This window comes from Ceratotherium simum, chromosome 5, assembly GCF_057802395.1.
Source record: "Ceratotherium simum simum isolate JZ-2026a chromosome 5, ASM5780239v1, whole genome shotgun sequence".
NCBI classification, from domain to species: Eukaryota; Metazoa; Chordata; class Mammalia; order Perissodactyla; family Rhinocerotidae; genus Ceratotherium; species Ceratotherium simum.
The window spans coordinates 6,585,940-7,162,655 of NC_141904.1; the positions used below are offsets into that span (position 1 = coordinate 6,585,940).

The 576,716-nt window shown below is 36.7% G+C and overlaps 1 pseudogene; it reads left to right on the top strand.

The window, feature by feature from the left end:
- The first annotated feature begins 366,161 nt into the window (after positions 1-366,161).
- Positions 366,162-366,552, top strand: LOC101392582 (protein cornichon homolog 4 pseudogene; annotated as a pseudogene).
- The last annotated feature ends 210,164 nt before the right edge of the window (positions 366,553-576,716 follow it).

The window sequence follows — 576,716 nt, forward strand, 5'->3', positions numbered from 1 at the left end:
TAACTTTATTCTCTGTCTACAACTGCAATTTTGTTGTACTCTTAAAAATACTAATTTGATACCTTGTTTCAATAGCAGTAGCAGATGCCTTTCATAAAATAAATTTATTATATTTTTGCAGAAGTGAAGGAACTGAAGCTTAGAGAAATTTGTTTGCCTGCCTCCGTTGTGGAGGGGGATTGGGAACAGGACTCAGGGCTACTTAATTCCAAAGCCTAGGCTCCCTGTTTTACTGCCTTTCTTATTTGATGGGACCTTAGCTACTTTCTTCTGAATCGTTTTTCAACCCAATAGTTGGTCAAAATAATAGCTATCTCCAAACTTTTATTGATCTTATATTTCTTTTTTTTTTTTTTTTTTAAAGATTTTATTTATTCAGTTTTTCCCCCCAAAGCCCCAGTAGATAGTTGTACGTCATAGGTTCACATCCTTCTAGTTGCTGTACGTGGGACTCGGCCTTGCGTTGGACGGAGAAGTGGTGCCTCGGGGCGCTCCCGGGATCCGAACCCGGGCCGCCAGCATCAGAGCGCGCGCACTTAACCGCTAAGCCACGGGGCCGGCCCTGATCTTATATTTCTATTAGTAAAACGTTTTTTTGAGGGTTAACACACTCCTAACATATTTATTTTTAAATTAGGTGCACACACTACTATCACTAAATGTCATTAATAATATATACTGAATTTTAAGAATTTGAATTTTAAGAATCCTTTGAACAAAAGTAGACAGAATAAATTTAATAACCCTTTTGTTCTCACTCTCTCCAGCCCCCCAAATTAGGAACTTACATATCTGGGCTACTGAGTGTCGGGAGACAATTGTCAATGGGTCTTCCTTGTTTCTGCACATTTTATGAGCAGAGGCACTATATTTTGTTTGGGACTATCTTTCCAAGGATGCTTGTATAGTGAATCACCTTGGAAGATAGAGATAGTGTTTCTTTCTGGAGCAGAGGGCAGGTTTGTTGCTGTCCAGTATAATAGAGATAATGTCTACCTCCAGGCCAAAGGTTAAGCAGTTTTGTTCGTCATCTATTATAAAAGACTGGGGCTTCCCAAGCTGGGGGGTCCTCAGCTGTGATACAAACCCACTAAATATGCAGCCACTCCCTGGACCACTCAGCATTGCCCCAGTGGCACTTGGGAAGCAAGGGGGAACCCATAAGAACATGAAGCTCATGCTGTCTGCTCCACCTTAAGCAATAAAGTCCTTTGTCTCTGAACCAGGAGTCTCATATCTTCTGCCAGCGTCTATAAAATTTTGTCAGGCTAACTTTTTAGGTTGCAAGTACAGTGAACACCTCAGACTCTTCTACAGTTTTTGACATTGACCCAACAACCAATGAAGTTTTACATTGATAACTAATTTGGCTTGAAGATTGATAATTACAGTCCATAGAAAATAACTTTATACTTTGGAGTCCAAGTGTGTACACAAAATCCTTTAAATAACATCATTCCTTATTAAAAAAACATCAGGGCGTTTAAACGAACACAAAAGAAAAAACCTGGTGGGATATGGGACACAATACAAGTGTGAATCTGAAAACTGAGTCCTTGCTGGAAAGGTGGGTCTGGATTATTTATTTATTTATTTATTTATTTATTTATTTATTTATTTATTTATTTAGTGAGGAAGATCAGCCCTGAGCTAACATCCATGCCAATCCTACTCTTTTTTTTTTTCTGCTGAGGAAGACTGGCCCTGGGCTAACATCTGTGCCCATCTTCCTCCGCTTTATATGGGACACTGCCATAGCATGGCCTGAGAAGCGGTGCCTCAGTGCGCGCCCGGGATCCGAGCCCGGGCCTGCAGCAGCGGAGTGCGCGTACTTAACCGCTATGCCATGGGGTCAGCCCTGGATTATTTATTTATTGTAACCAATTTTTACTCTAAGTTTTTCTGAAATACAAGTTTTCTTTTAAATTAACTATCTTGAAGTAAATCTCAGCCTTTAGTTTCATCATAAAAGCTATTAAATTTAGCACTGTTTAAAAATGAGTTTTCTGAGTAAATAAGCTTTATCATAAGAAAAAAATTACTTTTCACAAATACTATTAAACATAGGCATACAATCTCTCATTCCAATCAGCACTTATTAGCCAGGACTAAAACATACATAAGAATATCAGAAGCAAAATCTAACAAAAAAAGGGATTAGAATTTTTGTAAAACTAATATGTAAGGGTTAAGATCTTCTGTCTCTACAACACCATAATTTGCTAATTTTCAAGGTAATGTATGCACTGAGGACAAAATTTAGTTTTATGAATAATTTACGTAAACATATTTCAAATAGTCTTTTATATGATTTTGAAGTTTGGGCCAATATCTTGTCCATTCTGGATTAAATCGCCATTGCTTACCTTGTAAGACAGCTTTCAGTAGCTCTGCTATTTTCTGCTGTTTGCCTAGGCTTGCGTTATTAGTATTATTGTCAATTTTTTAATTCAGTGTCCACTACCTGAGTAAGTGTAGTCAAAATTAGCTCCTGCAACTCATAAATCCACATACTCAGGCAAAACACACTGCAGAATGGTGCAGTGCACTAAAAGCAGACAGAGGAGTGAGCCCTCCCACCCTGCTGGTCTCTGTCTCATGCTCATTTCTCACCTTATGGAGAGGACACACGCCCATCCAACACAGAAATTGAGTGACAGGGTCAGGGTCAATGCAAATATTAAATAATAACAAAGTTTAATTTCTTTCTTATCTTAGATAAAAATGAATAATAAAAGAAGGTCTCATATTTTCTCCCCGTCACCTGGTGGATTATCTTTTATACACTTTGGTTCTGTACTTTATCTGGAAACGACTAAAACTGTGCCAGTTTATTTGTACTTGGATTCACTTTCTGCCCTTTCTTTTCTTTACCACGTTGAAACACATTTGCAAGGCCCTTACTCCTTCTGAGGCCCCAAGACTTACAAGATAGTCTTGACCATGGGAGAGTGAGAGAAGTCAAGCTATTTCTCCCCGTCTTTCTGCTTCCTTTGGTGTCGCTGCAAGGGCTAAGTTCTCTCTGTGCCTCTAGATCCTGCTGGGCAGCGTCTGCTTCCCTGGTTCTATCTCCTGGCAGAGAGGCTCTCCCGCTTCCCTCCTGGCAGTCATGCGTTAGTCTGCTTCTGCATTCTGGGAACACCATGTCTTCCCATTGCCCTCCAGCCCGAGAAGTGGTAATGACTTTTAGTTATTGCTACTCTGGGTTGCTTTTCAGCCTGTGTTAACAATCCTGTATGTTAAAGTTCTTCTTTATAAAATTTAGAGCAGTTTCTGTTTTCCTGACCTGTCCTTGAGTGATAAAACAAGGTATATTACTGAAAGGTTATTCCACATCTAGCAGGTCTGTTTATCTAACGCGGTAAGTCCGTGAAGAGAACATGACCAGCTGAGTTGAAGGTGAAAATGTTTAAGGATGTTGAAATGAGTGTATGAAACAAATTAGTCCCTATTCAGATGACCTTGCTTAACTGGATAATTAGAAGGCTTATGCAGTGATCTCCATTAAGATAAGATCTCGCTCTGACGCCAAGCCAGGAAAGGCATCCAAAATCTCTCCACTATCAAACCATTGTTCTCAAAGATGGAGTAATGTCATGATTCCACTCCACTTCCCACAACCTAAGAGATCTTAAACTGAAAAAAGTACCAACAGACAGGCCACTTCTGGAACATGAACCACCAATATTGTACAAAACACACTGACAATCTCAGGAGTGAGGAAAACTTAGAAAATAATTGAGAAACATGTCACCATAATACTGAGTGAAAAATGAAGGTTGTAATTTATGAATAAACCAAATAGCTGTGCCTTATTTGTTTTAAAAGGTCCAGCAGAGCATCTGATCAATGAGACTCCCACAGATGACTCTTTAAATGTAAAAATAACTGTTTCAGTCAGAGAATCACCAAACTGTAGATATTGTAAACAGAACTCTGCTATTGATTCACCCCTATTTAATTTCTTCCTAGGCACGTGGTCGAGGCAGTAACTATTTATGGCGGTGTGACAAACATCTCTTGGGATCTTCATTAAAATCAGGAGAAAGTGATGACGTATTGAATGCATGAGGGACAGCTTTGCTCTGACATCATGGTAATGGTCTTTAGTACATACATCCTAACATTTTATTTGAGGGTCTTCTATGTGTCAGGCAGTGTCTTATGTGTTGTAAATACACAAAGGGAGGAAACGGGATCTTTACTCTTAAGCTCCCTGTACAGTGAGGAAGACTCCCAACCTAGTAAACATATATTGCATTATTCACTTGGGCACCAAATTTCTTTCTGTGAATCTAATATTCTCTAATTATGAGACTTACCTGCCATAGAAGATATATTTTATGTGGTTCTCTTAATAGGAACACTGTTCTACCAGTCTAAAATTACCTTGTAATTTGTGTCTTGCTTTTGGATGAGCAACATCTCTGAAAATGCCAATATTTTCATTGTTTTGAAGGTACACCATTATATCTTGTAGCTGTTTGACAAAGCCATTAGCACTACAGCTTGGTACACATTTGTTTCAGTATTGATTTTGATTCTAGAGTCTTTTTAGAAAGACTGGAGATATTTTCAAATTATCCCTAGCTTTCACCAGTATAAAATTATTTCTTCTTATTGACAAGGCTTCCAAAAGAAACATTATTTTACTTTATTTGGTGCTTGATTTTCTCAGAGAATATCTGAGCAAATTGGGAGTCTGGCCCAATGTTCTCTATTCCCTCTGTAAAACATACTAACCAATGCCTCTGCATTCTAGGTTATTCTCGAGATGCACCTGCATTTCTGCCTCTACTAACTGAGTGTGTGAGTCGCATGTGCATGTTTCCAAGCCTGTATATGTCTGTTCTTCTCTTATAATAGTTACAAAATATAATTAAACGTTATATAAATGAAAAATACATATCAAAACACCTGTTTCTATGAAAACTGATTAGAAAGCCCTAGAAAAACTTCATAAATATGAATAGCTAAAAATTTTTCTTTGGAATAAAGTATATTGAAGACAAAATTATTTTGTTGAGGGGATGGTACAGGATTACAAAAATCTAAAAGGATTCTGTGCACAGATTTTTTTATAAGGCTTTTCAAGTTCTTTCTTTGAAAGTGTTTTAAAGTTGTTAAAGAAAACATTAGTCTGCTCACCAAATTTATACTTGGGGGAAAGACCTTGGTTCTAAATCAAAAGATTGGTGAAGAAAAGTATATTTGTAACTTTTTAATTGAGATAAAATATTTAAGATTTGTTTAACTGTGTTTCAAATAACCAAGTAACCACAGGGCTAAATTTTGTGGGATAACTGGGCTGTCGCTGCAGCTCTCCAGGTAAATGTATTTTCTCTTCACCTCCCAGACAATTTTATGCTCCTTGAGAGTGTGTTTTCTTCATCTTGGAATCCAGTATTTTGCACTGGCCATTTAATAAATGTTTGTTGAATGAAGGGAAGACTAGTTTCAACCAATGTCTTAGGAATTGGGTCACTATCATTTTAGAGAAAACTGAAGAAAGCTCACTTTTGGCAAACTGGTTTAGCATTATTTTGTGTAAGCTTGCAGACATTGGTTTATATGTTATTAATTGCCTTCAATTCTCTTTTTCTCCTTTGTCAATCTCTTCAGATTGAACATCTTCATTTTTGTCCTAAATTAAAGGTTAAACTGGAAATGAAGTCTTTAAAGATAAACCTTGCCAAACATAATAATGTTAGTAGTGCAAAAACACAACTTATCTAAGATGTTTTTTATGCAAAGTTCAAATGCGATATTACCTGTTCCAACGCCTGCCATCACCCCTCATGGAATCCGCAAAGGAACTTTCTAAAAAGTCTTGATTTTTGCAAGGTTCCCACATATGAGTTCACTTAAAAGAAATGAAAGCCTTGGAAAGCACGTTCATGAATATAGCATACTAATCAAAACGAACTTCTTGGCACTTTTCCTCTGGTCACCCAAGGGAAAATACGTCTGCCACTCCACAGCAAGCGTAAAATTTTATCCTGACTTTCAGGCAAAACACCAGTGTAATTGACATGTACTACTAATCAGATGAGTATAACACGTGATAATATCTTTTCCTCTGTGACTGAGTGATACGCTTCAGTGGTTATCGCAGCATGCATGAGGCTGCCCTCTTTATATGCACATAGGTGTTCAAGTAATGCATTTTGAAAACCACCACGAGGCACTCTATCCATATGTGGTTAAATAGTTGAAGCCATTGCCGTGTGAGTTGCTGGCCACTACATCTGTATATTTCTCTAGGCTGCAATCAGCACCAGATGTTCTACCAGATGATGGTTTATGATGCCACAAGGTATTTCTGACAACCCTAGTGGGATGCAGGCCCTATGTTAACTTCGTCCTGCAGCGTGACAGTGAGAGCCACGAGGTGACAGCATGATGATGATCAAAGAGACACTCAGCTGAAGAGCTCCACCTATCCTCACCACGTTGACAGACACACAGGGAGAAGAAATGCACCTTCCTCCAGTGACCACAGAAGTTGCTAGACTTAATCAAGTCCTCTAACATCACACCAATCTGCAAATTCCTTATAACTGAACTGTCCATTAGCCATTGGTGAATACCCTAAAAATTTTGCTTAAACATATTGCTTATTTTACTTATGTGCTAACCTTAATTTTATAATGACTATTTGATTTATCACCAAGGACCACTGTACTTTTCGCTCAGAATACACCTCTACAATTTTATTAAACTCTTATGTCTATATATTTTTTATAACTAAATATGTGGCCTATCTGTTATTATCATTCCAAGTAACTTCTTTTTGAAAAATAGTTTCTTTTAATCATTCATTTCATAAATATTTCTTGAGTATTCTTATGTGCCAAATGTTGTTCTAGGTACTGAGGATACAACAACAAATAAGACAGATACAATCTCTGTCCTCATATAGTTAAAATTAAAGCAAGAGAGATTACATTTTCCTGGTGGAGATATATTTTATAGAGGAAATGCATTCTAATGATTTATCATACAGTTAACACCCACGTATTATAGAAGAGTACCAAGAAAATTAGACATGACTGAGGAGGGTGACCAGGGCTGCTCCCTGCACAGGATGATGACCTGGCTTTTCAAGGCAATGGCTCTAGAAGCCAGGATGAGGTTGGCCACAGGTGGAGTTGGCCTGTTGGTCACTCTCAGAGATGGAGAAAAGGCATAGCTGCCGGAATTGTGGAGACAGCCTCTGTTCTGGGGCTTCTCCTTCAAGGATTCTAAGCCCTCCAGGGGAGCAGAGGCCCTGAAGGCCAGGGATATGTGTGGTCCTTAGTGATATGACCATGAGCAGCCCCAGCCTGGGAGACTCCGATGAGTGAGCATGCCCTGACAACCTCCTCAGACCATAGCTAGAGCCTTCCCCCATGTATTCCATTTCCCCAGAGTTCAAATGAGATTGACTAAAGTGACTTAGACATTGAGTGGACATTCCAGTTCTTCCCTGTCTAACTTCATTAAGTTCTCTGGCTCCAGTTCCTCTGTGCCAGGATGAACTTTGTCCTCAGATCCCAGAATAGGGAAGCCCTTGGCTGGCCAAAGTCCTTAAACTTTGCCTGCTTATAGTACCCAAGGAAAGCTGGAATGGCTAGAGGGCAGTAGCGAGCTGGGCTTGGAAATCCTTCAGTGTCCGGGGTGCAAGGCATGTGCCAGGCCAGATTGTTGGCAGTGGGCCTTCAGTGATGGGCCCTGGCAGGCCCTGCTGTGTTTCTGTTGAAGGTAAGTCATGAGACTGTTTGCTCCTCAAGATTATAGAGGTGCAGGAACTGACTAACTGGGAGTAACCCAGGGCTGGGAAGTGACCAGAGTTGTACCTAGAGGAAGAAGCGCTTCTCTAAATAGGAGAGAAGTTTCAAAGGGTGCTTGGTAGAGAATGGGTTAATGACTGGTGAAATTAGTCAGATGGTTTTAGGGTTAAGATGGAGAAAAATCTCTGCAGCTCAATCCCAGCTATACCATGAAAAGCATGCAGAGGACCCCATTCCCAGGCTAGAGGCGATCATGATTCTGAGTTCCCATAACTTGACAGCCCTCAACTCTAAAGGGCAGTCATGGGGAATAGATGACTTCCTAACACCCTTTACCCCTCTCGGTTCCCTTTTTTTTTTCTGAAGCATTAATCCATTCATTTATTATCTTGTTACTGGGAACATGTGGCATAAGGAATGGGATTCAGAGGAACAGGGGCTGCTTCTACCTGTGACAAAGCCTGGAGCCATGGGCTGTCTGAGACCTGGGACGGAGAGGTTGCGACATCTCTCTCTCCATCTGTGAAGCAGAGGAGCAAGCTGGGGAGAGAGGGAGCCTGCTCTGGGCTTGCATCTTACTGATCTGACGAGTCTAGAGCTTAGTCAACAGTTACCTACCTAAGGTCACCGCGGAACATCCGGGGTCAGCAAGGAGTTACTGTACCCTCTTCCTTGGTCTCCTCCCTCCCGCTCCATTGGAGAGGAAAGTTCTAATTCTTTCTGGAACTCTAGTGCTTTATACTAGAAAGGAAACAAAAGGATCTCTGTATTTAAGGAGAAATAATAATAAAATAGAATCAAGGTTTTAAAAAAGTCATCTCTAATCTTACCACCTAGAGGTAGACCCTCTTAATATTTCAACATCCTTCCTGCTTTTCTTCTCTGTATGTTTTTCATTGTTTAAATCTTACTATACAGTTTCACAGTCTGCTTTTTCAACTTATTACCCACATTACTAAAAGCATTGCACATCCAACATTTTAATAATTTTATTATATTCCATGTACCAGATTTACTTACTAATTCACCTATTATAGGAAATTTAGATTGCTCCCAATTTTTCTACTCTGAATGATATTGCAATAAGCATTCTCATATTTCAGATGTTTCCAAACTATATATGTCATCTGAAATGAAATATTGAATGAAATATTTTCCCAAAAATGGCATGTGATAATTCATTTTTCGAGGAAGTCTTGCCAACTCTAGACATTATTATTTTAGATAACTATGCCAAGTATTAAAATAAAAAAAGTATCTCATTTCGGTGTATATTTATTTGATTGCTAGTGAGGGTAAACCATTCCAGTATTTCATTAAAGATCTGTATTTCTTGTTTTCTTAATTTGTCAGATAAGCTGTCTATTAAAGGTGGTTAAGAGGATCGACTTTTAAGACAAACTGCCCGGATCTGCATCTCGGCTCTTCTACTGACTACCTGTGCAATCTCAGTCTTCTCGTCTGCAAAATGAGGATGATGATGATGATAGTACAACTATTACCTTATAAGGTTGTTGTGAGTATTGAATGGGCTAATGCCTGCAAAGTGCTTAGAACAATTTGAGACACATAGTAAGTTTTTTTAAGTTTTGGCTGTTATTATTGCTACTGTAGTCTTACTGTTTTTCTGACTATTTAATGGCTTCATCTATCTCTTTTTAAATCTTTCCTAGGTTTATTTATTTACTTGCCTCATTGCTTTTTTAATGCCACTGGAAATAAAACTCTTTTGGCAATCTTAACCACAACGTGATTTTAATCGCTACCTCAAAACACTTTTTTCCCAATCTATGCCTCTAGTTCAGCCTCAGTTCTCCCTTGAACTCAGCCTCGTTTTTCTCTGCTCAACACATCCCCAGTCAAGATCCCATAGACATATTTGGCCAACATAGCCCAAAATCAAGTCATTATTTTCTTCTTAAACTTAGTTCTTTTTCCTATGTTCTCTTCTTTTATCAGTGACAGCACCATCTACCAAGGACACAGGCAGGAGCCTGGTAAATCAGAATATGCCAACCCGTAATATGCCACTTTGGCATAGGATTATTTTGAGCTGAATACAATTGAGAAACAGCAACACAAGAAGAACTCTTTGCCCTCCCCCTTTCTGCTTACAAGCAAGTTGCAAACTTCCTTTTTGTAAAGGAAATTTTCATTTGTAAAGGTGCCCCCTGCCTCCCATACCAGGAAGAGGAGAATGACTCTTAATCAGAATGAACTTATCACCGGAGAAAGGTGAGACTGCATAACAAACTTTACTAAACAACCCTTATCTACCATACATTTCCTAGCCACCTTCCTACAGTCTACTCCCCTAGGAGCCCAATTCCCACCTTTCCTCTGTCTAGTCACTTCACAATTTATTGCTTTTCATTAAAATGGTATATAAGCCCCTGGGGTCTAATTGCCTCTTCGAGTTTTTACTTCTATACACAAAAAGTAAAAAACGAAATTTGTATACCTTTTCTCCTGTTAATCTGTCTTTTGTAAATTTAATTTGCAGGCTCCAGAAACACAATCTAAGAGGGTAGAAGAAATATTTTTCCTCCTCCACACTGGGAAGAATCCTGGATTCCTCTCCCCACTTTCTCCAACCAATGGATCACTAATTTCTTGATTTAAAAGGAACCAACCCTACTGATACCTTATCTTAGACTTCTATCCTCCAGAATGATAGGGCAATAAATTCCTGTTGTATAAGCCAGCCAGTTTGTGGTACTTTGTTACAGCAGTTCTGGCAAACTAATACACAAACCAATGTCATCTCTGAGTTAGTGCTTTGGCACTAGCTGTTCTGTAACCACAGGCCCTCCCGAACCAGTTCAACTGACCCCATCTTATCAACAGATTAATTGAGTGGTTTTTCAGGAACTGAGACCCCTTGTCTGGTTCAGGCCCATTGAGACCAACAATCCATCAACTGGACTTGCACAAATGCTTGATAAGTGAACTTTTTGATGTCAAGGAGTTAAAAATTCCACCCTCAGATCATGGTAACACCACTATTTTGTGAACATGGGTCCTATGAAGAGCCATGAAGCTTGACTACGCTTGCACAGATCATCAATTACCTCACCTCTCCTCACCTCCGATCATCTATCTCCCCACTTCAGACCACCCTACCCTTCATCCCATACATTGTGCCCCAGGCCCTGTATCAAGGAGACAGATCTGAGAGCATATGACCCGTCTCTTTGCAGATCGAGCTCACAAAATAAAGCTGATTTCTTTTCCCAAAAGCTGATGCTATAATAATTGGCTTTTTAATGCACATTGGGCAAGAAAACTCCAATTTTGTGAGGTAACATTTCTATGCTTAGAATGCTCTCCCACCTGATCTTTCCATTGCTGGTCTCTTCTTAGTTTTCAGGTCTTAGTACAGGGGCCCCCCTTCACAGAGGCCTTCCAGCACTACCTAATCTAGAGTAGCCCCACTAGTTACTTTCTACATCAATCTGTTTTCATTTTCTGCACAGCATTTACCACTCTCTGATGTTTTTCTGGCAGATTTAATTGCATGTTTATTGTCTGCACCCCCCACTAGAATGTAAGCTTCATTGGTCAAGGAGTTTGGAACACACCACCCCAAAATATGCAGCTTTGGTATGTGGATTATTTTGAGCTGAAGGCCCTTAGAAAACACCAAATGCAGGGGGAGGCTTTCTCTGGATTCCCCTTATCTGCCTAAAAACAGATCCTCCAAAAGGAACTCTATTGTCATAGATCCCCTCCCTGGGAGTCTCATTAAACAGGGAAGACTGACTCTTATCACAGGAGAGGAGACTAGAAGTCCATACCACAACCAGATGAACTTTGTCACAAACTATTATATCTCCCATTCTTACCACACAAAATTGGGGTTTTCTTGCCTGATGTTCATAAAAAAAAAAAAAAAATCATAGTCAGGCTTCATGGCTCTTCATAGGATGCATGTTCACAAAATGGCAGCATTACTATGATCTGAGGGTGGAGTTTTTAGCTCCTTGACATCAAAAAGTCACTTATTGAGCATTTGTGCAAGCCTAGTTGATGGGTTGTTGGTCTCAACAGGCCTGAACTGGACAAGAGGTCTCAGTTCTTGAAAAACCACTCTTAATTACTCTGTTGATAAGATGGGGTCAGTTGAACTTGTCCTGGAAGGCCTGTGGTTACACCGTCTATTCTTCTAAGGGCCCCTTCATCTTTCCTAAAAACCATTTACTCTTCTCTGAGAGGCCTACATCGCTTGTTGCTTCTCCTATTAAAATAGTATGTAAGCTGTCAAATTTCACCATTTTTGGGGGTATTCACTTTTTTCCCATGATGCCTAGTGCACATAATATTAAAAATTAAATTTATATACCTTTTCTCTTGTTGATCTGCCTGTTGTCAGTTTATTTCACAGACGGAACTATCAAACCTAGGATGGTAGAGAGAAAGTCTTTCCTCCCCTGCACTGGGGAACAAGAAGCTGTTCTATCCTGTTCACTGCTGAATCCCCAAGACCAAAAACACATCAGATGCTCAATAAGTATATATGTTAAAAGAAGAAAAGGGGAGTAAATGAGCATGAGTTAAAATGAAAGAATAATTTATGTTATTAAGCTTTTGACCATTTGGTGCATTTAGATGAATAGAGTGAGCTGTAACAGCCTGCTTCTACTTTTGTTATGTGAATTTAATTAACTTTCTCAGTTTCTATTACCTTTTCTATAAAATACAGAAACTGACAGTGCCTACCCATAGGATTGTTTTGAGAATTTATGAGAAGATATATGAAAAGCACTTAGAACTGTGCTGGGTAAATAGCAAATATTCAATACATGTTAGTTTTTTGTGACACTGTGGCTTAATTAAAGGAAAAAAAGGTTTTCTCTCTCTTCCAACTAGATCTAGACTCAACCTGTGACTTGTTGTGGTAGGCTAATAGTGGCTCCCAAAGAAATGTCCACATCCTAATCCCCAGAACCTGTGAATGTTGTCTTATTTGGAAAAAGGATCTTTGCAGATATGATTAAGTTAAGGATCTTGAGATGGAGAGACTGCCTTGGATTATCCAGGTAGACCCTAAATCCGATGACATGTGCCCTTATAAGAGAGAGGCCGAGGGAAATTTGATACACGCACATAAAGAAGAAGGTGATACGGAGGCAGAGGTGGAGACCAGAGTGTTAACAACCAAGGAGGAGGTTTCTTCCAGAAGCTGGAGTAGGCGAGGAATGGATTGTTCCTTAGAGCCCCCAGAGGAAGTGCTGCCCTTTTGATTTTGAACTCCTGGCCTCCAGAACTGTGAGAGAATAAATTTCTGTTGTTTTAGGCCATCCAGTTTGAGGTAATTTGTTACAGCAGTCGCAGGAAACTAGTACATTTGCCCTGTGAGTTAATATTGCCAAGCAGCTGATGAACTCATCTGTGTCAGTTGATCAGAGCATCCTCTCACCTGGGAAGAGACTGCCTGATTTGTTAGGGATGCTGCAACCTCCTCCTTTCCTCTGCTGTCAGCACCTTCATTCATCTGTTTGCCGGCTGTGTCAATACTCTTGTTCTCCAGTTCTCCATTTCCGTTCTCTTAACCATCACGAGGATGAATCTTGACTAGACAACCAGTTTCAACTTTTTGGGGGGTTTGGCTTCTCTATCTCTCTCATCTATTATGTATTGATGGCCTTTAATTTTGCTCTCAGAAGGGTACCTTAGTAGCAGGTGTTAGGTAAGTACCTAGTTTCAGCTTCCCATAGTCTGACCAAAATTATAAAAGTGCTCTGTAATTGATTGGCATTCTTATTGTCTACTTTAGAACAATCTGTAATATTACCCTGGGCTATGAATCCAGTAATCCATAGTCACCAAGAACCCTTCACTTTCTTTTATAGCATATATCATCAGAGGCAGATAGCCAACTCTCCTAGAAATTCCTTGAATTATACCAAGTGCTCCATTTTGACACACATCATTTTTGCTTACACCCTCATTTCTTAAATCAGATTCTTATTATCTGCAAATGTGGGAATCCTATGAGACCAACATTGAACTGAGGTTAAAGAAAACTCTACTCATTGAAACAATAGACTCAAACACAAAGGTCAACATGAGTTAATAATTGTGGATAATTATTGGCACACAGGTAAGGGACTTCTTCAAAACTATTAATAGATAAGTAAATGCACCATGGAGAGGCTAAGCTGATTCTTTTAAAGAGAAAGCATGGTAAAATAGAAAGCTGAGATTTTGGAGTTGGCCAGACCCAAGTTTAAAACCGGGCTCAATTCATTATCTCCATGCAATGTTTGGATAAGTTTCCTTGTTGATAAAATGAAGGTAAAAATAACCACATTTCAGTTAAATCTTTAGAAATAGTATGCAAAATTCCCAATAAAGTGCCTAATACATAGTAGGCATTCTGTTAGTATTACAACTAGTGATTTTTAGGGATATATACCTATTTGTTTTTGCTGTATAACCAACTACCCCAATACTGAGTTGCTAAAACAATGAAAATGATTTCCCATGTTGTTGTGGGTTGGCTGGGCATCTCTTCTGGACTGGGCTGGCTCACTTGGGTCTGAATGATCCAGGGCCTTAACTGTAATGGCTAGGATGCTGGGGCTTTTCTCTCTACATGGTCTCTCATCCTCTGGTAGGCTAGCCTGGCCTGATTGTTCGGTGAGAAGACTTCATAGCAGCAAAAAAGGGCAATCCTTAATTAACAAATACTATTGATATGCCTCCTAACATTTCATTGACCAGAGCAAGTTACAAGGCCAAGCTCAGATGCAAGAGGTGGAGAAAAAGACTCCACCTCTTGAGGGGAGAAGCTACAAAGTCACATTGCAAAAGGTATGTGGAGAGGGAGAGGAGGAATTGGTGGTCATTTTTTGCAATCTAACATAAAAGCCAATGAAAAAATAAGCTGATAGATGTGAATTAACTTACTTATTCCAGGCGTCATTATACAAAACTGTGAAGATATATGTATCTCCTTCATTTATGTGATATACAAATTTCATATGATTTAAGTAAAAATATATAAATCTCTACCAGATAGTTCATTCAGAAAAAAGATTGTTTTTGAGAAACATTTTATTCATATGAGTGAACACAGCTAATTCTAAAGTTAACAGGACCCCTGTGTGTTTATCCAAGAGCAGAATTTGGCCCACTGTGTATGCCACTCATTGCCTTTATTTACATTATAAATTACCACATTTTATTATGTCTACTCCCATACCATTTCCATTAGAGTCTATTATTTTAATATAATATGTTACAATGGAATTAGCAATTAAATTAGTTCACCATTATTCATACAACCTAAAGTGTTTTACCTCAATCTCTAGAAGCAGGGGGATTTGTAATTGACTAAACCTCTCTCTATGTCTGAATAGACTCCTTTAATTGCACATGATATTTTCTTGATGTTGATGTGGTCAGAAATTCTGTTTTAATTGTATTCATTTCTCATGAGGGAGACTAAGTTATATTTGGGACATCATTTGAACCCTTTTTTAGATAACAGATTTGAAGGTAGGTGCCCCATTGTGTCCCTATACTCTATTTAAATTCAAGTATCTCCAGTGGGTTTTCTTAATGTGTTATGTAACTATTTATAATTTCTACCACATATTCAGCAAAAAAGTAATGTGTTCTTCATTTTTCTCAAGTTAGTTCATATACATGTATATTGGAAGCTCCTGTGATGTAAGGACCATAGTTTCTATGTCATTTCTTGTAGTGTCAGCCTATCTAATAAGTGCCTAGAATAGTGCCTGATACTATTAGCTCCTTAGGGCGCTATAATGAAGTACCAGAAACTGGGTGAATTAAAACAATAGAAATGTATTGACTCACAGTTCTGGAGGTGAGAAGTCCAAGATCAAGGTGTTGGCGGGGCCAAGCTCCCTCTGAGACCTGTTGTGGAATCTTTCCTTGCCTCTTCTTAGCTTCTAGTGGTTTGCCAGCAATCTTTGGCACTCCTTGTTCTCCCTGTGTGTTTTTTATCTTCACATGACTGTCTTCTTATAAGGACACCAGTCATATTGTACACCAGTATGACCTCATCTCAACTAATTATGTCTGCAATGGCCTTATTTCCAAAGAGGTCACATTCTGAGGTACTAGGGGTTAGGACCTCAACATACCTTTTTTGAGGGCACATAATTCAACTCATAACTGTAGATAACTAACCAATATTTGTGGAATAATCAACAAGCAAGGAATTTTGCTGGATAGTGTTCTATATGCATTTCTACCAAGTCTATAAAAGAAACACTGGCCCAGGTAGGTGGACAGGGAAAGGACCCTATCAGAAAAATGACAAAATAGTTTATGAGGTTCAACTCATTAAAAAAGTATATAGGAAAATGTTCAGCAGCACTAATAGAAAAAGATACGTAAATTAACATCATCATCACAGGGGTCAGAAATTGTGCTCCACCACGTGGAGGACAAGAAACAGCACACTACTATATTTCCTTGACCATTTCAGTTTCGTGTTCTTAGGGAAGTCTGTTCTGATCTCTCCTCGTGGGTCATATTTCTCTACTACAGTGGTTTACGGACCACCACGTACTTTTCTTGGATAAAAATTTGCTGCAATTGTGATTTTACATTTTTTTGTATGATTATTTGATTATTGCTTTCACCAGTGGACTTTAAAGTCCAAGTCAGCTGTGTCTATTTTTGTTCTTCTTTGTTTCTGCAACACTTAGCATACCCTTGCCGGTAGGTGCTCAATCATGATTTGTGGGTTGATTGACTGACTAGATGAATTGGTCAGAATGGGCTGATGATTACATTTTCAACGGTTGTAGAAAATATTTGTTATAAATTGTTATATATTTACATATATGCTATATTATTAAATATATAAATTATTGTATATTGTTAAAATATTTATTTAACATCATTAAATAAAACTAAAGATTACAGGGGCAATGTTTATCTACTTAGGTGAGCAAACTGTCTTCAAGCACATCGCCAGCACTTAGTTACATATGAACATTTAGCATGCTAACTACAATTGGTAATTGTGTGCTCATCGTATGAACTCTTTCTCTTGGAAGGACTATATGTAATCCCGATTTAAGTTACCATACGTAGTTGAAAATTATGAAGCTAAATTTTGTATACAAATTTTATACTAGTTTTAAATGTATGTTGGCTTGCTTTTCCACATTCAGTCTAACTTAGCATTTCCTGTATTCTCTGAAATTAAAATAGGATGCATTTTATACACACTCAACACACACACACACACACACACACACACACACACACTCTCACATGCCAGGGCCAGAGTGAGACTAATTATTCTTCTTCAGTTCCAAGTAAATCATATTCTCCTCAGGATTTATGGAATCACCTTCCTAATCCATGCTGTTAAAAATGAATTAACTTGTTCTGATATTTTAGAGAATGCCTAATTATTTAATTATCTCTGTCATGTGAATAAAGCTTTGGTGAATTCCCTTCCTAGCATCACCATGTTCTTCCTTAAGGCTAAGTCTCGTTTGAATGTACAGCAAGTTCATACAAACACACACACGCACACACACACATCATAGTGATATAACATTACAAAGAAATTTTAATTAAAACTATTGAGAATATGTTGTTGTTGTATTTTAAAATCATCTTCCTCTGAGAATGATATAGGATGGTGATGTGTATACTCCAGTGGGAGACCCAGCAAATGTTAGCTTTCAGTCATTTTCCTGAGACCGTGCAAGAGTTCATCTCCAGTCCCTGATCAGGCTCTTGTGGGAATAGAAATACCGTGCTCTTGGTTTGACATCAGTGCCATTTCCAAATGTTACCATGGTGATCACCTATGCAGCATCACTAACCCTCCTCACAACAGCTCAATTTGAGATTCAAGTTTCGCGTTTCCATGATTATGGGAGGGTAATTATTTCATTACTCAGGGGAAGAAGATTTAGGAGGTAAATAGCTCTTCATTAAATCTTAAATGATTCTACTCTTTTTAAACCACAGAAATGCCAAATATTAAAGTGATGAAATTCGAAAGAGTAAAACATGACTGAGAATTGAAAAAAATTCAATTTTTATGTAGTATAACCATAAATATTTTTCTCTAGTGAAAACATCTTGCATAAAGTGCAAGTATATTGTGTCAATAATTCATGATTTACAACAATTTCCATGTGAAATAAACACATGGAAATGTTTGTGTATATACTTGCATAGAAATGTCTATAAAAAGAGAGGGATTTTATGAACTGACCTGGCTTTGGAGGAGGCAGTGTCACATTTTATAAGGCATACTTTTTTCTATGCATCTAAATAAGAATTTCATTGTAAAAGAAAGGATTCTCGTTGTACAGATTATCCTTTTATAAAGAATTATTGTTTCTTTTATTTACTGTTGATGTTTGAGGATTATGCAGTTGAAAATAAATATTAATGTGCAATATGTTCAAAGTATACTTGATTTTATGAAATATCATGGGATAGTTGTGAATTAAAGATATTTGCAGAGTATTTTAAATATAAAAATAAGTAACTGTTTATGCTGCATTGCCCAACTGCTATCCAAGAGGGTGCCTTGTTACAGCTTAACTGTCTAGATCACAGGTCTCCTGGAACGGGCCTGGAAATGCTATAAAATTTTTAGGCCAGAAATGATTGGCTGACCTATACTGTATGTTACTTAGGTTATGTCCACTACAAGACAAACATTTTTAACCACACTGTGTTCTTTCTAAAGATGTTTATTATTTTTTTCTGTTCCCTTTTTTCTATGTAAACTTTGACAAAAAGACCATTAAAGATTTAAAAAGAGAATTAAAGATACATGGAAGGATACCTCCCATACGTGACAGAGGGTGTGCAATTCAATATTAGTGATTTAACTTCTACCTATGTGAGATCCTGTGGTTGTATGATGCACAGAGGGCAAGGAGGATTTCAATCATAACCATTTTCCCAGAGGAGAGACAACTTATTTTAAGCCCATTTTCCCCTTTCTTGGTCTTTAATATTTCCCAATACTGCATTAATTTACCTTTAGTGGAGACAGGTTTTTTTTTTAGTTTAGTGGAAGAAAAATCAGTCAGAATTGATTGTTGAAAGGCTCACTGATTGAGTAATTAATTAATTAAAAATTAGTCATTCATAAACCTCTGGAGAGGTGGAATGGGAAGGTTAAGAGGTTCAGAGTGGCTGCAATCTTCAGTGCATCTTTGCTTATGATTTATACGTAATGCATTAAAAACCCGTCTAAGGTGTTCTCGCCTGCACACGTCTCAGAAAATAGAGACTGGAAGATGAACAGGCAAAACAATAACTGTCCACCACCAACAAAATCATGTCGGTCATGGAACATTCAATGGATGTTAGGTTTTCAAAAGCTAGATCCAATGAGTTAATACAAAAGGACTCCTCCTGAAGTTTGGGGACTACCGAGGGGTCATAGTCCAGCGTAGAATAGCCAACAGCTTAAACAGACCGTGTCCTGACGAACTGACTATTCCAATGTTCCTCATTCTTTGTCTGCACCAGAATTTTTCGTGGCCTGCAGTCTTCTCACTGACCATATGTCTATACCACTCTTACTAAAGTCCCTTCCCATCCCACCGCCACCCCTGTCCTCCCAGGTCCAGGACCCTACTGAAGGGACATTCAAATTCCAATTACTTTTTAAGCAAAGCAATTTAGACATCTTCTATCCCCATGCTGCGTGTTTGTGTTGTGTGTGTTTGTGTTATGCATGTGTGTGTGAGCTTGGGGATGAGAATTTGCCTTTCAAAACAAGAAGGCCCACGAAGTTGTTTATTTTCAAACACAAGCTGTTCTTTTTTTAAAATAAATTTCCTCTGTTCTATTGAGGGATCCAGGTCGAATTGCAGCTTTTACAATAATATGTTTTTCTCTGCTCTACATTTTCTATCTATATTTTTTGTTAAAAACATTTATTGCTCTTATATCAAGTCATCACGATGTACACTTTAAATATCTTACAATTTTGTCAATTATACCTCAATCAAGCTGAAAAAGCATTTTGTTCCCATTTGTCTGAATTGTAATAAATCTTTGAGGGCACACGCACAGCGTTGAGTGTCAGAAATATGAACGGATAAAGGGCTCTGAATAACCAAGCTCAGAAGGCACCAGTCTTAGAGCGTCTGACTTCAATCCTTTTCAAGGTGCATTGGTCGGGTAAGCTCAATTTTGATGCAATGTTAATCTCAGAGGCTTACACAGCAAAAATTATTTCTCACTAAGGGAAAGCCCTCCGTGGGTCTGGGTGACACTTTAGGACAACTATCCTCTATGCGGTGGCTCAGTGGAAAGGAAAGGAGTGGAAAGGGAGTGGAAAGCTGGGCAGAAGCATTTTACTTGCTCAGCCTGAAAGAACAAGCGTGACTTCCAGTCGCATCTCGTTGTCCAGAAGGCTAGGCTCAGGTCCCACCTAACAGTCCTGGGCTGGGGCCCAGGAAGGAAATAAGAACTGATATTGGGAAGTACTAGATGAGTATCTGGGAAGGAGGAGGTGAGTGTATAAAGAAATAGAGAAATCCTAAGGCCCAGAATGGCATTTCTTGGTTCTCATAAGCTATCACTGGAGATTTTACTACGTTACGCTTCTGTAGGATGGAGCCTGTAATGAGATCAAAGAAAGAGCTTCTTGAGAAAGAGAAAGCAGTCGCTTCACAGTCACTGCTCCGTAGCTTGGAGAGGAAAGGGGAGAGGGATGTGGCAGTAGTTGGAAAGATACCAAAACTTCACACTTTGAAATAAAGAAAAACAACCTACCAAATAATGTACCGCCTATCAAATAAAGTGTTGTGAGAGGAGCACCAGCACTATTGGTTCAGTTAGCGTGGATTAATGGCTACCATCCTGTCTCCTGAGCAGAAGGATTTGCTAAAATAACCTCTTAGTTTCATTTTGTGCTAACAACTCTACCAACTACCCTAATTAATTGCCCAAAACTGTTAATAACCAGGTCATCATAGACCATCATGTAAATGAGCTTTAAAAAGTAAAATCTGAAGAGCAATCTTGCCATTCATTTATCTGAACTAATTATAACGTAGGAATAATTCTCACAGCAGGTGAAAACCGAGAAAAAGCATGCTTTTGCAGGAAAGCAAAACATTTTAGATTTGACATCAAAATTTTGGAAGAAACAAAGAGCTTCTTTTTTTGCAAGGCAGAGTATTTTAAGGTTGTTATTTTTGTTACAATCACATTTTTAATGAAGTATTTGTAAAAAATTAAAAAGATACGGAAGATCGTGCTACTAAATTTTTTTTAATAGTGATGAAATATATCCTATTCTCATTTTATGTTCATGAAGAAATTATTCTCAGAATCAACAAGGCAGAGGAGGTGTTACACTTGAGAATCAATGGATATTCATAAATCAATTGGTTGTCTTGCTTTAGTGCCACTATAATTTGTAGTTATAAAATGTGGCATTTATTATTTCTTGGGAAGGCAGCCTGGTGTAGGGAAGAGCGATTGATAGAGGTTCACATCCTGATGCATACTTCTTAGCTGTGTAGGCTTTGCTACTTTTTACCTCACAGAGACACATGATGCAGAATTGGTGTGAAGACACGCTGTTAAGATGTGTAATGGGTCCATCTCCATTCTTGACATATGGTAAGTATTTATTGTAGCTTTTACTTTTTATTTTCCGTGGAATAGTTTCTCTCATTTTTTCACCTTTGAAACTTGGGTTATTCACATTTTCTTGAATTTTATTAGCTTTACTTTTGAGAGAAAATCCTGTATTTATAAGCTGATTTATCCTATTATGTTAAAAAGTGTTCAGAAAGACTCCAAAGGGGAAAATATTTGGAAACTTTTAAGAATAATCTGAGTAAGAAGGAACTTTAAAACTCTTTTTAGAAGCAGGTGGTAGTTTTCGAGTCTGCATCTAGTGAAATCAATTTTCTAAAAATTTAATTTGCCATGTGTGAGAAAACTTGCAGAGTCAGCATAGATGGGAGAAAATCTATATACTATGATAATTTAGTTATCAGGGGAGTACATCTAAAAGAAATTCATTAAAGTTATATAGAAAAGGAAGAATCCCATGAACTTCACTTACATTGCCCGTTCTAACCTGGGGTAGATGGAGAGGAAGAAGAGTATAATGAATTCTAGATCACAGCAAGTCTTTCTCTTTATTTTTAATAAAACATCAGTGGAGATTGAACTATGATATGCTTCTGTAGGATTTTGCCTTTATCTTGATTTCAGTAAATGAAACATTTGGAGGATGGCTTAGGCTTACTGATAGCTTCATCCAGACCAACCTCATGTTCCATAAAGTGTTAATATCTTCTGTTAGGAAAAATTATCCCAAACTTGTAAATAAAGCAGAGGATGACTGAATGACTTTTCAATGTCATTGTTTAACATACTCTCACCTGAGAATTATTTAATTTTATAGGAGAACGCACCCGCCTTGACTAAAATATTTGATACTTAATCATTTTTTATTATTTTCTATTTACATGTTAACTTGTGTGTTTCCGGCTGGTAGAAAAGACGATGCCAATGTTATAGTTTTATTTCTCTATAGGACATTAAGCAGTATTGTATCTATTAGCAAATCCATTTCAGCATTCCTTTGACTTACTGATTATTGTTAAAAAAAATTATTCTGACACGTTGAAAAACGGTAAGGACGATTTTATTCAAGGGACCACTGCAATGGGGTTTCCGCAGTAGGTGAGAGAGATTGGTCTCAACTCTGAATACAAGGAAAAGTGGAAATTTGTAGCCAAGGAGCAGGGTGAGGGGTCGGTGGATGGAAAATTACTAAGAAGAGATTTCAAGGCTGGGGGGATTCTTGCTAAACTGACCTAACAGGTTTCTTGCTTTCTTGCTGCAGGCAGGCCAGGTTGACCAGACATCCCTGGGGGGAGCAGGGGTGGAAGACGAGAATTTTATCCTATGTTCACAGTGATCAGATATTGAGGGCGGCAGTTCCTTCTAAACTGACTTAGCAAAATTCTTACTACAACTGGGTGCCGAAGGCCTGACAAAGACAGACACTAAAGCCCAAGGTCAAGGCTTAGAGGTCTTGACTAGAATCAGTTCAAGGAGAGAATCTTTGTCATTACAGAATTCTCTCTTTCTCAAAATCTCCTTCGAACTAGCCTTTCCATCTGACTGTTCCTTCATTAATTAATTAATGAAATCTTTGAGATGTGTTCATTTTTTATTTATATGAGATCTTGTTTTGAATTTTTTGAAAATTATACTTTAAACTTCCCAGTTATGAGCTCATTCTTACGTGAAGGTCTTCGAACTATAACTTTCGAAGTTGGGGAGGAGATCATGTCCTTCTACAGTAGATTGATCCAACTGTATGCTATTAATCAGTTTTTTAACTGATTAGAGCACTGTTGCACACATATAGTAAGAATATCAGCACTTCAATAAGAATATGTTCAATTAGGTAGTAACATATTAAAAGTTTCTCTTAAGAGCATTTCCACATTTTAATATTTTAGGAGATAAGGATTATCACAAAAGAGCTAAGTAAAACCATTTCATGTACTCTGCAAATGTAAGATATGGCATGATATACATGCGATCATTTATTGCTTAGGTTAAGTGGTATATTTTTTTAAACAACATTCTAATAAGGAGAACAGCGTACAGATAATAAAGTTCCTATGCTTAGAGTTTGCATTGCCAGTAAACATGGATTGGAAAATGAGATAGGAAGAGAGATGAGATAGCGATGAGCAGAACAAACGTTATTTTTCCAGTGCTTTATGTTCTACTCCTTCTTTGTCTTCCTTTCGTGTATTAGTTGAGATCCAAACAAGAAAGAAAGTGGGTAGTTTGTGGAGAATTAGCTACAAAGGCATCACTTATAAAGGTGTGAGCATGATATAAAGAAACCACAAGTGATAGCATAGCCTGTAACAGTGGGTGTCTGTTACCAGGGAAGAGGGCACCCAGTAGGTGCTGTGACCTTGGGTTGAGGGAGTTCACCCCGTGGGGAGGGAGCTGTGGGAATGAATGTCTTTGGTGACTTCACTCTGTTTTCTCCATCTCCTGTGGTGCTCCAAATTGCTAAATCCAATCAGAAACCGGAAGATAAAGTTGCACATTGATGCAATCCATAGCCGTCAGCCTGCTGGGGCACAGAGTAGGGTGGAGATGGATAGAAAATGGACCTACAAGATGGTGTGGAAGATGTCCTGCATGTCTGGCAAATATTCATGAGGGGTGCTGGTTGATAGAGTATAGGATAGGAGAGGCCAAGACTGCAAGTTTTTTTCTGGCAGGGATCAGAGGTTTGTGCAATCCAATTTCAGGCCAAGGGAACATTTAGCATTGCGTGAGAGCACTGCCTGTACAGATGGGGAATCAGGACAGGGGGGGAGTCGTCAGTCAAGTCGGGGAGATGCAGTTAGGTTTCCTTAAGACAGGTTAACATTCTGGAAACAATGAACTTGGTGGTAGTGGGATAGTCCCTTTAACTTGTCTAGTGTTACATCTCTTCGTGTGTAAAATTAAAGAGTTGTAATAGAATGAATGTTTTATCTTCGTATAATTTTAAGTGGGAAGATAAAAACAGGAACAAACTTTTTCATCTGTTTTTATATTGCCTTACTTCTAAGTATTGTTTTTCAGAAGAGCAGCTACAACAGCATCTTTTGTGTCCTCATATTATTATTTATCAATGAATTCTCCCTGAAGGAGGCAATCAACACCAGATTGTTAGGGTCACTTTAATCAGAGCAGTAATGGTTTACTCTACTCTGTGAAGTTGATATTTACTCTCTATATAATGAGGAAGCAAGAAGTGATAAAATGGTCAGCTGCAAGAATTAAGCATTTATATCCAAACAAAGGGAAAAATTTTTATTTTAATTAGATATTCCTCTCAAGTATAAGAGAAAAGGTAAGTTAGTGTCTCCATTACAAAAGAAGCAACTCCAGGTTAAGTAATTGAAATGTGTACTAGTTGACCCAAAGAGAGAGGAGGGAATTGGTATTTAACCTAAGTTTGTGCATTTCCAGTCTTGAAGTCTGGAAGGCCGTCTCTGAATTTCACCGCAGAGAGGAGAGCAGAGCGTCTGAACAGCTTGATTGTCCCCGTCAAGTGTGTGCTTGGCTTGCTCTCCTGCTCGCATGCCTCTGCTGATTACTGGCAGCTTGAAATTCGTCCTAAGAAGAATGAGGGCTCTTGATTAATCCCCATGCACAGTATCAACATATTATTGATTCATTGTCAGCACATCGGGTTTCATTTCCCAGCAACAGGGATGGGTTGAAGGCAAACGTGACTTCTTCAAAACACATGCAACCCAATGAACCTCCAAGGTGGGTACTAAGGTTGTTCTTCTGGATGAGGTCCCTCCACTGCATAAAATGCTGAAAATATTCCTTTTCTCTGGAGAAGAGCTATAGAGTTCAACGGCTCCAGTTTACCAACTATAAGGTCATCTGGCTTATCTTGTTATTGATATGTTTAGTTATAAAAGCACTAGATAAGCAAGTCCTCTAAGTCAGAGTGCACTAGATATTAAGTACTTTATTATATAACTTTCATTTACATCATTGTTAAATACATAGCTTTAAAGAGACACATAAACATTGATTTATTCATGAGCCATTCATTTATTTATTTAACAGTCCATTTACTGAGCCCTGCTATATTCTGTCTTAGGCCCGGGAACACAAAACTGGTCAAGCAGTGGTTTAGATTCAGAGTTCACACAGAGTAGAGGAGGTAGGCATGTAAAAAATATATAGTTAGTAATAGAAATATATATAAGGTAATGAAGGGATGCTTAACTCTTACGTTGGGATTTCAGAAAAAGTTGTGACTGTGCCGGGTTTGGGAAGTGAATGGGGCATCTGCAGGGAGGACAGGGTAAGAAGAGAATTTGTGGCAGAGGAAACAGTTTGTGAAAGGGAGCCACAAGTTTCCTCTAGGGTACTGGAAGTAGATGAGTGTCTACTCATAAAAAGCATACATTTCACAAGGGAAGTGATGAGATATTAGGCTGGAAAGGTGGGTAAGGGACAGGTCTTTGAGTGTCCATCTTATACACAAGGCAGGCTGGACTTTAGTTTTTAGTCAGCCATGGGAATCTGAGCAGTGAAATCAGGTCTGCATGTTCAAAGACCACCCTGTTACACTTGAGTGTTACATAATTGGAATTAAAGATTCTAGCCACAGGCTATTAAAACAAGACAGTTGAGAAAATGTCTTGGTAGGGTCAATGGGGATGAAGAGAGAGAAGTCAGCACGTGTCTAAGATGTGTAATCAGAGGGACTTAGCTCAAATTGGATATTGGGAATAAAAGAGTTGTTGAGGATCACTCACAGAATTCTGTCTCTTGTCTATTCTTTACCAACCAAGGTCCAAAAAGCAATAGGAAAGTACAATTGTGGTGGTAAGAAGCAGGGACAAGAGATGGTGTGGGGGAGTAATAATAATTGGTGAAGTTTTCATCTGGGTGACTTTAATGGGTGAGTGTCTAGTAGGCAACTGGGTCTTTAAGTCTGACGCTCAGGCAAGCAATTCAGCCAGGTAATGAAAAGCCCAGACCACAGGTACATATTACCATAAGCTGTGGTGGTAATGGCTCCATCTCAAAGACCAGGCCCAAAATAGTATAGGCAAAGACAGAAGATAATCCTTTGTAATTCCACAGGCTAGCTGTGTCCTTGGGAGTTACCTTTTTAAATTAAGTTATATCGATCATAACTCCATTTAAAAAATAAGACTGCAAATATCTAATCACTGAAAGTGAGGGTCTTGCTAATGTACTTACTTACCATTTCTTACTTTTTAAAAAACTTCTTTATTTTGAAATAATTTTAAGCTTTCACAGAAGTTGCAAAAATAGTATGGAGAATTTTTGTGTACCCTTCATCCAACTTCTGCCAATAATATCATCTTAGATACTAACAGAATTATCAAAATGAGGAAATTAATATTATTAACATTATTGACTAACTACAGCCCTTATTCAAATTTCATCAATTTTTACATGCATTCATTGGTTTGTTACTGTTGTTTTGGGATATAGTCCCATGAAATTTTAACACACGTATACATTCGTGTAACCACTACCATAGTCAGGATACAGAATAGTTCCATCTCTCCCGAAACTCTCACCTTCTATCAATTTAGAGTCATCTCTTCCCCATTCCATCCCCTAACAACCAGTGATCTTTTCTCCATCTCTATAGTTTTATCTTTTTGAGAATGTCGTAGAAATGGAATCATATAGTATGGAAACTTTAGAGAACATTTCTTTAACTCAGCCTAATGCCTTGGAGATTCATCCAAGTTGTTATGGGTATCACTAGCCAACTCTTCTTAACTAAGAATTAAACCTGCTTGCAAAGTTTGTCTCTGGCCTGCAATTACTTTGAGGTTTTGGTCACTCTCGTGAGCTATGATTAATAAATGGTAATGTTTCACTTATTTTTCTATGATTGAAATTTGACCATAACATATTCTCATGCAAAGAGCCATGTGGTCACCCCGGGAAGGTAGCCTTAGTGGTACTAGCTGAATGCCTGACCTGGAATCACACAGAAGCCAAAATAGAGAGTGAGTGGAGCAAATTCTCAGAATGCAAATACCCTTGAGGTGGTGACAGATCAGGATCTGAGTTTCCCGTGAGGCAAGAGTACTTCCTGGCTTGAGCCCACCCAAATGATGAGATCTGAGTTGCAGAGCCTGGCAAGGAAGCCTGCACATGTAATAGGGCTTCTGTCCATATGGACAGAGATGGCAGCATCTCTGGGGCCCCTGCAGGTCCTGGTCTTCCCTGAGCAACCGGCAAAAGTGTGTGAATAGTACCTATGCTTGGCCTGCAGCAGAAATTTTTTTTTTTTGCAAGTATAAATAAATACTCGATCTTGCTCCTGTACAGCAAATGCATTGGGAACTGCTGTAAGCACTGGTCAAGGTTCTGGCTGCCAAGCCACGTGGCTCTCAGACTAAATGCAGAAAAGCAGGTTCTCATAGGGACAGAGGCCCAATGTTGCACTGGTAGGGCTGACTATGAAGTTCAATGACAGGCTGTGTGCACTTCCGTTTTTGCTCCCTTTTAAAACTCTTAAAACCAGGACTTGAGAGCTTCTGCCTTGAATTAGTCATCTAAAATATGGTACTGGTCCAGTTATGGCACAGAGTGATCAGCAGCAAGGTGAATGGCTAGAAGCTTCTAAAGTATGCCAAACTGTTCGTGAAGAACACTGGAAATGGTGGCTGCTGAAATAAATGGGTGGAGATGAGGCTGATAGGAACTATGATTACCTCTTATTTTCACATTTTGACCTTAAGTGTTGGGATCTGCAAATTAAAGTTGCCATTCAAACTAGAAGAACTGTCTGATGGGGGACATCAAACATCTACAAGCCTATAAGCTGAGGAGTGTAGGATAAAGCACATCTTCCCCATCAACAGCCTCAAGAGACGAAAACCTACTCCGGAATTTGCATTATTAGCTGTTCACTGGGGGTTACAAAGTAATCCTTACTGCTTATCATCATTGTATACCTACTGTCAGCAAAGTGTCAGGGCCGTAGTAGGAGCTCAATAAATACATGTTGAATAAAATGAAGGCTTCCTGACTTCCTAGGACAGGCTCAGGTGCCCCTCAGGCATGGGTCCCAGCTTCAGAGCGGTGCTCACACCCCACTGCGCTGGCTCTTCACTGTCTATTTCACCTGGCTGTGGGCAACTGGAAGGCCAAGACTGCGCTGTGTTCACTCATAGACTCCCCTGTGTCACCACAGTGCCTGGCACGTGACCGGCAGTCCATAGGTATTTGTTGACTTGGTTAATGCATGGATGGAGGGCACGTGCTATATCCACTGAGTCACTCTCTTCAGATTCTTCCCTGCGTGTGACACTCTTTAAAATGAAAAATAGCTCATTTATTTAATACATTTGTTAATGTACACTTAGTTTTCTTCCTTCAGTTCTACTGTTCACAAACTTCGTGATTTTTGGCAAGTGATTAACGCCTCTCAGCCTCATTTTCCTCATTTTGATAGAGCTAACAATCCTTGTTCTGCTAAGAGTGTTTTTTGGGAGAGCAAATTAGGTCATGAAATTAAAAAGAAGGTGTGTATATTTTTTTGAGCAATATATGAGGTCTTTACGTTTCATTTCAAGTCACTCGTTTGTACTTTATTTTCCTGCTATTGATGCGATTAATGGTTGGTTGGTATAAAAATATTACTTTTCCACCATTTTCCTACAGCCCAAACTATAAATTATCTCCCATTTCTAATTAGATCAAACTATAACTATTAAACTGAGGATGTACATAAATTAATCTTCAAAGATATTGAAATTCTCACAATTATTCAAAGCTCTTGACTTCATCTGATATATCAAGTCCTGGATTATAAGAATAGGTAAGCTCTTTAAGGTAGGAGGGAGGTGATTGTTTTTTCCAGAGAACCCGTCTGCCTGCCTGCAGGAGGTGACCTGACAGGTTCAGAATTTGTATTCTTCGACACATTTGACAAATATAAAAATTTGAAACAATTGACATCCACTAAATATAACTAAGTTGTAAAAGAATTTCATGGGCAGTGGGAGATAAAAGAGAGGAGCGTTTGTTCTTGAGCATCTACTATGCACTTGGCCATCTATAGTGACTGAGAAGAGGTAAAGAGATAAAAGCTTATGCATCCAGAATGCTTAAATATAGAGGTTCAATTGAGGGCCATTCCCATACAGTTCAGAGAGTGAGGTATCAATTCTAAGAGAATTCATCAGAGGAAGTTTATTTTCCAGAATTTCTGCAGTGTGGTAATATACTTTCACAATGACGGAAATTATTTAAGAGGATACAATAATTAAAGTAGTTTGGGATCAGGTTGGTGTGAGCACGAGGAGTCTGGACTCCATTCCATGCGCAGTATAGAGTCACTGAAGATATTGGTCTACGGAGGGACATGATGGAAATAGTATTTTGGTGAGATTAATCAGGCAGTAGAGCCCTCAGCTAATGTAAGCTGGAGCCCGTGGATCTGTCATAAGTGCCCTCTTAATGCCACAAGTATAATACCAAGATAAGCTCTTGATTGAGATTAAGAGCAACCAAAAGTAGAGATGAATATGCGCCATATAAGGAAGGATCTGTTGGTAGCTCTGAGAGAGTAGCGGGACGCTTTGATCTTATGAAAAAAGTGGGTTATATGCTTTCCTATTTATGATGTTTCAATGTGTATTGGAAGCTATTTTTTTTTAAAGTTTGTACGTATGTGCTTCTACCAAGAATGAATTTTAAGTTTTATTTCTATTCTCATGTATTCTTCAAGCCCGTACATGAGTCCTCACTGACATCGATGTCTCAAGTGTGTATACTGAAATCATTTGACACTCTTTGAGGCTGTGCGAATGCTGCCTATGAATTGGGTCGGTTCACCCTTCAGGTTCAGATGCTGACTTGTGGTTAAACCTAGGCATCTATAGGGATTGAACCTGTCAGTTATTCCATCTGAATACCTATTTCAAAATTAGCCATGCAGAAGTAATGCCACAATGTAACAGAAATGTTAGAAAAACCTTATCAGTAGACTCAGATCACACTTTTGTAAAATCTCACTTTTGTAGAATCTTTTTATTTTATAACACATAATAATAAAGGAAAAGTTGATAAATGGTCACACGAGAGTGTTGCTTTTGTTGGTGATGTTACAAATTCAAACACACATTATAATCTGTCTTAATTGAGACTCTTATTCCTAATAAAGCAAATACAATTTAGTTAGCTGTAGTATAATATATACACCACCAGAGAGCATAGATGTGTTTGTTTTGAAGGTAATAGCTTGCTTGTAATCACCCGCCGTGGCAAGAACATAACTCTCTTGCTCTTGGATGTCTGGACCACGGCTACATTCAAAACAACATGGCCATTCAGGATTACAAAAGAATTATTCTTTCTGATGGTTTTAACATAGGAAAAAAACCAGCAGAAGTTATTTTGAAACTTGGGACATGGATATTGAATTAGTTCTAATGGGACCAATAGACAGAAACACACAGACCAGTGATACTGTGAGGAAATGTATGGGTATTAGAGTAGATATCACAACGGCACAAGAAATTTTAAAGGCAGGCTAGTGAAACCTGAGATTCTGAACTGTGAGAAATTGTAACGCAATGAAATCTCACCTTGCATTTTTATAAGGTCTATATTATATGGGCTCATACGTGGAATTACAACTTGCAGGGTGACCGGCTTGCCCCAGCTGGCCTGAGACTTTCTTGGTGTAGCACTGAAGGCCCTACATCTTGGGAAAACCCTCATTGATCACCCTAAATCGTAGTATGCGTTCTTAAATAACACAAGCACGGGTCTCTTTTCTCCTTCACTTCGCCTTCCTCCATTTCCTTCTCCTCGTGGAATTCAATGCCACATTAGCACCGCTGTGATAACTATTGATACCTCTGATTTAAAACGGCTGCTGGTGGTTGAAAGCCTTCCAAGCACAGAAACACGGGGCAATTTTTGCAGAGGGACTTTCACATACATAGCACCTCCCAAGTTCCATGGGCCTCATGTTCATATAAAAGTTCCTTAACGCTGCTCTAAACTTTTAAACTAAAAACTGCATCCAGTCGCATTTAATCTGATATTTAACAGCAGATTGTATTTGTAGATTTGAGAGGTGAGGTGGGAAGGGAAAGTTTATTTGCCTAAAATTTATTTTATGTTAATGATAGCAACTTGTTATAAAATTTTATGTTTTACAATCTATGTTGTTGGGAATATCTTCAGATGCGCTGGAAGTACTAAAATAGATAACAATCTGGTCGCCTGTCAGCAAAGCAAACAGAAACACCACTGGGTCAGGAACACAGCTGTTTGTGGAGGGCATTACATTTTTTACAGTCTTTCCCATAGGCCAATATGCTTTTATGCATTGATTTATATTTTAATAATGACAGACTCCACTGGCATGAGCATTTCAGTTCCTTAGAAATTAGATAAAAATCATAATTTAGGCCCAGGATAAAAGGTGGAGGGAATTAGCATTTTGCAGTATTAATTAGCTTACTTGCCCTCGCTTATTTTTGATCAAATGGAGGATGCTCAGTGCAGCCGCAAACAGGGCTCTGAGTATCCTTCAATTGTGCGAGATGACATCGATGTTTCTAATGCATGTAAATACAATAGCTGGGCCTTGATTTTAAAAGTATGATTTTAAAAACTGTGGTTTGTTTTAGATCACTAGGGTAAGCAATGAACAAAGGGAGCTATTGGATGTAAAACGTAACATTGAAAGGACTTCTGTTGAAAGAACGCCCCAGCTTTGAAAACACTCCCAGAAAACGTACAAGGGTGCACGCTCTCTCCCTGTTGGGTACTCTAATTTCTTCCTTGGCATTGCACTGTCTCTCATCTTCATTATGATTCAAGGTTACCAGAAGAAACTGGTAACTTTAGCAGGCAGGCATTTCATTTTTAAATCATTGTGTGTATTGTTTTCCAAAGCACACAACTTCCATCTCACTCAACCCGCTCCCCCCTGGCCCCATCCCTGCCCCTTGTAGCTACTGCTGTATTTGACACAACCTTGCGTTTTCTCCACTGTCGTCTCCTGGCACTACGGTTCTAACTTTCCCTTTCCACATGGCTGCTTGGTTTGCAGAAGATGCCTTCTTACAGATGTGTTCCCTCTCCTGACAAACAATTACTCCTGTCCCCCAGCGGGAGGCCATTAGGACATCATCACGGGTTCTGCTAAGTCATCTCACAATCACAGTTTTCTGCAATCACCTCTCATCTGAGACTCTCCAGGCATAAGCCATGCAGGGAAACTAGCAGTCACAAGCAGCAGCACCTCCGGGCATATTATTTGTTATTTTGGTCCAGAAGTGTAACAGATAATGGCTAATACACTAATGTCTGAGGGTCTCATTGGATTCTTTGACTGGCATCATTTGCAGCAAACTTGCAAAAGACTGAATGGGTTATCATGTTGGGAGGGGAAAAAAAAAGAGGTGTTTTCCCATTTCCATAGCAATTACACACCATGGTTTAGAAGAGACATGATAAGAGTAATGATTTTACAAAGTAGTTCTATTTGTGCAGACTTTCAGCATTCTGAGCTTTGAGAGAGTATACTACCAGATATTAGTTATTTTCCTGGAAAATGGTTAACCAGTTATATGTTTGTTTTTATTTTAATCTCCCAAACCCAGCTTATGTGAATACACATAAGACCTATCTAAAATGTATTCCTTTTAAATCAGTGAAATACACATGCAACTGAACACTCCTGCTTCTTTTTCTTAAGGTTTCTCTGATGGCTCTACCTGTTAAATCCTCTTGTTTTAATAGGTAGCATCATCGCACAGGGATTTTGGTAAGTCTAAGCTCAATATTTAATATATTATGAAATAAGTGGATTCTGGTATGATGCCACATTAACACTTGGATTGTTTCTATTGATTCTCAGGTCTAGTTTACTGCTGCACTGGGGTGCAATGTGTCTCTGTAAAATCAAACAATGTGCTAACAAGCCAAGACTTCCACAGAGGCCCAGAGGCAAATGAGAAAGGGGGCACTGTTCTCGTCAGAAATTTTAACAGTTCATTTGTTTCAGTCATTGGTTTGCACAAGCTCCTTAACCTCACTTCCTCAGAGCTCTAGAATAAAATGCCATCAATTTAGGTACATGGAAGTGAAATTCAGTCAAGATTAGTGTGAACATCTGAATTACAGGGTCTTTGGAAGAAACAGTTTTATTTTTGTCGAGGACACATAGGTAATTGAACTGAGGACTGAACACAGTGTCCCAGTCTGGCACAGCATAGACACTCAATACATACTTATTTAATTGAACTGAAGGCTTGTATAGAAGGCCTGCTTTAATGAGCAGGTGAAAATTGTTTGTAATTGGAAAAGCAGAGTATCAGCCACAACAACCCAAGGCCCTCCTTAAGTTTTAACCAGCCACTTGCACTTGGAAAGATGTTCCCAAGTACTCGAATTCAGTGTGTTCTCTTAAGCAGCCAGGTAAACATGCCTGTTCAATGTGGCTTGTATTGTTCATTTGCTCAGTTAAACTAATCTTCCCTGCCTTGTTTTTTCCTTTCTACTGAGAGGAAAGAAGAGAAACTGTAGACCCCGTTTTTATCTCATCTTGGATTTTCACAGATTCTGAATTAGGCAAAGAGAATTTAGACTATCCATTCTCTGTTTTGTCCCCATCCTCTATGTCTTCCACTTGAAAGATTTATAAAAATAAAGAAAAATAGAGTGCCAATTGAGTTGGCCAAGTGGTATCAGCGACATAAAAATGCAGGAGCTCTAGTCCTGCTTGGTGCATTTCATTTCAGCTGTCAAATACACCCAACTTCTAAATCCAGTGTCTTTGAAAGACAGAGAGCAAGAGAGAGAAAGAGTGAGAGAATGTACATTGTTTTGTTTATGTACCTGGAGAGAATAAAATCTGACAACTCACATGAGTGTAAAGACTGACCAGTTCCTTATAAGTCTCAAATGATTTGTTGTCAATTATCCAATTCAATAAACATTTGTTGAGGTCCCACTTTGTTCAAGACACTCTGTTAGCTGCTACGGGTGGATACAAAGTGGAGGAAGATAGGGTATCTGCCTTTATGGGGCCCCCAAATAAAGAAAGAGGTGAAATAATTATAGCACACAAATAACTATGTAACGTAAAACATTCTCCAAATTACTGTACAGGAGTTAAAAGTCAGGTGGACTTGAGTTCGACCCCAACTCCGTATGATACTGATCATGCACTTAACTCCTTAGACCTTAATTCCCCTATCTAAAAATGTAGGCTCAATATTAATACCTCTTTCCTGTAAATATTAAATGTGAAATGCACATAAAGTCCATAGCATAGTGCCTGGGACATAGTCAAAGATCAAAAGAAAAAATGAGATTTATTAAATGGTCTGAATTGAGGGTTTCCCCAGAAAGATGATACAAGAGATGGGCCTTAAAATACAACAGAGTATCACCAGGTTTACCTAGCGAGGTGGGTAAAGGACATGCATGCTGGAGGTTGCATGCAGAGTCGTCATCATTAATCCCTAGCAGATTATGGGCCTGGACCACCCACTTGGGTGGTGCCTTGAAAGCAAAGAGAAGACAGAGTTGCTGGAGAGGGCACTAGTGGAACCTAAGAGAAAGCCGAGTACAGCCAGAATTCCCTACTGGATATTTGCATGGTACAAGACAAGGGGAAAGTTTATTCTCAGCCTAAGTAATGCATTAGTGGTCCAAAGAGAGTCACATCAGAGGAAGCGAGAAGGGAGTATAGGCAGCATAGTATAAAGAAGAGATAATAGGAGAATTGAGGATTAAACTGGGTGCTCCAAGTGTTGAGTCAGAGAAGGACAAGGGAAACCAGAATGACTTTCAGACCCATTCCCTCTGTGACTGGACGCTGGTAGGAACAAGGGGAGGGCACACGCTTATTGATCTACCTGGACTCTGCCTTGGTCAGCAGCATTCTGAATTTGAGGTGTTACAGGCAAAGGAGAGGAAAATTCATCATCTCCACAGCTGCCTGGAGTTCTGTTTGAAGCCGGATTTGAAATCTCCATCCACCACTAGGCTTTGATTTTGGGACAGCACAGTGTATTCTGCAGTGTAGAAGCACAGTATATTCTTCCCAGGTTAGAAGTACAGTATATTCTGCATAGCTGGTATGGTGCCAATGTTAAGGAGAAAATAGAGCATATGACAGAAAACTCACGGGAAAAGCGAATATTCCAGTTTGGGAGATAGGCCTCAAAAGACATATGGAGGTAACAATGCAAAGAACACTGAACGTCAGGCTGAGGAGATATGTTTAATTCAGGGGTAAAAGAGACGTTCTTGGATGTTATTGAGAGGCACAGGGAAATAATCAGAACTGTGCCTTTTGGAAAAGGACCAGAAGGAAGAGAAACTGAAAAACTAGAGGCAGAGAAATCACTTAGAAGGTTATTAAAAATGAAGTCCTGCTCTAAGGTAGTGGGAAGGGAGACGAGAAGACGGATATGTGGAGGCAGAAGAGCAGGAGTTCACGGTTGGCGCGATGGAGAAGGTGAAGAGCCACGCAGGAAGCGACTGGGGCAGCTGGGGCAGCGTCTCTGAGCTCAGGTGGACTGACTGGCCCTACGACCTTGGAAAAGTTGTGTAATTTCTGTGCCTCATTTATTCTTATCTGTGTAACTGGTATATTAATAGTACCTATTCAAATAGGGTGGTTGAAAGGATTAAATGAGCAGACACAGGTAAAATACTTCGACAAGTATCTCATACACAGAAAGTACCACATAACTCAGAGATATTTGGGGGACTTTGGGCTTCTCCCCTGAGAAACTGGTGGGTGTGGTGGTGCCATAAACTGAAAAAAGGAATATGAGAGGAAGAGCATATTTGGGGGAGGAGGAGAGGATAAGTTTCAGAAATCAAGAAGTTCAAATTCCCTCCTTAGCCACACCAAGGTGTAGATAACCCTGCCAGTTCCCTGGTCTGTGAGGGAAAGCTGGTGATGAAGAGCCAGACAGGAGAGAAGATCATCCCTGGCTGTGGTGGTGCGGTTAGACTATACGGGGACTGATCACTTCATTCTCATGGAGAAAGTAACTGTGGAGATGTTTCAAGGCCGAGAAGAGGGAAGTTGAAGAATTACTTTGAGTGGTTTTAGTAACGAGAGAAGTTTAGGTCCTTTAGAAGCATGAAGGATCTGGGGCAGTGGCTGGCAACCTGAAGAGAGACAGACACTTAGAAATAATAGCTATAGGGATTGAAATGGTCACCCAGTGATGAATAAAAGAAATGTAAAGTCATCTGCCTGTGGAATCTTTTAGCAAAATGTCTTTTCAGACTTCATTTTTCAAACAGGTGTTAAGTTTTCAAATTTAGATATTTTATGTCAACCATGAAACCCTAAGCTTTCCCAGATGAATGCTAGCAATGCCACTTGGCCAAGTATTAAAAATGATTTTGGGGTTGTTGAAAGGTACATGATGTGCCTGTGTGGGAGCTGAAAGATACATGCGTGTGTGTGTGTGTTGGAGGTAGTGGTGTGATGGTATAAAATAACACCGTTCTTAGAGTTTAATTAACTTTGAGTTACTTTGAGTTTTACTGCATAATGTCCAGAAGTTTCTTAAAGATCTAAATAAATTATCAAATAAATTGCAAATTAATTAACTTTTACGGTAATCTATTGACTACCTTCAGACCCAGTCTCACAAATTTTACCTTCCTGAACTATCTTTTCTTTATAAAATAGGAAATAGAACAGGGAAGAGTGAGGCATCCTGGCTTTCCCTATGAATATTGATTAAGACCCAAAGAGGAAACGAGGGATCAATTCCATGTCACCATGGTTATTAGCACATGGAGTAACTGTCTGGATTTTAGCCTGATTCATATTCTAGGATGGCTTTCAATATCCTGCAGAGTCAGCACTGTTCATTTTGAGGTGTTTTCCATCTACTTTACATGTATAATCTCTCAGCAAATGGTGGGTTTGTTTAGTTCAGTACGAGCGATCTTAAGGCAAAGGGATGACCCATGGGCACTGGATTATTTTCTTCAGTTTCAGCCTGTGGTGTCAGGAGTGGTCCTGGACTTGTCACAGGACTGTGCCCAGCAACCTGCCAGATCTACTGGGACCCTCAGTAGGTTTTCAGCGGTTCATTTTAGAGAGCTGATATTGTCCCATGGGAAGGTGGAGTGCCAGCTGGTTTTTCAACTTTCTGTGTCATCTCTAATAAACTCATCCTATGGAAGAGGAAAGCGAAGTTTCTAAGAAGTAACTTAGGCTCATTAAAATTCCATAATATAATCCATCTATTTAGCAATAGATGTGGGTATGTGACCTGGATACTACTGGTTAGGTGTGTATGAACTCAGTGGAGTAATAGCAATGACCCACTGGAATAATAATAGTAACCATTGATTGGGTACTACCTATGTGCCTGAGCATCTTCTGACCCTCACAATAATCTTTCATGCTAGAAACAATTATTTCTAATTTACAGTTGAGAAAACTGGGTCTCTAAAAGATAAATTCCCATAATCACACATCTAATAAGTGATAAATTCAACATTCAAATTTTTTTCTGTCTCATTTTAATATATTATTTTGTCTCTCAATGGGAAATAACAGAAAAAGGATTACACAGCTCCAGTTTTGCATTTTAGAGCCCATTTATCGTTTATGGAGGGTGGTCTCTCCCTCCTCATCATGCACCATGAGGATGAGACCCCCGTGAGGCTGCCTGAGGTGTCAGAGCTACAGTAACACCAACATGTGCAAAAGCCAAACACTTAGTAGATTTCTTTCTGACCATATTATTGTGATAGTCTTCAGAAATTAGAAGCACAAGAAATTTAGTTTAAAAGAAGCTGTTATCATTTTAGACTAGGGTAAAATATTTTTACACACTTTAGCTATGCATTGCTTTTACTTAAATTTGGGAGTCAGGCTTCCTGTTGTTATTGAACTCACCATCATGCCTAGCAAGTGAGAGGGTTCTTGGTAAATTTTAAGAATATCTGATTCCCTAACTCTGCGTCTTCCAATATTCACACTTGTAGGGCACTTACTACAGGTTGACAGCTGTCCCAGCTGTGGGATCAATCTAATTCCTTGCCAGATGGAATCTGCATGGTTTAGGTGAATAATTTGATGGTTTCACAGCCATTCAAATCGTTTGCTCTGGCTTTCTAGCTGATACCTCGCTATGACCATGGACTTGGTTCTGGAAGCTGGATTGTTGCCTTATTGGTTGTGTACATGTCCCTTTCTCGTTGTTGACCTCAGTATCACCGCCTTGTTGGTCCTGGTTCTCCCTGGCCAGCTTGCTTTGCTAGTCTTCCTGGAGACTCAAGTCTAGTCTTCCAGCTTCAAGCCTTGTAATTGGTTCTCAGATACCTGTGGCAGACCTTAGAAATACTAACATCCTGCCTACCTAGACTTCCAGACACTCCCTGCCACGCTTTCCTGAGTACCATCCCTGTCTACAGACCCGCTTATTGGCTCTGCTCTGAGAGCACGTTCTCTTCTGGTGAATTTTCCTCATCTCTGGGTCTTGATCTGAGAAAGACCGTCTATCTATCCGTTTAGTTTTAGACCGTTTAATTTTAACATGAATTCTAACTGAAAGATAGAAGTTTGCTTGTTAGGATACGGACTTATGCTTTTCTTTGGAGGAGTTGAAGGCAGCTAATTGCCCTTCTATTCTCAATAGCCGAGTGGTTGGGAAAGGTGTGGCCACTATTTCCTCCTTCTTAGAGAGGAAACTAAGGAAGAGGCAGCCATGGCTATTTCAGATCTCTTATGCATGTATACACACAACCAACACGGCCAACCTGAAAGTCTCCGTTAGTGGGGTGGTAGAGTACCTCTGTCTGCTTACCAGACACTAGCTCAATGAGACCATCAAAGTTATGCAAATTGAGAATAGAAGGAAATCCCTCAATCATCGACCCAAAATCCAGGAAGAAGCCCTTCAACAGCCAAATAGATATTTCTTGGGCACTTTCAGTCAAACATGCACTATACTATGTGGGGGGCGTACACACACCTGTTCCTCACAGTCGAAGGATTCACCAACTTAAAGATTTGGTAGTGCGTGGGTTACACATGGCATTCTGTCTTGTAGTGCCATTGGTCATAAGGCAGAATGAGGAGGATAGCGGCGAGTTGTTCCCTTGTGAAAACAGACAGTAAAGGAAAGGGTCGCCTTAATTGCCACACCTAGACTCTATGCCTGACATCTAGTGGCCACTCTGGGAATTGCAGTGCAGGCTGCGGGACATGATTGACGGTTGGTCAAGGACGCGGGGAGGATCTAAGGCAGCTGAAGAGAAATGCATTCCTGCTAGCTTCCTCTCTCTCGGTCCCGGGCCTACCTCACGCATTCCTCTTTACTCCGCATTTTCTAAACATGATCCTAAATAATCATTGAATTTCAGAGCCGAGGGTTCCCACACAACTTTCATTTAATTATATTCTAATCACTGTATGAGGATATGAAGAAAAGCAAAACTTGAGAATTTCTGACTTTAATGAGCGTTTTGTGTAAAATCAACCTATTGGAAAGATGGTTTCCATCTGGTTATTTGACTATAGTTTATCATTTTTCCTTCCTGAAAAAAAAAGTATAGTCATTTACTAACCTACCTTATAGGCAGATGTCTTTATCTGTAAAACAGTGGAAAAAATGATAAAATAACTTGTAGGCTTGCTTTGCAGATTTAAAAAGTTAAATCATGTAAATAATTTTGTACAGTGCCTGGAAGATAATAAGTACTCAAGTGGTATCTGCTATTACTATTTTTTGTTTTGGGTTTCACTATAATAAGTACTATACAGTTTTTAATGCATGCATGTTAGCAGCCTTATTACCTGTGAGAAGTATTATTTCCCCCAAATATTAAGGTCTACCTAATTGGAGAATTCGTATGTTATATGCGATATTTGTTGATCATAGAAATTCAAAGTTGAAAGGACTTTCCCAATTTTTAGTCCAGCCCTCTCATTTACATAGAAGGAAACAATACTTGAGATGTGATGCAGCTCTGCCAGGTCACACAGATGGTTAAGGGTGAGCTAGACCCTGGGTTTACCCACGAAGTTCAATGCATTTTCCAGCACCACAAGTGGCTCATTTATATCTTCAAACTAATGCTTCAAACAAATGAATTTTCGATCCTGTAGAGAATGTGAGATTTATACTACACAGGTGTAATGAAAAAGTTTGGTACATTTCTGCATTTTAAGAAAATATTAATAAATTTGATAGTATTAAAATAGCAATTCTTATTCACCATTGGAAGATGAGTAACATAGGTTAGAAAAAAGATTAAACTAAAAAACAACCATAATCCTATTGCTCAGATATACATACATACATATATATACATACACATATATATTCATTAAATTCATTTATGTCCTTTTATACTGTTTTATAAACAGATGCACCTATGTTTTGACTAAAAGGTGAGTATAAACTCTACACACACTTTTGTATTTTGGGTTGTTTATTTAGATTATGAACACTGACATTAATCTATGGCATCATTTTTATATGTTGCATTATGTCAATTATATACTTATACCAAAATTAGTTTAATTAATTCCTCTTTGAGATCAAATTAATGACCAACAAGAAAAGTTAGGCTGTTGGTTAATAAAGGGGGGAAAAGGAGAATGAGAGGAAATTGGTAGTGCTATTGAAGGCCCAGTTTCTCCCTCATTCTTTAGACTTAGATCTTTATGTGCCAGCAAATGTACCAGGTAATTGAAGGAAGGCGTACCTAGATGAGGATGTGTTGACCGGTCCTGACAGGAGGGGAGGTGGCGTGCTTAGGGAATATCAAGTAATAAACTTGGAAACGTGGGTTCTGTGAACGGCAGCAAGTGGAACAGATTACAGAGTCCAAAGATGTGAGGGTAAAATACCAAAGAGACGGTAACCTCCGAGTCTCCCTGTGACTCGGGCAGGCCCGCGCATCACTGAGTTTGGGCACGGCGCTCAGATTATATGGGCCTCTATAAATTTAATATTGGATTACGAATGTACACATTGTAAATATGCGTGCATATCCCTTCCATAATTGTCTCCTGAGAGCCGGGCAGTGGGCTGCCCAGCAAAGGCAGGTGTTCCCAGGTGTGGGGGCGGGGCGCTGCTAACTGAACGTGAGCTGCTCTAAGGGGCGACTGATCCAGGGTCCCACGACAGGAAATTCCACGTGAAGTTGGAACTCTCTTTATAAAGAGTCCACCAAACTTCCATATTGTAAGAGAAAAACAAAAGAATGTGAAATTATAGGGGAATATGACAAGAGTCAGGGCAGAACTACATCCTTTCTTATCTTTCTTTGAACCCAATTTTTTCATTTCCATCCATCACACTTTCGCAGTTGAACAAAACCCTCTGTAGGAAGGGATCTGGAAGTTTCCCAGCTCGTGCTGCTGCTTCCTCTCTTGCATGCTCTTCTGCATGACTCTGTGTGACCTTTTTGTATCCAACATCAAAAGTATATATTGTATATATTTTCCTTATAAAATGTGTTTTTATCGCTCAACAGTTTTTCTGCTCACTTTTTCTGCTATACTGATAGCAAATTATTGAGAACACTAGTGACACGCCTTGGATCCTGCTGGCTGTATCCACAGGCACTGCCTTTGATCCACATATCTGTCTTGCGTGCAGCCTGTCACAGTGCAAGCGAACAGGGGAAGGAGAGTGCCAAAGGCCCTGTTTGGGGACAGGCGCATTGTGAATGTCCTGCCAACCATGCCGGCCTATGGAATTAGAGCAGGGGGGACTGTCAGGTCTGCACCTAGCACACTGACAGGTGGAAAGCACTGGAGAAAAATTGGCAGTTTGTGTCTTCCAGGAGGCAAAGGCATGAAATGCCTTGTTCTCCCCTCTTTGGAGGTCCACTTCCTAATTCTAAAAGACAAAGGTGGAAATAATAATAGTCACAAATAGAATACTATCGTTTACCCATCTCTGACATTTTTCTTTGCACTCCAAATTCAAATTTGTTTTCTTCAACCTAAGAATAAAATTCCATCGCCATTTTATGGGGAAAAAAACAATAAAATCACAGGTAAGGATTAGCTATACTGGCTAATAAAGGGTGTTTACTTTTTAAAAAACCTCCCTTGTCTTCCATTGCTTCCTAAATCAGATAGAAAAGGCAGACAGCTCTGCTGGTGCAGCATTATTGAAGTGGTCTTCACACCCATTCTGGTAGATGGTTCACACACTTTAATTCCTGTTAAAAAACTTAATTAAATTGCATGATTTATTAGCTTGTGTTAGATGTTGAGAAAAGCAGTTTGGAAAACCTATACATTGTGTGTAAGACCAAGCCAGCTGTCTCAGAGGAAAGACTTTTGGTCTTGTGTCAATTTTGCAAACTACTGAATTGCTAACAGGCTCTTTGTTGGCTATTCTTATACCCTTAATAGACTCCATGTCACTTAAAAAAAAACGTGGTGAAGGAAGAAAAGGCAGTGTGTATTTTGTTAAACAAATCAGCATACTCGATAATGATATTTTTCTTTGATGTCTAACGGATTCTGCTACATTTCTATGACTATTAGCCTATAAAGTTACTTTGTAAGAGTCCACTTCTAATTTTACTTTCTCTGAAACCAACTGTCGACTATATTTATCTCCATGCTTTCAAACCTTCCACAAATGCACATCTTTCTGTGATTGCTTATAAGAGCACAACCTTAATTCAGGCTTTCTACACTCCTTCTGGTTTATGGTGATATTAAACTCAAGCAAATTCACTCGTTGAAATCAATCTGGGGGAAAAAACTCACTGGTCTATAATTTAAGATTATTTGACTGTTCGCTGGCAAACGATTAGATAGCCTAATCATTTATGGAGCCTCAATCTGCATTTCCTGAAATACTTTTACATATTATATGGTAGATGAGAATAGAGAAAGGATATAAAAATAGCATCGAGCACCAGGCAGCTGAGCCATTCAGCAACTCTTCAGTTGCACGTTTGAGTTAAAATGCCTTTAGAAAGAGTGAGCATAGGCAGACTAACAGAATTGTCTAAGGTGTTTCATATTTGTGGATAGACACACACAGTCACACATATATGTGTGTGCATGCACACACACACATGCACACACACAGACACTTCTTGCAATGAACTCATCAGGAGCGTCTCCCTAATTTAGGCCCAAGCTTGCAAAGAAGTCAGTTGTTTTTTCTTTTTCCTGACACTATTACATCAAAACAGTATCCAGGCATTAGACAGTATTTATTAGCTTGTAAGGCCAGAGATAATGATCCCATTCAATCAGAACACATGAATAATTCAAGAGTTCCAACTTCACATAATTTCAGGCTCTACTTTTAAAACCAGTAAAGGAACCATTTGTATCATTTATTTATTTTTGGTGACAACGGTGAAAGACAAAAGAGGTTTTGTTTTGTATTTTTTTTTCCAGGAAAGAGAGCCTGTTGGCTCTTTCATTTCAAACTGATCAAAGACGGTGCCAAAAGAACGTGTATACGTATGTAAATATGAAAAAACATGATACTATGTTCAGCAATTACCTCTCTGGATTATTTCTATATAAATATGTTGAGGATGTTTTAATCACTGTGAATACTTGAATATTGTTTTACACACTACTGCTAGGAAACAATTACGGTTTCTACAAGACCATTGAAGCTATAATTTCTGGGGTCATTTCTGCAATGTGCAATCTGAAAAGCACATTTGAAAGAGGATGGACTGTTTTAAGCACCAAAGAGAAATTGAAATAATTTAATCTTTGGACAGAAAATGTTGCTGCTTCTCATTTTCTAACATAAACAATGAAAGTCAATGGAAGAGGGCGGCATTTTCTCTCTAAAGAAGCTCTGTCATATAGAACGTTCTGCCACGAAGGCTGTGTTCGATATTTACACTGTCCAGTACGGAAGCCATCAGCCATATGTGGCTATTGAATACTTGAAATGCGGCTAGTGCAACCAAAGAATTGAATTTTACTTTTAATTACTTTTAATTCATTTAAATATAAATAGCCACATGTGGCTGGTGGCTTCCTGTTGGACATCACAGCCTTTAAGTCCTCAAGGAGAATGGCTATTGGAATACGAATATCAACAGGTAGATACTTATTACTAATGTATTTTAATCCTTCTTTTAAATTTACCATTTATAGTGAAACTCTCACTTTTTGTGTGTGTGTGTGAGGAAGATCAGCCCTGAGCTAACATTCGATGCCAATCCTCCTCTTTTTGCTGAGGAAGACTGGCCCTGGGCTAACATCTGTGCCCATCTTCCTCTACTTTATATGGGACGCCGCCACAGCATGGCTTGACAAGTGGTGCATCAGTGCGCACCCAGGATCCGAACCTGCAAACCCCAGGCCACTGAAGAGGAGCTCGTGCACTTAACTGGTATGCCACCGGGCCAGCCCCGAAACTCTCACTTTTTTATTACAGATTATCTAGATATTTGTGATTGATCCATCACGTACTTTCTTTTGCCAATTCATTTGGCAAAATTAGGGTGAGACAGTGTTCCAATTGCTGCTGTTGGTAAGATGTACTGTAATGAATGATGTACGATACAATCAGTAGAATGAATCAAGAAATGGCAATGGACAAATTAGATGAGAGAAAACTTTTATTTATACCTCAATGGCTTAACAATAGGAAAAAATGAATTATCAGTTTAAAAGACCTTGGGAAGAAATTTTATTTAGAAAATATTCCCTAAGAAAATATCTGGTCTTCAATCAGCTAATTAGCTTTTCTAAAAATATAAAATGAATATACTTCAGGAATTGTGGAAGTGTTGATTGATACTTTCGTCATTATTATACTGTTGTAGTGGGTTTCTCCTCACCCTCATGAAGAATATTCTGAAGAAGAAGAGGAATCAGTAAAATAAAAAATAAAGGATAGAAGTCAGTGAGATCAATCGATATACCACGGAGGTTTATTTGAAGTTTGTAAACAACTAGTATATGCCTTGTCTCCATCAGCTGTCCACAGAAGGAAGGTCATTATCAAATCCCAAGATACAATGGCATTTGTCAAATTCCAGATACAGTCCAAGTGTGTGCTTGTGCATTCATATTAGCCATTAATTAAGGGCCACTTGGGGGGACTTTAAGCTCTTAAACAGGATTAGTGAAAGTGATCAAAAGGACCAATTGAGTTTTGTAAATTGAGTTTTACAAGATAGGGAGTAGACCTTGAAAACGACTTCCTAAATCAGACATCACTGATTTCTTCATCATGGCCTTAAAACGAGGGCTGTCATTAAGAGGATTTGGGCAGAATCATCAACTGAATGTTGACACTATCTCCACGGAAGCTGAAATGTGATGTGTTATACCAACAATTAGTATCAAAATTCCAGAATCAAAGTCCGATGGCACTTTATGATTTAGAACTTAAGTTTGCGATGAAAGGTTCCTTTCTCTATAATAGTGGCTGTTAGAAAGAATCTCATTGCTATTCTCAAGAGGCATTGATAAATATTTTTATAAGCCTACATTAATGGACTTCTGAGTTGGATACTTAGAGTGTTATTAGACACAAGTACAATGTTTATGTATATTTTCTACTATTATTGTTGTTTTGTTAAGAAATGCCACTTTTTGAGTTTTAATTTTGTATATGTTATTTCTAATCCACACAAAACCTTGCAAGGTGTATGTTTCTATTTTGAAAATGAGAAGAAAAAGGTTCAAATAAATTAGTAAATTTCTTTATGGTTATATTGGCAGCAGGTGCTAGAACTAAAATTGAACCCAGAATCATCCAGTCCAAAGCCCTTGTTTATCCTCGACACGGTGTTTTCGCTCTAATCTTGAATATAAAGTACACAATATTTAAGTCTGTTTACAAAAACATATTCATTGTAAAAATGGATGTCTGTGATCTAGATCACCTGTTATGGAGGGACTTTTTGCCTAGGGTTAGGATTCCTTCTGTCTTATCTATGGAATTGGGTTATTGACCATTGCTACTCACTTCCAAGAAGCACAGAATTCTCCAAAGCTTAGGCCCAAAGAAAGTCATTTTTTTCGTCAACATTTGTCTTCTGGCCATTCTGTGATGTGCTTTTTGTGATTCAAAATCAATGAGTCTGATTTAGCTCAGAGGTCCCTTTGAAAATTAGATGTGTATTGACTGTTTCCTCAGAAAAATATATATATTATTTTACAAGATTCAGGGGCCACCTGAAGTGCAGGTTTGTCTAAATTATGACTTTCAGTTTCCTCCAAGGAAGATAATACTATGAGTCCCATATAGGAACAAAGGATAGTCAGTGTATTAGCTTCCTAGGGTTGCCATAACAAATCATCAAAAGCTTGATGCCTTAAAACAATAGAAATTTACTCTCTCACAGTTCTGGAGGCCAGAAGTGTGAAATGAACGTGTCATCAGTACTGTGCTCCCTCCAAAGGCTTTAGGGAAGAATCCTTTCTGGCCTCTTCCAGCCTCTGGTGGCTCTGCATGTTTCTCACGGCTGCATCACTCCAATCCCTACCTCTGTCCTCACGTGGCCTTCTTCTCTGTGTGACTTACTTCTCTTCTGTCTTTTATAAGGACACTTGCCATTGGATTTAGGACCCACCCAGGTAATCCAGGATAATCTCATCTCAAAATCCTTCACTTAATTAAGTCTACAAAGACTCTTTTTCCAAATAAGGTCACATTCTCAGTTTCCAGGGATTAAGATGCGAACCTATTTTGGGGAGGCCACCACTGAACTACAGCTGAATGCGTAAGGCCTATCTTCTTTTTGAACCTCATCGCTCCATACAACTGGCGTAGAAAAGTCCTCAAAATACTCCTATTTAAAACGTAAATAACTCATAACAATTGATAGAAACAAAAACCAGGAAGACAAACTCTGGAACCAAGTAGGAGGTGGTGTGTGTGGTGGTTAAGGGCACAGACAGGAACATGTGACCAACCGCCTGGCTTACAACCTCACTCACGTGCTCCGTGACTGAGGACAAGGTGTGAACCTCTGCAATCTTCACTTTCCTCGCTTGTATAATAGGATGGGTCTCTCCCTCACAGGGTTTTTGTAAAGATTAAACTAAAAAAATTCTTAAGAATTTAGCATAACGTTTGGCATAGAGTAAGCACTAAGTAATGCTGACCATCAGTATATGCACCCCTGAAGCATCCTTTGATGTTTCTTAGACATAGTTATCTACCAATTTCTATATCTATCTACTTACCTATTCAACCATCCTTATTTATTCATCTACTTGTTTGTTTGTGTTACTAAAAATTATTATTAATAAGAATGAATCAAACTCCTAGAAAAATGGAGACTTTCTTCTCAGAAGTCATCTTCATAGGCAATAACAAATCAAATGAGCATTCTTTTTACCTATAGAGACCCTAAACATCCATTTATCCATTCGTCATTTATTGAGCACTATTATTTCAGGGCTTGTGATAGGAGCAAGAGGCCAAAAGATGATTTGGACAATTTCAGCTGTCAAACAACTCACATTCTATTCAAAGTGATAAATGAGTTATACACTAATTGTCATAGAGCATAATTGGTGCTTTAAAGATGTAAGGTCAGGAAACCATGGGAACCAAAGGAAATGCAGGGAGCATGCAATTTAGAAGCAGAGGGGAGAGGCAGGTCAGAAGACTCTTTCCCCAAAGAGTTATGTTTTAGTGGGAAGAATGTCAGTCTAGAAGTCATGGAGAAGTTAAAGGAATGAATCCTATCCTTGTCATTAATCAGCTGCTCCTTAAATTTCAGTATCCTCATATGTAAAATGAGGTTACTCTTTATATCATTGGATTATGGTGGGAATTAATTAAATAATGCCTTTAGAACAATACCTCGTACCTAGCAAAGGATATATGAACATTAACCATTTAGTTGTTGTTGTTATAATCACTATTAATCAATTTCCTAGTGCACAGAAGTCCAACAAGTCTTGTTTCCTTTCTTCCCTTGGATGCCAATTCCAATTTTGGCATTACCTCATCAAGGAAACCATGTGTACCTGCACCACCCCTCCCTGCCCAATATTCTATACTCTACGATAATAGCACATATATGTTGAAATGATCTTGTTTCTGTGTTTTTCTTCTGTGTTTTTCTTCTTCTTCTATAATCTTGAAAACTGGAAACATATCTTATCCACATATGTTGTCTTAGCATATAGTAAAAGATTAGTCAGTGAACGTTTCTTGAACTAAGATTTTAGTACACACTTTCCTGGGCCCTTCCCCCTCTAAAAATATTTGATACGTTATGAAGTTGTGTCAATACCCTCCAAGAGAAATTCCATAGATAACATGAGGTCACAACTTTAGGAAATTTCCATTTGGTGTAATTGTATTAGTTCTCTATTGCAATGTAACTAATTATCACAAAGTGAGTGATTAAAATAACATCCATTTCTTATCTAACAGCTGGGGTATGACAAAGCTGAGTTCTCAGCTTCAGAGTCCCATGAGATTGGAATCAAGGTACAGGATGGAGCTGCAGTCTCATCAGAACAACTGGGAAAGGATTTGCTTCCAAGCTCCTTCTGGTTGTTGGCAGAATTCATTTCCTTGCAGCTTGCTTCTTCAAAGCCAGCAAGGAAGATGGCACCTCTAAAGCAAGTTGGCTAGCAAGACGGAATCTTATATAATATAAAGTAATCGCCAGAGTGACATCCCATGACCTTGGCCATATAACATAATGTAATAATGCTGGTGGCATCCTATCCTCTCCACCATATTCTCTTGGTTAGAAGCAAGTCCTGCCCACACTCAAGAGGAAGAAATTGCACAAAGGGGACACCAGGCAAGCACCAGGAGGTAGACACCATTGGGGCTACCTTACAGTCTGTCTTCCACAGTAATGTTAGGAGTCACCCTGAGTTCTGGACTTCAGACTTACATTCTTAATCTTTTGGTTCATTGGTGCTATTATTGAAGACCCAGGCTTAGATAATAATGATAGTAGTATATAACAATGCTATATGCATTAAACAGAAAACAATAGAATGTGTAAAAGAATACAAAAATACTTCTCCTGATATAATTCTCTGTAATAAAAATAATGAGCCATATTACTCTGTAAACTTAGAAGTATCTATTGGTTGATATATTATGGTAGAGCCATAATATATCATTAGGAAGATAATTCATCAACTAGAAGAGTTTTACTGTGCATTATAAATTATTATAATGATACACTGCACCTGATAGTTATTAATTTTAGTGCCGTCCCATTTGTCATAACATTAAACCATTCTGAATTTGAAAGGAGACAAATAGAAGTTCATTTTCTTCATGTTCTGAGATATAGTGAACACAAGATGCTCAAGAATAATAATTAGAAGTTGAGAGTTACTGCATTTTCTGGAGCAGAGTCTATGATCACATGAACATGGGAGTTAAATTTCTTAACTTTGATATTTGTTTATTTTTTAACAGTCAGTCTACGTTTTCATAGATGAAGGTGCTTGGGAAGCTCATGTAGGTTGTGATATCTGCCTAGAATGTCACACTGACTGCTGGATAATGGGGTCAATCAGGCTGCCTGAGGAAGGGACCTCTTCCTTTATTACCATCCCTGGAAGGTCTTGTTTAAACCTGCAGGCTGATGGAAGAAGAACACCTTCCCAGATCAAGGAGGACTTTGCTGGCAGTTGTGCTTTTCTCATGGAACCTCTGAATCACGACTCAATTCGAATGACTTCAGGCGTCAGGGAGATGGAGTTACAGTGTGCAGAAATTGTAATGGCAAATAATAGTGCTAAGCACGTGCCCCATCCCCATGGGGCAAATATTAGTCATGCCCTGTGGATTATTTCTCCTCTGGAATATGGGCCTAATGATGTCCAACAAGCCATGAGTAGGGAAGCAATTATTGTCACCAGCTATGGACTCTGACCTATTTCTCTTGTCTTGCTGAAAGGTGCAGGTGTTCCTTTCTCTGACGTCTTTGCAGTAGTTGGTTTCAGCTGTGTTCCGCGAAGAAGATCTAAACACCAGCCACTCTGAACTGGTCCAGATCCCAACCACAGGAGTGATGCCTGTGCAGATGGGTGGAAAAGTGTACCAGAGTAACCTATGTAAAGTCATGTTTTCAAACTACACATGTGCAAGCTTATACTCACCTCTACATGCGATGGTGAAACTTCCCCTTTTGAATATTCATTTCCTATCTCAAATAAAAGGTACCCACCACCCTTTGCTCAGGGGGCCACAGCTTGTGAAATTATTCCCTGTGGTCTCCTTTGTTTGCTTCTTGCTGCAAATAAAATTTTACTTTGTGTGGCTACTTCTTCTGGTGAAGGCTCTGATTTTAACTCACCAAGAAGCAGACCCACTTTGGTCTGGTAACACTATGACTTCTGTAGTTTAATTATCCATGAAAAGATTAATTTTGATAAATGTTTAAGCTCTAATATTTTCCTTGTATATATTACATTTTGTAAATAAATCAATGATCATTTTCTAATTGATATTTTAAAACATTCTGTGGTATCCTCTACTGTTCATTCATTCATGAATAAGCACCTATTGTATAGATAGCACTGTTCTAGACACTGGAGATATGACAATATATAAGATAAAGTCCCTGTGTTCATCAAGCTTATTAGTGAAACCGGGAGTGAGAGGCAGACAAAAAACAAACAGATATGTAACAACGTCAGATAGTGAGAGGTGCAATGGTAAAAAAAAAAAAAAAGAAACCAAATGTCTTAGTTTGGGCTGCTATAAGAAACTACCATAGACTGGGCGGTTTATAAATAGAAATTTATTTCTCATAGTTCTGGAGGCTAGAAGTCTGAGGTCAGGGTGCTAGCATGATCCAGTTCTGGTGAGGGCCTCTTCCAGGTTACAGATTGTCAACTTCTCATTGTATCTTCACATTGAGAAAATAGAGCAAGCTAGCTCTCTGACCTCTTCTTATAAGACCACTAATCTCATTCATGAGAACTCCACCCTTATGACCTCATTATCTTCCAAAGGCTCCACTTTGAAATACCATCACATTAGGGATTCAATTTGTTAAAGTATTGAATGAGGCAGCCATTAGATTGAGGTGGCTCTAGTGCCTTGGCAGCCTATGCAGGCAAACACCAAAACCTAAGCCAGAGTCAATGCACTTGAATCTGAGAAAATGGAACTTAAGAACAGCAACCACAAACAACCAGCTAGGTTTTCCCAAATAAATCAGCTGCTAAAGCTATAGCCAATCAAATAATTTCCTTGCTTTGCCTCCAAGACTTCTCCATGAAAAACCTCTCCTCTATCTCCTGTAGGAAGAACACTCTAACCACTTTTGGTTTGACGCTGCCTGATTCTAATCCATGTGTGCTCAAATAAACTCTTGAAAATTTTAATGTGCCTCAGTTTATCTTTTAACACATGAATTTTGGGGGGACACAAAGATTCAGTCCATAGCACAAGACGTGAGGTGATGAGGATGACAGTGGAGCAAGTTTGGGGTTACAGCAGAGGTTCTCAACTGTGGTCCTTCTGCACCCCAGGGGATTTGTGGCAATGTCTGCAGACGTTTTTGGTTGTCACAGCTGGGAAGGTGCTACTGATACCTAATGGGTAGAGTCCAGGGGTGCTGCTAAGTATCCTGCAATGCACAGGACAGCTCTGCCCTCCCAACAAAGAATTTTTTGGCCCCTAATGTGCAAAAGTTGAGAGACTCTAATTTAGAGGTAGAGTGAAAGGACAACTGGGCAGCACCCACATACCACTTTGAGGGATGGGACCGCTACATTGCTTGGAGAAGAGCCTTCAGGCAGAGGGGGTAGCGAGAGCAAAGGCTGGCAGCCAGGGCGTGGCGGGTGTGACCAAGGGAAGGACTCTCCTTTCAAGAGACTTTAAATGATGTCTTAAGGATTGTTCCTAACACTCAGGAGGCCCAGGCAAGAGTATAAGTGAAAACTTACTGCCATACATTGTGATACTTAAAAATTATAAACCAAGTTAACCAATTATTAAATAAAATATGTTCTGTTCTCCTACCTTAAACTTCATAATGACAAAAATAAAAATATATTTATAAAGTTTTAGTTTTCATAGGACTAAAATTTAGCAACATACAGACAACTGAATTCCATTATTGCTGCACATATTGGAATGGTCTGTTGATGATGGGCCCGTGGTGTTCAGATGAAGAGTAAAATAAAGACATAAATGATTCACAATTGTTATGTATTTTTTAACATATTATTTTTTTACCATTGATTCAGCAAAATCATTAATCATGCTCTTTTAATAAATATTTTTACATAATTTGTATTCTATGGACAGAACTGCCCAATTACACAATCATCCTTGAACGACTAGATTTTAGATAGTCTTCCATTTGGAGAAATTTCATTCTGATGAGGAGATAGAAACTGGAATGATCAATAAATTATTAAAGCCAACCTTAGATTTGAAAATAAACTAGAATTCCTCCAATTAAGTGCCACCTCCTAAGAAGACTGTTATATTAAATTCAAAATTTTCTTCATTAAACCAACTTAGAAAAATCCTATTACGACTATTTCTATTAATAATTGTATTAACAGCAATAAATCACTTTTATAAAGTTACATATAATCTCTTTTGAGTCTTACAAAAATATTCTGGAGGAGTCCAGAGATGAAAAGGTCTTTCTTAGGTTACTATGGCAAGTGAAGCTAAAACCTAAATCCAGGCAAGACTTTTGACTCAAATTCCTACATCCTTTCCATTGCATTTCTTTCCCTTATACATTCATTCATTCATTTATCAAATAGTTATTTGATAAATATAGTTAGCCTATAATATGCTAAGCACTGTGCTACCACCAGTTGCAATAGCATATTGTATCTGTATTATATCACGCAATATAGATTCATACCCTATTAATACATAGCAATGGAAATGTCACATGGCATATTCTGTTTTCCTCTTTGCTTATTACAATAGGGAAAGACCAGCATGTTGTGTCCAAATGTGCCTACTTTAAACATGAAAAAAAAAACAAAAGAGTAGAAGCTATTCATATACCTACCCATGTGCACAAAGTTAATTAGCTCTTTCTTTCACTTTTATCACGACTGACTTAAATTTTGTTTTACATGGAAGAATAAAGAGATGTATGGTCTCCCTACTAATAAAAATAGGAATATTTGATTAGGTTATTTCTTTGGTACGATGTAAATGATCAGGCTCCTTATTCCTATTCTAAGACTGATTCACTGTAATTGTTTACTAGAGAATTTTTCTCATTCAAATTATTCAGAACAGCATCTTATTTGATCATAGAACTTTAAAAATTATCATGTATTTCCCAAACACCAAAAACTCGTGATTTCCAATGTCTGCTTGCATAAAGGAGCAAGCAAAAAGTTGTCTCACAGGACCAGCCCTGGTGGCCTAGTGGTTAAGTTCGGCACACTCCACTTCGATGACACGGGTATGGTTCCCAGGCATGGACCTATACCATTTGTCTGTCAGTGGCTATGCTGTGGCAGCGGGTCACATACAAAAAGGGGAAGATTGGCAGAGGGTATTAGCTCAGGGAGAATCCTCTTCAGCAAAGAAAAAAGAAAGTTGTCTTACAGAAAAACTAATACCTTCATGGGCTGACACTATTAATTTATTTGTTTAATATACAACAAATACCACATATATCATAAATACACAATGTGAATCAGTAGTCATTTCCAAGATGACATTCCAGGAGATGCTTACTGAAAGGGTTGGCCGGTGTGTGGTTGGGCAGAATGCCATGCCTTCAATCATCGCTCAGCAATTTTCCAGCCTTCTCTGAGGTGGCACACCTCAGGCAATTTTTGCATAAAATTAACTATCTAAATCTATGTAAATTTTGAACCCATCTATATTATGCTTTTTAGACAAACAATGTTATTAGCATCAGGTTCCCTTTTGGTTTTGTTTGTTTTTCCAGACACATATTGATACCACACAAAGCATAGTTTGGACAAAGCTGGTCTTACTTCTTTCTTTGTGCACGAAGCCAAGACAGAGGGTTTTGTAAATGCAGAGTTTGTATGTGGCTGTATTTATCTCTGGCTGCACTCCAAAATGAAACATAAATTATGTCTGCATAATCATTTCCTTTGTTCCTTTCCACTGGCCTATATCATTGACAGTGGTCTGCAGACATATTTACAAATGACACAATGATAACATCATGCCAACTTTTAGGCACTTATACACTAAATTTCTTTTAAAAAATGTGTCACAGTTGGGCACACAAATACAAATACAGGATTCCCATATGCAAAGTGAATAGAAGCAATTTCTTGGTAATGCAGAGCCTCTAAACAGAAAAGGGGAAAATTTGGATTAGGATAATTGAGCTCATCTTGAGCAACGAAATGTGCCTCAACATTCTTACCTTCCTCTCTATCTGCCTAGCATCTGCTTACTTACTTCTTTTCTTAGACTTCCTTTCTTGACACCCAAGATCAGATTAGCTATGTCTCCACTGTGCTCCCTGATACACTCCAGGTTTCCAATCACAACACTTTATCCCACCGTAATGTGCTTGTTTTTGTGTATTTCTTACTGGATTGTAAAATCTCTTTGGACAGAGATCATTTCTCTGGTTCACTGTTGTATTGTTGGTGCCTAGCTTTGTTGGTATCTGGTACATAGTATGTGCTCAATAAATATTTGTTAAATTAATGTGTTCTCTCCCCTTTATTTTTTATGTATGCGAAGAGGGATACAGATCAAGAATTAACAACTATAGGAACACACTCATGGTGTAGACAACATTGAAGAACACAGGGTCAATAATCTGATGATATTACTATATACATTGACTTGATGCTTGTGAATATTACATTGGCTGAAAATTTCAATAGTCAGTTTTCCCAAAATGAGTATTGACTAATGTTGGCTCAATTAGATTTCAGCTATACACTTGCTTCGTTGAAGTGTCTGTTTTTCCTTTCCTTTTCTTTCTTCCTTTCTTTCTTCTTCTTTTTTTTTTTCTTTCTGTTTTTGTTGAGTTCTTGTTTAGGAAATAATTTTGGCTATCAAACAGTTAAATTCTAGGTGGCACTGCTGAGTTTGAATTCCATGTGTTCGATGTTCTTATTAACTTTAAATAGAACTATGCTAAGTCATTGCTGTTATAAAATACAATTGCAGTTTTTTCTATTTTATTTTTTTTCAGGTACATCTTTGAATATCTTAGTTACCTCTCTTTGAGTAGAATTTACAATCTTATGCTGTAGGTGATGGATCTCTAAGGGAGTAAAATCTGGTGTAGCCTACAAAGGGAACAGTGGGAAAGACTTGATAGTGCATGTATTAGGGTTCTCCAGAGAAACAGAACCAATAGCATGGATGGATCGTTAGACAGACAGATAGATAAATATAGAGATAAAGAGAGAGATTTAAGGAGTTGGCTCATGTAATTGTGGAGGCTGGCAACTCCAAAATCTGCAGAGTAGGCCGGCCTGCCTGAAGACTCAGCGAAGAGTTGATGCTACAATTCAAATCTGAAGGCAGTCTGTTGGTAGAATTCCCTTTTCTTTGAAGGAGGTCAGTCTTTTTCAATTAGACCTTCAACTGATTATGAGTTCCATCCAAATTTTGGAAAGTAATCTGTTTAACTCAAAGTTTACTGATTTAACTGTTAAGTTAATCTAAACAATACTTTCACAGAAACATCTAGAATGATGTTTGAACAAATATCTGGGTACTGTGGTCTAGCCAAGCTGACACATAAAATTAACCATCACAGTCCATCTAACATATCTTCTCTCTTTCCCATACCTAACAGACACAAACAGTTCAGAATGGCAAAGCTGTTATGCGAATCCTGACTGGGTTCTCTTCTACCAGCAACAGCATGCATCAATTTCCTCATTGTCAAAAGTAACTATAAATTCACGCAGATGTGGTAAGTAGCGTACATATTGTAGAATACAATCATTCCTATTGCCTGGTTACTTCAGTGATAAATGCAGAGAATCTAATATTGAATATTGGAAATGGAACCCCAGAGGCTAGAAGCTGGCTCTAAATTTAGAGTTTAAGGCCTAATTAGGTTCTAAATTTGAGAAAAATGGTTGTTCCTTGTTCCCAATCAATGATGAGTACTAGAAGAACCATAAACTACATGCACACTACGTTTTCTTTTACATTCATAAGTACACCAATTGCTTTTTGCCCATGTTTGTATTCTTCCACAAAGCACAATCAAGAAGGCTTGTAAAAATATTTGTCTACAGGGGAAAGGGAAGCCCCGTGTTTTGGCCATGTGGAAAGACAGGTGGCCATCTGGAAGGGGTCTACTTCTGCATGTCACAGATGAGAACGACCTTCCCTGATGATAAACAAAGTGCTCAAAGAACTTGTCAAGGGGCTTGTCATACGGTAGACCAGGTGCTCACATACCACACAAGAAAGACACTATGTGGTGGGGTCTGTTCTCCCCTTGATGCGTGCAAGCTTCCTTACAGATAATGGCAATTACATGTGCAGCTTCAGAAAGCACTATGCTGTGTGAACTGCAAGGGGGGTGGGGGAACAGGCATGAGATTTTAAAAGAAGAAAAAAAAAAACAAGAAAGAAAAGAAACCAAAAACATTTTGCTTCTATACTCCTACGGAGATAATAAAAACTGCGAACGCTGAAAATGACAACGTGCACTTTTTAAAGAAACTAAATGTGGTTACGTGCCCTCCCACCTATGTGCAAGCTCAGATTGAAGAGCATATTTGGCAACTGGTACTCTAGCTATTCATCGGCTTCCATGAAACAGCAGGTATATTGCATGAGGGTGTCGACTTTATTTTTCTCTTTTTAGTTATATATTTTCAATGATTTAAAAATATTATAATTATAAATTCTGGAATTAATGTAACTGTATAAATATAAACTGCTTTTTTTTCCTATGTAGAGCCCAGAAAATACAGGCTATGGTAAGCATTTATATATCAAACTATCCTTCAAATAAAAGCAATAGTCAGAGATAGTATCAGAATATATTCGAGGTTACAATTTTAGGCAATAGTTAAAAATATACATGAATTCCTATTGAGACAGGTAACATCAAAAACTCAAACAAGGATGGTGCTTCTTTGATGCACGTAAAATTTTGGGAATGTGTAAATATTTTGAATTCTTGCCACATAGCTAAGTACGAATTCTTAGCATGGATCAAAATCTTGCAGCGAAATCTTGGCAAAAAAAAATAAAACAAAACAAAAAACCCCCAGAAAATATTGAGTCAGTCCCCTAAAAGGTAATAAATAGACTGCAAATAGAAATTGCTTTATTTCCAAGTCAATTCGTTTTGGCAAACTGCATGGTAATATAATGTCTTTTATATGGTGCTGAAAGACTAGTTTTCAGTGTGAGTCATGAATAGACCCGTTACTAATGATAAACATTTACTACATGATAGTTAATATTCATAGTAGAATAGATATGGTTTCTGCAATATAATTTAATCAAATGCCATAAGAATTTTCTAGTGTTTTCTTAACTGACCAACATTCAATTATCCCTGTGTGTGGTTTCTATGTACAAAGGGAAGACAGCTTCTCTTTTGCATTGCCACCACGACCCCTGGGGCTGTAAGTTATTAAGTTCACAGCCACAACTTGGATTTGCTTGGGCAATTAATAATTCTGGAACTTATTTAGTCCTACTGGATGGATTTTCCAACAGTTTAATAATAAAGTTGATAAGGATAACTATGATGTGGCATTTATAAAGAATCTACTCTATGCTCTGCATAAATCACTGTTCCTTCTCACAATAATCCTGCTATAGCCAGCAAAATGACTATTACAGGCGAGGAAACTGGGCTCAGAAAAGCCAGTAACTCTTCCAAGATTGTGCAGTTACAAAGTGTCTGCACAACTAAGCCCAAGTGTCTATGCCCCTACAGTTTATGTTTTTTTTCCATTTACCATGCTGTCTATCTTTATGTAAATGCTTACCTTGTAATCAAGAATTAAGTGACTCTATAGTAGAGGATTTCAAAGAAAAATTTAATATGCCACAACAAATACTTTTTTATGTAAAAACCAAAAAAATTTCTCATATATTTTGTGACATAACTTCTTAATTTTAATATCGTCCAAATAAGTTAAAATCACTAGGACAAATTGCATCATTGCTTTGTTAAATTTTAAAATATAATATAATGAAAAATTTTATTGCAGGTGGAAACTACTTTAAAATGCACATGACACCAAATATATATGTGTGTGAGCATATGTTGATACAGAATGCTTCAGCATATTTTAAATTCTGGAATTGGAGGAAGTCTATTAAATTAGGACATTAAAGAGCAGCAAAGTACTGGGTTATTTTGCTGGTCTCAGCTGTCATCTAAATCCATCATCAGAAATAATGATGTGCCAATATTGCCAAGCTTCTGGGGCATCTATTTCCTGACCAAATACTCCATATTTTGGAGTTCCCTACAAGTGCATAAATATTAGCTTTGGTAGTAGAATGGATGCTAGGTGCTTCAATTTTTTTCCCCAACTTTTTTGAAATAGAAAAGAAAACTTCCTTCTGTTTGGCTCAAATTGAGCTTCCAGATGTCCAAGGTCAAAGGTTGGAAATAAAAGTATCAAGTTTTGGCCTGCTCAAACCAGACAGCATACCCAAATGTGTGAGAGCATTCCCAGAGGGTGTCTTTTTGTAGTTTTATTTTTTCTCTTGCCTCTCCTGGTAAGAGGTCCATATTTGCTCTGGTGAATTATGCCACTCTAATTCCTAGACCAAGTGGTTCAGGTCTCTGGTATTTATTCTTCAGCAATTGACTGCATTAGGAGCCCTTAAAATGATTGTTATAAGTGCATAAATTTGGAAAGTTGCTAGTTCTCTTCCTCTTCAGTTTGACGTCCTGTGTCCTGCTTGGTAACATCTGATGTTCTCTCTCATTCTTAACTCTCTACTAATATAAGATGAGAGATAGAAGGTGAACTAATAAAAAATAGAGACATCGTCAGCTTGTTTCTTTTTTGCCCTGCTGAATGGTTGACTTTAACAATTACCTTATATTTTAAGACTTTTTTTTTTGCTGGCCATATTTATTCAGAAAATATTCTGGAAATGAAACTTGACCAGAAAATACATTAAAAGATTCCTTTCAAAGGCTTGAATTAGGATGTCAACTTGAAATACCATATTATCAAGAATAAACCTAGAGCAACATCCATGACTTTTGTTCTTCTTAATTCTTTAGGAAATGTGCTAAATAGTTTACAATCTTATAGTTAACTCAACAAGTTAACTGTAAGATTAACTCATTGTATACAATGAGCACCTTTTAGAGAAGTGTCCAGGACAGAGCAGAAACAAAAAAATTTGTCCCTTCCCTTCTGTTGAGTTTAAGTTGAATTATTATATGTGCCCTCCTTTTTTATAGCTTATTCTAGTACTTTGAGCCTTTTATGTAGATTTTGACATTGCGGGACATCTCATGAAAGAGTCTGTAAAACTCTGTGTCTAGCCAGTGCTCACAGCCCCCTGGTGAGGAAGCCAGAGAGAACAGTGAAGGAAGACAGGAAGGACTGGGAGTGAGAAAGAGCAAAGTTATGAGGGTAATAAACTAGAAGTACCAAAGTTAATCCATGGTCGGTTATCAACGTGGGAGAACGTAACGCAGAAACAGTGTGTTACGACTGTAGGAACAGCAATGCACCTGGGTTCTGTTCTCAAGACCTCAGACCTTCTAGTCCAGCTGAAACAACATGTCCACAATCAAAAGGAGAGTTTCCTGTGTGCTTCCTTTTTAATGACCATCAGCAAATCACAGGACAGAGTTCTGACAAAATCGCCTCATATCTTTCTAAATCTGTATTTAACCAAGGAAGACTGTTCTTTGCTCTCTTTAGAGTTCGTTGAACCCATTAAACGTTGTATCTAAGAAAAATGAGATGGTTAAATTGCATTTCTTGTAAAATATATGAATAAATAATAAAATGTGCTAATATTTTATTAATAACTACTAAATTCTATATATGACCTTAATATAGGGTTCAATTTTTTTTAAATGCTTGGACCTAAGCTTGTTGCTTTGGACAATATATCAAACCAATTAAATAAAAAGAAACATACTGGTTGTAAAACCATTCAACTTTAAGTACAATTGAAAGCAATGATTAAGGATGCAGTTTTAGGATAATGGAACCCAGAATATGCTAATAGAGTGACTCCCCACGTCCACCACAGATTCTTGAAATACTCACCTCATCTGAGGCTCAGGAGTCTCTCCCAAACTTATTCAGCCTGTTGGCAACATTTAGTTCTTTGAGTTTGTGAGACTCAGGTCTCTACTTTCCTGCTGGCTGATGACTAGGGGCTGTTCCTAGAGGCTGCCTCCAGTTCCTTGCCATTGACACCCTCCCCACACACACTCTGCCATAGGCAGTTCACAAACTGGATGTTTAGTTTCTTCTAGGCCCTTTGCAGCACATATCTCTGACTTCCTCTTCTCAGATCAACTGGAGAAACTCTGCTTTCAAAAGGCTTACCTGATTAGGTCAGACTCACCCAGGATAATCTCCTTTTTGCCATATAAGATACCATAGGCAAGAGAGTGACTTATTGTACTGACAGGTTCTCTTCACATTTAAATCAGAAAGGATTATGCAAGGGTGAGGCTCATTGGGAGCCATCTTAGAATTCTGCCTTCCACAATACCCAGATCAAATCAGGACAAAACAAAAAAAGTCTTTCTTGAATCTCCCTTTCTTATTTCCCATTACTACTAAAGGTGAGCTAATATTTACATTTACTCCTTTCTCTACTTTCTCTATTTTGTTCCAAAATAGACTTTCCAAAATAGTTTTTAAAAAACTATTCTAAACCCATATACCCTATCGCCACCAGCCATCTCCATTCAGAGCATCTTCAAAAACATCATGTCCAAATATGAACTGAACATCTCTTCCTTCCCTTTCGCTTCTCTTATTCTCCTAATATAATTAATAACCCAATTAACTACCTTTTCTTCCAAAATAGATTCCTGAAATCATACTCGACTGTGTACTCCCTTATTTCCCACATTTAAGTAGCCATTAGGTCCTGTCAATCTTACTTGGAAATGTTGAGTCTAGTCTCTTTCCAAACAGTCTAGCCACTATTTTAGTCAGTTCTTCTGTAGCAGGTGAGCAGCCTACTTTCTGCATATCAAGCCATCTGCAGCTGCTCTGTCCATCCTCCAAACTGCTGTTCCTCACCGTTTCCCTGTGATGAAAATGTCTAAGGAATGGTTGGAGGTCCCTTTTAAAATGCAAAATCCACAATACTAACACTACCAACTTGCATAATTGATAAAGGAGAAGCCGTCATGACATTTCATCCCTTGAAGGCTGATTGGATCAGTCTTTAAAATCACACTATTATAAATCTTCCAAACCTTTTGATGTGCTTTGTTTATACCATTTTTCTACCTTTCAAAATATCAACAAAGACAGATTAAATAGATTACTCATGCTTATCATCACGCCTTCTTAACCCAACGCTACTCCCAGTTCACCTCCTCACCCAAATATGTAATTTGAGAAAAAAATTCCTTGATTCTAATGACTTTTTGGTATCTCAGTTAAATCTTTACCATGGTAATACTCCCCCTTGAGGTTTTTCCAAACCTCTACCCACCCACCCCTAAGCCATATTTTGTTCAGAAATTTCCTTTGACATTATCTTGTCCAGTTCAGCAGGGTCGCCCCTCCATTACTGCTCCACAGCATCCTCCCCTGATCCCCTCCTTGATCTTGTAGCTATCTTTATCGTCTTCCTCACCATGATTAGATTGTTCTGTGAAAGGCAATGATTCATCCTCAGAGAACAAGTGTCTTGCTAAAGGTAGAACTGTGGCTCATGTGAGTCAACTTCCTGGAACAAGGAAAAGACATTAAAGTGCATCAGATATGTTGGATCTCAGTCCCACTGGGTAGCTCTCAAACTCTGACGCAGTGTTTTTCAAGACTTAACCCTGATTAACTTTGAAACTTATGGAGATGGACACCTGTACTTTAAAATCATATAATGGTTAGAGTTTGGGAATTTTAAAGCTTTTAGAAGTTAACCCAGCCTTGTTTGTGCACAGCTATAGTCCTTTCTCGGCATGTCGTTTACATGGTAGAAATATTTTCTAGATAAGACAACTCTGGCATGACAAAGTACTAAACATTGCTGGATAATGTTTTAAAAACCCTCAGGCCACTAGCAAGCTTAAAATGGGTTTGTGTCTCATATCTTTGCTTTCAAAGTCCTGCAGTGACTTTACATATATTTTTCTGGTAATTTAGGTTATCATTGAGCTGGAGACTCCATAGTGAAAACCTTTAATAATCTTGAAGAAAAATAGCAGTTGTACACTAGAAAAAGCTTTTTTCTCATATTTTCCCTACATATTAAATCTAAAAAATTAATCTCAACTCTTTGCTAAAATCTCTAAATAGAAGTTTTTGCATTTACTTTTGGAATAAAAATGCAAAATGATCTGAAATACTTTAAAAGTACTCTATGTTTCAAACTGTTCCTAACAAGACACGATTTAAACTTCAAAGAAATGGTGATTTATTCAATAAAACAAGTGGTGTAGTTTTGAAGGATGGCTCAAAGGACCTTTGCCAATCCATGCTTTCCCTTAAATCGTGAACGGTCTTATCTCAATTTGAGAGCTTGAATAATTTTTTTTTCCCTTTTATAGCCTTTAGTCACTTCGGTTTTAATATTGTATTTCTTAAGAGGTGACTAAAAGACTTTCTTTAAAATTTGTCAGTATATTGACACTGATATGTGATATGTAAAAGAATTGTCTATTGAAGTGGAGAAAATAGCCATAGTTTTACTGAAAATCGGTACCAGTTTGAAAGAAATATCTGAAACAATTGTCTAAATGAAAACTTTAACAGGAAAGAAAAATAAAATCTGAAAACACACACTTTTTCAAATATTAAAAAATATTGTTTTACTATATGTTGTACTATGGCTTAAACCAATTTCTTAGATTATTAGATTTAAATGATGACAATTTTCTTCAAAAGCATTGTTAAAATTATTTACTAAGCTTCTGCTTATGCATGGCACTTACTGAAACTAGGCAAAGTTAGTTAGAAAGATAATCCCTGAACACTTAGAATTAATGATTCAACAAAAATTTCCCAGCTGATATAGATAATCACTAAAACGTAGTGAAAACATACAATGTGGCAGGAACTGTTCATTGTATTTAATTATTTATAATTACATACTACTGTATACAAAATCTCATTTTTCAGATCAGAAAAATGAGGCACAGACGGGCGTGCCTCGTCTAATCTATGGTCTAAAGTCATACAGTTAGTAAGTGAGACAGTTAGGATCTAAACTCGGAGTCCATGATCTTAGCCGTTAAGGTATACAGCCTTCAAAGAATCAACCTGACTTGACTGAATACTGTTGATATTTGTAAGTATTAGCTTTAAAGAGATCGCTCAATACTGGTATATGTGGAGAAATAGACAGAAACTGGCAGCAGAAAGCCAGAAAAGAGAAGAGATAACTACATGCTTTTACTTGTTGAGAATACATGAGAGTCTGGGAAAAAGCTATATTAGTATTTTAGAACCAAAAACTTCTAAAACTTTGCTAATAAATGCATTTATTTTAATTTGACAGTGATGCTTTGCCACCTATTTTAAATATACCCTTTGTATTTCATTTATACAGAATTTATTATATATATTTCCCCCTATCAGGGAGGCTTCTGGTCTTTCTAAAATGAACCATTATTTCATTCCTTTAAGAACAATTTTTAAACGTTTACGTTATTTTTTCTATTATTCTGTGAACAATAATAATATCAAAGTCTTGCACAACCTTAATGGAATAAAAATAAAATTGAGCTGCTAGCCAGAGAAAGGGCTTTTATAAATTAGTCACTATCATGCAAAGAAAATCAGAAAGCAATTTTTCCAAGAACAAAAATTGCCCTCATTTCTATAGTATGACTCAGATTCTGAGCTATAAATAAAGAGAGTCCCAGAGAGAGAGGATGAGAGAGATGAGAGTAACTGACAACACTATTGGCTATGAACACTGAGCTAAACTAGTAACCAAGTGACTGGCAGTTTATAAGATTTTTAAAACTCTTTTTAACAGACCTCCACGGGTTTTAGTCAAATTCACTATTCGATTTGCCACAAGTCACTACAGTATTTTTGTGCATGTGTGTATACATATATACAGTCAATTATTTTATGGCTATAGTACACCTATATTTAATCTTAGTTGACCACAAATCACCTTTGGAGGTAGGAGGAACAGAAATAAGTAAGCAGATTAGATAGAGAGATAGAAAGATAGGTAGACAGACAGACAGACAGGCAATAGGTAGATAAATGAGAGAAAGAGAGAGAATTGGGGGATATCAAGAATTATTCTTCTTGGCTGGTGACAGGTAACCCAGGGATATTTTACTGGTTCTCTCTGTGATGGAGTTACCCACTTTCTCTCCTAATCTCCATTTACCTTAATCCTTTTCCTAGGACAGAAAAATTAGATTTATCAAGCACATTTTTATAAATTCTTAAGTAAATAATTCAAAAACATAACAAAGTAGCATAAATATATGTACTCATATTATCATAATTCTGGGATATTTTCCAAAAAATGCATCTCCAAATATAATCTAGAGCTAAGGAACAACTAAACATGTGTTTTTTAATATATAGAATAAAAGAATCAACTATTCATTAGCTTTAGTAATAGGAGCAGCTAGAACGTGAATAATTGCAAATAAGTATCTCAGAAAACCTCATATTTCTAGTCTCCTGGCTCACTCACTGTCTATTTCTTGAGATTAGTATCAGTGGTGAATTGATTGTGATATCGTTTCTGCTTTTTTTTTTTCACTGAGAGATATCAAGAGGCAATGTAAATGTACAGAATTTTTATGTACATATGTTTGCCATGAGGCCTTCTCCTTTTCACTGTGAATATCTCTGCACATTATTCCACCAATTCTAGAATGACTCAGTATTAGTTTTTGCCAAGTGATGGAGGATTGAAATAAATCCCAAACTTAACCAGTTCTAATTACACCAGGAATGGTCTTCACTATTTATTCTTCTCTCTCCTGAAACTTCCCCAGCCCCCTCCCCCAGCAAAATAACAGTAGCAACAACTTTGTTGGGATTTTTTTTCTTGACTCTAAAGCAAGTATTTCAAAGTGTTCTTTAAAAAATAGTGTTTTTGTTATGGCCATTTATTCTAGAGTGACTTTATCTATGTCTGCAAATTCTACCAGTGACCCCCACCCTCTTGAGCCATTGACTGCAAAGATCTGAGCTCACCAGATGGGTATGTTACATCAGGAAAGAGCACCCTTGTAGAGTAAAACAAGGATTCCCTTACAACAGGGAAGTACAGAGGCCGAAGCCACCTGTGTTTTCAAGATTTGGAAGTGAAATAAGAGACATTTAAAAATATTTTGAAAATATTTAATTGTGGAGCTAATGTAGATGATTTACATTAGTTAGATATTTGCAAGTTGACTTGATTAATTATTTTTTTCCTTTGTATCCTGCTGGCAAAAAGGATTTTGTTATCAACTGCCCTTTCCCCATCCAGGTAGAGCATTTATGAACATCTAGACAAATGGTATTATAGGAGAAGGGTAGGATGTGGTGGATTTCTTTTTCTTTTTTAAGTCTCCTGAGATGGAATTGTAGGTCAGTTCTATTTTACCACTTCACAGTTTGTTTTCATTCCATTACATTTCCTTGTCTTTAGAGACGATGCTGCATTCTTAAGATCGCCACACAGGTAGCTATTCACAACTATAATCAGTGACTATTGACACATTTTTATTTATATTGCATTTGAACTACTATTCTTTTATCATATTTTTAAAGAAAAATAGGTGTGGTTGACAAAATAAGTTTTATTCATTTGATCATCAGCATTTCAAATATGTATTGATTAAGTTGTATGATATGCTTTATTGTATGTATTTCTGAGGTGAACTGTGAATATTTAGGGTTGTAGAAAAACTTTTCAAGAGAACTTCAGTTTGAGGATTTCTTTGAGGTAACGAACTTAAAAATACCTATGGATGTAAGTCTAGTAGATCCTGCAACTCTGCCTCCCATACGTCCAGGGTAGTTACTTCTAGGAATTTCAAAGGGGCTGCTTCACCCACTTCCGCAAACCTGCCCACTACGGTTACCACACTTTTTCCATCCCGATCTTTTTCTCTTGTTGTGGCTCCCACTTAACCAATTCCATGGTCTGAAAAACTGTCATCAGTCATTCATTATGAAACTAGGAATGACCATCCAGGGGGAAACATATTTTGTTTGGCTTCAACCTGATTTAAAATATTAAAGTAAATATTATTTAGAGACTAAAGCATTGGAAAATTTCACTTTAAAAAAAACATGTGTTTTCAACACGTTGGGCTGAGCTGAGCAGGAGGTCCACCAGCTTCCCACAGATGGCACAACGATTCAATGAGATCATTATTAACAATAACGGTAGCTAGCATCTACTGAGTGCCTACTGTGCGCCTAGCACTGAGCATACATTATTGAGACTAGTCTACAGAAAGTGCTTAGCACAGTGCCGAGCAAGTAATGAGCACTAAAGAAATATTAACCATCATTATCATTGCTAATTTTCCCAACTTCCATGCAAGACATATATCATTATCCCCATTTCCCAGATGGTAAACTTGAGGCTCAGAGCAAGTAGCTAGCTCAAAAAATATTAGCAATTTTTACTTTATAATGGCTAATCTTTATAACTACCTCACAAGGCAGATATTACTCTCATTTTGTGAATGAAAACTCTGTGGTTCAAAAAATGTAACTTGAGTGAAGGCCCAGGATTTGAACCTGACTTTGGGTCCAGAGCTTCTGCTGCCCCTTTGCCCCACCTTCTGGTAAGTTCCATCTGCTCTATGTGCAGTCATCTCTCTATGCCCTTTCTTACTGATGAGTTATAGAGAAGTTCCTTTGGATAGGTAGTAAGGAGTAGGTATGTTTTTTGGGTGGGAGGGTGGCAGGAAAGGGTTGAAGGAAAACTTACTCTTAACACTAGGAGCAGCCAATCTACAGCAACATTCAGAAGGACTTATTATGTGCCAGCTACTGTGCTAAGCATTTCACATAAATTATCAATTTAATTTTGAGAATAACCCTATGAAGTAAATATCGCTGTTGTCCCCATTTACAGAGCGGACACTGACACTTCTATGACTTAAGTAATCAGGTCACACAACGAGTAAGAGACAGATTCAGGACTGGAACCAGACGGCACCCATTCTGTTATTCAGCACTTATTGAATATCTCATTGGGGTACTTTTCTCAATTCCAGAACTTGAAGGGGTTATTAAAATAGTTTATAACCTAGAGTGGTTGGAACTCCAGCAATACATACTTTGATTTTGTTTTAAAAATATATTAAAATGTATTACATGAAGGATCTTGGGAAGGTAACCTGGCAGAACGTGGAAGACTGGTTTGGAATAAGGAGAGATTAGGGGGCGGGTACTAGGTAGGAAGCCATTGCCACGGTTCAGGCATGTGCTGAGGAAGGTCTTGTAGGGTGTTGGCAGTAAAGTTGTTTTTACACGAAACACGGATTCTCTTCAAACCAGAAGGCTATGTACAGGTAATGTCAACACAAACTACTGATTTGGAGTGCCTCTATAGGTAAAAGCAGTTATTTATATTCACATACAGACAAAGATGCTTCACATTCAACACACCACAAAATGGCTTCCAAATAAGGAAATAATTTTCAAATAACAGCACAACTAAGGCTTAGCTTATAAACATTTTCTGACGTAAATGCATGATTGTTTCAAATTTCTTCCTTGGACTTTTAACAACATTTGCTTATTCAGCATTTTCTGTGGGCCATGAGCTAGGGTTTCCAATCATATGGTAACAGCACACCTGAAACAATCCCAACCAATGAAAGACATGGAAAAGAAAGAGAATGTTGTTTCCTGAAATCCTTATCATAACCCCATTTTCCCCATATCTGAATGGGTAGATTCTTACATTGCACCTCTCCTCTTGGAAATGATGTGAAATCATATTTCTGTAGATCAAAACATATTATACACGCATGCTTCTTAAAGAAATCCTATGGTAAATGCTTTGCTGTTAATTAACCACCCTTGGTGTATCTGGTTGTCACTCTTGAATCTCACAATCTCCCAGGCTTCACTAGAGGATCACTTATCTTGGTATTTGCTCCAACAAATGAGCCCTTCTCTATGTAGAGGCAAAAATCAATACTAAAGTTATAAAATAACAATAATCTTGAAAAAAATGTGCAGGAAATAAGAAAGTTATTTTCTAATCCAGATGAAAAAATTTGAGCTGTTTAGAATTTCAGTGTCAGTAATCATTAAGGTATTTTTAAGTATATTTTATTCCACAGAGAATGTGCCGAATCCCATTTCTCAACTGTTTTTCAATCAATTGTGCTTGTTCTGATACAGGAAACATAAAATGATCTGAAACAACAGGGATACATTGAGTTAAATTTGAGTCATGGAATCTGATGCTTTCATGAAAAATGCCTATTTCTTTTCATGTCTCGTTTTTGCTCACAGTTGAAATGGTGAGGTATAAATGACTACAGAAAGCTATAGATTTTTCTAGCACAAAAACTAAAGCAGAGGCTCAAATCAGAATCTTGTCATGAGGGAGTGAGAAAATCAGGTGTCCCCAGGCCCCAGAGGCGTGTGTATTTGCACACAGTGATGGTACCACATTCTGTGGCCACTCCCATACTTGAGGGATGGTTTGTAGGGCATGCTTTAGTAATGAATGCATACTTGATTGTGACAAGCCAGACAGTTCTTTCTTGGGTAGCAAATAAAACCCAGAAAGTTCTGCCATGTCACATCTATTTAACAATTTTAGAAAAGCCTTTGATATTCATATTTCACATATAAAACACTAGCTTTATGTAAAGCTTTGATTTCTAATGTTGTGGGATGCACATTCTAGTTGAATGGACAAAATATGAACCAGCTAGAGAAAATATTATGATGCATAAGTAAAAGCAAAATATTGTGGAACATAGACTCTAATTGCCTGTCTCTTATTCCCTATTTTTATTTTTATCATCCTGTTTTATAACATGTTAGAATATTAATAATAAATATATGTGAACATAAACTATTTATGCCATTGCTTTGGCCAGAAGGCTGGTTGGTATTTAAATAAAGAAAAAAGAATCTGTGAAGAAGATAACTGGTTTCCTGTTTACACAGATATAAAATTGAGTTGTTTGTTAATTAAAAGGTTTATAATTAATTTCAGTCATTATTAACTGGAATTAATTATAGTCTTTACATTCTCCCAAAGAATGACTTTCCACAAGCATATTTGACCTTGAGATATTTTGCATTTTATATCAAGAATCTGAAGGCTGATAATAAAAGTCTACTGATGTCTTTAATAAATATATGCCATCCTTCTTAAGCTAAAACATTTTTAACCCTAACCATTTATATATATATGAACAGGAATTATTTTTACTGTCTTATTGGTGTCATTTTTATTATTGATATTGATCTTTAATTGATTTTTAGACAAAATGCAGCCACAATAGCGATAGTGTTAGTTTATGTGTGGAGTTACTTATAAGAGATTTAAAGGGCTATTGATGATTGAGGTGGGCTTTAGAGGAAATAAACCAGAGGTGTAAGACAGACTTTGCGGGAATGTCAAGGAAAATGACATGGAATTAGTGACCGTGTTTTGGGGGGAATGTTTTTTTTTCTTTTAATTTTTTATTGATGTCATAATAGTTTATAACATTGTGAGATTCCAGTTGTACATTATTATTTGTCAGTCACCATATAAATGTGCCCCTTTACCCCTTGTGCTCACCTTGCACCTCCCTTCCTGCTGGTAACCACCAAACTCTTCTCCCTGTCCGTGTGTTAGTTTATATTCCAGATATGAGAGAGGTGATACAATATTTGTCTTTCTCTGTCTGGCTTATTTCACTTAACATAATATCCTCCAGGTCCATCCATGGTGTTGCAAATGGGATGATTTTGTCTTTTTTTATGGCTGAGTAGTATTCCTTTGTATATATATATCACATCTTCTTTATCCAATCATCTGTTGATGGACACTTGGGTTGCTGCCATGTCTTGGCTATAGTGAATAATGCTGCAATGAGCATAGGGGTGCATAAGCCTCTTTGGATTGTTGATTTCAAGTTCTTTGGATAAATACCCAGAAGTGGGATAGCTGGATCATAAGATATTTCTATTTTTAGTTTTTTGAGGAATCTCCATACTGTTTTCCATAGAGGCTGCACCAGTTTGCATTCTTGGGGGAAATGTTTTTAATGGATGTAATAGTGGGCCCATGTTGACTAACAACAAGGTTAAATCGCTGATGGAAGTGAGTGGGAAGGTATGTCACATGACCTACCTCAAATACCTGACGGCGTATGAAAGAAAAATATAACTCAGTGAGAGCTGAGATAGGAGGGGAAATTTGGAGGAAAATCCCTTAAAAAACTGTTTCTGAGTTCCAGCTTGCCGTAGTTTTGTCCTCAGAGCCTCTGCTGTAAATTTACTTACTGCTTGGGAGTGATACATCCGTGAAAAAGCTGTTAAGTGTGGCCAGCAGACAGAGCTGGAGAGACAGCAGAGGGGTCAGCACTGTGGAGCGATAAGGGCATTGCACTGGGCGTCAGGGCTGGGTCCCCGGCCTGGGTCTGTGACCATGCAGCCGACCATGACCGGACACAGGTCACTTAAACCCTCTGGAATTCAGTGTCGAAGTTTGTTAAACAAATGTGATACACTAAAACATTTCTAAGATCAGATGATATTCCAGATGATAGACTTGACCAAGTCTGCATTTAGAGGAAATTTTTAGAAACATAGGCAGAGAGGGTATTTTTATTTTTCTTAGCTAGAGTGAGAATTGCCTCCACCATCATCCTGCTGACAAGCAGCTATGAGCGCCAGCTGGACCGGCACGTGAGCTGTGACTGTGGAACCGTTCTGACTCGGACTTCTCCAGGGGCGTTAGCAATAATGCACCCATGACGCTCATCTTAGGAGCTAGTGCTGAGTTTTGATTTGCTGCAGCAAGTCATTCAGGGCAGTTTTTCTCCTGTACGCAGCATTTATTATTAACAATACAGATATATTAGGAAAGGTATATTAAAAGACATTCACTTGGCAGAAAGTACTGAGTGGGACAAACTGTAAGTCTGAAAGAGGAAAGGGGTTAAGTTTTAGTCTTTTTTCATTTTTCTTTCTGCTGTCAAATCTATAAATATAAATATATAAATAAATGAGTGAGCGAGTGAGCAAATGGTGAGGGCTATAAAAGATGCTGTGTTTTTTAATGAAGAAGAAACCACAAGTCTAAAAAAACTGCCTGGGAGTAGATAAGTCTGCTGTGTGAGCTACACTGAAATGGTATTAATGCAGAGAAATGCAGTGGGTATCAGGATTGAGATAATCATTGGTCTGATTACGAATTTTTAAAAGAATACATGCTCACAGAAAGGCTGAGTCAAGTCAAAGCAAGACAGTAAAAGATGCTCTTTGAATCAACAGTGTTTTATATTTTACAGTGGAAGAACCACATCCCTCACCCACAATTTGATTTTCCCTCAGACTAAATCAGATCAAAGCTAGGTCATTGTATTATATTAATTGGTCATAACACAATTGCTGCTTGTGTGTTCTGTAGCCCATACACCTTATTTGTTTATAAATGTTGCAATATAGTCTTACATTGGCATTTAGGAATGTCAGCTAACCATTCCTAGAGTTGATAAATAGCAAGAAATATAAGAGATTGTTACGACATGGTCCATGACCTGTAGCTTAGAGTGGTGTTTCTCCAATTATGCCATCAGCATTACCATCACCTGGGCGCTTGTTAGAGATGCAAATTCTTGGGCCCTCCCCAGGCCTAGTGAACTAGAAATACTGGAAGTGGGGCCCAGCGCCTGTGTATCTGTGTTTTAATAAGTTCTTTACGTGATTCTGACGCATGCTAAAGTTTGAGAACCATGGCTCAGTGGCTCTCCAATTTTGGTATTCATAAAAATCATCTGAAAATCTTATTTAAAATGCACAGGGCAATGTAATCCCGATCAAGATCCCAGTAGAATTTTACTTGTAAATTGATCAATTGATTCTAAAATTTATGTGGAAATTGAGAGGGCCAACAACAGCCATGGGCAAATCTGAAAAAACCCACAAAGCTGGTTAGTTTACACTACAAGAAATGAAGACTTAGTAAAAGCTATAGTAATTAAGCCAGTGTGGTGGAGGGGCAAGGATAGACAAATAGGACAGAAGAGAGAATCCAGGAATGGACTCACACTATGTGGTTATCTAACTTATGATAGAGGTGACACAAACACAGGAGCAAAAGTACAGTCATGCATCACTTAACTACGAGGATATATTCTGAGAAACGCCTCGTTAGGTGCTTTCGTTGTTGTTCGAACACCATAGAGTATACATACACAAACCTCGATGGTACAGCCTACTACACCCTAGGCCATATTGTGCTAATCTTGTGGGACCACCGTCATACATGCGTTGACCAAAACGTTAGAGTGGCACATGAGTGTATGTCCTTTTCAAAAATTTGTGTTGGGTTAACTGGATGTACATGTGGGAAAAAAATGAATCTCTACCTCATTCTAGGCACAAAAATCAAATTCAGATGGATTATAAATAAAAACATAAAAGATAAAAAAATAAGCTTTGAGATGAAAAGAGGAAGATATTTTCATGAATTTGAGGTAGGCAAAGATCTCTTAAATAAAAAACAAAGAATGTTGATTACAAGAGAAAAAATTTGACTACAGTAAAATTAAGAACTTCTTTCCTCAAAACACTAAGAGAATGGAAAGGCAAGCTACATGGTGGAGAAGAGATTTACAGTATACACATATAGCTGACAAAAGACTTATATCCAGAGAGTTTAAGAATCCTTCAAATTAATATGCAAAAAGTAGACTAGCCTTTAAAAATGAGAAAGAGACTTTTATAGGCACTTCACAAAAGATCCAATTGTATGTCCAATTGTATAATAAATATATGAAAGAACAGATACTCAACTTTCCTACACATCAGTGAAATGCAAATAAAACTACAACGTGACACCACTATACACCCACTAGAATACAGTCAAAATGAAAAAGACTGAAAATACCCAGTGTTGGCTGAGGATGTGGAACAAGTAGAATTCTCTTAAAATGCTATCAATTCTACTCCTAGACATATATCCAATAGAAATGCAAACACTTGATCACCAGATATATTCCAGAATTTTCGTAACAGTAGTATCTGTAATATTACTGAAGTAGAAATGACCCATCAATAATATAATGGATAAATAAATTTTGGTAGATTCATTCACTGCAATACTATACTAAAGTAAGAAAGAAAAAAGTACAATTACAAACAAAACGTTTTTATAATGTGCACAGTGTTTAATTCCATGCCTAAGAGCTCAAAAACAAGAAAAACCAATCTATGGAAGTAGAAGTTGGTGCTGGGTATATGGGGGTGTGGGACAGGATGAGGGCACAGAAGGAGGTCTTTTGGGGGAATCTATTAATGTTCTATTTTGGGCCTAGGTACTGATTACATGGATGTGTTCAATTTGTAAATTTTAGTCAAGTATATAATGATAGGTGCACTTTTCTGTTTGTGGGTTATACTTCAAAAAAAAAAGTCTCCTAAAAAAAAAATCACAGAGCGTAGTGAAAGCTGCATTAAAAAAATACCAATCAGGAGGCAGTGTCGAGGAGAGAAGGAGCTGGGTTACAAAAGGCATGAGAGAAAGGGGTTGTGAGACTATTGCTTTAGGCTGGGACAGAGACTATAGTAGCTTGGTCTGAGGTAGAAGCGGGAGAGACAGAGAAAAGCAGATGAATTTAAAGGTAAAATGATGAAGCAGAACTGACAGAACATGGTGACGGATATGCAAGGTGAAGAGAGCAGAGTGCAGGTAGTGTGCAGATTACTTTCTCAGAAACTCCTGTACAGAGGTGGATGTGCCAAGAGGTCAGAATAAGAGGAATTCCCAGAGTTATTGGGGGAGAAGGAGGAGGTGCCCCGCTGGAGGCAGAGCCAGAGTGAGACAGGTCAGCAGACTTCGCGTGCTCTCCAGATGAAGTACTTGGCCTGTTGATGGTTTCTCCTTGGTGACTGACTTTCCTCACTGACTGCTTCCAGGATGACACCTTCTCCAGGTTTTCCTCCTACCTCTTTGATTGGTCTTGCTCAGTCTTACTTGCTGCTTCCTCCTCTGGAAAACCCAGGTCTCGGTCCTAAGTCCCTTTTCCTTCTCTATTTATGTAATCAACCACGCTCAGGCTCATGACTTTAAATATTATCTTTGCCAAAAATCTCTCCTCCAGGGGGGCAGCCCCGTGGCGTAGCGGTTAAGTGCATGCGCACTGCTGCTGGCTGCCGGGGTTCGGATCCCGGGCGCGCACAGATGCACCGCTTGTCAAGCCATGCTGTGGCAGCCTCCCACATAAAGTGGAGGAAGATGGGCGTGGATGTTAGCCGAGGGCCAGTCTTCCTCAGCAAAAAGAGGAGGATTGGCAACAGATGTTAGCTCAGGGCTGATCTTCCTCACAAACAAACAAAAAAAGTCTCTCCTCCAGATTCATTATACATAAGTGGCTACTTGATGTGCCCACTTGTATTACTCAAAAGTATCTGTGTCTCGAATTCAACATAACCACATTGAACTAATTATTCTATCTCCAAATTGAATCCTTTCCCTCAGTTTCCTCTCAGTGAGTGGCCCCACCAAAAATGCAGAAATATGGACATCATCGTGACACCTCCTTCTTTCTTACCTGTTCTTTCCAAAATGGAATCTTATCAAGTTTATAGACCCAAAATGCCTTTCAAATCTTCACACTGGTCTCTGCTACCACCACTGCCACCACTCTAGTCCAAGCTGCCATCGTCTCCTGCCTCAAGAGGAGCCTCTTCACTAGTTTCCTCTCAGACACTCTTGGCCCTTCCCCTCTCTCAGTTTATTCTTCACCCTCAAGCAAAAATGATCTATTCAATACGTAAATCTGATTCTGTGAAACATATACTTAAAATTCTTCAAAAGTTTCTGATTAATTTTAGGATTCAGACTAAGGTCTGTATCATCTGGCCCCTCCCTACCTGCCCACTCCTTCTCCCTAAGAGCGCCACTCATCTTGTTCTCCTGTCACAAGGCTTTTGCACTTGCTGCATCTGACGTACTTCTCTGATGCACCCGTCCACCCCCAAGTTCTCCTGGCAAATGACCACTCACCCGTTAGATCTCAGCCCAACTCTCAGTTCCTCAGGGAAGCGTGCCTGATTCTTGAGAACGTGCCAGGTCCTTCAGGGACCTTTTCTTTAAAGCCCTTATCACAGTCTCATTTATATTCTGTTTGATTACTAGTCAATGCCTGTGTCCCTCCCTAGACTGGGATCTCCACAAGGACAGGGAGTATCTGCGCTCAGCACTGTACCCAAGCACCTAGAACAGAGCCAAGAACATTTTATGCTCGATAAGCACTTGATGGATGAAAGAACCATTTGGGGAAAACAGACTTCATAATAAATGGCACCAAGAAGCAAGAGGATGTGGTGAGCTCACTGCGTGCTATGAATGTCGGGCAAAACAAGGCAGAAAAGAAATCTAGTTTAGGGAATAAAACATTAAAGTTGACCTCCTGTGACTTGGCATAGGCTGCCTTTGATGCTCAGTTTAGTGTTGGTCCCTCCTATCATGGCATTCACAGAGGGCTTCCACTGAGCTCTGGAAATTAGATACCAAATCATTGACTCAGAAGAGTTTGGCCTCAAATTAAACAATAGATAAATCACAGATTTTACTCAGTTTTCACCTTTTAGTACATCATCTGACTTATTTAATAAACTACATGAACGAAGATTTAGAATCATAAATGTGGGGACCGAGGGACCTGAAGATGTTGATTCTGAGATTTTTCACACTTACAGACCTGTTTGCAGAAAGCGGAGTGATGATCACAGCCTAACGGACCCGGCAGCGGCACAAGAACCCAGCACAGGCGGTATGTATTAAGATCTGCTTTGCGGGTGCTGAGGGGCTTTCTCCTTTTTGAAATGTGAGATCTAAAATAGTTTGGTTTCTCGCCTCTCGCCGCTGTTCTCACTCCACACTTGCCGTTTCACATACGATTATTGAGTTGACCTGAAAGGCTTTGGGTTGGGAGCTGCAAGGTCAGCGTCCCTGCCACCCCCCAGCTCCGTCTGTACCTACCTCAGACGTGCCTTTGTCCTCTCCCGGCTGGACACCGCACCTTTCCGTAATTATAAATGTCTGTTTTCAGTCACTTCAAAGGTTTCCCAGCACTGGGAGTCCTCCTTCAAAGCCGCTGCATCGCCGAGGAACTTCTGTCATTGACAGGAGGTCCTGCTTTGAAGTTTTTCATGCCGTTTATTGATTTCCCCCCTTTAAAGATGTTCAGATTAGAAAATGCTTCACCCCCTTTGAAAATGTGCATATTTTCATGACTGGCAAGGGTTAATCCCTTGAAGATATTTACATTTTATAGCAATGTCCTTATATGAAGAAACTTGACATCAGATATGCCACATGATTTATGGCGCTCTCCTTTTCTCTGCTGGATCCTTCAGGACCAAGATTCTCCCAATTTAGTGTGTTGTTGGTTTTTATATTATGTCTTTGTTCCTTTTTATGCAGTGCCAAAATAAGTCAATAAATGTGCTAAAATGAAAGAGCTTGCATAATTTGGAAATGGCCTTGATTCCAGTTGTTTATGTATGTCTACTTAAAGTTGGGACACTTTTAAGGTTTGGGAGTGTTTACAAAGTCTCCTGGATCTCATGACCATCTGCAGCGTCCTAATCTTCCACAGAACCACCCACAAAAGTTAGCTTTGAAAATTAGCTCTATGTTAGGTATAAAAATGTATATTTCATACATATTTTCCTTTTTGTGTATGTGCTTAAGCCTCAGTTTTCTAATCTCTTGAAGAGGAGAATAGGGACGCCATGAGGATTAAATTAAAAAATTGCACTTAAGGAGTACCTCTCACATAGTAAATTAGCTCTGCCTATGGCAATTAAATGGCCAAATCCAATGAATTCAATACTGGATCACAGCCTATGGAATATTTTAGATATTAGCTTCAGGACTGTCCCTGCTGATCAGAGGTACACTACCTTCCCCTCTAATTAGCTGATCTCAGCAATTCTGTCACTTGGTATTTTTGTCACTTAGCTTAAGACTTCGATTACTGTTAGAATAAAGTACCGTTGGGAGAGCTAATAGGTCCTCAGTGTAAATGAAGATTCTGAACGCAGATCATGCTTTCTGAAAGCAAAGAGAAGAGAAAAGGAGGAAAGCAGGCTGAAGAGAAGAGGAGATGGGGAAATTGAGGAATGATTGGGGTAAAGGAAGACTCCAAATGTGAACGCCCACACAGTTCTTTGAAAGGCTAAAAATAAACATAGCATGCAAACAGAGGCAAACCTACCAACCTAACTTACAACTAAATATGATAAGTAGTGGTGCAACACACTGAAGTACAGGTGCTAAATCTAGAAAGCCACACACACAAAAGGAAATAAATATAACTGGGCTGAGTTTTGATACCAGCGGGCTTGTAAACTTATTAAATGTAGTCCAGTTGTTAACCAGGAATCATACATGACCTCCCTGTGCGTAATAAAAATAAAGCAGCACTATTTAATTTCTGTGTTTGGTATAATAAAATTGTAATCATAATGCTAGGGAAACATTTTCATTTTCCTGGATGTCAATGATTAACTTTCATTTCTCTAGCACTTTAAATGTATTGCTTCATTCAGAAATTTAATCATTCATTTATTCAATATTTATACAGTGTGAATGGCCAATAAACATATGAAAAGATACTCAGCTTTACTATTCATGAGGACAGAGTAAATGTAGACAACAATGAGGTACATATTTTATCCATTGGGTGCCTAACAATATGGAGTGTTGCTTGGGGTGTGGAGGAATTAGTATCCTTATATGTTGCAGGTGGATGTATAATTCACTGTAGATTTTTGGAGGGTAATTAGGAAATATCTGTGAAAAGGTAAATGTGTATATCCTTCAACCCAGAAACTTTTCCCCTCAGCTCTATAGGGAGAGACACTGTGGTAAGAGAAAAAGGAAGGAGGAGGAGAAGGAAGAAGAGGAAAGAAAGGGAAAAAGGGAAAAAAATTACCTAAATATCTAAATACCCATCGATAGGGGAACATTTAGAGATAATCCATTGCATACAATGCTACCCAGCAGCGAAGCAAAAAAGCATAAGATGCATCTCTACACCCTGACATGGAAAGATTTTTAACCACGTGGAAAAAGAAGAAAAGCAAGTTGTAAAATAATATATACTGAGTGATATCAGTCATATAAAATGCACAGCGTATATTTTTCATATGTATTCTTATGTGTGTAAAAAGTGATAATAATGTCTACTTCTGCTCTGGGGCTGCATTTAGGGTGTTAAAGTGGGCTCTTTATTGATTAAATATTACATGAAAAATATATTCTTTTTTTTGTTATTTTATTAATTAAAAATAAATTAAATATGAATGCATTTCATAGATAACCCTCTAAACAAGTTAATATACTGGATTCTATTCCAAATATGCAAACATTGAACTTGGCTGTTAGTCATTAAATGTATATTTAATTTTGTGCAAGGTCTCCATTAGTCAAAACATCTAACGTGCTGCTTGTTATTAATTTCTTGGGAGCACAAAAGGGACATAGCTCTACGCTTTTGGATTGGGTATATCCAAATTACCCAAATTAATGCCCCAGAGATGCCTTGGATGTAAAATGTCTGCCTTGGTATACGTACTCAGTGAGCACAGCCGAGGAACGAGGGGAACAAGCAAAGTCCCATGTGCATCTTTCCACCGCCCAATCTCCCAACAACTGCCTGTAACTCCAGAGTTACCCAGGGTCTGCTGGTGCCAGGGCACTAAAAGAAAAGGAAGGCTTGTAAGATGTGCTTTTTGAGCACATATTTGCAGATTATTTTTCAAATTCTTCCCCATTTCCTCAAAAGGAAATATTGGAAAATAGAACAATATATGTCCTGAACCGTATGTGTGACATCAAAATGTTCAGGTTTCAAAGACATTTCACGTCAAAGATTCCCCCTTCCCCTTTTCTCAATTGTTCTTATAAGAAAAAGATATATTTCCTACTCTTAAAAGAAACTCAAGCTCTGACACTTACAGTTTCACTACAAAATCAGAACCCCTGAAGTTCAAGTTGACTTTGCACATAGTACAATGCATTCCAGTATATTGATTTTCTTCTGGAGTCTTATAAACTATAAAGAAAAAAATACATACCCCTTTTTCATGAAAAAACAGACTAGCTATTGATGTAAATTGTTGCAATATATTTGGCCTCAACGTGTATTACACAACATGTATATGTTTTTTCATTAAGGTATAGTTTCTTTCAAAATTGCCCTATTTTTGACATCTGTAGGATTTTCCTTTGGATTTTAATTTATTTCCAACACTTGAGTCTTGGCCTGTACTGCTAACCTATCTAGCTGATGTCTAGACCTTTCATTTTGAAGGTTAAATATAATTTTCATCTGGCCTATCGTAGGTTGTGGTCTTTGTCAACAAATTTTATCTTATTGTTTCTCATTAGTGAATTTTGTCAAAGAAAGCTATCAATGGCAGTTCTTTCTCCAAGTCATGCAACCACACTATTTTTCAGTGAATACATAGTGGACTTTACTAGCCTTTCTTTACAATCCTCCATTGTTTCATAGGATTATTATTTTTGTATGTGTGTGTGTGTGAGGAAGACCGGCCCTGAGCTAACGTCTATTGCCAATACTCCTCCTTTTTTTCCCGTTTCCCCCCAAAGCCCCAGTAGATAGTTGTATGTCGTAGTTGCACATTCTGCTAGTTACTGTATGTGGGACGCTGCCTCAGCATGGCCGGACAAGCGGTGCATCGGTGCGCCCCCGGGATCTGAACCCCCGGCCGCCAGTAGTGGAGCGTGCGCACTTAACCGCTAAGCCATGGGGCCAGCCCCCTCATAGAATTATTTGATTCCAAGAAAAACATTAAGATACAGTATTCTAAGGGAAAATCTAGATTGTTAATGGCTATTTATCTTCAACTATGAACATAAAAGCAATACCAGCAAATTAAATTATTCAAAATAAAATGCCCCATTAAGATTTAGGGGGAAAAAAGTTGAAAATTTGATAGAACATGTGCCTATAGATTTTTACATACTAATATCATATCTAAGATTTTAGTTTCTATAAAAACTGCACACATGTATTTCTTTGTCTCCTAAAGCTGAAAGTGACTTTATAATCCTTGAACAACACGTGCTGCCAAGTGAGGGTTGGTTGGTTATTTACCCTTATTTTTCCCCATGGAATAATGGGAGGAATTTTCCTTTGTATACTACAGGCACTTTCCAAAACCTGTTGAGCTCTCTAAACTCCAAAAAAAAATAAACAAGAACAAAAAATGAACTATATCTGTTCTTATGACATATTAATATATATTGAGTGCATAGACTGTGTCAACTGTTGTCATCACACATACATGAATGTTATAGGGTCTTTATTCATCCAAACCCCAAGATAGTCACAGTCATGTGGGGAGGGCGTCATTTAGCCTGACACTTACAGTAGTGAAATAAGTACAGGCTCACAGGAGCGTGGGAGACACAGGCAGTCCCCCTGGACTTGGGATGAGTGAGCACAGAGGCATAGTCTGAGAAGATTTTCTAGAAGAGGTAACATCTGAATTTTTAAGTATCAGCAGGTATTAGCCATCTGAGAGGAATGAAGGAAAAGGATTTCAAATAAAAGAAATGACGTTATAAATATGCTAAGACCTGAGACCGCGTGTCGGTGGAGTAGAATCTCCAAGATTGCAGCATGAACGATGCAAAAGGCTCAAGGAAGGGCAGGGCTGGGGCTAGAGAGGGAGACAAATGCCAAATGCCAGGTCATGGTGGGCGGGAGAGACCTTGGGTGCCATACTGAGGAACTGGTCTGGACACGCCAGAGAGTGTTCAATGACTTTAGTCATAGGTGATATTTAGTCAGATGTGTAGTTTAGAAAACCGTCTTGTCATCCTGGGCAAGTCAGTTCTTTCAATTGCTCAGGGAAACTTGATATGGAGTTCTGCTTTACTCCATGCTTTCTGCCACACCCCAATTCCAGTCCAGCAAACCTTATTGGCCTTAATCTTACATCCAGAATCTGAGCAGTTCTCACTATGTCCACCACTTCCACACTGGTTGAAACCACCATAATCCCACCTAAGGATTATTGCAATTATATCCTAATTTCTGCCCTTCCTCTCTTCTAGTCTAATCTTTATGGGAGCCAGAATGATGCTTTTAAAACCCATCAGACCAAGCGATCACTGTTAAAAAGTCTTTCCAAGACTCCGTTTCTCAGGGAGTAGAAGTCAAATCCTTACAATTGCCTGTAAAGACCTGCACTTTTCTTCTCATTGCCTGTCTGGGTCAGTGTTCTAATATGTCTCCCCCCGACCCCATTCACTCTGCTCTGGCCACGTTGGTCTCCTTGCCTCATAGTCTTTGCAAATGCCATCACTTCTTCCCTGGACATTCATTCCCAGGTCTGCACTTGGCTCTCATCTTCACTATATTTAAAGTCTTTACTCAGACATTACCATCTTGGTAGGAACAGTCCTTACCACCCTATTTAAATTGTAAATCAATGTCTTAAAGTTTAAAAAGTCAGGTTAGAGGCCAGCTCGGTCACGTAGTGGTTAAGTTCACGCACTCCACTTCGGGTGCCCAGGGTTTGCAGGTTCAAATCCTGGGTGCAGACCTATGTACCGCTTATCAAGCCATGCTGTGGCGGTGTCCCACATACAAGATGGAGGAAGATGGGCACAGGTGTTAGCTCAGGGCCAATCTTCCTCAGCAAAAAGAGGAAGATTGGCAACAGATGTTAGCTTAGAGCCAGCTTTCCTCACCAAAAAAATAAAATAAAGTAAAAGTCAGGTTAAAAGACTTGTCATTTCAGGGGCCGGCTCCGTGGCTTAGCGGTTAAGTGCGTGCGCTCTGATGCTGGCGGCCCGGGTTCGGATCCTGGGCGCGCCCCGAGGCACCACTTCTCCATCCAACGTGAGGCCGAGTCCCACGTACAGCAACTAGAAGGATGTGAACCTATGACATACAACTATCTACTGGGGCTTTGGGGGGAAAAACTGAATAAATAAAATCTTAAAAAAAAAAAAAAAAAAAAAAAAAAAACTTGTCATTTCAGCTCTAACATGTAAGAGCTTGAAAGTCATTCCTCCCATCCTTACAATAAGAAAAATCTGAACAAATTGACTTTTGATACAAACGTGGACCTATCAGAGATATGAGGTTGCAGGGTAAACAACCACTCCAAATTTTGGAGAGAAATTCATCCAGAGAGACACAGCTGAGAGGTCTGCTTACCTGAAGCAGAAGCTGCAGGAGCCACAAACAGTTAGGAATACTTATATCGTAATTTTGATGAATTGCTAGAGACTGAGTATGAACTAGCACAAGAGTGAAAAACTCCTAGAGGCCAAGGTCTTAGAGAAAGCCCTACAATTTCTTGGCCTTTATCTCCAAGATCCCCATCAAGTTCTCACTGTGAGGATCTGAGAAAGATCTCTTTGTGGCTTTGGCAAGATGAGGGGAAGTGTAATCATTGTGAAATATGCTCAGAGCATTCTCCATAACAAAGACCGACTCTCCAAGGGAAAAGACGTTGTCAGAGCCTTATTCCAGTTGGAGAAGAGCATTCCTTCCACTCCTGCCCCTTCTAGCCTTTCTGTCTCACCTAGGGAAGAAAAGAACATTAAAAATATGGGTTAGGTCTTCAAGAAATTAGATGGGGAACTCTGCATCCGGGGGAAGGAATAGGGGGCAGGGTGACAGAAAAGCTATTCCAGGGGAGAAACATTTGTAAAATTCCAGCCGAAGACACAAGCCCACTCAGAGACTGAGACTTAATTAGAAGAGTAAAAAACTTTCTCTCCTCTCTCCCACACTTTACCATCATATCAGTAGGGCTCCAGTGTAACAGTGGATCACAGCTGAAAGCGCTACAAGACACACACTCTCACTGAGGAGGAGCGCTTAGGGAAGCCCCAAGTAAAGAAGAGACATAAAAAGCAAGGTCACTAGAGAAATTTAAAGCCTCTACAGCAAATATGAAACAAAGACCAACTCACAGCCAGAGTAACACAAATCCTTACACTAAAGGCCCATTTACCTCAATTTCCACTACTAGATGCAATATGTGCAGCTTTCACCAAAAAAATTTATAAAGCATGCCAAAAGGCAAGAAAAAACACAGTCTAAAGAGACAAAGCAATCATGAGAACCAGAACCAGGTATGACACATATATTAGAGTTATCAGATCTGGAATTTAAAATAACTTTTATTAATATGTTAAAGGATGTAATGGGAAAAACAGCAACATGCAAGCACGTATGGGGATGTAAGCAGAGATGGAAGTGCTAAAAGAGAATCAAAATGAAATGCTGGAAATAAAAAACACTGTAACAGAAATGAAGAATGTCTTCCATAGGCACATCAGTATACTTGACACAACCAAGGAAAGAATCAGTGAGCTTGAAGATAAGTCAACAAAAACTTTAAGTAAAATGCAAAGAGAAAAAAAAAGAATGAAAACAAAGACAAAAATAACTGACCAGACATCCAAGAAGTGTGGGACAGTTTCAAAAGGTATAACATACATGCAATTGCAAAACCACAGAGAAAAGGCAGGACAAAGGAGAAGAAATATTTGAAGTAATAACAGTCAAAAACTTTCCAAAATCCATGTCAGATACCAAACCACAGATCCAAGAATCTCAGAGAACACCAAGCAGGATAAATGCTAAAATAAACAAATCAAAACCACATCTTGGCTTATTGTGTTCAAATTGCAGAAAACCAAAAACCAAAAGAAAATTCTTGAACAAAGCTAGGAAACAGAACAAAAACCCTTACTTATAGAGGAACAAGGACTTCTCATCAGATAGAATGCAAACAAGAAGAGAATGGAGTAAAATATATAAAGTGTTGAAAGAAATAGAACAACAACATAGAATTCTATACCCAGTGAAATTGTCCTTCAAAAGAGGAGACATAAAGCCTTCCTCAAGCAAATAAAATCTGAAAGAATTCATTGCCAGCAGACCTCCCTTGCAAAAAACATTAAAATAAGTTCTTCAGGCAGAAGAAAAGTGATATAGGTCAGAAACCTGTATCTACATGAAGAAAGGAAGAGAAATAAATAAAAGTCAAATAAAATATTGTATTTTTCTTATTTTTAGTTGATCAAAAGATAACTTTTTAAAGTAATATTAGTAGTAACATGAGTGACTATAGCATATGATGTTATATTATTGAAATGAATTCTAGAAATATCACAAAGGACAGGAGGGAGGAATTGGAATATTCTGTTATAATTATCTATGCATGAAGGATATATAGTGTCCTTTGTTTCTTCTCTTCTCATCCTCTCTCAAAACCACTCCAGTCAGGTTTTTATCTCCACTACTTTACCAAAAATGATGTTTCCAAGTCATCAATAAACTCCATGTTGCTAAATCCAGTGGTAAGTGTTTAATCCTCATCTTACTTGACCTACAAGCAACTTTTGACTCAGTTGGTCACTCTCTCCTCTTGGACATTGCTTCACTTGGCTTCCCAGATATGAGACCCTTCTGTTTTTTTTCCTACACCTCTAGTTGCTTCCTATTAGTCTCTTTTGCTGGTCTACCTCTCCTCTAGACCTTGGGTCTCCATCCTTGGTCATTTCTCCTCTCTTCCGGATCCTCCCCAACACCAAACTCCAGACTCACATATTCATCTACTTTCTTGACGTCTCCATGCAGGTGTCTAATAGACATTTCAAATTCAGTCTGCCTCAACTTATTCCACCTTTCCCATATTAGTTGATGACAATGTAATCTTTCTATTTGTTCAGGCCAAAGACTTAAGAGTCTTTATTTATTCCTCTTTTTCTCTCTCATCCTACATCTCATCTCTGAGGATATCCTGTTGATTCTACCTTCAAAATACAACCAAAATCCAACCACTTCTCAGCACCTCTGCTGCTGCCACATTGGTCGGGCCACCATCATCTCTCCTCTGTGTTGCTGCAATTGCCTCTCACTGCTTCTTTTACTCACTCTCCTATCTTCTATTTTCAACATAACAGTGAGAGTGATCCTTTTAGATGTGTCGTACCATGCCACTGCTCAGCTCGAAACCCTGCAATAGCCCTGCATTTCACTAAGAGTAGAAGCCAATGTGCTTGCAATGGTCTGCAAGGGCCCACCTGATCTGTCCCACATTACCTCTCTCACTTCGTCTCCTACAACCCTCCTCCATACTGGCCCTGATTCAGCCACACTGTTCTCCTGGATCTTCTGAAACATTCCAGAAAGCGCCTCTGTCCTGGCTGTTCTTTCTGCCTGGAATGATCTTTCCCCAAATCCCACATAGCTAATTCTTTACCACATTCCAATTTTCCCTAATATCTTCTCAGTGAGCCTCACTTGACCGTCATATATAATGTTGAAGCCTCACCCCAAACGTACACACACTCCTGCTTCCATTACCCTGCTCTTGTCTTCGTATATAGTACTCATGTCCTTACATGATACTACACTACTTATTTATTTCTTATGATTATTGTTTATTGTCTGTCTCCCTCATTAAGATGTAAGCTCCATAAAGTCAGAGATTTTTTTTAGTCTGTTTGTTTACTGGTATATCCCAAGCACCTGGAACAATACTTGATGCATCATTAAGTCCTCAATAATAGAATGAATTTCCTATAGCTCTGTCCCTTATCAATCCCTTTTCACTATATTTAACTTAGATATGATAAATATCGGCATCAGCCTTTTGAAGTTCATTCCAGTGTTTCTGGCGAGAAAATTGTGGATGGTAATATTTACTGCCGGTATATAGTGTTCTCTTAGTGAGGACATCCAGGAAATTTCTTATTAGTTAGCGCAAAAATGGTTGGATTTCCTTTAAGAAATTGATTAATTTTTAACTTATGGGTATTGAGTTGTTTAACTGCTGGCTGCCATAAGGCCTCGAGCCACATTTCTGGCAATATATAGGACTTTTTGATACATACTTTTGGTTTTTTTTGGATTAGCCTGAATCATGCCTCATTTTGTGTTCCTGTCACCGAATTCCCTTTTTAGAAATATTCATTGCCAATTTATACTCTCTTGTTCCCTGCTAGCCAGGATAAATAGCAAATACAGGAGGAAGAACAATGTTGGAGATAAGGAAGAAAGTGATAGGAATACAGTTCGTGCTTTGTTGAGGTTGAGTTGTCAGCTTTGGACAAGCAAGTAGAGCTATCTCCTAGGAACTGGAACCCCCCAGTCTGAAGTTTCTTCAGTGAAGAGGTTAGGACTAATGATACTTATTAGGGGTTAGCATGACATAGCATGTACTACAATAGATGGTGTGTGGAATGCCTGAGGGAAGGTTTCTCAGATGTAGATAAGGATTCATGTGCAAGTGATTTACTGAGAAAATGCTCCTAGGAAACATCAGTATGGGAGAGAGAGAAGCGGGACAGGGAAGGGGAAGGCAACAAAAGAGGGTGCAATTTTAGGAAAAGTACTGACTTCTGTCCCGTGGGGAGCTTTGAAGCTTAAATGATACCTCAGCATTTGTCTCACCTAAAGACAAGGGATCCAGATTGACTTCCATATGAGTCAGTTTTAGCTATGGGCTGCCCCCAGGGGTACATATACTATCAGGTGCTTTTGGAACTCTGCACAAGAGGCCAAAGCGCTTCCAAATAGCCTTGGAGAAGTCCTTTGAAGAAGGGTGTAAATGACAACCACTGGGAGCAAAGCACAGAGGAGCCAGGAAATGAGTGCACAGAACCTGTAAGAAGGAACTAAAGGAGTGTGGGTGATGCCTCAACAGTATCTGCCACATGGGGGTTTTTGAGATCCTCCAAGGCATGTGGAATAAATGGTGGGTCAAGGACAGAACATTGAGCGAAAGAGTGAAACCAAGAAAGTAGGAAGAGACCTGGAGGGGCCAGAGGGGGAGAGAGAGTAGCTGAGTTTAATTCTTGGTTAACTCCAATATTAAGGGCATGAAAGTCTTCATTCAATGTGGAATGATCTTTGGCTAGGGCAGTTTCAGGGTGATGATGGGAGCTAAAACCAGATTTGCACTGAGTTTCTGAGAAAGTGAAAAGTAAGAAATTGGTAGCACCATCCGTTGACTAGTCTCTCTAAAGGGTTGCCTGAGGTTGGAATGGAAATACAAGATCATGACTGACTTGCTGAGGGAAGAAAGCAGAAGGGGCTTCTAGGTTAGGAGAGGTCTGAACGTGTTTGTAAACTGAATAAAATCCCAGAGTAAAGAATTTCATAAATGCTTAACAAAACTAATTGAAACAGAAATGTTTATACACTGTCAACACTTCCCCACTCCTCACACAATCTTCAGCCGTCTCTAAACTGATTTTCACCATCCTTACACTTTTTATCTACTCCTTTCTTACTTTACTGCATCACCTAACCATCATGCCAAGTCCTTTCTCAGTAAATTGGATCCTCTAATCTCTAAACTCTCAGCACTCTATTTAAATACAAATATCACGTATCATTTCCTATTCAACATAGATTTTGTATATATCTCTTCTAAACTGAAAGCTGCCTAAAGGCAGAAAAAGTCTTCTTTTATGGTTTTATCCTCTAATCAGGTTTTATCCTGATTCAATAGACTACACATTGCTCAAAAAAGGTCCTTTGTGTCTTTTGTTGATTTGAACCGAATTAATGTTAACTATAGGAAAAAAAGATTTGGGGTTTAGTTTAGATATTTCCCTAATAACAAAGACATGGGCTCTTGAGAACTACACCAAATCTGCTTCTAGCTCTAATGCTCAGATTGATTACTTTATTTTGGGGGATGGTGTCACTCTTTACACACTAATACAGTCAAGTATTTAGGGATGCATTGTGTCTTGTTGGCTTCTTGTAGTCTCTGTATTATTTTCCTATTGCTGCCACAACAAATTACCACCAACTTAATGGTTTAAATCAGCACGAATTTATTATCATAGACTTTTGTAGATCAGAGGCCAAAGTCAGTCTCACCGGGCTAAAACTAAAGGTGTTGGCAGGGCTCTTTCTTCCGGACACTGCAGGCCACAATCAATGCCTCACTATTTGCAGCTTCTAGAGGCTGCCCATGTTCGTTGGATCCTTGTGCCACATCACATCAGCTTTTTTACCTCTGCTTCCATCATTGCACGGCCTCGTCTCTGATTCGACCCTCTTGACTCTCTTGTAAGGACCCTTGTGATTACATTGGGCCACTCAGAATGAGGATAATCTCACCGTCTTCAGATCCTTAACTTAGTCACATCTGCAAAGTTCCTTTTGCCGTGTAAAGGAGCGTATTCACAGGTTCCAGGATTAGGATGTGGACATTTTGGTGGGGGGCCGTTTTTCAGCCTACCACAGTCTCCAAGTTTATTTTGTTTTTGTTTTTGTTGGTTTGTGGGTTTTTTTCCACTAAGAATTAGACATAGAAATCATGAAATCATCAATTTGCTGAAACCTGTATCACCAAGTAAGGATAACACCAACTTTATCAATGAAATAAAGTTAGGCAAAGCAACATTCATTTATTATAAAATAGATTACAAAAATGGAAGTGAAAACTATTTGAGTGATATGTGAAATTTAAGCATTCCTGATTCCTAGAATTACCTAACAAAGGGTACATACTTTTTCTCTACCCCCACATGTGTTTTTAAGTACCTACCTACCTTTTCTCTTTGTATATTATTATTTCATAATTTTAAACATGCCTGTCCATGCTCTTCGAGGACTGAGGTTGAAGAAGTCTTAGGCTGTTAGACTGGAAAGGGAATAAGAGTTACAATCTTCTCTTTATGACCTTTTGTAATTTATAAGTCCAAATGGACTGAACAACACTGAATAATTAATTCACGCTGTGTTTAAGCCCCTATGCTTGCATGTTTTACACCCTAATTATTATGAATTCCTTCCTTGTGCAAATCTATGATTCCCCAACCTAAATCAGGTTAATATAGACTCATATGCTCCAATTATGGTGATATCTTTCTCTTAACCTTGGCAGAAGGAGCATTATAGTAGGTCAAAAAGTATCTTTGAGTTTCATTGAGAAATTAACCCATAAGGGAATTGTGCTCATGGTTGTAGTGTTAATTAGTTTCACCATGAACATATTTTGTGGCTTATTTAACATTCAGATGCTCTCTGCATTTAAATAAAAATATATGCCCTAATATGCTAAAAACAGTCAAATGTGATTTTTATTTAATGATTTTTTTCCTTGTGAATCAAGTAATTAGCACATTGCACATTTTGACTAATTATGGAAAAATAACTGTCACTACACCCCAGTGAGTCATGCTGGTGGTGTTTCCCCAGTTATAAAGGTAGAGAAACTGGGGGATCACAGTAGTTTTTTCACTAGACTAGATTCTGAAAAGAGAAGGAGGAGAAGAGACAAGAAGCTCCTAGAATTGAAACCTGAGATAACAAACCCTTGAAAATATTCTGTCCAAAATCCACGGGCTAAAATGAAAAAGAAAAGGCAGACGGTTTGAATTAAGACAAACTAAAGTGAAGAGTTGGGTAAATATATGCTCTGTTTATATTTCCACTGCACATTCATGTGCAAATATAATTACCAAGATGGGACGTTATGTTGGGCGTGTCCTCTAGAAAAGGTAAACGTGCATGTGATCATTGCACCGGTAATCTGATCTCATATTAGGAGAAAATTAGAAATGCCTTATCCTCTACATGCTGGGAATAGCGTGTAAATGCTCTCTTCAATCTCCACAGAGAAGTGACTTTACAGTAAGATTTCAGAATGAAGAAAATGGCATTTTGGACAAGTATCAAAACTTTCACTAAATGTTTTAAAACTCTCGTTTTGTACAAGCTACTCATAATTTAAAAGAACATCTTCTTGAAAGTTTGGAGCAAATGTTTATTCTTGAATCTAGTACACAAAAATAAGATTTGAATTAAAAATACACAACTGACCTTATAGAAAGGTCTCATGAAATTTTGTGTGTGTGTGTGTGTGAGGAAGATCAGCCCTGAGCTAACATCCATGCCAATCCTCCTCTTTTTGCTGAGGAAGACTGGCCCTGAGCTAACATCCATGCCCATCTTCCTTCACTTTATGTGGGATGCCGCCACAGCATGGTTTGATAAGCGGTGTGTCGGTGTGTGCCCGGGATCCGAACCCAGGCAGCCAGCAGCAGAGCTCGAGCACTTAACCGCTATGCTGCAGGGCCGGCCCCATGGTCTCCTGAAATTTGAGCATGAGGGATACTGACAACCAGTCTTCATATGTCCTACTTTGTTTTAATTTGTTTGTATCTCTCCCTAAATGGAAACACTGAGGAAATTATTAATTTTCAATATACTTAGATCATTAGCTTTAAATTATACTGTCACTGGCTCTGAATACGGGATAAAATCACTCTTTTATTTTATTTTTAAAAGTTATGTATTTATTGAGGTATAGCTTATATACGACATTGTATTAGTTTTAGGTGTACAACATAATAATTTTATATATGTATGTTCTACAAAAAGATTACCGCAGTAAATTTAGTTAACATTCATCACCACACCTAGCTACCAAAAATTTTTTATTTCTTGTAATGAGAATTTTTAAGACCTACACTCTTAGCAACTTTCAGTTAACAGAGTTGTTAACTATAGTCACCATGCTGTACATTACATCCCAGGTCTTAGTTATCTTATAACTGGAAGTTTGTACCTTCTGACCAGTTTCACACATTTTGCTCTCCATTTGACTTTAATGATGACCGAAAAATCTTTTCTTTTCCACAAAGATACTAGGGATATAGAGACTGTGTAGTGTTTGATTAAAATGATTTTACTGAGTGGATAGTACTGTATTTTAGAACAACTGAATAGTTATTAAGCAAAATTAACCATTATGTTCTAAATGAAAGCTAGTTATGAACTTTTGGATAAGGTATTGGACTAAGATTTTATTTTCATAGTGCTGCCAACTCAAACGTTTTGACTAAAATGTGTCAATTTAAAAAATGCTTTTAATTAAAGAAACCATTTCTTGGACACCTTATGTATGGATAGAAAATATTTTAGTGTTTTTAAGCTAATGTAATATTAACACCTTCTAAGTGCAGAATCATCTAAAATAAAAATGAAGCTAAACCAAATTTTCAAGTATAAAATTATAAATAATAAAGGAAACAATCATCTTGAATCATCACACTGAGATTAATGACAATATTTGGACAGAATTCTTCAACATATTTTATACTAGGTATCTAGATATTTATTAAAAAATTCACATAATTATAAATTTATGATATACAATATATAGACATTATTTCCAATTTCCAGATTACAGACAATGCTGTTGAATATCCTTGTGAACACAGAAGTTGGTGCTTGTGTGATTCTCTCTTTTGGGTGCATTTCTAGAAGTAAGATTGCTAACTCAAAGCAAGTGCACAATTTATGTTCTGATACACATTGACACACTGCATTTCACAGAGATTGTACAAATTAACATCCCCATGAGTAGTGAATGAGAATGCCTATTCCTTTTCCTAAGAATTAAGAAATATTTTATGAGGAAAAAATGACATTTCAGTGTTGTTTTAATTTTTATGTATTTGGTTACTAGTAAGCTGGAGGATCTTTCCATCTGCATCTATTTGCATTTCTCCTTGTATAAATTGTTATATTTAACCCTTGACCATTTTTCTATTGCTGAGAACTTTTACCTGTATTATTTAAAAACAATTTTCCTATTTTCTGTCTAACTGTATTTAAATATTAAATATTTCTTTTTTTTTTAATTCAGATGTTTTGAATTTAAGTGGTCAAACGACAGCTTTTTATATTTTATGATTTGGGGGACATGATTAGAAACAGAATTTATACTCAAGGATATAAAAAAAAACACTCAACTATGCTTTCTTTTTCTACTTATGATATTATTTCCTTTACTCAGAGTTTGATGCAGCCAGGATATATTTTGGTGAAAGAAGTGAATAAAGCTTTTCCTTTGTCTTCTTCCAAAAGGCCATACAGTTGTCCCAATAACATAATAAATATTCCATATTTTCTCTATTGATTTTAAAAATAATCTTTATCATTTCCAAAATTCCAATATAAATTTAATCTATATCTTAACTCTTTATTTTGTCTTCTGATTTGTCTGTTTCCTCCAACATAGGGTTAAAGTAAATATAACTATATTTTGTCCTCTTATTTAATTGCATTGACTAGCATTTCTAGAGCAATATTCAATGACACAGATAATAGTGTGTACTTTTTTCTAGTTCTTCAATTTATTATTATGCTGCTAATGGTTAACCATTAATCTTGATGCTAACATTAGGATACATATGTTTATATGTATATACGTAAACAAAAATATTTCTAAATCTTTTTATACTTTTCTAAGGGACTTTTTAACTAAAACATGGATAATATTTGTGAAGTGTGACTTCAGCATCTATCAAGGTAATCACAATTTTCTCTTTAGATCTATTAACGTCTTGAATTATATTAACACATTTCCTTCCATAATACTTGGCATGAATTCTATTTATTAATTTATTCTTATATATCACTTATAAACTTTATTTTTCAAGGTTTATTATTTTGCACTAATATTCAGAAATAATAATGGTCTTGCTTTTCCTTTGTATATGTTATCATAATGCCATTCAGAGTTATTCTGGTTTCTTTTTCTTTTTATTTATTTATTTACGTGAGGAAGATCGGCCCTGAGCTAACATCTGCCAATCCTCCTCTTTGTGCTCAGGAAGACCGGCCCTGGGCTAACATCCATGCCCATCTTCCTCCACTTTATATGGGATGTCACCACAGCATGGCTTGACAAGTGTTGCGTTGGTGCGTGCCCAGGATCCGAACCAGCGAACCCCGGGCTGCCGCAGTGGAGCGCGCGCACTTGACCGCTTGTGCCACCGGGCTGGCCCCTATTCTAGCTTCTTAAAGATAATTTGTAAGTGTTCCATCTTGGGCTATGATTAAATTAGTTTAAATAACAACACAAGTATATTTTCCTTGAAGATATGAAAACAAAATAATCTGAGAAATTGAGTGGATTTGATCTTTTTTGGAGGAGGGACAGTGGTAGTCCTTGATATATTTTAGTTCTTTGGTTATTGATTTGTGTAAGATTTTATATTTTTCTGGACATAATATCATATCAAAAAAATTCCTAAATTTCAAAATTCATCCATTTAATCCTAAAATTCATCCATTTAATCCACATTTGCAAATATATTAGTTTACAAATATCCCCAAACTATATTTTTAATGAGCTTTTGTATCTAAGCTTATATGCAATTTATTTTCTGTGTTTTCAGTTCAGCTATTTTTCTGTTTTAAAATTTTGTTTTGATCTGTGTTTTCTAATTCTGTTTTTTCTATTTCTGAATTTATCTTTAAAATATATATATTTCTTTTTATTTAATCTTCACAATATCCCTATAAAGTAGATATTATGTTTTTTTCTGCTTTAAGATGGAGAAAATTGCATGCACTTACACAGCAGTAAAGGGCAGAGGCAGGATTCAAACCCATGCCTCGTGTAGCTGAGACCCAACTTATTCACCACTGCATTGTGCTGACTTCTGTCCTTCATCAGCAAAGTAACTACTCAATTCACTGGGAAAGTTCCCCAGAAGTAGATCTTTTAAAATTTTAAATGAATATGATATGACTCTATATCTATATATTAAAGAGGAGCTAAGTCTGCTTTTGAAAACTCAAGATACTATTCGATATTATACCCACATAGGTTTATTAAGAAAAAAAATGTCATATCACATGGGACATTAGGCAAAAACATCGTTCATGGTCATCCTATATGCTGTTGGAGAGTTTAAGTTTTAAAGTGAGCATGTTCAAGGGAAAATAAATTATTTTACACTTTAAAATACTGAGAAGGACTGTGCGGTGACAATGGTTGAATAATTCTCAAACTATTTGCCTTCAGGTACCACAGACATAATACCTAATCTTATAAGTAAGAAAATGCTAATCATCAGTTGCTCATCTTTATAGATAGGATACAGAGTGTGAGATGAATTCGCCTCTCTTCCAAACTTAGATTTAAAACAAAGCCAGAGCCAATATCACATCCAGTAATGCTAGATGCTGTCTGTATGAGCAACTTGTTCATGAAAACTCTTGAGTCATGTGTAGTTTCCCATAATTTCCATTCATAAGTTAACCAAGGATGTCAAATCTTACTGCCGAGTTCTCCATTATTCTGTTACAGCTTTTTGCAATATAGGATCTATATATTTCTTCTCTTTTTCCACCTCCTATCTGTGGACTCTTATTATCTTGAATTTACCCATTGATAACCTGATATGCCATCACATGTAAAACAGAGAAGTAAAGAGTAAAATATTAAAACATTGGTGTCCTCTTCTCTTGTTGGCTGCACCTCTTTTCCATTGACTGTTGAAAATTAGAGCATGTTCATTGGCCACTCTGACCAGCCATGCTATTGAGGATTATATACTCCAAATATTTCATTCCCTTTCAGAGGGCACACAACATCATATGAAACCTCAGAAGAATGATATGACCTAACAACTAAGGTCAAAAATATCACAAAATTTAAACTAACCTAACATAAAACATTGTCATAGAATTATTTGGTCAATTTTCAGTTTTAGCTGAGGTTTGGAAAGATTTAAAGTGATTGTTTTAAATAGTTGAATTAGCTAAGGGTCTTAAAACAGATAATAACAACGAGAACATGACACACTTAGCGAGAAAGAAGGTACACTTTCAAGTTTTTATGATGATTCTAAAATGGCTATGATGCCAAAATATATAGGAAATTATAGCAATAGGGATAGTTGAATAGTGGAAAACAGCAAAAAATGCTGTAATATAGCACTATTTGCTAAAAACAAAGAGAGAAACTATTAACGAACAGATTTTCATTATTTTTTCCTTTATTTTGTACAAGAAATTGTTATTTGGCAACTAACTTACAAAGTATTTTGCATTAGTTGATGGAGATAAAAAGGTGGACTCTGCCCTCAAGACTTCCCATCTAATGCTTAATTTAATTAAGAGATAAAATACTACTACCTCAGTGACAAAGTGTGTTAGTAAATTAAGCTAAAAAATCACCTTAATGATAATTTATACAAATAGGATAGGCATGTAGAAAGCAAATTGGACTTAACTAACTCAGCTAGTTATAGCAAAAAAATGAAAGGGAAGAGGAAAACAGCATTATACAACTGCCTATATATTTCAATTATCTTAAATTATTTTCTGGATCTTCTTTATATGGATTCTTGATTATACTTCTTTCTGTTCACCCATTTACAACTGTATTCTTACCAGTTAACTATCTGATCAAGATTTCATGACCATAATGAAAAATTCCTGTTGCATCAAAAGTTAGAAAACTGCAGCAGGAAGGACTCTTCATCAGGATGGAGGTCAGAGGATGTTATGCTTGGCATTTATTTATTTATTTATTTTTTGGTGAGGAGGACTGGCTCTGAGCTAATATCTGTGCCCATCTTCCTCTACTTTGTACGTGGGATGCCACCACAGTTTGGCTTGATGAGCGGTATTTAGGTCTGCGCCCAGGATCCAGGCGCACAAACTCTGGGCCACCAGAGCAGAGCACACAAACTTAACCACTATGCCATGGGCCAGCCCCTGTTTGGCAATTATTTTAAACCATTATCTGGGTACTTCATAAATCATAGCATATTCACTTATGATTAATACTTCCAAAAGTCAGCTCTCTCAATATGTGGTTATTTTGATATATCAGAGAAAAAGGAAAGACAATCTTATGTTTCATGTGTAGTAAGAGCCCTGGTAGTGAAAAATTCTGTTTAAAAAATGGTGAAATAGCATTCTCATGGCTCCATGATTGCTCATAGTATTTATCACAAGGTATCGAAGTGAATGTCATTAAACCAAACAGCTTTTGTAGTTAACAGCCAGCAAATACAAAACCATTTGTCAATCTTTCCATTGGTTAACACCTAACTAACTATAAGTTGAATATTTTGAAATCTGTAGCATTTCTTTACTCCTGCCATTTAGTGCTAAGAGATTAAACATCCAAGTAAAGCAAAAATGGACTGACCATCTCTCATCCTCTTCTATTTTTCCAAACTTGAATTTCCCATCACCGAACCCATATCGCAAGTGTAGCACTGAAAGTAATAATAGAGAGAAATTAATTAAATGACTGTATTTCAATCACAAGATTTTTTTTCTGACGTTATAAACTAAAAGAGTGCAGATCTAGCAGTTTGTAACTGACAGCTGTGCTGTGAAATTACAATGCAGCCTTGATAATTATCCTCTTCATTATTTTTTTAATATATATCAAGATAAATATAGCATTTCTTTTTACTTTTAATGGCATGCAGTATAATAGGAAGACGAGAAGAGGCGTATTTGTCATACAGTGTTATAGTTAAGTGCATTGACAAAGGAAAGGGTATGACATTAATGATGCACAAGCATCAATGCTGTAATCAACATCAATTATATAATCGTTCTATACAAACTGTATACACACAGTTAAAATAAAACAAGATGCATTTTCTTCGCAAAGCTGCAACTGCTGACAACAACTGTCCTTAAGAACAAAAGTATAATGCAATTAGAGGTGGACAAAATGGTTTGCTTCTTGTCTCAACTGTATCAATTGTCAAATAGTAAGGGTTCAGACAAATGCCAAATGTAATTAATTTATTATTGTTTGAAAATAGATTTAGCATTTACGGAGCCCCTGAAGTCCTGTATTAGTCCAGCTCCTTAATGTGTTAGCTTCACTAGATTTCCAATTTGCCCAAGTTGATTTAAGTTAAATTTAACATCTTGTACGAGTTTCTTCTTGTTATTAATGGCAATTACATTTTCAGGATAAAGTTCTTGCTGCCCTTTCTTACTCTTAAACTTAAAGAGTAAACTCTGACAAGAGACAACAGGTGCTGGTAAGGATGTGGTAAAAACAGAACCTTATACAATATTGGTGGCAGTGTAAATTAGCCCAACCACTATAGAAAATAATATGCATGTTCTTCAAAAAATTAGAAATAGATCCACCATACAATCCAGCAATTCCACTTCTGGGTATATACCCAAAGGAAATGAAAACAGGAGTTCAATGAGATATATGCACACCCATGTTTATCGCAGCATTATTCACAATATCATGATATGGAAACAACCCAATTGCCCATCAATGGATGAGTAGATAAAAAAGATGTGGTACATATACACAATAGAATATTATTCAACCATGAGAAAGGAAGATATCCTGCTATTTGCGACAACTTGGATGGACCTTGAGCACGTTATGCTAAGCAAAATAACAGACAGAGAAAGATAAATGTTGCATGACATCACTTATATGTGGAATCTAAAAAAAAAAAAAGTCCAAGTCCAACCTGTGAAAAAAATAGAGTAAAATGGTCATTACCAGGTGAAGGGGGTTGGGGGGATAAGATTGGGTTTAAGGGTAAAAACTTGTAATGAGTAATAGATAAGCCATAGCAATCTCATGTGCAGTATAATGAATATAATCAATAATACTGATACTGTGTTGATGTAATGTGATGAAATATTGCTTCAATGGCAATCATATTATAATATATAAATGTATCAAAGTAATATGTTGTACACCTTAAATTTACAAATTGTAACAAGTCAAACTTATCAAATAAAAAAAATTAATTAATTATCCAAGCCAAAAAAAAAAAAAAACACTGAAAATTTGAAGACAAAATCACTAAGGCCATGTCTATGGGGCCTATAGCCTGAAATCTCAACACAGCTTCTGCTTCAATTTGTTGACCTACCCTTTATCTCCAGGCAACATGTGGGAGCTAAAATAGCTACAGAATGGTGTGAGTGACACCATGTCTTTTGAACTGGAGTCAGATTTAATGATTCAGAAGCTGACTGGATTGAATGCAAATATTGGGTTATAACTCACCTCCCAAGGGCAAGATAAAGTTTTTCATCCACATCACAAGTTTGTGCTTGGTATTTTTCTAGATGCTTAGGACATAATGAATGAAGAGAATAAATGGTTTTCTGGACATGGCTCGGTTTGGAAAAGGTCAGCATTCAAGGAAGCATTCTATATTCTTCCCCTGTCAGGGGATTTTGAGCATTGTGGAAGAGAAAAGCAGGCACAGAACTAGCTCTTCATTTGCTTTGTATGCACACATTTGGGAGCAAAGCCTCTTTCCTGTTTAACTTTACCTACTCATTGCAGGGTAAGGGGGTCCACTGTGTGAGACCCGAGGAATAGATTAATAGCAATGTTCCCTTCTGAGAAAGCAACAAGGTGCTCTTTGAGGAAAAAGTCCAAATTTGGAGAGCTGGTGTCAACAGGGAGCCTCTAAGTGCACTTCACTGGTAAGGTTTTCTACCATTGAAGGTCCACCATTGGGCCAGAAGAGCCACAAGCTATCAGTCACACAGGTGAGAAATTCAAGGGGGTTCTACCCCTTCTGATGGGACTTTTCCCAGATGTGGTGAGTAGAATGCATCAGGGAATAAGTAAAATGCCATGTACCCAGGGTAGAGGCTAGACAAAAGAGAAAATCACAAGAGATAAATGGTTGGTGGTACCACCACAACTTTGTCAAGTCCAGAGCAGGAGTTGCAGATGTGAAGTCACCCTGCTTGGACTAGCCAAGTTTCCTCTCACATTCAATTGCAGATCACTGACCTGGCAATGGACACTCAAGTTTACCAACCCTGGCAGTTGAGATAGGAGAGATGTCTAACAACATTTATTTTTCATCGAAGACTAACAAGGGGAATCCATTCGAGTGGAGCTTTGTTAATTCCAAGCATTGATAGAATGTTCTGTTTTCAAGGATAGATAAAAAGAAACAAACGTGTACAGGGAAATGATTATGTGACATAAAATTAAAATAGACTATCACTTAATAAGCCAAAATGGGAATATTTATTAAGAAAATAATTTTAGAAAGGTATGTTGCTTTCTTAATCAAAATATGCCTTTGGGGGAAGAAAGAGATGAAAGGAGATTATTCTAATATAGTCAATTGATATGAAAAGACTTCTGGCTATGGTATAGAAACAATGAAAGTTGACTAATACTGTATTATCGCAATATGAGATCTGTATTCAAAGCAAGAAAGCAGAACTGACACTTAAGGAAACTAAATCCTGATGTGGAAGGTAAATTTAAGAACTTTTTCAGAATACAAAGCAAGAAAGACAAAAGACAAAAACAATGACAGGGCACACAACAGTTTACAGAGACAGATAGTTAGAGTTCCTAATAAATAAATCTGGACAAATGCAACAGAAGCGAAAACTAAATTCCAGGTTAAAGAAATTTTTCATGAGATTAAAACAAACAAGCAAACAAACAACCCTGGATGTGTGGATTAACAGTCTTACTGAATACCAGACAAAATTAATGAAAGGAGCCTAGAAATGTGCTGGTCGAATTGTTGAGTTTTATCAATAGATAGACGTGCATAACAAACGAGGTAAATAAAGGAATAAAAAACATCTTGTCTTTAAAATAACCTACAAGTTCTCCCTGATGGTCTCCCTGTGCCCCCTCTTCCTTCTCTGGCTTCACCTCTTCCCGTTCTGTGTTTGGTCAGCACCAGCCTTTTTGCAGGCTGTTGAACAACCAGGCATGATGCCACATTACAGTCTTTGTACTGTCTGTTCCCTCTGTCTGGTATCGTCTTCCCCCTTACAGGCGTATGATAATTTCTCACTGCCTTCAAGAATTTGCTCGACTCTCGCTTATCAAAGAGGCCTGCTCTGATGTCATATTTCATGCTGTGACTCTGTCCCCCTTCCTGACCATAACCAGCTCCAGACTCTGTTCTTCTTCTTCCTCTTCCTTTTTATTTCCATAGCACTTCTCATCTTTAATAAAATATATATTTATGCATTTATTATGCTTTTGTTTATTGTTTATCTATAGAAACTAGAATGTAAACTCTATAATAGTGCTCAGATCATTAACTGTTTTCTTTACTGATATAAGTACTTAGAACATTGCCTGCACATAGTAGGTACTCACAAGTGTTTGTGTGTGATGTGAATGAATGAATAACATAACATAGCCTAATTAGATTGCATAAAAGGAGTAAAGAGGTGAGTAATAGGAGGTGGTCAGGAAGGCCTTTTCTAAGAAAGAATGAGACCAAGCCATGCGGGGGGCTGGAGGAAGACACCTGGAACAAAAGCTTGGAGGCACTAAAGGGTTTGTCTGTTTGGGGAGCAGAAAGGAGGCCAGTGTGCCTGGGATGTAGTGAATGAGGAAAAAGATTGTTCCATGACAAGGTAGGAGCCAGACTATACAAGGCCTTGTAGAATAAGCTCATAAGACTAAAAGAGATCTCTTGGGCAGAGAGTCTGGAAAGAGAAAAATTAACATTCAAAGACAGACACTGGGGTACTGCAGATCTTAGAATGAGAAGAAGAGAAATAAGCAAAGACACCTGATAAGAAACAGCGGGTTATGTAGGAAGAAATCCAAGACTTTATTGGAACAAATGGCAAGTGAGGAGATGTTTCAAGGAGGGAGTGATAGACTATATGCCAAAGGCCGCTAAGAATAAAAAACAATGGAATAGAAAAGATTTCATTGGCTATGACAACATATTAATAATAGCACAAATGTTAGAATCATTTCCATGATTTGAGTGCAATTCTAATGCTTTTACATATATTCATTTCATTAATCTAAACCTCATCACAAACCTAGGAGCCAGATATACTCCTATTATCTCTATTTTAAAGATGCAAAAACTGAGGCAAAGAGAAGTTAAATAGCTTATTCAAGGTGATACAACTAGTTAATGCTGGGCCCGGGGTTGAAACCCAGGCAATCTGGCTCCAGAGTTAAAGTTCTTAATCTCTTACTGTGGACATACCTAGTGGCCTTTTTAAGCTTGACTAAATGCTTAGCAAAAATCTTCAAAGATCTACACTAAAATGTGAATAATTGTTATCTGGAATACTTCAATTATAAGTGTTTCTTATTCATATTTGTTTATTTGAATTCTCTATTTTTTTACAGGTAATATGTGACACACATATGATTACATTTTTAAATAAAGCCTAACTAATTTGTGGAAACCTATCATAAAATTTGACATGATAAATATAGCATACCTATATTAGTTATCTCTTGTTATGTAACAAATTGTCTCTAAACTTAGAGGCCTCAAGGAACAAATATTTATTAGCTCACTGTTTCCTTAGGTCAGGATATTATAAGCAGCTTATCTGGGTGGTTCTGGCTCAGTTTCTCAAGAAATTGCAATTAAGGTGTCAGCTGGGGTTATAGCCATTTGACGGCCCAGCAGGGGGCCATCAGATCCATTCCCGAGAGAGCTCACTCACATGGTTATTGGCGGAAGGCCTCAGTTCCTCACCACATGGACCTCTCCAGAGGGCTGCTCAAGCATCCTCTCGAGAGAACAACTGGCTTCTTCCAAACCAAGTGATCCGAGAACTAGAGCAAGGAGGAAATTGTAATGCCTTTTATGACTTGTGTCAGAAGTTACACATGGTTACTTCCCCCACATTTTATTCATTAGAAGAGAGTCACCAATCCAGCCCACTGGGAAATGAGGCTCCACCTTTATAAGGGAAGAATGTCAAAGAATTTATGGACATTTTAAAACCACCACAATACTAATAGAAGAATAAGAATAAGAACAAGAACAGAAGGAGGAAGAGGAGGAGGAGGAAAAGGAGAAAAAGAGAGAGAAAGGAAGAAAAGAAGAGAAAGGAAAACAGAGAACCTGTGGTTTATCTGTTCAGAATTGGAGACTACATTTCATTCATTCAACATTGTATATTTTTATAAATTCAAATCTTAAAAAATAATTCATTGCTACAAGTGCATGCGTGTTTTAACCGTTTTTATTACTGACATTCTAAATGACCATGTCGACGTTAGCAAAACGATTGAAGTAGCCGCTTTAGACCAGCACCCTGTGTCTGTGAAAAGTCTTTCCTGCGCTTTACCGGATGCCAGAGGAGATCCGAATACAATCCTTCTCACTTTCTGTTAAATGCCTGTGGCTGCTGGGTAACCCTTTCCACTTCTCTGAGCCTCAGGTTTCTTTTCTGTGTGTCTTTGGACTAAATAGATTTTGAGTTTCTGTTCAGTTCTGAGGTTTTTGATTCTGTAGTAAATTTTAAACTTCTGTAAGCCAGATTTCGGTAATGATGAATATAATTTTAGCACTATTCTTATGCAAGTAAAAATGATATTTTATGTCAACCTGAAATGCAAGAATATAGAATCTTAAGAATTTTACTGTGAACTATGATGCCTTAATGATTTGGTCATAATGTGTGACCCCGTATACAGGGTTCAAGCCCCAAAAGAAGACAGTAGGAGACATTGCTGTCCCAAGAAGACACAATTTTATTTGCTGGTAATCCAGGAAATGCTTTCAAAAACCCTGCGTAAAAACTTTTATTTCAAAACCATATATTGTGGCAGAGTAACGGATGATTAAAACATTTTATTTTAAATTTGTGGTTTGATTGAGTTTTCATTTTGAAACATTTTTCTTTACTCTATGTCTTTGGTTGTTGAAATTAACATAAGTTAACTTGATTGTCTTGATTTAATTTGATTTACCACTGGTTGACTTGATCTATACAAATACGTCCACTATTTCAATTTGTCGGTGACGCATATAAACTGTTAAGGCATTGGGTTCTGTCATTTCATATTATTTTGCTGTCTTATAGGAAGGGCCGCCTTCCCTTTTCCTCTGACACAGTCTGCTGTGAGAGGTCATTTCAATCTGCTCCATTTCTGAACAAAGTCTCTAAGATTGGTTTTGAGATTCTGAATTTCTATTTTTGCTCCGCACACAAGTGACATCAAGCATTTACACAAGTATTCTATGTCATATCTTCTACAGAAAGAAGAGAGAGGATGAGAGAGAGAGAGAGAGAGGCCTTCCCTGGAGCACTGTCATTCTGAATTGAAATTGTGCCAATTTATTAACACAGTCAGCAACAGACTTCTTAATTAAGCTACCAATAATGTCACTAATAATCTTCACTGTTCACTTCAAAGTGAGCATCTCTCTCCCTCTTTCTCCACAAAATGTGCATTTTCTTTAGTGAAGCATTGTAGCCACGCTGCTTGGATGAGCTTAAAAAACCAATGGCTCACCAAATAGACTGCCAGTTTACAGAGTTTCATGCTCCAGAAGAAACTGTTAGCAACTGTTTCATAGAAAATATCATCCCTACAGTGACTCCTTTTTTCTGTAGTTGTAATGTTTCAATTAAGTTAAACCAATGTTCCTGACATTTGCGATTATTCTTCTTTCCCTCATGCTTGTTTGAAGTGACACATTGCTTTGATTTGTCATCACCTTGTTTTTGGGAGAATCAAACTTCCCACCTCTCCTCACACTAACGCTCTGATTCGTGGCAGGCTGCAGGGGCTGGTGGGTTGTAACTTAAAAGCATTAACCTAATTTTTTTTCCGGCCCTTGTCTCCTCGTGGCCAGCCTGTCACAGGCCATCTCTCCAAGCTCTTCCCAAGAAAGCCCATTAGAACACAGAATGAGAAAGAAATCTGAAGTCTGTTGATTTCATGAGAGACAAGGGTCCTGCCCTTCTGTCTTTGATGCCTACTTTGATGCAATCTAATTTATGCATATTCTTATCATGAGGCTGTAACTCTGACTTGCCATCTCGTAATCCAAATCTTGTGCTAGAAATTCAGCACAAGACACAAAATATGTGTCTTTTCACAGTAACCCCAGCTGGGCTCTTGGCTATGCCAGCCCCTGCCCAACTACAGTTTTATCCTTACTTATAACATGGCTCTGGACTCAGTATCTGATTGGTTTCTCTTTATGTTTTTAGCTATTAACTTTGAGTCAAGATGATTGCATGGTTCTGAGAAGATCATTACTACAGCTTCGTTAACAGATGGAGTATTTCAAGCATGTTGTAGTAGTAGGTTCTTTATGGCCAAGAGAAATATAAATTCTGAGCCAAGGATCTGGAGAAGCAGAAAATCCAAGCTATCCCTCCTTGGAGTATGAAAAAGGACAAGAGAGATGCTGTTAGAGCAAACGGACCACCCAGAACATGTCTGTGGTTTCTCAAAGAGCCTGAACTCTGATGCTACTGTCACTGTCTTCTTATTGGCAAAGAGAGCACATAGGGATTATGCAAAAAGCCTTTTCTACATATGTTTTTTGGTTTCCCTGAAAGTCTCCCTCAGGAAACTTGGGGATAAAAAGGCAACCCATTTTCAAATGGAGGACCAAAAGTTCGGTGTTGATTATTGGCCCCAGTGTGAGCAATGGATAATTTATTTATTCTGCTTTACATTGTGTCTTGTGAGATGATTCAAACCCAGAATCTGAATCCATAATTGCCTGGGTGTTAATGATGTTTCACAGGAAGGGTTTTGCTGGCGCCCAAGCTAAAGAGCTATTTTTAAGTTTGGGCCCCAATTAAGAAGAGGTTTTTCCTGTTAATGTGGCTGATAACCTCCCTCACATTGTCAAAGTGCATTAATATTCACTGAATACATTTTGTGCATGTTCATACAGTAAATGTATATATATATATGTATATATATAGAGAGGGAGAGAGAGACAGAGAATACAAGAATAGTATATTACAGTTCATTCTCATTGCAGAAAGGATTCATTTGTTTTTGACAAATTCTTTTGTCCTCATGAAGTTTAAGTAACGATAACCATTCAAATACATTAAACATGCATGCCTAGACCTGATGAGTCACCGAAAGTCATCAAATTTTTCAAGTTATCTTCTCCTCTTCTCAAATCTTCTACACCATCTCTCCTGTCATGCAGTGCACATGTCTCATATGCTTGAGAAAACAGAAGCAATGGAAGGTGAACTTGCTCTTCCTACTAAAGGAATTTCCAACTGACAAATTAGCATCTGCTCCTTGCCTCCTATTACTCTGGATGAGTGGTCCCTAGCTGCTCCCATCAAGGACAAGTTCTCCACATGGGTTCTAGACTCCTCCTCTCTTGCCTGCTCAAGGACTTTGTTCTGACTATCCTCACTTCCTTCTGCATCATCGTTTTCTCCCTTCTGCAGATTATTCCATCAGTATACAAAATGCTCTAGTATTTCCTGAAAAAAAAAACCCTTGCCTGACCTCACATCACCCTACATTTATTGTTGGATTTGTCTGCTATTTTACAGAAAAATTTATCAAAAAAATTGTCTATAGTTGATGTTTCCACTTCATCTTAACATCTTCCCTCTGCCCACTCTAACAAGACCTTTTAATGGGCCTCACATTGCCAAATCCAGTAGTTCTTTTTCTCTTACTTTTCTTGAATTCTCAGAAGTATTCAACCCAGTTGATACTGTTCCCATTTTTCTCTTGGCTTTGGAACACTAGCTTAAGACTTTTCCACCAGCTGTTTCCTCTACCTAAATTGATTTTACCCAGGTCTTCTCATTCTTGGCTCCTTCTTGTCATTCAGATCTTAGCTTGAATGTCACTTATCAGAGGTCTTTCCTAACCACCCATTCCACACTATAATCACATCATCATATTTTAACACTTACCATCATCCAATGATCTTCTTGTTTACCCAGTTATTGGTTTATTATCTTTCTTCCCTCATTAGAATAGAAAGTCCTTGAAATAAAAGAATACATCTTTCTTATTCAATACTCCAGTCTCAAATTCCAGAATAGTGCCTGGCATAGATTGAGTGCTTAATAAATATTTGTTGAATGAATGAACGAAAGTCAAAATCTTTGCACCTAGGAAAGTCAAAACTAAGTAAGTAGAAATGTTAACTTTTGTATGAATATGTTAAACCCTAAACTTATACTTTATTTTAAATGTGCAAACTCTGAAAATCTGCCACACCCAGATGATAAAAATAATTATGCCCAAAGATTTCCATTTAGAGTTAGAAAATAGTAGATAAGAATTTCTTTCTATTGGACAGTGAAGGAATGTGGCCCTTTTTCTAAGGCTGACTCCTAAAGTCAGCATTATGTCTAAGATACACTAAATATTTTAAATATATTTAAATCTATATTAGTTTCCTATTGTTGCTATAACAAATTTTAACAAACTTAACACAACATAAATCCATTATTTTATACTTCTGGAAGTCGGAAGTCCAAAATGGGTCTTGCTGAGCTAAAATCAAGGGATTGGCAGGGCTGCATTCTTTCCTGGAGGCTCTAGGGGAGAAGCTCTTTCTTGCTCCTTCCAGTTTCTAGAGGCCACCCATATTCCTTGGCTTATGGCCTTCTTTCTCCATCTTCAAAGCCAGCAACATTGGGCCAAGTCCTTTTCACAGTTCCATATCACTGTTTCTGTCTCTTCTGCCTCCCTGTTCCACTTATAAGGATGCTTGTAATTATATTAGGCCTTCTTTCAAGGACAGCTGATTATGGCAACATTAATTCCATTTGCAACATTAATTCCCCTTTGCCATGTAATCTAACATACTCAGGTTCTGGAGGTTAGGACATGGACATCTTTGAGGGATATTTTTCTGCCGCATTATTCTGCCTATGACATTCCACCTTCTGACTTCAAAGATTAATGTCCATCTCACATGCAAGATACATTCATCCCCAGAGGTCCCAACTCATTACAGCATCTATCCAAGTCCAAAAATCTCATCTAAGTTTCATCAACTCAAAAGTTCCGAATCTCATCCTCTAAATCATCTAAATTAGTTATGGATGAGGCTCTGGGTATAATTCATCTTGAGAAATAATTCCTCTCCATCTGTGAGCTTTTGAAACCCAAGAAACAAGTTATCTGCTCCCAAAATTCAATGATGGGACAGGTATAGGATACCAATTATAGACATTTTGGCTAAAAGGGGAGAAAATGGAAGGGAAAAAAAAGAGTCACCAGTTGTGAATAATTTCAGAATTCAGCTGGTCAAGCTTCATTTATACTATATAAAATTATTTATTGTCATACATATTATTATATTATATAATGATGTGATCATAGTATATTACATGTGTGCATGTGTGCATGTGTGTGTGTGTGTGTAGACATATATGTATAAGATTGAATTTGCAGCAATCTTGCAACAAACTTAATTGCTCAATCCCCACCATCCTCCAAGGTGACCCGACAAGTATATTTTAACTGGTTTTCCACAAGTATTTTAGACAATAAGTTGCCACTTGTCAGATGGTTGGTTTGGATTTAACTGTGTGTTCATGGGACCAATCTAGCATCAGCTTTCTTTACTGGTATCTAAGTATCCTTAGAATCAGATACTTTTAATATCGATTGGCCTTTTGTCAATATGTCGAGGTGTGTTTTTTCCCTCATGCAGAGCACTGAATAGTCAAGATATTAAACTGAGCTGTTAAATTAATGGATTTTTATGTAAGTTAGACAGTCTTTATTTGGTACTTGTAATTAGTGCTAGGTAGACCTTCCACCTATAATACTCCAAGATGAAGGTGGCAGAGGGATTTAGAAAGAACATTTTTTGACAATTAGTTAATTTGTTATGTAAGTTGCTGTAAATGATAATGTATACGGATTTTCCATTCAAATATTCAATTGTAATTTTCTTGCTAAGACTGCTATGTTTCTATTGCATTTGTGTGGAATGACATTATAAAATAAAAAGAAAAGAACCTTCAAAAATACAGTATATATAGTAACATATATATGTTATTTATATATATATAAACAGAAAAATACATAAGTCTTACATGTTTTATTAATAGTTTGTATTTCCAAGGTCTATTTAAAAGTCAGTCACTTGGAAAATGAAATGTGTTTAGCAGAGTGGTTAGGGTTGCAGACCATTTTAAAAACTCAATTTCGCTTAAAATGCAACTGAATGAAAATACTAAGTCTAAATTCTAAGTACTGATATGAGTGGAACACATTGTATAGAAGAAATAATATAATACTGATGATTATTTAAAATAATAATGTTATCATTATAATTATTATACTAGTTAATTGTCATTTTATATTGCCTCCGAATTTTATAGGCACAACAAATTAAGAAATATTTTTCCAGGAAAACTCCCACTTCCTTTTCTGAACACTTCTCCCACCTTCTTATTGTTTTCTTCTCAAGTCCTCAGGCACCCAATGCCCTTCTCCTAATTTGTGGTTCTCGAGGGTTTTAGCAGCTCCTTGTGGAGATAAACTCATGTGGGGGATCTTAACTGGGGACGTGGCAGTATAGTAGTGAGAAGGAGTCAAATCTGTTAACTTTTTGCCTTTATGGTTCTGTTTTTGGTACCATACTTAACAAAGTCATCTCCAATTCAATTTTATGTAAGTCTTGACCTATAGTTTATCATAGTACTTGATGAGCTCATTTTTAACTTTATATTTTTGCTTAATCAGGAATTAATTTTATTATATACTGTAATAAGCTATATTAATACCTGTTATTAAAAATTCCATTACTTTTCTAACTCACCTGAGATACTTCCTTTATCGTGTACTTAAGACATATTCTTGGGCAAGTTTCTGACTTTTATATCTTGTTACATCGATGCTTAAGTCAGCATCATACTGTCTTAATTACTATATCTTTCGAATGTAAGTTAATATTTTATACAGCCAAGCTCTCTCATTATATTTCCAATAATGTTTTCGCAATATTCATGTTTTTCTCCTATTGTGCTCCAAATTAACTTAAGAATCATTTTGCAAAATTCTGAAGAAAAAGCTCTTTGGTATAAGAACAACTTATACAAATTTATAGATTAACTCTGAGAAAATGCATCTTTTTATGCTGTTAAATCCTTTAATCCAGGACTGTAATAAGACTACACATATTTGAGCCTTCATTTATTATCTTAGTAAAGCTTTTAAATTTCTATATTTAGGTTAGTACTGTAGTTAATTATTTTTCTCTCTGTATTTCATACTTTTCTTTGTCATTTTGAATACGATTTTTTTCCTCTCTGAGGTTCTAAATCTAAATTGTTAGTGAGCTGTTAATTCTTGATTGTTTTTGTGACTGTCTCTTTTACTTATTATATTATTACTCATCATATTTCATTTGATTCAGATGATTATCTTGGGCTTTCCAGCTACAAAGCATCTGATGTGGGACTAGTACTGTTTTTGTGTCTTCCTCTGTAATACTTATACCTATAATGCGGTTGAATTATATAGCAATTAAGTAGAATATTTGTAAGTGTTGAATCATAGAAGTGACTCTAGAATTTTACAATTAAAAAATTATGTTGCCTGTTGTTTTAAGATAGTCTTTATCATGTGAAAAAAATCTTTTTTGATTTCTGGTTTTTTAATAGTTTTGAAAAGAAATGAAGATTAAACTTCATCACCCTCATCTACAAAGACCATCTACACTTTCCTTCTTCAGATTATCCCTAAATTCTTGGAATACAGCCTCCTTCATTATGGTACACATATAATATAAGGATCAGTTTGATTGCAAATGGATTATAGAAGGGTTTATAACCTCACGCACAGTGTGATGGATTTCTGTTCTTTGTGTTTATGTGATATTTTGTTTAGTTTTTGGCAAGAGGAGTTTGAAAGTACACTAAATATTTCAGGAAGATTTCCATCTTTTCCTACTATCTGGAACAATTTAAATAACATAATAAATTATCAGAATGTTAAGGTCTGATATAACTCAACTCAATAATATGTGCATGCTCCCTGCTTGCAAGGTGTTTATAATCTAGTTAGCATTCAAATTACGTCAAGAAACATAATGCTATTTTGCAAAATTTGTAAAATATTTCCAACATAACTAACTAGGAGTATAATGTAAAGAACTTTTGATTGAAAGCCAGGGTACCTAGGTCCTTATCCCCAAGTTCTGCAACTATCCATGTGATTTTTGCCACGTCTCTTTGCTGCTCTGGACTTGAAAATTTTATTTGAAAAGTAAGGTAGAAATCGATGACTTCTAAAGATATTTTTTGTTATGTGATTTTACAAAACATTTGACTTTTTCAGTGTAATAACTATAGTTTATTATTTGCAGTCCACTTCAAATTTTACAAAACTACATTGTGAAGGCTTAAAAAAATATTCTAGGTTATTGAGGAACCAATGCATAGTGGCATAAGGCACGTGTGGTATGCTGGATATACTGAAATTCTCTCAGTACAGATGGTCAAATGAAAATACATGGTATTCACTGAGAGAAGGTAAATGTGCCCCTAGGTCTACCCCACGAAAAGAAAACATAAATGGTTTTCTGCCCATACCCCTGACCTGTCTTAATCCAGCACTTATTTTGCTCTTTTATGGTCATATCTTAACTCACTGTAGTTGATGGTGAGGTAAAAAAGATGTTTTATGAGTCTCATTTGATTCTTATACATCTATAATAATGCCTACAGAATGTGAGCTCTTAATGCACATTTTATCCATCACTTATTTTATCTCCACAGATGTACACGCAATTGTTCTTTTAGGACTCTGTTCAGCCCACAGATGTCTCCACAGCTGCTCTCTATTCCAAAGGGGGATTTTTTTTCCTTAGAAGCAGTCGTGTAAGGTTTTTGTGTTGTTTTGTTTTGTGTTTGTTTTATTTTTATTTAAAGCATTGTAAAGATTTTTCCCTCTGTTGGGAAAAAAATGATCTGAAAGATGGCCTTGAGAATTGCATCAAGAAAGATCTGAAAATAAAGCACTATCTGTATTTCTGTTCATTCTTTGAATCTTGCTGAATGTTTTGCATACTGGGGGCCCAAGAACTGTAATCACCCAAGAGTTGAATCTCCTGCCTCCTGTTTCCATGGCTGAATTGATATGCTGAGACAAGGTAAAAACTGTCACAATTCATTCAGGGCAAAAAGAAAAAAAAGTCAATCAAATGAATGCCTGGTTTAGGCAAAATTGCCAACCTGAGAACAGCCTGAGGCTTAGGGGGAGTAAATGATTCAAATTGCTGCCTATATTATCTGTATCTACTAGGCTTATGAACTTTCTGATTTTCTTTGTACAGTAGAGATGACCATATAATTCCATATAAAGTGAACCTGAGGTTATGACAATTATGTCTTTGTCTGCATTACTCTAGAAACCTCTAAGTATTTATATTTGTATAAGGAAGACCTTTCCTTCAAACATCACCTATATATTTAGCATGACTGAATGCTCAAATTACAAGTGGCCTTTCAGAGAACTAAGATCATTTCCCCCATTTTATAGACTACGCACTGACAAGCAGGACCCTAACATGACTTACACGAACACTTAGAGCTGGTCTGATGCTCTGGAAGAACCAGATGCCCAATATCCTGATAAATAGGTCATGAGCACCATATTCATTCCCCTTTATTGGCTTAAGCTCATCATTGCTAAAGATCTCTAACGTTAGATTCGTAAAAGAATGAGGACTTACGGTTATCTTCTTTATTTTTTTGGTGTGTGTGTATAGTTTGTTTGTTTGTTGTTGTTTTGAGAGGAGATGGTTAAAACACTTGGGTAAAGCAAGTGCTTATACAATGAAATACTCTACTTTATGGGAATTAATGTAGTAGTGAAGATCTTTATAACTCCAAATCACAGGCAAAAGGCATTTTAAGAATCTAAAACAAAATTTATATACTAATGTTTTTAAGAGTGATACTTTGAATGTTTCACTAATCTGTTGGGATAAAAGTGGAAAAACACAAGCCATGCAAATTCCACCTCCACAGAAAAGAGCTTATGCCTCAATGTCAAAGGTGGTATTTATGTTTATGGCAAGAAGCACTATTGAAATAATGGGGATAAGTTAGAAATAAACTTTTATCAGTATGAATAACAAATAATAGATACATATATCTGTAAATGTAGAAATTCTCAATTTAGATCATTCTGGTATTGTCTAACAGTTGTGCATCTATACTGCTGAGAGATCATGCACCAGATTTATCAATGGTTATTCAGGAACTACTATTTCTAATATTCAAACTCCAAATTTGTTGGTAGACTTGGATGTTGTGCAATACAATTTAAAATATTCGATAATTTAAATATTATATGTAGTCTCATCGCATGCTAAGACATTTGTTGATGCTGCTTCTGTTTCTTATTTGTTTTGTTTTTGTTGTTGTTATCACATTGTCATTTCATTTGGTTGAGTTTCCTCATCTGAAATGAACAGATTATGAAGACCTGTGTGTTTCGATTAGCAATTTTGTATAGTTGATTTTAAGATCTAGAGTTCCACAGATGTGAATATATAAACTTATAAATTGATCTTTCCTTAGGATGATATATATTGTGCTGAGAAAAACGAACCGATGTAATGTTTTTATGCTCCTAATTAGGCATCAGAATTATATGGTATCCTTCACAAGGTAGCAGGAAACAATTTTCGACAGCTATCACTTGGCGTGCTCTTTCACCAAGATTATTATTGGAGCAGTTTTGTTAGGAAGCATTTGTGCAACATACCATATGCTGAAAACTCTTTGCTGATTTAAAGTGTAAGGGCTGAGTTTTCGAAGAGGAGATTTTGGTGTGCATACAGTTACATATGCAATTGCATTTTCCCCACAATTACCTAGTCATGCTACAGACTGTCAACCACAGAACTCATTTGCTTTCTTTTTTGAAAGACTTGCTTGCTTGCAAAGATTTAGTTTAGTGACATATTTCTCTTCCTTCCTTCTTTTTCAGCAAACAAAAGAAATTTGTGCCTGTTTTTCCTTGCATCACATTTTATAAAATGCTGGACCCATAAAGATCCTCCTTTCTCACTTTACCCTTGAGACGTGTCCCCATTTCCATCAAATATTCTTCTCTTTACTGGCACAATCAACTTTATAAAATGCTTTGAGAAATGACTTAGAATAATAAATATCAACTGGCAATCTTTGTACATACTATATGTGTTACATTTATAGTATTATTTATATGTAATACATAATTTTTAGATGCATATAGAACAAATATATTAAAAGAAGACTAGCACTCTACACGTGAAAGTTATAGTAGCCATCACACCTTTATCCGATACTGCCTTCTCATATTAAACTATGAAGAAAGTGAGATAATACATGTGTTCATTCTGTGAAGACATAAAGAAATTTTATGAGTTAGGATATTATGTTGTTCTTTGGTCTTGCTCGCTATAAGTTCATTAAAAGTTGCAGACATTTAAGCATTTCCACGTCATTCTTCTTTTTTTCCCTTTTTAAATGACAAACGTCTCCTCCGCCAACAACAAAAATGTGTAACTTGGATACCAGGTCCTTTTAATGAAGCTTTTGAGTCTTACAAAATATGATTAATCTGATTAGTGATTCAGCCTCCTTTTATGCTTACATTATCTAACACAAAGAGGCCCCCTACAGGTTAAAGTTTAAATGTGGATTACTAGATAAAGCTAGTCCTGACGAGGTTTCTATGGTGCAAGGAAAAATTGAATTTGCTTTTCACCTCATCTCAGACTCTGTCATCCTGGTTTTTGCCCTGTTCCCTTGCTCACAGCAAGGATATTAATTTTGCAGTAAAATCTTTAAGCAATTATGCAGATAGCTCTGAAAAAGCAACACACACACACAATACGAGAGGCTTAACTGAGAAATAGACCCCAGATATTCATTAAAAACAGATGGCTACGTTGCCAAGAGCATAACTTTGGATGTTTGGCCTAAGCTGGTATTAATCTGCCACAACGTGACGAGAAGATGAAACTGTTGGTGTACAAACTATGTAGCGCTTCTACTTTTTGCTTACAAAGGAATACAATGATGATTTATGGCTGCCCTTTGATAAATGTCCAAAAAAGAATTCCTTACTCACAAGTGAAGCAACATTGTAATAGTCCTGGCTGTTATTGAATGTTGAAGCTTATTTTCAAGACACTAATAAAATATGAAGAATCATATTATTTTAGCATTTTAATTTTTCTAAGATTGCTTTGGGAGTAGATGAAAGTATTCCATCTAAAATTTGATATTAGGTAATTTTGTTTTTAAATCTATTGAAACTGGGAAATCTTTTGATTAGCAACATTTCAAAGCCAATATAAAATGCAATTTTGCACTAATATAATAAGTAGTTAAATTCCTGGCCATTTATTGAGTTATTTGCTAAGTTGAAACTGAAATTTTCAATCTAAACAAAATCAGGTAAAGTAAGGCAGAAAAATATTTGGCCAAGTCAAAGCGTGGATGACAGAGAGGAATTCTATGCAACTGAGGAAATTGCAATAAGGAAAAATACATGAAGTACATATTTATTCATTCACATAATTATCAAAATAAAGTGAATTACTGAAGAATGTCAAACCTAAAACTCTATATATGTAATAAGTGATACAAGAATTACAATAAATTGCAACCAACTTTTGGTTTGTAGGAGAAATTCATCCAACTAGAGAAACACTTTCAGGACAGAATTGCCCCTATGAAGTTAAATGGACTGAGACATACTCAGTTGTACCATCATGGAGACAGCCATATTGGTTGTTAGGTCTAAGGATAGGTTGAAACATCTTGATATTATTTCTCCTAAATATGAAGACTGAACTGGGAATGAGTGTTTGAAAATGGTCTTTAGTACAACTAAATAGTCTGACTTTTTTCCCTGTTGGGTTTAGCCATTATTTTTTCTTATATAAAAAAACAATATAAGGGCTGGCCTAGTGGCGTAGCAGTTAAGTGTGCACGCTCTGCTTCAGTAGCCCGGGGTTCAAAGGTTCGGATCCCGGATGTGTACTGCTTGTGAAGCCATATGCTGTGGCGGCATCCCATATAAAGTAGAGGAGGATGGGCACGGATGTTAGCCTAGGGCCAATCTTCCTCAGCAAAAAGAGGAGGATTGGCATCAGATGTTAGCTCAAGGTTAATCTTCCTCACACACACACACACAAATATATATATATATATAATTGGGATCTTACTGTGTATCTTGAAACCGTTTTTATTCTCCTAACAATCTATATAATGACCATCAATTTTATATAATCTAATATTCTACTCTATATTCTCATTTTATTGAATCCATAGTATTCCATTGTATGGATAATCCAAAATTCATTTTACCAACTCCCTATTGCTAATAAACAGATAGTTTCAAAATTTTTGTTATTATTAAAAAATGCCTCAAAGTTTATTACCTATAATTTGTATAAAACATGTATGTTACCAATGAGTTAATCTTCTGGCATTATCCCTCTTTCACATGTAGATAAAAACCTGCTTGGGCAAAAGTATATTCACAGAAAAATGCAAATTCAACAGGGCCATTTGATTAATTCTTTTTATTTTAAAAAGTGCATTTACAGTCTGGATAAAATATCTTGTTGCTAATGGAAACAATCTCATTGTGTTAATAACCCTAAACTATCTCTCCAATCTAATCTAATTTCCATCATCCTTGCCTTGTTTTTCAATCACGCTCTGTGTTTCAACCAAGCAGCTCACTTGCTGTTCCTTCAGCATGCCATCTATTCTTAAAATACCAGCAGACCTGTGAAAATGCACCTCCTTCTCATAGCCATGGGACTGCACTCAAGTCGCTCTCCTAAAGCATCAACGACCCTGCGAACCCTCCATTTAACCCCACCTGGCATAGTCATTTGCTGCTTTATATATAAGGCCACTGTGCTGATCTCTCTTTGGGGCTCTTTTAATTGAAAAGATTTGTCCATATGTCTGTCTTTCTCAATAGCCTGTAAGCAACTTCAGGGCGGGGTTTATGTCTCATTCGTTTTTGCATTTCCAGTACATGGTGAAGTGTCTGATATCTAGTAGGCATTCTGGAAATGTTCATTAAAACAAATAATGACCTGAGGACATCTTACAAGAAGATAAAGAAAAAAAACACAGAAAGCAGGGGCACGGCTGCCTTCAGTAAGTCCTGCCTGGAGCTGCCCAGGGCTCAGACACCCCTGTGGTCTCAATGTCACTTTAAGGGATGATAGGCCAGAATGGCACATGGCCTTGACTGCTTTATTCCTCTCCTCCACCGCTGTGAACAGACCAAAACTATGTCTGGACTCACCCAAAAGGAAAACTATGTTGGGCCCAACTACACGGGGGAATGAGGCAGCGGGGTTAGATTTTGAAGCCAAGGGAAGAAGGGGGAGAAGAGGGGTTGAATGTGGGTTAGACATTCTCCATGATGGCCGCCCTCTCCTTCTCTCAACAGCATTCCTCTTTGAGCAAGACGGGGAGGGAATGACACAAATATTACCTTAAGATAAATAAGTCCCAGATACAGAAGAGTCTAATTCATGCATTAATGCTCACTTGTAAATATTGAATACATACTGTGTGTGAAACACCATGTTAGCTGCTTACAATTGTGGCTATGAGCAATGGCTCCACAAACCTCTTTACTCCACCTGCCTTGTGAGAGAGTTTTTTGTCGTTTTGTTTTGTTTTGTTTTCTGAGGAAGATTAGACCTGAGCTAACATGCGTTGCCAATCCTCCTCTTTTTGCTAAGTAAGACTGGCTCTGGGCTAACGTCTGTGCCCATCTTCCTCTGCTTTATACGGGACGCTGCCACAGCATGGCTTGACAAATGGTGCATTAGTGTTTGTCCTCCACCGGGATCCAAACCTGCGAATCCTGGGCCGCTGAAGCAGAGCACACGAACTTAATAGGTACGCCACTGTGGCCGGCCCCTTGTGAGATAGTTTTGAAGAGAGGCCTACGAAGTCAGAGAAAGGGAACTTTGGCTCACTCCAAAATAGAACTGGAAAAGTCCAATGCAACACAGGATTCCTCAAAAAGAAAGGAGCTTCTCGTTATTGGAAGGAGCCAGAAAGCAACCCACTATGGCGACTGGGGTGGTGAGGTGTGGAGGATGATGCAGAGAGCTCCTTCCTCATTGTTTGTGAAGCTGCACTACACAATTTCCAAACTCCTTCCAAACCCAGAGTCTGTGAACCCATATTACTCTTTAGTTGTGTGCAAAGAGCCTCCACCTAAAATAATAATCCCATTTATGAATACTTTTCATATGTTTTATTGTTTTTCTTTCTAACCGAGAAATTAGCCAGACCCCATTACGTTGCATTTGAAAGAACTATCTAGATTAAATTTGGGAATAGGAATTATATATCTAGATCTACATATAAGCTGAAAGAGCCAAACTCTTGACTGAATATTGAAACTTTTTCTTAAATCCTTTTCTCATGTCAAGATTATTTTTCTGTGTTGGTATCTGTCATGACAAGTGTGATTAAATATTCCAGCAATGGGATTCAACTGGCATATGTATCAAAAAACAATTTCTGTGGTTTGAAAATAATATTAAAAAATCTTTTATTTCAGTGATACCAAATGTTTCTTTGAAGTTAACATCTTGTGGCAGGAAATGAACAGAGCATTAAAAAAATATGCAGCTAGATATCACATGAAAATCTAGTATTTTTTCCTGTGAGGAAATTTCCTTATGCAGACACTTACTTTAAAGTTTTTGGTAAATAAAAAGTGTTATATAAAAGTTATATATATAAATAAGAATACTTATAAATAAGGCATAGCAAACAAATCATGGTTGAAACTCTATTTTTAATTGAAATTGTTTTTATTAACTGCTTGTGGGTGTTTACATGTTCTGAAAATTCAAGTTTGAATATGAACCAAAATGTCTACATTTAAAGAAGTAATGAGCTATTTAACACATTTTGTAATGCAGGCCAGATAATTTGCTTTGATGATTAGGGTCCTGTGCAAATGAGGAAGAGGCCTAAGTGGAAGGCAGGGAAAAAAGCTATTCCCAGGCCACAGGCAACACTCCAATCTACCAACATACCCTCGCGTCCTCAGCAACTCCTTTCTTTATTTTGACAAAACAACCAAAGTACATTTTGAACTGATGGTAGGAAGAGATTCAGATTTATCATAGTAAGAGGCTCAGAAATTTCTACTTTCACACTATTCCTTTATTTATGCAGTTAGTTAGTTTGCTATTTAATCAATAGGTTAGTTAAACCCACTTTGTTGCATATGAAATTTGATGATGCTCATATGAAGAAATTACTGGAACTTGAAAGTATTTAGTTTCTCATAGGCTAGTTTTCCTCCTTTTTAAAAAATGGGGATAAATAATATTAACAAATGAATGCAAATCAAGGTATTTAGAAAAGAAGGCAAGAAAGTTTAAAAGTATTATTTAAATGCTATTATTCTACTTATTTTCCTCACTGTATCTCAAACCTAAAATAATTTTTCAATCTATACATAAAGGAAATATATAAGTGATTGTTTAAATACACACATGTATTCTCAACAAGATCACGTGCCCAACCTCATCTCTACCAGAGAAGCAATCAGTTGGATTCTCTAAGAGTCACTGGTCGGACTTCACAAGGTGTCACCTCTGAATATTTGGCACAAATCGTCTGGTGTGGTGGAGCAGGAGAAACAGAAAAACCATCACCCTCATTGTGGCCACGGGGGCTATCCTGGGCAGGCTGTCACAATTCCATGAGACAGACCTCAGAGCTCGGTGCTGTCCTCAGCCTGTGGGCAACTCCCAACGGGGGACTTACTTTCTTCTCTATCCAGCCAGGAGAAAAACCACATACAGTGGCAGAGAAAAGATATTTTACTTTCCAGTCTGGAAAAGAACACTTTTCAAGAGTAGCTAAACTGAATATTCTATGAAGATACTGGAGGAAAAGGAATGAAATTACAAAGTGCAACGGGCCCAGAGTGCTGTAGGTAATGTTGGATTCAGCTAATGAATTTTTTATGATTTCTAATTTGAGTTCTTGTGCTAAAAATCTAAAATGCCTCTGGGGGCCAGGCACCTAGCTTAAATATGTGAATCCAGATGGATGTACTATGAACCAGAGCAAGGGTGCGCGAGAGTGGAACAGAGATTTCAGATCTCATCAAAAGGATCCGTGGCCACTCAGCCACCACTCAACTCCAGTAAAGCTGGCTCACCCTTGCAGTCCTGAGTTTTCGAGACAACCTAGAAATCTGTATTTTAATGCAAAATCTAAGTTTCAGATGTTGTGATCCAATTCAATAATAAGAACTTGAAAAATCTGTGTAGGAACAACAAAACATACTCATAGGTTGCATTTGGTTTATAAATATTTTCTCCTGCTGGAAATTCAGAGGTAACCAAGAGAGGGTTTCAAAATATTAGATTTTGTGCCTACCAGTGTCTCCTGCTATTACTAGTATCACATGGTGGTTGGCTATATAAAATAATTAAACTTAGTTGGCAAAGCACCTTTGATTTGGAGCTAGAATATTATGAGGTTTGCCAAGACATATTACAGTAATGCTCTATTATATTTCAGGACAGTATTTGATTTAAAATGCAGATAGAATAGTCAGTATGTAAAAGGGTTACTTTTATCTTTCCAATCCTTCTGTTACAGAATGGACTTTGTTAGTTTAAGTAGTCTACTTACCCATCTGGAAACAAAGTCTTCAATTTTTTTCACAAAAGAAATGTGAGGAGCCAAATTATCATTATTTTTAATATCTGAGGAAAGAAAACATTAACACAGACATAATTATAACTTATGAAAAACTAATGTTTGTTTGCTGAGCACTTACCATTATGGCCAAGTTTTAAGTACTTTATATGCAATATTTTATTTATGCTCACAATTACCTTAAGATATAGGTACTATGATTAATTTCATTTTATAGATGAGGTTATTGATGATCAGAGAATATAAGCCATTTGCTCAAGGTCACACAGCTAGTAAGTAGAATTTAAACCAAGGCAGACTAATTCCAGCATTTGGGTTTTTAAGCAACATGTTCTATTGCTATTACTACTACTTATATTGATCCCTTCAGGAGCCAGATGCTCTCATCACCCCAACAGCTCTATGAAGAACATGTTATCATCTTCATTTGTACACAAAGAAACTAAGGCTCCTGGAGGGTAAGTAACATGTCCTTGTTTGAAGAATGGAAAGAGGGGACGTGGTCTCAGACCTGATGCCCGAGGCCAGGCATACTTCAGCACATCACAGGGCTACCATAGTATAATAATTTCAAAGATTTTTTTTTTTTGAGGAAGATTAGCCCTGAACTAACATCTGTTGCCAATCCTCCTCTTTTTTGCTGAGGAAGATTGGCCCTGGGCTAACATCCATTATTTCCTCTCCTTTGTATGGGATGCCACCACAGCATGGCTTGATAAGTGTGCGTCGGTCCACCCCTGGGATCCGAACCTGAGGACTCCCGGGCCACCAATGTGGAGACCGCCAACTTCACTGCGACGCCACTGGGCTGGCCCGCAAAGATATTCTTAAATGAGACCTAAACCATTCCTGTTTCAATTAAAGCTAATATTCTTTGAGCTCATATTCAAAGTCAATACAGGCCAATTGGACAAAATATTGCTAATGAATTAAGCCTTTTAAAGTTCATAAAAGCTCTTTAAGACTTCTACTTAATTTCAAGATGAATAACCTCTTTTCCTTTAACCTCAATTATTCTTCTTCATATGCAATACTTTTTAGTCATCTCAAAACATATATCTATTATGATTTAAAGTTTTAAATTATATGTTTTTGTCCTATTTAACAACTAAATTCCATGTTCGAATATGAGTAGGGTTTTATGGAAAAGGATAGTCATTTGAAGTCAGAATTGAAACAAAAAGACATTTCTACTGCCTTCTCGTGACACTGACATCTAGCTTAATTTTTTGTGTGTGATTCTGATATTTCTAAGCTATAGTTTTTTTAAAACATTTGTTCGAGGATTAACATTATTGTATTACTGCTTAAAATATTAAAACACTGCAAAGAAATTATAATTAATGCTTGTAATTTCGCTTTTATAGTCAGATCTTATGTTTGTTTTGGAAAATAATAGTACTTTTTCTAGATTACATATATTCAAATCACATAATTGGCATATTTTAAAATATCTAGTAAATACAGTTTGACTATATTTATGTAAAATACCAGGAATGTCAGTGATTTCAGAGAGCATTTATAACATAGTAGCAATACCTTTCTACTTCATTAATTGGCTTCTAATCAATTGCAGTGGAATTACTTTTAAGCACAGCTACAGGTTCTAAATTTGAATAATCGTTTTATATGAATTTAGGGGATTTAAATATGCTGTGCTTTGACTATAGACATCTCAACAGATGTGCCTGGAAAGACTTATAATTAAAATTGCACCAGTAGCAAACCTGTAGCTTTTCATACCAAAAGCCCCAAATACAAGGCTGTGGGATAATTTGATAAATCTAACTCTAAGACTCACAACTTAAAAGCTTAACTTTTCCTCCCCCACTCCATCATGTTGACCTTGGTGTGGTCTGTTCCTCTCTGATTGTTTGAACTGCATTCTCCTTCATGGATGATGGTTTCTTATTAAATTATTTATTGATGTGGCTGACACTACTTGAATAGATTCATTAAATTTCACAAGTTGTTGGAGTCTAGTTCACTGGGAAAAAAAAACCCTCTTTAGACTCTTTAAGGGACAAAAAACGTCATGTTTTTTTGAGGTCTTTTAAAGCATTTAATAAAGCATGAAAAGATATGACATCAATCCTACTAAAACACAAGGGAAAATGAATGATGTTACTGTAAATCTTTACATCAATCACACCCAATACTTTGGAAAACAATATAGTTTTGTTTGCATTTCAGAAGTGACAAACAACTCTTGTGACTGGCTTAACATAGTCACTTTCTATTAGTCAAGACCAGAAGCAAGTCAGAATTAAAATGTGGCCCTGCGTTGCTAGGCAGCGGAGTTGTCTTGACATGGTGGTTAGTTTCCTTTTCACTGAATGACAACAGTGAAATGAAAGAAGTTTTGAAAAACTTGATAATGGTTTTCAAAGGAGGAGGATAATTGGTGGTGCTCGCTTGTGCAGCAGTGTGTGGAAACTTTCAGGCGGCGGAGAGAGACGACTGTCACTAAAAATTTAAACTCTTGTACACAAACTTGACCTAGAGTCTTCTCCAGGTTTCGGCGGTTCATTTTCAGAACACCCCTCTGAGACCAAGGGGTATCGGATGAAAGCATTAAGACAGATGGGTAAAGCCCCAGAGGAAGAAAGGAATCAACAGTTGTGATTTAATCCATTGGTGAAAGGGAGGAATTAAGTAAAATCTTAAAAATGAGGAATGTGTAAAGACCTTGAGGTAGCACCTATAACAAAAATGTTTTAATTGTGCTGCAAGTTGCAATTGAGCAGACACTTGCACCAAATGCAGGAAATAAAGAAAGGTACAAAACCTTTGATTTACTATGCCAAGGATAAAGCAATTGTCTTGATGTTATTTTTTTTAACATTTTCTAGTTTAATTCAGAAAAATACCCCCAACACGATAACTCCTAAAGCGTGTGAAAATAATTACAACTCAAGCTTTTGTTGTCTGTGGGAATAATTGAATAGAACATATTATTTAACAAAAAACCCAAAAATCCCAAGCAAACAAGAAGCACACGTGGAAAATACGTGTTGCTCACCATTTCATCCAAGACTACCTCACGCAAGAACATTTTGTTGAACCATCTTTGCCATTAATTTACCTAGAATTTTAAAAACTGAGCAAAATGGACTCATACTGAAAGAAGGAACCAATTAGTGTTGGATTAACATTCATGGTTATTTACAGTTGTTTTTGTACTTGTTCTTGTGCTCTGACTTCCTAAAATTTCACAACCCAAAGATTTAGAAAAATGGGGTTGTTTAGACGCAAAGTGCAGTGAAGTGGCTGTGACCATTGTGTAGACACCACCTCTCTCATTATACCCTCTCAATCAACACTGAGTCCACAGGAAACCGCAATCAAGCCCATCTGCCACGGTGAATCTGCAAGCAAACCCACACCCACGTCTACGCCTGTTACTTTCCAGCCTTATTATTCTCACATCCAAAGCTTCATAAGGGATCAGCCAAAGTCCATTAAAGTAAATAATAGCTAGAAATGACAGGCTTAGCAAGGATTGGGAGGAAGTTGAAGACCAATCTGAGCTCTGAGCTCTGATTAATAGAGAAAAGCATTAGGAGAGAAGGGGAGAAAAGTGACCTCAGCCCGCTCCAAAGAATTCCTGAACCTTCGTTGTTAGGGCAAGTGCTACCATCTGAGACGTTAGTGATCCTTGAATTTCCTTCACTTTGATGCAGCTCAAATGGGAAAATTTCGAAGGTTCAGCAAGGCCCCAGGCCTCAGCTGGAAAGCTGTCTGGAGTCAACCCTGTCAAAATTCTCTTGTGTAACAGAAAGCCTTTATTAGCTAGATTGCAACAACAACAATAACAACATCCACAAACGCCCTACACAGTCTCATAAGGAGGGGCCTCTGCTGGAGAGTGCAGAGGCATTTTTTATTTCCTTGCACATAGTCATTTTTAAAAAGTCTCCAAACAGATGTGGTAAAATAAAACAATGGTGATTCTTAAAATGAATGCCTTTCAGGAACTAGCTGAATTTAGTCTGCTGGTAGGAAAGTATGCGTGTGTGTAGGGGGTAGTATTCAAATATTTATTCAGTTTTATCTTAAAATATGATATTTATTTTCATTGTGCAACGCAAAAAGTCCTTCTTGAGCAGTTCGAGGTTTGTTGAGTCAAGATAAAATTATAAAAAGCTTCAGTTATTTTAACTGTGTGTTTTATATAAATTGACCAGGAAAAAAACCCAAACGAGTTGCAAAGAGAGTTTTCTGTCTCCACCATTTAAAAAATTATTGTTACGGCCTCTGTTTGATCGATTTCCTCGTGAGAGGAGCCCAGGCAGTGTTATCCCCCTCCCCTCCGCTCCCCACTTAAGTGTATTTGGTCTTCCAATGAGACATATTGGAATTTTGGAACAGCTCTTAACAGTCCTTTGAAGAAATCTATACCTGGTAGGCCTATTTGTCATTAGGAAGAACTCATTTCAAGTCTGCTCTGTTATTTAAAAAATGTATTTCCTTGTAAAAAATACCATATTCTTTATGAAGTGTGGATTGAAATGAGAGGAGTAGGGAGAGCTCAAAAACTGCGAGGGCTCTTTAAAGTTAGAGCAGAAACATAACAAAGCAGCCCCTGCTTGTCAGAAATCCCAGTCTGCGGGGGAGAAAGCATGTGGCAGAGGCAGGCAGGTACCGGGAAAGCCCTAGCAGTTTCTCAGGAAGATAGTAATGGTCCAGATGAGGACTCGATGTCAGGGAGCTCACCTTCGAATGTATTTCTTGTTCAAGTTTATATTGTAGCATGCAATTTTCATAAATAAAATGAAGGGGCAATGTACGGAACCATGGCTAAAATGATGGTTCTTCACAGATATTGCTGATAACTTGGCTAATGCACTGTTGATGTGCACGTGGTACAATTTTCATATTTTAATCTTAAGTAGAACAAGAAATGACAATTATGAAAAGACAAAATAGATACCACCAACAGCTGTAATTGCTATCTAGGCTGCTCGAAGATGGGCAAAAGACACAGTAAATCAATATTAAGTTCTCTACAAACGCAGGTATCACAACAAGGACATCATATAACATCATTATAAGCAGATTCTAATACATTTTGGACAGTTGTGAAGAATATAGGATGAACACAGGGAATGTGAGGCTAACTTGTTCTCTGCAGCTTCAGCGGGTATCTTAGGAAAAAAAAAATCTCTGGGAATCATGGCTGTGTATTTAGTTAAGTATACAAACTCTACTGGCTTTAGTAAATGAGTGTGATCTTCCTTTTCACAATTTAAAATGTTAAGATCATCAAGGGTTAAATGGTTCTGCACATGCAATTATAATAAGTTGAAATTTTCAGTAGTTTTAATACACTAGGATTTGGGGAAATGCTTTTGTATATAGTACTACATCCTAGGATATATTCTATGGTGTTAAAGAATACCAATTAAATGGGTGGATTAAGACAACAGCTAAACTTAACAAAAAAATATTAAAGATTAAAGACATGGCATAAATGTAATTTAAGAAATGAAAATTGAAACTGTTAATGCAAACTTTAGCAATGAGAAATGAAATGAAAAAGGGCAAATAGACAAGAAAACAAACAAACAAAAAATTTGAGGAAAAGATATAATAAAAGTGACTAATACGTACAAATAGTTTGGCCATAAAATTAAAATTAAATGCTTGCTTTCAAGATTATAGTTTCAGAGTGTAATGATTCAAATGCCCTAGAAGAAGTGTGTCTGACTTTAGGCACATCTTTCTGAAGATATTTGTTTCCTTTATGGGAAATGTAACAGCACAGAGCACAAAAAAAGTTTCTGTAAATTCTTATTGATTTTTTGCATTTGTTCATGTTATTTTATGTATTTATAAAAATTGGAGAAATATTTCATATTTCAGTTGAGCATTTAAAATTTTTAAGTAAAATAAAATGTTTAGAATCCATTTATTCCTTTGTCTTTTTTATTCCTATAACTGAGCATTGTTTTGAATTCATAGGCTCTTCTGCCACTCCACAGATATGCAATATAAAAGAAATGCTTTTCACTGTAATTTTCTAGTGTGGATAGAAATGCTATAAATATGGAACTAAATTTGAATGACTTTGAGAATTTGGTACCAGAAAAGAAATAATCTACTAATCAAAAGACTATCAGTTAGAATCAATTTTCTTTTGTGTGTGTGTGTGATAGGGAAAAACAACAAAAATAAACAAAAACACATCAATTGTTTACTATATAGTTTTGCACTTCCACAAAATTTCATCTCCCTTGAACATTGTCTTCATGTTACCATTAGATGGTAGACATTGCTATATTACTTTGCTATTTATACACACAAAAAAATTAAATGTCTGTATAGTATAGTTTATGCACACGTGGAATATGTTTAGAAGTAGTTACATGCATATCATTATGTATATTATAGCATACACTGACTCATATACATTATCTCACATAAGATGCATAAATAAACAACTGGATTTTATGGCCTTGAAATGTACATTTTTTAGTCTCCCAAAGGCAACTGAAATTTTAATTTCATCCGTGGAAAATAGAAGAGTTTTAATATGTCTGCTGTGTAAATATGTGAGATTGTTGTTCCAAATGCTCTCCATTAACCTGTGTAGTAGAATTGACTTGTTATGAATTTAAATATGAAAAAATTTATCTTTGGGTACATCATGTTGTCATTGAAACTTTAAAACAGCATGCTTTTCTGTTCTTGATATCAGAGCAGAACATTTAAAATGAAAAATACTTTTCTTACTCTTTTACCAAAGACAAAAAAAAGGCTATTACTTTCTTTCTGCAATAATAATGATCTTCAAAGAATGGATATATTGCCAAAAAGCTAAGGCCTTTGCGCTAACCACAAGGTGTCTCCAATCTTTACATTCTCTAGATTCCCTTCCTTCGCCATCCCCCTGTTTCAGTACAGAGTGAATCTACATCATCACATTGTTGCACATGGAACTTCAAAACACTCTTTCAGATGTCAACTGAAAGTTTATGCTTTAGAAGAGACTCTATCAAATTTAAATATATAGATTTGTAACATTATATATAACACTATATATAAATCATAGTTATATTATATAAGTATGTAAATCACATTATGCTTATAATATAGTCCATATTGAATAAGAATTTACCAATTATTTTATGAGTTTGTGCTTGGAACGTGGGCTCTTAGAAAAAATAGTGATACAATACCAAAAAAAGAAAAAGAAAGTTTGACATCAAAGCTCATTTTAGTTTGTTTATCCATGATCAAGATTTAATTTTTAAATAATCCTCTCAGCCAGCTACAACCAGCTACTCTAAGGGAATAAAAATTTCATAGTGGACTACACATATCTGCAAATACAGAAATTTGCAGAATTTACAAATACACAAATACAACTAATTCCTGGTTTTTACAGTTCAAAGCTATTGGTGAAAAGTAATTACTAAAGCTCATCTCATTATGAAGTATGAATATACAACTAAGAATAAATCTCATTTAAAAGAATTCCAACTACAGAAAGTCTTTCTAATTCAAGGCCATGTATGGCTTATCTCTCTCTGTACACAGAGAATGTCGTGTATGTGAATGTGAGTGTGTGTGTGTGTTTAATGGGATGCTGTTTATGCCACTATATCTTACCACTCTGTCTCTTTGGATAACAATCACAGGACCCAGATGCTAAGGGTAAGTGATATTTTCCCACAAGCGGCTTCTGGCTCCTTGGCAGACCTGGGTAGGCAGTTGTGTTGGCAGCCGCAGTGCTGCCTCTGGCTCTCTTGTGTGGCTTTGCTGTTGAAGAGATGCTTGGCCTGCCCTGTCCTCCTGGATACCATTTCCCTCTGACAGCCCTTGGGTTTTGCGAAGCTTTATTCTGTGCAAATCCCTTGTGCGATCTCTGGATGAATTCTCCAAAGGCAAAATAAGGCCTTTCTTTACGGTTATGTCTAATGATCAGCTGAATTGCTAGTTCAGGTACTTAAGAAAACCAACTCAAAGCCAAACTTTACAATCTTTGTGGATATTTTGTATTCATTTCTGTTCTTGTTTTCACCCTGAGCACACTGTATCCCAATTCAATTGCCAAGGTGTTGGCCGAATGATTTTGTATAAACGTTGCGCTTTGTGATTTTATGTTGTAATTTATGTGATTTTAGGAAGTCCTTTGTTTCCCCATATCTATTACTGTGAATAGCTTTTGAAGATGTTTTTCTCAGATAATAAATAATAACATTATAAAATATCCCTCACAAGAAATACAAAGAAGGAATTTTGTGATGTTACCCAGTGCAATTGGCTGACGAACTACTTAGTGAAATAAAGTAGGGTGCTTTTGATATTGATACAGAAGTAATACTTCATCCCCTGCATGCTTGTAATCTGGATGACATTTTGAAGCATGTGCTCAAGTTGTGCAAACAAAGGCACACAGCAGAGCCAAAGATGGTTTCAAAGACACCAATATAACTGTCTACCACATAATTTGTGAGACATTTTCACGTTTCCTCACAGTGATATCACAAAAGTAGTCATAAATGAGTATCATGGATTAAACGATTCGCTGGCTTACCATATGCCTGACCACAATCCCCAAGGCAAAACAATATTTTGGGGGACCGATAGCCATATTTTCTTTGTAATCTGAAATATCACTAAAGATCCCGAGTTTTCTGAAAGAAATATCAGGCACATTTTGCATCAAAATACCCACTCCAGTTAAACCTGGGTTGAAATTGATTTCTTTCTATTCTGACATTTTTTATCTCATGTGACTGTAAAACTCCAGAATTATTGATACTGTGTTTTATAGTTTAACAAGTAAATTGTTACTCAGTCAAAAAAATACTATACAGGTATTATATGGGCCTTCAGATAATTATCTAAAGCAGATTTTTATGAAAATCTTCATGAAGAGCTGGAAATTCTCTCAGGTGTTGTGTGATAATCTTATAAATTAAGAACAAAAATAATTTAGAGAGGAGCATCCCTGAAGCCTCACAGAGAAATGAAGATAATATCTCTTCTCAATAACTGTGGATCTGTTTTGGCAAAGTTTGTTTTTAATGTTGAACCCCCTCTTCTGCACAGGGTATGTTCTTATTGTATCTAGTGTTCTGCAAACCATGTGCTTCTAGCTCAGTCGAGAAATGATCACATTCCAATGTAATTCCAATGTTTCTCTCTGAAATGTGATAAATCCATCTTCTGGAGGAACATTTCTAGTTAAATTAGCATAAAAGCTCAAAGGCTATTGACGATTGAGTTGCTATGAAGTACATATTCTTCTTTTTGTTCATGGATTAATTTTGCTCTTTCTTAAATATAAAACATTTAATAAACATTTAAGGAAACTTTAGGAAAATGGTAAGTATTTCTGTTAAGCATTTCGACCATCCATCTTCTAGTTCTAACTGTGAAATACGGCACTTTCAGAAAGACTATTGCTAAATTTTGGTTTCTTATTTTCTATGCTATATAAGAGCCCAAAAGATTGTAATTACATGTCTGCGCACTATTCAGTGTTAATTTAGAACACATTCCTCTGCTAGTAACATTTTTCATTTTCATAACTAAATATTTACATTATACTGCTTGGGTTTTTCCTCTCACTTATAAGGTTTTGGGAATGTATAGTTCTATGTTTAAAAGACCTGAAAAGATCATTGTAAGTAAGGTTCATTTACACCAACAGAGTCCCTGGTAGCATTCTCCAAAACAATAAACAGAAAGAAAACTACAACTGTTTTTGGCCCTCTTTCTACCAGTAGGTGTCACTATTGGGACTATAAGGTAGTGATCCCAAGACATCTAACAGAAATTTACTCGAAAGAAGATCATGCGTTACCTCTATGACCCAGAAGGTAGTTTACTGAGCTGTGCTAACCAAACTGCCCTATGAACAATTGCTTGACTAAAATTTTATCTCAAATAAACATGAAACAATTTGAAAGTGAATGATCCTACTGAAATATGCTGGGAGGAATCCTAAGATAAAAGATGTCAGTCATTGCAACAAAAAATAACTCTTGGGATTTTTGAAGGGCAATCTGAATAGTAGCCTGGTATGATCAGATTTCAAATAATATTGAATATAAAAATATAAACGTTGAAAAACAGGAAAAGAGTTAGGATTTCACCTTTTGAAAACTTTCAAAGTTAAATGACACTTGTGGAGTCGGATCACATTCCTAAAGAGAAAAAACTCTGAGTTTCCCTATGCAGAAACAGATCATATATATTCTCAACCTAGGAAATATTAAATAACTTTAAACTTCTGGTGGAAGAATAAAATCTTTCTTTTCTTCCCCAAAGTTACTATAAAAAGTCGTGAGGCTATTCTTGGCCTAATTTGATGAAAACATGCTGCAATGATATTTTCCTGTGAAATCTCACTTGTGAGGATTGTATTTGGTCCATATTTCTTCACTATAACTAGAAAATCTTGGCAATAAACTTTTGCTTTGCAATTAATCAAAAACTAATTTTTGGATGCTTTAGTTTTATCTAAAGATTTTATTTCAGTTTTTTGCTAGGTGAGGGAAATATATGGGTATGTGTGTGAACAGTGTGCCCCATCCACCTGCCACACACACACAATGTCAAGAAATACAATTTTCTGTTAGAACGGTTTTAAATCTTAAACTTGCATGAGAGTCTTAGGTACAAAATAAGAAAAAGAAGATTACCTGTCATTTGCTTGCTGAATAATCTTAAAATATCTCAAGGTGTCTGAGCAGCTCATTCATCAGAGATTTATGGTCCTTTTATTACCTGAAAAAAAGCAGTTAGATATGACAACTTCGAACGTGTGATTGCCATTGTTCACTGTTGTGTACAGTGTGTTCATCAGTGATCCATCTTGTGTGCAACTTTCCAGTAAAGGCTGAAAGTCACCCTCTTGCTTGCTTTTCCAGGACAGGTCCACCCGGACGACTGCACAGAGAGAGACTCACCAGTAGAGGCCTCTCTAGATTTGCCTTCTGCTTAAGAACTCAGAAGGCGCCTCGAATCCGCAGTGAACACAACTACTTGAAAAGATTCTTGTTGCATAGGGAAAAAGATCACTCTTTAATGCCCTTTTAAGTTCCATGATGTTGATTAATGTTGCCCTTTACATTAATGATGTTTCAAGTAAAAGAAAACAAATTTAAAATGGATCAATTCTATTGAGGATGCATTAATTAGACAGAGACTCTGCCATATGCTGTGGCTGGAGGGTTTGCTGGCCTTTCTCTTGTAGTTACCTGTGTAAAATCCACCCTATCCTCTACATGAATGCCCAAGCTGAATAGCCATTTGAATGAAGGCTTTAGTTTGATTCGCCATACAAGGGGTACTGTGTCACTGTGTTTTCTTTCTAGGAGTCACTAAGTGATTTCTATATCTGTTGTCATGGTGATATAGCAAAGCAGGGGAAAATGGGGGCAACTTCAGGCTTTCTCCTCACCCTCTGCACTAAGATGTTGTTAGCAAGCCTATAAAACATTGGGCTTTCTCTGGGCCTTCTTTTTGTTCTCTGATTGTCAATAAAACTCATTTTAAGGGTAACAAGGACATCTAAATGTCATCTGTCACAGTGTTAGAGAGATTAAGTTTGTTTAGGGACTTGTGCGGGACAAAGGCCACTATTTGTTCCGCAGATACAAAGCGGTGTTGGCTATCACCACTCTTGATTTAGAAGGAGGCCCAGAGACCATCGAGGAAATATCATCTCAGTTGCAGGTGACAGAGAAGCCTTCTTCACATGACAGCATTAAAACGACAGAAAAATAATTCTGGTTTTGAATGAGAATCTGCAGTTCCATCTCCCACACCCCTCTGTGGACGCCCCAAGCTGAAGTCTCCTCTTAGACCTGAGGTAAGAAAACAGCTCTTGAGGGCCACAAGCCTGTTTAAAAACACAACATACACACCTGATAGTCCTTGAATGAATGATAAAAGAGGCAAGAAAGGTTTCTCGAGGCAAGTCCAACAATAATGCGTACTGCATTAATTCAACATTTATTCAATAATGAGGCTAAATGGAACGTACAGATTAATGAAGACATTGGTGTTATTAAAATCAAATCCTGTGGTTCATATGCTTTTCTTAATAATGAACATTGTGGCTATTGGAGAGGAAGAACAGGATTTTTTCTATTAATTTGGCACACATCCCAGATCTCATTCAACCAGAACCTATCCTCTGCAAAATGCAGCCCGTGGCCTTTATGTGCCTTAGTCTTTCTGTTTTATATCTGTGTTCATTTGAGGGAAAGAAATTTTTTTCTTTATAAAAGATTGAAAAAGTGAACCCGGAACCTAAGTAATAATTAAATAATTTAAAAAGTAGGATGTTTCTTCCAACACAGAGGGTGATTGGAAAATATATAAAATTACATGCACATAATAGGGTGCTCACATCACATCTGCCTGCACTGTGGAAACTGGCGCAGCTATCTTGGGGCTTTTACAGTCTAGTCACATTAATGCATCTTAAATACAATTTTATAGGAAATATTCATGGTAGAGAGGGCCATTAGGTTAAAACTTACGTGAACTGTTACAAATGGCGGGCAATGGGATATTCTTTATTTGCAGTTTATTAGGTCTTGATAATTTGGATGTTTATGAAATATGAATGAAAGCAGAGTACTATGACTCATTTTCCAATATCCCTGTGAGCACAGCCCCACATGTGACACACGTGCATGCGCACAAGCACAACACTGGGCCCTGAGCTCACGTTTGGAAAGACAATGATAAACTCCCTCTTGGTCATGGCTCTGGAGAGGAATACATATATACATTAATACGTCAAACTTTGAGTTTCCTTAACTCACGCTTTCTCAAATCAATTTGGAAATTTGATTTTAACCATACTGAAGAAACGTCTGTGTGTACACCGCAAATGCCATATAGTTCAACTCCTGGAGATATTCCATTTTAGCTGTACATTTGGCAGTTTATGATGAAGAAGATAAACTTCTAGAGGCCAACATCGAGAACTAGACCTTGTTAAAAAAAACAAAAAACGCTGGCAGCTGCACAATCACAAATTTGTAAATATGCCTGTAGTATTAACATGTGCAATACTAAAAAGAGCTACTGCAGGATTCCCTTTTTAAAAGATTCCTGGAGCAATTACCACCAAGATCACTGTGATTTTTTTTTTTTTTAAGATAGAAAGATTTATTCTATACGAACTAATGAAAGCAAATACGGTATTGAGATGCTGTTGCATCAATATTATGGGCCTAGATGACTTTTGTTTAGTATCCTAATAGCTCGGTCATTTGTTATTCATTCGGCCACACACAGGACATCCGGGTGTATGAAGGACAATACTCTCGGGGCATTTTTGAGTTCAATTTGTGTTTTTCTACTTATGCAGAACATGTATTGGCATCAGCAATGGTTACAACAGGGGAATCACAATACACGATGGAGTTTTACCACGTTGTTAGGAGATAATTTTCCGTTTCTCAGAACAGAATATTTGGATCAGCTGAAGTACCGTTCTGGTGCACTATTATGAACATACTGGATATATGCTTCCTTCCTATTTTTTAACCTCTTAGTTCTTGTATTATATCAGATAATGAGTTATCTGAAAGAATAGAAAACAAATCTCTAACAAAAGGTACGTTAAACTTCAAAATAGGCCAATAAAAGGGAATATTTGTCATTTACACTTAAAGCTATAAACAATGTGACTGAGAAAATAGATTGAAGAAGCCCAGTGATCCCCAGAGATACACAACACACGTGACACACACACACACACATACACAGAGTTACATGCATCAAGCCTTACTCCTCTATCCCCAAGAGGACATCTATGTTACCCTACATGTTTTGTAGCTTCACAGATTCAGTGATTCTAATGAGACCAGTAAGAGGAGATGGATGCTACAGGGTATCCTTCTTTTTCTAAATGTCTTGGCATGAAAATCCTCTAAGTGCCTTTAAGTAGCTATGCAATTTGGATACATTATTTAATTCCTCTGGCCTCAGTTCCCTCTGCAGGAAAATATAGGGATGGGAATAGATAACCTCTAAGGCCTCTTCCAGTTCTAAAATGCAGTTAACAAATTAATAATAAGATTTTTCAGTTTTTAAAAATGTCTAGTATTTTGAAAGTAACTATTTTTATTAAGAAAAAAATAACAGAATTATAGCTTCACAGTAAGATTAATGTTCAACACAGTATACAGTTCTAAGTTTTACTGTGCAAAATTAAGAATCCAGGCAGTTCTATTTTCTAAGTACTATAATCTTTTCATTTTGACAATTTAGAGGCAAAAAAGTTCATCAAATTGGGACTAAGTAAATTCGTCAAGGCTGTGTATCATTCCAGATTTTTTGCTGTTCCTTTGCTTTCAGGAAGTAGCAAAACAACATTAACGGAAATCCGTTAATGAACATTTTATAACAAAAAGACAATTTCTTTGGTAAATAATACACTTATTTAATATGTCGTTGTCACTTGAACCAAAAGCAGTAGCTGAGAATATTTCCTTCCACCCTCCTCTCCCATCCTGCTTCCAAATTCTCGAATCATGCTTTCTATTCCTGTTTAGAGCAATCACACGATACCTGAATTTATCATAAAATAGCTGACTCCGGTGGATAATTTTTACGCTATAAAATTTCCTTTCCACCTTATGGAATCCAATATTTATCAAGTATAGTTATCTTCAAATGTATCCGAAAATAATAATATGAATAAAGAAGACTACCACTGTCTTCTCAGGAATATTTTCAACCAAAGTATTCCATGTACATAGAACAGCTTAATAAAAATATTGAATTGATGCAATTATTATATACAATTCTTTCTACCTCTTCTGCTTATCTACTCTGCTAACTAGAATTTCAACATATTTTCATTCCAATTTGTGAATATAAAATTATGTGATATTTGTCCAAATTCCATTTTATTCAGCTACTAATTAAGATTGAAATACACAGCCCAGTAGAAGCACTTTGTTAAAGGTTAATAACAATTCATTTTTTGTTAACAAAAGTAACTGCACCATATGGAAAAAAATCCTATAATGTTCACGAAAGTATAAAGAGAATCAGTCTAATAGTGTGTGCTTTGTAAATAATTTTCTTATTAGTTATTGGTAGTATTGGTCAATATATTAAAATTGTTGAAAAATTAAATTGTATGTTATAAAGTAACAAAAATTCCTCGTTAGCTAATCTTAATTTTAAAAATCAAATTTTTTATTTTTCATATTTTAAATTATACTAACGACTTACTGTCATCAAATATTTTAAAGCAACAATGTAAGAGAAAAAATAATAAAATGATTATATAGTTAAAATAAAACATGTTCTTTGAATCTACATCACGGCTTTACTCTTTTCAATAGTAGTGAGCTCTTCAATTTTATAAAAAATGCTTTGGACTTTAAAAGATATATAAATAATAAATCTAGTGAGAAGATGATATACCTTAAGAGTGATTTAATCATAATATTTACAATTTAAAGAATGTTTTTAGGGAAAAATTTTAAAAACAAAATTATAACTTTGAAAATGTTACTAAAATCAACTTTCCAATCAAAGAAATATTTCTATTTATGAATGTATTATTTGTGGCATTTTTAGACTTACTATATTCTAAACTAAAATGCCCATCATGTAAATCAAAAAATCTGAATGGTTAAAAAAATCAGAATTTCGGTTCTATATGAAAGCCATTCTCTTAACATTCTTCAAGTTGAAATTACTGAGTCTCTTTACCATGCTGCTGGCGTTAGCACCCTCTGAAACACAAACAGCTTAGTATCTAAAGCCTGTATAAGTGTGTGCTTTTTCCACTCTCATTGCAGCATCTGAACAATAGATTTTTCAATCTGTGAAAAGAATAAAAAAGTGTTTTATTTACCTATCTTTTCTTGAGCTTCATCAGTGTCACTCATTTTTGTTACAAAATTGCATACATACTGTAAAAGGACAGATTGTTTCTCTTAATATCAGCACCTAAGTTTCTGAATATTTTGAGGCTTTTTATACTATTCCAGACACCACTTTTTTAGTAAAGTTTTGGTTAAAGTGAAATATTCCTAGAGATTTCACAGTTCATTTGTAAAGATTTTTCCTATCAGTTCTGGGAAAAAAAACAAAACATTGATTTTTTTAAAATGATTTTCTGACACAAATAGTAAAATGATTCTATGAAAGGTGGAAAAATCAGAATTCAGTTATTTGAATTTCAATTGTAAAAATTATGTGGAGTTAGTGATAAAAAGTGGTATTCAATAAGCAACATATATATCCCATTAGATAATGGTTCTCGCTTTCAAACACTGGCTATCGTTAGCTTAAAAATTGTTAAGGCATTATTCATCTTTAAATGGGAATGTTTCTACTGACGTAACTCCATATAAGAACAGAATAAAATATCTGAGGAATGTGATAACAACAAAAGAGTAAATATATATTTTCAGAAAATATTTGAATATAGCTCATCTATAAATGAGTTTATATGTAATTTAGAAAAGAATATGTTAATCCAAATGGTAACATTTTCATTGGACGGCAGCCATTTGGGAAACTATGAAGACACCATCTTCACTTTTTTGGTATTAGCAGACTGAGTTTCCGTTTCTTTTCATTCCCTTTCTCTTTTTTGTTCGCCTGCAAAGACAAATGCAGTTTACGATATTTAGTGCTCCTTTTTTCACTGCATTGTGTCACTCTTATTTCTCTAAGTGTCTCTCTTTTACCAAAACCTTGATGTCTTCTAAAAGATTTTGTTTCTTTAATCATAACCTTTAATAACATCAATCTTTCTGCATTTTCATCTTTCTCATTATTTAAACTTTATATTTAATGAAACTACTTTAAATAGCTTGGAAAAGTGAGTAAAAACACTAATATTTTATATTTAAATAATATTGTGCCTCCAGAAAATGCTTCCTAAAGTAAGACCCAAGTCTCTTTTTAATGCCCGAATTTATATTATAATTTGGCTTCCTCTTCTTCAAAGGACATGTTTAAGTTACAATTTCCTAAAGAGAAAGATGCCTTTGCTCTTACAGAGTGAAAGATGAGGGGAAGCATTTTTTACCAGCATCAAAAAGAAACAAAAGAAATAGATGAATTTTGCGGCAACTTTACAGTATTTAAAAATAGGAAAGAATAAAAGTGGACTCTTAAGTCTGATGCCAATATTAGAAAAGTTCGTGTGTATTCTGTTTCTCCATCCACTTTTTAAATTTTAAATCACCCTTCGAAAGTTATTTGGGTAAGCAGTACAAGTAGAGTTCTGGCTTTAGAGTTAGATCGGTCTGAGTTTGAATCCTGACTCTGGACAAGGCAAATAAATTCCCAAAGCCACACTTCATTCACCTATAAAATAAGGATGAAGGTATAACTACTCTGTGACGATTAAGATAAGGTATATCAAATACTCGCCAGAGAACCTGGCGCTCAAGAAGAGTTCAATAGTTGGCCATTATGATGTTGATAGTATTTGCCAACAACAAAGCATCACTGATAAAAATATTGGTTTAAAGTCAGTAGAACATGTTGGTTCTAACACTTATGAGATGAGTGGCATTGGGAGATCAATTAATTCTCTGAGTTTAAATTTCCACTTCTATAAAATAGACTTATCTTTGAGCTGCGAGATCTGTGCTATGCCAGTAAATTCTTGCAACTGTCTGATTTGCATTTGCTGACTTCTTGTGGTGTAAATCCTTCCACCATGGCAAATTTCAAGCTTCCAATGCAGAGCTGGGAAGAGAAGCACAGTTGCACATCATTGTATTGTACAATATAGTATTTCACATAGTGTTATTTTATTTTATATGATATTATTTCCACCGTAAGGATTCAATAATTGTAAACAACACCAAAAGCAAAGATGTTAGTGAAATATTGTACAGTAATTAAGAATTGATGATTTTTATCTTTGTTTTTAGTATAATTTATTTCATGATAAGTTTTTTTTTTTTTTCACTTGAGGAAGATTAGCCCTGAGCTAACATCTGTGCCCATCTTCCTCTATTTTGTGTGTGGGTTATTGCCGCAGCGTGGCTTGATGAGTGGTGTAGGTCTGCACCCAGGATCCAAACTCGTGAACGCAGGCCGCCAAAGCAGAGAGTGCAGAACTTGAACCACTCAGTCACAGGGCTGGCCCCATCATGATAAGTTTTTATAATTTGTTTTTTATAATGATAGTGGTGTTCAGCAACTCAGCTGTCAACATTCCTGCAAGTTTAACAGTCGTCTCTTGTGGGCCAAGAGGAGCCAGCTCCAGGGCAACAGTACGTGAGGGTTAAATTAGGTAATACTGGTAGAAGCCCCTATACTGATTTGTTTTTTAACAAAGCACTTTGTAAGCTATATACATATATAAAGCATTTTATATTTATTTATCACTATTATCTACCCAAGTTTCATTACACAAAATATAATGAATTATTGTTTTTGTCTGAGTTATGTGGGGAAAGTAGATGAGAACACCAAGACAAATAAACAAAAACAAACAAAACCCACTATTAGATACAACTCCATCTGGACAACATTGAAGTCTCCAGTCAGAACATATTTCAGTGTCAATCATCTGGGCTCAATATTACCTTCACTAATAATTTTAACTCTACCTTTGATGATTATATGAGATATAAATGCTATAAACAGTATACTGAAACTTTTTTAAGTGCCTAATTTTAAATCAGCAATAGAAAAATCTTACAGCATTCAGATATCAGTCTAACAGGAAATATTTTGATATTTTCCTTCCTAGATTAATGCAATTTCCTAAGCCAGTTGATTTTTTAAAAATTAAGCATAGCATGCTTCAAAATTGGCACCCCACAGAACAAGTGCCGCCATAAGCAATTCTCTGAAAAATCAATTAAAGCAAAGTTAAGTAAATTAAATGAAAGAGAATTCCTTCATCAAAATTCTCAAAATGCAAACGTATTAAAATTACCCTATTTTCTAAAGACATACAAATATCTCTCCCTAATTTCTAGTGTGTCTTCTTTCAAGCGATTCAACAAATATTTATTGAGTACCCACCATATTCCAGATACTTGTGCTAAGTGATTTTGTGTATCACGTTGATTCTCAAATTCTCCTTGTTAATATTTCATCTAGTCTATTCCAGACTTTGCACATCCCAAACGAGCTTTATAAAAGAGCTCTCGCTTACATTTTCACATTTCTGCTTTATGTTTGAAAGAAGATCTTATATTTTTCTCTGCCCTCTTTACTCACCACCTGGTCTTTTATTTTCTAGTGAGTTTGTGCAAATACCATATAAAAACAGATACAAATTCAATCAGCAATAGTCATGCTTGATTGTATTATGCAACATAAAAAGGAGAGTATGCAAGTTAGTTGAGCTGAAAATTTTAATTATAAACTAGTAATTCCAATAAAAAATTACTTTTGATATTCACCAGATCAAAAAAATAAGAATTAGTTAATTCTCTTGTTTAGAATAGAAACAATTAGCCCATTATACTACTCATGTCTTAAATATAGATGAACATATATCATTATGTGTATCTGATTACATTTAAGAGTGAAGTTGGGCCTATGATTTTATCTCCAAATTCATAAAATAAAATTAAAATATCTGGATAAATGGCAAAAATAATCTGAATGGTTTAAGATGCCAATTCAATAAGAAAATAATTATATTAGGTAAAAAGCCAGGTTATTTTTCAAGGTGATTGTCACATACAATAAAAATTGCTAGTTTCTCTGATTAATATAGCAGTGAATAACTAGATGTGCAAGAAAATGTGTATTATAATCTTCCATGGTTGTTTTCAAAATTTCAAGTGAATAGTAGAAATTGCTATTAAGAGTTATATTTTTACTTTGATGAACTAATCTTTGGAAAGGCTCTTGACAAACAAGTACTGTGTTTGCACTCTTAGCATTATATCAACATTGCTCCCTACAGCAGATCCTTCACTTGTAGGTTTTATTATGATAGAACAGAGTGGCTTACAGAGAGGGAATGTGTAAATAAATCACAGCTTCCTAAAAAAATACAGACACTTTTAGAAAATTTCCACTGGCAAAGAAACTTGTTTTGAACTACATTTTTATTTCAAAATAAATGTAACTGAGATTCACATTCCTTAAAGTAACTGGGGAACAGAAAAGCAAAACAAAGAAGTGGAGTGAAGTCATAAATCGTAATAGACCCTAAATGTAAAAGCATTCTTAACCTGAAAGATTTAGCTTCACTTTAAAATGGCAAAAATGGAAACTAAGTATATTTTAAACACTTTCATAATAGTTTACAATACACTTTAAACACGTAATTATTGTTTATCACTAAGGAAACAATAGGTGTTACATAACGTTAGGTGAATACTTATGTCTATGACCAAAAAATGATTAATTATCAAAAATCTCAGACAGGAACAATTAAATGACCTATTGCCATTTAAAAAGTCATTAGTTTCAGGAATGTAATACAAATTTTATTCATGGAAGCATTGTTTGTGAATTCATGATTTAGTCTATTTAAAATTTTAAAACAAATAGATGAACTATTTTAAATTCAATATTTGGTAAGTTTTAGAAAACACTTATTTTCTATTAAGTATGGGAAATATGGGAAATCTAAATATACTCACTGAGAGAATCACCAGAGTTTTGAAGCAATAGCAATACCCCATCAGAAAACTCAAAAAGGCCTAATTTTCATCTATTGCCTTTTCTAAAGAAATATGATTATATTAGTTTCTTTTGTTTTAATTGTTAACATAAAATTAGCATTTATAACCACAATTTTAAATCTTAGGGTAAGCATTCAAAGAATATCAACTGAATATTGTGATCTAAGTGAACTCAAAAATAATCATACCTGTTTAGGACGTTTTGTCTTTTTTCTCCCCCTTGACTTAAGGGAAAAACTGAATTTGTCATGTTATTGATAATGCCTGATTTTCAGAAATAATGATTTACATAATAATAATGATTTCACTTTGTACGGAATCTTGATATAGCAAAAGCATCCTGAAATAAGGAAACTCGACATCACAAGCCTTTCTTTTATGTGCTGTATATTAAAAGGCCATATTATTAGTCACTTTAAAGGCACAAGCTGCTATAACGATGCAACTGGAGGGTTGGTCTTTTGAGAGTCTATCATTAATGAAACCGAAAGGTTAAAAACTGATGTTTAGAATTTGATGGCTAGAGAAGATTATTTATGGAGTAATTTGCCTTGTGATTTCAGAGCCAAAGTTTAATGCATGACTTAATTGTATTTGAAACTCAGTGAACCCCGTGGTTAGCTATGTCCTCAAAAGGAAACCATGCATTTTCATTTCAAAATATACACAGATACCAGGACGTTACCAAATATAACAAAATTAAATTATTTAAATTATGATCCACGGAAATTCTTTTATAATTCCACTCTTGAATAAAGTATTAGGATCTGAATGTGACCATCTATACTTTCTTTCCTTTGGGGATATTGTGTAACTTCAAAAAACACTACTGAGTGTAATAGTGAGAAAAGCATGTAATTGGAAGTTTTAGTGAACTAAATTTGAATCCTGTTTCTATCATTTATTAGCTTTATATCCAGAGTAAAACTCATTAACCAGTCTCAATTTCCTGAACCGAAACAAAATAAAGATAATAAAATTTACCTAAAAGAGAAGTTTGTGAAGATTAAATGAGAAAATACATAGAATAGCTAGCATGTCTGCCATAGATTAGGAGCTCAGTGTCACTCTTTCTGTTCACATTTCCTTCAAAAACAAAACTACATCTGTTTTTGAACTTTGTTGTCATCACATAATTGTAAGTCTTTGGGAATTTTGCTTAAATCAGTGCTTCTGCTCTTGGTTGATTGGAATGCTCTGGGCCTCCTCAAAATCAGACCCTAGTGTCATTGAGATTTTTATTAGAACAACTTACATTCTACAATTTCATCCACAAATTTTTAACTATTGAGAAATACAACGAAAAATGTATTCCCTGTGACGAAAATAAAAACTTTTAGAAGAAGTTTTTCAGTGTCAGATTGGCTGCTCTGTCACTTGTACGCATCCCTCCTGCAGTGACGGTATTATTCTAAGCAATTATTGTGGTCTTCAAGGTATCTTTGCAAATACAAAGGAAAAGTGGCAAAGAGACTGGTAGAAGAGAGAATCAAATGGAGAAGCAAATTCTAGGTAGGAACCAGCAAAGAACCAAGGAAGGAAGAGTAGGAAGTGAGCCTCAGCATTAAAAAGAAATAATAACCAAGGAAGAAGGAGTCATCAACAAGAGTTCAGGGAGAAATAAGACTGAAGGTAGAAGATTGATTTTGACTAGTAGATCACTGTTGACTAACAGGAATATAATTTTTGTGTAGTAGTCTACAGGGGATTGGATGATCTGTCACTCCACCAAAATAGCTCTGGCTGAGATCCACATGGATCTCCATGTTCCAAAATTCAATGAAAATTTTTTATTTTTCTTGAACTCTAAACCAGATTTGTCACTGATGGTGACTTTTTCCCTAGAAAATTATCTTCCCTTGGCTTGATTTACATTAACTTCCATTTTCCTAACTCTGGCTTTTCAGGCAGAAGTCTCTGTCGCAGACATCTTCCTACATTGACCATACAATGTGTAATTATTTTAAGCTTGGTCTTAGGCCCTATTCCCATATCACTTTATAATTTCTTCTCATGAGGTCTTATTCATGTCTATATTTTAATTGAATAACTATACCAAATGAATCCAAAATATTTATCTTTACCTCAGACTTTACTTTTGAGCTTCAAGCCTATAAACCCAGCTACCTACTTGACAGCTCCACCTAGATCTCTCTCCAAAGTACTTCTAACTCATAGAATCTTTCCCTCCAAAAGACTTAAATTCCCAATTTCAGGGAACAGATACACCATCTATCCAGTTCCCTAACCCAGGAACTCAAGAGTCATCCCATATCCAATCTATCACTAAGTCCTGTCAATTTTAGTTTCTAAATATGTCTCCACCCATCCACTCTCCCTGCCACCAAATTCATTCCCTATACTGTGAGGAGGCTGATTTGTTTAAGATCCAGAGTTCATCATATAACTTCTTCCACTTTTGGCACTTCGTCATTCCTACTTTAAATCCTTTAATTATTCATAGAATAATGACTGAAATATTTAATAGAACATAAAAGACTCAGGATGATTTGTCTCTTTTCTGCTTGTCTGTAACCTCAAAAGAGATTACGGTGATAGCTATTCAGGGTCATGAGTCAAGTGACAGTTATTTCAGGAGAGATGATAACTCTACATTCTTGAATATGGGAAGACAAGACCCAGTGGAGAGAAACAGAGTAAAGGTATCTTAAAAAGAAAAGTAGTAATGGAAGAATCTGCATTTCAGAAATAGGTATAGCTTACCCTATAAAAGAGAAAAGACACAACTTCCTAGCAAACAAAAAAGGGTAAAAAGGAGTTAAATTTAGACATGAATATGTACCCTTCATGATTGTTTTCAACTAAGTTATATATTAACTGTGACGGATTATAGCTTATGTGGCCTTTACATTAAAACATTACATTAAAGACATTAAAACTCATGACTAGACAAGATGCAGATAAATCTTTATTTTTTTTATTATTAGGCTCCAACTTAAAATATTGTATCATGTTTCAGAAATGTATTTAAACACAAAGAATTATTTACTCTATATTCTAAAATGTCTATGGTTTCTTAATTTGCATTTTCAATCACGGTTACAATGTAGCCATGTGCAATTTGATATAAGATACATTTATTTTTAGTTTACTAGAAGATTTTCCATGAGTTTTAGAAATCATGCAATGCTACTGGACAAGTCTTCTTAGTTGACTATATCAAAAAGAAGATCTACCCTAAAAGATGAAAATTTGCACTATTGAAGACATTCAAAAGCAGTTGCTGCAGCCTCTGGGAGCAATTCCATTTCTTAGCGGATGTATGCTCTTGTGAGCATGTAAGTACCTCTTCATGTCACTGTATTGCTCGTAAAGTGTCACTGTGTAAACTACTCTCTGGGAGGAAGCCAAGCACTTTTGGAAGATGCGTAACTCAGATGACTAGAGGTCTATTCATTTCACCAAAACAGTGAATAGTGTATGAACTGGAAGAATTTGATTCAATAAGTATTAAATAAATCATTTTCTGTATAATTTTACCTGAGATGTGACTGTAAAGTATGGAGATTGATTTTTATATGCATATTTCAAAATAAAAACTCTCATAACTGTTATTTGTAAAAAGAATAATATTGAGATGATGTACTTTTACTTAAATAATGATTCCAGCAATTAAGAAAATTTGAGAATCATCTTTTGGAGTTAACTTCAAAGTAAGGTTATTGGTCAAAAAAGAAATCCTCCAGACGTTTTTGTCATAAATTTCTCTGTGCAGACTAAAATGCGATTTCCTGGGTTCTTCACTACCTTTTATGTTTTCTTATTCACATCGGAAAACTTACATTGGTTTGGAAAAAATTAAATTACAAGTGTCAACCATTTATCATAAGAGAAGGTTACTTTAAAATAGAAGTTGCATAAGTGTCTTGAGGTTTAGCAACCTCATTGGAATAAGTTTAGAGATGTCAGGTGGGACAGCATTACGAACACAGGCATCTAGCTAGTCCCAGTCCACATCACCACCAATATAATCGATAGACTCTAAAGACAGAGTAAAAATCAGCAAAAGTCCTGGACACCGGAGAAGAAATTTTGGTAAAGTTCTGTGGATACAGCAGTAATAGAATTGTATTAAATGCAGTTACTCTAATATGCCCATCTTTTAAAACAGTAATGTCACCGGGGAATAAAATAGGCTACTTACAAATAAAGAAAACTTGAGTTTAACTAAGACATCTCTTTCATCATTTTATTTTATTGTATTTTTTTTTGGTGAGGAAGATTGGCCCTGAGCTAACATCTGTTGCCAATCTTCCTCTTTTGCTTGAGGAAGATTGTCACTGAGCTAACATCTGTGCCAATCTTCCTCTATTTTTTGTATTGTGGGATGCTGCCACAGCATGGATTGATAAGCGGTGTGTAGGTCCACACTTAGGATCCGAACCTGCCAACCCCAGGCCCAGAAGCAGAGCACACGAACTAAACCACTACTCTACCACCGGCCCCTCTTTCGTAATTTTAAATGCAAAAAGTCAACAGAATACCTTCTATATTTTGAGGGGAAATAAAATCCATCATACACATTCCTATTTTTGAGAGGAAATAAAACCTATTATGCACACTACTAAATATGCAGGGTCTGAGGAAATATCCATATATTCTTACTGAAGATATATTAATTGAACGACGATCCAGCTGCCTTAAATGAGTTGCCATCCTATGCTATAAAAGGATGAATGGTGAGCATTGAAGCTTACTCAATAATTTTTGTCAACGCTTATTACACTAATGTGTTAGTTTATTTCAATTCCAATCATGACCTCAAGTCAATTTTGGGAAATCTGAAAATGAGAGGAAAGAGCTTCACAGGAGTAAGAGGAGAGAAAAATCAGCAGAGACAGGACTCTGAGAAAGGGCTGTCGTGACAGATTTCAGAAACACTAGCAAAGGTAGACTTTCTGAAGATGCGGGGCATCACCAAATTTGAAATATCTCCACCCCTCTTTTGAACACCAAGGGCACGAACAGAGGTGAGCTGCTGGCGGCAAGAATCCTCGGCTGAGTTTGGCTTATAGAAACAGGGAAAGTGGGTTCTATGAAGTATCAGAGAGAAATAAAATTTGGGGCAACAGAGAAGAAGTTAGACTTGCATTGTGAAAATCAACCACCTGGGATATCACTAAGATATCTCCCTGCCCAAAGGAAAATCTTGCAAATAGCTGGTCCAGGAAAACCGAACTAGTTTAACAATGGACTTTAAAAAAGATACTAGCAGAACTTGGATACAAAATCACTGTAATTATAAAGGAAAGAAAAGATGTAGTATAACTTTCCAACAGATGAAGGCTACTCGCCAGAAAAATGTTGCTACTCAGCTTATAAAAACTAGGAGTAATAATTACCCCCCTACTTATTATTTTTTTTTAATGATGAAGCAATGCCACTTTGAAAAAAGACCTCAAAGTAGAAATGCAAAAATTCAGGGAGGAAATGGAAAGGCAATAAAATAAAATGAAATATGGTCTGCCAGAACTCCTGAAAGAAGAGGAAAATATAAAACAATTCTATAAAAGAAATTCTTTAAAAATAGAGGAAAACAATGGGAATTATGTGAAGTACAGTAAGGCACATAGAGGAATTTTAAAAGGTAACTAAAGTTAAATAGAAATTTAAAAGGAACTCAAAAGTGTTAGAAAAAAATGATGATTATAGAAGAGAGGTAAAAGGGATTAACATAAACATAAATGAAGATTGAAAATAATCCAAAATAGTGGAACAGAAGAAATATTTAAATATATAATTCAAGAAAACTTTCCCGAAATAAAAGAAGACTTGAATGGCATACTGAAAATACCAGAACTTACCAAGTAAGCGTCCACCAATAGCTTCTCTATAAATAAATGTTTATTTGATTGCAAAAATAATTTAAGAAAACCTAGAATATAAGGAAAAGCCCACAAAAAATAATTCACCCATAACTCCACCAAAGATGTTAATCATTATTAACATTTGTTATCACTGTTTCAATTTTTCTGTACTTAACTAAGCATACAATATAACATATATTATGACAAATAATTTATTTTTATATATGATAAAATATAGTATACAATAAAATATGTTGTATAATATGAATTTTAAGAAAAGAGGATTATGCTGACACATGGCTTCTTATGCTAAATAAACATATTAGGTATATTTTTCCATGAATTTATATATTAATATTACTAATATACATTAATTACTTTATATAATATTAATTATTAGTATATATTATATATAATTAATTTTCCATGTATTTATGTATTATTAATATATATAGATTAATTATAATCTAGAATTTTATATTGAAAACATAATATGTGAAAATTACTTCATGACAATTAGAAAGACTTTCTTCCTCTATGATTTTATTTTTACTTTGCATAATTTCCCCTGTATTTAGACTCTTTTATTAAAAATAGTGCATAGTATCCCATTGTATCCTGTACATCATAATTTGTTTAGTCTATTCCTTATTACTGGTTATTTTGTTTGGTTCCTTTTTTCTTTTTTCTAGGCAGTATTGCGACGGACATCTATATATTTTACATACATTATTTTAGTCATGTCTGTTTCCTTATGGTAGATTTTTTTGTACTGTGATTACACCATCAAATAGCACTCTCATATTTAATACTTGATGACTGTAGCCCTGCCAAATGGCCCTCCATGAACATCATAACAATTTGCATGCCTACAAGCAGTATATGAGAGATGTCACTTCTTGGCACCATTACCAGTGCTGCGCGTTGTTAGTGTTAGATATATTTTCCAATTGTAAAGTTTTATGCTCAAACTTATCTCAGAACAAATATAAATTACATTATTTATTCCCAGTCCTTTGTATATTTTTCTCTAGACTTCTTTTCCAGTACTTTTTATTCTAAACTTTTGTTTTCTGTGCAACTCAGACAAAGGACTGACTACAAGGAGAAAGATGCCCTCTGGGAAAATGGTAGAAAAATTGCAGAGAGGGAAATTCAGACCGCTGCTTCTCCAAGTAAGGGGAGCGCTCTTTTGCAGCAACATGTTTAGATCCTTTTCTCCAATCTAACAGCCCCATTTTTGGTATTGAGATACAAACATCATTTCAATTACATTATGTCTGCTCCCACAGCCCACTTAAACTTCGATTGTATTCTGCTCTCACTGTCTGGGGAAAAGATGGACTCTGTAAGGCTGAATGAGGTTCTGACTTCCTATCATTTCCTTGCATCCCCATCATCATGAGATGGCAGAGGAGGGCAATGCATCCTTTCTCCACGGAAAGCCCTCCCTCAAAGTGTGGCGCAAATCTCCAGGCAGACAGGCTGGAGGCTCGAGTGTCCTCCAAAGACTGCAGTTGTAAAACCCGTCTTGCAAGATCAGACCCTTGCTAATTACAATACTAACATCTATTAACTTTTTCATTCATGGCCAATTTTCATTCATTTCTTAAGGCTAATACTAATTGCAACTTAAAAAAAAAATAATAATGCTAAATAGGGCAAGCAATCTGGGAACTCAAATGGTATATTCCCCTCCTGATACACATTCTCTTATTAGACACATTCACAGAGGAGGGAAAAAAATCCCTCCAAAGAACTGGCACTGCAAATTATTATTTTTATAAATTATATTTGTTCTAGGCTTATTGAATATACTATTTTTTTAACTTATAAAGTGAGAGTTTGGGGATAATCGACTTGGTAAGCAGTCTCAATGGAGAATTTAAAATGAGGGAAAATATGGTGAAGAGGAAATAATAAGGGGAGGAAAGTACTAGATCTTGAAAAGCAATCTGGGACAAACCAAAGGGACTTTTAATAAACATGATCTTTGTTAAATTTGCTCAGTATATAGCCAACAAAGATTCCAGAAATACTTTGCTAGTTAGGAAAATAACCACTTCGCTGAGATGATTTCCTTGCCTAGTCTGTGCTTTATCTTCTAGCTACAATTATCATATCAAAATGTTAACTAAAATTAAATATATAAAATAAATTTATTCTAATTGGATCAAGAGAAGTGTGTACTTTCATTTCCTTATTTGTTAGTTTGTTACGAATTTATTGACATGTCCATCCTTATAATCGACCATTTCCTAGTTAGAAAAATCAGAACCCTCACTTGCCTGTGTTATTCCTGGGACTTCTGGCCACAAGATAAGTTTCCATTATTCAAAATTGCATTTTGGGCTTCCTCTTCCTCGGACATGTTGGCTATCATTGTCAGAAGCCAAATTAGCAGTTCATTTTACTACAGAATGGGCCAATGTTGAAAGAAGTAAGTATAGGAGTTAATAAACTCTGGTTTGTCTTCAGGTAAATGTCAACTAACTTGAGACAGTAAGATACTCATTGTCCTTAAACCAATGGGCAGCTGCACGTGCAGCTGTATACCTGGAGCCCCCAAGTACAGGACTGTCTCTGCTGGTTCACCAGCTTCCTTCAGATGTTGAAGACGAGACATGGAAGCTAAGATAATCCACAGTTGCCACGTAAGGAGAGGTGATTCTCTTGGGACTTATCCTCATCCACAATGACCTTAGCCCTCAGGACTTGATGCACAGAGTTTCTTTCCATTCAACGTCCAGTCTCTTTCAGACTTTCCACAGCTGGGGAAGAGCCTGTATGGGCTCAGTCTGATGACCACTTAGAGACCCCATACCTCCATGTGGCAGTTTTTGAAGAGCCTTCTGCCCCAGGTTTTTAGGTTCATCTTATCAGTAGTCAAAAATATGCTTCAACAGAGAGGAGAGGGAAATAGAAACAAACGATACTTTTATTGAAAATACCGGCCTTACAAGAATTGCAAACACAATTAAGTCACTGCTTTTACTACATAATAAAATAGATGTCATGATTAAGCTCACTCAGAAATACAGCTTGTCAAATTACAGCTTCTGAAATATGACTGTGTGCAACAAAGCCAGTAAAGGCAAGCACTTATTCGGTGCCCCAACACCAGGATTTTGGAGTGTGAGAGTAAATTAAAGGAAAATAGAGCTCAGAATAATAAATATGTCAGTTACAACACGAGTGTTCTTCTGCAATCAATCAATTTCTAGTCTAGCCTGTCATTGCTACCTTTTACCATTATTCCTCGTCTTGAATGTAGGGCCCTCAAGTAGGTATCCTACCTGACTTTCGAAATTTTTTGCTTTTCCAGCTTTTGACACCAAGCAAAACATGTAGCAAGACAACAGCAGTGAGACCACCTCCCCAGGAAGACGATAGAAAATGGGCCTATCTCATCCCAGTAGACTCAGCATCCCTCAGGGGAAATACCATGCACACACAAGGTAGATGTGGAGATTGTGGTAAAGTGGACCACATCTGTCGCAAAACATAGATCCCTTAAATCTTCAATAAGAGATTTTAAAAAATCTTAATAGGTGAAATTGACAAAACAAACAAACAAACAAAAAAACCCAACTCTCAATAAAGCTCTGGACACAGAGTTTCATTACTGAGTTCTTTCAAACCTTCAATGACCAGAAGGTTTTACCTATTTAAACTCTTTGAGAGGTTATTTTACATATTAAAACCTCAGAATTTGTTTTTAAAGCTAAACTGGTAAAATATAAGGAGGATAGTGTAAAAACACTGTGATGCAAAATGACATGTGAATAAATATAAAAAGTTAATTGAAATATTAACAAATGTGAAGGCATTCCCACTAAAGGACAAAAAAGCCCCACTATTATAGCTACTATTACGTAATGTTTTCTAAAGATTCTAACCAATAAAATTATTTATGAAAACAAAAAACCTATATAAATATTAAGAATGAAGAGTAGTACTTTTTAGTGATCAATAATTTGATTCTCTGCCCAGGAAAACAAATTTAATTCCTGAAAAGCTATTGTTCGGTAAAATGGCCAGAAACTAAAAAAATTTTCTGAATTCATCAAAATATTAAGACACTGTTGCTTCAACATCATCCAGTTGGGCTCTGTAAAAAAATGCAAGGGTGATTCAATACTAGGAAATTTATATGATTCGTCATTTTTTCAATGTATTATCATCTTGACAAATGCACAAGAAATATTTTATATAAATTTTTGGACAAGATTATTTTTAATAGACTTTATTTTTTAGAGAAGTTTTAGATTCACAGCAAAGATGAAGGTACAGACATATCCCATATACCCCCTGCCCACACGAATTCATACCCTCCCCCACTATCATCATCTCCCACCAGAGTGGTACATTTGTTACCATTGATGAACCCACATTGACACATCATTATTATCCAGAGTCCATAGTTTACATCAGGGTTCACTCCTTGTGTTGTACATTCTACAGGTTTAGACAAATGTATAATGACATATATCCACCAAAATGCTATCATACAGGGTAGTTTCACCTGTAAATCCTCTGTGCTATTCATCTCTCCCTCTACCTTAACTCCTGACAATTTTTAACACCTGTTTTAACTATCTCCATAGTTTTGCCTTTTCCAGAATGTCATATGGTTGGAATCATACAGTATGTAGCTTTCCAGATTGTCTTTTTTCATTCACTAATATGCATTTAAGTTTCCTCCAGAAGGAGAGATGCCAGCAAGATGGTGGAATAGGAGGTCCCTCACTCATATTCCCCCTCAACAACAATAATTTGGCAGCCATCTACAGAAAAAAAGTGCCTTTGTGGGAGCTTTGGGATCCAGGTAGGAGACTGTGAAACCCAGTGGAGCCCAAGACCAAGAAGGGCCCCTCTGAGAAAGCAAGCTTGTGCCCAAGTGGCTGACTTGGTGACTTTGGTCCCAGTCACAGACAAGCAAACAGCTCTGTCCCCCTGTGGACTCAGCTATAACCCCATTTGGCCTTGGTCCTACCACCAGTACCATACGCCAAGGGACCCAGGAGGAGTCATGCCCACGCTGTGGTCCACGAGCAGTTCTGCCCACCAAGAGACCCACCAGAAAAAGCACCCATCTCTGCCCTCAGATGTAAGCCCACCAACATTTGTCTGACTGCAGATCCTGAAACCATCCTATAACTCAGCTCCAAGCTCGCCCAGCTGTGATTGGGGGCAGTCCTGTCCACCTAGGCACTAATGGGAGATATGCTCATCTGTGCCTCTAGAGCCAAGTCTATAGACTTTGGTCCAGGTGGTTAATCGTGACACAGCCCTGGGACTCAGATCAAGCCCTTCTCAGCTACAGTCCAGGGCCAGTTCTGCCTGTCCAGGGACCTACTCAGTGACCTGGCAGGAGCCCTTCCAAGGATGCGGCAGGATCCATCCATCCAAAAACCTGGTAACAGGCCTGTTTTCTGTGGCCCCAACTGCAGACTCTGAAGCAGACTCTTGTCTCCAAACTGGCCCTGTGAACAAACTCTTGGAGGCAATCCCATATACCAGGGACCAGGGAGCCAAGAGGCTCCACATATGCCTGAGCCACAGGTAATGGGCCCACCAGCAGTGGAATCCACTGCAAACCACAAGATTTTTAACTCCAAAGACTAATATCTTTTCTCTATGTCATGGCTTTCTCTCAGGAAAAAAAAATCACAAGGAGCTCAATTTTGATTCAATTAAAGCGATAATTTTGAATTGTTAAAACTGGCTTAAAAAATAAGATATTTGTACTGAGATAAGTTCTAACACCAAAAGAGTTCAAATGGAATGTGTCATAGTCCTGGTTTATTTTTAGTTTCCCATTTTGCTAATCTAGTTATATTCAGAAAGCTCAGGATGGGAGAAAAAAAGCGAAACATAGAGCTACTGAAAATGGCATTAATTTATTCCTAATTTCCTAAAAGAGAGGGCGGTAGTTGTGGTGGAAGTAGTGGCGTTTTACTTCAGTAAATTAACTGCTCGTTTTCATGTCTTTCTAATTTGGTAATAATGTAAGAATGGTTGATAGAGCAGATGTGGTATAGTGGAAAACACTAGAAAGATGCATTCATAACTTCAGTGATCTTGGACAAAAACCATTTAACTTCTCATAATTTTATTTATTAATCTTTCTAACGGTGGAAGTACTATCTTTGCCAACAAATTACAGATTACCTAGCTAGTGCAGAATATCAAGGAGAAAAAAATAAAAGGGGTAGAAAGGAAGAAACAGAACACTCATTATTCTCAGATGAAATAATTGTTTACATAAAAAAGTCCAAAATGTATACATAAATGATTTAAATTAATAAGAGAACTTTTTATTACTAGAAACAAATCAATACATACAAATCAATTTCCATATAATAGCAACAAATAGAAAATTGTTTTAAAAAGATAACATTTCTCTAATTTTCAGTGATATCAAAAATATAAAGTACTTAAGAATAAATTTAGCAAAAATATGAAAAAATACAGAACATTATGAAACATTATTAAGTGAAATTAAAAAAAACCTAAACAAATGAAGAGATATACCTTACTCGTGAATCATAAGACTACGTGTGGACAGACATCAATTTTTCCTAAATTTATATATAAAATCAATGCATCTCACAAAGTTCCAAAAGGATTTTTTGTGGAAGTTAGCAAAGTGATTGTAAAATTCATATGCAAAGAGTCAAGAATAGCCAAGATGCACTTGCAGAATATTAAAGAGCTTGTTCTACAGTATGTCAAGGCCTATAATAGAGGTATAGTATATTATATAGGATAGCATTGACACAAGGATAGACAAATACATATGAACCAGAATCACGTATATAAGAATGCTTGATTTATTACAAATGTGGTGCTGCTAAGCAATGGGAAAGGAGAGTCTTTTCAATATACTGTGCAGGAATGATTTTGGCCCAATATAATTATTTATTGCATCCCTTTTCACTCTCAGAGTGCCCATTTTGGAAAATAAATTATAGAGATTGCTGATCCACATCAAAATAAAATAAAATTTGACTACCATCTTACACCATACATAGAAAACAATTCTGGGCAGATAGTAGAGCTAAATATAAATGGAAAAAAAATAAAGCACTCAAAAGAAAATATAGTAGTATCCCATCACAATCCCAGAGTAGGAGTATTTAAACAGGACACAAAAAATACTAACCATAAAGGAAAACATTGATAAGTGAACTATGTTAAAATAAAAAACTTCTATTGATAACATGATGACTGTAAAGGAGTGAAAAAGCTAGCCACAAAGTAGAGTAAGTCATTTGAAACATGTTTAGAAAGAAGTCTAGGGAAAACCAAAGACATCAGGGGATAGAAAAACAAAGACACAAGAGGAATTTTTGGGTCTAACACCTACAGCTGTAGTAAGTAGTAAACACAGTCTAACTCCTATCCAAATTAACATAAAACCTATTTTTTGCAGTTCCTTTTACCCAGTAATCATGTCCAGCTTTCAACAAAAAATGACAATACATACTAAAAGAGAACAAACACAATTTGAAGAGACAGAACAAGCAGCAGAAATAGACTCAGATATAACAGAGATGTTGTAATTATCAGACTGGGAATTAAAACAACTATGATTAATACGCTAAGGACTCTAATGAAAAAAGTGGACATCATCTGTTCCATTTAATAGCTTATTATATACAATAATCAATTATATGCAAGAACAGACGGAAAATGTAACCAGAGAGATGAAAACTCTAAGAAAGAATTAAAAGAAAATGTCTAAAATAAAAAACACTGCAACAGAAATGAGGAATGCTTTTGATAGACTCATCAATAGACTGAACACAGGCAAAGTAAGCATCAGTGAGCCTGAAGAAATGCAAATAAAAATTTCTAAAACTAAACTACAAAGAGAAAAAAGAAGGAAGACAAAACAGACTATCCAAAAACTGTAGGACGATTACAGAAGATGTAAGGTACATGTAATGGGAATATCAGAAGCAGAAGAAAGAAAGACAGAAAGAGACAAAGAAAGAAAGAAAGACAAAAAGACAGAAAGAAAGAAAGGGAAAGAGAAATGTTTGAAGTAATAATGGCAAGAATTTTTCAGAATTAATGATAGACACAAAACCACAGATCAAAAAACTCAGAGAACATCAAGCAGAATAAAAAAAAAAAAAAAAAAAAAACAACAAAAAAACCCCCACACACCAAACGAACACAAAACTACACTCAGGCATATTATATTCAAACTGCAGAAAATCAGAGAAAATCTTGAAAGGATCCAGAGGAAAATCACCTTACTCATAGAGAAGCAATGGTGATAATTACATCCGACTGCTCTTTAAAATCCATGCAAATAGTGAAAGTGAAATATTTAGTGTTCAAAGGAAAAAACCACCAAGTTAGAATTTTTCATTCAGTGAAATTATCCTTCAAAACTGAAGGAGAGAATAAAAGCTTTCTCAGACAAACAAAAATTGAGGGAATTTGCTGCCAGTAAATGTAACTTGTCAGAAATGCTAAAAGAAGTTTTTCAGAGCGAAGGAAAATGATATAGGTCAGAAACTTGGATCTACATAAAGAACAGAATAACACTGGACAAGGAATAGTGAAGATAAATAATTTTTTTTTTATTTTTCTTATTCTTAATTGATCTAACATAACAATTTGTTCAAAGTAATAATAGTAACAAAGTATTCAATAATTATACCTTATGAATAAGTGAAATGAATGACAGCAATGTTATAAGGAATGAGACTGAGGAATTGGGAATATTCTGTTATATGGTACTGGTACTACCTGTGAAGCAGTTTACTGTTAGCTGAAGGTGGGCTTGAATTATTTGTAAATGTATACTGCAAATTCTAGGGCAACCACTGAAAAAGTAAAAAAAAAACAAAAAAAAAAACCCACAATATATTTGATATACTGAAAAATCAAAAAGGATATTTGATATGCTAGAGAAGAGAGAAAATGAAATCATATAAAATGCTCAATTAAAACCAGAGAAGACAGAAAAAAGATTGGAAGACATAAAAAGAAACAAAGAACAAGGGCAACTAACAGAAAGCAATAACAAATATGATAGATATTAATCCAACTATATCAATAGTTGCTGTAAGAGTCAGTGGTCTAAATAAACAAGTTAAAATACAAAGACTGTCTGAATGTATAATAAAACAAAACCCAAGTATATACCATCTGCAAGAAATCCACTTTACATATAAAGACACAGCTAGATTAACAGTAACTGGGTGGGAAAAGATATATCATGCTAACATTAATCAAAAGAATGTAGTAATAGCTATATAAATCTCAAACAAAGCCAATTTCAGAACCAGGAAAATTATCAGAGATAAAAAGAAGCATTACAAGAAGACATAACAGTTCTTAACATGTGTGTCAGTCCTTCCCAATGCATACATACATTTAATGGGATAAAAATCAGAATCATAGTATTTGTGATTTATTTTTGTGTTTATTAGAGGAGGGTAACAGGTAGGGTCTAGCTAAAAAACATTTTAAATTCATACAGAATAAGTTTTGAGAAGAATCATGGTATTTTTTTTAAAGCTGCCTTCCATGCAGATAATATAATAAAACTGGAAATATTGGCACAGAAATAGACAAAAATTGATCACTGGAATAGAATTAATAGCCCAGAAGAGAGCCAAGTATATGTAAGAACTTAAAACTTATCAAAGATGGCATTTCACTTCAGTAGGAAACAACAATATTAGACCCACAATATTAGATGAATATTTATGAAAATGTCTCTGTAATATCAGGTTGGAAAGAATTTTTTTCGGAAGATAAGGAACCTTAAAGCTGTAAAATTATATATATCTTTCCAAATTAAACAAAATACATATGGCAAAAACCAAGTTATACAAAGTCAAATGCAAATAGCTGCTTGCAGAAAATATTTGTAACATTTATGCTAGACAATATTTTAGGAAAGAATTCTGGTAATATCTACTAAAAATAAAAGTATATATACATATAATTCTGCTTCTAGCTGAGATTGAGTAGTTTATATTAGACTAATCCTTCCATATAGGATATAATTTAAAATATGAACTTAAAAATATTAAAAAGTTGTTTGAACGCATTAGAAAGCAACCAAGATAGTCAAGACTCGAGGACCAAAAATATCACACAAAAAAATAATAATTTGAGATGAGCCCCATATTATCACTGTTTTTTTTTTTTCTGCTCTTTATTGGTTCATGGCACTGAGCATAGAAAGCAGCCAAAAAGTGACAGTCTAAATCCTGAAACAGGCTCATTGGGCCAGAGAGACAAAAATTTGGGTTTAGAGTCCACCAGAAAAAGGGTCTCTTTCAAATACCCATGGTTATCATTTTGTATCTCTGAAGGACAATTCCCTAAAAGTAAATGTATATATACCTGTCCTCATGAAACTTTAATGTCAGTCTTGAGTCACTTCAATTCCTAATTGGATCAAGGTCATTCACCCTTATTCTAAATGACTACAAGAAGAAACTTTAAACCTTTCTGATAGAAGATAAGTTCATCCAAAGCCTCTGCAATATTTTCATATACAATTTCTAACACTGAATCAAATTTACAGGAATGACAGGAGTCAGATTCAAACCACTGAAGAAAAAGGCAAAAAACCTAGAATCAGATGGATGGGCCTACATATTGGACACAAAGTTTAAGTTATTCTGCTGGTTCTTCCTGTTCCTTTCTCTCTCTTCTTCTTCTCTTCTTTTCCTGAATAATATAATCCCAAAGCTATTAGGTGGAACAGAGAAACTTGGGCATCTGAACTGGGTGGGGAGAAGGTGAGCCAATCAAGAGAATGTAAGAATGGTTTTCCAACACCCTGGTGATTTCAGAGAAGGATAAGTAGGGAGGCAGAACTTCCATCCATTCCAGATGGTAGTGAAGCCCCCACAGGTGGTGTCAGTGGAGACTACCTGGAAAGCCTAGACTCACATGTGCTCCCAGCAATAATGAGGCAGAGATGTTAAAATTAGCTGACAAAGATTTTAAAGTACACATGACAAACATGCTTAAATGAGAAATTATAAACATGCTAGAAACAAATGAAAAAGTAGAAAGAAATAGAAATAGGAAGAAATTCTCAGAAAAGAAATAGGAGATACATAAAGAAGAACCAAATAGAAATTTTAGATCCGAAAAAAAATTATTAAAATAAAGCTCAGTGAATGGGATCAATAGCACACTGGAGAGTAAAGAGGAAAGAACAGCCACTGCAACATGGAACAAGAGAAATTACCCCATCTGAAAAAGAGATAAAATAGACTGAAAAACATAAATAAAGCCTTGGGGACCTGTGGGACTATAACAAAATTTCTAACATTCCTGTCATGGGAGTCATAGAGGACAGGAGAAATAGTGCAAGACTGAAAAAGTACTCAAAGAAATAATGAATGAAAACTCCCCAAATAAGGCAAGAGACATAAAGCTACAGATTGAAGAAGTTGAGCAAACTCTAAACAAGATAAGCTCAAAGAAATCCATGCTAAGATACATCATATATAATTAAGCTTCTGAAAACTAAATACAAGGAAAAAATTTTGAAATCAGCAAGAGAGAAACTATACCTGATCCATAGGGGAAAAACAATTCAAATGACAGTAGATTTCTCATCAGAAACGATGGAGGCCAGAAGGAAATACCACAACATTTTAAATGTTGAAAGAAAAGAACTGTCAAGCTGAATCTTATACCCAGCAAAAATCCTTCAGAAATGAAGAAAAACTAAGAGAATTCGTCACCAGGAGACCACCTTTAAGGAATGGTTAAGGGAAGTTCTCTAAAGAAAAAGAAAATGATGAGAGAGAGAACTTGGAAACATCAAGACAGAAGAAAAAAACGTGATAAGGAAAATTATGGGTAAAAATGATAGGCTTTTCTTTACCTTTTGAGCTTTCTATATTATGCTTCGTGGTTGAAGCAAAAAGTATAACACTGTCTGATATGGTTCTAAAGGTATGTAGAACAATTATTTAAAAATTTATATTATAAACAGTGGAGGATAAAGGGACATAAGTGGAGGTAAGTTTTCTATATTTCACTTGAACTGGTAAAATGACAACATCAGTAGATTGTGATAATTTATATATATATATATAATGTAATACTCAAAGCAATCATTAAAAAACTATACATAGAGCTATATTAAAAAATACTGGAGCTAAATCAAAGCGAATACAAACAAATGTTCAAGTAATCCTCAGGAAGATAGGAGAAAGAAAACAAAGAAGCAAAAATCAGGGACAACAATTAGAAAGCAAAAAATAAAATGACAGATTTAAATCCTAACCTATCAATAATTACATTAGATGTAAATGGACTAAATACACCAATTAAAATACAGATATTGGCAACTGGATTAAAAACATGACCCAACTAAATGCTATCTACAAGAAACTCACTGTAGATAGTGAATTAAAAAGTAAAAATAGAAAATCAAAAGGTGATAAAAGATACATCATGTAAATATTACTCAAAGAAAATCAGTAGTGGTTATATGCATATAATATAAAGTATATTCAGAGCAAAGAAAATAACCAGAGACAGAAAGGGACATTATATAATGATAAAAGTGTCAATTTATCAATAATATATAGCAATCCTAAATGTGTTTACACCAAAAAACACAGCTGAAAAATATATATAAAGTAAAACCTGATAGAACCACAAGGAGAAAGAGACAAATATAAATGGAAATTAAAATAAGCCTTTCTCAACAGTTGTTAGAATAACTAGGTAGAAAATTAGCAAAGATAACAGAACTCAACAACATCATCAACTGACAGGATCTAATCTACACTTATAAGACTCTATCCAACAACAGTAGAGTACACATTCTTTTCAAGTTCTCATAAAATGTATACCAAGATAGCCTTATGCAGGGCAATAAAGCAATCTTCAAAAAGTTTAAAAGAATTGAAATCATACAGAGTGCGTTATCTGACCACATGAGATTAAACTAAAAATCATTAACACAGAAAAAAAATCTCAACACTTGGAAACTCAACAAAACAATTCCAAATGATCCATGGATTAAAATAAAAGCTTCAAGGAAAATATAAAAAATACATTGAATTGAATGAAAATGAAAATATGACATATCAAAGTTTGTGGGGCACTAAGGCAACGCTCAGAGGAAATTTAAAGCACTGAATGTATACATTCAAAAAAGAGGAAAGGACTCATATCAATAAGCTTCCATTTCAAGAACATAGAAAAAATAGAGCAAAATATACTTCAAGCAAAATGAAAGAGTAAAGATAAAACCAGAATCAATGAAATTGAAAACAGAAAAACAACAGAGAATATCAATGAAACATAAAGCTGGTTTTTGAAAAGATCAATAAAATGACAAACTTCTGGCAAAACTGCCAAAGAAAAAAGAGAAGACACAAATTACTAATATCAGAAATGGAACTAGGGATAACTGTACAGACTCTGCAGACATCAAAAGGATAATAAAGGAATGCGGCATACATAAATTTGTTACTGTAGACTAAATGGATCACTTTATTGGAAAATATAACCTATCACAATTCACCCAATATGAAATAGATAATATGAATAATCCTATGACTTTTAAGGAAATTGAATTCACCATTTAAAAATTCCCCCCAAAAGAAATCTCCCGGCCCAGATTGTTTCACTGGAATTCTATCAAATGTTGAAGAACTGATTCTACACAATCTCTTCCAGAGAACAGAAGAGAAGGAAATGCTTTCCAATTAATTTTATGAAACTAATACTCCTTTGATACCGAACCATTAAAAAAAGAAAACTAAAGATCTAATATCCCTCATTAATGTAGGCACAATAAAATATTTACCAGAATATTAGAAAATATATATAAAATATTATGCATCATGACCAAGTGGGGTTTATTCCAGGGATTCAAGGCTGGTTCAACATTAAAAAAAAAAATCAGTTTTATCCATCATATTAAGAGGAATAAAGAAGAAAATTCACATGATCATATCAATTGATAAAAAATAGCACTTGATAAAATTTAAACACATTCATGATAAAACTCTCAGAAAAATAAGAATAAAGGGGAACTTCTTCAACTTGATAAAGAACATTTACCCAAAAAATCTACTGCCGACATTATACCTAATGGTAAGAGACAGAATGCTATGATTGGGGTTTGACAAAGATGTCCACTCTCACCACTCTTCTTCAACACAAAAGGAAATAAGAAATATACAGATCGGAAAGGAAAAAATAAAATGGTCCCCATTTGTAGATGACATGATTGTCTACATAGAAAATTCCAAGGAGTCTACAAAAATACTCTTAAACCTTATAGGTGAGTTCAGAAAATTCTCATGTCACAAGATAAACATGCAAAAATCACATGCACTTCTACACTCTAACAATGAACACATGGAGGTCAAAATTAGAAATGCAATACCATAAACAATAACTCTAAAATAAATTAAATACTTAGGTATTAATTTATCAAAACATGTACAGAACTTTTATGCTGAAAAGTACACAATGCTGATGAATGAATTTTTAAAAATCTATATTATATCTAAATAAATGGAGAGACATAATGTGGTCACACATACTGAGTCACAATGAAAGACTCAATATGGAAAAGATATCAATTATCCCCAAACAGATACAAATATTTAACAAGCAAGATACTTTGTAGGTATATACAAGATTATCATAAAACTCATATTGAAAAGCAAAAGAACAAGAATAGCTAAAACAATTTTGAAAAAAAAATAAAATGGGGGGAATCATTCTACTCAATTTCAAGATATTGAAAGTGTGATATTGGTGGAGGAATAGACACATAGATCAATGAAACAGAATAGAAAATCCAGAGACTGACCTACCCAAATATGCCTAAGGCATTTTCAAACAAAAGTGGAAAAGCAATTTAGTGGAGGAAATACAACTTTTTCAACAATTCATACAGGAACTATTGAACATCCATAGTCAAAACAATGATACTAAATATCACATCTTATGCAAAAAGTATCTCAGAATGGATGAAAGATTTAAATGTAAAAGGTAAAAATGAAAGTTTTAAAAACTTAGGAGAAAATGTTTGATATCTAGGGGTAAGCAGAGAGTTCTTGGGCTTAACACCAAAAAGATGACCCATAAAAGGAAAAAAATTATAAATTGGATTTTATCCAATTTATTAAAGACTAACTAAAATTAAAGACTTTGCTCTGTGATAGCTTGTGAAGAGAATAATATGACAAGTTACACAGTGGGACAAAATATTTGTAACTACATATCCAATAAAATATTAGTATCTAGAATACATAAAGAACTTTTAATACTCAATAGTAAAAAAAATAAGCAATCCAATTAAAAACAGGGAAAAGACACAGAGGGATATTTCACTAAAGAGAATATACTGATGGCAAAAAAGTACATGAAAAGATGTTCAACATCACAGCCATTAGGCAAATGCAAATTAAAACCACAGTGAGATTTCTCTACACATCTATCAAAATGGCTAAAATAAAAAAATAATGACAACACCAAATACTGGTGAGGATGCAGAGAAACTGGATCACTGGCTTGCTGGAGAGAATGTAAAATGGTACAATTACTTTGGAAAACAGCATGGTAGTTTCTTTAAAAAAAAAAAAAACAACTAAATATGCAACTACAATACAGTCAAACAACCACCCTTGTGGGCATTTATTCCAGAGAAATAAAAAACTTATGTTTACATAAACACTTGTACACGAATGTTTATAGCCTCAAACTGGAAATAGTACAGATGTCCTTCAATAGGTGAATAGTTAAATTGTGGCATATCCATATCAGAATATTACTCAGCAATAAAAGGGACAAACTACTGATATACACAATAACTTGGATGAATATCCAGAGAGTTATGCTGAGTGGTAAAAGCCAATCTCACAGGATTATCTAATCACATTACATGATTCTATTCACACAGCATTTTTGACATTACAAAATTACGGAAATGGAGAGCATATTATGGTTGTCAGGGTTTAAGAAAGTAGTGAGAATGTGAGAAAAGTTGGTGTGGCTATAAAAGGTCAACATGAAGGGTCTTTGTCATGAGGGCAATGTTTTCTGTCTTGGCTGTATCAGTGTCAATATCCTCATTACGATATTGTACTACAGTTTTGCAAGATATTACCATTGAAGCAAACTGGGTAAAAGGTACATGTGATCTCTCTGTACTATTTCTTACAATGCCTATGAATCTACAATCTCAAAGAGATTTTTCAAAAAATCAGACTTCAAAAAAACTAAATGTGATAAATACAGAACAAATACTAAAAGGGTGTAACTAATGCTAAATTATTATTATATTAAATATGTAATACTACATTTAAGAAAATTATAAATCTAAATAAAATAAAAACAAAACTCATTTATATATTTCTTATAATAGACATCTTTAAACAGAAAAAACAGAAAGTTTGAACAAAATAGTCTGGTAAAAAAGAATACACTGTGAAACACTAACTAAAAAGAAGTTGATTTAGTTTCTTTATATCAGTCAAAAAAGATTTTAAGCCAACAAGTATTAGTAGAACTAGAGATGGACATTTTATATGATAAAGTGTTAATCTGCTGAAAAGTGGTAACAATCCTAAATATGTATGCACCTAATAACATTAGTCTCAAAATATAAAATACAAAACCTGACTTTTAATAGGATAAACTGATAAACTCATAATAATTGGAGATTTTAACATGCCATTCTCAGTATGTGATAGAACTGTTAGTGAGAAAAAAGTAAGTTGCAAATTACATACAATAATGGTATTATTCTTTTCTTTAAAACAATACACATATATACACATAAAATCATGTAATACATAAAAAAGGGTATGGAACTGGAAGGTGATTGGAGAGGAATTAATTTGTCCTCTAAATTGCTTCAAATGTTCTAGGAAGCATATATTAATTTCCTCTAAAGGTCTAAATATGATTTTCCATTTTTTTCCTATTTAATTCTCTGAGAATTTCATTTATGAGTATTACTAGAAACAAACAGTAATAAAAATATTCATTGGGTTTTCTTCCCTATCATTACTTACATCCTCCTAATGTTTGTTTGCATCAAGTCTTTGTCCAATTTGACAATATGCCAACTGAGTCAGGACCATGTCTAATTCTATAATTGGAGGGCTGTGCACACCATTATTGCTGCCTAGCAAATGTTGTGATACAATCAGAGCAATAAGATGGATAGAGTTTCCACATCTGTTAAACAGATACAAGGGGATATTGTAGCTATGTGTTCTTGATACTTTTTAGTTTTAATCTACTATTGGATTAATCACCTACTAAGCTGAATATGTAGTGAAAACCATTTTTCTAACTATCTACGAATCTGGTAGGAAGCTGAATTTGTAAAGGTTTCAGCATTGGGAATGGAAAAAACAAGAAATGGCTGGGACGGAGAAATTATGCAGGAAGGAACTTCTGAGCAGATAAAGAGCCCAAACTTTTTTTTTCTCAAAGCAAAAATGGATGTTATTTCCATTATTACGAGAGTTCCTTTCTTTATCTTTTTTACTGTTGTGTCCTCAGTGCCTTGAACATTGCCTATGATATAAAAGGTTCAAATGTATTCAAATAGGTTCAAGTCCCTGTTAAGGGTCCAAATGTATCCCTGAAAAGATCTGTTGAGATCCTAACCCCTGGTACTTGTGAATGTGACTTTGTTTAGAAGTAAGTATCTGCAGATGTAATTAAATTAAGATGAGATTTTTAAGAGTGGTCTTTAATCCAATATAAAGGTGTCGTTATAAGAAAAGACAGAGACACGTGAGAAAACTACCATGTTACGACACAGGCAGAAACTGGAGCGATGCAGCTTCAAGCCAAGGCAAGTCAAGCACTGATGGTTACCAGTGGCAGCTAGGAGGAGGCAAGAAAGGATTCTACCCAGAGTCTCAGAGGGAACATGGCCCTTTTGAAACCTTGATTTCAGACTTCTAGCCTAGGGGAACTGTGAGAGAATAAATTTCTGTTCTTATAAGCCTCCCAGTTTGTGGTACTTTGTTATGGCAGCCGTAGGAAATTAATACAGTACCCAGTAAATAGCTGTTTAATAAAATGTAGGATAAATTATATTTTCTTGTTAAGACGTTTATTTATAATTTTTTAGAATATTATTATCGATAGATATGGGATAAATTTACTTTGGAGGAAATGAAGAGATCTAGGAAAAATATCCTCTCGTGTCATTTGTGTTTTGGGAATTTTCACTTTCCTGTTATGCTTCCATAACTAATCCCAAATTATTTGTATACAGCTTCATGGATGAGTTATCTTCATGCATTCACACTTTGTGGGAGAGACGTAGAAAGCTGAAAACACAACAGAATAATTCTGAGATATTTTGTGTCTCCATTTCAAGACAGTATCATTAAAACTTTCTTAAGTGCCCTTGGTTAACCAGGCACTATGAGTCGGTGCTTTCACATATGGCATCTCATTTAAATTTTAATTATTTATTTTTCACAGTTTTTTAGGTTTGAGAAGTATAAAGCCTTTCCCCAAACACTGTAATAAGGGGCAGTACTTAGATTCAAAATCAAGTGTTCTCAGCTCTAATTCAACCCTTTTATTTTATTACATAAATGTAACCTATTTGACTGGTTAATTCAAATATTAATATTTCGTTAAATGAATATTGATTGGACCTTATGATAACCAATGTAGTTTTCTTTAAATCATATTACAAGCATTTTTCATATCTCCTCAAATCCTTTTTGAAAAAGAGTTAGATTTCCAAAAAATTTGATAAATTATCAAATAAATCTTTTTTTTTTTGACCAACATCTCCCATTTCGCCCTTCCTCAACCCCTGGTAATCATTCCTACCCTCTGTTTCTATGAGTTAGGCTTTATTAGATTCTACATATGAGTGATATCATACAGTATTTGTCTTTCTCTAACTTATTTCACTTAGCATAATGCCCTCAAAGCCCATCCATATTGTTGTAAATGGCAGCATTCCCTTTTTCCTCATGGCTGAGTAACATTCCATTGTGTATATATATCACATCTTCTTTATCCATTCATCTTTTTGGTTTTTTATTTTGAGGAAGATTAGCCTCGAGCTAACATCTGTTGCCAATCCTCCTCTTTTTTGTTGAGGAAGATTGGCCCTGGGCCACCATCCGTGCCCATCGTCCTCTACTTTATATGGGACCCTGCCACAGCGTGGCTTGATAAGTGGTGTGTAGGTCCACACCTGGCATCCAAACCTGCGAACCCTGGGCTGCCGAAGTGGAATGCTCAAACTCAACTGCTGCGCCACTGGGCTGGCCCACTGTCCATTCATCTTTGAAGGGCACTTAGGTTGCTTCCATATCTTGGCTATTGTGAATAATGCTGCGATAAACATGGGAGTGCAGATATCTCTTTGAGATCCTGTTTTCATTTCCTTTAAATATTATCCAGAAGCTGGGTTGCTGAATTGTATGGTATTTTTATTTTTAATTTTTTGAGAAACCTCTATACTGTTTTCCAGCTTTGTTATACCAATTTACATTCCCACCAACAGTGCACACGGGTTCCCTTTTCTTCACATTCTCACCAACACTTATCTCTTTTTGCTGATAGCCATTCTAACAGGTATGAGATGATGTCTCATTGTGGGTTTTGTTTGTTTTTCGGGTTTTTTTGGTGAGAATGATTGTCCTTGAGCTAACATCTGTTACCAATCATCCTCCTTTTGCTTGAGGAAGATTGTCACTGAGCTAACATCTGTGCCAATCTTCCTCTATTTTTCGTGTGTGGGACTCCACCACAGCATGGCCTGATGAGCCGTGTGCAGATCCTCGCCCAGGATCTGAACCCACAAACCCCAGCAGCTGAAACGGAGTGCGTGAACTTAACTGCTACGCCACCGAGCCAGCCCCTCATTGTGGTTTTGATTTGCTGATGATTAGTGAAGTTGAGCACCTTTTTATGTATCTGTTGGACATTTGTGTGTCTTCTTTGGAAAAATGTGTATTCATTCCCTCTGCCCATTTTTTAATAGGATTCTTTGGGTTTTTTTTGCTAATGAGTTGTATGAGATATTTATATATTTGGATATTAGCCCCTTATCAGATATATGATTTAAAAATATTTTCTCCCATTCTGTAGACTACCTTTTCATTTGGTTGATGGTTTTGTTAACTGTACAGAGGCTTTTTAGTTTGATGTAGTTGCACTTACTTATTTTTGCTTTTGCTGCTTGTGCTTTTGGTGTTATATCCAAAAAGTCATTGCCACGGCCAATCTAAAGGAGCTTTTTCCCTATGTTTTCTTCTAGGAGTTTTCCAGTTTGAGGTCTTATGTTCGATTCTTTAATTCATTTTGAGTCAATTTCTGTGACTGGTATAAGATAGGGGTCCAGTTTCATTCTCTTGCATGTGGTTATCCAGTTTTCCCAACACCATTTATTGAAGAGACTGTCCTTTCCCAATTGAGTTTCTGGGCTCTCTTGTCACAAATTAGTTGACTATTTTTGTGAGGGTTTATTTCTGGGCTCTCAATTCCGTAGTGGTATACCATAGATGATATGCTTTTGTCTCCCTTCTCTTTATCTTTTGTGAATATACCGTAGGTTTTTGCTTCATGGTTACCTTACATAAAACATCTTATAGCTATAACAGTCTATTTTATGTTGATAGCAACTTCAATTGCATACAAAAACTTTACCCTTTTACTCCCCCCTTTCATGTTTTTGATGTCAAAATTTACATCTGTTTATATTGTGCATCCATTAACAAATTATTGTGGCTATAATTTTTATATATATTATAAATATATGTGTAAATATACTATTTTTCATACTTCTGCCATTAACCTTTATGCTAGAGTTAAGTGGTTAGCTTGCCACTGTATTTCAGTACTAGAGAATTCTGAATCTGACTATATACTTATATTTATCAGTGTGTTGTATATTTTAATATGTTTTCACAGTACTAATAAGCATCCTTTTGCTTCAGCTTGAAGAACTTTGTTCAGCATTTCTTGTAAGGTAAGCCTAATGGTGATGAACTCAGCTTTTGTTTTCTGGGGAAGTCTTTATCTTGCCTTCATTTCTGAGGACATCTTTGCTGGGTTAGATTCTTGGTTGCCAGTTTCTTTCTTTCAGCACTGAATATACCCCATTCTCTCCTGGCCAGCAAGGTCTCAGCTGAGAAGTCTGCTGATAGCCATATGGGCGTCCTTTGTATGAGAGAAATTTTTTTCTCTTGCTGCTTTTAAAATTCACTCTTTATCTTTGATTTTAAACAGTTTTATTGTAATGTGTCTTGGAGAAGATCATTTTGGATTGAAATTTCGTGGTGACATCTTAGCTTCTTGTACTTGGATGTCCAAACCTTTCCCCAGTTTTGGGAAGTTCTCAATCATTATTTCTTTAATTAAGCTTTCCATCTCTTTCACCTTCTCTTCTCATGAGACTCCAATGATGTATACAATGTTCGATTTAACCGTATCTCCTAAGCCTCACAGACTTCTTCATTCCTTTTCGTTCTTTTTTCTTTTTGCTCCTCTGTTGGATAATTTCAATTGATCTGTCTCCAAGATCATTGACTTTTTCTTCTGTTTGCTCACTTTTGCTTTTGAGGCTCTCTAATGAATTCTTCAGTCATTGCATTCTTCAGCTCCAAAATTTCTGTTTGGTTCTTTTTTGTGTTTTCCATCCCTTTGTTGAACTTCTCATTTCGTTCTTGTATTGTTTTCTGCTATCATTAAATTGTTTATCTATGATCTATTGTTGCTCTGTGAGCATCTTTAGAACAATTATTTTGAATTCTTTGCAAGGCAATCCCTGTATCTCCATTTTTTGGGGACCAGTTACAGGAGGTTTACTGTGTTCCTTTGGTGGAGTCATGTTTCCCTGATTCTTCGTGATCCCTGTAGCCTGTGTAGGTGTCTGTGCATTTGAAGAAGCAGCCATGTCTTCCCAACTTTATGGACTGACTTCAGTAAGGGAAGACTTTCACTTGTGGGTGGGGGCACACTGGAGCATGCCGTGACCCCGGGTCTAGTGGTGCAGGACACCAAGTGTGTGGGGGGTGGCATCACCGGCTTCGGGAAACATGATGTCTTTTCAGCTCAGGCCACTGGGGTTTACAACACTGACAACCATGTGGTCCATGGCAAGCATTGCAAGGGATCCACAGTGGCTGCAGGGACTGTTGGGGTTCTCAGTGGTACCTCCAAGTCCAGCAGCTGGGACCAGGGCAGGCGGTGGTGGTGGCTAGAGCTGGTGGTGTGCACACACTCGGCTGGGGGAGCCAGCTGCAGGTGCTTGTGTAGTGGCAGATGCTAGTTGCAGACACACATGTAGTGGTGGGGGTCGGGGCAGGCAGCAAAGGTCAGGGCCAACTGCGAGTGTACTGGCAGCTGCAGGGGGCCTGGCTGTTAGTGTGCACGACTGTGGATGCTGAGTTTCACCACAGGTGCATGGCAGTGGCAGCTGGTGACAGGGGTTGGGTCAGGGGTGCACAGGTGCACAGCTGGGGGAGCTAGCTGCACTTGAGTGCAGGGGTGCAGACCAGTGACAGAAGACAGGGTTTGATCCAGGCCAACAAACAGCCGTGGGGGTCCTGGCTGTTGGCATGCTCTCCTGAGGCTGTAGTTTCCCCCAGGTGTGTGCATGGCAGTGAAAGTCGGTGACAGGCATCAGGCAGGCAGTGTACAAGTGCACTGCTGGAAGGGCAAGCCCTGAACACCCCCACGGCGGTGGGTGCTCGCCACAGGGCCCTATGCTGGCATCCTGCACTCATGTAGCCGCAGAGGCCTGGGCTCCAGCAGCGCAAGACGGTGGGATCAAGGAGGGATAAGGTGGCTGGCTTCAGCGAATGTGAATACCTGGGGAGTCTACAGCGCTGTGCTGGCCATTGGTTTCTTCAGTAGCAAAAGTTCCTGGGTTTGTCTGCAGAGCAGGTCACTGGGAACAACCATCATGCCCACTGTGTGTCTGCTACTGGTAGCCCCTGCTTTTCTTCATTGTTCCTAGCTGTCTACATCCCAGCTTTGCTGATCTGGGTGGAGAGAAACCGAAACAGGACGTTTGTGTGGTGCCCTGAAAGGGCGGGAAAGCTGGTTTCTCAGCCGGCCCTTCTTTCAGTGAAAGGAACTCTTTCTGGCTGGAGAGTGCCCTCTCAGCACTCGACCATTCTGGCTTGGGAGGTGGGGTGATGCCGGCAAGAGGAAGCTATCTTTTTTCCCTTTTTGCACGGTTATTCTCAGGTTTTTTGTTCCACTGTGCTGCTGAAGTTTCTCAAGTGGACCGCAGAGGTCTCAGTGAGCTCTTTTTGTTTGTGAACAGCTGTCTAATTGCTGATCTTTGTGGGAGGAATGGAGGCAGGGGTCTCCTACGCTGCCTTTTCAGTGACATCACTCTGATGACTTCAAATAAATCTTCATCAAAAGAGTCTTTGAGAAGGATGTGCAGCTATGACATACAACTATCTACTGGGGCTTTGGGGGGAAAAATAAATAAATAAAATCTTTAAAAAAAAAAAAAAAAAAGAGTCTTTGAGGCAAGGTGGTGGTCCAAAGTTGAAAGAGATGTAGATCCAACCTGCAACATGAATTTGGTAGAAATTAGAAGCTAAATACACAAATAACTATAATGCAATGTAGACGTTGCTATGGTACTGGTAAATTGCTGTGGGAATTCTGAGAAGTAATAATTTGTAATTCTGAGAAATAATAATTCATCTTCAGTAAAAACTTAGTCTATTCTAGGCACTGAACTAATCACTGAGTAGTCACTGCCAATGTGTGGCAGGGACTAATATTGGTCCCGTTGCACAGATGAGGTAACTGAAGCTTAGAGAATTGAAGTAATTTGCCCAAAGTAACATTTCTAATAAAGGCAGTGCTAAGATTTAATCCCAGATCTGCCTGACTTTAGAGTTCATGCTTTGAATCACATCTTTATTGCTCCTTCTTGTAGGAAGTCTTCTCTGAATTCCCCAGTTTCAGGATATGACTTCACATACACTGATGTTGTTATAGATGGGTGTAAGTTGAAGCTTGCAGTCTCACAGGCAATACTTCCATATACCCCATTGTCATTCTTATTCTAAGTGTATAGTGGGTGCAATGAATATTTGTCACAATCTGGAGTGATTCCTTCCTACCAATAGATCTCAATATATTTGGAAAGCTGCCGTATTCCTTCTAAAATGTAATAAAGATGAAACTTCTCCTTAAGTTTATTCTTGTGTTGTTATTGTCTCCAACATTTATTCAGTCTCAAAATCCCTTATTGACCAAATATCCCTTTTCCACCTAAGTCTGCCTGAGCATCCAAAAAATACAACTGGTACCAAATAAAGCACGCCTTTGTGGACAAGGCTGGTGAGAACGTCCCTTTGGTGGTAACCTGAAAGGTTCCTAGCACTTTTCCCTCCATTACCCAAATTTCCAGCTCCAATTTTCTACACTACCCCCAAACTCATCATTGAACTCATTACCAAAGTACTTTCTTTGGCCCATAGCTGACTGTCTGTGGAACAGATACAGAAGAGCATGAATTCCAAGGAGCCACCCACTGATCTTCACCCCCACGCTGCTGAGATAGATATGAAATGGTACCAGGGAGGGAGAGATGGCTTCTTGAAACTATTTTCTAGTTTTAGTTTATCACAGTTTTGATCACAGGTGACAAGAGAGACTGAGACCTGTTTCCCTCACACTGTCTGTTGCTAGGATGTAAAGAAATGGATAGACGGATGAGATATTTTTGTTTAGGAAAAAACCCATGGGCAAAAGCTTTGAGGTGGGAAAGCTTGGAGAAGGAACCAGGAAGAGTTCTCCTTTCTGTTTTCTTGGAGTACAGAGGTTTCATGAAAAGAAATATTTGCAAACTTATTCAGGAGGATAAAAGACCATTTTACAAGAATTATACAACAAATATCAAGGTGATTATTCTCTTTTTATTGACAAATTTTTGTAAAGCTGAAGGATTATCCACTTGTGCTTTAAGTGAAAGCTACCTAGCACAATGCTTTACATATAAAAGAAGCTTAACAAATCTTTGTGGAGGAAATGAGGAAGTAATGAGAAGAAGGAATTGATGATCAACATGGGGTCATTTTCCATCACTGTTACTCATCTTGTCACAACGTATGCTTCTCTTTTGGAATTTCTCACTGGGATCTGTTTTATGTTTCATGTACAACAAAGATCATTGAGGGCACTTTATGTTTCTAGAGTATTTCAAATATTATCATAAATATTACTGATAGCATAAGAAAACAAGCACATTTAAATAGTTTAAAGTTTTAAAGAAAAAACCGACTTCCATTGTAAAACAAATAAATCTTTTAAAACTGGATGTAACTGGAAGGCTTTTAGGCTTATCCCAATCTCTTATGTATCTAAAGATTGGAAAACTGTCAGATGTCTTATTATGTAAAACTAATACATGCTGTATGAATAAAAACTAAAACATATGGGGCAAGTATTGCGTTCCTAGTACCAGAGACCATGCATGAAAGTAAATGAGCATTAATCAGGGATTAATTTGCGGTTGAATGCTATAAACCTTAGTGAATTTCTCCAAAACACATGAGTAAATTTTAATTATTTTTTTCCCAACCAAAAATTAATTTATATTTGAACTGGTGAAACTTTGCTTGTCCAACCATGTCACTTAAGTTGAGGAACGGTAACTAGTTGAATAGATATGGTGATATTTTCCACTATGCAATCATTGACGCTCAAAATATCTGGTAATGCCATAAAACACAAAATACACATGTTAAAAAAAAACAGAGCTATTTTCAGGGCTTGAGGTGGTTACTTTTAAAGCCACCTTTTGCTGAAAACTGATGTGGGAGTTATAAACACTGAGTCTTTAAATCCCATAGTATTTCTCAACTCTCCGAAGATTTTCTTTAAATTTAGACACAGATAATTAAAATTCTGTAGAAAAGTAACATTACATTTTTGGCAGACATTTCTGAAGTACTAAAAATACACTTTTGGAATGAATTAATACTAACATATATGATATTTAAAACTTCCCGATTCCTGATATAACTAAGGCTAAAAAAGTAATTTTCTTACCGACATGATAATTTAGACTTAATCCCCTTCAGGGGAAGTGGATTTTAAATGTAGATGTATGAGAGAATTATACTGCCCTTTTTTAAACTCCTGGAGTCTTTTGTTAGCTGAAAATATTTCTAAGTAGGGTGAGTCATTAGATCTTTTTCGACAATTTCATCATTAAACTATGTAATAAAAGGGAAGAATACCTAAAGAGTTTCAGAAAATATGACCCTGGAGGGATGAAGAGGGCATTGGGTTCAGTAGTTGGAGCTTCCTGGTCAACCATAGCATGATGGGAAGAGAGATGCGAGGACTGCAGCAAAGAGACAGCAGGGGCCTTCAGGTGAGAGCTAATGGAAGAAAATAAGTCTGTGTGGGTAGAGAGGGCATAGTGGGGAGAGGGGCCTGCAACACTGGGGCTCTCTCTACTTGCATAATTGCTGTTAGAGATCTCATCTTATTTCCTTATACTTCCAGTCAACGAAGAGACACTGTCATCTGTGGTTGTCGTAATTCCTGCAAATCTCCTTATAACACGTGTAGGAGAAATGTATTAATCAACAACCTTTCTCTAATAATTTTTAACATTTTAAAATATCTTGTTTTACTCGAAGGAGTCTGAGATTCCACATGAGGAGATAAGTAATATTAGGAGCCTGAGATTTGGGCTCTCTCGTTCAGAGTCTTGTTAAATAGCCCACCACCATGGCCAGTTTCAGGTGACCCGACATCTTCCTCTTTAGCAGAATCTCCAGCCTAAGCTCTGGCTTAGATAAGCAACCAGGGCCAGTGAGATTTTTCGGGCAGATGGTGGGAACTCCCTCATATCAAAGCCTGATGCCATGCAAAGTTTTTTTCAAATAGGATGGAGAGAAAACAAGTATAAATCAAGCTGTTCTTTGTGAATCTAATTCAAGATCCCCTTGTGTGGTGAGAAAATAGGAATGTTTATGTCTAATGGAGGTTATAATAGTAACTGTTATCAGATGTCGACTGGCAAGAACTGTTGGATGGATTCTATGTGGGAAAAAAATTCTAAAATATTGCTTTTGGAATTTGCAAAAGAAAATAAACTACTACAAAACAAAACCAGTAAACAAAAAAACTCCAGCAGAAATAATTAAATTACTATGGGTAATAGTGTAAAATATTCTTTTTTTTTAATCTAAATTGTATTTATTCATAAGAACTATTGGGATAAGCCTATCTATCATGTGTCTACACAGAAATACAAGTAGGTCAGCATGATTTGGAGTCTCTTCAAAGCAGAAAATACAAAATAATTATTTTTCCTATCTCCCTGTAACTCACAGTTCTTACCAGACGTAAAGAGAATTGAACTTGAGTAATAGCTCCGTTAGAGCTCTTTTGCAAGAGCCAGTTCCCGAGGTCGCACTGGGTCCAGCTGCTGATGACTCACAGAGGAAGTGGTAGAGATTAGGGTGTACGGGGGAAAAATCAGAACAGCACAGAAATAAAGCAAATCAACCAACCATTACCTTTTGTGCCACACAGAACAATGGCTTAACTACTGTGGTTCAGAGTGATCCGTCTTATTCCACTCATTTATGCTATTCCTGTTGGAAGGACCACCAGGAAACCTGTGAACCACTATGGAACACACACCGGAATCCATGGCACATCTCAATTAATATTCCCTCCTGACTCAACTAGAACAATGAAGAACATCAAGCAGTTTAATCTCCGGCAATAATTCCTTTTGTTAGGTTGAGAGGTTTTCCCCTTGAATTAGATTTTAAGATCGGATTTTCAAAATTAGTTAGTTATTCTACGTATTGTAAAGCAGAGAGCTCACATTTTATAAATACATGCATACGTCTAGGTAGAACATAATGAAGTCTGTGTTAGTTGGTATCAGTAATTTTTACTTGCTCTGAAATAAAATCAGTCTTTTATTAGCAAACAATTGTTAACTAAACTGCATAGTTGTTAAAACTCTTCTTTCAATTTTCCTTAAAGGTTTGGAAATGTAAATGGGTCCATTATATCATCCAGTAGAATTAAATTTGATCGGGAAGATTTTAAAAGGCTACATGGCAAATTGTTAGCTTAGTTACTGATGAACTGAAACATTTCGTGCGTTAAAAAAACTGTATTCTCAAGCGCTTATGAATATATATAATATATATGTGAAAAAATTTATTTGAGGAAGATAAGTATTATTGTCTCATTGTTTTGTTTAACCACAATGAGCTACAAACACTGACTGGTGTAGAGACTAACTTAACTCCTTGTTGACTGGTTAAAAATAAACAAATAAACGTAACATCAAAATCATTAGTCTATCCTGAATACCAGTAGATTATTTATAATTTTGGTAATATTTAAAATACTAATTAAGGGATGAGTGTTCTTTTTATGATCAGGTCCACATGTGACGTAGCTGAGAAGTTATCTTCAAATTATATAAATATAGAAACTGGTTTTAGTGTTTGATGGGTGCTATTTCTCTGATAGAAGTAATGTCAATTTCCTTATAACGTCATATGCTTAGATTGTTTAAAATAAACTTTGTAGGCTATTTCCTAAAAATTAGCCTCAAAACATACTTTCTTGCTTATAATAATATAATGAGAGAAATTATATTTTATTGAGGCCCTTATATAAAATACAAACCTTTTAAATGTGTGAAATGATTTGTAGATAAAACATTCATGCTTTATTGACATATAGATAAAACATTCTTGTTTAGTGATATGAATAAACTTAGAAGAATATACTTTGACAATCTTAAAAAAAATAATATTAGAATTTTTAAACAATGCTTTATTTATTAGATTGAATTCAAGAGATTGTTTTACCAAATCTGCAAAATTTTAATATTAAAAAATTTAATATTGATTATCTTAAATGACTTTGATTTGTAAATAAATCTATTTAAGTGGTATCATTCAAATGGATCGATATTCTTTATCATTTTTCCAACACGATTTGTTGATTGGTGTGTCTTCCTGATGCTACCTCTAAGTACACTGTAGAATAAGAAAAAATTAGACATATATATCAGATGCAGTGTTTACTTATATTTCCTTGGGCAGTAAAAACCATTTGAGAAATTTTCTAAAACTAGAAAACCAGCTCAATCAAATTTTTAAATAATGCCTCATTTGACCAGCCATGGAGAAGTGTCCTTATACTAGAACATCATTCACCGAAGTTTAAAAATCAAATAGCTAGAATCTTAATGCCTATTCTCTGTCTCTGGACTTCCAGTGGCACTTACTCCAGGGCAAGGCATGGACCTAATGTCTGCATTAATTTGTTTACCCAGGACGCTATTCATCAGAATTCTCAAAGCGATATTTACAAAAGCAGGTTTAGTCATCCGAACACTCTGAATTTACTAAGTGCTTCCCAATCTCAGCCTGATCTGGGTCCCAAGAGGTCTCACCAAGCTTAATGAGATGCTTTGCCCCTGCTTACTCTGAACTGCCGGTTTCTCATTTTGGGGAGAGAGAATTAAACTGGGCAGGTTGTCAGCTGTCCATCGACTGTGGCCAAGAAGCAGTAGGTTCTCTAAGCAAGAGGTTGAGAGCGGGGAAGTGATTGGCATGGCTGGGTAATAATGTGTGAGAAATGCTGTGTTAACAATAGTGTTTACTGAACAAATATTTATTGTGCACCTGCCACTGGCAGGGCATTGTTCTAGGAATTTACAGTTTTAGAAAGAAATGGGAGCTGTGGAAAACCAGAGAAATTTTGTTCTGTGAAGTTTAGTGGACATAAATCACTAATATGACAGTTTTTAACTTGCAAAGATGCTAATTGCATAGACTTGAACTATATTTGTGTTCATATATATATTTTATAAGAATAAAGGTATTTTATAGCTATAAATAATTATTTACTATTATCATTTGTACAGAAAAAATAAGTATTTACTTCCTACCACAGGATAATTATCAGATTTTTTTTAATACGTAATTTTTGCTATTATATTGACCTTCTCCCCATTATATGTTTCCTTTCAAATAATTTTGCAGCAAACATATGAGAATTTCACAGTGTAGCTCTTTTGAAGGCAAAACCCACCACATATTTTCTATTCTGTACTTAGTACAGTATCTTAATATTTAATAAAGGTGTGTTGAATGAAAGTACATTTCTACACCAGCTTAAATATGGGCTCAGGAGGGTACATTTTTACACACATGTGTGTGTGTTTAAGCTCACATATACATTTAAACACACTTTATAAACCTCAGTACATTGAATGGGCAAAGACCCCACTGTCTACAACAGTGGTCTCTAAACTTTTTTGATCAAGCATTACTTTGCTTGATTTGGCTAAATGCTTGCAAAAATGACTATTTAGTTTTAATATGTACACTTAGCCAATTGAGCTAATATATTTTATTGTTGTGTATGCATATTCACTTTGTGAATGCATATAGTATACTCAAAGTTAGACTGAAATTCATCTAGAATAAACAAAAATTTAAAATGTCTACTTTATTAATGTTATAAATCTTATCTCTATCATTCAAACAATATTTGATAGAAGCAACGCCATTTGTTATTGTTCACTATTTAAAATTTTTTAGTTTAATAATTGGAAAGATAGGTATTTATTTAAGGCTCTAGTTTTAAGTTCAATTTATTTTGATATTTGCTTTAATGATTGTCAGCACTGAAAAAGATACTTCTCAAAGACAAGTAGTCCCAAATGGAAGAAGTGCATTATTGGCCCCTCTTATAAATCAGGATGCTAATTTTTCTATCCCATCTCCAATTATGCAAAGATTTTTTGTTGAAAATTCATTTGCACTTGCAATGATGAGTATGTTCAGCTGCATTTTCTTTGCAGGAATCTTATAAAGTCACTTGTCAATTTTGAGGGCTAGCTTAATTAAAACTAAATAACATAGCCCACAAATCCACTTAACTTGCACCGTATGAAAATACAACAAAAGCAAGGAAATGCCTGATGATTCCTCTATTGATACCTCCATGCTGTGAACTCCTCTCCTGCCCCAGGACACACTGCACATGCATATAACATACGGCCTCTGTGTGGGCTCTTGACACAAGACAGCATGAGGACAGGAATGTCAATTACATATCAAATATTAGTAAAGTTTAATGTATTTATTATTTTTAGATGAGATGGAAATATAATTTAAAGTTTGAATATTTTGTTTTCATATGTAAAGGGATGGTCTAGCTTTCCTAGGTGGTTGCACCCTACTTCAAATTACCTGGGCCATAATCTCTGATAATGTCAAACTCACAAAGCCTACCAAGTAAACAAGTGTTAAATTCTTCCTTCATAAACATGACATTTTTTGTCAAAACATTAATTCTCTTCATTTTAGTGAATGTGGACAGGTAAAAAAACAATTTGGACTGATCTAAAATAAATGTCTATTTACTAGGTCCAGTAAATGTATTTATAAATCCATCATGGCAAAAGGCATGCTCTTCCTCTATGAACTATCTCTTAAATTACACTTGTTCATAGTTTGTAAAAACACAATTTTAATTGTTAAACCAACTATAAATTGAAGTTCTTCTTAATAAAATAGTAATTCTCAAATTTGAGGCATTTCTGTACATTTTGTTTAGAAAGAAATATTAAATTTGTTTCTAATTTTATACCCATATTATATGGCATATATATTACTGCTATAATCATTGACATTATTCTTAATTTACAAACGGTGAAGTTCATATAAAATAACAACTTTCCCCAGTTCTTTTCGTTAAATGTCTTACTCCTAACCCATTCATCTGCACGCTGTCTTTAGCAAAAAAAAAAAAAAAATACCCTCCTACACATGAAATATTTAATTCCTCTAAGTTATTTTCAATAGCTGCTGTGCTCACTCTTGGCAATTTCTAATTAAGTTTAAATGGCATTTAATAGCCATTGTCCCAACAAGTACAGATGAATTAGGAGACATAATGCTTGTATTGTACAAAGAATGGCTTGTGTAAACTCTCAAATTAAATCTACACTGTAGTCAAAACTCATTTGATGTTTGCATTTTCTACTTTGCAGATGAGATGGTCTCAAAAGGCAGAATAGGCTAAAGATGTGTTGGACAACTCTATAAGTACAGTCTCAAGACTCTTGTCATCTTAGCTGTCTAAATTACTTCAACAGGACTCAAGGGAATTTAAGAGAAGAAATGACATGACAAACAATTATATTCTAACACTCTATTTATAACAATGCCCTTTCAGATTATTGTTCCTCCAGACTGACAGATCACTGTAATCCCAGGGATGAATCAAGGGACTTATAGTTAGATCATGCACAGCTTGTAGGCAAAGAAAAAAAATAAGAATGAAGAGCTGACATTCAGGAAATATAGAGCGACTCAAGGATAAATTCAGCTGGGATGAGCTTAATTTATCAATGTCAATAACAACGGTGAACACATCGCAAGAATACATGCATATTAATTGAAAATAATTCAGATTAAATCACTGCAGTTTGACATTTTGAGATAGGCACTTTATCTTTTCAAGAAAAAGAGCACTATAAAATCTTTAATCTGAAAACACATCTTAATTGCATGTTATCACCTCCTAATTGCTTCTATATTATATTAAACATTTTGCTAATTACTAGCCTGATCATGGCATAAATAGCTTGAGGCAAGAGCTCACATCCAGCTGAAGACTTCGACCAGGCACAGGAGGGCCCGGAGGAAGTTCAGCAGTTGGTGGCTTCACGGAAGTGTACCTTCCCAGGGGCTGTGCTCCTTAACTCAGGTCTCTGGTGAGACAAAGAGGTGAAGAAGCAATGCTGAAGGTCAGAGACGTTTATTCCTCTGTCACGTTCTAATATTGTTCTTGGAAAAAGTTTGCATTCTTTCTGATATTACAGATATGCTCTTTCAGATGGTGGCAAGTGGGTTTCTGACTTTACGATAAAAACAGGCCCAGAGAAAGACAATATTGCTTCTACTTTTTAACCTTGATCTTTGGGACTTTGCCAGGATAAGACACTGCTAAATATCAATTCCTTATATGGAATCTTTGGCCAATATGTTTGTACAAACTTTTATATATATTAGAGTTTAGAATTCTTTCTCAAAGTAATGAATAATTTAGAATGAGTAAAATGTCTGTGACTGAATGGAAAATGCTTCTCTGAGAAAAAAAAGTTAACCAAGGTAGTGACAACATTTTCCTTATCATAAAAAATATATGCAAGCAAAAAGATAAAAATAGGCTTTGTTGGTAAAAAAAGAAAAAGAACAACATTTGAGGCAATGAAATAGTGTTTTTCACAGTATGCTTGGCAAAAGTTTTCTTCAACTCTTTTTTTCCATGTCCTCCTCCTTTGGTGCTTAAATAATAATGTCTAAATGTTTATAAGGATTTAAAAAATTGGGATGATTCTACAACATTTCTCAGGAGAAATATTTGCAAGTCACGATAAAATGTTCAAAATGGTAGAAACTCTTTAATACATCTACTCTACTTCTAAGAATTTTTCCCGTGAAATTCATACTGGAAGAATATGTTTTAGTATTCTTAGTATTATTATTACTAGTCATAGCATTATTAATTAGATTAGTTACAAAAACAATGATGCAATAGAAAATTATACACCTTGTGAGAGTCATTTGGGGTATTTTTCAATCTTCCAGTTTTCCTCTAGGAACATGGCAGGACTGCATCTCTCTCTCCCGCTTAAAGTTAGATATGGTCATGCGACTTGCAAGACAATTGTTGGAGACTGAATAGTGTCCCCTAATTCATTTGTTGAAACCCCAACCCCCAATGTGACTGTATTTGGAGCTCGTGCCTCCAGGGACATAATTAAAATTAAATGAGGTCATAAGTGTGGGACCCTAATCTGATAGGATTGGTGTCCTTGTAAGAAGAGGAAGAGACACCAGATCTCTCTCGGTCTTCCCATGCTCACACAGAAGAATGGCCATACTTGTGAGGACACAGAAGGAGGCCATCTACAAGCCAGGAGGACAGGCCTCAGAAGAAGCCAATTCCGCCAATGCCTTGATCTCTGACTTCTAGTCTCCAGACTTGTGAGAAAATAAATTTCTGTTGCCGAAGCCACTCAGACTGCCATATTTTGTTACGGCAGCCCAAGAAGCCTAACACAGCGACTCACAATGGGCAATATTGCCTGAGGGAGAAAAATAAGCCAATTTTGTTTGTTTTAAGCCCCCGAGATTTGGGGCTTTTTTGTTACCATGGCACACCCTACCCTAACTTGACTGTCTTTTGCTTATCTGTATTTGCATCTATTTTACAGAATATTAGCTTTGTAATAAGAAATATATTTCATGATGTAAAAAAGGAAACAATAATTTTATCATTAAAGAGTTATTAGGAATAAACTAGATTGTTATCATAATATGGTATAATAAAATAAGTGACCTCATTATCAGAAAACTTTTTAGTTAAATTAAACCATCCCCTATTTTCTCCTCTGCAGCACTGTGCTTCTTCTCTCCTTTCTGTGTGTGTGTGTGCGCGTGTGTGTGTGAGTGCGCACTGGGCATCATGAGTTCTACTTTCCAGATAAACTTTTGCTGGGACCGCATGTTCCTGTTTCCACTATTACTGATATAATTGACTTTAAACGTTTGCTTCGTTAATACTTTGTAAAGACTTTTGGAAGCGATTGTTCTGTTTTGTTTTCTTTTTTAATCTGGTTACACTCTCTGCATCTGGTCTATTGGCGTCCACATTACCATTGATCTTTCTTTAATTATCCAGAGGACAAAGATGGTCTTCAATAAAGAAGGAGGAAATAATGAGGGGGAGGAAGTCAATCCCTCCTCTTCTCATTGAGTGATATCTGCCTGATCTTTCCCGGGTACTTGATTAGTTTTTCTCTTTAGTAACAGCTTAGTGTTGCTCCAAAAGGTCTTTTTTTAACATTGGTCTCTTCTACTTGCTTTTAATTGTCTATAATACTCAATTTTATGGGAGAAAAAATACCTAAGATAACATTTTGATTATTTTTTCTCCATTTGTAAGCAATTTGTTGTCTTTACCTATGTCCGCCTGTATCCTGTGGTCCAAAGGTGTGGTTTCCTGCAACTTTTATTTCGTCATCCTCTGTTATGTTTCGTTTTAAAAGGAATTATAATACTGACATCAGTGGGTGGTTGTAAGGGTTAAATAAACAGAGCCAAGTCCATAGTGGACTTCAATAAATATTAGTTCTCTTTTGCTTCCATTTCTCCTTAGAAATTACTTAGAAAATTATTTTCTGCCTCCCATAAAGTGTATCATCTCATCTGTTTAAGCCATGATTGAATTGTTTCTTTTGTGTGTGTGTGTGTGTGAGGAAGATCAGCCCTGTGCCAACATCTGCCAATCCTCCTCTTTTTTTGCTGAGAAAGACTGGCCCTGGGCTAAGATTCATGCCCATCTTCCTCCACTTTACGTGAGACACCGCCACAGCATGGCCTGACAAGTGGTGCGTCAGTGCACGCCTGGGATCCGAACCAGCGAACCCCCGGCTGTCGCAGCGGAGTGCGCGCACTTAACTGCCTGTGCCACCCGGCCCCTGAATGGTTTCTTTTAACCACCACTATATGAGGTTTTCCGATAGCCACGTCTTTCATAATTTCTCCCGCCTTTTTTCCTTCCTTTTCCCTTTTCTTCCTTTCTTTCTTTCTTTTTCCTTTTTTTTTTAAGTATACTCTCTGAGATTCTGTGAAATCCTGGGCTGTTAAGATTTGATTTTGTGTATTTGACAAACCAAATAATTATTCATAAATATTTTGAATTTCTATTTCTGCATACTGCATATTTCTTCAGATATATCTAAACTTAGATGAGTGGAAGTCTTTCAATTTTTTTTAAATGCAAAAAATCACAATTGGATGAGACTTGGACTGGTCTTTCAACTCTGCTATTACGTACCGACTGACTCACCTCAGAATGTGGAACCTTGCAGAAGGTTCTGTTTAACAAATTTATTTCATATTCCTAGCACCACAGTGCACATATTTGCTGGAATATGTTATCTCATCCATATTCAAATGTAATATCACAATAGCTAGTAATTCCTGAAAGAAATGATACTAAGTAGTAAAATATGGTCCATTAGCTGTGTTCCTAATATATAAATACAAGAGTATATGTATATGTTTATGTAGCAATTTTAATAATAATATAAATTATGTTAACTGTGTTTAGTAGCAGAGGCTATGCCCTTCTGAAAGGATGAATTTTCCTCAGAGGACACTGATTAGTTCCTTTTTCCTAAAGAACCTTTCATTTAGGCGGAAGTTACTCTTCACCTCCTTACAGCCTCCTTTTCTAAGAGCTAAATCCTTTGCCTGCCTTTTTTTTTAAAGAGAGAACAATTTTACTTAGATTACCTAGAAATTCTGAATCTTTTCAATCCGGCCTGAGAGAAAAGTACATAAAGATTTAGTCAACACAGAGAAATGAAGTGATTCTCGAGCAATTTCATAGTTATTTTTCTAGAATTGCATGGTTTTAAGGTGGAAAATGGCTTGGTGATTATTAGACCTTTTTATTTTACACATAATAAAGATGAGACAAAGAGAGCCTAAGTAGCTTGTCTAAGATAGTTCAACAGAAGTCTTTAGGCCTGACTAAACGATTTTGTTTTATTGGTCCTGTAGTATCCAAACAGAGGCAGCTGGCCCGTCGTCATTTCCTCACTGGTAGCTTGCAGAGAAGCTGTGCCAGTTGTGTATAAACAGTAAGATTCAGAAACCAGCTCTGGAAGCATGAGCTTGGCAATATACGTGAAGACAAGATGTTAGCAATTATTCAGAGGTGTTAGCACAGACCAGAAATCAAATTATGCTAGCTTTGTTTCAAGCCAAAGAACTTCTGAGGACCTTAATTAGCAGTAGTTTGGCAGACCTCTGTGACATATTCCAAATTTTGGGCGATTTTTCTTTTTCTTTGAGGTATGTATGTAAATTGGCATGTTAAATAAGATGGCTTTGTTTAAAACCTACAGTCAATTTTTTTCTCAATTTTTGGAGCAACGTAACTAATGTTTTCCTACTGCTGAAGTCATTTCTTTTTCCTCATAAATTGGAATTTAATCTTTCTAAAACGCTACTTTCATTTCTTCTTTTAAAAGTCAGGAGCTCCTATTACACACAATAGAACCAAAATTTCCCCCGGCCACACCAGCCTATGGAAGCAAATGAGATCATGTTACCATTAATAACTGGAATCTCACTGCCTCCTGGCCTCACGTGCATTACACAGGACCCAAGCCCCTTGCAAACAACACACCCCACCCAAGTATTTCCCGGGGCCCCCACAGGGTGTTTCACTCTTGCTCAAAGCAGGTTCACTCCCACTGGGCACGGCCGCTACCCTGCTCCATTTATAGTTCCCCTAGTCTACTACTCTTGCCTCCCAGGACTGCAGGCAGGGCAAGCTCGAAGTTCCTGTGGGCACAAGGAGCCAGAGGCTGTGACTGCAAACTGTAATGCCATTCTCAAATTGGACCAGCTCTGTGATCTCCGCCCTGTCACTTTATTCTCTTGCTGGGGGTCCCTGCTGCTCTGGAAGACATGGAAGTCCCCCCAGTGCAGGTGGGCACCGCCAATGCTCAGATGCCACCATCACTCCGTTGGACACTGGCCTTTTCTGGGCACCATCATCGATGTCCTATAGCTGCCCGCAGCTCAAGGCTGTGCGGGGGTCTCCAGTAGAAAGTGGCACATGCTACAGCCCTGTATGGGCTGTTAGCAATACTGCCTCCTCCCCTGCTGTGTACAAGGTTTTCTTTCTTCGTTTTTTCAGTTTATTTTTATTTTTTAGGGTAGGCAAGGGTGCTAAGAAAGGGGAAAAGTTTCCTTTCATATCAGTGAAACTGCTGTTTCCCATGACACTGGCCTATGAGTTCAGTGCAATCTGCTCCGGGGAGTAGCGTCCGTTGGGGAGTTACCATGCCGCCTGGGACAGCGAAGGCTCTCACTGGTCAGGCTCACAAGGCAAGTCGTTTTCTGAGAAGCTCTTAGGTTTCCATGCCAACTTCTAAAGCCCATGTTTGAATCTCACCTAGATCCTCGGTACAGAGTAAAGTCTACATATTTGCCTGGCATCCACAATTTTGCTCAATTCCACCTGTTCAAACCAGTGATGTAATCCCTTTTCGCTTCCCGGATAATCCTAACTGTGGGGGTAAATTGTGAGTCATCCCCCAGATTAGTCTCTGTTTTGACTGCATCAAACTTGCCAACTGGTGCAGCACTTCTCTGTAGTCTCAAAAATAAATCCACTCACATCAGGACCTGTAGAGAAATTTCTTAGAAATTTCAGTTGGTACAGGCAGGGTCAGCTACAAAGCCCCAGCAAATAGCACCCCCCCACCTCTTTCCTTCTCTTCCCCCCCGGGGCTCCTCCTTCTCACCCTCCTCCTTTTGGCCTAGGCCTCCCAGACTTCTGACTCTCTACATAAAAATTTGTCTTCTAGCTTCTCCTAGCTCATTCATTTCTTATAAAGAGCAATTTGGCCTCCTCGTAATTTTTACCCTCAATTGCGTATAGAGTTGTCCCCCCTTATCTGCAGGGGATACGTTCCAAGACCCCCAGTGGATGCCTGAAACCTTAGATAGTACCAAACCCTGTATATACACTAGGTTCTTTTCTATACATACACACCTATGATAAAGTTTAATTTATAAATTAGATACAGTAAGATATTAACAATAACTAGTAATAAAATAGAACAATTATAACAATATACTGTAATAAAAATTACTGTAGATCTTAGCAACTACAGCATACGATGATTTTTCTTTCCTTATTAAGTTGGGAACTTGCTCCTTTTCACTTAAAGGAAGCACTTCATCGTTTCTCTTTGGCGTATCCAAATTGCCATTTTGGGGCCATTATTAAGTAAAATAAGGTTTATATGAACACAAGCACTGCAATACCACAACAGTCGATCTGATAACCCAGATGGCTATTAAGTGACTAACGGTGTGTGCAGCATGGATCCCCTGGACAAAGGGATGATTCACATTCTGGACTGGACCAAGCTGGACAGTATGAGATGTCATCACGCTACTCAGAACAGTATAATTTAAAACTTATGAATTGTTTATTTCTGGAATCTTCCATTTAATATTTTCGGAACAAGGTTGACTGTGGGTAACTGAAATAGCAGAAAGTGAAACCGCAAGTAAGGGAAGACCGCTGGATCATCTACCCACCATGTGCTCAGTGTGAGCAGGCACTAGAATTTCTCCTCCTTAGAAGGTAATGTCCTATCTCACTTTGCTCTCAGAAAAGTGTTTGCCACTCTTCCACACAACTTGGGGAAATGTACACATGCAAAATGAAATCTTTTGGAAGCATTTAACCTTATTAGTCTCTCGGATTGACCTACCTCCTTTTCTCCTAATGGGTGTAATCAAACTACACTCAGGCCCTTTTTGGGATCCTGCTGTATTAGTTTGTATGGGCTACCACAACAAAGTACTATAGACTGGGTGGCTTAAACAACAGAAATTTATTTTCCTGCAATTCTGGAGGCTAAAAGTCCAAGACCAGGGTGTCAACAAGATTGGATTCGTCTGAGGCCTCTGTCCTTGGTTTGTAGATGGCCGTCATCTCCACGTGTCTCACACGCTCTTCTCTCTGTGTGTGTCTTCGTCTCAGTCTCCTCTTCTTCTAAGGATACCAGTCATATAGGATTAGAGCCCACCCTAATGACCTCACTTTAACTTCATTACCTCTTTAAAGACCCTATCTCCAAATACAGTTCCATTCTGAGGTACTTGGGGTTAGGACTTCACAGTATGAACTTGAGGGAAGAGGACGCAATTAAGTGTGTACCACCTACTTGGCCTGGTTGTTGAGACATTTTTGCACCCTTGCCTCAGGGCGTCTTTCCTCCTTACTGCACCCCAGCCATGCAAGAAGTTGTCAAGCAAGAGCTGAAATGATTGGTGATCCTCTGGGGCACTGGCGAAGGGGTGGCCAGCACTGGAGGGAACTCTTTCCCGGGCCTAGCCCCATCTCTCTGATTCAAATTCCCCGGAAAAGGATTTTCATCAGGAGGACACCCTGCATCCTTCACCTCACCACTTAAGCAAGTTTTTCTCCTGCTAGGAGAGGGATTAAGGAACCTGCCCTAATCCTTGCCATTTTCCCCTTGGTCCAGAGTAGCTAGTCCTGTTGGTTCCTCAGCTCATTTTCCAGCAAGGAAGGCCAGGGAAGGTGTCTCTTCATATGCAAATATTCTAAAAATACCCATTTTTGCCATAATTAAAACCAAAAAGTGGATGTTTCTAAGATACGGAATTTTGAGAAATTCTTTATTTGTCCTGTTACTTCTTATTTTCCAAGGATACGTTATATATTACCTCTTTAGAACTTTTGCACATTCCCTCACCTATAACCCTCTTCCCAGTCTGCATTCTAATGTCATACCTACCAATCCTTTGAGGCTCAGGTGTTCTGTCTGAAGTGTCTCTGTAGCTCTAGTTTCCCACTTGCACTTCCAACAACAGCTATTAACTACACATTTAAATCACATTACATGAAAATTACAATAGCACCCTTTCACTTTTGAACTTTGTTTATGTCTTGTAATGACGTCTTCTAATGTTTTTCTGTATTGATCTAGTTTGTGATTTAAAGCGTTAAGCCATGGCAGTTATTTTTTTGACAAAATTAAATTTTATTACATAATTTAGCTGTATTGTATTTTTGTAAACAATTTTCTTAAAGTCAGAGGAAGTACCTCTTTGAAATCCTTACAACATCACCTTATTCAATATTTACTGTCATTAGTAATTTGTTGATTAGTAATATTTGGGAAATCAATTCTGAAAAGAAAAAAAGGATGTATTCAGGCCAACTGTCTAACTCTTAATAACAATCCATTAATATGTCTTGGATAATTACCATATCCCAGGCATCATAGCGGGTGGTGGGATGTAAAGATTATTAGTCATGAAGATTCTGTCTAGCAAGTAAGAGATCAGGACCAATCATGACTTGTCCAGAATAGAGAATGAAAGTCATATATGGAAAAAAATGAAGAAAGCAGAGTTTTAGAACCTGTTATAGTAAAATAGTATAAAAGAAAGTGATAGTGAAAATATGAAGGGAAGCTTTGTAACACAAATTATCTCATGATTTTCCCATGATGAGTCCAGATCCTTGGAGGCTGGTATAACTGCCTCTCAGGAAGGACAAAATGATATCCTGTCTCCAGAAACACCCTTTCCACAGAATTCTACAAGCTCTACCCACAGGCTCTGATAATTCTGCTTTCCACTTCATGCCTTGCTCCACATCCATATTATTGCCAGCCATGCACATGGCAGGCTTTTCATGCTCAAAAGGGAGACCTCCGTCCTCCTCAGAATTTTGTGGTAGAGCTTTTACTTAGTAGAGTTTGTGATGTTTTCCCATATCTCTCGACAATGTAGCTATCACTAACCTTTAGGAAAGATGCTCTAGGGTACTAGACCTACTTTCTGGGATGCATTTCTCCAAGGGCATCCCTATCCTTTATAAATATGAATAGAAAAATAAATATTAATTCTTACAGTACTAGGAAATAAGTAATAAATGAAATAGGGTAAGATCTTCTCCTAAATCCTCTATGGAACTTAGGGAATCATAAAACAAAGTCAATAATAAAAGCAAACACATTGAAAGGTTCTAGGGTGGCTAGGCGATGAAGAGACAAGAAAATAAAGAAGTAAATGGGGAAGAAAACAATAGGAAGTGTGTGCTAGAAAGAACAAAGATATCCTCTCATTGGCTGTTGGGATTCTTGAAAGCCTTAAAATACCCCAATAGACTACAAGTGCACACATGCAGTTAACAGCCGAGGATAATTCTTGACAGATTTTTACAGATTTCGTAGACTCACATTCAACAAACAACTAGGAAGCTAATGAAAATTTTAAAACATAGTGTTGAGTATCTGCCAAAGGAGGAGTCCTAATATTGTTCATTGTGGGCCAGTCTACTCCAGACAAAGTCAGTGCTCTGTATTTGCACAGCATTATTCAGATCTGGATAGTCTGCAGTTCAGATCTTGCTCCATTTGGATGAGGAGCTACCTAGGCACGTTGTCTGTCGGTTCTTATTCCCTGGAGGAAAGGATCTTGAATAAAATAATTCCAAACATTGCAAATAATCTAATTACCGCTAAAGATGAGAGCAGCGCCGCCACTGTTGGCAGAGTAGTTTTATCTCCTTTCAGTTGTCTGGATGTGTCATCAATTTAGACACCGTCTTAGAGAACGTCTAGTCCTTCATTATCCACAAGGTTGAAATGATAAGAGGTAATATTCTCTGAGTGTTATTACATTAGTCATCAGACTCTATCTTTTTTTATAGGTGCTTTTAAAAAATTGTAAATTCGTATAACATAGGTTGTGTAATCTTAATGTGGGAAAAAAATGTATACTTAAGGAGGGTATGTAAATTGGCCAAGGTAACACAGACAAAAGTGATATATTTGGGGCTGGTAGTATATCTAAAGTTCTAGGCTTACCAACTATATCATCCCTGACATGCGTTCTACAGCCACTGCTGGATTATTTCCCGTGATCGGAAGCTGCTGGTGCATGAGATACCAGATGTGAGAGCAAGGATGAATTTTAGGCTTTTCCTTCTCATATTAATTATACATATTTGTTCTTTGTTATTTTCACCTATGCCTCTTACCAGACCTGTGGAGTTACACAGACTAATCTTGCATAAAATGAGCTTTACATATGTAAAAAGATGATACCAATCTTACAAAACCGTGTTTTGATTTTCTTTTCCGAAATAATCATCCTTAATTTTTTAAAATTATCTTTCTGTGACAAAATTCCAGGCCTAGCAAAATCATATTTTATCCTATTTTTAACATAGTCCAGTCCATAAAAATCTTTCATAGCTGTGCTGTCCACACATGAGCACAACCCTTCAGATGGGGTCTGGACTGCTGGAGGCCTAGGAAAAACTAACTCTTCTATCTACACAGATTCTCCATGTTGATTAATGAAGCCAGATACTACAATAAGTTTTTTGATAGACATGTGACAAAGATAGTTCTTTTGAGTATGTTGGTTACCAAATCATCACATCTTTATTTATTTATACTTGTTAGATTTCCTCCACTGGTAGTGTTTTGAATTTCAAGGTAGTAAATTCTTACTTTTAGCTCCAAATTTATCATACCTGTTCAGTCTGTTGGGAATTCTTAAACTGTGATTCTGCAACCCAACATAGCAGTGATTGTGTCTGACTTTGTGCCATCCACATATCCATACAGGTCTTCTATGCCTTCAGACAAATTTTTGATAAAAATACTGATTGAGATGGGATTAACAATAACAAAAGGAGTGAAAACAACAATTATTCTTCTTATAGGGGACATTTGTGGAGTGCTTTTTGTGGTCCAAGCACTATGCTAAAGTAGTATATACGCATTAACTCATTTGGTCCTCAAAACATCCCTATGTAGTAGGTTCTATTATTTTTTCCTTTTTTTTATTGAGGTGAAATCCACATAACATACAATTAACCATTTTAGAGTGCATGATTCAGGGGCATTTAATGCACTCACAAAGTTGTACAACTACCACTTCTCTCAAGTTTTAAAACCTTTTCGTCACCTTAGAAGAATACCCTGTATGCTCAAAGTAATCATTCCCCAACTCCCCTCCCTCTATCCCCTGGCAACCATTAATATGTTTTCTGTCTCTATGAATTTGCCTATTCTGGATATTACATATAAAAGGAATCATATAATATTTGTCCTTTTACATCTGACTTTTTTCACTTAGCCTAATCTTTTTGAGGTTCATCCAAGTTGTAGCATATAACAATACTTCATTCTCTTTCTGTGGTTAGATAATATTCCATCACATGTGTATTTATTTACACATTCATCCTTTGATGGGCATTTGGGTTGTTGGACATGTTTATCTATTATGAATAACGCTGCTATAAACATTCCTGTACAAGTTTCTTTGCGGACATATGTTTTCATTTCTCTCATATATATACCTAGGAGAGGAATTGTTGGGTCATATGGTAATTTTATGCTTAACTTTTTGAGGAACTGTTAAACTGTTTTCCACAGCAATGTATGAAGGTTCCAATTTCTCTGCCTCTTTGCCAGTACTTATTTTTTGTTTTTCTGATTATGGCTATCCTAGTGAGTGTGAAGTGGTTTCTCATTGTGGTTTTGATTTGCATTCTATTAATGGCCAATGAAGTTGAACATCTTTTCACGTGCTTTTTGGCCACATCTTTGGAGAAATGTAGAGTCAAGTCCATTGCCCATTTTTAATTGAATTGTTTGTCTTTCGTTATTGCATTGTAAGTGTTCTTTATGTATTCTAGATATTAAACTTTTATCAGATATAGGATTTGCAAATATTTTCTCCCATTTTATGTCATCTTTTCATTTTCTTGATAATGTTGTTTGATGCTCAGAAGTTTTTAATTTTTATGAAGTCTAATTTATCTATTTTTTCTTTTGTTGCTTGTACTTTTGATGTCAAATCTAAGAATCTATTATCAAATCTCATGTCATGGAGATTTACCCCAACGTTTTATTCTAATTTATAATTTTAGCTCTTATATTTAGGTAATTGATCTATTTTGAGTTACTTTTTATATATGGATTGAAGAAGAGGTCCAACATCATTCTTTGACATATAGTTATCCAGTTGTTCTAGTACCACTTGTTAAAGAGATTACACATTCCGAATAGAATGGTCTTGGCATCTTTATCTAAATCAATTGACCATAGAAACTGGGTTTATCTCTGGACTCTCTATTCGATTACAATGGTCTATGTGTCTATCCTTATTCCAGTACCACACTGTTTTGATTACTGTAGCTTTGTAATAAGTTTTGAAACAAAAAAAGTGACTTCTTCAACTTTTTTTTTTTTTAATGTTGTGTTTAATGATTTAGAGCCCCTTGCAATTTGATATGATTTTGAGTATAGGCTTTTCCATTTCTGCAGAAAAGGGATTGCATTGAATTAGTAGATTATTTGGGGGAGTATTGCCATTTTAACAATCTCAATCCATCAACATGTGATACTTTTCTATTTAATTAGGTCTTCCTTAATTTCTTTCAACATTTTTTTTTGCAGTTTTCAGTGTACAAATCTCACTTCTTGGTTAAAATTATTCCTAGGTATTTTATTATTTCGAATTCTTTTGTAAATTGAATTGTTTTCTTATTTTCATTTTTGAATTATTCATTGCTGGTGTATAGAAACATACCTGATTTTTGTATGCTGATCTTGTACACTGTAACTTTGATTAGTTCTAATAGTACTTTTGTGATTCTTTAAGATTTTCTCTATACAGAATCCTGTCATCTGCAAATAGAGATAGTTTTACTTCTTCTTTTCCAATTTGGATACCTTTAGTTCTTTTTCTTGCCCAAGTGCTCTGGCTCCATCCTCTATTACAATATTGAATAACAGTGGCAAATGTGGACATCCTTGTCTTGTTTCTAACCTTAGAGTAAAGCTTTCACCACTAAATATGTTGTTAGCTGTGGGTTTTTCATCAATGTCCTGCATAATGTTAGGAAATTCCCTTCTATACTTTGCTGAGCATTTTTATCATAAAAGGGTATTGAAATTTGTCAGATGTTTTTCTGCATCAATTGAGATGATCGTGTGGTGTTTTTTTCCTCTTTGTTCTAAGTATATGGTGTATTGCATTAATTTATTTTCTTATGTTCAAACATTCTTATATTCCTGGGATAAGTCCCAGTTGGTCGTGGTGTATAATCTTTTAAATACACAGTTGGATTTAGTTTGCAAGTATTCTGTTGAGAATTTTTGCATTAATATTCAGAAGGGATATTGCTCTATAGTTTTCTTTTCTTGTGGTATCTTTGTCTGACTTTGGTATCAAGGTATTGCTGGCCATGTGGAATGTGTTAGGAAGTATTCCCTCCTCTTCTTTTTTTGGAAGAGTTTGAGGAGGTTTGGTGTTAGTTAACTCTTTTGTAAATGTTTGGTAGAATTCACCAGTGAAGTCATCTGGTCTTGAACTTTTCTTTGTTGGGAGGTTTTTGATTACTACATCAATCTCTTGCTTTATGTCTGTTGAGATTTTCTATTTCTTCTTGAGTCAGTTTGGTAATTTGTGTGTTTCTAGAAATTTGTTCATTTTATCTAGATTATTAAATTTGTTGGTGTACAATTATTCATTAATCTCTTAATACCATTTTAATTTCTGTAAGATTGGTAATAAAGTTCCCACTTGCATTTCTGATTTTAATTATTTCCATCATCTCTCTCTTTTTCTTAGTCTAGCTAAAGGTTTGTCAATTTTGTTGACCTTTTCAAAGAACCAAATTTGGTTTTGTTGATTCTCTCTATTAATCAACTTCATGATGCTGGTGGTGACATTATTTTTCCCAGAAAAATAAGGAAAACACAGGAGGAGATTTTGAATAGCTGTTACATAAATAAATTTAACATTTGGAGAAGATCAATTTTGCAGCTGTAGAGACTGAGTCAATTACTTCAATAACTGGTCTAACATCTACGTTAGTGTTTGTAAGTAGTGACTTGCTTCTTCCATTGTGGAACTCAACAGTTTCTCTACAACTAGGTCGGTAGGTTAGAAGACAGTAAAAAAATGTTAATGAAACCAAAATATTATAATTAAATGTACATTGTTATTAAGGAAAGGCCTTGTAGTCTGATGGTGTCAGGGAGATATTATAAAAACTGTTGATTTTCCCAGTTGTCTCTAGTAATTCAGCCAAAATGATACTGCTCTCTTGGATTCTGCTCCTTTGCCAGAGGTAGATAAAACTATTCTAAATAAGCACAAAGCTTATAAAACACAACGGAAAAAAAAAAAAAAACCACACCCAAATACTTGAAAAAGAACGTAAACAAGAAATAGAGCCAGCTGGTAAAATAAATGGAAATTTTACTGATGCAGATTCCTTGGTTTCCATCCAGTTGTAGTTTTACTTTGCTGCCTTAGGTCTGTGGTTGTTGAATAACCTCCAGCTGTCAATCTGAAATGGAGATGGGCAATCCAGTAAACTCACTCTCAACTAACCCTAAACACAAATCAAATTAGAATCAAAACTTTTTGGAAACTCAGAGAAAAAGTGAAGAATGGTGTTAAAATACGTAGTTTTCATTTCCATCAAACTCTGTTTTCCTGATTCCCACTGGGGTAAATGTGTTGAAATTCTGAAAGAAAGTGTTCATATGACACATTATCCACAGAACTCAGCAAACCAAATGCAACTTTGTAAGATGCCAAAGTCACAAGTGCTCTTAAAAGAATCCTGGCCTCTATCTTTTACGGCAAAATGCAACCGGTTTTAAGTACTGCTCCTTGTTGTCTACAATTTCACAAACTTTTGGAAGTTAAACATTTCTAATTTAAGTTTACTACGGTGTAATAAGCATATTCTTTCGAAAGAAATGCTGGAAAACCAGAGATGTCTATGTTCTTTATTTCCAGTGTTGTTTCTATGCAATTTTTTCCTCCCCCAACCCATTATTATATCCAGTAAAACAAAACAAAAATAGATAGTACATCTAAAATATGAAGACTTTAAAAACATTGCAGGAAAGACGTTTTAGAGTTGGAAGGAATCTTATTGATAAGTCAATATATTCATTTACAGATGGAGAAAACTGAAATCTCGGAGGGTCAAGACTTGGTCAAGGCCAATTGGCAACGGCATAGTCAGGGTCAGAAGTGGATTTCCAGTCTTGCAGAACAGGGAAATTTCTGCTGCTCTTAATCGATATCACTAATTCTCATTTCATGTCTTATGCAATCTAGAGTATTTCTAGTCAATAATTTATTTTGTTGGCCCCTTTTTGTCTATAGATTATTTTGATGGTAATGTGAGTAAATTCCATCAATAAAGCTAATTTCAACCTTCAGCTAAATTCATTTAAATAACAGTGGTATTTAAATCTGCAATTTTAACTTAAGGTTAGTTAATGCTTTTTAAATTTATCTTACTATTTCCCCTAAAACACATTTATTTATTGACGTTTAGTGTGATTTGACAATGACATACTTCGTTATTTATCATTTGTGTTCTGCTTCCAAATAGGATATAAGAAAACTGATGACGTTAAAAAAGATATAGAATGGTAAACCAATAAAGTATAAGAAGGAATAGAAGAGCCAAGTAGTAAGACAGAATAGAGAAATAATTATGCCAGAAAAAAAAATCTACTGGAGGCTCTTCCAAAAAATTTCAATTTGAGCTGCCTGAGAACCAAGGGGAAATGAGGAACATTATGGTTTATAGAGCTCTTGTTTGACAAAAAGAGATCGTGTCTACCTTTTTATTTTGTCTTAGGAAACTCAGATCTAAAATACATGTGATGTATCACTGTTTTAATGATTTTACTTTTTCCTTTTGTCTGTTTTCTTAGCATGAGCCTCCTAAGAAGAATTAATCGTGTGAATCTTAAGTAAAAGATAATGAATAGCATAAGGCACAGGATCATTTTTTTTAGTCATTTTCTTGTTTGTCTATTTTAATATTTAATGTAGATATTTTATTCATTACTATTTCCTGCATAGATCCTGGATGAAAGTAGTGGCATTATTTTAAAATCAAACTATTGTATATAATCCTATAAAGGTAATTTTGTGGGGAGCCATGATAATAGGATGTGGTTTTGCAGCTTTCTGATGCCATACAATAATGATTAGAATGTAGAGAGCAAAGAGTAATTATATTTCATCAAATCGGATACAAAATCATAAGTGTAAAACTACACTTAAAAGTTTTTCTGTGAACAAAAGACATTTTTCTGTCTAAACATATTTTAAAAACTTTTGTTTGATTTTTAAAAGTAGGAAGAAACTTTTTCATTAAGAGCTAAATACTTGCAACTTTCTGTGCCTTAACACATTCGGGTTAATTATTATAAAGTGAGGAAAGTAATTTTTTATAATCTTTGTACAACTCAAAAACGTTTACACATTTTTTTAAAAAGTTCAAGTAGGCAATTAGCATAGTGAAACCAAGCAAAGGATTTTAAAGATATTATTTGAAATTGTTAAGCCAAAAGGAGTTTACGCCTCCGGGGTCCGCATCCTCCAACAGCTGCCTCCATGAGAGTAAACCTCTTCCATGCTCTTGAAGCTTCATGTCAATCCCTCACATGTGCTTTTTGGAATGGGCTCTTTACTGGGACAGAGCTAGGGAGTTTTCATTTTCACAACTTCTGCTCAGCATTCTCTCTTCTCTCTCCTTCCATTTCTTGCCCTGCTCCTGGAATACAGGCTCTTCACCACACTCAGCACCACCAGCACTGCTCTCCTCCGAGTCTCCAGAGCCTTCTAACACAAGGGTCTCACTTGACTGAGTCCCAAACCAGTATCCCTTGGCTTTCTTGACTCTTCACTTCTAACCACTCTTCTCTATCTCACTCTTCTCTATCTTCACATTTTTCTTTCCTTACACTGCTGCCTTCCTCTTATGGAAGCTCACATTTCTGTTCTTGATACCTGCAATTTTAGCTTAGCAGTTTTATTAAATGAGCCACTTTTATAGCTTTTACTTATTTTTTCTGATTACTTCTAAATGTAGAACTCCATTCATAACCCACTGCCTTTGTCTCTGTGCCTGTTCTCAGTAACATACACAACAAGTCCATGTAAGGGGTAGTCAAATGCAACACATCCCACAGGGAAATTATCTCTCTCCCTCCAAGACAAACACTCCTTTCAAATAGCTTCATTTGAGTTAGAGATATTAACATTATCAATCTCTTAAACTGGAAAGCCTAGATCACGTTTTTCCTTCATATCTTATATAAAACTTACTACTGTCATCTATTCCTCCCAAATGTATCAGAAATGAGGAAATCACAAAAGTTAATTTAAACCAAATCACTATAGTTGAGCACAGAACTTAATTCTCAAAAGTAATAATACCGGTTTACTAACTTCCAACTGACCTCCACAGTTGCTTACCTAGCCTTCTATTTCCTTTCACGGGGGGGGGGGGGGGGGGCATTAACATTCTAAACTGGGGTTATTCAGGACTTCTCTCCACACAGTCTCATAATCTTCATTCCACACTGGTTTTCAGTGGATGGTCCTAGTACTACTATACGGAGAAGATTAAAATATCTTCTCAAAACACCTCAAAGGAAACAATGACCCCGATTTAGGATTTATTAGTCAAAGATTAGACTTGGAATCAGACTAAGTTATATTCAAATACTATCCTTTATGGAAGCTTGAACATTTTATGCCCAAGATGAGTGCATTGTCACTGGTGTTTCTCTTACCTGGAATGTTGTGTATCACTCCATATCTATTAGGACAGTTTGTGACAATAAATAATAGACAACATGGATGGACATTGAGGGTATTATGCAAAGTGAAATAAGTCAGAGGGAGAAGGTCAAATACCGTATGATTTCCTTCATTAAGTAGTAGATAATAACAACAATAAACAAACACATAGAGACAGAGATTAGATTGGTGGTTACCAGAGGGGAAGGGGGAAGGGAGGAAAGTGAAAGGGATAATTCGGTACATGTGTGTGGTGATGGGTCGTAATTAGTATTTGGGTGGTGAACATGATGTAATCTATGCAGAAATAGAAGTATAATGATGTACACCTGAAATTTATACAATGTTATAAACCAATGTTACTGCAATAAATAAAAAATTAAAAAAAAAAAAAGATAACCCAAATGTGGAGCCTTAAACAAATATGGGGTTGTTTTTGTTACATAACAAGAAGCTTGGAGGAGCAGTTTCTGGTGCTGGTTGAGCAGCTCAATGAAGTGATCCTGATGCTTTGGATGTTCTCTTGGCAGTTCGTTATCACATCTGCATTCCAACAAGAAGAAGCAAAAGTGGAAAGGGGTATGAGGAAGACAACCAGCTTCCCAGGAATCGCACAGCTGACTTTCTCCTAAGTTTCATCATTAGAGCTCTTCTATGAAGTTCCTCCAACTGAAAGGTGGTTCGGCATGGAGATTATGTTAACCAATAATATCCAGATGCTTCCTTCTGTTTATCTAAATTATACTATTTTTTCAAAGCTTACCTAAAATCTCACCTCCTCCAAGAGAGTTTCCCCAGCTACTGTTGACCACACCCATCCCTAATTCCTGTAGATTTCCATTTCAGTTACAGCAGTCCCATGCAGTACACCATGAATAATTTCAGGTCCTGATATTTTCCATTTAATGTTTTGTTTTCTCAAAATTTAAACTTGCACTGAGGGCAGAAGCTACGTGATAGTCTCTTTTCTGTCCACATAGAACAGAGCACCGTGCTAGGCCTGTAGCGGTACTCCATGTGATTCGAGGATTTAGATTCAGGTAAGCTCATATCTGAAATTGAGAACCACTAATTTTAAGTGTTTAATCCTAACAAGAGAATTTATCTCTCAAATTTTGTTTCTTTCTCTATAAATGTGAAAAAAACAAGTAACTCGTGGGGAAAATATGAGCAATCAATATAATAAAATGTATCAAACCTGATATGTGTCTAATATGCACTATTTTCCTTTATAAATGCCTGATTATAGTAGATAATAGAAAACATAAAGATATGCTTTCTACTTAATATGATATGCAGAACTTATGTTTTTTTTTGTGCGAGGAAGATCAGCTCTGAGCTAACATCTATGCCAATCTTCTTCTTTTTTTTTTTTTTGTGCTGAGGAAGACTGGCCCTGAGCTAACATCCATGCCGATCTTCCTCCACTTTATGTGGGATGCTGCCACAGCATGGCCTGACAAGCGGTGCCTCGGTGCACGCCTGGGATCCAAACCTGGGCCACCAGCAGCGGAGCATGCATACTTAACCGCTACACCATGGGACCGGCCCCCAGAACTTATATTTTTAAAAGCCAAAGACTCAAAACCTCAGAAATCAATCCCCTTAGAATTCCCTTTATGAAAAAGAACTTGTTTTCCTTAAGTCAAAATGTATTTCAATTTCATTTAGCACTTAGTTCAAGTCTATTAAATATATATTCACTGATTTTATTCATTTTAGATGGAGATTTAGGTAATCATTTCACAGCAGTCTTTAAAGATAATATCTTTTCATATGTATAGTCTGATTTTGCTACAGTCAGAGCTCAAGGGGTCTTATCTGGAAAAAAACACCCTAGTTTACTCACAGAGCAGGCTCTCTTGGGGGGAGTGATCCAGGTTGTGATGTGGGAAGTCTCAAAGTCGTTTCCCCAAGCTTCTTAGTGTTGGCTCTGTTTTATAGCCCTTACATGTTGTTGTTAGTGTGGTTTTTTCATTAGGATTTATTTCTTAGAAAGTTGCTGGAAACCAGTGAGGATAATCCAAATGAATCTAAGTATTACTGGAGAAAAAGTTTGCAAAGGGGTCTAAAGGGTTTCTTTTTATAGAAAACTAAAAGTTCCTACATTTTAACTAAAAAGTCAATAACTTCCATTTAAGTTACATCCTTACAAAATAAAGAAAAATGAAAATCAGTTTTAAAAAGTTATAGAGTTATTAACCTATATGTGAAGGTAGATAAAATATTATAATCACCCCTCATATTTTCATTAGCCAGCATCAAAAACTCAACAGATAGAGAATCTGGTTTCATAGATATTGTGTTAGTTACATATTGTTGCAAAACAACAACAACCTAGTAGCTTAAAACAATAAACACTGATTATCATAGTCTCTGTGGGTCAGAAATTTAGGAGCAGCTTAGCTGGGTGGTCCTGAGTCACTCCTGAAATTGTAGTCAAGATGTTGGCTTGGCCTGCAGTCTTCTGAAGTATGACCAGGGCCGGAAAGCATCCAAGGTGATGCTCTCACATGGCTATTGGCAGGGGGCCTCAGTTCCTTGGGGGTTCTTGGCAGAAGAACCACATTTCTGCACCTCATATGGCTGCTGGAATGTCCTCATGACAGGACCACCATTTTCCCATAGAGCTAGAGATACAAGAGAGGACAAAGAGGAAGCCATAATCACTCTTGTGACTTCATGTTGGGAATCACACACTGTCACTTTTGCAATATTCTATTTGTTAGAAATAAGTCACTACATACAGCCCACACACGAGAGAGAAATCAAGCTCCACATCTCGAAAGGAGGAATGTCAAAGAATTATTGAACATATTTTAAAATCATCACATTACATCCACCCACTTTCTACTCATCACTCCAATTATTTTGAAGGAATTCCAGATGGTACATTATTTCATCTATAAATACTTAAAAAAACCCGAAACCAAATGTCATTCCCACAACTGATAAAAGTTATTTTTAATATCGTCAAATATTCAATCAGTTTTCAAATTTCTTTGATTTTTTCGTAAATATTTTTACAGTTGGTTTGGTTTGCTTGAATCAGAATCCAAACAAGGACCATCTATTGCATTTAACACTTTTTGAAGTGGTGTTAAATCCTCCTTTATCATCCAATTTGAAATATACTTACAACTAGACAAAAATAGAAGATGGGGCTCTTTGCAAGTGGTCTCTTGAATGATATGCATCCACTACTTTGTTTCTACATTGCTTATTGTTCTTTTAATAAGGAACTCTCAAGAAGTAAGGAAGCAGATTTTCCTAGGTTACCTTTGAACTTAGAATTTGTGTTACCACTTTGGTTATATTCCTAATAAGCCACAGGTGTACACTACAGGAGCGAGTGGAAACGGAGACAGGGATATGATGACAGTTAATTGTCCATAATCTATTTATCCCAAGGAGCACTTATACATCTGTTACATATTTAGGTATTTGCTACTTGTAGTTTTTTCATGATTTTTGAGCAGAGAAGCATCTATACCTAAAGCACTATAAAAAGGAAAAATGCTATCAAGGGGCTTTAAAGTAGCAAGACAAAGAAAGTACAGCTTTTTGTGTCTCGGAAATGAATGGCTCCATTCATTTCAATAGGGATTTTGTTTTATATGTACTGTATTAGGTTTGAGCACTAAACACTTGACTCCCATTTCAGAATGAATTACTTTGTTAAATGTAGGTATTTAAATACGATAGGTACTTTTTTAAGAACTAAATTCTTCAACAAGTACTTTTATCTTGTTTTACTAAGTGTTTATGGTATTACTCTCTGTTCTTTCTTTAATATGTGTGTACATGTGTACGTGATATATATGTGGGTGTGTATATATGCCATTTACATGTAAATATGCATGTTGTATATATGTGTATGTATATACTCAGAAAATTTAGAAGTAGCTCATAAAAATTGTCTTATGCCTTGTTTTTTATTACATTTCTAAATTAATAATGATTTTAGATTCCTATTTGCAACATGAATTTTTTAAAAAATACAATTATAGTTAATCCTGCATAAATTATATTCTAAATGTAAAATGTTCAAAATTAAAAAATTTGAAAAGTTCATAGCTGATGATTGTATCAGCTATATATGAGAAATTTAGATTTAATCATACACTAAAAATTAATATTTAAATTCATAATTTATTTATGAAACATTTTGAAAGATCTTAAACATTCTTTGCAGGTGATTGTTTCTTTAACAATGACATACCCACTTTTTCATTAGACACTAAATATTTTATTCTGATATTGTATTTTAACTATACGCATCTCACATTAACAAATACTAAATTTATAAATGCTACATTATTCATTACTACATGAATTTGCAAGAGTTTACTATGACAAACATCCTGTAGCTGATTTTGGCCTGTTACTCGATGAAATGGTGAGAATGTGATTACTAATAAATTCAAACTACTGCTCAACTTTATTTCACGGGGCACAACCATTTACACCAAGAAACGCACACAAACAAGCCTCCTGTTTGCAGCTGGCATTAAACTCTGACAGCAGTTGACTTTGTTATCTAGATCCAATTTTTAATGCTTACTGTTCAGTTTTCTTTCTGTCTTTTTTTAATTTCCAAACCACCAGAGGATGATTTCCTTAAGAATGTTCTCCCAGGTATGTTCAGAATATTAATTAGGCCCATCTATTTCTGTCGAGTAATAACAATGTCCAAAGGCTGAATGGATGCCGTGACCTGTGAAAGAACTATTCAGACGCTTTAGTCTGCCCTGGCGCATTCTTGAACAAGTGAACATAGACCTTTTTCACAGTCATCGTCAATGTTTCAACTGTGTATTTCAATGTTTGGTTCCTGCATCTACAACCATATAGCTTTTCTGCCTCTTTGGGGGAAGACTTCCTTGCTCTACTCATTTAAATGCTTCTGCCTTTATGACTATTTTACTGCCATACCTATGGGGCTTCTTACTGTATTTGCCTGTGACGGAAGGAGATTTTAAAGGAATTAAATTTATTCAGACTAAATCTTCTGGGGGATGCAAAGGCATCTTAAACAATTAGCAATAATTAAAAAGCGTCTATTCAGACTGGATAAAAGGTAAATAAATAGATTTCATTTAAATATAGTAGTTAGTTGGTACAGTTTTCCCATTTGCATGGTTTTTTCCTTAAACCTCCTGTTGGTGAATAACTTTGAAATAACAAAAGAAAGCATTGACTTTTGTCAGTTTGTATAATTTTTTACTCATGAGTGCTATTAACAAGTTGCTATACTAAAAAATTTAATTATCTTTAATTTAGGTGGTGCATCTAATACTGGATATGATAGCACGAGAATGATGCTTGAGTAAAACCTAGGTTTGCTTTTTTAATTTTTAATCTGAAATTAATGTGGAACTGGCTGAAAGATTTATGGGTATTCAACTTCTGATATTTTCCTATCAATTTTATTCTGATATTTATGTGCCACAACATACCATTTGCTTTGTGTATTAAAAGAGTAAAATGTTTAACTGTGTTCTCAAAGTCCTCCTTAAATTGTTTCAAATTAGGAATTGTCTTATGAATAGTTAGACAAAATAGATTATATTTTTACGCAAAAATATTTACAAGCACCTGCTAGTATACGTGTAAATGTAGTGGTGCATAAAGGTGGTCATCTCTGTGTACGTATATGTACGAGTACACACACACACACAGATTTACACAAAAACAAATACATTTAAGTTCTTTTGCTCAAGAAATTTATAGCTTTGTAGATTAAGCAGCCATTTATATGATCTGTTTGAGGGGGCACCAAGGAAGGCATCTAAAATCTAACTCTATCACTTTAGTTATTTTAGTGTTATAGTTTCATTCTTCAGAATTTTAAGTAAAAACACATTTTTAAAAATATGATCAGTTAACATATTTAAAGTATGATAACCAGACTGTGAAAAAAGGGGCATAGAATGAAATAGACTGGGAGAAAAAGACATGAAGAACCATAGAAAATACTGAAAAAAATGAGACAGTACGAAGACACATTTTTTTCAAGGACTGTCCAAACTCAACCATTCTATGATAGTCAAAAATATGTCTAATGACTTTTAGTGCAAAAATAGCACCACTAAGATCAGAGCAAGGTGTTACTGGGGTTAAGCTTAGAGATTTGATCTCGTATAAGACACACAATTTCACTCCTGTGTACCTGCCTACTCAGCCATTTTGCAAAAGCATCATAAACAAGAAATTAGAAAGAGAATAGAGGGAATATATAACCACATCTGGAGGAAAAAAAACAACTGAAGATGGATTCACTTTATAGTGATGGCCAGTTGATTACACAATCTTTAGGTACAGAAAAGAGCAATGGCTTGAAAGTATTCTCAGTTTTGGGGAAACAAAGTACTTTTTGCATCTCGATGCACTGCAAAAAAGAAAAATCTGAGTTTCGAAAATGGTTCTGCTTTTACATTGTCTAAAGAAACTTCACCTCACATATATGAGCCTTTACAAGGAAGATAATAATACGTTCCTTGAAGAGTAGTTGTGAGGATTAAGAAATAACCTAAGTGTAATAACATAATGTAACAACTAACTCAGGGAAGTGAAATACTAAAATTTCCATGTAACTAATCTCACGTACTATTGCTAGACAGCAAAATTGCTATCTTCTAAATACAGAAAAATAACACTCTTGGCAAGACGTAATAAAGACATAATAAAGAACCTTAATGAACATAAAATTCTCTATAACACAAAAATCAAATATAAGTGTTTATGATATTTAGAAACTGAGAATTCTAGGGCTGCCTCAGCATGTAAAGTCCTGCACTTTACCTTCATCCCTGCAGGTTGTATTCCTTTCCTGGCTGGCATGGAAGACTGTGGCGTACACTTCCTTCCATCCTGCTCTGTGATCCATTGCTTGTGCCGACTTCCAACGCCTTACCTGACTCACAGCAGATGTACCCATCAAGATGCACCAAAGCCGCCAGGAGAACCTTCTGGTCAAGTACCATTTCATTTTTGCAAAACACTCAACCCCCATTCCCAGTAGTTATTTCATTTCACAAAAGCCTTATTAACAATTTTAAAATCAATATATTATTATCAAATAACTCTGCATTTAATAGTTTAGTTTTTCATTCTTAATAGTTTAAGCATTTTTTAAATTTACATTAGTGAAAAAAACACTTATATCTAATTGTACACTGACATTCTATAATTTGTACTTGCAAATTTTGAAAATAGATTTAATGTGTATAAGGATCCAAAAGAGAGTCTCACTATGCTATAATTTAAAAGAATAATTTTAATATATTGTAATAGTTTATTAGGATGAGAGACTTGAAAATATGAATAAAAGAATTGCTAAAATTAAATTATCATTCTATAATATGACAAAATAAAGGATCTGACTTAGAAACTTTTTAGAAAATTACATGTGCAAAATTTCATGGAGGGAACTAAAAAAAAGATAGGTTACTATGCTCATGATTTAGATGAGGTAGAGATTTTCAAGCACGTGTTTATAAGTGAGATGCCAAATAAATAAGGTGACACATGAATTATTGAAATTACTGGTTCACTTGGTTACCAAATTTACCTTATCATAGATGGGAAAAAATCATGTGAAGTAAAAAATGTACTTAGCTACCAGATGAGGTGACTTTTGAAGAATGTTTGGTAGCTAAGCACAGAAAAATTAACCATTCAAGGATACCCCATATTCTCATAAGCTTGTCTAGTGAATATTAATTTGGCTTTTGGGGATTACTAGCATTACTGATAACTATCATTACTAATTGGCTATATAATTCCTGTGACTTTAGAAAGGCTTGCTTTCAGTTAATAAAATTTATTTTTAATCTAGAAGTTTTCCTAAAAAGACGTGGCCAAGTGTGAAAAAAGCATGGCTTTATTAATGAGCTTATAATGACTTACTGTAACTAATCAGTGGTTAACATTATTCCACATCTGGAGTAGATCTTATTCTCCTGCTGTCCAGCAATATGATTTAATAGCTGTACACTGGAATATACAGATTTTTATACTATTTTATTTTGTGTCAGGTTTTTAAAAACTATTAACATTCCTGTAAAATAGATAAACCTAATACAGGTCATAAGCCTGAAGATGAGATGACAAAATGAACACAACAGCAAGATTGTTTTTAATTTTATATCATTTTTTCAAGAACAACAGAGAAAGCCTTTTTTTTTGGTGAAGAATATTGGCCCTGAGCTAACATCTGTTGCCATCTTCCTCTTTTTGTTTGAGGAAGATTGTCCTGGAGCTAAATCTGTGCCCAACTTCCTCTATTTTGTATGTGGGATACCACCACAGCATGGCTTGATGAGTGGCGTGTAGGTCTGCACCTGGGATCCAAACCCACGAACTCTGGGCCTCCAAAGCAGAGCAAGCGAACTTAACCACTATGCCACCAGGCCAGCCCCGAGAAAATCTATTATTTAGTCATAACTTTTTCTTCTGAATTTCACAAAAACAGGTTGTCCCCAAATGTAAAGAGAGAAGGTGACATAGAAGAAAGACTCGAGTCCGAGTGGAAATCGTGGTTTGCCGTTTACTGATCCTATGATCTTAGAAACATTATTTAAACTCTTTAAGCCTATTTTTTCCTCCAGAGACCAATATTACTCACATTTTTCTGACTTCAGGAAAGTAAATAGACAAGTTATTTAAATTTTGTGTAATATCAAAAGTATAATGTTTATCCAACAGAGTTGTTATGACTATGCAATAAACAAGGTAACTATAACAGTGCCTGAAAAAAAAAGAAGTTACTCAGCAAATGGCTATGTAAAAAATGTTGTGATATTTTCCTTGCTGATGGGGTTCTAAGGAAAAACAAGTCTCTGCTTTTGAGTAGACACTCAGTGTATAAAAATGGAGCGTTTTCAACCCAAAGCATTCCACCGAAGAGTCTTTCCATTAGGTACCATTTTTGAGATTCTTGAAACCACCCAAGACTCTTGCCAATCATAGTTAGTTTCTGTTGTATATTAGCAAAGAACTCTGAACTTTAATTTTAAAATATAATTTACTAAGGGAGAATTTTGCAAATGATCTTACACTGTTCTTAACTAATAATTCACATACAAGAAAGAGCAGACTATTGAACAAAGTTATGCCAATCTAAATGTAATCTGTGTCCTTAAGATCTGGACACAGGGCCTCTGGATGATCAAATAAAAACAACTTGAAATTTCCCTGTGAAAAAGAAAATCTTTTACGTAGTCTATAAAACTAATACATATGTAAGAAAATTTTGAATAGTAACCAATTCACGTTTTGCTTTTCCCTTAAATTTTCATAAGAATGCAAAGAAATGTGAATGCAGAACTTCTGCTTCTAAGTAATATTAGAATAAGCAAATTGAGTTAACCCTCCCATTGAGAACAACAAATGTACTAGATAAAATAAGATTTTAAAAACCTTCTTTAATACATCAGAGAATCAAAAGGCAATGAGGACTCACAAGGCCACAATTCAGGAAGAGGCGGACCCCAGATTGATGGCACTGTGCAGGAAGGGTGAGCACTTTTGCACTAGAGGTGTCTGCTGAGAGGCTGAGAAGCTAATAATCAGAGCAAAACTTTTAGCAGTCTCCAAACTAGGAGGATCAATACTGGATTCCAGTGTCTGTCAAAAGAGAATGTTTCAGTAAACACACTCATAAGCACTCTCTGAAATAGGACCCTGAAATGCTGTTATCTGGGAATGAGGGGAAAGTGGAAGTGGGCTCTCCTAGCACGTGCTCAAGCCTTGCTTGAAAATATCAAAACCCTGAGCGCAATTGTTATTTTGGATGGCAAATGTCTTAGTCATCCACCAGGAGCAAGTGTAAATCATATCTAGAAGCCTCAATTATTGCTCTAATGTTTCATATAAATGATTGACCCTCAATCAAAATTGACTGTAAACACATTAAAAAAAAAGAATGAAAACCAAGAGAAACAAGAATCAGTAGAAATACAATCACAGGGTAGTAGAGATGCATGCTACAACATATCTATGGTTATGTTTAAGAAGATAAACAAGAAAATTGAAAATGTTGTCAGGATACTGAAAACTAAAAAAAAAAAAAAAAGAAATTTCAGAACTAAAAATTACAGTAAATTATATTAGGAACTCAATGGAGGGTTTATTATGGTAGCTTAAATATAACTGAAGAGAGAGTTCATAAACCAGAAGATAAATCAAAAGGAAATTTCCAGAATGAAGTCCTAAGACTTTGATTACCTTACTGCTCATTGCCAAATTTCTTCCCTGGTGAAAGAACAATGTAACACAATGCAAAAAAATAATATGGTTATTGGCCTAAATACAGACACATACAAAGAGAAAGATAAAACTCCAAATATACATACATGCCACAGTGTCTGTTTTTAATAATGAATTGCCTTCATGACTCAACTGATATGGAAGATTTTTTCCAGGATTATACTATCAACAGGTATGTGAGACTTATCTAGAATTTCTAACATGCCTTGGTATTTGACATCTTGATTCGTGTTGACTTTCTGTTTGTCTGCTTACTTGCCTTTGCTCCACCACTAGACTACAATCCCCTTGGAGACAAAGGCTTTCTCTGTCTTCTTTCCAGTTATATCTTCCACACTTTGCAACATCCCTATCAGATAATAGGCACTCAATGAAATTGAATAAATAAATATTGGAATGAATCAATTAACAAAATCAATGTGAAAAATATATTCTCCAATAAGTTATTTTCTTTCTTCTTCTTCTTCTTGTCTAATTTCAAATTTGTTACTGAGACTACTCACCATCATGTTTAATCTTGACCTGTAAACAAAGAGGCAATTAGTAAAATAGTTGTTCACAAATATGACATCATTTTGGTCTCCTTGCTTCATGTAACCTGTCAGACAGAGCAGGAGAAGTTTTACACTCGATCTGTATTTCCAAACACATACCAGAAAAAAGAAAAGCCATATGCAATAGTAGACACATACTTTAACATAAACCTATATAAGCAGATCTTATTAACTGAAAGTAATAGAATAAATTGAAATCTGAAGATGCCGTATGGAAATAGAAAATAATTAAAATTAAAGTATTAATTATATTAACACCAGCTTAAAATATTAAATAGAATTATAGGAACTTCCTGAATTACACCTAAACTTACCAATATCTATGCTTGTGGAAGCCTGCTGATCTGCTGCGCCTCCTTGTACTGTTGGGCCTGAAGAGCATGGTATGAGTGTATTCTGATTCATGGTAACTGAACCTCCTTTAAACTATCTCTTTACTACTCACCCATTCCAAGTCCCAGCAGGTTTTGTAATGATTGCGAGTTTAAGCATGACTATCCATATATTTAGTTTAATTCATTACTTTAAACTCAAAAGATTGTTTCACAAACTTCTGGGATCCTCTTTAACAAATGATAGTCTATGAATATGTATAAGAAATTGCTCTGGTTTCTATTGCTATGTAACAACACACCCCAAAACTTAGTTTACTGGCTTAGAATTGACTCAGCACAGCTGTGTGATTCTTGCTTGGGGGTCTGACTGTGGTTACAGTCAGACAGCACCTGGGAATGGAGTCATCTGAAGGCTTGACTGGACTGCATAGCCAGGATGGCTTCTTCTCTCATTTGTCTGGTGCCTCAGCTGAGGAGACTAGAATGCTGTGAAGCAGACTGGCATCTCTCTCTCTCCATGAGGCTATTCCATGTGGCTAGCTTGGACTTACTCTCAAGTCCAAGTTATCAGGCAGTCTCAGGATAGTCAGTCTTCTTGCATGATGGCTGGCTTCCCCAAGAGGGCTCCTTCTAAGAGAGTAAGGAGAAAGCTACTAGGCTTCTTATGATTTGGCCTTAAAAGCGACAGAGGCACTTCCAGTGCATTCTATTGATGGTACAGGGCCTGCATATTTCAGCATAGGGAGGGACTACACCAAGGTATTAATACCAAGAGATATGGCTTACTGGGACTGTCTTTGAAGAGGTGCTGCCATCTTTCACAACCTCTTAAGCCAAGAAAAACAGAGACCATTTATTTACAAGAAGTGCGTTTTTGCCTTTGTCTCAATATTTTCTTAGCACTTTTAATTTTTAAACCATGGATTCAACACCACACTATCACATACCACAAAGACTAACTTTCACACTAGGCACTAGGTGTGCTATGCCATAGAGACACTCTGTGTGGTCATCTTTAGTTTATGCTTGTTGGTTTTCTGGTTTAGCACAGTCATTTCTGGAAGGATTCGTGGAATCTTAATTAAAAAGCCATATGAAACTGAAAGTAGTTCACGATATACTTATGGAGTACCTACTAGGTGCTAAGTGGGGGGATTCACCAATTAACAAAAGACTGTCTTATCTTCAGAGAGCTTAGGACAAGAAAGGCAGAGCATGTGGTTTCCATATTTCAATGTCCCCTTGGACAGATTCTCATATAGTTTATCCAAAATTCTTTTTCTCAAACCCTCACATTCTATCTGAAATCTCCTTCATGCTGAAAAGAAACTATCTTTCAGGTTCCAAAAAGAGTTTAGCAAATAAAACAGTACAAATGATAAATGTTAGCTGTTATTCCTTCTTTACTTCCCCTATATGATTTCAGGTGGGATTTATTAAGAAAAGATGTATTTCTTCTTCTGGGTCACGAAGAACATTTTTTTTATCTGTATCCTCCCAGGACCTCATGGTGAAATAGACAAAATGTCAGAAATAATTAAGAAAAATGCAGGGGAATACAACAACCTAAAATTACACCTTTTGGTGATGCCTAGTTTTCATCTCCTCAGTCCCTTGACAGATATAAACATCACCTTATCACATCCTTTAGATGATGGTGTGTTAAATCACTGAGGATGAACTCATGGTACAGTAAATGGAGAGGATGAAAAAGAAATACTCTTAGAAAGCAGAGGTCACGGGCTCTAGGAGGTCAATATACACTATGCAATAAATACAGGATCTAGAGTCCTTCAGAAGTGTTTTATAAATCTCTTTCATCATTTTTACTAGTTTCAATTGTACTTCTAGTTGATTACTTTTTAACCTACTATTTTCTTTAACCACAAAAATAGCTTTTTTAAACATTTGTTTCAGTTTTCCCCCTTACCTTTCATTAAGTGTTTAGATCGCTATGGTAGCAAAATCAACCCAGAAAGTAGACTGCCTGTATCAGAAATGTGGTACCTCACCATCACGGGACTCTCCTTTGTAAAGACCTAGCACGTATTTTCCTATCTCACTTGAAATACTCTTCCTCTAACTATACAAACTAATTTTAATGAAATGGACCTAAGATTCAATTTTTTCTGATTGGCCATAAGAAGTAGATATGGATCGTTTCTTAATATTCTATTAATTATTTGAAGCAAATACTACAAAAATGAAAAAGTAGACAAAATATCTGTAACTACAATAATTTGCCTATTTAAAACTTTTAATTACTCATTAGGAGTGGTAGTTATAATAGATCAGATAAAAGCTTTTAAATATACTAGTGTCAAGCAGGTTGAGGAAGTTGCCTACAGTAAACATAAATTTAGCTCTGCTCTTCCCAGCCATACATTTTTGACAAGGCAAGGTCATCCTTAGACTAACCCTGACTTTGGATGGGTAAATATGTTTAATTATGGGGAATGATATTGGATATTTCATTTGCCTGCAGATATAAACCACATTCTCCAGCATTAGCTAAATATCTCTAATTGGCCTGAGCTTTCCTTTTCTGAGAAACTTGGATAGGGAAGAAATTATTGGCTTTCAGGCTCCTAAAGATGCCAACAAGACTAAGGCCTTATCTGAACAGCCAAAAATTCCAATTACTGAGATCTAAAATAACAATATTTTATTGTATCTAACATAAAAAAGATGTAAAACTTATTTACAAATATATATTTGTATACATTCTATAATAGATACCTCACAAAAATTCTCATAAGTGAGGAATTAAAAACTATATCCTTGTATCTAGAAATATATATTTTGGATACACAACTTAGAATATATTTGCAATTAGAAAATGTACTTTGAGGTAATCAAGACCACATTACGGATTTAACACATTCACCTTCAAATTTTTAATGCAAGTTTTCATTTGGAAACCATTTTATACTTGGAACATTTTAAACTAAATACATTTTAAACAATTTAAACAAAATGCCATTAAGAGGCATTTTGGACATTTAAAATATATGTGCTTTAAATAATAATTTAATTTAAAATGTACTTTTAAAAGTTGATTTTTCCATATACATAAATACGTAACGTTAAACTTTCTATTTTATATACGTAAAATTCAGTATACTGCTATTTGATATTCTTTTTTTTTTTGAAAATAACAATTGCATATATTTAAAGTGTACAATTTGATGATTTGATATCTGTATACATTGTGAAATAATTGCCACATTCAAGCTAATTAACGTATTCACCACTTCAGATAGTTTCCACTCTTTTTGTGTGCTGAGAACACTTAAGGTTTACTCTCTCAGCAAATTTCAAGTATAAAAGATTAACTGTAGCCACATTGTTGTACATTGGCTCTCCAGAACTTATTTGTTTTGCATAACTGAAACTTTGTACCCCTTGATGGACATCTCCCCATTTACCCCTCCCTGCCCCTGCCCATGGCAATCACCATTCTTCTCTCTTCTTCTCTGAGTTTGACTATTTTAGATTCTACATATAACTGAGATCATACAATATTTGCCTTTCTACATCTGGGTTATTTCACTCAGCACAATGTCCTCCATATTCATCAATGTTGTCACAAGTGGCAGGATTTCCTTCTTCTTAAAGGCTGAATAATATTCTATTGTATATACATATTCCATTGGAATATAAATATTCGTATATCTATATATGTGTGTGTATATATATATGCATGCCGCATTTTCTTGATCTCTTTGTCACATTATCTATTCATCCATCATTGGATATTTAGGTTGTTTCCATATCTTGGCTTTGTGAATAATGCTGAAATGAACATGGGAGTGCAAAAATCTCTTCGAGATCCTGATTTTCTTTCCTTTGGATATATACCCAGAAGTGGGATTGCTGGATCATATGGTAGTTATATTTTTTAATTTTTTGAGGCAACTCCACACTGTTTTCCATGATGTCTGTACCAACTTAACATTCCCACCAACAGAGTACAAGTATTTCCTTTTCTCCACATCCTCAATAACACTTGTTATTGTTTGTCTTCTTGATGTTCTAACAAGTTCTAACAGTGTGAGGTGATGTCTCATTGTGGTTTTGATTTCCATTTCTCTGATGATTAGAGATGCTGAGTATCTTTTCATGTACCTGTTAATCACTTCTTTATACATTTTGGATATTAATCCGTTATCTGAGGAATGGTTTGCAAAAATTTTCTCCCATTCTGTAGGTTGTCTTTTCATTTTGTTAATTGTTTATTTTGCTGTGCAGAAGCTTTTAAGTTTGATGTAGTCTCATTTGCTGATTTTCGCTCTTGTTGCCTGTACTTTTGGTGTCATATATGAAGAGTCAATACCAGGATCAATGTCAAAGAGCTTTTCCCTTTGTTTTCTTCTAGTAGTTTTATGGTTTCAGGACTCATGTTTAACTCTTGAATTCATTTTGAGTTGATTTTTGTACATGGTGTGAGGTAAGTGTCCAATTTCATTCTTCTGCATGTGAATATCCAGTTTTCCCAACACCATTAATTGAGGAGACTATTCCTTTTGTGTATTCTTGGCACCCTTGTCAAAGATCAATTAACCATAGATACAGGGATTTATTTTTGGGCTCTTTATTCTATTCCATCGGTCTATGTCTGTTTTTAAGCCAGTGCCATATTATTTTGATAACTGTAGCTTTGTAGCATGTTTTGAAATCACAAGTGTGATGTCTCCAGTTTTATTGTTCTTGTTCAAGATTGCTTTAGCTATTCAGGGTCTTTTGTGCTTTTGTATGAATTTTAGGATTGCTTTTACTATTTCTGTAAAGAATGACATTTGGATTTTGATAGGGATTGCATTGAATCTGTAGATTACTGTGGGTGGTATGAATATTTTAACGATATTAAGTCTTCCAATTAATGAACACAGAATATCTTTCCATTTCTCTATGTCTTCTTTAATTTCCTTTATCAATGTTTTGTAATTTTCAGCATACAAATCTTTCACCTATTTGGTTAACTTTGTTCCTAAGTATTTTATTCTTTTTTTTGTTAATGTGAATGGGATTGTTTTTTTAATTTCCATTTCATATAGTCCATTGTTTCTGTATAGAACTGTAGTTGATGTTTGTCTGTTGAATTTGGTTTGCTAGTATTTTATTAAAGATTTTTGCATCTATGTTCATCAGGGATATCAACCTGAAGTCTTCTTTTCTTGCAATACCTTTGCCTGAATTTGGTATCAGGGTGATGCTAACCTCATAAAATGAGATTAGAAGTGTTCCCTCTTGTATATTTTGGAAGAGTTTAAGAAGGATTGCTATTAATTCTTCTTAGAATCTTTGGTAGAATTCACCCATGAAGCCATCAGATTCTGGGTTTTTCTTTGTTGGGAGATTTTTGATTACTAATTCGATGTCTTCTTTTGTTATTGGTCTGTTCAGGCTTTCTATTTCTTCTTGATTCTGTTTTGGTAGGTTGGATGTTTCTAGGAAATTATCCATTTCTTCTAGGTTATCCAATTTGTTAGCATATCGTTGTTCATAATAGTCCCTATGATCCTTTTAATTTCTGAGATATTCGTTGCAATGTCTCCTCTTTCATTTATGATTTTATTTATTTGAATAGTCTCTTTTTCTTAATTAGCCTAATTAAGGGTTTGTCAATTTTGTTTCTCTTTTCAAAAAACTAACTCTTAGTTTTGTTGACTTTTTTCTATTGCTTTTTGTCATGTATTGAATTTATTTATGCACTAATCTTTATTATATTCTTTCTTCTGCTAACTTTGGGCTTAATTTTTTCTTCTTTTTCTAGTTACTTGAGGTCTAAATTTAGGTTTTTTGAGATCTTTTTTAATGTAGGCATTTATTGCTATAAATTTCCCTCTTAGAACTGCTTTTGCAGCATCCCATAGTCATTTTTATGTTATGTTTTTGTTTTTATTTCTTTTGAGACACTTTTTAATATATCTTTTTATTTCCTCTTCGATCCAGTGGTTGTTCAAGAGTATGTTATTTATTTTCACATATATGTGAAATTTTTCCATTTTCTTGCTGTCATTGATTTCTAGTTCCATTCCATTGTGGTCAGAAAAGATACTCTCAATGATTTTGATCTTCTTAAACTTAGTTAAGACTTGTTTTGTGACTTAACATGTGATCTATCCTAGAGAATGCTCTGTGTTCTTGGGAAGAATGCATATTCTTCTACTGCTGGGTGGAAAGTTCTGGATGTTAGTTCCATTTGGTCTATAGTGTTGTTCAAGTCAATCGTTTCTTTATTGATTTTCTGTCAGGATGTTCTACCCATTATTGTAAGTGGACTATTGAAGTCTCCTACTATTATTGTATCATTGTCAATTTCTGCTTTCGCATCTGTCCATATTTGCTTTATGTATTTAGGTACTCCGATGTTGGAGTGTATACATTTATAATGTTATATCTTCCTATTGAATTGACCCTTTTATCACCATATAATGACCTTCTTTGTCTGTAGAGACAGTTTTAAACTTAAAGTCTATTTTGTTTGATGTAAGTATAGACATAGACAGTCCTGCTTTCTTTTAATTACCGTTTGCACAAAATACCTCTTTCCATCCTTTCACTTTCAGCCTATGTGTGTCTTTAATTCTAAAGTGAGTCTCTTATAGACAGCATATCATTTAATTTTATTTTTTCATCCATTCGGCCACTCTATGCTTTTTGATTGGTGAATTGAATCTATTTATATTTAAGGTAATTGTTGATAAGTGAGGACTTAACTATTATCATTTTGTTTATCGTTTTCTATTTGTCTTATAGTCATTTTGTCCCTCTCTTCCTCTCTTGCTGCCTTCCTGTGTTATTTATAGTGATTTGCTTTGTTTTTCTTTCTTTATCTTTTGTTCATCTATTATGGGTTTTTTTCTTTGTGGTTATCTCGAGGCTTGCATAAAATATGTGTAGTTATAACCTTCCATTTTAGGTTAGTAATGACTTAACTTCAATCATCTACAAAAGCACTACCCTTGTGCTCACTCCCACACACACTTTGTGTTCTTGTAGTCAGCGTTTACTTCTTTTAATATTGTGCATCCACTAACAAAATTTCATTTATTAACTTTTTTATTCGGGTTAAAAGTAATTTACACATCATGTTTCCAGTGTTACATTAATCTGTATATCACTAAATATTTACCTTTACCTGTGAGATTTATATTTTCATACACTTTTGTGTTGTTGTTTAGTGTGTTTTCACTTCAATTTGAAGAACTCTCTTAAGCATTTCTTATAGGGCACTTCTAGTGGTGACAAACTCCTCCAGTTTTTGTTTATCTGAGGATGTCTTTATCTTTCCTTCATCTTTAAAGGATAATTTTGCCAAGTATGGTAATCTTGGTTGGCAGTTTTTCCTTTCAGTACTTTGAATATATCATCCCACTCACCTGGTCTACAAGGATTCTATTGAGAAAGCCACTGAGAGGTTTATGTTGTTTCCCTTTATGTTATGAGTTGTTTTTCTCTTGCTGCTTTCAAAATTTTCTCTTTGTCTTTGACTTTTAACAATTTAATTAAAATGTGTTTCAATGTAGTCCTCTTTAGTTTCAACCTATTTGAGATCCCTTGGACTTCATGAATCTGAATGTCCATTTTCCTCCCCAGATTTGGAAAGTTTTCAGCCATTATTCCTTCAAACAAGCTTTCTACCCCCTTTCTCATTCTCTATTCTTTCTGGGAATCTCATAATGTGTATATTGGTTCTCTTGATTTTTTCCCATAAATCCCATAGGCTTTCTTCACTTTTTTTTGTTCTTTTTTCTTTTTTCTCCTCTGACTGGATAATTTTAAATTTCTTGTCTTTGAGTTCACCAATTCTTTTTTCTGCTTGATTGAGTCTGTTGTTGAAGCTCTGTATTGTATTTTTCATTTCATTCATTGTATTCTTCAGCTCCAGAATTTCTGTTTGGTTCCTTTTTATTGTCAATCTCTGTGTTGAACTTATTTTGTTTATGTATTGCTTTCCTGATTTTGTTGAGTTGTCTATCTGTGTTCTCTTGTAGCTCACTAAGCTTCTTTAAAATAATTATATTGAATTCTTTGTCAAAAAACTTTGTAGATCTCCATTTCTTTAGTTTCAGTTACTGGAAAATTGTTGCATTCCTTTGATGGTGTCATGTTTCCTTGATTTTTTTTGTTTTTCCCCTACCCTTGCATTGATATCTGTCTATTTAAGGGAGCAGTCATCTCTTCTAGACTTTATGGACTGGATTTGATGGGGAAAGACCATTTATGGGTGGATGTGAGGGCATAGGCTGTGTAGGGTATGGGGGCTCCAGCTCTGTGGGGGCACAGCACTGGTTCTGGGGTTGAGGAGGGAGCAGTGACATGGTCCTTATGGAATTTCGTCAGCTGAGGACAGCATCAGTGAAGACTGAAGAGGTCTTCAGTGCCCAAGGTTGTGGTGTTTGTGGCAGCAATGAAGGCTGTTGGGTTCCTCCTATCTGCTTTTTCCCTGTGAAAGGAAGTCATAGCTGAGGTGATCTCTCTTGGCATTGGCTCTAGCATGCAGGTATACACACAGTGGCAGCAGCACCAGGATCTAGGGTGCATGTGTGCTTGCTGCACCAGTAACATTGGTGTCCAGGGTGTAGTCATGTGTGGAATAGCCATGAAGTCAGAGTCCAGTGTGTGAAAGTGTTTGAGGGTGTGTGTGTGTGTGTGTGTGTGTCAGTTCCAGCCCCAGGGTGTGGTGATGGGGCACAGCAGCAGCTCCTTCTATGGGAGAGGTTTATGGATTTCTCCCTCTTCAAAGGAGTTGTGCAAAGTGGCACAGACTCTGGGCAGCTCCTTCAACTGGGCTCAGTGTCAGTGAAGACTGCATGGTTCCTCAGTAGTGAATGCTGCAGTTTTCTGTGGTGGTGGCAAGGCCTGCTTGGGTCCTGCTGATCTCCTTTGCCCCCATGGGAAAAGATCACACTGAGGGAATCCCTCCTGGTGCTCAGCTGTGCCAGACTGAGGGAAGAAATGACAGAGGCAAAATGCTTCCTATGATTGTCTAGAGGCCATCCTGGGTTTCTGTGCTCCCCAGTGTTTCTGTAGCTCTCCTATTATATCGCAGAGCTCTCCCAGGGCTATTTTCATAGGTTTGTGGTTGTTTATTCATTGTTTTTGTTGGGGAGATGAGCATTGGGACCTCTTAGTCTGCCATCTTGCTAATGTCACTCCCCAATATACTGCTATTTAATACTGAATTGATGATAAATGCCAATATTCTGCCAAGTTATAATTTGTTAAGGTTACAGTTATATGCACATATCAGTATTTGCCATTTTTGTTGCTTTTACTTTGTCTGTTTCTCTGCTTTGGGAGGTAGGGGAGGTTGCAGAGTCCAGATATCCTGAAAGGTGAGTTCCAAATAAGCCACCATCTGAGCACATAGTGAAAGGAAATGGTTGTCTTGACAACTGGAACAAAATTAATGCTCTCAAATCCTGACTCTTCTACTCAAGTAACCTTTTAGTTCAGCAATTTTCAGATGTACTTTGATACTAAAAGTCATATCTGTTATTACCAGTGGAAATTTATCAGCTGAATGTTTTTCTTTTCCTTATTCATAACTTATGTCCCTTGAATTGTAATTTTACTTGGGATATTTGGACCATACAACAAGACCTTCAATTATCCCAGCTGAACAAGTTTTAATATACTTAAATAGGAATTTAATTTGTAAATCAAAGTGTTTGCAAAAGAAAATTTAAAAATTTTATCTTCTGTGTTTTATTCCAATGTGCTTATTAATTCCAATATTTAAATATTTTTCCCAATTTGAAGAAGCAATATAAATTCTTTGTAAAAATTTGTAAAATGTAGAAAAATTAAAGAAGAAAACAAAAATTACCTAAAAATCCGTCACTCTTATTTTGTTACATTTTATTCTAGTCTTTTTCTCATTCATATTTTGGAATGGTGCCATATTTTTCCTCTTTTTGCCACTTATTCTTTCTCAAAGGAATCTGTTGCTTAACAGTTTATCCTATCACTATAATATTTTATGGCATAATATAATGTAATATAACACTACATCGGTAGTATTACTATTGTACTTATAATGTATTTGAACTATTGTACTATGGTTAATTTGTACTATTGTACTATTTTTTTATTTGAAGTATTGTAAAATCATTATGTATAAACCTTTTTCTATGTGTCTGTTTATTTCCTCAGAATATATTCTTATAAGTGAAATGTTGGATCAACCGGTGTGCCATTTTGCAGTTTTCCTTACATATTGTCAAATTACTCTCTAGATTCTAGAATATTTTCACCAACTTATGCTCCTTCTATCAAAGTAAGAAATCTCCAATATCATTATACACTATCCAACATTAGGATTTGCCAACAGAATAGTCTCAGTGGGGGAATTTGAAACTTATTTCTTTATTAGTGAGGTAGAACATATTTTTGTACTTTATTGAATATTTATATTGATTTTTAAATTAATTATATACACCCAGCTCTTATTCTTTTCTTCATGATGTGTTTTCTATTTTAATTTTTAATATCAAAATTTTCTTTTAAATTTGGTGGTCAAATTAATTTTACCTCTTGTTAGTATCTTTTTTCATCTTTATGTTTAGACAACCCTTCTCAAACCCAAGAATAGAAAAAAATGCTTTCTATATTTTCTTCTGAGTGCTTCATGATTTTGTTACATTTAACTTATTTATAGGATTTATTTTATTGACTGGTTAGAAGAGAAGGCCTCAACTGAGCCAATTTACAATACTTCATTTAACTTACCATACCAATTCCATGAGACAGTTTTCACTATTCTTAACAGAAAACTGAGACACAGATAGAGGTTATTACAGATGGTCAAGTATCTAGTAAGTGGTGTATTTAGCCATTATAATCCACATTCGCATGTCAAGTCTCCTCAGCAGCTTTAATGATGTAAAGTAGCTTTCCAGAAGGATTTCCTAGAATGCTGCCTAATCAGATTTGATTATGGGACTTCCCTATTAGTTAGTTCTGGTCTTTGCATCATGCTGCCAAGATGTTTCCTTTGCCTCTGACAAACTTCATGAAAGGACTGCTCCACTGTGTACCACATTTCACTAGAGAATAGTATGGCCATATCCCCTCTGGTATCAAACACTGATATTTTCTTATCCACTTCTTTCAAGTATAAAACAGATCTTTTTCCTTGATTTCATATAGGCTCAGTAGAGCAAAGATCAGAACATAATTTTTCATGAAACTTTGCTGAAAGTTTAGAAATGATGAACGGGAACTTCAAAATAGAGAACCACAGTGCAGAAGTCCAGATGCTCTCACTGGCATGACCCCTGACTTCAAGAAGCCAGAGGCATCTTGCCCCGATTACTAGAAGAGGAAGCTCAACTTTACCACCTAAAGGGGCAGCTCACCTCGAAGACTGCTACCACCAGTAAGGCTCCAGGTATCTTTGTATTTTGCTCTGGGCCAAAGTGACTCCTGACCTTAAAAGGAGGAGAAACGTTTTTCCTTTCCTCACTCACTCACTCACTCGCTTGCTTTTTCACTCATTCACATCTTGAGTCTTGATTTCCTGCCCCAGCAGTGATGTTTTCGTAGTGTAATTTAAAGTGGGAATATACATTTCCTTCTGAGGAAACTCCAACCCTAAACACATACACGCAAACACCTGGGTCTGGTCTACTCTGATCCTATGGCACTAATAAAAGGACCAAATACCAAAAGGTCCAATATCCCCAAAACTAGGTTATTAAGACTTAAATAATACATAACTAATATCAGTCTTGTGGATGAAGCCATGCCAAGTTTGCTCAGATTTATTTTCATTCTTCTCTAAACAGCTATCTAAAATAGTTTGTGATCTATTCTGGCTATCTTAATCTGTGTGGAAAAAATAGCCCCCAAATCGGTAACTTTAAAAAAATTTATTTTGCTGACAAATTTGTCTATAATTTATGCAGGACTTGGTGGAGCCAGCTTCTCTCTCCTTGGCTTGGCATCAGCAGAGATGTTTTAATTGCTGGGAACTAGAATCATCTAAAGGCTTGTTCACTTACATGTCTGGCAGCTGTTGCTTTCTGTCAGTTGGAATCTTAGCTGCCGCTACCAGGCAGAAGACCTACACATGATGTTTCAATGTGGCCTGGGATTCCTCACAACATTGTTTTTGGGTTCAAGCCTTGAGTGTCCCAACAGGCAGAGAGCTAAGTGGAAGCCATATTACTTTATGACCTCACATTGAAAAATCATGTAGCATTATTTCCACTAAATTTTATTAAATTGAAACAGCCATGTAGTTCCATCCAGTTTCAAAGACATGAGAAATAGATGGTACTTCTTGATGGAGGGATGATAAGGATCTGGAAAAGTCTATGGGGCCAGAAATATTACTGTGGCTGATTTTATAAAATACAATTTGCCACAATCTTCCTCTGGTTACAAAAACCCACATTCATCCCACATGTGAAATAATTCACCTCCTCTCTAAGGCCCCCAAAGTGTCACCCCATTATGATCTTAGGTTCAGGGTCAAAATCTAAATTATGCTCAGTTGTATGTGAGGCTCTTCAGTGTGTGGTTCTCAAGTATAAGCTCCTTGAAGAGAGATCTTCTCAATTAAAAAAACTGAACTAAATAGACAGGTTATCACCTCCCAATGCACCCAGCATACAATGGCAGGACATGCGTAGAATAACCACTACAAACACTCATTCAAAAAGGAGTGAAAGGAGAGGCACAGAGTAATCAGTGGGCCATAGAACTCTGAAATCCTGGAGACATGTTGACAAGTCCCTTGACTGGTGACTACTTAATGAGGATAAGGGGAGTTAAAGGCACTTCTATTCATTTCTTTATTAACTTCTTAATATTGAAAATGTATAGAATGAGCATACATTTATGGATTAATTTTATAATTATAATAATATAAACATGTATTTTAATTTGGATAAAGAGATTAAATGAGGAGTTCATAAGGCAAAAAATAGAATTCATAATACAAATAAAGATCTGAAGTCAAAATGATAAATATAGCATAAATAAATAACAACACAAATAAGTCATTAAGACAGTGTAAAACCTGCTTATAATTCTAAGTCTGTATTTTGAAAATTAAACGTGAATATAAGATAAAAGTAAACAACTATGATGGTCATGTTTTGGGTTTTATACTCTCCTGGTATCTACTAAAGGAATAAGGAATAAATGAAACCAACATCTTTTGTGAAGTATATTATAAGCGATTTAGAATCCCCGAGGATTGTGAAGTTCTGGACAAGCTTATCCTCGAACAATTAAAAATTCACCATAAAATTATCAACATTTAAAAATTTACTTTAGTTAATTCAAATGCAAATATTTCTAAAATATAAAAAGTCTTATAAATAAGACGTTGAGTCTTATTTTAGTCAACATAAATAAAAATATTGTTATATAAGAGAGTGATGAGCTCAGAATCTGTTGAAATATGAAGTTGGACTTTGTCTATTTCTATGAAGCAATGATTGCTCTCTTTATTGAATGGTTAAGTAGACTGAGAGACAGGTTAACGACCCCAACTGAGATACGAAAGGAAAGTGAGGAGGCCCGCATGTGTAAACCTGTAGGACAAGGCCAACCCTGCATTTTGAAAATTAACATATGGACGTAAGAAAAACACAAAGTATGATGGTGAAGGTTGTTTTACTTCATCCCCTCCTGGAAGCTACTGTAGGCAAAAGAAATCATCCCAATGAAAAGCTGCTGTAGCTTTTGAAATTTTGAACGCTATCGCTTTCCACTGCTATTCACGGACCAGGTGCCGGCAGCCTCTGTTGACATTTGCTGTATCTAATTTTGACTTTGATGCTGGATAACTAAGTTCAGAGCATTGTGAATTAAGCAAAAATAAATCATTTCAATAAGATAAATGAAATCAATCATCTTTGAGCAAGAACTCCAGAGGCTTTTTGATAAGTAAAAGTCAAATTGAACTTTGCCTGATTGGTTTTCTTCACAGGGGGCTTACTTGCTTGATTCACGTTTTGTACCATGTTCCCAACAGGTATTACTGCAGGTTGGCTGAGGCTAGAATTCTGGGTATGTGGTTGTGTGATCACACATTTTTGTAAAATATTTATGGCAGAGTTTTTAAAGCATTTTTGTGGTGAGAGTCGTGGCAATATGAAATAAACTCATATTCATCCTTTGAAATTCACTTCCCCAGATGTTTAGTTCCAGAAGGGAACTGAAGCCTGCATTTTATTTCTGAGGTTTCCAAATTCTCTTTTGAAAATCCACCATCCCAATCACACACTGGAGAGTAATGGTCAGTACATCTTGTTGCAAATGTGCGTTACTCAACCCTTCAGTGCCCACTGAATATCTTCTAGCCTGGCTTCATAGGACACCAAAGCAGAAAAACAGCCAACCTGCATGATCCTGGGAAACCTTACAAACAACAATGTGTAAGACAGTGATTTACGTACTGAATGCCCCTCTGTCCTATTCAGCACATTGTGTAGAGTATCTCATTTTCTAAAGCACTTTGACAGGTCATCTTTAATGAAATCAAAGCTTTTAAGGGGAAAGGACTGATGATATTGCAGCCCTGATATTCTCTCTCTACCAGATGGGCATAGCGTTAGATGCTTAACTTAGCACAATGTTAGCTGCGAGATGCATGAGTTTCAAAATGATTCTAAGTGTTCATTTAACATGAGGCTTCCTTTGAGAAAAGGCTGCCAGTGGTGCATAATTGTGCCAAATGTGCAGTAGTTTCATAATGTGGGCTGTAATCCACTAGGAACTAAATCCTGCTATTACTCTCTTTAGGGAGACTTCTAAAATTCTGCTCTTCTTATTGTGAACAGTAACCTGGAGTAGTTAGAGGTTACTGGAAATCTCCTTAAAAAATTGCTGCATATGTGTTGAAGCTTTCTTAATGGAAGTCACAGTAATGTATTTATCAACCGGGCTATCCCTAGAGCCATAAGATGGGGCTTCCAATGTGTCATTTCTTCACCTCTAATAAGTTATTCTTTTATTTTATTATTATGGCTTTAGTTATAATATAATTGAATCTTAAAAATTAAATTATCATTGCCTCTTCAAGAACTGGACTATTTTTTTGTGTACTGACAGAAACCCTGTTTCCACAGTATTGGTGAGACAGTGGGATCTGGCTTTATGAAAATGTAGATATGTGCAGAAGCATGCCTTTCACATGTAGGTTTCCATTCACCACTCACAAATTGTGTGTGTGAGTGTGTGTGGGTGTGTTGCAGTGTTGACATTCACCCATCTAAAGAGCAAACCCAGCGACCATTTCCCAGAGCACTGTCACATTCTGTAACTGTTCAGGCAGGAAGTGAAGAGTTCCTTATTGAACTGAACCAACCAGGGGCCTTTAAAGGAAGCAGAATGCAATTACCCAAATTGAAATTTGGCCAGGACACTAGAATTAGTGGCTCTACTCTTCCAGAAACTACCAGGACTCTGGTTTTATGTCTTATCTGAAAGTTGATGCCTATGGTCAAAAAGCGCCTTGCTTTCGTACACTGTTCTGCAATGCAGAGCTGAAGCTGCCATTTTTGAAAAAACAAGCAAACGAAAAAAGCCCAGTAATCCGACAAACAGTGGATTGGTGCAACCAGTCCTCACTGGGGCAGTTGTTGTCTTATTTTTTAAAAGAGAAAAATAAGGACTATGTTTTTTTCCTCAGACCAGATCACAGTTTCCTTTCTTACTTCACTGACGAAAAAACATATTGCATCTAAATGCCTATGATTTATCATGAAAATTAACCCTATCTCTTATCAAAATAAACAAAGATAACAAATTCATCTGTATCTTTTCACATAATTTGTGTCTAGGGATAGCACATGTTAAATTTCTGAAATTAGTAGAGCTTCCATATACCATTAGATAATTAAAATATTAATGAATTTAAATGCGAGGATTGTAGTGAAACAGATTCAAGATAATAATTCAGAATGATCAGTATTAATAGAGATAATCTGCATGGTAGGTGTCCAGTTACGGATTGAAGAGGGTCTTCATAATATCTAGTGCAAAAGAATTATTTGACATTCAGTTATAATATAAATGTATTTCAATTGATGGAAATAGTATTTTAAAATTTCTAAAAATAGTACAATTTCAGTATTTGTTTCAAATAGACGTAAAAAATAGATAATAAATGCATCTTTTAAAAAGAAAAAGGCTTAAAGCATTTTTAGAAGCCTTGATTATTATAATAAGATTTAGTTCTTACTAACTAAGGAAATATTAAAGGAAAGGTAATTCTGATGTTAGTTAAAAGGAATGATAATGTAATTCAATTTACGAGTGTAATAGTTTTCAGTTTAAGTTTTATGTTTCAAATACCACACAATTATCCAACTCTCTCTACTTGTGAGTGGAATTTATTTTCTCATTTATCTTTATACTCACAGAACTAATCCCAAAGTTACTCTCAAATGTACTGCTCAAGCTTTTCTATTTCCATTTGGGTCAGGGGGTCAGAACACTGTTCTCATGAGGTCAGGGTCATCCTCATTAATGGTGCTCTGTTCTGAGGCCGCCGATTACGCCTTTCGTCCCGAGGAGCCTGGGGTGCCTGGAAGGAAAAGCAGATGGATCCAGAAAAATCTATCTCAGACATAAGTGCCCTGACTAACGGCAGGTCAGGACTGCCATTTTCATATACAAAGAACAGCATATTATTACTCTTCAGACTCTACATTCTTCATAAATTTGCCAAGGATAAAACAAAAAGAAATATTAACATATTTTAATTTAAAAAGTAATGTTCTTCCAATAATAAAGGAAGAATTTTTTAAAGCATTACATTTATAAAATAATAATTTATAAAATGGGTCTAATGAAAAATTTTTCATAGAAAACTTAGTGGCATAAATAATTCTCATAATGTAATTTTACTTAAATTATGCTCATAATACAATGTTAAATTGGGTAGAAAATTTTATAATAAATATATATTATAATACATAATTATATTGTTACATGTTAATAAATATTATTCAAATATATTATAATATTAATTATAGAATAGTGTGTATTATAATATTATGTATTAATTATGATTATATTAAATATAATACCTGATTATGATATTATAATTCCAAAATAATACTACATATTATTATATCCCTGAGGGAAACAATCTTCATGGAGAACAAGACCAGCAAACAACAGGTAGCAGAATCAAGCGACAGGATGAAAGGAGAAAAACAGTGAAAGGGAAGATAGGGGAGGTCAATAGTGAGTGCTAATGACATAATTTAACACCCTGGATCCAAGTGTACCTGAAGTAGGTCTTATTTACCCCTGGAATTTTAATTACATAAAATTATAAAGTTCCTTTTGTTTTCTTAAGTCAATTTGAGTTAAAGAACCAAAAGATTCCTTACTAATACATCTGATATTGCCTCAAGTAATAGGTAGTTAACTAAAGAAATGAACTGTACAATACTTCAAAATTTGAAAGCGTATGTGTTCATTCTTGCACAATATTTTGAGATTCCAGTGTGTATGTATATCTTATAGGTGAAAAAAAAAGGAGCTCATTTCATTTAACAAAGAGAAAAAAAGATATAGTCAATATTTTTAGGATTATAATATTTTAAGACATATTTAATGATTAATACAAAATATAATAGAAAAGTCAACCAACAGAATAGGAGAAAATATTTGCAAATCATATATCTGATAAGGGGTTAATATCCAAAATACATGAGTAACTCATACAAATCAATAGCAAAAAAGAGATAATTGAATTAAAAATTGGGGAAAGAACTTGAATAGACATTTTTCCAAAGAAGACATACAAGTGGCCAGCAAGTATATGAAAAGATGCTCAATATCACTAATTATCGGAAATGCAAATCAAAATCACAATGAGATATCACTTCACATCCGCTAGAATGGCTTTTATCAAAAAAGCAAGAGGTAACAAGTGTTTGCGAGGATGTGGAGAAAAGGTAGGTACCCTTGCGCTCTGTTGGTGGGAATGTAAACTGTTGCAGTCACTATGGAAAACAGTATGGAGGTTCCTCAAAAGATTAAAAATAGAATAATCATGTGATCCAGCAATTCCACTTTGGAGTATATATTTGAAGGAAATGAATTCACTATCTCAAAGAGATAATCTGCACTCCCATGGTCATTGCAGCATTATTCACAATATCTAAGATATGAAAACAACCTAAGTATCCATTGACAGAGGAAAGAATAAAAAAGATGAGATATATGTACAATAGAATATTATTCAGCCATGAGAAAGAAGGAACTCCTGCTATTTATAACAATACGGTTGAAGCTGGAGAACATTATGCTAAGTGAATGAGTCAGACAGAGAAAGATAAATACTGTATTCTCTCACTTATATGTGGAACCTAGAAAAAATAAAGCTGAACTCATAGAAAAAGAATATAGCACGACAGTTACCAGGTGCTGGGGTTCGGGGAAATGAGGAGATGCTGGTCAAAGAATATAAGCCTTTAGCAATAATGAATAAGTTCGGGGATACTATGTATACCACAGTAACTGTAGTTAATAATATGTATTATATACTTGAAATTTGCTAAGAGAGTAGATGTTAAGCATTTTCACCATATACACACAAAAAAGTAATTATGTGAGATGATGGATGCATTAATTAACCTGATTGTGGTAATTATTTCACGATATATACATCTATCACATCACCACGTTGTATACTTTAAATATATACAATTTTCTTTGTCAATTGCACCTCAATAAAGCTGAGAAAAATATAATAGAGGCATTTTATATAGTACTGTTGTTCATTAGAAATAAAAATAAGAGTTCAAAAATTACTCATTTATTTAGTAAATGTACTGAACTCTTACTGTGTGACAAACACTGTAGACAGTGGAGGTACAAAGACAAGTTAGAGACCTTTGACAGCACAGGAAGGAAGCACAACTTAGAGTGGTGGAGATAGAAAAGGGAGGGTCAAGGAATAAGGGACTTGCACCCAAGGGCTGACACTGACAGTCATCTTGCTTATGATAGAGATAGATAGATAGATAGATAGACAGACAGATAGATAGATAGATAGATAGATGATAGATAGATAGATGGATGGATAGATAGATGGATAGATGATAGATAAAAAGATGGATGGCTAGCTGGATGGGTGGGTGGGTGGATGGATGGATAGATAGATAAAGAGATAGATAGATATAGCCAAGTCCATGTGATACATATATTTTAAAATACATTGTTATTTGCCTTTCTAAATAGATATTTCAGTAACGGCTCTTTCCTCCCACTTCAAAAGTAATTTAAAATCCAAATATACTTTACTTGGAGCCTTAAATAGGTTTCATATACTGTTCTATTCCAAAGTGAAGTTTCCATAAAAACACTCTTCTCATTTCCTCCTTCTCCTTGACTGGATGTAGTAAAGATCAGGAAAGGCCCCAGGTGAGGAAAACATGGAGAAAGGGAAGTTTGAGAGAGGTAGGTGGATGTGGAGGTTTCCCTGGGCCATTCCTGGCAGCTGCCTTGCACTGCAGAACTATCACAATTCTAAAAGGCGCCTGGAGATTGGAGCAGTTTTCCTCCGCTGTGTCTGACGTGTCTGGAAACATGTCTCCAGTGTGAAGGACTAAAGGGCATCTCTCCTCAGACCTTTGAGCTCATTCCTCTATACAAGACTATGTGAATTTACAAATCAAACAGTGAGGGTCCGTGACAGAGCAGATCTCTCTGCTGTCATTTTCACTTTGAAAACATCAGGTAACATTTTGGATCAGGCTTACAGGTTCCTTCTCCCTGCTTGATGAACCCACCCAGTCTTCTTTTTCTTTCCATCCCTCCTGCTGCTTAGGTACCAGCAAATCATGACAATGTATGGATACCTGGCTTCTGAAATTACTGAACTGGGGTCCCAGCTCTCTAACTTTCAAATCTCTGGCTGAGCTTACAGAATCGTCATTGTACATTAAAGAAAACTTCCAGGAAAACTCTTCTCTGGAGGATTCCTGTAAAACACTGTACTTAGTTCTACTTAAAGGGAAGGTAACCCAAGCAAAAATAACAGACCATTAGAATGAGGAAAACACATTCTAGAAATCACAGCAGAGGAAGCCCCTTCAGATTGTAAACTCTGCTATTTTAGTAAATTTTGTAGAAAACGTGACTGACTTGATCAAAAATTGAGTTGCAGAAAGGGGTAGATCAAGGCTAAGTGTGAGCTGATGCTCATATAACCAGGGGAGATCTTCTTTAAGAAAAGTAGTATGAAATTGTAAATACAAAACTAGGAATTAATGTATATTTATTTATAATGAGAAAATAAATCACAAGATTAAAATTTCCCAAAAAGCTGTCCAAAAAGATAACATACACCACAAATAAAGTGACCCATGAGAGCTTCAGTGGCATTTCAGTAATGCACTTCTGATTTCAAATGATTTTCCAAGATCATTCTAAGCAACTCTCCATTCTCAGTTCCATTCTGTATTTATTCTAGTGCTTCCTCTCAAGCACATCTTCTCTATTCATGTTTAAATGTGCTCAAGTCTCTGCTAGCTTAATTTTTAATAATTTCCCTATGACTGATATCCCCGTCTGTATTACCCTAACACACTGCAACCAAACTCCTGCCTGACACTGTTTCTGACCCCCTCTGACTCAAAAACCCTCAGAAAGCTGGCCTCTACCTTCACCAAAACATCTCTTGTCAAGAACCACCTAAGGTTAACAATGGCCTTAATATCCAAATCAATCCTTGTCTTTACCTAACTTTCAACATGATTTCATTCTGTTAACATTCTCTCCTTAGCTGAAGCACCTTTCTCTTGTCTTTGGTGTTGCCACATTTTGCTTGTCTTTCTCTTTTGTCTCATTTTCATTCTCTTTTTCCAAATTATCTTCCTCCAATTGGTTATTAAAGGAGTGAATTCTTTAAGGCTCAGTCTTAAGACTTCTTTCCTTCTAATTTTATTATCTAAGAAATCTCATTCAAGCCCATGGTTGCAATTTACATCCATAGAGAGAAGACACTGATTTTTATCTCCAGGCCAGACCTGCTTTTTGGACACCTCCACTTGGTATTTCAAAGACCTCAAACCGTGCTGTGATCTACCCCAGCAGACCTAACCAGTGGCACGATCATCCATTCTGATCTCCACATATGCATCCCAAGAGTCAACTATCACCTTCTTCTCCCTCACACCGAAGTCTACTTCATCATCAAATCCTGCCAATTATACCTCTTAAATATCTCCCCTATTCATCCATGGTTCTTGCTATGAACTCTATCACTCTAATCCAAGCCATATCATCTTAGAACTAAAGTACTGTAATAGACTGCTAGGGAGAGTCCTATAGCAACTCTTGCCACCCTACAATCCAATCACCACAGACTCGTCAAAGGGATGCTTTTAAATTACAAACCCGATAATTCACCCTCTGCTTAAGTACTTTCAATGATTATGTATTGAGCTCAGGATACAGACCCAAACCCTTCTGATGGCCTGTAACATCCTGCATGGTCTGGCCTCTGCTTACTTGGCCATTTCACAGATCTGTTCCCCTCAATCTCTACGTTCCAGTCTTACTGGCCATGTTTTACTTACTGTGGCCTGCTGTACACCACCACCCCTTCCAGTCTTTATACTCTTGAATTCCCTTTGTTTGGAATGCTGCTTATTTTCCATACATTCTGGAATATCAACAAAAACAAAAAAATTTTTAAAAACCTGCTTCTTTGGTGAAGCCTCTCCTGATTTCTGCCCCCACACCACGATCATCACCACCACAGTGTAGATCAGCTTTCCTCATTTCCACTGTAGTAGAATAATTTTCTTTTCATAATTAGCTGCTAACTTGGTATGCAACTACATATTAATATGATAATTAATATCTTTTACTCACTTGAGAGCTTTATGAGAGCAGGAATGAGTTCTGAACATACTTGCCATTGCATCACTACCACCTAACAAATTGCCTCCACCTAACCTATTCAATGAATGTTTGCTGAATGTTGAATGAAATAGGCCCTCAACCCTTACCTTCACTGGGAAATGTGGCTCTACACTGAAACAAAAACAGGCACGTGCCCCAACTCCTGAGAGAATTGCCCCAGGTCCCAGCTTGAGTCCTCTACACCAGCTTTCTTGGATTCTGAAGCTCTAGATAGCTCCACTTGATTGGTCTTTCCTAGTTTTCTTTGAGTTAGAAATCTCTCTTTATACCATTCATCTTACTATTAAGCTAAAACCCCTCACAAGATACCACTTCTGTAAATGTCTCTCTTCTCCAGCATCCATCTACAACTTGAGGCTCCAGAGGCTATGCCCACTGCCCAGCCTGGGCCTAGTGCCCCTGGGACCGGGACATCTCCAGACTTCCCACCATGCCCAGGAGACATGTCAGACAGACTGAACTGGAAGTGACAGTTTCCAATTGGCCCTACTGGCTTGAACGACTAAAATCAGCCCTTCTTAGGCTCTGTATCATGCTCTAAATGCATTTATTTCCCCTTTGTGCCCCATCATCCCCTACTTGCCCTATGTCCCAATCCTGTACTCTTCACTAAGCTATTGTATTAATATAAGTAAATAGAAAAAATATTTTAATTAAAACAGAGACTCTCTGGAAACAGTATTGTTTTGGAGTAAGAAGATCATTCAGCATCCCTCATTTCATACATTTTTTGCTTTTACCTGTGTGGAGATTTATTGATTTTCTTTAGCTACCTAAGGTAGCTCATATAATAAACTAATGTTCTCCAAGAGTTAATGTCAATTCTAGAAGATCCTTCCAGAAAAGTGTACACTACCAAAATCGAGCTCATTGAAAGTCATAGTGGTTTGTGTACTGAATAAATAGGACACAGCATCTGCCCTAGAGAACTTGCATCTGCTGTTAGAGAAGCCTGCTTAACTATGGGGAAATAGGCAATGGCTTCTTATTCATCCAGAACATCATGAAAATATTTTAACGACAAATTTGCACATAAATTTAAAGCATCCTAGATATTAGACTGCAGACCTCAAAAAGTCTTGGGAAAAATTTTTATTACTTCATGGACTTCAGTGGGACTAAATCAACAAAATAATTTAAATAGGCCTTCTAATAAATTACCACTTTTGTTTAATTAGCCATTCTAAACAGCTGTCTATGGAATAACATTGTGTTTCAAAGTAGCATACAAATGTTTATTTAGATTATTACTTATTCCCTTAACTATTTATAATTAATAATAAAATAATAAGAGCTTTCATTTATTTGATCTTGTTTATAAGATGTTGCACTTAGGGCTTGAAATGTATTAGCTCATTTATCTCTTAATAATCATTTGCATTAGCAGCAATAGTATGCCCATTTTACAGCTGAGGGTACTGAGGTTCAGTACCCTGCTCAAGATTATTTGGCTAGTAAGTGGCAATGGGAATTCAAAACAAAGTGTTTGACCAATGGTTCTCAAATGGAGGCACATTTAGCAATGTCTGGAAATATTTTTCATTGTCATTACTTGGAGACTACTACTGGTGTCTAGTGAGTAGATGCCGGGTCTGCTGCTAAACATCCTGTGATTCACAGGGTACAAAAACAAAAAATTATTTGGCCCAAGATGTCAATATTGCTGCGATTGAGAATACCAGTACTAGACAAACCAAGGTGGCTCAGAAACATTTGCCAAAAAATAAAAATTTGAAACAATTAAGAGGACATGTGTCATCCACTAAAGAAAAAATGGAATTCCTTAAACAATTGTCACAGACAGACCAAACATCTCCTACATATGGCTGGGCACAAGCAAGCCAAATTTGACAGGGCCATCATGTCTAGTCCAACTCTATGACGTGGCCGGCGTTGCCGAGTAGAGGTAAAGTCAGGGCTGAATATGTCTGACTGTGTGTTTGACCACATCTATAATAACCCCGGGAGGTCTGATACCGAGAATTAAGAGGTGGATAGAAGGAGGGCTGTGGTGTCAGTAACAGAGGTTCACAGTGAGGTGCTAAAAGCTACTTCCAGGCGGAATCAGAAACCCAAACTTTAGAGATTGAGGTGCCTCCAAAATTGCAGAAAGAAGACAGATTTTAGAATCAGGGGATGATCCAAACTAATTGCCACGGGTGAATCACTTCTCAAAGAGACCTTAAAGTGCAAGCAGGTGAATTCAAAAATACAGAATCCATGGATAATGAGGATGGACTGTAATAAATAACTTGTGGGGAGATTCTTAAGATTATGTAAATATTCCTAACCTCATATAATCTCCCCTCACTCATGATTTAATGTCCAGTTATTCTTTTCTTCATCAGTTTTTACAGTGATGGTTGCAAAATAGTGATTTCTAATTCTGTTATTCCTTCTATTTATTAGTCAGCATGCTATTATAAGGAACAACTTTCCCTTATCCTATTTTTTTATTTGTCTGGTATTATCAGAGATTCATAAAATCTAATTTTACCTAAATTGCTCCATTTTCGGCCCATGAGGGTCATTTTAGACTGTGAAATCAACAAAAAGTAGAAAAATATGAAAAACATAGCATTAAACTGACCGTGAAAGAAACGCTTGTTTACAGTATGAAAGCTAAAACAAGAAGGCAGAACATTGCCTTGTTTGACCTCAACTGGGACTTGCATGTCCATGAGAGTTGATTTGGGGGTTACAAATAAATTTTAGCAAGTAGGCAGATTCGCAAATACAGAATCCATGGATAATGAGGATCAACTGTACCAAAATCCTCACTGCCCCTGATAAATTTCTATGCTGAGGGAAACACTAATCAAAGTTCTTATGAGATAGTTCAGTTGATTTTCCCTATATTTGCCATAGTCCTGGTGATTTGCCTGAAGATATTAGACAACAGTATAGTGTTATTGGTCATATTTTTATAATTATTTAAATTGTTTACTTGGCCGCAATCTTACTTCTTTAATTTGAATCTAGTATCTTCAAAGCCAGTATTCTCAATTGAGGATATATGTCAGACTTATTCATATAGTTTTATAAAAATACAGATGTCTATGCTGTGGCAGAGTCCCATATAAAGTAGTGGAAGATGGGCATGGATGTTAGCTCAGGGTTAGTCTTCCTTACACACACACAAAAAATACAGATGTCTAAGCCTTATTCCTTACTTACTGAATCTCTTTACCTCATATTGTAGGTGTATTCTTTGTATATTATGTATATAACGTCTCAGGATTATCCTCTATAAAGCTTACATCCTTTTTTATAAATCAGATGTAACATTCACTGACTTTTTGAAAATGGGCTTAAGTTATCCCTAGAGCTAAAATTATATTTGGAATAACTTTATTACCATGCTTTGCTTGCCATAGAAACAACCAACATTTTTGGTCACTTACAGATTCTCATTATGAACTCTCATTAATCCTTTCACATTTGAAAATTTTCAGTAAGAAATTAACAAAAGCCATTAAGTCTCTGTCACCTATAGTCTTTGTTTTACTCTGATGCCGAGTGCAGACGCTTCTATAAACTAGCGGAGTTTTCGTCTTCAGGAACAAAGACTGTGTCAGAATACCATGTAAAAGGACTCCATCAGGTACTTCACACTATTTACAATTAAAATAGACTCTTAGGGGAAGGCTTCTGATGACATCACTTCGATAATTTTCATACTGGGCTGAGTCAAGACTAAAACAGCTTCATGAGACTTCTAACCCAAAATCTAGTGAAACATGACAATTTGGTAGACTCTGCTTTTGTAAATTGAAACGAAACATTTTAAAATATTATCTGACTTCCATGGACTGCTCCAGAAGTTCTTACGTCTTCTGACTTTTCACGTTAATTCAGTTATTTACACGAACGTGGTAAGACTCTGTCCTCATTTCTCCCAAGACATAGCTGGAAGAGATGCTCGTGCAACCGCGTCCTCGCACAGCGTTGTGACTGAGAAGAGTACTCATCTACTCAAGCGAGAAGCCGCTTTTAAGGAGCTGTGTTTGACTTGACCTATGAAGCTGAGGCCTACAAAGTCTTCTCAGAGAAGCTGCCCTGGCACCTGGCTGTAGAATCCCAGCCTAACAGGTGGTAAGAAAGGTCACTGCTTGGCATGCCGAGAAACCTAAGGAAGGATATTTCAGGGACTTAAAGAAGAGAAAAATCATCCAAATGTGTAGATCACAGGTGAAATCTGGTGTAAAGAGGTTTTTGGGCTTGGTTTCCTACCTTCAAGATAGCAAATAACAGACACCTTTAAAATTAAAATCCAATCTGAGATTCCTCATGACAACTTCCAGCAAGAAGTAAATTTCTTGGTTGTTCCATACTGTATAGCTCTGGGTTTTGCACAATAATCTTGAGAAGAAATATAGTAAATTAAGACTTTTGCTGCATATATGCAAATAATCAGCCCAAATCTAATGAACCTTCCTTATTTTGTGATCAAGAATAATCTTTCTTTGAGTTTCTTAAGATCACAAAGGAGGGGGAAATTATGGGTAAAAGAGACTACAGGATATCTTTTCACTGAAATGGGTAAGAGAGACCACTGAATAGCTTTTCAGTGGAACACCACAGCTTCTGGAGATTAACTGACCCTATAGGAGTGTTCACCTTATTTTGTCTTTGTCTAGGGCATTTTATAACTCTATGGAGGTGGACATTAACTTCTAAAAAACCAATAGTATTGCAAATAATTTCTGGCTGTAAAAATATAAATTGTGTCTGATGAAATGCATTTAACCAATGCATATTGACCAGTTTCCCCAGTTTTACATCCATTTGCAAATTGATTTCAGTATTTGTTGTCTCCCTATAAACCTGTGGCACTTTGAGTTTTCTTTGAATCAGTTTTGTTGCCTCATTAATTAATGAGTTAAAATCTTTGACACATGTTCATTTTACATCATATGAGAAACATGATTTCACCTTTTTGTTAGAAAATTATCTTCTAATGTTTCTTACTCAAGAAAAATTCAGTTTTGGTATATTAAAAACAGTAAACAATCTATTTCTAAAGCAACATATCTGGAAAGAAAGCATTTGAGTTCAGAAAACTAGCTCCATGATATTCTCATGAGTGTGAAATTACTTGCTATCTTCACTATTTATACGAATGTGACAAGTTTTCAAAATTTTGAGTACTCATCATCATAACGTGTACAGAGGAGACTTAAATCTTTTTGATGGTATGAGCACAGGTATTCTTAAAAAGCCATCAATAAAACTTCAGAAGTTGAAGATAGAAAATATTTATCAAGTAGTTCATGAAAAATTAGTGGTAAACATGCATAACGAACAGAGCATGTATATCAGACAGAATGAAAGACACATGTTTAAAATGAGGCTGTGAAGGTACGCTGCCAGCTACAAATGTTTATGTTAGCACAGACATTTCTATTTGGGAATAACTCTAAACTGTATCCTCTGATCTAGGAGAAAAACAGACCAAATATAATGGAGTCCTAGAGATTATCAATAGTTCGAAGGACAATATGTACAATGGCATGGGAACAATAAAGAGCCTGATGTGGAACTAGGGTCCGTATAGTAGGAGGGCCTTTGAGACTGAAGGACAATTGAACTCAAGATCTCAACTCTCAAGTTCTTTTGCCTGTATTCTAAGGGCACTGCTTTCCCATGGCCATCCATGCTATGGTCTTGCCCTTTTTGTCATTAATGATCAAAGACTAGCTATACTAATAGCAGAAATTTGCATATATGCATTTTTATTTAACTGCAACTGACAAAAAAGACATGTTTGAACCTCCAACATTTTATTCAATGATATTGACCTATGTCAAATATCTCTGCCATTCATTAATGCATTGGGATAAATAAATGAGATATATGTGGCGCTATTTTAATATCCAGTCTTATTCTGCCCACCTCCTCTAAAATGACAGTCTGCGTTAAGCATAATCACTGTCACGTACTTCCATAGGGTGGAATGTGGGGAGCTGGGAGGAAGGAAGTCTTGTTTTCACCAGGAGGAGACCACAAACAGACTGAGCAGAGGGTGAAAGAGAAAGAACAGGTTAACGGGGGTCTATAAGTGAAAATTTTTTGTGCCGCTGTTGCAGGAGAAAATTAGCTGAAATGGAGAAAAAACAAGTACTTAAATGATCTCAAAAGTGAAAAATGTGTATGTTATGGGGCCAGGGTACTAACTGAAATAATAAAATTTTCTTTTAGAGGACATAGTCAAGAAATCTCAACTGGCAAAAGTCAAATTGTATAGATGTAATTATGAAATTTGAGAAAACACAAAGTGTAATAAAATACAGAATAAGATATGTATTACAGATATTTCTTCAGGTCACTTGCTAAGTTTCCCAGGGAGAAAAGAATTATCGCTCACAAGACATATCGTACATTTTCAACTTTACCAGGACTGAAAAACATTGCCTAAAATACTTCCAACACTATGGGATGTGACTAACAAGCCACAGGAATTTTAAATTAGACTCCCTTGTCTTCTTAGTGAAATTTAGCACAATTTACATATAAAGATAGATAAGAAACTAGTGAGTTAGAGTAAGAGGACGTACAATTGTGGTGGCCGGGAACCTGTTTTAGAAAGATGGTAGAAAGTTTTAAACATGCTTTAAGAGATTGTTTTCTAGAAATGAAGATATGGAGAAATGGGAAGGCAGAAAACTTACCTTCTTGCTGATTCTCTGGGACGGTGTGGATAAACTACTTTTGAAATTCCAACTGGAAAAGAAATACAGAGTATGGATGTACCTACATACACCCCAGGAGTTTATGTGGAGTAGTATTTATCACATGTAACTTGGATAGGATTTCTGCTAATACAGATCAACTACAGCATAGACTCTAAGGATAGCATTAAAAGGCTTGGGTTACTCTATATACTTCACTATTCAATTCTCCAAATAATGGGCACTATAATACGACAGAAACTTCACCTTGCAGTGAGGATAGAGTGCAGAATAAGACAAAATCCTTTTCTCCAAAGAGCTCAGAATATATCGTTTTGCAAGGCTTTGGCATTTTATGGATTTTTTTTTTTTAATTGGGAGTTTTACAACCAGAAGTCCTGCTTTGTCAAGATCAGGACGTTCAAAACAAGACTACTTTTTACTATAATAATTATTTCATTAAAACAGGACAAAATTCACAGAATCAATTATAGTTCTGCAAACTGAATCAATTTGGCTTTATGAAAATGCACTGTAGTGGCCTATTTTTCTCATTTTGTGACAATCCAGCGGAAAATTAATCAAGAAGTTCACTAATTTGAGAATCACTAAGTTTGACACATAAAAATAGTGGTGTTATGTGTTCTATTCTTTCAGTGGGAAGAATATGTCACATCACTGAGCAGACAAGGGGAGGGTGCGGAAGGGGTCACACAGATACAGACATGTCTCCATATCATCTACCAACAAGACATAAGTTAGGATAACATCCAATTTTAAAATGCAACATCCTTCCTCGGGATTTCCTATCCACTTTTAATATCTACATGTAATTTTTTTTTTTTTTTTGTGAGGAAGATCAGCCCTGACCTAACATCCAATGCTAATCCTCCTGTTTTTTGCTGAGGAAGATTGGCCCTGGGCCAACATCTGTGCCCATCTTCCTCTACTTTATATGGGATGCCTCCACAGCATGGCTTGACAAGTGGTGTGTCAGTGTGCGCCCGGGATCCGAACCTGCGAACCCAGGCTGCCAAAGCAGAGCGCGTGCACTTAACTGCTGTGCCACTGTGCTGGCCCGCCTCTACATGTAAATTTTTAATCAGATAATTCTGTAACATCTTGATAAGATCTGATGCACCAGTAGAATTTGCATTTTTTGTGGGGCAACAGGGAAAGTAATTTTGGATTGCTAGGGATGTAACTATTGGAAGGCTGAGTCTGAATGGGTTTAGGATCTGAGGACGGCATGTGGTTGTAGGCTTCTGGAGGGCAGGTCATAAGGAGAACTGGAAATGAGAAAAGGTCAAGGAAAATATTGGGAGAGAGCCAAAGACAAACTCATGAATTCCAACTGCCTTTGTTTTTCTTTGTAAGATGCTGTTCCAACTCTTTTAAAAATAATCATCCTTTTTTTTGACAAGATCTTAAACAGACACATGCAATATAAAACGGATAAAAACTAAGTGGTTCTGGTTGAAATGGGAATGACAAACCCAACACTCCAGCTGTAGGAGCTGTGCCCTCAGCAATCATGGCCTCCTGTGTTCAAAACCAACAGTTTTGAGAGGAAAATAAAGACTGGAAAATAAAGATTGCAATGAAATGTAAGGAGTTCTTTGCATTCTAAAAATGTGTAGTTTTGCAAAGGCTTACATTTGGCCTGAATTATCCTGCAAGGCTAACAAGTAAATTCTAGGGTGGCAGAAAGAATAGGATAGGAGTGGGAAAAGATGATAAACTGAACATGTACCCTTCCTCAGCACAAAATTCACTTAGTGTTATGGATTGAATGTTTATGTCCCCCAAAATTCATATGGTGAAATCCTAACCTCCAATGTGTTGGTATTAGGAGGTGGGGCCTTTGGAATGTAATTAGGTCATGAGAGTGGAGCCTTCATGAATGGGATTGGTGCCCTGAGAAGAGAGACCCCCAAGAGCTCCCTTGCCCCTCGCGCCATGTGAGGAGGCAGCATGAAGACAGCCATCTGTGAACCAGAAGGCAGGCTCTTGCCAGACACCTAATCTGCCAGCACCTGGGTCTTGGGCTTCTTAGCCTCTAGAACTGTGAGATATAAATGTTTGTTGTTTATAAGTCACCAGCCTATGATATTCTGCTGTAGCAGTCTGAACCGACCAAGACATTTAAGTTCTTTAAAAGCAGATACAAGAAACTGAGGGGGAAAAGTGATTAGAAGAAACAACGAGGAAAAATTCTGAGAGATGGAAAGCAAGCGAAACAATAGCCAACAATACCTACACAAGACAGCTGTGGAGGTGCGAGTGGCTCAGCCTCTAAAAATCCACACTTAATACAGAAGTAAGCAGGGATCAGCCCTAGTGGAGTCTCAGAAAATCAAATGGAAATAATTAATTGGAATTCAGAGTAACCAGGCTGCTTGACCCATTTACAGGTGTTCTGTAAAGAACTGTTAGAGAGAACAATGGGGAGGAAATAATCAAAGAAATAAGGGTATTTAATCAAAGAAATGAATCTCAAAGTTGACTCCCCTACTAAAAGATTTTTAAAGATAATTTGAAAATCTTGTTTATAGTTTCTTCTCCAAACCGTAAGATCAAAATCTGCTTGCTGTTATGAGCTAAACAGACATCTACAAAGAAAAAGTAAACTAAACTACATCTACACCTCCCCACTCCAGCGCTACCAGCTGTGTTAGCTAGTGTTAACACAATGTAGTCTTCTACGTTTTCTCTCTGCTTACTTAAAAAAGCATAGACATACCCACCTGGAGAGTGATTCTCCTAATTTTTTTTTTAACAAAAAAGGAATCACAGTATGCTATATTTTTCTGTAATTTTTCTTTTTCAGTATAATCTCAACATCCCTATGGATCCATTGATAGGGCTGTAAGGAAGATGTTCATTCTGCCTAAAATATTCTTTTCCATTATTTTCACAGGTCTGTCTTTCTCCATTTCTTCAGGTCTCAGTTTATCTCCCTATCATTTTCTATCGTATTATCCTGTTTTATTTTATTCTCAGTATATAATCACTCTCTGAAATTATTTGTTTACTTATTTATTCTCCATCCTCACTAGTGTATGAGTTATGAAAGACACTTTTCTTTAGAACTCGCCTTAATGTCAACACTTAGAACAGAACATGAACATTGTAGGTATATGTTAAATGTTTGTTGAATGAATAATTAATAAGCTCATTCCTTTTTTATGATTGCATAGCATTTCACAGCATATCTTAATTTATTCAACCTGCCTCCTATCAATTGACAATACAGTTTGCTGATTTATTTTTGCCACTTATATAATGCTACAATAAACATTGTTGTACATATTTCTTTATATATCTGTGGTTTTATTTCTATTTGATAGATTCCCCAAACTGAGATTACTTGGTTAAAGGATGTAAGTGTATGTGTGTGTGTATGTATATATATATTTTTTCAATTTTAATAGATACTACCTAATCTATTCCAGAGGGATCAGAGTATTTCATATTTCCAACAGCATGTATAAGAATTTCCATTTCTCCACATTCTCATCAGCACTGGGCTTTATACATCAAACACACACATGCACACACACACACCCCTACACACACAACCAACCTCATGGGTTAAAAATACTAGTCTGTCATTGTTTTCATTTCCATTTTCCTGACTACAGTGAATTTAAACATCTTTTCATACGTTAATATCCATTTTCCATTGGCATTTCCTCCTCTGTGACTTGCTGGTTTACATCACTGCCAGATTTTATTGGGTTTTTTATGTACTTCTTATCAACTTATTTGTTATTGCTGTCTGTACTACAAATATTTTCCCTCAGTCTTATCTGTTCTTAGACCTTGTTTATGGTATTTTTTCCATGTAGAAATTTTAAATTTCTTTGTAATCAAATCTCTTAATCTTCTCCTTTAATATTTCCTTTATTGCTTCTGAATGTCTCCCCAACTACATAGTTATACAAATACTACTGTTTTGTGAATATTGCATCTTCTACATTTATATCTTTAATCCACCTACAATTTATTTTTGTAATGTTATAACAAAATGATCTAACCACTTTTATATGGATGAGTACTAATTATGCCAAATGTATTTATCAAATAAATAATGGAATGAAACACAATCTTTATTATATATTAAGTTCCCATTTATACATTTTGGATCTTTACTCAATCCCGTTAATCTATTTTTGTATTCTTGTTTCAATAGGTTTCCTAGGTATACAATTTTGATTACTAAAGCTTTGCAGTATATTTTAAATCTTGTTGGGTGGGTCCTCTCTCATTAGTCATCTATTTTTTTTTTCAAATGTTGGGCAATTTTCTACTCAAATTTTAAAATTGAATTAACCTTTTCTTTCTTTTTTTTGTGAGAAAGATTGTCCCTGAGCTAACATCTGTGCCAATCTTCCTCTACTTTTTATATGGGACACTGCCACAGCCTGGTTTGATGAGAGGTATGTAGGTCCACACCCAGGATCTGAACCTGTGAACCCCGGGCTGCTAAAGCCCAGCATGCAAACTTAACCACTATGCCACTGGGCTAGCCCCCAACTTAACCTTTTCTAATAAAGATTCTGATAAACTTTTAAAAGTAATTTTCTGTAATCATTTGGAAGATTGTTATTTTAGTGATATTAAGCTGATGCTGTGGTTGGTTTCCCATCATTTATTACTTCTTCTCCTGGTATGAACTCTAATTTGAGCTCAACCATTTATACGTCCCCCATGCTTCCCATCAGCTTGAAGAGATGCTGAGTCCCTCTGTGTCTTTAGGGCAGGGGCATGTGGCACACAGTAATCAGCCTTATCCCAAATCCTGGTGTAGGGGAAGAGGGAGAATCCCCCTCTGCCCCTTCCCTTAAGGTTCTCATGGCTGGCGAAATAATTAACAATACAGGTTAGCAGGAGAAAATAATACCAAGTTTAAAAACATGTATACATGGGAGAAACCAGGGACACTGTGTTTTTCAACACAATAGCAGAAGTTCTCTTCTTAAATACCATCTTCAGCTAAAGACAAAGGAGGATGTTGGGGGTGGGGGGAGTCAGTTACAGGAGATTACCACTAAAGCACAGTAAATAAGAGTAAGATTATTATGCAGATTTAAGGCCTCACCTTCCACATTGATGTTTCTAGAAATGACGTCATCCCCCCTCTTCCCAATACAGAGAGAGAGATAGCTTTACAAATGGAGATTTCCCTCATAAATGTAAATGTTTGTCTGGCAACTCCTTGCAGGGCCATCTAAAGAATGTGGCCAGAGAGACAGAATTTTTGATAAGATGGGCTTGTTGGTGTCTTTCCTATTGTAACATCTATTTTACATTATATTACAGCCATCGGATAGTAACTCCTTCCTGTAACAGATCTTCTACATCAAATTCTTTAGGCAGTTAGTGGGGGAGGTCAAATGTTCGTCAGAGAAAACAATCAAGGTAAAGAGATATATTTCAGGTGGCCAAATCTTGATCTCCCACACTGGCCCATGTTTACAGAGGTACTTGCGACCCAAACTGGGCAATGAGGCACAAGGAGAAAGTACTTGTGGACTTCTGAGAATGAACTTTCTTTACTTCTACAAACTAGCTCCCATATGTAATGTACTTTTTCTTCCTCAAATCAGTGAGGAAGCCTAGAGCCCCGACATTGTTGGCAGTGCCTAGAGAACCCCAAAGGAAGCAGGATGAGGATGCAACTGACAAGTTGAAGGCAGAACAGAAAAGCAAAAAGATACATTGAGCCACAGAATCCAACTCTAAACTTCCAGTTTGTAAGCCAATAAATCTCCTTCACTTATGCTTCTTAAACTTCAGTGTGAATAAGAGGGCTTGTTGAAACACAGATTCCTGAGCCCCTCTCCTGAGATTCTGATTCAGTAGCTCTGGAGTAAGCCCCAAGAATTTGCATTACTGACAAGATCCCAGGTAACACTAATTCGAGTGCTCACTGACCACACTTTCAGAAGCAGTGCCCTGCATTATCGCAGCAAGTTTGAGTTTATTCTTCTTTTATTTGCAACCAAACACATCTTAACTGATAGAACATCCAGGAGTGGTTTCGGTTTTTTTATAGTGATATTCCTTGTCCATCAATAAAATTTCTTTATTTATTTGTGAAATTTTATACTTTCTTTATCTATAGGTCCCTTTCCTTTCATGGTTAATTTATTCCTTAGGTAAGTTAGAGGCGTTGTCAACTACCACAAGTACTACAAGTAATTTTTTTTTGCCTGTGTATAAACCATATTTGTGTGCATGCACATGTGTGTAATATATATCTATTGTTTTTGAACATTTGTTAGTTTTTAGACAATTTACTAAAATGATAATGAGAGATAGTTTGTATTATCATCTCTTTGGTTTTCAAGATATAAAATCTGTCATACTCAGAAAACAGAAAACAGAAGCACGCTATAAATTTTTCATTGATGAAAGTTTAATGGGCTTTTTACAGAGGAGTTAACAGGTTTAAAGGAACATGGTTGAGATGGGGAAGCATTCAAGTGAAATATCAAAATAAATATTTTTCATACATACAGAGACTCATCAAGTTTATCACCACAAACACTGAAAAAAATTGAGAATGTACTTAGCAAATCAAGTAATGACACTAAAAGGGAAAATTTTGGAAAAAGACAGAGTAGAGAAAAATAAATTCACAAAATGAGTAATTGAGTATAAATAATTTATAATACCCTTTCAAAGTAACATTCTCATAATATTCCAATTATTACAACATTTAGTGGTGACAGGTGAGGCGAATGAAGAAAAGTAGGCAAGGTTCCCATCGTATGATAGGGAACAAGTTGATATAACTGAATCTAAATACAGCAGAAAAATGAGTTGAAGTATGTACATTAAGATTTTAAGGATGTACGCTAGGCAGAGAGAAGTAGGATTTACAATTTCAACCCACAAATGGAAAAAAAATAACGAGAAATCTTGATGAATCAAATGAAAAGAAGAAAACCACAGAAACAGAGCAGAGAGTAGGAGAGAGATAAAACGAAAGAATGTGGCAAGGAAAAATTCAAGCATTACATTTCACAAAAAAATAGCTTAAATCTTCCAAGTCAAAGGTTTAAAAAAATGTAACTATAAGCTTTTTCTTAAAGATAAACATCTAAAAAGTAATGTTGTAGAAAGACTCAAAATTAATTGGTCATAATTAAGTCCTAGGTAGATGCTAACTTAAAGATAGCAGTTATCCTAACGTTGAGATTGGACAAGAGAATTCAAGGTGAAGTTCATTAAAAAGGAAAAGGAGGTATATTGGATACCAATAAAGTCACAAGCCAATGAAAAACGCAAAAGTCACGACACTTTGCAACACAGCTTTGTAAATTTTTAAAGTAAAAGGTGATGCAAACACCAAGGGAAATTGACAATTTCACAGTCATCGTGAGGGAATTCAAGTGATTAGCTGACTAAAAATTGAGAAAGGTAAAAATGAAAGGTAGCACCATTTTCTGCAAAGAGTTAGATAGGAAATATTTTAGCCTTGAGAGCCATGTGATCTCTGTCACACGACTCTGCTGTTATAATGTGAAAGCAGCAAAAATACTACATAAGTAAATGGGTGTGGCTGCGTTCCAGTAAAACTTTATCTACACCTGTAGGGGAGGAAAATAATTTTCCCTCTCCCCTTCCAAGTTCTGAACTAAGCATCCCTGTAATAAGAGACAGATTAACAAGGGAAAAACAAACAGAAGTTTATTAACATGTCGACCTCATGTGTACATGGGAGATACCCAAGAAAAGTGAGGAATTCTCGAAGAGGTCGCTTTAGAATTCAGGATTAAATACCGTCTTAATAGTGAAAGGGGAGAGGGACATAGGCCTCTCAGGGGAGAGTAAATGATTTTTAGGAACGATGAAGGAGGCCCTTAGAAGAATAGATGGGACTATGATGGTTTGTGACAAAGTGTGTCTGGCTGTGGTGTCGACTTCTAGTCTCCTGTCCTGTGATGAGAATCAATCTTCCCTTGTTGATGAAACTCCCAGGGAGGGGATTTATGACAATTGAATTCCTTTTGGAGAAGTTACCCTTAGGCATATAAGGGGAGCTCTGAGAAAACCTCTACCTGCATTTACTGTTTTCAAGTGCATACAGTTCAAAATAATCAATTTGCCCAAGTGCATATTTTCGGGTGACATGTCCTGAGCTCCTACATTTATATTCTGGAGTGGCGTGTTCTGCTACTCTTCACAACTACAGGTAACAAATAAGATTTGGCCTGTGACTGTAGTTCGCCAGCCTTTGACAGAGATGATTTCAATAGCAAAACAAGGAAACAGATCTATAAATATATAAGGCAACCACTCAAGAAATGAGACTCACAGGATACAATGAGAAAGCAACTACTTCCACTGCAAACCACCATTCTGTGGGGCTAGTCTTTCTCTTTCCTGGGGTGAAATCTACCACTTTTCTGATCCCTCTCAGAAACCGAAAAGTCCTTCAGTCACTTTGAATCAGAATGCACACTTAATTCAGTAACTGAATGTCCAGTCTCCTGCAATAGTTGAAACTCAGAGCTTGGTTTAACGTTAGAGCTTCTGCCTCACTTGCTTCCACCTGTCTCCACTATGGATGGGAAGCCTGCGATGGAAACGGGGGGAGCATGAAGGACTTCTGCAGTATTTCCCTAGCTTGTGATTCTGTTCCTCTCCCTCCCATTCACTGGGCTCCTCCAGTGATGAAGCAGGGACGGGAGGGAAATTAAGGCACAGGAAAAGGCTTTCTTGGTTGGCATTGATATAACTCTGGCCATGGAAGATGTTAAATCTTACTTTTTCTTTTATGAATATCGTGTGGGTTCTTTTGGAGACACCTTATCACTGGTTCCCTTGATGCAATTAAAAGCATATCCTCTTGAGGGTGACTTTTGGTTCAGCGTCGGGTCCCATTGTGCCTCTGGCCTCTTTCCACAGAGGTCATCTCACTCAGATCCCAGGTAGCCATCTTGAGTGGTTTCTAAAATGACCCCAGCTGATCTTTTCCTATGAGGCACACCTGGTCACTGGGTTCAAAGAGTGTGAGTGCATGAATTGGGATGCTAAATTCCAATCATAGCCATGGTATCTGGTCTGGTCTGCATTAATAAGTGACATTTGTTTAATTTCTGTATCTATAAAACCTACGGTGATAGGGTGTTGGTAGCAGAATGAACATACGTGTTCTATGTTAATACTATCTAGAATTAACACATTGGGATGAGTTAGTTTACATATAGGCAATCATAGCAAGGTTGTGAACAGGAACCATGTTACTAGAAGAACTAATCACAGAAAAGGAGTTCTTTGCTACAGATGAGAAAAACCCTGAGATTTCATGGTTCAAAGGCCTTTCTCCCACTGCAGGTCCCAGTTGCTTGCTCATCTGCTCTCCCAACACTTGAAGAATCTGGCCAGACAACTACGGATCTTGTTCTGTAAGAGTTGTTGTACTGGGTCTTATCCACAGTGACGGCCTAGACTATAGCTGGGGGGAGAAGACATCCCCTACCCCCAGAGGTTAAAGGGACTTTTATCACTGCTCCAAGGTAATAAGCATACACTATGTGCACTAATAGGAATATTTAGTCTGGATTGATTGAATAATTTTCCATTTACTCTCTTTTTAGGTTCACAATCCCATAGGAAATGTACATAGTTTGGAAAGGTTACCTTTGGTCAGTTTTCACATGTATGACAGTCAGTTGAGTAAATGTCACATCTCACTGTCTCATCTCACTTAGACCCCCCCCCCCACCAATGTGGCTTTAACAGGGAGACATACACATCTCTGGGCCTCTGTCAGTGGAAATGCTCTTACCATCCACCGTAGCGCCCTACTCTGACGACACAAGGAGCTTCACATAATTTGCATCCTTTAAATTTCTCAGGAGTGTGCCTGATATTCTAGAGGACATATATCAAGCTCTCTGGGTGGTCTCAGTAAAGAATCTTCCACATGAGAGTTTAGGTGAATTTGAAGTATTCCTCATCCTTCCACAGAGGTGGGTGGTACTTAATATCCATCAACAATTGTCTCCAGAAAAAGCCCCTCTCTCTCTTTATTAACCTGTCTCTGGCAGAAGTCTGAGTCTGCAATTTACATGGGCTGGAGGTGGTGGATGGATTGCAAAGCTGATTTCCAGGCCTTCCTTTGTAAGATTTATACAACTTGGTAGAGCCCCTCACAGTAGAATGCAAAAGCACTTGCCACTGATTTTTTGTGACCTCAGCCAAATCTACCGTAGAAAGAGTTCCAATATAACATTCTGTTACACAGAAATTTTTCAGTATCCATGCAAATTTCATTTAAAAAAGACCATATAGTCTTTTATACAAGGAAAATGTCAATGAAGACCCCAAATCCGAAATCATTCGGGCTGCATTTCAGGCAATAAACTGTGAAAACAAAGGAAAATATTTATTTAGATATTAAGAAGACTTCTCTAAACAACCCTTGGGTTAACTTGGGAGATCAAAGCTAAAATTAAATTCTAATTAGATACGAGCAACGAGAACACTACTTGGCTCATGATGTGAATATGATTGAAATGCTACACAGAGGAAAATACATAGCCTTTAAAGCATTTATTAGAAAACAAAGAGAACTAAAAATAAGTGTAAAGATGTTCTGGGACAGGAAGTAAAAGACAGTTATGGCTGTAGCAATATGCTGTCAGCTTACACCTGCACGCAGTTGGTTGTCATAGTAACATTTTAGCTAAAAAAGGTAGACTAAGAGGATGAGTGATTGGGTATGCGTTGTATCTCACTAATCGAGATTACAAGGAAACATTGATCTTAAACATCTGATGGGATAAAATGCCGAGAATTACTTAATTTGGTCAGTATTTTCTTATATTCCCTACTTGAAGCCATTCTACAGATGAAAATAAAACAGAACAGAACATACAAAAGCGAGCTTACAATTGAATAAAATGGAATTTAATTGGTTTAAGTAAAGGGCCAGATTGCAGTTAAATGAAATGTTGTTATCTAAAGTTAAGTAACTCCATCCTAATTCACTCTGTTGTAATAAAACATTTAAGCATTCACATTATGGATATAAGGTCACCCACTGTTTTGAGTCTCCCTAAAAGAAGTTCATAGCTAAGTTATAAATTAATTTAAAAGGTTTTATAAAATTGTAAATGTTTTACTGAGCCTTTAGAAATGCTTCCATGGGAAATTACTAAGAATGCAATAAAAATATTTTTAACAGGCTTAAACTGGCAATTTAAACTTATCTAACATGAAAGATGATTCCTTTCAAAATTAGCCCAGCATCAGAATTTTTTTAAAGGTTTGAATCCATTTAAAGAAATAAAACAATTTCTCAAGATATCGTTGCTTTTATTCTTCCTATGCTACCCTTAGCAGAAAATTTTGAATGATTTCAAGAAAACAAAACCACTGCATAATTTTTTGAGGTTATGTAGAGCTGATTTTTGAGTTTTCAGAAGATGTTTAGCTCTATTTTACGTTGAATTGTGTCTTAGTCACAAGTTTCAATATCTGTTCAGATTCTATTCAGTTTTTGATTACTGCTTTTATGAATTTCTTCCAAATACAACATCGATTATTATGACAATGCAATGCAGAGAAATGAGTCTTATCCTGCCGAAGAATCAAAATATAAATGTATTTTAGAATTACACATAAATGTAATAAGTAATTTAATTAATTAATGATAAATGGAGTAGTTTGGAGTTATTCTCTTTTTTCATCTCCCCAGGTTGGAAGTACATGGGAGGAAGAACTAAGTTCTACTAGGGGGAAGGAGGTTCAGAAAGACCCCATAGAATGCAAAGCTTGAAATGAATCTTGGACGACATGGTGGTGTTTGCCAGATGGACAACAAGACTATGAGCACAAGGGCCCCTTCTTACAAGCTCCATTCCCTCCAGTTAAAGAGGAAAGATTGGGATTTCAGAAACGGAACAACGTATTATGCGGGGTAAATTACTTTGGGCATGTCTTGTGACCTCCCAGATAAGACCCTTATGTTGAGTGTAGCATTGAATGAGGGAATCGCTTTCACTAGTGTGTGTTAAACGTTGGTTCATGCAGCTAGGTTGTGCTGGCATTGTGTTTGCAGTTGCACAGTTGTTTACTCATTACTGTAATTATTACCATGTCACATCCATTGAAACTAGTGGTCAATTGATAACGCTTTTAACCTTGTCAGAAAACTGTAAAAAAATCACACTAGTAATGGTTTTAAAAGCAATGACAGGAGTGGAAGGGGGATAGAAACTTTCTAGTTTCTATTATTTCTATTATTATGGCTTTTCTAAGCCATAATAATATACTAAAATATTTCACAAAGAAAAAGAAGAATATTTATTTGAAAATTTAATGAAATATAGAATATCCACCCAAAAGTGGGCTCTGAATAATGTATATTTAAAGCTTATCCTGTAAATTTACCACGTTCTTTTTTTAAAAAAGAATGCTTAATAAAAATTTTTATATGATTAAGAAATTTGTTTTAATGATTGCCATTAATTCTAATAAAAGACTTATGAATACTTTTTATGCTCTGTGGCTTGTCTCATACCCACTTCCCTGTAACTTTTCTTCTTGGACCTGACTCCGGGCAATCCGAACTTTGTTTTGGTATTTTCTTGCTAAAATCTGCATCTTTCTGTCTTTTTAAAAATCTTCTGACATCAAAGCATTTTACTCATATTGAAAACCTCGTCGGGCCGGCCCCATGGCTTAGCGGTTAAGTGCGCACGCTCCGCTACTGGCGGCCGGGTTCGCGGCCCGGGTTCGGATCCCGGGCATGCACCGACGCACCGCTTGTCCGGCCATGCTGAAGCCGCGTCCCACATACAGCAACTAGAAGGATGTGCAGCTATGACATACAACTATCTACTGGGGCTTTGGGGAAAAAAAGGAGGAGGATTGGCAATAGATGTTAGCTGAGAGCCGGTCTTCCTCAGCAAAAAGAGGAGGATTAGCACGGACGTTAGCTCAGGGCTGATCTTCCTCACAAAATAAATAAATAAATAAAATGGTGAATTTAAAGAAAAAAAAAGAAAACCTCGTCAACAGCTGTTTGTTTCTCTTTGGTGACATCACCAGTCCCCTTGGACCCAGGCAACCTTAGCAGGATATATTCCTTTCTCATGTTCTCCTCTTCCATTTCCTGCAGCATCTGATGTAAAACAGATTTCAAGTTCATAGTGGAACAGAGGTCAACATGAAAGACTCTAGAATTCTCACCTTTGGGTTTTGCTTCTGGTCTTTATTGTTACAACAAATAGTTGAACAATTATTTTCCATGTCATATAAAAACATTGGGGTGATGGCTCTTTCTTTTCAATCATAGATCAGGATTTTCAAGGGATTCTCAAATATTTAAGAACAGGTATAAAGAAAAAAATTTAACAGTAACACAAAGTAATGAAAATGAACAGGACCATTCTTAAGTTTCTAAAATCTGGGAAATGACAAGCATACCATCTAAGTCCATGCTCTCCTCCTTCTCTCCTGTTTTGATCCAAAATGTGTCTTCAAACAGTCTAAGGCCAATGCCTCTGCCAGAGCTTTGGGTTTGATTCCCTGCCACTTCATCTGGGAACACACACAGAGCATTTTCTCTTTTTCTTTTCTATATATATAGTCAAAATAGATCCTTTCCAGCTTTTAAATACACGTCAGTCTCCTCCATTTTGAAACAACAACCGTCCTTGTCCCACCGCCACAGCACCCACAGCTTCTGCCTAGCTCTCTTCTCTCCCACACGGCCGAACTTCTCCAATGGGGCCGTTCTCCTCACTTCGTTCCTCACCTTTTTCTCCCCTCTCAAACCACCCCAGTCGGCTTCTATCCGATCACGCCCGCAAAATAGCTCTTACTAAAGTCCCCACATCCAAAGGCCATTTTTCAACGCTCCTCTCAGCAGCAGTCAACTGAGAAGGACCCATCTTTCTTCTGGAAATACTCTCATTCTGGGTATTAAAATGCTACACGCGGGGACAAAAAAAATAGTAATTTCATATCTCCCTGCAGATCTTCCTCTCCCACACTCTTCCCTTCCATTCCCGTTGTCCTCTCCCTAACCTGAGAAATCCTAGTCTCTTCTACTAGACTCTCCTTTGGGATTTTTGAGATTATAATCTGTAGAAAGAGCAGGAAAACAATACAGGGACTCAAGAAAATAGAGAGAATATTACAGAGGAGACAAGAGGTATTTATATAATAATTGGGTGGGCAGATAGAAGAAAAAAGTCAAATACATTCTTGTGAACAAAATAGTTTTATCCTTTATATCAAGCTTTTTTACCCTGAATAAGATGGAAAACCACTGAAATGTTTTAAGAAAGGGATTGGAGCAGGTGGAATCTGTTGGAGATGAAGCAAGACTAGAATTTTATTGAATATTTAATAATTAACTGGATATTTGGATATCTTCGAAGTTGTTGACACACTTGCAAGTAAGGGATAGAGATATTTTGAAAATATTCTTGGTGGCTTGACTTTCTCTTCGGATAAACTCATCCATTCCCACATCAACATGGATCAGCTCTATGCAAATTGCTTCTAAATATATGTCGGCAACCCAGATACTATCTCTGAGTGAAAGACTCAGATACCCACTCCCTATTTGATATTTCCACCTAGGTGTATAAACAGCGTTATTAAGCCCCAAAAAGAACTCATGATCTCTATTGCACATCTACTCTCTCCTCACAAAATACATTCTCTTCCAGGGTCACTTATCACCCTGAATGCTGCACCTGTCTATTGAGTTGTTCCATAGGTCTTGGACTCATTCAAGATGAACCATTAAAAGAAAACAAACACAATTTATAGCCCTGGACAGTTAGATTGTTTATAGCTACAAATAACAGGAAATCTAACCAAAGTGGCTTAACAAAGAGGGATTTTTTATTTCTTGTAATAGAAGGAAGAAAGTAGCAGTTTCAAGGATGGCTAACTCAAAGGTATGAAAATGTCATCAACACATCAGTGATTTCCACACCTCACCATTTGGCAGTGCATTCTCTTAAAAGCTCAAGGTGGTTGGTGCAGTTCTAAACATGCTGTGTAATCACAGTGACAATCTATCAAAATCACACAGAAAATAAAGAAATGGAAAAAGATATATCAGGAACATGCTATCCAAAAGAAATCTCATGTAGCAATATTGATATCAAGTGTATTGGCATTGATTCTGGAAGAAAATTCCTTGTGTTTGAATTCTAGCCCTACTAGATGTTAGCTGTGTCACCTTCAGCAAATTACTTAACCTCTCTGTGCTTCCATTGTCTCTTTACTCCAATCAATTGATTCTTGTGGGGGTCAATCACAGTATATAGAAGTATGTAGGTGACCCTGGTCTGACCATAATAGTGCCACAGCCCCTGGCCACTGTGTTGACCCAGGAGTAAGGTATGTTACCTGAGCCGAGGCAATCAGAACCTTTAGTAGGATTATTTAAACTAAAGCCAGGAGGAAGATCACCCTTCCCTCTGGAACTGCTAAGCATGCCGTGACCTCACCTCCACCCTCCACTCTATGATGTGGAGGAAGCTTTCTGAACTGAAGAGAGAATGTGGAGATAATCCAGAGAAAAGCTAAAACGAGAGACGAAGAGCAAGAGTCCAGATAGCATTGTCAGAGTCTAGTTCTACTCTCCCGGCTAGATGAGCCACAGCTCCTTTGGCTTCAGCTAGATTAAAATGGATCTCATTTGCTTACAGAGAATAGTACTATTTAGCTCCATATCTCATGATACAAGCTGATTGCAAACTAGTTTTTAGCCTCTCATTGACATAGTAGTTAAATCCTCCATCAGTGTCTGAGCCTTGAACACCCCTCCTAACTTGGAACAGCAGCTGAAGCTCAAGAGACATGGACTACGTGGAAGCAGTTGGACATTTGTGATTAACTATACGAAAACAGGTCACTGGCATTATCCCTGGACACATGAAATCATGTTAATCAACTCGCATTGTGCCCAGGACATAGTAGGTGTTCAATAAAGATTTGTTTCCCTTGGTAAAAATTTTGAAGATAATACAAAAAAGAATAGTTTCCCTTCTCAATATGTATACAGATATAGAATTATCATTAGTCTCTATCTCAGTTTGAAACTTTAATACTTGAATTTGACAATGGGAAAAATGAACATCTTTTCTAATCTTTTTAAACTGAAGATACTACTTATATTCTTTCTTCATAATTTCAGAATTTTCCGGTGTACGTATTTGGTTTGAGTATTTATTACATAACTTCTTTTCCACTACAATTTTATTTTACCATGTTCTTAATATTCTTTTAAAATTATTTATAATCCTTTTGTACAACATCATAAAGTTTGAGTAACCTATAAAATGTATTCAACTCCCCATTATAGTGCCATACCAATATATAAAAAAATATTTATGGATATACTTGAGAGAAAGAGAGAGAGAAGAAAATAATATGAAATGAAATTGAAATTGATAACTTTGAAAATACAATGTTTATTTAAAAGTGCATAGTAGAAAATTCTCCATGAACATGTTCCTCACAAACGAACCACTCCATCCCAGCCCAAAAAACATTGGACATCTCAGAGAAGATATCCCATGATAAAAATTGGACTGGAATCAGGAATTACATAATTTTACTCCTGAATCTGACATTGACCAGTAGAATGCATAATTTTGGATGACTCGTATTCTGGACTTCATTTATTCAGCTGATTTGGATTGTCATAATCCTATGGGTTAAAAAAACACAGGTTCTATATGAGAATTCAGTGATTCTTATCAAGTCCTGAGCCATGCAAAGAAGTGAGGTGAAGGATTTCCTTGGTATCTTTCCCACTTCCTTGTGAGTGCATCTCTCTTCCACCTCATGGATTTCCCTTTCCTCCCTTCCATCAGATGTTAAAAGATAAACTGAGGTACATTAAAAATTTTAAGAGTTTATTTGAGCAAAACTCGATTCGAATTGGGCAGCATCCAATCTAGCAAGTAGAAAGGAGCCCCGAGGAGCTGTACTAAATAAAAGACTTTTATAGCCATAGGGGAGCAAGAGTGAAGAAGGTATACTAGGCAACAAAGTGGGTTGGTTATTGCAAGGTTACTTTCCCTTAGGGGAGGGAGGGAAGGGGGTCTGTCAGCAGGTGACCTGATTAGCGCTGATCAGGCAATTCCTGATTAACTGGTTTAAGATTCCATTTCTGGGAGAGCCAAAACAGTAATTAACTTAAGTCTCTGTTTGGTAACGTGGAGCTTAGCATAAGCGACTCCATTTTGGGCCTGTTGTCTTTTCTTAACACAGGATAGCCCTTAATAGGGACACAATACATGTTAGGTCTTTTATTCAGGTGTGTGCTCCAGTGCCCACGCCCTCTGTCCACACCTTCGTCTCACTGGGCTTCTCATTGCAGGCTCCACCCAGGCCAAAGAAATTTCCTTGGGCAGTTTCCCATGATTCAGCATTTCTTTTTCACCTCTTCTATTTACTCAGTGTCACATTACTGTGTTCTGCAATGTGGAACTTTTGCCTCTATTAGATATTAATAGCAAATAACAGGCTTACTGTTGTCACCCTTCCAAAGAATATTTTCTTTGTAATAGGAGTGTCTTACCATCGTTCAAAGGAATAGGTATCTAGCCGGGGGACTTGGGGCCCTACTGCCGGGAGACTTCAGGTTAGCTAGGGGAATATTTGGGGACCATGGGAAAAAAGGGATATTTAAGTTTATCTAGAGCCTATCCAATGTGATCAATAGTCAATGACAAATCATTATGAAACTTAAAATCTTGATTTATTGAGCATTTCTAATATCCCCAGCCTATTAACTTTTCCATCAATTTTATTGTCATTTTATATGATGGGAATTGGACTTGTTTTGAACCTGTTTTCCCCCTCTTTTTTCGGGGGATGTGCCTCAGTGAGTGGAGGAAAGGCTGGGTTCCAGCAGGCCTGACTGGATTTCAGAGTTGTTTGTGTAAGCGGAGGGAGAATATGCTTGCAGGTACTCCAGGCCGTAGCTCTCTGAAAGAGCCTCCCACATGGCTTGCTTAGCTTTTACTTTCATTTCGTATGAAACAAAAAGTCATTTGAGGGCTATTTAATGCTCTGGTTTGTGTTTTCCAATACCAGATAAAAGTTAAACGAATGAACCATTTGGGGGGTAAGGATTGGGAAATCCACGGCTGCTAAAATACTTTAAAGTTTCAAAATGGTTTTGTTTTTTTAAACCCATTTTCCATGTTCCAGCAGCTGTGGGTTTTCCCAGGGCTCCCCGCGTGGCTCAAAAGGGAGCTGCTTAATGCTTAACAGATGAGCCAATTGAGTTTTTAAATGCAAAATTAAACTTAAAGTGCATAGAGAGCACAGGGGACTCCTCAGCCAAGAATAGACCAAAGGAGGAGAGTAAGCTTCGAGCACTGGGCTGTGGGGAGCAGCAGCCTCTTCTACAGCAACCAGCAGCATCCGGGAGCAGGGGACAGGCATGTTTCTCTTTTCATCAACTCTCCAACAGGCTGTAATTATACTCCATATTGCCAAAAGTTTTTTCATAACTATTTTCTTTAGATTTACATTTGTCTATTTTTCTTTAAGAACAGAAAAAAAGAGAAGAAAACAACCAGATAGGTTGGCTTTATGGAATACAAGGACAAACGTGTTTGGATCTCCATCAGGTTTGTTCTCTCAGTAATAGTGAGAGAATTTGGTCCCCTCGGCAACTTTTTCCCCTCAGATCTCTAGGCACTTTACCTTTTGTGCCCCAGACACTCACCAGATCATCTAGATTCTCAGAACATTCTCCTTTGAATGTGAGGAGCTAGGATGATTGTGGACTTTGGTTGGGACACAATTTGCCAAATTACGGGATAAACTGTTTTATCATCCATCTAAATATTTAAACATAAGAAAGCATTGGATTTTAGTGCTTAAAAGTCACCAACTTGGTTCAAGACAAATCATCCTAACAACTTGGAAAAAAAAATCTCCATTTAAATGGTATAAGTGCTTTTACTTAAGAGGCTCCCAACATCATTAAGACTTAAATTCCATGGATGTACTTTCTTTCATTGAAGATGATAAAATTAACTGTTGGGTTCCAAATTGTGGAAGTCTTTTTGGGAGTCAATCTCATGATTTCAACAGTTTCTCATAGCAATAGGCACATTAGCATTCCAGCCCCAGTGAAGCTCATCAGACCACATAACCTCCCAGATTTCTGGCCATTGAATACTGGAAGCATGAAGGCCTTAGTATTTTGGGGAGGTATGTGCATTGTTGTCTAGTTGTCTGTTGTCTAGCATTTTAATTGCATTTGAGGATTATTTAGTATAATCTGCAAAAGTGCTGAGAAATAACAAACACATTGGAAGACTTCTTCTGCTCAGATCTTGTACTCATACTTGGCATTTAAGCTAAGAAAACACTGAAAATCCTTCAATAGCTCACTTTTGGAGAAATCATTTTAATGGATAGTAACCAAAAATCCTGCTATCATGCTGGCAGAAACTTCCCATTAGGATACCAAGAAGAGAATGCTAGAAAGGTTCAAGTTCACATTTGATCTGTCACCAAGTCTAGCAATGACTTGTGAAGTCACAAGGTTAAATAAGCCTAAAAAAGGACACAAGCATATACACATAAGCGTATCACACACACACACACCCCTTTCCAACCTTACCCAAAGTTGCCTATTTAATTACAAATTACATTCCTTAGGTATTTTCACCTCTTTCAAACTTTCAAAGTAAATCGTATTATTTTAGGTTTTGAGAGCTATGATGGCCCACTCCCACACCCCTGCCAAAAAGTACAAAACAAACAAACCGAACCAAAAAAACAAAACAAAACAAACCAATAAATTATAAAACAGATGATTATCATTTGGTCTCAACCTTCTTTATGATGATACTTGTCAACTCTTAATTGCTTAATGGAACAATTATTTAGTTCCATTAAGCAATTAGTCATTGTAATATGGTAACTTCTAAAAAAGCAGATCGAGGATGAATATTCCTACTCTGCATTTGGAACTGTGTATTCAGAGACTTGTACCTCTTAGGCAATCAAATCCACTTGAGTCATTGACTGTATCCAGCCTTGTCAGGTTGCCTGAAGGAAAGATACTGATGAGGTTGGGCTCCTGCGAAAGCAATCATATGGTTAATTGCTTTAGTGTGAACCTAGCCATTGTGATTAAAGCCTAGGACTTGTGTTTAGGTAGAGCAGAGTCTCCATGCTTCAAGGCACTCCTTGGCAGATCTAGTACTCTCCAGGCCTTGAGAAAATGTGCTGAGGCATCAGCGTATTTCCCTGAGGAGCTGCAGCGTTTGGGGGATCATTCAATCATCAGACCATATTCAAAGAAACTGGGTTAATTTGAATATGTAATCATTGGCACACATATTCATATATTTGCAACCTCTTTGAAAGGATGATCATCAGAATGCAGATTTAAATAAACAAGAACATATTCAAAACTTGACATATTGTGTGCTTGAATTTAATGCGAATCTGCGCTTACCCCGAAACCATCTTATACCTGTCGTCAAATGATTATACAACCCTGTATACTGCTACTGGTGCACTTTGCATGGATGTAATTAAAAACATAATCTGCTCTACTTTTTAATAAAATGCTATATTTTCAGAATTCCAAATTAGTTAGCATAGAATTTGATTAGCAACAATTAGGCCACATTTTACATATATACACACACAGACATACACCCATGTAAATATGTGTGTGTGAATATATACATAGATTAACTTTAATGCACATAACATTTCAAAACTTTTGTTTAATCTTTTTTTCTCTTTTTGTTAAATTATATAGAATCAAAATCATTCCTTACCTTTCCAGTGAAATGGTGGCTTTAGAGTTCACTTTTTATAAAGAAATTCTAAATCGTTAAGCAAGTAGAATACCATCCCTTTTTTTTCTTTTTTTTAAATCACCCAGCATACTTTTGGGGCTTTCACAAGTGGAGGCTAGCATGCATTGATGCATAAAAAAACAGCTATCCACATTCTAGTAATTCAACTCCAACATCATTTTGAATAGATTTTTAGTATACTCGTGGGAGTCACACAAGGGTAATTGATGATGACTTCAAATTGCTTGCATCTTATTTATCTTAAAATCTATCCCATAATCTGTTACTACATTACGGGCAATAATATTCTGTCAATTGTAGAAACAATAGAGTTTTATTAATTTAACTGTATTTATTGCTCTTCTATAACCTCATAAAAACTGACCCCTGTGTATATAAGATATTTTAGAAACCCTACTTTCTCAGAAATAAATACAGTTAAGATTTACCATTTTAAGAAATATTAACACAAAAGGGTGGCGCATGATGGTATAGTCCTCATCATTTTGCATTGTTCTCCAAACAGTTGCCTTCATTTTCAGGGTGGATCTCTGAATGTTAATAGCGGATGCATCACGTGCAGAAGCTGGGAGCACGCAGGCCATGTTCGGCATATAGATTCTTTGTAGGGAAAAATGTTACACAAAGCACGCTGCATCAAGTGTTTTATTTCAGAAATGGAATCTATCCCTTAGACCAGTTTGATGCAATATTTCCTACCACTGTAAAAATTTGCTCATAAAGGGATTAAATATTAAAATTGAATGGGAAGTGATAGAAAAACATGACCTCTATTCCCCAATGCAAAAATCAAATATGCAAATATGAAAATGAGGGGACTCTGCTTCTTCCCCTTACACAACTGATGAAATTGTCACTGCTGGAGATTACATGGGGTTTTATTCCCTTTATAGCCATATTCAGTTGGACAGACAGAAAAATATATTGCCGCGGACGAGACCCAGCACCTGGGTACACTGTGCTTCCGGTTGCCTGCAGAGGTCTTGTCCAAAACTTCGCAGCCACTCCTTTAAAAAAACAAAAGTATTAGATGTGATCATTCATGACAGACTGGATGACCTCTAAAGTCCTTTCCAACTTGGAGATCCCAGTAAGACGAAAACTCCTCCTCTCATTACCAGATATCCCCACGTAACAAAACCTTCTCTAGCACACCCCCTTTTTATATTGATCCTAAAAATATTTCATTCATTTTGAACGAGATTTTCATTTGAGAAAAAAAAATATCAGCGGCTCTTCTCTTTCTGTGTTTGCACTTGATTTCCTAGCTGATTGATGAATTCATTTCCTGGCTTCCAGTATTGACACTGAACCAGCCCCCCCACACACACACTTTGGCCCAATTGTCCCTTCCAGGTGGCAATATTTGATTCTTGCAAAAATTAGATATAGAAACAGAAGGATTACCTTTGCTTCTCTCATGTCTCACCGCAGTTCCGACATGGTTCTCGCAGTCTGCCTTGGTGTAATAGAAGTTAGTGCTCAGTGACGATGTCGCCTGCCTGTGTCACTCTGCACTGCGGGCTGAGCAGAGAGCTGCCTCCAGCTGCAGGCGAGGGGCCTCAGTGCGCCTTAAGGACGCACAGAACTAGTTCCTTAATGAGATTTTTCCAGCGCATAGAGATGTAGACACAAGGACAGGGAGATTCAACAAATAAAAAAGGTGGCAGGACGATGTTTTTGAATTGGAGCATTCAGGAAAAAATAACAACAGCAAAAAAATAGTGAGCAGGTGCTCCATTACAAGGACAATTGAACAAGTCTGTTCGCCTTTAGATTTGTAGTGGATATACATGTGTTACTTTGCTATAGAAGAGGAGGACTTGATCCCCAAAGAATTTTTAGGTGGCTTGATGTACAGCTGGAGATATTTTTGTTGCTGTTGTTGTTTTATCCATTCAGCAAAATGACACTTATGGATATCTTTAACTAGATAAGATCTCTACTCTATCTGTTGTTCTAACTGTAATTTGAAAAATTTATCTTCTTGGACTGAGTGGATGAGTAAACACTCAGGTTTCTCATTTCTAGCATCCAGGTGGGTAAATGGATGAGGAAATCAAGTGATTTCTCCATGCCAAAACCCCCAAATTCTATATGCATTTTAAAATACGGACATGTATATCATGCTTAAACGTAGCATCCTATTTTAACTTGAGAATTTGAAAAATCGTTGCTTTCTAACATGTATGCCCTTTATTTTACAGTAAATCTGCTCAATTCTGATATCTTTTACTGTCAAAATTAAAAGCAGAGTTGTGTGTGTTCTATTGGCTTGAATGTATGTGTGCTTCCACACTTTATTCTTTGTGTTTGCTTTTTTTCTCTCTTTCCCATGTTTCTTTGTTTTTCTTTTGCTTTCTTTTCAAGACTTCCCAGGGTTTTTGTTTTATCATATTGTTCTCTTTTCATTGTTCAACTGCTCTTTGACAAAAGTTCCATATTTAATCTAATTTTCTTATTTTTGTTTAGTTTCCCCATAGTTGTATATTGTTGCTTTTTTTTCTTTTTCTTTTTCTAGGGCATTGTGCTTATTTGTGAAAACACAATTCCAAAAGCTGAAATAATACTGTATGGACAAACTTTTCTATTGACTGTCCTTATTTTTCATATTTTGGCTTTTGACATGTTTATTCCTTCTCCTAGTATTGGCCATTTTTGAACATCTTTTCATCTATTGCATTGCTTTTTCTATTACTAACATCCTTCCTTTTCATTCTTCTCTTGATGTCCTGATTTCCCAGGCATCTAGCCATTACTGAAATGTGGCCACCATTTACTACTCAGCACTTGGTATGAGCACTGTGGTCATGCTTCGTACACACTCCCTTGAACTCTCCCTCCAGCCCTGAAAGGAAGGCATTCTCATCTTCATGTGACACAGGGGAAGACAGAGGCTCAGCAATTAAGGTACTGCCTTAAGGCCACACATTAACTGCGACAGCAAATATTTGTTCCCAGAACTATCAGGCACCAAATCACCTCCTCTGTCAATGAAATCACATTGAGGCAAAAAATCAAAAGCTTATTTTGACATTCTTTTGTGGAATGTCATTCTCACTAGTTAAACTTCACAGATATATACTCACTTGATTATTTGTATGCTATTCTACCTGAAATGATTAAATAGAAATTATACCTTATGTCTTCCTTTTGATAACATTTACCAACTTCAGTTTTATTTGTGATTTAAAAAAAGCTCTGAACTCAAGTTACTATCTTCAACAAAATTTTTAACTAAAACTAGTTTCAAGTTTTCTTTGTTCATACAGCAATTTATAATTTTAATATATGATTGTAAAGGTAAATAAACTATGACAGCAAGTTCCTACTAGTAAAATAAACAAGAAATGGCAACTCTAGAAGCATGAAGAGATCCTGTTGTCTGCAAACCCATAGCGTATATCAGCCTTTCCAGCAATGACATCAGTGATCAGATATGTTTTTACAGTTGTCAAAGTAGTGGATCAGACATTCAATCCCAGCCAGCGGGCAGCTGCTTTTCTCCGTCCTTCCCTCCCTGGACTATATTCGCCTTTTAGGAGACTAGAAAAATTGTGTGTTCCTTTATGTTCCTTGTTCAGATTTAGAAACTCTCATACTTCTTGCTCTGACGATGACATGTAGGTGTCATTCTCCAAACAGGTCAATTTGCAAGTTTCATAAACCCACTGTTTAGTCATTAGCACCTCCTTCATCCTATTCTTGCAATGATATTAAATATATATTTATATATGTATATATATACTTATATTACTTTTAAGAAGCAGACGCTTATATTTGATATTCCATTAGAAGTCTCTAAAATCGCTGCAGCTATTGCCACGAAAAAAGTTATACTTCTAGACTTTGGACAAGAGCTTAACAAAATTCTCTTTGATGGACTGCAGTCCTGAAAGCTGTTCTTGTACTACACTGTAATTAATGTTTGTACCCAGCAGTCTCCTAAGCAACTGCAGAAAGAACAAAGTTAGCTACTAGCAGACCCAAAAGAGCCGGAGCACTTCGACCACAAAGGTAGGATAACAGTAACTCAATGATCAAGAGGTGAGACTGGGGAGTAAGGGAAACTTGACTTTGAATTTCAGCTGTACCATTTTCCACCTTTGTGCCTTGGGCAAGTTACCACATTCTTCTAAACCTCGGTTTCTTCATCTGTGAAGTGGGGATAATAATGCCCACCTCCAACGGCTATCAGGAAAATTTAATCAGGTTATGCACATAGAGCAATCAGGGCAAAATTTGGTATTTAGTAAGTTCAGTATAAAAGACAGCTGTCGTCATTATTGTCATTACCACTTTTATCATACTATGCAATAACTAAAAACTGATATCTCTTTCTTTCCTCGTTTTCGAACTGTTCTGAGCCACAGAGTCATTTATCCAGCTTATGAGTGGCAGTTGAGGCCCTAGTATTTTGTTGTTGTTGCTATTTTTGTCCCTCCCCCCTATAACTTTATATATAACTCCTATAACAACTTTAAGATCAAGATCCAATCTGTACTAAATGAAGCATACGTGAGCCAGCTCTTCACCACACATGATAGCACTTGGAATTGATGTCTTTTGGCAAGTATCTAAGAGTATAATCCATGTAACGGTTCTTGCCTTGCTATATCAACTTTTACTGGTATTTTATTTCCCTAATAAACATTTCCAAGGCTCAGCCCCATGCCTGGCACATAGAAGATCTTCAATAATTTACTATTAAAATGAGCTAAACTGAACCTATATATCTTATCCGCCTTAGGCAAAACATAAATTCATTAAGGGTATGCTTTATTCATTCGTTCATAGGTACATATATGCCTTCAGTCATTCAGTAAGCACTTGTTATGGGTCTACAACATGAAAGGTGCTGTCCCCCAAAATAATCCACACAAGGGCAAGGGCCATTTCTTTCTTGTATATGACTGTCTCCTCATATTTAGCACAATGCCTAGCAAATGATAAGTGCTCAAGAGATATTTGCTGAATCAATCAATTAAATTCTATTTTTGGATGAGTTGCATTTCAGGACACATAAGAACAGCCTGGAGAACTGCATGGTGAAAACAAAAACAACAAACAATCCAATGGTAATGAGAGCCATCTTTCACAGTTACTTGCCAGGCTAAGTGTAATCAGAGCTCAAAAGCTGGCTTCCAGGTTGCACTACTGTGAGCCAGTATGTTTTCAACTGAGTCTGTTACAGTTTCCTAACAACAGTTTTCCCAATCAACAGCTTTCTCTTGAAATAAAAAGGAAAGATGAATAGTAGGTGAAAAAATAGGGATAGTTATAAATAACAGTAATAAAGATACAACTGGGAATTATATAAAGATTGGCAAACCTAATTATTGAGAGTACGGGAGGTCCAAGTATATCAGTTATATTGGGAGTTCTTTCTACAAGAAAGAAGTAGTATATTTGGGGTCAATTATAGTACTTTATTGCTTACATACCTTAGAAATCAGAGCATCACTCTAATTTTTACAGATGAAAAAATAAGACCAAAATAGGCTCAGAGACCAACCCAAGGTCACTTGGAGCCAGAACTAGGGCTCTGGTCTCTGATGTCTAAGAAAATAAATGATCTCACCAGTCTATCACAAGACCTATTAAATATAAATGGTAACATGAATAATTTCATGAATAGCAACATTTTAAATATCTGTAAGACATCAAAAATATTAACCCAAAGCAGAAAATGTGCAATAAAATATTCAACATGCTGTTGGTGTTGTTTTCCATAAAAAAGATTTAAAAATAATAGAAACTTCAGTTGTTCAAGCATAATGTACTTCTATTCAACTGAGCCCGTAAATCCAGATTAAGACCAGAGTAAGTTCCAATGGGCATGCATTTTTTTCCCAGCTATTCATATTGAATTTTAAATTCATGTTAGCAACCGCCTATACAATCCAGGGAGGGAAAGAAGGAGGGAGTAGGGTTGCGCATGGTGCTAAACAAGTTTCTGAATGTAAATTTACAATTTAATCTCAGAGGATGAGATTTTGAAGGGTTCCTATATCTAAAGCACCACACAGAGTTGTTCGCACATAATAATTTGGAAATATTAAAAAAAATTCAAAATTGTAAAATTGCAACTGACCCTTTACAAGTAATCGTTCAAACAGTAACAAAAGAAAATGGTGATCAATTCTACGGTAGATTTGTTCATCTGGAAAAAAAAGGCAAAGATTAGGAGGGCATGTATTTATAATATTGCTATATGAAAGAAACAAGGGGCAGTTATGTTAATTTCACAGAAAGTTATCACTTTGGGATAGGCTATAATTAAGTATTCATTCCAAACTATATTTTTTCACGTTGCTGTTTAACTGGGTGGCATACATATCCTTGAGAAATAAATTTATCTGTATAATCTTCTACAGACATAACACTGAAGGGTGACCCCGAAGGACTAGGATCAAGGTTTTAAAATGAATGAATGTAAGCATGTGTAATTATTTCTTTCAGATTTATAACAACATTCTTGCTGTTAACAAATATAAATGTAACATTTACTGGGAAATAAGAGACTGCAGACGGAAATAAACAAACCTAGGATGTAGTTCATCTAAGTAAACAGTGAGGTTATAAACCTTCAAACTCAAATATCAAGAGCCCTGCAAATTAATGCTGCACACAATAGACCCTTTGGAAGCTAACTTAATCCACCCCCCTGAATCTACACGAGGGCCGTGCATAACAATGCTGGAACTGGGTTTCCATTAAGAGTTTCCTCTGCAGGCTGTCAGCTGTTTGAAGAAATAACAATTTCCTAGGCATGAAAGCTTTTTCAGAAGGTTCCCACTGATGTGTAATAAAAGTGACTTTCCTTTTTTTTTCTTCTACTTTTTCCTTTTCTTCCCCCCCTCAGATGTAACTTTGTAGGGAGAAAAGGGGTGGACTAAGGCCGTAGGCCCCCTACCAGTTTACCTTACATGGATTAGCAGTGCAGGTGTTAATATAATTGAAGGTGTGGTAGTAGATACAACCCCCTAATAGCTTTTCCTATATGGAGATTACCTAGGTCGAGAATGCCAGACTACCTGAAGAATAGGCAAGTGAGTACCTTATTAACATATCACCATTCAGCAGCAGCTGCATATCTGGAAGAAGAAGAAGAAGAAAAAAAACCTTTCAAGAGCCTATTCATCTATGCTAATGGGCCCATTGCACAGCACATTGTGTGAGAAATTAAGTCTCTGGCTGTGAACTTCCTGTGCTGTGCAAGCTGCCTTGACTCTTTTTTTATTGCTTCAGTGTTATTATCTCCTCCTGGAAATAAAAACAATCATGTTCTCACATTTGAGAAGCCAAAACATTCTGAGATAACAAACTGGTGATGCTGGTTGAAAGTTTCTTTTGTCTCCCTTATTAAGTGAAAAAATATGTTTTGAAATTAAAGCAACCCCCACATTTACATCAAAGCACATCAAATTAACTGAGCTGCCCTGTGAATGACAAAGTTTTTTTTCCCTCTCTTCTTATAAAATCCACAATTAAATTGCTTTCCTAGTTATCGTTCCTTTTTTAGAATTAATTTTTGATGACAAAATATGTTAATTTATTTAAATTAGACATGATTTTTAAAAATGTGTAACTGGCAAAAAAACTGCTTTCCTCCTAGAAGATAAGTATAATAGACATTTAAAAAAAAGAATGGCATTTATCCTCAGCAATTTCAATTTCAGGACAGGCTTGGCTAGCATTTCAAACAGAAAATGGAAAAGGTAATTTAAGATTAAGGAAATTCCTCCTTTTAGATTAGTCAAAAGCCCAGAATGTATGCTCCTGCCTTTTTTTTGGCTGTAACAAGGCCACCATGTAAACTTATATACATTTGGCATAAAAACGAATCCTCTTCAGATTAACAGAACACATTTCCATCATTTTGTGTGTACATTACATCATCGTCATCACCACCATCATCATTAACATGCTCATCATAAAAGAAAGGGCTAATGATCAATACTAACTGATTACAACTCAATTAACAGAGACTCTCCCTGTGCAATTAAAAAAAAATCTAGTTTCCTTCAGACTTGTAGCGTTCTCAAGTTAACCTAATATCTCTTACTATTTAATGAGTACAGGACACAATAAAAAGAATACTGTAATTCAGTCTGCTGCTTTACTTTGCTAATGCACACTCTGTCTCCACTGGAAAAATTTGTCTGAACAGAATAATAATTATTATCTGATGTTTCCAGGTTTAGTAATCAAAAATCTTTATTTTAAGAATATCGCAAATCAGCCAATGATGAAACATAACGTTGGATACATCTAGGATGCATGTTGACCATGTATGTGTGACCATCCATAGAGTTGGCAGAGGGAATTATTGGAGCATTAAAGACTTTAGATTGTTCATTGGGTTTGTTTTGTTTTCTTAAAATATGAAATAAATAAAAGTTTGTGAAAGTAGGAAATAAACAGATCCTTCTGTGAATGATGTGATGGCAAAGATGATTCCTTAATTTGCACAGTAAAATCAGCATCAATTATGTGAAATAATGGGAACTGTCAACCTTTTGCTTCAAGGACAGATGGGCAAATTTTCCAAATTACTACTTGCTAATACTTCTACATTACATTTATTTATTTATCGACATACTTATTTACGGGAAGCACTTGAAGAGATGAATCTATTTGTTCTGGAGTCAGCTGCCTTAGTCCCTATGGGATGTCTATAAATGGTATGTTTTGCTAGACTTTGGAAGGCATTGCTAACTTTCTGTTGGCTTCTTAAAGAGAAGACTTATTAGATTACAGTAGGAGCAAAACTTGACGATCTATTCTTTGCTTAACTAGCTTATATTTCAGACAAAATGCCCTCTAATTCTTTGGGCTAACATTTTATGGACTTATAATCTGTTGCTGGGGGTACTAAAATAACAAAGAAGAGCTGAAAACTACCATTTTCTACATCAAGGGAGCAGTTGATATTTTAGAAATCATGGAGACTAGTAATTTAAAGAAGAGTAAAAAAAAAAAATTGAGCTAGTTCTCTTAAAATAATACAGATTAATGGGTCATTCACAGTCCTGTTGACACATAACAAGTGTATGTACCAGGTAATCAGGGTGACATTGTTGCTGGCACAAAAGTGACATCGGAACTTGGCTTCATTGGCATCAGAACTGCCAGCCATGTCACCTCTGACTGTGTGGCCCCACATCTATTAACCTTATTGATTTGGAGCCCTGCTGGGCCTCCCTGGAAAACTGCTCCCTGCTGAAAGGCTGAAGTGGATCAATCCTGAACCATGAGCAAGAATTCAATAAAACAACACAGTAAGGAAGGACCTTTAACCATTAAGTATTCCTTAAAGTAAATCAAATTAAAGACCTTGCCATAATTAAGCTCTTTTAAGATTTTGAGATATCAATTGATTCCAAGTGCCCAAAAGTAAACTATGTCTAGCAGGGACATCAGGCTGTCCCTAAGAGACACCTTTTTGTCTGTTGTGGGGTAATTAACTAAATAGAATAAGGAGAGCTGGATTTGTGTACTCAAGGTGGCTGTCATGTGTAAATAAATGGTTTTAAAGTCAGACCTTAAAATTTATTATTTTCATAACAAAATGATACTTTATACAGGTTTTCAGTAGAAAATGTCCTAGTAGAAAGAAAAATGTTTTTCTCAATAGCTACTAAAATAAATTTATTTCACTTATTAGTCATTTTCTGTAACATGCTACTGAATTTTCTAAAGTTTTTAGTAAACTTGTCATGCTTCTCAAATTCGTAGTTAACAGAGAAGACAACTGGAGAAGTTCAGAGCTTCGTATTTCTCTATAAAAACAGAAATGATTTGCGTATATAACAAGACTGCTACAAATTTATTCATATTTAAATGAAACTGAGTTCCTTAGAGATTCAATTACATACCGTCTTTCCAGATATCATATTCTATCAGATAGATACATACATACATACATACAGATCGATAATAATATTTTATCTTATATATTATACAATATATATTTAGTTTATGTATTTTTTTTGTGTGTGAGGAAGATCAGCCCTGAGCTAACATCCGTGCTAATCCTCCTCTTTTTTTTTTTTTTGCTGAGGAAGACCGGCTCTGAGCTAACATGTATTGCCAGTCCTCCTCCTTTTTTTTTCTCCCCAAAGCCCCAGTAGATAGTTGTATGGCATGCATAGTTGCACATCCTTCTAGTTGCTGGGACGCAGCCTCAGCATGGCCGGACGAGTGGTGCATCGGTGCGCGCCCAGGATCCGAACCGGGGCCACCAGCAGTGGAGTGCGAGCACTTAACTGCTAAGCTACGGGGTCGGCCCATAGTTTATGTATTATATATACATAAATATGTGTATATATTATATACGTGATATGTGTTTCTTTACTTCTAAATGTTTCTACTTTCTCCTAATTATATTTTAAAATGACTAGCTGTTTTTAAATTATCTATGTAATATTAGTGAATGATTCTACCTGAAGTTTTAAATAAAACAGTTTTGCAATTAAAAATGCAGAGACATAATCTCTGATTTCAAAAATAATGTCGGTTACATTTTGTTTTCCAAAATACTTTCTATATGATACCTTAGAGAATTTAATGTTGTAATTTTTTCCTTTACTGGAAATTAAACGGTATATTGTCTTGTTCATTGAAAAATGACCCAGTCAATCAGTTAATATGGTGAAATTAATGCCATGTAACTAGAATAGTGGAAATGCATGTTTGCTTGCTATAATTGGCATTTATCTTTGATCAATAATGCGTAATAGCATATGTGAAACACCTAACATATAGTATATCATATGTTATCTCTATTTAGCACCCCTAGGCAAGAATATTGTATAGGGAAAAAACCCAAAATTATTGTTTTTCTTTATTGACAGCTCTCTAAGGAATACACTGGAATGAGTTCTGTCTGCCAACTAATTGATAATTATTTAATTAGCAATTTATAATGACAATGGGATTTTACCCCCCACCAGCCCATCTCTTCTTTAAGACCGAAGTAGACACCCTTATGCATTTCTGCACTAACGTCTGAGAGCTAACACCGGGCGAAGTGTGCCCTCACTGAGATTTCCCAAGTTCAACCCTGAAAGGAGTGTGTGCCACCACCTTTAAATCGCAGCATTTCCTTTTCCCATTACGGGGATGACTGGCCTTTAACAATGTGTGTGGGTGTACAGCCTTGTTGTGTCACTGTGAACAGTTCTAACAGCAGCTTCATTAGTTCTTTTCACAACAAAAGATAGGGTTTTTCCCCTTGCCTTTTTCTTTCTTTCCCTTAGTTGGCACGAGGGTTGAATTTTCGTTGGACCCCCTGCTTGACTTTTTTTATTCCAGAACTTCTTTAGAATGGTGCAGCTATTCGAACACTAGGAATTGTAACTGATAGACTGTTTGCAGGGGAACTCGTGAAAGTTCTCTTTATTCTCCCCTCTTTAACCAGGTTTACCAGCCCCTCCCTCCCACCAACCGAAAAGGAAAAGGAAATCCACTTTTAATTATACATTGATGGAAATCACTGTGTAGGAAGGGAGCATTCACTGCAGAATGCCCATTTTATACTTCATTCCAAGCAAAAAGAGGGACTTGAATCAGAACAGCAATTCTCAGTCTTGAGCAAAAGCTCAAGTTAAACTATATCTTTCTCCATTACACTTGTGTTCGCTTTAAGATTTCTCAGCTAATGAAGGAGTTCTTGTTAAGAAATAAAACAGGGTAGTAGCTTTTATATATACTAAAAAATATATATGTAATAAAATATTTCATATATATGAAATAAAACAGGGCAGTAGCTTTAGATATATATATACATAAAATGTGTCATTAGCTATATAGAGGGGCTTTGTATAGATAAAAAGGACAAGATTGAGTCTATAGATAAATCTCTAAAAACATTTTAAATGACTATTTATCTGATTGAAGTTTTTGACAAGTCTTTCTTTTTGTATCTTCCATGCAAAGAAATAGGCGTGGAATAAAAAGATTTGACATGGAAGGAGGTGGAGTTGTGGGATCTAGATGGAAATAATAGGAGAAAAGGCATATTTTAATGTTAATCAGTGATTCATAAGGAAACTTCAATATTCTTTCTAGAATAAAAAGAAGGAAAAAAGTTAAAGGATCAAGAAATAGGCACACTCTTGAGAGAGAATTTCAATTGCAATCGCCTTTTTACTTATTTTTTCACTTCTAAGGCATACACTTATTGTCTTGAGATTAGAAACTGCTTTCTTTCTTTTTTGTCTTTTGAGGGTTTGTTTGTCCAAGAAAGAAAGGTAGTAAAGTCCTGCACGCTGGAGCCAAGGCACTTGCTTCCAAGGACCAACAATCAGGCTGCAATAACTCTCACATTTACAGTTTACACACCAGGCCGTTATCACCAGATTCGCACCACAGCTGTGTCAGTCAGGCAGGACAACCCATTTCTTACAGGCAAAGCAACTAAGGCTTAAGAGAGAATGTAACTGGCCTTATCAGACAGGGTCCATAAAGAAATCAGAACCACTACAAGTGCTTTGGGAATGAGGGATTTAGTATAGACATTAGATCTTTTATGAATGTGAAGGGAGCTGTTTTAGTGCAGGTCTGGAAGCAGGGAGTAAAGGTCGGAGATACGGCTAATAACCAGATCCAAGTGAAGCACTGGCCCAGGAGGACAAGTGAGAGCTTGCAGGAAAATTTGAGAAGCTGTGTTCATCTGGTATCTAAAGTTGTACTATGACCAGGGAGCGTGTGGAAGTGTCTGTGGAAACTGTCCCCTCTGGGGAATATGTTGCTTCTGTAATCTCACAGCCAGGTATGGAATGGTGGGCTTAGGGCCATGGGTGGTCAATCGGGCCAGCAGTCAGAAAGACAAACTGGACATGGAGCACGAGGAGAGCAATGACAAGCTGGAGCCCACTGGGGACATTTGTGTCTGTCCTGTGCCATATCTGACCTCCATGGCCTTCTGAGAGTAATGGCTTTTGCTTCACCTTTACCTTCCAAATCTCATGCAAATTCCTTTCTTGGTCAACCCTAACTCAGAATCATGCAAGGAAAGGAGTTCTAGAAAATGAAAATCCTATTCCTAAATGTGGTAGTGCCAAGTTGACAACTCAGAATCCAACACGTTGGTCTAAGGTCACATAGCTAGAAGGTGGCAGAGCCAAAACTAGAGGAAGTTTTTGACTCTGAGAACGATGCTTCTTCCATCCTGTCAGGCTATGTTGAGTTGTAAGTACCAGTGAGTGACTTCACAGTGAAGAGCAAAGGCACCAATCTGAATGTCATGGTCAGTAGCAACTGACAGAAATCCACCAAAAAGTGGCTTACGCTAAAAAGGGGACTTATTGTCAAATGGGAAATAGTTGTCAAAAGGAAATTTATTGCTTAATTGAAGTATTCAGACTTCAGGGATGAGTAGATTCTGGAATTCAAATGGTGTTGCCAGGACTCAGTTTTTGTCTTTCCTTCCCGTGGCTCTACACTCCTCTGGATTGGCTTTATTCTTGTCTGCTAAGAATGGTAATGCAGAAAGATTGGAAAAAACCTTGGTACTGAAAGCACAAATTCTTCCATGGAAGAAACAGTTTTAGGCCTATATCCCACCAGCTTCAATTCCAAAGCAAGAGAATGCTTCTCTGTCCTAATATGTTGATCAAAAATATCCTAATTGAACTTTGTTGGCCTGGCTAGGGCCAGATGCCCACTGCTGTATCAATAATTGAGGTCTAGGGATGATTGTCCATGCCTTGGATTTGTGTTCCTCCCAGGAATCAGGTAGAGAGAGAGAGTACCATCTAAACCTGAATGGGAGAAAGGTGGCTTTCCTGTGCTTAAGAACATGGAATGGACAATAAATACCAACGATGCTGATGAAAGCTCCTTTTTTCAATGAACTTTGTTATTGCATAAAGGAGGTGAAGGAAGGATGGGTTAATCAACTCAAAAAAATCTAAACTTTTGTGAAACAAAACTGCAACGGAATGACAACAATCCACAAATTTTGATTAATTGACATATATTGTATGTGCCCAGTACTATTCTGGGCACTAAAGGGAATATAAAAGTATAACTTACTGTCTCTATCTCCCTTAACAATATTTACATTTTCATTGAGGAGAGAAATTTTATGCACACAATTAGCAAGCAATTGAACACAGAATGTAATTAATGTCAACTCTATGTGATATGGGTCGAAAAGAGTACCAGTCCATTAGGAATAGACTACACAGAAAGGCCTCACTAAGGCATTGATACTATTGTTTGTCTTTGAAGAGTGAGGAAGATAAGGAAAGGCATTTCATTCTAAAGAAATAACACAGATATAGGCACAGAAACAGGACTAAGCATGTTATGGGATAATATGGCAGATATTGCTTCCCCTTCTTCTTCACTAATAGAATCTTTTTTGGTTATTGTTGGGTTATGGTTGAGGACAGCCATTTGTCAAACTTAGGAGATGAATTGTCGTTGTTTCAAGACAAATATAAAAGTTTTGTTCTCTAATTTCCCAGCCTTCTGTGTGGTGGAGGGAGTCTGTGTGACGCAGCTCTGGCCAATGAGGTAAGTGAAATCTATTGGGGAAGTTTGGGGAAAGCTATTGCTTTGCTGATATAAGGGAATAGATTTGGCTGGTGCTGGGTTTCAGGACACACTACCCCAAATATGACACCTTGGCACATGGAATATTTTAAGCTGAAGGAGTTTGAGAAAACAGCAGAAGCAGGAAGGTCACTCTGACCTTGCCCCTATGTTTCCCCCCTGAAAACATGATAAAACCCTCTTGAGAGAGGTGCTGTCTTTATGCCCACAGGAAAGGAGCACCCTTATCTCTGAAGACAAAGGGATGCCGAGCAGAATCCAAACAAACAGGCCGTGCTACTTTTCCCCCAGTTTACTACACTTACCTTGTGTTCTCTTACCTATCATAGTTCTGCAAAACTGTCCACTCTTCATCAAAGCTCCCACAAAAACACTCAGGTTTAGCTCTTTCCTCAGGTCTTCTTTTCCTTATGAAGGCTCCCACGTCACATAAAACTGATATTAAATAAATTTGCATGCTTCTCTCCTGTTAATCGGTCTTTGTCAATTTAATTTTCAGACCCAGCATGGGATCTCAAGATGGTTGAGGAAAACTTTTTCCTCCCCTACACTGGCAAAGCTTTATCTACTTTCTGACTTGAATATAGACCGTGTCTGAAGTTATAGCAGCTACCTTCAACCATGAGACAACAAACTTGAAAAAGAAAGTCAGTATGCTAAAAAGGGTAAAGCAGGAAAGAAAAAATTTAAAAACAACCTGTCTCCACACATTTAGGAGTAAGAGAAGTCTTTATTTGTTTCAGCCACTGTAAGTAAGCATTGTCTTACTTGCAGCAAAATCCATTTTTAACTGATATAGATAGGAAAGAAATTAACCTAGTGAAGGGTTGGAAAATTGTGGGAAATATAATTTTACTAATCACCATAGGCACATTCACATCTGTATGATTTTATGCAATGAATATCCTCAGTCTAAAATATCTTTTCTTTATCTCTTTACTAAAAAGTCCTCTGTTTAGGTCCAGCACATTTGTTGTTTCACCCATGAAAATTTCTCTGATTACCACAGTCAGACTAAATGACGCTTTGGCTTCCCACAAAACATAGCTTGTGCTCAGATCTAGCACTAAATTCTTTTTCAGTCTTGCAGTGTAATTCGGTGTTTAGATACGCATCTCTTCCCCTCGTCTGCAGACTTCCTGATGACAAAGATGTCTTATTCAATTTTTTGTTATGCACAGATGTGTCTACATACATCAGACTTTTATCTAGTTTTGTTTAAATGAAACTTTGTGTTGTAAATTGAAAAAAAAAAAAGTGACACTATTTTCCAGCTCCTTCCATTAGTAGGTGGGATTTATATCTCCATTCTTGAATCTGTACTTGGCCCTGTGACTTGCAAGTAAGTTTAAAGCATATGATAAGATGATTTGATACACTTACATATTGTGAACTGATTACCACAGTAGGGTTAGTTAACACAGGCATTACCTCACATACATATCATTTCTTTTTTGTGGTGAGAACATGTAAAATCTATACCCCTAGCAACTTTCAAGCATATAACACAGTATGTTAACTATAATCTCCATGCTGTACACTAGATCCCCAGAATTTATTCATCTTATAACTGGAAGTTTGTACCCTTTGACCAATATCTCCCCATTTCCCTCACCCCCAAGCCCCTGGTAACCACCATTCTACTCTCTGTTTACGAGTTAGCCTTTTTTACATTCCACATATAAGTGATATCATACAGTATTTGTCTTTATCTGTCTGACTTATTTCACTTAGCATAATGCCCTCAAGTTCCATCCACGCTGTCACAAATGGCAGGATTTCCTTCTTTTTTAAGACTGAATAATATTGCATTGTATATGTATATATACCACATCTTCTTTATCCATTCATTCATCTATGTAATTTCATGTATACATTATTATATATCAGTTTCTGTGTAGACTGCATTGTGTTCACCACCAATAGTCTAGTTTTTATCCATCACCATACATATACGCCCCTTTACCCCTTTCACTCATCCTCCCACCCCTTTCCTGTCTAGTAACCACTAATCTGTTCTTATTCATGTTTTTGTTTGTCTTCCACATATGAGTGAAATCATACGGTGTTTGTCTTTCTCTGTCTGGCTTATTTCACTTAACATAATACCCTCAAGTTCCATCCATGTTGTGGCAAATGGCACAATTGTCTTTTTTATGGCTGAGTAGTATTCCATTGTATATTTCATTGTATGTATATACCACATCTTCTTTATCCATTCATCAGTTGATGGGCACCTGGGTTGCTTCCATGTCTTGGCTATTGTGAATAATGCTTCAACGAACATAGGAGTGCATAAATCTCTCTGTATTGTTGATTTCATGTTCTTTGGATAAATACCCGGTAGTGGGATAGCCAGATCATGTGGTATTTCTATTTTTATTTTTTTGAGAAATCTCCATACTGTTTCCATAGTGGCTGCACCAGTTTGCATTCTCACCAGCAGTGTATGAGGGTTCTCTTTTCTCCATATTCTCTCCAATGCTTATTTCTTGTCTTGTTAATTATAGTCATTCTGACAGGTGTAAGGTGATATCTTATTGTAGTTTTGATTTGCATTTCCCTAATAATTAGCGATGTGGAACATCTTTTCATGTGCCTGTTGGCTATCTGTATATCTTCTTTGGAAAAATGTCTGTTCATGTCCTCTGCCCATTTTGTGATTGGGTTGTTTTTTGTTGTTGTTGCGTTGTATGAATTCTTTATATATTTTGGAAATTAACCCCTTGTTGGCTATATGATTTGCAAATATTTTCTCCCAGTTGGTGGGTTGTCTTTTCATTTTGTTCATGGTTTCTTTTGCCTTACAGAAGCTTTTTAGTCTGATGCAGTCACATTTGTTTATTTTTTCTTTTGTTTCCCTTGCCTGAGTAGACATGGCATTTGAAAGGATGCTGCTAAGATCAACGTCAAAGAGTGTGCTGCCTATATTTTCTTCTAAGAGTTTTATGGTTTCAGGCTTTTAATTCTTTTTTTTTTTTTTTTTTTGAGGAAGATCAGCCCTGAGCTAAGATCCATGCCAATCCTCCTCTTTTTGCTGAGAAAGACTGGCCCTGAGCTAACATCTATTGCCAATCCTCCTCCTTTTTTTCCCCTTTTCTCCCCAAAGCCCCAGTAGATAGTTGTATGTCATAATTGCACATCCTTCTAGTTGCTGTATGTGGGATGCTGCCTCAGCATGGCCGGACAAGCAGTGTGTCGGTGTGTGCCCGGGATCCAAACCTGGGCCACCAGTAGCAGAGTGCACGCACTTAACTGCTAAGCCATGGGGTCGGCCCCCCTTTAATCCATTTTGAGTTAATTATTGTGTATGGTGTAAGAGAATGGTCTACTTTCATTTTTTGCACGTGGCTGTCCAGTTTTCCCAACACCATTTATTGAAGAGACTTTCCTTTTCCGTTGTATGTTCTTGGCTCCTTTGTTGAAGATTAGCTGTCCATAGATGTGTCGTTTTATTTCTGGGCTTCCCATTCTGTTCCATTGATCTGTGTGTCTATTTTTGTGCTGGCACCGTGCTCTTTTGATTACTATAGTTTTGTAGTATATTTTGAAGTCACAGATTGTGATGCCTCCAGCTTTGTTCTTTTTTCTCAGGATTGCTTTGGCTATTTGGGGTCTTTTTTTTGTTCCATATAAATTTTAGGATTCTTTGTTCTATTTCCGTGAAGAATGTCATTGGGATTCTGATTGAGATTGCACTGAATCTGTAGATTGCTTTAGGTAATATGGACATTTTAACTATGTTTATTCTTCCAATCCATCAGCATGGAATATTTTTCCATTTCTTTATGTCTTCTTTGATTTCTTTCAATAATGTCTTATAGTTTTTGGCATATAGGTATTTTATCTCCTTGGTTAAATTTAAGGAATTTTTTATTTTTAGAGCAGTTTTATATTGACAGCAAAATTGAGCAGAAAGTCCAGAGATTTCCCATATATCCCTTACCCTCACATATGCATAGCCTTCCTCATGACCAACAGCCCCATTAGAGTGGGACATTTGTTACAATTGATGAACCAACATTGACACATCATTATCACCCAAAGTCCATGGTTTACATTATGGTTCACTCTGTGTTGTGTGTTCTGTGAGTTTGGACAAATTTATAATGACATATATCCACTATTATAGTATCATACACAATAATTTCACTGCCCTAAAAATCTTCTGTGCTCTGACTATTCATCTCTCCTTCCTCCTTCACTCCCTAGCAACCACTGATCTTTTTACTGTCTCCATAGTTTTGCCTTTTCCAGAATGTCATGGAGTTAGAATCATACAGTATGTAACCTTTCAGATTGGCTTCTTTCACTTAGTAATATGCATTTAAGTTTCCTCCATGTCTTTTCCTGACTCGATAGCTAATTTTTAAATTTTGTTAGCTTTTATTTGTTTGTCTGTTTGCTTTTTGACTGGCTTAAAATGTTCCAATGCCAAAATGACTATATGAACAAAGCATCAAGGAAATACAGTATGACACATATTAAAGAATGTGGATTTCATTCTGTTAGCAAAGAGGGGAAACAGTGAAAAGTGTTTATCATAAAAGTGAAATGATGAAATTAGTGATTTAGAAAATAACTGCTCTGAGTACAGGGTGCGTATGGATTAAATGGGACAAGAATGAGATGGAGAATCCAGCTAGGAGCTTTGATGTAAATGCAGAGAGCTAAGAGTAGACTGAGGAGGAATTTGGAAGGAGAAGGATCCAAGTGCTTAGGACATGAGGCTAACAAGACACATCAAGTGAAGCATGAGAGAGAGAAAGGAAGTTAAGAATACAGACCTGGTGTCTGGCATGATCTTCAGAGTAGATGATGGTAGAGTTTACTGAGATAGGGAACACAAGTAAAAGAGCAGTTTTGTAGGCAGTAAGGATAGATTTGGTTTTGGTCCTCTTGAGAGTAAAACATCTGTAGGCTGTGGTGTGGAGATGTTCAGTTGAATCTCAGGAGATGGAGCAGGCTATAAGGGGTGACCAACCCTCCTGTTGCCTGGATTACGGGATTTCTTGCTGGACTTTCACTGCTAAAATCAGAGAAGTTCTGGGACAACTGGGATGGGTTGGTCACCATATAGGCTATAGATAAGGATTTGGGAATTATCACCATATAGATGTTGAGTAAGTACGGGGATTATCTTCATGTCACTCCTCAACTGTACTTTCTTTTAGCGTGCAATATAATAATTTGCAACTTGCATTAACACTAATATTTTGTGTATAAAATTTTATATACAAGATATCACGTCTCCCCAGTAAAATATTTTTGTTGAATATATTTGACATATGTCCCCAATAAAATTTTAAGATCTGTAACAATAAGGATTATACCAATCTTTTTTCTTTCCAGCAAATCCAATTCAAGATATTGAAATTAACCTTTAGTAAATGACACTGACTAACTGATATAGAAAGTCAAACCCTAAAAGGCATCTATTTAAGAAAGAAATAAACAAATGAAAGAACAGCACCACAGTGATATATGCTAAGTATTTCAGAATTTTACTATTTTTTTTGTTAATAGCTTCTGTAAGGATTGCAAGTATAAGAGTAAACAGAATGAGATATTTCAAACTATAAATATTAAAGCACTTTTGCAGTTTATTTGAATTAGCCACTGATAGTGGATTGTTACTTTTCTCTCTGAAGTTATATTCAGAATAAGACTTTCTCTGAAGATACAAATAAAAACAGAGCTGTGAAAACATTGAGGACTAAATAGTTTCCTAATTATGAAGAGTGGAAAGATGTACTATGGTAACGTTAGGGAAACATTGAAACATTAGCTCTGATGAACTTAATGAAACTTGTCTTTCAAATGTTTCAGTCCCAGTAATCAAACTGCATTTTGTGGGTATTATTTATAGTTGTATAATGTACACTTCTGAACTGTCTAATCTGGGATGAAATCATTATGTCTCTGAGTCTAGAAGAGTGAGACTCAAGGTAATTCCTTGCAGATGGCAGAGTTTATTTGTTTTGATAACTCTACCTGGGATTTGGTGTTATTTTACCTCTGTATTAACATTACAATTTATAAAGCAATAATTTAGTCCACACTAAAAACTCCTGAGATAGGCATTATCTCCATTATACAGAAAAGTACATTTAGACAACATTTAAAATAATGGAAACATAACAATAATGACAACAACTACCATTTATCGAGAATCTATAATACACCAAACACCAGATTTGGTACACATATCCATTTCACCAAAATTCCTTGAGGTAAATACCATCATCTCCATCTTACAAAGAGGAAACCGAGGCTTAGAGAAGTCTAAGGTAATATACCTAGAGCAAGTGGTGTTGACAAGATGTGAAATGTCTGACCCCAAAACTTATCTGCACTGTTACTATATTTATTATTTATCTCCTTCTTTCAAAGTCTTTGGTATGATGTACACACATACACACACACACACACACAAATTTATAGTGATTTTCACATGAAAAAGCTTAAAAGTAACTGAAATAGATGCTTTCTCTCCAAGTACAGTGAAAGATGTACACATGCTCTCCTCAAACTGTGCTCTGGATCCCATATCTGTTTGCATAATCAAGGACTTGGCTTCTGCCATTATGCTCTTCTGCATCATCAACTGCTCTCCTCTTCTGGATCTTCCCACAAGAAAACATACATTCTTGTCCCCATACCTCTCTAGCTACCACTTCATTCTCTGTTGTCTTTTAAAACAAAACTACTCAAAAGAGTTGTGTAAAGTCATTATCCTCTTCCTCACCTTTGGTTTCTCTTCATCAGTTCCAAGTGAGCTCCTGTCTCTACCTCTGCATGAAATGGCTTCAGTCAAGGTCATCAATGGCCTCTATCTTGCTAAATAAAATGTCAGCATCTTAATCACTCTCTCAGCTGTATTCAATAGAGTTGAATCCTTCCTTTCCGGAATACTTTCATCTCTTGGTTTCCATGGCATTACTTGTTGATTTATTTAACTAATATTTATTCGCTGCTTGTGTGCCAGAAATTGTTCCAGGTACAAAAAAAGAAAAAAGTCCTGCCTTCATGGGGAACACAGGCAATAACATTATAAATAAGTGAATAAATAAAATTTATAGTGCATCAGATATTGTTACATGCTATGTAAAAGTGAAGCAGGGAAGGAAATTAAGGAGAGTTAGGTGAGGGTTTGCCATTTTAAATAGGATGTTTAGGGATGATCCCAGTACAAGGGTGATATTTGAGCAAAGAACCTGAAGGAGGTAAGAAAACATGATAACTTATAGGGGAAGAGAATTCCAGCAGAGGGAGCAGCCAGTGCAAAGCGTGAAAGTGAGAGAAGGCCAACTGTGCTAGGGGGATAGTGACAAGGCCAGGGTGGCACAAGCAGAATGGGTGAGGGAAAGAGATGGGATCCAAGAGATTTGGTGCAAATTGGTAATAGTGCAAACAGCCAAAGGCCTTAGGGACATGAAAAGGGGTTAACTTCATCTCCAGATGAGATGGGGACCCAATGCAAGGTTTTGAGCAGAGGAGTGACATCATCTCCCTGATGCATTTATAGGATTATCTGGCTTCTCAAGGAGAAAGAGTGGAAGCAGGAAGCTATTCCAGCACTTCAGGCAAGAGGTGGAGGAGGCTTGGACAAAGGTGAAAGCAATGGATATATTGAGAAGTGGTGAGAGTCTGGATCTATTTTGAAAAGAAAGGAGCGTAATTTGCTAATATTAAAGCGTCCTGATTTTCATTTTGTGTCACTGGCTACTCCTTCTCAGTCTCCTTTGCTGGCCTACATTCTTTTTAACCTCTAAATGCCCGGAGGTTCAAGCTTCAGTCTTAGCCCTTATTCTGTTTTCTACCTATGTCCTCATTCTAGGTGATCTCATTGTTCAACAGTTTTCAATAACACCTATCTTCTGATGACTACCCCACCACCCCAGGCCTTGACGTTTCCCCTGAATTCCAGACTCTTATGTTTACCCAGTTGATACCCACTACACGGATGCCTAATAAAAATATCAAACTCAGCATACCCAAAACAGAATTACCAGTTCTCACCTTGTGTCCCTAGTTTTAGTCCTCTGTTCTTTCCCATATCACTAATTCATTCAGTTACTCAGTCTAGAAATCTGAGTTTGATGTAATACTAATTCCTCTTTTACCTCCCAGCACTGCATCCTACACACAAGTAAGGACTTGGGATTATACCTTCAAAATATATATATCACAAATCTGTCCCTTTCTCTTCATCTCCACCCACACTTTTGACTAAGCTAACATCCTGTCTCACCTGAAGACTGCAATGGTCTCCAGCTGGTGTCCTCCATTCTAGTCTTGCTTGCCCAGTCCATTCTTTATACAACATCCAGCAGGAAATCCTGTTGCTTCCCTGCTTAAAATCCTTTAACCGCATCTACATGTTCTTACAATAGCATCTGAAGGCCCCACATGATTGGCCTATCTCTTTAATCTTATCTCATGCTACACCCCTCAAGTTTACTGTTCTCCAGGAACACTGGCCTTCTTTCTCTTCCTGCAGCACAATAATCTTATTCCTGCTTCAGGGCCTTTATACCTGCTATCCTCTCTGCATTGAGACTCGTGCCCTGTATCTTTGCACGGCTGGCCTCTTCTCCTTGGTCGGAATTCAGTTCAGACACTACTTCCTCTCAGAAGCCTTACCTGACAACCGTATCTTTGTGTTCCCCCCACCCCTCAAGAACTTTCTATTCCATTATTGCCTCAATATCATCTACCACTCTGTAAGAACAGAGTTTATTGTTTTGTGTTCACTGCTGTACCTCAATGCCTAGAAGAGTGATGTACATGTAGAAGGCACATAATACTTATTATAAGATATATAAAAATACTTATTATAAGAATGAGTGAATAAACATTATTCAACTTACTTAAACATTATGAGAAAGATTATGGGACATGAACTGCAATTTTAGAAATAAGTTTAAGTAGAAAAGAGTAAGTTGGAACGTTAGCTTACATGAACTTTAAGCTCCCTCAACTCTGTAACTCTCCTCTCTGATTGAAAAATTAGATATTCTGTCTGATTTGCACTGCAACATTCTCTGGGTCAGAATTGTTTTCAGAACAACTGCTATTGCTCTGGCCAGTTGTGTCTGTGCTTCAGAGCTGAGCCTGATGTGTCCTTTCTCAGCTTCTCTGACACCGTGGGCACTATGGAAGCAGAAGACCAAGGAATCAATCACAGAAGACATCTGACTTTGGGGATTCCCCAGGTTTCCTTTCTGATCACATTGCAAAGGACCATGTGGTAGGAGACAGAATGGTGCCTGAAGTCTTTGACTCTCAGACCACAGTTCAAAAGAGCCCTGTGAAATGTATTTCTTGAGCTCACCTCTTGAGTTCTCCATATCTTCATCCGGCAGAGAGGCCGGTTAGACTACCAAAAGGCAGTATAAAATTTATGTTTAATTGCCTTCACCATCAAATGGTTATCGTTAAGCGAATATTTTACTTCCCGCCTCCTTTTGTCTGATTGCTGGGGAATATTGGAAGTAGATGGGGACATTGAGATGGCTGGAATGTTTTGTGAGGTTGAACATGTCTAATTTTAGAGTTCTTGGGTTTAAGATTATACTCTTATTAAAATATATTTGGTCTCATGTCAATCAGTTTAGTCCAACTGATTCTAGAGTCTCTTTCTCTACTAATCACCAAAAGTCAGTTTTTGCTGTGAGATTTTCCATTGTCATTTTATTTGTTCTTGTTCTGTTTTGTTTTTAATAGACTAGAGAGAACATACTTTTAAATAAATAGACTCACACACTCAATTTGAAGTGCTTGACATTATATTCTGGTGGAGTGTTCATGTTCAAGCACTTTGTATAGCAGTATTTTAAAGTGAAAACAGTACAAACTGTAGATTCCAGGTTAGTTATTACTAAGTGAGCTGTGCAAGTTATCAAAGGCTTTAATTAAATAAACTAGTTTGCTTCTCTTAATCTCTGCAGATGTTGACTGTCAACTCTGAGAAATCTGCAGCTAGATCTTTTTTTTTTTGTCTGCTTCTCATTTACTGCAAACTACAACCATAAACGCTTTTGAAAAAATATGGCGACTGTCCAGCTCCACAGTTTCTATGACTGTTTTTGTCTGATCAAAGAAAAATTGGCATATGTTTACCATGGGACAGCAGTAGGAATCCCTCTCTTACTGTTTGTTTTCTAGGCACTTGCTCTTCCCTTGGCCTCTGTAGCTATAGCCATTTCAATGATTTGCTCCTCTCGCCTTCTATTAAAGGTGACTGGTTTTCAACCCATCTTGGTACTTACATGACTGACTTCTTTCTTTTGAACAAGATTTGCATCACAATCTATTTGAACATTCACACTAGTACAAAGCAAGTTATAACATTGCTACATTTTCATTTCTGAACACTATAGATATTGCAATTTACTCATTTGTATTCTTAGATACTAAGGAGAAAATTCTTGAGTATAAAGACATTTATAGAAGAATCTTTAGAAGATACTTATAAATCTTAGACTTAGGTATCTTATAGAAGTATATTTACAGGTGAAAGTACATGTTTATATCATAGACATTTTACTGGTGTGTTTTTAAGCATGTTAAAACACATCAATGTTTTAAAAGCTTAAAATATAAAATTATTTTAAATATTTTAAAGTTATAGGAAACTGGATACTATCTTCTTGAAAGAAAGTAATCAATGTCAGATACCAAGATAAAAACACTATGAGAGAGCTGTGATAATAATTATGGAGACCAGATAAAGGATGGGAGGGAAAAGTTTGGATTAAATTAACCGGTGATAGAAAAATGTAAAAAGCATTCTCCTATGGTTGAAAAGAGGTCCTCATTGGAGTTTCACACAGACTAATAGCACCACATTGTTCCTTAAATTTTTTCTTTTTTTACTTTTCCATAAGATGAGATAAAGAAATATATATACATGGGAAACTTGAAAAAGTGAATCAGTTTGGTCCTTTGATCAACTGTAAGGAGAAAATTATCAGGCTTTCCTGTTCAAATACAATTTAAGGTCATATGATCTGCCTACAACTTCGCACAGTAGTCCTCAAGCTGTGCACACACTGGTCCCGTTAGTTATATGTTCACCGTCCCCCTCGTCTTACACAGGATTAAGTCAACTTGAACCTCCGTGACCATGGATAGAGTCACTGTTGTGAAGTCCTTCAGATCATAGATAATTGTACTTTCTTTATCAGAGAATCTGGGCAATTTAAAACCCTTTTTTTACTTAGCTAAAATCAAAGCATAAAACAAACCCAATTAGGCTTAAGTGTTAGGTGAACCAGTCAATTTATGGTGTTTATATGTGTGCTTAAAATAATGGTTTATTCAGTTAACAACTCTATTTATTAGAAACTGCAGTGCTATCAGATTCTTTCTTAAGGCGTTGATAGTTTCTGTTTAACTTTGCACTGCTTTTACTTTGAATATATCCCTGCTCAGAAGTAATCACTGTCCTGTATATAGTGTTTATCATTCCCAAGCTGAATTTTTAACATTTATTATAAATGTTCTCATATAGCAACAATATTTGGCTGGATTGTTGTCAATATGGCATCACTGCCATCCCTTTCAAGGTCTTCAAAGGTCTCTGCATGGCAGAGGAGAAATACCAGGAACGACTTTTCACAGAGTTCCTTTTTCGATGTGGTTCTGGGTTAGAGTTTGTCAATGAGAGTCATTCAAGTGATATTTAGAAGGTAGAAAAGAAGGAGTGGATAGGGTTCTCTGGAGGTACTTTCAGACAGACACTGGGTAGATTACAAACAAGGAGATCACAGCAGCTTTCTGGCAAGTTCACCTGCTTTAGTGCTGTGGACAGTTGAGATGTTAAGAAATGGCTTCCTGAAAATCAGTGCTGCCTGCTGGGGTAGTCAGGACCTGCCCTTGCTTCCCGAGACTCAATGCTTTCTGAATAACCTCTGGAAAACTAACAGCTCTGTTGCTGTTACAACTGAGGCTGTCTCTAGCAGATTCCTCTATTGTGCTTCCTCAGCCCTTTCAATTGCTTTCTACATTTCTAATCTCTGGTATCAAAATCCTCAATACTTAGAATATAATGTGGCTTCTAATTTCTTTCTTTTTCTTTTTTTTTTTTTTTTGTGAGGAAGATCAGCCCTGAGCTAACATCTGTGCCAATCTTCTTCTTTTTGCTGAGGAAGACCGGCCCTGAGCTAACATCTATTGCCAATCCTCCTCCTCTTTTTCCCTTTTTCTCCCCAAAGCCCCAGTAGATAGTTGTATGTCATAGTTGCACATCCTGCTAGTTGCTGTATGTGGGACACCACTTCAGCATGGCCTGACAAGCGGTGCGTTGGTGTCTGCCTGGGATCCGAACCCGAGCGGCCAGTAGCGGAGCACATGCACCCAACCGCCAAGCCACGGGGCCGGCCCGGCTTCTAATTTCTTGATCAAGCTCTGACTGATAGAAATAATGAGTATTGTTTTATATCATTTTAAACTTTACACGAATGGCAACCTACTATACCTACCCTTCCTCAACTTTCTTTTTCACTCATTTATATTTTTGAGGTGAATTTATGTTAATACATGTAGTTTTAGTTCATTCATTTTAACTGATATGATACATGCCAACATTTTATTTACTACAATTTATTTATCCATTTGCTGATTAAGGTACATTTAGCTGGTTGCCAAAGTTTTGATATTACTAATAATGTCAGGATGGAAATCTTTGATTTGTGTCTTCCACAGATGTAGAAAACTTTTTTAGGGTCTATACTATGAGGAGTATTGATGCCTTCAATGGTATCAGAGTTTCCTATGTTCTACTTTCTCATTAAAGCCTGGTAACCTCAAAATTTTAAATTTTGTCAATATTCTGAGTATTTAATAGTATTGCATTATTACTTTAATTCAGACTTTTAAAAATCTTAGTGAATAAAAACATAAATTCAGCTGCTTTAATGTAATATAAAATTATAAATTTTACTTACGTGTATATTTTTGCACCACATAGTACATGAAATAGGAATTGTTTGTTTAAAGATGCTTTCCTCTTACTGGACTATGAGTGTCCTGAAGACTGGTTCCTATTTTTTATTTATAAATTTTTTTAATCAAACTTCCAGTTAAAGATGGAGGAATAAAGACATTTCTATTCCTCCTTTTCTCTAAAACCAACCAAACATTACAAAGAACAAAATAACTGTAAACACTATTTCCAATGAACTAGGAAACAGTCACAGTGCCCAATCTACAATGATTAAAACTTGAAATTTGGATCAATTTGAGGGAGAATGCCACGTAGGAAACATATCTCTACAGATCTAGTGAAAATTTCAGAATTCTCTAAAGTAAAATTGCCTGATCAGTGTCTCCGTACTTGGTCCAGCAAGATTTGGGGTGGGATGGCCTGAGAGAGTATCTCTGAGTCCAGTACACATCACAGGGTTGAGATGAAGGAGAGGCAGTGGAGACGTGTGATCTCTTTAAGATGAAAATAGTTCATTTCTCAGGGTGGGTAAAAGATGGAGGCAATTTTTTCTGAAGGTGCTGGTCACAGGCAGCTAAAATTAATAAGTAAATGCTGAGTCATCACACAAAAATGAGTGACATGGGAGATTTTGCTGAAATCCTCACAAATATTTCAATTTCTCTGAGAGGCAATTAAGAAGATTGAGTAAAGACATGTTCCTAAGGCAAAAACCCAAGGATATTTGGCATAAGGGTTCTGAGACCTGTATCTAGAGTGACTTTGTCTGATTCTCCTGCTCAATCACCTCTTCCTTGCTTTTGTCTTTTCTTATACAATAAGATGATTCAGATAGAATTGGCCACATTCAAAGATGAGTAATAACTAAAAGAAAGCAATATGGAGCTAGGCAAAAATGAATAAAAGGTAAGAGGAAAAGAAGGGAGAGGGGCAAAGGAAGAGAGAGAAAGGTAGTTAATACATAAAGACAGGAGGGAAAAAAACCTATGTCAACATAATTATGCCAGGAAGCAAAGAAGAACGTATTCAAGATCTCAAAGAACTGACTTGAAACACAGCTTATTTAAAAAAAAAAAAAGAGGTCAAAGAAGATATATACACAAAAATAAATAAAGAGATGAAAAAAAATTATATAGGTAAACTTACTTATATAATTAAAATATAACCAAAAATTAAAATAAACACTGCTGAAAACACAGTTAGGGACATGGAGGACAGACAAACTAATTGAGCAAAAGGAGGTGCAAAATGCATGAAAGTTTAAGAGGATTAGAAAAAAAGAATAGATATGGAGGACAGATACCGAGGATGAAACATACACTTACATGCTGTAACTGAAGAAGAAAAACTGACTAGAACTGAAAATATTTGCTGCAATAGAATCTGAATACCAAAGACTGTGTTATATCTGAGAAATAACTGACACAGAATAACCAACGTCAAGTAATGTATTTGTAAAATTGTTGGACTTCAAGGATTAAAAAAAAAAAGAATCCCAATAAAGAAAACAAGTTACCTACTGAGGATGAAAATTTAGCTGTTCTTGGATCTCTGGATAGCAATGTTCAGTACTAGAGATGGTAAAGCAATGTTAAACCAATATCCAGAAATGGAAATATGATTCAAGAATTTTATATTTAATCAAGTCATTGCTTAAGAATAAAGGCAAAAAAACACACATTTTCAAATATGCAAGAACTCACAAAACAATGATATCATCAGGATGATGAAATTTGACCAACTGATAGATGACTATAGAAAACAAGGAAAAATATTCAGAAAAGAGTATTGAATACACTTAAATATAGAAATAAGGCTAAATAATTATGGAAATTTTGGTTATAGTACCAAATGTCAATATTATTAAACAAGAAAGCACGGCCAGAAACAATGAAAAAAGAGAGTTAGCCAGACCCCAGACCTCATAAGGCATTGTCATCCAGGGTAGGCGTTATTTTGCAGTAAGAACTAAAAGGATATTTCGGTTGGGAGGTGAGGGAGAAAGAGGGGTCAAGAATGACTCTGGATGTTGGGCCTGAGCAATTTTGAATGAAGTGTCAAATTATCAAAATGAGGAAGCCTAGGAGAGAAGCCAGTTCAGGTGGAAAGGTATATAAAAAACTTGGCATATATTATGTACTGAATGTTTATATCTCCTCCAAATTCATATTTTGAAGCTCTAAGCCCCAGTGTGATGATATTTGCAGATGGGGCCTTAGGGGTAATCAGGACTAGATGAGTTCATGAGGGTGGGGCCCTCATGATGGGATCAGTGCCCTTATAAGAAGAGATACCAGAAGTTGTTCATTCATGCGTGTGCCCTCTCTCTCTCTCTCTCATCACCACATGGGGATGCAGCAAGAAGGCGGCAAACCAGAAAGGGAGCTCTCACCGGGAGCTGAATTGGCCAGCACTTTGATCCTAGACTTCCCAGCCTCCAGAACTGTGAGAAGATAAATTTCTGTTGTTTGAACCACTCAGGCTGTGGTATTTTGTTATGGCAGCCCAAGCAGACTAAGACAGCATATGTTAATTTTGAGATGTCTTCTATACATCAAGTAAGGAGTTGGATATATAATTCTGGAGTTCAGGGAAGAGTTGGGTTCAGAGATACAAACGTGGAGGTCACTATCATTTACAGATGGCATTTAAAGCCAAACTGAAGGTGTATTGCTTCAGTCGACTGTGTGTTCTTGGTGCAACTCCTCTTTACAGGGCAATGAACAGGATTGACATATTGTGCTTAGGGTCTAATTTATCTAAAACATTCACCCCAATTTCTGCCTTCTCTTTTCTCAGCTTACTTCGTCTTATACAGAATGACTAATTTTGTGCTTTCTACACATTTCTGGATATAATTGTTCCACAAGATGTTCCTATTGTTCCTCTTTCTTTAATGCAGTGAGTCAGATTTCAAGGGCCAAAATCCCATAATTACTGTGCCCAGTCCTGGCTACCTGACCACTGGATGCTCTGTCTGCATTTCTCCTGGCCTGTTTGGTATATGGCAAAGAGTACTACAAAGCCAGAGATACGCTCAGGGTTGCAGACAGCATGGTCCGCACAGGACTGAGCAGGTTTACACCTATCCTCCCAGCGTGGTTATTAACAGCACTCCTTTTCACTCTCTAAAGTGTGCTGGTGGTTTCAGCAAGAGATGCTACGGTCATCTTAACACTAGTACATATTTCTTCTTCCCAGCTCGTTAGGAGAGTGCCAGCTGTAGATTTCAGTGTTTCACACAGTTGAGTAACATAAAGCCATTTTTTTGTGTGTGTGTGTGAGGAGAACTAGCCCTGAGCTAACATCTGATGCCAATCCTCCCCTTTTTTCTTGAGGAAGAGTGGCCCTGAGCTAACATCCGTGCCCATCCTCCTCTACTTTATATGGGATTCCGCCACAGCACGGCTTACCAAGTGGTGCAGCGGTGCGCACCCAGGATCCAAACCTGTGAACCCCAGGCCGCCAAAGGGGAGCGTGCGCACTTAACCACTTGCGCCACCGGCCCGGCCCCCATAAAGCCATTTTTTAAAAGGAAAATATTCTTAAGAACTCCTAATGTAAATTAAAATTAATTATGTATTGGTAAATAAGAGCAAATATAAAACTCAATACAGAAGTCTTATTATACTATGTAACAAAGCCAGGTTTGTAAATGACAACAAAATCTTTGCGAAAACCATAAAATCCAAGCTAACAATAATGATTTAAAATGAAAGATGAAGTTGTTTTACAGAGAATAGATCTCCTCTCGGAATATGACTGTAGTACTTATGCAAGTTTTTGAGTTCTCCCGAAATTTTCTCTTGTTAAGTGACTATGGTATTATTACTCACACAGCACAAGTGGTATCATTTGGCCTTCACTTGGTGTGAAAACATCACTTCTTTATTGTCTGCCTTGCTCTTTTCTGAGTATTGATAAGTAAAGTTGTGTTAAATGGTTCCTTTCTTTTTATCATAATGCAAATATTGGTACTAAAATCTCTCAGTGAGACTTTATTATATGGTGATTCTCCAGATGGTCAGAATATATGTGTATAATTTCTTTTTATAATTTTATCCAGATGAAAACACAAAATTTGAAAAATATTGCAGATCTCCAAGAAGAAATTTCTGGAACCACAGGAATCCATAAATTTCTATTTGTAAAATGTTGCTAAAGGATTTAAATCTGAGAATTTACACAATGAGTACAAACGATCAATACATATAAACAAACGCTTTTTCCTACTAGAAATAAAAAATGAAAATTACAGCAGATGACAATTATAAGTACTTTGAGGGATTCAAGGAAAAGGGTCCTCACCCTTACACACTACTCTTGGGATTTTAATTGGGTAAAACATTTCTTGAAAGCAAATTGACAACATGTGTTAAAAATGTAAAACATACAGGGCCAGCCCATGGCTTAGCGGTTAAGTGCGCGTGCTCCACTACTGGCAGCCCAGGTTTGGATCCCGGGCGCGCATGATGCACCGCTTCTCCGGCCATGCTGAGGCCGCGTCCCACATACAGCAACTAGAAGGATGTGCAACTATGACATGCAACTGTCTACTGGGGCTTTGGGGAGAAAAGAGGCAAAAAAAAAGGAGGAGGATTGGCAATAGATGTTGGCTCAGAGCCAGTCTTCCTCAGCAAAAAGAGGAGGATTAGCATGGGTGTTAGCGCAGGGCTGATCTTCCTCACACACACACAAAAAAATATGTAAAACGTGCATAGCTTTGACTAAACTGACTCCACTTCTAGAAATGTAGTCTAAGAACATGCTTATGAAAATTCACATGGATACATAAATTAGCAAAGTAATTGGTACTTAGTATATACTTGATAAATATTTTGTACACACACACACCACGTATGTAGTTGTGCCAGTCAATGTGTTAGGTGCTGGGTATTCAATGATGACGGGACCTTGCCCCCAAGACGTTACAGTCTCATGGTGGAGAGACATTAAAAATTATACAGACGTGTGGCAAGTGTGGCAAGTGCTGTGTAAGAGAGATATGAGCACCTTAACAGAGATATTTAACACAGTCAAAGAGATCAAGGATGGCTTCTCTTAGGAAAGGCCCTTTAAGCTGAAAGCTGAATGATGAACGCATGTTAACTGGAAGAAGGGAGAGAGCAGGTTTCAAGAAAAGAAGTAACATATGCAAATGTCCTGAGGTAGGAAGAGACATGGTGAACACAAGGAGCTGACAGGAGACCATTGTGGCTGGAATCACAAGAGAAGGGCAAGTGTGGCGTGCAACGAGGCAGGCAGTGGTAAGAAAGCACCAGAGTCTCTCTTTTTTTTCAGAGTTGGGTTCTTTTTCCCAAATAACTAAAGTTTCCTTTCAAAGCTTTAAAGAGTTTAAAATATAGGCAGAATTGTCTTTAGAAAGATAACTTTGTGTGGGGGAAAATAGATTGTTGCATATTTGTTAAATGAATGAAATTAGTTATTATTGTGTTCTTTACAGTATTTTTGATTGTAATGAAATATGGAAAACAGCCTAAATGTACAATAATAGGAGTTTATTTAAATAAACTTTTGTACATTCATACAAAAAATATTTTGCAGTTGTTCAGAATGATAATACTATAGAAGTATATTTATTGGTGTGAAGAATTGTCCTCAAGATATTAAATGAAGAAATCATAAGACAAAATATCTTTTCTTACTTCAGACTGGCATGGTTCTCATGACAAAATATAACCACTTACATAAAGTATTGGCCAAATGTAGGTCTAGATAGGAGAAAAGAATAAACTGGGCAGTTATCAAGCAAATTTCTGACTTTTTTAAGGCAACATAAAACAAATTAATAGTCTACACAGCTCTGAGGTACTATCTGATCCACTTAGGAAGTTTTATTTTCTTTGCATCATAGAAAAATAAAGTACAGAAAGTTAGGGATCATCAAGACAAGAAATCATTTGACTGAATAAATAAATGTGCAATTTTGTTCTGAGATAGTTACTTTTCTCAGTAAAGCTGTCCTATCTTAGCTCCCTCAGAAGAAAGGCAAAAAGGAGAATGCAAGAATCTGACTTTGGAATAAATAAATAATGGAAGAATTTCAAAACAGAATGAGGCTTTGCTTTGAACTATCCAATCTTATTGAGACTGCAAATTGTGCGGGAACAGGGAATAGTTTCTCTCGTGAGTTTTCTTCCAATCAGGAGGAAAATACAACAGGAGCCTTTCTCATGGATTTCAACATATCTAATCATACATCTGATAGCAATCTAGAAGAGAAGCTATATGAAAAATTCATAAAGAACTTATGTACATAGTATGCTCAGCTCAATTTTCATTTTATACAAAAGTTTGGAAGAAAAAATCAGAATTATTTTGATGTAATAATTCACATTATAATTCATAATATATAAATGCAACTAACATAAATAAATGTCTAAATTGATCTGGGATGTCATTTTGCTTAAATCTTTTCAATGTAGTAAAGTTTTTCAATACGTTTTTTTCCAATAGAGGGTTGCTTTCCGTTGTATCTTTTCTCTGTGGCTTCATGTTTTGTAATCTATTTCAGAGAGTTAAAATATGTTATTACCGATATAACAGACTCTCTTTAAGCAAAGATAAACTTTGACACAAACTCAAGCTTTGAGCTTAGGATTTGATTCAGATAATAATATCAAAAGTAAGGCAATACTCTGGAGTATAGATTGATAAAAGCTCATTCTGGAGTAGAACAGACCCGAATTTGAATCACAACGTCACCAACTTACAAGCAGTGCCATCTTGGAGAATTTACTTAACTTCTCCAAATGTATTTCAGATCATGTCACTGCCCTTTTAAAACCCTTCAAAGGCTCCTTAGTCCACCGAGAATAAAAATCAAAATCTTTTAAATTGCTCATGGGTTTCACAAGATCTGGTCCCTGACCCTCTCCGTGACTTTGACCTTCTCATTCTCTACCTAGAGAGGTGTCACTCAGGGCACCTGCACATGTTCTACCTCCTGCCCAGTTTTCCAATGACCATCCAACCCATCCATATACAATCAAGCATTGGTTCCTAAATATTTTTCCTACTAACATAAGAAGACAGTATCAGGTGTATACAGACCCTGAAAATACACTTAAAAAAACTAATTCTAGGTGGGATATTCCCAACAGCATATTGTGAACAAGGAGGAGTATGTATTCAACGCTCCTAATCTTTTACTCTTAACAGTCCCATTCCTCAGGCTGTTCAATCTTGAGTTAATGATAAATTCAGTCATTCATATGAAATAATGAAAATGTTAGTGGTGCCTATCTGGTATGCATCAGCTTAAACCAATTAATTAGCAGAAAAGTAGTTGTAGATACACAGAAAATAACTTCTTGTTAAAACAACTTAATTTTTTTTTGGTTTGTACATTGCTGTGCACTATTATATTGAATAGCTCTTTACTCAGTCAATGGTTGAAATATGTTACTAAAAATAAAAGTAACTATGGTAGTTATCTTATAACAATGAAGGAAAAGCCAACAAGATTTCCAGATACAGCATCTTTGACATTGTTGAACCCCTAAACCAATGCCAGTAACTGCTTATCTTACTTTGTGAGAAAAATAAACCCCTATTTCTCTAAACCTTTGTAAATATTTTTTGCTGTTATATGCACATGAAATCATTCCTAGTTGATACAATTGGTAATTCAATTTCATCAAAGCAACAAAATCCATCACAATCAATTCATGCTGACAATTTCAATGTTCATTGATTTTGTAGTTTGGATCATATTTGGTTTGTAAATTAGTTTTTTTTTATTGTTGCACAAGAACTACAAGATAAGGAATTTGTAGCTTGTTATTATAAAGAAAGTTGTACATTACTCAAAAATACAGTTCTAGAGTGATATACTTTGAACCAGAGTGCACATTTGTAGAGTAAGCAGAACACTGGACCACTAAGTAAACGACCAGATTTTGCATCCTTGCGTTATTGCAATTGGTCCTGAGGTTTGGGGATGTCAGGCCTTGTATCTGTGGACCGTGTGCTTCATAAGGGGAATAAAGGGTACATAAGATGATCTATTGGGTATGATAGGAAACATAACTTCCATATTTTCAAGTCATTACATGTTTATATTTCTTATATATTTTATTTTGTGTGTATGTGTTATAAGATGCTTTCCATAGTAGCACATAAATACACTTTGAGGCATATGCTCAAAATGTTTTTACTGATAAGAATGTATGATTGAAAATTCTGAAGACAACCACTCTCAAAATTCTTTGATCTTTAAACTGAAGAAATTAGTGTTTTTTAGACACTACTTCATGGGGTCCTAGAGGTTTTCTGAAAGTGGTTAGGATGGGGAAGACTTGGGCGACGGGAGGTTCAAGGAAATCCAGTCCACTAGGCCCTGCCCTCCCCGCTCCTTTCTGCATCTTTTTTATACACTACACATCTGAGCTATATTTCTCCGTAAGAATAGCTTCAGAATACTCAAAGAAAAGGCTTGAAGTAAACCTGACTGGATGATGTCTGAGGTCTCAATAAGATCTAATCTTTGATAATCTAGGTTCTGAGTTGCCCTCTATTCTAGAGGTAAAATAGTAATGACCATTAAACACATACAGAGAAAATTTTAATGTTAGGGCCTTGTGTTATAGACTCCAGTCTCATGATCTAGCGATATGAGACACGTGTGAGAAGATAACCAAAATGTATGTGCAGGTAGAGTGGTGAATACAATGTGTAATTGTGGTTAAGCGTAGAAACCAAACCTCTATCAGGTGGAATCACAATGAAAGGTGTATTTTAAGGGATCCTTAAGATCATCCCACGTGAGGTTCCATCCCCCCCATGCCACATTTTAATGAAAGTTTTACCTTTAATACTACCCTAAAATAGTTGCATTCTATAGGTCTTGATGGCAAAGCTGGCTAATGCAGCTGACTCTTGAAGCTTCATTTAAAATAAAAGAGCACATTTAAAATACTTTTAAAGTAGTGAACAGCCCAGACCCTAAATGCCTGGGCATTCTTGATGAGAATCAGGTAAAGGCCCAGTTGCCTCATAAATAAAGACAGCTGTGTCATCATAAGTTTTTTCACTTGTTTACCAGTTTATCCAGTGTGTGAAATCTAAAAGAAAAAGAAAACAGCTTGTAGTTGTATGTCTGGTCATGATTTCCTGCCTAGTTTTGGCATGGATCATAAACAAGTATGAGAGAAAATAAGCTAGTATTATGAGTCATAACTGTTACCAGAGGCAATTCTGCATCATTTCCAAAGTCTGTTAATCTGTTTAAGATTAAAAAATCAGTAGGCACACATGTAAACCTTTTTTCAGGAAAAGCCTTTTCATCAAGATTCTGCTGGAGAATGGAGCAGCAGAGATGGTTCGGATGTGCTTGTAACTGGATATGACTCCCATGGCAATGACCGTGGCTTTGTCCTTTAAGGAAGGGTTGGGGTGCTCAGTGGACGAAAACACATTCTGCCCTTGTCTGTACCCATCTGAGGGAGCATGGTTCCCTGACAGAGAACCTTTTGCAACTAGCTTTGTCTAGCTTCTTATTTTCCTAAGGGGGTCATATCTTCCTTGGCCAAAGTGATATACATTTTTCTCCCTCTTCGGTAAGAAATTTGAATACCAGTGTCCAATGGTTAATGGGCAACTTCATCTATAAAACAAAACACCTTTCTTTATATATGAATATTTATGTGCTCTCAATCAGCCTAAACACCTAAATAAAGAATTGCTATAAAATTTATTTGCTCTAAAAAAAAGACAGAATGAAAAAAAATACTACTTTATTGTTTCTACCCTAAAGTGTGCTATTATAGGCAGAGCCTGTGTATGTGTGCGTGTGTGCGTGTGTGTGTGTGTAGAGAAAGCCCAGGCCCCAGAAGTGCCTCACATTTAGACTTTTGATATCAGCAAAATATTCCAAGAAATATAAACATATAGAATCCAAGACATACATTCAAAAATTTGGGGAGAGATGCTCACCCTGCAATTTTTAAATTTAATAGGTCACAGTGTTTCGAAGCTTATCTTGACATTTCTTTGCTTTTTACCCTTCTGGGGGCCTTGGAACATATAAGGGCCCTGGTACTTATCATACTTTGAAAAGCTCTAATTATGGACATATTTGTTGTATCTTAAATATGTAATACCTGATTTCCTAGACTTTGACTAAGAAATTATATCTTTCCCAGAGTTTACAAACCCCCAGAGAAATGATCACTGTGTTTGTTTTTCAGTTTTCTCCCTTTAATGGGCCTCATGAAAAGAGGTAAGAGACCAAGTGGAGAAGCAGAAAAGGAGCTGGAGGGAGTGGTGAAGAACTGGCATCACTGATGACAAGAGCCCGTCGCTCGGCACCTTGGATTTCTATCTTTTCTTAGAGAGGAGGCAGCTTCTGCTCGTGCACTCAGTGTATAGTCTCTGAGTGCCCCTTACATTCTTTGAGCAGAGAAAGCAGTGGCCTTTTCCTATCTAAGAATTCCTTGACCTCTCCATTTATAGCGAGCGAGCTCTCACGGTAGAGTTAAAGTGGCTAGAGAGCAAAGGGACAGGCAGGAGGTTTTGTCTGTTTGAGTCACTCAAGCAGCCACGGCACCCAGATCAGCACTGGCCCTTATTTAGGGGAACCATACAATTCATCATCCAAACTGGGACACTTTTTCTGAGACAAATGCTAAACTGCACAGAGCACCAAGTCCTCCTTGGCAAACTGGAGATAGTCACATAGAGGGTATTCATTAATCATTTATTGAATGAGTGAAGAAATGAGCAAGAAGATAGCTCATCACAGGCTTATTCTAAGGGCTGCCATGGACGAAGGTCAAGAAGGCATCGTGGGTTGTCCCTATGACAATCCAGTGGACAGAAGTACTGAGGTGATGGGTTTCAGTCCTTCATAAGGCCCGACCTCCAGACGAGGAAAAGGTTCTGTAATCATTGAAGCCATCAGCCCGCAGGACAGCCTGTCTTAGTGTGCAGTAATTCAAAGTATTTTCAAAGTACAAACACTAGATTTATGTTCCAATAAACGTTTACCTCATTTTTTTTTTTGGTAAATAGAAGGGAGTAATACTAAGAAAAAAAAGATGCTGTAGGAAAACAGGGCTTGGAATGGGAAAGTAAAGACCTGAGATCTAGCCCCGCTTCTTCATTCAGCTAACTCCAAAATTTTGGAAAACTACTTCTATTTCTAGAACTTCTTATCTGTAAAATTAATAAAATCAGGCACCTGATGATCTCTGACTTTCCCAGCCCATCCTGTCTACTAACAGGGTTATTTTAAAGAAGGAGTGACAAATTCTAGGTCAAAAATCTTCCTTTCCAAACAAAGAGCAGAGATGGATGAAATTTTTTAAAGACAGAGAAAAAAATTTTAAAAAGGAGTAGTTGGCACAAAGAAAGGTAGACAATTTTTCAAACCAGAAATGGGTCATAAATGCAACATGATAATCCAGGGGCCAGGGCTCTGGGTGGGCTGCTGGGCTCGGAGTCCAGAAGCAAGAAAAGTGGTCAGGAAAAGGCCCCCAAAGGGCGGGAGAAGCAAGCGCCCGCCGTAAGCAGGGGCTGGCATCCGGCTCAGTGCTCGTGACACGGACTTTGTGCAGTTCTCCTGGTTTTAAAGGAAGCTGAAAATTTCTCCTACCAATTACCACATACTGTCTGGGGTTTTGGTTTCAGTGGAGCTGCAGGCCTAAGGATGAAGAGGGACCAGGCACAGCCTCCAATCTGGAGCTGAGGCAAACTGCCTGCTGAATCAGAGGCTGGATCCGCAAACCCTTCATGTCACTGTGCCCCCTAAATTTAAAGGCCCTCATCCTAGATCCTGGGTCCAGTGGGCTGAGTAGAGGCAAATGCACAGCCTGCAAGGGCAGGGAGGGGCAGGCAAAGAGAGGAACTGGCAGAGAGGGACAAACATAAGGGTCCGTCCAAATTTAATCTGCAAATGCAAATTCCAGGACACATGAAAAAAACTAATGCCAAAAATGACAACAAATAAACAATTGGAAAGGAAATTCATTCGTTTACTGTAGAACAGCCTGACAAAAACTTTAAAATAAATATGCTATGGATTTCCAAAGAAATAAGAGTATACATTGCTCTTATAAAAAGAATAAAAATTTATGAAACAAAACAGTCAAAAGGAATAACAAAAAGAAGATAAGAAAAAAAGTTTAAATTCCTGAAAACAAAAGATATAATTATTAAAATGAAAAAATAATGTAATATATGGGATAAACTTAAAACTGCATGTGGTCAGAATGGAAATTAGTAAACTAAAATGTGGAACTGTAGAGAGTTAAAGATATAAAGAAATAAAGAGCAGCTAAGAAACATCATGGATTAAATTGAAATGCTCCAATATTGATCTAATAAGAGTTCCAGAACAGATTGGAGGAAATGGCAGAAAATCAGTATTTGGAAAGTTGATTACTGAAAACTTCCCAGAATCAAGCAATACAGGCAGAATAAAAAAAATAATAAATCCATATCTATAATGTATCCAATTATAGATACATTATAATTATACCTCAGATCATCAACTATAAACAGATCATTTAAAAAATTGCCAGAGGGAAAAAAAAATTTTTTCTCACAAAGGAATGACATTTAAACTAACAGCAACAATTCTTTGCCATAATTATTTGGCATCAATTCATGCCAGGTTAGTGGAATTGTATCTTCTAACATAGAGGGAATGTATCTGTCAACATAGAGAATTTTATTCCTAACCAAATTCTCCTTTAAGAGTAAGGAAACAAATGGTATTTGCAAACATATAAAAATAAATAAAGGCTATCACTCAAATAATTAGTAAAGGGTAGACTTCTGGAAAAATAAAAGTAAACACAGATGAAAGATGTTAAATACATGAAAAGATAGTATGTACTAACATTGACAAAATATATCTGAAACATTAAATACTAACTATTGAAAGTAACATTAAACCATTTTTTGTTTGATTAAAAGAAGCAAAACTACAACTCTGAATGACAATAATATGATAGGGGTAGAGGTTGTTAAATGGGAATGTAAGGCATGCTAAAAGTCTTATTGTGGTTGGAAGGATAGAAAATGATTGAATATAGATATCCATGCATCTTAAAAATCTAAAATAATCCCTAAAAGAATATAAATAAAAGTCTATAGCTTCCCAATCAGTATATAAAAAAGAAATATACATATGCTATAGTATATTATATATGATATATTTATATATATTTAATATTTATATATATTTCCATATACATTAAAAAAGAAAAAAAAATAACACAAAATAAAATGACAAGAATAACTCCAAATCTGTCAGTAATTACATTAAAGTTAAATAGGTAAAACTGTTCTATTACAGAGATTATCAATTTGTAAAGAAAAAAGGAAAGTAAAATATACTATGTTGTGCTTATAAGAAACATTCAGAAAGCAAAATTACATGGAAAGGTTGAGTTTAAAGTGATAGAAAAAGATATACCTTGCAAATTATTAACCACAAAGAGGTATAGCAATATTAATATCAATCAGATAGAAATTAAATAAGAGCATTAAGAGAAATAAAAATTACATATTGATTAAAAGAAAAAAACAATGATCATGAACTTATATGCACTTAATAATATAGCTTCAAAATGTATAAAGCAATAACTGACAGGAGTACAAAGAGAAATGGACTAGTCTTCACTCACAGTGGATTATTTTAACACACTTAGCAGAAACTGATAGATCAAGCAAATTAGTAAGGTTATGGAGATTCCGGGGTTGCCAACATGGGCTATTTTAATAATCCCCTAACTGGTCTTCCTGCTCCGCTCTTGACTTCTTTGTGGTAATATTACATTATTTAACTTACTGGCTCTGTATGCTATGTTATGCTATCCAAGAGGTAAAGTGTTCCTCATTGTTCTATTTTTTTTCTTTCAAAATATTTTTAGCATTTACATTTTCCCTTTCAAGTTAAAATTTGTCCTTCAAGTTCCAAAAATTAAACATCTTCTTACAAACTTTGAGAAATGCGTTGAATTTATAGATTAATTCATGGAATTGACATTTTCTACAACATTAAATCTTTCTATCCAGGAGGAGTACACCTCTGCATTTAGTTGGGTCCACTTTAATATTCTCAGCAAAGCTGTATAATTGCCTTCATATCTTTATTGTTCTGTCTAGAAGAAGAGTATTAGATGTAAAAGCTACTAGTAGTTAAAGTACGACATGGCAATCTACTTCAGTGTGTCACTATAAGTAATAGTGCTCTAAACAGGATTCATCCAGTTTTTTCAGATAGGTACACTATGAGGTTATCCTTATGACTGTCAGTCTTTTACTCATTATCATTCATTCAATCATTCAAGAAGTATTTATTTGGGACATAATTCACACTCTGACTGAGCCCTGGAATGTAAATAAAAAATTAACTATTATCTCTACCTTCAAAAGGCTTACAAATATCAGAGTAAGAAAAAAGAATAAATTAGTAGATCCAAAGTAAGAAAGAAAATATAAGAAAAAAATACCATAGGAAGGATAGAAAGAGGAGAGAGAAAAGGAAACCACAGACTGCATGTTATGGACCCAAAAGCAACTCCTAGATTTCTTTCTCAGTCTACATCCATGCAATTCATTAAGGGCTACACAATAAATTTAAATATGTAGATAAAACAATTTTATTAGCAAGTGCATATTTAAAAGTACTTTGATAAACTGAGGAAGATCAAATTCTTAACCTTATTTTTAAATTAAAGGACACTATCATGTCTTACCGCCAAATACTTTTTTGCAGATATTTGAATTGTTTATTTTTAGTGTAATATAGTTGAATGTGGATTGTTTTGTGGTCAGTTCACTGGCTTAGCCTTTAAAATTTATGTATCTATCAGGCATCTGATTTACTGGGATGATGATAAGCTACCCCAAAATGAAACTATTTGTTGACATTTTAAAATGGCTTATTGCTAAAATGCTACCCAGGACTTTTAAAAATCAAATGCTGCAAAAAGCAGCTTGAAGTAGGGGAACAAAAATAATTTATATTACTCAAAAGGATATTTTTCATTTAATGCCTAGGGTAAACTAACTGAAAATCTTAAATTATACCGCTTTCCTGTAGAGTACGAAAGGGGATTATAACATGAAAAACAATCTCTTAAATCTAAATACTCCATACCTTTCTTAGTCACACTTCCACTGTCATCTCTTCGTATCAGGTGATATTTAGGTCTGTGTTAATGGATTAGGGTCCACTGATCTCAGTTGAAAAATATGAGTCACTCTGGTTGATCACTGTGTACTATTGCCAAAGCCGCCTTCTTTGCTAGCAAAGTATGATTCTATTGAAGTCCATCCCAAATAATCATCTGTCAAAACAAGGATATGTGGTCTTAAACTTGAAGCACATTTTCTAACCAGCTGAACTAACTATTTTATTTAACTTTTGCTTAAGAGCAATGCTACATGCTGTGACTTTTTTTAATGGAAAAAAATTTGTTTTCAAATGGAATATAGTGAAGGTTTATTTGACCAGATGCTGCCTGTTCATCACAAGGATGGCAATTTTTGCCCAAGATTCACCACCACATTCAAAAATCTGTCATTCACTCATTCATTACACAAACCTTTACTGAATGTGTATAGTAAACCAGGCACCTTAATGGATTCTTGGGATTAAAAATGAAAAAAAAAAAACCTTTGGTTCCTGTCTTACATAGAATATTTCAGAGGTAATCTATGCAAAAATAATGACATAGTAGTGAGCTAAGTGCCAGTAGAGTTTAGTACAATGTGAATTTTTGAGAGACTAGAGTTTGGGAGGATATAGAGAGAGAAACAGGAAACTGTTGGTGAAAAGTTAAGTTGATTTTCAAAGGAGTGGGTCGGGCCCTGGGTTTATGAAGTGGCAGCGTCAGAGTCAGATGCACTGAGTTGACGTCCTGGCTTCTCTACGTTCTAGCCGTGTGACTCTGGCCGTGTTATTTAACTCATCAGTAAAACCAGACTAATAATGTCTACCTCATCGGATTGTGTGAGGCTTAAATTAAATAACGAAGGGAAAAGGGTTGGTGTAGTGCCCGGCACAGTAAACGTTTGACAAGGATTAGCTGAAATTATTATTGCTCCCAGGAGAGGGAAATACGATTGTGGCAGCTTAGGTTACACATGAAAAAGTGGTGGGAGGTGGAGGCTGGGCCAGAGTATAAAAAGCCATTTGTGTCATGACATGAAGCTGCTCAATTAATCAGCCTTGGAACTGCCTTACGGCTCGATATCTTACAATGTCAAGTAATGTCCATGTTGTTTAAGATAATTTTAGATTGTTTTATTGTGTATAGTTAAAGTGTTCCAACAGATTTACTTCCGCTTGTGACATGTGACACTTCCCTTCATCAAGAGCAAGAGGGGACCAAAGGTATAAAAAAAGGCAAATCCTAAAGTGACCCTGCATGATCAGGGTGGTAGAGGGACTAGACTCCAGTCAGCAGGGATAGATTTTTTTCGTCATTGCGTCTGGGGAAGAAGAATGAAAGCTTCATCCAGGCAGAGTGTCTCACAGAGGTTGGTCAATAAAACAGAATTTAGGAGCTTCCACTCCAGCAATAAACAAGTATATGAGATGCTATTTAGTCACAAACGGTGTTCAGTGCCATAAAGGAAGCCAAGAGGGGGTAGACGGTGGAACTACTTTGCATGGGGTATTCGGGAAGGGCCTCCTAGAGACAAGACATTTAATCTGAGCCTTAAAGACAGCCATGGGAAGAACATCCTAGCCAGAACAATGGCATACATGAAGACCCTCCTAGAACTGAATGGAGACCAGTACGGCTGGAAGATTGTGGATGAGAAAGAGAGAAGCACAAAATCTCAGGGGAGAGGTAGGCAGGGGCCAGATCTTGTACCACTTGCAATTAATTTTCTGCATTTTACAAGTTGTTTACAATTTGAAAGGATTCCTATTATAGTCAGAACACACACACATCTACCCATGCATGTTAATTCCTTAAAACTACTTTCTTATTTTCTCTGTGTTCCAGAAAAATAGTCAGGACCAACTTTCAAAAATTCAAGCCAACTAACTTTCCTTCTTGGTCTAATTTCCTTTTAATTCCAAAACTTTCACTAAGACTTTTCTTTATCCACGATGTCTAAATAAGCCTAAAATCTCTTGAATGAGCAATAAATTGGCATCCTATGTCTTTTTTGGTATACTATTGTTGTAATCAGAAAAACTGATCAAAAAATTCAAACTCAGAGAATTGTGTTGTGTTGCTATTTGGGGATTAGACACTCAACTCCTCCCTTATTAGCATGCAGTTTGTGTTTTGTTTTTCTTGGGGGGGGGGCGGGTGAGGAAGACTGGCCCTGAGCTAACATCTGTGGCAATCTTCCTCTATTTTGTGGGTCGGTGCCACTGCATGGCTTGATGAGTGGTATAGGTTTGCACCTAGGATCCGAACCTGAGAACCCCGGGCCACCAGAGCAGAGCATGCTGAACTTAACTGCCACACCACCAGGCCAGCCCCTGTAGTTCGTGTTTTCAAGTTTTAAGTTTCTATTGCTTACATCTTAACTAAATGAGATTAACTGTGTAAAACAAAATGTGTTTACTTCAAAAACCTGCCATTGGGTTTTTAAAGAGTAGGCACAGTTGCTCTCAGAGGAGAAAGTCATTATTCAAAATTCTCTAATAGCTTTCTCCAAGAAACTTTAATTTTTGAGAAACTGATTTTAAGATCAAGGGACTTAAAAATTCTTTATGAATTTTCTAGTGTACTCTTTCGATTTGGGTTTAGTGGATAATAAAAACGCAAAAATTTATAAATAAGAAGTTGCTATATAAATAATGCAATAATAATAACAAATAACTAATTAATATTTTTTAATGTTACCTGTACCACAATAATGCAATTGAATGAGAAATATAATTATCTCTTTCCTAAAGATAAGGAAACTGATTTAGACAAGTAGTTTGCACTTGTCTAAATCATTAAATAACTTGCAAGGTTATTTAATGGTGTTTAAGGGAGCTATCTTTTTCAGGTGTCAGCCACCTCAAACTTCCTTCCCCTCAACCTCCAGGGCCATCTTCTACCCCGATGCTGTAATTCAGGCCATGTTGTTGTTTGTGGATGCTGCATTTCTTATTTAAAAACTTGTGTCTGTATGTTTTCTGGAAAAACATAAAAAATTATAAGCAAAGGTCATATCTAAATTTTAATATATAAGTATCTGGCCAGAGACTTTAGTATATTATAAAATTGCAAAGAGTCACAAACTCAGCAAAATAGTGTACCCTTGCAAGTTGTAAAGCCTACTAATTTGATTTATCTTATGGTCTATACATTTGCTTAGAGAAGAGCCTAATAAAATAAAAATAAATATAAACCACATACTGACAGGTTTTTTGTATTTATTTGAAGGAGCTATTAAAATATTTCTTTTTTAAGGGCTATAAGCAAATACTTGTTATTAAATTAAAAATATTATACGAAAACTTTTTTATTTAAAAACATGCTAAATATCTGCCATGAGATTGAGGAGGAATAGATTTTACTGGAGGAGAGGGATGGAGTTCTTAGAACTCATTGTGATTTAAAGATTAACACTTCCAAAGATGTAAAAGCTAAAAATTATTAACTGCTTCAATCATTCACTCAATAACCAACTGCATTTTCACTGATCTTGTTCTAGGCAGTGGATGGGGAAGGATGACAAGGCAAACATTGTCACTGGTTGCATTAGTGAGGGGTCAGTGCAGAAAATGGAAACCTCTGCTATTGGAAGCAGAAGAGGATTTAACAACTGGCTTAGATGCTCACAAAATCATGGGAGAAACTGGGGGAGCAGATTCTAATCTAGATCTTACAGGACACCATAGAATGGTCTCACTAGGGATGACTCCACTCAGAAAGGTGGGGCATGGGGTGGTCACCCTGGAAGGACTGAGATCCAATTCATCAGTGTAGCTGTGAACTGGAGGCAGGAAGCCACCGGCGATTCTGCAACTACTACTTCTTAACCTCTATGAGATGATGACTGGAGTCCAGACCCCAGCTCTGCTGCACCTGCTTCTGGACACGCACAAAGCTGGAGAACAGACACTTGGACATTGCTGCAGAAAACCCTGTGTATTGACTACTTGCTTGACAGCAGGAAACTGCCAAAAGCAGTAGAAAGACGGATTCCATCTCACGTCCACACTTCACATGAGTGTATTTCACAGGCAGAATATAATTCATAGGCAAACGGCTAGACACAAAGAAGCCTGTTAACTTTCTACCCCTGCAATGAAGGAGGCAACTAGAAGGTGCAGGTAGAGATGTCCATTGCCTGTTGCCCACAGCCAAGGGCTCCCTTCACGGGAGGTTACATTTTAGCAGATAACTCAAATACACATATAAATATATAATGACAAATAATGGTAAGTGCACAAAGGTGAAGGAGAGAGTGCCTTGAGAGAGAATGTTAGGGCAGACCTAACTTAGATTGGAAGAAGGAGTGGTTTCGAAAATGCTCTGTGAGATTTCGTCATTTATACTGAGACCTGAGGATGCGTAGGGATTTGTGGGGTGGAGTGGGGAGGCAGAACAGCAAGTTCGAAGGCTCTGAGACACATGAACAGATGAGGCATTCAAGAAATTAAGTGAAGGCCAGTGGGTTGGAGAGAAAGTAAAACCCAGGTCTTGCGGCCCCCAGTCCCTGTGAGGGACTCTGCCATTGTGTGCTAAGTTCAAGGGGAAGTCTTCCGAAGGAGTTTACACAGGGGAAGTGACATGATCCAATTCACATTTCTAAAGGATCATTCTGGCTGCCATGTGAAGAGCATACTGGAAGGAACAGGAGTAAATGTAGCAAGACTGGTTAGGAGGTTATCGCTGAGGATGAGGCAAGAGGCGGTGACTTACAGTACTCGTGAGAATTCTAATTGGAGAGACTACACAAGCAGGAAGAGTTAAAATTTGGGAGTTTAGTTGAGGTCTGCATTGGAGATTACATTTAATAGGAATAGACCAAAAGATCGTATTGAAAAACCATGAAAGTGAATGAGATCAGATAGGGAGAAAAAAAAGAAGAGGATCTGGGACTCAGCACTGAGGAATGTCTACATTTAGAAATTGTCGGGGTCATGGTTCTTGACACCCAAGCTCTTTCAAAACTCTGTAGGCTTTTACCTAAAGTTCTATGAACCAATAACCACACGCAGTCTTTTTGAGATAATTTTCAGTTCTGTATGCTTTGCTTATCTCACCTACATAACTTTTCCTTTCTCTTTATTCCAAGAGGGTTTCCTTGAGGCTCTCTGGGCTTCTGTGAAGACCTCACTCCAGACTGGATATTTGTCCAGGCATTTCAACCAAATTGTTTCTTCAATCTTAATTTTTACCAAAGTCAAGAAGCAGTTGTTTTTTCCAAAACTGTAAGGCTTTGGATTTCCAGACTTTCTCTAGAATGTTTCATTTCTATTTGAAATTCAGCTAATTCTTTCTTGAGCGCATCTCTTTCTCATAACACTTGACAAGCACAGCCAAAAGCCAACAACACTCACTACTAGCGTTCTCTTCTCTCTTTCCCTAGAGCTACAAGTTCATTACGTACATGACTCTTCTCTCAAGCAGCCACGTGTAGCACTCTTTCTTCTTCTGACACTTTTTCTTTCCATGACTGAAGAGAGATATCATTCCCACAATCATTTCGTTGGCTTGAGTAAGTCATAGCCCGCCTAACTGCAAAGAGGTCGAGAAATGTCAAGGAGCAGATAGAATGTTTGGTGAGTCGTCCACACCTGTCATCCTTCCATTTATTTTAACATGGAATAAAACACCATGGACATAATTATGTTCCCTTAATATTAATTTTCAGATTCTTATGTTCCAATTATTATTAGTTATGATTGTATTATACCACACTCATTAGCCTCTTGGAGAACAGGGATAACAAATGACATGTCAACTGGGACCCCAACTCCACTCTCTGAATTGTTTTTTTTACATAGTAGATCCTAGAGTGAAAAAGGATAAGAATTATGGAAGTATAACTTAATTTTATGGAAAGGAAGGACAGAGAGGTATATATATTCCCCTACTAGACATAATTTCTTTCCCTAAAAGGAAAAAGAAAATGAGTTACATATTTCTTCTTTGCCCTGTGTCATTGATTATTGTTCAAACTATTCACTATTTCCCTCAGTTTTATCGCAGAGTGTTTCCCCATCCTTTGATTCTGGGTTTGGTTATATTTCTTGCTTTGGCCAATGGGGTATCAGTAGACATAACTCAAGTCAAAGCTTGAAAACTGCTTGTAAGATTGGGTTTGAGCTCTTGTGTAAAATACTTATTATTTCATGCACTGAGATTTTGTTATTAGCAGTTATACAATGCTTTTTGAATTAATATTGACCCATACACTCCAAAACTGTATGCATTTGGATGGACCATGACTTTCTCGTGACTGATGGAGAAGGTGCATGAAGTGTGACTTTTCGACGTGAATTAACCCGATCTTTCCTCTAAAGATCAGGTTCCTGATAAGGTGAGGTTTCAAGAGATAGAAGAATCCAGGTAACATGAATCTAGGTTTTATGCTTCTTTCAAAAATGAATTACTCAGGCCGGCCCCGTGGCTTAGCGGTTAAGTGCGTGTGCTCCGCTACTGGCTGCCCGGGTTCGGATCCCGGGCGCGCACCGACGCACTGCTTCTCCGGCCATGCTGAGGCCGCGTCCCACATATAGCAACTAGAAAGATGTGCAACTATGATGTACAGCTATCTACTGGGGCTTTGGGGGAAAAAAAAGGGGGGGGGGAATTGGCAATAGATGTTAGCTCAGAGCCGGTCTTCCTCAGCAAAAAGAGGAGGATTAGCATGGATGTTAGCTCAGGGCTTATCTTCCTCACCAAAAAACAACAACAACAACAAAAGAAACAAAAATGAATTACTCATATGCAGTGTTTTTTCACTGTTCTGTCAGTAAAATAATTCTCTATTACCTAACATGTATAAGCTTAGGTTTTGCTTTTTGTATAGCTTAAAGCCTCAGAGCAAGAGTTTAACGTAAAATAAAATGGTAAGTACAAATTGAATTCTCTTCTCACTACTTAACTGCTACAGACTCTAGTTAGCTAATGATTTGCTTCATAACTTGGCTCTTTTTTCGGTCTTGCTAACTCTGGCCTCGCAGGTACTTTTTTAACGTTCTTTAAAATAAAGGAGTGAAAAGCTTTCTCAGCTCATCCTAGCTAGTCTGAGCACGCTAAGACCTTCCTTCCCAGGGGACAGACTTCTCAATTCCTCCCAATCTAGGTCAGGCCAGACCATTCTTCTCTGCGTACTGGCATTTATTTTTCTCTACAGAAAAGGGTCAGACGTTCTCTGACTGCTGCACGTCTGCTGCTCCTTTTCGTTGTTAAACTAAATCTGTTGAAACAACCTGGAACAGCTAATGGAATCCTCTCCCTGCAGAGTGGAATCTAAGACGGCGTCTGTAGCAGTCGCTGGAGGTGTCCCACCCGGCTCCCCGGGACTCGCACCTTTCCTGCACATACCCTCGGCTTCTGACTGTGCACACCTGCGACTCTCTCCCGGGGCTGCCTCTGGTGCTAGGAGCAAGCCAAGCGGAGCTGCGTAGGGAGCAGGCAGAGCCGCCGGGGGTTACCCCCAGGGAGCAGCCTTCAGCAATGAGGTTTAGGAGATGGTAGATAAATAGCCCAGCTTTCTTACCCTTCTGGTGGGACAACTCTGGGACGTGTTCTATTCTGTCTCCCAGAGTTCCTCAGGGACTCTCAGCAGCAACCTGCTCATTAATTTCCGCACCTTGTATGACCTCCTTCCCTTATCTGTCTTATGCCTCTACAACCTCACGGGAGTTTTCCGGGATCACCTTCCAAAAATTACGTGCACCCAAATCCTTGTTATCAGGTCAGCATCTGGAGGAAGCCAATACAAGATAGTGCCTAAATTTTTAAAAAAGAAAAAAGTAAAAGAAAAGAAGGAAGGAAGGAGGAATAGAAGGAAGGAAGTTAAAAAAGAAATAAGTCAATTAATTACTTATTTAGGAAAAAAATTCAGCTCAATAAAATGAATGAACTAATTCTTATGCTTACTCATTTTCTAGACAAAATTATGAAAGTAGATGCTGCTTTCAAAAATAGCACATATGAAAAGAATTATTGTAATCTTTTGGCCTTTCTATCCCTTAGGAATGGAGCATAATGAAGCAAGTGCACTGGCTTTGGGATCAAGCCCCACCCCCACCCCGCCCCGGCCTCCTTCAGCAGCCGTGTGGCCTGGAGCCTCCTCATCCGTTAAATGAGACAGTGTGAAGGAAGACGAAGTGCTGGGAGTTGGCTACGGCCATGCTGATGGGCTGCAGTAATCATCGGCTCCCTTCCCTTCAGCTGAATTTGTTATTTTTGTGTTCTGGTCTGGACTCCTTTGTGGAAGTTGATGGATCTAAAACAAAAACTGGATAAATGGCTCAACTGTCAGGACTTCAGCGATGACAACTGACTCAAGCTATTCTCAAAGAGATTGGGATTGCATCACCATTTCTTAGAATTTTTTTCTTAATACTTGGGAGTCATAGAAATTTGTGAAATTTATCAGAAATTGAAAATATGTTTAACGGCTGTTTTAATTATCTTTATTAATGACTAAAAGAAAATAAGAAATATTCTCTAAAGATTCCATATGCTTTTCTTATATCTTCTGTGTATGTGACATTCATTACTGTCAAAATTAATAATTTTTCAAATGCAGCCCCAAAGCTCCATTTGAATGAGTAGGTGATAAAATATATGCTGTTTTCTAGCACCATTTGCTGAAAGGAAAAGGTTTTAGCTACTAGTGTTCGGTTGTTAATGAGAAATCTTACCTGTATTCCAAAGTCTGGATAAGCAACTAACCATAGTAAAATTACATGCTTTGAAAAATTAGTAATTAAATTAACAAATAATGATTGATTATATCTTAGGAGTGAGAGATGTGCGCTAAATGCTGTGGAGCATTATGTAAATCTTTTCTAGTGTCGCACCGTGGCACTTCGCGGGTCACTCTACAGATTGCCCTGAGGGGAACCTGGGAGGCAGACCCGTCATACTGCTCCCGTTTTACAGATAAGGCAAGTCAAGCTCATAGCGAGTAAGTGACTTCTCCAGGATCTGAAAGCTAAACAGTGGTGGAGCTGGGACTTGAGTCTTCAGTCTAACACATTTGCCTCTTTGGCATGCCACTTTGTTAAGTTTCCACCAACATACTGAAGTACACTTCCAAAAGAATACGTAATCCCTTTCAAAGCCTAACACATTTCTTTATGGACTGCTCTTATTGCAATGAAGTAAGAAATCAAAATGTGGAGCTGGGTTATGGTATCTGATGACAACAGCCAGTTTTCTTTCACGGATATTAAAAATGTGTGCTTTTTTTAATGGGAGGCCTCGGGGGCTTGGTGACGTGTCTTCGCGGGCGGCTCTGGCTCCACTGTTCCTGGATTTACCCTCACAGCATCTGAAGCCAGATTAGCTTTCGCTCAGAGTAAGATTTCTTATCTCACTGGTTTTGTCTGTGAAAACTCCGCAGTGTGAAAATTAACAAAATTTCTCAAATTACCGTCAATGACTCAAATGTTTTCAGATGTCTCCTATGTGGTCTCACAGGCCTCTGAGCACATCTCTAAAAATTGAATCCTAATACTCATCTTCTTTTCCCCTTACATTCTCCATTTAATAATCTGCGTTTCAGAGTTGAACCTATTGCATGTTCATTCCCAGTGCTTCACCCCAACAGAAAGTGTGCATAACAGCATCACTGTGAAGGAGGACGAAAAATGGAGCCCTGCCAAGGGCACCCATTCGTGCTGCGCCCTGTGCAAAGCGAGGGCACATTCAAGCCTCTTTATCCAGAGATCTGTCTGACACACGTCAGGCGGTGTCACTTGATCACAGTGGGATAAAAATGCACACCCAGGGCAAATCTGTAAACACCAGCTTAATCTGCATGGGAAGAGTCGCTGTCATCTCCTCTGACAGAAAAAGCCTCCAGGACACATTCCAACAGTGACAGTCACCTCCATGGCTTAAAATCTTGTCGGATTTATTGCAGAACTGTAAGAAGTGTTACAAAGCTCCATTGGGGGGAAAAGAATGAATATTTTTGTAAAATTTTATTTCCTTAAAGGTAAATTAAGTCCTTATTTTACATTGTGATTGAAATAAAAAGTGTTATTACCCCTAGAGCTGCAGTGTCTTCAACATTATTACGTAACTGCATCATTTTTATGTACTATTACATCTTCAAGCCATCTGACTACTACACATTTTAGCACTATCTGTCTAATAGAACAGGTTAAAGATGATCATCCCAATATTTAACTTAGTTTCTTAATTAATGTATGTCAGTACAAAAAACGCAAAATGATTTGGTACTATTTAGGCAAAGATAGGAGCAGACTTATAGGTACCTGGAAAACTGTTCTCAGATATTGGTAAAAATTAAACTGTATTAACTAATGAAATATAATTAACCCACAAAGTACAATTTTCTCCAAGTCTTAGAAATACAGCATGTGAATCTTCATAATACTAAATTTAATGAAAGACAAATAATCACCTACTCCTCTCCCCCCCTCACAGAAATCTAGAGAATCCTGACTTTTGAAATCCTACTTCTGTATAAAATGAGAATTCTTCCCTTTAGAGGTGGTGGTAGAGGAGTAGTGAAGAACTTCTCTGAAAATCTGACAAATGCTATGAGCTTTCTTTTCAGAAAAAAAAAATAGTACACAGAAAATTTGGTATACAGTTTCAAAGAATTCACCAAGCCCCTAAAACCCTACTCTCCTGAGTTAAGAACCCCTAATGTACACATTCACGTGAATGATTGGTTCCGAAAATGGCCAAAGTACTGTGGAGGGATGGACAATTCCCCAAGTCATTCTGAGCTGTCATCACAGCTGGAAAATGTGGACTTTAAATTTCCTCTTAATGCCCTACCTGAGTCCACCTGAGAATTGCTTAACTTTCGGCTTTACTTTCATTTAATTCAACATCCTGGCTAATTCTTGAGTAAACATATGTTTGACTATACATATATGGAGAGAAACATATTGAAAACATTAAGTGTAAAAAAAAGAGTCGACATTAGTTACTTCCATATATGTTCATTTGAATAAGGTGAAGCATCAAGAAAACTAGTTACCAGGAGCCTTATTTATCCAAGATGAATACCTAGAGATATTCCTTAGTATTAGTGTCAGCGTTTGCAAGAAAAAATTATCCCATTAAAATAGCCCTCATGAATAATTCAGAGAGTTCAATTTAATGGAGAAAGGGGGAGACAGAAACAGGTTATCAAATTTGTTGGAAACCCATGTTGCTGCACAGCAATTTTTTTTTCACAAGCAGTCATAATGTAGGTTATTCTTTGTTCTGTATCTACATGAAGAAGTAGATCTCAATATTTAAATTTATTTTTTGCCTTTAGTTTTCTGCTTTGTAGCATTTATAAACACTTTTTTCAAATAATATTTTCTGAAAGATGTGTTCTGAACTACGGATTCCTGATTATTATTCTTTTTTGTTATTGTTGATGAGAAATGTTTGTCAATGCTGAAATAGTAGCAGACTTAAAGGAAATAGACATGGGATGCCAAACTCTCTGCATGGTAAAGATGATCAGTAGGGTGATTGTAGGGTTTGCTGGTTGTTTCCCTCCTGCATTGGTCAAAAAACAGAAGCCACTCTAGGAATGCCTCAAATGAAGGGTTCAGCACAGAGAACTGGGCTTACACAACATTTGGGAGAGTTGGGGAGGCACAGTTTGGGGAAGGGAGACAGATAGATTAAGAAGAAAGAAAGACAGCAACAGGACTGAGTAGTTCACCAAGCCTGAGAGTTTCTCTTCCTTTTGAACATTCCAGGGACCACTGTTCCTCATGTAGAGAAGCCTGATTGATACACGTAGGATGTTTCAGATTTGAAACTTAATAACCAAAGTTGTTTAAATTTTAACTATTAATGAACAAATGCCTTTCCTACTGTGTAGATAGCATAATATTATTTACTCTGGAAAAAAAAGAAAAAATATATATCATATAGCCTGCTTTCCTGTCTTTTGAGTGCCTACAATGTACCATATTAACCATCTTACACACATTTTATAAAGACAAAACTGCAAATGTTAATAATTATGGACTAATAGTCACTAAGTTGCATAGTGCTGATAATTTTAATTACCTCCACTTTTCCCTTATCCTCATCACTATCATCATCCATCATCGTCATCCTCATGATAGAAACATTAAGACTTCAGGGTGGGAGGAAACTGTGTAAACTGAAGTGGCAGAAAAGCTTTGTGGGAGAGAGAGCACTTCATTCAGCCCTTGGAGGGAGTTTTGCAGGGGTAGACATGGGAACAGTGAAACTGGCAGTGTTTAAAAGGGGCAGAAATGAGACAGGTTACGAGCTGGGCTCCCGAAGAAGCAGAACCTGGGAAGGAGATTAGTGTGCTGAAGGTTTTCCCTAGGATGCTTTTGGAATCAGAACCTGGAGCAGAGAAAGGAAGGAAGCAAGTGTGGGTAGTGGGAGAAGTCAGGCTGAGAGGTAACACAGTCCGACTAGAAGCTTCAGCCCTCCCAGTGAGGCACCATGAAGGTGGAACAGCCCCTCAGAGTTGTCTCACGTTGGGGCTAGGAGGCCAGGTCTTTACAAGCCCACTTCTGTCATTGGTGTGGGTTGCCCTGGGAAGGGGGCATGGCTTTGGGTAAGTTTTCTGTATTTAGTTGTGGCAAATTCTGAAGGGAGCTAAGATCTGAGGATCTGTCTGCCAGGAGCACTCACAGGATCTGGAAGAGTAAGTCCTAGACTCCCAAAGGAAATCACAGGAAAGATGCAATGGTCAAGTATTAGAACATTTCAGGTAGAAAGAACAGTACATGAGGGCAGACTTAGAAGTAAGAAGGAGCAGCACAATGAAAAGAAAAATCTGTGTGTGCACAAGGTATTTGTAGGTAGAATTAGGGCAAGTAGTTGGGCCAAGTTATGCAAGTGCGTTAAAAGTTTGGCCAAATAATATACTAATATACAGGAAGTTCTTCTATCTGGCTTTGAAAGGAAAAGCCATGCATAAAGAGAATAAGTCTGCCAATGTTGTGTTATGGATGGATCAAGAGAAGAAAGTCTTCAGTCAAGTAGGGTGTGGAAGAAACTGGTAGTTGCTTCTTCAATACCTAGTGTCTTCTCTTTCTTTAGTAACTGGTTCCCTTTATAATAGAGGCTTTCCAGCAAGAAAGAGGTGATCAGTGAGATAGAAACAAAAGTCAGGTAGGGCTTTGGGGAAAGCTCTTTAAAGTGCTATCTTAATCCCTCCTCCCTCTTCCTGCTTGGAGCTCAGACATGATGGCTGGAGCTCCAGAACCACCCTTGGACCATGAGCAAAAGACCAGGAAGAATTGCGCAGACCTCAGCTTGGACACTCTTGAGCCACTGAACTAATGCCAGCTGTCCTCTCCTTCCAGATTTTTAATTAAGTGAAAAGAGATAATAATAAACTCTTGTGTGTTTAAGTCACCATAGTTGGATCTCTGATACCTGCAGCCAAATGCAGTTCCTACTGATAACAATGGTTTAACAATACACAGGACTTTCGATTAACGTATACTATTGAGAGAGAGTAAGGAATACATCTTTGTCCTCAAGGGGGCTACTATTGAGTTAAAAGATAAGACTTCTACCTTGAAATAATAATAAATATGATATAATATATAATTAAGCACCTATTTAATTTCACACTACAGATGCATTAAATAGGAGTTCAAAGAAGAGGGAAATAGTAGGGAGCCACTAAAAGTGAATGCAATGCAAGTCACTTTGAAGAGCTTGGGTGCAGCCTGGAAGGAATTAGAGAGAAGCCTGGACATGAAGTGATCAGCCAAGAGACTACAACAGTAACCCAGAGGCGAGGTGGTAAGAGCCTGAATCATATTGTGCCAGTGAGAAGGGATGGGAAGGCATGGATTCAAGAGATATATTCGTCTTTCAACTAGTGGGTAATTGTTACCTGTATGCTTAAAAAAACAAGACAAGAACCAATTGTGACCAACATCCTAGCACAAATTGTGTTCCTAGTCTGGGTAAGAGGCTGTCACAGCTCTCCACGGAGCCTTGAGGATAGAGTAAGCCTTCACTAAGAAAGTCCTCCTGAGAAGATGCTTAAATTTTCTTTAAAAATTGCTTAAGTTTTCTTTAGGTCCATCAATAAGATTTTATAGGTCTATTGATATAAAATTATAATTTTCTTGTTAAGTGTATTGTTAGTTTTTGTTGTTGTTAGTTTTATCCCATTGTGGTTAGGAATGAGCTCTAGAATTGGACCACTGGGGTTTTTGAGTCCTGCCTTTTCTGAGTCCCAGTTCTACGACCTTGGACAAATTGCTAAACTCTACATGCCTCAGTTTCCTTGTATATAAAACGAGAAGAACACTTTCTTCATTTGAGAATTAAATAAGTTAATACATATAAAGAATTTAGAATGCCCTGGAATATAAGTGTTCAATAAGTGTTATTATTATTCTTGTTTTGAAGTTAGCTGGTTTCTATCTGGGGAATTAATGTGTCATTTAACAAATAATGCTAATATGACATGCTGTCTATCTGGAAGAAATAATTGTTTATAATAAGAAAAAGAGAAATAAAGAAATCCTTCCTTCAAGTCTTTAATACAGCTATCTCCTCCATAAGTTCAATTTTTCCAGATTTCTGGGCATTGGGCCCTCAGAGTCCTCTCTGCATCTTGGCTTCTGTTCACCAGCTACCATCCATCAGGTAGCTCCTTCTCACCACTGGACAATGGCTTGGTTTTTCAGCATTGAGACATGGAAACATTGAGAGGTAGACCTCTCACAACAGTCCCCCAATCTATTTTCAAGTCATTTATCTTTTCTCAACCTTAATTTCCACTTCTGTAAAATGTGGGTCCAAATATATGCTGAATCTATCCCAGTTACTATCAAGAAGTTCAGAGGAACAGATATATTTAGGAGTGCTTTATCAAGTTGAACTGCTGTTCAAATGGACTTTATTTTCATCACCAGCATCATATTCTCCATTGTCCCTCCTTCACATCCAGCAGAGTTAAATTATAACAATGCCACTTCTCTTTTAGGAGTTTGTCTAATAAAACCAATCTTGGGAGAAAAAATTGGAAATAGGCACGGTATGTGCTGGAAACCTTCCCTCTCAGAATTCCCCCTCGTGCACAGTTGTCTGCTCTCCGACGCCCCTGCTCGGGAGCCTGCCTCTATCTTTCCACATGTGCTGCTTCTCTAGCATCAGTGGTCTTCTGGTAGAATCAGACTCCCAAGAAAGCTTTCCATTTCATTTTCAAACAAATTAAATCCCTCCCTCAACGAACTGGACAAAAATCTAGCGATTTTGAAATATCTTGGGCCAGTATTCCATTTTGAGGTAGATCAAAAGATTTCAGATGAGAACACAGACTTCTGGCCTCTCCAGGCCTCTGATAATGCCTGATGTCTTCCGACTGTCCAGTAATCTGGAGGCCAGTTAGTTTCGTGGAGTTGCTAATCCCTGTCATGCTTAGCCCTCTAGCTCTCCAGTACACTTTCTGCTGGCATTTTCTCAACACCATGCTACTGTGTGCTCCTGGACCTGATAGCCTCCTTCTTCTGAGCCCTGTGAAACCCCAAACCCACTCTACACAGCTCATCTACTTCCTGAGGAGTTCCCTTCACCTCCCACCTTAAGTCAAATTTGCCTCTCTCCACAGGGCACTATTGCCCCAGCTTCCGTCGTGAGTGGACACCTGAGGTTGGCTTACTTCTGTCTATGGATCGACTTCCATTGCTTTCATCTACAGGGAAAATATAACACCTTACAGGGCTCGCAGGTCACTTTTTTTGCACATGTGAATGTTGTGGTGGCTTTCTCTTTGACCCTCCTGCTACAAAAAAACAATGTTCAGTTATACTCTACACAAGGTGAAAAAATGTAATGATAAGAATAAGGAAAAGAGAACTACAATATCAATGTTTTAATTTCCCGGCCAAATGTCTATGAAAAATCAGTGCCTTATAAAGTACTATACTATAGAGGTACTTGATAAAGTCTTTTCTCACATATTATCTCATTTATAAACTTAAAACTGTGAGGAGGAAGGGCAACTCTTAATTATTGTTAGTTTTTCAAAGAAGAAATTGTGACTCCAAGTGGCAGATGACATGCCACTTGGTTACCTGGCAGGTGAGAAATAACCCCTGGTAGGCACTGGTTATCTGATGCCTGTTCAGTACTTCTCTCTACAGCGACAGGATTTCCCAGTTTAAAACATTAATTTTCATCATTTATATGCCATATGAATATGGTACCTTTTAAAAAATGCAGGTAATGTTATCATGTTATTAATTCATTATTTGTACTTTAAAAACACGGCCTTGCACCAACTCTCTCTCTAATCTTACGCTTAAGTAAAATGACCCTCTAAGAATGGTTTTCCGCACAGCAGAGCCCTCTGAGCTGTCAAGCCCAGATGCTTGCTCTCCGTTTAATGGAGAGGGCTTGCATGGGTGAAATTGTTTTATCCAAACCTAAACCCTTGCCATCAATAAGCGCCTGTGGCCTGAAGGCACAAAGTGACAGAGTAATACTTTCACAATTCATTTCCTTAACTGGCCTTGCTGGTCTTTGGAGACTGGTCTCTTCTATGGGACATTGCTTCACAAGCAAAATGCACATTTTTCAGTCTTACAATCATTGCTAGGTTTCTTTAATCCCATGGGGTGAAGGAAATCGGTGTGAGCTTTGCAGCTCCATGCCTGATTCAACACAGCCTCGGAGAAGCCTTTTCTTCACCAAATCTAAAGAAAAAAACTTTTTGTTGAATAGCAGACCAAATCGCCTATCAGGAGAATATAAGACGAAGGGAACTCACATTTTTTGAGGGCCTAAATACGATATTCCATCTTAATCTCCACAGTAGCCTTTGAAGCTGGTTACTATTCTTCTCAATTTTTAGGTTAATAAGTTGAGGCTCAAGAATTAAGTAACTTGAACAAGGCCATAGAAATAAAAAGTGACAGAATCTGTTAAATTCTGAATGCCAGGTTTTCCCCGCTTTGCTGCATAATTTTGTGAAAACTTTACATAGGAGTGTCTTCTCCAGAGCCACCATGTACTCATTTTTGCTGAATACTCTAAAACCAATCCAACTTCCTAATGTTTTTTTTTTGTGTGTGAGGACAATCAGCCCTGAGCTAACGTCCATGCCCATATTCTTCTTTTTCTTTCTTTTCTTTTTTTTTCTTTTTTGCTGAGGAAGACTGGCCCTGGGCTAACATCTGTGCCCATCTTCCTCCTCATTTTATATGAGACGCCACCACAGCATGGCTAGAGAAGCGGTGCGTCGGTACATGCCCAGGATCCGAACCCAGGCCGCCAGCTGTGGAGTGCCCGTACTTAAGTGCTATACCACGGAGCAGGCCCAAATTCCTAATTTTTAAACAGCTTTACAACTTAAAACATTATTGCAGACCAGTCATTGTTTTTCATGTGCATTAAAAGGCTGATCTGTCCTGTCAATGAGCAGTGTGCACTTTTCTGTCTTGTTTTTTTCACTTATCTTTTTTTAGAAGGCACACTATAAACAACATTCTAATCCAGAAAAGAAAGTCTACCTTGAATTTCTACTTGGTACCAATATATGTTGTAACATTACTGACAGTGTCACTTAGTTTGCCTAGTTGCCTATGGTCTAAATGTAGGTAATTTACAAACCTTTAACAATTTTCAGCTTTGCTAAATGGTACAGAGAACTGCAATTACATTTAAAATGCACTGGCGCTCTATATAAGTAAAAAGCACCTACAAAGACATAATTACAATGTAATTGCCCACAAGTTCATGAAGTAAACATACATTATTAGAAGGCACTCATCTGTTCAATTTAAGTAACATTACAGCTAACATATTGCATAAATAGGGAGCCATTTTGTGACTAGTTACTGTAATAACAGGAGTTTAAATTAAAATGTGGTGCCTAAGTATACGTATTCTTAAGATCATTTCAGATATGTTATTCAATATCCAGTGGCTTGATTTTAACCTTTAAAAATTGCATTTTAAATATTATATTCATTTTATGGAAATATTTACATTCAATGTATAATGTCAGATCTGATTGAAAATTGGGTTCATGGAAAAAGCTTTACAAAAAGTTTTAACTCTGGAAAGAAATACAGAGATTCATATTTGCCATACATTTAGAAATATGATGTACATATAATAGGATAAAGAATTAAGATCTAACACTGTACAGAACATACAAATCAGTAGCTTGAAGTCATTAAACAATTTTGCACTGTTATATACATATATGAGTCCTGGGTTACATATTTTCATCTATCACATCAAATATGCATTGCTTATGCCAAAGGATCTGAGTTGCACATTTTGGAGGAAAGGAATAGCATATACAGAGGTCTTAGAAATCAGCTTCGGCTCAAAACCTTTCCATGACTCCCCTAAAATGACTGGCTGTTCCTTGTTTGAACTACTGTGGAGGAAGTGAGTGGTGGAGGTGGGGGACAGAGGGAGGAGGGAACCACAAACCTGCAGCTGATAGCAGCAGGACATATTAGTAACAATTATATTTGTAATACAGGACCTTAGTCCTGAAGCTTCTCAAAGCACTTAGCAAACTCTGTCTCAGTAGCATTTGGATGCACATCTAGCCCTAGGTTCAAGAACAACAAGAAAGAGGCAAGGAAACATGATGCCTTACCCAGTTGCCCAGGATAGTCAGATTTTAGCTAGAGCAAAAGAAAACAAACAAAATAAACCTTTAGCAAGATGTTCCACAAGTGCTTTCCACATAAGTGGGGTCTATCGTATTGCGAGATAAAAATTTTATTTCTTGCTTAATTTCCTCCATTTTCATTTTCCAAATTGCAGGAGTAATTCCTGCAAAACAACACTAATCATTACAAGAACTCCCCTGATCAGGCTAACTGGAGAAATATACGCAGATACTTCTAGACACAATTATTTTCTTTGCAATTTCTCTACCTACTTGTTTTTATTGATATATTGAGGATTTAGGCACAACAGTTGTGTCATATTAACCTAGGAATTAATATAGGAATTTTAATATAACTTACCAATCACAGTTTGGACCTGTAGATTTGTGCCAACATTGTCAGCCTTGCATAGGCAAAAAGTCCTTCTTGAGGCCAGCCCAGTGGCATAGTGGTTGAGTTCATGCACTCCGCTTTGGCAGCCCAGGGTTCGCACATTCGGATGCCAGGCGTGGACCTACACACTGCTCATCAGGCCATGCTGTGGCAGCATCCCACATACAAAATAGAGGCATATGGGCACATGTTAGCTCAGGGCCAATTTTCCTCAGCAAAAAGAGGAAAATTGGCAACAGATATTAGCTCAGGGCCAATCTTCCTCACCAAAAAAAAAAAGTCCTCATTTTCAACAATATTTGATAAAAGTAAATTTGAACCAGTAGAACTGTAAAAGAGGTTTAAAAAAATAAATTCCTACAAACAATATAGTAAAATAGGCTTTCTTGAATTTGTTGTTAAGAAATTGTTAAACTGTCTCCTGGTTGAAAGTAACGATGGAAATTTTAAGAGCTTTCTCTCTAATAGTAGGAATATCGACAAAGCTGGCATTAAAAGTACTGCTTTTAACAAGTATTTTTCTAGTTTCTCAGTATTCTTTGGTTTAAATAGAAAATTTGAACACTGAGTAACTTCTATAACCCATCATTTCCTTTCATGTTTCACCAGCACTCTCTTTCTTCACCAGGAATCAACCCTTTTTAAAGATTTCTTTTCCAGCCGCTGCACCCCATATACACATGTGGAGAAGGACGGTAAGTAGGCCATGACACCCTATCTAGACCAAGTCCTCCATGATTTTTCTGACTTCTGACCAGCCACTTGGGTCCTGGCCAGAATCATGACCAGTACCCATCAGATGGCTCTGAATACGGCTTCTGCCTTGGTCTAGGCTACTTGGGTAGTTCAAATCACAGCAAGTTAGTGAGTAAGTGTGGCTTTATTATAATCTCATTAGGCAAAGAGTACTTCTTCTGCTTGCTTATTAGAGTTATGCTTCTCCTTGGAATAGCTCCACTCTAGGACCACCTTTTCTATTAAGAAGGTTGTTACCATTTTGTTGGATGCTGAAGACAGCAAGGTTCCTACAGGCCAAGCATGCGCTGGGAAAGAGAAGGAAAGGGAATAGATTTTTCAATCCTGTAAATCAATGAACACTTCTCTTTTTTATAGTTTGAATAGCTTTAGATAAAAACATTACAGCTAAAGCTTACTATAGCTGCATTTGTGGAATGATTTCCAGGTTTCTGGAAAGAACTTTTGTCTCTCTGAATACATTACATGTATGCATATATAAAATACTCACTCTCACTTAATAAGACTTGAAATTCTATGGCCAGTGATTACTTTGAATGTCGTAAGGAGTGATTGCTTTTAAGATACAAACGATCATAAGATATGTAAGACTTTAAGCCTAATTAGTATCATAGGGTTCAAAATTGAAGTTTGAACTCCAAAACCAATATGACATATCAGATTCTAAAGTGAGCATGAGAAGAATGCTTATAGGAAGATTTTACAAAGGAACGCTTGCCTTGTAGATGCAAGGGATGCATGAGAATTTTTCTTACTCCAAACGGACTAAGAACAAAGATATAGTATAGTCTTGGGTCTTGTTCAAAAGAGAGGACCTAAGGGTTGCAGCATGAAGCTGAAGGCAAATTTGGATCCTAGCACTTGTAGAATGAATTGCATTGGACCACTCAGTATAGAGTAGTGTCCATCTGGGTTCAAAGGAATTTTACAAGAGTGGTCCCATTGATAGGAGTCTCCAAAGAACCCTTAAATCCCCACTAAGAGTTGACTTTCACCATCTGTCAGCCTCAGAAAGTAGAAAGCCACTCAGCCTATTAAGAAAAGCCCTGTCTCTCACCTTCCCTCCTTCTCCTCTTCTTGAACCTAAAATGGCCTAACACAGAAGCTACCAAGTGAAAAAGAAAGTAAGTAGGAAAAAAGGGAGGAAATTGAATCATAATCCTTTTAGGATGTTGTAGGTAACCACTAACTAGCTTGTGAAAAGGGAAAGAAGGTTTAACCTGGAAAGAAAATTGGATCATTGATTATCTTTTACTGGACACTTTCTAATTATTAAACCAAGACTGTATCCAAGAGAGAGCACAAAATTCATGAGATCTTCCCAAGTTTCCATCCAGGGAAAGAAACATTTGTCTGAATGAACAGATTTTAAACTGATGGTAAGACATGAAGGTAAAGTTGCACTTTGATTATGTCACAAATTGTGTTTGTTCAATATTTGTGTTATAACAACTATTTATACCTTTGTGAGAGCAGGTTTCCCCCAAAACCCCCAAGTTGAGTAGTTGTCAGGTCAGTGTGGAATGGGAAGTGGCAGTGGGAATGAGTTGGGGAAAGTGAGGAAGACAAATTAGAAAGAGAGAGGAGATAACAAAGAGCATCTGATGGGCAGGAAATAGAGTTTCAGGAAGAGTGGAATCAGCAAAGGCAGACGAGAGCGTTGGAAAAGCTGTGTTTCTCATGTTTATTAAGGAAATAAATGAGTGAAAGTGTGAATGGGAAAAATAAGTGAAAGGACTAAGTAAATTGCAGTCCTTCAAGGGGCTAACTTTAAACTTTCTAGGTAGCATATAAAAGCCATAACACTCTAATAAAAATTGCCTCTCACTGGAAAGGCTTATAAAGTTGAAAACCAAACTATTCCTTGACTTAAAAACACAATCATCTCATATTTGATTCTGTAGTAAACTCCCCAACTGGCTAATTCTTATACCTGCTGTGAAATTCCTAGGAGATGAGCCATAGAGAACTTGCCTGCTGGAGAAAGGTCAGAATCTGCCTCAGGGCATTATTACATAGACTTCGTGTTTGTATATGTTTATCTTCTTAGAATGCCAATCATGTTTTCATTAGGAACACCAAATACATAAGAAGATTTGGCAGACTGTGTACATAAGTAAACGAAAAGGAATCTTTGTCAAACTGACAAATGCTTTTATTTGCCCTTAAAAAAATGCAACGGTATTTAAATTTGAATGTCTTTGCTTAAAAACCATTGCAGAGCCACGTAATGCCTCTCTTAAAGATTCAAGATTGAAAGCTCCTTGAGAGTAAAGAGCACCTTTTCCTTTTTCTTTTCTTTTAACAGCGTTATTGAGGTATAATAGACATACAGTAAACTGTGAATCTTTAAAAAGCTTTTCATATATTTTATATATATACAATGTGAAACTAGCACCACAATCAAGATAATGAATTTATCCATCATACCCCTGAATTTCCTCTTGCCCCTTTGTAATTCCTCCTTTCTGCCCTTCTAGGCCCCCGCCACACTCAGGCAACCACAGATCAGCTTCCTGTCACTGTAGATTAGTTTGTAGTTTCTAGAATTTCATTTAAATGGAATTGTATAGTATATTTTCTTTTTTAATTATTTCTACATTCATCCTCGTTGCTGTGTGTACCAATAATTCATCTCTTTTTATTGCTAAGAAATGTTCCAGTGCATGGATAAACCACAATTTGTTTATCCATTTACCTGTTGATGGACATTTGGGCTGTTTCCAGTTTGGGGCTACTCCAGATAAAATTGATATGCATATTCATATACAAGCTTTTGTACGGACATATGCTTTTATTTTTCTTGAGTAAATATCTAGGAATGGAATTTCTGAGGCATATGGTAGATATATGTTTAACCTCTAAGAAATTGCCTAGATATTTTCCAAAGTGGTTGTGCCATTTTATATTCGTGCTAGCAGTGGAGGAGAATTCCTGTTTCTCCACATTCACATCACTGCTTGATGTGACTAGGGTTTTTTTTTTTTTAATTTTAGCCATTCTGGTGAGTGTACAATGTTATTTCATTGTGTTTTAATATGCATTTCCCTAATGAATAATGAGGCATCTTTTTATGTGATTATTTACCAACTGTATACCTTGCTTGGTGTAGTGTCTGTTAAAATATTTTGATCATTGTTATAATTGGGTTGTTTGTTTTCTTCTTAATGAGTTTTGAGGTTTGTTTATTCTAGATACATGTCCATTACCAAACATATGATTTACAGACATTTTCTCAGTGCATGGCTTGTCTTCTTCAATTCTCTTGGCAGTGTATTTTGAAGATGTTCTTAACTTTGATAAATCTGATTTTTTAATATTTTCTTTTATGGATCATAATTTTAGTGTTTTAGCTAAGATTTCTTTTTTATCCTATGTTTTCATCCTATGTTTTCTTCTAGAAGTTTTGTAATTTTAGGTTATACATTAAAGTCTGTTACTCATTTTGATATTTATATGGTATGAAATATGAATTCAAGTTCATTTTTTTGCTTATGGAAGTCCCGTTGTTCTAGCTTAATTAGTCAAAAAGACTACCCTGTCTTCACTGAATTACCTTTGTATCAGCATCAAAAATCAATTATCTGTACATGTGTGGGGCTATCTCCGGACTCTCTTCTGTTCCATCACTCAGTGTGTTTATCATGATGTCAATATAGAACCCTGATTTCTGCAGCTTTAAAACTAACCTTGAAATCAGGTAGTGTTAGTTTGCTCTTCTTTCTTCAAGTTGTTTTGTCTATTCTAAGTTCTTTCCATTTCCATATGAATTTTAGAATCAGTTCTTTAAGTTTTACAAAATAGCTCTGCTGAGATTTTTTATTGAGATTGCATTCATCAGGTCCTGTAGCAGGTTGAGGAAGTTTCCTTCCAGTCCTAGTTTGCTGAGAGTCATTCTTTTTTTTTTTTTTTTTTTTTTTTTTAAAGATTTTATTTATTTTATTTTTTCCCCCCAAAGCCCCAGTGGATAGTTGTATGTCGTAGCTGCACATCCTTCTAGTTGCTGTATGCGGGACTCGGCCTCAGGATGAACGGAGAAGTGGTGCCTCGATGCGCACCCGGGATCCGAACCCGGGCCACCAGCATCGCAGCGCACGCACTTAACCACCAAGCCACAGGGCCGGCCCAAGAGTCATTCTTTTTTAATCAAGAGCAGATGTTGGATTATGTCAAATACTGTCTCTGCACCTATTGAGATAATCATATGGTTTTTCTTATTTTGCTTGTTAATATGGTGAACTATGTTGATTGATTTTTTAATGTTAAACCTTATTCCTTGGGTAAACTCTACTTGGTCACGATGTATGGTAAACCTTTTTATACATTGGTGGATTCCATTTGCTAAAATTGTGTTGAGATTTTTAAAATCTGTATTTATGGAGGATACTGGTATGTAGTTTTCTTTTCACATAATGTATTTTTCTAGTCTTAGTGTGAGTGTAATGTTGGCCTCATAAAATGAACTGGGAAATATTCTCTGATCTTCAATTTTATGGAAGAGTTTGTGTAAAATTGGTGTTATTTCTTCCTTAAATGTTTGGTAGAATTTTCCAGGGAAGCCATCTGAGCCTGGAGTTTTCTTTGTGGAAAGCTCATTACCTCTAAATTTAATTTCTTTAATAAATATAAGGCTGTCAGGTTATCCACTTTCTGAATGATCTTTGGTAGTTTACCTCTTTCAAGGAATGCATTCATTTAATTTAAATTGTCAAATTTATTGGCAAAAGTTGTTCATAATATCCCGTTATGATCATTTTAATATCTTTAGAATCTTTAAAGATGTCTCCACTTTCATTTCTGATATTGCTATTTTGTGTCTTCCCTAATTTGTTCTGATTGATATGCCTAGATGTTTATAAATTTTGTTGATCTTATCAGAGAAGCAGCTTTTAGTTTTATTTTCTTTATTGATTTTTCTGTTATCTGTTTTTTTTTTTTTTTTTTTTTAAAGATTTTATTTATTCAGTTTTTCCCCCCAAAGCCCCAGTAGATAGTTGTACGTCATAGGTTCACATCCTTCTAGTTGCTGTACGTGGGACTCGGCCTCGCGTTGGACGGAGAAGTGGTGCCTCGGGGTGCTCCCGGGATCCGAACCCGGGCCGCCAGCATCAGAGCGCGCGCACTTAACCGCTAAGCCACGGGGCCGGACCCTCTGTTATCTGTTTCATAGATTTCCTCTTTAAACTATATTATTTTCTTTCTTGTGCTTCTTTTGGGTTCCAAAAGGTAGAAACTAAGGTTATTGATTTGAGACCTTTCTTATTTTCCAACATAGGTGTTTAGTACTATAAATTTCCCTTTATTTGGCTTCATCTCATAAATTTTGATATGTTTTGTTTTCATTTTCATTCAGTTCAAAATCTTTCTAATTTCCTTTTCAGACCTATGGTTTATTTTGAAGTATGCAATTTAGTTTCAAAATATTTGGAGATTTTCCAGATATTTTCCTATTACTAATTTGTCATTTAGTTCCATTGTGACCAGAAAACATAATTTGCATGGCTTGAATCCTTTTAAATTTATTGAGATTTGTTTGGCCCCTTATATGATTGATATGGGAAATGTTTTATTTGCATTTGGAAAGCATATTAGTCTGTTGAGTGTTCAACAGTGGTAGCTTTGGGGTTTATAGTAAACATCTGTAAATTATTAGAGTGAACTTTCAACCGCTGTAATCCCACTTCATGTATAATATGAGAACCTCACAATGGTATTTCTCCATTTCTCCCCTCCCTGACTTTGTGATACTGTTGTCATAAACATTGCTTCTACATATGTTACAAACCCCAACAATATTTTATGTTTTGCTTTAAACGGTTTTTTTTTTTAAGATTTAAATAATACTAAAAACATATTCGTATTGTAGTTACCATTTTTGGTGCTCTTTGTATAGACTCAGATTTTCATCTGGTTTGTTTTTCTTCTGCCTGAAGGACTTCCTTTAATATTTCTTGTAGTACAGGTTTTCTGGTGATGGATTCTTTCAACTTTTGTATGTCTTAGAAAGACTGTATCCCACCTTTAAGGTTTTTTTATTTTGTTCTGTGTTATGATACTTATTATTTGCCAGGCAATGTTTTAAATACTTTTAAGGTTTTCCTTTAATTTATTAAGTTTTCAAAACATTTTTTATTACGGTAATGTGTACAACACAAAATTTGCTATTCTAATAATTTTAAAGCTAAAACGGAATTAATTACATTAACAATGTTGTACAACTATCATCACTATCTATTTCCAAAATTTTTCATCACCTCAAACACAAACTCTGTACCCATTAAGCAATAATTCTCCACTCTCCCTCTTCCCAGCCTCTGGTAACCTCCAGTCTACTTCTGTCACTATGAATTTGCCTATTCTAGAATTTTCATATGAGTGAAACCATATATTATTTGTCATTTGGTGTCTGGCTTATTTTACTTAGTATAACGTTTACAAGATTCATCCATGTCATAGCATGTATTAGAACTTCATTTTTATGACTGAATAATATTCCATTATATAGGTACATATCACATTTTGTTTATCCATTCATCTGTTCGTGGATACTTGGGTTGTATCCACATTTTTGCTACGGTGAATAATAGTGCTGAAAACATTGATGGACAAGTATCCGTTTGCTCGATGTTTTCAATTATTTGGTATATACCTGGCAGTGGAATTTCTAGATCTCTGTGTAACTTTTTGAGGAACCGCCAAACTCATCTCTTTTTTTTTGAAAGATATTTTAACTGGGTAAAGATTCTAGGTTAATAGTTTCGTTTTCTTTATTATTTTTTTCCTTTTAGTATGTTAAAGATGTGGCTTCACTGTCTTCTGGCTTGCATTATTTCCAAGTTGAAATCTGCTGTCATATTTATTTTTATTCCTCTAAATATAACTTGTCTTTTTACTCTCTATGATTTTAAGATTTTCTCCTTATTACTAGTTTTAAGCAATTTGTTATAATGTGCTCTGGTGTCGTTTTTTTTCTTATTACTTGTGCTTAGGTACATTGGGCTTTTGGGATCTGTGCATTTATAATTTTCATCAAATTTGGAAAATTTTCTGCCATTGTTTTTCAAATATTTCTTCTGTCCTCCTCTCTTTCTTTCCTTCTCTTCAAGCACTCCAGTTACATATATGCTAGGAATCTTGAAGTTGTCTTATTTCTCACTGACACACTGTTTTTGTTTTTTGTCTTTTCCTCTCTGTGCTTCACTTTGAGTAGTTACTATTGCTATGTTTTCAAGTTCAGTAATATTTTCTTCTGCAATGTCTAATCTACCCTCAATCCTACCCAGCATATATTTAATCACATATATCATACTTTTTATCCCTAGAAGATTAATTAGGGTCTTCTTTATATCTTTTATGCCTTCACCTAACATATTAAATCTTTTGTCTAGCTTCTTGAATATAAGAAATTCGGTTATAATAACTGATTTAATGTTCTTATTAACTAATTCTGTCATCTGTGTCATTTCTGGGTCTGTTTCAATTCATTGCTTTTTATCCTCATTATGGGTCATATATAGCTGCTTCTTGCATGCCTGATAATTTTTATAGAATATCAGACATTGTGACTATTACTCTGTTGTTAAAGTTTATTCCGGGAAGTTAATTGGAAACAGTTTAATTCTTACAGGTTTTGCTTTTAAACCTGTAAGATTTAGTTACAGGATAAGAATAGGATTTAGTTTAGTGCTAATTTTGTCCCACTATTGAGACTAAACCCTTCTGAGTACTCTACCTAATGCCCTGTGAATTATGAGTTTTTCACCCATAGTTCTGATAGGGACAGACACTATTCCCAGCCCTTTGGGATCTCTGTGAATTATTTCCTCCAATCCTTTCAGTAGTTCTTTCTCTCATCTCAGGTCATTTCCTCACACACACGTACTGATTCAATACCAAGCCGACTATTCCAGGGGACCCTCTGCAGGTCTCAGGAGTTCTTTCCCTGGGCAGCTCTCTTCTCTCCCATACTCTTTTCTCCCTAAGGAGACTGTGGACTTCCTAGACTCCCAGCAAGCTCTTGTGAACTCAAGAGCCTGCCAACTCCTCCTGTGGCCCCCTCTCTACACTGCAACCTGGAAAACTTTCCAGATAGTAAGCTGAGGCAATGATAAAACTCACCTCATTTGTTTCCCGTTTCTCAGGGAGGGATCACCATCCTTTGTTATCTGATGTCAAATGTCTTTAGAACTGTTGTTTCCTATATTTCATCCAGTTTTTTGTTTATTTCAGGTGAGATGGTAAGTCCAGTCTCTGTTATCCCATCTTGGCTAGAAATAGAACAGACCCTTTTCTTCCTTTTTCAAGCTTTACTAAAATTATCTCTTGAATGATTATGTAGGGGAAAAGGCACATGCCATTAGAATGCCTTAATAAATCCCACCACCTAAATGAAGTCTAGCATATTAATACTTGCTAAAAATTGAAAAGAAGTTTAGAGAATAATGTATGTCAAATAATCAGTTAGATTTAAATTATAAAGAGTATCAACTCTATTCTAACTGGACTCTTAAGTCTAAAGTTTACTCTAAAACTTCTTTTCCATGTGGACAGTCTCCAGATTTCTGCTTCAACATATCCGAGAATAGGTAATTCACTACTTTGGAGGTTAATCCATCTATTACTGGACAAGCTTAAATCATCTGATTATTTCTCAACAACCATTTTGCGTGTCTAAGGTTGACCAGGCACCATCCTAGGCTCTGTCTATAGAAAAATAAATAGAATATACTTTTAGTGTAAATCCTGACAGTTGGTTTTATTTTCATTTTTGTAATTCAAGTGCCTGACTTAAGCTTTGATTGCTGAGGATTCCACTTCAAAGAGGCATCCACTTCAAAGACGGCTATCTCCAATGAGCACATGGCCAGCCACACGACTAGATCAAGAGCCAGGCGCCTCCCCTCCGAGTTTCCTTTGTTTCAGAGATCTTGGTTGATTTTGATAACTGACCGTTTGGGCCACTTGTTTCTTTCTTTCCACACTTTAAATTCAAGCTCTTAGGTTTTAAATTTGTCAATAAAGAGTGAGCCTCGGAAACCCCAGGCTCCCACCCTTGATCCCAATAAAAGCAGAACCCCAGGCCCATGCCCTCTCTCTCTCTCTCTCTCTACCTGTGACCTTGCTGTGTGACCCCAGATGTGCTGTGTAATTTCCAGGTCCTGTATGTAATAAACCTTTATTTTTTTCCAGTTTTCCTGATGGTTATTGTTGAAGGGCATCTTGCCATCATAATAAGAACTATAAGGGCAGATCCAGTCACACCAGTGGTTATTGATAGGCTGAGACTGGCACAAAACAATACTTCACTCCCCTGAGGGGCTCACATTGTAATCGAGTAGCTGGACACGTAAACTGATGATAATAGTACAACTGCTAAGTTCCACAGTCAGAGCATGTTCAAGATCTACATTCTCTTCAAAGGCAGAGGCCTAAAGACCACAGCACATTGAAGGAACTATAAATGGTTTGATTAAGCTTTAATACAAGGGGCATGTTGAAGAAAAGCATAAGATGAGATTCAAAAGGGAGAGAGAAGTCAAATAAAGAAGGATCTTGAATATTATTCTAAAGAATCCAGGCCTTAATTATGGACAAAGCAAAGAACTCTTGAAAGCTGTTAAGCAGAGGTGTGCTGTAATCAAACTTTCACATACATTAATCCCTGTGGAATAAGTATTAGATGAGTTAGCAGGAGTCAGAAAATTATAGTCCATGGACCAAATCCAGCCCCCTCCTTGTTTTTTGTGAATAAAGTGTTATTGAAACACATCCACACTTATTTGTTTACTTATTGTGCCACAATGACAGAGTGGAGTAGTTACAACAGAGAACATATGTCCTGCAAAGCTGAGAGTATTTACAGTCGAAGACTTTACAGAAAAGCTTTGCCGACCCACGGATTAGAGTGAGTCACGAATGATTTCAGAAACTAATTAGAAAGGTTCTAGCAATAATTCTAATGAGGCGCTATAAGAGCCTGACATTTAACAGGGTTTCTCAAATGTTTAGCATCATTGGACCACAATTTTCACCATTTCCTTCAGCACTAAATCAAAACCAGGAGGCATTTTGTTAAGCACCAACTGGTCTCTGCGAATAAAGCAGTATGTGGGCAAAGCAGTGTGTGGATTGGCAGTGCTGCTTTATTCATTCAGCACTTTCTCGATGCACACATTGCCTGTGCTCCCTCAGAAATGAGCCTGAAGCACCTTCTCCATTCCGCATCATGGCTCATAAAATAAGTATTCTTCTTCTGTAGTTTAGGTGTTCAGAAACTAATATAATAATAAGTTATTGAGTATATATCCTTCCCTGCACATATATTAAGAAAGGATTCCCACTCTGTAGTTCTCATCCAACTATAAGTCAAAATCTCTTCCCGCCCACCCAATGTAGCATTTCTCTTCCCGATTGTGTGCTATTGATGTACAAAGCCAAACGGTGTCATTTGATAAAGGAAGTTTGCCAACAGCTTGTCTTGCTTTCTTCTGAGTATAATAATTGTCACTTTGCAGATGGTTTTATATGCTTCTTGGCAATGTGTAACTTGCAAATGGTTTTACTACAAAGGAAACACTAAATTTTGACTATTTGCTATTTTAGCAGAAAAATTCATCAATTTCATGCTAAAAAACATGATTTTGTGATTGTTCTGGAGAAATCTGACTGTTTTACCACTCATTTTGCTTTTGACAATGGTATAAAAATAGTCTTCATAGCTGTATGTCATCATTGACCATACTTTGTAACAGAAAATGTCCTGAGGGCTAGGATGGGCTCCAGCTGGTTGAATAAAACACAGTTTTCAGATATTACATGTCAAATTTTGTATTTTCAGTTTTCTTTATCACTTTCTTCAAAAATGTCATGATACAGTGTCTTATTCCTACACATACAGATTTACATTTTATCATTTCACTGGAGCATTGTTCAATATTTAAAACTATGGCATTATTCTGATTACTGCTACTGGATTTTCAAGACTCGTTCCTCAGTGACCGACTTTTGTGCCATTTATAATTTTAAAAAATTAAGGACTTAATAAACCTATTAGTTAAAATAAAATATACATATTTAACATATGTGAAATATACAATGATATGAAAAAAATTAACCCAGGTGAACTGTCTCCTGATGAACAAATGCAGCTGAGGTAAACTGATAAACACATTCTTTTCAGTACCTTCACAAGCTTTAACCTCAGTAAAGACTATTAAGCAGGTGCTAGGATTTTTATGATAATCCTAGTCAGCTTTCTTTTTCAAATTTCTGAAATGTATATGGGAAAAAAACAAAACCTGTACAATATGTTTTTCTTCCCAAACTGCCAAACTCTCTGTGGACCTCTTGATCAACTGACCACTCTCTGAGACTCACAATTATAAATTGTGATAAATATTTCAGCAATATGTAAAAGCTATACGAAAGCTTATTCAACTCTCTGCTTAAACTGCCCTAGATTTCGAAGTCAAGAGAGAAAATGTATACAAGTCGCACTTAGTGAAATATAGTAAAAAAATTTATACTTTTAATACAATACTTTAATCCAATATCCGAAAATTATCATTTCAACATTTAATCAATATAAAAAATTGAGATATTTCAGATTCTTTTTTTCATTCTAAATCTTTGTAATCTTGTGTGTGTTTTGCACGGACAGCATATCTCCGTTCAGACTAGCCGCCTTTCAACTGCTCAACAGCCACACGTGGCTAGTAGCTAACATGCAATTCTTTACGTTAAAGAACCTTAAGGGAAAGAGGGAAAATGTTATCTTTGTTCCCCACTCAATCTTTCTACTAATTATATATATTTTTTTTTTAATTTGCAAAGTCCGTTCACATTCGTTATTTCATTTGATAGGAACATGCCTCACCTTGAAGAATGGATTAGATTTTAAGAGGTGGGGAAAATTTCCATCAAGAGGAAACACATGAGCAGAAGCAGCAAGAAAGGAAAACAAGAGGTCTATTAGGAAACAGAAGTCAGGGAGATAAACCTAAGAAAATATATAAGGAAAGCCCTCAGTGCCAGACCAGGAAGCTGGGTGTGGCTTTCAGGTGCTGGGGAGAAATCAAAGCTTGTGAGCAGGAAAGAGGCAAGATAGGGTTAAATGGCAGCTAAATATAGCATGGAATGGAGTGGGAGAGGCTAGAAGTAGTTCATTAGGAAATCACAGCATCAAATCTCAGGAAGAAATGATCCAGATAGAGGATTGGAAAGGAAGAGATAGCCTAGCAGTGTCTGATACCCAGGAGATCTCAATATTAGTTCCCTTTCTCCTTTGTGATTGGGGAGTTTTTTAGGGACCTTTTAGAGAGATATTTCTCTCTCTCAACCATCAAATATCTGAGTACCTACTACTCACCAAGGACTATGGTAGACCTTGAAGAAATAAAAGGAACAAGGAAGGTAGGATTCCTGACATCTTTAAGAGATCTTATATTTTCTTGAGACAGATAAAAATCAATTATCAGACAAATAAAATAATTTCATATTGTGATAAGTATTAGGAAGAAAATAATCATGGAGATGAGTGGCCAGGGAAAGGCACTCAGAAGTGGTGACACTTAAGCTGAGATCTGAAGGATGAAAGGAGCTGGATGTGTGAACAGTCAGAGAGGTAGAGTGTTCCAGGTAGAGGGAAAAGCATGTGCAGAGTCCTGGGGGCATGAAATAACTTGGGGTGTTCAAGAAGCTAAAAGAATAATGTTGCTAGGCATAATTTGGCTGGAGATTGTGGCAGGAGGTATAGTGAAAGGAGCAATCAAGCATCCAGGTCATGATGGCCTGAAGATCATGACAAGGAACTGGATTTTATTTTAAGAGCAATAAGAAGTCACTAAATTTTAGTGTCTAAAAGGTTGTAAGCAAGTGAATGAGAAGAGTCCCATTTTCAAATCACTCTTGCTGCAGTGTGAAAAAGTGCTCAAGGCTAGTGACGGTGGAAGCCGGGATTTCAGCTAGGAGGTAGCTAGAGCAGGGTGCGTAAGAGATGATGGTGGCATGGGCTAGGTTAAGAAAGGTCCTCAGGAAAATTAACGACATTCTGCTAATAGTTTTGCCTCTATGATCGTGCTGCAAAAACATCAAACAAAGTGAAGGCTGTTGTCTTGTCCTATTATGCACTTTTTAGGAGGAAATGCTATACACATGGTCAACATGAAATTAAATCTTTGTTTATTCTAGATATTAGAACATACGTACAATCTTAGCCCCCATTGTTAACTGTAAAATATAATTGCTTCCAAAACGTAATTTTCAGTTTCATTTTAGTTAAGGTGATTAGGAATCTTTCTGAGGAGATGAGTTGAGAACTGAAAAAAAAAAAAAAAAAAGAAGGAAGCAGCCATTAGAACTCCACGCAGAAAGAACAGCCAAGTACAAAGGATCCAAGACAGGGATGAGAGTCCACGTTCAAGGAACAGAAAGTAGCCCAGTGGCTGGAGCAGAGTGAATACCCATCAGCACATGGTGTGTGGTCCATATTGAATCAACGACCACGAGATACCTTCTTATCTACCTGTCACCTCACAATGCTGGCATGCAGTAGCCATCAATCAGAAACAGGCAGAGAAAGGTCTTGTGCTATCCCGCGCCGCAGTATTTAATTTATTTTTCCCAGTTGCCTCACAACAGCTGATAAAAATTCCATTACTTCTGGTGAACCAAGAGCAGAAACGTTGGTCCTAAAGAGAATGAGTACATCTAGAGGTTGCCTGTCCGTATATTCCCGGAGGTGTGACACTAAAGCTTTTTATGGTTGGGTCACTGCCTCAGCCCAACGGTACTTCCCTGCACACCCTCAAACATCAACACTTCTGGAGAATTCTGAGGAACTTCCTCCTGCCAGCAGTTCTCCAAGCCACTTCACAGTGACAGCCTCCCCAGACTCTAGGCCTACCAAACAACTAGAAAGCAGCTTCTCTTCACCGGGTGGTCCCAGTGAGCCCCCTAAACTCAAATCTGAAAGGAGACAAAGAAGCTAAAATAAAAATTTTAATGTAAAAATTAAATAAATAAATAGTTATTGACCATTTATAGCATTGCTTATATATTTATTTCCTGTTCTATACCACAGAGATTTAAGGAAGCCTACATAAATACTGGTGATACAAATGGGTAATATTAATAGCCAAAGGAATCTGATTGAAGGGAAAATGTGATTTATGTAAAAAGATACATGAGGAGGATTAGCATGCAAAGATGCATACTTAATTGTTCCCACTTAACTTTGGAGTTAAGAGTACCGGGTCTTGAATTTGGCTCAAATTTTTTGGTAGCTAAAAACTAAATCATGGCATTATTCCTCTGGAAGAATTGCTACTTAACTATCCAACATGTCAGAAATCTCTCTCTCTCAGTGAAGTCCCACTGACACAAACTTCCTCTCGTATCCTCCCACTGTAGTTGAGCTATTTTTATGTTCATTCATTGCCTAATATATTACATATAATAAATAGTAATTGTTGAATGAGTCATTCATCTGTTATCACCCTGTACTGGCTTAATTTGTTAATTTTTAAATTTATTACTCAAGTTTTAAGATAAGCTCCACAAAGAACACATCTAATAAAAGATTCTCTTGCTAAAAATTACACACATGTGGTGGGTTGGTGAGAAAGGTATCTTGAAGTAGCCAGACTTTTTATTTTCATCTTGAATGACATCTCATTACACTAAGAAGTAAGGATAGTTCTTTTCCTATGTATGAGTATGTGATATTTCCATGGAGTGGTAAATATGCTTAAATACTTCTCATTAGGAACAAATTATAGCAAAACAAAATTGTGAAGAAGGTATGATTATTAGGCTCATTTTAGACAACTCGGATTAAAATAGTCTCTCAATCAAAAATTGATTAATTCAAGTAATAATTTTATATCCAGACCTCAGGAGTTATCTGCTTTTGGGCCATATTTACTTTGTCATCATTTTTAAGTACAACATTAACAAAAACACTCAGAAAATTTAACACGTGGAGCAGTGCTACCCGTAAAAGCAGGTGTGAGAAGTGCACGATGGCATTCAGTAGTGAAGCATTTGGGCTGACCCGAGAACATATAGATATTTAACGAATTAATTATAATAGAATAGAAATAATGGAGAGGAAAGGACTTGATAATCATTTAATCTCTAAATTACAGGTGCCACTGATTAGTCCTACCACAAACTAAAACCAATGGATGCAATAAAATGTCTATTTCCCTCCCCATTTAAAAGACTCATATGTTAAAACAGGAATGTTGAAACTTCGGAGCTGAAGGAACACTCCTGAAGATAGGAAAAACTCTCCTTGCAAAGAATTATGATAGTTAGACACTCTAGTACAAAATCTTACACTAGTAGTGCTTAAAGCATCTCTTGCCTATATACCTGCCAGCTGTATAAATTGTAACATTGAGAAGATGCATTAGAACAGTAATCATTAAATAAGTATAACACTAAATTCAGAACATACCCTAGTAGACCTTTATAGGTGTGTTGTCTTTTTTTATATGAAGAACAAGAAGCGATATGTTAGTAATTAAGTAAATATTATAGTAAGCATAGCTTATACTTGAAGCTTATCACTCCCCAGGGAAGAGATATTTCACTTGTGGTCATGATAATAACAACCTAATGAACCTCACATCTTTCAGGAGAGCTTAATAAACTTCAAAGAAGACAAAACAAGAATGTATGAGATGTATGAGTAAAAGTACATCCTTAGCCTTTCATTAGGCAAAATGAGCATGAGTCCGGGCCCAGCATGGCTTCCAAAGTTAGCACTCCCAGCTACAAAGCAAATGTATGCAGAGAAATGTACAACAAAAGACACAGCTTTTAAAGCTCCGGTTGAGTTTCCACAAATGTTGCTTACAAAAGCCACCATTCTCTGTGCTAACAAAAAGTTGTGGATCCGTTCTTCACTAAATCCTCTTTTCTTGCATAATCCACCTTGTGCACTTTAGCTTGAGTGTGTTTTATCTGATCTAATCCTGGGCTCATTCACTCTCAGATAGAAGCAACAGGATTATTCCACACTTAAACGAGGTCCAATCTTTATGTGATCCATAAGAGGACACCTGGCTGATGCAGAATTTAAGCAAAAGATTAACCAGATGCTCAAGGGACATAATGATTTCAAATATCATAACAGTTTATGATAAAAAGAATTACTGTCAGACCATATCAAAAATGCATTTAAAAATGCACCCATTAAGGTCTTTTCTATACAAGCCTATTATATAAATATCCTATGCATATACTGTTTACACACCTACACACATAAGACTATTCATTTCAAGAAATGAATCTACAGTCTCTTAGGAATTTTATGACCCAAAGCAAGTGTTCACGTTTTCATTCACGTCTTTCTTTCACATTCAGCACATCCACAGATTAAAATGGGTTGAGTAGGGCTAGGCTTTGTGGCTGAGCAAATTAGTCCCTGACTTTTTCTTTTAATGCAGTGGACACGAAAGCCCAATAGAAAATAATCTAAACTCCCATGAAGCTAGAAAACACGCATTAGGATGAAGTGAGTCAAGCTTCCTCTGCTTGGCTCTGTTCTAGTACTATTACATTAGAAATAGATATAAATTTGTGTATGTGTGTATGTGTGTGTTGTATGTGTATGCAAGCACGTGTATTGTGTGCATAGATATTTCACATTTGTTGAGTGTGTACACACATGTTTCTTGTGGGTCTTAGATGCTAGCTTATCACTACTAATGTGTCCAAGGCTCGTATTCGCTTTAAATACTGCTTTCTGATTCCAGAGTCTGTGAATGTCTCAAATGTTAGAAAATAAGTTAAAGCCAGAGCTATAGAAATATTCTTTTGACTATAGAATCTGTATAAAAAATCTATACAATTGCTATATCATTTTCCCTTTGAAATTTGTGTGGATATTTTTAAAAGGAAGAAATTGTCGTAGACACTTAAGGAAAATGGAGGGTAATAATGACACTGATATATATCTTGTAGAGTACCTCTTGTTTTTTACATCTGCATCAGAGAAATGGAATGTGAATGATACGCAAGAGAGATTGGAAAGTACAACAATAGCAGTGTTTTGTTGGATAGTTTAAAAACAAAATTTGTTAAATAAAATTAATCATCGAAAGAACTGAAAAGCCAATTCCATGTGAAAATAATGCAGATCAAAATGCTATCTTTTTAAGTATTAATCACCAAAAGTCGAATATCGCACATAATTAAAACTTCCTCATCTCCCTGAAGCTCAGTTTCTTTACCCGCAAAATGGGGGAGTTGGACCAACTCTTATCTCCCTTTTTATTCTAACATTACTCTCAAATAGATCAAGATCTTGACATTTTATTGATGAAAGAATGCATTCCAGACTTTTATACTTCCAGTAATTTAGAGTCATAAGTCAATTAATGAATCTCCCAGGAACAAACGGATTTCACAGCCGAGTTAACAGTGCTATCAAAATAACAATCAATTACGAAGAGCTGCGTTTCTGTGATGATCCAGCGCGGTGGTTTGGTTTCCAGCAAGCTGTGCGTGAGTGTAGATGTGCAGAACGTGAATAATGACAGCGACGTCATCAAGAAGAGGGTCAAGCACAGCTACTTTCCCAGGTCATCAAAGATGACGTTTTGTGATGTGAAGTGCACGCCCTATGACTTGTACTAAATTTATAAATTTAACTTTCAAAACTAGTATTTAAAAACTTATAAGAAAAAAATGGAAGCTAAAGGCTAAGTTCATGATGCCAACACTTAATCAGCTTAATCATTCCAGTTTTTAAGAGAATCACCAGTCTTTTCCTTTGTCAATATATTGGCAAAATAACAAAATTATTTTACCTTTAAGATAGTTGTGTCACATTGACACCATAAAGAAGACATATAGCAAAAATAGGATAAATGTTTGCAAAATTAATTCTCTTGCTTCAAATTAGTGAGGGGCACATTCTCATTAAACGTGGTCACTGATCATTGACATTAGTTGAGTCACATCTTGTCATTCTTATTAATCAATAAATTATAAAATATATCTCTTAAATAAAAATTAAAATTCAGGTACATAGCTGACTGCAATGTAGTCAATCCTGGGTGTCAATAACTTAGATTTTCATTGATGACATGGAGGATGGAATAAAATTTTAGAATTTTAGACGTGTAAAAAGTAGCATAAAAATATAAGATGAACTTAAAATGAAATCCAAAGAGAATGTGTGTGGAACAGTGAGGCTGGAGAAGAAGAGTTGTCTGTATTGTCTAAACACACATCAATTAAATGTAATTGGTTAGAATATAGTAGGAATAATCAGTGCCCCAGTGGAGAAGGCCCTGTGTGTATATACATAACGATGTCACCGTCTGCTGGTAGATATCATGAGAATAGTAGCTAAACATTTGTTTACTGATTATTATGCTAGTTGAAACACTTTACACACATTATCTCGTTAATTCCCAGACCACCCCAATGAGGAATTAAAGTCTTATTTTTCTCCCTGTTTTACAGACGAGGAAACTAAGAGTAAGAGAGGCGAAGCATCTTGCCTCATGACAAGTCTACATCCTTCTCACTCTTCACTCATCAGCATATGCACCATTTCAGGAGATACTTTCCTGCCTTTTTCCTGCAGGCTGGGAAGGTCCCTTCCACTCTACACAAAGCCCCTTGAGCCTATAAAAAGTTACTTTTGCCAAAACTACTGCCAATTTACCAGAAGCAGTGGGAGAATTCTACCAACATTTATGTCGTTACCTAAACTGGTCATCAAATGCTTCCTCTAATTTTGTTCATTACTTTTTTTTTTAATTTTTAAGTGATTTTATTAACAACATAACCAAACGGAATACCCAACATAACAAAAAGGTTATGTTTTACTACCGTTGCCATGTAAAATATAGGATGCCTGGTTACATTTGAATTTCAGACAAACAAAAAAAAATTTAACTGGATGTCCTGTTGTCATTGCAAAATATAGAGAATTTAGTTTTTACATTTAGTTCTATATTAGTTTCCTATTGCTGCTGTAATAAATCATCAAAAACTTAGGGCCTTAATACAACACAAATTTATTCTGTCATAGTTCTAAAGGTCAGAAATCTGAAATCAAGGTGTTGGCAGGGCTGCATTCTTTCTGGAGACTTCAGCGGGCAATCCATTTCCTTGTCTTTTCTAGCTTCTAGAGGTTGCCTGCTTTCCTTGCTCATGTCTCCTACTTTCATCTTCAAAGTCCACCACATAGTATCTTCTCTGCTCTCTGAACTCCTGCCTCCCTCTTATAAGGACACGTGTGATAACACTGAGCCCACTCAGATAATCCAGTGATGAGAGGGTAATCCTCCAACTCAAGATCCTTCATTCAATCTTATCTATGAAGTTCCTTTTGAGCATAAGGTAATATATTCACAGGTTCTGGGGATTAGGATGTGGACATTTTGTGTGGAGACATTATTTCGTCTACAAGTAGTTTCTTAAACTTGCTAAAACACTTCATCCGTTTCTATGCTGTTGTTTCTTGTATCCCATCCTTGCTCCTGAGTTTATTTTTCCTCTTGCTGAATTGGATGCTTTAATAGTTCTTTCGGCAAGGGCCTTGGGTGGTAGAGTCTCTCAGTCTACATGTATCAGAAAATATGTTATTATTGCTACCCATTCACTCATACTTTGTATTTGACCATACTGTAATTGTACTCTGAGGAACTATGCTCGCCTCAGCCACTCTTGGGACGGGATGTGAGTCAGATCTGACAAATCAGAGCATTGTATTTTCCTGATTAGGCAGGTGTCCCATCAGTGCCAAAAAAGGTGCAATGATACCTTTGATGGGATTATTGAAAGTGATCCATCCTAGGGGGATTTAAACCAAATATGGCTGCCATCTTGAGGAGAGAAAACATCTGATAATTGAGCCAACACTCCTGAGAGCACAGTAGAGAAATGGAAAGAAATATGTATCTCTGGATCAAGCTACTTGTGAAGCCAAATCTTCTTCCAGACTTTTCAATTAGATGATTCAATGAATTTCCTTCTTTGTTTAAACCAGTTTGCCTAAGTTTGTAATCACTTGAAATCAAAAGAAACCTATAAACATAATTATTTATATGCTGATATATTTTATAATATTTTTAATAATCATGTTACTTTTAAGTGAGGGAAAAATCAATCTCTGTAGTTAATATATCTATTAATATTGATTCAGAGAGTCATAGCATTGATTTCTCTCCTAGCATGGCCACAGTTCTAAAAAGCTTAAAATATGAACAAAAGAAAACCAAAAAATGGAAAGCATAGAGGTCCCCTTAGGTGATAGCTCATAGCTCATCATGATCATATTCGCCAATTTGGCCTCCATTTGCCCCTAAGGATGGTCTGTAACCTACTCTTTTGAGCTTCTTCAAACTCAGTCAAGAAAACTGTGTAAGAAAGAAAACGATTTCCAATTACTGTATGGCTATGGACTAGCTGCGTGGCCTTGCAAAGTCTATGAATTTTCTAGTTTTTCTTTTGCTCCATTCCTCACAGAGCTCTTTTTGATGTCTGGGAGCAGTCTCAATGAATGTGAAAAGAAAGGCTAGACATCCATTCTCCATTGGCTCATCCATTAACAGAATAGAAAAATACTTCAAGATACATGTATTTCACTGTTAAAAACTATTTCCAGCTTCTTAGAAAATATATCAGGCTTGTATCACAAACAAAACACTTTAGGAGAAGGTTTGGTATTTAGCCGGGATGTGTAAGTGTTGGAAATTTGTTCTGATTGAATAGATGTCTATTCTGATTGGTCATTGGTCATGGTATACTGATTGTTAAACATTTCCAATGTCACATACGGGCGAAGGCAAGTAACCATATAGACCATGGCTACCATAAAGTTATATTCTGTGTCATTAATTAAGTGGTATTCTGTCATGATCATATTGATGGCTATCCCAGTATTCCTAACATATTTAATTAGGTTTCAATAAGGCTTTAGAAACACATGGAAAGAAAACATTGGGAAGTTAAAGTATATATATCTATATATACACAAACACACGTACATTCATATAGGTGTATATATTAAAAACATATATTCTGTATACAAAGTTATATATACTATGCACATGAATATACATATACATGCACATACATATGCATATATTTTTTACTTCATCTTCTAAAGGAAATAGTTGCTTTCACAGAAGACAAAAATAAGCACAAACATAAATATAGAGAAATTGAAAATAAATTGCCTAAGACACTGCAATGGACATATATAAGCATTAACAACATGTAAACATAGAAAAGGAGAATTCCATATTTTGTCAGCATAGAGAGCCCAGTACACTCAAGAGAGACTTAATTAAGAAGACTCTAAACTGCAAGTTTATTAAATGAGCACACAGAAGAGGCTAAATCCTTTACCTTTAAATATAATTTAGATATATTAAATATAATTTAAATATATTTATAATTCCTAAGTATAATTTAGGAATCCCACCCTGCTGCTACTTGTAGTTATGATGGTTTGTTTATCAGGAACCTACAATTTACAGTTCCTACTTATACATTAAATGATATTGCATTTTAAGTGGGCGAATTTTTTTCTTCTGAACCAGAAAGATTCCATTGACATTTCTTTATTAAGCATCAACATACAGATTCATAAATATTATTTTTCTTATTATAACTTAGAAAAGTTCTTTGCAGAAAATTTGACAAACACAAAAGTCTTAAAATCTACACATGATCTCACCAACCAGAGAGAACAAATTATAACATTTGCATATCTTCTTGTCTTATATGGATGTGTACACATGCACACACACACACACACACATTCACATATGTATGTATATATACACAAACACTATTTTGAAAGCTGCCAACATTTTTGCCCTGTTAAATTTGGGAGAGGACAGAAGACTTTACCTCTGGGGACACATAAATCTTTGTTTGGCAAAACTCTCAATAAACATTTAGCTGCTCCAAGATAAAGATCTCACTATGGCATGGAAAGTTTGAGATTATGAAGAGCTATAATCTTTTGTATAATGTCGAAATCTCCCTTCCCTGGGGTCTCTGGACGCATCTCAGGGTACCTAATGGAGAGGTGGGCCAGAGACTTGAGCTGAAGACAAAACAGATTTTGATTTTATCCTCCCTTTGACGGAAACTTCTTCTTGTCTCTGAACACTCTTCTTCCTCCTCTTCAGAAACAGAACTTCAAATTTATTCAGGGAGGCACATGGCCCTGCAGCTAAAAGGGCCATTTAAATAAGCTCTGGCCAATGAGATGTAACCAGACCCGTTGAGCAGTCTATCAGAGGAATGAGCAGGTCCTTTCTCCCCCTTCCTTCAGAGTGGGATAGGAAAGTGACCACTGGAGTTCGAGTATCCAACTTGGAAACATTGCGGGGCCCACTTTATGGCAGAGAAGTAAAACATGGTCTTGATCCTCCATTCCAGCCCTGGAAAGCTGCCTCCTGAATTCTTTTGCACTGTTATTTGAGGGGTTACTGTTAGAGCAGAATTCCTTTCATGACTGACGGTTCTCACTGGGATAGAGAAAATTGGAAGGAAGTTATTTAGGGGCATAGGCAGTTTGGTTAGGGAGAGGTAGACTGACTGCTGACAAATGACACGATGTTAAGGAGACAGACATGATCTTTTGAGGAAGGTTTCAGTCTCAGTCTCTAGAAACTGTGGTGCCCAGGAGCTAATTTGAAGTTTTTGTTTTTCAAGTTGTAATTTCCTTTTCTTATCACCAAGACTTCAGTGAAGTGTAGGGAAATTGTCATATTCTGGTGTTGGTTACATTTTAGAAAGGTAACTGTTTACACTTAGAACCTAGAGAAGCAGTTCTAAAGAAATAAAAAGTTATCTATAGTAATTACAAGAGTGATCCGAACTGAGCCGACTGGCTGATTTGACGAGGGAAAACCAGGATGGATTCGGGCACATTCAAGAGTTCTTCAGGTGTTCTCAGAAATAACTATTGAGGGGACCCCAGTGAAAACCTGGACTCCGTAACACAAGATGACTTTTATTTTCCAGTGGAACGATGATAGAGATGAAAGAGTGGAGATGGGGGGTTATTAATACACACCCATGTACCCATAGGATAGCTTTGAAACTCTATTGTTATTATTATTAAAGTATTAGTTTTAAATATTTACATTTATTTTAAAAAGAGGTGATAATCTCTGCTGAAGGCTTATTTTATAAACATCTAAGTTTCTCACATCCATATATTTCACAGCAAATGTGTTGATTTCTTCAGCCATGCATAATGATATTGAAATAGGAAAATTTCAGAATTTCTAGACTAGTAGGGAACAAACATAGCGTGGGTACAAGCTAAGGACATATCCAGTAATTCTGACAATTCCATGGTGGCTTTCAAATGCAGCAGGCTATAATGAGTAGGCCTGTAATGCCTGAAAGTGGGAATTGGTTGATATTTAAAAGAATCTGGGAAGAGAATTAGAAATTGTGTTAAGCAAAGAATAAAATAAAAATCAAACATATGTTAAGGGGTCACTTGAGAAGCCAGAAAAACCATTTTCATTGTTGAAGAAAGCATTTAGAACAGAACAACAATCCTTTTTTTCAGGATATGAAAACCAGAATTTAATAAAGCTAAAACACATTATTTGAATAGTTTTTGTATAGAAAAAATACTTCCAAAGCAATGTTTCTCATTTTCTATTGCATAAACAATATTTTAATCATCCATAAGCTTTCCTTTTACCAAATAATTTACTTCAAATGCTTGTTTTATGTCTTTAAGTAACTGCATATTATTTTTATTATTTCTAGCACTTTAATTTTGGTCAAAATTTTAGGCTAAAAAAATTAATTGCCAATTTTTCGAAGAGTTTTTTTATTTATTATTTTTTTAAGACATATCTTTTCAAAATGTTTGTCTAGAGTAAGGAGAAGAAAAAGGTAATTTATCTCTTTAGAATCTAAGCTGTTTAAACTTTGTTGAGCTTTCTCCATGGTAGAAAGAAAGAAAAAAGAGAAAGAGAGAGAAGGAGAGGGAGGGAGGGTGGAAGGAAGGAAGGAAGAAAGAAAGGAAGGAAGGGCGGAAGGAAGGGAGGAAGGAAGTCAATGTTCTTATTCCAAGTCCTGTCAACAAGAGCAAATGCTGAGAAAATGTTTCAGTCTTTCAAGACCAGTATCTGGGGCCTAGGTATGCTCATTGCTACTGGGTGAGTCATCAGGATTGCTTTTTCGGGGTAGAGAGGAGGATATTTACATTATGTATGCATCTTTTTAAAAATAATATACCTTGAGAGTTCCTTTGCTAATTTACTACTAGAGAGCTTCTACTTTTTCTCTTCTATATAACATCAATATCTCCTGTCTTCCACACCAGAAGTTCTGGTTCACAAGGACACTGGATATAACAAAATTAGAATATTCTATATGCATTTGCTTTATACCACTTTATACATATAACAGTCTCAGAATAACAATATGGTTTACCACCACAAAATATAATTATTGAACAGTTAAAGTTTGTTTTGTGTACACTCTCCCCATTTTCCCCCATCTTTTAGATTTGAAATATAACTACCTTGTTAGATCTTATTGAATTTACATATTACAACCTCCTTCTTTTAATCCTTTTATAATCCTAGTTCTATAAGGAACCACATATTTAATGCTTGTGTAGTTCTTGTGTAGACGTCTCTCTAGTAATTTCGATGGCCTACAGTTGATCCCTTAGGAAAGATCATGGGAACAACATTCCCTGAGGTCTGCATTTTGATAACTATTTGCCTCTGCCCTCTATACTTGAAGATAATTTTTGCTACAATAAAAAAATTCTTTGGTTTACATTTTCTTTCCTTGAATGTCTTAAATATATTACTCATTTTCTTTGGGGTTAAAGAGTTGCTGTCAAAAGTTTTGATGATAATTTAATTTTATTTCACTTAGAAGTCACAGAATCATTTTGCTTAAATACTCATGGGATATTTTATTTTTCTTTGAAGTCCAGGAATTTTACAACTTGTTTTGATGTTGGCCTTTCTGGATTGATATTCTCAGGTACAAAGTGCATTCTTTCAATATGTATTTTCCAACCTGTGTGTTTCAAGGAAAATGTGTTGAGTTCTAGTGATTATTATTTTGCTTCTGTTCCCTTGCTTTGGTTTTGTTCTTCAGGGACCCCTGCATTCACATATTGGATCTACTCTGCCTACCTTCATGATTTGTCTCTTTCACATTTTTTAAGCTCGTTTATTTGCTTTTGATTTAAAAATTTTCCTCCTTTTTACCTTTCTAATTGTCCTAAGACATGATATTATTTCATTTAATCTTGTATTTCTACTAGCTTAGTCTTCATTTCTAAAATTTTTTCCTTATATTTTTTATTTTTCTTTAACTTCTGTCATTGATTTCTGAGTTTCTCTAACTTATGTTTATGCTGTTCTTTCATCTCTTGAATCATTTTCTTAATGTCTTTTAGCTTATTTTGAAATAGTATGTAATAGTTTCAACATGTGTTTTTTTTTAAAGTGTGCTATTACAGCATGCTTTTGTTTTCTTTAGGAATGTTATGTTACTCATTTTCATTCTTCTTCTTATAACTTTGTAGGGTATTTTACCTTGATATATCTCTGTGGCATATTTCCATGTGAACTAATTTTATCTGTATTTTTAGAATGAGGCTTGGTGCAGATACCTTGCTAACTTCAAAGAGTTCTCTATTGATGTAAACTAAAAATGCCTTCAAAACCATGATTAGTAATAACTGTATACATGTTTTTGTATGTTGGTATAATAATTTACTTTACATTTGTTATTCAAAATTTACATCATGAAAATTAGTGATTGGCTCCAATTTTTGTTATTATATATGAGTTTGTGATTGGCATTCTTGTATGTAGATATTGGCCTAAATAACTAATTAGTTCTTCAGGATACCTTCCTAGAAATTGAATTATAGGTCATAGATCATATATTTTCATATCACTATTCAGAAAGGTTAAAAATCTGTAAAACATTAGTAGGGTATGAAAATGTTCATTTCACCACTGTCATCAATAATTTGTCAATTTGATACGTTAAAAATTGTATCTTTATTTTAATATGTATTTCTTTTTTTTTTTTTTTTTTTTTTTTTTATTTTATTTTTTCCCCCCCAAAGCTCCAGTGGATAGTTGTTTGTCGTAGCTGCACATCCTTCTAGTTGCTGTATGTGGGACTCGGCCTCAGGATGAACGGAGAAGTGGTGCCTCGATGCGCACCCGGGATCCGAACCCGGGCCGCCAGCATCGCAGCGCGCGCACTTAACCACCAAGCCACAGGGCCGGCCCTAATATGTATTTCTTTGATGAAGACTAAAGTTGAACATAATCATATTTTATTGGTTTTTTGAATTTCTTTAATTAGGAATTATCTATTTTGTAAATTATTTTCTACCATCACCACACTCCAAATTTCTCTCCGTCTTCCTGTCTCACTAAGTGACACTTCCACCCACCCAGGTCCTATGCAACTAACCCATGACACCTCCTTGCTTCTCACTCTCCATTGCCATTTACATTCAATCCTTTCCCAAGTTCTCTAGATTATACCTCAAGAAAGCAAAACTATAAAATCTGCTCACTTTTCTCCAGCTCCACTACTACCATTGTAATCTAAGCTGCCTGGTCTCTGAGCTTCTATTTCCCCTCTATCCATTCTCCACACTGATTTTCAAGTATGGTTCTCTCGAGTCCTTTATGCATAGAAAGGCTTTCCCAAAAACAGGAAGTCCTACTAGCTCTTTTATGACATTCTCATTTTGAGTAGACTGTAAGACATTGTGTTTTCTTCATTATCCTTTTTTAGAAATACAGAAATTTTGTATCTTTCCTTTGATATAAGAATTAACTTCTTTTAAATTTCCTGGTGGTGGAGCCTTTTTTTGTTATTATTATTACTAATTGAAGATTTATTGCATTGTGGTCTGATAATGTTTATATTTCTATTTTTTTGATTTTTTAACCTAGTAATTATAGCTAATTTTAATAGATGTTCGTGTGTACTTGAAAACAAGGTATATTCTGTGCTATCAGGATAAAGTGTTTATTATATATCTGTAGACTTTATCTTATGGTTTTCAGGTCTTCTATGTCCTTACTAACATTTTGTCCCCTTGATCTATCTAGATCTGAGCAAGGTGTGCTAAGGTTTCCTATTTATAATATATGTCTGTTTCTCCTTTCATCTCCTATCGTTTCTGCTCTGTGAAAGCTGTACTGTTATTTGGTGAGTAGATATTAATATCTTCACTGTGAATGGTAGGCTTTAGCATTATAGAGTGTCCTACTTTGTATTGTTTAATTCTTCTTGGCCTGAATTCTACCTTGTTTTAGATCAAGATCATGGCCTCTGCTTTCTTACTTGCCTTTACTTGATATATTTTTGCTCATGCTTTTATCTTTAGCCTTTGCAATTCATTTTATTTTAGGTATCTTTTGCATACAGCGAAAAGTTGAATTTTGCTTTCTTAGTCAATCTGAAAATCTTTTTCTTATATTGTATAAGTTTAGCCCACTAATGTGTATTGATACAACTAATATGTTTGGTGTTAGTTCTACAATAGAGTATTATGCTTTATAAGTGTGTATGCATGTATATATTCCATTATATTAGCTGTTTGCTTGGCTCTCTTTTTTCTTGTTATTTCCTTTGCTATTTGGGAACATTTGGACTCTTTTTCTGATGGTTAACTTCATACTAATTTCTTTCTATAATACTTTTAACCACAACTTTGTTCTGAAACTATTAGTTTCTTTCTATTATCATTATTAACTCCAGCAAGTAACTGCTTCTCTTCCTCTCTTTCTCTTTGGGACAATCTTAGTGTTGATGTTTGTTGGGCAAAATACACTTAAGCTTCACGTTCTTCATTTATCAGTTTTAAATGATATCTTTTCACTCCTAATACCAGTGAGTCAATCAGCAAGTTTATTCTACTTTTCATTTACTCTACCCCTTCTCTGCCCATTTTTTAATTGGTTTCATTGTTCCTCCAACATCAGAGCCTGGAGTATTCACATTGCATTTTGTCATTTTTATCTCCATCTTTTAGTCTTTAAATGCTTACTGCCATGTCGCCAAGGCTGTATGAAGAACCTTTTCCAGATATTTTGTTTTTCTGAAGTTTCTTCTATAGTAGATTCCTCAGGAAAGGTTTATTGAAATAATATTCTGTCAAGTATTACATGTTCAGAACTCTTCATAGCCTTTGTATCAAAAGGATGTCTGGCTGGGTATAAAAACCTTGGCTCGCATTTTCTTTTCTTGAGTACTTTAACAATGTTACTTCATTGTTGTGTAGCTTACAGTGTTGCTGCTGAGAAATTTTGAAGCTACTCTCGTTTTCTTTCCCTCATTTGTTACTTGATTTGTGTGTGTGTGTTGGTAGTGGTGGTGGCAGGTGAGAGGGGGTGTCTGGATTCCCAAAGACAATTTTTCTGTATCTTTAAGTCTAATAATTTTGCTAGGCTATAACTTGGTATTGACTGCTATGGTTGCACATACACAGAGAGTGTGAACTGTTAGTAGAATCAATTCTTCTTGTTTTCCAAAACGTCCTGTTGAACTGTGGTTTTAAATAATTTTTTCTGTTCCATTGCTTTAGTGTCCATCTTTAAGAACAACTATTAAATGCATATTTGATCAATTTTGTAGGTTTTCTCCATCAGTTTTTCAAATTCTTTTAATATCTTTCTTTAAGTTCTGGTTTTGTTTTGTTTTTTTTTCATTTTATTAGTTATTCATTTTATTTTATTTTATTCATTTTTTTCATTTTATTAGTTATAATATATTAGTTATATATTTTCATTTTATTAGTTGTTTTACAGTGTTTTTCCTAGTGTATATTCACTTTTATGTTCCATTTATTTTAGTTTTATTTCTGAATATTTTTCTCTTCCTTTTCCAATTTATTTTTGGTATTTATCAGTTCTCCTTTTATATATTTCTACTATCCAGCCATATAATTTCTGAGATTTTGAATGTCTTAATTTTGCTAATCTTTCAAAACTTATAACATTTTCTTTACTTTATCTTACTTTGAGAGGCTATGTTAGAGTTTCCATCTATTTAGAGGCCACGTTTTTTTTCTGATGTATTTTCATCATTGGAACACATCACTTTTTTGGCAACAACTTTTATTAGAGTTAGATTGTATTTTTTTCCCACATTTTTAAATGAGATGGATTTTCCTAGGCTATTGGAAAGAGGCTCTTTAGGAGGGGAGAGGGCAATAGTGTAGCTTTCTAAATATTATGCTGCTATGGTCTAAATGTTTGTGTGTCTCTCCATTTCAATTGTTGAAACCCTAACCCCCAAAGATGATAGTATTGGGAGGTGAGGCCTTTGGGAAGTGCTTAAGTCATGAGGGTGTAGTCCTCATGAATGGGATTACTGCCTTATAAAAGAGGCTACAGAGAGACCCCTGGCCCCTTCTACCATGTGAGGACACAGCGAGAAAGCACAGACTATGAACCAGGGAGAGGGGCCTCACCCGACCATACTAACTTCTAACCTCCAGAAAATGTGAAAAATAAATTTCAGTGGCTTACAAGCTACCCAATGTATGGTATCTTGTTAATAGCAGCCTAATGGACAAAGACATATGGTTTCAGGCTTTCCTCTTCTGTTGCTACCAAAAGGCCTCAAAATATGGTCTATCTGTATAGCTGTAACTCTATTCAGGAAGATTTTCAGTCCCCAGCCCCAAACAGCCCGTAAGCTCTATAGACCTCACCTACCTGAACAGTGCACTCAGCTTTAGACATTACATTGTGTTGTTAAAGAACTTTTGGAAACTGCTTCCTCCTTTCTACTCCTCTCGCTGTCTAATACTTCAACCTCTGTTTCTCCCGGTTATTTCTCTCCAGCTCAAGTTTGTCATCAGGTGTATTTATTTTTCCCAGTTTTCTTAGAGTGAGTCTCTGTTCTTCTGGAAGTCAGAGGAGGTGGGGGAGGGGGTTACTGAACACTTCACTAATTCTCAAGGGCTGGACTTCCCAGCACTCTGCAATTTTCCCAGGCTCACACCCAGATTTTCTTGCACTCTGCTTCACTTTAGAGGCTGTGAGAACTTTGCCCAGTTCCACTGTCATTCTCAGATCTAGCCACTCCGCTTTCAGTCCAGGGTAATGTGCTTCTCCCCTGGAAATATTTGCTACTAATATTCTTTTCCCCCTTGGTTTGTAGAGTGTGCTGTAATACTTTTCACTCTCAGCTTCTCCCACAGCACACCTGTTGATTTGTGCAGGTCTTTCTAGCGGTTTGGCTATACCCACCTGTATTCTGTAGTTTCTTTACATTCATTTGTAAAATAATAAAATGTTATAATTTTAGAGTTGAAAGGGTCTCTAGGTAACCCCTAGAGTAAGTAATTTTTCAGATAGTGAAACTCAGGTTTTCTAATGCTCATAAAGTTTGTAGCTATTACCACACGTTATAATATTTAATTACCTCCATAATAATTAAATCATATCTCAATTCTCCTAATAGATGGTAAGTACCTCAAATTCAAAGGCAGCGTCTCATTCATCTTTGGAATCTTCTATAAGCACGTGGGATGGAGCTAGGGATGTAGAGGGTATTTAGAAGGTACTTACTGAGGTGAAGTGAATAAGCACATTTGTTCATTCCATAAACATTTATTGAGTGCTTCCTGTGTCAGGCACTGTTCTAGGCACTTGGTACTTATCAGGTGAGAAAGCTTTTCTTTTTAATTCCCTGCTTTGCTAAAGCTTACACCCTAGCATGGGTAGACAAACAGTGAACAATAAATATAACCAACATGTAAATTATATAGAATATTGAAAGATTAAAGGCATTCTAGGGAAAACAGAGCACAGTAAGAGAGATTGAGAATGGAGGAGAATACAATTTTTAACAGTATGATCATCATGAAGCTGGTGACACTTGGGGCAAAACCTGGAGCAAGCGAAAGGGTTAATCAAGGAGCTACGTGGGAGTGTTTCAAGCAGAAAGAGCGGCCAATGCAAAAGCGCTAAGATAGTAGCCTGTCTGTGGAGCAGGAGCTGGAGTTAGATCATGCAGGTTTCACATGCCATTGTAAAGATTTTGGCTTGTACTCAGAAAAAGGAAGGAGTTACAGAGTTTGGGGAATAAGGAACGTCATGATCTGGCTTATATTTTGAAAAGATTACTCGGGCAGCTGTGTTCAGAATGCCTGGTAGGAGAAGGGAGGGCGGAAGTCGGAAGACCAGTTGGAGGCTGCTGCGGTAATCCACGTGAGAGCCACGGTGGCCTGACCAGGAGGCAGCAACGGAGGTGGCGCGAACCACTCAGTTTATAGGTAGAACTAACAGGATTTTCTAATATATTAGATATGCAATACGAACCATTTTAAATCCATTTAAGATACTACCAGTGGAAAATTTGTCCTAGACAGAAGAACCCACTCAAGTACCATTAAGATACTCATTATTTCTCATTTTTTTAACATATAGATTTATATTTATAATTTCCAAAATAACTATTGCTTTCTTCCTTTTTTTCTATATTGCCTTTTTAAGATTAATTATAAGTGTTAAAAAATTTATTTATAATGACGGTCCACATTTGTCATACTATGAGGAAATAAGTTCATAAGCTGTGTATGAGATCTCTCTAGCATTGACTACAGTCATCTCAGGCTAAGATCTTTCCCCAGATCAACTTTTTAGGCTAAAAATCAAATAATTGAGATATAGCCCACTACAAGAGAAGGTTTTATAGGAATTCATATTTAAGGCAGTATCTACTTTCCTGAAGGATACTTTTTTGGAAAACAAAAACCTCATTTGTATGCAGGCAGATTAAGCAGCAAACAAAAGAGTTTGAGCCATGAGTCGTCCACCCACCACTTCCCCTCAGGCTGAAGTGTTCTTATGAGTGTGAAACTGCTGAGATCTGGAAGACTCCCACTTGCAGTAGGGGGTTGTAGTCCACGGCCAAGGACAGAGGGAGAGTGATCAGAGGAAACATACAGTCTTGCTGCTGTTCTACTCAAGCTGCCCCACCTCCCACCTCTATTTCCTTCAGTGCACGTGATAGTTAAGAGACTCAACACAAATGCTATTCTGCGTCCAGCCCTCCAGCTAAAGGTCTAAAGGTTAACTGGTTAACTGGGAGAGAGTCCAGGAGGGTCTGCTCACAGGAGTCCTGGCCTAACGCTGGACTCCACCACAGCCAGGATAAGAAGCTGGAAATAAGACGCCCACAGAGCCAACGAAAACTATCACCTGGGGGAGAAAAGCAACACCACAGTGGAAGAAGAGTGAAGAAAATATTTTGGAACCCTTACTCCAAAAAATAAAAGGCATATTTAAAAAAGTACCTCTGGACCTTAAGGAAACGATCAGGTTCCGTAAATAGCTTAAGGAGGATAAGCTCCAAGACTATTTTTTATGAATGCATAACCAAAATATTAGTCGTAGTTATGTCTGGGTGGAGGAAAAAGTGGATGATCTTCATTTTCTTCTTCATAAAAAATTTGCAGTGAGCATGACTTTTTCTTATAATTAAAAAAGAGGACTGGCTATTTTCATTAAAATAGTTTTCATAAAATAGTTTTCAAATTTCAATCATTTATTTAAATAGTTTAATGACTCCCAAGTGCTATATATGGTTTAAAATAAAATTATCTAAAAATGAGTAAAATTATTTTTTTTGGAGAGTTACAGTACGCAAAATGATAGTCACTGGAAATAGGAAAACTTCCATGGCTGTGTATATAAGTAAGTCAATACATAAAAGAATTAGTTTATTCATTAGTTATTTAGTTAAACAAAACTATGAATCATAAAATCTGTGAATAATAATACTTGTGCCTTACCCTTTCCAGATTTTTAGGTTCTATTATTGAGTTACTCTTGTGAAACAATATTTAAAATAGTAGTGACAGTATACAAATTCATATTGGGATTATCTTTAGTGTTTTTCTGTTAAGCATAATGAGTATAAATAAATGTACATCAAAAAGTGGATGGGTAAAAATACAACAGGAAAATATGAAAAATAAAAGCAACATGCACAGATTTAATATGACAAAATATTTAATGTTCAAACACTAAATTGGAATATGGAGCATTTTTTTTATTCACATAGGCCATGAGAAATTGAATTTTACGAACAGATATTTATGTATCAAATATCATAGCATCAATATAACCAATATGATTGAAAGAAAAAAGTTCTGACTGTAAAAATCAATTTAGTTTGAGATGATTGACCTCAGAAAGTAGCCTAATTTCACAAAAGGAGATAATTTCTCCTTCATTCAGCAAAACAGTGAAAGTCCAGCATCTCTTATCACTTATGTAGGAGACCAGTGCAGGACAAAATTTTGAGTGTGCAAACCAAATATGTGTTTATTTATTTAAAAAGTTTATGGATGTAATGTCCTACTAATGTACTATGCAGTGGTTTTAAAAAGACATAGATTATTGAAATAGAAGTTTTAACATTTTTTTCTCTCAGTTATCTGAATGTACCACCCCGATTTGGAGACCACCATATTAGATTAAAAAATTGTTCCAGAACCAACAGGAATTTCATAACTATCTCTGGTGCCATACGAATAGGATATGTATGGTGTTCACCATATTAATGGTTCAAAAAAGAAAAAAAGTCATATAATCATCTCAATTGATTACAAAAAAAGACTTATTGAAATTCATCTGTGTGTGTGTGTCTGTGTATACCTGTAGCAGGCTTTATGCCTAATAGCAAAATACAACAGATAATCCCATTTAAGTCAAGGACCAAATGGGTTTGTATACACTCACTACTACTTGTAATGTTGTTTCAGAAGACCCATCCTATAACAGAACTGATAAATGTGTAAAGGATAGGGTGAAAGAAGTATAATTTACGAGTTATACAATACAAGGAAAATCCAGGAGAATCGAAGGAAAATCTTCAGAAACATTAAGAGTTCAGTAAAAGAATCAATTCCAAAATAAATATGCAAAATTATTATGTCTTAATATTAGGAAAAGAGATCCATTCACATAGCAACAACGACAATAAAAACAATCACGAAAAACATAAAACACGTAGGAATAAACCTAACAAGAAATAGGCAGTAATCAAGTAAAGAAAACTTTAAAACTCAACTGAAGAGTTAAAAACAGCCTTAAAGTACAAAGTCACATGCCTTATTCTTGGGTGGTAACACTCTGTATTGTATAGATATAAATTTTCTAAAAATTAACCTATCAACATAATGAATCCTAATTAACAGCCCAATTGAACTGGAGGAAAATCTTATAATTATTTTAAAGTTCACTAAAATTAATAAATCTGTTAGTATTACTAGAAAATTTTAAAAATAAAAATGAGAATTTGCTCTACCAGGTATTAGAAGCCTATTGTAAAAATATAATCAAACTCTTCCTGAGAAAAGAATGGAAAACTCAATGAAATACACTAAAGATTCCCAAAACAGACTTAAGTATATACCTGAGGATTTAATATGTAAAAAAATCGGCATTTTTCTATCAGTGGGGGAAACGATGAATTAAAGAATAAATGACATTGGAACAACTGGATTTTGATGAAAAAATATTGTGTTCTTTCCTCATACCAAAAATCTCAAATGAGGGGCTGGCCCTGTGGCCTAGTGGTTAAGTTCAATGTGCTCCACTTTGGCGGCCTGGGTTTGGTTTCTGGGTGTGGACCTACACCACTTGACCATGGCCGTGCTATGGCAGTGACCCACATACAAAATAGAGGAAAATGGGCACAGATGTCAGCTCAGGGCAAATCTTCCTGAGCAAAAAAATTAAAAAAAAAAATCTCAAATGAATTAATGCCCAAAACCTCAAATGAACTAATAATTTAATTGGAAGAAAATAATAATAAAATATAAAGAATATTTAAGAAGTTATTTTTATAATTTTAAGGTTGGGAACAACTTTCCAAGGAAAAGATTGATATTCTGAATTACATAAAAATTTAAATAAATGATAAAACAATAGAAAATGTAGTAATGAGCTGGATCATGTATACAGAATATATAAATGTCCAAAAAATATTAAAAGTTGTTGAGGCAGATATTTTTCAGCTATGAAATTGGTTAGGACTTAAATATTTTCAGTAACAATATGAGTCTGAATTGTACATACCTTTTCAAACATCAATATGGTTATATAATTTGAGGTTACTAACTTAGTCATCCTAAGAAAGTAATTAGACAGATGAGTGTGGCAAGGTATGTGTACAAGCGTGCTCACTGCAGTTTTGTTTATATTTTTTAAAATAGTAAGAACTTAAAGAAGTCCAATGGTAGGGGGTTAACAACCATTTAAAATGGTTGACAGGGGGCCAGCCCGGTGGCGCAAGTGGTTAAGTGCACGCACTCCACTGTGGTGGCCCGGGGTTCGCAGGTTCAGAACCCAGGCGCGCACCAATGCACTGCTTGGTGAGCCATGCTGTGGTGGCATCCGTATAAAGTGGAGGAAGATGGGCACGGATGTTATCCCAGGGCCAGTCTTCCTCAGCAAAAAAAAAAAGAGGAAGTTTGGCAGATGTTAGCACAGGGTTGATCTCCTCAAAAAAAATAAAAAAATAAAAAAATAATAATAAAATAAAATGGTTGACATTAAAAGAGTACACACCACATTATTGAGAGAAAAAGATCAGGTTACGTAAATAGCTTAAGGAAGATAACATCCAAGACTATTTTTTATGAATGCATAGCCAAAATATTAGTCGTAGTTATCTTTGGGTGGAGGAAAAAGTGGATGATCTTTATTTTCTTCTTCATAAAAAATTTGCAGTGAGAATGACTTTTTCTTACAATCAAAAAAGATGACTGGCTATTTTCATTAAAATAGTTTTGTTTAACTAAACAACTAATGAATAAACTAATTCTTTCACGTATTGACTGACTTACATACACGTCCACGGAAGTTTACCAATTTCCAGTGACTTTATCATTTTGCATACTGTAACTCTCCAAAAAAATAATTTTACTCATTTTTAGATAATTTTATTTCAAACCATATATAGCACTTGGGAGTCATTAAACTATTTAAATAAATGATTGAAATTTGAAAATAACACATGCATTTGCCATAATTGCTTCATTTTTAATTTCCCAACTCTGTCCTTGGTGAATATAACACCCTTTTTTCTTTCGGTGAGTCAGCACAGCAGTTATCACCCACAAACCAGGGATATGTGAAATTCCTTTCCCACGCACAGCTAAGGAAAATACATATGCCTTTGTCTCTCGTTGTATTGTAACTAACTTGCTAAAGTTTCATAGGATACTAATCTACTTTTTTATTTTTACAGTTCATTAAGCACATTATGTGTTTGTTCATATTTTACATTCACAGCACTCCTTAAAACAATTTTATTAGTTATTTCTCATATACTGTTGTTAAATTATGAAATATAATCCAACCAAACAAAAACACTCAAAAATAAAGTCTCCAGTTCTAACTCCAGAGAGAATCTGATATAATAGGTGAAGCCATGGGAGGTCCAGCTCCCAATCAGAACTGTTCCCACAAGTTCTACATCAGTTTAGTAAAACCTAGAATGGTCAGAAAATAACTGATTTTACCTTTTAGTCTTGCCGCACTACATCTGAATTTTCAGAACTGTATTCCCAAAGCTAGATCTTGATTCGGTTGATACTGCATGCAACTATTAACCCTAAAATTCACCAACAAGTGAACTAGATTTCTCGTTAGCAGCTACAGGAAGTTCATTTACTGATTGATAATGGTTCCATTTTTCTACTTGTCAACATGGCATGTATCTCTGCACTCACGTATTATTATGTAACCTTCATAGAGGACATAGACTGGGCATGCTGTATTCCCTTTAATTAATTACATGTAAAGTAGAAACTCCAGGCGTGCTGTTGCCGCTCAAGCAAAAACAATCAAACAAACAAAGGTGGAAGTCCTCCTAGACCTTTCTTTTTCTCAATAAACCTCCAAGTTCTGTGAATCTTTCTTTTTAAATATATGTGGGACTTTTGTTTTCTCATCGTTGTCCATCCACCACCTGGACTTTTTCAATAATCTCCATATTGGTCTTCTTTTCGTCAGCCTTTCCTGCACACTCCCACCAGAGTGGTCCTTCTAAATTCATCTCTGATCATGTCACTTGGGCCTTTAAAATCCTCAATGGCTCTCCTCACCTGCCTGGCAAGAGTCAGGCTCCTTAGCTGGCATACTACGCTCTTCATAATGGGGCCCTTTCTTTTAATCTGCAGCTTCATCATCCACCATCCAGCTTCACGCCTCTGGAGGTTTGCACAGGTTGTTGCCCCTACCTTGCCTCTTCTCCCACCATCTTCAATCCACCCAGTAAAATTTTGTCTAGTATTTCAAGTTTTCAAACATCCGGGTGTACAAGCATCCTTTGAGATACTTCTTCCAACTGCCCCACACCCTGAGACCCCGAGAACCTAGGTATTTCTGACACAAATAATGGGCACCGCACCAGGGATTGTCAACCCAGGCTGTGCAGTAGAATACCCGAGGATCTTGGAGGAGGTGGGGAAGCACTCCCATGATGTTTAGACTCTTGCGTGATTTAAGGACTTCCCAGGAGATTGTTTTCCTAATGTCTGAAAAGAATAATATCTAATATCTGCAAGAACTGAGAACCACCACACTAGACATTGAGAAACACTGCTTTAAAAACCATGATCAGTCAACAACTCTTCTATGAAGAATTCCTTGATCCTTGAGACAGAATAAATCACTCCCTCCCATGGTATGGATTTCCTGCTAGAATAAAAGCCCCCAAAACAGCTATGCCATGTTTGGCTTTACATCCTCAAACACCCAGCCATATTCAAGAGTAGGTGCTCTCTCTCTCTCTCTCTCTCTTTCTCTCTCTCTTGCTTGTGAAACAGTTGGGAAAACCATCTGGAGTTAAAACTAATATCACATTATTTTGCCAGATGAGCTAAACAGTCAGAAACCATCCTACCAAAAATCAATTAATCAATAAAAACCATTTTGTTCACTGAACACTTATTCTGGTAAATAAGGAAATATATATTGCTAAAACATATACTTATCCTTAGGGAGTATGTATGTTCTTTTCCTAGCTGAAAAACAATCTTAACAGTATTTATTGCATTCTACACTTTCTAAACACTGCTTAAACCCTACTCTCCATCAGCCCTGCCCTTTCCTCAAAAGCGTCTGAGTGTGAGATGCAGGTATTTCATTTGGTTAAGGCCTCTGTCATTTCTTTGCTCTGAAAACTTTCTTAAATATCAACAGTTTTCTCCTTTTTTCCTTCAGTATTATTAGAAGATAGTCTAAAATTTAGGATTAAAATCCTTCTGTCTTAACAACTCTTCAAGTAAAATTTCCTAGCCCATGAAGAAACAAATACGTGTCCATGTTAGCTATGTAGGGACCATCATCCCAGCATGTCCTGGATCCACCCTTTCTGCCCTGCCACGGGAAGCACTGGCTCTACAGTCAGCCCACTGGGTGACAGCCCATTGAGTTCATAAGGGAGAGCAGCATATACAAGAAAATCTTTGTAAAATTTCTTTAAAAGGAATTTAAGTAGAGGAAGAGCAAGAAAGAGAATGCAGCAGATTCGGCAGAAGTGATAACAAAAAACAAAAGACAAAGAATGGCTACAGCCATGAGCAATATGAAAAGAGGAGAGGTTGGTATGAAGGTGGGGAAAACAGGTCCAATATAGAGAAGGTTTTGCTTGGGAGAAAGATGAGGTAAGCTCTGAAAATACTTTGAGGGACATAAGTTGTGAAAAGGAATATTGTAATAGCCATAAATTCACATGAGTATTTCTCACATAGATCCATTCATGGGTATGGAAAGAGAAAAGATCAGATAAGTGTTTTCTAATGCTACTAATTGTTTTCATTAAGCAATTATGTGCTTGCCTGAACCTCGAGCACATGCTGTTATTTGTATGAAATGTTTGCCACACATATTTGGTCCAAAGAAAAGAAAGCCGGTAAAATTGCGTTAGGTCCTCAAATATTCCATTATAATGCTTTCATACTCTGGAAAACACAAATGTGGATGATATTGTTCATTTCTCAAATGTAAAAATAAATTTTACTTTAGATTCTAACTCTATGTATTCTTATATTATTTACATTCTTTATTTGTATATATTATTGTATATTATTTTATTTATTGTATTTATGTTATTATTTACATTTTTCTTATATTACTCTAAAGTCTTCAATATCCATATGAAATAAGCTGCCTGGGTTTGGAGAGAATATCCAGCTAGTCATCACGTGGAGAAAATTAGGACTCTTTATGGGGAGGTCATTCTCATTTAATCATGACATGTGCTCTCTGTAGAGAACTGTTCAAAAATAAATTGGTAATTTTAGCAATCCAAAGGTTATGTGAACTGAAACCTTTGGATTTTTATTGGCTTGATCCAGAACTCATGACCTAACCATTCATTAGCAACTGAGAGATACAATTTTTGTTAAAATGGCCCTCAACTGACAAATTAGTCTTCCCATGTTGAAATGGAACTTGATGCCATATCAAGGAAGCCTAAAATATTTGCTAAATTGGATAATTTAACACAGGGTAACCAGCAAGTCCTGACTTCTTTGTTGCATTATTCCAATGCTGGCCAGCCACTTAACTTCCTGGTTTTTCTTATTCTGGCTCTCAGATCCCAGAATGGAACCACAATAATATTTAAAACCATTATAAAGGTAACACCACACTATTGAGAGGTTTTGCTTAATAAAGAGTTCATAGAGTAGGCATCTGTCATTTGCTGCTCTCTCCAAGCTTCTGAACCTCATTCTCACATGTTGGTAGTCCTCCACATTGTAAACCTTTCCAAGGTAGAATTTTAAAAATCAACATATTCCTTCTTTGTGCTAGGTGCATTTTCCGCTAATCAGATGCACTTGTATGAAATTTAATCGGGAAGCAAGATTGTGAGGAAAGGCCAGGGCACCGGGGGGGGCGTGGCAGAGATGGAGAATAACTGAGATTGTCGGCAGCTGTGACAGTTTTCTTGTCACGGAACCAAGCATGGTTCTGGGCTCAGCAAAAGAAAAAGCCTGATTTCAGTAAAAGTACTGTGGCTCTGGCGTGGGCAGTGGCAGTTCTGCAGTGTGATGATTGGAATTATTACTGTAAATTCAGCCTTAGAGTCTATTCCTTCAGCCCTTCCACAAGTTCTGTTACATTTCTAACATTTTTTAGTAATCCCCTGCTACTTAAACTAACCAGAGTAGATTCTGTTATCTGCAACCAAGTTTATATGTTGGAATATAGAATTGTAAAAGTAGTTCATTTAGTCGCTATTATTTTATTTTCCAGGAGAAAAATATATTCAGGACTCCTCCTTTCACTGGATAACATTTCTCCGTGGATAAACAATACTGCTTGACAGCTGCTGTGTATCCAGGACGGCATTAAGTGTTAAAATAGTCAAACAAGTCATTCTTCTCACGCAGCATATACATCTCTGAAATAATTTTAAGTAATGAAATGTTTTAAAGTAAGCTGAGCTGTTGTGTGAATGAAACTGGGACCCCCTCCCTGGTCTAACAGGTGAATCTAGGAAGCAAGCTGCATAGGCTTCAAGTCAGTACAATAAAAATCCACGCTGTCCTGTGAAGCAGCTCTGCAGGCCTCCTAAGCACGTGTCTACATGACCTGGCAGCCCCTCATCTCGTGACTGAGGACACCAGTAGGATGAATCAGCAACAGGAAGGGATGATGGCCACCTCACTCCCACATTTCCCAGCTGCATTTCTTAGAGGTTGAGAGAAAAAGTGATGACTCTGGTCCTTGCCTCCCTCCACGCTTAAGTACACACCAACGTTATAAGCCCTGTTTGATGTATAACCAAAAAGCTCTTGTTATCCTTGAAGTAGATGGCTATTATATGTGTAAGCCCTTTCCTACACAGACACTGCTTTGTTAAAAGGTATACAAACTGCACTCAGATCTGTAGACCCCAGAGCAGTTCCTCAGAATACTCTGTTGGACTATTTCCCCCGATTCGAATTCCTCCCTTTGATTACTGAATAAACTTCTTCAGTTAACCTTTACCTAGATTCTTTATTTCAGACAACAGTTGCAAATTAGAAAATTGGAAGAAAGTGTTGTCATTTGTTGATACTGGCCCTTGAAAGAGACAGCAAATTTTATCACCTAGCTTTTCATATTCTTTCTTTGGAAAACATTCTCTACAATTTTCTTTCCTTACTAAACCTCTGAATACAACCTCTAATGGTTCAATGGATGATTCATAGAGAATCTGAAGAAAGAGCTGTCAAGTAATCAGAAAAATGAAAAAGATGGACTAGGGTACATATTTCTATTTTTAAAAATCTAAACACTCTTGGGAGGACCGCAAGGAGAGATTCCAGCCTTCACCGTTAGATGGAAAATTTGGTGGGCACATGCAATGTTTTTAAAAAACTCATTCATAGAATCCTAAAATTTATAGAAATAAGAAATCTACATAATCTAGTTCAACACCCAAATTTACAGGTAATTGATTTACCTAAATTGTAAGGAGAGGTTAAATATATATTTATGGATTTACTCATGTCTGTGTGTCTTTGCCACTCCTCAAACATGTGTGAGCAAATGCCACTCTCAACCAAATCTTCATGCTTCCCACTTTTCTATACCTAGTGAGCACAACCCCACGTGCATACGTGTATGTGTGTATATATAACTTTGAAAATGCATCTTATATTTTTATTTCTATGACATCTATCAAATTAGATAATTAGTGGTTTCTAAAACCATTAAACTTTGCCCTTGGAACAATAATGTAAATCTGTATATTTATACACACATATAAATATAGTTGTGGTGGGTGTAATGAGATGAAATAAGACTTAAGAGTCTTTTAGTTGGAATTAACCTGTATCCGGTGACGATGTATGGGGAATACAGAGAATAGAACGCCATGTAGATGTTAATTATACAGTACAAGTCAGCAGCAATGTTAAGGTACATATATAGGAATCTAGTCTCTCAGCTCTAAAGCACAAAACTTCATTCTTTCCTCCTCCTCAACACAAAATTATCTTGGGAGAACAGGAAGAGAACTCACAGAAATATAGCAAAAGTACATAAACAATTGAGATACAGCACCAGGGAAGACATAAAAAGTCCTCAGTGAGTCAGACTTAAAGTTTATAGTCTTGTTTTTTCTTTAGTCTGCGTTTCAATGGTCTTTCTATTTTTGTTAAATATAAACAAAGGGAAAGAAGGTTTTATTAGAGGTTTTATTATTTGTTGACTAGCTGCTGACTCGGATATGCCTTGAATGGTACATTGAGATCTTTAGCTGTCAGGTACTGAAGGAATGAGAAGTATTCTTAGATTTGCCACAGTTATTCTCCAAAACTCCCACAAATACGTATCTTGAACTAAGTATATTTGCTTTCTCTGTCAGCTAAATGCAGATCTTTTCCAAGAAATAATACAGAATTTCAGGGACTGTACATATATTTTCTTTGTAGAACAAGATGGTCAATGAAGCAGTCACTGTGAAAACCTCATGAGAACAATTAAATCTCTGCAATTAAGTTGATGACTAAATTTGGCAGTAGAAAAATGTTAATGACATACTTTCTGTAGCTCTTTCTGGAGTGGCTCACTTTCTTTTTTCCTCCAATTCCTTTAATCAAAATGAATAGGCACAAACGATTAAAAATAACTTACCAGTGCCTAGAACTAGGACTTTGGCAGATACAGCCAGAAGGAGCTGGAAAACATATTCTCAGAAGGTCAAAGGTTCAAGCTCCTTTTGTTCTTTGTAAAAATATTTTAAAACACTCAAAATGTATTTCCATGAAGATTTTTTTAAAAATGTGTCTGAAAAAACCACACTATACTCCATGGCTTCTTGCTAATCCATTTTGGTTAGATTTTTACAGTATTTCATACGGAAAAGAGAAACAATTTATTATTTGTGCTCAGTGACCTTGAACTCTAAAAATGAGGGTTGAAAGTGACTAGGAGAGGCAGGAAGCAGCACTGACAAATGAGTCAAGTATAAATGTGGGCTTTTGTGGTTGAATGAACTTCAATACTGTTTTTGATATGATAGATCTGAGTTGCCTACATAAAAGTTAATCCAAAATAGTTGTTTTCCTAGTATTGCATAAGGAACAACTAATGATGCAAATGTATTATCATGCATTTGTTTATTTGACAAAAATTTGCGTACCTACAATGTGCCAAGGGCTTTGCTAGTTCCTGGAACCACAGAGCAAATGCTCTACCTTCAAGAAATACAGTATATTAAGGAGTCTGAAACATATTTTAAAATATTTATGTGAGTACTATGATAGAAATGTGCACAGAGGATTCTGACAACATGAAGGAGGGACACCTCCTAGCATGAGGCTCCTAGGCCAAGCAAGGCTTTCTGGAGGATTTGACTCCTCGACTATCACTTAAAAAATGTACCTGGACCAGCCTGGACAGAAGATAGACAAGGACTCTCAGGGCCGCAGAGGGAACAAAAGCATGAAAGTAAGAAATCCTTTAGCTGATTTGTCGGTTGGTTTAAATATATTTACACAGAGATAGGGTTCTATTGTTAGAATATATTTAATATGTAGGTTTAAATTTACTTTGAGAAACATAGGCGCAAACTTTCAATAGAAGCTGCGATAATAGTTGTCAATTCAAAAGCACTATGTGACTGAGTTTCTTTTCTTAGGAACAAGGTGTGGTCTTCAGAGTATTTGGGTCTATCAAGAAGTTCTGGAGATTTTCTGGACTCTCCCCTAAGCAAATTCTCCTTTGTAATTGACTTTCTACCATTGGTCTACACTTTCCCCTGAAACAGTTGAAGCCTGCAGGCTCTCCACAAAAGCAGGGTTTCTCAACCTCAGCACTATAGACATTTTAGACTGGATAATTCTTTGTTGGGATGGAGAGGTGTCCTGTGCATTATAGGATGTTTGGAAGCTTCCCTGGCCTTACTCACTAGATGCCAGTGGAAGCTCTCCCTCCTCCCACAGTTGTGACAACCAAAATGTCTCCAGACATTGTCAAATACCCTCTGGGGGACAAAATCACTGCTGGTTGAAAACCACTGCTCCGATATAAGCTATTGCAACTCAGTTTTACTGCAGCAGTTTTTATTGGGCTCAAATATTTTACTTTTAGTAATAATATAATATTAAAAGATTATTGTGTGACCTGTACAGGGGGCATCCAGCCACCAAAATGCCAAACCACTCATAATAAAAACCAAAAGTATACCAGATAGCCATGTATCAGGAAAGGTCCTATACTGGTGCCAGTATCATTAGCCCTGCTGGTGACATTGTCACTCCTTCCCTGAGCACATAGCCAGGTCCAGCTCCTCTGTGACCTATAAGAATGCTAGAATGAATAAATCTTCTCACTCTAAATGATGCGACACTCTAACCCATGATTCTCAACTTCAGGTGCCCTCTGGAACCTTCTGAGGAGATTTAAATAATACTGAACCTTTGATTGCTCTGCAATGTTCTGGTTTAATTTCAACAATACTGATACCTCAGTTATACCCAGAGGGTCTGATTTAATTGGTCTGGGGTGAGGCCTAGGTCTTAGAGGTTTTAAAAGCTCCCATGAGATTCTAATGTGCTGCCAAGGTTGAGAAGCACTGCTCTCTTTCCCTTACCTCGGGCTATGATCTTTTTTTTAACCTCCATTTTGTTTACGGATGTTGGGAGTCAGTTAAATCTTACTTCAGTTATACATATAGATATGTATATATATAATTAGTCTTTGTAAGGTCATATATTTAGTGTCTGCTTTAGATCTAGGAATTTAGTCTTTGGAACTAGGAATATATCTTTAGAACTAGGAATTTAGTCTTTAACCCACTGTTTCCCAAACTTGTCTGCACATTGGAACGGCCTGATTTTTGTTTTGTAAAGCCCAGGCCAAACCCCAGAGCCATTAACCCACAACTTCTGGGGGTGCCATACCACATCAGGTATTTGTGAAGTTCTCCAGGTGATTCCAACAGACATGTTTGGAAACCACTGCTTTAACTAGATCTGGAAAGGAATCTAATTGTCTGAGCCCAGTAGATATAGATCATTGGTTCTCACCTTTAGCTGCACATTACAACAACGTGGGAAACTTGTAAAACTCCTAAAGCCCAGTTGCACCCCAAGTCTATTAAATCAGAATTGCTTGGGGTAGGAGCCAGTCATCAGTTTTTAAAGTTCCTTCGTGATTCCAACATGCAGTGAAGCAGTGGTTCTCAGGCGTTAGCACACATCAGAATCATCTGCAGGGCTCAATAAAACACAGAGCGCTGGGATCCATCCCCAGAGTTTCTAATTCAGCAGGTCTATGTTGGGGCTCAAGAATTCGCATTTCTAACAAGTTCTCAGTTGATACTTACGTTACTGGTACAAGGACCACACACTGAAACCTAAAACACTGGTTTAGAAAATCAGCTTAATACATGAAAGATGAAAAGTGACACATGAAGAATTAAGTTTAACTTCCAGGAATTTTTTCAGTACTCTTTTATCTGTTGTCAAATTGTTTTGTTTTGTTTTGTGAGGAAGATTAGCCCTGAGCTAACACCTGGTGCCAATCCTCCTCTTTTTTGCTGAGGAAGATTGGCCCTGGGCTAACATCCATGTCCATCTTCCTCTACTTTATATGTGGGACACCTGCCACAGCATGGCTTGATAAGTGATAAGTCAGCACCCGGGATCTGAACCCGTGAACCCTGGGCCACCAGAAGCAGAGTGTGCAAACTTAACCACTGCACCACTGGGCCAGCCCCCATTGTTGAATTGTTTTAGTGGATATGATATTATTATTTAAAATTTCCATGAGGATACTAATTATAACTATTTTAATATTTTCTTCGGTTTCCTATCTGTCTTCTATGCAGATTAGTTTTTCCCTTTTTATATCTTGATGCTTCTTTGTTTTCTCTCATATGTGTAGATGAGATGTGGATCAACCAGTATGGAATCTAAATTCATTTCATTAACCCAGAAGAGAGTACCCATGTAGCTGGCAGTAAAGACAATGTCTGATAACAGAACCCTGATTGCAGTTGTGGCTCCACAGAAAATGAGCACCTGTGGCAGAGCAGGCTTTCTGTGAAGGTAGGCGGATTCTATGTTCACCAAGCGATCCCTCACAGCAGCGCTAAGCAACATAGAATCCTTGTCCCCTTTCTCTGGCCCCAGGATTCACTATAGGAATCTTGGGTGTCTGCCCTCCTGCTTGAGAGAGTTATAGGTACAGCTTTAGCAGGAGCACGAATGCCTGCGTCAACCACTCGGAAAGCTCTGACGAAGGCACTGGCACTGCCATTCGATAGCCAATCATTACCTTGTTTCTCTAACAGTCTGTGCAGCGATATTCCTTTCCCTCCAACACCCCCCCCCCAAAAAAAAAGAAAGAATAAAACTCAACAATTTACTCAGAAAAAAATCAGAGAATTAGGGAAGATGATCAAACAAATTGCACAGAAGTAAACTTCACAATTAAAAAACAACGAGAGAGAGAGAAGAGGATAGAGGTGGTGGTTCGTCCTCTCTCCTGGACTGTTGTGTGCTTGTCTTCCTCTCAGGGTATTTCATAATTACATTGTCTGATTTAGAATGTGATTATGTTAATGCTAGATCATGCTGGTGAAATTAAACAAGTGGGAAATTCCAGAATTTACTGGCAATATCACTGTCACTGCATTAATGCTCATTTCATTGCACTGGTTCATCTTCTTTCTCAATTTGCCTGTTGCCTCTTGGAATATATATAGCAGTTCATTATGGTGTCAGGCAGTAGCATGGGAGTATTTGCTACAACAGAAATACACAATCCAGGGCAGCTGAAGTCACACAGGAAAGAAGCCATGATCATGCTGGGTTTCTACCTGTTCTCTCTCTTCATGTATCTTTATAGTATGATTTCAGCTTTGATAAATGACTGAAGCTGGAGAAGCTGTGGTTGAAGTCAACCTACACTACAGTGCACAGCTGAGAGCCAGAGACTGCTTGGATCATCCTTGGAACTGTGACCATAGCAGTATATTTCTTCCTCTTTGAACAAAAAACTATTTGTACCCTATTAAGTATTTAAAAAACAAACAAACAACAACAACAAAAAGTTCCCACCCACACTAATGAGGAGAGGATTATATAGGGCATGCACAGGAGAGGGCAGCACTCTTGGAGACCATCTTGGAATTCTGCCTACTATACAATCTCAATGTTTGCATATATAGCACATATATCTCTCTCAAGGTGCTGGTTGGAGGTATATGCTATTAGTTCTGTTTCTCTGGAGAACCTTGACTAATATATAACCCTGACTAATATATAGATGAAACATGAGCACATTATGCTAAGCAAAATAAGGCAGTCCCAAAAAACAAATACTATATGATTTCATTTACATGAGGTATTTAGAGTATTCAAATTTATATAAACATAAAATGGAATGGTGGTTGCCAGGGGCTTGGGGGAGGGAGAAATGGGAAGTTGTTAAACAGGTATAGAGTTTCAGTTTTGCAAGATGAAAAAGTGCTGGAGACTGGTTGTACAACAATATGAATATACTTGATACTACTGAACTGCACACTTACAAACGGTTAAGATGGAAAATTGTATGTGTTTTTTACTACAATTAAAGCAAAATGAAACAAAGCAAAAACAACAAACTGTCAATATTTGCCTGATTCTATTGTTTCCAAAACAAAATAGAGTTAAAATTGGGAAACGTCTGCTATGGTTCCAATGACAAAGAGAAGAGACATAAGTCAGAATGGACATCCAAATTGAATTTGAATCAACAATTTCCAGCTGGTATAGTTACAAATAAACAGACAAAAAGCCAAATGAATGGAATATTCTCCTATACACGGTATGCAGAGATGCATGAAGCATAAGGGCGAGGGCTAATGGATCTGTTCTGTTCTCAGTGGCGGGTTCTTTATGGGATCTTGAATCCATTTAAGTCAACACAGGATATATGAGAAAACTGAAGTGTGTTCAGAAAGGAACATCATAAAACTAAAAATATGTATTACAGGAACGTTATACAAATGTAGAGGTTAAAAGTTTACATATAAAAGTTAAGAGAATCCAGATTTCTTGATGTATAGACTAGAGAGCTAGGGAAACTCTCTAAGTTACTCAGTTATTTCAAGGAGGAAATTTTCTAGCAATTCTCATTTCCTTAGAACACAGAACTGAAGGCATGAACTTCAGTTCCGGAAGAGAATGTCTTGGGAGTGAGAGCAACTAAATCCTGACAAAGAGAACATAGACTCTTTGTAGACTATCTGGATTGGCTATGTAACAAATAAATTTGTACCCCAAACTTAGTAGTTTAAAACAACACACATTTTCTATTTATTATCATTATTTTTTTTGTGAGGAAGATCAGCCCTGAGCTAACATCCATGCCAATCCTCCTCTTCTTGCTGAGGAAGACCGGCTCTGAGCTAAAATCTATTGCCAATCCTCCTCCTTTTTTTTTTCCCTTTCCTCCCCAAAGCCCCAGTAGATAGTTGTATGTCATAGTTGCACATCCTTCTAGTTGCTGTACGTGGAACACCGCCTCGGCATGGCTGGACAAGCGGTGCATTTGTGCACGCCCGGGATCCGAACCCAGGCCGCCAGTAGCGGAGCGCGTGCTCTTAACCGCTAAGCCACGGGGCCGGCCACTACTATTTATTATTTCATTGTGTCTGTAGGTCTGGAGTCTGAGCATGGTTTAGCTGGGTCCTTTGCACAGAGTCTCACAAGACTTACGTCAAGGTGCTGGCTGGAGATGCAATCTCATGTTATTTCAGAGTCCTCTTCCCAGCTCACCGGTTGTTGGCAGAATTCAGTTCCTTACAGCTGTGAGGCCTGAGGCCCTCTCCCTGCCACACGGCCCTCTCCACACTATGGCCCTCTCCACACTGTGGCCCTCTCCACACTGTGGCCCTCTCCACACTGTGGCAGTTGGCTTCTCCAAGGAGAACAGGAGAGAATCTACTGCTGCTTCTTGTCCCTTATCTCTAGACACTCTTTGACAAGGCTCACCTGATTAGTTCAGGCCCACCCAGGATACTCCCTCTTTTGATTAATTGAAAATCAAGTGATTAAGGACCCTAATCACACCTGTAAAGTCACTTCACTTTTGCCATATAATGTGACAGAATCATGGGAGTAATATCCCATGTTAGTCACAGAACTCACCCACACATATGTGCCATATGACCACACCTGCTTAAAAATGTCTTCCCAGGCTTGTAAAAAAACCTGACATCATCTTCAATAGAGTCACTCTGTGGGATTTACCTCCAGAAATATGCCCAGTTAATAGTCAACAGGTCAACGAGGTGGCTGGGATGGGTCAGAGGAGAGTGATTCAAATTCAGTGTTGATGATGCTTTTTTACAGGAACACCTAAGTACTTCTGGACTGACATTACGAGTGTCCGTACATGTGTGTCTCCTAAAGTAATATTCATTAAAGAATCACACTTAAAATTCTATGTTGACTTCAAAACCAAAATATCATTAGAATCTTCCCTTTGCCAAATGATCTACTATACTGTTGGGATTATTTTCTTTCATGTTATTCCCATCTTTCCTAATTGCCAATGCAGATTGAAATGGTGGGAATTGCACTGTTCCCTTTAGGAGCCTATTGTTGTGTTTCAAATACATCAGTAGAGTTATGTTACATTTTCTTTTCCCCAAGGGGAAATTCTTTAACTTTGTATAATAAATAAAGTGTCTTTATTCATAAATCTCAGAACTTCATCATTTATTATATTACTTTAACTCAGCTATATTCTTTTCCCCTTCTCTAATAAAGAACATTGTGTGGTATTGACTAAAACATGACATTTATTAATTTTTCACAGTTTTATATTTGTGTGGCAATGGAACATAGCATGATTCAGAACACACATGACATTGTCTGCAGGAAAGAAAAGTCACATGTGTTTATATAAGCTATTACTTCCAAAATATGTAACAAGTTACAATAAATTGTTGATTCAACGTCCAAGCTGATTGTGCACGTGTTGCACATGCTATTTAAGGAAAGTGACCACATTGTATAGATTTTTCTTAGTGTCTGTTAAAGTAATAACACAGGAAGCATGTTATTATAACATACATGGATCATAAATACTAACCTTATAACATTTTTATTACCAACTTATATCAAAGGCAATCTGGCACTCTTTTACACATAAGATTCTCCCATTAGTAAGCAGTCTTATATAACAGACATAAAATATTTGTAAGCATTTTAACTTGGCTAGGCTACTGCAGCTCTGTCACATTTGTTTTTCCTTATTTTAATATGAGCTTATTTAGATGAAATTGGAATTGCCTTCCTCTCTTCTAGATGACAGATCTGGTTTAGTGCCAGGCCACTTAGTGAGGTCTGTCAAACAACGCTCTATTATGTACAGTGGCATAATTCGAAAATCACAAGACTGCTAACTCAGAACACATGTTACTATGCCCAGTTAGTTCAAAGTCTAGCCTTTTACAGGTGATTTTTATATTCCATTTTAAAATGTTGTTTATTGCCTCCACTACGAAAAGTTCATCTGATCATCTCTGAACTATTTTAACTTTTTTTCACATTTTTATGAGAATACACAGCTATATATTACAGCTAAACAAACAAACCAAAAAGGAGAGGAAGAAGAAGAAGAAGAAATCAAACTTCCAGCTAACATTTGTGTTGCATCAACTTGTACTTGGGCAATCTATTAACTGAATTAGGGAGTGAGATTTCCCTAAGTGTGACTTCCCCTCATTTCTCTATCTCCTCCTCCCTTACCCCACCCTGGGCTGTTCTGTTATCTTTCAATGATGTGGGGCCTCTTTGAGATCCTGGTAAGCTGGTAGCCCCTGCCATCCAATGTATTTCCGGTGGTATCAGAAGATATCAACATAAAGGAGTCTGCCATAGGGGTCCTTTCTCGATCTCCTCTCAAAAGCTGAGAGGTGAAACCATCTCAGAAAGCATAATCAAATCCTCAGACTATATACTCCAGGGTTAGTGATCAATATAGGTTTTAAGCAATATTTTCTTGTCATAAGTAATATGGAAGCCTCATCCATCTGCTGGGTATGGACGCCCCTTCAACTCTAAATAATTTCATAAGAATTTCCTTGCACATCCATTTATAGCAGGAGAGATCTTCACTGCCCTGAAGACCTCAGGAAAAAATAAATCCTGCTCTCTAAATTTTTCTGCTTTGCACTTTAATCTCTACTCGACTGTTCTGGATCTTACCTATGGGCTCAGCTCTCAACTCTTCTTTATCCTAAATACTATGCAGCTCTAATTTTAAGTGATAAGTTGCATATACTTATATATTTAGTTCTTTTTCAAATTTTATAAATAATCATTAATCTTGGTGCTGGTCTGTATCAGTGGTTTTAGACTGCCAAATTTTTTAGGGCTGGAACTATAACTATAACTGAAAAAATCTATAGCATCAGGGGCCCTGTTAGGTACCATCCAAGTTAGTAAATACTCAAAAAATAATAATCAGTGAATGATGACAATGATGATTTAGTGCATTAGAACAATCCATAGAGGTACTCCAGTGGGAAAAAGCTACTCAGTAATAGAATGATAACAATACATTGCCCCTATAACATCCTGGTAAAGGGGGCAAGCAGAGTGTAACTAAAACAAGACAACTAAAAAGTGAAAAAGGAGATGGCCAACAGCCCCGAAGAGCCATGTTTCCATAGTTGTTACCTGTTACCAATTCTAATGCAAGCTAAACTGTAGACATGCATGTAAAGGTGCGGGAACATTTCATTTAGTGTTAGGTAACTAGTCAAAACACTGAGTTTGTTATGCAAAGTGTTACATTTATAATCTGAGTTTGGGATTCAGCTGAAAACATTATTGAAAAGGATTATTGAAAGCACAGAATAGTTGCTTTAACTGAATTTAACATTATTAGTCATTTTCTTTTTCTCCCTCCCTTAATTACTTGGTTTGTATATAATTAAAGCAATCTACAGCTCTACTGCTGTAAAATACTCTAAAGAAAGATTTACATGTACCTGCAAAAAGCTTTACTGCTATTACATGATTAAGAAACAAAAACAGCAAAGGAAAAAGTTGCACATTCATATAACAATCAAAAATATGTTCTCAATACCTATGAAGAGAAAAATGGGCCAGACTACTTTTCAGACACGTGTTAGGATCCTTAACCAATAAAGGTTTCTTCTTTTTCCCTCTTAAACATAGCTGAAGTGTGAACTTTTAGGAGTAAAGGGATGAAATAATAAGACACTTTTGTTTTCTTCGTTACATAATCAGAATTTCCAGATATCATCTTTCATTAATTCTATTTGTTATTCTTTTAGAGCTCAGTTTTTAAAACTAATAATCAAGACAAACTATTTTTAGAGCAGTATATACTAGGTTTTCAGGGTTTTTTGATGATTTCTAAAAGCCTTTTGAGGTGGATTCCAAAAAAGGCATTTTCATTCTTACAAATGTGTTTTAAAACATTAAAACCCTGAGAATTGCAGAATTGGATATTCCCAGCTACAGCTCTGAAAAAATATGGGTGGCGAGATGAAGCCTTCAAGTAAAATTCTAGAAGCTGGCTAACGAGGAGATTCAGTGTCAGAAGCAAATCCACCGGCCAAATAGTAGAGAGGCCCTCTCGGTGCAGGAGAGCCTGAAGCCAGTTGAACTAATGGGGAGACAGGGAGAGAGGCCCACATGACGGGCACACGGATGGCGTGCACATGGCACCTTCCCCCACCGTGGCTGTCCACTCGGCTCTGCCAAGTGTGGGCTCATGATTCAAACTGACAAGAACCTTGCTCCCTCCCTGATCCAGAAAGAAAGAGCCTTGTCAAGTTGAATATCCTGCTTGCTACACAGGAGTAGCGTTGCCAGGAACAATGTGGGGGACTCAAAATGTGCTCTCAATCAGCGAGAGGCCCTGGGCCGTGGCGTGGCTGCTTGCGGGGCGGCGAGAAGTGTAACTGAAGCTTAAAGGTCATTGCATTCTCTTTAGAGGAAATGCGGGTTTGTTTTTGTTTGTTTTGCTTTTCTGTTGTTCTTTGTTTCTTTCTGGACTTTGAAAATAAGTTTGTAATGTAAAATACTTATCTTTTTTTTTTTTTTAAGGAAAATAGAGTAACTGCCAAACAAACTTGTGCCCAAAGAACAAATTCAATCCAACCAAGAAACGTATATATTAAACTCCACTTACACCATGTACAAGGGCCACTGGGGGTGTGACTATAAAGAGGAATAAAATCTTTGGCCTGGAGACTACACAGCCTATAGGAGTGACACTGTGCATATAGGAGATGTAGGAAGATGATGAAATTTGAAGGCCGAGGGCCCCCTTTTGATGGCTGTTTTTCTCCACTTGCTCTGTGAACTTTGGCCATTCATTTGACTTCTTCTGAACCTTATTTTCTTATCTGTAAAATACAGTTACGAATAACTAAATCACAGGGAAGGTGTGAGAATTAAATTCAATAACGTGAAAAATGCACTTGGAACGTGTGAAGTGCTGTACAAACATTGGTTACAGTTTGACAGGAGGCAGGGAGGCAGGGCTCCAGGTTTCTAGTTTCCACTGCTGACTTGATCTCGCTCTGTATTTGCAGAGATGAAGTCCCTTTCAGAGCCTAGATTCTATCTTCCAACAGAATATATTTCAAGAAAAAATAAGTATAATAGATATGAGGAAGTGCCAAAAAATAAATATAGAAAGCCCTGAGGAATAAAGGATCAAATCCAATGGGGGGGACAGCAGAGGCTTCTCAATTAGAGCTAAAATGTACCTAACAGAAATGGCAGACTCCCACAATGGGATGCTTTATACCGGTATAAATGCCTAAAAACGAATGGTCACTGTTTCCTAGGATTGCCATGAACAACCCAAACCCACTGTGCGTGAGCGTTTCAGAGACTAGATTACAGAGTGAGGCAGCGGATACAACACCCTGGTCCCTAGACATGGCTTTGCAGTTCCAACCTTCACATAGAACAATAGAGTGAAGGAGATCTTTGCGTAGAAGCTGCACTTTCCACCAAATATACTTATCTCTTCCTGTCTTTTAAGGTGAGAATATCTTCAAAATGAGAATGATCTCTATGCAAATAAATTAAATTTCCTGTAAAGTAGTGAGGAAAGGGCAAAAGAGAAGGTTGTGCCTAGGTGGAATACAATTTCCATGATCCAAACAGGTTAATGTTGAGGTTTGTGAGGATAGGGCTAGGTCTGTGGCCCTACAGCATCAGAAATACTTTGAACTCTTATTAAAAAGAAAACTACTGAAGCAATAGCTCTGATTAGAGAGTAGAGCCTAGAACTCTGCATTTAAAAATAAACCCACGCTAAGAATGAGATCGATGAAATTCCTTCCCCAGACAAATATTTTTTGAGTATTTAAGAACTTGTATCACCATCTGATATACCCATGGTTCAACCTATAGAACTTGCTTCTCAGGAGAGAATCACTGAATATACAAGTACCAGGGACCCCGGTATGTCAGTATGTCACAAGCAATGGAGAAACCCTTTTATCTCAGCGTAGGCTAAATCCTAGAGCATCCTGACTGTGACACTTAGGACACTTCACTACATTGATTTTTCCATGGATTTTCCTCCCCATCCCTGACTCAAAGATCTTCAAAGCTAAAGCCTATTTTTCTTATTGTATATCTAAGCTCCTAACAGATTGTCTGGCAAATTGCAGATGCTCAATAAATGCTCATTGAATAGAACTAAAACTTTGACACTCAAGAAACTTGCCTCAGCCTCGAATCTTACAGGCTAGCCAATCCCAGAGCAGTTGCTGCAGTTGGCTGCCATTGAGCCCTCAACAGGAGATGACAAATGGTAGGGTTGGCACGAGTGCAGAGTTAAAGCTAGAAACAAAACAAGGCAGTCCCACAAAGAAACATGCAGTCTGAATCTATTGTAAACTCTAGGTCAAAGAAAAACACAGAGGAACAGGATTAAAACAACTTCAAAGAGTCAAGCATTCAGCAATATTTATTTAGCATTCATTATGTGCCAGGTACTCTGCTGGATTCTGGGGATTCAGCAAAAAAAACTGAAAAGACATGCGTGTCCTTACGGAGCTAACGGTCACACACATATTAAGGTGCTATGAAGGCAATGTAGAAGGGGCAGTGAGCCTGTGTAACAGGAAGGCCTCTATGGTGTGTGGCCAAAAGCTTGTGACTTCAAAGGAAATTTAAAGTATTTTAGATAAGTCATTAGAACAGTAATTCTTAATGCTTGTTGGTTTCCAAACAGGTCGCCATAATTTCCTGCAGTTGGCTGTTTGCAAAAGCTGCCTACTCTTAGCTAACAGAAAACCACAAGCTCCAGGATGGCCTTCCATCTCTAGGCTGCTCACTAAGTTGTTCTGTAATGGTGACATCTTTAACCACACTAGCCGCGTAGGGAAGTCACTTGATTGGAACCTCTAGGTTAGATCTAGATTGAATCCTCAATCTGAGGATGGAGGAGAGGAAAGATTTGGGGTATTTGCAACTGACCAAAATACTATGTTTTATAAAATAAGTTTTTTGGACATGGGAGAGATTTTTGTAGCCAAATCATATTTTCCCAAAAAGTAATATCTTATACAGAAGGTTGGAAAAATCAGTCTCTTATACTTGCGAGAGGTCAGATTGCACTTCAGCCTCAAGAGTGCTGGCATGATGAAATACCAGCAGCCGGAGCTGTCTTTCTTGGCAACTCATTTTAATCCCCCCTATTTATTTTTGTCACAATTATTAAACCGTTCTTGCCCCTTGATAGTATCTGAGAAATCTAATTTTTTCTCTGAATGGAAATTCTAGTAGAACTTCATCTTTTCTTGTTGGTACACACTTTATCTCCTTAAGATTATTTTAATCCTATCGTTTTTACAAGATATTGAGTGTCATCAAGAAATTGGGATTCTCCAATAACTTCACTTTCATTGTATAAAAATAATTTGTGTGCAATATTTGTTCTTTGCTTGACAAAAGACTACTACACTCTTATTTTGATATATTATATATGATATATGCAATGATTAGCCACTAGCTGTTTCAGCCTAGGGAGAAATTTTATGACCAACCAACAAACCCTAAAATAGTATTTATAATGTAAATACTGATATACCATTATTTATACTTCAGTTCAGTAGCAAAAATTGGTTCTATGATAAATAAACGCTCGCATCCAATCATTAGTCCATTGTAGCCATGCTGACAAGTCATGCCACAGGCGATACAATATCACTAATGAAATGAATTAATTTATCATTTTCAAAGGGACATTGGGGAATTGGAAATGTATGTTTTATAGCAATACTCCAAATAGAAAATACATCTAATAATTCAACTTTTTTAGGCAGATATTTTCAACCCATCAAGTTTATTTTATTCAACAAATAATTATTGAGTGCTTCTGAAGTTCCAGGTACTTTTCTAGGCGATGAGAGTAAATTCTACTGAGGGGAATACAGAGGGCACATAAGTAAAGGAAAAAGAAAAAAAAAAAGACAAGGCAACTGGAAATTCTGATAATTGCTATGAAGAGAGAAAAAAAATCAAAACTCAGATTGATAGAATAGAGAGTCACCAGAAGGGCATATTTCATAAGGTGACCAGAAAGCATTTTACAACATTTCAAGGCCTTTTTCAACTATAAAAGTCATGGTGATAAATTTACATCGGACCCCATGAAATTGCTTACAATCAACATTTTTCACCCATAAAAATGGCAATTTCATATGGTTCAAACCTAATAGCTGTGATAACCCTGAGAACTAACAGCAGTTAGAAGTTTAAGAGCCGGGATATTCATATTCAAGTTTTATTTCAAATTTATAATTGCTCTGAACATGAATGATCTCAGACCCAGCATTTTCTTTTCGGACGCTGGACCTAGAGACAAGATGAGAAGCTGTCACTCCACAGGTCAGATAGATGCCTCGGCAGCAGTTGCAGAACATAAATAGAATTCTAAGGGCAGGAGGTCTGAAGATGAGGTTTTTCTGGGTTGGAAGGGGCCCGGTGGAGCTTCTGCAAACAGTGTGGTGGCACAACACTGGCTCAGGCTTCTCTGCACTAGCAGGCACATACCGTCCCTGGAGTCAGCGCTCCTTCACACAGCTCTGCCAGCTGCCTGCTCTGCAGCGTCTCATTTTACCTCTTCCAGCCTCAGTGTTTTATCTTTTAAACGAGAATAATTACCCTCCCTTGCAAGACTGTTGCAAGAATTATGGACACAGTAGAGTAACACGATATGCGATATGCGTATTCAATGAGTGGTAAAGCAACTTTACGCACTTGGGCCTCAGGAGTGGGGTGGAAGAAGAAAGAAAGAGAAGCAGTACTTTTAAAAGATGTAGGAGATTCCACCTACTTCAATATTCAAAAAACTTCTGCGCCAGTGTGAGTGAGCATCAGCTGAGAGGTGTGAATCCATGCTTCCTTCTGTTGGCCTCTGGTCGTAAGCTTCTCCTGTGGTGTAAGCATCTTGCCATCTCGAGTTAAGACAGTGTTTTAAGATAAGTATTTCTCTTTAAGCACAAGTTAACTATTTAATCTGCAAATCAAAGCAAGAAAGAACAATCTGTCCCAAAGCTGATGGAAAAAACTGGTTGTGGATTTATTGAGAGATGGAGTTTCAGTCTCCACAGTGATGTCATTGTAAGAGATTTCCAGGGAGAATTTTGATATTAATATCAAATCTGGCTCTATAAGGTAACTTACTAGAACCTAAACCCCCAGAAGATGCAGCTATCATGCAAGGTATGTAAATTGCTCTCCCCCCCCACCCCTGCTGCTACCCCCCCCCCCCCCAATGCCTGGCTAACAATAGATGATCAACATGGTTATTTTCTCCTTGGGGGAAAAAAATGCATGACTCATTCAGGTGGTGGATCTCAAGCTAGTGTGACTGGCTGACACAATCTAAATTTCCACGGACAATGTACTTTCTTGGTGCAATTTTGCATTTTTCAAGCTCATTGTTGTACGTCACTATGTTCTGACCAGCACAATAACTTAAAATGATATCTCATACCCTGGAAGAATTTGAACAAATTCATATATTCAGCAAATATTTCTTGGTTGAGTTAATTTAAAATTGGTATTCTTTAGGGGCCGGTCTGGTGGCGCAAGCGGTTAAGTGTGCGCACTCCACTGCGGCGGCCCGGGGTCCCCCGGTTCGGATCCCGGGCGCGCACACACGCACGGCTTGTCAAGCCATGCTGTGGTGGTGTGCCATATAAAGTGGAGGAAGATAGGCACGGATGTTAGCCCAGGGCCAGTCTTCCTCAGCAAAAAGAGGAGGATTGGCAGATGTTAGCTCAGGGCTGATATTCCTCACGGAAAAAAAAAAAGTTAAAAATAAATAAATAAATAAAATTAGTATTCATTAGAAATCTTTTTAGTTGCATTTCAGGCTTCAATTTATAACTAAGTATTTTGTCCTACAGAGAGTAGATAGAAAAGCAAAACCGTCCATCACCCTCTTTTCTGTTTCTCCTCTAGGAAAAAAGCCATGTAAATTACAATAAGGAGCCACTAACAGGGCTACATCAGAGCTGGTATCACAGTTATTCGCAAGGGATAATTCCAATTGGTCAATACCCCTTCTGTTCAATTGGTGCCCGTGCCCTTAAGATTTATTACCTATTTAAATATCATTCATTATAATGAGAACATTAAACTGTTGTTATTATAAATCAGTCCCATTTGGAAGGTTTATTGTAAAAAGTTAGTAAGTTATTTTTCCTAACTCACTTAAAAAACCTATTCTGTGCATTTTTAGGGACTAAAAAGCTTCTTTGTTGTTATAAGTAAGACATCTAATTCTGAGTGCACATAAAAATCAAGTAGAGAAATGATTTTTCACGCTTCCTTAATTTTCATTAATTTGTAGATTATAGATTCAAATAGATCTGATAAACTGAAATGTAGAAATAGATATAACGAAACTTGTGTTACATTTTTACATCTATAGATGTGGTTCACAATCCTGGTGGCAGGATTTGGGGAACAGGGGACAAGGTGTATATTTAAAGAAAATCTGGAGAAAGAGATGGGTTTCATGAAAGAAGCAGCTTAGATAGTAAAGCTCTTATTCATATAAGCTCTCCAAGCAATATTTATTTAAACAGTTAGATTGGCAGCCTTGAGAATAGGAAATATATGCTGATCATATATACCGAGCAATTTGAGAAAACTTTTCTCAAACATTATGTCTGTAGTATTTGGCAGAAATAGCTTCCATTTGGAATATTCATCATTTCTAATTTTTCAGGAATTGTAGTAGCTCATTTTTAAAGCGAGAGCAAATTGTGGTCCAAACTATTGGGGTATTTTTTTTTGTCTGGTTTGTTTTGTTTTGTTTGTTGTTGTTGTTGTGTCATTGTTGCAATTGTATTGACAAAGAAGTATTCTAGGCAGAGCAATGTCTTCATCAATAAATATACTGAAAGAACGAATTAGCTGTGTACAGGCTCCAACGACCTCTTTGACTTCAGGTGGGTACCCTGTACAGCTCCACTAAGAGCTCCCACCCCTGCTAACTTTGGGGACTGTGAGCAAAGGATATCCCAGACCAGACACACAGTGCTGAGGACCTCAAGGGGCTGTCAAGTGGACAGTAGTGTCATGGACACATTGTCCAATCCCCAGTGTCCATAGGAAGCACTAAGTGAGGTATGCTACTTCTTGTGGCTGTATCCAGGGGCCAAGGGCCTGGAGAATTTATGGGTGTAGGAAGAGTCTCCAGCAGGCTCTATTAGAAAACAAGAAGTATCCTTCGTGTCACAGGTGTCACAGCTGAGCTGGACATGGAGGCCCTGACCTGTCACTTAGGCATACCTGAGGAGTATCAGACAAGCTGTTGGACTCGGGCAAAACAGCATCTCTAACACAGGCCAGACATGTGAATGACAGGTAAGGGAATTTCCTGCAGCTCGACAGGGAGAACAGAGCCAACGACCATCCCTGTGCTTGCAGAGGGGGAAATGCACTTCTTCACCGCGGGATACATTTCTTTGTTCATTTAGAAAGACATATCAGAGGTATTTTTTAACATAAGTCATTGGTTTATGAACACAAGCTTTACAAGGAGTATTTATTTAAACAAATTGTTTAAACACCCCACCAGCATGCAGTGACAGAAAGGGAAGTTGAACTTAAAAATGCAGGGTGGTCTAATATGAGGAAAGGGATGCGTTCCTGAAGACCTCACATAATTCAAGGCACTCATGGTTTAAGATGAATTTTCCCACAGGAATAAACGTAGAGGTTGTGTTTTTGATATGCGCCAATCTCCAGCCAATGTAGTTTAGGGGCATTTGGTCTTGTTTTTTTATCCTGCAGCCGTGTCATGTCACACATTCTTTTTTTTTTTCAATTATGTTTTCCCACTTATATAAAGTATGTGAATCAAAAAGCGCCCTATTTTTCTCAACGTCTTCTCTAAAATTACTCCGGGTGCTTTCTCCAAAATTAACAGCACAGGGTATTGTGGGGATTCTAGAGCCTCTTCAAAGTGTTTTTATCACATCTAAACATATTTCTAAAGTTTTTTCATATTTTCAGCAACAGTGTTAACACCACAACTTAAGGAAAACTCAAGCAACATTGTTATAGGATTTAAAAAGGAATTTTAATATTGATAATTTAAAAATTAATACTACAATTATTACCAAAATTACTCAGAAGTTTCTGATACATGTATAGCATGACCAATGATGTTGCTTATATATTTCTGTGTGTCAGAAAGTGGTGCTGCCAAGTGACAATAGCACAAATACAATTGCCAATTAACTCCACAAACCCCTTTAAAATTATACAGTTCTTGACCATTTTCCAAATTTGGTGTACAAAATGAGACTAATATTTTTTTCATGCTTTTTGTAATTCACTTATTTCAAAATACACCTCAAACGATCTAGACAACAAAAACCATTCACTGATAGACTATGTGGCAGGTACCACGTTGAGGGACCTTCATCCTTGATTGTTCCAAGTTTAGAGATAACAGAATGAAGGCCCAGTTGGATTAAGTACCTTGGGAAAGTTTTAACCTAAGTCTTCATGAATTCCATCGCTTGCCTCTATTCTGCCAATATTTCTGAATGCAGCACCCTTTTGAGAGGGATTTGATGGTGATAAAAGGACTGATATTGGTGCAGCAGCAATTAAAGCTGTGCTGTAGGGGATTGAGAAGAAAGGAGGTGATGAGGACACGAAGACATAAGAGTCACCCTCCAGATGGAGCTCTTTGGCATCGGAAGTTAGAAGGGGAACAACCTGGTGATTGCAGGAGGTCTGGGTTCCAGTGGAAGCTCTTTTACTTCAGCATAGATAGGGGTCTGTGTATTTATAGGCATAGTCTTTTACAAAAAGGAGACATCTGGAAGGGATTCTTTCATGTTACAGAGATACTGCAATCTTGAGAGTCTAAATGTCTGAACAGGTTCAATTGCAAAGATTATGAGTTAGGCATAGTGTTTTTTCTTAAAATCTTTTTCTTTTCACTCTTTTATTCTAGGGCTTTCTCGCTAACATAAATAACAGTAATAATTATAATAGCTGTGTATTAAAATAATTCAGTTTAATATATGTAAAACTCTAGGCAATTCTAAGCACTTTACATAAATTAACTCATTTAATTTCACAACACTTAAGATAGCATACTATCATAATCCCCATTTTGTAGAAGAGAAAACCATGGCACAGAGAGATTAAGTAACTTTCCCAAATTATCCACCAGCAAAAACACTTGTCTCCGCTGGATCCTCACTGTTGTCATGGCCCTCTCTCCTCTCTCCTCTTTCTTTTCACATCTCTTTTCACTCTTGTCAAAATGTGTGTTTCCTGTTTCCCCAGAATTTATCTAACCATATAATTAATTGATTAAGTAGATTCATGCCAAATCGTTTAGCTTACTGTGTCTAATTCCCAGATAGTATATTTCTATCAAATAAAAAATGGAGATAAGGGAATACTTGTTTTTTCTCCTATCAAAAATCACTGACTCAGGGGCCAGCCCAGTGGCATAGTGGTTGTGTTCCACTTCTGCGGCCTGGGGTTCCCTGGCCCAGATCCCAGGCACGGACCGCACATCAAGCCATGCTGTGGCAGAATCCCACACACAAAATAGCAGAAGATTGGCACAGATGTTAGCTCAGGGACAATCTTACTCACAAAAAAAAAAATCACTGACTCACAGACATGAAAATCATTTTGCGCACCTCAAAAAAGTTTGTCTGACACAGATATTGGGTTACAGAATTAGTACACAATTTCTAATTTCTAATTATTTTAGATTTGTTTTTTAATTTAAAAAATAAGGAAATATAAATTGACAACAGGTATTATAACAATGTATTTAAAAATAAAGATATATCCTAACGTTTAGGTTATATGTCATCTCCATACAATGATGATTGAAAGAAACAAAGAGAAGATAAAAGGTACATATCAATAAAGACAAAAATGTTAGGCACAGAAAGAAAAAGAAGAAAGATCCAGTTTCTTATTTGCTCTAGCAAACCACTCTTCCTCCAGCCTACAGTCTCTCCTTCAAGGCCCCAAATCCCCCATGAGTGGTTCACATCTCGCGTGTGTCCCAATTCTCTCTACCACCAATCCTTCTCCAGCCATGTTAGCTGTCCTGCATCCCATGACAAGACTAATAAGAGCCATGACAAGACTAATAAGAGCCAGCACAGTTTGCCTTGGAAGAACAAGGGAGTCAGAGGGTCAGATTTGTGTTCAAACCTCACCTTTCTTGGCTTGGTGCACTTGGCAAATTGCTTCTCTTCCCTAGGCTGGGAGAATAATGCCCCCTCCCCCAAAGATGGCTGTGTCCTGACCCTTGGAATTTATGCATACATTATGATATGTAGCAAAGGAGAATTAAGGTTGTGGTGGAATTAAGTTTGCTAATCAGATGACCTTAAAATAAGAAGATTATCTTGGATTATCCAGGTGGGTGCAATGGAATGACAGGATCTTTAGAAGCAGACAAAAGAATCAGAAGACAGAATCAGAGAGATGGCAGCACAAGAAGGTCTCGGTGCAATGTTGCTGGTTTTGAAGACGAAGGAAAAGGGCAGCGAGATAAAGAATGTGGGCAGTCTCTAGAAGCTGGAAAAGGTGAGGAAATGGATGCTCAACCATTTGGGATTTCTGAACTACAGAACTGGAAAATTGTGTTGTTTTAAGTCATTATATCTGTGGTAATTTGTTACAGCACCCACAGAAAACAAATACACTCTCTAAGCCTCCAATTTTTTTTCTGTAAAACGAAAATACAAAAAATAACTTGTAATCTCACAGAATTATTGTGGACAAAAAGATACCACGACTGTGAAGAGAGCATTGTAAATGAAAAACACCATGACATTTTTAGATATTGTAATTTATAGAAGTCTTAGTCCCTCTTGCTCCCAAACTTTCTTTACAGAAATTAAAGAAATTCAATATGCAATTGAATTGTTTGAACTCCTAATTTTGTATTTAGAATTAACTATGTTATCCTGTACTTTATGAAGAAGACATAAACTGACACTTTTGTTGTTCTTTAACTTGAGTCTGAGAATAAAACATAAACCACAGCAATATAAGCAAAAACTCATAGCTTTTACTGGTAAATATGCCAAACTATTTCATGATTTGAGCTAAACAACATGGCCCTAGATGTGATATAAAAAATGTATCATCCATAGTTCACCAAGCTAGAAGGCAGAAAACTTCAGAAGTTGGTGAAAAATGTAAGATTTTCAAAATCTAAGTTTTTATTGAGTTATTAATGATAACTCTAAAATTTGTTCTTACGTATATGTAAGAATTTATACTTATGAAAAAAAACCTTTTCTTTCATTACTACATTGGATCCGTATACCAGCCTTATAAAGAAAGAATGGCAAATATTTTGGGGTATAGAAATACTGAGACATACTTTTTTCTCCCCCCAAGAAGCAAATGTCAGATTGACTAGATCTATATAAATATTAGCTATTAGTATATACTAGTGGTTCTCCAAACGTGATCCGGGGACCATGGGGCCCCTGCCACCCTTTCAAGGAGTCTACTAGGTCAAAACTATTTTCAAAGCAATACTGTTTAATAACAATATTATTTAATTTTTCAATCTTATTCTCTTGCAAGCATACAATTTCATGTCTAATATGATGAGTATTAATAGATAAAACCCACATAATCAAAAGTTCTTTGGGATCCTTAATAATGTTTAAGAGTAAAAAGTGGTTGTGAGATACACTGATAAGTCAATTCTCCTGACAAACTTTAAGATAAACCAGAGGTGGGGGTCGGCCCCGTGGCTTAGCGGCTGGGTGCGTTCGCTCTGCTACGGGCGGCCCAGGTTCAGATCCCAGGCGGGCACCGGCGCAACGTTTGTCTGGCCATGCTGAGGCGGCGTCCCACACAACTAGCAGGATGTGCAGCTATGACGTGCAGCCGTCTACCGGGGCTTTGGGGAGAAAAAGGGAAAAAAAGAGGAGGAAGATTGGCAATAGATGTTGGCTCAGGGCCGGTCTTGCTCATCAAAAAGAGGAGGATTGGCATGGATGTTAGTTCAGGGCCGATCTTCCTCACAAAAATAAAGATACACCAGAGGTAAGGAAATTTGATGGCTAAGATGTGTTCTGATACAAAGGAGTTCAGAAAGAGAAATATAGTCGAAAGATTCATTAAGATTTGTCTTTAATGCTACAGCATCATGAAGAAAGCTTGTGTGGGGAAAGGGGTGGGGTGTGGGGAGTGGCAGCTAACTCAATAGTACCCTTATGGCTTCAAAGATATGATACAAACTTTCCAAAAGTGCCTAATTTACTCCACGGGAGCAGTTCACACCTCATTATGGGTCCACAATTGCAAATAAATGCACAATAATGAGAGCAACAATAATATTGCAAAAATATGCCAGGATAACAACAAAAAAACAAATTTGTGCACAGAATTATCCCTAACCACAGAGCAACCTCTGCTAATTACTAATATCCCATATTACCTATTTAATCTAGCTACTGGAAGCTTTCTAAAAATTATTTTTGACTCATTCACTGATGATTACAGAATGAATCATCTTTGATGTATTCTCCTTTGATTTCATTGAAATTCTCCATTTCTTTTCAGTGATTGGGCTCCATTGATTTCTTTTATGAACCATCTTGCAGCTGTCAATTCCTCTTCATTTTCAGTCCAGACACTCAGGATCTCCCTGCCAGGCTACTCTGAAATATGCATTTCCAATTTCATATAAATAGGTTAAAAAGTTTCAATAGTTTCTTATTTTCATTCACTCAATTAAACTTAGTATCTACCTCTTACATTCCAGGAATGCCTAGAAAAATAGTTTTTAGGCTCTGGAGACATTGTGAGGGACAAGACAGAATCTCTGCTCTCACAGAGCTTATGTCCTGGTAGGGGGAGACAGATAATCGACAGGAAAACAAATATATAAAGTATTTTCACATAATAATTAAAAACTGGGAAGAAAGTGAGATTGGGTAATGTTATAGAGAATGATGGGGGTGGAATTTTAGATAAGATGGTCAGGAAGGGCCTCCGTGTGGACTTCACTTCTAAGGTGAGTCCTGAATAATGTGGAAGAGAAAGCTATGTGAGGATGAGTGAAAAATATTAAAGCAGAGGGTATACCAAGAGCTAGATTCCTAAAGCCTATTAACCGCCTTAGTTTCTAGAAAATGAGGAGCATAAAGAAGGTGTGGCTGGAGCATGGTGAGACAGAGGAGCTCTTATGAAAGATTGGTGGGCAGGGATAGGTTATGCAGGACTTATAGGCCATGGTAAGGAGTTTGAATTTTATTCTAAGTTCAAAAGGAAGTTACTGGAATGTGTTAAGTCATGTTGTGTGGAGAATGTAATGTAGTGGTCCGAGAGTGGAAGCAGGGAGAATGGTTGGAACTCCCATGGCCCAGGCAAGAGAGGATGGTGGATTGGGAGTGCAGTAGCTGCAAAGGTGGACGACTGAGGATATATCGTGGTGGCAGAGCCTTCCTGTCATGCTGATGAGTTGGGTGTAAGGGTGAGTGACATAGAAGAATGGAGTATGGCTTCTGTGGTTTCTAGAAAATGGGACCTAAACTCATTTGTCTAGCTTTCAAGGCAAATGCCTCCCCCCATACACCCTGAGTTCCCCTCTCTCTACTACGAAACCTCAATTGCCGCAAAGCACGTTTCCTCCTTATTCTTTTCATACACAATACTCCTTCTCATCTTTGTCTAGAAGGTTTCCAGTCTTCTCTCTTCCACGTTCTCCAGTGCTCATCATTACAGCTGCGTTCATAGCTTGTGTCTCCTTTTTGAAATTCCATCTTTTATTATTTGTTGCTTCATATTAGTGAGTACTGTGTCCTCAGGTATATAGTAAGTAACTTTGTAGTTAGCACCATATCTTAAATTCTTTAGCAACCACACACCAACTAGCCACATTTGAGAAATAAACCCTCGTTGATTAATAATGAATATTATTAAATATAAAATTCTACTCTCTCATATGTTGTACCCCTTAGCCTTTGACAAATCTCTCTTTGAGCTACTTCTTGTCCTTCGGCCTCAGCTCAAATGTTATTTCTCAGGAACGTCTTCTCTGACCACTCAAGCGTAAGTGCCCACTACCCATGACCACCGGTCACTCTCTATTCTGTTTCTTTGACATGTTATTCTTCATAGCATTTATCCCTAATCTGATTCTTACTTACCTCTTTACTTTTTTATTATCTATTTTCCTCATTAGACAGTTCACGTCATAGAGCAGAACTTGTCTACCTTTTTCACTCCTGGATCCCAGCACTGACAGCAGTGCCTACCCTAGAGTAGGAATAAAGAAGTAAACAAAACAACAAAACTCTTTGCCCTCATGGAGTTTATATTCCAGCAGGAGAGACCAACAATAAATAAGATTAATAAGTAAAATATATAGCCTAGGAGATAGTGGTAAGTGTCAAGGAGGGGAAAAAACAAGCAAGACAGGGTGGAAAAGATCTGTGCATTTGTGGGAAGCAGGAAGGGGCTGCAGTCTTAGGATGGACAAGGAATTCCTCAACGAGAAGGTGACATTTGAGTTAAAACCTGAAGAAAGTAAGAGTGAGTCTTGCAGATAGCTGCAGAAGAGTGTTCCAGGCAGCAGAAACAGCAAATGCAAATTTCCTGTGGCAGGAGAACATCTGGAACTCTGTAGGAATCGTCCAATTGCTAAGGGTCTGGAGTGTCATAAGCAAGGGGGAAAAGAGGTGGGAGATGCCATCAGAGAGGAAAGATGGTGGTAGAAGATGGGAACAGATCATTTTGGGTCTTTGAGGCCAGCAGAAAGATTTTGGCTTTTAGTGAAACAGAAAATAACTGGGAGATTTTGCACAGAGAAGAGCCATAGGATGACATACTTTAATAGTATCATTCTGGCTGCTCTTTGATAATAAGAAAACAAGGACAGAAGAAGAGAGACCTATTTGGAGCTGACTGCAATGACCCAGGCGAGAAATGATGGTAGCTCCAAACAGAAGAGTAGCAGGGGGCAGGGAGAATGATTGGCTTCTAGTCCTTGATAAATATTTGTTAAACTAATAAGTAGTAAGAGTTTTCCCACTCAACTGTGATGGTCTACATTTTATTTAAACATATAATGTAGCCCGTTCATAAACTGAACTAAAGATATGTACAAAGATTTTTGAAATAAGATAGAGTCTTTGAAAAAGTCCATAAGTGTACATTTCCACTTTTGCTAATAAAAATTCATAGAATATTTATTTATAGACAGGTTACACTTACTTTTACAAAATGCTCAAATGGATTATTCATCTGGTTTGTTTACTCTTGAGGCATGCATTTCCCTTTGAAAGTGATTCTGACAAGATAGCGGCATTTGTAGAAAAAAGAAGAATATTTTTGGGGGAAAAACAAAAAAATGTGTGAGATGTGCCATTATTCTGTCTGCTTTGAATATAACATAGATGATAAGTTTATCATTTAAAATTCTAAATGAATGGTTTCATGAAAATGAAAATCATTTTCTTGTCTGTAGTAAAGGTTTGTTTTTTTAATTTTTTTTTTTAGTGTTTTCATCTGACACTTCCTAATTACCTCTTTTGGATGAGTGTTGATATATTTTCACAGTGCTACCTGGCTGGATGTCATCTTTAGACACAGACAGTTGAGTTTTACTACTCTATGTTTATCAGTGGAACTGGTTTTCAATGTCTGCAAATGAAGTGCGTGTTCTTGAGCCATCCTCAAAAAAAATTCAGAACATGTGAAATTTCTTTCTGTTTTTTATAGAAATTAATTAGCTTCCTGAAATTGCCTTATTGTGCCTCTTTGAGTTGCTTTACATTCAAATCATTGTTTTCAAAACAGAAAATTCTGTGATTAGCTGGAGTTAAAAATCTAAACAAGAGATCTCCAAGCTCCAAATCATGTAAATGGTAACATTCGTGACAGTTTACAACTTCTCTGCCCCCAGTGGGAATATCCTGTGTGGTTTATTGCAAGCCATCAAAAGCAGAGCTCTCAAAAACTGCAATATGGTGTCAGTAGCTCTCACAAACCTAGCTCAGGCTGATAGGTTGCAAAAAGCCAAAAACAAGCAAAAGAAAACATACTTAACATTTTGCAAATGTGTTGGTGTGTACGAATCACTCATACTCTGTGGACTCAATGCTTATGTTCTGCTTCAGGCAGCTTTAGAAATGCTTCAGGATGTTGCACACGTTGTAGCACATTTTACAATCACCTAAAATGCACTGGCTTTTGACATTGGTACACCAATCACATTCTCTTTGGTGCACAGAGGCAATCTTGTTTACATTCCTAACAGATCTTTGGTTACATTCCAGCAGTAAGGACACTATTATGAGTAGAACAGAAAATGATGTCCTGCGTTTGTCTCTGAATTTTCGTGGAAGGTATTGGATTGCCACTTCTAGCACAGTTCATAAACAAACTTGGTGAACATCAAAGGCAATAGCATTACCACCTGCTAAGCCCAGATTACACACCTCAAAAGCAAATGTTACCTCAGTGAAAACTCTTCTGAAATTTAAAAACAAATAAAACTCAAAATGTCCAAATGTTTTCTTTAGAACTCAGGCGTTGTGTATGAGAATGTTTTTTACAATGATTTCACAATGACTGGATAATTAACCCTACATTTAGCCAATTACGTGCAAAATTTTGTTTACTCTCAGTTCTTCTTCACATGTACAGTCCTGTCCCATGTGCTCTTGCCCTGGATATAGGAAATACTGGATGTACTCGAAAAACAGAACTACAAGTGTTCCTTTTATTACCTTTAACATGTAGAGACCTATTCATATTAGAATACAGGTAAATTGTTCTCAAATATGACATTCAAAGATCGTAGCACTAGCAAAGGTAGCCACTTACAAGCACATTAGTTGGCTCACGTGAAGACTTATTTCTAATGATTCCCAACTAACTCTGCTTTATTGATATGCATGCACACATTACATACAGACACACATATATGTACTGCTTAAATGTTGACCGACTTCAAACCAAAGGCAATATCGAAGTGAGAAAGATTCTTCCAAGAAATCCCATTTACTGTGTTTATTGGTGCCCCTTAAAAAAAATTCCAAAGTATGTTTGTTCTGCCCAGTTTTGTGCTTCTACCATGAAAACATATCTGAGAATGAGAATCTCTCTTATTGGGAATCTACAAATCGTATCATATCTTATCCTTAATTATAGATCCAACACAGTTATTTGGGAAAGAGTCCAAAAATCTGAAAGAATTGGAGAGAAAGCATCTCTTTGTCATCAGGTTGCTCGAAGCGACTCCAACTGAAAACCAGTGGTCTATTTTACATAAATCTCCAATGCTAATGTTCACTGCTAATAAGCCTTAGTCTCAGGCATTGCAAAACTATAGTCATATTTCATTACCTCCCTAGCCTGCTCCCTCAAGCAGAATTCATTTCTCCCTCACCTGTGACCTAATAGCACTGTTCACATACCTTCATCATGACAACTACTAGACTATATTACAGTTAGATTATATGTCTGTTGGCCTCAGAGAGCACGGACTTCTTGAGGGCAGAGCCGTATATTACTCATCTTTTATCTCTAGTGTTTAGCATCATGTCTGGCACATAGCCAGCTGATATCAGTAAATGTTGAATAAACAAATGACTCTCATCCCAAACCTGCTTTCTTAGTGTCTCAGTGGAAAACTATCATTATCTAAACATGTATAGTTGACCAATGGCATATTTTCAAAATACAATTTCCAAACGAAGATGCTAAAACATGCTTATATCTATATCACAATTTTATGAAAATAATAATTTGTGCAGAACCTCTAAAATTTGTGGTAAGTGTATTTAAAATCAAATTCAATAACGATATACCACTATCCACCTATTAGCATGATTAGAATAAATAAGACTGATAATACCTAGTAGGACTCCCATATATTGCTGGTACAAATGCAAAATGGTACAGCCTTTTTACAAAACAGTTTGGCAATTTGTAACAAATTTTACCATATACTTACTATGTGGTGCAGAAATCTTACTCCTAGATAGCTACACAAGAGAAAGGAAAACCTGCTTCCACACAAAACTTGTATACTAATGGCTAGAGCAGCTTTTCTCTTATCTCCAAAAACTAGGAACCCAAGTGTCCTTCAAGTGGTGAATGGATGAACAAATTGTGGTACATTCATTCATTGGAATACTACTCAGTGATCCATATAACAGTATGAACGAATTTCCAATGCATTATGTTGAATGAAAGAAGCCAGTCCCGAAAGGCAACTTATTTTATGAGTTCATTTATGTTACTCTGTTAGTTTTCTATTGCTGCATAACAAATTACCACAAATCAGCAGCTTAAAACAACACTCATTTATTAGCTCACACTTGCGTGTGTCAGAAGTCTGGGGCAGGCTCAGTTGAGTTCTCTGCTTAGGACCGCACGAAGACAAAATCAATGTATCAGCTGGGCTGGGCTCTTACCTAGAGGTTCTGGGGAAGAAGCAACTTCCAAGCTCATTCAGGTATTGGCAGAATTCACTTCCTTATGAGTGTTTAGCATCATGTCTGGCACATAGCCAGCTGATATCAGTAAATGTTGAATAAACAAATGACTCTCATCCCAAACTCAGGTGCTCATTTCCCTGCTGCCTGTCAGCCGGGGATTGCCCTCACTCGTAAAGGCCATGATTAGGTCCTTTCCACATGACCCCTTTCGTCAGCAAGCCAGCAACGTCACCTTGAATCTCCTTCCTGCTTCAAATCTCCAACTTCCTTTTCTGTTATCAGCTGGCAAAAATTCTCTGCTTTTAAAGGTCTTGTATGGTTATATTAGGCCGACCCATACAACACAGCATAATCATGGTAGTTTTCATGACCAGGGGTGAATGCCATCTTAAAATTGTGCCTCCCACAACAACTTTCTGAAAAAGGCAAAACTATGGGGAAAGAGAACAGATCTGTGGTTGCAAAGGGTTAGAAGTAGGAGGAGGGGCTGAATGCAACGACGGCAAGATAAAATTTTTTGGAGTGGATGGAAATGTTCCGTGTCTTGATTTTGGTGGTAACTACATGACTTTATGAATTTCTCAATACTCTTAGAACTGAACAACAAAAATAGTGAATTTTACTGTTTGTTAATTAAAAAATAAGTTGAAAAAAGAAAAACAAATCAAATTCAAAGAGATCTCTTTCTTCTAAAACTTAGCTACATTAAATATCATCTTAAGGGAACGTAAACTCACTTCTTTCTATTCTTGATCACCTTGAGTACTGTCTAAAGGACAGAATAATCTGTAATAACATATTTTTATTAGAAAACCTAGACACAAACTGGGAAGAGTTAGAATCCAATATTTGAACATTACATCCCCATTCTCTCTCTCATTTTTATTTGGAATTCTTATTCCACTTTCAAAGCTTCCAACTAAGTCTTTTCTCAGCTACTCCAACCCATGATTGCTCTCTTCCCTGAACATCAAATAACATTTGATTTTATATCATCAGCTATTTCTTGTATTGGAATTTCTTCTTCTTCCCTATTTTGCTTAACTGCACCTTCAGGGTATAAAACTCTGAAGTCTTACTGACCACTCTCTCTTTCTAATCTCCATGTCCAATCGGTATTCAGATCTTACCCATTCTATCATGGAAATATCTCCCACATTCATTTCTCTCTCTTCTTTTCCCATAATACTCATCCATTCAGGAATTCATTGCTTCTTGATTAGTTCATTGTCTTAAATTTGTGTTTACTTTCCATTTTCCATTTTCAGGCATTCTATTTATTAGTTTTTAACTTTACTACCAATTTAACCTGTCTAAATAATTGTTCCAATTATTTAATTTTCTTTCTCTGAAATTCCAATACCATCTCGCACACCCTTTTTTTATTGAATAAAGTCCAATATCTCTAAACCTGGTATTTATGACTCTCTTAATTCTGGCTGAAACCTTTCTTTTTAGTTTATTTTTTCTTTCATATATCATACAGAGCAAAAAGATTTTACCAAAAACATGCCCCAATATTTTCACTGTATCCATTCTGTTTGCTCAATCTGGAATAACATCTCTCCTACAGAAATCTCCCACCATATTTTCAAGGCCCAGATGAAGTGGAATCCTTCTCAGAAGTCCTCCTTACTGCCTCACTCCTCTCAACCAAAGGTGAATCTCTTTCCTTCCACTGCTCATAGCATTTTTTCTTGACTATCTTATTCACATTCCAAGATTATATATATTACAGTACATTTTGTACTCGTCTTACTTCTCCTTATTTATCTTGAAGTCCCCAATATTCCTCAGAAATAAAATTAAAGAATTGTCAAATGGATTAAAATATGAAGGTATAATAATGAATTATTGTACAACTAATATTCCCTGCTAGAAGCAGAAAGGATAACAAAACAACTTCCAAAGTGCACTAAATCGGCAAGAACTGACCAAAAAGAGAGTGAGGCATTGCTTCTATTTCTCAGTAAGTAGCTTAGTCAGAGATTAAGAATATACCACAGAGTTGTTGCTGAATTTTGTGTGCCCAAACTTAGGCCAGACACAAGGCATCACCTCTGACTGGGCAAAGAATAGACACAGAAACCCAGGACTTGAGATTGGTGTGATCTTTGGCATTGAATTTGTGTAAAATTAGGTGGAGAACAAATAATGGAGTTTAACGTTGTCTTAATTGAGGAGAGTCTTCGTCTGGGAATATGAATAAATAGAGATGTAACATATTTGGTAACATTTCCTTAGCTAATTGGCCCCCTGCTTTCCCCTAGTTTCCCCCTCAGAGAGGCAGGAGCTTCGGTCTTGTGGTAGATGTCTCCAATAAGAAAAGAAGGGTAAGTTAATTATCAGCCATTGTAACAGGATATTAAAGTAAGGTCTTTCTTTCTTAGTTTTAGCCAAGACCCCAAACTTAGAAAACAAATATTATAGGTGCCAAGGAACCCTAAAATGAGGGACTGGACCGCTTATGCAAGACTTGCAAAAGAAGGTAGTTAAAAGCCAGTTTTCTAATTCTTACCTTAACACTTTCCTTGAGGATATTTACAGGTTGGAGTGGCCAAGAAAAATGACTATTTCTGAAGAAAGAATTTCTTGGGGGGAAATTATTAAATTTTTCCTTGCCTATAAGGAAGCCCTGGGAATAGAAGAAATGTGAAGGGACCACTTGCAGAGAGCTTACAATGTGTCTTCTAGAATCAGGTGGCTTTTGACCTGAAAGTGAGAAATTGAAAGGCTGGAGACTATGACTGGAAGTGTCTGTGTAGCAGGAGAGCAAAGAGAGATAATGACATTGGGAGAAACTTGCACGTGGCAGAAGCAAAGGCGGGGGCTTTCCCTGGACTAAATGTGGAGCATATGAGAGGAAGTTGGATTTAAGCCAGTCTGAAAAGGACTTTCCCAAGAGAGATTCCTGGAGTAATGACAGAGCTCGTTACTGTGTGGATGGACCTCCCACAACCTGAGGACTGAAGTTGTAAGCAGGTAGCCAAATGGAAACCCACCATATGAGATAATTGCAATCGGAGGATCTCAGCATGGTGTTCTCCAAATAATCCATGAAATCGCCCTCCGGGAGAATCAGAATTAGGAATCTGGAGTGTCCATCCTAAGAACAGCATCATTGGATTAAACTGATGTTGTCAAATAAGATCTTTACTGTTTCTAAATTCTCCTTTTCCTCACTCCATCTGTAGAAGGATGAGAAACCTCAACTAGCAAGGGAAGTAGATACAGGATGGAGGAATTAAGGATAAGGGACAAAGATGAAGCCAACCATGCCCTTCCTCTCCTTTGCCCCATGACTAAAGCAGTACCAAGCTGGAAAGGGAGAGAAGCTTTGATTTTATGTGAATTAAAATGTTATTTTTTATTTTTTGAGGAAGATTGGCCCTGAGCTAACATCTATTGCCAATCTTCCTCCTTTTCTTTTTTCCTTTTTTCTCCCCAAAGTCCCAGTAGATAGTTGTATGTCATAGTTATACATTCTTCTAGTTGCTGTATGTGGGACACTGCCTCAGCATGGCTTGATGAGCCGTGCATAGGTCTGTGCCCAGGATCTGAATCAGCGAACTCTGGGCCACTGAAGCAGAGTGCACAAACTTAACCACTATGCCACTGGTCCAGCCCTGATGTTATTTTTTAAAATTACTCTGGATGGAACATTTTCATAATACTTATGAGAACTTGTTTCTGCTTTGATTGTAGGAATTACTATCTAAGAATGTCCAGGAAAAGTTATGGTAGTTGCTTGAGATTTCATCCAAGGAGCAGAGAAGATCAAATCTGAAGAAAAAGTATGAAGGATTGAGGTGAGGATGGTGGAGAGTGGAGGGAGCAGGGAGAGGGAAGGTAGAGTTGTGTTCTGGTTGCACCCTAAGGGTCTCCCTCTTTCAGTATGCTAGTTACCCTGCAGGACACGACAGGGTAATTAAGGAAAGGAAGATACAGTGGAAGGCAATCATTCATATGACTTTAAATGGCAATTGCACCTCTCCTCATTTTTCTACAAAATATGTTTACTGATAATTATGCTTCTTTAATAAAGAATTTAAAGTTGAAAGAGAAGATATTGACTACACTGAGTCATATTTCGGGAAGCAATAATTGCTGTCCAGAGACAACTGTGCTCCTGGTATTTATGCTACTTTAACAGGCAAATGCAATCATGTCAAAACAACCAAAATTCTCCACTGGAGTGTTTGTGATTGTTTGAAATAACTGTACACAACTTTCATGTTGACTTTTTCAAACAGAAACAAGAAGTCTAAAATTTAATGTTCCCTCTCTGTACTCTTGCCTTATTTCAGGGACATTTATTTTACCTCCTTTAGGCATCCAGTGCCTTCCTGTCCACGTCCCAGAGAAACAAGGAAAGAACTAGCAAACTTTTTATCTTAGCCCTTCCTCTTAGTGAAACAAAGCATTTAAGCCCTTTATCTCTATTACTGAAATTGTGAACTCTTTTAAAAATTTTTTTTTTTTTTTATTTTTCAGAAAACAGTTGAGAAAGGAGAAATCATTTAGGGATGTTTAGTGGAACTTTCTGATTGCTCCTAAAACTTAAAAATGCCTAATATTTGCCCTGAAAGAAAAACTATTTTTGACATTTTATAGTGTGTAAAAGGCTAGATCAGGAAAACAAAAATATAGACCCCACACCTCTCAATTATCAGTCTGTCTAATTGGTTGCCAAAGGTTAATGTCATTTTCTTATAGTCAGGGATCATGATTCATGTTTTTTTACCACAGTTCTTGGAACTTCCTTTGTTCCACAAATATTTATTGAGTGATTGCTATGTTGCAAGCACTTTGCTGGACATTCATATACGAGTTGTGTAGTTAACTGAGTCTGACACTCAAGAGGCTATGGATAATTAAACAGCATTTATTTTTAGATTTTGTCTCCCAGCCTGGTATAGAACTGGTATTAGTCTCTGATACAAACACTCTCCAATGGGCTCAGGTTGATTTCAGGTCAACTTTAAACATCTAGTTCCCAGCCATTGCTGGTGACTTCGTTAAAAGACAAAGACAGGGTGACTCCAGGAATTTAGGGCTGGATTGCAGTTGACTGTCCAAGAAAGAATCCACTCAAGCTTCCTTAGTTTACAAGATCCTGTTAAATAACAAAGTTTTGTCATATTCTGACCTTGAATAAATTACCAAGTCCAGATCTGGATTGTTACCAGTTTGGCCTCAGAGAGCTATGGGTGAAGAATTAGGGCTGGCATTGCAACAAAAAGAAAACATGCTTTGGTAAATTCTCTTTTTTTGTACCTAAAACTCTTTTGTTATACATATGGTTCCAGTGGGAGTGATTACAATGTGTCCAATGTCATCTTTGAATAAGCTTTTTTCTCCAATGTAAGAACTAGTCTTTATATGTTCCATAAAGCACCTGGTATATTGTGAGCATTTAAGAAGTGTTTAGTGATGAAACAATGGCAGCTAAGGATCTAAACCCTGGTTTCCCGTGGCTATTGTAATCTGAGTGGAACTCTGCTATGACAAAGGAGGAGGAAAAATCACTTTGGTTACTGCAGTATTATAGCCTATTATCCCGTCTGTCCTGTTTATTAGAGATTCCCACATGCTATTTTGCTTAGAAAACACTTGGAACACAATCTAGTTTTGAGAATAAAACAAGTTCATCCTATAAAAGCTCTAAGTGTCTATAATCCTCTTGTTAAACCTTATTGAATATTATGAGATTGCAAAGAATGAGGGAATGTCACATCACGAGTTTCAGGACCATTAGAATTTGGCTAGTGGATATATAATGAGACTCTGAAGGGATATAGAAAATTAAACTTTTCTTTCATTACCACAATATTTTTAAGGCGATGATTCTAGAAGCCTGGTTGGCAAAATGGCCACCATCATGCAATACACAGTGAGTATCGAATTCAAAGTAGCACATGATCAATTTTATTTCAGGAAGAAATATTTCCATTTTTAACTTTACACAAATCAGCTTAGACTCATGAACTCTTAAAGGTGGGAGAATATTAGAGATGCTCCAGCCCAAGCCTGGGGCCTGGCATTTACAGATTATTTAGTTTAATGACTTTGTCATTATTAGATATTAAATGCTGGTCTTAGATGCACAGGTTCATATTCATATTTTTAAAGGCCAACCCCAGGCAAATATCAAACGAAAAAAGACCCTAGAACAGATAAAACAAAGGATGGAGGAAAGAGACCAAGAAAATAACTGAGAAAAAAAAAAAAAATTGTCAAAGATATGGCTCCAAAGTCAAAGAGAACTCCCATCCATCCCCCTTTTAAGAAGATTTCACTTTATCTAAAGAGTAAAGCAAATGCTTTTAGATCCAATGGTACCTGGTTCAAATCTCAGCAGGGGCAGATTTCTCAGAAACTAAAAAGGCACTCTCCCTATTAAAGGAACTGACTTAATACAGTTATATGGACCATTACTGTACCGAATGGGGATTCACAAACTATTTTCTAAATGGGGCCTTTTTGTGCATGTACAGTAATTCTTATCGAAGCCTTTTACAAATAAAAAAAGAAAAAAATGGGGGGAATCTAAGAACCCATGATTTGAGCCTTTAATAATTATTGGTGTATTAGAGACAGCCATCTGCAGTAATATAGCAGATCAGGTCTTCCTGGCAATGGTCTGAAAAAGCATTCTAGGGATAAAAGCTTAATATTTGTGCAGATCTCAGATGCCTAGACGAGATGAACAAAATACACCTTGAAATTTGGCCTCAATGTTAAATCTCAAAATGCATGGTCTCCATGGAACCTTATTTAAACAGGAAGTAGCACTCAAAGAGTTCATCATAAAGACACTGTTTTGCCTGAGGTTTCCACAAGAAGACTTTGTTGAGTAAATTTTTATATGACACCATAATTTGACTGCTGAAAGTCTTTTTTAACAGTAAAACCTGAAAGACATGTGGTAAACATTCTATCTAATCCACTTTATAAAAGAACTCTGAGGAAACTGTTAGAAGCCCACTTCTACCATAAATTTATATTTGGAGAGCTACACTTGATCTAGGTTCAACATATTTGTGGCAATTTATATCACTCTCCCTGGGAATGTCATCAAGGATAGAATAATATTGAATTTTGAACAGACCTTCTTCTTCACCAGTTTCATTATATATAATTCTCTGGGATCTACTATAGTCTAAACGATTGCAAATATGAGCAGAGATTTCAAAATGTGGATGACTCAAACGTATAATGATCCTTTCAAAAGTGAAATTTATTTCTTACAAAAAAAAATCCAGTACTGGGTCAATATGTCAGGTAACAGGCTTTGGAGAAGGTAATTTATTTGAGAACTTAAAATCATCCCTACTACACTCCAAATTTTATGAACATCTTGTAAGTATCATATTAGTTTCAAGTGAGAAATAATTAAATAAAACTTAAAACCTCAAAGTGGTTTAAACAAAAGATGTAGATGGAATCATTGTTGGTTTATATGCTTAACAACAAGAACTAGGAGCAAAACTGGATCCAGAAGTTCAAACAATGACATCAGAAGTCAACCTTCTTCTCTCCACCCTTCAGATCTTCTTCTCTTTAGGTTGGCTCCTCTCTCAGACAGGCACCACTCTCAGCCCCACAAGAAGGCTGTCAGATACTCCAGGATTGCACACATCCTCACAAACACATGTCTTGTGGAAGACATAAGCTACTTCCCTTCAACATTCATCTTAAAATCCCCTCTCAAAAACTCAAGAGACTCTCAATTATTGTTTGATTGAACTGGCCTAAAGTTAAATGATTAAATGTACAGGAGTTTCCTTTGATTTTAGCCAATGGAGACAACAGAAAACCACAACATGTGGATTTTCTCTGAGTTTGACCAAAAGAATGACCAAAGTATATTCTTTTGGTTTAAAATGTCATCTGCATAATAACTGACTCAATAAATACATCCATGAATATACACACGTCTATACACACACACACACACAGACATACAGACACAACAAAACGGGACAATTTTGGAAATTAAGACTGAGAAATAATGTAGGGTCAGAATCTGGAAACAATTTTAACTAAATATAAAGCTAATCAGTCCTGCTGAAACTGTAATCTTGATAACATGAAAAAAATAGGAGAAGTACAGTCAATCCACAATATGTATTGAATGAATGAATGAATGAATGAATGAAGTCATTAGACAAGATGAAAACAAGGTAGGAGGTATGTCATGGAAGCCAACAGAAGAAACTGCTTCAATGCCGACAAAGAATTAAAATCTAGCTAATACTTTGAGTATATTAAAAATGAAAGTGAGTTAAGGTAGCTAAGAAAAGCCTGGATAAAAACTTAAATTCAATATTAAATTAAAGAACATTCTGTGCTGGTTATATTCATAGTTTGAATATTTTGAAATTTTGGATTTCATAAAATCGTTTATACATCAATTTAGCAAATAAAACATTTATTAAGAATATAATATATGTCAGATACCATGATAAGCACTTGAAATATAAAATGAAATTAGGTACCTGCTTCTCAGGGTAGCTCTGCCGAAAGCAATAAGCAAGGAAAGGTGGGGATCAGTAGAGTAGAAAGGACTCAAGAGAGCGGGGTAGAGTTGAGGGGTTAAATCCAAAGTGCTGGGTGCAGGGTCAGGAATAACCAACTGACTCTAAAAGAGAGCTGACCAGATTCCTTTCACAGTAGGAATTTAATAAGAGTGTGTCTATACATACAGCAAGAATGGAATTGAGCATGGCATCTAGGAGACAGATGTGGACAATGAGGGTCCGGGCCAAGGGAAATGGAATAAGGTGCATAAATAGGACAATGTTATCAAGAAAGAATTTCAGTGTGACAGGGCAATTTCAAAACAAGTCTTAAATATTGTCCAAGGAAGCCCAAAAGTATTTTTAAGATGGTTTGTCTAGCGTGTCTCCTATTATTTCTATTCTTTGATTTATGAGATTAATTAATAATTTACATCATAAACTTTGTTGTTAATTTTTGCAAGACTCACTAAAAGGAGCCATCAAGTCTGGAGAAGTGGTCTTCCAGGAGCCCATGAGGCAGCCATGGTTTCTAAAAGGATCTTGGCTTTCATCAAAAGAAGATGGAGTTTGAGTCGGGGAGAACAATGCTTTGAGTCAGGCTAAATCAAGGGCTTGTAAACCAATAATATTTAATTTCAGAATTCCAAATCATAGTGCAAAGCATTTTTGTCATAAAACTTCTCTGAGCCTCATATGCCTCCACTGCATAATGGAGGTAACAGGCATTTCACACGGTCGTTGGGAAAATTAAATGGATGATGTATGGTAAACTGTTGTACAATAAATTTATTTTATTTATTTATTTTTTTTTTACATTTTTTTCTTTACCCTTTTTATTTTCCCCAAAGCCCCAGTAGATAGTTGTATGTCATAGTTGCACATCTTTCTAGTTGCTGTATGTGGGATGGGGCCTCAGCATGGCCGGAGAAGCAGTGCGTCGGTGCGCGCCAGGGATCCGAACCCAGGCCGCCAGTAGCAGAGCGCGCCCACTCAACCGCTAAGCCACGGGGCCGGTCCAATCAGTTTATTTTTAAAAAATGCGTTGTGACTTCATTTCCTAACTATACACTAAAAAATCCCTGTGTTTGTCTTAATTTTAATAATCCATATTTAAATTTCCTTGTAGTGATAGAAAATTTCTGTCAGTGAACATCTCAAGTAGTTAAAGTCACTTGACCTTTAGCCTCTGGCTTTAAAAATCTCTCAAGAGATACGTTAAATAGCCCACAAATATATGGCCTGTCATCTCTTATTGCTTAATTAATGGCCAACTAAGATGGCCTGTATGGACTGCCCTGCAGTAATTGTGAACTGATCTTCTACTCTAAGAAATGAATCGACTCCACAATAGCAGCACTGTCATAGAGTGTTTACTGTATTTAAATTTCTACAGCCCTTAGAAGAGACACAGCATCCAAGGGCTGCTTAACTGAGCATACAAACATCAGCTGAGCAGATAAAAAATGTTTTGTTGCTCACTGTGCCAGACAGGCGATCGGACATTACTGGTTTCTGAAAACAGCTTTGTGAATCAAATAAAAAGCTACCAAGTAAGTGTTTTTATTGTAGCCATATTTGTGATAAAACTGGAAGTTACTGAATTCTTTTAATAATAATAATAAAAATTGTGGTTTGAAACTGTTCCATTCGAAGATAAATGGAACTCTCGAGAATAGAAGCAAATGTATTGTGCAAGTTCATTGATTTGAAACAGGTAGTAGAAAGTATATCCCAAAATAAGGAAAAAGCTGGTAATGTTTTAAATTCTCAAGCTAGAGAGTCATATGAATTGAATTGCTAATAAAATGCCACCAAACGATTCTGGATCATTGATAATCAATACAAAGTGTTTATGATGAAATGTGAATGTTGATCCTCTCAGTGCTTAAAATAGCTGCATAAGAGCTTGAAGAGCATCTTTTCTTAGGAGGTAAACCACCCTCTCTCCTGCTTTATTATTCTTCTTTGCATTATTCTTTGGCTTCCCCGCCAACCCTCACCCAATTCATTGTTACGTTTCAGGGAGATGAAAATGCAGAGTCATAAGGGACTGAGAATGAAAATAAGTAAAAGATAAACCATTTACACAGCTGTGGACGTCAGAAAGAAGGTACTGTCCTTGCTGTGGGGAGTTACATAATCCATCCTCTTCCTACCCTGCCTCTTAAATAAGCAAACATGAATTTTCTTGTCTTGGGAGAGTGTCCAAAGCTGAATTTAAGGATCGTGAGTGTGGCTTCATTCTATTTCAGGTATCATAAGTGGCAAGGGGAGAGGACAGAGGCAGGCGGCCAGTCAGGAGGCTTTGGTGGATATCACAGCGTTAGATGGCAGGGCCTGGGTGAGTGCTGGCTGGTCCAAGGAACAGGAGAAGGCAGTGCTGGGAGGTCCTATGTGGGAAGGATTAGCAGCGCAGTTGATGGATCACATCTACCGCCTCACCAAGGGCTTTATGGTCCTTCTCTCATCTACCGCTGTGTTCATGCCCTGGTCTTCCCTCCACCTTCTCCTTCAGTGTGTTAAGAATACCGTATCTCTATTACTAGAGCTGAAGAAACAAATGGAGAGAGGGGTGGCCTTTTATAATTTTTACTTTAGTTCAAAGAATAAAAGTCATTGAATTATACAATGCTTTCCGTTCCATATTATAGTAACAGAAAACAGATCAAGTTTGGGCACACTTCCAGGAATAAAAAAAGTAGAGTCTCTAATATTCTCATCTCTAAAGAACTCAGATCACTACTATTTAGAGATTCATCACAATAGCCTCAAAATAACATTTTCAGTATGTCCACAATGTCACAAAATTTTTAGCTTTAAAAAACCTACTTTAGCCACTGGGAGAGGGAAAAAGTGTCCAGATGGATCCCTCAACCTGAAAGCAGCCATCTCCTCACCTGAGCTCTGGGGAAGGAAGAGAGGGGAAAAAAGGAGAGAGAAATAAGTGGCAAGTAAAGATGTGAGAAAAAGATCAGTGAAAAGGAGAAAGGTAGAGAGGGGACAGGGTAAACAAGCGAGGATAATGCCGAGTTCCCCAGAGAGGGGAGAACCCAGGCAAATCTGTCAGGACGGAGAAGCAGTGCCTTAGTCCTGCTTATAAATCAAAATGCTATACTTTTCACATAAGACTTAAGATGATGTTTTCTTAATCATTGAACTAATTCCTAATTCCATTTTTGCAAAATGGCATTTTTCCCGTTTCCTCCTATTGATACCCCACTGTGAAAACACGGAGTCTACTCAGAGAGTAAACGGGCGGAGCATGCAACCAGGAGCGTTCCAGCCTTGCAGCAGGTCCTCAGAGGCAACTGCAGAAGACATTTATTTAGGACACCGCACGTCCCTAGGGTGAGTATTTGTTTTATAGTCTTGGCTTCTCAACCTGACCCTTATCCAAGTTGCCAAGAGTAACATCAGCCAATTTGTAACTCAATGTTTCATTGACAACACTCATGTTTTGCAGACTCACAGAAGACAGAACCCCTTGAGACTAAAAGGTGGCTGGATTAACAGGGCTGACATGAAGCCCAGTGCTAAACGGCAAAGGACCAATGAAAACACTCTCTGTGTCCTGTGCTCATTACGTTTTTAGCTAATTTAGCCTTCCTGCCTAACACGTGGGTTTTGTATCATCCTTAAGTTGCTGTAACATGGAGATGTGAAATGTGAAGGATTCGAAATAAATGTAGCTAAACGGGACTTTTGGATGGAGAATCTCTGGTTTGTTCATATCTGTTAAAGTAATAGGGGAAGGCACAAAAGGATCAAGGAAGCAGAGGCACCATCTTTGTTGGATGAGCGATAAAACAGCAGCGCTGGGGAAATTGGCCTGACCTCCACGTGCACCGGGCTTCCGCGGCCTCGGTGATCCTCGCTCCGCTCTGATTAAGTAAAGATTGCCCTTTTCCCTGCAAGAAAAAGTGAAAGAACAAAAAGGGGAAAAAATCTTGACCTAACTATAAAAGGTTTATTTTTTTAATCACAGTTGGGCTCACCCAAGCCAGTTTCTAATCTTATTTTTTACGCTTTAAAAAAAAAAAAACTGTCTTTTAAAAGAAATTCTTTGGATCATTTTCTTTACAACCTCTAGTCTAGAGCTCAACTCACATTTCTTGGATGTATTTTTTTTTTTTTTTAAAAAGCCCCTTCCTCACTTGAAATGATAGCTTTTTGATTTCTTTTAGGCTCTCCTTGAAGCTCTGCTGGGAGAGGGTGGCAGGGGGAAAGACACAGGCCCCCTCAGCCTGCTGGAACAGCGAGTGGAATGCATCGGTTGGCAGAGTCCCGCCAATGTTCCTAGGAACCTTGAAGTGTTTTCCACCCCTACCCCTCCGTGGACGCCCCTGGAAGGCAGAGCCCCATGGAACCATGATATTAAGTTGCAGACTCTCTGCCTGTTCATAGAGACCAGAGCTGTTCTGTGACATTACTGTCAAACAGCCCCCTGTGTGACTAATATTTTTAACAGCATGCTATTTAAAATTTGACAAGGATATAATAATTCATTCTTCAGATAGTCAACATACTATGAGAGTAAGTCATGTCTTCAAAATATCTTTCAAAGGGGCTATTAAAAGTAGGTTAAATTTTTTCCCCCTATAGCATGCAATTTCATTTTGGCTCGACCACTTCAACCACGTAAAATTAAATTTTGACTTGAGAGTGACCTGCTGAAAATTAGATGGAAAAATAAGGGGAAAGATATAAATTACTGATTCAAAGGAAACTAACATGTCTGTCTGCAATTTAGCCTCAGTTTGCTAAGCCCTCTGAGAATCTTATGTTTCTGGTAGTCAATATTTTCCTCTTAGGATTCAGACTGTGTTTTTAATGGAAATGTTGTAGAACTTAATGGAATGTAATATCTCGTTGTGATACATAGACGTAAGGCAACACAGGAAAGAATTATCCATACATGTTTTCTGCCATTATCCTTCTCGCTACTCCCGACCTTCTTATAACCTATGATCCAGCCACCCAGAGAACCAGACTTTCTCTAAAATAAACTATGCTCATCAAAACTCCTACAAAGTTGTTACCTGCTAGTCTCTCCTCTTTGAAATTCCTTTTTCCACAACAATCAAAATTTAAAAATTCTACATTCTAAGTTATTATAAAGAATACAATGATTTTTGAAGACTCCAATTGCAGAAGGGTATAAGGCAATAGGAATTAACGTGATTATTCTAATAAGAGTAGAATGTGAGAGTTCAGAGAAGGCCTAGAGACATTTACTGCAGAACTATATATAGTTTATTCCACTGAGGCCAAAGGGAATCTCAAAAATGTTGTAGGATATTTCACAAACAGATTTTTGGTATCTTTTATGTTGAGTTGTTTTAATTACTAAATTTATTTTTCTTTAAAATTTTGATATATAGATATATATATATCAGTCAGTATAGGCTAGGTTGTGCTGTAGTAATGAGCAACACTAAAATCTCAGTGGTTTAACACAACAAAAATTAAATTTTTGATCAGGCAAGTCCACTGCAGTCTCCTCGGTCACTTTCCACAGCACCAGTACTCCCCGTGTGTGCTTGGTGTTACAGTGGGCCTTGATCTCATGGCACACGTAGTTCTGTGATCGTCTCTGCAGAAGAAGAGCAAGAAGAAAGTTCAGGTAATCAAATGCTTCACCCAGCCCCTCTGCTCATGTTTCATTGGCCAAAACACATCACATGGCTAAAACCCACCATCAAGAGGGCAGAGAAGTGCAGTTTTCCCACATGCCTCATGGAAGACAAGCACCAGAGATTGGTGATCAGCAGTAGTACCTACCACAAATACAGAGAGAATTTCACAATAAAATGCCTTGCTCTTCTTTTATCACCAAATTATTCATTTTCACTCTGCAGCATATAATTGTTGCTGAGAAGAGAGGGGATTAAAAAGCTCACGCTACCAGTGTTCATCTACAGATACTGATTTATTTTACCATTACTTAAACGAAGAAGAACATCATCCTTCAAGGTCTTGGATGTTTTTGGCATCTAAATATATCTATTCAACAACTTTTCACAGAATGTTGAAAGTTTTAGAAAAAGAATGTGTTGCCAGATCACTCACAATAAGAATAATCTAAGCGGGGCTGGCCCTGTGGCTTAGCGGTTAAGTGCGCACGCTCCTCTACTGGCAGCCCGGGTTTGGATCCTGGGCGCGCACTGACGCACCAATTGTCGGGCCATGCTGAGGCCGCATTCCACATACAGCAACTAGAAGGATATGCAACTATGACATACAACTATCTACTGGGGCTTTGGGGAGAAAAAAAAGGAGGAGGATTGGCAATAGATGTTAGCTCAGGGCCAGTCTTCCTCAGCAAAAAGAGGAGGATGTTAGCTCGGGGCTGATCTTCCTCACAAAAAAAAAAAAAAAAAAAGAATAATCTAAGTGGAAGATGAGATAAAATGCTTTGAAAACAGGTTAATATTTTTTTTCTATTCTTTTATAGTAGAAATGTGTAACCTATACCTGCCAATTTGAACTGCTTGGCAATTCTTCCAAGGATTTACTCACACCAAGCATTTAATGACAAATGTATCGGCATCATCTGAGGTGGGAATTGAGATGCTCAAAACTGCAGTCGGTGTCTCCTGTTGCTTTATACTCCATCAAAGATGATGCAAGCTGACTTCAAAGGGAGCTCAGTTCTTGCATCAACTCTGCAGGGGTGTTGAGTAAAATGAGGAATGAAAAAAAAAGGAACACCATTATGTTTTGAATTTCAAGTCCTAAATCATTTCCTAGCTGTGCATGCAGTTACGTAGACAGAAAGTAAAATGACAACTGGTCATGTCATTGGGATGATGATATAGGAGGATCAGGAAGCTTAAGAAGAGGAATTTTTTTTTAAGTTACATTAAAAAAAATCTCTCTCCCCTGGTGTTCAGATATTCCTAGGACATTTTTCAGTGATGGAGTGGCACTCTGGTACCCCGTAATGCCTAGGTGCCTGCTGGGGATGACCTGCTTCAGAACTCTCTTCTCAGGAGCAATAATGTGCTACCCCTGAAGATAATTAAATGTGAGGTATCCAAATAGTCACTTACATCTGCCGTTGGGCCTCTATTTCTAAACAGGGATTTGTATGGTTATTTGTCAGGAATGGAGAATTCACTTGTTATTAATCTTGGAAAACTGAAAGTATTCAATTTCATTTTAAAAAAATGTTTATTTTGTCCTTCAATGTGTGTACAAAATATCGTTTCCCACGTGGTGCTCTATTCATAGTGTGGACTTAATGGCTTGAAAGAAATTCATATGATCCATTCATTTAAACAAAATCTTTTAAAGTGCCTATGTATTTAGTTACAGTCAGTTTCTAAAATAATCTCCGTATTGAAATGTGTGTATGTGTGTGTATTTATGTGTGTGCATATTTAGTGACAAAAGGCAAGATAATTTATGGTACTAATTCTGGGTACATATTTATAAACAAGATGGAATTCCTTGAAAAGCAAGAAAGCCTCTGGATTTAGTTCAGTATCTCAGTATGGTAATATGTGATTTGTAATGTTCCTTGAAGTGTTTTTTACATTACTTTTGAAAAATAAATGAGGAAATTCTCGGCCAAGGCTGTACTTAAATTGTGGCGTTATGATACAGCATGAGGCACAAGAAGGCACAAGAGGCAAAATGAAGCTGGCACTCATTGTGTTTCTTGTGGTGTCATTAGAAGAGAAGTAGCCTTTTTTTTGTGGTGGTAAGAACATTTAACATGAGATCTTTCCTCTTAATAAATTTTAAAGTGGGCAATACAATACAGAAAAATACAAAATTTTAAGTGTGCAATATAGGTACAATGCTGTACAGCAGGTCCCTAGAACTTATTCATCTTGATTAACTGAAACTTATGCCCTTTGATTAATAACTCCCTATTCCCCACCACTCCACCCCTCAGCCCTTGACAACTACTATTCCACTCTTAGATTCTATAAATTTGACTGCTTTAGATATCTTGTCTAAGTGGAATCATGCAGTAGTTGTCTTTCTGTGACTTGGTTATTTTACTTAGCATGATGTCTTTAACGTTCACCCATGTTGTCATTTATTGCAGAATTTCCTTCTTTTTAAAGGCTGAATAATATTCCATTGTATGCATATACTGCTTTTCTCTTTTTTCTTTTTTTTGTTGTGGTAACATTGGTTTATAACATTACATAAATTTCAGGTGTACATCATTATATTTCAACTTCTGTATAGACTACTTCATGTTCACCACCAAAGGCCTAGTTGCCATCCGAGAATGTCTTTACCGCAAGAATTTGGTCACTGTTTTTGAACTAAACTTTTACATTAGGTGATCTTTAAAAATTCATTACATTGTAGCCTTGTGTTCGTTCTACAATTATGAGAACACACACATGCACGCCATAGAATCAGGTGATCATTTTGAGGAAGCGAGATAAGAAATCTTGCTAGTACTTTCTACACTCGTCTTGTTAATTATTACACCACTGTTATGTCTCCATTTTCCCAGAGCCACTCCTGCCACCATTCCTATCGGAGTGTTTAGTGTTTTCTTCGTTGATATTGCTAAAAGCTCCCTTTTCACCACAGTTACTGACATGTATCTTTTGCTCCTCATATACATTTACTGTTATGGATATGATAGTCTTTAGATCAGTGGTTTCCAAAGTAGGGTACTTGCAACTTAGCATCTGTGCAAGTCAATTCTTTTAGGTAAAAATATATATTAATAGAAGTTCTACTTCATCATTTTTTGTTTTGTTTATGCTTTAAAAGTATATGGTACATTACATATAAAAGTACATGTATTTTAGTTTTTAAAAAATAGATATGTTGAGAATATACACTTTAACACTTATAATGAAAAGGATGGATCAATAAAATGTTTTAGATCACAAGTCCAGATTTCATTAAGCAAAGCTTAATGATATATTTGGAATGGCCATATATCAGAAGTAGTTTCAGATTACCACAGGATGTACTTAGATTGGCAATGGAAAAATTACTGGCATCAAATATCAATACTTTTTGTCAGGGATTCAGCATGGGATCACTTAGGAACTATTCAAACAGACAGGACCCACACTTTTCACATATACTAGACTTTGTTTGATGCAGTATTTTATTTCCTAATGTAAAGTGCCTGATCTATGAAATTAGATTAAAAATTTGATGTAGGAAATTGGTTTTACATATAAAGTTGTTGACTAATAATTTAAAAGTCAAATACGTCTAAATATGACCAATATCTTTCTGATTGACTGCCTTCTGCTCTTGGTAGGTACCTATGCAAGATGGTGAGTGCAGAGTACTGTGTTAGTGAGAAGGGGCTCCCCAATCAGGAAACACTGGGACTTGCTATATGCCATTTAACATTTCATCTTTGTACCTGCAAGATTTCATATAGCATTACTCCAACTTCGTAAATCAATTTTGATAGAAATACAAAGCTAAGAAATATTTTTAAATTAACATGCTCTCCACGAGGTTTGTGAGTAAAAAAAGATTTCTTTTGCACCTATAAAGAGACTAGAAGATACAATTATGGAAATGCTTTGCTGTTATAGAAATGGCATTGTTTGTTTCTCCTTAAAAAAAAATCAACTACCTTAATAAAATTCACAAATCTCTTTATTCTAATACTTAAAATGATAAAATTTTAAAAATTCCTATATCATCATAACAGCCTCCTCATTCCAAAAATACCACAGTAGCTTTACCCTATACCTTTTCTCTCCGTCCCTTTCATTCTCCACACCCCCATCTCCCCTGCCCTCCTTCCTGTCTCCCCCTCCTACTTCTCTCCCCATTACTGGCTTTCTCAGTTAGAACACAGGATATGCGATATAAGACAACCTTTTATTTCCTGACGTTTTCTTCTTGAAACTATAGTTTCTTTTCTCTGAGAATCTCTTTTAAATGATAGTTACGTTTGCCTTTTTGTTTAGAGCAATAGTCTTACGTTTCAAAGCACTAACCTTTTCATTATTCTATCATGTATATTCTCCTGCCCAAAATGAAGAAACAAATTAAAAAAAATATTTTCTACAATGAGTAATATAGTTTTATCAATCATCAAAGTAAGGAATTGTTGGTACGTAAGCGGGTGAAGATGGACATTGTGTCAAGCTACGGAGATAAGGCTAAAAGATAAAAAATAAAGCCAAGAATAAAATGTGTTAAATGCTATGCCCCATACAGAGCATAACTCCTGAAAGGAACTCAAAAAAGACAAACAAATCACATTCTGGTGAAGAAATTGGAATGGCATCAGTATAAATGTGGGATTGTATCTGGACCTAGAAGGAGCGATAGGTGTCAACCGGGTTAGGGGAAGGTGGGTGTTGAGAGGGGGCGTTGATTTCACATGGATGGTATGGCCTAGGCGTGTTTAAATTTTAGGTCCTAAGTAACTGCAAACAAGCTTGCTGCCTCTTTTCACCTCCACCTTCCAAGTGTCTTCCCTGGAGACAGAAGTGATCCAGATGTGATATGGGCATTAAGGCAACAGATATTTATTGGCCACCTACTATTTCCTGGCCCTATTCTGTGTGTTAGGGGTACATCAACGAAAAAAGTAGACAAAAGCTCTCTCCCCCATTTGTCTCACAACCGTTTGAGACCAGAACAGCTCAACATTAAAGTCTATACCTTAAATGCCAGAAAATATTCTAAAACACTACAGCTCTGTTTCTTACTTGAGATGACCAGTGTCATGAACTACCGTAACATCCATTTGAGATCCTAAAGCTTAACTTAGCTTTCTACACCCTACGTAGTTTGGCATTTAGACTGGGAACTGGCCTGCCTCTCTGCAGTAATGCTACTGCTAAGCTTCCAGCCTGCCTCACCTGTTACGATTTAATAAGAAAAATAAATGATGGCAGATGTTATACACAGTTACATTAGGAGAACTGCACACATGTAGTTCTATTCAAGCCATTTTTCACCCAGCTGAAGATAAGAGAAGTGACTTTTAAAGGCTTCTGAATCAATGGGAAAATATTTGCTGAAACAATGAACACAAAAGAGATAACCTGACTACTCCTGGGGGAAACATTTTCTAAAAGTTCCCACAATTTGATATGCTATTCTGTAAGAACAGTGTGACTTATAAAAGGATATATTCTGGTTGGTATGAAGATGAGTGGAATGTCTTTATGTATTATTTCGTTCTCATGCATTTATTTAATCAACATTCTTTGAGCATATAAAAGAAATTGTTGCGAGCAGTAATGCTCCAGGTCCTTGCAGTCAAGGTAACTTAATGTCCAGTTGGAAAGAGCACTTATAGACCCATAGAAAGTCAGATAGTAAAATAAAACCAATCAAGCAAGATTAAAAGACCAAGTCTGATGAAGTTGCCAGTCTTGGATATGTATCTATGTAAGCTTGGGAAAGTTAATTAATCTAAGAGAACAATTGTTGCAATCATGGGTTCCAAAGAAGCAGCTGTGAGTTTTGGGTTGTGAGACTCACTTGCCCTTAATGGTGTAATCACCCTGAGCGAATACGAGCAGGCTCTTTTCAGATCCCTGTGCCTCAAGTTGGCTATTCCAAAATGAAAAATTATTTTTCTCTTTCTCTCCTTCTTTCCTCTCCTCCTTCACTGGCTTCCACAGAGTGTTACTTTGAGCCTGCTGTGTGCAGGGCAAGTGCAGGGAGCACCGCTATTCATCCAGCATGGCGTGCCCTGTGCCAGCCTCCAATTCTCGTGCTACCGCTGACTGACCGGGCACCCAGTGACTGTGCAGGAAATCACCAGGCTTCTTGTCTAGGAATTACTGTTTGTATCAGACGATTCAAACAGCAGATTGAGACACTCTTACTCTATTTCCAACCTACCACATTTAAGAAAATCCACAATGGTGGATCTCTAGGAGGGGAGAGATTGAGTAAGTTATGTATCCAACAAGCCGAGGTTAGCACTATAGCAAGACACCGAGCTGTGACCCCCCCCCGCCCCCTTCTTTTCCTCCCCAACCACAGGTTTCCTGTATCAGTGTCAGTATAGAACCTATGGAAACAATCCACTGAGGAAATTCTTAACGTTGTTATTCTTATGTTTATAGTCAACTCAGTTCCCTTCAAATGTTACTTTGACACAGAGTGAGTAAGATAAGAAAACCTTTTATAATTCAAGTGTTTCAGCATCTCAGCTTTTTCGGGTTTCAGTTTTCATCTATAACTGGCTGGATTGTAGGTGCCAAAAAAACACAGGCCCATACCAAGTCGTTCCCAAACTTACCATCCCCCTTTGCGATATTGAGATAATGTGACAAACACTTTTGTTTGCCCTCCTCTCCCCACCGCACACATTGTGTCCATATGGATGCCTGACTCAACTGTATTTCCCAGCCTTCCTTGTGACAAAGTATGGGCGAAAGATTCATTTCTCGCCAGTGAAATGTGAAAAGAAGTGAGGTGTGCAACTGCTTAAAACTCACTAGCCCTGGACGTGCTATTCCTTTTTCCTTCCCACTTGGTTGAGAATAAATGGAAATGGCTGCAGTAATCTTGGAAATCATATGTAGAAGATGGATTTCTAGAGCTTCAAATGTGTAGCCCGAGGACTAGCATTCTTGGCTGCACTTGGGAGCTTCTAAAATGAACTAGTGGTTGAGCCTCAACCACAGGATTCTTATTTAATTATTTTGGTTTGGGATCCTGGAACATAATATTATTATGTTGTTGTTGTTGCTGCTGTTATGGATTCCCTGGTGTTTCTAAAGTGAGAACACTGAAGGAGCTCAGAGCAGTGAATTGTTACTACCTGATTTACTTCCCTGCTCATCCTTTCCCTTGAGATGGATGCCCCCGGCGTCCCTCAAACACGGGATTCATCAAATTTATGCCTACAAAGCAGTAACGATTTTCTGCCTCTGAAGGCTAATTGAGATGGGGAGGTTCTATCAGAGGGAACCAGAGTTATCCATTTAAAGCAAACAAAACAAAGAAACTTGCTAGCTCTTCAGTCGCTGAACTTGCCTCTCAGAGGTCTCTCTGCTTGCACTCCTGCCCAAGCCGCCAGAGGAATCCCTTAAAATGATAAATTAGATATGTCACTTAAAGCCCTGCAATGGCTCTCCATCTTAATCAGAATAAAAGCCACAGTTTTTACAGTGTCTTCCAAGACCCCACAAACTCTGAGCTCAATGCCTACTTCTCTTCTCACTCTGCTTTTTGTCTACTGGCCTCCTCGTTGTTCCTGGAACATGGCACATCCTCTCCACCTCAGGGCCATTGCACAGACTCCATCTCTGTCTAGAATACTCTTCCCCAAATAGCCAAGTGGCAAATTTCCTCACTCCCTTCAATTATTTTCTCAAATATTATCTTTTCAATGAGGTCTACTCTGACCATCCTACTTAAAATTGCAATTATCCCACCCTCAGCACTCCCAAATTTCTTTTTGCTGCTCTATTTTTTTCACTTGAAAATTACCTGATTACAGACTATATGATTTACTTATTTCTGATGTTTACTCCTATTGTCACCTTACCCCCACTAGAACATAAGCTCCCTGAGGGTAGAGACTTTTTGTTGTCTGATTTGTTCATTCCTTTATCCCAAACCCTTAGAACAACACAGAGTAAGTACTCAAATATTGAACGAATGAATAAATTGAAATTTCTAACTCATTTTAGAAGAGGCTTATGGATTATCTGCTATGGAGAGACCAAAGAAGTGTAAATGATTTCTGTCCCCAAGGATTTCAAAGAAGGGTGCACAAATCTGATTTTGGAGCTAAAGAAAATGGTGCCAACACTGTGTGATTTTCAGGCCTCCAGGTAGAACTCTCACTCCAAAATACCTTTCTACACACACACACACACACACACACACCTGCGGATGCACACACACACTCATACATTCAAACACACACATTGTCTCATTGCTTTATGTTAGCATTGGATTCCAAAGACTTAAGTCTTTATAAGCTGATGCTTAAAAGAAACTATAACTGACAGGAGAGAGTAAAGTGCTAGCAAGTGGTATCAATGAATAATAAATCTGGGAATGCAAGAAACAAGAGTATCAGGAAAGGGAAGAGCCAGGTCTATAGATAATTTGCTTGTTTCGCAACATCGCCTAGAAATGACTGATTACGCTATTCTGTTTCAGTCAGCTGAGGAAGGTTAGACATCTGCCGTGGCCCAGTGCTCAGCACATAGTAGGAACTCAATAAATACTGTTTAGTGAATGGATGGATGAAGAGCAAGCAGTGTGGCTTATGATTCTCTTTTCATCATTCATCTTTCCCTATAAAACAAGGTCTCCTGATTGAGATTAATATGCTCACTTTTTTGCTCTTCCTCTCTGCACAAAAACACTGTGAGGTAAAAGCATAAAACAAATGTTTCAGCATAAAAACTATGTGCGATTTCTTTTGAAATCTGTGCAGTATCTTCCATCTGTACCTGCTGTGCATAATTTCAGAATTCACTGCTTTCATCAAGTAAAGAAAACCCATTTGCTCTTTCATCTGTGCATCATATCACACTAATTTTCGTCAAAACCAGCCAAACGTTTATGGGCTGCAGTCCCTAGGCTTCCTAGAGGACTCTCCTGTCTGCCTCTGGTATGAGCAGAATCAGGCTCTGAAGTCTAAACTGTGGAAAATTTCAGTAGTTTTTGTAAGCTATGGTAAGCACTGTGTTTATATCTGGAAAATTGATTTATTAATTATTGATGATTATTTTCTTAAACAGACAGTCTCATGAGTTTCACATGCTCATGCGTTTTCTGGTCTTTAATGTTCAAATCTGTCCAAATCTTTATTCCAAATCTGATGTCTTCTGAGTGCATCAGGTAGACTCAATCTTAAATACAAAGAAATGGGATCTTTTCAAATTATAACGTGGGCTTCTTGAGGCTCTACCAGTCAGAGGTTACAATGATAGTTCATATTAATGAAAAAATAAATACTGTTGCTCTGACTGTGCATCCTACTTCTTTTTAGGGAGTTCTCACTCACCCTTCCAAACCTCCATTCATTTATTTGTGGAGTTCTCCAAGGGCCGTCTCCTATGTTTCAGCTGCCACTATAGTCTCAGCTGCCACTATAATCTGTTCTTGCTTAAATTCAAATGCTGATTCATGGTCTGTTGCCAAGGATGCTGAAGATGACAAAGCAGAATTTGGTAATGTTTGCCAAGGCCTACGTCAAAGCTGCCATTTTGTGTGTGTGTGTGTGTGAGGAAGATTGTCTCTGGGCTAACATCTGTGCCCATCTTCTTCTATTTTGTATGCGGGACACCGCCACAGCATGGCTTGATGAGTGGTGTGGGTCTGCACCTGGGATCCAAACTTGTGAACCTGGGCCGCTGAAGCAAAGCACACTGAACTGAACCACTATGCCACTGGGCCGGCCCCAAAGCTGTCAATGTTTATTGCTGAGAGTACTGCCTCTACAAAAGCTAGAATAGCTATGGTTTGGGCACAGAGTACCATCAATGAAAGAGCCTAAGACACTGGGTCCCAAGGCCATGGAAGTTGCTAATAAGCCATTCGTATGCCAAGATCACAGTATGTATTCTGTAACTTTCCTTGTTCTGAAACAATGACATGTTTCATGTCAAAGTGACATCAATCACTCTTTCCCCACTTTAGAATTTCAGTGCATTGAATGCTTTGAGTTTTATGCTCTCAAAATCTTAAAAAGTTTATCATTACAACCTCCATTTATTATTTATTATGGTTCTGGCACAGATGCCTTAGGGGTGAATGGTGTGTACACTGGGGAAGAAGGAAACAAATGAGCAAACCAATTGGGGTAGTCAGTAAAGAAAGATGATGTAAACTAAACACCTTCATTTTTCACTGCCTCCCATGACAAATCCAGTGTGTGCTTAGTCTCTCTCTTCCCACAAGATGAATTCTTTCTAAAGGGGCTTCGCAAATCCCTGAAAAGTTTAAGCCCCTGGCAGTCCTGCCCTCAAGCCTCCTCAGTTACTTCTATACACATTAACTCATGATAAGAGACAATACCATCACACCACTTCCACTCCACTATGTAAAAAATGTTCCAGATACTGCAGGTTTTATTGATAGAGTCTCAATCAAATATGGTATTATTACATGGCAGCTACAGTGACAAAAAAAATCCCAGGTATAGTTTAATATTGGTTATACATTGGGAATTGTAATTGAACTATCTTTTCACAAAAAAAAGAACAATCCTCTCAGTGTCACCATCTTCAAGTAAAAGAGTACAGAGTTTAGTGCACTCTTATTGGTAAAATGAAGGAAAAGAACAGACATTGGAACACTGAGAAACAGTATAGATTTGGAGGAGAGGAGAATGGAGGATCAAGCTTAAAATTATAGGTATTCCAGAGTGAAAAAAAAATGGAAACAGACAAAATAATTAACGACATAATAGAAGAAAACTTTCCTGAGCTAAAGAATTACTCCCCCTATAGATCAAAAGGTATCAATAAGTTTAAAATGAATGATTTATATTCAAGTGCACTTTTAAATAAAAGTACACATGCCTGGGCTCAATCACTGAAGATTCTGATTGATTTGAGCTAGGGTGGTACCTTAATAACTGTAGTGTTATTATAAAAATTCTTCAGAGGTGATTCCGATAAGCATCTGTAGGTTGAGAATGATTTTTCTAAGCATACTTTTTATAGAAAAGAATAAATATGTATCCAGATAGTTTCTTTAAAAAACCAAAAGAAGTAGAAGGAGGAGAAGGCAGAAAGGAAGGAAGGAATAAAAAAAGGAAGAGAGAGAGGGAGGGAGGGAGGAAGAGAGAGAGAGAAAGGAAGTTGATGTTTTAAAAGGTAAGAGTGGTTTAAATGAGATAAATTCTAACCTATTTTAATATAAAATTAACAGATATTGTTCAAAATTAATAAATCAATAAATAGTAATATAATCACATCATTTAGAGAAAAAATTAATCACTGAAAAATAGTTACTATTTTTATAAGCAGCTTATAAGCAGCTTAGTCTGCAGACGAAGACTTTTGGTGTGAAGAAGAATAGGCAAATATTATAAGACTGTTCACAATATCTGTATTATTTACATGCATTATTCTCAAATACAATGCTAAAAAATAAAAAAGTAATAACATTTGGACTTATAATAATTACTAATATTTATTGAATATTTGTTGTTTTCATATGACTATGACACTAAACATTTTAACTGAATTATCTAATTAAATATTCAAAAAACCCTATAAAGTAGGTAAAATTATACCTTTTCTCCATTGGAAAAAACTGAGGCTTAGTGAAGTTAAGTAAATTGCCTGAAGTCACACAACTGCCAAGGGGTGGATATGTCTAACTTCCAAGCCCATACTCTCAACTACTTTGACAAACTCCACTGAAGACAATAAATGCAGTTATTACAAAAGAGACTCTAAATTCAGTACACATTTATTAATTGATTCAATATATAATAATTCGTATTTTACCATTTAAACTCCCTACAGTTATTATAAAAGTTTCTCTATGAAACTTGGATCAAACATATATAACATTTTTCTTTTCTAAACCAATTAAATCTTCTCCAAGACTCACCTGCACAGATGGAAGGAAATTCAGTAATAATCATGGTTGAAAGGGCTCTCCTTTCTTTCTAGGGTCATGGCAGAATTATAACATGGGGCTCATCTGGGTGCCCTAAAGAACTGGCTCACAGTCTGCAGTGGTGGCCACCATGGCCATTTCTCTTTCTGGATCCAGTTTTGAGGACTGGTGTCTGGGCTGACTCGGAGATAACCTGCGGTGGTTTATCTGAGTGACCACAGACTCCTGGGATCACACCGTTGTGGCCACCTCCAGCAATCCCTGGTCAAAGTGCCAGAACCTCCTGGCAAATTTCCCCACCTGGTCGGCTTCAAGTTCAGTGATTCCTCAGCATCCTTCTTGAGATCTGGAGGGTCCACTTCTGCTCCTTCCAATCCTAGGATCCCCCTTCACCAGGCAATATAGCTCAAATATCTCCCTCAGAGAGAGAGCTTCTGATGCTATTGATAACTTTGTGTCAAGATAACCCCCAATGTTGACATGTTGGCTGTCTTCTTTAGATGAAAGGGTGAGAGAGGAATATCTACAGCAGTGATAGCAAAATACAGATCAGCGTCTCGATAAGCTATTCTGCCTCAATAAGACTGAGAGGAAAGCCAAGCTAAATTTTGTTATTGACTTTTCCAAGAAAAAAAGGATTTGAGGGGATATTTATAAAATTATATGAATACATATATAGAGAGAATAGCATAATGATCCCCATGGACCCATCACTCAACTTCAACAATTATCAACTTATGGTTTCAACTATATGCCTACACATGCTCCCACCTAGAATTAGTGAAAAGTACCCAGAAATCCTATTATTTCATCCATATTTTATTATGCATCTCTAAAACATAGTCTATTTTTATTAACTTTACTACAAAACATTATCATATCTTTAAAAAGAATAATACTGATTTCTTAATATGGTGGAATATCCAGTCACTGAAATTGGACTTTTAAGGACATTAGGCTAAAACAATAAGTTATTGAGAATTTCTTCTAGAGTTAATGTGAGTATCAATGCTTATGACGATTTCACATAATTATTAAGAACCACTTTCATAGCAACATATTTATCATATTTTAATAATATTTTGAGAAAATAAACTTTTGCTTCAATTTTACACGTTTAGAAATAACATGCTGACTACCAGTCTTCATTTTGTTCAGGTTATGTTAATTTCTTAACACAAGTAACACAATGATGAACACTTTAGGGAAGGTATCATTTTTGCGTTTCTTCAGAGTCTCAAAGTTGTAGCATTGTTGAGAGACTGTCAAATATAAAAAAACAGCTTTTCTTTGGAAATCAAAAATTCAGGTGACTTTGCCTTCTTCATTTTTCAGTGCAAAAGAGCTTACTTCCTCACCTCTTCTTCCTGGCTTGCCTCCTCCATCGGCCCATCTCTCTGACATTAAGTATGAATAAAGTATAAACCTGATTCTTCAAGAAGAACAAAATATTACACCAAAATTAACATATAATGACCCAAATTTTGGAGTAAATATCTGTCTAAACATCTCTCTAGGACAACAGTTGACAGACTTCCACCCACTGGCCAGATCCAGCCCAGTGATTGCTTTTGTTTTGTACATCCCACCAGCTATGAATGGTTTTTACATTTCAAATGGTTGAAAAAAATGAAAGAAGAATAATATTTTGTGACATGTGAAAATAGTATGAAATTTAAATTTCAGTGCCCATAAATAAAGTTCTGTTGGATCAGAGTCATACTGCATCATATATGTATAGTCTGTGACCGGCTTTGTGCTACAACAGAATTACAGTTGCAACAGAGACTAGATGGCCCTTGGAGCCTACAATATTTACTACCTGGACCCTTGCAGAAAACAATCGCCATCCTCTGCTGTAGGACAATGGAAACTTTCCAAGTGTCAGTTATTAGCTGTTGTTAAATGGGAAATAAACACTGTCTGGTTATAGAGCTGTTAATGACATCATCACCACTTCCAGGTAAATAACTTATGAAAGGTTGCAATGCAAATAAACACACACATACTCATGCAGGTACAGGCGTTTACATAAAACATTAAGAAGACAAATGCAGTAAGCAAATAGTTCATTTTTGTTTTTTAATATTTAGATATGTGCTGGCTACGCCTCAGGTTTGTTAGGGACATTATCTCCCACAGTTTTCCTATTTTCAATAAGGAAACAATCACTCCTATAGGAAGAAAAGCATCTCCTGCTACAGCTGTATCAACAGAATATTCTTTCCTTCTGGAACGCAGCTGACATTGCATGTCAAGTTTGACATACTTGGCCAATGATGCAAAATATGACCTCCATGAACATAAGTTTGGATGACTTCCCCTGAGTAAGATTTTTTTGAGAGGAAGGAGGCTGGAGGGTATAATTATGGTTCTTTAATTTATGATTCTATAAGTTATTTAGTTTAATTTATGATTCTATAAGGTATTTGATTAAACACAAGAGTGTTAAATCTACTAAAACATACTTTTCTATTTTTAGTTGAAGTATAGTTGACATAAAAACATATTTTTCTTACATAGAATTATGTAAACACTATAGATTTATAATTTAAATTAAGTACTAATCACTACCCATGGTCAGTGTGATGGAAAATGCCTGAGAATTATTTTCTGTTGAACTAAGAATATTTCCCTATGCAACCACTTATTCAAATAGACAGTGTAGTCGTTTTTAGCTGTCACAAATTCTCTTAGTGAACCATAAATAATAATAATAATAATAATAATAATAATAATAATATTCCCATGTTTAAAATGTGTTCTTAAATAATTCCACCTAAACCTCCCAAACTCCAGGTCTGGAAACATTTACCAGAAATAAAATAACTTTCAGTTGGTTAGTCTACTGTTCTTGGTCTATACTAGCAAACATCTTAATTGTCATTTCAAGCTGTTACAATAAGAACATACTAAATTTTGGAGGCTTCTTTGTTTTACTCTAAAATATTATAGTTAGCCTATAGTACTATATCAACAAGCTGAGAAGCTACATTGTCTGACTTCTAGAAGAATTAAACAAAATTTATATGCATATACAACTGGAGGCTGATATGCACCTGTCTAAATAAATAGCCATAGTTGATTTACATTCACTGTGAAGAGGAACTAAGACTGAGGCATTTAGAGAGTCACATGCTCTATGCAAGCATTAACAAACTGAAGAGCAAATTTAACTCTATCCATAGTTCTTGGAAAGAACAAGGTCATAATTGAGTTATTACTGTAGGTATTAAAATATTTCCATAGTCGATCTAAATCCTAGGACGGTGGATGAAATGCATTTTACATGGTCTTTCACTTCTTGGACCTACTGAAGTTGTCCTATGTTGCCTGTGCTTATTCTGAAAGTCAAGAGTCCGTTGTAAGATATTAAATAAATCCTTTCCCTATTGAAACAATACAGTTTTACATGATAAATATACTTTAAAGAAAAGAAACGAGTAATGCTACTTCAAGTGACACTGAACTTACCACTAAATCCTCCTAATCACAGAGAGACTCTAAACATGTAATTTCTCCTCAGACTTCTTCCTCCCCTCTACAGGAAACGCCACTGAGATGCACCAGGTCCTATTTGCCATCCATTTCTTCTTTTTTTGCCACACATAGATCATCAAAAATAGGTTGTTCATTGGAAGGAACATCTCCAAGTTGTTGCCAACTTCCATAGACATTAAAGACTTATTTGTGGTTTTCTCTTAAAAGAAGAAGGTTAAAGAATAAAAAGCCCAGAATCTCTGAAATAGTCTTCACAACACTCAGTTCTTTCCAGTTACTCTGAGTGACATGCTGTTGCAAATGTAAGTTCCAATGATTCATCACCTCAAACTATTGTTCTAAAAGACCAATCCAAAGAATATTAGAAGTGTTTTCAACAACAGCAAAAAAAGCTCCCATATTTCTCTGTCCTCTGACTTCAAGTGTTCGAGAGAATAACATCGATGGGGCGTTGAAAGCGGTTATTTGGATACATGTTGCAAATCTCCCATCTCTGAGTTTATTATGGACGTCAGTGAAGTTTGTGGCTGGATAACCGTAGTCCTACATCAAGGAGATTTATGGGGAGGATCCATCTAGTATTATTCATGAGCCACTTAACAAGCTTCAGCCAACGAAACAATATGGCCTTTGTTTATAGTCCCAGGAGGTCTTTACAGGGCTTTTGAAAATTGAAGAGATTTTTGATAAATGGTAGAGGATCTTGAGGTGGACTTGGAGAGCTCTAAGTGTGTTTTCCTGTTAACTTGAAGAGCCCTACATTTCATCCTAACTTCCCTGTTTCCTCAATAAAAAATTATCAGATATTCTGCTGGTGTTTTATTTTGCTATTGTTCTGCTACATTAAATAACCAAGAGGGACAAATTTTGTAGAAAAATGTTCATTTCACTCTCTATTACAGGAAGTTGGAGCATCTTAACAGGCTATCCAGACTATTTGAACAGAAATGAAGCAACATATGTTTGAACCTGTCTTTTATATTATATTCTTTATGTTTATGACCCACATTCTTCTCAATGAATCATTATTTATGGCAACTTATGTGTATAATAGTTTTGACTTAACCAAGAACTCCAGTTCTGCAGCTGACTGAAAGACTTGGGAATCAGACAACTGCATTGGTGCAGATTGGTTGAATTAAATTAGGAAAAAAATTCCACCAGTCTTATTAGTGTGAGAGGGAGTAGTGAGCTGGTTGACAAAACTGTTAACTAAGGGCAATAGTTGATATATTTAGACAGAAATTTTTTAATATTTTGGAATATCACTAGTTGTCTAAGCAATTTGCAACCAAAAAAATATCTTCACAATGTGACCACATTAACAAGCAAGAAATAGAGATATTTTTATTTCAATGAAAGCACAAGACACAACAATGATTTCATCTTACCTAACTCTTAAAAATGCTTCCAGAAGCAGGTTTATTCAATCCATTTTATGGCCACTTTGCATGAGGTCTTGAATTGGAGAGCTTGAGTCTACAGATTGCAATCTACAAAACGGATATATTGTGGGAGATGGTAACCTCATCAGAACCGTGTGGTTTATAGGCTTTATTTTATATCTGATGCTCTTTGTGCAGATTGCTTTACGTCACATGAGATGCTTCACTCCCAAGCCCGTCCTTCCCTCAATTTCCATTACGGATCTCCAGTCAAACCGCAAGAGGTAAGGCCTCAGACTTCCTGTCCAGGACATCATCTAATACGACTCCAATGTGGAAGCAACTGACAGAATCATCTGGTTCAAGTCCATTATTTACCAGATGTAGACACGAACAAGTTACTTGCAAAACATCACACTGTTTGTGAAGTGACAGAAAACTTCCTTACAAGAATTCATCTATCTCTTATCAACTCCCAGAAATGTTTGAGAATGGTCTAAGTGTCCTCTGACGTGGTCAGCAAAGCTATTAAATCAATGCACCTGGAGAAAATGCATTTCAAGAAGACGTATCATCTCTTAGCAGTTTGCAATTTAAACCATAGCAATATTAAAGTATAGAAACTTAAATATGGTGTGGCTATTGGAAAAAACGTGAAGCCATCATAATTTACTAGCTAGATACTGAAAAATACACCACTTTTAATAATTCAGCACAAAAAAATGCTAAAATAATTTGAAGGTTAACTTGTAAAAGCTGGGGCAGAAACAGGAGGGAAAAAGAAGGCTTACTCAAAAATTCGATTAATCATCGCTAAAGTTCTGTTTTGCCTCCCCTAGGCACTAATTCTTCAGAAGAATGCCAAAATGCTAGATGACATTAGCTTGGGTTTCCTGAGTGGGGAGCTCCTTTCTATAGTACAAGGTGGCAATGTTTATGTCATAAGGCTAACGAGAAAACAGGGACTAATATTTACAAAGAGGAAAGTCCATCTGAGTTCAGGAGAGGTACTTGCTTTGCATCTCAAATAAACCAGGGAGCTGGTTAAATATTTGTTATGGTCTTCCTTAATTGACACCAGTTGCTATTAATACATGAAATTAGTAATGTTGCTCGAGACTGCATTTTAAAAATGGAAAACAATCTCTAGGAACATATTCATTTATTAATTCCTGTGGCTGTGGCCGCCAGCCCGAGCCTATGTAGTGACGCCGGGCGTTTCTTCAGTTTAGTTACTGGCATTCAGCCCCTATCCCCACATTTTTAACATCCTGTTAATTCAAATCTTCAAACTAATTACCCAGACTGTGCAAAGCAAGATTGCTTAAAAGCAAAAGTCTGACAGTTTGCAGATAAAGAGAGCAAATTTCTTTTTAAAATCTCTACAGGTGCTTATCTAATTCTGTCAAGGCAGTGATTATAACACCCAAGTATGACAGGGGTCCCTGATAAAGGTGATGTGAGTGACTGCCCACAGAGGCACCTACGTGAAGAATATCTGCGTATGATGTCTATATTCAAATTTAAGCATATCCACATACGCACTTCCCTGAGAAAATTGGAGATTGTCTCTAAAGGTGAAAAGCAATTGGCCCCACTCTCTGCAAAATTTTAGCTTCTCCACAAGAAACAAGTGGTTTAGTTTCCAAATTTAAAGTTTATATTTAAAGTAAAATTCTTTTTACTTATATAAATATCACAGAGAATCAGTCCCAAGATATTGAAAATATCATAGGTTTTCATATGGGAATCCACATAGAAACATACTAGGACATATACTGCTAATCTGAATTCCCACTGATCATCCCTCTCCTCTCTGTAAGGACTTATCAACTTCAAAAGTTGTGCTGCAGGGCCGGCCCTGTGGCTTAGCAGTTAAGTGCGCGCGCTCTGCTGCTGGCGGCCCGGGGTTCGGATCCCGGGCGCGCCCCGACGCACCGCTTCTCTGGCCATGCTGAGGCCGCGTCCCACATACAGCAACTAGAAGGATGTGCACCTATGACATACAACTATCTACTGCGGCTTTGGGGGGAAAATAAATAAATAAATAAAATCTTTAAAAAAAAAAAAAAGTTGTGCTGCAGCTTCGGGTTCAGACTGCAGACAGGTTGCTGAGAGCGTTCCAGATGGAAGCCCTAGAGAGATGGAGGCAAAAAGGGAAGAGCAGAGCAATAGTTCTGTCCAACTGAGATGGAATCAAATGTCATCAAATGTCAACACTCTGCCGGTAGCAACATGTTCACTTCTGCTCTTTCCTTATTTCCGCACTCACCTAAGAGCTGTGACTACTGGACACTGAACAAGGCAATTCAGGGAATTTTTTTTAAAAAGAAAAAGAAAACCTGGTCCCTGCCTTCAAGGAGCTTATATTGGAAACACCTGCATGCAAAGGGCTCTAGTAATGATATAGTGCTTACTATAAAATTGTAGTATGTTCCATACTCTACATAAATTAATAATTTAACCCACTTATCAAGCCTACAATGTAGTTATTATTATGATCTCCATTTTAGGTATGAAGAAACGGAGCATAGAGAGGTTAAGTAATTTGTCTGAGCTCACACAGCTGATGAATGAGAGCGCCAAGTGTCAGATCCAGACGCAGGAAGTCTGGCTCCAGCATTCAGGTTCTTACCCCTCACAACACCGTGCCGCGTACTTAACCTACAATAGAAAGTCAGGAGAGAAAGAGATGCTGGTGGGGGGTAGGGAGGCAGGGAGAATGGGCGGTGGGGGAGTGGTGGCAGAGAAGGCAGAAAGAGCATGTAGCTGGATGTGATCAAAGAATCATTTCAGAGGGAGAGGAGAACATGAGCTGAAACTAAATTTGACTAATGATTCCTGGAAATAAGCAAGGAGGCCTTCTAAACAATTTTGAAAGAAACGTTTTCATTTATTTTCCTCCACTTGTATACGTGTGTGTGTATTAACCCTTCCTTTGGTGGCAATTTTTCAGCAGCATGGAAATTTGCAATATATCTCCCAGAAACAAAGGCTATTCTATAATCATAATTCAGTTTATCTAGAAAGTCTTACTATTCTCCCCAAAGTACATACATCACTTCTCCACAGCAATGTTTATTTTGGAGGTTAAACACTTCGATAAAACAGGAGGAAACTCTCTTGCTCCAGTTATCTGAATTTAAATTTAGTGAAATTTAATGAAAGGAGGTGTTTTACTCTTTCTTTTTTGTTTCTCTTCATTTTGGTCAAAATTGCCTCATGGTCTCATAGTTGCGATTTGCACTTCAGTGGTCGGGAAATCTGAATTCCTTGTGCTTTGGGAAGCTGGTAAGCACAGAAAACGGGAGGAAAAGATGCATTTGGTAAAGTATATTTCTATAAAATTCCATGTAGACAAAGCAAGGGGATGGTATTTGATAGAATACATTATTTAAAATTACGACTTTGGGTTGGAGGAATTTTACACTCATAGTCATAGACAAATATGGCCTCTCCTCCTTCCCTTCCTTCCTCCACAACAAATCTCTGTGTTAACTAGAAACCAACTATTTCCAGAGATGCTATATCGAATTGTAGGATAGTAAGAAAAGTCATGTAGCTGATGTACCGTGAGGGGAGCAGCTTAACAGCAGCTTTAACTGATAATTCCTACTTTTCTGTAGGCTCATTAGTGCAAACAGTGCGGAATTGGCGAACACTGTCTTAATCAGTACACTCGTAGGGTAGGCATTAGACCTTAGGGTTTCCAGAAATTGGACCCCTGATAGCTCTTAGAACTAGAGCCTATGTCTTATTTCACTGTCCTAAACCACTGGAAAAAATAATAGCCACAGCATGTTTAATTTCACTGACATGTAAGTATTTGGGGAAAAAATCTTTTAAAATCACTTTTGGATTTTCATTAACATGTTTTTTATAATCTCTTGAGAAGTTTCTAGCAAGGCAACCAATGAGAATGTAATAATTACAAGGTTTGGATTTTAATGAAGTACGTTTTTGTGTGCTTTTTATTCAGATATCTACAGTGTCACAAGGAAAATATTAATAATTTATCTTCAACTTTGTCAAATTTTGATAAAAATTGTCTTATACATCTAAATTTTATTTGCTAGAACATGATTAAAATTTTCCACTATTTGTTGACTAAATGCAATTTCAAGATTTAACCCAACATTCACCTAATCCTACTCTGAAATAAGGAAAATAACATAAAAGTCAACCAAATATTCTGCAAGTTTATGAAGTATGAAAGTTTAAGTATTCTGGTGACAGTCTGTAACAAGAATAGAAAGTGGCATACCATTAATCAAGTTACTTGATATGTCGTAAAAAGGTGCACTTGGTGGAAAACGCAGATATTTCCACTATACTCTCAAGACAGTAATATCTGCAGGTATTCTTCTGAAGACTTCGTGCTGAGGACTGTTTTGTCCAAAGCATTTTAAGAAGGTCTCCTGTGAGCCCTTTTCATTAATCACTGGCATAGTCTACACAGGAGTTTCCCGAAAGGCGTGGAGGAGAGTCTTGTGTTGAGAGACCTTCAGAAACAGATGACAAGAGCACCCCCAGCCCGGAGACGGGTCATGGAGAGTGGAAATATGAGCTCCTGACCCTTGACCCATGTGCCTCTTTATTTTGATTCCTTGAACAATACACGGTTGGCAGGCACACGCAGTGACAAGTCCTTCTCTCTTTTGTTAATCTTGGGAAAAACTCAGGGCAGCTCTCTGTGACTCCCACCTAAGGGCTCGCCTCGTTTTTAATTAGAAAGAATTACAACTCACACCATATTTTTTTAAATCACGGTTTTTAAAATGGCCCAAGCATTAACACATTTTTCAAATTTCCACACTCAGATGAACTTGTTACAAAGTACCGTTATTTTATGAATGGGATTTTTTGGTGGATCTGCTTGGATATTGAAAACTGTAGTTGTTTTGTCTCCTATAGTTAACGCCTTTTCGAAGTGATTTCACAAATGTTAGCAGTCTCAGATCATGGAAGGATGATAAGAAGTACTGCGGCTCTGGAGGAGCAGGATTAGCGTTATTCATATATGTTTTTACAATCTTGGAGAAATAACAAAAAAATTTACAACCATTTCTTACAGAACTAACTGTCTGTTCAAATATGATCCCATAGTAAAAAATTTTAAATAGAGCTTCTTCCTAAAACCGCACAGTGTTCTAATTTAATGCTAAAATAATCTGGTCCCTTTACACTTGGTAGATTCTGAGATTCTAAAAGCTTGTGTTTTTGTTGCCCCAATCAGATAAGTTGCCATGGGCTTTTGTCCAAAGAAAATTAAAAATGTAACATACAAAGAAGCTGTGGAGTAGACGTCACGTGGCTTTGGTTCCAACAATTCAAAGAAGAAGAAGCAGAGAGTTAACAGTCAACTAACATTCTGGTACAAGACACCAGAAAAAATGATCCAGCTTTCCTATTTTTTCCTAGAGAAATACTTGTCCCTGGACCCCTCTCTCTTTTTTATCTTTCTCTACCACTTCCTCCTGTTTCCACGCAAAGAAAAGTATTGAACTCAGTTGTACTATTTTCTGTTAGAGTTGCTTTACTGGTTAGTATTTACATCCTGTAATCTATCTAGACTTTAAAAAAAAGTTACTTGGGGTAATTCTAGAGCTGGTGCTAGCAAATCTAGTGTCAAGAACAGTCAAAGTAGTTCTCATTTGTTCAGTTTCAGCTCAGGTTCAAACAAAAGCACCAAAGGTGAATATTTTAATTGGGAAGTTGAAATTTTAACTATTACCTTAGCATTTAATGAGACTTTGTAAAAGAGACTTTACAATAGTGTTTTTTGTTTTTTAGGCTACTCCATAAAAGTTAAATCACTACTTGCTCAATTAGGCATACAGCCAAAAAATAAATTAAATGTGATCCTTTTCTTCTCTTTGGGATACATGACCCCTTGCCCAGCCTCCCGGAAGAATGAAAGACTGCATTGTGCAATTACTCGTTCATGGAAAACAAACCACGTCTCTCAAAATATGTTTAAATGTGCCATGTTATTTTTCACCTTAATTAGAAACTGAAAAAAAAGATGTAAAGAAGCAGGTTTGGGGAAGAAGATTATGGAGTTTAAAGTGAAACATCCAAATGTAGAATTTCTGAAGGCAGTTAGAAATGTACGCCTGGAACTAGAGCAGAAATTAGGAGAATGGACATGTTCACACGGGAGACATTTTAGAGACAAAAGAAAAGGTGCCAAGACATGTGATTATCTTTTTGAAATATCACAATATTAGAGACAAAATATAAAGACACCTTATTTAGGGTATATTGTTGATTCGTTAACATTAAGTTAACTGCCAACAACTCATGCCTGAAGAAGCTTATCTAGCGCATGAGTTTTCTCCATAAGGCACATTGCAAAGTTCTCACACTTAGGAACATTGGAAAGGAGATTATCTCTGTACTTTGGAGCCATTTTAAACAGCAAAATAACCAATAAAAAGCGCAAAAATGCAAAAACCTGACACAAAATATACCTCAAAAAAGACGCTTGTTTACAGTATGAGAGCTAAAACAAGAAGGCAGAGCGTTGCCTTTTGACCTCAGCTGAGAACACGCACAGTGGACAACTCAGACTTTTCACTCCTCCATGCATATCTGTGAATGACCAAGAAGGTACCACAAGTATTGAATTTGGGGATATAAATGAACTTTATGGAACAGGTGAATTTGCAGATATGGAATATGTGACTAATGAGGATCAATGTAATAAGGAATTGTGGGAAGATACTTAATATTATGTAAATATTATGAACATCATTTAACCCCCTTCCCACCCCATATTTACCACGCGTTTATTCTTTCTTTAATCAATTTTTACAATGATGGTTGCAAAATGGTGATTCCATCATTCTTTCTATATCTATTAGTCAGCACCTCACTGTAAGGAACAAATTTCCCTTCTCTTCCTATCTATCATCTATCTGTCTATCTATCTATCTATCTATCTATCTATCTATCTATCTATCTATCTATCTATCATCTATCTGTCTAGCTATCTGTCTATCATCTATTCATCTGTTTTTATCAGTAGAGACTCATGGAATCAAATTTTGTTTAATGAGTTCTAATATATAACTATTTTTTGGATCTATGGGAGTCCCTTCCTGTTGGCTCCTAGATCTTGTGACATTTCCACGTCATTTTTTCAGTACTTATTTCTAGTACCACAGATATTTCAGGCTCATCTGGAATCTTCTCTTATCTCCCTGGTCTTGGGATCAGCCATCTTTCCAAGGGACTCTGGTTTATTTCAGTGGGGAAAGTTCAGTGGGAAATGCGTCCTCTTCTCCTCTTTCCCTTGATGCCCTTTCTCAGTCTCTTTCTAGACTAGTCTTCTCCTGCCAGCCTTTACATACAGGTGTCTTTAAGTTTCTGCTCTACGTCTTTTCTCTTTTCACCTAAATAACTGTATCACTTCCACGGCGGCATCTCTCTCTTGAGTGTCAGAGCTTCCCACCCAGCTTTAAAGTGACTTTTGCTTCCCTGGTTACACTTGGAATTAGTATTGTTAGTTCCCGAAATATCATAGATACTTAGTCAGCAAACACTTTTATGACAATGGGATAGGGATTAAGTTATCCTAAATTGTGTTTTATTCTGCACATATTCTACTTTCAACAGATATTCTTTAGCCTTCAGTATTTCTGACTATAGGCAATAATTCTTCATGTCAGAATGGGCTCCTATTTGGTCACTTTCTTATTTTTAGAATTATTTTTACTAGAAATTTTTAACATAGATTCTTCATCAAGATCAACAAATAGGATTGCAAGATAAAATACAAGACATCAAGTTAAATTCAAATTTCAGGTAAGCAATGAATAATTTTTTATGAAGCTATGTCCAAAATAATTTTTAAAATTCCATTGTTTACCTGAAATTCAAATTTAACTGGGTGTCCTATATTTTTATTGCTAAATCTGGCAGCCCTACCAATAGATCATAAATATTTAATAGAATATAACCTGTGAAGTGATGTAAAGCACTTTCATATTATCTGGAAAATTAAAGTAAAATTGTGTTGAAAATTTATCAAATGTTGTCTAGAAAAGAATGAGAAAAAAAAATCTCGTTTTCCTGACTGGTATACTTTGGACAGTTCATGGGTATGCCTCTGAATTATAATTTAATTTAAATTTAAAAGTTTTTAAAAAATATACACAAGTTTAAACAGTGTTGTAGCAATGTTCATCATTCTCAGTGGTGAGTTGAGTGGGTTGTGCCGTATGATACAAAAAAGCAGAAGATGATTTGTGCAGGATGCGAGGTAACGGGTGCAGGGTGACCACAAGCCAGCACCAATGCCCCAAGTCAGCACTCTCATAGGGGAGAGCTTTGCTTCTCAAGTATATAAAAAGGTCTGGACAGAGCAAAAAACTCTTCTAGGTGAATGGTAAAACCAGCTGAAAGTACAGACAATCGATGTAATTTAATTCCTTTGATACATAACTCTAAACTCTAGTGTTTGAATTTTTGCAGTAAACATAAAAATGGTTGAGGTAGAAGTGTCATCACTGATGTGGATTAATAGTGTGATACCACCATCAGTTCATTTGTTTTACTACCAAAGTGGAGAGAAATATCCGATTAATTCAAATGTGACTAGGATTTTAATGGTCATACCAGAACGGGGAATTTCAGTACAATCTCATCGAACTCTACTTTTTACTGGAATGAGTTTGAGTTGAATTAAAAAAACAGAGTCCAGCTTTAAGGGTGTCAATTTCAGTGCCTAGTTTAAATGGGAAATATTCCAAGTTTTTAATTCGCTGGGCATGGAATATTTCCATTCTCTCTTGATAGGTTGACTAGATCCTGCAACTTTGTATAGCTTGTACTAGCATAATGGGTAGAAAAGTTAAAGGTCATAATATTATATAATATTCAATTCCAGTTTAAAACAAAGAATAAAGATATAATAAAGAAAAACAATAGAAAGAATAAAAAATAAAGAAAAAACTCTAGAAACATGATTTTCTCCACATACATATAATTTGAAAGTTGTTACAGATAAAAATTTGTTGGGACAAGGAATCTCTATTATCTCTATTGACTTAATAGAGATTAGTTTGTATCTTGGTAAGAAGTCTAACTTACTGATCATTTAGTTAGCACCTACTGCATGCATGATTAAAAACTGTGGACAAAAGTTTTGTGTCCCATTGTGTCCACAAAGACTGAGAAGACATGCTGATGCCCCCAAGAAGCCAAGGTCTATTGAAGGGAAGACAGAGTCCTGTGTTGGTAAACAAGGTAGAGGTTTCGTAAATACTTCTACTTAATAAACTGTGAAGTTGTACATAAATTTTTGCATTTAAAAAAAGGTGCTTAGATTTCCTCTTTCAAGATATTCCTTGGTCCAGGACTAGCCTACAGCAAGTAGAAAGGAAAGTGGTAGGTAGAATTTGCTTCTTGGTTTCTTTATTAAAATATAAATGAGGAGCTGAGCTTTTGTATGTAGATAAGACATACTTGAGATTAATGGAAATCACTAATTACTAATTACTAATCAATGGGTATAAAGTTTCAGTTTAGCAAGATGAACCAGCTCTAGAGATCTTCCATATCACATGTACCTATTGTTGGCAGTAATGTATTGTACACTTAAAAATTTGTTAAGAGGGTAGATCTCACGTTGCGTTCTTACCGTAATAAAATAAAATTTAAAAAAAGAAAATAACAGAATTATAGATTAAATCATCACAACTTTTTGCTCCTCAATGGCATTCAGAACATAAAGACCTAAAAAGACACCCAAATGAATATTCTGGAAAAAAAAAAAATCCTGAGGTATCAGGATAGAAGTTAATTATTTTTATGAGTTAAGCCAAATATATAAATGCCTACTTGCCAAGGTATTCACTCGACAAAGGGCCTCCAAGACTATTTTTTCCTTTACCCAATCTCAGTAAACACTCGGGGCATGCTGTAGAACTAGAATGAGCAGTCTGCAGTTATCATAGATACCATTAGATCTTTTCCACAGACAGCCTGATGTGTCTTAGCAGATGTGACTTTCACCTGCACGAAAAACCTTGTCAGAATCCAGTAAATAACAGTACTTGGCACATCTCTTCTAGACATGTTCTAAAACATAGAATCAATACCTATACACAGGTACGAGTAAATTAATTTCAATTTTTAATTAATTAAAAATTTGCCTTCCATTTTCATCTTGATTCTCAATCATGTGGGAATTCAGAAGTTCAAACTCTGGGGGAGAAATAACTGAGACTGTGATTCAGGTAATATTCTCAGGACATAAAGTTCATCATCCTGAGTTTAACAAGAGTTCTTAAAATATACTTTAGCATTTCCAGCTAAATAGAGCCAAGAAGAGAATGTTTCCCAGTAGGTAAGGAAGTGACAGGTGTGGTGTACAGATCTGGAACTGGAGTTGGCTGCTTTCTTCCCTAATCATGGGAGACGGATTCTTCTCCATTGTGGAAATATATTCCATGAGAATTAGCCAGAACCTTAGACTTAAGGTTCTGCACTTAGTAAGTGCAGGCAGATACTTTTGATGATATAGTGGTTTGTTGTGAGAATTAAAGGAATAACAATTTAGTTTCTTAACGTGTAAACATACATTTCAGTTGAAGAACTTCCTCAAACTTAGTTTCAGAATGTAAACAGTGACAGGAAACGAAACGTGCCCACAGTTTTCACTTTTCTGGCATTCTCATTATTAGAGAGGTTTTAATTGTAGCCATGTGGTTCATATTGAATCTGACAAGTCATGTAGTGATTAAAAATTGGAATGCTTTGACAGCAGGTTGAGCATGAGGATCAGTTGCCATGTAACTCCCCGTGCTGGGGAGGGCCTGGCAAGTGACTAGGCCCTGGTCTGGGGGGGTCTTCAGCATCAGTGCACAAGGAGGAGAGGACTGATAAGCCTCACCCAGATAGCACCTGGGGATGGCAGATGCACTGACCGGTTCCCCAAATTGCTAGTCTCTCCTGCGTGCTGTTTTCTTCTAACAACAAAATGGAAACCAAGTGTTTCGCACCCTTGGGATGTAGATTTTAGGATTGGTTCTGGAAGTCAAATGGGGGCCTTAAATACAGCCTCGCATTAAAAATACATATATGTACATATATATGCTTTCTTGCAAAAAGATATTACATTGTTAAAGCTATGTCTGTGAGCAAAATTTAAGGATGAGAAGGTCCATAGTTTTCTAATTTCTGTTCATTTTTATTCAATGTCAAGCAATCATTAAGATCATTGTTTTATCAGCTTTCTCTATTTTTAGTATAAATTGAAATTTATTTGTGCTTTCATCTAATGTATATCTTTGTTAATGAAATGATAATATTTTGCTGATGCTGATTGATTTTTAGGGCCTTTAGAAAGCATCTTGCAAAAAACTTCAGGTTTAAAATAGCACCATTTATAAGGAGAAGGAACTGTTCCACAAGTTGTTTATATCCATGTATATGTGAATAAATTTGTTTGCAGTTAGCATTCAAAATTTTTTTTCAGTAAGACTAGTATTTCCTAAGAGCAGTTGAACCCATGGGGTACAACGCAAGGAAACCAAAGTGGGAAGTTCAGAGAAGGAAAAAAATAAACTTATGAAAGAAAAAAAGTAAATATTATTTACAATATTAGAATACATGTCACATAGAAAGCAAACTTTATTGACTTGATTTTTAGTTGTATGCACTGTGGGGAACATTGTCAAATTTGTAACCTACAACTTTTTAATACTTTAGGCTTATTATAAAATAAGTTGCATCTCATTAAAACAGCATTATAAATAAATATTGCTTAGACTGAATTGACAATTTGAAAAATGTAATTTTTTATCATATTGTTTTATCAATTTTTAGAGTAGTCAAATAATTCCTAAGAACCACCAATGGTAACTAATTATGTGTATTTGTGTATGTGTTTTAGATATTGTTATGAGCTTGTAGACATATTTTTAAAAGTATGCTTCATTTTTTTTGTTGCTGAATAATATTTCATTGTATGGATATACCACATTTTGTTTATCCATCCCTGTGTTGATAGTCATTTGGACTGTGTCTGCTTTTTGGCTATTTCAAATAATGCTGCTATGAACATCCATGTACAAGTTATTGTGTGACCTATATTTTCATTTATCTTGGGTACATAACTAGTGGAATTCCTGAGTCATGTCATAACTTTGTGTTCAACATTTTAAGGAACTGTCAAACTGTTTTCCAAAGTGGCTGCCCACTTTACATTCCCACTAGCAATGAATTAGTTTTCCAATTTTCCAATTTCTCCATATCCTTGTCAATACTTGCTGTATTGTCTGCCTTTTTTATTAAAGCCACTCTCTTTGTAAATGATATCTCTGTGGTTTTGATTTGCCTTTGCCAAATGATTAATGATGTTGAGTGTCTTTTTTTTTGTGCTTATTATCAACTCATATATATTTTTTACAGAAGTGCCTATTCAAATTTTGGGGTCACTTGTACAATTGGGTTGTCTTTTTATTATTGGATTCTAAGGGTTCTTTATATATTCTGTATAAAAGTCCTTTATTAGATGCATGATTTTTAAAGTATTTTCTCCCAGTCTGTGGGTTGTCTTTTCACTTTCTTGATGATGTCATTTGAAGCACAAAAACTTTTAATTTTGATGAAGTCCAGTTTATTGATTTTCATTTTATTGCTTGTGGTTTTGGTGTTGAATCCAAGAAATTATTACTTAACCCAACATCATGAAGATTCACTCCTGTGTTTTCTTCTAAGAGTTTTATAGTTTTAGCTCTTACATTTAGGTATAGAATCAATCATTTCTCCGAGGAATCCTGGACTCTGATTCCTTTCAGTGGCAAATGATATTTAAAGACTACAACCTGGGTGCCAGGGCTGCACATTGCTACAGAATTTTCATAACTTGTTTTCCAGTGGAAAATGCCAGGAAATATACATATATATAATAAAAAATAAAAATGAATTTGAATTAATAATGATATTTTAAATTAAAAATTATATAGATTTACTTAGCTTCTGATTTCATAATTTTATCATTTTTCTCTATCTGAAAAACTTATGGCTTCCAAAGATATTAATATAATTATTTATTTTATTTATTTTTAAATATATCAATAATAATTTGAAAATTAAAATATGAATATTATTATTAAAATTAAAAATATTGCATAAAGTTTAAGAATTTTTTATCCGGGAAAAAAAGGATACCAAGGATATCTTTCTCAAAGTATTACATTTCAAAGTATATACCAAGTATATACTTTGACAAGATACTGAGGATATCTTGTCAAAGTATTATATTTCAAAGTAATTCTCTCCTCTCTGTGTGAATAACCATTCTTCCAATGTTTTAGTTGTTTTTCAATTTTTAGGGGCTTTTCACATTTAAATTTAAACAGTTACGTAGCACTATAACAAGGTGAACCATAGAAATCTTGCTTGGATACCTGTCCCATTCATTCTGTTCCTTTGCTCTCCCTAAAAGTAACCATTGTTATTAACTTGGGGCTACTTTTCTATTATATATTTTTGAAAATATAAGCAAGTAATCATATAAATATTCATATTTCCGCCATTTTCTTAGATAAAAGTTAGCATACTTGCTTTTTTCACTTAACAAGAGAACTTGGATAAACTCTATATCAGTAGTTAGAAATCTTCCTCATTCATTTTGTAACTGTAAGGTTCTCCAATATGTGGATGTACCGAGTAGTCTCCTATTGATTAACTGGGTTAATTCCATTCTTTTATATAATAAATAGTACCACTAAAAATAGCCTCGTGCAGTTGTCACTTTGTATTTTTGCTAGTATCTCTTTGGAATACATTCTTAGAGATGGGATTGCTGAATACAGCAGACACAGTCTGTGCCCCCTGGTCATCTCCCCTCTTCCTCTTTCTGTGCACTCCTCCCCCAGCCTCTATGAGTCTTTGTTTCTTATGGCCTGTAGCTACAAACGGGGATGACTGCCCTCAGGATACTGGAGCAGGTACCTAGGAATTTACCTCCCAGGGTGACTTTTAGCAAAGGATGCACTGGTGTCCAAGTGTGAAAGCCCAGGTACTCCTGTGAAATCAGGCCGAAACTTCCTTCTGAAAACTTTGCCTGAGATTGATCTCTGGCAAGGCATCTTCTTCCTTGCCCTCACTGCCTTAGCAGTATCTCCTAGGAGTGCTGCCCCACTTACACATTTGTACATGAATCTTCATTGCAGGATATGCTTTTGGAGAACTAGCCTCAAGATTGTAAGTACATGTAATTTTGCTAAGTATTACCTAATTTCCCTCTATACAGGTTGTGTTATTTTGCATTCCCACCAGCAGTGCACAAGAGTCTCTGTTTCTACAGAGCCTCACCAACAGAACATGTTGGCAAATTTAATTTGAAACTTTCAAAATAGGTAGGCCATCTCACTAGTTAGAAGTTGGGATCTTAAAAAAGTTGAGGTTTATTTACATCTTCTATTAGATGTTAGCTTATCTTGATAAAATATAATAGTGAAACCCAACAGTTCAAGGCATTGTCAATAACCAGACAATCCCATTCTTCCAGCTGATCTCTCTCAACATACTGAATGGATTAATTCAATGGATTAACCAAAAGACAAACAGACTTTAAATTCAATCAATTAATCCATGACATTCATTGAGCACCTATAAAGTATCTAAACTTAAAGTATAGTAAACATTAATAAATTAAAATAGGTAGAATATAGTTGTTAAAGTGTACCTCTGAAAGAAGAGATTACAAGAAGTAAAAAGATACTTGAGGTTTTTCATCATATATCTTGAACAAGTAGGAAATTTGAGTTTGTAAATAAAAAATTGTTCGGCAGCTTTTACTTCAGAACTATTTGCAAATGAGACATAATAGCATTAGCCATCATTAAACAGACCAAAAGATTTAGAGAACAGAGCTCACTGAATTTGCAACCACAATTAAGAGATCAAGGAACCAAAAGATAAAACTAGCGAGACAAGTATATTAACACGTGGTTAATTCTATAGCATCATGTTTACAAGCTAATGTAGACATCAGTGGAGTCAGAGATCAATGCTTAAGAAGGAAATCCATATTATATCTTTAGAAATAAAAAGGGAAATTAAATATTAAGATAATAATGCAACATAATAACATAATACAAGGTAGTCACACTCTTCAGAACTGCAAATATTTTACACTCAAACCACACAATCTAGCATAAATGTTAACTCTTCTTTTATTCAACAAATATTTGTTTAATATTACTGTGTACCACCAGGCATTAATTTAGGTGCTCAAAATACCATCAGCACACAAAACAGAGATTCTAGGGTGACAGGCAATAAACAATAGCCATAATAAACAAATCAACTGTGTGGTATGTTGGAAATCGATAAATGCTAAGAAAAACAAGAATAAAGTAGGGCAAGGGGATTAGGATGGCAGAGTGGAAGTTTTAAATATGGCTGTCATGCTGGGCTTCACTGATAATGAGACATTGCACAGCCTTGAAGAAGGTGCAAGTGTTAACCATGGGCTGTCTGGGTGAGGAGCCACGTAGGTAGTGCGAATAGATGGTGCACCGGTCCCAAGGCAGCAGCAGGAGTGTGTGCATGAGGAATAGGCCAATGTGACTAACAGAACAAGAGGGAAAGGAGACAATGGGTCATAGAAATAAGAAAGGGCAGATTCTTTAAAGACCTTGTGAATCATTGTAAGTACTAGCAATTTGTAATGAGTGAAATAGAAGTTGAAAGGTTTTAAATGTAGGGAATGATAGCATCTGAGTTAAGTTTTAACAGGATCACCCTGAAATGTGTTAACGGAACGTGGGATAGGGGAGGGGCAAAGACAGAAGCAAGGAGAACAGTCAAGAGGCTATACAGTATCCAAAAGAGATGGTGGTAGCTGGTACCAATGAGGAAACAAAGGGAGAGGTAAAACACTTCCAGTGTGGATAAAGTTTAAGATAGAGACAACAGTATTTCCTACCAAATTGGGTTTGGAACGAGAAGGAATGAGAGGAATCAAAGACTATCCCAAAGGTTTGATTAACTGGAAGAATGGAGTTGCTACAAGTGAGATGGGAAGGACTACCCGCAGAGCAGTTTTGAGGCAGGGGATAAGGATATCAGTTTTGGGCAAAGTGTAAACCCGACTTTCGTGTTGAAATAATGAGTAGCCTCTGAGATTAAAGTTAAAATTAAAATTTTCAAATCAGACACTTAGTTTAACAGCTTTTGAAATCTCACAAGGGGCCGGCCCCGTGGCGTAGTCGTTAAGTGCACGCTCTCCGCTGCTGGCAGCCCGGGTTCGGATCCCAGGCGCACACCGAGGCACCGCTTGTCAGGCCATGCTGTGGCAGCGTTCCATATAAAGTGGAGGAAGATGGGCACAGATGTTAGCCCAGGGCAAGTCTTCCTCAGCAAAAAGAGGAGGATTGGCATGGATGTTAGCTCGGGGCTGATCTTCCTCACAAAAGTAAATAAATAAATAAATAAATAAATAAAATGAAATCCCACAAAATACCTCCTACAGGACATTGCACACAGAAGATGTAAAATGAATATTTGTGGAATGAATTAAATGCACTCAGTCCTTCCAAATTTCTCACTGTGGTGTATGTGAAACATATCAGCATAGCCTCTCTGAAATTCACTGTTAAATACTTTGCTTGTGCTTTATTTTAAGTGATGGAACGTTTTATAAAAAGTGGTAAAATAGCCAAACTGATAACATTTTAAGAGACAATGTTTTTAATATGGATTTTTTTTTTTTTGTGAGGAAGATTAGCCCTGAGGTAATATCTGATGCCAATCCTCCTCTTTTTGCCGAGGAAGATTGGCCCTGGGCTAACATCTGTGCCCATCTTCCTCCACTTTATATGGGAAGCCGCCATAGCATGGCTTGACAAGCAGTGCGCCGGGCGTGTGCCCAGGATCAGAACCTGCGAACCCCAGGGCACCGAAGCGGAGTGCGTGCACTTAACCGCTACGCCACCCAGCTGGCCCCTAATAAGGATTTTTAAAAAATACTATAGGATACTTATATAAATGGTATGTATGGTATATGGGTATGTATACAACGTTTCCATCAATAGTTTTTCTTTTATCATGGGCAGAGGTAATTCATTTAAGAATACATTTTTTTAAAAATGTATTTAAGTAAAACCTAAACAGGTTTGAAATGATCTTTAGGTTTTATAGCCATCCATTTTACACAAAATTTTCATATAATTCCCTTTCTGCATCAAAATGTACATGCCTATTCAGTAACAACTAATATATGTAAAATAATAGAAAGAGAGCCACTTTCTTACAATATCTTATTTCCATATCTTTTACCAAAATCTTATATTCACACAGTACTTCTTGGATTTCCTTCTCCTATTATTCTACAACACCATAGAGGAAATTTGCATGCAATTCCAATTATTTAAAAGTGAAGCTCATGCAGGAAATGGTCTTGAACATCTTTTCATTTTAATAGATGACAATTAAATTTATGAAGAATTTGGATTCTCCATAGTGAGAGTTATTTCAATGCACAATTTGTAGATATGTTGTGGTGCAAAGAATTAATGTTCAGATATTTACGCATTTATATTTTCCATATTATAACTCCTAAGGTTAAGCATTTCTTGAAAAAGAAATAAAGGATTTAGTCTCCAGAAAGTTTACTGCAATATTAACTGATAAAGAAAGAGTTAAATTGAACTTGAGATATATGCTAGTCATAACATAATCTCTTGGTATATTAGTAGGTCAATAGTTCAGCCAAGAAAGCGACTCTAACTTGAGCAGACGCTAATTAAAAGAATCAATTCTTATCCTACTACATATGTCCAATCATATTAACACATTTCTAGATTTCCTACTCAGTGGACTAGTCAAGATTAAAGGATTTGCTAATATGAAGGAACAGAGTATGCTTCCAAACTGACTGAGCAGATTTGAGAACAAATTAGTTCATTTAAAATTGACAGTGAAAGATTGATTTTGCACAGAATGAGTTACCTGAGGTATTCATCATTTCCTCCGCCTCTGCACACAAGACAGAGATCCGTTTCCTTCACTTTCTGATTGTAATAGGGCTGCTTACTGAACACCTTTATGTTATAGTCCTGATTGCAGCCTGTCATTCTTTTTAATTCAGACATATTTTAGTCTCTTAGGCAGACCTTCAGAAATAACTTCCTTAAAAGCCTCAGTAAAATGACTCATTACATGTTGCTCAATTCAACCATACTATAAATTATAATACAGAGGAAAGTTCTAATTGTGCAAAAGATCCAATTACTCATAAGGCTATTTGACTCATTATTCAAATGCAGGGGCGAGCAGGAAATCCAGATGCAGGAACGCTTTTCCAAAGTTGAAGGTCAATACTCTACAACTCTGGCAAAATCGAAGATGTTTGATATTTAGTATATATTAGTAAATATTCAGTAAATATTTTATGAAAAAGATTGGAAATTATTTACAAAAAAATGGAACCAGAAATACTGAAATGGTTGAGGAACTCATTTTTTTGTCTCAAAAAATACAAACAAAACCTTGTGGAAGAAGAAGAAATTAGAACACAGCAACAAATTAAATTTAGGAAACAATAAGAATTAAATTAAATCAAATCTAAAGAAAAATGTATGAACTCACGTGTATGAACTCATGCTACTTTATTTACAAAGACCTAGACTTTAGATATCAGAAACACAAATTATAATAAGGTTACATATTTAGGGGAAAGAATTTTTAGGACTTGTTAATCCATTAAACTTGAGGTGCTGGGGTAGTATAGGGGAGACCTAGGTTAAATATTGGGCGAGGAAGAGCTGGGTAACTTGGTCCATGACAATGCCCATGCATTCAAATATGGTGGGGAAATTAGAGGAGAAATGATTTCGGTTTTTGATATCTGAGATATCTACGGAAAATCAAATGGAGATATCTATAAGGGATTTAGATAGATAGATCTGTTCACAAGTTATATGTAAAGGTACCTTTATTTTGCAGAGGAAGTGGAAGCTCAGAGAGAAGATTCAATTTGCCACAAGGTTTCATAGTCAATCAACACTGTTATCAGATTATCTGACTTTAGATCAAATGTTCATCTGTACACAATAAGAGGGGTGCATGTGTGTGAATCTGTGTGTTTAAAACAACCCCGATGTCAGCTAAGGAACTCCAGTTGCTTCCCCAAGATTTCTGTGGAATCCTTAGAAGATTTCATGTTCACTTTTGGTTCTAAGTTGCCGTTGCCACTGAATTTTCAGTTTTGTTGCACTTTAAGACCCATGTGCTGTGTGATTTGCTCCATTTCTGGTTGCACAGGGAATTCAGCTCGTATCACCAAGTCAACAAACCTACCTATATCTGCACCCACATATTTTATCTTTCCTCCTGTCATAAATATGTCATCATAAATAAAATCTTCATGTTCAAAGGCCAGGTCCACCACGTGTATACTAAGTACCAACCCCCTCTCCTGATTAAGGACCTCACTCCTGTACTTGTCTCCTCTTTTTCCCAATCATTTGCTTTTCCTCGCTACCGGATTGTTTTTCTATTAGAATAAAAATAAAATGTAATAAGAGGAATAATTCCTCTACTAATTCCCACCAAAAATAATTCCTAATAATGATAAAAGAAAAAAAAGGCTCCACAACTCACATCGCCCTCAAGCTTGCCCATTGTTGCTTCAACCCACTTCATTGAAGTTTTTGTCCCCCACTGTGCCCAACTGCTCTTGTCAAGGTCTTTAATGACCTCTACAGCTAAATCCAACAGTCAATGTTCAGACTTCAACTTGTCTGACCTATTTACAGTATTAGCAGAGCTGATAACTTAGTTTCTTGAAACCCTTCGTTTTCTTGGCTATTCGGGTACCACTCTTTCCCCCTCTTTGTTTACTCCTTCTCAGTTTCATTTGCTGATTCCTATTCATCTTCCCAATCCCTAAATGTCACAGAATGCCTCCAGAGCTCTATCCCCACAACTCTTTTCTTCTCTGTCTACACTCAGTCTCTTGGTGACGTCAGATGCCTCATGCCTTTGAATGGCATCTATATGCTAATGTCTCCCCAATGTATCTCAGCAGCCTAGGCCTCTTTCTCAAACTCCAAACTTTATTTTTTCCAACTGCCTACCCTCATTTCTATTTGGCTGTTTAATAAGCATCTCAAATGTAATATGTCCAAAATCAAGCTCTTCATTTCCAAATTCCCAAGACTGCCTTCTCACAGACTTTCCATCTCCATAAATGGTAAAATGGTATCTCCATTTTTCCACAACCCAAGGCAAAACTCTTAGTGCTTTTCTCACATCCTCCCTTTGTTAATACCAAATCGTGAGCAAATCTTATTGACTCTTTAAAAATCTTTTAAGTTTCATCATCTCCAGCTCCCCACCATTGTTCAAGCTACATTACCACTCACTGGGTTATTGACATAGCCTCTGAACTGGACTCACTATATCCATTCTTGCCCTCACAGATTACCTCCACCTTACCAAAAGAATAAGCCCGCAAAATACCAATTAGATTACGTTATCATTGCTCAAAAGCCTAGAGGAAAATCTAGTGTCACTCAGAGTAAATCTAGAGTTCTTACAATGGACTACAAGACCCTAGGCGATTTGATCCCCTGTAAACATCTTGACTTCAGTGACTAACACTCTCCTCTGTGTTTACCCTACTCCTTTCACTCTGGCCTCCTTGCTCATTCCAAGTACCATCCACTTCCGGACCTTGGCTCTTGCTGTTCCCTTAACAAGAATACTTTTTGTCCATGAGCCCTCACGATTCCTCACTTATTTTAGGCACTGCTCAAATGTTACCTCTTTTCATTTGAACATAGATTTGACTGCTATAACGGAAGCCAAAATAACAATGACTTAAACAAGATAGAATTTTATCTTTTATGGATCTGAACACTGAGCGGTCCTAGGCTGTTATGGCTGCTCCATAGAGTTAGACGCTCAGACATCTCCAACATGTTGCTTAGCCGTCCTCAAAATGCAGCTTCCATCATGAAGTCTAGGACAGCCACTACATCTCCCACCACCACGTTCACCTTTCAAACATTGGGAAAGAAGAAACGGCAAGGGGAGGCAAAGCTCGGTTGCACACATCACTTCTACTTATATCCCATTAACCAGAGCTTAATCACCAGCTGCAAGGAACTCTGGGAAATGTAATCTTAGCAGCGTGACTGTAGCCAGCTAACACTCAAGTGTCCTATAACCAAGGGAAAAAGAAATTGTGGATATTAGAAGACAATTAGCAGCTTTTGTCACATTGTCTTATCAGAGGAGCTTTCCTTGACCTACCCATATAAAATAACCCTTCTTCCTTCACTCTACAATCATCTTTAATCGGTTTTATTTTTCTTTATAGCACTTATAATCACCTTATATATTTTATGTTTATTTGCTGATTTATTTTCTGTCTCCCACCACAATAATGTAAGATCCTTGATGGCAAGAATTCCATCTTTTTAATCACAGCATCCCCATAGACATAGGCACTCAATAGATATATTTTGAATGAGGAAAAGCCTCCGAGTATCCCTGAACTCACTATACTCTCTCTCACCCCCATGCATTTTCACATCCCGCTCTTTGTTTGAAATTTCCTATTGCCCTTTGTTCACCTAACACTAATGTCTATTTAAGATTCAGATTTAGGCTCTGGCATCAGCTCCTCTGTGAAGACTTCATGGATTTTCTAGGTGTCCATTCTGCATGCACATCTCTAGCCCTGCATTATAGTCCTATATGCCAGTATTTGTCTCCATTACTACATTATAAACTCCCTTAGGTCAGGAAATCATCTCATATCTTTATATCACAGTCTCTCCATTAGTCAGGACGCTTAGCTGCAATTGACAAAACTCATTTCAAACTCCTTAAGGAAAAAAAAAAGGAAATTCAAAACCAGGTGGGTGTTGGAGTGGGGTCATCTCATGTAACTCCGAGAGCAAAAAGACGACACCCTCCCTCACCTTGATCGTTTCCAGTGGAAAGGGAATTACCTCTGGTAGCTCTCACAAAGGAAGTCAGCGTTTCTACTTTTTCTGGGAAACACTTGGTCATATTCTTTCTAAGACCTTTATACTTTCCATATATTTAACGTTTTTTTCCTGTACAGATTAAAATGTGGGGGGAAAACGTGCCTCTTAAGAAAATCACCCCAGGATCTGTGGATACGTTTCCGGAAGAAAAATCAGTTCATCAGCTTGCAATAAATCAAACATGTAATTCCTATGGGAAATATTCATCTAATAATAGTCTCCACTTGCTGTTAGATATTGGTCATGAAGGCCAGAAAAGAACCTGACTCATTAAGCCCATCTCAAGTTAGGTAAGGAAGTTTTGATTGCATGTCATCCCTGCCAATCATTTTTACCTTGAAGGCATTAAGGGAGAGGTTGAATATCCCTCTTCCTTTGAAGTAGAAGCCCAGGCTGCCTTCCAAAAAGTGTCCATGTGTGTGGGGGATGAGGGCAGCTAGTCCTGCTTAGAAATACTAAGAAGTAGGAACTCTCACAGACAACACACTGAACCTAGAGTATAATATCTTAATGGTGTGTAATATTATTTTGAACAGGCACTATTGAGCAGTCATGTAACACTTTCACTGACCTATTGGAACAATGATGCCCTGAAATTTCTGCCTCACTGCTTATTTTTAAAGAAATAAAATCCAGTCCAAGGCTGGAGAAAGGCCTCACTCTCTGACATTGCAAAGCATCTATTACAGCTTCTAGCAATTCTCAATCATGTTTCTCCTTTCTCATTGGCTCAGGTGGATTTAGAGCCCATCCAGAAGCCAGTTACTGTGGCCTGGAGAAGGGATACGCCGATTAGCTAAAGAAATCAGGGTCTCCCCAGGAAGCATAGGTGGGTCAATCCTACACTGTGTGTGGGAGGCAGGAAGGAAAGAAAAGCGAATTCTCCAATAGATGATTACATAACTTTTAGACAGAAAAAGAGAGTAAACACTAAATGTAAGACCATAAATGTTCATTGTAGATTTTATTGAGAATTTTACAGATAGATGTATATAGTATAATTTTATTTGTGTAAAAAACTATATTTAGAAAGACAGATATATATGTAAAACAGAAGAAGGACTTCCAAGCCAGGCAGCATAACGCCAGCAGTGCTTACCTCTTGGGAGGGCATTACAAATTCAGGGTGTAGGCGGATTCCACCAAAGGGAGATGGCTCACATTTAACTTTATGTACATATGTATTGCTTGAATTTTGTAATAAGAATGTAGTCATAAATTACTTGTGCACTAAAAATAATTTTTAATTAGAAAACGACACATATCCCTTATGACAGACAGTTTATAGCTTTACTTAATGAACAGTCTCCTTGAACAAGGCAGGCAATATTGACAGGATGTCATTACATTCATATTTCATGAACCCTGCTATGGATAAAAATAACTGGCTTCACATATAGTTCTAATTTGTTTTAGTTATATTTATTTCTGTGATAAGCCAAATAGAACGATTTTTAGTAAAGTAGCATGTCTTATGGAATTTAGCAAGTAGAAAACAGAAAAAATGAGAAAAAGAAAACTATGTATTTACCTAATGATTTCTTTCATACATTATAAAAAATTGTCACTTTGCTCCCTGAAATTGTATGTACTTATTTATTTTCACATGAGGAAATCATGTGTGTCATAATTGTCAGAGCTTCACAGATATTAATAAGCTTAGAGCTGAGCTGAGCTGTAAGAACTGCTCATATTGTTCTTGTTGTGGTGTCTCTTACTAAATCAATCCCAAATGGGTGACCCTGACACGTCGTAAACACCTCTGTAAACTTCCCTTTGCTTTTTGATTTGTTGACAATTTGATTTGTTGTGTGTGTGTGTGCACGCGCGCATGTAATGACAATAATTATTAAACACGTGTAAATGTTTATTTATTCATTTGTCAAAACTTTATTGAGTACCTACTTCATATTAGCCACTGTGCAAGGAATAGAGGTACAAAGTTGAATGACAGAGTCCTTGCTCCAAGAAGCACAGGGACTATTGGAAACCACTGAGGAGTAAACAATTCTTTTTGAATTTGGTGCATTTATGAGGAATGGGGGGAACTAAGAGTTACCATCAGCCTTGGTGGGGGGTAAGGGTGGGGAGGAGATTCAAGTCTTCACAGAGGAACAGCTGCTTGGCAGACTGATAGGGTTCAGGACATGCTACTCCAAAATATGGCTCCTTGGCATGTTGAATATTTTAAGCTGAAGGAGTCTGAGAAAATGTCAGAAGCAGGAAGGTCACTGTGACCTTCCTCCCACCCTTCCTCCCTGAAACAGGTCATAAAACCATGATGTGAGAGGCACCCTCCCATACCCAGAGGAAAGAAGCCTCCTTATCTCCAAAGACACAGAGATGCTGAGAAGAATCCTAACAAACAGGCCTTTGCTAAAATTCCTCCATTTATTACACTCACTTCATACTCCTCAACCTGTCATATTTCTACATGACTGCCCACTCTTCATCAAACCTAGTATACAAATACTCAGTCCTAACTATTTCTTTGGGTCTTCATTTACTTATGAAGGCTCCCTTGTCACAGAAAATTTATATTAAATAACTGCTTTTCTCCTGTGAATCTGTCTTTGTCAGTCCGATTTTCAGACCCAGCCAGGAGCCCTAAGAAAGTCGAGGAAAATTTTTTCCTCCCCTACACAGGCAATGGAGTAAGAGTACATTCTAGGCCTAGGGAACAGTAAATACACCAAATAGATTTATAAAACAGTAGAATTGGGAAACTGAAAATAATCCAGAACTAATGAAGTGGTAGGGGAGGAATTATCACAAAGTAGGCAAGAGGTAAAATTTACTATGCTATTGTAAAGGCTATTTCACAGGTAATGTAATGAGATTGAATAGGGGAAAGGCATGACAAAATGTATTTTAGGGAGAGAATTCTGGTCTAGAGGGTATGTGAAAGTGAATTAAAGGGGATAAGGACTAAAGGAAGGACCAGTTAAGAAGCCACCATATTAATCCAAATGACAAATGATGGCTTGAACTAAGTCGCCCTGGGAACAGGACCAAGAGAATAGATTTGAGCATAGTTAGGAGATTTGAAGAACAATTAGACAAGGCACTGTGAGAGCAAGAGGGATCAAGGAGGGGCTTCAGAGAGTCTGTCACCCTTTCCCGAGGAAGGAAAATGCATGTGGCTATGTGCATTTTTCTGGGAGAAATAACTTGTAGCTTTTCTCAGATCCCTAATTGGGTTCCTAATTGAAACACGGTTCAAACTACCACAGTGTGCTGTTACCATACTCACACTTTATTTAAAGACTCACATGTTTTTACAGTTTGTCTCTGAGGGTAAGGTTGCCAGACTTAGCTAATAAAAACACAGGATGAGATACAGGATTTAGCAAATGGAAATTTACATTTAACTGGGCATCCTGTGCTTTCCTTGGCGTCTCTACTGAAAGATAGTCAAGCTGGGAGATAGCATTTCTCTGGGATGAAACGTTATATTCCTCATTATCTGGGTACAAAGTTCTTTCGATTCAAATTCCATTAATTAATTTATTCATTTCACAAATATTGATTGGCTGCCTACTCTCTCCATAGTGAGGACACGTTAGTGAATAAACAGATTATAGTCCCTTTCTCTAGGGAGCTTACGATGTAATTGGGAAGATGAATTTTTTTGAAAAGTAGATTAAAGAACTAGTAAATAATTATAACAGTGAGTGCTAAGAGACAAGCAGGGAATAGTGATGGAGAACAAAGTGACATTTCCCTACAACAGGGAGGAAGCCAAACCAGGTGAAGGGCAGGGCAGAAAGGGTTCCAGGTAGAGGGAAGAGTTTGGAGGAAGGACTGGAGGTGGGAAAGAACTATTGTGCTTGTAAAAAAGAAAGATTTCATGTAGTGGTCAAAGGAAAGAGTAGAAACAAGTCAGCTACTTAATTTGCAAAATGAAAATGTGGCCTCTTGTTCAAAAAACAGAAAAAATGTGCCATTAAAAGTGCTAAAATATAAGATCTTTTCCTTTGTTCCGCTGTCTCTTTTGATTTGTCATGGTGTTTTTTTACTTGTTATTTAATACCATTCTAAGTTAAAAAAAATTAAAAAGTTAAAATTTTAAATCATTAGCATAAAGTTCCATTTATCTTTATATTGGGCAATGCCGCTTTTAAGTGCCAATATAAAAACATTTATCTGTACGCAGAATCACTGAAATTACACAATTTGTATTTCGTGGCTCATGCATACATATGTTTTTCATTCTTACCAGAACAGCGGAAATGCTGGACAAAACTAATTCAACTGTTTTTATTTCGCTTCTTGATACAAACACATTCTACCAACGCTCTTTCTCTTCAGCTTACTGAAGAATGAGGAAGAAGGACTAAGTAGAAAAGAACTATGGGCTTCCCTGTGTTTCCCCTCCCATCTATGTCATCCCTTTCAGCGTAAGTGATTGGCTAATACAGGGAAGTAGAGTAAGAAATGCTACAATAGGCTTCCTTGATCCTTTGTGTTTCTTAGAATACTGTTGTCTTCTTTCTGCACTGGCAGCAAGGTCTGATTCAAAAGGGAAAGATGGCCTTTTGGGGCAGTCAGCACCCTCCACGTGTTCACACAGCGCACTTACCTTGTACTCTGAACTCCCACACAATTGTGAGTCCAGTGGAATTTTGTGCTTATAGGGCACAGCAAACTGAGGCATCGGGGATGGTGGCCCACATGTTGCACGCACTTCTTCTGCTCATGGGCATTCTCTGTTGTCTCGTTGGACTTCACTAACAAAACACAAATTCCAAAGATAAAATCAAGAATCTCAGAATGGTGTCAACAGGGCGCTAAACCAAGCAAGAGGTCCCATGTGTCATAGGCCCATGACGCCAGCCCTAGTGGGAGGAGATGAAGTTGGAGAAGTGGGCAGGGACCAGATCATTCCATTCACTGCGTGGAGTCTGGATTTTATTTGGTGTCTATAATTTTCCCATAGCTCTCCCTGCCCCCAACTCCTCTTTCTTCTGTATGGAAAACCTACACAAATTTAAATTTAACATTCCTTGTCTTAAATCTATTCCATTTATTCCAATATAATTTATTCCTTTCAACTACTAATGAAGTCTTGAAATTAAATGAAAAACAATCAAAACCCAAATTCTATTTTACCTTAATATTTATTTCTAGATCTATCACAAAAACAATAACCATAAAATAACAACAATAACATATTATGGACTGAGGAATCAGTCATGAAGGCCACATATTTCATGTAGTAGCTTGCAGTGGAAAGCATTTAGAAGCAGACGTCATAAGTCTCCAGGAGCCCTTTCACAGTTGAATTTTGCCATTTCACAGGACTGTGGGCTCTGGGGTGATGCCCTCCTAACCTGTTTTCTGACACCCGTTAATGCATTTCCTCAGTTCCATGATTGAGTACTGCATGCACTGATCATTGATCTGTAAGGTTGGGTGTGAATGTCTGATGAATTTTAAAAAGAAACTTAACACTTCATTCCAATCTACTCTTACTTCACTTTGCAGTGCAGTCCCCTGTGTCACTCACTGCTGGTGTCCTGTGGCACCAGAAATAGGTACAAGAAGCAAGGGGGTCGGGGACAGAAAGAAAGAAACTAAACTAGCAAAAGGGCATTCACGCTGCTGGTATCGTCTCGTACACTGTAATTAAGTAAAACCGCTGAAAATCCTTTTTTTGGGGGTATTTTTGCTTTTTAATTTTATCCTTATAATATAGGGCACCACTGAATCATATTATAATTGTGCTCTGGTCTGTTCTCTTCCTGCACTTTGGAAGCTGGCTGTCGTTGAGGGTTCATGAGACACCTGTGCACTTCTCACTGGGCATCATGGAATTCCGCACGCTCATAGCTTTTGGCAGTGATCTGAATGCCTAGGCTTGGCAATTGGCATGAGTTGAGAATAGCGACAAAATGTTGGACTTCAGCTTTTTCTTCAGATACTTCTTGTCTTTGAAAAGGATCCTTCTTTTTCCTCAAAAATAATTTTCAAACTTTCCCATGGAATATGTATTTCTAAAACTTGCATTTTCAGCACACTTATTCTACAGAGCTGATCTATAAATACTATTTATACTTAAATTTTTTTGTTCCAAGAGCAAATATTACCATGTCAACACAACGAAAGGATACATGACATTTTTCTCTTTGGTGACTTAGGAAAAGTACCAGTAATATATAAGGAGAGTTGTGCGCTAATGTGAGATTATCTAATTATTCCTTAATTCATCAAGCATTTTTTTAGTATCTGACATATACTAGGGATTGTACTAGATCCCAAAGTCTATATATACATCTCTATACAACCTACGGTACATATTGACATAAACAAAAAATGGTGGCAATATTTTCTTTGCGTAAATAAATAATTTTCTCAACTTAAATAAGCTGAGATTTCTTCAAGATTGTCTTCCCGGCACACTTGTGCCATTGAGTTTGTCCTGCCTTATTTAGCATGCTTTTCCCCTCTGGGCCAAAGCCCCAGATTCATGATTGCCTGGTTCTCTTCTTCCCATTTCCTCCAAGGTAGACAAATTCTTTAAGTTGTCCTAAACCATAGCCTTCTTCCGTGAGTAGCAGGAAGCCTCCTGGCTTTGCCGTCTGCAGCCTACAGAGAACCTGTTCTGTACCAAAAATTCCAGGAGCTCAATGCTGAGCTTTTGATATGCTAGGTGGGAGTATAAGGAATTTGGAAAATCCTCGTTCAAGGCAATAGCCTGGTTTATGAAGCTATTGTCTGGATGCATAATCCTATTTTGCATTTGTTCTTTCTATCTGAGTGCCTTCTGTAGCATATCTAATCTCTACACATACATGCTCCCAGGCAGATGGATGCATAACCGACTACAGTGAAGCCTTATATTTAGAATGCAAAAGAAAAGTAATAATTTACAGTTTTAAAATGCTCTCCCTTCTTTTAATGATATAGCCAATGCCCAATGTCATAGGAATTCACCTAACATCTCCTTAACTTCTTTCTGCTAGGTATTTCTTCATCTTCTTCCAATTCTGCCTTTTGCCAAAACTATCAACAGAAACCAAAACTAAATATTATACTTCCTTCAAAATCATGCACACCCTTGACACTTCCAGTCTGGTGGTAAAATGGCAGTATTAACTCTAAGGCAGCATAAAAAGAAATGATGAAATAACTGAAATTGAACTACAGGCTCCCAATTAATAAAATTTATTTTATTATTAATATAGTATTGATATTTATAACAAAGTGTGTTGAGTAACCAAAACTATACAGGATCTGTCCAAATTGAACCAAATTGATCACAGACATTTACCATAATTGATAGAGAAAGTGTCTAAACATACCACCTTCTAGACTACTATGAAAATATGAATCTGTTTGTAAGCTAGCCCATTAATATACTGGAAAACATTACAGTTGCTGAAATAGTAGTTTTATTTTGAAATGTTTCTATTTCTACCTTTGCTTCAGCTTGTCTGTCATAATTACATTATTTTATCATCTGTGATTGTTTTTTATATTTCTATTCTATGATAGAGCAATAGTCTATCAACATATTATACCATTAAATGGTTATTTCATCAAAAAGAATATTTCAGTAACTGATATTTGAAGTGAGAAGAGTTTAGTGTAGAGTGATCTATCAATGTTGGTGAAGGATAAAGAATAGATAGCAAGATATTTCACAGCGAAAGTCAAGGCTACTAGACGACTAACTGGTTATGGAGAGGAAATAAAATGTAAATCAGAAATTTTGCTGACATTTTGAACTCTGGTGGATAGGAAGGTTGCAGGAAACGGCAACAACTATTAGATATCTTGTTTCAAGTGTCCCAGAAAATTTAGGATTAGGTGCTGGGAGTCCTGATTTGAAGACTGAGAAATGAACATACCTTCCGTCACTGCCTAAAATGCAAGGTGACCTTTAAGTAATAAATGTATTTCCAGCATTGCTGGTGGGATTAGCTCTCATTCCTTTGTTTTACTCCCAGACTAATCTCCTCCCTGCACCTCAAGAGAAAGTGATATCCACCTCTCCATTTACTTTCTAGAAGGGAAGAGTTTATGGGCTTAATGAAATGAAATTTCCTCTATTGATTCTAGTGCCATTAAGACCTAAGGTAATTTTAACCTCAGAAATGAACAGAATTTGAGGTAAGTCTTAAAGGCAAAATGTAAAGAGGCTACAGTAGGCCAAGAGGTGAGCCTAAAACACATAAATTTCAAAATTTTAGATTTTTTTTTAAATTACGCAGTACACATATGCAACTTTGTTGAGTGTCTTTAGAGGGGAGGATGGAGATTATTGCTTTAGGAGATTCAAAACTCTTCTCCAGCTAACACCGGTCTCTGCTAACCTTATGACCTGGTCACTCAAGGCCAATTTAGCATATCCTTAGAAATGTAACCAACATGTCAATTAAATAGGTTCATGTTTGGCTGAGGATGACAGGTTCTTTCTCCTCTGTATGCTTTTCAACAGTCACTAGTTTACTGTAATTTCTCTTAGGATGCTAATAATTATTTTCAAGACATCATTTTCAGATGTGATAATTACGTGATTTTGGAAATTTTGAGTGTAATGAAGCCAAGAAATGCAAATAAAACCATCTCGTGGACAACTTAAGGAAAGGACTGGTGCTATGATGGCCCAGAGAGGGCTGGAGATCAACCAATGAAGGGGATTAACTGTTCACAGGGCTGGAAAGCAAGTCCTTGGAAGTGAGAGATAGCTCCTACATTCTGGTCTTTCTCTTTTATTTATTTTTTTTTGGTGAGAGAGGTTGGACTTGAACTAACATCTGTTGCCAATCTTCCTCTTTTTGCTGAAGAAGATTGGCTGAGCTAACATCTGTGCCCATCTTCCTCTATTTTGTATGTGAGATGCTGCCACAGCATGGTCTGATGAGCAGTGCATCGCTCCTTGCCCAGGACTCGAGCCTGCGAAGCCCGGGCTGCCAAAGCAGAGTTCATGCACATAACCACTACGCCACCAGGCCAGCCCCTGGTCTTTCTCTTTTTACAGGCCTAACCAAAAAGGATGCAAGTAGCCCCTAAATTACAGAGATGCCAGGATCTTGTTACTCTGCTTGGTAAAGGGTTCACCATCAAGAAGGCAGACCATGTTGAAGCTCTTTCTTAGGCTCCCGAATTCCTAATTGTCTCACTGCTCCAGTCGATTCCTCAATAACACTAGAGTGAGGAGACAGGCAGACATCTGTCCTATGGGCTAGCATTATTTATTATATGGGATTGTTTTGAGTGTGTAAGAAGTATATGTTTGCACTGATTAATTTCTCAAATCTTAAATAATCAAAAATAAACTCATCTCATGCTGGGGTTCTACTCTATGTATATTTGCAACCAAGTTACACTTTCCTACCACCATTAATTACTATTTTAATTTTCCTGTAAACATTGTCTAGACCTTTCATACCATACATAAGTAGTACTTTTAAAAAAATAGAATGTATTGGCTCTATTATACTAAAAAGTAATACTTATTTGTTGCAGAAAAATGTAAATAGAGAAAAGCACAAAGAACACTTAAACTTCCAAAATATTTTTATGCCCATTATCTAATTATATCCCCACAACATCCTTATGAATAAGGCAAGAAAAGGATTATTGCCCACTTAGGTGTCGTAGAAAATGAAAACATAAAGTGAGCTGCCTTTAGTTCATGGCAGATCCAAGGCTACCCCTGGGCTTGTCTAATTCCTAGGCCAGAACTCTTTCCGTGCCATACTGCGGGCCACAGGGAGTGGAAAGGAAGAAAGTATCCTCCAGGAACTGGAGCCAAACAAAGACATGCAAACACATTGGAGTGACCAGTCCTGGCCAGGCAAGGTCAGCCAGGCCCGTGTGTGGATTCTCTCCAGCTGCATCTTCAATGACAGATTTCTCAGCAGTATCAAAAGCTGCTTCAGTCAGTGACCACGGAGGCTGACAGCTCTGACTGAGTGATTCTCGGCCCTAATTAGACATAAAACTCTGAGTTCAGGACGAGTGTGGAGAGAGAGTGTTTCGTCCTTCCTCCTCCCCTCCTTGCATCTTCAGAGGATGTATTATGTTGCAGAACAGATAATACATGAGAAGCACATTCGGATTAGCATTACTCATTCATCTATCAGATGAAAGGTGTGCTCCTGTGTGTATTACAGTCAAGCACTGGTGTCTCCATGTTTGTGTATAAATATATCCACCCTCCATTTGCCTTCTGTCCAGAGACACTCTAGGCAAATGTGCTTTAATAAATGGGTTTGTAAAGTGCTTTGTAATTCCTACATGGTTGATTATCCATGTAAAAGGTTTTCCAAATAACAAACAGCTAATAGCAAATGAGAATGTGTGATGCTACTTGACATCTATATGAGTAACAGATTTCAAATAGACTGCTTCCCCTGACGATTGAATACCTGTCTTTAAAGCCTATATTTGAAGTTAAAATATTTATACCATATGGTTGACGGAGGATTAGCCCTCTGTGGTCCTGAACTATATTGAAAGCGTCATTATTTATATGTAAAGTAAATTTATGAATGGAAAACATTTATATTAAATACGCTCAGTGGCAGATAACACGAAAAGGAATGGCTGTATTCAGAACAGTAGGAAATAGAAACAAATAGAATAGACAAAGGAAACTATTTCATAAAATGGGCCAGGAGCATGTGGAAGACATTAACAAAAACAAGACAGGTAACATATACCACATGTTCGCGAGCTGCTATGAACGGCAGGCTCCTAACTGGGCTTTTGGACAAAGAGAGCAGCACAGACTTGGCAGAGTTGCAGAGGCGTAGGACAGATATGACATGTTTGTTAAGCAGGACTCGATGAAGCTATTGGATCTGTTAACATCACATTTCCAAAGAATGGAAAAAGGTCATGGATGAGTTTTTTTGCTTATTGTTTCTTCTAATATCACAAACAAAGTAATAACATACACTATTTTTCAAGAAAAAAACCATTTCACGTGGATTCTTTCATTTGCACAATCATTTATTCACTTTTATTGATGATTCCCTCACCCCCACTCCCAGCAAAAATACACGCACAGCGCGCATGCAGGCAGCTTGGCCCTGAACGCCTCTGAGACATTTGCTGTCTTTGTGGACAATCACTAGTGATAACATCAGCTTACCACGGTCCTTACACCCAGTTGCACTCATGACCAACTTCTAAACTGACTGCCCATAGAACACAATCTAAAAAAGTAAGGACAACAAAAAGGCAGGGGCCTCTGATGACTCCATTGTCCAAGGAAAGGGCATAAAAGAAAAAGGAATTCCTAAAACCAATTAGTTAGTTTGAAGGCCAGAATGTAACCATAGATTAGGAATTTTTTAACGACTAGAGAACCAGCACATTAAAATGATCATATTGAGATTTTTTTTGTCTCATAAAATATAGGGAATCTTGCTGCACTATACTAGTACAAAGGGATAATTCAAGGAAAGAGAATATAAAATTATTTCTTAGAAAGATCATTGTCCCTCTTGTAACTCATCATGGGAATTTCTGGTCCATTTTCTGAGAAATATTGAGTTTTTATGAGTACTTTTCCTGATATGTTATTTATGTCTATCAAATTACCAAAAGTACTATTAAATGGTAACATCCATTCTAGGGGAGGGGGTGGAAAAATAGAGACTCGTAGATTGCCGGAGGGAGAACGAGTCAGTAGAATATTTGTGAAGGACAGTTTTTTGGAAATATTATGTAAAGCCTTTGACTTTTCAAATATATTTTGATTCAGCAATTATATTTCTAGAATTTATCCAAAGTAGTATTTGTGGTACTGCTTTTAATAGAAAGAAAGAAAGAGAGGGAGGGAGGGAGGGAAGGAGGAAGAAGGGAGGGAGGAAAATTTTTTAAAATCTAAACACTCCAAATTCAAACATTAATTTCTTTTGAATTAAGTAAAAAAATGAAAGGTATTATTTTATATAAGAATTAAACTTTTTACTGAGCAAGTCCCTTTATTGCAGGCATTTGGACATCTGCCAACTGGTCACCTCTCTGATTTCTGGAGTCTTTGGACGGTGCCTTCTAGCCAGCATAGCTGCTGACCGTCTCCACCATATCTCACCAGCCAGTGCCCCTATTTGTTCCGGCCAAGCTCTATCTTAACCAACCCTCACTGCCAGAACCAGTGCCCAACACCATCTCCACTCCTCTGATGGCCAAGCTTTGAGCACACACCTGCTAACTCTTCTGTGTTCTGTCTGGTTTTTTCTCATCGTCCCACTGTACACATCTTATCTCTTATGAGGGGTTTTCTGGTTCTGGCTTAGAAGAAAGAACATCCCAGAGATTTTAATTCCCTTAAAACACAGGAACAACGAGAAGGACAATGGTTTTGAAGATCTGGAGAGGAGTGACCTGGGGAGAGAAAGAGACAAGATGAACAGTTTAGAGCATAAAGATGGACATTCCATATGAAGCGCTCAGTTCAGTGCTGACTGTGGGACTTTATCCAACAGTGCAATCAAATCTCCAGAGTGAGATCAAGCATTCCAGACTGCCTTCTGGGTTATTGTGACACTTTCCCCATCAGTGACTGATCTGCCAAGACTTTAGGAGGAGGCACATACAATCTATCAAACTCTTTCCAACAACCAGGAATTACTTCGGGAGTAAAACTTCTCAATATGGAAAAACACATCAATATATACTTATTTCATCTTAACAAAGACAGTTTGGCAAGGGAAGAAATTCTACCCTTGTACCAGTTTATTATCTTTGAAAACTGGATTGGCTGGGTGGCCATTAATTGGATATCATTTAAGAGATCTAATTTCTGCAACTCAGAAACCAATTCCTGGGCAGAACACATATAGTGAATTCTTAGGTTCAGTAGGTGTGTTCATTCTTGTCATGCCTATGTTTATTTCAGACATAGGCACATACAATGTGTATTAGCAATATATACTCAATTATACCAGGATTTTGTAAATTACTTTATGTGGAACAAACAACTTTTTCAAACATGGGTGTATTTTATTCTTATTTAACATCATTAATTAGCAGGCAAAGTCAACCTCATGAAAACTCAGAGTAGGCAGCTAGTTGTGTGGGGTAATTTAAGGACACCTTAAAGAACATTGATGAAAATATGGTACCTTCACCACCAGCCTGCTACTGTGCCTGACTTTACTGTGATTAGCATCATGCACGAGTGCTATGAACAAATAAGTATTTTACCACCTGTAAACGTCTGTCAGTAGGCTAGCACTGTAGCATGAGTTACTTAAACTTAGTCTGACCCACTGTGATGTAGCAGAAAAAGTGCCGAGGAGGAGTATAAGACAGACAAGAATTGATTGGGAGACGGGTGGATAATAAAGGAGATGAGAAATTTCCGCAGACAGAGTGACACTCAGCACTGTCACTACAGGGACCCTAGCAACCAGGTTTCGGCAGCAGGGCGTGAGGACCACAAATGGTGCTCTGAAAGGTTGTTTTCAGGCAAATAAAATCAGGAGAGAGTGGGCACCTCCTCTTTCCAAGAAAGAGTATTTTATCTCAGTCTAGCACTGATTCTAAGGTGGCAGATTTTACAGGGGTCATTCTAATCCAAATTATTTTCTTTGGTATTCCAATGTTGAAGAAGAATTAAAATTAAAATAAGGTACTAGTGTGTGTGTGTTTGTACCTTATATACCATAATTTGGAGTGATGGGTGGTGAACCTGTTATCATAAATCTGGTTCAGGTTAGATATTACAAAGGAATTTATTTTTCACACCATTTCTTTATCAATTTACCTTTTCCTTCACTTTATTCTCACAAATTCATCATATTTTCAATATAGAAAGCATCTCAGAAATTAGTATGATATTTAGCAGTCTGTCTTTTGTCTTTGAGCAGAAAAATGCAGACATGCTCTTCTCAAGTAATCCCTAATTATTCCAGGCGAGGTACTGGCAGATGGACATCCTGGATTTACTGAAACCCCTAAGTTATTTTTGTGTTGGATGTACAGTTCTTCAGAATTGTTTGTGCGAATTTCAAAGACTGAATGGTCATGCTGCAACGAAGTCTGTGATTATTAAAACAAAGTATTTTCTTGTTCTTTTGTCTGCACTTCCTGCATCCGATAGCTGAAAAGGGAACCAAATCTTCCCAAAACGACTGTGCGCTGTCAAAGTGAGACGCTTTAGTTTAAATAATGGATAAGGTCCACAGTTACCTTTTGCTCAATTCCACGCTAAACATTAGCACCTGATCTGGTGCAACGACATTTACGTGTACAGTATAAGATTGTACTTGATTTATTAAACTAATGAATTAGTTTTATTGTAGGTGATTAAATGTATTTTACTTTTTTAAGCACAAGAACTAGAAAAGAAGAGCACCGTTACAATCTGAAAATAACTAGAAAGATAAGTTCATTAACTTGCCTACACTTGTGCATCATAAAAACCTTGTTAAAAATTACTCCCAAGCCTGCTGTATTAGCTTCTTTATGAGGTAATTTCTCCATACAGTAATAAGATTTTTCTTTTACTCTCTAGTGCATATTAAACCCACTAATCTTCTTTTATAAACTATAGTTTCAGCCACTTTCTCAATTTACTCACTTTAAAGATACACTCCTATTAATATTAAAGGTAGCAAATGCAGATATGAACTTTGCAAAACATGCTTTCAGATTTATGGCACAATCTTTTACGAGTGTACTGCAATAGCACAAAAGGGAAAAAGCTGTAAATGTGGAGTAGATCTCATGACAAACCAAACAATCTTAGTCCCCATAGAATTAATTTCCCACCCCATGCATTATGTGAATGAACTGTAAACATATTTTCTGCTGTCAGCAAACAAAAAGAGAATGGAAAGACTCCGTTCATTGAAAGAAGTAAGATAAAATTTTGCACACGAACCACACAGAAGCCAATAATCTGATTGATATGGATTATTGGTGTCCTGGAGAAAGGACTGGTAGCCATTTCTACCTGTGGGTAGATCTCTAAGGATCATGGTTTTCATTCTGTATCCAAAATCAGAAAAGTCATAGTATGAGATTGAAAATTAAGTCTTTCAAAGGTTAAATTCCAGTTATATTGGTTATATCCTTTGTTTCTATAATTCTTCTAAATATCCAGTATTTTTAACAGTTTATTATTTAACTATGGCATAGTAATTAAGTTACTACTGGGCTTCAAACATCCTCAAATAGGTAATGCATCTTGGAAATGATAAATTAACTCAAATTGTTGCAGAAATCTATTTTAAAAGAGAATATAGAAATAGCTGCCCCAACATTTTTCCTTCCACTTGAATTTAAAGTGAAAAATAAGAATTTCCCTAAAGTCCTGTGATTGGACTTATTTTGTTCAGTGAAGAACAAAGAACTTAAAATTTTTCTGTTTGTATCCTGAACTGGGGAAAGACATTTGAAATGTATGAGAGAGTCAAAATTGCTAATATATAAAAGTTCTTGCAGATCAACAAAAACTGGAAAACATCTCAGTAAAAAAGTTAGAATTGAAAAGTCTAAATAGGAGAAGGAATATAACGGGCCAATAAGTATATGAAAAAGAAATGTTTAGCCATTCCACTAGCTAAAAATGCAAATTAGAAATTTTAATGGAAAATGTCATTTTTTTCCAAAATCAGATTGACAAAGATTAAAAATAATGGAAATAATGCTATTGTCCAGAGTTTAGAAAAATTAAACTCTCCTATATTACTTGTAAGGGCATAAATTAGTACAATCTTCTGAGCAACTTCTAGCAATATATAACAAAATTGTAAATGTGCATGATGTTGACCCAACATGCCTAAGGATGTCTACATATGTATACAGAAGATGAAGGTTAGAGAGAAGAAAATTGGTAACAACATAATGCTCATCAATACTTTAGTAATTATGATACATTTAAAAATATGGAACATAATCAATCATTGTTTTGTTTGTTGATGTTGAAAGATGTCCATGATATACTGATTAGAAAAACAAATTACCAGGCAGCGCCTGTTGTATGGTGTGTTTTTTAAGAAGTACGAATATATAGATGTGTGTGTTCATTGAAAAAAAAATATACACTAAAATGTTAGCAATAGCTATCCTTGTGAAATAGAATAATAAGTACTAAATAGCCTGTGCTATTTTTTTTAACATTCTACTAATCTTTTCTTTCCACCTGTCAAACACATTGAATAAATAAATGCTTAGAGGCTAACTTGAATCTTCTGTAGAATATATGATTACTGTCACAAGAAATTAAAGCCTAGATATATCTTTAACTTTTGTGAGACAAATTATTCAAGTATATGTAAATATATATAAAAGATGCAATAATGACATCATAGATTATTATTAAAAATCATACAGGTGAGGTCTGACATTTAACAGATACTGAATAAATACTGTGTCAATAATATTCAAAATAAATGAATTTAAGTTAACATTTATGCCATTTTTGTTAAATTAGAAAGTTAAAATCATAAGTAATTATTTCCTCTTTTTTCAAAATTTTAAACATGTTATTACACGTTAGAAGTTATAACATTTTAAGATATTTCTAAAATTTTTATACACTTATTAAACCTAACACTTCAGAAGTTAACAACCTATCATTTATTCTTTTAAAATTAAAATATGGAATCAATTTTTTTTTTTTTTTGGTGAGGAAGATTGGCCCGGAGCTGACATCTGTTGCCACTCTTCCTCTTTTTGCTTGAGGAAGGTTGTCGCTGAGCTAACATCTGTACCAATCTTCCTCCACCCTGTATGTAGGATGCTGCCACAGCATGGCCTGATGAGCAGTGTGTAGGTCTGTGCCCGGGATCCAAACAGGCGGACTCTGGGCTGTCGAAGTACAGCACGTGAACCTAACGGTATGCCACCGGGCCAGCCCCAAAACATGGAATAGATTTTAAATGGGCTTTCTCCAAATTTGCTTCTTCTATGTGTGTATGTGTATTCTAAAAAGAAAATATAAAGCCTTTTTTAGGTAGACCAAATAATAACTCATTTACTACACTCTATGGAGAGGTACTTTATGCTTTCAAAGTTTTAACTTTTTTTTTTAAATAAGAATTTTAATTTTACCTTTACATTTGCCTAATAGCATTTTATCTTCTCATATTCCTCACTCTTGCTCTCTACCTTCATTTCTTCTTCAGCTAAATTTGTTGTTCATTCCTGCAATCACATAAGCCTTCCTCCCTAGTATGTCTTTATCTTTCTTAAGAGAGAAATCGAGAGAGAAAGAGACAGAGACAGAAAAGTGTGTGTGTATAACTTTTCTTGGAGTTGCTGTCATCTTTTCTTAGATAAGGTATTAAATTTCTCTTTATTATGTCTATAAATTTATATTCTGCTTTAGAATTCCTCTTTCCATTTATCCCCTATATTCTGAGTGATTAACTTGTCTGTGGTCCCATCTTCCCTCTGATTTCCTTGTTCAGACCCTTAAGTCATTTCAAACACTTCTGGTCTTTACTGTCCTGTTAACATCGCTACCTTTCTGCCTGACAAGACTTAGCTCATCCCAACGTGAACATTCCGACCTGTTTCTCGGGACTCTTCCATTTTACCAGGGGTGACTACTATTGCCGGGGTTCCACCTGACCCTTTCTGCAAAGCCATTAGGAAAGGAGTTTTCTCTGAGATGGTACTATCAAGGGTGTACACCTTGTAGGCCCCTTTTCAACAAAAACAGATGGTAGTTGGTCAAAAATAACTAAAATAGAAGCCAGTTCTAGGAGAAGTTAAAGATGAAAAACACACACACACAAATTCAGCAGTTGTACATGGTAAGAATTACAGAAACCTTGACCTGTAAGCGTGAGAAGATAAAGCATAAATCAGTTAGTGTGAAGAGTATTAGACCCTTGTTCTGTTTCCAGCAACTTGTGTCTCTCTCATAGTAGGTCATCAGTAAGTGTTTGCTGAGTATGAATAAATAAGTGGTGGAGAGTGGGCTGGCTAATTCCATTCAGAGATTTAAACACTGAAAGAAGGAATCAATCCTCCTTCCATCATTTTTTCAAGAGAAATCTAACATTGTTTCATCAGAGTCACTTTTCTTGTATCTAATCTTAATAAAATCTGTATTTTTAATAGTCTCAGATGCCATTACATTTGGCACTCAGAAGCTGTTTTCACCTGCAGCCTTTACACAGGCTTTAAATAAGCCTTTTCTGATTAAAGGAGGACAGAGCAGGTTGGCATCATTAATATGAACTGTTCCTCCCTTCTGAGTACATATGCTGCTTCTAATGACAGATGGGAGCACTGGCTGCTTACACAGACTGCAAAGACTGAGGATTATAGCGCAAAAGGGATGCTAAAATAATAAAAGACCAGCTCTGGTATTGTAAGCAAGTGTGGAAGGAATTTCTTCATCCTCCTTGTTGCTAGCCCCTGGACAAGGGAAATGTGGGGGCCTCTGTGGCAAATTTGTTGACCAGCACACATTATCAGCAGCCTATGGTGGTGGGCTTAGCCTTATTTGTCTAAGACATTCAAGTTACCCTTTTTAGTTAAGTGTATTATTCTGGCATTTTGGAAAGATACATGATGCCAAACAGAATATTTATAACAAACCTTTTAAGGTTTATTCTCATCTATTTTCGCCCTCAAAGGTCATTTCTTAAAAGAGATCAAAAGGCAGCTTCTTCCAGGCCAGCTCAGTGGGTGGCCAGAAACAGATTAAGTACTAACAGAGCCCGGAAGAAGTACAAATCTGTAGGACTTGTTTTACACAGTTCCATAATATATTGTCTCGATTATTAAGCCACATAATTACATATATGAAGTAGTTTAATTATAACTGATATAATGAAAAAGCATTAAAAATGATCTTGAAACGAGCTTACCAAATGAGCTTCCTGTGAATATCTAAATCCTTTACTGGTGGTAACTTGTTTATGTAGTAATTTAAAAATCTTCATTTGGTGCTTAAACCCTACCCAAAAAGTAGGTTCTATTTTTCCAATTGCTAAAATTTCTACTGTTAGGAAAATCTAAACTTTTGGTTTGGTTTATTTTCTGGACCAGCACCGATTCAGTAGCTAAAAGTTTGGATTTGAAGTATGTATTCCCAAAATTTGTTGTTTAAATCTTGTTACTTTTGTAGGCTCATCCAGTCAGCACTATTGTGTGCCATCTGTGCGCAAGGCACTATGAAAGGGACATGGTAACTAACTTCAAAGAGGTAAAATCCAAAAGGAGAATCACACGTGTGAATAAAAAAAAATGGTAAACATCTCTTGCAGTATGAAGAATGCTGAAAAGAGGTACCTACAAGTTACAGCGATAGCTCAGAGAACATGAGAAACTCTGCTGAGGGGTGCAGAGAAGGCTTAAATTAAGTATTAACACGTGAACAGCAGTTTACCAAGCGATGGCAGAATTTCAGAAAAAGGAAAAACAAATCATTTGAAGGGAAAGGGAACAGCATATGCACAGGTAAAATAGGGAACTACAAGAAGGGGATGTGAATAGACTGCGGATGTGGGCAAGGGAACAAGCAAGATGAGGATAAGTAAATAGATAGGAGTCAGGTCATAGACAACTCGCACTGCTTGTAAAGAGCCATCAAACTGTGTAAGAAGGAAGAGGCTTGATAAGAGTTGTGTTAAAGAAAAATAGCTGGGAATGTATTGGAGGACAATGGGAAAGAAACATGAGGCTGAGAGAATGATTATGAATGTTTCACTGTTTCAGGGGAGAAGTAATGAGGGTATCACCTGAGAGAGCATGAAGAGGAAGGAACAGATCTGAAAGAGATGGTGGAGGAAGAAGCAAAAGGACTTGGCAAGTTTCAAATTAGCAAATAGTGATGGGGGTGAGGTCAAGAATTATCTCCAGGTTGGGTGGATTTTAGTGCCAAGGACCACTGCTGGAGATACAGAAGGAGGGGCAGATAAAAGAAGCATAACACTGCTAGAATCAGCTCTCTTGGGCAAAATGATGCATTATGTCAGGCAAAAACTGCTAGGATTGGATAAAATGGGCCTCTTGCATAAGTATGTCTGAAATAGAAAAATCTACATTATGATCCAAGGGGATAGGAAGGTAGAAATCCAATGACAAGTGTGGCAGAATAATGGCCCCCCCAATGACGCTCACACTTGAATCTCCAGAGCCTATAAATATGTTACCTTACTTGGCAAAAAATATTTAGCTGATGTGATTGAGGTTAACGACTTTGAGATGGGGAGATCGCAGGTGGGCTCAATCTAATCACACAAGTCCAAAAATGGAAGAGGAAGGCAAGAGAGTGGGTCAGAGAGACGCGATGTAGGGACTTCACTGGCCACTGCTGACTTTGAAGATGGAGGGAAGGGGGAGAAGAGCCAAGGAATGAAGATGGCTTCTAGGAGCTGAGAACATTCCTCAGCTGACAGCCTGCAAAGAAACTGAGATCTCAGGCCTATATCTGCAATGACCTGAATTTTGCCAACAACCTGGAAGAACAGGTGACAGATTCTCCCCTAGAGCCGCCAGAAAGGAACACAGCTTGCCAACACTCTGATTTTAGTCTGGTGGGATCCGTAACAGACTTCTGACCCAGAGAACTTTAAAATAATAAATTATGTTGTTTTAATGCACTAAATTTGTAGTAATTTTGTTATGACAGCAAAAGAAAACCAACACAACAACTTAGAACATAGGAGGTGAGGGAATTATGGAAAGAGGGACTGAGATGGAGGTGGTAAAACTTTGAGTCACAAAGCAAAATTGCAAAGGCATTTTCTTCTTCGTTGTAAATAGCAAAATATAGAATTTTTCCATGTACTTAATTGGGAAGTGGCTAGGTTTGTCTTCCTAAGGCACTTTTCTTAATATCACTTGGAAACTTGGTTAATATAAAATATTAGAATAATATAGCACTGATTATAAATATTTCATTTATTTTTTTCTACCTTATTACCAGTGGACAGAGTTACCTAACAAAAATATGCATGTTAGTATGCTTGTCAGAAATCTTTTGCTTGCAAATAAAAGAAAGCAACTAGAAGTAACAACCTGAAAGAGAATTTCTTATAAGGATTGGAGGATGGCTCAGATAATTGGAGGACAGGAATGCAGTCTGCCTCAGGACCAATGGACACAGAACCAAATGTGGTCGGCACATTCCCCAAGTGCTTCTTAATGGCATCCGTTCTGCCCCGGTCTCTCGCTGTTGACGGCCTGCCTTTGTTCTCGGTCCACAACATGGTGCAGGGTCATCACATGCACAAGGTTTAATTTTATTAGAGGGTCCTGAAGAGAGATTGATTTGCCTCCCTCTGCCCCAAGTCCAAACTAAAGAAAAGAGACTCATTTGGCCCAGGTTAGGTCAGGGCCCAATCCTCTGTGGCCAACAGTGAGGTTACATCAGGTTAAGCAGATCCATGAGGCTGTGGGGGAGGGAAATTCTCACCTGAGGGACAGTAGTCAGAGTTTCATCTGTATCCAGCATAAAGAGATAAAGAGTAAAACAGAAAATAAAGATAGAATGGTAAAATAAAGCCAGCATTAAAGTCGATATACAAATACAGATCAGAAGGTCCTGGGCAGCTGTTAAAGGGAGTCGCGTATTTGTCTCTAAGCTTCATAGCAGTTGAGCTAAAGGTGGAGACATAATCAGCTGCAAAATTCACCACTTACATGAGATAAAACTGTCCACTAGCTAAGGAAGAGCAAACTCGATCAGGCATTTAAGTTTGAGAGAAATTTTCTAAAACGGCTTCTTTATGTGATATAATGGACAATATGCTAGATAGCATTGTACAACACGACTGGAAACTGACATACAGCTGTTTCTAATGGACTCTTCACTGCAGTCAACGCTACTGAGCTCGGCAATATTCGCTAACCAGTCACCTGTTGATTGATTGACCATAAGCATTAAGTTTATCTATTAATTCTGATTAATTCTAATTTTAATTCTTATTGTTTCTGATTTAAAAATAAAAAAAAAAATTCTTGATCAAAGAGTCCAACTAAGCTCTTATTATTGTTTATTGTGAATGCTGAAAATGTCAATTTTGGGGGCCAGTCCCGTGGCTTAGCGGTTAAGTGCACGCACTCCACTACTGGCGGCCCGGGTTCAGATCCCAGGCACGGACTGACGCACTGCTTGTCTGGCCATGCTGAGGCCGCATCCCACATACAGCAACTAGAAGGATGTGCAACTATGACATACAACTATCTACTGGGGCTTTGGGGAGAAAAAAGGAGGAGGATTGGCAATAGATGTTAGCTCAGAGCCGGTCTTCCTCAGCAAAAAGAGGAGGATTGGCATGGATGTTAGCTCAGGGCTGATCTTCCTCACAAAAAAAAAAAAAAAAAAGGAAATGTCAATATTTTATACTTAGGTAAAATCTCATTGTATTAGTTCAAATTGTATGAAAGCCAGTTGTGTGCTAGTCAATGTTTAACAACCAGATCTAAATGGTGGTGGGGTGGGAGGGTTGGAGGGAGCCTTAATTTGTAGAGTTCATCAGTTTCTGAGGTGTGAATACTCTTAGATTAGCCGACTTCAAGTGAGCGGTGTGGTATTACTGAGCATGGAGTTGGAAAGAGACGTGCAATAGCACACCATTTGACAGTGCTTCCTCCATAGAGATGCAACAGACAGCAACATACTGGAGATGTAGGTAAGAGTAAAATATAGAAATAATTGGGAAGTGGTGAATTTTTAGTATTTGTTACCCAATTTCTTTGTAAATTTATATCATTTAAATGTTAATAATGGCTAGATTTAACAACTAGTTCTCAAAGTTCCTGAGAATGTAGCAGTCAGCTCTTGCAAACTGATACAGGCCAGCTCCATTACACTATTGAAAAACCAATACCAATTGATTGGTTTCTAAAATGTTAAGTCAATTAATGAAGAAATGCAATTGGTTATAACATAATGACAATCAGCAAATAGTACTGAGAGCATTTGTTTTAAAGCTGTTGTCTCCAGTACAGGAATAAACACCTGTGTTCTTGCAAGAGGTGCCTTCTCAGCACTGCCTGTTTAGCGTGCTGTCAAGATCTGTGAGCTGGGCCACAGTTTGTCCCTGTTTTGATGGTCTATAAACCCGTGGAATTTGGTCCGTCCAAATGTACTTCAAGATTCATTTAGTGTTGCTGGATTTTATTTTCTGATTCATTATTTTAACTTTCAATAATAAACACTATATTACTATTGTAAATCATGTAGGAACTATAGCCTTCTTATTGTAGGTCTGAACCCCTCAATTTCCTAACTCCTTTTTCTCAATGGAATGAATTTTTATCATAGAATTTTTGGAAAATACAAGATTTCTTAGGAATGTGGCTATGTTCTAATAGCTTAATATACTCTATTTAAAACATTTTAAATATTTTCTTAAATGCTAGAGTCTTAAAATTCTCCAATACAATAAACTAAAAAATGGTATAAAATGTGAAGACATATACATTTTTTAAGAGAGGAATGTATAAAATTGGCTGATGAAACAACTCTGTAAACTATTCAAAGGATGCCAACCAATTAGAGCTTGTTAATGTACGAACTGTACCACTAAGCAGTATATGGAGTTGTGAAGATTTGGCATCTGGTTCCGAGACCAAAAAGCAGGAGTAGAGAATGCTGTACCAGAACCAAGGAGAGAAAGATCAAACTCAAACATGTGGGAAAATTACTGCAAGTTGGATATGTATCTGATCAATAATATGAGATATTGGGTGTCCTGAAGGAAATAACATTTTGCACAGGTATAGACAGCTAATTTCCAAAGAATTGTGTTCACTTGCAATTTTGATATAGTTTGAGATGAGATAGAAACAGGATAAAGAAGAGTGAGGGGAATCCAATGACTGATACAGAAATGGAAACCTCGTTGTCACCAGAGGGTCTGAGCAGCATTTCCCAGGTACTGAGGGACATCATCATGGAATTCTCTTTTTTGTGAGGAAGATCAGCCCTGAGCTAACATCTGTGCTAATCCTCCTCTTTTTGTTGAGGAAGACCTGCTCTGAGCTAACATCTATTGCCAATCCTCCTACTTTTTTTTCCCCAAAGCCCCAGTAGATAGTTGTATGTCATAGTTGCACATCCTTCTAGTTGCTGTATGTGGGACGCGGCCTCAGCATGGCCGGACAAGCGGTGCGTCGGTGGGCGCCCGGGATCCGAACCCCGGGCCGCCAGTAGCATAGCGAGTGCACTTAACTGCTAAGCCACGGGTCCGGCCCCCATCACGGAATTCTTGATGAGCGTCCTCTCTCCATTTTATTGTTTACGATCAAGACACAGAGAATCAATGCCAAATGAGTTATGTGTGGAAAGGAGAGATTATGATAGAAAAAGATTTTGTATAAAGTTTTCAGTTGCTAGAGATCTCATCATAACAACTGCTTTGTAATGATTTCATTTCTCCTATGTTTCCTTTACATTATAGCATAGGAAGTTCTTCATGCTTGTTAGAATAAATACGTAGCAGAGCAGTTAAGGGTGGAATGCTGGAGTAAGACTGCCTATGTGCAAACCCCAGCTTTGTCAGTTGTCAGTCGTGTAAACTGAGACAAGATATTTAAACTTTTTATGCATGTTTCCCCATCCATATAATGGGAATAATAATAACAAACGGAATTGTGGTAAAAATTTATAAATTAATATACTGTTTAATAAATTAATGTATATAAATATATCAGAACAGTGCTCAATAAATGTCGGTGATCATCATGATCATATCATCATTGTCGTCATTATTGATATATTATTATTATGAAAAAAAGACCATAAGTTCACATATGTAAAATATTGAGATGATGTCAGCTAAAAATGTCCTAAAATTGAAACCTATGATGACTGTTTAGAGAGCCCCCAGAGCAGAACTGTCTGCTATGTTAGGAACTATCTATCAAAATACAGGGTTGGTGGAGTGACACCACAAGACAGATGCAGAAGATAAAATCTTACAGCTGGACCTAATAGCCCAAGCTTCTGGCACTGCTCCTACATCTTAACCTTGTCTGACCTGGTGGAAAAAAGATCTGGACAAGATGCCCCCATAGCTTTGGGGAAACTACCCCTAGATGGAGCAGTTTAATTGAAAATTCCAAAACTTCCTAAAATTCCGTGATGGGATCACGTCATCCTCACCCAAAGCCTAGAGCTGTTTTCTGCCACCCAAGGGGTATTTATTCCTTCACTGTGCTCCAAGCAACTGGGTTTAAACTGCTCTGTCTTCCTTTCTCTCAAAGGAGAAGCAATGAAGCTGTTTAGAAAACCATAACTTTTTTTCTTTAAGTTCTGTATGAGGCTAGACTACACTAAAAGGAGAAAAGTTTGATAGCTTTAACTAGCGAACTGAGATTTTATTCACATCCAAAACAGAGTGTGGGTTTTGTGTATATGTATGTGTGTGTGTGCAGGATGTGTTGTATGTATGTGAGTGGTGTGTGTGTGCACCCACATATGTGAGTAAGAACATGTCTGTGGACAGCCTGGATCAACGTCTACCGAGAATAACAGGGCAGCACCCATGGTACGTTTCAATGTGTGCTAGCAAATTCAGAGATGTTGGAGAAAAGGATGGGAAAATATGACTTATCAAAGCTCCCAACCAAATTATGCTCAAGGAATGGATCTGAACTGTAATAAAGACCCAAAGAATATGATCAGCTTCCAACTCAAGAATAATCCTGGAACGTGATTTGAAGCATTTTGAAAAGAAAGTTATTAGTTAAGTTAAATAGCATGAGAAGACAGTTATTTTATTAAAAAAGAAAAATCTACAAAAGCATGCCTAGCTATGACAAGCTGAACTGAGTGTGATAATGTGCTGTTTAAGACACTAACAGCATAGACAGTAAGATGTCTTACTAACAAGTTATTTACATAGACTCAGAGATAGTAGTCAATGGAATAAATGTGGGCTCACATTCTCTTAGCTAAACTTTCACAGAGAAAAATACAAGAGAAAGAAAATGAGCCAATGTCATATACTTCTTAATTTGGCTAAATATAATTTCCCAAAAGGGATATCATTTTTCCTTGTAATTATATTTTTGCATTATTTTTTCAAACTGCATTAAATATTCTTGCCCCAAATAAAAATTCTGCTTTTGGTCGTTTATCTAAATAAAAATATATAGCCTGTAGGATTTAAAACTAGCTTTTTAACCCAGTGTCCAGTTTTACTTTTACAGTTTTGATGAGCTCAGTGCTGTGAACAGGCTGTCATCTGTCCGCTTTATTTATAGGAACAGACCAAACGCACTTCCTTATTTACCAAAGAAATGACAATGTGTACCACTCCTATCGCTGGACTCAATATCCTAATAGCTCATCAAAAACCCATATTCATGTGGTCTCTTGAGCATACCGCCGCTATCTGGGTCAAAATTGACCTTCCACGGGGACAAACAATTAGGAAGTACAGTAAAAGTGGTTCCTTGAATATTTTACCAGCAAGACTGCCACTTGCCTTGACACTTGAGTATTATGACCTCACTGATAGATATATTCATTTAGCAATTTGTGATCTGAAGCCTTGGAGGCACGCTCCCTAGCTCTACTGATAAGAGTAATTAAAGAAAACAAAATATGTTGCTCACTATCAGATTATAAGAAAGATAGTTTTTAATTATACATTTTCTTCCCATGCTCCCAAAAATAGTTACCACGATTTATTTTATTGAGAAGTTATATATACTCTCATGACATATAAATGTTCTTTTACTGTAAAATATGGAGATATATTGTATAACTACAGAAAAAATTTTAAGAAGAAAAACTTCCAGACAACAAATGAACGTAGGCAATTTTTAAATATTATCTATACTGTTTATTAGCATTTCATGAGTGCTAATAATCTATTCTATTTTTTAAAAAGCCAAATTCAGCAAAGTCCTAGACAGTTGCAATTTAACAACTGCTACATATATTTATTAGTGCCTTTATTCCATTTAAGGGGAGTGGAAAATATTATACCACCCAATCAACACAGAACCTATATAAAACCGCATGACGGTGTGTTACGATCTCAGTTTGAAATACCTATAAATACGGTTGTGTTTTGCGAGTTCCTTAAAGTCTCACTCGCTTGCACATTCCTGTTCGGGTGGACAGTGGACGCTCAAACAACGCTCCAGAAATGTAACTGGAATTAAATAAGCGGCCCAGGTGCGTCGCTTCACCTTGTTCGTTTGTTTCCTTGTCCGCTTACCAGGTCTTACTGCAGGACTCTATTAAGCCCCGCACGTCCTGCACTACCCAATCTCATATAATCTAGTAAAACTATATCAAGGGAATGACTATCGCCATCAGCTAAACAATGTATAACTGAAATTAAAAATGTAAAATTAAATAATTTTATAAGATATCTTGCTACCACTACCACTGCAAATATGTGGTCTGTCTTCCCCGACCTCATTTACTGCTCTCTCCTTTGCTCACACTTGTCCACTCTGTGCACGTCTGGATTGATTTCCCCTTGGCACAGGTAGACTCAAACGGATTCCTCCACCCACCCTTGTCTAGTCTCTCTTATAACGAAAGGCATATCATTCCAGGTGTCTGTCAGGAATTAAGGTGGCAGTTTGTGACCTGGAAGTAGACAGGGATCACTGGACTGTGCTTTTTTCAAAAACTCTATTGCCATATTATGGCACTAATGGGAAAGGACATAGATAGATAGATAGACAGGCAGACAGGCAGACATAAAACTTGACAGTTATAGGCCCAGCTTCCAAAAAGGAAGGTCTGCTTCTTAAGGAGCCGGACCACATTGTGTTCTTCAGCACCATAACACCAGAAAGAGAGAAAAAGAACAGTGGGAGTAAAGCACATGGGCGTGCCAATAAATGAAGGATAAATTATTAAAGCATGATTGGAAATATCGCCATTTTTCATAGCTGTCACTTTAAGCATAAAAGCATCAGCACATTAAACTAGTTACTGCTTTTTCATAATTGAGACTTGAGCTTCTAGCTGTGCCCTGCAGCTTTTCATTAATCACGGGGACTGAAGTCCAAGCTCAGCGACAGCTTAGAAGGCATTAAACGGGCAAAGTATTTTCCAGGTACAGTTAGGAAAGGCCTTTTAGCCCTGTAATCCATAGCTAATTGTTTTTCAAAGTCTCTAAACACAATCTACTCCTGGCGTTTCCTAGTGACAGAATTAGATGCAAACTGGCTTTCTTTTTATCTTCCCAGGCTTTCTCTCACTAAAATCTATTGAGAAGCCTATTGTTAGCCGCATAAAACAGGTGCAGAACGACTGTGATATGTAAAACTGTAACTGATACTTAGCCAAGGAAACATTTATTAGATTGCCTCTGAAATAATACTTCCTGAATACTTATTCTAATCATACCATTTAATTTGTCATAAAAGAAACAAGATGGCATGAAACTTTGCACACAGGCAGAGTTCACTTTCCTAATGGAAAAAAAGACCACATTGGATTCTTTTAACAAATGCAACTAAATCTTCACCCAAGATGAAGTAAGAATGCGGCTTCCCACATTTACACTTGAACTACAAGCTTCCCAGCATAAGCCTCTCTGTTGCTTTCGCTCACCAACTTTTTTTCCTTTTCTGCAAAGTGTTGTACATCAGGTTTTAATGGATGTGCCAAAACATTCTTTCTTTTGTATAACAAATTATCAAGAGCATTGAGGTTCATTAATTATGTCATCTAATTGGATTGAGGCAGGTGCAAAATACCTCAGATGAAGTGGTCACTGGCAGGAAGGCCTAAGTGCAAGTTTTTCTATTAGAAACCAGCATGTCTCCAGACTCTTGGAATTACTTTGTACTTATTGATTAATGGCCATAATTTATTACAGTGCAGAAGATCTTGCATTGAGTTAAATGTGTGATTAATCAATTTTCCATCAAATTATGAACAGCAGACCAGTTGCCAGAAAGAAAATACCGAGTGCATTTTCCCATGGTGTAAATATATCAGGACTTCAGCTAATAACTGTCTATCACTTGCTTAATATTCCCTGTCACACTGATAAATGTCATCTCTGCAAATGGGCCACAGGTAGTAATGATGGAAAGACCACCAAACATGTTTTATAGCTGCCCTTCTTATATAATGAAATACTCTTTGAATCCATCTCAAAACAATTTATTAATGCAAAATTCACTTCTGCCTTCAGCTTGAAATACATCATTGTTAAGTCAACAATAGTATATTAAACTGATAACTGATATTGAGGAAAGAAAACCTCAGGCAAAATAGAGATGGATTTTGGGGTTCCTGTGCACAGGAGCTCGTTTTTATTTTCCGTCAAAAATTCAGACATGTGACTAATTGTTTTCAGTTGTAATCTGCTTTTCAAGCACAGCACATTTGTGGAGTGGGAACACTAGAGAGAACTGCTGGTTGAAGTGAAGAGCACATTTCGTTCCAAAGGCTTATTTCTCTGGTTAACTAACAGGTATTATGAGGGCTCACTAAATTAATTGTCTCTTTTGAGCAAGGGTACTTTATCTTACAACTAAACTGGGTGGCTGCTACCTCCTAAAAAATGTACAAAAGGCAAATGAAAGTGGTGAGATAACAGTACCTGAATCAATCAAGTTTTAGGAAAAGTGAACTTGCATTAAAACCCACTATAGAAATAAAAACTGATAGGATATGCAAAGATTTAACTGTAATGAGTAAATGTAAACACGGCAACGATAAGTCACTGAGCCATCCCAATCTAGATGTGGTAAAACAACGCATGTAACAACTGTACAGGAAGCTGACCCAATACTTGGGCACTGTAAGATGGGTCCTGAAGATGCTAGAGCAGAAGGATCTTAAATGTCATTGTGCTTCCTCTTCCTGGAGCAGGGAGATAAATGAGCCCAGGGTGTGAGGCTTGCTGTGTGGAGCCCAGTCAGTAAGACACCAGTTTCCTCCTGGTGACTCTACAGACCCCCAACTCCATGAGGTGCAGCTTTTCACACCAGAGCATTCATTCTCTCTATTCTAGGATGTGAACACTTGGCCAAAGCCCCTGGTGGAAGTTCTCCCAGTGGCATACCTATATGTTGCATCCTGACATTTTAGCCCCTCTGTCTTGAAGCTGGGGAGATAGACTGGATTCTACTCTGCCTTATCTGAGGTTAACATTTTTTTGTCTTGAGCCCACCCCTAAACACAATACAACTTCCCTTATTTCCAAACACTTGGTTCTATTATACGAGGAGTAGGACAACAGGTGTCAGGCTTTGCAAACCGCTTTCCCCATTGTCATAGTCTCTTGAGCTGAATAGATCATGATGTCTCCAAACCCTTTCTTATCCAAGAGTAGCCACCCTCTTATTAAATTTAGATTCTCTAGTTTCTAGAGTAAAGATGCACATGGAATATGAACTAAAAGCTGTGTCTAAAAGCTCTCTCTAGCACCATACCCGTTCATATATGTACCGTATAATTGGGCAAACATAGTGATGGAAATAGTTCCCTAGCCCTCCTTTTAATGCCACCCAAGGGATTCATTTTAGCTGGTTCCTTATTCCCAATTTCTTCCTCCTGTGTTGTATAGAATTTTTAAGCATGTCTGTGTTGGATGTTTTATGTGAGGTATTAAAATTCTGTGACTCCTTAAGCTCAAGTCTCAATCATTTAACACCTATTAAATCTCTCCAGCTAGAAGGGATCAAACTTCTCCTTGGAAGAAGGGGGATTAGGGATCTCCACGTGCCTAGCAAAAGCATATACAACACAGATGTTTTCCTAGTTTTGGGGAATTTTCAAGTTGAGTCTTACTCTGACATCTATCTCAATATTTTCCTTTGGTCACACCATATCCTAAGGTAGACTTAAGACTTGCCACACAGAAGGGAGAGGAGATGGCATAAAAGAACACATGACTGTCGTGGAGAAATTAGAACATCTGTGCGTTGCTGGTGGGAATGTAAAATGGTGCAGCTGCTATGGAAAATTGTATGATGTTTCCTCAAAAAATTAAACCCAGAATTACCATATGATCCAGCAATTCCACTTCTGGGTATATACCCAAAAGAATTAAAAGCAGGGACTTAGATATTTGTACACCCATGTTCATAGCAGGTTTATTCACAATAGCCAAAAAGTGGAAATAACCCAAGCGTCCATTGATTGATGAATGGATTAAAAAAATGTGGTATATACATACAGTGGAATGTTATTCAGCCTTAGAAAGGAAGGAAATTCTGACACACACTACAACGTGGATGAACATTGAAGACATTATGTTAAGTGAAATAAGCTAGTTACAGAAGGACAAAGATCATATAATTCCACTTATATGAGATTCCTAGAATAATCAAATTCATAGAGACGAAAAGTAGAATAGTAATTGCTAGGGGTTAGGGGAGGAGAAAATTGGGGAGTTATTGTTTAATGGGTACAGAGTTTCAGTTTTGCAAGAGGAAAAGAGTTCCAGAGAGGATAGTGATGATGGGTGCACAACAATGTGAATGTGCTCAATGCCACTGAAGTCTACACTTGAAATGACTAAAACAGTAAATTTTATGTCATGTAAATATTACCACAATTTAAAAAAAAGAACAAGAACACAGGACTATACTAACAAGGCAAGTGGGAAAAAAGAGAACAGTTCAGAGGTGGCCTTGCTCATTTGGCTTGAACCCTCCCTTGACATGGCACAGACCTTGGAAAGGGATGGCCAGTCCCTTTTGTAACAATGCAAAATACAACTAACCTACACGTGGAGAGAGTTGGTGAGTTCAATTATGTCGTGTGTCATTGCTGAACACATTTCTGCCTCTCGACACAGCCAAACAGGTGGAAGGGTGCCTGTGACTGGCAGGCACCATGCAGCAAGCAGAGCGTAAACCTGGAATGGAAGTCTTGAAATCCTGGGGACCACTGATTCTTTGGTGGCTGTGGGTTTGAAATCCAGTCCACAGGTTTGAGTATATGGCTACTCCTGTCACAGCAGTGGAAAGAGTGGATGCCCCTTCTAGAGGGGCAATTGTTAATTTGTGTTACGGACTGAATGTTTGTGTGCCCCCAAAATTCATATGTTGAAACCCTACCCCCCAATGTCATAGTATTAGGAGGTGAGGCATTTGGGAGGTAGTTAGAATTACATGAGGTCATGGGGGGAGAGCCCTCATGAATGGGATTAGTGAAGCCCACGTGATTGGGACACCTTAAGGGAGCCATGGGAACTAGCTTCCTCTCTCTGCCCTTCTGCCATGTGAGGACACAGTAAGAAGATGGCTGCCTATGAACCACGAAGCGAGCTCTCACCAGACACTAAATCTGTTGGTGCCTTGATCTTGGACTTCCCAGTCTTCAATACTGAGAAATAATTTCTGTTTATAAGCCACATGTTTCTATGGTATTTTGTTATAGCAGCCCAAACAGACTACAACAACTTGCCTCCAAATGATTGTGGCAGTGTTGGAACCAAGGTTAAGAGTTGTTGCCAGATCGCCCAATTTTTCAAAGAAAGCCAAAAATACAGACATTTACGAGAAAATTTCTATTGTTTAAATATTGCTAAATACTACCAAAAAAAATTTAAAACACCGTGCGTGTTTTAGTGTGGTGACAAATTCAGCCTTTGAATCATCAGCTTGTCAATTCTGCTTCAATGGATCAGGCCAAATCCTCTACCACTATTATTCTTGTTTTAGACCATACTGGTTAGAAGCTCTCTCTCCCATCTCTGAACTCACAGATTCATTGTTGGTCTCTGTTCGTACATTTACAGATGCCGTCTTTCTTTAATGTTTCTGTGTGTGCATGTATATGCATGGGTATATATACTTTTGACTACTGTAGTCCAAGTTTCTTGAGAATAGAATACAATTATTCACCCTTAAATATATCCATGATACTTAGTACAGTATCTTATATCCATCATCTGTTAAATAAACACTTATGAAATGTATGAATGTATGAATCAGTGAACCTACTCAGAGGGGGGCGATGACCTCAAACAACAGCCTGCATTATTCTAGAAGTATATTTCCAAAGTCCAAATTAGTTTGCAATGTTATCTTTTTCAGTTTGTAAATTTATTTAAATGCAAAGTTCATGTCTTTTTTCATCTTTGTATATCTTCCTCTCCCTTTTCCAGGTAGTAAGTGCTAAGATATATTGATTAATTCTTTTAGTCCTAATTAACTCTTAATAAGTGCCAAAACTTCTACACGTTATCTAATTTAATCTTAACACAAACCCTATGATGCAGGTGCTGTTATTGCCCCTGATTTCAATGAAGAAACTGAGAGGTAAAGTCATTTGCCTGCAGTCACAGAGAGTAGCGGGCCTCTTCACCACATCATGCTGTTTCCATTAAAAACGCCTGGAAGGAAACTGCTGTCAGAGACTACCTCTGGGCCTGGAAATGGAGACGAAGAATGAGGATGAAGACTTCAATGGCTGTCAATCTCTTGTGCTAAAGTGTTGTTTTTGTTTTTCCTTTTGTTTCCATTTTAATTTTTTTTTCTATTCTTTTATAGTAAAGGGGATGCAACTGCTTTTGTCAAATCATGGTTAAATTGAAACCATAGGTTGGCTACCACTACAAAAGTTTAGAAAAAATCAGGGGAAACTTTCCATAACAATCAATTGGCTATATTAGGAATTTACAATAGAGTATTGTATATTTTATTATTATGTTTAAATTGTGTGCTACACATCCTTCATATCAGTAAAATCTACAATTAACATATGTGCATATGTATACTCATACATTTTGTCCTGGAGAACTAGTTGTTAAACATTCACCATGCACCATTGTATGAGAGAAACTGTGGGCTTATTTGAGGTCTGGCTGGGGGAAGCTGAGTTGGAGATACATGTACCTTGGCTTAGTGGGATATATTTATGAGGTTTGCAGTCACTTCCACGTATAGCTAAGTTATTGTTAGCAATACACATTTAGGAAAGCTTCTATAAATATTTCGACTGCCCACTGTGCAGACTTAGTACAATGACATAAAAGTGCAGGGCCAGAAACAGCACTGTGATCTGAACATTCCCTGTGGTGCCCCGCGCAGGAAGTACGCGGGCTGTGGTCAAGAAACGAGAGCCAGAAGTTAGTCTGTGGAAAATTCCTCCAATTATCAGCCGTGAAAATTATTAGCAGAGAATTAGGATACCCTTGACATCTAGTAAAATCCAAAATTCTTCCTGTCAGGAACATGCACAATATTTGAGGATTTACGATTATAAATACACCATACTTTTTAAAAAATAAGTTAATTTAGAAAGGCAACTGTTTAAAGTAGGGGGAAAAAATCTGCAGAGGAAGACCTCTGCAGCATACATTTTTTTTCTTTCTTGATGGCAATGGCATATTTGATAAAGCTAGAATTCAACATTTTAACTGCAATTTGGTAAATGTTGTAGAACGTTTCAATAAAACAATTGAAAAATTGTAATTATCTGATTGAGTCACATCTGAAGGTTACCTTCTCTTGCCTTTAAATTTATTTAATAAAAAACTGAGAAAAGTCAGATAAAAATAAATGAAATGTGAAAGATAGGTAATAAAAGTGAGAAATGAAATCAATAGAAATTGATTGCTAATTTTAATAAAACTTTCATCCTATCATAGCAAAAGCAGTAATTCGTTAAGAGAGACGATTGAGATAGATAAATTTCAACTACAGTGAAAATGATTGCTACTGAAACAAACTGCTAGACTAGTAGGTAGTCATTAGGAGAGTTATCAAGTGGGTGATGGTGTGTTGGAAAGAACACTGGCCCAGGTCTTAATAAAAGTGGGTTCTAACCCCAGCTCATCCTTAACCAGTGGTGGCACAGGACTACTTGTGGTTTGTCACAGCTAAAAAAAGGCATGCAGTTGGGCCAGGAGTCAATCATCTGACTGAATCTCAAGTCCTCTCACTCTCTCTCTCTCAATCAATCAATATTTGTCATAAAGAATAAATTATCATCATAAACTAGATAGTACACAATTCTACAAATTAATGCTGGATATTTCTTCAAATATACCATGGACTAACACACTGACTATTCTGAATTCATTTTGTACAGAACAGAGCTCTTGCTCTTCAGGAATTTGTCCCCTCCCCATCCCATGCCCACACCACCTCACCCCACCAAAACACTTTCTAATGTCTCATTACAGCATTGCCAAGCCATCCATCTATGCTCTGCCTACCGAACTCTGTCTCAGTAACGTGAAATGTTGAAGTTGGGCAGTCGGGTTGGAAACTCAGTGTTCATTTCTCCGACTGTGGTGGCTATGGTCAAGCATTAGAGAAATATTATTTCTTATTTATACATTCTGGGACACAAATTAAGAAGCACTCTTTAGATGTGTTCCACGAGGCCAAAGGCTTTTACACATTTTATCCACAATTTGGATGATGAAACAAGGATCTTGTTTATTCAATTTAACCATAAAATCCTGGAAGGAGGTGTTGCTTATCCTTTGGAAAATTTGATTAAAATTCAAGAAAATCTAAGTAATATGGAAAAGCAATCAAGAAAATATTGAGTAATCTCAAGAGACATACATTGGATGGTACAATTTCAAAGTAAATTAAATTATATAAATGTCAAATAAGAATGTATTGTGTATGGTTGTGAATAAATGTTAAGGGTCTACTCCTTAGACCGGGGCTGCAAATTGAACAAGAGACAGCTATATTTCCACCTAGCTTTTTATTCACCAAAAGTTATCATAAATCTGGCTGAACTTGGATAACTACAAAGGAACAGTTTCAAATTCATCCACAATTTTATCCTTGAAATTAATAAAATAGATTTAAAACAGTGAAAAAACAACAGTATTATCCATAGAAATTTTTATTTCAAACTTCTCCACAGTTGATATTACTGTAGAGATATATTTGGATATTGACTATACAATGAAGAGAAAATAGATAACTTGGAGAAATTCAGAAGAAAGCAGTGACACTGGTCAAAGAATTAGAATTAGGTGACTATAAAAAGAAATCTTCATAGGAATTAAAATTGTTCAAAATGAAAAATAGGATGCCTGAGGAATGACACAGTAAGGATTTTGATGTTTGTAAAATATATCTGAGATTCTTTTTGTGGAAACTATGAATAGAAAAAATTAGTTTTAAAAATAGAATAAGGAAGCTATTTGTAACCATCTACTTATAATCTTTGCTGTAAGTGCAGGAGGCAGTTGAACAAAGTAAAGAACCTAGCTTCCCAGGTCAAAAATAGCACCCTTTGCTTCTCCTTCCAGCACTAAAGCTGCCTTAAGGTTGGTCTGTCTCCTAGTGTCTCCTCTTAAATGGAAATGGTTTGGAGGGGTTGCCCTTAATTCACTCACTTTATCTTTCAGTTACCACCTTAGCAACCAGACACCAAGCTAAAAGAGAAAGAGAAACTGGCTAAGGGTTTTGGTGGGTGTGCAGCCCTTCCGGAGGTAAGAGGGATGCGTGGAGGAAGGAAAGGAGTGTTTGCCAGAAAGGAGGAACGTACCCATGATGCTGCCCCTCATATCAGTCCATTTTTGGTGTGCACGCCAAAGGTCAGCAACCCTGACCCAGCATAACTCTTGAGTTTGGTATGAAATGATGAAAGAAAGTTTAAAGAACTCTCTTTAAACTTGTCACAGGCACAGATTCCAGAGTCCGTGAGGCGCTTTCATCTGTAGTGCTCCAGGGTTGGTGAGAAAGCGAATGCTTGACAATAGTTAGAGCTCTTTAACTAAAATTAGTTTCTGGTGAGGGCTCTCAGCGACATTGGCCTACTTTCTCCAGAACTATTGTTCTTGTGCTTTTGCCTAAACGTGTTTGCACAGTTTCCAAAGGCAGGGGCTGGCCATCCAGGGAAATAAGAAAAGCTGTGGCTAAGTGAAAGAGAAAATAAAATCCATATGACCAAAATTCTACTGCATAAACTTCATTAATCATCACTTCAGGAATGTAAGACTCCTCTGCGTGTGTACATGGAAAATTTAGTTTTGTCTCCCTGACACACTCTATTAAAACTGCCTCCTCACTGAGAAGAAAGAGTAGGCTTACACCAATGTAAGTGGCACTACCATTACTCAAGGAGGGTATGGAGCACTTGACTCTAGGCGGATGCTGCTTTTCTTGTTTGACATCCATTAGAGTTCTGCTTCCGTTCTCCAATGTGGTTATGCACTGTAAACTCTTTAGTATTAAGCAACTAAACTATGTCCGATTGAAAAGATGGAAAATGGGCAGAGAGAGCTCTTATAGTCATATGATATACATATTCATCAAAAGGCTTTGAACGAATCATCAAAAAATGGAGAGTACAGGTTACTACTGCCCTGGGGTGGCTAAATATTACAGGCTGTCCACTTGAGTGAAAAAGTGCTGCGGCACATAAGTATCAGATCAACCTCCCTTTGAAGAGCTGCATTTATACAAACCACATGTATATATTCACTCTGACTAAGGAGAGAGATGAGGAAACAATAGTTGAGCAAAACGTATTTTTAAAAACTTACTTTGACCAAAAAGCAGGTTAGTAGTGGTATCTTTATTCCAGAACACACTTGATATTCTGTGCTTGGCATCCCAATTAACCATAACAAAATGGCGGCCTTTTCTCAATCTTTCTACAAAGTATGTATGGAAACTCCATTCCCAATATTTGTCATGACCTCTAAGCCAGCCCTTTCAAGAACATTTCAATTTTTGTATTTGCCTTTCTTTTAAGCCTGTAAAGTGTTTTAAAGTGAGAAAGTAAGGAGGAGGGAAGGAAGGTTTTGGAGAAAGAAAACATAAGATCTGTGGAAAAATAAGGTAAGTGCTTTCTCTCTGTAAATAAAGTATACTTATTTTCCTTCCTTCTTTCCTTCCTTCCTCCCTCCCTCCCTCCCTTCCTTCCTGTCTTTCTTTCTTCTTCTCTCTCTTATCTTCCTTCCCTCTTTCTCTCTTTTTTTCCATGAAGGTGGGGGTTTGGGTCTGCCTTATTCATTGTTGTATTCCCAGTGCTCAGAACAGTGTCCAGCAGACACTCGATGTTCAGAAAATATGTGTTGAATGAGTGAATGGCGTTTTGCTCTGTAAATAACACCTGATGAGTATTTTTCTAGGTATTACTTCTTGAAGGTAGAAAATCTACCGACAATATTGACTGAAAAATGGTCTCTTTTTTTCATCCAGGAAGGAATCCTCTTCACAGAGCACATAAATTCCAGAGGAACACATGTGAAGAGGTGAGAGACAAAAGTAATATCCTTCTTCATCCACATTTCCCCACTGCCCAGATAAAATCAAACCAACCCAGAGAGCAATGAAGTGATGATGTTGCAATATTCATTGAACTGCTGTCCACAAACATTACTAAGCATCTATCATATGTGTGGAAATGTGGTGTGAGCCGTATATACAGATGACTAAGGCATGGACCTTCTGTTCAAATTACTCAATCTGATAAGGGAGAAGGATACATAAACAAATAGCTGCGATACAGAATAATCAAAGTAATTAACCCTGTTTGGAGGAGTTGGCAAGCAGGCAGATTTCTTAGAGGGCATTGTGACAGATATTACAGAAGATGTTTGGACTGCTTGAATGTTAAATAGGAGCTTGCTAAGCAGACAAGACAGAAAGGCCATTCTAGACATAGAAAGCAGTTTGAGCAGCAATGTGGAGGCAAGAAGCTGCCTAACACTTGGGCAAACCCCAAGTCAGTTCTGTGAGGTGAAGGTCAATGGAAGTTAAGTTTGGAGAGATAAACAGATATGAATTCTAAATGTAATGGAAAGTACTTAGAAGGGTTTAAATAAATCAGGGCATAATATGATCAGATTTGCGTTTAAGAAAGCTAACCCTAACTCCAGTGGAGAATGGGTTTGAGTGGAGTGTGACTGAGCAAATGGAGTATAGAAAAAGGAGCAAGTTTAGGAGCTTGGAAGCAGGGAGGGCGTAGCTCAGCTATCTGTAAACACCTAGGTGTACATTACTCTCCAGTTCAGGAGAAATCTGTGAGCTAAAAATGCATATTGAAGAATATTTGGCATATAAGTGGTCATTAAATCCATGGTATGTGACAAATTTATGATGAGAAAAAGCTAGACAGCCAAGAGAAACAGAAAGAATAAAAAGAGAGGAAAAGAACCCAGGGAAGGAAATGGAGAAGTAACAGGCATAGAGGTAGAAGAACCAGGAGCTAAATTGCTTATATTATAAATCCACCTTCCTTGTTTCTGCAGTTTGAAATCTTCAGAAAGTAAGCATATATTCCATATGGTTAGATATTTCAATAGTTCAGAATAGAAGTGTAAAAAGAAAATAAATTTTCTTAGGGGGCATGAGATATCCTTACCATCAAGTCTGGTTGCCCATTGGCTCCTGATTTCACCTACTGGCAAATCATTTTTAAAAACACCACTTGAGGGGGCCAGCCCAGTGGCATAGCAGGTAAGTTAGTACACTCCACTTCAGCAGCCCAGAGTTCACAGTTTCGGATCCCAGGCACGGACCTACGCACCGCTCATCAAGCCATGCTGTGGCAGCGTCTCATATAAAGTAGAGGAAGATGGGCACAGGTATTAGCCCAGGGCCAATCTTCCTTAGCAAAAAAGAGAAGGATTCACAACAGATGTTAGCTCAGGGTTAATCTTCCTCACACACACACACAAAGAAAACCACTTGACATTTGTATAGTGTTTTATTACATATAAAGTTTTTTCCTATGCACCCAGCTTATAATTAATTTTGACAACAAGCTTGTAAGGTGGCAATTATTTTCAAATGGAGAAAACCGAGGTTCAAAGCCGGAGTAACCAATCCAAGAGAAATTCCCAGGTCTTCTGACTGAGTCCCATGTTGCTTCTACTAATACTGTACTCAGAGTCCTAGGAGTAAAAGTCTTTCATTCATAGCAAACAAACAAACAAAAAGTTTTCATTCATAGAAAACAACTTGGCCTTCTCTGAAAAACTAAGCTGATTTGCATGTTGGCAACTCCATAAGTTGCATCTCTAGGGTTTAGTCCTGTGGCAAAGACAATGACTTTTCAGCTAAAAAGACACTTTGAAAATAACACAACATGCCAGGAGGCTTAAGAGATGCGTTGAAGATTCACCATGGTATAACAGTGACCCTTTAAAATTTCAGAGAACTCAACTGGAGTGTCAGCTTAACCCAGAAGTCTTAGTAAATTAGAACAAATTAGTCATTCTTGACTGGGAGTGGTCAAGAAATCTCACGAGAATTTGTGGCCAATCAGCTTGCAAGGTATGGAAAAATAAGAACATTTTTATCTTCCACTGAGGAGAAAAAGCCCATATTTCTAGGCTGTTTGTCATGGCCCAGTTTCAAAGTACTGCACCTTTAAGACCAGCTACAGCCATGATCTCAGAGGCTGGCCCTGAGGTCTTCAACAGAAACCCTTCCGCAACAGAACTCACAGGTTCCCATCTCACTCCTCCCCTGGGACTCGGCCTGACCAACGCCAGGATCCCCTGCTGTGTGACTCAGCCTCTGACTGACCGCCAACAGCCTCTGCTTTCAGCTCTGCTACTGTCATTTTGGTGCTGACAGGTCTTGGCTAAACAAGCCAAGAGCAGCTCTGCCAGCTGAAGACCCTGGACTCAGCCCAGTGTCCTGGAGAGGCCGACGAGTGGCGGCCACAAACCAGGCGGCAGCTGCCAGAGCACCTCCCAACCCTTCACTGACATATTCTAAGTCGGTTAGGATTTTTTAAAACACTTTTGTGCCACTATATAGTTGTTTTTAAAACAACTTAAATGTCCATTTGTATGTAATCTAGACTTTGAAATTATAGATCTCTTTAAGAAAACAAATACAAGAATCCTACTGACATTATGGTAAAATGAGTTTCGTGTACAGTTACCCAGAGACGAAATCTTCTAAGATTTGAAAGAAAATAGTTTTTCATCAACTACAGCATATTCTCTTAAAATTAACTTTTAAGTTATCAAATTTCAGAATGCACGTAAACTTTCTTTTTGGTATAAAATAACATAGCAGATTTATTTAATAAATTCAATTCAGTAATTTTGTGTGTCTTACTGAAATCTCCAAAGTCATCTTTTTACAAAAAGCAGTTGAGTTAGAAGAAAATCCATTGTTTCAAGGAGAAATAGTCTCTTAAACCCTGGTGAGTATAAATTATTATTCTCAGTACTGTCTAAACAGAAAGAAATTCCTTGACTATGGTGACATGGCTTCTCGAAAAGTTTCAGTTAGACAGTATTATGCACTATTACACATGGAATGTTTGAGTGAAATCTTCAAATACACAGTCATTTAATGGATTTTATTAGAAGATTCCTTTATTTCATTTTAAAATCTTCCTATAATTATACACGGAAAATTTGTATTCAGCTAGAAAAATTTTACCTTCTCCCTAATCCACTACTTTAATAGAAATATTTCCTCTAACAATTATTTCTTCTCATTGTTTCTATCTGTATTAAAATTTTCTGAAGGTTAAAATTATAGTAGAGGATGAAATAAAAGGCGCTATCAATATCTAGTGATCTAAAAATGACCTTATACTTTTAGACTAATTTCCCTAGGCTCTGCATTAATTATTGTGTGCATTCATGGTAGCAGCTACAGACAGAATGCCGGATAGAGTCCACAGCAGGATAAGACAATTAGCAAGTCCATGAATTCTCCTCCTGTTTATACTTCAGTTTTAAAGGTTAAATGTTTGTTTGTCTAAGACTCTCTAGGTGTTGGTCAGAGATGTTTCCATATGTCAGTGCTGATTGGGTTTCTTCTCGGTATGAAGTATAAGTGTATGAAAATAAAACATACATAAGGAAATTGAACGTGATTTCATTCACCATATGGCCATGAACATTACAAAAATTTTGGAATAAAAAAATAATTCAATCCATTCCATTTAAAATACATTTATGGATTGTCTACATTGTGCAAGGCACCATGCTACCTTTGTAAAGCTTAAGACTGTTAAGTAAGTCACACACACACATACACACACACACACACACACACAAACACACACGGTTAATGCACAGAGTCAGACTGCTGGGGATGTGTTTAAGGGTGAAGACACTGTCTACTTCACCTCAAATGCAGACAGAGCTGATCCTCAACGGGCAGGCACCAGCACAGGAGTCCCGTTTGTTTAAAAGTTGAAGCACTCCCACACTGGAGTGCTCTCCTTCGCCTTGGGTGCTGAAGCCCCTCCCTCAACCTCCCCAGGATTTAGAAGCAAAGGGGTTGCAGTTGGTACATCAGGAGACTCTGCTGGGGAATCTCTGTTCTTTCTAGCTGGTTGGTGCCTGGTGGGTGGAAGCCAGTCTGCCCACTAGTTCCATCTCTTGAGTATCCACCCTGAGAATAAGATGGAGGTGCTGGGAGATAAAAGAGGTGAATTGAAAGAAAATCAAAAATCAATTTGTTTGAAATGTAATCTGAAAACTATTCCTTAAGCCTGGGATCAAAACCTCACATGCCTACAGGAGCTAAGCAAATAAAATAAATTCAGTCAGCCCAAGGAGGACAGTGGCAAACTGGAGAGTGTGTGCCCCAGAGAAGCCGCAAGTTGCTACACCCGCCCCAGTATTATGAAGTCTTCTGATCTTTCAAGTGATACTGGAAATCTGGATTTGTATGTGAAATCTATTGATTTCTAAATTTTAGCAATTAATTCAAGTAAAAACCAAAACACTGGGAGAACTAAACCATATATATATATCTGTTAGTGGGATCAGCTTGAAGTCTGGTAGCTTGCAACCTCTGACTTAAAATGTTCATTCTTTTCTGGTGAGGCGTGAACCTATGCTTTCTCTTTTTACCATAAATAGTGCAAGCAGAAAAATTTGTAATTTCCTCAGTTCACAATTACACACAATGTTGCAGAATTTTATGCCTTAATGTAATCAAGTAGACTGAACTCTTTTCACGAATTAAAATAGTAGGCATTCCTGTGGCCAAGCAAAAAGGCATCATGTTTTAAGGTTACAGGTCGTCACTGATTCCTTTCCCCACCCGTTTTTAAATGTTCAACAAGTGTATATTATTCTACAGGAACATAAATTGGTGTTCATTTTGCTGCTGGCTTAATAAAACTCTGATATAAACTCTGGTCTAGGATTTGTACCTAAAGAAAATCAGGCAAATTCTAGAAAAATTATACTAAAATCATGGTTAAATACAATAAAAATAAAACATACATTCCCACTTCTTCATTTAAACACAATGAGGACCAGAACAGAGCATCACGGCCCAAGCAGAGGTTGAAGAAACCTTTACGGCTACTAGTAGGTCAGGAATCAGAATTTAGTGCAGGGGCATCTAGCTCTTCCTTGGAGCTTTTCCTCTTCCCTAAGAGAGGAAACAGTGGTCCCTAGGCACCACTTAGAAGGATCACAGTCTATCTGGTACCCCCAAAACATCTCCATCTCCGAACATAAGTTAAACTTTATTGGAGGAGAGACAATATGAAGTTCTTCAGAACTTCTCAACTGACAGGCAGTATGAGTATGGTGTGGCACGTGAAGCCAGAGTTCAGGCATCAGAAAGACCTGTGTCATCTACCAGCTGAGTGATTGAAAGCAAGCTGTGGAACCTCTCTGAAGGTCAGTTTATCTTCTGTAAAACGGGGATAAAAATACCTACTGGAAATGTTGTGAGAATCAAATGAGATTACAAAGGATTTACAAAGAATTAAATATATTTAGCATGGTGTCATGGTCATATTAATTTTCCCAATACTCCACCCACCCAACACATACACATACACAAGTAAAACCAGTTATTTGCAGCCAAGAAATAAGTGAGATATTAGAAACAAGTTTGCCAATGAGCAGATAGGGAAGGTGCTGGCCCACATTACTTCTCCTATCCCCACTGCTGGTCCATTATGGGGAATTCTGCTCTTTGGGAATAGAAGACCTTTTAGAAGTTAAAGGGACTCCTTACCATCCTCCCCTTCTCTCTTCCTCATTTCCCCTTCTCTTTCCTCTTCCTTCAACTCTAGGTCATTAAAGTGGCTGGAAGGAATAATGCCTTAAAAGTTTATCAACTAACAGGTTAGCAGGGATTAATTTTGTGACCATGGCAGAATGATAGAAGATACTTGAGGATAGGACATAGCATATCCTCTAAGCAGGCCCCTGGATGAACAAATGAATAAATGAATGAGGTGCCTACAGTGTGGACAGGCTCACCAGGATAGGCAAAGAGGGAAGACTTAAAGGGAATTTAGCAAAGCCAAAGACTTGAGACCAGTCCTATCTGATCACAAGATATCCTATATCAGTAACAGGAGCTGCTCTTTATTGCTTGCTGGTTCTGTTCCAATTACTGGGTAAAGTGCACTTATAACAATGGTTTCTTTAATCTCTATACTTAACTTTAGGAAGATACTATTATCCCCATTTAAGGGATGTAGAAATGGGAGTTAAGGGAGATTAAGCAATGTGCACGGCATTCAACAGCATGTCAGAATAGAGATTTGTCAAGTTCTAGCCTAATTTCAAAGCCTGTGTTCTTAACCAATTCTGTTTGCTGCCTCCCTCACAAAGGAAGAGAATACACCTCTAGCTGATGATTTAAGATATTCAAGCAGTTCCTTCCACCAGGGGTATGGAAACTAGTGGAGATAAGTGCTTGATGGAAGGAAAGAAAGGACCCACACATTTGGTTTGGGAGAAACAGCCATGAGAGAAGAAAGAAAGGGAAACAGGCAGCATTGGATAGAGAGGAAAAGTGAGAGAGATGAGTGAGCATTAGTCAGAGGGAGGTGGAAGTGAGAGAGAGAACTCTTTCCTCTCAGGAGAGAGGAAGTGCTAACAGCAAGCTGGGGAGGCGGGCAAGTGATAATGGAGGGACATGATGAGAGGGAGTGTGGTGGCGACAGTAAAGGGACCCAGTTAACATGGCCCTGACCAGGAGCTGTGCTAACGAGCTCTGTTGAGACTACTACCAAACAGCTGTTTAGAGAGCTTCCACAGCCTCAGAATTTCTCTGCAACCCCAAGGGGCTCCCAGCTCCAATTCTTGAGGCACAAGTTTGGAGGATCCATTTAGTCATCTCTTTTTCCTTTTGTTATCTAAATCGGCCTGCTGAGGAAAGATTGGTTCATGAGGGAATATACTTGTGCTTTGAGAAATGGAATTGGGATATGTCTCTTTCCAACTATGTTGAATATGAAAAAATAAAAAGTGTATTTTTGTGGAGTTGCTTTTCCTATATATTTAGATATATTAACAGTGCAGTATGTAATAATTATTAAATTATTGATCTACTATTTCATCTTGATACTTTGCATAATCTTTAGTTGAAATCCCATGATTATGGTTATTACGTTTCAGATGCCACTGTAGGTAGGAAGCAATATTTGGGCTTTGGATTTGACACAGAGAGAATTATGTAAACAAGATGAACTCATCCTCCACTAAGTTTTGGCTTCAGTTTTGCTGAAAATCATCACTAATGCATTCTGCCAATAAATACAGACGTTCTGTTAAAAACAACAGCAACAAAAAATGTATCTGAGTTTCCTCCTAGAGTATGGCTGGATATCCAAAGCCAAACTTCAGTGAGAAAATTCAGAGATCATGCAGAATTTTGAATTCAGAAATGCCCCCTCATACATATGGCATCATTCTAAGTGAGTCAACAGAAATGACATTCTCTTACCCATAAATTTGATGCCGTAGCTGTTCAGGTAGGGTACTCTTTTGTTCACTGAAACCAAAGTTAGATTTAGATTTAGGATATAGTTTCAAGAGCATATACCTCACATGGAAATGGAAATATTTAAGTTACATTCAGTTGGTCTTGAAAACTATTTCACAAAATGTGTCCTAGAAGTCACTTGGCTCACTTGTTCTTTCCTTAAATATTGAGGGGTGTGTGTGTGTGAATTTATATTATGTGACCATTTGAGGGTCAACATAAGGTAATATTTCCAAGAGACCTAGGAAGATTCTCTAACATATTTCCCACATTTCCTGAACACTGCTTCAGCAGTCATGCTAACAAGAGATGCTGATCGCCTCTGGGCATCTGACAGAACAGCACAGTGCCCAGGAGCAGGGACTTTGGCATCAGAAATCCAAGCTCCACTGTTTACTAACTGTATGAACGTGTGCAATCGCTCAGGCCTTGATTTCAGTATCTGTAAGATACAATGACCATTGTAATCACCTCATGGGTTACATGAGGTTTAAACGAAATGATGCATACAACAGGCAAACAATATGCTTTTACTGGGCATCTTTTAATACATTTTAGTTTTTCAAAATTATTACTATTATTAGAAATCACAGCGAAAACAAAAATCTTGCTGGAAGAATTAGCATACCAACTCAAATTTAAACCAATGTTTAATGACTGTCAAATAAGAATAGCAGGAGAGCAGAAGGAGGTGAGAATATCATGAAACATATTCTGAAACAGCCATGAAAAAATGCTGGAGGAATTAGAGACTACTCTTCATGAGTGTTATTACCCGTCATTTGCTATATTTTTCTTTTAATGACCAAAGAACAGTTTTATTCTCTCAGGCCCTATGTCTACAATTCCAAGACACATCAGTGAAGGCTGTTAAATCAAATGCTTTCATTAGGAAGCTGATAGACTAGAAAGAGTGTGATCTTTAAAGACATACAGATCTATGTTTGACTCTCAACCAAATGGTATAAACCATCACCATAAAACCTTGGACAAATTACCTCTCTGAAGCTCAGTTTCTTTACCTATAAAATGGGGACAAGATTAACCATCTCATGGACTTCTCAGGAATTGAGTAATCAAGTGCTTGGCACACCATTCCTGGCACACAGTAGGTCCTCAAAAATGTTAGTTGCCTTCTTTGACCCTTCCTTTTCAGGCATGAATAGGCGAGACTGTAAGACAAAGTCTAAACCCAAACCAATGTTCCCCCTACTAATATTTTAACTTAATAAGATTATACTTTTGGTAGACAAGCCACCTACAGTTTGAGCTACAAAAGTCCTTGGAGTACTTTCTCTTACATTATGCTTTAACTCAGAATCACTGATAGCTGAACTTCTTCATTCTTGGCACTTAGCTTTAATTAAGTAGTGACGCTCTTGAAAAAGGGCTGCCTTGCTAATCTTGAGGCGGACCTCCAACTGCCTCTACCACCTTCTCAGCTTCTAGATGCTTTCTCTTTTCTCCATCAGAAACAGAAAACATGGAGAAACAGTCAAACTATTTGCACTTAATCAATGTAAATTTTTATTCAAACCCTTTGATGTCACTTTCAATCAGGAAGTTTGGCAATTAAGTAACTCATTCATTTAATTGACTCTCCCTTTCCTCCTTTATATGTACTCAATTACTTGAATCATTCTTGGACCAAGTCATACATTTTTATTATCTGTATTCTTCTGACACCATTTCTTATTTCTTAAAGTGGCCATTCCTTTTAAGAAATATTTTTAAAGAAAATGAACACTTTCTCAAAAAATTTTAACGTTACTATGTGGTTTCTTTGTAAGTGAAATTAAAATTTTACCTAAGGACAGTCATGTCTCTTAATCACTATGGCATCATCTTTTTTAAAAGAAAGAGTACAGATATCCTCTCATATCATAGTCTATTTTTGATCAACAAAATAATCCAATTTATGGAGGTAATAAAAACAAATTTAAGGAAATGTATACTGATGAGTTAAAAGAAAGATAGCAGAGTAACATGGCAGCAAAATTTACTCCACAGTATATTAGAGATATAATTAGAAATATGAGGACTACACCTTTTTTAAAATTTCTTAATTTGTACACCAACAATGTTGGAATTACTTACATTGATATCCTGGAAGGGAGGAAAAGGATTTAGTTGGCAGATATTGTTTCTACTGATCTAAATCTCTTTTACTTTTGGTTACCATTAAGCAGACTAGGACATGAAGTCCACCTGGCCCTTTCTAGTGAGGAGGTGCCTCGTGAAAGTTTGGCCATGAATGGAAAGCAGTTACGTGTCAAGGCAGTGTTAACCCATAAACACCCTTTGTGGAATGGCCAGAACCCAGTTGAAGTATGGTGCTCTGAGGTTTTGTTAGCTTTCCTCTCATTCTTAGTCTGCCAGAATATGAATGTAAAATTTGGTGATAGCAATGACTATTGCCTACCATAATTTTAAAAGTCTAGTAAATCACCAGGGAAAAAGATGAACACAAAAAGGGGTTAAAGAATTTCAATAGCTTCTTGTTGAGATGAAATTTTTCTTCTCTTATAATACTAAAAATACATCTTTAAAAATCCACAAGAAAATATTGTTGAGAAATGCACACCTACCAGATTGACTTATAATGACCACTTCAACTATTAAAAAACTAGGCTAAATTATCACTTTTTTCAGGATATCTGTATATATGAACTAAATATAGACTTTATATAGAAACAGTTTTTCTTCTACAGTCTCCTTCTATAGTGCCCAGCAGGCCTTCAGCCTCTATACTCCGATGAGAGGTGCCAAACTTGTTGCACTGTAACTTTGAGTTAAAAGTACATTGGCCTATTTTCTGGACACAAAATTGGAACATACAGTCTGATAAAAGAATCTGTGCCTCTCTCAGTGAAAAAGATACTCTAGAATATATAAGTCAGACACCAAAAATATAGGAAATTCTAAGATGTTTCAATAATTTTTGGTGATAGAGATAGAACATTTAGAATCAGGGCTGTCCCAGAAAATTCATGATAGTAGAGTATGATCTGTACCCTGCTTTTGAATATCTTTTCCTCCAGTGTTTTGGTACTCAACTTGCTTCTAGATCATCTAATGTAGTCCCACAGTGCCTCACAGAATGTTGAGAAACCCATGTGTTGCATGAACTAGGGATGGTGGTTGAGCAGTCTGCACACCGTCTGCTAGGTCGGCTTCAGCAATATTCACCAGGAAAAGCCATAGAAAGAGCAGCAATAGTAGAGATGCAGCACCTGCTGCATTTTAGTGTGGTGCAGGATAGTGTAGGAATTTGCCATATCAGGATTCCTAACTAGGGAAGCAAGCTCCTAGAGTGATGGCAGAGGTCAGTGGGCAGGGACTGGGATTCAAGGCTTACAGTTGACCAGGTGTTTTAGTTCTCTATTATTGCATAACAAACCACCCCAAAACTTAATGTCTTAACAACTATCTCATTATATCTCAGGATTTCATGGTTCAGAAATTCAGGCAAATCTCAGCTATGTGATCCTTCTGTTTAATGTGGCATTGACAGAGCTTGTCTTGTACTCAGCTGGCAGATGGGCTGATCTGGAGGATCTAGCATGACTTCACTCACATATCTGGTCTCTTGGCAAGGACAGCTAGAAAGCAGGGCTAGGCTGATTATGTCAACCAGGGCACCCAAACATGGCCTCTCCATGAGGAGAACATGGCAGCCTCAGGGTAGACAGACATTTTACATGTGGCTCAGGACTCCAAGAGTGAGTGTTGCAAGAAATAAGCACAAATACACGGCTTTTAATGACCCAGCCTTGGAAGTCACACAGTGTCGCGTTTGCTTTACTGTATTGGTAAAAGCAGTCATGGGTCCATGCAAGTTGGCACCTAGATCCAACCCCCCGATGCCAAAATATCAAAGATTTGGGTGACATTTGTAAATGACAAGACCAGGATTGAGTGACTTAACCATAGGGACATAGCCAAATTTTATGGATCTTTGCAGGAGGACAACTTTTTCTCTGGAAGGCCAACCTATAGACAATCACTCTTGAACAAGTTAACCTTTATATTGTACCCTGCTTCCCAATCAGAATCTATTGCTATTGATATTTGTATATTTTCTTAAGGAAAATTTAAAAGAATTACTCCTAAAATAAAGGACTAATGTAAAATTAAATAATCAAGTAAACTAAAAACCACCCTAGTCCAGTTGTTGGAGCCCAATATATTTTATATCCTACAAACTATTTGTCAGTGTTCATTCTGTTTCTTTCCTCTATGTCAGATGCTCTCTCTGATCCTCTCTACTTATCTGAATCAGTCATCTATCTACACACAGGATGAATTCCATGAAGCTTTCCCCAGCAGTCATGGTCCACCATAATATATTTCCTCTCACTGAAAAATCTTTTATTGTTTGTACGAATCACTTGACTTTCTTTTATTGATAAGGGTGTAGGTCTGTATTTTCTGACTCCTCAGTTCGGATGCAAGCTCCTTGACTGCAGGGATTATTGCTGTATCCCTCAAAGTGTCTAGCACATTGATTGCTGACTAATTCAGTAGTTGATTGATTGATTGACTATTCTCCCTAGACTATAGGAAATCCTTTGTTTATAAATAGTTGTTAAAATAAGGTTAAAAGAGTAATATACAATCCTGCTTTGAAGAAATGTCACATTTTGCATCTGGAGAAACTTTTAGATAGAAGATAATGATTCTTATACAATGAATGACTAAACTGAGTGAATAAAAGACAATTGTTCTAGGTAATACAGCATCTTTCATTTCCTGGAGTATGACTTTGGACCTCAGATTCTTCATCTGTAAAGCAGAGATAGTTATACCTACCCTACAAGAATATTGTTTTAAAGATTAAATGGGATAATACCTGAAAGTGTTTACACAGGGTCTGGGACTTCACAAGTCCAAATAAATTAAGATAGCAGTAATATTTTCAGGAGAAAGTATAACTGTTGGTTTCACTACCATTATTTTTATGTTCTCTGAAATTTCGACATAAGAAATCTCAAGATACATATTTTGTCATTCTATTCTTCTTTAAGTGAAATGATTCTCGACAGATCAGAGATCACATTGGCTCTTTAACCTTTATTTTCTTCAAAAATGTATGCGTTAAGAGCTCAGCTCAGAGGTCAGGGCCATCTGGGTTCAGATCCCAGTTCCAAGTCTCACTAGCTCTGGGACTGACCGTGTTACTGAACTTCGCTTACCTCAGTTATTCATCTGTAAAAAAGAAGTTATAATATATATGCTTCTCTTTATTATTATAATTATTATTATTAGAGTACAGTTAGCAGGAGGTAAATGCTCTACATGCCCAGGATGAATTTTGGTAAAGAATTTCCTCCACTCTTAATCTTAAATATATATAGAGAGAATTTAGAGTTTGAGAGAAACCTCAGAAGTAATCTAACCCCTTCCAAAAAAACTAATAAAAATAAAAGAATAAAAAAGAAGCAATCTAACCCAGCTCTTCAACTGTACCAAAATGCTTCGTAAATACCTCTCATAAATGACGATTCAGCTTCCGTGGAGGGAAAGCACTACCTCATTCCAACTTTCTACTGCTTAAATTGTTTTTTATTGCATCTAATTTTACTTCCAGATAATCTCACACTTTAGTCCTAAACCTGTTCTCATTAGCACACAGAAAAATGTAAAATCTCTTTTTTTACTCAGTAAATTATTAAAGATTATTATCATATAATCCCAGAGTCTTCCATTTTTCTTTTCTTCCAGTGGTTCTTCATGTGCCCTGATCCCAAGAATCTTTCCATCCTGTGCTCTCATCACCAGATTGATTCTGCATTCTTTTCAGTGGGGAACCAGAAATGAAGGGAATAATATGAGCATGCAGGGTAGAGTCAGGGTTACCTGACTTGGTTACCTCCTTGGTTCTAGGGACTGAGATTCTATTTAATGCAGCCCAAGTATTGACTTAATTGTCAATTCAATTGTGTCATTTTCTTGCATAGTGTTATTTTCTTCCAAGCCACATCAAAGACTATGAAAGTTTATGGTAAATTTATACTGTGTGATTACTATACATAATTTTTAAACTTTTATTTATATTACATAAAATGGAAAATATAATTCTATTTCCAGTCCATAGAGTACATGTAATCAGAGAAACTTATTCCACAAAACAAAGGGACCAACAGAAAAAACAATTCTATAGACTATCCACTTCAATAATATTTTACAAAATGGTCACAGTAAAAACAAAAAAAAATCAGTGTTAAGAAAGAACTTAAGAACTTACATCATATGGGATATTTTATTTAAATTAACTCTATATTTTTTGACAAGAAAAATATTTTTAATGGAGAATTTATACTTTCAGCTTAACATAACAAGCTGTAAATGCTGATTTTTTCTAACTATAAAGTTGGGTTACACGATATTTCAACTAAAATTGAGAAAATAACTCTTAGAAGTTTTCGATATTGACCTGGTACAAAAACGCTAGTCCAACTAGCTAAAGTTGAAACATCTAAAGTTATTTGAACAGATTTATTCAGTCACAATAAGAGAAGATTTTTAACCGAAATAATTCACTGGCCCATCATCATGACAATGAAAGGAGTAATATTGTTTATTTCACCCCACTCTCTCCCTCAGCCTATCTTGCATTAAGGGTTTAACTGTTACTTTATATCAGCTATGTAACCATGTGTAATAGAATAAAGTTATACACTGAAGACAACTCAGAAAAAAAATTAAACAGTAGTCAAAGTGTTTTAAATTTTAAAAATAAAACAGTATGGAATAGGAATAAAGAATATTCTTAGAATATTAAAGAATATAGAAAGAGTAACAAATTCCTACCCCAGGAAGAGATTCTAATTCTGGTTTTTATTCTTAATTCTTAGATTGGTCAGCAGTTCTGGAATTATCCAAAGACACCCTTCTCATTTGCTGCCAGTTTGACCCATCCTATTTTAGAATAATCAAATATCACCAAAAATGTAAAAAGTCCTGAGACAAGCAAACTGTGGCCATGTTTAGGGGTGTGTAGTGAAGACCAATCTTCTTAAACCAAAAAATATTTATGCTTATGTTAACCCTGCTTTGGAGACTGCATCTTATTTTCCACACGCTATCACTTTTTTGCAGAAGGTTAACACAACAGCCAGAAGAGCCTGTTAGTAAGCAACACAATATAGAACCAAACACCAAAACAAACAAACAAAAAAATCCCCAATAATTTGAAGTGTTAACTTCATAGTTTTATCTTTCCTGATTGACCTGCTCGATTTTATTACCCCATCTGAAAGGAGGCTCCTGCGCTGTGATATATACTAAACATTAGGCTGCCGTTTGATTTCATTGCGATATAGGCTGATTGTATTCATTAGTCATCATACCTAAAAAAGAACGTCCCTGAGTCAAGACGTGATATAATAGGGTGTTGTATGCATTCTTCGTGTTTAAATATCCAATCTGTGTTTCACTAAAAAGGAATCCAAATGACATAGTACCACATTATCTGCCAAGCTTCAGAACAAAATAATGTAGCCCAATTTAAACAACCAAATACTGTTTTGAATATAGCTTTTTCAAATTGCATCTCATTTTATTTATTATTAACAAGATTTCCTCATTAAGATTATTTACCAAAACAAATTTAGAATGCCCACATCTTGTAAGTTTCTTCTTGGCGACTAGAATGCATAGTTGCAGAATTCAAAACTTTCATGTTCTTTCTTTATTCATTTAGGCAACCTGAGTGTATTAAAAGATGCAGAGGATATCTATCTCCTACAGAATTAGACACAGTAATGTGGTTTCCTTTGCTTCTAGAGGATGCTTTAGTAAGGAGATACTTTCTCATCTGTGTCCTCCTTTCTGTGAGGGCTGAGACCTCATACTCTTTAATAATTTTTCGTGGGAAAAGCAAGGGGCAAATGGAGGCAGAAAGCAGGTCTGTTAAGGCTTATTAGTCAGATCAGTACAGGGTTTTGATTTCAGAATCAAGAAAGGATTCTGTTAAGATTTTGCTTTGTAATTTACTAGCTTGATAGATGGCCTGACAATCTAGTCAATGTGACAAATAGGAACAAGAATCATGTGCTACTAATTTTTAAGGTAACCTTTGATTTTTAAAATCTAGTCTATATGCATTAGGATTTTTTTTTACTTTTACTAAATTTAGCTTTGATTGATTGATTTCTGAGATATGTTAAAAAAAAAAACACCCACTATGATACCTTGTAATTCTATATCTTTGGTTTTACATATTTTAAGATTATGTCTTTAGGTGAAACACGTTCATATTATGTATCCTTTCCCATTCCTTTGTTATAAGTCTTTCTGTGAGTTTTTTTTTTTTTTGAGGAAGATTGGCCCTGCACTAACATCTGTTGCCAATCTTCCTCTTTTTCTTTTTCCTCCCCAAAGCCCCAGTACACAGATGTATATCATAGTTGTAGAGTTGCGGCTCTTCTACATGGGACACCGCCTCAGCACGGCTTGATGAGCAGTGAATAGGTCTGCACCCAGGATCCGAACCAGCGACCCCCTGGCCACCAAAGTGGAACGTGCAAATTTAACTGCTATGCTACTGGTCTGGCCCCCCGTCTGTGTTTTGATTTAGGTGTTTCACTTATATACAACTAGATTTTAAGAAAAACAAATGTATCCAACTTGAAAGTCTTTGACATTTAATAGAAGGGTTTAATCTATTTACACTTACTGCTCTTACCAACTTGATTGGATCACATTTTCAGAGAAAAATTTATGGTCTATAGCAGACGCTTATTAAATATTTGCTAAATATTTGGCCTATTTTTCCCTTTCCTTTCTAGCCTTCTATTGAACTGAGAGAGTTTTCTTTATTCTCCTTTTCTTTCCTTCTAGCAGTTTGGAAGTTATGCATCCATTTCTATTCTTACAGTAAATTATTAAAAAGCCTTAGACAATTATTTTCATGAACAAATCTTGCAGACATTTATTTTAACTGTTTGTTAAGACATTAGTTTTACACATTTATATCATTTCTAACTCATCCTCAGATTAATTTACCAAAATAGTGCCCAATTAAGACAACAATGGACCTAAGTCAGACACGGAAATGTTTTTATGAATATGGATATTTAAATATGATATTTATCCATTTTAGGATAAAATCAAATGACTATAGAATAATAAAATTTAAAAACAAGAAAATCAATGTAAAAATACTTAAAACTCCAATATGAATACACTGTATTTTGTAAAAGAGTATTCAATAAAAATAGAGATGTTTCCCTTAAAACTAATTTTTTTACAGACTATTAAAATTACCAAGCAAGATGAGGTACCCAATAAATATTCATATCATTACGACCTGGTTTTGATTGTCAATCTCATGAGGCTGCACATAACTATTGAGCCATTACATGACTCAGTTTGTTCATTGATGAAACTGTATGTTCCTTCTGCTGTCAGTGCTGTGCAATCAGTGGCTGCAGCTTTATGTGCACTGTCTACAGCACAGAAACAAATTGAGATTAGCATAAATAATTGTAACAGCTAACCTTCTGGTTCGCATGAAGCCATACCTAGGTAATAGAAGAAGGATGTTGCAGTGGGAAAGAATCATCAATTCCACGGTGTAGTTACTGATGGACAAAACCTATGAAAGTCAAATGAAATAAGAACAAGTGTCCCTGTTAATTAGTGTTCAAGCATATTAATAGAACCCTTACACATTGGCATTTTTAAAGAGATAATTCATTATACAAACAAACTCAGAAAAAAAGAGATATTTTCCTCACCCATGTGGAGACTTTTCACAGAAGTGATATTCTTCCCTGGTGGTGGTGGTGGGGTAAAGAGGTGGAAATCTATAGAGAATATCCTTTCTGGCTTTGTGATGGGCGGAATAACGCAACCCCCTTCCCCAAAGATGTTCTCGTATTCTAGTATTCTATGGAAATGTTACCTTACATGGCAAATGGACTTTACAGATGGGATTAAATTAAGGAAGTTGGGAGATTATCTGGGTGGACCCAAAACTAATCACAAGTTTCCTTATGTGTGAACAGGGAAGTTAGGAGGGTCAGAGTCAGAGAAGGAGACATGGTGACTGAAGCAGAGATCAGGATGATGTGACTCCTGGGCTTCGGGATGGATGGGGGTCACAGGCAGGAACAGGGTGACCTCTAAAAGCTGGAGAAGGCAATGAAACATATACGGCAATGCATAAGGAATGCAGGAATGCAGAACTGCTGACACCTTGCTATTAGGCCAGTGAGACCCATTTCAGACTTCTGACTTCCAGAACTGCAAGATGATAAATTTGTGTTGTTTGTGATAATTTGTTATAGCAGCAATAGAAATTAATACAGGCCTCCAGTAGCAAGAATTTCTGAAAGGAAAAGTCATTGCAGGCTGGGAAGAACTGCAACTGAGATCCAGAAAGGTTGATTAACTTTTCCAGAGTCACCCAGCTAGTTAGTGATAGAACCAGAATTCAAATATGGATCTTTCTTAACCATTACTGCCTACTATTTACTAAGAACCTAGAACTATCTCAGTGCAGAATGAGGAGTCTGTCCAGAGGTAAGTGGAAGTTTGACCTTTCCATGGCCAAAGAATAGGAAAAATTAAGCTAAAATACCTTTAGTGCTACATAAAAATGAAATGTTTTAAAGACCTTAAAGGCATCTCTGTCCTCAAGATAATCCAAATACCAAAAATTTTAAACTACTATTTTACACTGGAGTGGTTCTTGGCTGAGACAAGATCAGACTGAAAGGAGTCGCACACAATGATATTTTCAGAATGAAGAGGCTTTTATGCAAAATACAATTTTTAAATGGATGAGCCATAATTATATTCTTGGTAAGAAGAGTGGTATAAATAAACATTAATGAACAAAAAACATTCTAGAGCCTAAGCATATGAATTTTAATCACAACAGTGGTAGAAACTTGAAAAAATAATTTCGAAGAGAGATACTGAAAATTACTTTAAAATAGTAAACAGTTTTCCTACTTTATTTTAACCAAATTGGCAGTGGCTGAAAAATGGAAGTAAGCTTGCCAATGGTGATCCAAGGCATAATTTCTGATGTCCAAATAAAGGTGATTGAACAAAAAGGGCCAGGTTAATTATTTTGAATAACTTCTTTGAAGTCCAGTGGGAAGCTGATTAGGTTCCTTTCATATTACTGCCTTTTTTTTTTTTTAGCCTCTACTGGGTCCTTATCTGCTCAAAAATTTTTAATTCTTATATTTGTTATTTTATGACATTACTTGCAAAAGTCTACCACAATTCTTCCACTCTCCTTAAGGATCTAATCCCATGACTGTCCCCAACACACTCTGCAAAAGACCTATTCTCCCATTTGACATTGAAGATTACAGCCATCTGACTATGGTCTCATACCTCAAACATTTTCTATCCTGTCTTTGCTTTCTTGCCTTCCTGACGCCAGTCTCTGAGAGAAAATTGTTCTCCACAGGTACCAAGACTAACTCCTCTAAATTTACTGTTGAGTGCCTTTACTTCCCTTTCTCCAAGATACTGTATCATCTTAAGACTCTCACCTACTGTCTGCCTACAAGTAGTCCCACCATTAAAAAAAATTAAATAAATAATAATAGTTAATTGGCATAACCTCTTTAACTTGCCAGACTTCTCTTTCTGCCTCAATTTTCTTGGTACAAAATAACTCATTTCAATCTAATTTCAGCCTCTTCACTCTAATGAAATTACTCTGTCAAACACGAGCACTGACCTTCTAAATGCCACGTGAAACACTCTCCCCAGTCTTTTTTATATTCGCCTACTTCACACTGTTTTTCTCTATTGACCATGGTCTCTTTCTTCAAACTGTCATCTAGGTTTCCATAACACTAAATTCTATGAATCTCTTCCCACTCCTCTGATTGCTCCTCCTTCTCTCTTTTGCTGGACAGATCCTCTTCTTTTTTTAACCTGCTTCCATAACTATTTCTTTCCTCTCTTCCTCATGCACTGGAGCCAGACATCCTCTTATTTTATGTAAAATGCAATTTTAAATGGATGAGTCATAATTACATCCTTGGTAGGAAGAGTGGTATAAATAAACATTAACAGAGAAAAACATTCTAGAACCTAAGCATATGTGTTTTAATCAAAACAATGGTATGACATTCTCCTATTTGTCTAATTGTTTTCATTTTATCTAGAGTTTTTTGAGTATATCATCACATTATCTGTAAATAATGATAATTTCTTGCCAAATTATAACCTCTTATTTCTTTAATTGCCTTGGCCGTTAATTCCAGAAAAACTTCAAATAATAATGGCGGAAGTAATGATCTTGTGTTTTACCATTAAGCTTTAGTCTTAAAATATAAATATTTTTATCATGTAAAAAATGGTATCCATCTACTCTTATGTTATGAAAAGATTATTATCAAAGATGAATGTTAAATTTTATAATCATCTCTTTTTTACCTCTGTGGAGATGATTATATGTTTTTTTCTTCTTTGAGTGATTCATATGAACTATCTCACATTATACTTTAAACAATTCTATAAGATCAATATTATCCCATTGTATACAGGAGGACTGAGTCACTAAGCGGTTCAGAGTTACGTCAAGGTCACACAGCTAACAAGTCACAGAAAAATATGTAAAACTCTTCTGGATTTAAATGGTAGAAAGAGAGAAAAGAAAAAGAAAGAGACACACGGACACAGAGAAAGAGAGAGAGGAAGGAAGGAAGGAGAGAAGGGAGGAATGAAGGGAGGGAGGGAGGAAGGAGAGAGAAAGAAAGAAGGAGAGAGGGAGAATGAGCAAGAGAATTCTTTATTCAAATGAAATCTAGTATGATAATTTTCCTAAGAAAATGATGAGAGCACAACAGCTCCAGCAAAGTGAGGGGAGGGAGCACCCTGACTTCTCAGCCACCCTGAACACTTGGAACAGTCTTTGATGCACCTGAACCAGAACTCTGAGGAGCAGAGTTTGAGAGCCAAAACATGCTATGACTTCTATTACCCATGCTCAACTCATTTATCTGCTCTACAAGTTCTTTATTATAAAAGTTATATATGCATAGGGTAAGTTAATTCCAATACTAAAGAATGGTTTTAAATGAGATGCATCATCCCCACTTTCACTCCCTAGACGTGAATACTTTAAACTTTATTAATTCTTTAGTTGTTTAACACTATGAATCTCACCAAAATGCTTATACTTGTTTTTCTTAATTTATTATTTTACACATACTCACAGACTGCTTTGAAAGATAAGGAACTTAGTTGTAGCTTACTTTCTCCTCTTAGCGACGCTTGTTATATTAATTTTAATTCTCCTTTGCTTTTGTAACTTTATATTATTTACATAATATAATTAGTAGGTAAATTTTAAATAATATAATAAACTTTTATTTCTTGTTGTAAAGCTTTAGATGACATCTCTTTACTGCACACTATGTGGAATGAGAAAATGAGCCCCACTGCAACACCAAATGTGGCCGCCCGTAAATTCTCTACCTCTTCTCTTCCCATCACCCTCTCACTCACTATGCTTTAGTCACACTGGAGGCCCTGTTCTTTCTCCAACGTGCCCAGGCCTAGTCATCGTATTTGCACTAGAATCTCTATGTTGACTACCCAACCAAATCACATAGTCCTTATTCATAATCGTATGTAAATTTCCGATGATACACATCTCTTTCATATGTTCAATTCCAAAATTCTGAGATGCCTAGCTACAAACAATAAAAGACTTGGATTATAAATAGGTAAATATCCTCTGGGTTCTGTCCCTCCTGTGTCCTTGGGGTATCATTCTGCAAATTACTTTCTATCTCCTTTGCATCTTCAATTTCCCCCCTCTCCATTAGTTTCTCACATTTTGAACCCAAATTATTTATTGTTTTCTTGAAGAGCAACAATAACGAAGACTTGTCTGGTCCCTGCCTCACCCTCAAGCTCCTTTCCTAGCTATCTCTTTCCCTTCTCCCAAACTTCTTGGGGAAGAATCCATATTGCAGCATCTGACTTCTCACCTTTGATTTACTCCTTTACCCAGGCCATCTTGCTCCTGCCCCTCTATTTCTCCCAAAGGATCTTTACCAATATCACTAGCAATTTACTAATTGCCAAGTTCAGGGGCACCTCTAAGATCCTCACCCTACTTGACCTCTCTCTAGCATGTTCAACACAACTGAGTCTTTACCCATCTCTGCTCCCGCTCCCATTGCCCTGGCTCTGTCCTTCATCAGCTCTTGCCTGGGACACTGTAATAACTGGTTTCCTCCAGTCTGCCTTCCCCACCACCTCTAGTTTTCTTTCTAAAATCGACATCTGTTCAATTCAAAAAGGATTTTTTGGGTTGCCAAAATAAAGAAGACATAATTCTAAGGGCAAATACAATATGATATTAAGTAAAAAAAACACTTAAAATGTTGTATAAATTAGATAAAAATTGTATAAATAGTATCATTTCAACTATATATGAATATAAGCGCTGTGTGTATAGTATATACATATGTGCATACGTGTGTGTTTGCTTGTGAGAAAAAATATATCAAAATGTTAACATGGTTTTGTCTGGTGGTAGGATACTAAATGATTATTTTCTAAATTAGCATTTATTACTCTTGTAATTTAGAATAAAAGGTGATGTGTAGTATGTTAGAGAGCATTTAATTTTGTCTGAGGCATGAAAAAGTCCAGGAGAGCTAAAGAACTGTGGTATCACTCCAGTCAGGTTTTGGAGGACGAATGGGCATTTTCCAGGTAGACAAGAAAACAAGTGTATTTCAGGTAGAAGGAGGAGCATGGGGAAATCTACAGAGATGTGAAAGCACATTACATATGCAAAACACAGAGAATATTCCAGTAGGCTAGAGAATATGGTGGGTTCTCATTATGATAACATTCTCTATGTTCCTTGTTAATATAATGATCTCCTGTATATCCTTCAAGGTTTTTCTAAAAATTCACCTCCTCTGGTCCATGGCTGTCTCTGATTATATCGTAGCTCTCCCATCTCTGTTACTCTAGACACATACCAACACATAACATAATCATATAACTGCCCTCACTGCCTGGCTGGATCCCAGACGTTTGTTTCTACAACTATTTCCCTGCCTCCCTAATCATGGCTTGTGTGGGTTGTTTGTAGATAGTAGTGTAAAGAGTGATAGATGAACAGTATATCCCCTACCCAACTACACACATACCCACTCACACAGACTTAGATCTTTCCTCTAAAATATATATCATGGCCAGTGGCATACAAATACCATGAAAACCAACCCAGCATCAAGTCTATAAAAATATCTTTCTGCCTTCAATATTTCCCACATTCAAGATAACTTCAATTTAAAAAAAAAAACAAGTACTCTGCTTTCTAAATTTGCTAGTTATTTTAGCAAAACTTCATCTTGTGGTCCTGTTTCTGATCTTTGCACCATTTGTTGGTACATAAAAAGTGCATAAATGACTTAAATGTTTTAACAAGTAACAAATATAAGATGGGTAGGATCAAGCCATCTTCGATAGTTCGGTGACTCCAAGCCAGCACAACCACTATTTTTCTTTTAAATACAACCATTCAAGTAGGTAATCATTTTTTAAAATTATTTTATTGAGGTCATATTGGCTTACAACATTGTGTAAATTTCAGGTGTACATCACTATATTTCAGTTTCTGTATAGACTGCATCATATTTACCACCAACAGTCCAGTTTTCATCTGTCACCACAAATACGTGCCCCTTTACCCCTTTCACCCTCCCCCCACCTCTTTCTTGTCTGGTATTAATTTTGATGTGACTGAGGAAGTTGGGAGGATGGAAAGAATACTGGCCTGGGAAGTCAGGATCTCAGATTCTAGTCCTGGGACTGCTAACTAGCTGTGGGGCTCTAGTCCTAAGACTTCTAACTAGCTGTGGGGCTCTAGTCCTGGGACTGCTAACTAGCTGTGGGGCTCTAGTCCTAAGACTTCTAACTAGCTGTGGGGCTCTAGTCCTGGGACTGCTAACTAGCTGTGGGGTTCTAGTCCTGGGATGGCTAACTAGCTGCGGGGCTCTAGTCCTGCGACTGCTAACTAACTGAGGGGCTCTGGGGAAAGTCTTGAGCTTCTCCTATTTTCAACTTCCTCATCTTTGAAATGAAGCCCTTGTGTTAATTCATTTAAAAAGTCCCTCTGACTCTAAAATTCGAGGTGTGTAAAGAAAAATTATGTGCAAGTTTACCTTAACTCTGTATCTCATTTTGCCCATTTGCAAATTGACCTTTAACATCCCTTTCAACACTGACCTCAATTCCTATGTTTGAGTAACTGTGACAGACAAGATAAAGAAAATGTGAATTCTGAACATCAGTATGAAGCCAGCTTTCTCAAACACTTGAAAAAATTCACTCTAGACAAAATGTTTACAGGCCTAGAAATTCATCATGTTTTAGTCACTTAAAAGATAATTCTTTTTTTTTTTTTGTGAGGAAGATCAGCCCTGAGCTAACATCCATGCTAATCCTCCTAGTTTTGCTGAGGAAGACCGGCTCTGAGCTAACATCTATTGCCAATCCTCCTCCTTTTCTTTTCCCCCTCCAAAGCCCCAGTAGATAGTTGTATGTCATAGTTGCACAGCCTTCTAGTTGCTGTATGTGGGATGCGGCCTCAGCATGGCCGGAGAAGTGGTGCCTCAGTGCGCGCCTGGGATCTGAACCCGGGCCGCCAGTAGCAGAGCGTGCGCACTTAACCGCTAAGGCACGGGGCCGGCCCCTAAAAGATAATTCTTAATACAATTATATTGAAGTGAAATTTTTCTCTTCTCTGTAGGTTAGATTAGCGAGCTACGTCATTAGATTTCTCACTATAATCATGACTTAAGAACTAAGACGTCTGAGCAATAGCTGTATTATTATTTGCAATAACACAAACAGCTGATAGCAGTAAGTATCTAAGTGCTCATTGTCCTTTTATGGTGAGATACTAGACTTTAAAGTAGTAAATACATTACCTTCTTAGAGAAACTAGAGCACGAACTATGAGCATGCAGGTCAGCAATTACAAAAACAAGTAATACCTTAAACACTGCCCATGTGCAAAATTACGCTCTCACATCCAAAAAAAAAAAAAAAGTGTGACCTTCCCTTTGTGGAGCCAGCCTTGTTTTATAATGGTGCAAATAAATTCAAATGATTAAAATAAATTCAACATAAAGTCAGAACTAACAATAAAATATCTAGTCAAAATATTTTTTAAAAGAATTAGCTAAATAATAGTTTTTCTCACTGTATTCCATAAGAATTTTGTCCATGCAAGAAATATTAATAAATGTTGAGTGATTCCCAGGACCGGGTATAGAAACCAATTACCTAAATTGACTACACACATTGATATCATTTAGCCAAAGCACTATAAAACAATTTTATCTTCTTTGTAGTATCAGTACTTAGTTTTGTCATAAAATCACACCACCAATAAAAAACCCAAAAGTAATTTTTGGAAGCTTGGAATCTCCAATAGTTAATATTTATCTCTTCAATTTATGGCTTGATTATATCCTAATTACAGATACATGACTATGAAAGTCAGTGGTATTTTCCAAGCAGGAATCTGTTGAATTATTCCTAAGATTAAAAAAACAATCCAATCTCCAACTACTTGCCACTAATATTAACAAAAATCACCCTAATACATTCATGAGCATATTGAAGTCTCTCTACAGTGCCAAACCACTGGAAAGATCAATCAAATTAGGCGTTGAAGATTTCAATATTTAAAAAAACCCACTAATTTATTTTTCACTTACAACCAAGGCTAGGTCTAGCACAATAAACTATACTTTTAATCTGCCTATGTTTATGGCCAAATATACAGGGAAGTCAGAGCCTTTATTTTAAAGCAAATGTGTCCAGCTCAGATGTGTGATAGAATTTCTAATTTATAACACCCAACTTCAAACAGCAAGATTTCAGAGATTCCCTGATTGATTAATCAATTGCACAGCTTTCAATGTAAACACGTGGGGGGAAAAAACCATAAATTCTTTGTTTTCTAGATTTTCAAAGATATAATGAAAAATATAATGGTTTGTAAACATCAAAAATTGTATTTTCCTGTTGATTGATTAAAGCCTGTTAACATGAAACCATCGCCACTGTTTTTTTCCTTTGTGCTGCAGAATTTAAAAGTGTATCAGAAACTTGCGCAAATTACCAGTAAAATTACGTCCATGTATTAGTATTTTTAAGAGGTCAAAAAATGATATTCTACTACCATGATGAGACTAGAATTAATTTAAATAACTTTGGGCTTGATTCATGAAAAACAAAAATACTTACGCAGTAGGGGGGCATTATTTCTGCATTTTTTTATATGCACAAGTCATGGTCTGTATTCAACCTCCAATTCAAGAAGAGAAGTTGCAGATTTACGTCGGCAGGTTTTTGTGTGAGTGCACAGTTCCTAAGTGAAAAATAAATAAGCCTGTAGAGAACCTACGCCTTTTAGCAGAGTGTTAAAACGACTGCAGGCTGAACTCCAGGCAAAAATCTCATCCCAATAAATTATTACCAAAATGTTAGCAAGCACCGCCTTGTCACACTCAGGCAGCAGGGACACAATGGTGACACAGCAGAAAACTGCCACATAAATCACTTTAAAATAGCCCTTTGCTCCGTATAGGGAAACTTCCATCCTCAGCTGAATCTCATCTCCCGCCTTTTCATCTCTATGATAAAATGGCAACTGTCCAAATCACTAAAAATAATTTAAAATAAATCCCTGGAGATATTGCTGCCGAACTTAGTAAAGCCTTTCATGATTAAGCAGGAAACAAATAGAGAACGTGTAGGAAAATTCTTTTCAGAAATGTTCTTCCTTTTAAATCTGAATTGATAAAGTAAATCACAGGTTTTAAACTAAGCCAAAGGATATATAAATATTGATTTTTTTCTTGTTTCGTCTTGGGAAACATATCTTTTGTAAAGATATAGAAATATAAAGAAATGGATGATATAAGGAAAATAATTTGTCATTGTCAGGGCCATTTCCACAGAGGTGAATGCATTTAACTCATGCAAAATCTTCTCAGAATTTTTATGTATATTTGTAAAAGCCAATTTTAAGCATTCAGATCACATCTGAAATTATTTTTTAAATAACCATTCGGTAGAAACAGGTATCTATTCAAATTGTCTATCTTTGAATAAAAATGGACTTTGTAATTAATGTCACGAAAAATCATTCTAATAGTAAATAAAATAAATCAACATTATTTATAAATTTTTAAAAACAAAATAGGTTATATGTGTTTCAAAGATATACTTATATATGTATAGAAATAGAGTAGATGTCAAAAATAGAATTAATCAATTTTATTTAACATTGTTTAGAAACACTGTCGTAACTCTGTTTCTCACATTTTTAAAGAAATTATTGTTGTTTCTTCCTCTTTATCCCTCAAACTTTCAGGAAATCTTAGCTATTTCATAGGTGCATCCTGTGAAAATTTTTTATCTTCAACTCTATTTGGTTCCTCTTTAATCATATCTTGAAAATAATTGGAGAATAAATCTAGACAATCAAGATAATTTTATTAATTCTGTGAAAACCATTGCATAATAACACAGACGGCACTCAACTTCCCTTGTCCGTTTTGAAACAGAAGTGTTACTGTTACTCTCTTAAATTGAGCATCCTTCCTTAAGCTGAAGGGGGAGAAAAATCAACTTGCAATTTAGACAGTTACCGAATTACCAAAACTAGTACAGCAACTCGTAATGAGCAAAAAACCATTAACAGTTTTCTGACTGAAGCCCCTGTTCAAATACCTTGGACACCTTGTTAGCACAGAATGAGGTGTTCAATCAAGAGACTGGGAATTGGAAGTACCAGGGCACAGTTTTGAGCGGTGATTACAAGGGTGAGAGGGCGGGTGCCAAAGGAACAGTCTTCTCCCCTGCAGGAAGCTGATAAACCTTCAAGTCTACATTTGTAAATCAGGCCCGATGATTACAGCAGTCACAAGTAAAGAACATATGAAACAATTATTTGCACCATTCTTTCACTGTTTTAATTTGCTCTTAAAATGAACAAGATGATCCCCAGAGTCACTGGCATTTTGTCTTTATAAATTTAGAGCATGCTCTAGGATTTTTCATGGCACTGTAAGCAGAGGAAAAAACTAAAGAATCATTTCAAAGAGCATTCTTTTTTTCTCACAAGCTTTATTATTATTCAGGTTTGCTGTAACTTAAAATGTACAAAGCAGTCTGCAGGAGTTTATTTTAGATATTTTAGTTGTTGACTCTTTTAAAACATAAAATATGTTAATTATTATTTCCAATTTTTGTGTATTGTTTTCTATTTAAATGAAGTGACTTAGACATTGAAATGCTTGCATTAAATTGATGAGGAATAACACAACGTGCTTCCGGTTTTTAACTGTCTTAATCCACTCTTTGCCAACTGACAGCTTACAAATAATTTACTGAAAGATTTTTACTTTAGGCTGTAGTGTTTAAGTTGTCCTCAAAACTTAATAGGGAAGCAGTATCCAATTTGTGTGTAAAAGAATATATTTCAGAAAAATATTATTTTTAAAATAAGCATGATTTTTCTTAAGTGAAAAGTTGCACTGAGAAAACAAAACTAAACAGAAAACTAAACCTTTCAAATGCCAGTACATTGGGTTAATTTTATGGGTATTAAGTATATATTTTTTTACTAAGTTGACTATTGAGAGAAATTAAAATTTAGGTGTCATAAAATGAAGTGTTTATAGTTAGAAAAAGGAACTGCAACTATATACCTAAAACTTTTATTCTATGCTACAAAAATCCGCTATAACTTTTTAAAATGTAAAACTTGTATAATTTTTCTCTTCTTAATTATTTAGGAGACGATATTCTAATTGTTTGGGGGATAGTTTTGCTAATTAATTACAACATGAGGGTCTACATATAAGATGATTGATTATATTTTTACATGCCTTTATAATTTCATAAACAACTTTATTATGACAGTCTGAAAAAGAATTTTCAAAAGCATTTAAACACAAATTAGTTTCATTTCATTTCATTTACTTCATATTAAATGTTAGATTCTAAGTCTGTATTTTCTTCAATAGTTGGATACTGAACACTGTAAAGCATTTTTAAAAAGGCTTCAATCCATTTTCGAGTTTGAAAACATCCCAACGTCCTGTTTATACAAGCAAGAAAGGAAAATAATATAATTTTAACTACTTACAACTGCTTTCTGAAAATCTATTAAATAATATGATTAAGTTTATTTTTGAAACACGTTTATATATTTTCCTAGAGAGCCTTCTATTTCCTCCTGACTATTATTTCTGTCAGTTTGTTTGCTGAATGGTGCAATATTGAGTTTCCAGATTTTGATTTCCCACACTAAATAAACGGTTTAAAATACTGTAAACTCATATGAGAGATTACCGTGTAATTTTGTAATGTATTACAATCACATCATTTGTCCCCAAACCCACAGTGATTATTGTTAAAATGTTTCTTTCCTCAACCAGTGAAATCTTTTTCATCAGATGCTATCCAAATGTAGAGGGCGCTGTTGTTCATGTATTTTGAAAGTGTTTCATAAAGCAAAAACACATTCAGCTAATAGTTTAGTATTTGTTTTTCAAAACCTGCCTATAAATTACAATGGAAATATTAAGGTGTAAAACCTGAATTTAAATTTAAAGTAACTGAAAAAGTGGTTATGTAATAGATGATAAAATTGTTGTTTTTGCCATTAAGGATATATGTATTTTGAATTGTCCTTGAGTTCTAATTAATCTTTAATTCATTTTAAACATTCTGATTACTAGATTTTACAAAAATATTTCAATTTTCTGGTATTGTAGTTATGTAAAAAGAACAGTCTTGTACTTAGGAGATGAATGCTGAGAAATTTTGGGGGTGTCATTTTCAAATGGTTCAGGAAAAAAATGAAGGAAATGTGGAAAAATGTTGATAATTGTTGATTCTGGGTGGAGGACACACAAGCATTTGCTGTGGCGTGTTGTAGGCTCTTTCCATGTTTGAAATTTTTCAAACTAAAAACTTGGGGAAAATATTCTGATTACTTAACTCATTTTTAATTTCTATGGTTATTTTTGTTTATCATTTTTCTAAGTAAATATATATTTAAAAATATTTCACTCAACATGCTAGCTCCTTTATGGTTAGCTTTTAATGCAGTCCTAAAATATAAAAGTTCTTTTTGTTCATATGACAAATATACCATTTCTTTCATTAATTGATTGAGGTTGAGTAGGAAAATTTAATTTTAAAATAAAAATTCACATGCACTCCTATCTTTACAAAATGTTTAAAAATGAATATATAATAGTGATTTCTCTGATTTTTAAACATTTTCTTCAATATCATGAAATCATATGAGTTCACTTCTCTTCTTTTGTTCCACGACATTTTGCATGTTGTAAAGAATTTTAAAATAGAGTCAAAAATCCAAACAAATTATAGTCAATCTTGTTTTAAACACAAAATTTAGGTAAGACATTGTTATAAGTTATAAAATAAATTTTAAAAATCTAAAAGTTTGGATGCATCTTTGTGTAGAAAGCATTAAATAAATGCTACATAAAACTAAGCAGCACCTTGCCAGAAATGGTGAATGCTGTATAAGCCTTACAATTCCAGATTTAAAATGCATTAATTTAGAAAACTCAAGCCAGACAGTACAAAGAGATTATATTCTAATGTCGTTTTCATTTTTAATTCTTTACATTTAATTTACTGAGAATAAACCACTTCAAAATTTTTCTTTCCATAGTTGTTCCTTACATCTGAATGTATTTTTTATATTGTTACATATACTGAATACAGTTAACAAGAGGATATTCTCTCTAGTTAAATAAAATTACACTTGACATCATCCAGATTTTGACTGAATAATTCTTTTTTCATTTATATTATCAGACACCACTGAAACAGCAGTAATACCTCCCTCTTTCTTTTTCTTTTAAATCAAACTTGCAGAGAAAGGGAGAGAACATGAGTGACTAGTATATGTAAGTATATATTCTGTGTATAGCCGCAAAACTAAATCACCAGAAAAACACAAACATAGCTTAAAGAAAAGTTTTCATTGTAGCTCAGGCATAACGTTTCACTACTTCATGTTATTTTAAAATCAAAATAAGCATGGCAGAAAAAGCACAAGAAGAAAAAGCCGTTCACTAAAACAGCTCATAATTTGCTCTTTTGAATAGGGTATCTGAAACTCTGTCTGGTTAAACTGTATCTAATCTAGCACAAGTAGGCATTGTCTGATTTTTATGGTACCCATGAACATTCAAGAAGTTTTCCACCTTAAAAACAGGGAGATGGGGGTAGGAGACAGTGCGAGGGGGAGGGCTGATCCATAACTAAAAGTTGCCTTTTATGATTGGCAAGTTCTTTGGGACCAAGATGCCCCCCAGCCTGACTGATGAGGATGCTGAGATGTGGTTCGGCCCTGTCTTTATGTCAAATCACTGCCATCAAAACAATGGCTCATATTACATGAAAATCTTGTGCAAATGAGCCATAATAGGAATGAATGACAATCTCGTAAGACCATGCAGCAGGGTCCTGCTTTGATCTGAAATACTGTTAATCTTTCTCAAAGGTGGCAAGCTAAGTATGCTCGGCAAATCCTGTATGAGAAAGTCCCCATAGCACAGATCCAGAAATAAACGAGCTAAACGTGAAACAGACACAAATAAAAAGTTCCATATTGGTCATGGATTTCCATTTTACTTGAGTCTTTTTTTATTTTTGTTTGCTGTTTTTGTTACTCTAGTAACTCTAGTTGTTACTCGTTCTTGTTTAGCCTTTTATAATAGAATATAATATACTTCTTATTTCCTTATTTTATCATCTTGGTTGCAATTGCTTGACATATATTGGGCTGCATTTTAAATAGCTGATGTTAAAAGTTATTTTGAAAAGACTTCCAAGGGTTATAATAATTTAAAAATGTATGGAATGCCTTATTTACATAAGCTTTTGTCATTAATCATAGTGGACTCAGACTGATGGCTTTATATGATGTTGCGCCAAAAGACGAGCGAGAGAGAGAGAGAGAGAGGGAAGAGAACTTTCAAGAATGATGTTTTCTAGTGTAAGAAAAGAATGATGTGGGTGTTTCTATTTCTAAAGTGGTTTAAATAACCATTGAAATATCTCGCAAGGAGTTATAGATCACCCTTTATATACAAAAGGTATTTTCTTTTGCTCTCTAATATCAAAATCAAATTGTTTGGTTGAGTAGCCAAATATGTAAGGCACATGTAGACTAAAGCAATCTGAGTCAATCACGATAATTCAGTGCTGGTAGGAAATATGCCTCTTCAGTTGTGCTCTGCTTTTGAAGTGTTGCCTAAAAATCAGCCTTGGGCTTCAAAGAGAGAAGGATTAGGGCCTTTATCCAGCAATTAATATGGCTGGAACTCAGAATGTCAGCGTCTAACCACAATCCTGGCCGGACAGTAGCATAGCAGGAATTCATTCTCCTTCAAGTCTTGGAGTAAATCATAAAAATGAATAAACAAGCAATATTATTAATGTGTGGCAGGAAAGAAGAGGGAAAAAAAAATAAACCCTGCCTGTTTTTTGACACGCAGACAAGCCCTCCCAAAAAAATGATGTCCCCAGATCTCTCTTCAGTCTTCTCCACCTAGATCATTTTAATCTCCCACCAACTGTTAAGCAGAAAGAAGTGCTATCAGAGAGAAACCTATTCCTTTTGCCTTCTAACACAGATCAGATGACAACCTCTCCAAGTCCCTCCTCTGTCAGAGTTCAAGGGTTCAAAACTGGTCAGAATATCAAACAACAGAAAAGCAGCAGGATTTTGCAGGAAGAGTTTAAGTACATTAGATTATGCAGAGTGGTCAGAAGAGACGCTGGTGTTAGGCTTCATTTTCATTCTCAATCTCGTTGTAAGTGCCCTCTGTCAACCGCCTAGAGCAGGGGAGTGATCTGCTTCTGCTACTGGGCTACTGTAGAATGCAGGTCCTTAAAACACCATTCATTTCTGTTTAATACTCTGGTATGTTTGAGGTTGAATATTAAACGACAAAATATCCTCACCTTCAAAACAATAGGTTATTTGGAATTACTATTTCAGCATGATATGTTTATTTTGGTCTGAAGGCAGTGGGGTGTCGTGTCATCTCTTCTAGGAGACGTGAACAAAAATGAAGAGACGCTCTCACCGAATCTGAGAGAAATTCTTCCTTGGAAGAGGTAGACTTCCCAGAGCAACCAAACAATCTGTCCTTGAAAATCTTACGCAATTGTCGCTGCATGTTTCTTTCCATGGTTTTCTACTGACTGAGGAAAACCCGTGCATACAGTCTTTACAGAAGAACGTCTCTGCGTCGTGACAGGCTGAGCAATGTTTTCCGTTAACAAGCCATGTTTATTGCTCAGTACGGAGGTTCTGTGTGAAAGATGCTTGAAGAATGATCACATGAAAGCTAACATTAACAAAATTTTTAATATGTAATAGCCTTTCTGATATCATGTACATATTTACCCCTAGATCCCACACATAATACAGAATTGAGATCACAAAGGCATTTGATTTTCCATATTCTTGTTGCATTTAAGATATTTCCTTTTTTATATAGCCTTGTATTTGGTATACTCATAGTGAAGGGCCTGACAGTGTTTTAGTTCCACAGAAAGTTGGAAGGAAGAAGAAAATGTGGTTGATGGGTTAAGTATCTAAGAGAAGGCAAAGTGATACCCATAGACCTCATTCTGTTGAAAATGAGGCAAAATGTGTCCAAACTTAAGCAGAATCTATCTTTGCCATCTCGCTGTTGAGCAGTGTGAGTCCCAGGTCCTTGGTCAAGTATCAGGGAGTCCACCACAGCTATTTTGCCAAAGAACAAGAGTCCTTAGCGTTAGAGGACATGAGTGAAGGAAAGATGGTTCAGGGAACAGTGAAACACAATTCTTCAGCCAGTAAAAGGAAGCAGGAACGTGCAAGAAAACCTGCTTTAAGATTTTATCTGAATGACTTTTTTTAATGACATAAAGTTGTCTTATAGTACAGTATCCTTATCCAAAAATTTGGTGTTTGGGCAACATCTCCTTGTATAAAGCATACCATGGAATATCCCTATTATGTATTTAGTTATCAGGAGGGCCCAGTTGTTAGGTACACACTATTTACAACTAGTTTCTGAAGAACGATGACCTATTTACAGTTTAATGTTACTAGACCCACCCATAACCACTATCCTATCCCCAACCCCATCAATGTCCCTCAAGGACCCTATACCTATAAATCTATGGATTTATATAAATATATAAATATAAAGACAGATTTACAACAAATATACAGATTTATTAAATAAAATCTATTTAACTGTACCCCTTTGTCAAAATATCTTGTCAGGCAAAACTGTTTCATTGTTGTTTATATAAAATCAGTATTTTCCATAACAGTATGCACTGGAAAATAAATTTTTTTAAAGAGAGACAAAAACACGTGTTCTCTTTGGCAGCACATATACTAAAAAAGAAAAACAGAAACAAAACACGTGGTTACTGTTTCTTATAAAACTGAAATTTCTGCAGAATCCTCAACACTTCCCAGCAAGACTATTTATTACTATACGATGAACTTATTTCTAAATTTTCTTGGCTAGTATTTAAGTTTTTATTTATTTAATTTTTTGAATGAGTAATACATGTACATGGGCTCAAAATGCAAAATAAAGAATAAAAATGTGAAAATTCTTTCATCTATCCAGTTTCCTCCACTCTCCAGCCAGGTAACCCATATAATTTTTGCATATTCTTTCATAGTCTTTTTATGTATATGCAAGAAATACAATCAACCACTGTAGCCCCTCCTGAAATATCCATTTTCTCCTCCACCCTTTTCTCTATCCTTTGCCTCCTACTTCATTCTCACGACAATGCTCTCATTTTGCCACTCATCCACTAACCTACTCCATGGGCATCCATCTTTTTCTTTCTCCTCCTCTAACAATGAAAAAGGTATTCTTTCTCCTAGCTAAGCCCAATTCTTCCACTCGGGTAGGCATTATCTTTTGTACTGTCTCAAAACTTTGTTCCTTCAGTTTTTCCCTTTCTCCTGCATCTCCATTGTCTACTTCTCTAGCTTTTGGAGCTAGCTATTTAAATTTAAATGAATTAAAATTAGAAATTCACTTCCTCAGTGGCACTAGCCACACTGCAAGTGCTCAGCAGGCACATGTGGCTAGTGGCTATTGAGCTGAACTGTTCAAATGCAAAACATTTCCACCATTGCAGCAAGTTATATTGGACAACACTGTTCTAGAGCATGTTTGAAAAGTGATAGAATGTCCCAACCCCATTCTCGCTAAGTGTGATCTTGGTTAAGTTATTTTCTCTACCAGGCTTCAGTTCCTCTATCTATTAAAGTGAGAAAAATAGTAGTATCAACTTCATAGATTACTGTGTAAAAGAACATGTGTTGTGTAAACTGGCATAAAAATTGAGTATAATTTTGGATAAGGACATAGATGTAGGTGTAGATACAGAAGTAGATGTATAGCGAGATAAAATTATTTCAAAGCAATTCTTAATTTTTTCTTTTCCACAATGAATATTTTCAGTCCCGTTGAAGCTACCTTTTTTTTTTTTAAATATTTCTCTGTCTTGGCTAACTTCTGGTCTGGTGGATCAGCAGTACCTTAGCGAGAATAAGTATATGGAAGATAATTTGCGATGCCCTTATATGTCTGAAAATGTCTTTCTTTTACTTGAACAGAGAGTTTGGCTGCATATAGATTTTTTTTTTTTTTTTTTTTTTTATTGCAGTAACATTGGTTTATAACATTGCAAAAATTTCAGGTGTACATCATTGTACTTCTATTTCTGCATGGACTACATCATGTTCACCACCAAAATACTAATTACAACCCATCACCACACACATGTACCGAATTATCCCTTTCACCCTCCACCCTCCCCCCTTCCCCTCTGGTAACCACCAATCCAATCTCTGTCTCTATGTGTTTGTTTATTGTTGTTATTATCTACTACTTAATGAAGGAAATCATACGGTATTTGGCCTTCTCCCTCTGACTTATTTCACTTTGCATTATACCCTCAATGTCCATCCATGTTGTCACAAATGGCTGGATTTCGTCGTTTCTTATGGCTGAGTAGTATTCCATTGTGTATATATACCACAGCTTCTTTATCCATTCGTCCCTTGATGGGCACTTAGGTTGCTTCCAAGTCTTGGCTATTGTGAATAAGGCTGCAATGAACACAGGGGTGCATGTACCTTTGCAAATTGGTGTTTTCAAGTTCTTTGGATAAATACCCAACAGTGGAATAGCTGGATCATATGGTAGTTCTATCCTTGATTTTTTGAGGAATCTCCATACTGTTTTCCATAGTGGCTGCACCAGTTTGCACTCCCACCAGCAGTCTATGAGAGTTCCCTTCTCTCCACATCCTCTCCAACACATGTTGTTTCCTGTCTTGTTAATTATAGCCATTCTGACAGGCGTGAGGTGATATCTCATTGTAGTTTTGATTTGCATTTCCCTGATAGTTAGTGATTTTGAACATCTTTTCATGTGTCTGTTGGCCATCTGTATATCTTCTTTGGAGAAATGTCTGTTCAGGTCTTTTGCCCATTTTTTAATTGGGTTGGTAGTTTTTTTGTTGTTGAGATGCATGAGTTCTTTATATATTTTGGAGATTAAGCCCTTATCAGATGTATGGTTTGCAAATATCTTCTCCCAATTGTTAGGTTGTCTTTTCGTTTTGTTGATGGTTTCCTTTGCTGTGCAGAAGCTTTTTAGTTTGATGTAGTCCCATTTGTTTATTTTTGTATTGTTTCTCTTGCCTGGTCAGATGTGGTGTTTGAAAAGATGTTGCTAAGACTGATGTCGAAGAGCGTACTGCCTATGTTTTCTTCTAGAACTTTCACAGTTTCAGGTCTTACATTCAAGTCTTTAATCCATTTGGAGTTAATTTTTGTGTATGGTGTAAGGTAAGGATCTACTTTCATTTTTGCATATGGCTATCCAGTTTTCCCAACACCATTTGTTGAAGAGACTTTCTTTTCCCCATTGTATGTTCTTGGCTCCTTTGTCAAAGATTAGCTGTCCATAGATGTGTGGGTTTATTTCTGGGCTTTCGATTCTATTCCATTGATCTGTGTGTCTGTTTTTGTGCCAGTACCATGCTGTTTTGGTTACTATAGCTTTGTAGTATATTTTGAAATCAGGGAGTGTGATACCTCCAGCTTTGTTCTTTTTCTCAGGATTCCTTTAGCTATTCGGGGTCTTTTGTTGTTCCATATGAATTTTAGGATTCTTTGTTCTATTTCTGTGAAAAATGTTGTTGGAACTTTGATAGGGATTGCATTGAATCTATAGATGGCTTTAGGAAGTATGGACATCTTAACTATGTTAATTCTTCCAATCCAAGAGCACGGAATATCTTTCCATTTCTTTGTGTCTTCTTCAATTTCTTTCAGAAATGTTTTATAGTTTTCTGTACAGATCTTTCACCTCTTTGGTTAAATTTATTCCTAGGTATTTTATTCTTTTTGTTGCAATTGTAAATGGGATGGTATTCTTAATTTCTCTTTCTGCTACTTCGTTGTTAGTGTACAGAAATGCAACTGATTTTTGTATGTTGATTTTGTATCCTGCAACTTTACCATATTCATTTATTACTTCTAAAAGTTTTCTGGTGGATTCTTTAGGGTTTTCTATATATAAAATCATGTCATCTGCAAATAGTGACAGTTTCACTTCTTCCTTTCCAATTTGGATCCCTTTTATTTCTTTCTCTTGCCTGATTGCTCTGGCTAGGACTTCCAATACTATGTTAAATAGGAGTGGTGACAGTGGGCATCCTTGTCTGGTTCCTGTTCTTAGAGGGATAGCTTTCAGTTTTTCACCATTGAGGATGATATTAGCTGTGGGTTTCTCATATATGGTCTTTATTATGTTGAGGTACTTTCCTTCTATACCCATTTTATTCAGAGTTTTTATCATAAATGGATGCTGGATCTTGTCAAATGCTTTCTCTGCATCTATTGAGATGATCATGTGAGTTTTGTTCTTCATTTTATTAATGTGGTGTATTACGTTGATTGATTTGCGAATGTTAAACCATCCCTGCATCCCTGGAATAAATCCCACTTGATCATGGTGTATAATCTTTTTAACGTATTGTTGTATGCGATTTGCTAGTATTTTGTTGAGGATTTTCGCATCGATGTTCATCAGTGATATTGGCCTGTAATTTTCTTTTTTTGTGTTGTCCTTGTCTGGTTTTGGTATCAGGGTAATGTCAGCTTCGTAGAATGAGTTAGGGAGCTTCCCTCCTCCTCAATTTTTGGAAGAGTTTGAGAAGGATAGGTATTAAGTCTTCTTTGAATGTTTGGTAGAATTCCCCAGGAAGCCGTCTGGTCCTGGACTTTTATTTTTGGGGAGGTTTTTGATTACTGTTTGATCTCCTTACTGGTGATTGGTCTATTCAAATTCTCCACTTCTTCTTGATCCAGTTTTGGAAGGTTGTATGATTCTAAGAATTTATCCATTTCTTCCAGATTGTCGAATTGGTTGGCATATAGTTTTTCATAGTATTCTCTTATAATCTTTTGTATTTCTGACGTGTGTGTTGTAACCTGTCCTCTTTCATTTCTGGTTTTACTTATTTGGGCCTTCTCTCTTTTTTCTTGGTGAGTCTCGCTAAAGGTTTGTCTATTTTGTTGATCTTTTCAAAGAACCAGCTCTTGGTTTTATTAATTTTTTCTATTGTTTTTTTGGTCTCTATTTCATTTATTTCTGCTCTGATTTTTATTATTTCCCTTCTTCTACTGATTTTGGGCTTTGTTTGTTCTTCTTTTTCCAGTTCCTTTAGGTGCATTTTTAGATTGTTTATTTGAGATTTTTCTTGTTTGTTGAGATAGGCCTGTATCGCTATAAACTTCCCTCTTAGAACCGCTTTTGCTGTATCCCATAAATTCTGGCATGTCGTATTTTCATTTTCATTTGTCTCCAGGTATTTTTTGATTTCTTCTTTGATTTCTTTGTTAACCCAGTCGTTGTTCAGTAGCATTTTGTTTAATCTCCATGTATTTGTGGCTTTTCTGATTTTCTTCCTATAGTTGATTTCTAGTTTCATACCTTTGTGGTCAGAAAAGATGCTTGGTATTATTTCAATCTTCTTAAATTTATGGAGACTTGTTTTGTGGCCTAATATGTGATCAATCTTGGAGAATGTTCCATGTGCATTTGAAAAGAACGTGTATTCTTCGGTTTTTGGATGGAATGCTCTGTATATATCTACTAGGTCCATCTGTTCTAAGGTGTCGTTTAAGGCCAATGTTTCCTTATTGATCTTCTGTTTGGATGATCTATCTGTTGGTGTAAGTGGAGTGTTAAAGTCCCCTACTATTATTGTGTTACTGTCTATTTCTGTTTTTATGTCTGTTAATAATTGCTTTATATATTTAGGTGCACCTACATTGGGTGCGTAGATATTTACAAGTGTTATATCCTCTTGTTGGATTGTTCCCTTGATCATTATGTAATGCCCTTCTTTGTCTCTTTTTACAGTTTTTGTTTTAAAGTCTATTTTGTCTGATATGAGTACTGCTACCCCAGCTTTCTTTTCATTGCCATTTATGGAGTATCTTTTTCCATCCCTTCACTTTCAGTTTGTGAGTGTCTTTAGGTCTGAAGTGTGTCTCTTGTATGCAGCATATATATGGGTCTTGTTTTTTTATCCAGTCAGCCACCCTATGCCTTTTAATTGGGGCATTTAGTCCATTGACGTTTAAAGTAGCTATTGATAAGTATGTACTTACTGCCATTTTTAACTTTTTTATTTTTTTCCTCAGTGTTTAAGTAGTCCTTCTCTGTTCCTTACTTCTTCTATACAGAATTGATGGTCACTTTAGTTTGACCTCTGTCTGAAAGCTGTACTCTTTAACTACCCTCCTCCCTCCTTTTATGTTTTTGATATCATATCTAACCTCTTTTTGTGCATTTGTATCCATTATGTTCTAATCGTGAAATAGATAATTTTTCCTATTTGTGGTCTTCTCTTTTCCCCTTAAATCAGTCCCTTTAACATTTCTTGTAACACTGGTTTCTTGGTGACAAACTCCTTTAATTTTTGCTTATCTGGGAAAATTTTGATCTCTCCTTCCATTTTGAACGATAACCTTGCCGGGTAGAGTATTCTTGGCTGTAAGTTTTTTCCTTTTAGCACTTTAAATATATCGTGCCATTCTCTTCTAGCCTGTAAGGTTTCTGCAGAGAAGTCAGCTGATAGCCTTATGGGGTTTCCTTTGTATGTAACTTGACATTCTCTTGCGGCTTTTAGGATTCTCTCTTTATCTTTAATTCTGGACATTTTGATTATGATGTGTCTTGGTGTGGGCCTCTTTGGGTTTATCTTGTTTGGGGCTCTCTGTGCCTCCTGTACCTGGATGTCTGTTTCCTTCCTTAGGTTAGGGAAGTTTTCATCTATTATTTCTTGAAATAGATTCTCTGCCCCCTTGTCTCGCTCTTCTCCTTCCGGGACACCTATAACACGGATGTTAGTGCGCTTGATGTTGTCCCAGAGGTCCCTTAGACTGTCCTCACTCTTTTTAATTCTTTTCTCTTTTACCTGTTCACCTTGGGTAATTTCTTCTAGTCTTTCTTCCAGCTCACTGATCCGTTCTTCTGTATCCTCTACTCTGCTTTTGAGTCCCTCTAATGAGTTTTTCATTTCCAGTATTGTATTCTTCATTTCTGATTGGTTCTTTTTTATATCTTCCATTTCTTTGTTGACATTCTCACTGAGTTCATCTATTCTTCTCCCCAGATCAGTGAGCATCCTTAACACTCTTAGTTTGAACTCTCTGTCAGGTAGGTTGCTCATTTCTGTTTCACTTAGTTCCTTTTCTGGGGTTTTGTCCTGTTCCCTTACTTGGAATGTATTCTTTTGCCTCCTCATTTTGCCTCTTTCCCTGTGCTTGTGTCTACGTATTAGGTAGGTCAGCTACGTCTCCTGCTCTTGGATAGGTGACCTTATGTAAGTGATGGCTTAGGAGGCTTCCAGTGTGCTTCCCTCAGTTCTCAATGTTCCAGGGTGGCCCCTATGTGGGCTACGTGTGTCCTTCTATTGTGGCCTGTTAGCTCTCCCTATAGGCGCCCAGGGAGGCTGAGTTATGTTCCTGGCCAGCTGTTGTAATGCTCAGCTGCTTGTAGTTGTTGTGGGCCCTTCAGTCTCTTTATCAGGTGTGGGGAGCCCCAGCACAGTTGGCTGTAAGTTCTAATACCACATTTGTGTTGCAGTATTTCTTTTAAGTGAGTAGGCCCCCAGTGTGGCAGGTTGTTAGGCTCAGGGCCTTAGAATTGCTGTAAACCTCTAGCCTATTAGGTCTCTTGTCAGCTCTCTGAGGATTGCAGCTGGGTGGGGTTGGCCTCAGGCACAGGAGCACCCAATTGTTTCAGGCTTTGGAAGGTGGGGCAAACCTCCTATGTGGGTCTTTGAGAAGCACAAGTCTTCTGCAGCTGACAAGCCCTGCCACCCAGAGGTCCACACACACAGTCAACACAGTCCTGCCCCGTGTGAGTGCCCCGACCTCCCCAAGCGGACCCAGTCTCTCCACGGCGGAAGCCCCACACACTCCGCCACCACCCCACACTCTCCACCCGCTCCTTGTGCACACCCTGCCCCGCTCAAGTCAGCTCAGTTGCCAGGCTGCAGAAAATCCAGTCACCAATCTATGCAGGCCCACACGTTGCCTGAGGGCTTGTTGTTAGGTGGGGCCAGTCTCTAGGGTGGGCTGCCTGCCTTGGCTGAGCTGGATTAAATCGGTGCTCTAGCGGGTGGAGCAGACCCTGGGCTAGCAGGGCTCAGGAAAACTCCAATGGCGTCTGTGTCAGCACGCTCACACCAGGCCACAACAATGGCACCGCCAATGTCCCAGTCCCTGGAGAGGTCTCACCCCTCACCGAGATGCACTCAGGGCCTATTAGGTGAGTCTCTTATCACCAAAGCAGTGTGCACCTTTCTTTCTGGTGATTTTAGGATGCTTTCTGGAACGGGTGAGTTTGTGCGCGGGCCCTTTAAGAGCCAGTTTTAGTTTCTTTGTGAACCGGGTTTTCTGGGGGTGCTCCCCCATGCTTTAGTAGCAGGCAAAGTCAGATATTATGCCGCTGGTGTCGATTGTGCTGGGTCCACAAAATGCCCACAGCGGGGGCGCTCCCCGGCTCAGGGCCCCGCTCCTCCAGGGAGGCTGCGTACCTGTGAGCTGCTCCTGGCGGCCGTGATGCTGGCGGCTTGTGAAGGCGGCGTTTTTCCTCTCCGGAAGGGAGTCTCTGCCTCCTCCACCCCAGTTAGGATTGTCCGTTGTTGCAGGAGTTCCTCTCATCCAGTTTTCAGTTCTGTCTCAGGGGTAATTTTTCCACGAGTAGTTGTAAATTGGCTGTGTCCACGGGAGGAGGTGAGTTCAGAGTCTGCCTACGCCGCCATCTTGACTCCGCCCCTGCATATAGATTTTTAAGTTGAAATTATTTTCATCGAATTTCATGTGCTAAGTACTTGGCAGACCTTTCCAATCTGTCGACTCATGTCCTTCAATTCTGGAGATTTTCTTGTATTACATCTTCATTTTCTCTGGTCTTTCTTTCTAAGACTACTATTCATCTTGTTGTTGGACTTCCTTGAAAATCTTCTAATTTTCTTTTACTTCCTAATGTTCATTTTTTTTGGTCTTTTTATACTACTTTCTCAAAGATTTACTTCATTTTCTCTTTCAATCCATCCAGTTTTGCTTTTAATCCCAAAAGCTCCTTTTCATTCCCTGATTTTTTTGTTTTTTTTTTTTTTAGTAACATCCTATTCTTGTTTCATGGAAGCAATATCTTCTTTTGTTTCGCTGATGTCATCAATTTGTTTTTGTTTTCTTCTGTTCCCTGAATTGTCTCTATTTCTTTATAGTTCACTTTTTGTTTGTTTTGACCTCTGTATTACATTAACGAAGGCTCCCTTCAAATGTCTGGGCATTCTTAGCTCTTCATTCATATTTAAGAGTGAGTCGCCAAGAAGCTGATTAGAAGCTCTGTTTGAGTGGGAAGAGGTTAAAGATTAGCGAAACCACCTTTTTTTAATTGTGGGAAACCCTAACATCCTTAACGCATCCCAAGTCTTGTTCTCTTCTTTGTGGTATCTGGAGCCTCCAAATTCTGAGGTTTTCCAAGGTTCTGCACGGCAGGTAGGTTGTTGTACTTCTTGTTGTTATCTCCCTCCACAGCTATTTACGTTCCTACTCTTCCCACTCTGCTGAGTCAATTCTTACCTGTCCACCTGCTTTCCACCTTCTAAAAATCTGCTGACATCATCTCTGTTATTTTTTCTCCTTCATTCTTTGCCTTATGAGTTTGTAAGTTTTATATGCCTGTCATTGCAGTTGAGGAGATAATGGCATTTAATATATGTGATTAGTTTGCCACATTTAACTGAATGTACATGTATTATTTTTTATTAAATATCCAAGAGGGTATAAGAGTATTCACATAATTATAGAAGTTATAAGAGTATTCACATAATTATATGTGAAGTTATAAGAATATTCACATAATTTTCTTCTCCAGAAAAATAACTGGAGTAAAGAAATCTTCACTATCTGTGAAGATCTTGAAATATTTATCACTGGGAAAATTCAGCGTACAATGCCATGACTAATAAAGGCAACAACTCCATGTTTACATTGCCAGGAGCATGTTTTCAGTAGAGGAAAATAGCTGCTGTGCTACACTCTTTTGTAGGAGCATAAATCAGTTCAACATTTCCAAAGGACAATTTAGAAATATCTATGAAGAGCCTTTACAAAAACAAACCTTCTGATCTAGTAATTACATTTATAGAAATTTACCCAGGAAAATCTCAGTGTATGTACCTAGTCGGGGAACATTTGATTGCAAGTCAAATGAAAGTGGATCACAGGAAATCTCCGAGAATACAGTCGCTGGAAAGATATCCGAGCTTTACTCAGCCACGTTGTGACTTACCTCAGTATTTCTCTGTGCCTCTGCTTTCCCACAGCCAAATGAATACCCTCTCAAAATGGCAGGATCGGCTTAGACCTACCGATCACCTAGTTTGATTCCCCACAACTAAATGTCTCAGTCACCATGACTCAATCCCATTTCCTGGGAGAATGAATCTGATTGACCTGGTCAAGTCAGCTCTTGTGGTCAGTGCCCACCAGGGAGTGAGTTAGTACATTAGAACTGCCTCTTCTCAGACCACTAGGGTTGGAGAGGTTCTTTAAGAAAGAAGCATGGAAATCTGGAGAAAATTATCAGTATCTCTAACACAGCAACAGAAGTACTCCAGATAGTATCTAGAACACTAGCCAACTAGGTGAGTTGGACCAGTCAACAGTGGCTGGTCTACGTTCAAAGATTGGCGTGAACCATGACTCAAACTCCATTCAAGTTGTTTTAATTTCAGTTTACTCCTGATTCAGCAAACAAGAAATGCAAAGGAAAATCATCAGATCAAGGACATAAATTCAGTAGACACAGCTCCCATTGCCTTCCTGAGTCCTCAAAGTTTCATCCAAATTTCAACGAGCCTGGCAGCACTGATAGAGTGAGAAACCAGACACATCAGAGAATCCTAGACTCTCAGGCTCACCACTTTTTTTTCTTTTTTTGAGTGGTTGGACTAGGGGAAGCATGTCAGCACTCAAGGACTTACCTTATTACCAGGGGAAAAAAATTTAATATACCTAACTTACATTTTTACATAATATTCTGTATTATCACCAGGCCTACTGGAGTCTTCCTGGCACATGGCCTGAGCATGACCACCACAATATATAACCTAAATGAGGGAAGGGAACATGTAGAACAAAGTGTGTAACAGACCAAGCTCACTGACGAGTGATAACTGACAGCCAGCCTCAGCACAGGCAAGAACTCTAAGATTGAGGAAACTGTAATGCAGGGGAGAAAGAAACTGCTATTCAGTTCCAGATAACTATATTTTTGCAGAAAGATGTATTTCTTTGTTTTCTGTTTTTTAGAAGAAGTCAGAAATCAGACTTCTATGTGACATTTCAGGATTGCGAAATCTTGGCAATGATCAAGATTGTTTAAAACATTGTCTTGGTCAAACAAAACACACCTACTGGTAGAACCAGGCCTGCATACAGCTAATTTGTGAAATTTGTGAACCTATCTACACAGACACTAACACACATACACAAAAACAGATGCCCTATGCAAATGAGTATGGATTTTAATTATTCCCTCAGGCCAAAATTCAATATAATCAAGAATAAGAAATTTAGCTTCATATAGGAATTTTCCACAAAATCACAGAATGTTAGAATAGGAAAGAATATTGGAGTTCGATTATCACAACTCCATTATTTTATAGACAAGATAGCTTATATCTAAAGAGGTTTAACAACTTGTTCAAAGTCTTAAAGATAGTAAGATATACCTATGTCATTATATTTAGATTTTCTTTGAAGGATGGTGAGATTCCTTAAATTCTAAGAGGTAATATGATACTTAATGGATAGGTATCATAACTCCACAAGCTTTCTAGCTAATTCTTATTTTGTCTGAATCACAATTTATCAAAAAGCTTTATTTAAATTCCTTTCATAAAACCAGCCCAAATTATTTCAATGTGCAACCTAGAAAGTTTTATGTAACTAAAACATGTAACAACAGTAGGATTATTTTGGATTAAATAATATCAGCGTTAGTTTTTGTGAACTACTGGCAAGGCATCCACCTTAACCGCCCACTCCACTTTATACTTGGAACTTGTAAAATGCTATATTTATTTCAGGGTGCATTTGCCCAGGTAATTTTCAAACTCCAACTCTAGTTCTTGTGCCCAGATTTTTTTTTTAGCTCTTTTGACTTCACACATTGAAATTTATGGTGCATCTGATGGTGCTCCCCGCTGTGGGCCTCATCAGGTCCCGGCTGCCAGGCCACTAGGAAACAAGAAATGAATGCTGGAAAACCCTGTGGCTGTTCTTAACCAAAGAATTGCAAACATGACCAAAGTTCCCTGCAAATCCTCCTAGACTGTCAGAAGAAAAATGGCAACGAGCTGGAGCCATTCAATGAAGCAATATTTTCCTTATTACTTGCAAACTCTTTTATTTAGCCTCAACAGTATCATATTTGAAGTGATTCTATGTCTAGGGGCAATACTTGGGTAGCCATCTGTTCTCTCAGATTAGCTGTCAGATGAGTAGAGTGTTTTTAGTCATTGTTGTCAAATTACTTTAAAATACCAACAAATTCAATATTTGTTCATGACATTAAGGAGTTATGTTTTTATCCTAAACAAAAAGTTTGATTTTCCAATAATTTTACATTCTTTCCATAGTCACTGATCCAAATGGGTAGACTCTAAGTGATAATTTTAAAAAAAGAAATAAAAGGGGGCTGGCCTGGTGGTGCAAGTGGTTAAGTGCGCGCGCTCCGCTGCCGCGGCCTCGGGTTCGCCAGTTCGGATCCCAGGCACTCACCGATGCACTACTTGTCAAGCCATGCTGTGGCAGCGTCCCATATAAAGTGGAGGAAGATGGGCATGGATGTTAGCCCAGGGCCAGTCTTCCTCAACAAAAAGAGGAGGATTGGCAGATGTTAGCTCAGGGCTTATCTTCCTAACCAAAAAAAAAAAAGAAAGAAAGAAAAGGGAAAAAAAAGTGGCCAAAATGTCAAGATGGGTTTGGTATACCAGGTGTAGCTGTGCACTTGCGATTTTAAAAGTAAATCTTTAATTTGGAGACTTCTTCCTCCCCACCACTACAAGCCCCTCCAGGGCAATGATCTATCAAGTTCTGACTGTCTCAAACTGTTTGTGCCCGTTCCATATTGATCACACTCTCACTTGCTGCACTTTCAACCAGAGAGCCAAGAAACAATAATTTTCAATTAAGAAACCAGAAGACAACTCAGGGATTTGATTTATGGCGCATGACTAATTATCAAATAACTGGCCTAATGAAAATTAAGCTGCTGGTTACTATAAAGATTTAACTTCGTTTTCTTGAAGAGATACTGATATGATCCAGAATGTAATTTATTGAAGTAGCACGATGCATTTTAAAAGTCACAGACATGTAAATGAGATAATTATCATTTTTAAATGACAGTGCTAATTATTTATATTATGATGAATTTTATATTCAGAGAACATATACACCTGAAATAAAAGATTATCTTTCCTTGCAATAATGATTTTCACTTCCTTCTTATGCTACTGGAAGGTCTAAAAATATATCACATAGTGTAAGGATTGGAGGACCTTTTCAAAACAAAAAAAGTTAAAATTAATAGCTTTCTAATTGTTTTGAAAATTTATTGATGTAAATTATTCAGAATAAGTAAATAAATGAAAACTTTAAAACCATATAAAGTATTATCAAGTCAATGTATCAGACCATACACAAAATACACATATATTTTATGTTATTGGTTTTTTTTGTATTGTTAAATACAGACTTACAAATACAAATTCCTAAAATCATAAATACACTAGGATGAAATTTAGCTTTGTTCCATAAGTAAAACAGTTTAATGCTATGTTGTGTGGGATGTTCTTTGCCATGTTCACTTGGGCCTTATTTACAAGTACTCAACTTTCCACCTTATTTTTGCTCAACTTCACTTCACACATTCTCCTGTGCAACCAATTGAACCATTCCTTCTTCCCCAAACATCACATTCATTTCCTGTCAATTTTCCTTCACTCACATAAGTCTAATTATTTATAAACTTCCCCCAAATCCACATTTCCAAATTCTGCCATCTTGCAAGCCCAATCTTATCACATCCTCCATGGAATGAGCAAAAATTTTCTCTTCCTCTTTCCGCCCCATCCTGAAAAGATGTCTCCTTTCTTTGAAGTCCCACAGGCTTGTATGGTCATCAGCCAGGTCAGTAGTTCTCAATCCTGGCTGCTACAAGGATGACTTGTAGCATTCTATTTTTGATTTGTGTGTTGGAATGGGTGTTTTCAGTTCATCAAACTGTATACTTATGTGCACTCTTCTAAATGCATACATTATAATTCAATAAGAAGATTTTTAAAAGTATCAGTGCTTGACTCCATCCCAAATTTTAAATCAGAATTTCTAGGGATGGAGCTTTGGGCATTGGGATTTTTCGAAAGATCCCCTAGATGATTCTAACATTCAGCCGGCTGTTCAGAACCACTGATCTAGCTGATGTCTTGAGAAGTTTTTCTTACTTTTCAGAGGGATAATTACCGTAGAGATAACCAAATGAGAATGAACAATCAAAACTGTAGAACTCCTCACCATATAGATTCTTCCAAGGAGTTTTATGTTTGACCTTTTCTAGGTAATGTGCTTGTGATTTATAATCTACGTTTTTCAGAGTTGAACAGCCATTCTTGAGAATGCTCATTTCTAAAAGGTGACGATTTCTATGGAGTTGATATTACTGTAGTATTTGTAATTTTATATTTCTTATTGTAACCTTATAAAAAATAACAGTCTCCCCTTCTGATTGTGTGATTCTTGAGACCAGGAGCTGGCTCACTTTTTTCAATAAATATTTATCATAGCTTTATTTCAATGTTGCTTGGCCAAGTATCAAAAAGAAAAGTGAAAAGAAAAGAGGAAGTGAGACTAGGGTAAGAAAGACATGAATTTTGTCTCTTTCTATGTCATTTAAGATGGCAGAAATATTAGAAATAATCTTCTAATTTTTTTAAATCATGATATAATCAGTGATCAGAAAACCTTTTTTGAAATAGTTTGTCTTTGATGAAACTTATTTTCAGCTGTCGTCTATATTGCTCCTAAATTTGTTCATACAGATACTAATTAATGTTTCCATTGAAATAAAGCATCTCAATGACATCACTCCAGTTTGCAGTCCACCCAATGTCCAGAGTTGTCTCTCTAAAGTACAGATCTAATTGAGCCTCTACCCTGTTTCAGAATCCTTACCACATACTCAATCTCCTTGCTACTCAGATTGAGGTTTGGGGGCCAGCAGGATGGCTGGGAGCCTATCAGAAAGGCTGAATTTCAGGCCCCACCCCAGAACCACTGAATCAGAATCTATATTTTAGTAAGATCCAAAGTGAACTGTGTGCACACTGAAGTTTGAGAAGCTCTGATCTAAAGAGTAAAGGCCAAGCCCTTCATGATCAGTCTCCCATCTTCTCTTTCGAGACTTATCTCCAGCTAATCCTTCAGACCCAATCTGTGTCCCTAGCTGTGCTGGCTGATTTAGAGTTCCTGGAACAAATCAGCATTTTCTGATATTTGCATATGTTGTTTGCTCTGTCTTGGCCATTCTCCCACACATTCATCTGGTAATTCACCTGGCAAATTCCTCAATTTGGCTCTCTCCTCCTTTTTGAAGGAAGACCTTCCCTGACTGTTCAGGTAGAGTTAGGGTCTCTTTCTTCTTGTTTACAAGGATCTAATTTAAGAGTTATCAAATCGTATTGTACGTAACATTTGCCTTTCTATCTTTCTTTAGACTCCTGAGGGCAGAAATTGCATCTTGTTAAATCCTACGGTCCTAACAGTACTTTAAACATGAAAAAATAACTCAACAAATGCTTTATGAGTGCTGGACAGAAGGCCTAGATGAGATCATTTCTGAGGAAAGTGTTGCAAAGTCTTCCTTTTTCAAGAATAACCACACATTTAAAAGCACTTTATTGTGTTTATTTATTGATTCCGCTATTTGTAGTGAAACAAGACTTATACAGAATTATAGAATTAGAAGTGACTTGCGACATAATCTAATCATCTACTCATTTTCTTTCAAAGAAGATGATGTGGGATAATTAAATTTCTCCTATAACCAGAGAAAAGATGTTTACTTATAAATCTTTTAACCTCCTCTTTTTCTTCGGGTATATGTTTTGTACACAAACTTGATGCTCAATAAATGATTTATAAATACAAGGATGAACTAATTAGCATTTTTAGTATTATTTTCAAAGGCAACCCTCACCGACCTATATAAAGTAAGATATAAAAAGCATTTAGCACAGTGTTGGTATAAAGTAAGTGATCAATTATAGATATATCCTCTTTGGCCCAGCCTCTCTTCTCTTTAACTTAAATCTCTCATGCTGCGATTAAATCCCCATGGTCTTTGTTCAATGCTTAAGGAAATAAAAAGTTAAAAATCTAAAATTAATTGCTAAATCTCATTTTAGTTAGAAGGTAACAGAGCACACAACAAATGAAACACTTACTCTTTTGTTTTATTTTCTTTGCCAAACTACTGCTGAAAGAACCAACTCAGAGCTTCTTGTTGTTTTGATTTCTTTTTAAGACGCTTAAAGAGACCTTTTATAATACAATATTAAATAATATATATCTGAAGAAGGAAACCCTGAGCTAAACCCTGGGCACGTCATCTATCCACAACAGTTCAACTCGCTGTATCTTGTCTTCTGTTCTTGCAGGATGCCTTGATTCCTACAAGAGAATGCATGGCAAGAGTTGATGCTTCAGTGGACTAACCGCATAAGATCATTTGATCGGGGGTTCTCTATCAGCATCATGCAAATCTGTCCCGAAGAATCAAGTCCCTAAGTGACCAATAAGTAAGACTTGAGTATCAACTGTACCACAAGTAAAATGACAACTGCCATATTGTTTCATTATCTAGGTCTCTAAAACTGTCTTTGAGAAGAGTGGTACTATTTTATGGATTTCCTATTTCTCACGTGGTTCTACTTAAAGTTTTATGTCCTAAGTCAATTTTTCCTCTCTTTCTTAATCACTTCCTAATGAAATAACAATATGGACACTATCCAGCAAGTCACAAATCAAGGAAGGCGGGACACGACTTTGTGTGTTCCTGGTGAATGTGTGGATAGTAGACTTACGTATAAAACCTAAAATAATTTTTAAAAAGCTCTAAATAAAAGTATAAGAGAAAATCATCGAGTCATTAGATAAACATTTCTTAGATAGGATGCAAAAAGCATGAAGCATGAAAAATACATAAACTGGACTTCATTAAAATTAAGTTAAAATCTAAAACTTCTGTTTTTTGAAAGACACTCTTAAAAAAAAGGAAACGATCGAGGCCGGCCTGGTGGCATAGCGGTTAAGTTCCTGCACTCCGCATCTCGGCCCAGGGTTCACAGGTTTGGATCCTAGGCATGGACCGACACACCACTTGTCAAGCCATGCTGTGGCAGCATCCCATATAAAGTAGAGGAAGATGGGCACGGATGTTAGCCCAGGGCCAATCTTCCTCAGCAAAAAGAGGAGGATTGGCAACTGATGTTAGCTCAGGCCTAATCTTCCTCACAAAAAAAAAAAAGGGAAAAGATAAGTAATGGACTAGAGGAATGTATTTGCAAAACATATATTTGATAAAGATTTTGTATCTAGAAGATGTAAAAAACTCTCAAGATTTAATAATAAGAAAACAAACAACTTCCTTCCCTCCTCCCCTAAAATGGACAAAAGACACTTCACCAAACAAGATATAAGAATGGATAATAACTACATAAAAAAGATATCCAACATTATTGGTTATTAGGGGGAAGCAAATTAAAACCACAATGAGATACCACCACTCACCTACTAGCATGACTACCACTTAAAAAACAAACAAAGCACTTGACAACCTGCCAATGCCAACTACTCATGAGGAGGGGGAGCAACTGGAACTTTAACACCTTGCTGGTGGGAATGCAAAATGGTACAGCCTGTTTGGAAAACAGAGTGGTAGTTTCTTAGAAAGTTAAATATAGAATTAAAAAACAACCCAGTAAACTCACTCCTAAATGAGATCATTTCCCCCAAAACAAAAGTATATATCCACAGAAAGACCTATATGTAAATTTTATAGCAGCTTTATTCATAATATCTAAAAATTGGAACCATATCAAATATCCATCAATTGGTGAATGGTCAAACAGATTGTGGAATATCCATAAAATGAATGCCACTTAACAATGAAAAGGAACAAACCACATACATATGCAACAACATGGAAGAATCTCAGAATCATTATTGTAAGCGAGATAAGCCAGAGACAAAGAGGCTATATACTGGATGATTCCCTTTACACAGCATTCTGACAAAGGAGAAACTATAGGGACAGAAATCAGATGAGTAGTTGCCAGGGGCTGGAGGTCAAGCAAGGGGATTGGTACAGAGGAGCATAAGGGAACTTCTTTGGATGGTGGAAATGTTCTGTAACTCAATTGTGGTGGTGGTGGTTACACAAATACAGATATAGATAAATATAGATAGAGGTGCATTTGTATATGTGTGTTAAAAATCATTGAAACACCTAAAAAAGGAGAATTTTACTGTATGTAAATTATATCTTAATAAACTTGACTTAAAAGGCCATATATTTGGAGCATAGATAGATGATGCTATCATAGCAACAAATGTCTTCTGCAGATTAAGTTTTATATGAACTAGAGCAGTTATTTCTGTATTTCAGTAACTGATTTGGTCATTTTAATAAAAATAATCACAAAAACTTCTCTATCTTCTTTTGTTACCACAAAAGGAACCCAATATCTATTTACATGCTATTGGGTAGGAATCTCCAGTTTTCACAGAGTTGTCACTAAAGTTCTAATGCTAAAAGAACAATGGAACCTCACCGGCCTCACAAACTAAAAAGTATCACCAAGTACATCCCCACAGAACTTACCAAGAGAAGGCAGAAATGCTTGGCTACCATCACCCACCACAGCAAACATTAAAATAATCATAATGAAATGAGAAGAATCACAGAGGATCATTACAGTGGTGCCATCTTCCCTCCTCTCACCTGGAGCCAGATAAGAAGGATTCTGTGAAAACCTCTTAAAGCCTCTCAGAGGAATCTGACATCTAATTTCTCATTTGAAACTTTGTTTACAAAGTGGACTACCATGGCTGTGCCTGGTCCCTTTAATAAAAGGGAAAAGAGAATCGGAGAGACGCGGCAGAACAGCTTGTACTCCCACTGTTGGGCATGGCAAGGCTGTGTGAGTTGCCTGCAGGTCAAGTGGACCGTAGAAGTCAGCTGAGTTTGGACCGTTTTGCCATTCCTTCTGGAGAAGGCTCCTTCTAGATGAGGAAAGCTCAGGAGCTAAAAGGCCTTGGGCACGCTGCCTTGAGAAGAAGCTGAAGGGGACGGTGAAGGAAGCTGCCACACCATAGCAATCATTCAAATTTAGAAACTGCAGTAGGGGACCTCCTGCCTGGAGTCCAAGTAAACTCATCCACAGCCATCCAGAAGGCATCCAAAACCAAGAGACGACAATTAAGTAAAGAGCTCCTTGCTTCTTTTTCTCTCTCCCACCTCCCCACCACTGCACACAAGGGGAGAAAGGGAAGCAGAGAAGAAGAACGGGTCATGTCTTCCTCACCAGTGCACCTTCCTCAAGCCAAGAGCTATTCTGGTAGTGGGAGAGAGCAAAGCTTGAAATGAATTCGAAATCTGTATTTTAGTCTAGACTAGACTGGGTCAAATTCTGAAAAACTTAAAAGTAACTGGGAAGCTACGAGTTCAACCTGAGATACTGTTAAAAAACAGGTAAGTCAAATTCTTCAAAGTATGTTTGAAGGCCTTGGTAGAAAAAATCCATTCAATTAAGGCATTCCATTGAGGAAAAATTAATTTATGAGTTTCATCAACTAAGAAAGTGTCCACATTGGAGAATGAGTGTCAGCGGTTTGAAGTTAATCCTGGAGACAATAGAGGAACAATCTTAAGAAAGGCCATATCACAAATGATCTTGGTGGCACAAAGAACAATATTGTATAAATTAACATGGACATCAACAATTCTGAACTAAAGTCATTCAATAGTCTACATTCAGCTGTAAAGAAGTTTTAAGAATATCTTAATCATTTTTTTACACTTTTATTTTTCTGTTTATGAGTGCACAAAAATGATATATTATATTTTTAAAAATATGAGTAAATAAATCTAAAAGATCTCTTTACATAAGTTCAAAATAAAAAATATAAGGGACCTGGGTCCCCAGATGATTTCATAGAGCAAAGCCATCAACATGTCCTTGGCATCTTCCTATCTCTAGACTGCTAGATAAGAGGGAAACAAACTTTTATCATATTAAGTCAGATATTCTATCATATGAAGACAGTCTCTTTGTTACAGCAGCTTAACCTATACACTAGCTATTGCAATAAGCAGCAACTTAAAGCTAACATTCACAATGTTTACCACATAATAGACACTGTACTTACTGTAATTTATTTATCACAGAACCCCTAAAGGAAGATACTATTATTATCCCCATTTTTAGAGATAAGAAAGTGAACATTTGTAGAGGTTGGGTAACTGCCCAAAGTCGTACATAAATGGAGGAATTGAGATTTTAAACCCATATAGACTGACTCCAGAACCCCTGCTCTTCTTCGCTGTGATATTCTTGTTCCCAACTAACACTCAGCCCCACGAAGTACATTACACTAAGGCAAAGTTTTGGTATGGTACATTCATACATTTGTAACTCTATAGACCAGTACAAGAAACTTGCATCCAAATAACATTCAAATCATCATAATTTTGACCTAATGTAACCGTAATATTGGATCCTCAATCCTAAGAAATAACTCAAAATAACATGCCCTAATGCAACATTATCTATAATTGACAAAAACTGAAAAAATATTATCCAACAGTAGGAAAGTGATTAAAGAAAATTAAGCAACACAATGCTTTGAAGCAAGTAAAAGTATAATCATAAACATTATACTGGTCTTTCAATATTTACAATATAATGCTATGTGGAAAAGACAGGCTACAAGGAAAAAGGGAAAAAATGTGTAAGCTTTATTAAGAATCTACAATGTGCCAGACACTAATATTTTATACAAAATTTTACTTTACTTAATCATTACCCAACAATGAATGGCAAGGATGATTACCCTTCCCCCACCCCATTTACCAGAGAAAGGAACTTAGGTTCAGAGAGTTAAAGCTTCCGCTAAAGATCGTGCAGCTAGAAAGAAATGGTGCAGGAATTTTCATCTGGGTCCATATCTCACCAAAATAATATTCTTTTCTATTATTCCATAGTGCTTTTCAAAATGGAATATACACCTTGATTACAACTATAGAAAAATATGATTGTTAATAAGGATATGAAATTGAAAAAATGGAAACAATATGCTGAGGTGATAGAGTTATTTTTCTTTTTTTGGCATTTGTACTTAATGGTCAGGAATACACCCGGTCTCCTTAATGCATACAGTATATATTAATACCTACTCCCTTTCACTTTTTAAGAATCTGTTACTCCTGCTTAAGGTGTAGAGATAGAACATTACTTAAAGGTATCATACAATATATTTGAGCATGGCTTTTTGGGGACGTTGGAGAAATGGTTCTTAAGCCATCTCTAGGAAAAAACAAATCTGTGTAAGATAAGGAAACAAATTTTGGAAGCCAATACAACATAGCTTTCTGGTAAAACCAATTGCCTCCCAGATTTACTCATGATCTTTTCCGAACTTGATTCTTGTCCAGTTGCCCTTCTTGGTGTATAGCATCACCATCTACCCAGTTGCACAAGTCATCTATGACACTTTCCTCTCTCTCACCCATATCCTATCCATCATCAATTCCTCTCAATTTTACAACTTGAGATTCACTAAATCCATTCACTTCTCTCTCCACCAAGGTGCCTTTACCTCTCACCGAACTACAAGAAATAACCTACATGATTTAGCCTATGCACTCTTGACCTCTTCCAGTCTGTTTTCTACTGCAGCCAGAGTAATTTTTTAAATGCTAATCTTATCATGCCACCCCATGCTTAAAATACCTCAATAGGTTCCCACTGATCTCAAAATAAAATCCAGGTCTACGAGGCCTTGAGGAATCCCCACTGCCAGCCTCATCGCTCACCTCCTCTTAGTAGTCCCAGCACATGGAGTTTACTTCACTTTTCTCAATTGTGGCATGCTCCCTCAGAAAGTCTTCAGCAGATTATGTTCCCTCAACTAAATGTTTGCTTCCCTACCTTACTCCATCCTTTCCCTTTGTTAACTTAACACCTATTCATTCTCTACATCTCATTCCAAATATCATTTCTATAGGGAAGCTATTCTAAATCCTACATAAGGTCAGGTCTTCTTAGTCTCTACTTATAGCATAATATGCAATCTCTTCCAGCACTTGAATAATAATTTTGTATTTTTTCATGTGATTATTTAATTCATATCTAACTGTTCCAGGAAATTGTAGGCCCCACGAAGGTAAGGATCTGGTCTGTTTTTGCTCATGTTATACATCCAGAACCTAGCACAGGGCCTGACAAATGGCAGACATTCAGTAAGTACTTCTCATTGGTGGTTAAATGAACTGCATGCAGGGTGGCACTAACAACCATGGCAGAACGTGAAATACCTTTGTTCTCAGCTTCTTTGGGTCCAAACACATACGGTCAAGGTACATGCTGCATCAAAACAGTAAGTCAGTGAAATTTCCATCCACTTTCTGACTCTTTCTTTTCCCCAGCTGCATCCTCTGCCCTCCACGTGCCCAGTGCCTTCTCTTATTCCCAACCCCTTACAAGATTTTTATTTAGTTAGTTAACAAACATGGTAAGCCCCTGCTACACTCAGGGCACTGGGCTGGATGTAGGGAATAAGGAAATGTCTCATGGTAACTCGCACTAAAAGATAAGAAGGTCAGGACAGTTGGCGGCAGCTATTGCTCACGTATCCCGTGCCGATCACCGTCCCTTATGATGTGCACATAAGGCTGAGATGGATGTGAAATACAGCACTTACCCGTGAGGGAGCGAGTAAGCGGGAACTTAAAGGCCAAACCCCCAGCTGCCAGCCCGTCTTGACCTTCTCACATCCCGCGTTCCCCACTGATAACTTCAATTGGGGGTTACCCCATACAGAAAAATAGGCGATAAAACAGGAATGTGTTAAAAGACATTTGTAGTTCAGGCCAGGACATCTGCATGGGGGGAGACCGCGGGGGAATCCATCAGAAGGCACACTTAAGGCATTTGTTTAGTGCAGCTCTCCAAATTGTGTTTTGTGAGAACTACAGATGGTCATGCAGTCTGCTGGTCTCCTACACTGAACCGACACTATGCCGTGAGAAAAAAGCAAGCACTGGAATTGCTCACAGTTAGAAGGCTCCTGCGTCTCATTTCACAAACCCAATGGCTGAGTCGTGCCTTTGCAGAGCCTTGATCATCAACCTAACCCACGACTGAGAAGCAGCAGCAAAGCCAGGGTCACCAGGGAGCAGAGTCTCCTTTAGAACCACAGATTATCTCCAGTGGTTACTGCAACCCTGAACACGGGTAATGTTATGTCCATTATAGATGAAGAAACGAAGTCTCACAGGTCATCCTACAAACACAGAAGTAACTCTAACTTGGTTCTCTCCGTCTCGAAAGCCCATATTCTTTCCATTGTACCATAGGGTCTCATAAAAGGAAGCAATAAGGAACATTTAAAATCTACTGATCCAGGCTGTAGATTTTAGGGGACAAGGAAGAATTCTTCTGACAGGATCATTGGGGAAGATAGTGTGGAGTACTGTAGGAAGAATGTTCTTGAGCAAAGATGCCAGTTGCAGAAACAGCAAATTGCACAGTTTAACTGACTAATTGCTATGTGCAGGGGAGAGGTGCTGAAAAGTTATACCGGAGCTGAAATGTACAAGACTCCAGAATTATCACTGGGGCCCTGTGTTTTCTATTCCTAAATTCAGACAGGACTTAGCTAATTAATCTACATAGGAACACTCTACTAAAGACTTGTCATTAAAACTTGCCATTTCAATACCCCATTTGCTGGGCTACTTCTACCCTGAATCTTGTATACTTTAGCTTATTCCTGACTCTCATTAACTCCCTTTTTGCACAAAGGTCAATCAACTTTCCTGTTATATTTTGAAAATTAATTGCATTATAACAATAAGTTGTGAGCAAAGGTCACAAATTTTAGTTGTCAGTGGCCAGACAGTTGATGTAAATGTGTGAATGGTACAGAGACAATAAAAAAAAAGAGGTAGGGACTTTGGCAAATGAGATAATACACTTCCCACCTAAGGCGTTCAAACTCCAAGTTTGGATAAACATGGTCTTTACCTAAGTTTGGCCTACGAGCTATCTGGATGCAATGTCTGGCTTTATATAAATATAATATTTGCTAACATTACTGAGGATATATTATTTTATTTATTTATTTATTTATTATTATTTATTTATTTATTTTATTTTATTTATATATATTACTTTAAATCTATTATTTCATTTAAACTTCACAACAAGCCCATGAATTGTGGAAATGAGTAGCATTCTCATTTTATAGAAAAACTGAGATGCAGAGAGGTTAAGTAACTTACTTAAGGTTACACAGAAATAGAGCCAAAATTTGAACCTAGACCCTCTGTCTCCAGCGTGTACGGTCTTAATCACCACAGTACATGCCTGGACCTCGTAGACTGCTGCTCATGCTGAATGATTTACTGCTCATGACTATACAAAATTTAGGATCGAACTTTGGTGAAACCTATATCTCAGGCATTTCTACCATATAAAGCTACAATCCATTCAACATATCTATTGTGCACCTACCATGCTCAAAGTTTTGGGGACCATTCATGCAGTCTCCCCAACCAAAGCCAGAAAAACATACCCACGTGCTTGCAGCCTAACCATCCACGACTGTCTCATGACTAAAACTACTAGATTTCATGCAACACTATTCAGCCAAAAGCCAAAAAGAACCAAGCATCCGTCTGAATCAGGTTGCCAGTCAACAAAACAGAAATTCCATTTAAAAGCTGTTACTGTAAGATAGATGTTTAGTTGTTGGTAGAAAATAAGAGAGAGATCTCAGAGTCATGGTTTTTGACAATGCGTCTTTTTATAAAAATTACCACCACCCTGGCCCTGGTCACCCAGTCAAATTAGTCTAGACTTAAGAGCAGTGTTTCTCAAGGCTACCTGTTTCATATTCACCAGGAGTAATTATTTGAAATGCAGACTATGTACAGCCCTGCTATATCAGAACCTTTTGCAATGGGACTCAGGGATCTGAACGTTTAACAGGCTGTCAGTATTTTGTATTCTCCCAAAACTTTGAGAACTACCAGTGAGGCAAAGGATGAGAAAGGAGACTTAAGTGACTTTCAGAAAACATTGAGGTCCATAAAAGAGTAATTTGTACTCCAAGATAAATTTGTGGTCTCTAAAATTAGAGATTGTAGGTTCCACGTGTGCTCAGAATGTACATCATATTTTTAAATACAAAAATACCATTCTACTTTGAAAAATTACAACAGAGAATAATTAAACCCTCTAGGATTATGCATTTAAATTTACATTTCTAGAGAAATGTAGCAGAATTCCCTTTTTCTGCAACAAACAACAACAAAACCAGTGTTTTAGACAAATAATGGTTTACTTTTCTTGTATAACAGTAAGCTCAGAGACCAGCAGCTGTGCGCGATGAGAAAACTCGAGCTCCCTTTCTGCTCTTCCCTTCTTAGCATACCACCTTGTTTCCTCTTGGTCACAAAATGACTTTTGCTCCAGCAAAGCATTAAAAGTAGAGAAAAGGAAGAAAAGGGAGAAGGGCAGTGCCAGTTGTATAGGTCCCAACACCCTCCCAGCTGATGTCTACTTAGGTTTCATTTATCTGAGCTTTGTCACAAGATCACACCACTAGAGGCTGAAAAATTGAGAAAGAGGATGGCCGTGATTGGTTTAGACCAGGAGTCAGCAAACTACATAGCACTCCCATAGGCCAAATGCTGTCTGCTGTCTGTTTTTGTGAATAAAGTTTTATTGGAACACAGCCACACACATCTTTTTTTATCTATAGATACTTTTATGCTGCAACAGCAAAGTTGAGTAATTGCAACATAAATCTCTTGGTCCACAAAGTCTAAAATATTTACTATCTGATCCTGTATAGAACGTTTCTTGACCCTGAATTTAGACAATAATGATCTGTTACATATATCTGGGAACATCACTGCAGTAGGGGTTCTGGTGGCAGAAATAAATATTGGACAGGCAATCCCAGTGTTTACCACTGTGTGGTAAACATTCTTGCTTAATTGCCCCATCTGTAAAAAAGAGATACCCCTTATAAAGTTGTATCTACCTCAAAGTACTTGTTAGTATTAATGGTGAAAAAGATACGTGAAATATTTAGCACAGACCTACCACATAGAAAAGTCTCAATAATGTTAGCTATTAGTGCTACTATTTACATAAAACCTACTGCACTAGCTTTTCACTTTCCTGAACTGCCACCTGAACTGCCTTTGCCTTCAGCAACTTTTGAAAGTCACTTTCATTTAAAAATTATGATTACAGGAATTGTTATGTGTCTAACAGCCCTTCTATTGGTAGATTATGGTAATGTGGACTTGAAAGCACATTCTAGATATATACAGACACAGCAACTGATTCATTAAATGTTCTAGACCCCACAAACTGATTTAGACGTATTTATCAGATATTATCTATCATCAAAAGCAAAAATCTCTTCATTTGTTTCATATATACAATACAGTGATCAATGCATTACTGAACCTCTTCTCTAAAGAAAACTAGTGTTTTTCTGGACCCTCTTCCTGACATGCAGCTATTTTCCGGTACGATTCCTATGAACCTCAGAGAAATATTTCAGCAAGTCACATTCAGCCTTTAGAGTCGTCCTGAAAGCATTCCTTTCAAAAAGGTGTTTCGATACATGAGACCAAAAGGGCTGCTATATAATGTCTCTGTATGTGTGTATATTCCTTATTCCTCAGAGTAAAGGAACAAATATTGTCATAAAAGTTACCTTCTTTATGAAATAAATTAAGAATGTGTTGGGCCGGCCCTGTGGTTAAGTGTGTGTGCTCCGCTACTGGCGGCCCGGGTTCAGATCCTGGGCGCGCACCGAGGCACCTCTTCTCCGGCCATGCTGAGGCCGCGTCCCACATGCAGCAACTAGAAGGATGTGCAGCTATGGCATACAACTATCCACTGGGGCTTTGGGGGAAAAAAAAAAGTGGGGGAGAATAGGCAATAGATGTTAGCTCAGAGCCGGTCTTCCTCAGCAAAAAGAGGAGGATTAGCATGGATGTTAGATCAGGGCTGATCTTCCTCACATAAAAAAAAAAAAAAGAAAGAAAAGAATGTGTTACTAACAGGACATTAAGGAAAGATATTTTTTAAGGATGAAAGCACAATCACAGAAGGCTCATCTCTTCTATTATATGATTTTTTCAATGTACAATACTAAGTTTTGTGTTAAAAAGACGCGGAGATCTACTTTCACAACATAATTTGAAACACATAGAAATGCTGAGCAATGAAATTGAATTGTTTTTTGACTCTTGAAGGAAACCCTATCCATTTCATTCAGTTCTTCTGTATTTTTAAGTTAGAAACAATAGAAATCTACAAAATATTTTGGTAAAATCCATGGAGTTCTGCAGGGGTCCAGGGAGTCAAGTGCTGTTTCTTCCCTGCATCGCATGACTAACCCATTGAATGGCCCATCCTCATTTAGCTCTGATGAAATAATAACAGAGAGATTTTTATGAAAGTAATTCTCTGTCCACCACAATCTCTCGTGCTTGTTTCAGAATTATTAATCAAAACCCAGACATGGTGAATACAGAAGACTAGAAAGAATTATCCAGTATCTTAAGGCTTACAGCTAGGTATTTAGAGATGACTTGCTTTGTGCTAGGGGGAAAGACTGTATTACAAAACAAGTGGTGATGACAAGGCAACTTCATTAGTGAAAAACTGGCCTGAATAGAAATTTTGGCCTTAAAAAAAATACCACAATCAGCATTGACAGATGTCATCAGAAACACTGTTGTTTGGAAATAATTCACTACACAGTCAGAAGAATTAAACTACTGGAATATTTGTCCCATCTCCAATCAACAGAAACCCTTAGGAATTCAAAAATGTAGCATGAAACCTAAAAAGCTACCAAGATTTTCTTTTCCTTGAGACATTCTGTACCCAAGGGCTAGCTTTCTCCACAATGTTGCTCTAATTAGTTTGCATCTCTGTGGCTCTGTGAATCTGACCATCACCAGCAGGCTGGCAGAGCCCACTGTTTCACCGTGAAATGCTATTATCATTTGGTAAATACTTATATACGTAAACACTGTGATATTAATACCCAGGGAAACATTTAAGTTTAATTATAAAGCGGAACAAAGTTCTGGGAGGAGAGCAACCTCTCACCACCATTCCTGAATATTTTCTCCAGAAGTTTGATACACCCTTCCCAGAGTTTCCAGCATCTTTCTGCTTCCCCGGGATCTCCTCTGTGGTGCCCCATCTACATCTTCTCGTCCTGAGAAGTTCTCCTGCTCTGGACCTTTATTACATCCCTTTCATGTTCCGTTCCAATCAGCATCCTGCAAAGTTATCCCTTGAACTATATCCAATTACATATTTTTAATTCATTCACAAATCATGGATTTGTGCCTCTCACAACAAAGTGATTGGCTTTCATATGTTACCACTCTCAATGACTTTTTAAGTATGGTCAAGTTCATAACCCAAATAATAGTCTCTCATGGTGAAATGTCAGATATTGATAAGAGTAAATGAGCAAGATATACTGGGGCAAGAAAGTCTTCTCCACATTTTGAAATAATCAACTAGAGTTGTATAATATAGCTATATTTAAAATTAGCTTTTATAAAAACCCTTGTTTTATTGAGGTATTATTTACATACCAATAAATTAACCCATTTTAAGTATACAATCCAATGATTTTTAGTCAATTTACAGAGTTGTGCAACCATCCCCACAATCCAATATTCATACCAACATTATTCATAATAGCCAAAAAAGTGGAAAAACAAGTCAGGTGTCCATCAACAAGCAAATGGATAAACAAGCAAACAAACAGAACCTAGCCTTTTTAATGAGATCACTGAAGGTTTCATGAAATCTTAAATCTGATGGATATTATTTATTTATTTATTCTTGAATTTGGAAAAAATGATTTAAACAGTTTGAAATTCTCCTAATTCAGAGTGAAAAATTTGTACTTTAAGAAAAAGATAAAGTTTACAATGTTGAATATCACTGAAAAGTCACAGAGGATAATTTTACCATCTACATTTCCACCAGTTCCATTTACATAATGAATGTGTTATTACATTATGTAAATAGGATGGTTTGTTGTTTCAGGGAGCATCAGTCCAGTTACCCAGAATAAGACTCTAGAAAATTGATTTCTTCCAGACCCATATCATAATGCTTCCAAACATACAGGACCCATCTATATGGTCATCCAATTATTTCTAGGCAGAATACTTTTATGCTTTGAAAACTTAAATGATTCATAGTTGGCAAAGGAAGAGATGATGGAAATAAATGTAGTGCTGGAAAATAGTTTTATGTGTATTACAGGATCAAATTCTAATAAATTTCTGTAATTTGAGTGCTACTAGTTCCACCCTGGGAAAATCCTATTCACCAAAATCTGACCAAATTTTGGCTAGGAAGAAAGCTTTTATTGGATACGATCTGGGCCTTTCCATTAGAAAGAAACAAAGATTACAAAGACTGCAATTGTTATATACTCCACTTCTCCCACATCCAAAAATGTATATCAGATAGCTTATATTAAAGAAGAAAAACCCACTGGAAAACATTTCTACCTCCACATGGAATGGCTTGTATCTCTGCCATCTCCTGACTGAAAACCAGACGAATCAAAAACTGTTCAATGTTATTTATATTCTTCATTGTTACTTTTAAATCTTCTCAAAACTCCCTGTTTATATATCAGATGGCATTTTTGTTGTGTTTATCAAGACTAACCAAAAGCAAGTCTACTCTAGTTGGGGAATTGCTTTATTCTTAACCATTTTAAATTATGGTATCTGGTTTACCTCTCTAAGAAATCTATTTGATTAAATATTTTGTGGTGGAGACTCAATCACTATTTGCAAAAATGGTTCTGCTCCTACCTAATGTCATTGGTGCTCTTCATTAGAAACTATATTACTAGTGCTGTGGTTTAAGGAGAATTTCATCTCTGTTTTGCTAATGTATCCTGTCTCCATATCAGTATACCAAAAGCAACAGTATTAACATTATGGATATATGAAGAAACAAAAAATATATGGCTCCTCTCAAAATTTAATGCCTGGTAGTTAATCCATTCCCCTGTCATTTGTATCAAGAATTCCCAACAAATTTTTCACAATTCACCAATCAATTTTGGAGACTAATCAGGTCAATCTCAGGTCCCAGATTCTCCCAGGCCCATAATTTTATAATAATCACAGGGTAAAGAGACCAGCAAGACTCCTGGAAATCTCACTTGCATCATCCATTTGTAGAGAAAGTTACAAATGTGCCAAGACTGGTGGCTAAGGCACAGTTCCCCTTAACGCTCTCCCAGTAGCTGACTACATAGATGTATATGACAGTCAGCACCCATGCCCTCCCATCCTCCCTGAGGGAGACTCCAAGATGTGAGTTTTTGCTATTAAAAAAAAAAAAAAAAAAAGACATCCTTGTTTCAACGAGCATGGGGAATGACATCAAAGGTTGACCTGGACTATGACTAATTTATGTCAAACAAGCAAATTATGATAAAACTGTGAGTGTTACTGAAAGAATAGAAGTTTTTGTTATTTGGAATGCTTTTAAATTACAATATTACATTTTTCGATATTGCAAGGTGATTTCTTTTAATAAATGCTTTCCTTGGCGGGAGATAATAAAAAATATGTATACATTTTGATCTCTGCCCCCAGTTTCTGGCACAGAACTCTTGAAACCTTAGTAATTTTCTGGGTGATAGAAGTATCTTTTGTTCTAATGAAGTGACTCTGGGTGGGGTCCTGGATGCTCCTGGATGAAGGCTTGTAGCTGGAAAGACCACGCCATGATTAGAAGTTTGGAATTTTCAGCCTTGACCCCCATTCTCTTGAGAAGGGAGAAGGGCTGAAAATGGAGTTAATGGTGGATCATGCCTATGTGATTAAGCCTCCATAAAATCCCAAAAGTAAGGGGTTCGGAGAGCTTCCAAGTTCGTGAACACATCCACATCGGAAAGGTGACACACCCAAACTCCACAGGGACAGAAACTCCTGAGCTAGGGACCCTCCCAGACCTTGCCTATGTGTCTCTTCATCTGGCTGTTCATCTGTATCCTTTACAATATCCTTTGATAAGGTGGTAAGCATAAGTAAATGTTTCCCTGAATTTTACGAACCACTTTAGCAAATTAATTGAACCGAGGAGGGGAGCCTTTGGACCTACCAATCTATAACCAGTTGGTCAGAACTGCAAGTGATAACCTGGGCGGGCTTGCGATTGGCATCTGAAGTGTGTGGGGCAGGGAGGGGGGGCAGTCTTGTAGGTCTGAGCCCTTAACCTGTGGGATCTGACACTACCTCCAGACACATAGCGTCAAAATTGAGTTAAAGTGTAGGACACCCAGCTGGTGTGGGAGACTTGCTTGTTGTTGTGGGGAAAATCCCACACATTTGGTGACCAGAAGTGTCCGCAGCAAAGTGTGCAGTGCGAGTGTAGTAGTGATGTGCAAGTAAGGGAGACACACGGGGAAGAAAGACACAGAAGCGGAAAACACAGTTTTTCCTTTTTGCTTGGTGTCTGTCAGAATAATAGTCACCTCATTTTGGAGGCAAGCAGTAGAGCTAACACTTTATCTTCAGACCTTTGAATGATGTCGTTACAAAATGCTGCGATATCGTCAAAACACTTTCAAAGTTCTCTCGAATTAGCCCAGTAATTAATAGAAAAAAGAAAACTTTGATATGAAAAAAAGGTATTGTTGTAAATGTCTGTTGAATGCTAATTCTGCCTCTATGTTCCTGGTGTGTTTGCTAATCTTAATGTACCCGCTTTGTTTTGGTAGCAATGTTAGGTGATGTCAGAGACAGACCCTATGTTATATTACCCCCTGTGCTCATGCCATAACTCAACTGCAAAGAAGTACAGCAACTTCCTTCTTTAGAGAATAATAACTCAAAATTTTTTTCTAAATAATCCCTTTTAATAAATATTTTGGTAAACATTAATTCATATTAAAAAGTATAGAATAATAGAATCACAGAATTTTGACCATAACATCCTATAACTTGTATAAATTGTTTATACAGAATCAATAGTCTTTCTGGAGAAGCCTGTTTTACATTTCTTTTGTGATTTTTATACCACTTTCCATTTTCACACTAAAAATGATTTTCCTAAAATGATATTTCCCTTCTTGTGTGGGAAAGATGATTCTGATTCCCTATCATTCGGACCATTCCTTAAATTACGTTTCTCATTAGAATTTCTGAGTGACCTTGTGCCCAGTGGCAGACATGCCTTTTATCCACTCTTTATTTGTTGAAATATTTGTCGAGCATCGTTTGTGCATAAGAAACTGTGCCGGATGTTGGGAAGGACACAAAGATAAACAAAACATTCTCCATGCCTCCAAGAAGCCTAAAATCTCTTAAAGGAGATGAGACAGTGCCCAGATAAATTCCAGAGTGATTTGTGATAGATGTCATGTGGGTGGGACAAACGAGAGCCACAAGAATTCAGAGGGGAAATATCACTGTTTCTGGAAATGTCACTGTTTCTCAAGTCCTACGTTTGTCTCTAAACTCCTACAGGAATGTGATTTATGTTCAAAATTAGCACTATTATTTAACCAATTAAGCAATGGGAACATAAATGGAAAAAAAATAAAGTCAAGGATCTCTTAAATACAGATGCCTGTTCAATTTTCAGACTTCAAAGATCAGAGGTTTTATAACGTCCATTTATACTTAGTTCTAGCATACAAGCAAATGTATAACAACGAAGCCCTCACAGTGTCTGGCTGATTTCAATTACTGGCCTGTAAATCTGCAACAAGAGTTTCTGCAGAAGTGGAAAACAACTGGGCAGCATCCTACAACAGCCTTCTCTTCTTTGGCTGAACTGCCGTACTCTCAACTTATCTCCAGAGACCTCATTCTGTATTTATTTAATTACTGTTGTCATCTTCCCTAAACCACTTTCTTAAACCCCCTATATCTCTCTTAAAATTCAATGACTGAACATAATATATTAAAATTCTAATAAGAACCTCTGTGCCCACTAGAAATAGCAGAATCATTATAAAACTGTACTACTTACAATTTTTTAAAACTGTATTTGCATTTCAACTTCTGTTAATATATCTTATAGAAATCCTCACATATGGACAAAAATTTTTACTTATAGCATTTTTATAATATTAACATTTTTTCAATAACTATGTAATGATAGGAAAATAATTTATTTATTGTGCTGTATGCATGTTCAAAAGAATGAGATAAATCTATATATGGTGAAGTGGAAAGATCTTCAAGACATTAAAAAAAGGCATATTTTATAGAGCTATATGTTTGTGTCCAAAATATGCATGGAAAGGCCTGTGGGATACTTACCAACCTATTAACATTGCTTTTCTAGGGGGAAGAGAGTGGGATCAAGAGAGAGGTTGAAGAGTGACTTATGTGTACTTTAATATTTGTGTATTGTTTGATCACTTTCCATAAAGCATGTATCATTGTGTCATATTTTATAAGCACTTTTAAAAGACTTCATTTGGAAGAAGTCTTTCAATTCACAAATATGAGTCACAGCTTACTGTTTGCAGACTAAGACCAGGTATATTCTCAATAGCTTAAAACAGAGTTGGTGACAAAATATTTAAAATAATTCATAAAAACCTTGAAAGAATTTCAAAGCAAAATTGCCTTGTTGGCACTGTAGAATTTTCTAATTCTCTACTTCTAAGGAAAAATTTTCAATGTGAATTGAGTTAGAGAATGTAAAGTAGTGATTCAAGTTGGGTCAAGTTAATTGGGAAAATCTGGATTCCTTCTAAAAAGGTAAGTACATGTTGGAAAGTCACTTCTTTAAACAGTTTACAAATTCTTATGAATACACAAAACTTGCTCGAAAGCTGGTCCCTTTAAGAAGCCAAGGTATGGGGTTTGGGAGAAAGAGATGTAGAGAAAGGAGAATGAGAAATAGTGCGGAAGAAGGTATGACTGACACCTGACAGTCTTAACACTCCTGGGCAGTCAGTTTAGGTCCAATCCTTAGTGGATATTAATTGACTTGAGATGTTGATTCAGAAGGGGTAGAGAGGAGCAGGTATCTTTTCTATTTGAGGAAGAAGTCTTGACTGTAGAGATGCCATTAGCATCTGCACAATCCTCTTCTTTGGTGACTGCACTTCAGCAGTAGCGGCCTCAGCCCCAACCCAAGAAGGATAAGCATTGACTGCCACACCACAGCAAGTACAGGGCAAGACAGAAGATGCGCCTGGTTTCTAAGGAGATTGTCGAGAGTCAGCAAGTCCTTTGGTTGGTCTCAGAGTGGAAGTCCTGGAGAGCCATCGAAAGGCAATCACACAAGCCGGCACGAGCTTTGAGCAAGTTTACTATTCCAAATGAGAGTCAAAAGAGAAAAAGATTGATGGTGTCTGGCTTTCTTATTTCTTCACATCTTCTGTTTTCTTATGATCTACCACTCCTTGTTGAGCAGTTATTTAACTAGTGGTTTTTATTTTTATAAAAAATATATTACTAAAAAGAGCATGCACGTCCTTTTTATCAACAAATTCCTGCATCTCATCCATCTGTGTTTGGAGAAGGACTAAATTACAAGGATATAGGACATAATATGGCACCACCATTACCTAGGGCTCATTGCCTTAACTTCTAGACAAGGCATTTAGAGGAATAAATCTATCTTCAAGGCCAGGCAACCTTGAGGATCTATATGCTCAGTCATCCACGTGACGGTCATATGGCTGCTGTTCATGTGCACGGTCTGAGTGATGCCCAGCAGTAAAGTAGTAAGCCAGCACAGGGTCCTTTCTGTCTTTTATTTGGTGTCTGCAACCAGCATATGCCTTCACTTCATTCATTAGCTTTGCTGCTAACACACATACACACACACACACACACACGCACACAGAGCCCTGGTTGCCATAAGGCTTTAGGGGAGTTAAGATTAGCCTCTAAAAACCTGAGAATACCGACACCTGCTTGTCTGGCTAATTCAAATTGTTATCAACTTTACAGTACACTGTATGGGAGAAAAGGGTTGTGCAAAGTTATTAATATTTTATCACTATTAGAAATGGAAATTATACACAAGATCTATCACAGACACCCGAAAGTCAACCAATTTGACCCAATTTTGATCAATGTCATGGCACAGTGTGGTGGGGAAGAAGGAGCTTGTGCAAGCCTCCTGCTATCATATCATTATTTCTAATGGAAATTATACTCAAGATTTGTTACAAATAACCAAACTACTTAATAAAAATAAGGTAAGAGGATTTAAATATGAATTTCTAAAGCTAATTTTGTTTCTCTTTAAGGAAAAGATGGAAGAAAGCAGTTACCTACGACAATCAAAAAGCTTGTACAAGAAAAGGTCAGGTGCCAATACTACAGATGAAACAGACCCCTTTGTAGTGCTGGGGGAGAAGAAAGTTATGATAAGGGTGGTACTCCTTTTCTGCTAACCTCTAGCACACAAGGAATTGACTGTGAATCGTCAACTGGTGAAGAACCTGAAACAAACGTAACCAACGATGTAAAAGCACAGTTTTGGACTATGAATCAACATATTTCTGAAATAATATGCATACAAATTCAATTCAACAAACGTTTTATAACCACACAAGCTTTTTTAACTTTTTGAATATTCTTCTAACCTTGTGAAACGCTTTCTATCAAAAATAACCCTCAGCCTATGTTACAGGCATTGCCTCCGAAACAAAAGAGCCTTTTGCGTCTCCAACAATCCCAGTTTGAATCCATTCAGTAAAATGTTATAGTATTTTTTCAAGTTTGGAAGCGAGAAGAGCCACCCAAACATCTCTCCCAGTCTCTCCTCGGTGACCATCAGGGTTTAAACCATAGCCATAAACCACATGAATCTGGAATTCACAAAAGGAGGATATGAAGAAGAAAACATTTGAGACTACTTTCCCACTAGTTCAGTGAACCTGTTATCTGGCAAAACTTCCAGAGAACACAGCCTGTTTCACAAAAGCAACAGCTGTGAAGACGATTTGGGGAAAATACTCTTAACCTTTGCACTGTAGAAACAGACGGCAAAGTGCAGTAAGAACTGATCCTTCAAACCCAGGATTAGAGTGTAGTTATACAGAGAGGCTCCATCACGTGCTTCTGCCTCCAAGAGTTTTCCATCCAGAGCCCAGAATGAGTAAATTGTTAGGTGTTTGCATGTTTTAAAAGAACGATTTAGGAAAATATAACTTTTAAGCTCATCTGTATCAAAAATGAGATTTTACCATCTGTTTTTCATTCACTTACTCGCAATTAATCAAAAAAAATTTAGTTCTTTGTCAGCAAAGGGGATGGAAGACTTTTAAAATAAACATTTAAGATATTTGCAACCTAGTGGAAGAGGAAACAGTGTTTCAATCAGCAAGTATGACCTACTCTAATATAGTTTTCTTTTCTTACACTTCAAAACAATACGGTGCATTATTTTTTCACATAAATTTAAAAAAATAATCACCTCACCTAAAAAAATAGACAATTGCTGTATTTTAACCTTCATTAACTAAATTGACAAGTGGCATTTTACATACCTAGATTTGTGTGCACATATATTTAAAAAAGAGAAAAACTTCTGTAGGCAATCTGGAACGTTTAAGGAAAAAAAAGCCTTTACTGAATGATTAAACACTGGATATCCACATAACATGAGAGGAAAATACTCTGACTCGTACATAGCATAAAGTAGCAAAATTAATATGACACACAGATAACACACTTTTTGTAAAATATTCTTTCTATCTCTTAGATCCCATGTGATGCTGCAGTTGCTATAGTAACTGTATTTTTGTTCAGCAGGAAAATACTTATGTACAGAATGCTTGCATTTACTCACCAAATTTTCAGTGAAAATTACACCAAATGGAAGTGATGAAGTAAAATTCTCAGTGGATAAGCAGTTTTTGTCCCTTAATTTTAAAACTACCATCAAATAATTCTATCAAGCATGTTTTTTTCACACAAATATTGTTATTCATAAACTTCATCATCTTATAAACAAAAATGGCTGACCTAGAAAGAATTTTGAACTTATGATTTAGTAGTTTACGTGGAGCGTAATATGCTAAAAAGATTAATTACTTTCATCAATTGTGAACCATTAAATAAAAATTGTACAAACGTTTTTTAATTTCAGTTTTAAACACCCAATGGGTTGGTTTCTACCCTCCCCCATAACAAGTCTTAGAAACCTCCTCAATGGCACATACATTGAATAAATACCTCAACGCATTACATTTGCCAACAAAGTTCTAAAATCAACTTTGTAAATGTTATGATCCTTAATGCTATTGTGGTATAAATGAAGAGCGCCCCTTGAGTCCATTTGGCTAGGATCGTGAGTGTACTTTGTTTCCCCAAGAGAAGAAAGAAGAGTAGTAAACCATTTTTGCAGAACGTCATTCTCCCACAACAGTTTATGAAAGAAACATCTGTGACAAGAATCTCTAATGCTTTCCTCAAAGCCACAGCTGACAGTAAAAGAGCATTGCTAAAAGTGGCAAATCAACCCCATTCCGCCCTTCCCGGAGCATGACACCTAATTTGCTGTGTATCACATGTATTTTCCTCACATGTGCTGAGAGTGTGACATTGATGTGGTGGCTTTCATCCAAGCCTCAGCTGAATAAACACTTGGGCCATAGAGTGGGCGAACTGGCATACTTAAAAAGTCTTCTGTCCCAGGCAAGTTAACTTCACCTCAGGGAAGCATTTTTCTAAGTTTGAGTTTGAAATTTGGGTACATAAATGGAATCTCTGAACACTGTTTGGAAAACCTTAAATCACCTGACACACATAGAGCATGTTCTGTATTTTTTAAACCAGTTTTCTCGGGGTAATGCAATTTTTATGTGACTGCCTGAAAATATATGCAAATTCAACAGACAAAAACAACTAACAGTCCGTAAGCTTTCTAATCAAATTCTTCCATTGCAGAATGTACTTTAAAAAGAAAAGCGTAAGAAATAACCACATCATGTATGTCTGAAATATGTGCCATTGCTTTTTTAATAAACATTTTGTTGATGTATAAAATAAATCCTGAAACACTCACATAGATCCTAAGTGTACAGCTTGATGAATTTTGCAAAGTAAATATAGTTGTGATCTAGTACAGAACATTATCAGCACCACAGAAGCCCCCATTAGACCTCCCTGAAACATATACAATTACTTTTAAGTTTGAAACTAGAATCTTTAATCAATGGGAAAACTCCATTTAAATGGTATCAAGCAAACAATTAAAGTTCTAGTGAACAGTATGGATAAATAGCATCAAGGTCCTGTAGTTAATGAGGACATCTCTTTTTGTGTGTCTTCTACGGAGCTCCAAGTGATTCTTTCTTATCCTCCAGCAATCAGGGAAATCACTAATTATCATTACCCTCAAATTACTCAAATTTTTTTTTTTACTCTGTTGGAGTTTTGTAAAAATACAGGGGTGGTAAAAGAAGACAGGGATGTATGCCATCTCCGTCACAAATTGCTTTGATTACTCTATTTCTCTTCCTTTTAAAGAATTTTAATGTAAATTCCTTTTTTCAATTTAAATTATACTTAACAAAGGAGAATACATATACTATAATTTTCTCTATCACTTAGATTACTCTTTAATATGATAATTCACAAAGGGAAAAAAAAAAGCGTATCCTTAAAAACCTAAAATTAATGTAGAGTGAATGTGCTCTGTTGTGCTCTTTGACCCACAGGGTCACTTAGTTGCTCTGTCTATGACAGCAAGTACCCGGTTAGGGCCCATGACCATATGAACCAGTCCATATCTCTAATAGCAGCTCCACTCTGAATTTCAGACTAGAATTTTAGCAGCCCAGCCAATACCTTCAGGTAAGTTTCACATACTCATCACAAGAACTCAATATATTCAGAACTACATATTCTCTATCTTGATTAACTAACCCAGAAGCCCAAACCTCAGGGTCATCTTTGGCAATGTCCTCTTGTCAACTCTTACATTCAAATGAACAGCAAGTTTTATCAATTCTACCTCCAAAATGTCTTCTAATCCATCTCCCACTGTCCTTTCCCACACCACTGAAGTCCTTACTCTTTTCTGAACATGGTATCGCACATGCCATTTCATCTCTCTGGACTCACTTTTCCCTCTTTTGTCTTGTAAAGGTGTCCTCAGCCTTCAAAGCCCATCTTGAAATGGTTCCTCCTCCACGTGCCATCCTTAAAGCAGCCCATACCCTGACACGGAACCAGTCCCTGCCTTGCATCTCTCGTAGCATGGGTCACCTTGTGTAATTACACAGCCCTTTATGTCCTCAACTGGAACAGGAACACCTCAGGCTGGAACAAGTCATCTTCATCTTCATATTTCCAATGCCTAGTATATCATCTCCTATATAATATATGCTAAACAAATAATGAAAGAATGAAATAGAATATACTCTGCCTAAAAGGCATGGAGCATCCTGTAGATTACTTTGGGCAAACCACAATCTGTCTGAGTCTACCTCCTTACCTCAAAATTGGGTGGGATGTAATGCGTATGTAAGAGAGGAGTCCCTGAAAAGGGGAAGCCCAGTCTCACCAGCAGCACCCAAGAAATACCGCTAGTGGAGACTCCTCAGGGGCTGGGAGCGGCATGGGGTGGGGAACAGAAGATGAGAGAGCTACTAACCGACAGCCAAAGCTGTGGGGCCAGGGCTCTGCTCAGGGGACCCAGTGTAGTGTTTGCTCTCTCAAAAGAGAGAAGCGTCTATTACACGGTAGGAAGAGTCAACTCACAGAAGTTTTTAAAAGTAAAAATTCCTTTTAAAAAGGAAAAAAGGAATGAGTTGGATTAAATCATGTCCCGTATTTGATGTATTGCTGTCATTAGGAAAAAATGATTTTAGGAAATGCTCATGCTTCACGTATGCCACTCTGTTTTATTGTTGTCCTGGAGTGCTTTCTTTTCATAACTGTATCATAAGAGGCCCTAGACAGCAATGTGAATACACAGTGTGAGTGAAACTTGAACTACTATTGCACGTGTGCTTCGGATGCCCTATGTCAAGGTAATGTGTCTAAAGATACATATTAGACATGATGATATAATTGTGTTTGAAAGATCTAGTACAAATATGTTTGAAAGAGATTTGTTACCCATACAACAAAAAGAACAAAAAATGTCAAAAATAAAAAGTCAGAGAATTTTTGCAATTACAATCTGGAGCTCGTTTCCACCTATGACATTTGAAAGTGTGTAAAGATTGTAAGGCTTTACCCATACCCACCAGCCCTGATCAATAACAAGAGAGCTTCAAAGGGCTTGACAGAGAACTTCCCATGACACACAGTCTCTCCATCAAGAGATCCCAAAAGTCTGCAGTGTCCAGTTTGAAAGTTCTTTCTTCCCAAAAAAGAGGATTGAGAAAAAAGGAAAGGTACAGAACGCCCAGAGAACTCCATCTAGATCACCTATTATCCATGAACAGGCCTCTGTTTTCTGATCCTCAGAGTCAAGGGTCTTGATATGGTATAAAGTATAAAGTTTTAAGAAATATTCTGGGAGGCCGAAAGCCTTAAACGTTCGTCAGCAACACGATCCCAGCCTGAGGCGACTTCTCAGAGTCACACACACTGTTGAGTGGCAGATGAATCTCTAGACTTGCTTCACAGCAAAATGACTAGTTCATATTCAAACAATATCTTTATATTAATTTTTGGAGATGGGTGGTCCCTGAACTTCATGCATGCACTTATGTTAAAAACCCCTCATATAAATGACTTCAAAATATCTTTCAGCAATTGCTGTATGATTCTACACATGAAAAGAACGTTCAATTTCTGTTCAAAGGAGAAAATGTTGCCTGAAAACCTTTTTCATAAAGTTAAAACAAATTTGCCTTATCCTTCCTGGAACTCTGTTTTCTTATATGAAAAACCTAAGAAGTGGATGATCCCTGATGTTTTTCTAGCTCCAAGATTTGGTGAATTTCAAACCATAACTCTAAGGGCCTGTCAGAGAATTAGCCTATATAAAGAATTAAGTTAAAAGCTCCTGAACAGCAAAGACCAGTACTTCCTGTATTCATTCAACAGAAATTTATTGAGTATCTAATGTATGCCAGGCACTGTTCTAGATACTGAGAATATAGTAGGAAGCAGTAGTAAACAGAAAAGCCCAAAAATCCCTCATAATATTTTAGAGGGAGACAGAGCAGAGGGAAGGTAAGCAACAAACAACATAATAAGTAAAACATCATCTGTTAGATAGTGATAACTGCTAAGAAAAAATAATAAAGCACGGAAGGGGGATATGAAATTCATAAGGGTTGAAAATGTGACCACCTGAAGGATGGGAACATATAATTTCGGTGAAGATAGATAAGATAACTCAGACCAAACTTCTTGCTGATGACGTCTAAAAAGGCAGAAATAAATTTTAAAACATATTCTTAAAAACATTAAGTTAGAGAATGAAGAATTTCCAGGTCAGAATATAGGAGACCCTAAGACCCCAAGACCCCAGAGACGAAAGCCCAGAAAAGGTGAGTCCTTTCTTAAAGGAGACACAATGATCTTAGGCCACAGAGTATTTCCATAAGTAATTAAAAGTATTACAGAAATATTACAAGTAACTTAATGGTAATAAATTTGAAGACGCCAATGAAATGAGCTAATTCCTAGAAAAATTTGGGAAGAAGCTGATTTGTTTAAGAAATCAAGTCTGTGGTCAACAATTTTCCCACAAAGAAAACTCAGATCTGGATGGCTTCGCTGGTGTACTTTACTATATACTCAAGGCAGAATTCCAAACATATAAAACTCTTCCAGAGAATAGAACATACTTCTAATTCATTTTATGAACACAGGAAAACCTTGACAAGGACAACAAAAGAAAGAAAAATTAAAGGCTAATTTCACTCATATACATAATTGGAAAAATCCTAAACAAAATATTAGCAAACTGAAACCAAATTATATAAAAATGATAATACATCATGACCAAATCAGTTTTATATCAAGAATGCACAGTGGATTTAACATTAGATATTCAGTGCAATTTACCACATAAACAGATTAAAGAATAAAAATTATACGATCATCTTAATAGATGTAGAAAATGTGTTTGGTAAAATTCACCATCTGTTCCTGATAAAAAGGAAAAAGACACACTTTTAGCTGCCCAAAATAGAAGAGAACTTTGAAATACTGAAAAAAATATATCTACAAAACACCTACAGCAAACCTCATAATAAATGGTGAAATATTGCAAATTTTCACTGTGAGTTGGGGAACAAGACAAAGATGTTCTTTATCCACGCTTCTGTTCAACATTTTAATTTATGTTATAAGCAGTGCAATAAGGCAAAAAAAGAAATAACTGGTGTAAAAATTGAAAAGAAAAAAATAAAACTGTCTGTTCTAAGATATCATGATTATTTACATAGAAAATCCAACAGAATTGACACATAAATTACTGTAATTAATAAGAGATTTAGTAAAGTTGCTGAATAAAAAAATAACAGTAAATTCAATGCATTTTATATATCAGCCACAGACAGAAAATAGGATTTTAAAAAATCCATTTACAATAGCATCAAAAAATATTAACTACTTAGGAATAAACCTAATAAAACATGTTTAAGACTTCTACAGGAAAAATTACAAAACACTATTGAGAAACATTAAAAAAGACTCAGAAAAATGGACATACATCTATGCTTCTATATTGGAAGACTCAATATTGAAACTATATTAATTCTTCCCCTATTGTTCTACAAATTCGATACAATCCCAAGCAAATATCAACGGTGTGTTTTGTGTGACTTGACAAGCTAATTCTAAAATTAATATGGAAATGCAAAAGACCATGTATAGTCAAGACACCCTTGAAAAAGAAAAACAAGGGGGAAGCACTTGCTCCGTCAATTCTCCATTAAAAGTGTTTAACTGGCATAAATTAGACAAATAGGCCAATAGAACAGAATAGAACACTTATGGCAAAGGGAGCGTGCAGAGCAATGGGAAAAGAATTGTCTTCAGTAAATTATACTATGACAATTGAGTATCTATATGCAAAAAAAAAAAAAAATTTAGACCCTGATCTTACATTGTACACAAAATAAAAATCAACTGAGGTTATAGATATTTTTGTGTCTTAAGAAATCTCTCCAGCCGGCCCGGTGGCGTAGCAGTTAAGTGTGTGCGCTCTGCTTCTGCGGCCTGGGGTTCGAGGGTTCGGATCCCGCGCACACCCATGCACTGCTTGTCAAGCCATGCTGTGGCGGCATCCCACATATACAGTAGAGGAAGATGGGCACAGATGTTAGCCCAGGGCCAGTCTTCCTCAGCAAAAAGAGGATTGGCATTGGGTGTTAGCTCAGGGCGAATCTACCTCACCAAAAAAAAAAAAAGAAATCTCCTTACTCCCTTGGTCATAAAGGCACTCCTTAGTTATCTCCTGGAAGCTTTATGGTTCTCCTTTTCTGGTTATAGATCTAACAGAGAAGGACCTCTTCTTGACCTTGGGATAGGGAAAGATTTTTTTAAACAAAACACACTAAAAAAAAAAACAAACTAGCCAGAAAGTAAAAATTGATAAATTGTACCTCATTAAAATTAACAAATTCTGTTTTTCAAAGACAAGATTAAGAGAGTAAAAAGACAACCCACTGAAGTGGAGAAGATATTTGCAACAAATATAACAGGCAAAGGACTAGTATCCATAATATATAAAGAACTACAAATCAAAAGAAGAAAACAGAAAACTAATAGAAAAGTGGACAAATGACCACAATATGTGCTTCATAAAATAAGCTTTCTATACAAATGGCTTGTAAACAAAAGAAAAGCAGCTCAACTTAATTAGAAATAAGGGTAATGCTAATTAAAATTATATTGGAAAACATTATACTCCTGTCAGATTATAAAAAAAAAATTAGAAGCCCAACAACATGAAATGTTAGCAAGGATGTGGAGGAATACGAACTATCATACATGACTGGTATGAGTGTAATTAACACAAACACCTTGGCAAGTAGTTTAGCATCATGTAGTCAAGTACAAGAATCTCTCTATATATACACTGTAACACAGCAATGCCAGTCTGCTGTCTACTCTGAAGCAAGGCAAGTAAACTAAAAACAAGTCAAGTCCATCAAGAGTAGGATGAATAAATAAATTTTGGTATATTCATGCATTGGGGCACTATAGAGCAATGAAAATAAACAATTTAAATCTACTCATAACAACACATATGAATCATATAAACATAATGTTGGATAAAAGACGCAAAACACCAAATACTTATATCATGATTCCACCCACATACGGTTTGAAAGCAGGAAAACAAAATTATAATATGTTGTTTAAGATTCATGTATAAATCTTGAAACTTAAAAAAAAAGGCTCAGAGTAGTGATTACAATAAAAGTCAAAATAGTAGTTGCTTCTAGTGGGGAGGATGATCAAGAAGGGACATCCTAGGAGCTTCCGAATGATCAAAAATTCAATTTTGTACTTGAGTGGTGGTTACATAAAAGGATTATTTTTTTACTTATTCTTTTGCATTTTATGCACTTTTCAGTGTATACTATACTCCACTATTATGAAAACTTATATGGGAAGAGCATTCCAGCCAAAAACTTCCATTATTAATCTGCTTTCCAAGACTCAGAAAGGGGTCTTCTCTGTTGTAATTGTCCTGCAATCTCTAAGCTATCCGTCTCTTAATGGATGGTTAATATTAACTATTAACTAGCTAGCTTCCAGCCTCTTATTGAATGTTACCAACTGGATGATCTCCAAAAGCAACAAGTTCAAAACAACTCAATCACTTTTCCCTGAACCTACTTTCCTCATTAGCTTCTCCCCAAACTTATTTTACCTTTGTGTGTTCTTGGTTAATAGAGAACCTGACCCAAGCAGAGCCAATCAGATTCTTTCCCTGGGATTTTCTGAATTAGAACTAAGAAGATTAGTCCTTTGGGATGGGTAGGTGTCTAAGATTTAGGAATGCCCAGTAACCAGGTATCCTAACATAGAGGTAGCCACTCTAAAGGCCAAGAGATCTGAGCTGACATAAAGAGAAGAGAAGCCATAACAGACAGAAAAACAGAGTCCTGCAACATTCAGGTCCTGTAGTCTGGCTGAGGTCAACCTTCAGCCTTTCCCTTGTCACATTTCTGCACTAACAATAAATTACTATAATGTACCTATGAAAAAATGATGGTTTTATAATTTATGCATGATTTAAACCTGATAAATCCAGCAAACTAATATTATACTTTTTAGATTGATGAACCACATATAATGATTAGATCTATTAAATTAAGTATATAATATTTAAAATATATAAAAAAGAAGGAAATCCTGCTATTTGTGACAGCATGGATGAACCTGGAGGGCATTGTGCTAAGTGAAATAAGCCAGACAGAGAAAGACAAATACTGCATAATATTACTTCTATGGGGAATCTAAAGAAAAATGTCAAACTCATTGAAACAGAGAGTAGAATGGTGGTTACCAGGGGCTGGGGGAGAGGGGAAACGAGATGTTGGTCAAAGGGTACAAACTTTCACTTACAAGATGAATAAATTCTGAGGATCTAGGGTACGGCTTAGTGATCATAGTTAATAATACTGTATTGTATACTTGAAATCTGCTAATTGATTGTGGTAATCATTTCACAATGTATATCAAATCATCATCATGTTAGACATTTTAAATATATCATAATTTGATTTGTCAATTATACCTCAATAAACCTCAATAATACACATATTTTTCTAATTGAATACAGTCTCTAATAACATTAATTCACTTCAGGTAACTTACCTAAAATTTGTCTAAGAATGTTTGTCTTTACATTGATTTCAACAATTTGAACAAAAGCAGGAAATGGAGTTTCCCTTTCCTTAGAGTCATTCTAATGTGTAAATAACATCTGAAAAGTTCTATAAAACAAAAGAAGATGAGGTAAGAAGTCAGCTAAAAAGCAACAAAAAGAAAGGATACCTTTTTAAGGAATAAAGAATATACATCAGAATGCATGCCCAGCCACATCACATCATCTTATGCAGATCCATATGCTGTCTAATATTTACTTAAAATGGGTGATCTCCATAGCAACCAGTGGATCAAATGATACAGGAGATGACTGTGAAGTGCAGACATTTATCTTTCTTACAGTAAAAATGATTATATAATAAACATAATCAGTTATGAAATTCTATTATTTTAACCTAAGTATATGTGGGATATTAGACTTTTAAATATTATTTTTTCATATTATAGTTGACAACATTAATATTATTTTTACATATATTTCTTCTCCTCTTTTAGCTTCCCATCTTTACTTTGATGACTTAAAAATGAAGGTTAGCAGAATTAAAGCCAATGAGATTTATTTAAGTTGGGTGTGTTAGGCGGAAGAATGACCCCCAAAGATGTCCTAGTCCCTGGAACCTGTGAAGATGTTACTTTACATGGCAAAAGGGATTTTGAAGATGTGCTTAAGGATACAGACACTGAAATAGAGGGATTATCCTGGATTATTTGGGTGAGCCCAATCTAATCACATGAGTCCTTAAAGGCAGAAAACCTTTCCAAGCTAGGGTCAGAATGAGATATGATGACAGAATGTGGCTCAGAGTGATGCTACACTGCTGGCTTTGAAGCTGAAGGAAGGGATCACAAGTCAAGGCATGCAGGTGGCCTCTAGAAGCTGCAAAAGGTAAGGAAATTGAGTCTCTATAAAGGAAGGCAGTTACATGGACACCTGATTTTAGCTCATGGATCATGAGATCCATGTCAGACTTCTGATCTACAGAACTGTAAAATAATAAATTTATATTGTTTAAGCTACTAAATTATGGCTTTGTAGTAGTTTGTTATAGCAGCAATGGGAGACAAATAGAGTAGATGTGACATATGTGTGACTTCATAAAGAGAGACAGGAACAAGTTAAAGGAAGAGAAAGGAAGATTCTCACGCACCCTCATCCCTACTGCACAGAATGTAATTTGACATATCTAAGCACGGCACATGTCCCTTCAAAATGATGGTGGGCCCGATCACAGAACTGACAGGTTACCATCAGCATCCAAGAGCCCTGGGAGCATTCTAAGGGATTCGTGAAACTTTGTATCCTCTGCTAGGCTGTTTTATGACCAGTGAGCCTCCTTCAACTGCATAAACTACACTGAATCATAATTAAATGAGACAACAGGCCCAAGCTCGCATATCTTCCCTAAATAGACTATCAGGTCAGCTAAACAGAAAATTCATTTTCCTAAGACATTTTTTGTTTATGGATGTGTGTGTATACATTTACATATATTTTTAGTAAAAAGGAAAACTTTTCCTCAAAAGATTATTTTTGTCTCTGAATACCCTTACCCTGAGGGGCTATGAGAAAAGAGAGGGAGGGGGATATTAAACACTCTCACGTTGGTTATCTCGTTTACATATGAAATGACTTTTATTTTAAATAAAGGCATTTTCTTTTCTAAAATGAGACATGCAGGAGGTAGTTAACAAATTTTATGGATAATATTGGACAGAACTCTGTTCTTAGAATTCTATAAGCGAGACTTGGATCCTCATTTTAAACAGATCCTCATTTTAAACAGAAGCCTACAGTTGCCAGTATAACAAAATGTGCTCTATAAACTGATGGAGTTAAGTCTTCAAAACAAATAATAATGCATTTATTTATACAAATTTTGTGTTTCCCTCCACAATAAAAGGAATACTATTTGTTGGTTTTTAACACTTTGTAGGTACATGTTACTTCACAACAAAAATTCTCCAAGTATGGTTCAAGGACCCCTGAGGGTCTCCAACATCCTTTCAAGGTGTCCAAGAGGTCCTCCCTGTTCCAGTGACACATCCATGTGAAGCCAGATTTTCTTCATATACATCAACCTAAACAAAATATCCCAATAGATTGAATGCAGAAAAAGATATGTGAACCTAGTTCTTCAATTTGACAGACGTTAAAGAAATTGCAAAAATGTAAAAGAATGACAGTCTTCTCACCATTTTTTAAAAATTTTGGATAATCTAGATGCTTTCTTAAAGATGTTATTTATTTCAATATGTAATGGTTTATTAACGTTATTTTTAAATGAATTAATACAAAATGTTGTAAATGTCTCAGTGTTAATTTATAACATGATAAATATTTATAGGTAGAATCCACATAAATAAAAGCTTTTTGAGGTCCTCAATTATTTTTAAGAGTGTAAAGGGGTCCTGAGTCCAAAAAGTTTGAAAACTACTGCTTAACCTCAGTAGCCCTCCCAACCCTCTGGGGAGAAAGGGAGAGAAGGGAGGGGTCGGGGAGGCGGCCACGGGAGCTAAATAAGGTTTGTTCTCTGGAATGTAAAGGTGTGCAAGATGGTTCATTTTGGGGTAGGAAGAAAATAGCAGAATTTCAATGATATATATTTTTATCATCCTTTGTTTAATTTCTATATTGGAATATATTTTATAGCATACACAGTAAATTTTACCATGAATTTAGAATATATCAATATGAATATGTTGAGGAGAATAAAAAAATGTACTACCCATAGGGTCCATAATTTTAAAACCTTGGAGACTACTGCTTTGTCTACAGTGGATAAAGTGGTGAGCAAAATTCTAAAAAGTTCTTGAAAGACTTTTGAGTGTGAGATCTTTGATACAAAAAATAAGTGACTATTTTAGTGAAGCAAACAAAAATCACAGCAGATTTTCGGATTCTAAACAAGAGAAGTTTGGTACAAAACGTCAAACGTGTAAAATATCTATTGTTTTCTTTGTTCACCATTTTATCTCTTTGAAGGAAATGTCCCAGGTGGAAGGGTCATTTCTTTGTGTGGGCCTTCTGATAACCAGATTTTGTGTAGCTAATTTTCCTTATTTCCCGTTTTCCCTTGGGTTTTCAATATCATATCCACTTATCCCTCTTGGGAAAAAATTGAGGCTTCTAGTTGTCACTGTATTATCATACAAATTTCAAAGTAAATTGAGAGGTCAATTTTATTCCCTTAATTATCCTTAGTAGAAAATTGAATAAATGCTTATAACTTTTAATAAATGGTATTTTTACTTATTCCTTTTATAATCTGTTCCTAATCTACACTGCCTTTCTTATCTCCCACTACTCCACCGCAAGCTCTGATCCCATCCAGTTCTCTGACTTCATAGACTTAACTAATTTCCTTTACCCATTTAAAAGCTATGGCCCTCGGCCCCGTGGCTTAGTGGTTAAGTGCGTGTGCTCTGCTGCTGGCGGCCCGGGTTCGGATCCCGGCTGCGCACCGACACACCGCTTCTCTGGTCATGCTGAGGCCGCGTCCCACATACAGCAACTAGAAGAATGTGCAGCTATGACATACAACTATCTACTGGGCTTTGGGGGGAAAAATAAAATAAATAAAATCTTTAAAAAAAAAAATAAAATAAAAAAAATAAAAGCTATGGCCCTTGCCCTTAAAGAACTAAGGTTCGGTGAGGGGGAATAAACATTTCTCAAATAACTAGCCTGAAAAGAAAATAATGATGAATGTCTCAAGAAACACACAAAGAATGTGCTTGTGGTGGAGACTGACACTTACCCACACAATATCCAGCTCCTGTTCTCTTAATACCAGTTTTATTCAGGCCCACAACGTTCTCAGCGGCCCTTGCCCTGAGGCATGGCTTTGTTACCAAGTCCATTTGCTGCCGATGTGTCTGTGAGATGCTCTGGTTAATGAAATGACAGCCAAAGTTGAGCCAAATTCCTTGGCAAGCTTTGTATAAGGGCACATCCCTTTTGTCCTTTCCTTCCTGTTTCCTGCTGCCTGAAACCTGAATAAGATGGTTAGAGCTCCAGCAACCACCCAGATGATGAGAGAATCCAAAATGGAAGCTCCGAAGGAGCAGAATAAAAGGAGCCTGAGTCTTTGATGACTGTGGAGTCACAAAAAATAGACATCTATATTGCTTAGGCTACTGGAGGGGGCGGGGAGTTTCTGTTATACAAAGTTGAACCTGATCTTAAATGATATGATACTCTTGGAAATTCAGAGAAAAAAAAAGGAATACTGCCACTGGGTGTTTTTAATAACATTTGAGCTAAACCTTGAAGAATGAACAGAATTTTATCATGTGGTCAATGCCAGAGAAATCCATGAAGGAGATTTCAAAAAAGAGGTTGCACTGGGGCCAGTACAGTGGCGCGAGCGGTTAAGTGCATGTACTCAGCTGCGGCGGCCCGGGGTTTGCCGGTTCGGATCCCGGGCGCTCACTGACACACCGCTTGTTAAGCCATGCTGTGGCGGCGTCCCATATAAAGTAGAGAAAGATGGGCATGGATGTCAGCCCAGGGCCAGTCTTCCTCAGCAAAAAGAGGAGGATTGGCGTTGGATGTTAGCTCAGGGCTGGTCGTCCTCAGAAAAAAAAAAAAAAGAGGTTGCATTCACAGTGTATCAAATTTAATAGCAAAGAGCACAGCAGCTCCTTCCTTAGCCTGGACACAGCCCCTTCCTCAATTAAGACACTGTGACCCTTCACATCTCAATCTCCCCTAAGACTTAGTTCAAAATCAGCTTCCTCATAATGGTCTTCCCACTGGACACCCCTATAGAACCATAATGCCCCCTCCTTCATAGCAATCCTGCACCGTTTGTTATTCAAAGACTCTGTTTTTTTATATCTTGTCTCACAACACAGATAGTAGGCTTTCTGATGTCAGAGAGAGATCTTTAAATTTCTAATCATGTTCATCGTCTTACAAGCTCAATCATAAAAATGCATAATTTGGCTTACATGCTAGCATTTGGGTAGAAAACAGATAAATATATAAATAGCAATTCTATAGTGTCTGATAGCTTGCAAAGGGTTTCATATCCTTTGCTTTACAACACCTTTGTGAATTAAGTATCATCCACACATTTTTTTATTCAACAAAATATATTTTGCTTTTGCTGTTGTGCCAGGCTTGAGGCCTACTGGGGAAGTAGTACTAAGCATGCACATAACTACTATACGGTGGAGAGGCACTAATATAGAAGCCAGGGTAAGGTCCCAGGAGACTTAACGGACTGAGAATATAGCAGCTTTCTGTTGGGCTGGGCCTGAGAGCTCCAAAGAGCGGGTGATAGGTGAATTGAATTGTAAAGGATGAAAGGTGCCTGGAAGTCAGGAAGGAAAAGCATTACAGACAGACAGAACAGTATGTGTAAAGCACATAGGCCTGAGACAGCATGGCCCATTTGAGGAATAGCAAATAATTTGGCATAGCTGAAGGGCAGAGGAAGTATGGAGGGAGTTTAAAGTGAGACTGGAGAGTTAGCCAGAGGCCAAAAACGGGAGACTTTGCATACTAGCTGTAGCCTTTCTGTTTTATCTTGTAGGCAAAGAAAAGTTGCTAAAGGATTTTAAGCAATGGAGTTCTGTGGCTAGATTTACAATTCGGAAAGATAATTCTGAATGCAGTGTCACAAATTATCCAGGTAAACAATAATAAAACGTTCATGAGAAGTTATGATACATAGCAGAGCGAAGTAGTGTGGAGTTTCCAAGCACAAAGGCACGTAATTCTGCAACTGATTTTGCATATTAAAAATTGTACACTGGGCCGGCCCTGTGGTGCAGCGGTTAAATGCGCGCTCGGCTTCGGCAGCCCAGGGTTCGCAGGTTCGGATCCCAGGCGCACACTGACGCACCACTTGTCAAGCCATGCCTTGGCAGTCCCATATAAAGTAGAGGAAGATGGGCACGGATGTTAGCCCAGGACAAAAACATCCTCAGCAAAAAAAAAGAAAAATTGTACTGAGGTGTTAGCAATACAATTAAATGCAGCAGTACAAATATGAGTTTTCAGAATTTCAAAACTGTATTCCTGCCTCTCAAAAAAGAGAGAGGGAGAGAGAGAGAGAGACTCTATGATTCACAAAAGGCCAGTAGCTATTAACAAATCGTATATCTTTCCTGATTTTTCATATTTTTAGGTTGACTTGTTTGTCTTTACACCCCTCTATTAAAACTGAAAATAAACTATTTAAAGTCTTCACCTACAAGCAGACAAAAAAATAAATAACTATGTTTTTCTTTCTCAATTGCTCTTTTCTTTTTCCTTCTTTAAAAAATATAAAAATGGCACTTGTATCAATTTCAAATTTCATCAATAATACTTTAGGCAGCAGCAACATTAATCAAATAGAAAAGAGTATCTTACTTTCTTTTTAATCCAGAAGTATTCAAAGGTATTTTATGACATTTCACTTATAAAAATAGCTTAGTGCACTATGAGAATTGATTCAAGACTGGATACAATGAATTAACTGTCTAAGTAAGCCAGCAAGGCGAGGTAGAGCTTAGTGTTTCCTTTGCCAGCAACTGTTTCTATACTAGCATGCTAATGTACTTTTTGGGAAAATGCCAAAGATGATACTATGGACCTTTTTTTTTCTCTGCCCATATGTTTCTCAAAAAAAGAAAAAGTTACACTCTGAACATATAAAATAAGTGTTTTTGCCTCATATTAATGAAGATGGGCCCATCATACAATGTGATACTGTAGGTTTTGGAGGAACCTGAGGATGAATTTCAGCTCTACTATTAGCCAATTGTGACCTTGGGCAAGACGAGGACAACGGGTTAAGGATTAAATAACATATTCTATAGTAAGTGTCTAACAGTGCCTGGCACAGAGTAAGTGCTCATTATATAGAACTATTACTATCACTAATATTTATACTACAGAAATGCTTTACTTGTTTTTCTTCTACCTACTGAGGAATGAGGCCTCTCCTGTTGGAGAGAAATTCCTCTTACCACAAAACTCCTGTCAGCCCATCATTTCATTTATTAAAATTATTTTTTAAGGGCACACTATGTCACAGTGATTCAGAAATCTATTACCTTAACATCCGATCCTTGGTTTTAGTGCAAATTTGTAACTTTAAGCTCCAAAATCAGGTTAAGGTGACCTCAGATTTTTACTACCCACTGGAGAATAAGCAAATTATTTCACATGAAAATCTATCTAGACTCTTAGCTTTGAGGAATCTTAAAAATGATTTCTCAAGGACTATGAAAGTCGAAGATAACCATCATACATGGAAAAGGGAAAAAAAAATAAGAGTAAGAACCAGGAGGAAAAAAGAAGACTTTACATATTGACATTATCACAGATTACAACATGACTATGATTACTGTGCATAAAGAAATATATAACAAGCTCAAAAATATCTGCAGAGTATAGCTAGAAAAAGTGACAAAGCAGATTTGAAAAATAACCAAATACAGTTTGAAGAAATAAAAATTACAATAAAATACAATACAAACATAAAATACAAAATAATTATAAAAATTCAATACAATAAAATAAAGTGTAAAAAATAAAATTTAAAAATATGCTCAGTAGACATGTTTGGCAGCAAACCAGGAACAGCAGTAAAATAGTAAAAAAGTAGAAAACTGGAAGTTAGGTCAGGGAAAAATATACAGAGAGTTGCAAATAGGGATAAAAATACAGAAAAATAGAAAATAATATAAAAGACAAGAAGGGTTTGGTGAAAAATTCCAGAAGAAAATGATAATATTTCTAAGTTTGCATGCACCCAATTATGTAGCCTCAAAAAAAGAGCAAATATTGATAGTTCCAAAAGAAGGGACAAATCCATAACTATAGTGGGAGATTATGATATACATCTTTTAGTTGTTGGTAGAATAAATAGAAAAAATAAATAAGGCTATAGAAGAATATAATTAACAAAATTGACCTATGGACATTATACTCTACAATTGTAGACTACATATTTTTTTTCAAGCACACATGGAACATTTATAAAATTGACTATATATTGTGCCATAAAGTACATGTCAACAAATATCAAAGAATTGGAATCACGGAGAAAATTGGAAAGGGGAACAAGGTAATTTCTGGAGTTTTGACTTTGTTTTATAGCTTACTCTGGGTGGTAGTAACATGAATAGTCACTATATAATAATTTGTTAAGCTACATAGCTATGTTTTATGCACTTTTTTGTATGTGATTCATATTTCACAATATTTCTTAAATAGATTTGAACCGTAGAAACTATGCCCCAATGCATTTATGTCATAAACCATTCAGACACTGGTAACTAGAAAATTTCTCATATCTTCAGAAATTAAACAATATATTCTAAATATCACATGGTCAAAGAAATACCATAAAAGAAATTAGAAAATATTGTGAACTGTATAATAACAAATGTTATATAGCAAAACTTACAGGATGAACCTAAAGCAACATGTAAAACAATATTAGTAAGAGATGCATATAATAGAAAAGAGAAATGTTGAAAAATAATCAACTAAGCATATTAAACGTCTACCTAAAATAGTTAGAAAAATTATCAAAAAAAACCGGTGCTGGCCCCGTGGCGTAGCAGTTAAGTGTGCGTACTCCGCTGCTGGCGGCCCAGGTTCGGATCCCGGGCCCACACCAATGCACCGCTTGTCAAGTCATGCTGTGGCGGCGTCCCATATAAAAGTGGAGGAAGATAGGCACAGATGTTAGCCCAGGGCCAGTCTTCCTCAGCAAAAAGAGGAGGATTGGCGTGGATGTTAGCTCAGGGCTGATCTTCCTCACAAAATAAATAAATAAATAAATAAATAAATAAATAAATAAATAAATAAATAAATAGATAGATAAATAAATAAAACCAAAGAAATATGGAGGAAGAAAATGAAAATAAATGCAAAATTATAAAATATTTTAAAAACATAAAATGAAGAATACCAACAAATCCTGTGGTAAGATTGATCAAGAAGCCGGGAGAGAGAATATTAGGAATGAATAGAAGAAATCACTGCAGATGCTGCAGATATGAAACAGATAAAAAGGAGATGTTATGAATAAAGTCATAAATTCCTAGAAAAGTGTATCTTCAACAAAATTTGACTCGAGATGGAAAATCCAAATAATCCTTTAAAGAAATTGAATCAAGTGTAAAAAACTCTTCCCACAAGGAAAAGCACCTGCCAGATAGCTTCATGAATGAGTTTACCAAGCAGTCACTGAAGAAACAATTCCAGACTGCTGTGGACTGAGTTGTGTCCCCACAAATTTCATATGTTGAAGCCCTAAGCCCCAATGTGATGGTGTCTGGAGATGGGGCTTTGGGGAAGGAAGTAGGTTTAGATAAGGTCGTGAGGGTGGGGCCCTCGTGATAGGATTGTATGCTCTGGATTATGATGAGCTTGTTCACCAGAGAGAGCCCTCTCTCTATGATGTGAGGACACAGTTGAGAAGACAGCTGTCTGCAAGCCAAGAAGAATGTCCTCACCCTAACCCAACCACGCTGCACCCTCATCTCAGACGTCCAGCCTCAAGGATTGTGAGAAAATAAATTTCTGTTGCTTAAACCACCAAGTCTGTGGTATTTTGTTATGGCAGCATGACCAGAATAAGACACAGAATTATATAAACTCTTTCAGAGAATTGAGAAACATGTTATACTCTTCAATTCATTTTATAATTAACTTGATACCAAACCTGAAGGACAGCATGAGAAAGGAAAATTAAAAGTCAGTTTCAAGTATTACTTGGAATACAAGAATTCTTTTTTAAAAAGATTATCAAACCAAATCCATTAATATATAAAGAGGATAATATACCATAACCAGCTTGATTTTATCCGATAATGAAATATTGGCTTAACATTAAAAAAAAATCAGTTAATATAATTTACCACTACATCAACACATAAAAGGAGATAAACATATTGTTAGGTCAATAGATGCAGAGAAAGCACTGATAAAATTCAAAATCCCTTGATGGTAAGAATTTGTACCACACTAGGAACAAAAGTGAACTTTCTTAACCTCATAAGGAGCACTTATAAAAACCCTATAGAAAACACTGTATTACATGGTGAAGCTTTGAAAACTTTCCCTGTGACTTGAGGAAATAGGTTAAAATGTCTGCTGTCAGAACATCTATTCAATATTTTAAAGGAGATCCTAACCCACAGTACAAAAAGCAAAAGAAATAGTAAGGTTCAGATTTGAAAGGGAATAAAACTCAAATTGTCATTGTTAACAGATGATAAAATTAAATGTATAGAAAATCCAAGATATTTTATAGGTTAACTATTAGAATTAATTACAGAAGTTAGCAAAGTTGTTAGATTTAAATCAATATACAGAAATTAACTTAATTTTTATATACCAGCAACAAATAGATATAAAATAAACTATATAAACAATTATATATTTAGTACCTAAGAATAAATAATAAAGTACCTAAGAATCAATCAAACAAAAGTTGTGCAAAATCTCTACAGGAAAAATTACCCAAAAAAGTCAAATTTTTGATATACAATAAGGAAAGCCTAAATAAATAGAGTGATATACTATAAAGTGTCCTTATTAATAATGATGATGATGATCTAACATATATATGAAGTACTTTATTCAGAGTCATTCAGTTACTAGCATTTGCTCAGCCTAAAAACCCTATAGGGTAAGTAGATTATAGGATGTTCAGGAATTGGAAGACTGGGTATTGTAAAGATGTCAATTTTTTCCTAATTTATTTATAGCCTAAATTCAATCCCAATTGGAATTCCAACAAGGGTTGTTTGTTTTTACTTTTGGTAGACCTTGATATATTCATTCTAAAATTTATATGAAAATGCAAAGGGCAAGGAATAATCATTACATACTTGAAGAACAAGTTGTGAGGACTTGCTCTATTAGTTATCAGTATTTATTATTAAACTATAGTATTTAGAATTGTGCTGTGTTTATACAGGGATAAGTGAATAGAAAAATGGAATAGGACAGAAAGCTCAGAATAGAATCGTACATATATAGATATTTGATTTATGACAGAGGTGGGGAGCAGAGCACTAGGGAAAGACAATCTTCTTAATAAACAGTTGTAGGAAAATTGGACACCCATATTGAAAATAAAAATGAAATTGAACCCAGGAATCACACCATACCAAAAATAAATTCCAAGTGTGTTAAAGATCTAAAGTTGAAAACCAAAATTAAAATATTTAAAAGATAATGTAAGAGAATATCTTCATGACCTCAGGGTAGGAAATAATTTCTTAAAACAGACAAAGCATTAGCCATAAAGAACAAGATTAATAAATTTGACTTCATTAAAATGAATATCTTCTGCTCATCTAAAAGTATCATTAAGATAGTGAAAAAACTTCAGAGTGGGAGAAGATATTTGCAATACAGTTAAGAGACAAAGGCCTAGAATCATACATATCAATAATTTATATTTATAAACATAAGCAAAAGAAGCAAAATACAAGGTTCCATTTATTAATGAGGGTTGTAGGTAAAGGTTTGCTTAATGATTATTCATTAAATACATATAACTATTGAATGCACTTTTTGGAAAGTATGTTACATTTTGCAATAAAAAATATTAAAAGATAAAAAGAGGGAAGAGGGAAAGAAAAAAAGAAGGAGGAAAAAAGAAAAAGAGAAAAAGTGAAGAAATCAGATTCAATAGTTCCTATGTTCCCAGAATAATATAAAGTTTATAAGGTACATAGGAAAATATTCCAGTACCCTTATAAAAGTAATATACAGTTCAAAATTCAATTTCAGGAGCTAGATACACTTAGAAAGATTTAGTTTTCAATATTCATTATAAACAAATATTTAGTTTTCTTTTGCCATTCAAGCTAAAGCAAAATCTAAAAGGTATTTCATGAGTCCCTGAAACAACCAAATACAAATATTTATTGATACAAATAAATGGTGCACACTTATACTGTGTGAGAAATTGTACTAGATTCTGGGAATACAAAGAGGCAAAACATAGACCCTATCCTTGAGAACTTTACAGTCTATTAGAGGAAATGGACAAGAAAATTAATAACAATAATAATACATTTTGAGAGACAGAAGTCATTGGATCATTGATAATAACTCAAGAGATTGTTGGAAGGAAAAAGATGCCTAGTAAGGGCCTGTTTCTTGAAGACTTTACTCTTCAATCTTAACAGATAAGTTAAATGTGAGGGATAGAGAATAGGAAATTTTTCATACTCATCATATGCAAATATTATTTTATACATGTAACATACAACATCTCAGTAACAGTAAGGCAGTTCTTATTTTATACACAAGAAAACCTAAGTTCAGAGAGCTTAATTATACTATCTAGTCCAAGGTAACATCGCTAGTAAATGGTGAACATGAGAGTTAAACGCAAGTCTGTCCAACACCAAAGATCACATACACGCTTACAAGTCAGGAAATGAAACCGTGTAGCCAGCACCTCACTAATTTTTATTCTATTAAGGCTAGATAACAATTGGCCCCCAAATTTTATATATGTATGTATATATGTATATATATGTATAAAAAATATATACATATACATATATATACACACACACAATAATTTCACAAGGAAAAAACCCAAGGAGAAATTACATGATGGAATATTTACAATTAAAAGGAATATAGGACTTCTATTTCTGTTAATGGTAGAGTAATATGGAATCACTTTCCCTCTAAAAATAATTTAAAAAATAGATTTAAGGGGGCCAGCCTGGGGACATAGCGGTTAAGTGCACACATTCCACTTTGGCGGCCTGGGGTTCACAGGTTTGGATCCTGGGCATGCACCAATGCACCGCTTGTCAAGCCATGCTGTGGTGGCGTCCCACATAAAGAAGAGGAAGATGGGCACAGATGTTAGCCCAGGGCCGATCTTCCTCAGCAAAAAGAAAAGGATTGGCATCAGATGTTAGCGCAGGACTAATCTTCCTCACCAAAAAAATATATATATATATTGATTTAATATTTTAAAAATCTTTTAAATCTTTTAAAAGTACTAAAGGCCTAACAATATAGTAAATAATTACCAGCCCAAGATTCAAAGAAGTAGTTTTGGCCTGTCTTCACTCTGTAAAGTACTTACCAAGCCTGAAGAGGGAGGAAATCAGCTGAGCTGCTCCTTTGGTGGTACTTAGGACTAAAGACAATAGTTAGAGTCCTGGGCTCACAAAAGGTGGACATTTTGATAAGTTAACTCCCACTTAGACAGGGACTCAAAGAGCTGCACTCTAGGAGTGGCTTAAGCCAGTTCTGCAACAAACTGCTGCCTAGCTTTGAGTCATTGCTTCATCGCAGAAGATATCAAACTCTGAATTTGGATTAAAGTAGTCACGGATTGCTAGTGCTCCCATGTGCCAGGAAAAAGCAAAGGAAATCCTCTTTGGAGGAAGATATCAACCACAAACATTTTCTACAAATAGTTTTTCAAACACAATGACAAACATAAAATCAAAGATAACCAGACACATGTGAAGACATAAAACAATTTGATAAGCATAACTACTATTCTTGTTATCTCTAAAACTAAAAGGAGAACTCAATGGGAAAAAGAGAACAGAAGCAGATCATAAGTCTTGCTGGTGATTTGATTTGTTCTGAAAAATTCAATCGTCATTGTCAAAGAAAACCACAAACAATATCATGTAAGGCCTTCAGATAGAACACCCAGTATCTTCAAACAGTAAGAACAATGGCATCACATTTCTATCATAAAACCTTCAGTCTCTGTTTCCAAGTAAAATCAAGCTTCAGTTTCGGAATTTACAGGTTTCCAAATGAAGCAAGTTTTCCTTTACATTTCAAAGAATTACAACAAAATCAAAAGTCTACATGAACATTCCATATATGGATAAAATCAATTGTTACTTGATAAAGGTTTTAGAGAATCCTATTTTCCCCTTCACTTTATAAGATAATAAAATAGATATTCTTATCTTGGAATGTATTTGTATTGATGATTCTATGATTAATATTATTTCCTACTTTTGCTAAATTGTAATTGCAATTTATTTTACTTTATGTTATAAATAAGTGTAGTTATCAATAATCTATGGAAATAGCACATAGAAATCAATATAATATAAAGTAAAACCCTTTATAAGTTTCCATGGCAACATATTTTCAAAGAAAAAGAAAGAAAGAGAGGAAAAGAGCAAGAGAGAGAGAGGAGAAGAGAAAGAGAGAGAAAGAGGAAGGAAGGAAGGAAGGAAGGAAGGAAGGAAGGAAGGGAGGAAGGGAGGGAGGAAGGAAGGGGAGAGGGAGGGAGGGAGGGAGGAAGAGAAAGAAAGAAAGAGGAAAAAGAAGAAAGAAAAGAAAAGAAAGAGGCTGGATAGTTTATTCTCTAAAAGTGACTAGATTAGTAAAAGAAAGCCACCCCTTAGTCAGACAAGAGACTGACTCAGTTTTATCTAATGCAGCTTAATTAACTTCTCGTTAATTCAGCTCATTCAAATTACATGTCAATGAGTCACCTGAGTTTTTACAAATCATTGATTTTTGTTTTGTTTTGTTTTTTTGCTTGTTAACTAACAAACGCCAATAAGCAGAATCCTTGACTTATAGAGTCCTTAAGTCCTTAAATTTCTCATATCATTCCACCCATATGACAATTAATCTTTCTTCCAACTCAAAGCTCTTTGTTTATGATGGCCTGTTGTTTTAGTCCCATTATCAAAGTCTCTATGTCACCCTATTTTCATGCAAATCCTATAGTCAATCTTTTCACCAAGGATATATCCTAAACAGTCCAACCTCATTAGAAAGAAGTGCTATGGTATAAATAGAATAAGTATATTATCAACACAGAAATAATTAGTAAAAAACCCAAGTGGAAAGAATTTGGAAAATAGTTTTATCAACAATCCATGAGAAATTTTCCTTATAGCTCAGAAGTATGAAAATGTAAGTTACTCAATAGTTTCATTATTTCATGAATAACTATTTACCTCAAATTGATTCATTTTCATTTTGGAGTAGAATTTCTCTTCAATGAAGTTGACATTTAAAAAAGAGATGAAACAAGATCTAAAGAGTTTACTAAATATTTCTTTTTTCCTAAAAAATTAAATAGTAATTATTTGTCTAGCATAGCTAAGTACAGAAATCTTTGTCTATTCACGAAACTTTTATAATTTGCAACATAGAAGTGAATTTCGTTCATGCTAAATGATACCTACTATAATGCTGCATTGTAGGTTTCATTTACTTATAATACGAAATTGTTTAGGAAAAGTTTTTGATAATTCTGATTCCACTGTCTGCTATTGTTAGGCATTCCACTTGTTTTTTTACAAGCTAATGAGTGTTTAATCTTGAAGCTTGCAGAGATGTAACAGCTGAAAGATCTTGAGTTCAAAAACCAGTAAATCCACTACAACTTGCATTTTGCTGCAAGCTATACACATATTCTTAGAATTTACTATTATCTCTGTTAGTAAAACTTGACTTTCATTAGGAGCATTTGATCAGAAACATGCTCTATTTTGTAACTTTATATAGCACATAAGCATCTTTCAAAAGCTCAATTCAATCCTTCAACAACTTGAAATATTTCCTCTTTTATTTATCAAAAATAAATTCTCAAGATAAAAGAATGAATAAACAAATTTGAAAATAAAATATAGTACTCTGCTTTTGATATTGGTAGACCTTTACTTGGGACATTGTAGTAACGAAAAGAATAATGT